At 41.7% G+C, this 576,716-nt stretch overlaps 2 protein-coding genes across 2 annotated transcripts in view; both read right to left on the reverse strand.

The window, feature by feature from the left end:
• Positions 1-153,376: 153,376 nt before the first annotated feature.
• Positions 153,377-445,598, reverse strand: PRDM5 (PR/SET domain 5). The gene is made up of 16 exons (XM_077476830.1): positions 445,336-445,598; positions 432,218-432,301; positions 419,644-419,766; positions 399,667-399,856; positions 397,601-397,775; positions 393,287-393,379; positions 392,923-393,044; positions 367,245-367,324; positions 352,531-352,615; positions 351,904-352,061; positions 332,858-332,951; positions 314,046-314,206; positions 308,838-308,931; positions 244,373-244,458; positions 161,892-161,996; positions 153,377-157,434 (listed from the first exon to the last, which is right to left on the reverse strand). Exons 1-16 carry the CDS (start codon positions 445,426-445,428, stop codon positions 157,270-157,272), a joined length of 1,908 nt encoding a protein of 635 aa, XP_077332956.1. The 5' UTR covers positions 445,429-445,598; the 3' UTR covers positions 153,377-157,269.
• Positions 445,599-533,754: 88,156 nt separating this feature from the next.
• Positions 533,755-576,716, reverse strand: part of NDNF (neuron derived neurotrophic factor) — a 55,694-nt gene continuing 12,732 nt past the window's right edge. The window contains exons 2-4 of the mRNA XM_077476831.1: positions 543,253-543,438; positions 541,404-541,528; positions 533,755-537,655 (exon numbers count right to left, since the gene is read on the reverse strand). Of these exons, the coding sequence (XP_077332957.1) occupies positions 536,256-537,655; positions 541,404-541,528; positions 543,253-543,437 (1,710 nt within the window). The 5' untranslated portion in view covers position 543,438 and the 3' untranslated portion in view covers positions 533,755-536,255. The remainder of the gene's footprint in view (positions 537,656-541,403; positions 541,529-543,252; positions 543,439-576,716) is intronic.

Genomic DNA, 576,716 nt, shown 5'->3' on the forward strand with positions numbered 1-576,716 from the left:
ATATACACTGGCTCCAGCACATGTCGATACCGGTTCCTGGCCAACGATTTATGGCCAGGGCGTGCCAATTGTCGGAGCAAGTGACAAAAGAGAGTTTTGTGTATAAAAACAACACAAAGCTCTCTTCTAACAGCGGCAATGTGCCCGTTTTTGTTCTCCTGCAAAACAAGGAATAAAAGCTTACATGCCCTAGTGAAAGCATCGCACAGTAAACATAGTTAGGCTCACATTTAACCCTTTGATTGCCCCAGATGTTAATCCCTTCCAAGCCAGTGTCATTAGTACAGAGTCAGTGTATATTATTATCACTGATCACTGTATTAGGGTCACTGGAGATGTCAGTGTCAGTTAGCCAGTTCCCACAAAGTGTCAGTTAATTTCAGATTGCACACCATCCTGCTATAAGTTGCTGATGATCACCACCATTACTAATTTAAAAAATAAATAAACACATAAATAAAAATCACAGTATATACTGTATATATATATATATATATATATATATATATATATATATATATATATATACATATTTATTTTCTTTTTTTATTATCATTATTATTATTTATTGTTATTATTATTGTTGTTATTATTATTATTATTTATTCATTGATTTTCTTGTTCCAACAGAAACTCAAGCAAGGCCCAGCAGTGGAAAACAAATATATAATAATTGAAAAAATAAAAATTGAATGTATAACCTGGTAAATAAATTAACCACTTTCAGACCGGACCATTTTGCTGGTAAATGACCAGAGGTCTTTTTACACTTTGGCACTGCGCTGCTTTAACTGGTAATTGCGCGGTCATGCAATGTTGTACCCAAACAAAATTTGCGTCCTTTTCTTCCCACAAATAGAGCTTTCTTTTGATGGTATTTGATTGCCTCTGCGATTTTTATTTTTTGCGATATAAACGTAAAAAGACCGCAAATTTTGAAAAAAAATGATATTTTCTACTTTTTGTTATTAGAAAAATCCAATAAACTCAATTTTAGTCATACATTTAGGCCAAAATGTATTCAGCCACATGTCTTTGGTAAAAAAAAAGTCAATAATTGTATATTTATTGGTTTGCGCAAAAGTTGTCACATCTACAAACTAAGGTACGTTTTCTGGAATTTACGCAGCTTTTAGTTTACGACTGCCTATCTCATTTCTTGAGGTGCTAAAATGGCAGGGCAGTACAAAACCCCCCCAAATGACCCCATTTTGGAAAGTAGACCCCCTAAGGAAATTGATAAGAGGCATGTTGAGCCCATTGAATATTTTATTTTTTTGCCTCAAGCGATTGAATAATGACAAAAAAAAAAATTTTTTTTTTTTTTTACACAAAGTTGTCACTAAATGATATATTGCTCACACATGCTATGGGCGTATGTGAAATGACACCCCAAAATAAATTCTGCTGCTTCTCCTGAGTATGGGGATACCACATATGTGGGACTTTTTGGGAGCCTAGCCGCGTACGGGGCCCCGAAAACCAAGCACCGCCTTCAGGCTTTCTAAGGGCGTAAATTTTTGAGTTCACTTCTCACTACCTATTACAGTTTTGAAGGCCATAAAATGCCAAGATGGCACAAAACCCCCACAAATGACCCCATTTTAGAAAGTAGACACCCCAAGCTATTTGCTGAGAGGCATGTTGAGTTCATGGAATATTTTATATTTTGCCACAAGTTGCGGGAAAATTACAAACTTTTTTTTTTTTTTTTTTTTTTAACAAAGTTGTCACTAAATGATATATTGCTCATGCATGCCATGGGCATATGTGAAATGACACCCCAAAATAAATTCTGCTGCTTCTCCTGAGTACGGGGATACCACATATGTGGGACTTTTTGGGAGCCTAGCCGCGTACGGGGCCCCGAAAACCAAGCACCGCCTTCAGGCTTTCTAAGGGCGTAATTTTTTGATTTCACTCCTCACTACCTATTACAGTTTTGAAGGCCATAAAATGCCAAGATGGCACAAAACCCCCACAAATGACCCCATTTTAGAAAGTAGACACCCCAAGCTATTTGCTGAGAGGCATGTTGAGTCCATGGAATATTTTATATTTTGCCACAAGTTGCGGGAAAATTACAAACTTTTTTTTTTTTTTTTTTTTTTCCACAAAGTTGTCACTAAATGATATATTGCTCACGCATGCCATGGGCATATGTGAAATGACACCCCAAAATAAATTCTGCTGCTTCTCCTGAGTATGTGGATACCACATATGTGGGACTTTTTGGGAGCCTAGCCGCGTACGGGGCCCCGAAAACCAAGCACCGCCTTCAGGCTTTCTAAGGGCGTTACAGTTTTGAAGGCCATAAAATGCCAAGATGGCACAAACCCCCCCCAAATGACCCCATTTTGGAAAGTAGACACCCCTAAATTTAGGGGTACACTAGTGAGACTAGGTAATAAATGGCGGGTGCCCTGAAACTATAAAAAAATAACTAACCAACCAGCGTCACCTGTAACAGTTATATGGTGATCACTGGTGAAAGGGTTAACTAGGGGGCAATTAGGGGGCTTTATGCGGTAGTATATGGGGGTCCCTGGCGCTATAAAAAGCTGCAGCGAACCTAAATACCTACCTGCCTAACTAGCGTCACCTGTGACACTAATACAGCGATCAGAAAAACGATCGCTTATTAGGCTGGGTTCACACTGGAGCGATGCGGGAACGCCACGAATGCGCGGCGGGTTCCCGCATCGCATGCCTCCCGGCGGCAGTTCACACTGCCCTATGCGAACTGCTGGGAGTGTCAGTGAAATGTTACTGACACCCCCAGATCAGTTCGCATATCGCAGTGCGATCTGCAAACTCGGATCGCATGGTGTGAACACCCATGCGATCCGATTCTGCTGCGGGCCAAAAAAAGGGTCCCGTGCGAATTTGCGGCGGGTGCGGCGGGTGCGGCGAATGGCTGAACTCGAATCGCACAGAGATCGGATGTGATTTGCACTGCAGTGCGGTGCGAATCACATCCGTTCTCATAAACCGCTGCAATGTGAACCCAGCCTTAGTGACACTGGCGACGGGGGGTGATCACGGGGTTAAACCTTTATTGGGGGGGTTAGGGGGGTACCTTAGAACTAAAGGGGGCTAACCCTAACTGCCCTAACAGTTATTAGTCACAAATGACACCCGCCGGGTGATCAGGGGGTTAAACCTTTATTAGGTAATAAATGGCGGGTGCCCTGAAACTATAAAAAAATAACTAACCAACCAGCGTCACCTGTAACAGTTATATGGTGATCACTGGTGAAAGGGTTAACTAGGGGGCAATCAGGGGGCTTTATGCGGTAGTATATGGGGGTCCCTGGCGCTATAAAAAGCTGCGGCGAACCTAAATACCTACCTGCCTAACTAGCGTCACCTGTGACACTAATACGGCGATCAGAAAAATGATCGCTTATTAGGCTGGGTTCACACTGGAGCGATGCGGAAACGCCGCGAATCCGCGGCGGGTTCCCGCATCGCATGCCTCCCGGCGGCAGTTCACACTGCCCTATGCGAACTGCTGGGAGTGTCAGTGAAATGTTACTGACACCCCCAGATCAGTTCGCATATCGCAGTGCGATCTGCAAACTCGGATCGCATGGTGTGAACACCCATGCGATCCGATTCTGCTGCGGGCCAAAAAAAGGGTCCCGTGCGAATTTGCGGCGGGTGCGGCGGGTGTGGCGGGTGCGGCGAATGGCTGAACTCGAATCGCACAGAGATCGGATGTGATTTGCACTGCAGTGCGGTGCGAATCACATTCGTTCTCATAAACCGCTGCAATGTGAACCCAGCCTTAGTGACACTGGCGACGGGGGGTGATCACGGGGTTAAACCTTTATTGGGGGGGTTAGGGGGGTACATTAGAACTAAAGGGGGCTAACTCTAACTGCCCTAACAGTTATTACAGTCACAAATGACACCAATGCAAAAAAAAAAAAAAAAAAAAAAAAAATGACATTGGTGTCACTGTGACTGGGGGGCAGGGGTAATTGGGGGGGTGATCGGGGGGTAAAGGGGGGGTGTGAGTGTGCCTGGCATGTTCTACTGTGTGTGTGAGTGTTGGTGCAACTTACTGATCCGCTCTCCTCCGTGTCGGAACGAAAAATACCGACACGGAGGAGAGAATACATCACTTCCTCTCCTGTGTTTACATTACAGGAGAGGAAGTGATGTCACCGGGGATTTCTATTCGTCGGGAGCGATCGCGAGGGGGTGGCCATGAATGAATGGCCGTCCCCTCGTCCGGGATCGCTCCCGTACGAATACCGACCGCCGCAGGCACCGGGCGGGGGCCCGATCGGGCCCCCGACCCGCGGGAGGCAAGGGACGTACATGTATGTCCTTATGCCTGCCCGTGCCATTGTACCGACGTACATCGGCGTGCGGCGGTCGGCAACTGGTTAACTAATAAAGTATTCTTCATAAATTGATAATAGTTGAAGTGTCACTTTGGTGCTCATCCAAAATAAGAATTTAGAACATTTTCTGTGATACAGTGACACCAACTCCATCACCGAGTGCAATGCCTGCTCACCTTACAAAATGGCATTCCTGGATTGGAATACATTTGTATACACACCTATTGTACTTTGGTGTCATGCAAGTACTGTACATCTCTTTTTTTTTGCACAACTTCACTATTAGTTCCCTATTTTGTCCATTTTGGTGAACATCTCAACCTTGACTACCACGTGGGGGGGGATCTCTTTTGGACCCAATTTGAGTCATCATTCCTTGCCAGATTCCAGCTCTTAGGACCCCTAGACTGGAAATCTAGGGGTCCATTCCATCTGGTGAGTGGGGACACAGAAGGGGTGTGTGACACACCACAGAGTGGAAGTTTGGAGCACTTAGTACTTTCAGAAGATTAGAGCACAAAGAGCATGTTTAATGGGACGTTTTTGCAATATGTACTATTTTCAATTTTGATACATTTTGGATGATTTTATTTGCTAATTTTGCGCTAGTGCACTTTTATTGAGACATTTCTCCAATACTTAATAACACAATTCCACTGAGTTTATATTGAATGATCCTTTACATTGAATGATTTATATCTGGTATTTTTTGCACTATTGTGAGCTCTGTATTTTATTGATTTCATATATATCCCATAGTTTGTAGACGCTATTACTTTCACGCAAACCAATCAATATACACTTTTTGGGATTTTCTTTTTAAACCAAACACATGTAATCCAAAGACATGCAGGTAGGTTAATTGGCTTCTGTCCAAAATTGGCCCTAGTATATGAATGGGGACCTTGGATTGTGGGATCCTTGAAGGTAGGGACAGACATGAGTGTGCAATGTACAGGGATAGGGATAATTGTAGACACTCATTCGGGTTGAACTGGATGGACTGGTGTCTTTATTCAACCTAACTAACTATAAAACTATGAAACTATGTAGAAGAATACATTTTTACCTAAATGTATAAAGAAATTTGACTTTTACTTTTTTTTTATTGGATATGTTTTGTACCAAGTAAAAAATATTGTTATTTTTCAACATTTATGCTCTTTTTTTAATTTATAGTGCAAAAAAATAAAAAACCCAGTGGTGATCAAATACCACCAAAAGAAAGCTCTATTTGCATGGCCGAGCAATTACCAGGTAAAGTAGCGTAGTAAAACAGGGTAAAATCTTCCAGAGCTTAAGTGGTCAAGTGTAACTCCACCCAAAAAATTATTTTATTTAAGTTTTGGATAGCACAGGGAAGGGTTAATACCCGTTCAGTGTTTGTTTTGCTGTATGTGCCTCTGTTCAGAAGATTTCACCTCACTTTCTGTCCCTGTGACAATTGGATTTAGAAAATGTTGGGTTGTTGTGGAACAAGGATTGGTGATAAAGCTTCAGTGGAGACACCTTTTTCCTGTGATAACAAGAGTGAATTTCTCTTCCTGGGGGTAGACTTCCTCTCACTTCCTGTTGTCTCCCTCCATTTGTAAGTAGGAGTCACATGTAAGTCAGATCTATGTAACTTGGGAACTGTCTGTATATATATATTTATATATACTGTGTATACACACCAATCAGCCATCACTTTATGACCACCCACTTAATATTGAGTATTTTGCTGCCCAAACAGCCTTGACCTGTAGAAGCATGTTGTATTCCTTGAACCATTCTTAAACCATTTTTGCAGTGTGGCAGGGCACATTATCCTGCTGAAAAATGCCACTTCCATCAGGGAATACAGTTCCCATGAAGGGATGCACTTGGCCAGAATCAATATTTAGGTAGGTGGTACATGCCCAGTAACATCCACATGAATGGTACAACCTAAGGTTTCCCAACAGAACATTGCCCAAAGCATCACACAGCCTGTGTTGGCTTTCCTTCTGGATCCTGGTGCCATCTCTTCATCATGTAAGCAATACACACACCTATCCATCCACATGATGTACAGTGCGCATACATTTCTAATGGTGACTCTGACTGTAGCATTGCAGATGACACTTTTGCATATTTTATTTTGCTACTCTTTCTTGTAATATATTTTTAATGACAAAGGTAGAGTACAAAATAGATTTACACTTAACCTGATGCTGAGAAATACCCATCAAGATATTACAGGCCAGGAATCCTGGAGCAGGAAGGCCACAAACACTTTTGTCTTTTCCCCTGGGTGAAGTAAAACATTGCAAAGTTTCTTCCAAATCCCACTGAAGGCACCAGGCCAAGTACTATATTAAATTTAAATTCTCTACACTTGGCAATAAAGCACTGCCTTTAGGCACACAGCAATCGCAGAATATATTCCTCTCAACTGTAGCCCCTAGCCACTTAAATTCAGGATTTTGTTTTCTTTGACAATGAAAATAATTTGAAACCTGTTCATTTTTTTGCCAGGGAAAACCATAGCGCCATAAGAAGTAGCAGACCTTTATTTGATGTCAATGTGTTTTTAATAATAAGATTAGTTTTTACTGTATTGTTCCTTGGGTGCAGACAAGTTTGAGTAGTCCTGCAAAATTAAGAATTATGGGGCATTCTTGCTTTCTTTGATGTACTTACATAAAAATACAAACCAAATATTTAAAACATTATGCATTCTGTCTGCTCTGAGTAACATAGATCTGAGGAGAATAAGTATGTCAGACATTGTTTTCAGTTTGCAACATGTCAAAATTCATCCTGCAGCTCAAATATATATAATGTGTGTAGATAGGAATAAAATATTTTTATTGTAACATTTACAATAAATAGAGGTGTTAAGTGTGCAACCTTGCGCAACCTAAGTGTGCCTACCACAGGGGAAAGCACATATTGCAAATCAGAATTATCGTCTTGTGTTATCCTAAGTGTCTATAGAATGTAGTCGTTAAGACCATATCACTAATGTAGCACAATGCCCGTGATTAGACCCCTTTAACTTAGTTTCCCACACCCCTTTGGTTTGTCTGAAACACACAGGTAGTATAAATTCCTCAGCTTCCCTCCTTCAGGAGGTGATGTGGCCACACCTGATAAGACAAAGGTACAGTAGGTGGTCAAGGATCTGCAGCTAGATGAAAGTCCCTCCACGGCAGCACAGTGGCTAATGGTTAGCACTTCTGCCTAGCAGCAATAGGGTTGTCAGTTTGAATCCCAACCACAACACTACCTGCCTGGAGTTTTCATGTTCTCCCTGGGCTTGCGTGGGTTTCCTCCGGGTACTCCAGTTTCCTTCCCAACTCCAAAGACATGCTGGTAGGTTAATTGGATCCTGTCTAAAATGTACCTACTATGGGAATTAGGGACTTTAGATAGTAAGGGCAGGGATTGATGTGAATGTACTATATATACAGTATATATATATATATATATATATATATATATATATATATATATATATATATATACGGTAATAATATCATAAAATGTCAGTCTACTTAACCATGAATGATAATAAAAACATTTACCCATCTTGTAATTAGAAAATTTATTATTTCACATGTGCTTTACTGATTCATCCATTTCAACTTTAAAATCCAAATTGAAGCTTGAAATCTGACATAATTTGAATATTATACCATGTTTTTTATTTATTTTCTGAATTTCTGAATATGTCATCTCTTTTTTGACCTGGGTACATATTAAACGGTCTGCAGCCAATCACATCTCAGAGACTTGATGCCCATGTATGCACAGGAGGGCTTTTGTGGAACCCACTCAGCAAACAAATAAAGATAAAAGTACCTGACCTACGTTTCATAATCTTTAGCACTGCCATGATTCCATTCCTTCTCTGATATGAAGAATAGTTTACACATTAATACTAAGTGCCTCCAAGATGTATCTGCTCTGTCACTAAATTCCCTAGACCTTCTAAAATCAGATCTATATTATTTCTCCCTAATGGACTGCTCAACAGGTGTTTTTCACATCAGGACTGCTTCTTTCTACATACAAGTCAATGGGAATGCAAAAGCAGTGTGAAGCAGGTTGATGCAGCTCAGATGGAGGTAAAATATACAGCAGGTCAGAAGGTAGTCAACTGCAGGTCAATTGCACATGTCAGTAAACTCTGTATAATCTCAGAAGTGTCACTATCTGATCCCAAATGTAGGTTTAATGCACTTACAAGCAAGCAAATCAACACAAGACCCAAGCTCGTTGACACAGGCTCTTTGGGCCTGAGTCAAGGCCCAGAGTATCTGTATCATTATGGAGGTCCTGACATTATCAGGCGATATGAAACATATAGGGTAGCATTCCCTTACAGACAGAAAAGGATACGGTAGGTAGGTAGGATATGGTCACTGATGGTAATGGTAGATCTGTTTATTTGTATCTGGGATAAGTGGCTAAAATATTCTCCTATTTTGGGCTAATTTACTTGGATTATGGTTAATCAGGTAGACCATTCAGAACAGGTTGGGGTGTCAATACCACCTGCTATGATTATTACACTTTTTACAATAAACTCTTCTCTGTAAAATATATATTGCTGTCCTGGTTGAAGATATGAGAGGCAAGTTTCATAAAGTCTAATTATTTGTGTTGATTCAGGGAAAGACTATTAGAAATTCCTGGGAGACCACTTTAACCTAATAGAGTGAAACCTCATACCTGGCATTTTCTTGGCTCAGTCATCCCAGTAATTCTATTTGCTGGCTATAAGTACATTTTTCTTATTGTTTTTATTATACTTAATTTTAAAGCAAGTCTTTGCCTTTCTGCAGTTACTGTCTGTCTTTTTAAATATCCGTATCTATTGCTGATTTACAGCAAGCTAATAGAATACAACAAATAATATACCCCTGTGTGGCAATAATAGGAATAAATCAAATAATTTAGAGTATAAATGCACAAAGCTTAGTGGAGTTTAAAGGGTCAATGAATGATGTATAACCAAATATACCTGTATTTAATAACATTTTCCATAGGGTACATTGAAGAATACTGACTAAAACACTTAACAGGCTGGCAATACTGATGGGCACAGACAGGCAGGCACTGATGGAAAAAAATAACTGTCAAATATTTGTGGACATAGACCATGGGATTGTCTGTGATTAACAAACAACCTTGGGTGAAGTGAGTTCCATCATAAAATTAGCATGTCAGGCCAACTCCACTTTGACCCAACATTAACCACTTCCATCCAAAAGTGCTCAGGCTTTTTTAAAGGTGGTTGTAACTATGTTGAAGATGCATAAACATTTAGACATAAACTTGTGCCATTTCAGAAATTGTATTAATAGAAAATGCAATAGGCACAAAACTTAGTTATCCTATACCCAAGACCTCCAATAGGGGTACAGAAAGTCCTCCTGTACCAATCTTGGACCGACTGCTGTGTCAGAAGGGGGCCCAGGGCCAGCATAGAATGTCTGTGGCTCTGTCTGCTCCCTGAAGTGCAGTGTGTACCTTTGTCACCTCCATATCTCTTCCAATCAGTGCCCTGTAAAAGGCACCCTGGGACTTGAAGGCAGCCAGCGCTCTCACAGAGCTCAGTGGCCCCTTCATGGGCAGGTGGAGCTAGGAGGCAGGGCCAGTGTGTGTCCAACTCATCTTCTCCTCACACAGGTGAACACTGCACTCTGGCTGATCTATCACCAGAGATGACAACCCAATACAATTTCCACCTCCAGCCATGAGGTAAGGGCCTGATGGGGAAAGGCTTCCCTTGCAGAAAAATGTCCTGTCAGACGTGCACAAATGTTGAGTGATTAAACCAGCCTCACTTATATCTTAATATGTCAAAAAGCACAGCTGTATTGGGCCCCACGATTTCCATGGTTGGCCTTGACAATACAGATAATTATTTGTCAGCACAACTTAAAACAACTCAATGGCACATACACTATTAAATGCATTTAGTAGATGTAAATCTAATTACTATAAATCTCATATTATGTAATCTCATATTATATAGTTAAATTTCTAAATGTAGCACCCTGATGTTTAGGCAGAGTTACTATCAAATTTAGTTGCCAGGCGATAGTTGCCTTGGGCAATTGTTAGGAGATCAATTGATTTCCCCCTAATGCTCAAATTGCTGCTCTTCTCTCTTCTTTCACTAGGTGGCATTGTGGCTAGGGACATTAGAAAACGCAAGGGTATTACAAGGACAGATTAGGAATGAATGGGGTGTCTCAGCCAATGGGCAGGGATTTTCTTGAGTCCCTTGGCCTGCTAGGAGAACCTATTTATATGGGTGGAGTCAGGTGACCGGGGTTCTGTGCCACCTGGACGGCTGTTTGGGTGGAAGTGTGTTGTAATTCCTCAGGCTGCTAGGCCAGAAACCTAAGGCCTGTCCCGGGGAAGTTTGCCTGCTAGGCTGTCTGAGGACCTATCCAGAAGTCCATCCAGAAATAACAGTTCCGCCGGCCAAGGAACCCAATCATGGTCAGAGGTAAGGGGGAAGTTGCCGCCACTAAGGAACTATCCACCTTGCTACCGGAGACCACTGTGAGTAAGTTGAGGCCAGTACCAGAACAGACTTATCGCCAGCCGGGGACAGTGAAGAAGTGGGAAAACTTCAGCAAGTGCCAAGTCAGGGACCCAGCGGAACAGCAGAGGTGACACTTGTGCAGCATCAGCGAGTGTCAAGCCAGGGACCTAATCTGTCAGTGGGGGTGAAGCTTGAGGAATATCTGTGTCAAGCCAGGGACCCACCAGGGAAGCGGGATGATGCTTGAAGAAGATACTGTGTGCTAAAGAGGAAGAGCTCAGGGGATCTGAAGTCTAGTGAGAGACTGGGAGCTCGTTGAGTGAAGACCCACAGTGAGTGTGGGGTAAGCTGGGGACTGTTTGTGTTTTAAATAGTTGAATACAATTGCCGTTAGTAACAGCTACAAGATTGAGACAGCGGTCCTACCTATACTGAAGTGGTGTCCAGCTGGAGGCCTTCACCTGTATAACTGTCTACCTACAGATGTATCGGAGTCTGCTCATTATCTTTGCATCTACCTAAGGGTGTGCTAGTCCTAATCCTCTCTCCTCCAGTTCTGTTTAAGAGACAATAAATCTCTTTGCATTCAAAAAGTGTCTGGCGTCCACCTGTTCATCTTGCATTACACCCACCATGCCTTTTAACTCACTCTACACAGAAGGATGTCAGCTCTCCCTAACTAAGGAGGTCACCATTAAACCTAAAGAGGCCTGGGATTTGGCTAAATAAAGTATTGTAATACATTTAGGTAACTGCAGGTGTTCAGGTCTTATACTTTTTGGGTTTGCTGGTAAAGCCCTGTCTGCATGCTAGTCTTTTTGAGTCTCTTTCACCATACTAATTTCTCTGCTTTGCTGCAACCCATGCTCAGTGCTAGGATAAGGTTGTCCAGGGCAAAGATGCACCCCACCATGATGTGCAAATTCAGGGGATCCCACATCCAGCAGTAACTCACTTTTCAATATCACTGGTTCTGTCACTACTCCTGTCAGCCTTGTAACTGAAGAAAGGTGCTCCCATCTCTACAGTGAACCATTGCACCCAGGGCAGCTGCCCCTCCAGCCCACCTCTTGCCCTGGCCCTGCCCAAGCTGCCCACAGGTTTTCTAATTTGGTTCATGCCAGAAACACTGGGAAAACATCACCAATATGTATATCTAAGAAAGAAACCCTTATCTTTCTGTCAACATTAAAAACAAGGGAAATACAAGATAGGCTGTGCAAAGATATTATATTATTGCAGCACATATTAAGTATATCCAGGGTGGTCTATACACTGCCTCAATGTGGTAGAAGTGTTGGTTGCTTAGCATTAGAAACTTTAAAGAAAGAAAATATTTAAAGAAGAATAAAGAAAAAGGCACGGGGACTTACTGAATACACAACCCCACAAAAAAAAACTCTTATGCCCCGTACACACGAGAGGGATTAAGTCTGACAGACTTCCGACGGAGTTCTAGCGGAGTTCCGCCGGAGTTCTGGCGGACTTTTCGACCGAACGGACTTGACCACACACCATCACACCAAACTCCGACGGAGTCGAACGTGATGACGTACGACTGGATTCGACGTAGGAAGTTCATAGACAGTAGCCAATAGCTGCCCTAGCGTCGGTTTTAGTCCGTCGGAGTAGCACACACACGAGCGAATTTTTCGAAGGGGACCGGGTCCGGCGGAGTTCCGTCGGGAAAATTTGAAGCATGCTTCATTTCTAAAGTCCGTCAGACTTTTGCGAAGCTAAAGTCCGTTGCAGCCCACACACGAGCGGATAGTCCGCCGGACTCAGTCCGTCGGAGTTTGGATGTCGAAAAGTCCGCTCGTGTGTACGGGGCATTAGAAAAAAATGCCTGAATAATCCAAATGCTGTAATAACTGGACCACTTTGTGGGAATGAACGTTGACTATTTTATTTTTATTTATCTCAAAGTGAAAATACAAAAAATATCAAAACTGTAATTGCACAGTAATACTAACAGATGTTTGCGGAGATATTAGTAGAGAGTTAACTACGTGATCCTGTATAAGAGACATCCACTTCAACCATTTCTAGGCCCAGTTGCTGATCCTGTCTATGGTATCAAACTCTCACCAATATCCAAAAATAATTTAAGATGTTTTGTCCTAAAATCCAGGGCTTTGTCAAGGGTGAAGTGGTGAATGTTACATAATGTGCTAAATAAAAATGAAAAAAATAATATATATTTATATTATAGCAATGTCACAATACCATTTCTGAAACCTACATTAGCTCAAAGGCTGCTACATTGTATGTGTTGTGAAAGGTAGGCAAGAATCTATTGAAATTAATCGACTGTACACATATTTCTGGCAATTGTTACTTTATGGGAATGACATTAATCTGTCATATGCCAATCACTCCAAGTGATGTGTATATCAGAACCTAGTCTAAGGTCTTGATACTGGCTCTCCAGAGCACTGGAGAAAATCCCTGGTAATGGCAGGTAGCAAGCATCCCTTTATTTATATTTGTCCTGTCTTTTATAATAATTCATTCCATGAAAGCTAAGGGAAATCATTCAGCCAAACATCTTTCATATCTTACAGCTGCATAATAATTTTTATTTTCCTTTGTAACAACTTTTATTAAACACAACATATGTCATATAAGGATCATCCTTCCACATTTGGCATTCCTAAAGCTTTACTTTTCCTAAAATGAATAATAAAAAATGTGCTTATCTCAGTACAAGGCATATAATCTCTAAGCAGGACCACACAACAGCTTGTGCAGATCAAAAAAAATTAGCAGCACGTGTACCTTGTTGTTGTGCATGAGGCATTATTATAAAAAGGCTGGACATCTTCATTTTAGATTCCGGATGGAGGCTTGCACAATTTGTAAATGCCTGCAAGGTTAAACACCTGGCATTTGGTCACCATTAGCAATGAGCACATTGTTTAAACAGTCATGGATTACAGAGGTGCTGTTTTCTTGACATCGTACTGCTGGTTTGGTTTGAGATCAAAGACACTGTTCCAATACTTCAAAAGCATTATAGGAAAATACCACCATGATAGAAATTTGAGAGCATTTCAAATTGTTATTTTAAAATCATTCATGAAGGAAAACAATCTAAGGAAATCATTTTCAGCACAGCAGATTTTTTTTCTGAATTGTATAAAAATGTAATATCCCCTTTGAAAATGGACTAATGCATACTACATTATACAGTAAATGTAGCAAGTTCAGAAGTCTTCAGCAACAGAATTTGTTTAGCATGCAGATCATAGATAGGTATGTGACCATTCAGAAATGCATTATGCCTTTTTGTGCATATAACTGCTGCTAGCACGTCCTTAACCATGTTATATTTACAGTATGTATCTTTTTTTTATATAAATTGTTTATTGAGAAATATCATATGTCAGATACTATTACAAAATATAAACACCAAGGTTTACAAAAATAGTATAACTTTAGTAGGCATAAGAGCTGATACGTTTACAATGTTATAATAAACATAGATCAGATGAAGGTTTTTTTTTGTTATAATATGTTCATCCAAAAACAAAATGACCTAAAAAAAAAAAAAAAAAAAAAAAAATGAAAAAATAAAAGAAAATGCATAAGATATATCAGCTGTGACCATACCATCAATGCCCTAATAAGAAATTTATATATACAAAAAAAAAACAAAAAAAACATTAGTTCTCTATTGTATTGCAAATAGAAGATAGGATATCCCATTTTGCAAGAAAGGTATGCATGGAATCAGTAATCAGTAACATGATCAGATTTTCCAGCGGACTTGGTCCGGAGGACTCTGGTCCGTGCGTGGGCTCCGGCAGACTTTTTTTTACCAAAAGTCCGGCAGACTTAGAAAGTAGTTTTGACTCAAAAACCGTCTGTGTGCTAGTCCCCTAGACTTTTGAAATGAACGGACTTTCCTCTGTGTGTGGGTAAGTCCATTATTTTTCTAAAGTACGGCGGACTCTCGCCATAGTCCGCCGGAAAAGTCCGGTTGTGTGTGGGCAAGTCCGCTCGTTAGTAAAGTCCGGCGGACTTTCTGGCGGTTTGTCCTCTAGACTAAGTCCGCCGGATAGTCTGATCGTGTGTACGCGGCATTAAAGTGTGAAAAATTCCCTCTGACAGCATAATAGCATTGATTCTGTCAGGTACAGAAGGATTTTTTCAGTTAAACACAATGGCCCACATTGTCGCTACACATAGTGTGTGGATTCATTTTCCTAAGGATAAAGGCACATTGGGAATAGAAGCAAATAATAAACACATTGGTGAAGTTAGAATAATAGAATTAGGCGATAACTGAGAGGCTAAGGTCGATACTCTTTGCCGTGTTGGTTGTAGCTTTTCACAACTCCAAAATATATGAAAAAAAGATTCATTGCGGCCTCTAAAACAGCAATAAGAGGTCTCAGAAAAAATGCTATGTAATCAAGATGGTGTAAAATACCATCTAGTTAAAACATTTATAGCTGTTTCTCTAATGGCGATAGAACAAGTGCATTTACATAGGTTACCTACCATAGTTGACCATTCCTCTAAAGAGAATTGTTCTTCACACTCCTGTTCCCATTTTTTCATACATATATGGCATTTTTTCAACTGTGGGAGTGGATAATAATATGTTATAAAACTAAGAAATAAGGCCTTTTCCTCCAGAGCAGGGGTGCCCAACCGCCCTCTGATGTAGCCCACCACCTCCTGCTCTGGGATAACGGGTTCCCGATCCACCATTCCCGAGCATCAGTGGGAAGAACAGAGCCAGGCAGCTCCTGACACAGGCAGATTGATACCGAATGCGCTCCGTCTGTGACAGGAGTGATACAGGAAGCGTTGGCTCTATTCTCTACTGCAGCTGCATTCTTCCTCCAGCACCAGCTTCTGTCACACTGATGCTCTGGGATGGTGGGTCGGGAACCAGCCAGCAATACTTACCAACAGTACCCACCAACAATACCCATCAGCAGTACCAGCCAGCAGTTTTTGTACTGGCTGGTACTGCTGGCGCTCGAATTTCCCGTGAATGCCCCATAATATTCGCTGTTCGTTGAACTGGCAAACATCTTACGTTTGACTCTAACATCAAGCTCATCCCTAGTCGGTATTACTTAGCATATTTATGGTCAAAATGTAAAATCATATATTTATTTCCACATTGTATTTTAACTCTAGCCTATCCTAATAATCTGAATCATCTTGAAGTTTATACATTTATTTTGTGAAGATCCCCATCCTCTCAATTCTGTGACATTAATTATGTCCTGTTAGTAGGCATTGCTGTGTCACACATTTCACAGAGCTTGCCTTCTGAGCTACAAAGGAGCTTAGAGGAGGAGTTTCAGGAGGCAGAGTCAATAAAGGATTCACTGCAAAGCATGCAGGGAATGCAGGAAGTTGTGGAAAGGGATGGTCAGCAAACAGAAAGAACTCAAAACCTGAAAGGAGATTTTTTAAGTAACATTATATTGGATTGTCAAAAATAACTGTTGTTTGTATGGCTATTACTATGCAAATGGTATAAAATGAGAGTGTATGCTGTAACTATCGATTTCCTTTAACTGCTGCAGAGAAAAATCAGATTTTCTGCTTTGCCAGATAGGTCTGTGCAGTGAACATCTACATCTCCTAACTGGATGAAAAGAAATACAAATCTTTTGGTAGGTAAAACAGCTCTTGTATAAGTAGTTCAATTGTTTATTTAGCTGTTTGCCCAAAAATCGGCTGTTTGTCCGAAAATCTGCTTTAACCACTTCCCAACCGGCGCACGCCGATGTACGTCGGCAGAATGGCATGGGCAGGCAAATGGGCTTACCTGTACGTCCCTTTAAATTTGCCGCCCTGCCCCCATGAGTCCGGACGCAGGTCCCGCGGACTTGATCGATGCAGGCATACCCGCGATCATTTCACGGGGCGGCTGAACGGGGAGATGCCATTGTAAACAGCATCTCCCAGTTCTGCCTAGCAACAAGTGATGCTGATCTCTGCTCCCTGTGATTGGAGCAGAGATCAATGTTCACTAAAAGAAAGCCCAGCCCCCAACAGTTAGTAAAACGTCCCTAGGAACACGTAACCCCTACACTGCCACCCACTGGTTAACCCCTTCACTGCCAGTGTCATTTACACAGGAATCACTGCATTTGTATAGCAGTGATTGCTGTATAAATTACAACGGTCCCAAAAATGTGTCAAAAATGTCCGATGTGTCTGCCATAATGTCGCCGTCACAATAGAAATCGCTGATCGCCGCCATTACTAGTTAAAAATAAATTATTAATAAAAATGCCATAAAACTATCCCCTATTTTGTAAATGCTATAACTTTTGCGCAAACCAATCAATAATCGCTTATTGCGATTTTTTTAACCAAAAATATGTAGAAGAATACGTATCGGCCTAAACTGAGGGAAAAAAATGTTTTTTTTATATATTTTTGGGGGATATTTATTATAACAAAAAGTAAAAAATAATGCGTTTTTTTCAAAATTGTCGCTCTATTTTTGTTTATATAGCAAAAAATAAAAACCGCAGAGGTGATCAAATACCACCAAAAGAAAGCTCTATTTGTGGGAAAAAAAGGACGTCAATTTTGTTTGGGAGCCACGTCGCATGACCACGCAATTGTCAGTTAAAGCGACGCAGTGCCAAATCGCAAAAAGTGGTCTGGTCTTAAGCCAGCAACATGTTCCAGGGCTGAAGTGGTTAAGTGATCAATATAAACCATCAATTTCCATTTTCAATGTTATAAGCAATAAAGGGTACGTTTAAAGCTCTGCATTTTTAACAATAATCATCAATATAAGAGATAAACTGTTACATGTATAAACATTGAATATGGGATCCTTTTTTCTGGGTTTTAATAGTTCATGAAACTCCACTACAAAACTCACTTCTCTACAATAAGTCTATTTATAAATATGCTGAAATGAAACTAAGAAGTAACAACTAATAATACATTTACAGTCAATGCACACATTAGGGGATAAAAAGGTTAACATTAAGCCAATAAGGTTCATTCTGAATTTTGTTTAATATTTTATTTGGAACACTGTGTAGATTTACATTCTGAATGTATTTGTTACCGCTCTCACAACCTCACACCAATTTATGGGAATATTACTTTCCCAAACATTTAAGATCTATGTAATTACATCTTTTGAGATACTATTGATTTTTGTGTTTTGTTTTGTTTTTGTTGTTATTTTTTATTAACCTTTATTAACCTATTCTTTTCTTTTCTGTTATTTCTTTACTTGAGTACAACATCCTTCTTAAAACCTATTGTGTCCGTGATATGTAATGGGATTTTACGCACAATGCAGGAGATTTTCCAAATTCGAGTACACAACATTGACCTTTCATGTTAACTGCTCCTTCCTCCAAATTTAACATATTAATACACAATGTACAAGGATTTAACCACTAGCCAACCAGCCGCCGCAGTTATACTGCAGCAGTTTGGCTCGGCTGGGCAAATCGCCGCAACTGTACATCGTTCCTTTAAGACGTGACAGCAGACACGTGTGTGATGAGACCACCAGGCACCAGCGATCGCCTGTCACAGAGCGAGAACTGGAATCTGTGTGTGTGAACAAACAAATCCCGGTTCTCTCAGGGGAGAGGAGACAGATTGTGTGTTCATACTAAGTATGAACACAATCTATCTCCTCCTCTAGTCAGTCCCACCCCCCCTACAGTTAGAACACACCCAGGGAACACAGTTAACCCCCTGATCGGGCCCCAAGTGTTAACCTCTTCCCTGCCAATGTAATTTATACAGTAATCAATGGCTATTTTTAGCTCTGATTGCTGTATAAATAATAATGGTCAATGTCAATGGTCCCAAAGTGTCCGATCTGACTGCCGCAATATCGCAGTCCCGATAAAAATCGCAGCTCGCCGCCATTACTAGTAAAAAAAAAAAAAATATTAAAAAATAACATAAATCTATCCTCTATTTTGTAGACACTATAACTTTTGCGCAAACCAATCAATATATGTTTTTTTTTTTACCAAAAATATGTAGAAGAATACAGATCGGCCTAAACTGAGGAAAAAATTATTATTATTTTTTTTAATTTGGAATATTTGTTATAGCAAAAACTACAGAATATTGTGTTTTTTTTTTCAAAATTGCTTTTTGCTTATAGCGCAAAAAATAAAAACCGCAGAGGTGATCATATACCACCAAAAGAACACTCTATTTATGGGGAAAAAAGACATACATTTTGTTTCGGTACAACATCACACGACCGCATAATTGTCAGTTAAAGATGCGCAGTGTCGAATTGAAAAAAATGGCTTGGTTGGGGGGGGGGGGGAATCCTTCCGGGGCTGAAGTGGTTACTTCCCTGACTAAACGCACAGTAGCCTTTCAGTACTACCATAAGTTGGATAATACCTACATGCCAAATACCCCACTTTCTATCTCTCTAATGGACAAGAGAAAAAAAGAGGTGTGGCAATATTTATAGCTAAACATGTCCCTTTTAATCCTATTGTAGTAATTAAGGATGAGGAAAGGAGATACATTATGGTAGTTGATAAAATTTGAATCTATGATAAATACTTTGATGCCCCATATAAATGGTCATGTTATTTTGGGAGGAGATAGTAACATGCCTCTAGACCAAACCCTTGATAAATCTGATCTGCTTTGACCTACTTTACAACACACTCCAAAACAGAGCAATAATTTGGCTCAATTATTATACTCTTACAATCTTATAGACATTTGGAGAAATCTCAACCCCACGGTTCGAGATTTTACTTTTTATTCTCATGTACACAAAACTTACTCCCCAGTATGGCTCATGTTATCGGATATATGGTTCAAACATAAACCCTCCTCTTGGAGCTTAAATACTTCCCTACTTTATGATCCTTCTGTCCATTTATTGGCGTTCATCAGTGTTTTTAGACATGTTTCTGAAAACAGCTGAAAAACTCCTCTCAGAAACCACTAGTTTTGTTTTTTTAAGCCAAAATATGCCCCAGCCAAAAACTGCTGATAACAGGCTATGTGTGCACAGACACTAGGGGTGTAACGGATCGTCACCGTCGTCGGCCTAGCTCCAGAGCGGTGGCCATCTTGGTACACCCGGTGGCCTCTGTCTCATCAGGAAGTGACGTTTTATTGCCGCCATCTTGCTACACTCCACACTCCTGCCCAGTAATGATAGTGAGAAGGGGGCAAGCGGACATCTTGTTACTCCCACCGGAGTTTTAGATTTCACAGTTATTTTCAACACAAAACGGAGCTTATATGCTTACAGTATTTGTAAATCTGACGGACTGTTTAGATGTTAAATTTTAAAAGCAGCAGCAATCCTGTAAGTTTTGGCTGTACGAATGTACGTCTTCAGCAATATTACTAGACAAACAATGTTATTTTGACAATATATGGAAACCCTGGCTTGACTATTTATCAGATTGTTCATAATATACTATTAATCGATTTTAAAATGATTCCCTAATGTGTACTCCTTTCTCAGTACTCTCAATTTTCAATTGTTTTCTTTTATTTTCTTTCTTTATTGAACTTTTCCCCACTCATTTGTTTATGTTGGAGATGTCTCTCTTAGGGACATCTTTTCTTTTAGTACAAAATTATTTGCAACAGTCATTTAATTGCACTTTGTATTTATAATATTTGTGATTAGATGGTTCTTTCTCTACATAATTCTACCACACTAATGTTTTATTTCTTGACTATCTTATGCTTGTAAAATGGCAAATTGTACTTTTTCTTATCTATTTGATATTTCAATAAAAACTATTGAAATATAAATGTATTTGTGAAACTTAACCTGTTTCAGCTGCAATTAATTTAATATAACATATTTATCTACATACTATACAAAGAATAAAATCTGAATTATATTATATAAAATCCTGCAAATTATCATATAGTATTTCTGAACAGAAAATGATAAATAAAATGCAATTATCACTTATGAAATTATTACAATGACTGCATTCATATATGAAATTGAGGAGCATTCTATCTTTCTTTCTGTAATATGTAGGATTATTATCTGCTCTCTAAAGCAAATCCTATGCAATCATTTTCTTGGAAAAGTTTAATGCAAAGCTAATATAAATAAGGTGCTTCTGTTTAGTAATGTTTCCTATAAGCTTTACAAATTATGTAAGAAGTTTAAGGTATACTGTAAGTACACCTAAAATCTAAAAGTTTAATTATTTTCAGATTTTTCTCGTTCAAAATTTTTTATTTTATGTTAAAATAAATTACATGTACAGAATATAAGACAAATTATGTGATACCAGAAATAAAAAGTAGACATATTGAAGTACGGATGATACAAAGCAAAGAAGAATTTCAAGATATTCTCGTGGGAATGACAATAAATGGCCTTTATATATTTTAGAATTTGAAAACATTCTTATAGCTGAGTTTTAAACATTTTAATCCCAAGAAAATATAAATATGTCTAAAAGAAAATATATGATTTTAAAGTTTTGACCATAACTTCTAAAGTATGTTTATAGTAAGTATTAATTTTCAGATTTTTCAAATCTTATAGTGATCCATTACCTTTCCTGTCCTTTCCATGTTTGAGTTTTTTCTAATTGCTGTCCAGTTAGTTCTACCTGCTTGACATCCACCTGACTGTAGGTACCCCTTAAGTTCCCATGTAGGTGATCTAGCTCTGCTGCAGAGTAAGAATAATTTAGCAATGGATATTGTAATTCCGACAAGAACCCATATGTGCAGACAGCTTAACAAACACAAGTCCTTGAAATGCTCTAATTGTGTATCATTGGAACAATCAGGCACATTTATTTACCTAACCACAATAAGATGAGTGATTCTGGCAAGACTGATTATGCTGCAAAACTTCCAATTTTGCTGATGTTGAAATGTTACCAAAACATAAACTCTCAATTGCACTCATTCAGCTGCTTAGCCAAAACTTACTTGGAAAAAAAAAAGCTTCTACTAATTTTTTGGAAAGTGTATAATATAGCTGTTCTTTGTATTTGTGCTTCTTTCATTTTTGTGTATGTAATCTGGACTGTAACTGATAAATGCTGCAGAACGTCTTACTTTATTGCTGCTGTATTATCCTTCTGCAGTGTGGACTAGGAATGAGCCAAACCCCCCCCCCCTCCCCCTCCCCCCATTCGGTTCACACCAGAACTTGCGTACAGGCAAAAAAAATAGTGCAAACACCGTCTGAGGGACATGAACATTAAAAATCAAAAGTGCTTATTTTAAAGGCGTATATGCATTATATACAGCCATTTTTTCAGGAGCAGTGATTTTAATAATGATTAAAGTGAAAGAGTAAAAATTAAATATTCCTTTAAATATCATGCCTGGGGGTGTCCTTAGTCTGCCTGTAAAATAGGTAAAATAATAAAAACGGTGTAGCGCTTCAATAATAATAAATGTGTTAAACATAAATTATAAAGGTAATAATAAAAATCGCAAAGATATAAGTGCTTAGAAATAAAAGCTGTTGGCGAGCTGTTGGCACCCCACATTGCTTTTAACTTTATTTCGCTTTTTATGTGATCACCAAGTCATTAATTACCTTTTGACTTCAATAAACCAATATTTTTTATATCGTTTGACCCGCACCATGTGGAGCCTTTCTTTCTTTTTCTCCATTTTTTTGGTTTAATACTTCACAACACCCCCCTCCCCATCCGGGGGAGGTTGGAGTATTGGTATAACGGGCTGCGTTCGAGCTTGATTACTTTGACGTTCCATCTGAAAGGATCCAACATCGAGCCTTCAACTGCCTGGAGCTCTTCTATCAGCTCAACAGACCTCTCTCCTCATACTCCTTGGTCCCAGACTGTGACCTCAAGCCCTTTAGATCCAACCGTCATATGACTGTGTGGGTCCAACTGTTCCGGTAAGAAGTATTTATCTACTTTTCTCTGATGTTTTCAATCAAGTAGACCCACATGGATACATCTCGCCTAGTGCACCATTTTCCTCCCTTGTGACGGTTTGGTTACTCCTATGCCAGCAACATAGTGGAATGAGCGCCTAATGTTGGACTTTTATTTCTAAGCACTTATATCTTTGCGATTTTTATTATTACCTTTATAATTTATGTTTAACACATTTATTATTATTGAAGCGCTACACCGTTTTTATTATTTTACCTGTTGAACTTTGTTTGTTTTTGGTGTTGGCTGCTGTTGTGGCTGTTGTGGCCATTTCTTCACAAACTATAGCGCAGTGTTTTCCCCCCCCTTTTTTGCCTGTAAAATAGAGCATCTATCCTGTGTTTAGAACAGTACTGCAGCAAAATGACATTTGTAAAGGAAACATTTTCATTCAAAACTGCTTGCCGCTGTAATGTATTGTCGGGACCCTCTAATCCATTATCAGGCCCTTTGGGTCTGGTATGAATATTAAGGGGAACTCAGCACCAAAATGTAAAAAAAAAATTGCAGGGGTCCCCCTAAAATACATACCAGGCCCTTCAGGACCCCTACCCATTACCAAAAAAGTGTAAAAAAGTAAAAATGACAGTAGACAGTTTGGGACAATTTCTTTATTAAAAAAAAAAAGTCCCGCAATGTCCATTCATCTTTGATCACAGCGTGACGACCCAAGATAAAAAAAGGAAAAGTTGCCTCGTTCGGATGCTCCCCGCCGACTGCTGTCTTTTTGATTTGACAACTGTTATATAGCTGAGGACGGGGCCACACGGTGACGTAAGTGTATGACCCTTCTGACATAATGTGATGTTACGTAATGTCAGAGGGGGTGGGATCCCCATTTACGTCCTTTTTACCTTTTACGTCCCCATTTATGTCCTGTTACCTTGTGGCCCCACCCTCAACTATATAACAGCTGTCAAAGTAAAAAGCCTGCAGTCGCGGGGCCGCCTCCCATGGAGGCAGAGTTTTTCTGTTTTGTTTTTCTCTGGACCGTCAGACACTGTGATTGAAGATGGATGGCCATCGTAGGACATTTGTTTTTTTCTTTAACCATTTCAGCCCCGGAAGGATTTACCCCCTTCCTGACCAGGCCACTTTTTGTGATACGGCACTGCATTTTTTAACTGACAATTGCACGATCGTGGGACGTTGTACCCAAACAAAATTGATGTTATTTTTTCCCCACAAATAGGGCTTTCTTTTAGTGGTGGTTTGGTCATATTTACATAGTAGGTGAGGTCGATCAAGTCCTACCTATGTGTGTGATTATCTGTCAGTATTACCTTGTATATCCCTGTAAGTTGTGGTTGTTCAGGTGCTGCAGTTTTTATTTTTTGCGCTATAAACAAGAAAAGAGCGACAATTTTGAAAAAACAAAACAAATATTGTGTACTTTTTGTTATAATAAATATCAAATAAAAAAAAAAACATTCTTCATCAGTTTAGTATATGTATTCTTCTACATATTTTTGGTAAAAAAAAACGCAAAAAGCATATATTGATTGGTTTGTTATAGCGTCTACAAAACAGGGGATATGGCATTTTTATTATTTTTATTTCTTTTTTTACTAGTAATGGCGGTGATCAGCGATTTTTATCGTGACTGCGACATTGCGGCAGACACTTTTGATGCTTTTTTGGGACACGTGACATTTATACAGCGATCAGAGCAAAAAATACCCACTGATTACTGTATAAATGTCATTGGCAGGGAAGGGGTTATCACTAGGGGGCGATCCAGGGGTTAACTGTGTTCACTAGGTGTGTTATAACTGTGGGGAGGGGTGGGACTGACCATGGGAGGAGACCGATCAGTGTTTTTACTTATTAGGAGCACACGATCTGTTTCCTCTCCCCTGAGAGAATCAGGATTTGTGTGTTTCCACACACAGATCCCGGTTCTCACTCTGTCATGAGTGATCACAGGTGCCCAGTGGTTATCGCGCCCACTGGGCACTCGCATCAGGCTCCGGGGACACGCTGTGTGCCTGCGTACGTGCCTGCAAAAGGGCCCCAAAGAGCCAACATACAGCTACGACGGCTCGTGCAGGGGAGCCATCCTGCCGCAGTATAACTGTGGTGGCTAGTCGGGAAGGGGTTAATAAAGGACTTGTCCCAAACAGTTTCCTGTCATTTTTATTTTTTTGGTTAGTGTGCATGGGTACAATGTACCTGATACCCATTCACATGGGGGAGCAGGGATCTGGGGGGCCCAATGTTATAGGGGGCTTCCAGATTCTGATAAGCCCCCCACCCACAGACCCCCACAACCATGCAAAGGTTATGGGGAAGAGGCCATTGTCCCCATCAACATGGGGACAAGGTGTTTTGGGGGGACCCCAAAACATCCTCCCCATGTTGAGGGCATGTGGCCTGGTACAGTTTAGGAGGGCCTGACAGGTTGAGTACTCGGATAAGGGTCTGGTTTGGATTTTGGGGATCCCATGCCATTTTTTTTTTTTATTGTGGTGCAGGGTTCTCCTTAATATCAATTCCAGACCCGAAGGCCGTGGTAATAGACTTGGGGGACTCATGCCTTTTTTTCAATGATTTTTATCTATATTGCTGGGATCCGGCAATACATTACAGCCATGAGCAGTTTTAGATTACATTTTTTTCCTTTACAAATGTAATTTTGCTGCTCTCATTCATAAAACTATGTACGGCTGCTATGTAAGCAGCCTTACATAGTGTGGGACGTGGACTCGCCCCCTGAGCCATGACTGGTCAAAGGCACCCTGCCTTTAGTCAATCATGGCTCTTACAGCAGAGCACACTGTGATTGGCCAAAGCATGCAGGTCAGGTGCATTCTTTGGCCAATCAGCAGCTGTCAATGCATTGTTGTCTCACTATTCATTATGCGGTGTTCCACGGGCGCTCAAATATCCCACAAATGCCCCATAATGTTCAGTATTTGGCAAATGGGTGAACACCCGATGTTCAAGTCGAACTCACGTTTCGACTCGAACATCGGGTTCATCCCTAGTGTGGACAATATTGAATGGAATATTTATTAACCTCCCTGGCGGTAATCCCGAGTCTGGCTCGGTTTAGGAATTTACTAGTAGGAGCGGTAACCCCGAGCCAGACTCGGGATCGCTTCGCCAGATGCAGGGGAGGACACAGGGAGACTTACTTACCTTGTCCCCTGGATCCAGCGATGTCCGCCGCGCTGTGTGATCGAGCTGTCCTCCGCTCGATTCACAGTGCCGAATGCCGCCGAGCTCCATTCCCTGCGGCGTTATGGCGCACGGGAGCAGAGAACGGCGGCAAATACAAAAAAGTAAAAACACACAAAACACGCACAGCACTGTAATCTTACAGATTACAGTGCTGTATTACAAAATACACACCCCCTTTGTCCCTAGTGGTCTGTGCAGTGCCCTGCACGCACTTTTATATTATAAATACTGTTTTTTTTTTTTGGCTGAAATTTGGAGATTGTCCATAGCAACCAAAACGTGTCCCTTTTTCAGTGTTTTAGGATTTGATTACATTATTGAATAATTTTTATTATTCTTTATTATATTATAAACTTTATCACACCCGGGATGTCTGCTAGACTCTGGTTTGAACAGATTTAAGAGTGTTATTCCTAAGAATTACAGGACTACAAAATAAAAGCCAGATTTCCATGCAAAATAATTGTACCGCTTTCAGCACCTTATTCCAGACTGAATCATACCGCCAGGGAGGTTAATGCAGAAGTGCAGCAGCCATCTTCATGGAGATCACTTTGCAATGCTCATCTATGGAGTGACTCCAGTGCAGAGGGGCAGCCATCTCGTTTGGGTCTGGATTGAGCCTGGAGTAACAGTGACAGTGTAACAGAGCAAGGATAACTGTGTCAGGAGGCTGCTGAGAAGAAAGGAGAGGGGGCAGACTTAAAGCTGGAGAGTTGTGCAAAAGGACTGGGCTGTTGGCTATATGGAACTCTGCCATAGCTGACCACAATTGGCAGAGACGATTGAAAGAGAGATATAACAAAACAATGATATTCCTGTCTGACTTGAACTTTACTTTTTCCTAAATCAGAGCATGTGTCTGCAGACCCAGAAGAGGGTACCCTGGGTCTGGTAAGAGACCAAGATGCACAAATGAATCTGTTGTCTGCTGGGAACTGTTGCGTTTTCTTCAATGACCCCAACTTTGCCAGTCAACATTTTTTTTTATCGTTCACTGGCCAATGTGACAAAACTGGGACTGTTTTATATGTCTTTATATACTGCTGATAGATGCAGTTAAGTTCTGGTAATTATTGTTATTCAGAATACTGCAGGTGTTTAACCTCCCTTGCGGTAATCCCGAGTGTGGCTCAGGGTGAATTTCCTGTGATGTCTCCCCACTGTGTCCTCCGCTCGATTCATTACAGTGTCGGGTTCTGTTCCCTGCAAAAGCCGTGACACACAGGGAAGGAGCCCGGTGCCAAATCCAAAAAATGAAAAACACAATACACAATCTTACAGATTACATTACTGTATCAAATCATTTCACATCCCCTTCGTCCCTAGTGCTTTGTCCGGTGCCCTGCATGCAGTTTTAAATTATATATACTGTTCTTTCTGCCTGGAACCTTGAGAATGTCCATAGCAACCAAAAAATGTCCCTTTACATCAAAAGCGGTTTTAAACCAGCTAGAAAATTGCGATAATAAATTAGAATCACTTGCAGAATTGAGCGATAGTTATTCATGGGGATATTTGTCATCAAACACTGAAAGTAACGTCAGCGACAATTCTGCAACTGAGCAAATTTCAGTGTTTTTGATTTGATTACATTATTGAATACATTTTGTTATCATTATATTATTATTTTTTTATAATTATTTATAGTTAGTTATTATATTATAATTTATGATTTTGTGTTTCAAACTTTATCATACCCGGGATGTCTACTAGACTCTGGTTTGGACAGATTTAAGAGCGTTATTCCTAAGGGCTACAATTTCAAACACCAAATTTCCATGTAAAACATAACGCAAAATTCTGACAGGGCCCACCTATCAGTGCCCATCAGTGCCCATCCGTGCCACCTATCAGTACCACCTATAAGTACCCATTGTTGCCACCCATAAGTACCCATCAGTTCCACCTACGAGTGCCCAATCAATGCCGATTATGAGTGCCCATCAGTGCCACCTATGAGTGCTCATCAGTGCCACCTACCAGCGCTACCTATCAGTGCCCATCAGTGCAGCCTATCAGTACTCATCATCAGTGCCACCTCATTGGTGCCACCTCATCAGTACCCATCAGTGCTGCCTTATAAGTGCCCTTCAGTGCAGCCATATCAGTGCCCATCATTGAAGAAGTAAACGTACTTATTTACAAAAAAATTAACAGAAACAAAGAAAAACTTGTTTTTTCAAAATTGTCGGTCTTTTTTTATTTGTTGCACAAAAAATAAAAATCGCAGAGGTGATAAAATACCACCAAAAGAAAGCTCTATTTGTGGGAACAAAATGATAAAAAATGTGTTTGGGTACAGTGTTGTATGACCGCGCAATTGTCATTCAAATTGCTACAGCACTGAAAGCTGAAAATTAACTTGGGCAGGAAGGTGTCTAAGTGCCTGGTATTGAAGTGGTTAAAATCCATTGCACTATTAAAAACCACAAAAATCACCCCCATTTTACTTTCTCTCTTTACTTAAAGTATTTCTCAAATATGGCAAAAATTCACGGAAATATTTCACATTTCTCAATTTTGCTCATCCCAACTAACTGACTGACCTATCCCTTTGCCAATGTTTTTTTTTATTATTAGTATTATTACTACTGCACAGCTGTAAGGAAGGCTATCTGCAGGAATTTAACTAATAGCACTTCTTGAAAATGCCAAAGCTACAAGGTTCTCAAAAGATAGCACCATACACAGTTCTCATTTACTAAGAAGAGCTTTTTTTTTTTCTTTATGACAAAAATGCCAACAATATTATTGTACTATTTAAGATTTCAGTTGTGCAAATGAGCATATAGACGAACAAATAAGCTAAGCTCTTCCTGGGAAATGCTTCCAAAAAATGCAAGTCCATTGTTATATTTAGTATGTAAGGAAAGTATGTGATTCTCTCTCTCTTCTACCCCCGGCAACACAGGAGGTCATTTATCAGCCTGTCACTTGGAAGACCATTTCCAGCGTTCTATTGTCTAGCCAGAACCTATGAGAGGAAAGAACCCTTTACTAGCCATTCATAGATAATAGAAAGCTTGTGTTAGGACAATGCACAGCCTGTAAACTGTCATTTATAAGCTATTCCTTTGATTAGTTTGCCAACATTCTGCAAATTTTACGTTCTGCTTTTATCCCAGCATTTATATGACTACACAAAGCCATATCTTCCAAACCAGATATGCAAGAACTGACCAGATAGCTCTCATCATAAAAGTAAAACTGCAAGGCAAGGAGTTTTTTTTACACTATATCATTTTTTTTTTAACTTATTCTCTCACTTCATGAATTGCATTTTACTGTTGTAAAGAAAATTCTAAGACAGATTATTGCACACTTAGCCATTGGAATCTTGCCATGTATTAGCAGCAAGGACTCAGACTCTAGTTATTCAGTAAATGTTTTTGACTGAATCATCCATATACTGTAGGTTTAGTTGAATAATATTGTGAAATTGAATAATGTTTGATCCATACTAATGCTTGGTCCAATGCCTCTCTTATGTTTATGCTGAAGAATTTTAATCTTTGTTCCTCTTTGTGGTCACCTATGGTCATTATAGCTGAGCTCCAGGCAAATCGCTAACTGATGAAATACATATACAGGATGAGAATTGTTTGTTCTCCCAAATGATTTATTCTTTTATCCTTGTCTACCCAGTTCTGAGATATACACAGATAAGCCACGCAGCACAGCTTGCCCAAAGACCTGACTTTTCTGTACTGCAGTTAAATAATACAACTACATATTTTCCCTGCCCCCAGCCTGTGACTGGACAGTGAAAGAGAAGCAGCGCACTGATGAGCCTATCTCTCTTAGCCCTTGTACACACGGTCGGACATTCCGATGGAAAATGTACGATCGGACCATGTTGTCGGATAATCCGTCTGTGTGTGGGCTCCTTCGGACTGTTTCCGTCGGATTATCCGGCCGACAAAGTTTTAGAGCTGGGCTATAATATTTTCCGACAACATGGTCCGATTGATTGTAGAGAATTCTGATCGGACAAAGTGCCACGTATGCTCAGATCAAATTCCTAGACCAAAGCTATTGGCTACTAGCCGTCGTAACTAAATAACGTCATCACGTTGCGAACGATCGGATTTTCCAACAACTTTGTCCGACCGTGTGTATGCAACACAAGTTTTGGACAAAATCCATCGGACAAAATCCAATGGATTTTGTTGTTGGAATGTCCGACCGTGTGTACAAGGGCTTAGACGTGTGAAGAACGAAAAAAATCATTTTGTTTCATTTCAATTCGTTATTTACATAACTTTGTTTAGTTAAATTTGTTTCATTGGTTTAACCACTTGACCACTGGGCAATTAAAACACCTTCCTAACCAGACCAATTTTCAGCTTTCGGTGCTCTCACACTTTGAATGGCAATTACTCAGCCATGCAACACTGTACCCATATGACATTTTTTTATCCTTTTTTTCACACAAATAGAGCTTTCTTTTAGTGGTATTTAATCATTAATTTAAAAAAGAATAGAACAAAATAGAATTATTATAACCATCTTCTGAAATTTGAATAGAATAAAAAAGAATAGAATTAAAAAAATAGAATAGAAATAATATAACCTTTTTTCAAAATGTGAATAGAACCACTTTGAATATGAATAAAATAGAAAAGAATAGAGTAACACAATAGTATAAAAAAAACAATATAGAATATAATAGAATGAATAGAACCATCTTCCTATTCTAATCTATTCTTTTCTATTCTATTCAAATTCTAATTGATTCTATTTGAATTTTGGAAAATGGTTATATTCTTTCTATTCTATTCTATTTTTAAAATTATATTCTTTTTTATTTGCTTATTCTATTCTACTCTATTCTTGTCTATTCTATTATTTCATTTCTATGTTATTCTTTTCTATTCAAATTTAAATTTATTCTATTTGAAATTTGAATTTCAGAAGAGGGTTATATTCATTCTATTATATTTTTTCTATACTATTCTGTTATTTTCTATTCTATTTTAATCTATTATTTTATATTCCATTAAAATTCAAATGTATTCTCTTAGAATTTTGTGAAATGGTTATATTTCAATTCTATTCTATTTATTTTTAATTCTGTTCTTTCCTATTCAATTATAGTCTATTTTACTTGATTCATTTTTTTTCTATTCTATTCTTTTCTATTCTATTATTCTCTTATGTATTTAAATTCTAATTTATCTATTTGAAATTCTAATTTCAGAGGATGGTTATATTCTTTCTATGTTATTCTGTTCTATTCTTTTTTTTGCTATTATATTGTCATCTATTCTATTTTTTTTTATTTTCTATTCTATTTTATTCTCTTTGGAAATTGTAAAACCTTTCGAATTCAAAAGCGTTTCAAATTCAAATTTAAAAACTATTCAAATGCGAAAACGTTTCAAATTCGAATTTGAAAACTATTCGAATTTGAAACGTTTTCAAAAGCATTTGAAACGTTTTCAAAAGCATTTGAATTTCTTCAAATTTTTTTTTTTTCCATTAATACACCCAAATTTCCAAAAAACAAAAATTCATCCAAATTTCAATTCGGAACTAAACCAACCGCACATGTCTAATCTCTCTGTTATTCTGCTCTCTCCTCCAATCAGCCTGTTCCTTGTTAACACATGAGCACTGACAAAACATTTGTTTAGCTCCCGGTGGTGCTTAAAACCAACCCAAATGTAATTTCTAACTTGCATTAAAGAAAAAGAAAATTAACAAATGAATTGGTATTTTTTCTGATGAATCTGTTGCTTTGCCCATTGAGGGTAAATTAGCAGGATCTCTTAGCAATTTATAAATACTTTTTCGTTTTTTTAGCAAACTCTGAACTGTACAAGAAGTGAACCCTATTACTATCCAAATAAATGAAACACTTGTGTTCCCTTTCTGGGAGCTGAATTGTTACACCCAATTGAAATAACACTTCAATTTACAGTAAAAAAGAAAATACCTGCCCTGTATAATATTATACTGCCTACATTTACAGCAGTTTTCCTAACTCGAACGTCACCTAAAGTCTTGGTACTAATCTGTACAAAAAGTACCCCCAATTCCCCTCACACCTTCAAAATCTGAGACTGTCTAGCCAAAATAGAGCTGTATGGAATCTATGGAAAGTAGAAATATAAGGCACTATATAAGTAATATATAAGGTAATGAATAAACCAGTTTATTATAAGTTTATATTATATTTTTATTATATGATATTATTATATTATATATTATTTATTATATTATATTATATTTATTATAAGTTTATAGAACAGACAAACCAGGTTGTATTCATTATCTGTATAGCCTGACAATGCTATATAAATTCTGTAAAATAAATACAAAACAAACAATGTTTTGTTTTGTTCTAAAAAAAAATTAAGGGTTATAAAGTTTCAAGCAAGTGTGTGATAGAAGGTAAAAATCTCAAAAGTACAGAGTAGTACGGTAATGTATCAGAGGGACTTTTTTTAAGCATTCCATTCCTTTTGCCCAGGATGAATTAAGCTTACAAGTTTTATGTATCAATATATTGCAAGGTATGCTTTGGCAGGCAAATGTTTTGACCCACTTTAGAAGAAAGTCTTTCTTTAAAATGATATTCAATATCACACTTTAAATTATAACCTTTCACAGACTTTATTAGGTTTTAGTATGGTTGATATGATAGTGTAAGGTGTGATCTTTAATGTTCAATCCAAAAATGTTCTTCCCATATTATGTTTTTACTACAGTTTCCCATGTATGGACCTCATCCTAAGAAAAGTCACTCGAGTATTTTTTATTGTGAGCAGTGCGTGCCGAAAGTTAAGTACCAGGCTGCTATAATTTTGTCATCTAAAATATGGAATGATATTGAATAATTGTAGACAAAAAGCATAAAATTCTGGGTTCCTAGGACTCAGGAGTGCAATAGCCTTTCATTTTATGGACAAATGTGCAAGATATTTCTTACTAAAATAGCTAAATTTTAAAGCAAGAATAGTAATTGCACAGATCACTTTATAACAAATGAAATAAAGTATGCTCTCCCAATATTCAGCACAAAAGCCTATGTAAACTCTTTAAAAGAGAAGTATAGGGTTTTTTTTTGTTTTTGATTCATACTTACCTCGGTGGATGGAGCATCAGACCGATGCTGCAGCTGTCCCCGCCATCTCTGCACTGAGAACTGAGATACCGAACACCGCCGATGGCGCAGTTTTCACAGATCCCCGAGAGGAGAGCTGCTGACTGTCAGTGAGCATCTCTCCTCTCTGCTCATTGGAACGCTGATCTGTGGAGGGGTGGGGAGCGCCTGTCCTTAGTGGCTCACTGAGACTGTCAACAATCAAGGCAGCTGACAGGTCCAGACTTGGATGGGGTCGGGGCACTTCAAGTCGAGGGACCTCTCAACATAGAAATTAACCCCTTGCCGACTAGCCGCCGTAATTTTACTGCAGCAGTTCGGCACGATCCTGCGAGCAGTCGTAGCTATACATCAGCTCGCGGGATTGGGATAGCAGGCACACACAGTGGGGGTGCTGATGCTTGTGGCTGACAGTCACAGTGACTGACAGCCACAGGTGATCATGGGCACGAGAGGCAGAACAGGAAAGTGTGTGTGTGTAAACACACAAATCCTTGTTCTGTGAGGCATGACAGATCATGAGTTCCTATTAGTTAGGAACCACAATCTGTCACTTCCTCTAGGTCAGTCCCCTACAGTTAGAAACGCACCTAGGGAACACAGTTAACCCCTTGATCGCCCCTAGTTTTAACCTCTTCCCTGCCAGTGACATTTTACAGTAATCCGTGCATTTTTATAGCACTGATCTCTGTATAAATGCCAATGGTCCCAAAAATGTGTCAAAAGTGTACGATGTGTCCGCCATAATAATGTTGCAGTCTTGATAAAAATCGCAGATTGCCGCCATTACTAGCAAAAAATAATAATAAAAATGCTAGAAATCTATCCCTTAACTTATCAAACTGTAAATCAGGAAATAGGGAGCACAATTTGCTTATATGGCAACACATCCAAAAATCCACATCCATAAATATGTGGAGAACAAAAAAGAAATAGGACTTTAAGGTGCAACACAAAACTCCAGCAAGACTAGATACCCAACTAAATTCAGGAAAAGATTTTATCAGGGGCGGCCCATCCATTAAGTTTTTTTTTTTTAAGTGCCTGATTAGAGCCATAGGCAAATTAATATTTGCTTTTCTAACACTGAATCGCCTCTCTGCCAATCAGGAAGCGTGGGTATGTTACCCGTTTCCCAATTGGCTGAACGGTCAGGCTATCCTATTGGATGCCTAGGAGGACTTCTGCCGTAATCTCAGAAGAGAAGAGGACACAGGAGATGCTGCCAGGTGCCCGCCGAAGCCTGTCCCCCTGCCTGATATGCCGGCAGATCCCTGCCGCCGATGGGGTAAGTGCCAGTGGACCGGCAGACAGTGGGGGGGAGGTTGGGGTTTGAAGTGTCCCCGGGGGGGTGGTTGTTTTCTGCCCCCCAAACAAAAAAACACTAGCCACCACTGTCCAGCACAAAAACAGGTCAATAGTGTCAATATTACTCAGTTACCCTGCTAGGCCACAACGTCTAATAACTTTGTTCATATAATTATATTTTACTGCACTATAAATGTACAGTAAGCATATTAGGCCAAAGTGCGGGAAAGTAGTCATTGGTCTCAATGCATTTTGCCATTTTTTGGCTTCATCAGGATTGCATAATCATAACTTCATTTATATAGCGCTGTATCCAAACAGGCTCCAAACCCAAGTCATCTTAGAATAGAAGAGGAGTCTAAATGGCAATAAAGAGCCCCTGTCTAGGTGGCAGATATCAATGATTTGGTGGATAAGAATGTCCACACACTCCAAATCCATTGCATCAAACTGTATAATCTTGAGGACAATGCTCTTGACAGCCATTAGGCACAGAGCCCTAAGTCTTTCATGGGCCATCGTGGTTCTCAGATATTTCTTTATCAGTGGCAATTTTCTAAACAACCTTTCTCCTGAACAATTAATGACTATCATGTTCAAATATATTCTAAGAGCTACATTAACACCTGGAAAGGTATCCGCAAGCCCTTCATCATGTAATAAAACTGTAGGTTGAGATGGAGTGAGACGTAACCTTGGCAAAGTCTGCAAACTGGACAATTTTTCTCAATGAACACACTAATGAAGTCTCAAGAGAAAATAAGTTTAATTTTCTTATAAAGGAAGTCTAGGGTCCTGGGGAAATTTCCCCTTATAAATCTGGCACTGTGAGCCATAGTATTCTGACCTGAACAATTGCTGCATCTAAACGGATATGGTCACAGTTCGTCCAACAATTTTTGTCCCGGCTACTTAAATTATTCAGTCTAAGGATGTCAGGCCAGAGACAACAGCGCTACCCACTAAACAAAAACTAAACAAAATTCACACATATATTTATATGCCATATAGTATATATAGCAGTGTATAAATTGAGAACAGGCATACCTTATATAAGTTTGAATAGTGAACCCCAAACCTACTGAAATCAATAGAAGCCGAATGTGTCAAATCAAAAATGCCTATTTTCTGGGATAATAGGCAAAAGGCTGTCAAAAAATATTATGGGGGTAGGGCAGAGGGACATTTACTAGTGCAAAAAAATAATGTTTAAAAAATGTACTTCTAGGAGCAGGGAGTTTTTAAAATTAAAGTACTCGTTACAGAGGTAAAATGTCTTCAAATTGCAGCAAATAACATTTCCCTTCTGGCTTCTATCTGGGGTACCTTTGGAGGGTTGTGTGCACCATTTATAAAAACAGAAGAAATCGGCATTGCAATGTAATTTGGCAGCATTTTTGTTTAATTTGATTTTCTTGTATCAAAAGTATTATACAATACAACAAAGGACAAGTAACATGAACCCCGGAGGGTTTACATTATTGTCAAATACAATAGAGACAGACATATTGCCCGATATTGAGTTTAGCACATGTGAAGCGATACAAAGCGTATTATCAAAATGACATGAACCGGGGAAACATAAAGAACAAAAATAAGATAAAAGGGTATAGTAACAACAGGTTATGCTGTATAGAATAACCAACAAAGGGTAAGGTGAAATAAATAGGCATCATATCAGTATACAAAGTACAGTACAGTTAATGGTTCTGAGTCCACAGATTCCAGTGGTGATCGAATAGTTTATTGCCACCATATTTGTATGCTAATAAGCTCTCATAAACATAGTGTTACTTCATCATATCCATGACCTCTGAAACGTTAGGTGATAGTTTCAACTTCCATTGCCTAGTTATAGGCAATCTAGCAGCTAGCAGTATGTGGGTTATGATTCTACGACAGGTGGTCGGAAATAAATATACCCAGATTCATGATCACTAGAGCTGGAAAGGGCGGGGTGAGGATGCAATCTTTTATGACATCTCCCAGTGATTAATGCATTTGAAAGCTTGAAAAAAAAATTAAAAGCAATTTGCCACTGTCTGGAGGTGAAGGATTCTCCAAGGTCAGTTTTCCCATTTTAAAAACTGACTGGATTTGGAGAAGGATAGCTTGTTCTGAAGTATATAAATGAGGTATAACTATGGCCTATGGGTCACCCACTCAGCACCACCTCAATCCTACAGTGCCAGCAGCAGGTAGATGTGTTGAACTAATCGATATCATATGTCGATGTCTCAGACTTCTGTTGAAGTCGAACAACGAAACCAGTCAGGGCCTGACCAGCACGGAAACCAAAAGTGACGTTGTGCGCTCCACCACGCTCTGCCTTCTACCCGGAAGTGTAACACAGTGTCTGCAAGGAACAGCACACTTCCAGCGGACGGCTGGAGATGGTGATAGCGCCCTCTATTGTATTTCTTTATGCTTGTTGATTGCATTTTAAATGTAAGCAGCTAGGATTAAGGGGGGTTTCTGCTGTATAGGTATGTTGCATTATAATAAACAGGATTACGCTATGTACATCTATCCTTGTGTTTTATGATACAATCGGAGTACCTATACCAGTGGACCTTCTGGATAAGTGGGATCTCAGCACAGAGCGGTGTTTGGACACTGATACAAGGCTCTCTTTCTAGCGGCATCTGGTGAGTTTGTACCCCAGAGGGGTGTGTGCTTCACGAGGTGGATAATTGCATTCTTACTCTGGTGGAAGGTGCACGCTAAGAGAAAAGTGACTGTGAATTATCTGAATGGTCCACATATCCATCTGCTACATAAAGACTGTTGGCCGTGGTGTTTGCCATTGCCCTATGGTTTCATTACCATACATTTTTTATTTCTATTTTTGTTTTCGTTTTAGCGCTGTTTTAGTATTTATCTGATGCAAGGAGGACTTTAGCTCTGGTTATACTACCGTAATACTTTTTTTGTTCTGAAGTATGTTATAAAATAGAGAGATTCCTTTTGATAAATGGTGAGGAATTGCCGAGGTATTTCCAACACAGTGTAGGTAATCAGATTTCAGAAGAAGATAACGATTTAGGGAAGTGAGACAATTGGAGGTAGATGTAATGGTCATTAGGAGAGATTTGGAACCAGTGTTGGGGTTGAGCAAAGGGTTTGAGGACCTGATTTACAAGTAAGTTTTCTAGGAAGCTAATCCCTTTGACTATCCAATGTTTTAAATGTATATTGGGAATGATAGACTCTATAACCTCAAGCGAAATGGGAAGTGAGGTCTTGAGTAGACATACAGTGGCAGTATAGAATGCTTTGCAAGCCCACAGAGAAGCTTGTATTGTGAGAGAAAGATTATTTAAAGATTATGGTTGCCAAATTTCGCTCAGCAACAGGTTGTGGAGGAATGTAGCTGGGTAAATGAATAATTTGATATCACTCTATAATTTGTCATTAGATGGGGAGACCCATTGGGGTTGCTTTACTAAAGGCAAATAAATTGGGAACTTTTCAAAGTGCAGGTACACTCTGCAATAGCAGTTGCTCCAGAACTAAGTAAATGAGCAGAAGCTCTGCTGACTTCCATCATCCAAACACTTGCTAGCAAAAATGCTGTTTTTTTTAACCACTTCAGCCCCGAAAGGATTTACCCCCTTCCCGACCGGCCATTTTCTGCAATATGGGACTGTGTCGCTTTAACTGACAATTGTGCGGTCATGCATGTGGTACCCAAATGAAAATTGATGTCCTTTTTTCCCACAAATAGAGCTTTCTTTTGATAGTATTTGATCACCTCTGTGGTTGGTTTTTATTTTTAGCACTATAAACACAGAAAGACTGACAATTTTGAAAAAAAATTTTTACGTTTTGCTATAATAAATATCCCCCAATTTTTTTTATACCAAATTTCTACCTCAGTTTAGGCTGATATGTATTCTTTTACATATTTTTGGTAAAAAAAGAATAAAATAAGTGTATATTAATTGGTTTTCACAAAAGTTATAGCATCTACATAATGTGGAATAGAATGATAGCACTTTTATTATTTTTATTTTTTTTTGGTAATGGCGCCGATCAGCATTTTTTATCAGGACTGCAACATTGCGTTGGACAGATAGGAAACTTTTTCGGAACCATTGACATTTATACAGCAATCAGTGCTATAAAAATGCATTGATTACTGTGTAAATGTCACTGGCAGGGAAGGGGTTAACACTAGAGGTGCGATCAAGGGGTTAAATGTGTTCCCTAGTTAGTGTTTCTAACTGTGAGGGGATGTGATTGACTAGAGGAGGAGCCAGATTGCTGTTCCTACTTGTCAGAACAGGAACTTGTGTGTTTACACAAATCCCCGTTTTGGCTCTCATGCCCGCGATCGTGGATGGCCACGCACATCAGGTCCCCTGACGTGTGCGCCTGCTATGGCTCTTAAAAGAGCCACTGTACATATACGGCAATTCACACAAGAGAGCCATCCTGCCGCTGTATATGTACAGGAGCCAGTCGAGAAGTGGTTCATTTTGCTTCCACTTGATTGGATATTACTTGCATAGTGAAGGTTTACCTCATTTACTAAGCTCTGGAGCAACTGTACTTGCACAGTGCAACTGCACTTTGTAAAATGCACTATCGATTTGCCTTTAGTAAATCAACCCCATAGTTTCAATTGGGCTAAATGGGTCACCATAAAGTAGTATTTGAGGTCTATTATTCCCATACCTCCAGCAGTCCTATGCTTTATAAGTTGGGCATGGGAGCTTCTGGTTTTGGTTGTATTCCAGATATACTGCTTAAAGTGGTTGTAAACCCTTACAAACCACTTTAAACTACAGGTAAGCCTAGATTAAGGCTTACCTGTAGGTCCATGAAATATCTCCTAAACCTACATGGTTTAGGAGATATTTACTAAAAGACAGTCACCGCTGTCTACGGCGCATGCTCCGTAGACAGAGGCATGCAGGCGCATGCCATCAGGGTTTACTTCCTCTTTAAGTAGTGAATTTAAGGTGGCCAGATGTGTTTGCTTTAGTGAGATGGGTAGGGTTTTGAAGAGCTATAGTATTTGGGGATGTAAGAGCATTTTGAAAGAGGCTAGGTGGCCTGACAATGAAATCTAATCTTTAGATATGCATTGGGATTCTTTGGTTAATTTGTCAATGACAGGGAGGTAATTGGTATCTGCTAGTTGTGTCCATGTATAAGGATAGGAGGTTTGAACATGGTAGTCCACAGCTCCAAAGGGATCACCTCTTCTAATTACAGCTGTCTCCACAATCAGGCAGGGTGCTGGCTCTGTTTGCAACAGAGATAATGGAAAAATAAAATGCTGGATAGCCCTACTCCAAAAAAGTTAATTTATTAAAAATTGAATATCAAAGCATCACAGGGCAATACAGACTAACTGCACAGCTACTGACGCGTTTCACACCAGATATGGTGCTTAGTCATAGCTAGAGTGCTAAAAATACATACAGATATATTTACCAAGCAAAATTATTAAACATATCATTAAACAAATGAGTAAATAATGTGTGTCAATAGATTAGATGAGAAATGCACCTGTGGCCATCTAAAGTTCAGGAATTAACCATTGGGGGAGAGGAGAGAAGAAAATCCCCCCTCCCTTCACCCAGCAAAAATACCACATAAAGAAAGTGATAGCAACCGCAAATATCTCATGTGAAAAGAAAGAAAAGGAGACCACAAGTCTTTAAAAAATTAAATAAAACCATAACATATGTATTAAAAAACTCGGCATAAACCAGCATGTGCACCTGGGCGAAAAGTTATATATCACCTGTGCATCAATGCTGGTGTGTGCCGCTCAAAAACCATATCCAATCTGCTAACGGATGATCACAATACTTTCAGAAACATATATACATATTAAAGCTGCCATAAAATATAACATACCTGTGACATATGCAAATGTATAAAAGGCAAATATTTTCATATATGTAAAATATTTTCAATCCAATATTGTCCTCTTGAATAAACATTTAACATCAAAGAAACCCATATGTGATTATACATAGTTTAATGTTTGATGGAATGAAGTCACATATGTAAAAATGCATATATAAACACATATGTAAAGTCTAATATTGTCCTCTTGAATAAACACAAAACATCAAATACACCCCTATGAAATTATACAGAATATGATGGAATAAAGTTGCGTATAAAAAAGACGCATATATGGAAAACACATATATAAAAATAACCCCCTAATGATATAACTATGGGAGAAACTGTAGATGATATGAAGAGAAAGTGCAAACATAGAATGTATATATACATTATACTCAAAATGAGGGAAACACTTGCGTATATAAGAACCATCATATAGATGTCCACGTGGACATGTGCCACAAAATAGATAAACTGACTATAAGAATCTTGAATTATGAGAGACATGCATTTTTAATACATACTGTTGTCATTATCGTTAAGCAGAAAATATTTTTTTTTAATATTTATTTCTATTCCTTTTCATTCTATGTTAGGGCTATATGTGATAGCTGGAGAGCTTTCAGATGTTTGTCATATTGTTCTATTAAAAGAAGTCTGATCACAGTTTGGAGAAGGCTTTGGATAGTGAATGTGAAGGATTTGATTTATTCTAATGATTCTAATGATTTGATCTCTCTTAGTAGTTGGTCAAGCCACAGTGTCTTTCGCCTCCATGTGTGTGAACATAGCTGTATAAAAATGCCTCTAATAAAAGCTTTGTGAGCACACCAGATAGAAATTGGATCAGATATAGATTGTGAGTTCAATGCAAAATATTCCTGAAGATGTTTATCAATAAGAGTAACCAATTGAAGAATATTGGATTAGGAGTTTTTTTTTCATACTATAGATATATAAAATGAGGCATTGTTGGACCACAATATATCATGTTTATTGGAGGAAGTGACAGACTAAAGCAGCCTATGTCAATCCTAGTGTAGGAGTTGTGTCTCAGAGAATGGAAGGTGTACTCAAGCTCCTTGGTGTGCTGACATCGCCACGCATCGAAAATATCTTCTGAGTGGAGTAGCGGCTGAAGCACAGGGGGTAAACATTTAGGTTTAGAAGAAATATCCAAGTGTGGACCTGCTGTGATGTTAAGATCTCTGCAGATTTTGAGGGATCCCCTTCAAATCTTTGACCTTGCAGTAGAGTATTTTTGAAAAACGAAGCTGGTGGGAGCTGGGAGCATAGGTATTTACTACAGTGAAGGGTCTGTTGTTTAGTTCACACACTAGGATAGGGTATCTGCCTCCTGGGTCATTTACAAACTCTTGTAGTGATAAAGAAAGAGAATTTCTGACTGCTATGAGGACTTCTCCCTGTTTACGCTGTGCAAATTCTGCCTCTTGAACACATATTAGGCCACAGCCAAGCTTAAGCAGTTCTTTCCAAAGTGAGGCCCTTTATGTAGGATGGTTCAGCCCACGGATGCTGAAAAAAGTAACCTTTATCACCATGTTGAAACAAAAAGAAGTAAAGCTTGCTTGTGTTACCTTAAGGCGGTTGTAAAGGAGTTAGAGAGCGTGAGCCGTAGAAGGATGGGGTACTGCTGCAGAGAGAGAACCTGGAGTGGCGTACAACAAAGATAGATGGTGGGATATTGTCACAGTTGTAAGACCTGGAACTAGTAAAGAAAAAAACAACAGCTATGAAAGGTCAAGAAACAGTAAAAAAAAGTGATCCCAAGGGGAATCTGATTGCAGTTATACTGCACATATCCAATGAAGGAGGTATTGTGGGAAATATGCTCCACCAGGATGGAGGATCCTGGTAGCATAGGTGTTGCATGTTAGAAAGGTAATCAAGTTGCAGGGATCTTGTGTTTGCGTTTATAAGAAACGTTTAGAAGAAACAACATGCCATTCACTTTGGATGTTTACTCTGGATGGAGATGCTTGGGACATGGGTTCTTGTACAGGGATGGTGTCCCATGCACTGAGTAAAGCGAGGCCTTCAGTAAGTGTGGTGATCACTGATGTGGCATTGTTGTGGGTGATAGTGAGTTTTGTTGAAAATCCCCATCGGTAGACAATATTGTGGTTGTGTAATGTCTTAGTAATTAATAAAAGTTGTTTACGCTTTTGTAGAGTGTATTGCAAAAGATCTGCATAGAGGTATAGAATCATTCAGGAAGTTGATTCATTTTGTGGAAGGCTGACATTAACTGGTCTTTGACGTGATAGAAATGCATATGCATGATAACATCCTGTGGGATCAGGGAGGTGGGATGGTTTTGACAGGCAATGTATGCTGTCTATCACAATTTCAGTTGCCGAGATAGATGGCAGTATTGTGTGAATTAGCTACATGCATAATGATTCAGTTCGGTGGATTAAACAAACTCAGGAACTCCTCTTAATTTCATGTTATTCTGCCTTAAGCAGTCTTCTAAGTCTGCAACCTTCACTTTGAGTTTCTCAAGCTCCTCCTCCTGATCATTGTGCACGTCAATGAGGGTTTTATGTGAGGATGCAAATTTGCCCATTTTCTTTTCTATGTGGTCAAGTCTGTTCCCAAGTTCCTGCACTTCCGCTTTTTAAATTCTGTACACATTCCATCATGTCAGTGTGTGAGGAACATAGGGAGACCAGTGTGTCTTTTAAAGTTGTGTCTGAGATCAGTTGGTTGCTGGTGGGGAAGGAGTTAATAGTCTCAGCCAGGTTCCTGGTGGTGTTGAAAGAATTGCAGCCAATGCTTACCTCAAAGGTAGAAGAATGCCGTTGCCATCTTGGGTCTGTGACCACTCTGCAGGGAGGAAGAAATGTTGTATTTTCTTTGGCTGGGAAGTCTCCTTCCATTTGTGGGCCATCTCCAATCATGCAGTGGCACTTTAGCAAGAGGATAGAGTGGTTTGTGATGAGCAAGGTCACCACTAGTTGTTGTTATCCCCAGCGATCACAAGGAGCTGCTAAATCAAGTTTCCATTCAGCCGCATGTTAGCTACGCCCCCATTTACCACTAGATCTCCAAAAAATGTATCCCTCTTCATGACCAGGCCATTTTTTTGCTAAACAGCACTGAGTTACTTGAACTACAATTGCACGGTCATGCAACACTGTACCCAAATAAAATGTATGTAATTTTTTTTCCCACAAATAGAGCTTTCATTTGGAGGTATTTGATCACCACTGAGTTTTTTATTTTTTGCACTATAAAAAAAAAGACCTGAAATTTTGAAAAACAAACTTTATTTTTTACTTTCTGCTATAAAACATATCCAATAAAGACATGTAAAATATTAAACTGCCTGATAAATTTAAGCCAATATGTATTATGCTACACATACAACAAACAAAACAATAAGTGTATACTGATTGGTTTGTGCAAAAGTTATAGCGTCTATGCATACTAAATTACATATTCTGAACACGTCATGAAAGCACATTTGAACAAAGCCCTGTTTCTATAGGCATTGCAGAGAAATTATTCTTTAAAGTTCACAACAGTGGCATTTTTACTCTTTCCTAATAGATACTATTGCAGCAAAAGCTCCCGCCTGCCAGTCCTCTAATGTAAACATACAGAAGAGTTTTGTAAGTCGTTGTGAACTGACTGAGTCTTTGTTGTGACCTTTGAGGATCTTTGAGAACAAATTACTTCACAGTACAAGCAGCTACTGAGATTAGTGATTGCTAAAAGATTTTTTATGTTTGTTAAGCATGTGTAAATACTTTAAAGTGGAGTCTGGTCAAAACTAAGCTTAAACCTGCTCCCACACCCATTCCAAACCCTATACAAACTACCCTGTAAAGGAAATATGTGTATACTTACCTAATCTAAGGGTGCTCTGGTCCGGTCAAGTGATCGGCTCCCAGCACTGGCTTCAGGGGAGAGGAGAGACAGAGGACAACAGATGTCCTATAGTAAGTCTACGGATGATGTCACCACCCAGGCTTTGCAGCCATTGTTGCTGTTCTCTCCTCTTTTCTGAAGCCAGCCTTTGGGGAGATCATGTAACCAGACCAGAGTGCTCTTATATTAGGCAATTATATACATCTTTCCTTTACAGGGTAGTTAGTATAGGGCTTAGAAAGGGGGTGGAAGCAGGTGTAAACTTAGTTTTTTGAACAGACATCTACTTCAATCTCCATGGTGTGGGCACATTTGCCCTTTAAAAATATAATTGAGAAGGTTTGTTGTTAAGATACATGTTAGGGACCAAAGATACTTGAAGTCATGGTTGCTTACAAGAAAATCACATTTGATTTTGGATCTGAAAGCCCTGCTTCAAAATGTAGTAAACCCATGGGCTGCAGTACCTGCAAATATGACAAGGATAATAAAAAGTAAGATAGAGGAACGCAATAGATTTCACAATCCACAAAGCTGTTCATTAAATAGCACTGGTTAAAAAAAAAAAAAAAAAAAAAGATGCATCCCCTATGATTACCTGACAAAGGAAATGTCCCAAGCAAGGGATTGTAAAAAAAAAAAACTTGTATAATCACAGATAAATGTGAAGATGTAGTGACATATGACTATAATCCTATCAGCAAAGATATATTTTGCAAGCACCAAAAACAATGCAATGGAAGATAAAGTTTCACAATGGTGTTATTTATCATTTGATAATTGAAGTGATACAGATATAAATATACATTTATTGGATTTCTTTAGTTGAACTAGCAATGGGACATGCTGGAGGTGAATATTGTTTTATTCACCTGTATTGTATTTGTATTGATTGCAAAGAGATAGAAAATTGAAGGGTGTGAGAACAACTGAGCAAGATTTTGACAGCAGCAATTGAGTCAGCAGGATGGAAGAGAACAGAGAGATTACTGAGTCAGGACAAGTAGAGTTCCATGCACAGGCACACACAAAGGAGCCATTCAGTTGTAAGGCCATGGGAGATGACAACTACAGTTATCAATGGTGTCAAAGGCTGTTCTGAGACAAGAACATGTCATTCCAAACTGCGGATCCAAAATACGTCATCCTATAAAACCACAGGTCCAGAAATGATATTATGAAAGGATTGCAAGCAGGATAGAGATGATGGTGTGAGAAGAGATGATCGGGCTTTCATATACAACGGAAGAATTAGTCATTTAGTACTTTGAGAAATTGTTTGTAGGTTTTGAATTCAGGTGCCAAAGATAACATACAGTATAAAGCATATCATTCTTTAACAAGTCATTATGTACAATCTGTATCTACAATGGTCACATAACATTTCATAAATTAAAATTTGTAACATTTGTAAAAAAAAATAAATAAAGAAAGAAATTAAAATTTGGAAATGCTGAGGCTTTAATATTTATTATTAATATGCCCACATATAAAGCATTATAGAGACTTATTGACCACTTCAGCCCTGGAAGCCTTTTATTGCGATACGGCACTGCATCAATTTAACTGACAATTGCGTGGTCATGCAATGCTGTACCCAAACAAAATGTATGTCTTTTTTTTCCGACACAAATAGAAATTTTCTTTGGTAGTATTTGATCACTTCTGCGTTTTTTATTTTTTGCGCAATAAACAAAGAAGGCTGACAATTTTGGAAAAAAAAAACTGTATTTTTTACTTTTTGCTATAATAAATATACGCACATTTAAAAAACAAAAAAAAAAGAATTTCTTCATCAGTTTAGGCCAATATGTATTCTTCTACATATTTTTGGTAAAAAAAATCACAATAAGCGTATATTAATTTGTTTGTGTAAAAGTTATAGTGTCTACAAAATAGGGAATTGATTTATGGCATTTTTGTTATTATTATTTTTTTCACATTAGTAATGGTGGCAATCTGCAATTTTTAGTGGGACTGTGACAATGCAGAAGACAGATCGGACACATTTGATACTTTTTTGAAACCATTGACATTTATACAGAGCTAAAAATAGCCACTGATTACTGTATAAATGTCACTGGCAGGGCAGGGGTTAACACTAGGGGGGGTTAACACAAACCACTAGGGACAAGGGGGATGTGTAATTATTTGATACAGTACTGTAATCTGTAAGATTACGGTAAACTGTATCTATACTGTGTATTTTACTTTTTGAATTTAGCACCAAACTCCCTCCCCATGCGTCGCAAAACACTCGCAGGAAACGGAGCCCGGGGATGTGACAGCTCGAGCGTAGGACGGCTCGCAGATCACAGCGGGGGACATTGCTGGATCCAGGGGACATGTAAGTAAACCCCTCCATGGATCCAGCGATGCGGTCCCGAGTCTCGGGAATACCGCCAGGGAGGCTACATATAGCAGTTTAGGCCCATAGAACAAGCCTTAAATATAGTGCTTTGTCAAACAGTGCCTGTCCAATGACAGAGATCTACCACTGGGAACTAATCAGCTTGTCTTACATCACCTATGTGACTGGGGCTGTTAGGCAGACCACGATTGGCAAGAAAGATATTTGCACAATTCCCTATCAACACAAACAGTGTTGACAGGGGAATCCCTCCTGCCAAGACATTGTCTTCCCCCAGCCGGGGGGCGGGAGCAGGTGGGAGAAACCGTTCCCACTGGGAAAAGATAGTGATTATCGCTAGCGGTACATTTAGCCTATCCATTAAAGGGGTTGTGGCCCCACAGCCCCCCGTTTTATTTACCTCAGCCCTGGAATTTCAAATGGTGAGGACACACTGTGCATCTCTCCAGGGTTCTCGACACTTGATTGGATAGATTGATAGTGATGCAGCCATTAGCTCCCGCTGTTATCAATCAAAACCAATGATGCAGGCCGAGGCCGAGTCTAGCATTCGTGTCAATGGATGCAAATGCTGGATTCGGGACCGTGCCTGCAAGGTAACCCCCTCGGGAGAGCGCTTCTCCTAGGGGGCTATCTGATGTGGGGAGGAGCTGTAAGAGCTGCCTGGGGGACCCCAGAAATCGAGGATCGGGGCCACTCTGTGCAAAGTGAGCTGCACAATGGAGGTAAGTATGACATGTTTGTTATTTAAAAAAACAAAAACACAGTTTTACAATCACTTTAATGGTTCGAATGTCGGTGGGTTCCTGCTGAACCGAGATTCAAACCGTGTATGGCTGGCCTTAGGGAGCCTACAAAAAATAACAAGCTTATCTCTGAATAATGCAAAATCTATGAGCTAAATGACTGTACTTGCAAACAAGCACAGTGCAAGATGCAAGGTTGTTTCCAAGGTAGGAGTGCTGGGGGCACTCCTCTCATAAAGGAAGGCAAGACTGACCAGCTGGTAAAAATGTATGGTGCCCCATTTGTCACAACTGCCCCCAAAGTACCTATGACCTGTGCTGTCATTAGACCACTAATGCAATAGTGGCACACTTACCACCAATGTAAAGGAGACACACTGCCCATCAATGTATGGGGGCACAGACACTGACCACCAATGTAATGGAGCACAATGACAATCAGTAAGGGACCACACATACTGACCACCAATGTAAGGGAGCACAGGCACCAATGTATAGAGGCACATACACTGGCTACCAATGTAAGGGGGTGCATACACGGATCACCTATGTAATGAGGACACACTGACCACTAGTGAACTGGGGCACACTGACCACCAATGTAATGGGAGCACACTGATCACAATGTGATAGGGTCACACTGACTACCCATGTATGGGGCAGGGACACTGACCACAAATGTAAGGGGGATTCAGATACTGACCAGCAATGTATGGGGGCACAAGTCCTGTCCACTGACTCTGGGCATGGTTTCTCACCTCGGCCACTAACACTGGATATTTTTTTCACCCCTGACCACTGATGCCAGATGTTTTTCCTCCCCCTGACCACCAACCTTTTTACTCCTTGACCTTCAATGCCAGGATTTTTTTCTCCCACTGATCACTGATTACTGACACCAGCCATTTTTTCCTCTTGTTGACCACAGACACCAGCCATCTTTTCCTCCTCCTGATCATTAATGTATAGGGACACTGTGATAAATATACTGCTGACCACGCCACCCTATACATTGTGCTGTAGATAACAAAGTGCTTATCACTGTACATCACACACTCCTGACCAAAGTGTATTTTGTCTCAACAATTGCGGGGTGCTAAGTAGTGTACAACTATTTTATGAACTTCTTTAACTACTTGCTGCTCGCCCACAGTATAATTCGCCCTCATTCACACCAAATCAGACTTTGAAATCATGCAACTTCACTTGAAATCTCACGATTTCGAAGCAGCATGTTCGTGCGACTGCAGATGGGACTTGACTGACATCTGTGCAACTTCATGCACAGATGTATATACAAGTTGCCCCTGAAATCACCAAAAATAGTGCAGGAACCTTTTTTTCAAATCGTTGCAGCACACCAAAGTTGGTGTCACACTGATTTAAATAGTTCCATTGCCAACAATAGGGTGCGACTTGTCATGCGATTTGGACCTGTAAAATTGCATGACCAGTTTCACCGGTGTGAACTGGGGCTCACTGCAGGTGAATGGCAGTTGCAGGCTATGCTACGTACTGGTATGCTGCTCAGCATATGCGCAATGGCGCACACCATGGGGCATGCAGTGGTGCGATCCTGTGATCACGATGCGCAACCGGGGCATCATGTGATCACTATGACCAATCATACAGAGCACATGAAAACATGTAAGCAAGATCATTGGTATGTATTATTCCACCTTAAACCCCCCAATTTTACAGAAGCCCAAATCAAATTGGTGACCTACACTCTGTTAGCAGCAAAACAGACCATTGCCAAAGCTTGGAAGAAACAATTTGTTTATATTGAGGAAGTTCATCAGCAGATCGACAGGTTCTTTGTTAATGAGAAATTGACCAGCATCCTACTGGACACGCAAAATAAATTCTCCCGGACATGGATCACGTGGATACAATATGCTCATCCGTCATTGTCCATGGAGAGCTATAACTTGTTATAGTAATCCAGAACTAGGGTGCTGGCTTTGAGCCTCCCCGATGCTTACTCCCATTCCCCTTATCCTACCTCTCTCTCCCATCCTCCTACTGTGAACATCCTTCCTTTCTCTTTCCTTCTTTCTTATTTCCTTGTTGCAAATTTTGTTGTTGATTCAGACTTGACATCTGGACCTGCTCTAACTTACAGGCTACAAGTTTAGTTTAATATTAAGCAATATATATTGTTGGATGCTTTTACATTCTCAGCAGCTGCGTTCTAGCTGTCTACTATCTTCTTGACAATTTCAAAATGTTCTCATATACCATGTTTTGTACCTTACATTTTTTCAATAAAAATCTATTGAAAGTGAAAACATGTAAGCAAAGCAGTCATGAAGGGCTTTTATTCATGACAGCTTGTTTACTATTGTAATGCTGCGAATGGCCCACAGCTATTACATGGTACCTGAAACCCTGTACCATGTGATTAGCTGTAGCCAATCACAGCATCACAATAGTAAGCAAGTTATCATGAACGAAAGCCATTCATGACAATTAAAACTTGCTATTAATCATGATCCTTGCTGTTATAAGCAACAGTGTAAACAAAAAATACCTGATCCCCAAAGTAGGGCACTGTGATACTGAACTACTCTGAGGACAATATATAAAACAATAATAGTAAAAAAAGAAAAAAGTTTAACAAATTGAATAAATGAAATACTCGGGACTATCTACTTTTCAAAAAGGGTCATCTGGGGGTATTTGTACTGTCCTGACATGTTTGGGCCTCAAGAAATGAGACAGGCCATCAGTTTATAAGGATTATTCAATTTTCAAAAATATTTTGTGGACTCTATAACTTTAATGCAGACTAAATAATATACACTGATTTGGGTTATTTTTAACCAAAGAAATGTAGAAGACTACATTTTGGCCTAAATTGTATTAAGGAAGATTATTTATTTGCAAAATTTTATAACAGGACCTAAGAAAAAAAAAATTTCTTCAAAATTTTCATTTTCAAAATTATAGCAAAAATAATAGTAAAAAAAACAAAAAAAAAAACAATGGTGACTCAATACCACCAAACAAAAGCTTTATTTATGTGAAAACAAATGATCTAAATTTAATTTGGGTACATCATTGCATGACTGTGCAACAGCTAGTTAAAGCAGCACAGCGCTGAATAGCAAAAATTGCCCTGGTCATGAAGGTGGTAAAACCTTCTGGAGGTCAAGTGGTCAAGGTAGGTTCAGACAATTTATTAGCCCTTCCTTTCCATCTTCTGTTTTATTTTATTTTTTAAATATGATCCTTAAAGCGGCAGTAAACCCAGTTTAAAAAAAACACTGACATTCCCGGCATGCCGGAAATGCTAACTTTCACATTGGTTGTGCTCTCAACCAAACTTTCAAACCATCCAATGGCTGGTTTCATAACTGATCACATGTGCAGCAGTATGGCAGTTGAAGAATCATTAGAGGCCAAGGTGGCAGCTTCCTTGACTGAAAACGATAGAGGGGTTTACTTCCACTTTAACCAGTTGCCGACCGCCGCACGACGATGTACGTCGACAGCATGGCACGGGCAGGCATATGGGCGTACCTGTACGTCCCTGCCTTCCCGCGGGTCGGGGGCCCGATCGGGCCCCCGCCCGGTGCCTGCGGCGGTCGGTTTTCGTCCGGGAGCGATCCGGGACGAGGGGGCGGCCATTCATTCATGGCTACCCCCTCGCGATCGCTCCCGACGAATAGAAATCCCCCGTGACATCACTTCCTCTCCTGTAATGTAAACACAGGAGAGGAAGTGATGTATTCTCTCCTCCGTGTCGGTATTTTTCGTTCCGACACGGAGGAGAGCGGATCGGTGAGTTGCACCAACACTCTACACACACAGTAGAACATGCCAGGCACACTCACACCCCCCCCGATCACCCCCCCAATTACCCCTGTCCCCCAGTCACAGTGACACCAATGTCATTTTTTTTTTTTTTGCATTGGTGTCATTTGTGACTGTAATAACTGTTAGGGCAGTTAGAGTTAGCCCCCTTTAGTTCTAATGTACCCCCCTAACCCCCCCAATAAAGGTTTAACCCCGTGATCACCCCCCGTCGCCAGTGTCACTAAGGCTGGGTTCACATTGCAGCGGTTTATGAGAACGAATGTGATTCGCACCGCACTGCAGTGCAAATCACATCCGATCGCTGTGCGATTCGAGTTCAGCCATTCGCCGCACCCGCCACACCCGCCGCACCCGCTGCAAATTCGCACGGGACCCTTTTTTTGGCCCGCAGCAGAATCGGATCGCATGGGTGTTCACACCATGCGATCCGAGTTTGCAGATCGCACTGCGATATGCGAACTGATCTGGGGGTGTCAGTAACATTTCACTGACACTCCCAGCAGTTCGCATAGGGCAGTGTGAACTGCCGCCGGGAGGCATGCGATGCGGGAACCCGCCGCGGATTCGTGGCATTTCCGCATCGCTCCAGTGTGAACCCAGCCTAATAAGCGATCATTTTTCTGATCGCTGTATTAGTGTCACAGGTGACGCTAGTTAGGCAGGTAGGTATTTAGGTTCGCCGCAGCTTTTTATAGCGCCAGGGACCCCCATATACTACCGCATAAAGCCCCCTGATTGCCCCCTAGTTAACCCTTTCACCAGTGATCACCATATAACTGTTACAGGTGACGCTGGTTGGTTAGTTATTTTTTTATAGTTTCAGGGCACCCGCCATTTATTACCTAGTCTCACTAGTGTACCCCTAAATTTAGGGGTGTCTACTTTCCAAAATGGGGTCATTTGGGGGGGGTTTGTGCCATCTTGGCATTTTATGGCCTTCAAAACTGTAACGCCCTTAGAAAGCCTGAAGGCGGTGCTTGGTTTTCGGGGCCCCGTACGCGGCTAGGCTCCCAAAAAGTCCCACATATGTGGTATCCCCGTACTCAGGAGAAGCAGCAGAATTTATTTTGGGGTGTTATTTCACATATGCCCATGGCATGCGTGAGCAATATATCATTTAGTGACAACTTTGTGAAAAAAAAAAAAAAAAAAAGTTTGTAATTTTCCCGCAACTTGAGGCAAAATATAAAATATTCCATGGACTCAACATGCCTCTCAGCAAATAGCTTGGGGTGTCTACTTTCTAAAATGGGGTCATTTGTGGGGCTTTTGTGCCATCTTGGCATTTTATGGCCTTCAAAACTGTAATAGGTAGTGAGAAGTGAACTCAAAAATTTACGCCCTTAGAAAGCCTGAAGGCGGTGCTTGGTTTTCGGGGCCCCGTACGCGGCTAGGCTCCCAAAAAGTCCCACATATGTGGTATTCCCGTACTCAGGAGAAGCAGCAGAATTTATTTTGGGGTGTCATTTCACATATGCCCATGGCATGCATGAGCAATATATCATTTAGTGACAACTTTGTGAAAAAAAAAAAAAAAAAAAAAAGTTTGTAATTTTCCCGCAACTTGTGGCAAAATATAAAATATTCCATGAACTCAACATGCCTCTCAGCAAATAGCTTGGGGTGTCTACTTTCTAAAATGGGGTCATTTGTGGGGGTTTTGTGCCATCTTGGCATTTTATGGCCTTCAAAACTGTAATAGGTAGTGAGAAGTGAACTCAAAAATTTACGCCCTTAGAACGCCTGAAGGCGGTGCTTGGTTTTCGGGGCCCCGTACGCGGCTAGGCTCCCAAAAAGTCCCACATATGTGGTATCCCCGTACTCAGGAGAAGCAGCAGAATTTATTTTGGGGTGTCATTTCACATATGCCCATAGCATGTGTGAGCAATATATCATTTAGTGACCACTTTGTGTAAAAAAAAAAAAATTTTTTTTTTTTTGTCATTATTCAATCGCTTGAGGCAAAAAAATAAAATATTCAATGGGCTCAACATGCCTCTTATCAATTTCCTTAGGGGGTCTACTTTCCAAAATGGGGTCATTTGGGGGGGTTTTGTACTGCCCTGCCAATTTAGCACCTCAAGAAATGAGATAGGCAGTCGTAAACTAAAAGCTGCGTAAATTCCAGAAAACTTACCTTAGTTTGTAGATGTGACAACTTTTGCGCAAACCAATAAATATACAATTATTGACTTTTTTTTTTACCAAAGACATGTGGCTGAATACATTTTGGCCTAAATGTATGACTAAAATTGAGTTTATTGGATTTTTCTAATAACAAAAAGTAGAAAATATCATTTTTTTTCAAAATTTGCGGTCTTTTTACGTTTATATCGCAAAAAATAAAAATCGCAGAGGCAATCAAATACCATCAAAAAAAAGCTCTATTTGTGGGAAGAAAAGGACGCAAATTTTGTTTGGGTACAACATTGCATGACCGCGCAATTACCAGTTAAAGCAGCGCAGTGCCAAAGTGTAAAAAGACCTCTGGTCATTTACCAGCAAAATGGTCCGGTCTGAAGGTGGTTAAGGTTTTTGTGTGTCTGTGAAGGCTTACACTGTACCATGTTCCTTTAGCCATGATAAATATCTAGCACAATCTAACCATACCCACTGTTCACATGTTTTATTCTTCCTAGGCTCCACCTACTGAGGTTAGGGATTCTTGCTTTTTGCACAGTAGTTAAACATATTTTGTTTGTATTGAAGAACTGTGTTATATGTATGTTCTATATACAATGAATAAACTCCAATTTTATGTAACTATACCCCCTTTAAGCCCCTCCCACAACTAAGCTACACCATACCACCCAACCTTTTGAGATGGGAACAAGGGACACCTATTAGCAAAAGTATGTGTGCATAGGACACACCACTAGCAAAGCGGTGTGTCCTATGCACATGCATTCCTTTATACTGGTGTTTGAACTTTATAGATGCAGCAATTTTGAAATCGGATGAAAGGATTAGCACTCGGAAACACTTTTTGAAAGATAAATAGTGAATTTTATATACAAATATATAGATCAGACCAAAATGAGGGACAAATGAGGAGAAAATAGGGACACAGGAACTTTGTTTTAAATCAGGGACAGTCCCTCAAAATCAGGGACAGTTGGGAGCTATGGCTACTACACCCATCATTTACCATGGTGTGCATAGCATGCCACATTGGGGTTTATTTACTAAAGGAAAATTCACTTTGAAATAAAGTCGCTGTAGATCTGAGGGGGACATGCAAGGAAAATAAAAAACAGCATTTTAGCTTGTATATGATTGGATGATAAAATCAGCAGCGCTTCCACTAATTTCAGATCTACCCCTTAGATTTAGAGCAACTGCACTTCCAAGTGCACTTGCAGTGCAAAGTTGATTTGCCTTTCGTAAAATAACCCCCATTATTTCTTTCCTCTGGGTGCCCAAAGTGTGCTCAAGGTCTTTCACAATCCTAGTTACATTCCTCCTTGCCAGTCATTTCTCCAATGCTTGGACAGGGGATCTCAGCCAAGGCCAGAGCAAGCCTACAGACATACAGATGTTCTCTAACCTAGTCAAAAAAGCCAGATTTGGCAAACATTTTCTGAAGTCCACATTCCACAGATATTTTTAGAGAGGAAAAAGGCAGCCATACACTTTAGTGCAAGACTTACAGTGGAATGGCCATTAAGGGGTTAATATACTACAAGTGGACTTTTTCATCTACCATGAACTCAAACAATGTGTTTGCCTGGATTAGACACAGGTGTATACCCAATGAGCAAGTGAAAATGTGACTGTGAGTTGTATGCTGACAATTTTGTCTCCTTGATGCATTTATCTCATACCACATTCATTCATCTGGTAGTAGAATTGTGCTGTTTGATATTATAGAAAAATGTTTTTCATGAAGTAACTATTGCATTTTCAAATATATAGTCTGATTTATAGCCTGCAGGTAGAATGTGAAGTATGTGCAAATTGGGCAATACACATTAATTTCATATAGCTTCTTTGCAGAGTATGTTCCAAGGGGCAATAGTCTGCTGTCCACCTTCTCAGACATAGGGAAGGGGGGAGAGAATTTTCTTTCCCATACATGTTAGAAGGTCAGATGGAATGGAGGGCCAGGTGGAATTTAAAGCTTTAAAAAGCTTAAAACTATTTTTAAAATCCGGACATATATTTCAAATACCATTCTTAAAAGTTGGCCCAAATTATACTACATGTTTAAAAAATTAAAATCACATATGCACAATTTCACTTTTCTAGAGGTGCATTTAAAGTGGTATAAAATGAAACATATCGAAAGTTACCTTAACTGTGGTGGCTACATTCATTTATTATGGAGGAGCAACAGGGTCACCCTTGGACAGCAGCATTGTTTGCAGAGGGTCTAAAAAATTCTGATTGACTTTTCATTAATGAATAATAAATCAAAGCCTAACTCCAGCTAACACTTTTTTAAGCAGTTTCAGAAACATTTTTTTTCTTCCCTTTTGGGATAAATTATTTAAATAATTGAAGTGACCAGTATGAGAGAGTAAGAGCGATAACACCAAATTTAACACACCTGCTCCCCATTCACACCTAAGACCTTGTAACACTACCGAGTCACATGACATCGGGGAGGGAAAATGGCTAATTGGGCCCAATTTGGACATTTTCACTTAGGGGTGTACTCACTTTTGTTGCCAGCGGTTTAGAAATTAATGGTTGGGTGTTGAGTTATTTTGAGGGGACAGCAAATTTACACTGTTATACAATCTGTACAATCACTACTTTACATTATAGCAAAGTGTAATTTCTTCAGGGTTGTCAGGTGAAATTATATAATAAAATATTTACAAAAATGTGAGGGGTGTACTCACTTTTGTGAGATACTGTATATGTAATTTTTGATTTTGCCTTTAGTACCACTTTAATTAATATTAAAATGTTAGTGTGGTCTTGCCAGTCGCCACTGCAGTGTTAGGGATACAGGAACTGGTATGGAGCATAGATCAGAGTGTGGCGAGGATTGGGCAGTCCCACCATATGTGGAGTGGGGTGCCTGGGGATCCACAGTTTCTCCAACAAAGATTGATTGCACTTGGGTATATATGGGCAAGTTTGGCTGGTGTGAGGTACTAGTTATAGTACACCTTTTGGACTGTTTCCCAGTGGAGTAAGCATCTGGAGGTTTTCGGAGGAGCTTGGAATGAGTGATGCCATTGTTGGGGAGTGTAGGAGCATCATAGCAATTGTTCCCATTTTAGCATTGTGGGGGACTTGGATGTGTGGAAAGTATCGGTGAGGAGCTTGTAGCAGAGCGAGATTCCACGGTGGTGGGATTCAGGCCCAGATTGGGCATAGGGCAAACTGGGCACCTGCCCGATGGGCCGCAGCCACGAGGCCGCAAGTCCTTGCGGGGCCCAAGTTGGGCTCCTGTTTGAGCCTGCGCCGCTCATTCAGCCTCTCCGCAGCCACCCGGCTGCCAGTTAAGCTCAGCCATCGGCGCCAGGGGAGGAGCTAGATAAGATGCCTTAGGCCTCTCCGCAGCCACACGGCACCCTATAGGTCAGCCGTCGGTGCTGGGGGGGACTGCGAAGGGGGGAGGAGCAAGAGCACACACCTGCTGCAGACACCTTAACAGAAAACATGTGTGTGCCCCCCTGTAACCTGGATAGGAGGAGCAGTGGGGGGCAGCTGCATATAGAACAATCATTCTCTTCATCTTCCTCCTGCAGTTTCGGAATGCCTGCGAGGGATAGAGGAGAAGCAGGCATTCCGAGACTGCAGGAGGAAGATAGGCAGTACGTTTTCAGACCATTTTATCTGAGAGAGAATTGAGCATGTCCAAAGATATTTGAAAAAATCCTTATGTTCTATGTGGAAGGTGGCTTGAAGATTTTGGAATGACCTGAGGGTGGGACCCTGGTAAAGGTTTCCGATGGTGGAGATGCCCGTGCTGATCCACTCGGTGATATTGATGTCAGGGGTGAGAATGTGGACAATTGCCTGGTCATGCGACGTTGCACCCAAACAAAATTGACGTCCATTTTTTCCCACAAATAGAGCTTTCTTTTGATGGTATTTGATCACCTCTGGGGTTTTTATTTTTGCGCTATAAACAAAAAAGTGCAACAATTTTGAAAAAAATGCATTATTTTTAACTTTTTGCTATAATATAGCAAAAAAATTATTTTCCTCAGTTCAGGCCAATATGTATTCTTCTACATATTTTTGATAAAAAAATTGCAATAAGCATATATTAATTGGTTTGCACAAAAGTTATAGCGTCTACAAAATAAGAGATAGTTTTATGGCCTTTTTAGTTAAATTTTTTTTTTTTATTAGTAATGGTGGCGATCTGCAATTTTTATCAGGACTGCAACATTATGGCGGACACATCAGACAATGTTGACACTATTTTGGGACCATTGCCATTTATAAAGCGATCAATGGTATAAAAATGCACTGATTACTGTGTAAATGACACTGGCAGGGAAGGGGTTGACCACTAGGGGGCGTTGAAGGGGTTAAGTGTGTCCTAGGGAGTGATTTTAACTGTGGGAGGGGTGGGCTTCCAGTCACATGACAGCAATCATTGCTCCCTGTTCTGTGGCTCCATGACACGATCGCTGGGAGATCGAGTCCATGATCCCGTAGGCACGGTCACACTGTACGTGGCGCGCGCCTGCCATCCCCATCTCTTAAAGGGGACATACAGGTACGCCCATTTGCCCACCGCTGCCATTGTGCTGACGTATATCGGTGTGCAGCGGTCAACAAGTCTTTACAAGGGTTCCTTCCCAAAATTTCTCTCTCTTCACTAGCCATAATGACATAATAATACCTCTTCCAACAATATATTGGTAGAAGTAGCAATTGGGTTTAGAAGACGCACCCTTTTGTATAAAACAAACTCTGATATGTGCAAAATAGTTACTTTTTTGAAGGCATTAGCTGGAACATGACTTTATCTTGATTACTATCTATTGTCTGAACAGCAGTCAACTTAGTTTGATAAACTTAGGGGTTTATTTATAAATTAAAAAAAAAAAATGCATAGGCATTTGTCCAGTGAATCTGCATGGACATTCATTCTGTGTGAATTGGACAAAAATAAATGCTTTTTAGACTATTTTCTTTCTTGAACAAATGTTGTTTTATTATGAGCAGTTTAAAAATACCACATTATGGCCACTAGCCATAGCTAAGGAACCTAGGAAATACATTGTACATATGTCTTTGTAACAAGAGATACAGCGTAACAATTCTAGACCATGTTAGAGAAAATTGGCAAATAAATGTAACCATTGGTTTAATCATGTATTTTTTAACTCCTTCTAGTATTCTCTAGCATTCTCTAGAAACATACATTTTTACTCAATTCACATAGATTAGAATATGCATGCAGCTTCCCAGAATGAATGGCTATGCAAATTTATAGACTTCTATACGCCCAATGTAGTGCAGAAATTATGAAAGAAAGCATAGACATACTGGCTAGTGATCTTGAAGTCAACATTGCTACCATGGTAAGCTTTTGTCCTCCTGTGAACTGTACTCAAATATTGTTGAAGGACTATAGTACAAAACTTAAAAAAAAAACTATTTGAAAATACTTTCATCCAGTATTGAGGCTATAGCAATAATACAACATTCTCTGATGTGAAGCATTATTATTATTATGTGTTATATGTAATGAAGCAGATTTTCAGATAAGTAGCACTGAGCAGCTGCTTTTGGTATTGAAATAAGGTACAGTTCAGATGCAATGGGAGTTATTTACGAAAGGCAAATCCACTTTGCACTATAAGTGCACATGGAAGTGCAGTCGCTGTAGATCTGAGGGGGATATGCAAGGAAAATAAAAAACTGAATTTTAGCTTGCACATGACTGAATGATAAAATCAGCAGAGCTTCCCCTCATTTCAGAGCTACCCCCCAGATTTACAGCGACTGCACTTCCAAGTGCAAAGTGGATTTGTCTTTCGTAAATAACCCCCAATGTTCTTTGTTCTATAGATTTAAAAAAATATATTTACAAGCGCCCGGGAAAAAGATACTAGTGACAATCTTTTTTAAAATTTTTTAATTAGGATGTATAGAATTTACTTATATATAATATAGTCTGGTGCAATATTCATGGTAAGGATGCATGTTAAAACAGCCATATATATTCAAAAGGTGCAAGTTTCCATTCAAAACAGTGTAATAAGAACTCCAGAGTGCTTAAACATATCAGTATCCATACTGCTGAGCTATTAAATCCCAAATGCCACATACTCATTAAATTACTCTGTAGTGCTTGCCTTTCTTCGATATATCATATTTGAGTGTTACTCATAAAGGGTTTGAACTCCCCAAGCAAATGTGTCCATTTCCACCATAAAAGTAGATTCAGGTGCTTGGCATGGCTGTCTCCAGACGGGTTTCCTTGAATTGATGGATTCTGTTCCATTGCCCCATGGCTCTGGATACACTCACTTGCATTTATGGGGGTTTCCTACAAGTTATTTCTGTGTTAAGCATGTGGGAAGGCTCTCACACCTCTTTTTTATAAATCTGACATGTTTGCACATTCTAAGTTGACAAATTGCCTAAAATGAGCTTTTTTACACCTATTTTCAATAGCCATGATGAGAAACTCACATGTAAACCACAGGTGTTCAGCAATAGCTGCAATAAAGAAAAAAGATTAGTGGACAGAATGTTAGATATTAATATTTGAGATTGCAACAAGAACTATAAAAATAAAAATATTAAGATAAAATCTTTGTATCCGCTTTCAAATAAACTTCCTTCACTTCATTCATAACAGCCAATGACAAAACCATAAGACCTGTTGCCAATGAGGTGCCAGATCCATGACTTCTATCTGCCCTCCTCCTTATAAGCCAGTTCTAATTAGTCACTGCCAGAGCTAATCAAACTCAGAGTATTCAAATTAGATACTCGTATGTCTTAAATGTGTGTAGACAAAAAGCAGGCAAAACTATTTTAATAAAAGCTGATCTGTATTGGCCTTCTGCAAAAGTTTTTGAAATATGAGTTGTCTGTATCACCTAAATCACACACACTTATAATTAGATAATTATTTTTCTTTAAAATGTACACTTTTATTCTCCGGATGGTTTCCAAGCCACTACCCCCATTTGCTACATTGGCTATATTATGAGACACCCATGTATATGTGCTCTCAGCTGATGCTGTGTGTGTCTATAGACATACACATGGCCTAGAAAGCCATGGACGTGTCTCCCTGCTGCCATCAGTACCTTCCTTTAGAACCCAGTAAGATCGGGGAAGCAGAACAGGTAGCGGTGACACAAGACTGCTAGTATATTTGGAGGCGGAAAACATAGAAGAGCATTGGGGCATTTTTTAATTTTTTTTTTTACCTTATTGCAGAGAATGCATTAACATAAAAAATGCTTAGAATTTAGTACCACTTTAAAATGTAATGGTTACAGGCATACCCTACTTTTAAGTAAGCAATGGGTTTTATTTACTAAAGCTGGAAAGTGCAAAATCAGGCTACTTCTGCATAGAACAAAACAGAGGGAAAGAAAGAGTTCCCCCAAGAAGGGCGATGAGAGACCTGCAATTGATTGCTAAATTTTAATGAATATCAAAAAAACACACTTATAACACAGCAAAACAGAGACGACTACATATATAGACCACCAGTGATTTAAAAATAGACAACGCTGTCATATTAAAAAGGGGAGATGCAGCTGCACTTACACACATACCTCACCAACACACATCAATATATACACATAAATACTGCTAATAATAGCTAGTAAGCAAATATATGGCTAAATTCAATGTACATTGTGAGACAGCATGGTCCAGCAAAGCTTGCAATTCAATCAACTTAAGGCTGGTAACAGTACACAATCCAGTACTTATTCCGTAAATTATTAATAGTTCCTTATATAGTGATTAGCAGGTTAGCTTTGTTCACCAAATGGCTAAGCAGCAGAGGACCATAATCAACAGTACAGTCACTGAGCAGTCAGGTACAGTTCTTATATATGTTTATTCATCTCCTTAGCTGAGCAAAGCAGGGTGGATGGAATGGGGAAAACCAAGCAGGGGTAAAGCGTCACACACAGCTTGCACCTTATATCCACAGCACTCTTACACCATGTCAGTTCTTAGAGCTGCTTACCGCTACCTGCTAGCATATCTACTTCTGCATAGAAATCAGTGAGCTTCCAGGTTTTATTACCGAAGCTTAATTGAACAAGCTGGGGTTAGAAGCTCATTGGTTTCTATGCAGAAGTGAGCCTGATTTTTCACTTTCCAGCTTTAGTAAATAAAACCCCATTGTGTACTTAAAGTGGGGTATGCCTGTACTTTGTGGCAGCAGAAAGCTTTTCCATACATTTTTAAGTATATTATTTATTTAAAATGTTTATTTAAAATAATTTATTTAAATATATTATTTAATTTAAATATATTTAAATTAAAATATTCCCCCTGTTCTGGCTGTGCACTAAAGAACTGAAAAATAATGGGAATAGCTACTCCCCTATCATTCTTTCATAAAGGCAATTCAAAAGAATTTGTTGCACACATTTAAGGACCAGTGGTCAGTAAATACTAGTAATATATTATTAACATTATTATTACTTAGGATTTATATAGCACCAACAGTTTGTGCAGTGCTTTAAATTATAAGGACAGACAGTACAGTTACAATACAATTCAATACAGGAGGAATCAGAGGGTCCTGCTAATTTGAGCATACAGTCTAAAAGCCACTTAATAGCCATTTAATTTTACTGAATCAAATTATTGCACTGTTTCTTAAGTTAGTAAATCAGAATTACACTGTATTTTTGATAATAAAAGAAAATATGAATATATCTATATAATAACATTAATAATAATAATAATAATAATATGTCTTGATGTTATTCATGGGCACGCATTCATTTAAATATTTGTGAAATCTAAGGCATGTATGGCAGGAAAACATTAAAAAAGGGTCTACCCAGGTTACAGTTGAGTAAATTCCAAGCAGGAAGATAAAAACACAGCCTGTTCTACTTTGGAGAAGTAAGTGGATCTGGCTAAAACTGCTGACCAGCCCTGGTTTTTCATTTGTATTACACGACAAGTAGTGTATATATTCTAAAACAAATGTCTTTCTTCTTAAGAACACAATGTAATAAAATATATATTGCGAATATCAAGCAAAAGTTACTTTTGCTATCACATTACTGTTTGTCAGATGGAAGTATAGTTCACGCAATTAGTTATTATTGAAATACTAAGTGAGATACCTTGACTTTAACCGCATTTAGCCCAAGGGACCAAGAGTGATTCTTCAGTGTTCTCTGACATCTGGAGTTCTCTGAAATTATATACGGATCTTTTTATTAAAAACTTGTGTATTTAGTTTTTATTGATCGTATCCAATAAAGCAATCTGTATTTAAAATGTTTACATTAACATGTATTGGCATAGCAGCAACTATTTTTCTCTCTTCACCGAGAACTGTTGAGTCTCTAAAGATGTCATGAAACCTAAATTGCTTAGAGATAGCATAGTAATGAAAACCATATTACTCACCCGGCCATGTAACGATAATTCAAAGCAGTATAATATATTTTACATTTAGAAATAGCATACGAGACTTAGATTTTTTGGGGATGAGTTACCCTTTTTTTAGAAAAGAATGTAAAATAGATTCACTTTCATCTTCAAAACGTCAACCTCTTATCTGGATATTATATTGTCTGCATCTTGATGCGTCATGAACTAGTTTTATTCATCTATACGTTGTGACACATTTCCACATGGGATCTTGCTCTCTTTCTGTTTCTCATACTCTTCTTTTTTTTCTTTTACTTTCCTCATGTTCTCTTTACATGTATCCCATGTCTTTTTTCCTTCCTTCCAGCGTTTAGATGTTTGTTGGGGTATTTCGTATATCGCAGTGCATTCCTTTTTGATCATTCGCGTGCAAGTGTAATTTTCAGATCTTCAATTATGGCAAAGGGTAATTCCCACGTTACCTGAATGTAACCACTGTTGTATGTGTTAGTGCATGTTTTATATACCATGAAAGATCCACTTGATGTGAATAATTACTAGCAGAATGTGTTAATATTTTAAACATTTTCTGTTTGTGCATATAGTTTAAAACGATGTAAGTATATGGGGGCAGCCATATTTGCTCATTACATAATAGGCTGTGTTTCGCAATTTCCAGTGCTACAGTTTGGATAGCCTTATCGGATGGCTATGGCTGCAATTTCAGTAAAACAACATGTGCTTTAAGGCATCCAAATGTAGCTAAACCATAGTGCAAATACATTAATACATACTTTTAAACATACATTTAAACAAATGGATTAAGAACCAATCTCCTTTCAAATATTTTTTTTTAATGCAACAAACTTGACTCAAAAATCTTATAGTTTTCATTAGGTCTGTATATCATACAAGTGTACAGTATATCATTATGTTGGTTTATTTTAAAAATTCATTGTTTTCATGTTATTTAATGTATTCACATATGAAGATTGTTTAATATTGTATTTTTATACAAAAGGGTGGGGTTAAAAGGTTAAGCATTAATGAAAACCCCATTAAAGTCAATAGGAGGCAAATCTTGAAAATTTTGGCCATTCTTAAAGCGTATCTTCACCCTCTGAACTTCCCTCCAATCCACCAATCCACCCCTACATCCTCTACATAAATAGCACTGTTTTTTTTTTCTAATATTCTTTATTTCAAGTTATTTAATAAAAATGTGTGACCCCACCACCCCCATGCCCATCTGAAATAACATGCACAGTGTTCACTGTGCCTCCTGGGATATGTGACTTGCCCCTGGTGGGCCTCTCGATGACATCACATGGTGGGGGGACCAAGCGATGGTAAAAGACAAGAGGATCTACAGGACAACACTGAATCCTCTGGGTGGGTGAGTATCTGATATATGCAAAACAGACTACCTGATAAGCAAGGGTAAAAAAAAGAAATGAGGGAGGTGGGCAAAGATCTGCTTTAAAGTGGAGTTCTACCCAAAAGTAGAGCTTCCGCTTATTCGTCTCACCCTCTCCCCCCCCCGTGCCACATTTTAGGGGGGAGGGGGAAATGGGGACCTTTTTTTGACAGGTCCCCTTCTCCACTTCCGGAGATGGTGTGGTGCTGAAGTTCGGCCATGAGCATTGTGTTCTGAGTCCACCCAAGTGTGTTAGAAAAATTAATATTTGTTTTCTAACACTGAACCGCCTTTTCGCCAATGTCAGGGCTGGCTTAGCCCTTCCTTCTCTGGGCTGGCCGCTCAGCTGTCGGCTAATTGCCAGCTCTCTTCTCTCTCCACAGTTACCAGCTGTTCCTGATGATGCTCGTCTGACCTGCCTACTTAAAGCCTTCCAGCTCACTTCACCTCTGCCTTCGCCTTGGTCACATCACTAGAAACCATCTCCTGCAGTTTGTTTAAAGACTGGCTTGCTGACCTCCCTTCTGGCTCCTTATCCTGCTTGCTGTTGCTCTACTTGGATCCCTGACTTCTGGCCTGGCTGACTACCCGATCTGGTTACTGGAATCTGGCTATGCTTGACTACGCTTTTTCTATTTACCTTTTTATTTTTATTAATAAACAAGTGTGATTTAATCGTACTTCTGCCTCAGTCTGATTCATGGTTTCTGACAGCCAATCTGGTAGCACGGGGCTGAAAGGACAGACACTACTATTGGATGCCTACCAGGTAGCAGGAAGACAAGACACAGAGGACACAGCTAGCAACTGCCTGACCCACCACCAAGATGGGGTAAGTGCCGGTCAGACAGCGGGCGCGTGGGGGTCACAGTGGCTGCATTTGATGGGGCACAATGGCAGCATTTGATGGGACACAGTGGCAGCAGTTGATGGACACAGTGGCTGTGTTTGAAGGCACAGTGGATGCGATTGATGGCACAGTGGCTGCAATTGATGGCACAGGGGCTGCCATTGATGGGAACAGTGGCTGCATTTGATGAGCACCAGCCACAACTGCTGGGGGATCATTATTGCTAAAACTGACAGTAATGCTGGGGATGGTTATTGCAGATATTGGCACTGATCCTGCGGGTTGTTATTTCCTGGGGGAATTTATATATTTTTTCATATCATATTGTTATTTAAATCTGATAGTTGCTTTATAGTTATTAACAGCACTACTATTGCCATTATATGCAGTGTTATATGGGAAAAAAAACATTTGGGGGGTGACACCATGTTTTACTGCACCAGGTGAAACCAACCCTAGTGATGCCATTGACAAGCACAGTCTGCAATATGAAGCACAAATATGAAACAGTAATCCTTTAAATTGCATGCTTGGGCGATTCCTTCAAGCTACTGTATATGTGGTGTTACAGAACAGTAACACCATGGCACAGCAAGGTTATTAAACTTTCAGGATTGCACAGAAATACTTCAAGACCACAATCCCATATTCTCCAATCCCCTCCCATCCATGTATCACAATTATTTCCAAAATATTTAAAATATAGGCTTTAGTAGAAAGTGGCTAGCATCAGAACTGTACATAAGCACCTAAACAGCAAAAATTTGAAAAAGATAAGGCAGGTTTTATCTTGAAATACAATATTTATCTGAGAGGCAATAGCCACAGATATTGTTCAGTGATTGGACAAAGAGTAAGCAAGTTGGTTAGACCACACTATTAGAGAGAGGTTTTAAGACAATAACCACAGATAGGCTGAGGTAGAGGTAGGGGCAGAAGGCGAGGTAGAGGCAGAAGTGCTGCCATTATTTTGGTCAGAAGACCATCCCTGGCCTCCATTAGTATGTGTAATGCAATATGGCAACAAAGGGCAGAGGAGGAATACAAGGAGGAGCATTGGGATGCTGATAGTGAGGATGAGCAGGAGATTAAGCTGCTTTTAAGGGAGATGTTTCACTCCTCCTAAACCCAGGAATTGCATTTGAGTGGGGTGTGAGTGGAGGATGAGGCCCAGGGTCCTCTGTTGCAAGCAGTCTTTAGTGAATGTGTTTTTTATGCTGAAATTCCTGCTCAAGGACCCCTGGATTTGGGACATCAAGGAGATGGACCATTATTGAGTGTCCACCCTTTTAATTACTTGATACAAAGATAAAATGGAAGGTCTACAGTAACCATCCAAGAGGACACTCTGAGAGGGTACTGTGTATGAACTTTTTTGTTGCATTGCCTGAGGGTGGCTGGATCCTGATAATCAATGTGTCACTGATACTCCAATCTTTAAAAGGATATTTTTTTTATCTGAGCAGCCAGTCCCAGCTGCAGGCAGCACTCACAGACTAAACAACATTATTACTGACTCCATTGGGTTCTGGTCTGATGTGAGCTTTTGGCTTACTCTGCAGCCAATGTGCTGTCTGAGAGTTTCCAGCTGGAGCTGGCAATAACCCCCCAACACCCTTACCCCGGTCCTGTTATCTGAGCTCTTTTCTCTGCATTGCCTCCTATATAATCTAGCAGAAGTCTGGCATGGGTGGCCTCACTGTGGGAGATTCCCAGCCATGATTTTCTTATTTTTTTATTTGTATAATTATTTAGATTTAAGAATTAGATTTTTTTTTTATTTCTTTCTATTTTTTTTCATACATCAGGCATGTCTACAATTCCTCCACTTTGACACAATAGTCTTATTCCACCTAGGCACTCAGCAGCCAAGTTTTTTTTAATACTTATTTAATTGTAGGGAAGGCACTGGAGGCATAGCTGCAGGGGGAAACTATAGAGTGCATGCCTTTCCTCAATGCAGGGAGAAGGACAGGCAGCATCAAAAATTTAGTGCACAATTGTATGGGCATAGGCTGCTCTTCCTTTCCCACATCAGGACCATAAAAAAAAAAATAGCCTAAATTTGAGGTAAATGCACTGCCATATAGTATGTTATGGAGGTAATAGGTAGCCTGCCATTACTAATGTAACCTCTTACTTCCACTCCTCCTCCCAGTACTCCTCTTCCCTTTTGCCTTCACCACTTTCTTTTCACCCCCCTGCTTCACCCCCTGCCCTTTCACCTCTCTTTCCCTCTATTTCTCCACCAGTCGAACTTAGAAAAAGGAACCAGTCAGTAAAAAATTGTTGAAAACTGCTCCCTTTCTCCATTCCTCCACCTCCTCTTCCCCTTCCTCCTTCACCTCTTCCTTTTTAAGGTCCACTTTAAAAAGGCCTTAAAAAAATGACAGCCAGTAACAATTTTTGAATATGCCTTGCGAAAAACGTCCGAACAGCGAAAGTTTGGCCCAAACTTATGCTCGGGCCGAACCATTCACCCATCCCTACTTAACAGTTAGCCAAGGTCTTAGGAAGCAAAATTTCTAAACAGTCAATGGCATACAATTCACAAGCTAAACACTTGCAAGAGAAATACAAATGAAAAGATAGCTCTACCATTGTGAGTAATAATAATACAACTTGGTGATAGAGAACTTAGGAGCATTTTATTTACACACACAAACACAGACTCACTACAAAAACAATGCAACCCATGGGTTTTTAAAAATCTTTTTGTTTGACCACAACTAACACCACACTGGTTAATGTCATTCATGTTTAATATGTTTATATGATCATCTTTGAAAGCATCAATGCACACTTTGATATTTGCAAATGCAGGACATCGTTCCCAATTGAACTCTGTGCTCAAAAATGTCCAAATCAATTGTTGGTTTCTATGGAAGTGTCAAGGTTGATAATACACACCAAGCAATTTGTCTTCCAGAAACAAAATGCCTTATTAGCATATCTGTCCTCTGTCTTATATCAAGATCAAAAAGGTTGCCTAATTTAGCCTTCACTACTTGTGTGTTTCCACTGATTATTCAGTGAATCTCAAATATATGAACACGTGTCCTTTATTCTCTTCTTTTCAAATATAGACAGGTGGTATGGATTGTCAATGTTAGTCTAGGTCCTTAGATCTCATAAGCTTAAGAAAGTTTGACAGTTTATGCTTGAAATTGAACTATGAAAGAGAAATGTATCACTTTCCATACATCTTTGACGATGCTAAAAGAACTCATTTTACAGTGCCTTAAAAAAAGTATTCACGCCCCTTGAAATTTTCTGCATTTTGTTACAACCCAAAAAAGTAAATGCATTTTATTGGGATTTTATTTGATATACCAACACAAAGTGGCACATAAGTGTGAAGTGGAAGGAAAATGATAAATGGTTTTAAACATTTTTTACAAATAAATATGTGAAAAGTGTGACGTACATTTGTATTTAGCCCCCTTTACTCTGATACCCCTAACTAAAAATATAGTGGAACCAATTGCCTTCGGAAGTCACCTAATTAGTAAATAGAATCCACCTGTGTGTAATTTAATCTCAGTATAAATACAGCTGTTCTGTGAATCCCTCAGAAGTTTGTTAGAGAACCTTAGTGAACAAACAGCATCACGAAGGCCAAGGAGCACACCACACAGGTCAGGGATAAAGTTGTGGAGAAGTTGTGGAGAAGTTTAAAGCAGGGTTAGGTTATAAATAAATATCCCAAGCTTTGAACATCTCACAGAGCACTGTTCAATCCATCATCCAAAAATGGAAAGAGTATGGCACAACTGAAAACCTACCAAGACCAGTGGCGGCTGGTACTCAAGATTTTTTGGGGGGGCGCAGATAAACTGAAAAATTCTGAAAAATACTTTAAAAAAAAAAACAGCAATTGCAGCCTCACTGTGCCTATCAAATTCAGCCACTTTGCCCATCAAATGCAGCCACTGTGCCCATCAAATGCAGCCATTGTGCCATCAATTGCAGCCACTGTGCCCAGCAAATGCAGCCACTGTGCCCAGCAAATGCAGCCACTGTGCCCAGCAAATGCAGCCACTATGCCATCAAATGCAGCCACTGTGCTCATCATATGCAGCCACTGTGCCCATCAAATGCAGCCACTGCACCAAACATGTGCAGACACTGCCATCAAATACAGCCACTTTGCCATCAAATGCAGCCACTGTGCCCACCAAATACAGCCACTGTGCCCATCATATGCAGCCACTGTGCCCATCAAATAAAACCACTGTGCCCATCATGTGCAGCCACTGTGTCCACCAAATACAACCACTGTGCCCATCATATGCAGCCAGGCGCATCCCCGGCTTTCACTTTAACCAACCCTCCCGCGGCTGGTCCGGCGGCACTTACTGCTTGTGTGGCTCTGCTTCTCCCCTTGAGTGAGGGGGCTCTCTCCCCTTCTTCTGCTGTGGCAGAAATCTGCGACTCCTGTGTCCACTAGGCTCCTCAGGCTTCCTCTCCTCTTTCCCCAAAGAATTAGGCATGAGACAGGTCTCACTGACTTGCCTCCTGATTGACAGGGAGGAATGTTAATGTGAAAATAGCGAAATTGAATTTGCTATGTCACACAACAGGGTGGGATCGGGACACAGTGCTCTGTGCCCCAAGCCCACCCTATTTTGAAGCTGATTAGAGCCTCTGGCTCTAATCACATGCTTCAAAATACACACCCCCGCCTATCCCCGCCATAGTATTTCTTGTGTCCGGTGTCCTGAAGGGGGCAGTGCACATGAATAGGGAGGGCGGCGGAGGTGTCAGGGGTGGTGGCGCCCGTGCACACACAATGCTGGGCCACCACTGACCAAGACATGGGCGTCTGCCTAAACTGACAGGCTAGGGAAGGAGAGCATTCATCAGAGAAGCAGCCAAGAGGACCATGGTAACTCTGGAGGAGCTGCAGAGATCCACAGCTTACGGGGGAGAATCTGTCCACAGGACAACTATGAGTCGTGTACTCCACAAATCTGGCCTTTATGGAAGAGTGGCAAAAAGAAAGCCATTGTTGAAAGAAAGCCATAAGAAGTCCCATTTGTAGTTTGCGAGAAGCTATGTAGGGGACAAAGCAAACATGTGGAAGAAGGTGCTCTGGTCAGATGAGACCAAAATTTTACTTTTTGGCCTAAAATGCTATGTGTGGTGGAAAACTAACACTGCACATCACCCTGAATACATCATGAAATATGGTGGTAGCAGCATCATGTTGTGGGGATGCTTTTTTTCAGCAGGGACAAGGAAGCTGGTCAGAGTTGATGGACAGATAGATGGGGCCAAACACAGGGCAATCTTAGAAGAAAACCTGTTATAGACTGCAAAAGACTTGAAACTGGGGTGGAGGTTCACCTTCCAACAGGACAACGACCCTAAACATACAGCCAGAGCTACAATGTTCATGTGTAAAGCCCCATACACACTATCAGATTATCTGCTTTTTTCCTTCAGATTTACCAAAACCACGTAGTAGAAGGGCCTGCCTGATTGCATACACATTGAAACTCCTAAGGTTTGTCCTCATATTATATGGTTTTGGTAAATCTGAAGGAAAAACTCAGCTAATCTGATAGTGTGTATGGGGGCTTTAGAATGGCTCAGGCAAAGTCCAGACCTAAATCCAATTGGCAATCCGTGGCAAGATTCGAAAATTGCTGTTCACAGACGCTCTCCATCCAATCTCACAGAGATTGAGCTAATTTGCAAAGAAGAATGGCCAAAAATGTCACTCTCTAGATGTGCAAAGCTGGTAGAGACATCCCCAAAAAGACTTGCAGCTGTAAATGCAGCGAAAGGTGGTCATAAAAAGTATTAACTCACGGGGGGCTGAATACAAATGCACATCACACTTTTCAGATATTTATACTCGCTGTCCACCAGTGGCAATCATGACATGGAAAGGCAGAACGGGGAGATGTCTATGTAAACAAGGCATTTCCCTGTTCTGCCTAGCAACATGACAGGGATCTACTGCTCCCAGTGATCGGGAGTAGTGATCTTTGTCATGTTCTAGTGAGCCCATCCCCCCTACATTTAGAACACGCCCAGGGAACACTCTTAACCCTTTGATTGCCCCCTAGTGTTTAACCCCTTCCCTGCCAGTGACATTTACACAGTAATCAGTGCATTTTTATAGCACCGATTGCTGTATACATGTGAATGGTCCCAAAATAGTGCCAAACGTGTACGATCTGTCCGCTGCAATGTCGCAGTCACGATAAAAAATTCTATTTAGTTTTTTTTTAAGGTACAATGTTGCACGACCGCGCAATTGTCAGTTAAAGTGACACAGTGCCGTATTGCAAAAAAGGGCTTGGTCAGGAAGGGGGTAAATCCTTCCGGGGCTGAAGTAGTTAATAAGGCAGGGAATGGCTCATATTACTGTTTTTAGTATTATACCATCATAACTTTGTTACTTTAATATCCTAGAATTTTCTTGGTTAGTAACAATGAAGCAGCCACATACCAAATTATAATATCTCATACTAACTAAGCTATGGGGTCAATAGTTGTACAGTGTGGAATCTTATAATGAACTAGGTGGTCAGAACAGTGGAAGGCTCAACATACTATTCATAAGCAGATGAACTCTGGAAAAGTGGCATTATAGCAAGAGGGCATGCATATAGAACAACAATGATGAGCATTACAGGGTTGGCCTAAATTGTTACATGTCCTCTCATCAGCCTACAACGCCAAGCAGGTAGTATCTTATAGCCTAGTTTGATATTTTTTGCAATAACTGAACCAATTTTTTTTTTAAATCATAAAACCATGTATCCTTTTCACAGAGTATGTAACTAAATTTAAGTTTGCAACAATACATTTACAAAGAATGCTGTTATAAATGAATCTGGCATTTGCCAATAATAGACTGGTATTCTAAAGGGTTGTTTTGACTTCCAATGGACTGTATGGCCTCAAATACAACTGAAATGTAATAAATACACTCTTAGCTACTTTAACCTCTTGCCGACCAGCGCACGACGATGTACGTCGACAGAATGGCACGGGCAGGCAAATGGGCGTACATGTACATCCCTTTAAATTTGCCGCCCTGCCATCGGGAGTGCGCCGCCAGCGGTGCGCTCCCGCGCTGGTCGGGACCCCCGTGGGTCCGTTCGCGGGACCCGCGGACTCGATCGCCGCGGGCATCCCCGCGATCGTCTCACGGAGCGGCCGAATGGAGAAGTGCCGTTGTAAACAACATTTCTCCATTCTGCCTAGCAACTAGTGACGCTGATCTCTGCTCCATGGGATTGGAGCAGAGATCAGTGTTCACTAAATGAAAGCCCAACCCCCCCACAGTTAGTAACACGCCCCTAGGAACACTTAACCCCTACACTGCCACCCACTGGTTAACCCCTTCACTGCCATTGTCATTTACACAGGAATCACTGCATTTATATAGCAGTGATTACTGTATAAATGACAATGGTCCCAAAAATGTGTCAAAAATGTCCGATGGGTCCCCCACAATGTCGCAGTCACAATAAAAATCGCTGATCGCCGCCATTACTAGTAAAAAAATAAATAATAAAAAATTATTAATAAAAATGCTATAAAACTATCCCTATTTTGTAAACGCTATAACTTTTGCGCAAACCAATCAATAATCGCTTATTGCGATTTTTTTTACCAAAAATATGTAGAAGAATACGTATCAGCCTAAACTGAGGGAAAAAAATGTTTTTTTATATATTTTTGGGGGATATTTATTATAACAAAAAGTAAAAAATAATGAATTTTTTTCAAAATTGTCGCTCTATTTTTGTTTTTAGCGCAAAAAATAAAAACCGCAGGGGTGATCAAATACCACCAAAAGAAAGCTCTATTTGTGGGAAAAAAAGGACGTCAATTTTGTTTGGGAGCCACGTCGCACGACCGCGCAATTGTCAGTTAAAGCGACGCAGTGCCGAATCACAAAAAGTGGTCTGGTCTTTGACCAGCAAATTGGCCCAGTCTGAAAGTGGTTAAAGTGCTTGTAAAGGATTTTTTTTTTCATTTTTAAAATAACAAACATGTTACCCTTACCCACTTTGTGCAATGGTTTTGCACAGAGCAGCCCCAATCCTCCTCTTCTGTAGTCTCTTGCCAGTGCTCCTGGATCTTCCCCCTTACAAGTGCCCCCATAGCAAGCCACTTGATCCAGAGCCAGGCTCTGTGGGTCTATTGACACACAAAGCCTGGCTTGGCCCTGCTCCCACTCCCTCCTCAGGCTGTGATTGATAACAGCAGGAGCCACTGCTCCTTGGCACAGCCTGAGTCAAGATCTGGCTCAGGTAAATATTTAGGGGGGCTGAGGGGAAACTAAACACAGAAGGTTTTTTACTTTAATACATAGAATGCATTAAGGTAAAACAAAAACCTTCTGCCTTTAGAACCACTTTGAATGTTAAAATAGGTAAGTTCATTACATATACTATAATATACAACTGTATTTTGTAAAGTGCCCCAGAAGCCACAAAACCCATAATACTATATTACAGAATTTTTGACTAGCTCATATGATCCATAACTTGAGTCCACCTGCTCCCCCCTTCCGTACTTTGCTATAGACCTATAACAATGATGAGCAGATATACGGACCAAAGGGAGGAGCAAAAAGAAGGGGGTGCAAATTCTCAAACCTCAGAAGCTGGGACCTATAGAAGTGTGATTTTAATGTCTAGTGGCAGTTTGACTTTAGGCTTACTTTATTTGGATGGTATGCATGCAAATAAATGGTTTATTTATCCATTTATGTATGCAGGCATTTTTTTGTTCTCTTAAAAGCAATATGTTCAAAACAAGTTTGCAGAAAGAATGATGTTAAAAACAATCTTATATGATTCTATTAGGTGTGATCAATCTGTTTGAGGTTTATGTGACATGTACACAATGTTCTGGCACAATGCATCAACACACAATACTTCTCGATGAAACAGCTGTAAAAAATACATTATCAACAGTTTTTCATGATTTCCACATGAGTTTGATGTCATCTAAACCAATGGAAATAAATCACCTTTCTTGATTTCTTAAACAATAAAACTGAAGGCTATAAAATTGTAATTCAGTTAGAAATACAATAGTTTTAAAATGTCTGCAACACAAAACTACAGAGAACATATTACCTTATAAGAAAAGTATAATGGAAACATGTGTTGCTTTCCAATTTTAGTTTAGTTACAACCCAAAGTGGTATTCCTGAATGTTAAACCCAAACCCAGACTAACCCAATGACCAGTGTACAAATGACCAGTGGCACATCTGAGCCCTCCTTGTTGTGGCTCAGCTGGCTTGAATTATAACTAAAGCCGACATTACTATTATATTATTTTTAGTTTTGGATAGAATAGAGAGGGGTTAGAGCTCTTGTGAGGTTTTTTTGTTTTGTTTTTTGCTGTCTGTGCTGCCGTTAGGGAGACTGACTTTCTCTATTTGTCATGTTTACTATTATCATTGAAAGTGACAGTGAAAGAAAATCCCGGAAAGAAAAACACCAGAACAAGAATAGAGTGGAAATCTTCCAATGGGGACACTAGTTCTGGTAACCCCCAAGCCCCCCCCCCCAGATTCCCTCCTGTTTTGCTTGTGGGAAAAGAAGTGAAGGGAAATCTCTCCAATAGGACAAAGAGTGAAAAAAATAGGGTTATAACTCCTTAAAAGAGTACACTTCCGTACATTTTGCAGCTGAATTTTAAGGGCAAGTTTACACTTGCTTCAAAACATGGCTTCAGACAGGCTTTGTTAAAGCTCTCTGACTGCCAGTCAAAGCCCCGTCGCTAAATGAAATGGTTATCTTACAGTCCTGTTTACACCTTACTTTTGATTGATTCATCACTGAGGCTTCGGTGGGGCTTCGATGAGGCTTTGGTGGAGCATCGATGGGGCTTTGGTGAGGCTTCAATGAGGCTTCATGGGGCTTAGATGAGGCTTCGGTGGAGCTTCAGTGGGGCTTCAAGCGAGCTTTGCCATAGACTTCTATGGAGGCTTTTAAGACGCTTTGAAGCACCACTAAAGCTACATGGGGTATCATTTTTGAAGCAAAGCCGAAGCAAAGCAAAGCAAAAGCAGGTGTAAACAGGACAGCAAGCTAACCATTTTATTTAATGACGGGGCTTTGACTAGTGCTTTAACAAAGCCTGTCCGAAGCCTTGTTTTGAAGCAAGTGTAAACTAGCCGTGAATGTGTGTTGAAGCCAAAGCAAGTGTAAATGAGCCCTTAAGGAAATATTTTATGGCTCATTCCCCTGGGATAAATTGATGTTAGTTGCAATTATTACTACAGTGTTAGTTAACTGAGTGCTGTAACCTTTTTGTAAAGAAGTTCTAAATTTGGTGTAGCCTTCTGTAGATATATGCAGCCCCCTAAAGAACAATTTGAGTGAAGTAAACCCACTATTTTATTTGTTATTGACAGGCCTAGGAAACCAACATCTTCAAAATATTTACCCCTGTAAAGAACAAAAGTGGCCTACCAAATCTAGCTCCTAGTGGTAGGCTGTCACATGCATACCATGGCTATCTGTAAAAAAGCTTGGCTAGCTGTAATCTCTGCTATTATTTAAAGTGCGGGCAACAATAGTATGACCTGATTTACGTCTATAGCCCTTTACACACATTCAAGAATGCTTAAAGGAGAAGTACAGCCAAAGTTCCACATGCTTAGACTGGCACCCCGCTCAGCCTCTCAGCAAGCCTCTAAGAGCCTAAGCTGGCGGCTCCAACCCCCTCCACAGCACTGTGAGCCTGGACGAGGGGGGGGGGGGGCAGAGCAAAGAGCTGCTGACTGACAGTCAACAGCTCTCTGCTCAGGAAGCTCTGAGAACAGAGCGATCGGCAGTGTTTGATCACTCGGTTCTCAGTGTTAGAGCCAGCAGGGGGTAGATGCAACATCAGACTGATGATGTATTTCACCCAGGTAAGTATGATTCTAAACAAACCCCAAAAGTGCATAGTCTATTTAGCCTTTAGTAAATCAACTCCTATAACAAGAGTGTTATAACAGATAGTTATATTACATAATGTAAATATAATTGTTGGCTGTGATATTTTAGAGTCTAAAAATGATTTACCTAAATTATTGTGCTGTTTCCTCATAATATGATACCAGCAGTAAGATATTTACAATTTTCTTGGCAGGCAGATAGTATTTAATTAATCTCACAGCTCAAATTGTCCTTCGTTAGCACAAAAAAAAAATCAATATATTTAGAAACAGATACATTATTTAATTATTACACTGCATTAGGATGTTCTATGTGTGTGTGTTTAAGGAAAGCATTGCTCTGATTCAAAACGGAATGATCACAAAATTCTAAAGTCATCTATAATCAACCCTTGTGGACTATTTCCTAACGTTATCCATCTGTGGCATGGAAAAAAGAAGGACACAGAATATATTTTAAGAATCATGTTTACAAACAGTCTGACTTTGATGTTCTCGGTTGCCTGTTTATTGTCTTTCTTGTCCTCTCCTGTTTATGATAGTAACATCTGAATGCAATCATTATAACATGCATCCTCATGCTAGCTCCCCCCTTACCCACATGCACATCTGCAATGAATAGTGAAGATATACCTTTAACAAATGCCCTGGGGTTGCTGTCACATAGGAAGTCAAGATCGCTTTCAGTTTGCTACGGGGAGTGAAAGTTTGTTCAGTATAAATGTGTGGCTTCTTAGAATTAATTAGTAATATATCTTCCAGATCTGCACAAAAAAAAAAGCAGTATAGGATGCAACGCATTCCAACTAATTGACAACATTAAGTCATTACATGCATAAGTCGTATTCCAGATTCCCGTTAATATATTTTCTCAAAAGCATTTAAACAATGCCTTCGGTTCTTCCACTGGTTGTGTTATATAGTGCACAACATCTAGAAAAAGTTTTAGTTAAATAAATATACTTTACAATATTTATGTCGTTCATTCATGACAGTACACTGGATCTCAAAACCTGCTGAACTTTTCAACTGAGCAAAAATAAAACTCCAAAGTAATATCAACCAGTAGCTATAGCAAAGAGCAGAGGTCATAACTTAATGCTGGTGACCTACACATCTGGATGAGCAACTGATTGAAATAAGCATGCTTCCATCAATATGGACCCAATCGTAGGTGTTGGGCAGATTTTGTTTCAACTTGTTTTGATTTAAAGGTTAGGTTAATTGCTAAGGTCATGGTGGCAAGATACCAACTAATTAGCTGGAAGTTACAATAAGCAGGCATAATACAAATATTTTTAAAAAATATAAAAGGTGTACTTGGTCTGGAAAAGATATTTTACTTTGACTGAAAAAGTTAAATTTTGGACAGCATTAGATTGGTTTAAAGGCTTCCTTTTTTTCCTCTGCATTAAGGTAAAAAACCTTCCGTGCTGAGGATCCCCTCCAGACCCTTTTATACTTTCCTAAACCCAATATCGATACAGCACTGACCCTGAGAGCAGCAGCTCTCTCCCACCTCACTGGACATGGAGACAATGGCTCCTGCTGCTGTCAAATTAAATCCTGTGAGGAGCAAGACATTGGGGTTATTTACTAAAACTAGAAAGTGCAAAATCTGATGCAGCTCTGCATAGAATCCAATCAGCGTCCAGGTTTCATTGCCAAAGCTTAATTGATCAAGCTGAATTTAAGGTGATTTGATGCACAGCTTCACCAGATTCTGAGTGCTCCAGTTTTAACAAATCTCCATCATTGCCTGTGTCTATAGATACAAGCAGCATGGCTTGAGATCAAGCCTGTACAAGTGCCCTCACAGGAAGCAGCCCTCTATTGGGGCACTAGCAGAAGAGGCAAAGCCAGAAGCGCTGACAGCGGATCCCAGAAGAGGAGCATTGGGGCTGCTCTGTGCAAAACTATTGTACACAGTATGTAAGTATGACATATTTATTATTTGAAGAAAAAAAAGAAAGTCTACAATCAGTGTAAGCTTCCTTTAGACTTATGTGGTTACGGCTTATTTGTTTGCATAAATGGGGTTAAAACAGGTTGTGACGAGTTGTCGCATTGCTTCCTCACCGCCTGTCAGTTGTCTCTGGAGTGCGATCCAAATGCAGGTCAGGCTTCAGAGGCAAGGGAGATTTAGATGCGTGTCTAAATCTACCCTTTAGGTAAGCCATAAATGATTCGATTTTCTTTCCTGCATCCATGCTCAAATTTCCCCATCAACACAGTCATTGTTGATGGGGGAATACTTACTGCAGCACTATTGGGTTTTGTTGGCCAAACAAAATGATTACTGTTAGTCGCCATAGCCGCAGGCAGTAATTTCATGGCAAAAACCTGACATGGTGGATCGGCTTCAGGACAACTAGCCTGCCCATACATGGATCCAATCTTGGCTGGTCCCTGCTGAACCAACCGAGATCTAATCCATGTATGGCCAGCTTTAGCGATTAGCAGGTTTCTGTGTTTCCTCTCAAAAAGAAGGAAGGATTGCTATTATTATCAATGGGCACTCCAGTCCACTAAATGTGTCCAATAATGCCAGTTTGTCTTTTCTCTACAGCTATTTTTGCTATTTAACTTTTGCATGTATCTATTTCCTAATCAAGGGAATATACAGTATATTTTAGCATCAACTGCAGATAGGTTTTAGTTTGAGTCTTTAGGATATAATTTTTTTTCAAGCTGATATGTAAACATATATAAGAAGCAACTGCTTTTGTATGTTTTATATTTTAATGGTAAATTCAACCTTATTATGGTTTGGCATGACGCCCCCACCTCAGTATTATTTGTCAGTTTTCAATATTGTTAAAAAAAATAAAAAAAAACAGTTTATGTCATTATTCCATATAGTAATATCAGCAACAATCTAACAAAATCAAGCTAATAATCATTTTTGTAATTCAGTGGAAATTGATCATTCACTAGCAAGAGCTAGAAAGAGATTTCCTCCCAATGTTATTGAGATTAACTAGTGTTGCTACATCTTTTTCAGAATACTACTGGCTCCATTAGGCCTCTCATGTGGAATACAGTAGATAGCAATAGGTAAAAGAAGAAAAAGAAGGAAAAAGAGTCAGACTCAGCAAATTCTTCAATCTGCCCTCAAATGTTTGCTGCTGGCTGATATTGATCTCCTCCCACATTCCTTTAAGCTTCCTGTCCAATTTTTATTAGGTGATAACTTTTATGACTGTATGGACCTAATCTATGGACCTCATCTTATCTCAAACTGCTTCTGTTTGTCATTTATGCTTATCATCTTCTTTAGAATCATTATCAAGAAGATGTTATCTTTAGTAAGTTCATGGTGTTCCGTTGGAGATTTCCATGACTTGGCAAAATAAACTTTTGCCACTAGGAAGATAAAGTCTGGGAGGAATTTTGAAAGAGCCAAATCAGTTCATTTAGTAAGATGTTGTGTGAAGCTATTATAATAATAAAGTGGGTTACCAAGTAGATAATGAAATGTATTGTCACCCAGTGCCTTAGAATAGACAATGCTGCCATACATGAAACATAGGGGTTGCTTTAGCAAAGGCAAATAATCTGTTCAGTTTCCAAGGGAATTTTTCCCTTAGATTAATAAATGAGCTGACGTTCTGTTGACTTTCATCATCAAATCATCTGCAAACAAAGCTATTCACATCTTTCTTGTGGTTGAGTATTCTACAAATTGTCAACACATACACTAGCTACTGGAAATATCCCTTGCAAAGTGAACAACCTACTGGTATTTGTTTTTTAGAAACTCAACCCAATGGCTCCCTGTTGTCCACATATTTGGAAATAAAATACAAATCTCATTACAGGAAGGAATGTTGTTAGTCATGCTTGAATAAGGTACCCTCCAAGAAAAACTGTAAAGTTAGCATCTATTAGGGACATATTTATGTATAACTAAAGGCAAAACTTTTTTTTTGAAGTTTTGGATAGAGTGGAGCTGGATTAGAACACCTGTCAGGTTTTTTTTGCTATCTGTGCCCACATTTAGGAGATTCACCCTCTTTATTCATCCTGTTTACTGTTATCATTGAAAGTGAAAGTAAAAGAAAATCCCAAATTTTAAGTTGTCCCCAGAAAAGTAATACAAGGGAAATCTTCCAATAGGGACACTAACTAGTTATGGTGGCCTAGAGGGCCCCAAGGAATTTACAGGAATTTCCTCTCACTTCCTGATTTGGCTATGGGATGGGAAGTAAAGATAAATATCCCCAATGGGATACGGAGAGCAAGAAAAAAAACTGATGGGGTATAACCCTACCTTACGCTATCCAAAATGAGAAAAATTGAAGTATCCCCTTAAGAACAATTTTTCTCCTTCAGCAGTTCCATCTAAGCATTTATGCACGAAATTTTTTCAGTGACAAATTAGGTGTGAACGATGAGATATCCTCAGCATCTTTTTTGATACGGTAGAAAAAAATTTAATATGTGTTGTAGTTTAAAATATCCATCCTCAAATAAGACTTCCATCTCATTTATTTTCAATAATTGATAAATATATAGTCATCTCTATACTATTGGATTTGTAGTGCTATTTTTTTCTTTCTTTCTGATTGTATTATTTTATTTAAAAACAAAACAATATTCAAACCACTAATATAACAGCACTTCTCAAAAGGAATCATAAACACCATTGATAGTATATTCCTTTGCCCATGTATACGTCTTACTTGTTGAATACCTTCTCAATGCCCTTCCCAATGTTAGGAAGGAATTCTGAATTATCCTCATATAAGCAGTTGCTGGGATTTACAGTATATGATAGCCAAAGCTTAAAGTGAGCTTTAGCTTCCAAAACAAATGCACTATAGATATAGGCTACACTGGATGCAGAGTATATATATATATATATATATATATATATATATATATATATATATATATATATATATATATATATATATATATATATATACACTGCCTGCACTGACTGAATATTGAGTAAACACTCTATGCTAACTGCAGAGTATAGATATATATACTAGACTGACTGATATATATATTGTATAGATACAGTGCCACTAACTGATAAACCTGCCTGCTTAATAAAAATCAAGTGTAAGCAGCCTTATATAGTGTGGGGCGTGGACTTAGTCCCCCTGAGCCATGATTGGGTCAGGTGTATGCTTTGGCCAATCATCATACAGCAATGCACTCGCAGTGCATTATGGAGAATTCCGCAGTGCTCAAATTTTCCACAAATGCCCCATAATGTTTGCTGTTCGGCAAACTGGCGAACATCAAGTTCATCCCTAATGGTAATAAATGGTAAATTAGGTTTTAGCTAAAAATCTAAGGACACTTATGCACATCAGTGGAATATTCTGCCCAACTGCCCTCCATTTACTTGCTTGCCTGATATTCATTACATCTGAGTTGAAGAACGTAAAGAGAGTATGTTGATCCAACTAGGACCTCTCACATTTCCTCATTGTTCCTGTAAGTATAGTTGGTGCACTGTGCAGCAATTCACCCTAGACTATAATAGGTCTTATGCTAAATAGTGTTGTAAAATAGCTTCTCTAGCACACAGGATGGCATTAAGTTTTAATATAGATGGCAGTCTAAACTCTGCAGTGTCTTATCGTTGTTCATTCCATCATATGTACAATATTGTATCAGCACATCTTTGTATTAAAAATAATAAAGAGTAGAATAACAAATGTTTTGATGTGCGCATTCTAATAACGTTAATTTTGTTTATGCAATCCATTCTGCGAATGATGATGTATTTTTAGAGTACATATGATGGGTTGGTTAAAATTAAGTTATCCAAACCAGAAACAAAGTATATTGTAATTTATTTGGTAAATCATTCCCAATATTATTATTAGAGATGAACAAATGCTGCAAAATCTTCTCCACTATAGATGCAAGTCTTGAAAAGGTTGAAAGGTTTTATAGTTGCCAGATCACAGAGGCTATGAACATTATTATATCAACTACTAATCCACAGGTATTTAATATCTTTGGCCTTTTTCTTTGTGCTCCTTCTTTCACAAATCATACTTCACAGCACACTAGGTATATCAATCCCTACAACTGGAGAGCTGCAAAAGTCATTGCCACCCCAGCCCCATCCTCCATTTGATACAAGTGCAAACAAGTCAAGTACAAAAGTAAATAAACCTCTTCAAAATTGTTGACTTTTTTAAACCAAGAGCTGACAATCATTAGATCTTAGTTTTAATAGTGCCAACAGATATAGGTAATTTACTTGAACAAATTACACAAAACATGACATAATGCATTCATTTCACCAAATCAACCTGCATGTGAGGTGACCTTTGTTGTCCCAAAAGAATATTAGAGCACAATTACAGTTTTCCATTGAATATATATCCAATGACCAGGCCACCTTCAGCAATGTGCTGAAAAACAATTATGCAAATATTGAGTTTTTTTAGTTACACTTAGGCCCTATTCACACCTGAGCATTTTATAGCTTGAAGCCCGAAGCTACAAAATGCTGGAGGGAAAAAAAATCAATTATTCTCTATGGAGATGGTTCACATCTCCACTCCAAAATGCTTGAAGCCAGAAGCTCCAAAAGGCCTGAAGCTCAAACAAGTTCTGGAACTTTTTTTTACTGGCGTTTTTCTACTTTTTTCATTGGTGACCTTTTGACCTGTACAAAATCGTGGCAAAACACTCTAAAATCGCTGCAAAAACATATAAAAAAACAGCTAAATAATTTCTGCTGTAGGAGGCAATACCAACATTTTATGTAAAGGGTGTGCTTACTTTTTCCACTGTACATCATTACATCGTTTTATTTTTCTCAATAAATGATTGAAAATACATTTTTCTTGTGTTTTTATATAATCGCATCATCTTTATTTTTAGACTCTACTGTAATATTTTTTCACACCATTGTGGGGTTGATTTACAAAAGCAAATATGCTGTTCACGTTGCAGGGGAAATTGCACTTTTCAAGATGACTTCCATCATCCAATCATATGCAAGCAGAAAAGCTGATTTTTATGTTCCTACCAATTAAATGGGTATTCTTTGCAAGTGAAATTTCACCACATTCACTAAGTTTTGTCCAAATACACACACACACACACACACACACACATATATATATATATATATATATATATATATATATATATATATATATATATGTATATATGGTGCTTGAGTAGCTATGAGCCCATTAATACTAATGTGCTCTTTCAATTCATATGTGCACTTATGCCAAACAATTCATATACCTATATACAAAAAAGAAGTACAATTCCTAGATAAAATGTATATATATAAAATAAAGTGCAATTCATAAATGAAGTGCATAAATAAAAAGGTCCCATTAAAGTGTCCAGTTTCAGTGTATCAGTATACATTAAAGTTTCTGTGCTGTTTCCTTTTCTTCACTCCTTTTGAGCACTTTCACCCACATTCCATACTCACCAGATAAACTGACCCACTTAGCTCTGGGTCACCTTGCACTTGAAATACAAGTCAAGGGATTTCCAGCACTCTTCTACTTCATATCTTCCTGGGTAATCCACCACAGACAATATGTACAGTATATTCATTTTTTGGTATAGGTGCACATATAAATTAATGGAGAACTTTAGATATTAAAGGGTATATAGTTACACAAGTGCTGTATATATATATTTGGTTAGATTGGTCACAATAATAGCGATTTACTACAGCAGCTTAGGTGTAGGTTAGGGGTAGCATGAGTGATAGCAATATATACAGTCACTAAGCCCAGGGACAACTTCCCTTGTAAAGTGAACAGCCTATTTGTCTTTAGTAAATAAACTCTTGTATGTTCTTTAGCACCATATAAAAATAACTATCAACTGGATGAACTAATGAACCATGGCAGCATTGGAACTGTATTGTGAGACAATCCCAAAATTCTTGTATCCAGTTACTGCTACAAGAGGCTGAATCAATTCTCCTATAATGATCATATTTTTGCACAACCATTGCTTTTAACAATGAGTCCCAATTGGGGAAAATTTAGCAAAATCGAAAAAGCCAGAATCTACAGCAACTATGCATGGCAGCCAATAAGCTTCTATCTTTAGACTTTAAAGTTAAGCTTTGAAAGTGAAAGGTGGAAGCTAATTGGTTGCTAAGCACAATTGTTCTGGATTCTGGCTTCTCCAGTTTTGATAAATTCCCCCCATGAGAGCTAAAAATAAGAGTCATTAGTGGCCCAAAATAACGATCACTAAAGCCTCGTACACACGGCTCGATTGTTAGAAGGGGATTGTCTATTGACAGACTATTGTCCTAAATTCTGATCGTTAGTACACTCCTTTTGACAATTGTTGTCCAATTTTCAGCCAACATATGTTGGATGGCAGGCTAGTAAATTTTCGGCGGACATCAGCTCCACGTCTGATTTTCGTATGGTCAGTACACAAAAGTTGAAAGAACAAATACGCATGCTCGGAATCAATGCCCACCAAACACAAAATTAGCAGAAGGGACCCAAAGGGTGGCGCTCAAGAGCTGAAATTCCTTGTAGTACATCACTACATTTGTATTTGTGGCACAACAATTGTGTAATGCAAGACAAGATCCTGGCACATGCCCTTTTGACAAAAATCATACACTCAGTTGACCAACAATCATACTGTGTATACAAGGCTTAAGGCAGGCCATACATGGGTCGAATTTTGAAAAAAAAAATCTTTAGAAAATTTTGAAATTTCGTGAGTTTTGTGATCTGATGGTGCCACCGTTGATTTCGAAATTTGACCAACCAAGCTTTCAAATTCACCTCCTGTTGCTACAGAAAATAATTTTTATGACTGGGAATCTTTTCTTTCTGGGAATTTTGTTTTCTTGCACATGCACATTTCTTTTTCGATTACATTTCCCGCAGGATTCTCCCATCATTGATTAGAAAATTGTTAATTTTAAAAAAAATTTCCAACATGCCCGATTACTCAAATTTGATGGCTGCATGAAAATCGGCTGTTGCTGCAGCCCACTAATGGTGCGAAATTCACACGAAAATTCTTAGATAAGATTTTCAAAAGAATATTAGTTTAAAATTCGACCCATGTATGGCCTGCCTAAGTCAAATAACAGAAGCCTGATTTCTAAGTTGATAGAACCTAATGAATGGCTACTGGGATTCACCTATGCTAGGTGAGAAGTCCCAGTTTCATTTCCTGACATTTGACTCTTGCATTTTAATGGGAAAAGAGAAACAACATGTGGCAAATAAAGAACCCAAATGATCACTTTAACTTTTTAATTAAACATTTTTTTTATTAAAATTATTTAAAAAAATAAACGTAGTTTTAGTTAATAACTTATGTTGCTGGCCCGTCGTAATTAATAGAATACTTTCAACTGCCAGCATCACCTTGGAAATTAGAAAGTTTTTCCCCTTCCTGCTGGAATTCAATAGCCAAATAAATAACAGTATGTTTTAAGCAGAACGCCCCATGGTGCCCTATTTTAGTATAGGTAAGGGACAAAACTTCTTACATTTAGAATTAAATTAGATTGTTCCTAATGCTTACAATCTTCAGGTTTGAAAAAAAAGTTTTACAGAGTGTTGCTCAGAAGGTCCATTGTGATAGGCAGCTTAGAGTCCAATGTAGTGGCCTTGAGCTTTTGTTGACTTTTATGACCTTCCAGTTATCATAGCAGACAGAGGCTGCCTCAAATGTAGGTGCCCCATCAATCAAACTAAAATGACATTTCATGCTTAAAGACCAAAATAGTCAGAAGAGCATCATGTCACATAGAATAACAAATATAATAATTATAGCATTTTGTTATGCAAACTAGAAATATGCATATGATTGCAGACTATATCACAAAGCAGACATGCAGACCAAGTGCATTGTATTTCTTTAGGGCAATGTTCAGTAGAATTGGAAATACTCACTAGGCTTTGCAGAGTACAACATATCTAACCTGTTAATTACAACTACTGTCCCTGACTGTAAATCAACATTTGAGAAGTAATTTGTAACGTAAACCTGTAGACAAACTGGAGTCAAAGGTTACCATGAGACAAAGAGATGGTAGACCTAGATATATAAATAGTTGAAGATGTAAGAGGCAAGTCTGGCCCTATCCCCTTCCACCCTCTGATCATTTGATAGGTGACCTCATAAATCAACATATAAAGGGTAGGTGCTAAGACCAACTTTTACAGGAAAAGTGAATATTTGCATGGAACAGGCATGGAAAGGTAAAGCTATAAAATAATAGGGACAGAGAGAGAAATAAAAATAAGAGAGTGCCACTAGCCACCTATGCTAGCCATGCTAAATCCATGCTTTTTCTCATTCAGATTTAATTGGTTTATCAGCCCTCTATAGAAAATATAACTGCAGTAACTTGCATACATAATACTTGAGAACTTTCTTTGAAACAGAAAAAAATAAACAGAAAAAGAACTAGAATAAAAAAACGCAATCGTAAGTAAAAACTTCAACACTTACCTACTCTCAGTAATCCAGTGTTCATGAGCTCCCTTGTCATTACAGACATCTTCTCTCCAGCTTCATCTAGGTTCAGGGTCTTTAGCCATCTCGAATGCTTGGGCCAGGATGACATACCTCCCGTACATGCGCGCAGCAGCTCATTCATCCTGATGCTGTGAGTGTACACTGAGATGGGCATGTAGCTCACTGTGGTATGTCTCTTCTGCAATAAAAAATCCTTCCTAATCTCACATTTTTAAGTTCAGGCTTAAAACGGAAGTAAACCCATCCATAAAACAGTTTCATTTCCGACACGTGGAGGAAATGTAACACTCCCATTGGTGGTTGTGCTCTCAACCAAACTGTCAAACCATCCTATGGCTGTTGTCAAAACTGATCACATGTGGAAAATAATGGCAGTTGCAGATTAAACAGAGACAAAGATGGCAGCTTCCCTGGCTGAAAACGATAGGAGGGTTTACTTACACTTTAAATTTCACTTCAAATCAACCTACTGCAAATTAGAAATCCACAGCCACAGTAAAAATTCTAAGCTTTTCATGAGAGCCTATTAGAGAGACAACAGCACATATAAGCTGGCCATAGATGGAGCGATTTTCTTTTCTGCAATCACAGATTGATCTCTCCCACGGAGCCATTGTGTTATCCTAGCAGGGGGGCGGGGGAAGCCATCCCCATTGGAAGAACACAGTGATTACTACTAGTGGCTATAATAGCCACTAGCAATAATCACATATAAAATCAGACAGGCTGGTTGAACTCAAGTTGATCAATCGATCAACTGGAGTACATACAGCCTGCCCATACATAGTTTGAATCTCAGCCGGTCCCTGTTGAACAGTCCAAGATTTGAACCCTCTATGGCCTAGCTAGCATGTTGTATCCAAGCTACCGTATTTATCGGCGTATAACACGCACCCCAAGTTTAGGAGGTAATTTTAAGGAAAAAAACTTTTAGGAGGGAAATTTAAGGGAAAAAAACGTACATTTACATTTACAGTGTCCATCTGAAGCCTTGTCAGTGTCATTTGCAGCCTTGTCATGCAGCCTGTCCATCATTGCAGCCTTGTCATGCAGCCTGTCCATCATTGCAGCCTTGTCATGCAGCCTGTCCATCATTGCAGCCTTGTCATGCAGCCTGTCCATCATTGCAGCCTTGTCATTGCAGCCTTGTCATGCAGCCTGTCTGTCATTGCAGCCTCGTCATGCAGCCTGTCCATCATGCAGCCTGTCCGTCATTGCAGCCTCGTCATGCAGCCTGTCCGTCATTGCAGCCTCGTACATCATTGTCCCCTCAGTGATGTCGGCTTTTATTTTTAAAAATGGCGGCGCCGAGATGTCCTGTGTATCTCGGCGGCGCCCGGTAGTTCTCGGTAGTTCTCGGCGACTTTCGGCCGCCTTCGGCCATACTCAGTGGCTCTTGGCCGCTCTCGGCCCTTCTCGGCAGTTTTCGGCTGCCGTGAAGGTCCGAAGGCGACCAAAAGCCGATGAGAGCGTCCGAAGGCGGCCAAAAGCCGCCCAGAAGGGCCGAGGCCAGCCAAAAGCCGCAAGAAGGGCCGAAGGCGGCTGAAAGCTGCCCAGAGCCCAAAAATTTATCAAAAAATCGCGGAGGATCAGCGTATAGCATGCACCCACGATTTTCCCCTGATTTTAAATTACCGATAAATAGGGTAATTGCACATAGTTGCAATTTTTAAATAGTAGCTCCTAGTGAAACAAATATAAATTGTTGAGTACTTTGGACGTATTTGTGCCTGTTATTGTGAAATAAAAGAAGGATTTGCATTCAGGGATTGTACATAAAGGAAACAGTTGCTGATCAGACAGGTTATATTCTAGTGTAAAAGTATTTATGTAAACTCAGCTCAGAAACATATATGCATATATAAGGTTCATATAAATTGTTTCTTCCTTCTTGTTAACTCATGCAGGCACAGTATACCAACCGTGACATTGTGCAGAAAGAATATGTTTTCTCAGGGGAAAATACGGGTAACTCACACATTTTATGTTTTTATTTTTTCTGCCCCGCAACCACTAGCTGTTTTCCTATAACTCCTTCGTTCTTAGAACTTTTTGATGGGACCTGAAAATATTAAAGTATTTCACAATAGGAAACATTGGCCATGCTTTGGATTTGCTCTTTAAAAATTTGTCAAGATTAATTGAAGATCCGCATTACTACATGAAGTGTAACGTCTCTGAAAATAGGTATTACACTTGTGATCAGGTCAGTTATAGTTATTCTTTCTACTTTTGAAAAATGTTCCACTATGAAAGCTGTTAAAAATAAAGAATACATTACACTCTGTACTCTGCATAAACAGTGTATATTTATAGTGGTAAAAAAGAAAATACTGCTGTCACTAGGGATCAATTAACTTGGGTACATTTAGGCAGCTCATATATGGTTCAAATCTTGAAAAAACCCACTGACAATTTTTTTGTGTGCTATCTGTGTTTATTATCATTAGGGAGATTTTCTGCACAAGAGAAAATGAGATGAAATCTCATCACAATTAAACAAGTGTCCATTTACAGATTTACCTTCTATTCCAGTTCTGGTGAAAACTCAGAATATTGTTTTTTTTTTCTCACTTCCAGTACCTATAACAATGGTCATCAGGACAAATACAGAAAGTAAATGTCCCTAATGGAGACAGACAGCAATAAAAATACACTACAGGCATACCCCACTTTTATGTACACAATGGGGTTTATTTACTAAAGCTGGAAAGTGCAAAATCAGGCTCACATCTGGATAGAAACCAATGAGCTTCTAACCCCAGCTTGTTCAATTAAACTTTGGTAATGAAACCGGGAAGCTCATTGGTTTCTATGCAGAAGTGAGCCTGATTTTATACTTTCCAGCTTTAGTAAATAAACCCCATTGTGTACTTAAAAGTGGGGTATGCCTGTACAGTACATATATACAGTTTAATGTAAAAAGTGTTTAAACACTGGCTATTTTGTAGGTTTTTCAATAAGTCGACATTTCCTTTAATAACTTAAAGTAGAACAACAGCTAAAATAAAAAAATAAAACATTAATGGGTCATGAAAAGCTAACATTAAAAACAGCAAAAGCTTTTCATGCAATACTCAACTTCAACCCAGAGCTGTCCTTTGCAGTAATTTTTTACACCCTCGCTTGTACACAGCCTTCTAGGTTAACCTATGGCCAGCATTATTCAAGCCACTTCCTCTTAGTTAAGGCTGTCATGAGCCTAAAGTTAGTTTGTAATAGAAGAGTGAAGCAGTAGCAGCACATCGGTGAGCTCATTTCTCGCCTGTGCTTTCTCCTCCTATCAGCATGCTTCTGGTTGTGCCGATTCTTCCTCTCCCACTCAGCTCTGCTGATACCAAGTAACATTTGTGTGCTTACACTGCTTACATTTTATGATATATTAATGATAAAATAACCACATTCAATTGTGTCTGTTTATCAGCTTAAAGTTTAGCTTTAAATATGGTGCACCAACATCAGTTAACTGTGGAAAACCATGTTATATTTTACAATCACATATATTTGTCATTTCAAATTCATTATAATATCAAAGTTATAAGAGTATTAACAACACTGATATAGTGCAAGTTAGTGCGCTAATAAATACACTTTCTGTATATTAAAGACTGGAAATGTCACTGAAGACCTGGATTTCTTTCATCAAAGAACCTCTGAAGATTTAAACTTGCCCCACAGTCATGCACTTTCATACTAAAATCATGGAAACATGACATGTAACATAAGAAAAAAATGAATTTCTGTGCTCCCACAATCCAGACTGTCACAGATAATGGATGTTTCAAGAACTTTGTCAAGATTTTGATAAATGAGTCTAAAGTTTTGTAGGAACTACCATCCCGCTGAATGAACAATGCAAGACTGCATTCCAAAGCAGCTGTACATCTAGCAAGTGGAGTGAATGTTAATAGGGGCCAATACTTCAGTGTAAATGATATGTATGGGATGTTTAGAATTGCATGCCTGGAGAGAAGAAAAGACTATGTGCAAGTCAATAGTTACAATGTCAATTTCCCATAAAACAACTCTGGATAATTTCACTTTGTAAATATTTCTGGGTGGGTTTCAGTATAGACTGGTTTTCAAGAAGTGAAAAGTCTAGAATGATGTTCTCTATCGGTGGTTAAATTAAATATGTTTACATTTCATTTAATTCAAATGTATCAAGGTACTATTTCTATTAAATGGGGTTCCATTGCAGAATGACTGGGCCTATGGCTCATTTTTCCATTTAAAGATGGTCTCTTTCATCATACTAAAGCAATAGCTAAGTGGAACGTATTCATTTTTCATGGCAATCTAGTAAATCTAATGGAGGAACCTGAATACAATGAGTTTTTGTTTTCTTTTATTTCAGAAAAATACTTTATTGAAAAATCCCAGTGTTGCAATACACCATACTATTTTTTTAAATTGAAGAATCATGCCTTAGCCCATAGAAGTCTATTTTATTCTATTTTACAAGATCAGGAGATCATATACCTGGAGTATCCAACCCCCTACCCCATAATTTTAGAAATTTGCCTGTGCAGCCCAATGCCATACCTAACTAAACTTAAAATGTCTCCCTCCCCCTCCAAACACATATGCTAACTAATTTGTGCAAGAAAGATGTATATACTTATCTATCTGCAGGCCGCTCTGGTCTGATCATATGACAGCTGCAGGGAAGTGGAAGGAGTGCCAACAACAAATGGGCCATAGGAGCCTATGGGTGGTGTCTCTGCTGTCCCCCATAGGCTCTAAACTGAGAAATCAAAGACCGCTGATCACTGAGTTCTCGGGGCCATTCTGAGCACAGTTGTGACTGAAATTCACTGTCTCTGTGCTCTGCCTCTCCTAGCACTCTCTGGAGCTCCAGACTGTGGAGGGGGCTGGAGCGACTGGTTCAGGCTCTTAGTAATGCGCTGAGAGGTTGAGCCAGCTGCCGGGCAGACATTTGAGCAGATCTTGACATCATTGTCAGGATTCCAGCAAAGCCTGGACTGGCACTGTGATGTCAGCCAACAGCGGGCTGTAGCCTGCTGTCAGCTGAATCTTGGTCACAGCAGTGTGGAACTAAGTGCACTCCTGTGACCTACAGGAGAAGTATGGCCAAAAGAGCTTTGGCCATACTACTCCTATAAAGCTTAACTGAATGCTCAGTTAAAATCAGCTAAATATATTCTGGCTTTATCAAAACAACAGGTGTATTAACCACTTGAGACCCGTGCTATAGCCGAATGACGGCTACAGCGGGGATCTCCTTTTCCGGGACTACGTCTATGATCGGCGAGTCTATGAGACTCGCCTGATCACCGATCCGCGCAAGGGGTCGATCCCGACCCCTTATCACGTGATCAGCTGTCAGCCAATGACAGCTGATCATGTGATATAACGGAGCCGGTAATCGGCTATTATTCCTGACAGCGCGAGGAGAAAAAAAAAAGCCGATCACCGGCGGCCGTGATCGGGACATCAGTCCCGATCACGGCCAGCCCTGCTAGTGCCCACCTGCCCCCTGCCAGTGCCCACCTGCCCCCTGCCACATTAATAAAAAGTAAGTGCCCCCCGTCAGTGCCACCCAGCAGTGCCCATAGTGCCACCCAGCAGTGCCCACAGTGCCACCCAGCAGTGCCCACAGTGCCACCCAGCAGTGCCACCCAGCAGTGCCCACAGTGCCTCCCAGCAGTGCCCACAATCTGCAACAAAGGTGCTGCACCCCAGTGCCACATATCTGTGCCCATCAGTGTCATCTACCAGTGCCCAGCAGTGCCGCCCATCAGTGCCCAGCAGTGCCACCTATCAGAGCCACCTATCAGTGCCACCTATCAGTGTCCATCAGTCCCATCTATCAGTGGTACCTATCAGTGCCCATCCGTGCCACCCATCCATGCCACCCATCTGTGCCCCCCATCCGTGCCATCTTATCTGTGCCCACCTTTGCCCATCAGTGCCGCCTTATCTGTGCCCATCGGTGCCGACTTATCTGTGCCTATTAGTTCCGCCTTAACTATGCCTATCAGTGCCCACCAGTGCAGCCTATCAGTGCCCACCAATGCAGCCTATCAGTGCCCACCAATGCAGCCCATCAGTGCCCACCAGTGCAGCCTATCAGTGCCGCCTCATCAGCGCACTTCAATGAAGGAGAAAAATGACCCGTTTGCAAAATTTTATAACAAACTATTAAACATGATTTTTTTTTTTTTTGCATCTTTATTTGTTTGTTTAGCAAAAAATAAAACTCCGAGCTGTAACTAAATACCACCAAAAGAAAGCTCTATTTGTGGGAAAAAAAGGATAAAAATTTCATTTGGGTACAGTGTTGTATGCCCGCGCAATTGTCATTCAAAGTGCATCAGCGCTAAAAGCTAAAAATTGGTCTGGGACTGAGGGGGGTTTAAGTGCCGAGTAAGCAAGTGGTTAAAAAAGTTGCAAGAAAGTGTCGATTTTAGGTATAATTTCACGTTAATAAGTACTGTATATGCATATGAAATGGTGATCTTTTTTTTCCCCTTTTGTTAATTCAGTCTTAAATAAAATATTAAATATATATATATATGAGAACATGTAAACTAATACATTCCAAATACATTGGATTGGTCAGTATACTTATAACACATTTTCTAAATAAATGCGTATGAAATGCTGATCTTTTTTTCCCTGCTAATTCAGTCTTAAAAATATTTTGCTACCTTTTTAATTGCTGTAATATATATATATATATATATATATATATATATATATATATATATATATATATATATATATATATATATATGAGAACATGTAAACTGATACACTCCAAATTGGATTGGTCAGCATACTTATAAAACATTTTCGAAATAAATGCTTTAACTAAAATTTTAACAGTTATCAGAAGACATTAGAACAAATATTTTAATGTATCTTCACTGGAATGTTCTTGCATACAGAATTCACACACATGGACAAAGAAAAATCTATGTATCTGTAATGGTTTACATGAAGATTTGTCATTGATTAATTTCATCATACTATGGGTGAATTACTCAGACAATAATAAAATTATGCATTTATAGATTACTATCTTAACGTCAACAGCTAATCATACATATAATAAACATGAATAGTTTGAAATGAATGAGAACTGATATAGATGCAGCTCAAACAAGGAAAGGAAAACAGAGATGGATATCAGTATGCATAGAGCATGGGAGAGGAAATTGACAGTTATGGGAGAGTGCTGCTCTTATATTTGTTTTGGTGAATATGACATTGCTATATTCATACCTTCGTAACAACTCTTAGGAGAATACTGTTTTTTGTACAGCCATAACTCAATGTATATTTTTGAATAGTAACTGACAAAATATTACATATGCAGCAGTATTTCACTAGAATCTGCTTAACCAGAAATAAGACACGAAGAGCTACAAAGACAACTAAACTGAAGTGAGAAGATTATTCAGACATTTGTGAGCGTGGCATTCTCAGTTCAACCCTGTTATTTATAAGTATTTATTTTCCTGTAGTTCTGGAACCTTTTCTAGCTCATATTTTGTAAATGTTACCTTTGGTAAAGGCTGTTAACGTAGCAAGGAAAATGTATACTTTGCATAGTGAATTTTAATAAATTAGGCGAACCTCTGTTTACTTTGAATACCCAGTCGTGTGCTAGTACAATGCGGGGGGCATGGCCAGGCCAAAAATCAAGGTTTACAACCACTTTAAAGATACTTATATTTCCTGATTACTTATAGTATAAACTCATCTGATAAACAAGGCTGGATTTATGATTTTCTCTACTTTAATCAGCTACCATTTTTATCCCCCTCTTCTTCCTCCAATCATTCCTTTGGAAAATTCTTGGTCATTGTCATGCTGGAAGATCTATCCATGACCCATCTTCAGTGTTCTGGCTGAGGGAAGAAGGTTCTCATCCAAGATTTTACAATACATGACCCTGTCCAGTCAAAAGCTCCTCCTGTGTAGTTCTGGGCTGATCCCTCACTTTTCTCATGATCATCCTTATCCCATGAGGCAAAATCTAGCATGGAGCTCCAGACCGAGGGCGATTGATGGTTAATGATGGTGTTTCTTCTATTTGTGAATAATCGCTCCAACAATTGTCTCCTTCTCACCAAGTTTCTTGCTGATGGTCTTGTAGCCCATTACAGCCTTGTACAGGTCTACAATCTTGTCCCTGAGGTCCTTTGACAGCTCTTTGGTCTTGCCCATGATGGTAAAATTTGAGTAAAAAAAAGAGATTCTGTGGACATGAGTCTTTTATACATAACGAGTTGTCGTTAGGAGCACCTTCCTAAATTGACAGGACTAATATGTGTACCACATAAGCACATACCATAGATAGTCTGTGGAAGCCATAATTATTGTTGGTTGGTAGGGGATCAAATACTTAGTTTTACTCACTGCAACTGCAACTAAATTTATAACATTTGTATCATGTGTTTTTTTCTAGATTTTTGTTTTGGTTGATATTTATCTCTATCATATAAATTACACTTATGATAACAATTATAGTACCTTAATTTCTTTGTAAGTGGGCAAACTTTCAAAATCTGCAGGGGATCAAATAATTATTTTCCCCAGTGTACAGTACATGGTGTGAAGAAAGACTGTATTGTAAGAATGATTTTGAAAATATATATTTTAATTGTTTATTTTTATCAATTTACATAATGCTAAGTACAGTAATCAAAGAGAAGAAAAATCTAAATGAAATCAATATTTGCTGTCACTACCCTTTGGTTTCAAACCAGCATCTATTCTTACACTTGCACACTTAGTGCACTTGCACAAATTCAGGGATTTTTTTTAGGATTAGAATCAGGTGTGTTATTAACCAATTATACCAAGCAGGGGCTAATGATCATCAATTACAAATTTAAGTTGTAACACGGTTATTAACTAAAACAGAAACGGCTGTGTAGGGGTCTTAAAATTAGATGAGGAACAGTCAAACTCTGCTACTAACGTGAGGTTGTGGAAGACAGTTTCATGTCACAGTTCATATACTGTACCATGGCAAGACTGAGCACAGCAACAAGACACAAGTTAGTTATACTGTATCTCTCCCAGGCAAAGATATCAAGAAAGACTGGGTTTCAAAATGTGCCGTTCAAGCTCTTTTGAAGAAGAAACAGGCAATGTTGACGAAAGACACATCATGCTTACTTCTCTTTGACATCAGAAGATATCCACCAGTGCCATCAGCACAGAACTGATTGGTTGAATTTATTGGTTGAACTGGATGGACTTTTTTCTTTTTTCAACCAGACTAACTATGTAACTGGCAGAAACAAGTGGGACCCGGGTGCTCCCATTTGCTGTTCAGAGAAGTCTAGCCAGAAGTGGTCTTCATTAGGGATGAGCCGAACACCCCCCGGTTCGGTTCGCACCAGAACTTGCGAACGACCCCCGCGTTCGGTACGAACATTAGAACCCCATTGAAGTCTATGGGACTCGAACGTTCGAATTGGAAAGTGCTAATTTTAACGGCTAATATGCAAGATAGTGTCCTAAAAAGGGTTTGGGGACCTGCCTCCTGCCTCAGGGGACATGGGTCACTGCAAAAAAAAGTTTTAAAAACTGCCGTTTTGGCGGGAGCACTGATTTTAATGACGATTAAAGTGAAAAAAAAAAAGTGAAATATTCCTTTAAATATGGTGCCTGGGGGGTGTCTGTAGTATGCCTGTGAAGTGCCACGTGTTTCCCGTGTTTAGAACAGTCCCTGCACAAAATGACATTAAACGGAAATAACACCATTTAAAACTGCTTGCGGTTTTAATGTTATATCTGGTTCCTGCAATATGGTTGAAAATCATTGAGAAACATGGCATGGGTAGCCCTCCCTGCCCATTACCAGCCTATTTGGGTCTTGTACGCATATTAAGGGGAACCCCGTACCCATATTAAAAAAAGGAAATGCGTGTGGCCCCTATATACTCAGAACAGCAGTATACAGGCGGTGCAAACAAGACAGGGACTGTGTAGGTTTGTTGTGTTCAGTTGAATCTGTTTGTCATTTTCAACCGGTACATTTTTAAAGTGTAGCTCCAGTCAAAAAAACTATCTTTAAGCTTTTTGGAAAACATAGGGAAGGGTTATCACCCCTGTATAATTTGTTTTGTCGTCCATCTTTTTTCATCTCACTTGCTGCTGTCTCCTTGCGTTTGCAAGTAGGAGATGTTTGTAAGTTGGATGTTTGAAAGTAGGGGCCTGCCCTATATTATAGCGGTATGTACTGGGTACAGAGCACGCAGACAGCACGCACTATCTCCTAACACTACTGACTGCAAGCTCTATTATTAACCACTTGTTAGCCCAATGTTTGCATAAAGTGAAAGATGAAGTTATGCTGAGTAAATAGATATCAAACATGTCACTCTTCAAAATTGCACATGCCCGTGGAATGGCGCCAAACGTCGCTACTTAAAAAATCCCCATAGGCGACGCTTTAATTTTTTTTTTACTGGTTACATGTTTTGAGTTGCAGAGGAGGTCTAGGACTAGAATTATTGCTCTCGCTCTAACATTCTCGGCGATACCTCACATGTCTGGCACATGCGAGCACATGGGGACATGGGCGCTTTCATTTTTATTTTATTTTTTTATTGTTCATTTTACTTTATTTATTTTAGTTTGACAATTTTTTTCCCAAAAATATATTTTTGATCACTTTTATTCCTATTACAAGAAATGTAAACATCCCTTGTAATAGGAATATGGGGTGACAGGTCCTCTTTACAGTGAAATCTGGGGGGTCAATATGACCCCACATCTCACCTCTAGGCTGGGAAGCCTGAAATAAAAAATAAAAAAAAGATTCTGGCTTTGATCGTACTGGCGAGTTGGTAGAAGCACCGGAGGGCGGTGAGGGGTGGGGGGCGTCTATGGCTGGGTATTTCAGGGTATCACCGAGTATGGCTGGGTATCTCTGAGTATGGCTGGGTATGGCAATTTATGGCAGGGTATTACAGAGTATTGGCGGGGTATTGGTGGGGTACTACAGAGTAATAGCAGGGTACTGCAGAGTATTGGGGGGTACTACAGAGTAATGGCAGGGTACTGCAGAGTATTGGGGGTACTGCAGAGTAATGGCGGGTACTGCAGAGTAATGGCGGGTACTGCAGAGTATTGGGGGGTACTGCAGAGTAATGGGGGTTACTGCAGAGTAATGGGGGGTACTGCAGAGTAATGGCGGGTACTGCAGAGTATTGGGGGGTACTGCAGAGTAATGGGGGTTACTGCAGAGTAATGGGGGGTACTGCAGAGTAATGGCAGGGTACTGCACTGCAGAGTAATGGCAGGGTACTGCAGAGTAATGGCGGGTACTGCAGAGTATTGGGGGGGTACTGCAGAGTAATGGGGGTTACTGCAGAGTAATGGGGGGTACTGCAGAGTAATGGCAGGGTACTGCACTGCAGAGTAATGGCAGGGTACTGCACTGCAGAGTAATGGCGGGGTACTGCAGAGTAATGGCAGGGTACTGCAGAGTATGCACTGGTATTGCAGAGTATTGGCAGGGAATTGAGGGGTTAAATTCGGTGAGCAGCGATGTGGGCACTGCAGATGCAGCCCACATCGCTGCTGACACCGATCTCTTTCCCCTCCGCTGTACCGATCGGTACAGAGAGGGGAGGGAGGAACAGGCGTCATAACATGACGCCGGTTTGTTTTCAAGTGATCACTCCGTCATTTGACGGAGCAATCACGTGGTAAACGGCCGCTATGAGCGGCCGTTTACCGTGATCCGTGATGCGACCCGGCGGTCACGGATGCTCTCGAGTGCGCACACCTCGGGGCACGCGAGAGCAGAATTCTGGGAGGCCGTTAATTAACGGCCTCTCAGAGTTAAACAACCCCCCTGAAGCCGTTAATCGGCAATGGGCAGTTGTTAAGTGGTTAAAGCTAGATCACTAGCTATATAGGTGAGGTGAATATAGTGGTGTATACTGCAGTCAGGGCACAGACAACAACCACTACACAGCAGCAAGATAGGAAATCAGCCAAAAACGATTGGTGTGTACTGTGTTGAAGGTACACAGAACACCCACTGCTTCAGATGCTAAGTAACACACTACAGGAGGCCGTCTCAAAGGCGGCCTTATATAGTGTGGGGCGTGCACTACACAGCCTGAGCTATGATTGGCCACAGGCAGGATGCCTGTGGCCAATCATGGCTCTCCTCGCTGCCGGCGCTGCGATTGGCCAAGCATGCGGGGTCACAGTGCATGCTTGGCCAATCATGGGGCAGCAATGCACTGCGCCACCGCAGTGCATTGTAGTCCGCGCGCGCGTCACTCGAATTTTGACGCGAACGGCCCAAACGTTCGGAATTCGCCGAACGGCCGAACAGCCAATGTTCGAGTCGAACGTACGTTCGACTCGAACACGAAGCTCATCCCTAGTCTTCATAGATGAATTGGCCAAACAAGGCTACGCAAATCAACTATACATGTAGGATGTACATGTAGGATGTACAATTTTTTTATTGTACATTAAAAAAAATAGGAACTGAGGTGCAGAAAAATGGAAGCAGGTGCTCTGGACTGTCAAAAAAGTCAAAATTTGAAATATGTGGCTGTAGCAGGAGGCAGTTTGTGAAAGGGCTATCTTCAGTATAAAGGAGAACAAGAACTACTGCAAATCCTGATCTCAACATCATCGAGTCTGTCTGGGATTACATGAAGAGACAGAAGAATTTAAGGCAGCCTTACATTCACAGAAGGTATGCGGTTAGTTCTCCAAGATGTTTGGAACAACTTAACTGCCCAGAGCCTTTAAAGACAGTGTGCAAGTGTACCTAGAAGAATTGATGCTGTTTTAAAGGCACAGCACTAAATGCTGATTTGATTTGGATTTCTCTACTGTTCATTTACTTTCCATTTTGTTAATTGATCAAACATTTCTATTTCTGAAAGCATTCTTAATTTACAGTATTTTCCACACCTGCCTGAAACTTTTGCACAGTAGTGTATACATAAACATGGCAATGTACCACCAATGTCTAAAAGTGATTGCCTGCTAGGCCCAAGTACTGGAGAAGTGAATATAAGGTGGCTGGACCTGGGTTGGAGTTGGTCTTTACTGTTTTTTTCTAAATGAGGAAGGGTTGGATACTGTTTCTTTAAAGTGAGGAAGGGCTAGAATCTCTGTCTCCATTTTGATGATCCCCCACTTCCTGTCTAAAGCCTTGTACACACGGTCGGATTTTCTGATGGGAATTGTGTGATGAAAGGCTGTTGGTGGAAAATTCGACCGTTTGTATGCTCCATCGGAAAAATTGTTGTCGGATTTTCCATGGACAAATGTTGGATGGCAGGCTTTAAGATTTTCCACGGACAAATGTATTTTGTCATATTTTCCGAGCATGTGTATACAAGTTCATCGGACAAAAGTCCAAAGTACAAACACGCATGCTCTGATGCAAGGACGAGCCAGAAGTGGTTGGTCTTGTAAACTAGCATTCGTAATAGAGAATTAACATTCGCGACGTGGCAAATTATGAAATCTTGAAATACAGCGCACAATTCTCTTCTTCTTTAATGGTATAATAATAAAGCTGCTTTGCTGGTGATACTAAGGCCGCGTACACACGGGCGGACTGTCTGTCCAACTTAGCCCGCTGAAACACATTTCAGCGGACAGTCCGCTCGTGTGTGGGCTTCAGCTGACTTTTTCAGCGGACAGTCTGGCGGACTAAGTCTTTCGGAATTTCCGTAATACAGTCCGTCCAACTTTGGTTTCAGCGGACAGTCCGCTCGTGAGTAGGCAAGTTGGACGGACTAAGTATGGCGCATGCTCAGAAAGGATTTACACGGCGAAAGGTTGCATTGCAGTGTATTGGACGTCGTATTTCTAGTCCCGTCGTACGTGCTGTACACGTCATCGCGCAAGCTTTTAGCGGACTGTTTGTTCATCGTGTGTGGTCAAGTCCGTTCATTCGAAAGTAGGACGGACTGTCTGTCGGATTGTCTGACAGACTTAATTGGCCAGAGAGTCCGCCCGTGTGTACGCGGCTTGATGGAGTTATTACAAACAACTTTTCTAGTGATATGAAATAATATTATTATGCTTGTTATATACATTTTTTGGTGCAAGTTACCACAACACCATTATTCCGTAGCTTTTATGATCAAAGACACAACTATTTTGGTGTCCCTTATTAATTTTACATTGTATTTTTTAAAATGTAACTGTCTACTCCCAAATTGTCACTTGAAGTAAAACACATAGCGACGTATTATTCGCCACAATTTTTTTATTGTACATTAAAAAATAAAATTAGACATGCTATCTGCCAATAGAACTTAACCAAAAAGTGCATTCTATGCATCCAAAAATATAGAAAATATACCAAATCAAATCGTTATTCAACCAAAACATAAAATAAAAGCCTCATGCCTGTGTCTTGCTTCTTAATATAGGGGGTCAACAATGCCAAGATTTGGTGAAAGCAGGGGTCCGTCATCCGGAGATAATTCCAAAAAACATCTGGATTATTCTCCTGGAGCTCCCGCAGCAATGGAATATGACATAATGGTCACGATTAATAAAGCAAACCGTTTTTGGTCAAAGAAATCCTCCTCCTGTTTCTGGACTAGACTTGGGTCAAAGCAATAACTCCAAGGCCAATATTAAATAACATGTTATCTCCTCCAATTCCGCAACATGGCTGGTTGACGAACGGTCGTTCAGAAACAAACTGAAAAACACGAACTGAAAAGCACAAAATGAAAAGCACAAATCAACACTCACCAAAAATTCTACTATCACGAAATTAGCAGAAGGAGCCAAAAGGGTGGTGCTAAAGAGCTGAAAAAACACGTAGTACGTCACTACGTTCGTGTTTGTTGGCCGACAATTGTGCCGTTAGTATGCAAAACAAGTTTGGGGCCAATGCCCTTTGGACAAAAGTTTGCGGTTTTGTCTGCTGAAAATACAATCGTGTGTACGAGGCTTAAGTTACAAAAGAGACCACACAGCGAGGAGAATACAGGCATACCCCACTTTTAAATACACAATGGGATTTATTTACTAAAACTGGAAAGTGCAAAATTAGGCTCACTTCTGCATAGAAACCAATGAGATTCTAACCCCAGCTTGTTCAATTAAGCTTTGGTAATAAAACATGGAAGCTCATTGGTTTCTATGCAGAAGTGAGCCTGATTTGGCACTTTCCAGCTTTAGTAAATAAACCCAGGGCCGGACTTACCATTGTGCTTGACTGGGCTCAAGCCCATGGGCCCTGCCCAATAGGGGGCCCCGCAGGCCCTGCCGAGATACATAGCTGAGTGTACTCGGCCCTGCTCCGCTCACAGTCCTGCCCAATGATGGACATAACACAGGGACTGGGTGTGACTGTGAGCCGAGCCGAGTATACTCGGCTACTCTCGGCTCCGCAGGGGACTGCGAGAGGACCCGAGAGCCACCGAGATGACCCAAGAGGACTGAGAGCCGCTGAGAGGACCTGATAGCCGCTGAGATACACAGGACTCTGTATCTCTGCGGCTCCATTTTTAAACTTCAAGACTGCAATGAGAAGGCTATACTGACAAGGCTGCAGATGACCCCCAATGTGTACCCCCCCCCCCCCCCCCGCCCCAGTGCATATGTACTACTGTTGTGCACATACAGTATACTGTACCTGAGGGGAGGGGGGACACTGATATGGATAATAACATTTTAAAAGGGCAATGCAATTTGTGATAGAAAACATACACAATTCTCTGAGGAAGCCCTGGATGTTAATGTTTACAAGCCATATACAATGTTCTGATTATTCAGAGGTAGCTAAAATACCTTAATTTTGTTACCATGAAAGTATACAAGCTTTAGATATACACTAATGATCCTTAACTGGTGTTATTATTACCATTTCATTGGTTATATATAGACAAGTACAGCTTTGTGTAAGCTGCTTGGGAAAAAAACACTTCATAAAAGTTTTAACACATTTGTGGTATTTCTGAAGAAGTGACACAATCACTTTGGACTACGTGAAAGCATGACAATAATCAACACTTTAAAAACAGTGTTTTAATAGGCACATCTGGATAAGATCATTAATGGTGTGATGCACAATTCCACATATAGCAGATTGCATAGATTACAAAGTACAGTATACGAAGGTGTGTGCATTAATTATCATATATCAATGTCATTTCGATTAGGTCTCCTAATAGGTATCTTTGATAACCAATCAAATAAGTCTAAAATTCATATTTTATTTAAAAGACAAATATTGATATTTGTCAAGTTTTCTGTATTATTTACAATGTAATGTTGTTGGTTATTTAACCACTTCAGCCCCGAAGGATTTACCCCCTTCCTGACCAGAGCATTTTTTGCGATTCTGCACTGGGTCACTTTAGCTGACAATTGCGTGGCCGTGTGACATTGTACCCAAAAATAGAGCTTTCTTTTGGTGGTATTTGATCACCTCTGCGGTTTTTACAAAAAATAGCGCCAGTTTTGAAAAAAAGCAATATTTTTTACTATAATAAATATCACCAAAAAATATATATGTAGCACTAACCCCCGAAGGAGCTGCTGGTTTGAATTGGGCTTACCGTTACCTTCTCCTCCTCGATCTGTGTCTAGGGGTTCCCGTGGTAGATGGCCCAGTAACTTGAGAGACTGATGACAGATCCGCATAAAGGGATTTTTATTTGCAAAACCTAGACAACGAACAGTCTCTTAAATTGGGATCAGAGGGTTAGGTAGAAAGTTCAGGTACTCTTAGTGTCAAAGTCAATAATGAAGGACTTGCTTACTTTGACTGCATCCAGAGAATAGTCATTCACAACTGGATGTTCACTCAGGTTGGATAGTCCTTCTCTAACAAGGTCTAGCAGCCAACAAGGTGCTTAATTCAGGAACAAGTCTCTCCCACAGAGGTTGTTGTAGAACATACAAGAATAAGTCTCTGCCACAGATGTTGTTGTAGAACACGTAGGAAAACTAAAGTTGTAGAACACTCGTGTGGTACCTGGATCTTTCACCCAGCTTGGCGATATCCACGAGACCAGATTCTCTTAGGTACTTCAGCTCCTCCAGGCTCTTGCTAAGAAACCAACCCGTACGTGGCTTTGTTCTGAAGAGTCCTCCCCTGGATAGCTATGAAGTAACTGGGTCTCTCCCAAACCGGAGCCAGCACCCAAACACCTCAGAATCCTCCTTTAGTTTCCTTGCCTCGGGCTAGCCAGCCCCGAGACAACAAGTCGGGTGGATCTGCACCCCAGGCCATAGCCTTCCTAGGGGCTGGTCAGGAGGACCAGGACCATGAAGTCAGCACATCCTTCTGGATCGGAACCCCGAACCACTTGACATTTGCATCTTAAGTACCCTCTCCCAGAAAGCATAGCAAGAGGGCCACTCCCACTGGGCGGGCTCCGAGAGAGAGTAATCTTAAAGCACCCAACCAGACTGTAGTTCCATGCCTGCCAGAAGGAACAGTGCCCCCTGTGGCCAGGCTGAACTTCCCATAGTCCAGTCAGACTGATGCTGAGGTCCAAATTTAAACAATTTTACCCAAACCAAACTGCAGTTCAGGTGTAACCTTAAATTGAAAAAAACATAGCATGTGCTCTTCATGAGCCCTCGATACATATAAAAAACAAATTTCTTCAACAGTTTAGGCCGATATGTATTATTCTACATATTTTTGGTAAAAAAAATCGTAATAAATGTATATTGATTGGTTTGCGCAAAAGTTATAGCGTCTACAAGATTTATAACATTTTTATTATTATTATTATTATTTTGCTAGTAATGGTGGCGATCTGTGATTTTTATCATGACTGCAACATTGTGGCAGACAGATTGATCACTTTTGACACTATTTGGGGACCACTGACATTTATACAGCGATCATAGCTAAAAATAGCCACTGATTACTGTATAAATGTCACTGGCAGGAAAGGGGTTAAACACTAGGGGGGCAATCAAGGGGTTAAGTGTGTTCCCTCAGTGTCTTCTAACTGTGGGGGGGAAGGGCTCACTACAACATGACAGAGATCACAGGGAGCAGAAGATCCCTGTCATATTGCTAGGCAGAACAGGGAACTGCCTTGTTTACATAGGCATCTCCCCGTTCTGCCTCTCCTCACCACAATCGCGGGCTGCCGGTAAATATCGAGTTTGCGGGACACGCACGCCCGCTAGGTGTGAATTTTAAAGGGACGCACGGGTACACCCTTTTGCCTGCCCATGCCATTCTGCCAACTTAAATCAGCGGTGGTGGTCGGCATGTGGTTAAACTTGTGACTTGGTAAAAATTGTGACGAGTATGTTTGTAAATGCTGTTTGCAGTGAGCACAGCTTAGAAAGTGATAGTGACAGAAGTAATAATGGGGGTTATTTACGAAAGGCAAATCCACTGTGCAGTGCAAGTGCACTTAAAGTGCACTTGGAAGTGCAGTCACCCTAAATCTAAGGGGTAGATCTGAAATGAGGGGGAAGCTCTGCTGATTTTATCATCCAGTCATGTGCAAGCTAAAATGCTGTTTTTTCTTTTCCTTGCATGTCCCCCTACAGCGACATTACTTCCATGTGCAATTTGAGTGCAAAGTGGATTTTTCTTTAGTAAATAAACCCCAATGCACCAGTTTCAATACAGGGCAATGAATATTTTCTCTGTTTTATGGAGAATATTGTAAATAATATTTTTTTAATGCATTTTCCTGTCATTTTTGCACCATTTATGTAATTGGTGCACCCTTGAATATTTACCACAAACATAATCAAAAAACTTTGCTGATTAACCACTTAAGGACCGCCGCATGGCAATGTCACCGACAGGCACAAGTACGTGCTCGCCTTCCAGCGGGTGGGGGGGTCCTGCTGGATGTGGCGGTCCGTTTCGCTGCAGGAGCGATCCGGGATGAGGGGATGGCCGTTGGTTTCTGGCCATCCCCTCTCAGAGTCAGTTGGTTGTTGAACCCAAAAAACAATTCAGTATAGTTAAACAGGGCCCCTCCCACCCCAGGAAAGTCATGCCGCAGTTAGTAGCAGGTGTGTACAGACACACTAGTGGATTCTAAAACCCCCTGCAAGAGAAGTTTGCTGCAAAGGTTGTTGATGAATAAAAGTGGGAGGAAAGCCCTGAAATGTAAGTTGGTGAGTGGAGCCCTTAAAGCTCTACATCTGAAGCTGAAACCTCACAATTGGTGCCCAGATATGGGTCAAAGAAGATTGTGCTGAAAATAAGTTTTGTGACTGGAGCAGATGAGGCTTTGTAGCTTCTCCAGGTGGTAAAATCTTCATACTGAAGATATACAGCTTGCACAGTCTTATCTGCTCCAGTCAATTCTCTTAGTTTATCAATTACCTTTTTGTTTGAGAGCCTTATAGTGCAAGCACACCGCTAGCAGTAATTACAGCTAGCATAAGCACACCAATAGCAGTGACCAGCTATTATTACAGTGAAAGAGATGATGACTGCCGCGAATCATGAGACAAGCACTATTGACCACAGAAACACTGATGACTATAGAGGAAAGGAAGATCGGACTCACATCAGTAGAAGAAGACCAGTGCAGGCATATGCGCGTATGCATAATGTTGCTCATTCCCCTGTGCATAGGGAAAATGTGCATTAGCGAGTAGGCATGTGTGCAAAAATGAACCTGAAACACTGCAGAACTAAGTTGCTTCAGCTTGTCCTTGTTTACTTAAGATCTGACCTACTGATTCTGCCCCACCAGGTATGACTCCTGACCTTCCTCTGGACTATTATCTATTTTTTGTGACTTCAGTTTGCGTTCTGTACTCAGCTTACTGCCTTCTGTCTTGTACCATGTTTGCCTGGGTTTTACTGATCCCGGCTTGTGTCGTGAACTTTGCTTTTGCCTTCTGGTTTGGTACTACGCTGTGGTTTAAAGGGTAAATTCTTCAAAGCGATGTTAAACACAAAAACAAAAATGTTATATATTGCTTGTAAGCAGGTTTTACACAATGTTCCCTGTGGCAAATTTTTTTATTTTTTTTATGTTTTATTCTTATGAGTTTTAGTTACTTAGTTTGCATGCCTGTGAGTGAAGGTACATTCTAATGTGAATATACTATTAATGGTTGTTGCCCTGCTGAACTGGTATACCCTGAGAAGCAAGATTAACACTACTGGTTGGATTTGCCCGCACTTTTTAGGAGGGTACCACCCCCTTCAGGTCAAAGCATATAATGAAGGGGCCCCGACGGAGCCGTTGTTGTCAAAGATGTAGCTAAGCTGCTTTACCTCCCCTTTGTGGGAACCCAGTCGGAGTTCCAAGGGGTATAGACGTATGCTGCCAATCATTGACTCTAATGAATGTAAACCCTTACAAACCACTTTGACCTACAGGTAAGCCTAGATTAAGGCTTACCTGTAGGTCCAAGAAATATCTCCTAAACCTATATGGTTTAGGAGATATGTGCCCGAAAACAGGCACCGCTGTATACGGCGCATGCGCCGTAGACAGCGGCGCGCAAGCGCACTGAGCGCGGCATTCTCAACGACGGAGCTGCCGCGCGTGTCGGCTCCCGCGCGTGTCGGCGCGTGACGTCACTCCCGCATGCGCGGGAGTGACGTCATCGCGGCTTCGCCGAATGACAGCGGCGGAGCTGTGAGACCCCACCAACAAGATGGATGTGGCGGACTACAGGGGACAGCGGCGACTTCGCTGGCTCCTGTGTCAGGTAAGTGACACATAATGGGCTACTATGCTATGCATAGTAGTCCATTATGCTTTGCCTTTGCAGGGAATGAAAGAGGAAGTAAACTCATCAGGGTTTACTTCCTCTTTAATAGACTTTGACACCTAACAAGGTATGACTACCTCATGGGCAAGTGGGAGCACCAAAGGCACAACAAAAGGGCACTTTAGAGAACTTGTACATAAAATATGTGGAAGCCAACTGGTTGAACTGTTGAGCTGTAGACTTTAACTACTTTAGTATAAGCTTTGTTTTGATTCAATATGCCTGTTCTGAAGTTACTAAAGGGTGTATGCATGGCTTATCCAAAGAACAGGGTTTACTAAGGGGACAAGAGAAGTTAGAGAAGCCACAGTACAAAGGTCTGACAAACAGAGAAGCTATCCTTAGGAGGCTATATTGCCATTACTAATCACTACCGTTCTTGTGTTGTGTGCTTACGCAGCCAACCAGTCAGGAAGTGAGTGACATAGTAAGAGTGATAGAGACTCTGGTATTGAAGGGGTTTTATGTGTGGCTCCTCCTCTAGCTACCAGTTCCCCACTTACTGGGTTTGACCTTCCAGTACAGGGTACCCTAGGGACCTAGCCTGGAAGTCACAAGTGATAAAGTAAGGCCTCGGGAGGAGAACAAGCATGGTTTTATGGAGAAGTCAGCTTCATGTGTCCAATAGCAACATATGTCACTGGGAGTGAGGTGACAGGACTATTGAGTTGGTGGAGACTCATACAATCTCAACAGTACTGACTCATAAATGCTGCACAACCTTAAGGGAGAGAAGTTATCTAAAGTATAAAGAGGAACTGTGTCCGCAGTGAACGATGTGAAGTGTTACAAGCATTGGCAACTGATTACAAAGAGTTAACAATTTTCTCACAAGGGAGTCTTGCTTTTAAGTTAGAGTGCTGCCTTAATACTGATTTTATGTAACTGCAGCCTCAGACCGTTCTGGGATCCCCAAATGGGCATGTTAAGCCCCACCCACATGTAGCTTACCAATTCTTAGATGTGCCAGCTGCATTCGTTTTCTTTTTAGGCTCTCTTTCTTTTAATTTTACCTGGTGATCCAGCTGCTAAGTCTGGTGTTTTTCAACAGAACAAGCTGTTCTGCAGATGTAACAGTTAGAGGGTTGAGACAAACAATTTAACACTGACACTGACTGACTGGTGCTTACAATGGTCAGCCTTTATTTATGAGTAATCTCTATCCCAAAAAGAAAAAACTGCTGTTGTAATTGATTAAAAAGGGTTACCTGGAGTTTTATCTTTAATCTGTTAGTGTATCTAAATCTGCTAGTGTATCTAACACTTTCCTCCCCTCAGATAACAATGCTGCTTTCCAAAGGTGTCTCTGTTGCTCACTTCATCCAGAGTGTAGCCACTCCAATAAAGGAGGTGAGTTACTGGCCAGATCATCAGGTAAAACAGAGGGAAAGAAGCCCTAAAAAGAAAAGTGGTAATAAACTCCACTTGGTCACTTTTACCTACAGGTAAGATTATAATAAAGCTTACCTGTGGGTACAATGAATATCTCCTAAACGTGCATCAATTAGCAGATATTCACCAAGGATGCAGCTGGTGACACCACCAATGCATGCGCACTGCGCTCTGAATTGAAGGCACATTGATTTTGTTGTCAATCCAGTATGCCATGTCGCACTTGTGACTCCCATGCAAATGCGCAGTGATGTCATTGTCATGTCGCTGTCTTCTGCCAAACCGGAAGGAAGACTGAGTGAAGATGGAAGCCCTGGCAGTGGGGACAGTGTATCGCTGGAAAGATCTGTTTTATAGGTAAATCTGTCATAATGTATTAATACTATATTCGATGCATACTAGCACATTAGCTTGCAGGGAGGGGCAGAATCATTTTTTTATTTGAATCCCTTAATACCACTTTAAACCCGCAGGTGGTGACAAAGTGCTGCTGTTTCTGTGGCCACATAAAAGGAATGCCAGGATCACGGAAGTAAAGTAAACTGAGTTGTCACCACCTTAACACTATCAAATGAAGGTGAGACTTATACAAAAAAAGAAAATCCTAAATTGAATATATGTAAAGTAACCCTAACAAAGAAAAACTACAGTACCTTAATCACTTGCCGACTGTGATTTATTGTGGGCGGGCAGCATGTACAGGCAAAGCGACGTACCTGTACGTCATTTTGCCTGTACAGACACAGGAGGGCACTGCACACCCAATGTGGCTTGTGACATGCCCCCTCCGTGGAATGTGAATCCCCATACTTTACTGATCCCGATACATACAATGATCTTCATTGTACTAGCAATCAAAGTGTAAAAAAAAAAAAAATCACTGATCACCCCAGAGTACTACAATGTTACTGGTAAGTGGTAATTTGGGGAGTATTTGTACTGTCCTGACATTTTAAGGGCCTCAAGGAATGATTGATCAAATTTCATATATAGAAATATATATATATATGTACAGTATATGTATATATGTATATACCATAGTTTGTGGACGCTATAATTTTCCTACAGACTAAATAATATACTCTTATTGGGATTTTTTTACCAAAGACATGTAGCAGAATAAATGTTGGCCTAAATTCACGACAAAATTTGATTTTATTGGATATTTTTTATGACAGAAATAGAAAATACGTTTTATTTTTTTCAATTTTTTTCAAATCTTTTCATTTATATAGCAAAAAATAAAAAACCCAGTGGGAATCAAATACCACCAAAAGAAAGCTCTATTTGTGTGAAAAAAAAATGATAAAAAATTGAATTTGCATACAGTATTGCACGACCGCCACTTGTTGACCAGGCTTTTTTTGGAACTTTTTGTTTACAAGTTTAAATTTGTATTTTTGCTAGAAAATTACTTAGAACCCCCAAACATTTTATTTATATATATATATATATATGTATATATATATATATATATATATATATATATATATATATATATATATATATATATATATATATATATATATATATTATTATTATTTTTTTTGCAGAGACCCTAGAAAATAAAATGGCGATCGTTGCAATATTTTGTGTCACACTGTATTTTCACAGAGGTCTTTCAAAAGCAATTTTTTGGGGGAAAAAATACAGTCTAATGAATTAAAACAAAACAAAAGACAATAGCTACCCCAATGTATATTATATATACAATTTGTACAGTATATATATATATATATATATATATATATATATATATATATATATATTATGTATGACTAGATTTCTGCTATACATTTGATTTGTGTGCCTAGACATTGTGAAAACAAATGTACATTTCAAAGTGTATAGTTCATTTATCTAGTATTACAGTTTCAAGTTTTCATTAACAAGCACTTTGCCTGCATACAGAGGAGTGCCATAAGAGCCAGGTGCTACCAGCTATTTATTTTTTTTGCTTTTGAAGTAGCAATGTGTGTCAAACTAAGCGACCGAGAAGGGTTTAACAAGCTGACCTAGTTTTCTCTTCCAAATTCTACTACTACTAGGCATTTGCAAATATTTTTTTTTAATTCTCATTATGATGCAACGAGGACAGGCTGTGACAGGCCAAACTTTGAAAGCTATTTACGTAAAGACAGCTTCGCCTAAAATAATGTCAATCAATTTCTATTGATGACATATGACACAAATCGTGATTTCTTGAAAATGTGTATCTGTTGTAGAATTTTTTACAAATACAGAGATTGGCAAAGTCACTGAAACAACTTACTGTTTTCAGTAATTATAAAGAATGAAAGACGTAAAATTAGCCAAAAGTCATCAATGAAATTCTTTGCTTTATTTTCTCAGAAAATTAAATGATATTTTGTCAGTTTTTGTAACTGTAACAAAAGTTGTTAGAGCTAGAAAGAATATGTTGTCCTTATATGCGCAGACAAAACCAGTAAATATTGTCATCATGGTGGCTTTGTTAATTGTAGTTGCAACTCTGAGGTCCTCTAGTCAGTACCTAGCAGGGATACTTTCTGTATGCTGTTAGTATGATTTTATTGTACAAAAGTTCTATTCATTTTGGAAAGACGTATACAGTGGAGGGTTTACGCACCATGACAATGGTGGCAACTAACATTTCACAGGTTTTCTGTTCATCTGTTTTTTGCTGACCGACTCATCCTGTGACTCATCCACTTGTGAGTCCCTTCCCCCTACAGTTATAATCACTCCCTAGATAACACATTTAACCCCTTGATCGCCCCCTAGTGTTAACCCCTTCCCTGCCAGTGACATTTATACAGTAATCCGTGGACTTTTTTTTAGCACCGATCGCTGTATAAATATGAATGGTCCCAAAATAGTGTCAAAAGTGTCCGATGTGTCCGCTGCAATGTCACTTTCACAATGAAAACCACCATTATTTTAGAAGTTATGGTCAAATCTTTAAAATCATATATTTTCTTTTAGACATATTTATATTTTCTTGGGATCAAAATGTTTAAAACTCAGCTATAAGAATATTTTCAAATTCTAAAATATATAAGGCCATTTATTGTCATTCCCACGAGAATATGTTGAAATTCTTCTTTGCTTTGTATCATCCGTACTTCAATATGTCTATTTATTTTTATTTTATTTCTGGTATCACATAATTTGTCTTATATTCTGTACATGTAATTTATTTTAACATAAAATAAAATTTTTGAACGAGAAAACCACCATTACTATTAAAAAAAATCTAATAATAAAAATGTCATAAATCTATCCCCTATGTAAACGTTATAATTTTTGCGTAAACCAATCAATATACCCTTATTGTGATTTTTTTTTTTAACAAAAATATGTAGAATAGTACATATCAGAGTAAACTGAGAATTTTTTTTTTATTTATTGGGATATTTATTATAGCAAAAAGTAAAAAATATTGTGTTTTTTTCAAACTTGTCACTATTCTTTTATTTATAGCGCAAGAAATAAAAACCGCAGAGGCAATCAAATACCACCAAAAGAAAGCACTATTTGTAGGGAAAAATTATAAAAGTTTTGTTTGGGTACAGAGTTGCATGACCGTGCAATTGTCATTCAAATTGCGACAGCGCTAAAAACTGAAAATTGGCCTGGGCAGGAAGGGAGTGAAAATACCCTGTATTCTTTTCTTTTTGACCTCAGATCTCATATTTAAGAGGTCCTATTGTTTGTTTCTATTACAAAGTGTTGTTTACTGTACATTCCTTGTAATAGGGAAAAAAAAATGACACGATTTAAAAAAATAAATAAAAAAAAACACGTGTAAAGATAAAAATAAATGGTAAAATAAATAAGAAACCTTTTTTTAACACGCCCCATCCCGCTGAGCTCACGTTCAGAAGCAAATGCATACGTGAGCAGTGCCCACATATGAAAACAGTGTTGTTCAAACCACACATGTTAGGTATAGCCACAAACCTTAGAGCAAGAGCAATAATTCTAGCCATTGACCTCCTGAAAACATGCAACCTGTATTTTTTAAATGTCTCCTATGGAGATTTTTAAGGTTAAAAGTTTGTCACCATTCCAAGATCGGGCGTAATTTTGAAGTGTGACGTGTTGGGTATCAATTTACTTGGCATAACATTATCTTTCACAATATTAAAAAAAAATGGGCTAACTTTACTGTTGTCTTATTTTTTAATTAAAAAAAGTGTATTTTTTCCCAAAAAAGTGCACTTGTAAGCCCTTTTACACACGGTCGGACATTCTGACAACCAAATCCGTTGGATTTTGTCCAACGGATTTTGTCCGAAACTGTTGCATACACACGGTCGGACAAAGTTGTCGGAAAATCTGATTGTACATAACGTGATGTCGTTATTTCGTTACGATGGGACTACGTTCAGGCTCATAGCCAATAGCTTTGGTCTAGGAATTTGATCTGAGCAGGCGTGGCACTTTGTCCGTCGGAGTAGGCTACACATGATCGGAGTATGTCCGATCGGAGCATTTTGCCGGAAAATTTTACGGGAAAGTTGGAAACAGTCCGATGGAGACCACACACAGTCGGATTATCCGACAAAACGATAGGACGCATTCCGTCGGAATCTCTGACCGTGTGTACAAGGGCTAAGACCGTTGCTCAAATACGGTGGGACAGAAAGTATTGCAACGACCGCCATTTTATTCTCTAGCGTGTTAGAAAAAAATATATATAATATTTGAGGGTTCTAAGTAATTTTCTAGCAAAAAAAACGTTTTTAACTTGTAAACACCAAATCTCAGAAAGAGGCTTGGCTTTTAATTGGTTAAGGGCCTATTCACATTTGTCTGTTTTCTTGCAGTAAAACACATTAAACTTTCTTTGTTCATATATGGCTATTTGAAATGTATGTTTTTCAGTTTAGTGTGCTTTAAAGGGAAGCTATAGGAGTCTATTTACACTTACACTGCAGTCGCTGCAATGGTAAGAGTGCAGAGGCCTTTCATCCATCAGCGGTTCTGGAGCTTCCTACCTGCATATGGTTCCACTGTGGCTTGATTTAAAAAAAAATTAAATAAAATTTATAATAATTATAAATATAGAAAAACAGATCAGACAGATCACAATTTGACAGCACAGCTGTAATAAACGTGAAAGAGTCCCGATGTTACATATGAAGCTTGATTAGATATAGCTGAACGAGGGAGTATGTATACCTTATACCTTATAGTGACCTTGACATTAGGTCAATCATTGAAGTCTTCAACCTCTGTGGAGTCTTTACTTTACATATAGATTATGCATAGCAATCTTCGCCCCACTTACTATCTACTTTCCAATTGTTCTTTGGCTGTGCGCACTTCAGAGAATTTCTCACTTTGAATTCTCTGTTTACTTAACTGTTATCACTTGCTTGTCATGTGTTTATATCAAGAACAACTAATGAAGTTCATATTGAAACATAAAAATAAATCATCTACTTACATGAACCCTTGAGAAGCTCTTATCTTGTCACTTAGAACAAACTCCCGTTGAAAGTATTTAATCAACATCTCTGTCTTCAGAGTAACATTAGAACTCCTGGCACACATCACAAACAGGTGGAGCAAAGCTATATCTCCAAATAAACTCTTTGCTTCCAAAACAACCTTCTTTGAAACTCTAGTTTCTGATGTTTGAAATAAATTGAAAATACATTCATTCCTTTCTGGTCGATACCTTATCTTACTATTTGTTAATAGAGTGACTCAATAAATGTACTGAGCTACTAAGAGTCCCCTCTAATGCAGGGGCATTGAATTAAAATTCACAGAGGTCCAGTAGGTAAAATTTGCTTCCAGCAGAGGTCTGAATCGAATGTATGTGCAATGAGATCCTTCCCGTCACATCCCTCCCCCTCTTCTTAGGCTAGGTTCACATCTCTGTGGCTGGGGAACATATGCAAAATCGCATGTGTTCACCGACTTACAGAGAAATGCGCTGTACTTTAGCAGATGTGTGGGGTTACCACTAATTCTTAATGGTACCCCCACACATTGACACCTATGGCACATTTTTATGTGCACCAAACCACATGGTGCTGTAGCACTATGCTGCTTAAGATGGTGTGTTTACAGAAAAGAATGGTTGGAACTTATTTCCATGCATTTCTCTTGGATAGGGCAGCCCATTAAAATGAATAGGCTGTATGCAAATGCCCATACACAGATGCGGATAGAGCCTCATATCACAATCCCATTCTTACATCAGTCCCCCCTTTACTGTCATCAGCCCCCTCCATGGGCATCCGCAGAACATTTTTCAGGGGGGGGGCATAATTTTAAGGTCTGGTCCTGTGATCTTACCTGTGTCAGTCAACAGTGGCTGCAGGGGAGAAAGCGCTTGGCGACAGCTGATAAAGCCTGAGGAGGTGATGTCACCCATAGGTTCCCATGTCACAGTTGTTATTGGTGCTCCTTCCTCTCTCCTGCATACGCTGCTGGATCACACAGGTAAGATAACATGACCAGATTGGAACAGTCTGAAAATAGTTTAGTCCACATAGGTGTTAAGTGTAAGGGTAGGGGGGCAGTTTTTAAGGGTAGCGCAAGCTGGAATTTTACTTTCAATCTACCCTCCCTATTGGTGGCTTTTGGCAGTGTTAAAGCAGAGCTCCACCCAAAAGGAGAAGCTCCACTTGTTTGCACCCTCCCCGATTCCACTGCCACATTTGGCACTTTTTGGGGGAAAGAGTGTACCTGGTTTTGCCATGGTGATCTGAGGCACATGCAAAACCATGCAAAATATGCTGCGAGCGACCACAGCAAGTGAAGGTATAAATAAACATACAATTAGGCAATAAATCAATCACAAAAAAAAAATACACCTGCATGGTGCAGCATTGGCTTAAGCCAGTGGACATTTTAAAATCTATATGGATACAATAGCATCTTTAGGCTGTTGTGCCCATATAGATGCTGGTGTGCCTCTATATGGGTGCAATAGCATCTATATAGGCACAATAGCAGTTATATGGGCACAATATCATAAAGATGATATTCTGTCCATACTGTATGGCCTCTTTCATACGGGGCGGATCAGCTTTCTCAGCGGGATCGCCGGAGCGATCTCCGCTGAGCAGGCAGAGGACATGTCCGTCTCCGCACACTGCGCAGGGATGGACCTGTCAGAGCGCCGCTCTCCCCTATGGGAGATCGGATGACGACGGACCGTAGAGTCCATCGTCACCCGATCTGATCCGCAGACTGATGGAAAAGTACGTTTTTCCTCAGTCCCACTTTTTTGATGATCCATAGACTTCTATGGAGCATCCGTTCAGGTCCGCCTGAAAAACTGACAGGCGGACCTGAACGGATCGGCCGGGTGAAAGAGGCCTAAAACTCCTATTGTGGCCATACAAATGCTACTGTTTCCTATTATGCCTAGTGACACAGACCTTGCAGCCCTGCCAGTGTCGGGACAAGTTATCTGGTGACCAGAGCGAAGATGCCAAACTGCGCTAAACTTTGGGTCTTTAATTAGCCTAAAATACAGATTTCTTGTAAAATATTAACAGCTACATACAGAATGCCCAAAATGATTTAGACCCCTTTCACACCACACCGCCGATAGCGTGGGCCGGATTTGTGGCGCATTTTGGCCGCTAGTGGGGCGCTTTTACCCCCCGTAGTGTAGAGTAGTGGCCGCAAAAGGGTTAAAACCGCCGGCAATACGCCCCAATAGTGGCGTTTTGCCGGCGGTATTACAGCGCTGCCCCATTGATTTCAATGAGGAGCAGCTGTGGAGGAGCGGTAAACACACCACTCCTTCACCGCTCCAAAGAAGCTGCTGGCAGGACTTTTCCCTGATGTCCTGCCAGCGCACCGCTGTAGTGAGAAAGTCCTCGGGCTTTCACACTACATACAATGGTGCAGCTTCTTTAGGGCGTTTTGCAGGCGCTATTTCTAACGCTATAGCACCTGCAAAACGCCCTGGTGTGAAAGGGGTCTAAAACTGAGTGAGAGATTTTTAGACATATGTAACTGACCTTAAAGAATATGTAACCCATCACATGCTTAGTCAGAAATTAATTCTTGCAGATGCTCACCTCCTTTGCAATCAAAACATGTAGCCATAAATATGTCCATTACAGATTTGTAATGAGCCTGGGATGTAGTAGAATTGTCCTGGTCTGGGGTCTTATCAGAGTTGCTGGATAATAACTAAACAGTAATCTGCAAGCACTGATTACATACAGACCATGACACAGAACAAGCTCACACTAACCCTGCTTCTTCTACAAATATCATTTAGCACTTCACCTAATGGCAGCTTCCATGGCTTGATTCAGGATCTTCTAAGCTGGCCTGGGGTGAGCTCTGGTGACTGTTGGGCTGCACAGTGGCTGCTGAGTGAACTTTATCTTCCTGCTCCGCCCACCCTCACTGCTGCTCCGCCCACCCTCACTGCTGCTCTGACTGTGATCTCTCTGACTTGGACAGCAGCCAAACCTGGGAGGATCTTTCTTCTCCTGTCTGGTACGGCTGCAGCTACAGAGAAGGAGGCAAACACAGCCTCAGTTCAGTGTGCGGCTGTATCAGAGGTCAAAGCATGGGGCAGTGTGACAGCTGGGCAAGTTGCTGAAGAGCTTCTCTTGAGTGTTATGAGCATAGTGCAGCTCACAATTTGGCTCCCTCTCTCCTCCCCGCTGTGTCTGCAAGGACTGCTCATGGATACCAGTGTGTGTGCAGACACATTGCCAATTCCGGGGGGGGCACTTGACCCCCCCTTGCCTCTACCTGCGGACGCCCATGGCCCCCTCACATTACTGTCCTTAGCTCCCGATTACTGTTCTCAGCCCTCCTCACATTACTGTCCTTGATCCCTCCCATTCATTTCCTCAACCCCCATCACATTACTGTCCTCAGCCCCCCATTAATGGCCTCAGTGGCCTTAATAATGTCCTCAGCCCCCCCCCCAGTTACTGTCCTCAGTCCCCCCATTATTGTTCTGAGCCCTCCTTTTGCTGTCCTCAATTAACCCATTAATTCCCTCATCCTTCATTACTGTCCTCTATAACCCCCATTATTGTCCTCAGTCCCCCCCCTTCATGACTGTCCGGAGCCCCCCTTAACTGTCCTTAGACCATCCACTACTGTTCTAATTTCCCCATTACTGTCCTGAGCTCCCCCCTAACTGTCCTGAACCCTCCTATTACTGTCCTGAACCCCTATTACTGTTCTCAATGACCTTATTAATGTCCTCAGCCCTTCGTTACCGTCCTGAGCTCCCCCATTACTGTTCCCAGCCCCGCCTTATTACTATCTTCAGTCTCCAAATTACTGTCCTGGTTTGTTTGATCAACTTTTAATTTCAAAGGTGATAACCCTAATAAAAATATAATTTTGTTTAGTCACAGGAATATATGTGATTTAAATAAACGTGGCATGTAAGATGAACTTGGGCTCCTTTATGTAGTCTGATGTGCCTGTTTAGCTTCAGCCTAAAGATACAGTGTCTCACAAAAGTGAGTACACCCCTCATATTTTTGTAAATATTTTATTATATCTTTTCATGTGACAACACTGAAGAAACGACACTTTGCTACAATGTAAAGTAGTGAGTATACAGCTTGTACAAAATATTTACAAAAATGTGAGGGGTGTACTCACTTTTGTGAGATACTGTACAGCAGTTGCATTAATAAGCAGCAGGCACCATTTCCATTTTGTTACACAATGGTACAGGATAAAATATGGGTTGATGTTTTATCTGACTTATTCCAAGTACCCCATTTTAAAATCTGGGTTTATACGGCCTTATGGTGACTTATAAAAGGCTTGAATGTCAATTTGTGATAGAATTTAGGAATCCCAGTAATTGTCTAATAATGGGACAATACTGTAACAATTAGCATAGGATGAGGTATATAATATACAACATGGTGTTCAGAGTGAAGCTGTATGGAGTATGTAATGTGCTTCACAGTATCAAGAATGTGGCAATCTGAAGTATGTCACACATAGTACAGTGTACAGTGAGGACATCCCAGCATTTACTATAACTTTACCTATATGTCTGTCACTTCTCATACCTAATTCAGAGCTTGCATTAGTGGACAAGCAGGCTGACATTTTCAGGTTGTGAAAAGCTCTCCCCACCCTGGTCAGCAGAACCCTTCATTTTGCCTTGGCTTCTCTCTGATATGAAGTTCCATCCAAGTCCCTACCCAGCTCCCTCCAATAATGATTCTACTCACACTGAACTCTGTCATGTGAAAACATGTGGTGGGACTACCTCTAATGCATTTCTGATTCTTTGTCTTTAATATAACTATGAGATGTTCAGAATTACAGATATCTAAAGACCCTTCTAATGTATATGCAATTTCACACTTTTTGTGTTTCACAGCACTACCTCTTACGGCTCTATAATTGTTTTCTTTAGCTAAACTCACTCAAAGAATACTCTTTGAATTTCTATGTATTGTACAAAATTTAAATCCCAACTCTGGGAAAAAATCAATTCAAATGACTTTTCTTTCTTCTGGGTGGGTGTTTCTCAACCTTTTTTTAGTCAAGGCACCCTTTAAAATTATAGACAATCTGGAGGCACCCTCCAAAATTATGGACAGTCTTGAGGCATTCTTTAAACCTATGGAGAGTCTTGAGGCACCCCATTCTAAAATGTAAAAACTACTCTAATAGTTGTACATAATGCAGAAACCTCCACACACATAGGACACCCAACATTAGAGGCACAAACTAGTACGGGCTTGTATTCCAATGTTTCACTTCCTCTGTTTTTCTCCATCACTCAGCTAATGTGATCCCAAAGCTGATGGAGAGAGGCAGGGGAGGATCAAACAAGGATGCTATGCAGGGGACTGACATTCTTCTTATCAACTAACATCATTGGTCGTTATAATGTTGGTAGCTAGAAGGTCTTAATAGTGCACAATGAAAACCTGTGGCTTTGTGTATCTAAAAGGTAAGCTTCGTCCACCCACCCCTGTATACAATTTTTGGGTAATTTTTGGGCATCTTGCCAAGGCACCCCTGAAGAAACCTCAAGGCAAACCGGGATGCCTGGGCATCCTGGTTGAAAAAGGTTGCCTCAAACAAACCTTGTCCTAGAAATAATGAGATGGAGTCTTCAATACTCACCTCTTCCTTGCTCTGGAAATCCTGTGTCCTTTCTTAGGAACTGGATTATTTCCTCCACTCCATATCTTCTTGGAGACCAGTCCTCTTGAGGCCCTCCTGTAGTTTAGCCTCCAAAGCCTTGGTGTTAGAGTTCCTCCAGCTAGAATTTGCACCTCTACCAGCAGGAATTGTCCGTCATACAGGTAGTGAAATGGACACATAGAAGAAGGACCCACCGGATCTAAACAAAAGAAGAGTCTCAGAACTTGAATTTCATGTGTCCAAGGTAAGTAAGCAGTGCATTTAGATTTTTTTTTTCAGCTGGGTGGGGGTGAGATGGGGGTGTTCTTGATTTGCCAAGATTTTAGCTTTATAACACTATAAAAGAAACTACTGGTTCCTTTAAAGAGGGTCCCGATAGGAGTTCAATAAGGTACTATCTGAAACTTCCATCTGTAAGGCTTTAGCTCCCTTTTATTCAAGTAATAAAAACATTATGAAAGCAAAAAGGTAATTGCCCACAAAGAATATCAGTAATATATTTTACTAGTATGTCATGAGAGAATTCATTAGAGTTGAAGAAATGCAGTATTTGCTAATTTTTCTGTTCAGATTTCATGTTTGAAATTCCTGTATGTTTTACAGTTTCAAGCAGGAGTTTGCAAAATGTTAAATCCTAGTAATAACATTTTGTCATTTGGAAACAATGTTAACAAAATGTGACTACAATTTAGACAGCTATTCTAATAATTTTGATAATAATCTGACAAATATTTGACTATGTACCAATTAATGAGAAATTAGCTGTAACAAGCAATTTAGTCCAATATGTTCCCAATAATTGTCTCTGAGGTCAGAATTTTGCTTGAACTAGGTGAACAGTTTTTGATCTTGTTTTCATTTCTTACAAGGTTAAAGAGACCTATAATTCATGTCACATTAATTTGTTCACTTGAGTAATGAAAAAATATGCTCCAACATGAAACTAAAGATGCTGTCGAGGCATAAAGAATCTGTTCCTACTCAACCTGTATGATTAATGTGAAAAATATCCTCTTGGAGTTTATATTTTCTAAAGATAGTGATATTTATTATTGTCAAAATTCTGTTAAAGTTGAACTCCAACCATGTTTTTTTTTTACTTTTGGATAGAGTGGGAAAGGCAAAAACCAATGTGAGATTTTTATTGCTGCCTGCTCCTGAAGGGGATTTTCCCCAAAGTTTCCTGTCTTGATGACCACACAGGAAGTAATGCCTCTAATGTGGACCGCAAAAAAAAAAATCTGACAGAGGATTTAACCCTTCTCCTCAAAAATAAAAACTATGATGGAAAAAGATATGTTGTGTGTTCCGCACATGAGAGTGGCAGATAATTTAATAATTGAATGATTATATTGATTTAAGGCAGAATTGAACCAATGCATTTTGCCCTACGCTAGCATGATGGCACCTAGCATGCCCCTTTCATTTAGTGTTAGTGAGGGTAGCAAAGCTTTCACTGACATAACTTGTGCTCCCAAAACTTTCCAAGCAGTAAATCACAGTGCAGTTTTATTTGGTATCTGCTTACCTGAGTAAATTTAAGTACAGTCAGTATTCTTAAGCCCTGATTAAAGGAAGGTGTGTTTGGCCTCCAAAATGCATTGGATTGATTCTCATATGAATCAATCTTATGAATAAAATACCTTGGAGTCTTGAACGTTTGTTTGACGCTCTCAGTGGGTTGTATGTGTGTGGATTTTCAACTCTCTGTCCAGTGACCAGTATTAATAGATAGGGGTAACCCCCCATTTCCTCTCTAGTCAGGGCTAGTTAGTTTGTCAGCCATCCTGGTGTTTCTTGTTTCATAATTTTTGACTATTCTTCAGAGATCTTTAATCATCTGGATACACTGGAATTTATAGATGCTTCTTGGAATACACCTAATTTAAAAGCTTTTCTTTTATATTATTTTAGTTGGAATAGTTTACCTTTAAAGAAACCCTGTTGCCGGACCATTCAGTTTAGTAACAATCATCCTATAAAAGTATATGCTAATTTCATGTATTCTATGCATGTTATTTACTGACAAAAGCCCGGAGACGGATGTTGGGTGCAACCATCTTGGATGTGTTGTCAGCAGCCCCAGCTGACTCAGAACTGTCACTCAAGTGACACTCTGTAGGGTTCCTTCAGAAGCTGCTAGGAGTTCCTTGAGCTGTGGCTTATTGGTCTGTTGTCTGATGGTGTCTGCATAGCTCTGGAATCAGTGTCACCGGGCAGAGCCAACAGCATGATACCAATCAGTGGTGGCTGGTGGGTTCCTTTTTAGGGGGGCAGAAAACAAACAACACCCTCCAATGGCGTGGCACAGCACCACCCTCCCCCCTGCAAGTGGTCTGTCTAGGAACTTACCCACTCATAGTTCCTCTCCTGGAGTGTGGGCAGCGGCTACGGCGTCCGCTCCTCCAGCTTCCTCCACCGCGTGTCTTCCGTCAAAGCGCTAGGCATCCAATAGGATCGATTGCCACTCAGGAAACAGGTCTCACACTGATTGGCGGGAAAGAACTTTAGTGTGATAATATTGAAAATGTATTCGCTATGGTCACATAACTGGGTGGGCTCGGAGCGCAATTCTCTGCGCTTCAAGCTCACCCTTTTTTGAAGCCTATTAAAGCCTCTGGCTCTAATCAGGTGCTTCAAAAAATCACACCGCCGCATTGGAACCCATGGTCTGGCACCACTGATATGTACATCAGGGATGCATGGATAGAAGAGGTGGTGCCCATGCACCCTTTATGGATGACCTGCCACTGATACCAATTATCTTTTTAACTGCCTGTAAGAGTTGCATTCTGACTGTAGAAATTATTTTAAGGGTTCCTCTGGGATAAAAGGAGAAAAGCTTCTCTATAGTATTCTGCTTTACTTCTCCCTTGGCAGGCTACATAAAAGGTTATGTAGGGAGGAGAGGGAAGGGAGCTGTGAATTTGCCAACACAGAAAGGAAATGGACACTCCCAGAAGAGGGAGGGGCTATGATATTCAAGGCGGGAGGAGGCTGTGCTAGTTAACTGACTCTATTGAAGTAGCCAAAGTTACTAGCAAGTTCAAAGGTGCATTGAAGTCAATATAAGTCATTCATGAAAAGGAAAATACTGAAAATAAGCATTTAAAGTGGTTGTAAAGGCAATCTGTGCATGAAGGTCAAAAACCTTCCATATGCCGCTCCCCCATAACCCCCCTAATACTCACCTGAGCCCCCTCTTAATCCAGCAATGTGCAAGGGAGCCTTGGCTATCCCAGGTCTCTCTCTCTTCATTGACTGAGACAGCAGCGAGAGCCATCGGCTCCTACTGCTGTCAATCACAGCCTGTGAGCCAATAAGGAGTGAGTGGGGGGGGGGGCAGGGCAGAGTGGCAGCTCTATGTGTATTATGGATGCATACAGTGGGGGTCAGGAATGAGCACACACCAGTGCACACATAGCAAGCAGTTTGCTATTGGGAGCACTTATCAAGGGGAAGGATCTAGGAGCGCCATCGGGGGACCCAAGAAGAAGAGGATTGGGACTGCTCTGCTCTCAAAACCATTGCACAGAGCATATAAGTTCGACATGTGTGTAATTTAAAAAAATATATATATATATTTAGTAAATAAAGCACTTTAATGTTTTTCTGTGCTTTTAGTGCACATTTTTATGTTGGTGACAGGGAAAATGTATTAATTAGTTTTTTTTCCCCTAAGGCACATAAGAATGGAAATTGACAATCTATGACAATGAGAATAACAACATAGTATTTTTTAATGCCATATTTTAACTACAAAAATAAACCTGATTCATGTTGATTTTACATGTTCTATTACTTATTAAGGAGTTTTGGGGTCATCTGCATGTAAACAGTTGGTTAGCAGTGCAGAAGATACCGTACATACATAACGTTTTAAGCGTAAGCCTCCAAGCAGTATTTCTGTTCTACAGATGTGCTTGAGTGCTCATGCTGGCAATGTTGGTTTAAGTTTGGCTTTTTAATCATAAGCAGAAAGATTGTGGAGTAGGCCGCTGTGTTGGGGCAAACATTTTATGTTATTCTATATTTCAGTTGTCCTGGTTTGTTTCCATATGGTCTATCATGCTAGGTCAGCAATGTGACCAAACACAGTTATACCTCTGGACCACCTACAGCATTGTAACTACATACTAGCATCTGTTTTATTCCTGCTGGGACCCTATCAGCTCCCTTTCCTAGTAGTTTCTTAATGTTGGCTTTGTTTATCCCCTCTCAATGACAGGCTAAATATGGAGGAAGACCTCTGTTCTCTCTGACATGTCTGGAATGTGACAAGAATGTGATGATTGTGTGATCAGAAAATAAATTACAGAATAGCATGCATATAATAAATGAGATCCACAACTATTACTAGCACTAATAAAGGGAATGTAAAAAGCCCATCCTCATGCATCATTTCATTGTGTGCTGCTTCAAATCTCCATTCATTACAATGATGTTACACAATAAAAAAAACTAAATAGAATGTTTGTACTTGTGGAGAACCCTTTTATCTGACTCCATTGAAAGACACAGGAAGTCCTAAACCTCCAGGACTTCCAAAAGCAGTGCATTTTAAGGGTGGGAAACACAACCAAAAACAGCTTATAGGTTAAACAAATGTACACTATATTGTCAAAAGTGTTGGGACGCCTGCCTTTGTGAAACTATTTCTAAGAATGTCAGTAAAGCTACATATTTTTCATTGTCTGACACAGCTAAACATAAAATTTATCTTGATTAGAGGATAATCAATCTAATTTCCACCTTATGTAATCATAGTTACATAGTTAGTAAGGTTGAATAAAGACATCAGTCCATCCAGTTCAACCTGAGTGAATGTGTGTCTACAATTATCCCTATACCTGTACATTGCATCTCATTAAGATGCTCATCTATTATTTGGGATGGCCGAACGGTTCACCTGGCGGTCGTTTCGCGGCGAATTTCGGCTGTTCGCGGCCCGCCTGATCAGCGGACTATTGCCGCCGTTTGCCCGGCGGACTTCCGTGTTTACTGTGTAAAAGAAGTTTGACCTATGATGACACATCCATCATGGGGTACAGGACAGCCAATTGAGACATTACAGCACATGGACACTTGGACATTCCCCCTAACTTATAAATAGATCCGATCCGGTGGCCATTTTACATTCTTTCTTCTGTCACTATAGGGAGAGGTTGCTGTGTGGAGCAGGGAGAGACTTCAGTGACCCAAATCGCTATCTATTAGGTCCACAAAAGTTCTTTTAAGGACTGGTATCATGGTATAGGTGTTAGGTGTAGTTCAGGATATAGGTTTGAGGCAGTGCTGTGCTAGTGATTGTTGCAGCAGCCTGAGTGTCTTTTGTCAGTGTAGAGAAAGGGACAGGACACTGTGTGCTGCAGGGACAGTCAGTTTAATCATTAGCTGTTACTATTAGGTCCACAAAAGTGCTATTCAAGTTATTGTTCCAGCAGCCTCTGTTTTGTCAGTTTATATAGGGACAGGCAGGAAGCTGTGTGTGAGGCAGTGAGGGACAGTCAGTTTAATCAGTAGCTGTTACTATTAGGTCCACAAAGGTTCTTTTCAGGACTGGTATGGTAATAGGCTTGTACACGTATAATATTCTTTCTTCCAAATATAGAAAGAATATTATACTTGACTGCTGCCCTTCTGCTGCAGTCTGCTAATAATTCACAACCTACTTGTTCCACAAAGGTCCTTATAAGGACTGGTAAGGTCTAGGGTGCTACAGTACATAGGGTTGAGTGAGGTACAGTCTGCTAGGGATGAGCCGAACACCCCCCGGTTCGGTTCGCACCAGAACTTTCGAACGGACCCCAAATTCGAACGAACTTTAGAACCCCATTGAAGTCTATGGGACTCGAACGTTCAAAATGAAAAGTGCTAATTTTAACAGCTAATATGCAAGATACTGTCCTAAAAAGGGTTTGGGGACCTGGCTCCTGCCCCAGGGGACATGGGTCAATGCCTAAAATGTTTTAAAAATGGCCGTTTTGGCGGGAGCACTGATTTTAATGACGATTAAAGTGAAAAAAAAAGTGAAATATTCCTTTAAATATGGTGCCTGGGGGGTGTCTGTAGTATGCTTGTGAAGTGCCACGTGTTTCCCGTGTTTAGAACAGTCCCTGCACAAAATGACATTAAACGGAAATAACACCATTTAAAACTGCTTGCGGTTTTAATGTTATATCTGGTTCCTGCAATATGGTTGAAAATCATTGAGAAAAATGGCATGGGTAGCCCTCCCTGCCCATTACCAGACCCTTTAGTAGCTCAATTGCATACTGTGCAAGCTCTGGCCAGTGATCCATCCTCAAGACCCAGTAAGCCAGAGGATTTTCGGTGGGAAAGGTGTCCAAGTCTGACCTTGCCCCTAGGTATTCCTGCACCATGTAAATCAGACGCTGGCGATGGGTGCTGGAACCGATCATACCTTGGGGCTGCGGACTAAAAAATTGTCTGAAAGCATCAGTCAGACGGCCACCTTCTCCACCGCTTCTTCTGACCGATGCCTCAGCAACACGTTGTCCAGGACCAGGAGTTTGTAACCTCCCAGTCTCTGGGAACGCGTTGCACAGACCTTTCTGCAAGGCCTCCCGGAGATGTCTCATCCTCTGCTCCCTCTGCGATGGCAAGATAAGGTCGGCAACCTTACCCTTGTACCGTGGATCAAGGAGAGTGGCCAGCCAGTAATGGTCCCTCTCCTTGATCCGAAGAATACGAGGCTTTGCAGGATAAGGGAGGCCATGCAGTGTAGGTTAGCTGAGGCATTCGGTCCGGAGTCCTCTGGGTCACTAAGGACAACATGATCCGCAGCTACGTCCTCCCAGCCACGTACAAGTCCACGTGTTTCTTGGGACTGTAAATCATCCCTACAAGACTGCTGCTGCTGCTGCTGCTGATGCTGAGTGCCAGCCTCCACCTCCATGCTGACACAATCATCCTCCTCCTCCTCTTCCTCCTCCTCATCCTCTTCCTGTGTGATGGGTGGCACAGCAGGAACACTGTCTGGATAAAGGGGGCCTTGAGAGGCAAGGAAGTCCTCCTCTTCCTGCCTCTGTTCTGCCTCAAGTGCCCTGTCCATTATTCCACGCAGCGTATGCTCCAAGAGGTGGACAAGAGGTACAGTGTCACTGATGCATGCACTGTCACTGCTCACCATCCTTGTGGCCTCCTCAAACGGTGACAGGACAGTGCATGCATCCCTGATCATGCCCCACTGGCGTGGTGAGAAAAAAACAAGCTCCCCTGACCCTGTCCTGGTGCCGTAGTCGCACAGGTACTCATTGATGGCCCTCTACTGAGTGTGCAGCCGCTGCAGCATGGCCAATGTTGAGTTCCATCTGGTGGGCATGTCACATATAAGGCGGTTCTTGGGCAGGTTCAACTCCTTTTGGAGCTCAGCCAGCCGAGCACAGGCATTAAATGATCGGCGGAAATGCACACAGACTTTCCTGGCCTGCTTCAGGACATCCTGTAAGCCCGGGTACCTGCCCAAGAACCGCTGCACCACCAGGTTAAGGACGTGACCTACACAGGGCACATGGGTCAGTGTTCCCTGTCGGAGGGCGGAGAGGAGGTTGGTGCCATTGTCGCAAACCACCATTCCTGGCTTAAGCTGGCGTGGCGCCAACCACCTCTCGGCCTGCCCCTGCAGAGCTGACAAAACATCCACCCCAGTGTGGCTCCTGTCCCCCAAACAAACCAGCGCAAGCACGGCATGGCATCATTTTGTCTGCGTACTTGCGTAGCCCCTGGAACGCCTACGGAGCACCGCTGGTTCTGAGGACAGAGCACTGGAAGAGGCCATGGAGCAAGAAGAAGAGGAGGGGGTGGAGGAGAGAGGTGTGTCACAACCAATAGTAGCATTTTGGAGGCGTGGTGGCGGAACAACCTCCAACACTACTGCACCTTGTCCTGCATCCTTCCCAGCTGCTAGAAGAGTGACCCAATGGGCCGTGAAAGACAGGTAACGTCCTTGTCCATGCCTGCTGGACCATGAGTCAGCGGTAATATGCACCTTACCGCTGACCGCCCTGTCCAGCGAGGCAAGGACATTGCCTTCCACATGCCGGTAGAGAGCCGGAATCGCCTTCCGTGAGAAAAAGTGGCGTTTGGGGACCTGCCACTGAGGAACCGCACATTGTACAAACTCACGGAAGGGGGCCGAGTCTACCAACTGAAAAGGCAGCAGTTGAAGTGCTAGCAATTTAGCCAAGCTAGCATTCAACCGCTGGGCATGTGGATGGCTGGGAGTGAACTTCTTTTGCCAGTCCAGCAGCTGGGGCAGGGACATTTGCCTGCTATAATCGGACGTGGGTGTACCGCTAGCAGAGTTCCCGGAAGCACTTGGCTGTGACACACCTAATTCTACACCTTCATTCCTCTCAGAGCAGGTTTCAGAGAGGACTGAAGGTCTAGTGCGGTTGGAGATGCCAGCTGATGAGGAGCAAGGAGAGGTCCGCTTTGTTCTTTGGTGTGGGTCTTTGAGGTACGCTTGCCAACGAGCTGCATGGCAGGTCAACATATGTCTGGTCAAGCATGTGGTGCCCAAGCGGCTGATGTTTTGGCCACGCGAGATACGCCTGAGACATATGTTGCAAATAGCAGCGGTGCGATCTGATGCACTCGTCTCAAAAAAGGCCCACACCAAAGAACTTTTAGAATAACGCGCAGAGGCAGCGCTCTGCACAGGCGGAGCTCTGCGGTGTGATTCAGTCGGTGTGCTGCCCCTAAGCTGGCCCCTGGAGGGCATCCTGCCTCGTTGGACATGTGCCTCCTCCTCCTCCTCCTCCTCTCTCCTTCCAGGCACCCACGTGGAGTCAGTGCCCTCATCATCCCCTCCCTCTTCATCGCTGTAGCAAACCTGGCAGTATGCTGCAGCTTGTGGAACATGACTGCCAGATTGCTGTCCTTCTTGAGCATCCCCTCTCTCTGCGCTCACGCTACTGCCTTCCTCTAGCTGAGTGTCATCATCAGAGCCCACAAAACACTGGGCATCCTCCTGGAGCATGTACCCAACACTGTGCTCAAAGAGTTCAGGAGACTCCTCAGGAGGACGTGGTGGGTCTAGGGAAGGAGTCACTGATGATGACATTGAGAGGAGGGAAGACGATGCGTTGGCAGCTGCTTTGCTAGTACCCTGAGACTGGGTGGGAGAGAATGAGGAGGATGAAGAGTGCTTGGTCATCCACTCTACCAAGTCGTTGGCATGTTGCGGTTCAACATGTCCAGCTGCCGAAAAGAAGGACAAGCGTGTCCCATGGCCACGTGCTGATGACAATGCACCGCGTCCACGACTAGCACTGTTGTCTCTAGACACAGAGCCTGCTTGCCCTCTTTTATCGGCTCGCGCCTGTCTGCCTCTCCTTGCTGGCCTTCCAGACATGGTAATGGCCTGAAGGAAGTTGGGTAAAAAAGCAGTTGGGTAGTGTATATTGTGCTAGAGGCACACAACACCCACTAACTCCTGCAGATGCCTTTATTATAGAACACCAGAGATAAAGGGGTATATACAGATGTATACTGTGCTGTGCTGGAGGCACACACAACTTCCAATAACTCCTGCAGATGGCAAGTGGGCTCAAATAGAGAACAGCTATGTAGGTGGATATAGCGGTAGGTACTGGGTACAGAGCACGCAGACAGCACGCACTATCTCCTAACACTACTGACTGCAAGCTCTATTATAAAAGATAGATCACTAGCTATATAGGTGAGGTGAATATAGCGGTGTATACTGCGGTCAGGGCACGCAGACAATAACCACTACACAACAGCAAGATCGAAAATCGTCCGAAAACGATCGGTGTGTACTGTGTTGAAGGTACACAGAACACCCACTGCTTCAGACGCCAACACACTACACAAGGCCGCCCCGCTGGCGGCCTTATATAGTGTGGGGCGTGCACTACACAGCCTGAGCTATGATTGGCCACAGGCATCCTGCCTGTGGCCAATCATGGCTCTCCTCTCTGCTGGCTCTGCGATTAGCCAAGCATGCAGGGTCACAGTGCATGCTTGGCCAATCATGAGCCAGCAATGAACTGCGCCATCGCAGTGCATTGTGGGCCGTGAGCGCCACACGAATTTGGCGCGAACGGACCAAAATGTTCGGACTTCGCCGAACGGACGAACAGCCAATTTTCGAGTCGAACGTATGTTCGACTCGAACACGAAGCTCATCCCTACAGTCTGCTATTCCATAAGGACTGGTATAGGTCCACAATACATAGGGTTGAGGTGCACTACTGCTGACCGCTGCCCTATACTGCAGCAGTCCTTCATCAGTATAGGGACTGACGTACAGTCTGCTAATCAGTCACAACCTACTTGTTCCACAAAGGTCCTTATAAGGACTGGTAAGGTCTAGGGTGTTACATTACATAGGGTTGAGTGAGGTACAGTCTGCTATTCCTTAAGGACTGGTATAGGTCCACAATACATAGGGTTGAGGTGCACTACTGCTGACCGCTGCCCTATACTGCAGCAGTTCTTCATCAGTATAGGGACTGACGTACAGTCTGCTAATCATTCACAACCTACTTGTTCCACAAAGGTCCTTATAAGGACTGGTAAGGTCTAGGGTGCTACAGTACATAGGGTTGAGTAATGTACAGTCTGCTATTCCTTAAGGATTAGTATCTCTCCACAATACATAGGGTTGAGGTGCACTACTGCTGACCGCTGCCCTATACTGCAGCAGTTCTTCATCAGTATAGGGACTGACGTACAGTCTGCTAATCATTCACAACCTACTTGTTCCACAAAGGTCCTTATAAGGACTGGTAAGGTCTAGGGTGCTACAGTACATAGGGTTGAGTAATGTACAGTCTGCTATTCCTTAAGGATTAGTATCTGTCCACAATACATAGGGTTGAGGTGCACTACTGCTGACCGCTGCCCTATACTGCAGCAGTCCTTCATCAGTATAGGGACTGACGTACAGTCTGCTAATCATTCACAACCTACTTGTTCCACAAAGGTCCTTATAAGGACTGGTAAGGTCTAGGGTGCTACAGTACATAGGGTTGAGTGAGGTACAGTCTGCTATTCCTTAAGGACTGGTATAGGTCCACAATACATAGGGTTGAGGTGCACTACTGCTGACCGCTGCCCTATACTGGAGCAGTCCTTCATCAGTATAGGGACTGACGTACAGTCTGCTAATCAGTCACAACCTACTTGTTCCACAAAGGTCCTTATAAGGACTGGTAAGGTCTAGGGTGCTACAGTACATAGGGTTGAGTGAGGTACAGTCTGCTATTCCATAAGGACTGGTATAGGTCCACAATACATAGGGTTGAGGTGCACTACTGCTGACCACTGCCCTATACTGCAGCAGTCCTTCATCAGTATAGGGACTGACGTACAGTCTGCTAATCATTCACAACCTACTTGTTCCACAAAGGTCCTTATAAGGACTGGTAAGGTCTAGGGTGCTACAGTACATAGGGTTGAGTAATGTACAGTCTGCTATTCCTTAAGGATTAGTATCTCTCCACAATACATAGGGTTGAGGTGCACTACTGCTGACCGCTGCCCTATACTGCAGCAGTTCTTCATCAGTATAGGGACTGACGTACAGTCTGCTAATCATTCACAACCTACTTGTTCCACAAAGGTCCTTATAAGGACTGGTAAGGTCTAGGGTGCTACAGTACATAGGGTTGAGTAATGTACAGTCTGCTATTCCTTAAGGATTAGTATCTGTCCACAATACATAGGGTTGAGGTGCACTACTGCTGACCGCTGCCCTATACTGCAGCAGTCCTTCATCAGTATAGGGACTGACGTACAGTCTGCTAATCATTCACAACCTACTTGTTCCACAAAGGTCCTTATAAGGACTGGTAAGGTCTAGGGTGCTACAGTACATAGGGTTGAGTGAGGTACAGTCTGCTATTCCTTAAGGACTGGTATAGGTCCACAATACATAGGGTTGAGGTGCACTACTGCTGACCGCTGCCCTATACTGCAGCAGTCCTTCATCAGTATAGGGACTGACGTACAGTCTGCTAATCAGTCACAACCTACTTGTTCCACAAAGGTCCTTATAAGGACTGGTAAGGTCTAGGGTGCTACAGTACATAGGGTTGAGTGAGGTACAGTCTGCTATTCCATAAGGACTGGTATAGGTCCACAATACATAGGGTTGAGGTGCACTACTGCTGACCACTGCCCTATACTGCAGCAGTCCTTCATCAGTATAGGGACTGACGTACAGTCTGCTAATCATTCACAACCTACTTGTTCCACAAAGGTCCTTATAAGGACTGGTAAGGTCTAGGGTGCTACAGTACATAGGGCTGAGTGAGGTACAATCTGCTATTCCATAAGGACTGGTATAGGTCCACAATACATAGGGTTGAGGTGCACTACTGCTGACAGCTGCCCTATAATGCAGCAGTCCTTTATCAGTATAGGGACTGAGAGTTTTGTCATAGGGTCATTTAAAAAATGACAGGCAGAGGAAGAGGCAGGCCCTTCCGCAGGGGTGGTAGGAGTAGGGCAGGAGCAACAGGCTTGAGCCAAAGTGGGAAGTTGCAGAAGGTGCTTCAATTACTTTAAAGGACGCACCAGACTTGGTTGAATGGCTCACTCAGCCTTACTCTTCTGCACCCTCCTCATCCTCTCGATCTGCACCCTCTTCTTCACTCTCTGCTATGTGCACCCCCAAAGACACTACCACCAACAACACCACCACCACCGCATACCTTCCACTTGAGTCACAGGAATTATTTTCCGATCCATATCAAGACATTTCTGATGCGCAGCCACTCTTGGTATTGGATCAGGAAGAGGAGGTAGCAACAACCGCTACTCAGCAGTCTGACGACAGTACCCAGATCAGCCCAAGGAGGAGGTTGGTCCCCGGTGTTGCTGCCTACTCCGAGATCTCTATTTATAGCGGTGGGGAAGGTGACGTCGATGATGACGTGTCTAGTGATGGCACGTGGGTGCCCACAAGAGAGGAAGAGGAGGGGAGTTCAGAGGGAGATATGGACCAGCAGATAGGGAGGAGAAGCAGGAATAACTTACATTGCACAGGAGGGACAAAGCAGACTGCTAATGTATCAGGAGCAAGTCATCGACCATGTACGGTCACATCTGGCGCTCCCAGGATGCCGGCACATGACTCCATAGTGTGGGCTTTTTTTAACGTGTCCGCTGCTGACAATAGCGTTGCCATCTGCAATCTTTGCAGTCAACGCATTAGTCGCGGTAAGCCCAACACTCACCTAGGGACGACCGCCTTAAGAAGGCACATGAGCAACCATCACCGAGCCCAGTGGGAGCAACGGAATGGAAAAGCCACACTCCAGGCTCTCACCGTCCAGCCTTGTCTTCTACTTATACTTCTCCTTCTCCTCTCTCCTCACAATTGTCCTCCACTCCACCTTCCATCACGCCAAGCTCACGTTTTTCTGCAAAAAGGCAGGCTTCCGTGGGCCTAATGTTCGAGCGTAAAAAAATGATAACCCTCTTGCCCAACGGTTGACGGCTGGCTTGTCAGAACTCATAGCCCGCCAACTACTGCCATATAAACTGGTGGACTCGGAGGCCTTTCGCAAATTTGTGGCCATTGGAACACCACAATGGAAGCTCCCAGGAAGGAAGTATTTCTCAGAGAAGGGCATCCCAGAGCTATATGGCCATGTTCAGCGGCAAGTGAATGTATCTCTGGCACACAGTGTCGGTGCCAAGATACATCTGACCACAGACACATGGCCTAGCAAACACGGGCAGGGAAGGTATATCACTTTTACTGCCCACTGGGTGAACCTTCTGACGGCTGTCAAGCATGTAACCCGTGGCACCCGTGTAGATTTGGTTTTACCGCCACGGATTGCATGCAGGCCTGGCCCTTCTTCTCCTCCTCCTCCTACTCCATCCTCCTCCCTCTCCTCCTCGGCTGACTCCTCCTTTTCCGCTGCTAGCATCTCTTCCACTGCGCCGCCCAAGCTCCCCAGAACCTATTTGACATGCCAGGTGAGACATTGCCATGCCGTGCTGCGTCTGTTGTGCCTGGAAGCCAAGAGCCACACTGGCCCGGCACTCCTTTCAGCTTTGCGTTCACAGGCAGATCAGTGGCTAACACCGCTCAATTTGACAGTTGAAACAGGGCAAAATCATGCACATGCCATGCATGGCACACGTCTTAAACTTGGTCGTGCAGCGATTCGTTGTCAAATACCCTGGGGTCCAGGACATCTTGCGGCAGGCAAGGAAAACCTCGGCCCATTTCAGAAGATCTTACACGGCCATGGCTCGCCTTGCTGACATTCAGCGGCGACACAATCTGCCGGTCAGACGTCTTATTTGCGATTGCCCGACGCGATGGAACTCAACCTTCTATATGCTTGATAGGTTGCTCCAGCAGAAACGTGCAGTTAACGTCTACCTGTATGAACTCTGCGGCAGAACAGGTTCTGGGGAGCTGGGTTTTTTTCACCGCGCCAGTGGCTGCTCATGCGCGACGCATGCAGACTTCTGCGTCCATTTGAGGAGATCACCAAACTGGTAAGTCGCAGCCATGGCACCATCAGTGACATGGTACCTTATGCCTTCTTTATGGAGCATGCATTGCATCGTGTCATTGATCAAGCTGTGGAGGAGCAGGAGTGGGAAGATGAGGAAGTCGCAATGCTGGATGAATTCCCAGGGGGGGCTACTCTATCTGAGACAAGTCAACAACAGGAGTCTGAAGAGGAGTCAGAGGAGGATGGTGCCGGGGCGGATGAGGAGGAGCAAGAAGAGCATGCTTTAAACCTTTCTGGGATCCCTGTTGTTGTGGGTGGATGGGGAGAGGAGAATGAAGAGGACGACATTATCCTGGATGATGAGCAGGAGCCAGATCACCACACCGCTTCCAGTTTAGTGCAAATGGGGGCCTTCATGCTCCAGTGTTTTAATAGGGACCCCCGTATAAAAAGCATAAGGGTCAAGGACCAGTACTGGGTGGCAACGTACTTAGACCCCTGGTACAAACACAAAATGGCGGAAATGTTACCGCCGTCACAGAGGGCTGTCAGAATGCAGCACTTCCAGGCCTTGCTTCGAGAAATGCTGCATTCTGCTTTTGCGTGCGCTGGCAGAGGAGCAATTCCCACTCCCAGAGAAGGAGTTGCGGGTACCAATCCAACAGCGCCTGCAAGAAGAGGCCGGTTTGAAGATGTGTTGGTGACTTCGGATATGAGGTCATTCTTTCAGCCGACCCATCGACAGGTGTCATCCGGATCCAGCATCAGGGAACGCCTAGACCATCAGGTGTCCGACTACATCGGGTTAACGGCCGATGTGGACGCTCTGAGGAGTGATGAACCCCTGGACTACTGGGTGGGCAGGTTTAACCTCTGGCCAGAGCTTGCCCAATTTGCAATCGAACTGTTGGCTTGCCCCTCATACAGTGTCCTGTCCGAAAGGACGTTCAGCGCAGCAGGGGGGATCGTGACCGATAAGCGTACTCGCCTAGCTCACGACAGTGTTAACTACCTCACATTTCTAAAAATGAATGAGGCATGGATCTCGGAGGAATTCAACACATGTGACCAGTAGACCATGTATATGTCTATAAACTTTTTTTTTAATCGAGCACACAGACCTTCTTTCTTCATTTGGCTCACTTCCTTGTCCAAAAAAAGCACACCGTACTATATGCCCGTACCCTCCTCTTTGAAGAGGTTGAGCGGTGTCATATTTCTACTGGGGCTGCTTATTATGAGGGGCTCCCACCATCCCTGTGCTGTGCTGACTTCCTCCTGGGGCTGTACCTCTGCTGTGCATATTATGAGGGGCTCCCACCATCCCTGTGCTATGCTCATTTTGAGGGGCTCCCACCATCCCTGTGCTATGCTCATTATGAGGGGCTCCCACCATCCCTGTGCTATGCTGACTTCCTCCTGGGGCTGCTTACGGTGCAGGTGTCAGTGCTGTATATCACGGTGCTGGTGTCAGTGCTGTATATCACGGTGCTGGTGTCAGTGCTTTATGTCACGCTGCTGATGTCAGTGCTCTGTATCACGGTGCTGCTGTCAGTGCTGTATGCCACGGTGCTGGTGTTAGTGCTTTATGTCACGCTGCTGATGTCAGTGCTCTCTATCACAGTGCTGTTGTCAGATCACTCTATCACGGTGCAGGTGTCATTGCTGTATGTCACGCTGCTGATGTCAGTGTTCTCTATCACGGTGCTGCTGTCAGTGCTGTATGTCACGGTGCTGGTGTTAGTGCTTTATGTCATGCTGCTGATGTCAGTGCTCTCTATTACAGTGCTGTTGTCAGATCACTTTATCACGGTGCATGTGTCATTGCTGTATGTCACGCTGCTGATGTCAGTGCTCTCTATCACGGTGCTGCTGTCAGTGCTGTATATCACGGTGCTGGTGTTCGTGCTTTATGTCATGCTGCTGATGTCAGTGCTCTCTATCACGGTGCTGGTGTCAGATCACTCTATCACGGTGCAGGTGTCATTGCTGTATGTCACGCTGCTGGTGATTATCTCCTGCACCCTCTTCTTTGCCTACCCTGACCTTCCCTCTCCTCCATTGCCTTCATGCGCTCCACAGTCCTGAATAGGGATGAGCCGAACACCCCCCTGTTCGGTTCGCACCAGAACCTGCGAACAAACCTAAACTTCGCGTGAACTTTAGGACCCTATTAAAGTCTATGGGACTCGAACGTTCACAATCTAAAGTGCTCATTTTAAAGGGTAATATGCAAGTTACTGTCCTAAAAAGTGTTTGGGGACCTGGGTCCTGCCCCAGGGGACATGGATCAATGCAAAAAAAAGTTTTAAAAACGGCCATTTTTTCAGGAGCAGTGATTTTAATAATGATTAAAGTGAAACAATAAAAGTGTAATATTCCTTTAAATTTCGTAGCTGGGGGGTATCTATAGTATGCCTGTGAAGGGGCGCATGTTTCTGGTACTTAGAACTGTCCCTGCACAAAGTGTCATTTGTGCAGGAAAAAAAGTCTTTTAAAATCACTTGCGGCTAAATTGTCGGCTCCCGTAATACAGAGAACACTCAATGAGTGTTCTCTGTATTAGCCGACAATTCATTCATTTATTGATAAAAAAAATAAAATAAAATAAAAAAGCGTGGGGGTTCCCCTAAATTCAATTACCAGGCCCTTCAGGTCTGACATGGATATTAAGGGGAACCTCGTGTCAAATAAAAAAAAAAAAATTGATGTGGGGGTCCCCCTAAATATCCATACCAGACCCTTCAGGTCTGGTATGGATATTAAGGGGAACCCCGCATCAAATTAAAAAAAAAATTGACGTGGGGTCCCCCTAAAAATCCATACCAGACCCTTTATCCGAGCACGCAACCTGGCAGGCCGCAGGAAAAGAGGGGGGGACGAGAGAGCGGCCCCCCCTCCCTCCTGAAACGTACCAGGCCACATAAAAATTAAAGAAAATAAAAAAAAGATTCCAGCGGTGCTAATCCACTCTTGCTATCCAGCGACGAATCTCCGGGGTCCAGCGATGGATGATCATATCCAGCGACGGGGGATCTCTCAGTCCAGCGCTGTCCATACATCCTTCTTCTGTCTCCATTGCGGAGACACTGCGGAGATCCCAGTGCTGACGTTTCTTATATTAGGAGGGCGGGGCCACTCGTCACCTGACCCAGCCCCCTCTGACGCTGGTGAAGGGAGCCAGGGGTTCCCCAGTGACGTGTGGGTGACCCCGCCCCCTCTGATGTAACGGAAACCTGCGTTACATCAGAGGGGGTGGGGTCACCCACACGTCACTGGGGAACCCCTGGCTTCCCTCTCCAGCGTCAGAGGGGCAGGGTCAGGTGACGGGTGGCCCTAATATAAGAAACGTCAGCGCTGGGATCTCCTCAGTCTCCGCAGTGGAGACAGAAGAAGGATGTATGGGCAGCTCTGGACTGAGAGATCCCCTGTCGCTGGATATGATCATCCATCGCTGGACCCCGGAGATCCGCCGCTGGATAGCAAGAGTGGATTAGCACCGCTGAAATCTTTTTTTTATTTTTTTTTATTTTATTAAAGGAATTTTTCAAAAGTGTGTTTGTCTTATTTAACCATTTTGACACTTTCTTTGTGAAATGGTAGGGGTACTTTTGTACCCCCTTACCATTTCAAACAGGGGGGGGGCGGGATCTGGGGGTCCCCTTGTTAAAGGGGGCTTCCAGATTCTGATAAGCCCCCCGCCCGCAGACCCTCACAACCACCGGCCAGGGTTGTGAGGATGAGGCCCTTGTCACAGACCCCCAAAGCATCCTCCCAATGTTGAGGGTATGTGGCCTGGTACGGTTCAGGAAGGAGGGGGGGCCGCTCTCTCGTCCCCCCCTCTTTTCCTGCGGCCTGCCAGGTTGCGTGCTCGGATAAAGGGTCTGGTATGGATATTTAGGGGGACCCTCATGTCAATTTTTTTTTTTATTTGACCCGGGGTTCCCCTTAATATCCATGTCAGACCTGAAGGGCCTGGTAATTGAATTTAGGGGAACCCCCACACTTTTTTTTTTTTTGTTTAATCAATGAATGAATGAATTGTCGGCTAATACAGAGAACACTCATTGAGTGTTCTCTGTATTATGGGGAGCCGACAATTTAGCCGCAAGTGATTTTAAAAGACTTTTTTTCCTGCACAAATGACACTTTGTGCAGGGACAGTTCTAAGCACCAGAAACATGCGCCCCTTCACAGGCATACTATGGATACCCCCCAGCTACGAAATTTCAAGGAATATTACACTTTTATTGTTTCACTTTAATCATTATTAAAATCACTGCTCCTGAAAAAACGGCCGTTTTTAAAACTTTTTTTTGCATTGATCCATGTCCCCTGGGGCAGGTCCCCAAACACTTTTTAGGACAGTAACCTGCATATTACCCTTTAAAATGAGCACTTTAGATTTCTCCCATAGACTTGTATAGGGTGTTCCGGCTTTTTGAATTTGCTGCGAACAGCCCAAATTGTTCACTGTTCGCTGAACAGGCGAACAGGCAATGTTCGAGTTGAACATGAGTTCGACTCGAACTCGAAGCTCATCCCTAGTCCTGAATTGTCACAACAATTTCACATATAAAAAAAGAATGCTTGTAGTTGAAAATCCCAGATTCACCTCATACATGTGTTATGTCATTGGCCATGTGGTGGGACTTTGTTTGCACAGCTATTAATTATTTTGTGGCTGCAAATTTGACCTGTAGGTGTGCAAAGTTCGCCTCCCATTGAAGTCAATGGGGCCCGCCGCGAACGTTACGGTTCACAAACTATCGGCCGGGTTCGCGGTCCGCGTTCGCTAAATGTCCCGTCGGAAGTTCGTCCATCACTATCTATTATATTATTATTTATTTTAAGTGTAGCGCTGGCTCCTGAAGAGCACGCGCTATGTGTTTTTCTCATTTAACATTCCTGGACCACAGTTTGGTTTTGGGTTCAATTACACTAAATTGTGATCTCGGCACCAGTCTGGCTGGATTGCACTGTGTTCTGCTTGGCTATAGGTGGGGCTGTCATCTCTGGCAGGTGTGAGAACGCAGTTCAGCTGGGTGCATTGAGTACTGTCTTTCTCGGAATCAACTCAGTGGGGGGGTCGTCCTGCTGTGCACTCTGGGAGAGGATACTTAAGGTACTGACATCACGTGCTTCGGAGTTCCGGGCCCAGAGGTGCTTCCTGTCTGTTTGGTCCTGGTCCTCCTGTCCAGCCCCCAGGGCTCTCATGGCCTGGGGTGCGGATCCATCCAATTCCGAGTCTTGGGGCTGGCTAGCCCAAGGCAAAATAAATGGAATGAGGATTCGGAGGTGGTCCGGTGCCGTCTCATTTGTGGAGAGGCCCAGCAACTGGAAGAGCAACCAGGGGAGGACTCTTGGGGAGAAGGCCACGCGGAAGGCTGGCTTCTCAGAAAGAACCTGGAGGCTTAGTTAAAAGACCCCAAGCGAATCTACACTCGTATGGTATCGCCAGACCGGCTGCAAGATACTGGTACTGTATGAGGGTTCTCTAAGTTATCTACATCCTTCAGTTATTCAAGTGTACTACAACAAGTCTGTGGCAGAGACTTTATTTAAGTGTACTACAACAAGTCTGTGGCAGAGACTTTATTCAAGTGTTCTACAACAAGTCTGTGGCAGAGACTTTATTTAAGTGTACTACAACAAGTCTGTGGCAGAGACTTTATTCAAGTGTTCTACAACAAGTCTGTGGCAGAGACTTTTTCTTTATCTGAGCATTCTATCGGTTGCTAGGCCTGCTGAGAGGAGGTCTATCCAATAAGGGTGAGGATCCAGTTGTGAATGGCTATTCTCTGGATTTCTAAAGTGAGAGACTTCCTATTTGACTAAGTTCCAAGAGTATCTGAACTTTCTACCTAAAACCCTCTGACCCTTATTGAGAGACTGTGTTTTGTCTACTTTGTTCTTGCAAATAAAAATCCCTTAAGCGGATCTGTGTCAGTTTCTACAGTTCTTCGGCCATCAACCTCGGGAAACCCCTAGACATACACGAAGTGGAGAAGGTAACGGTAAGCCCAATAAAATCAGCCGTTCCTTCGGGAGTCAGTGCTACATAAAGTACCCATACAGCTCCATCAATTTACACATACATCGCACACTCACATCTGTCCCTACCCTAATCACTTCTGCCCCGGAAGGATTTACCCACTTCCTGACCAGGCCATTTTTTACGACACAGCACTGCATGTCATGCTGCCACACTGTAGCCAAATAAATATTTTTTACTTTCTGCTATAAAACATTTCCAATAAAAAAAATGTAAAAAATCTAATTTCTTCATCAATTTAGGCCAATATGTATTCTGCTACATATTTTTGGTAAAAATATCACAATAAGCGAATATTGATTGGTTTGCGCAAAAGTTATCACGTTTGCAAACTATGGGATATTTTTGGCATTTTCATTTTTTTACTAGTAATGGTGCCGATCAGGGATTTTTAGTGGGACTTCGACATTTCAGCAGACAAATCGGATACCTAACTGACACCTTTGACACTTTTTTGGAAATCAGTGACATTATTACAGTGATCAGTGCTTAAAATATACACTGTTACTGTACTAATGACACAGGCATGGAAGGGGTTAACACCAGGGGCGATTAAAGTGTGTCACTAGGAGGTGCTTCCTAACTATGTGGGGGAATGGACTAACTGGGTGAACACAGAGATCCTGCTTTGTAGGAACACAAGATCACTGTGTTCTCCCCTATCAAAACGGCGACCTGACTTGTTTACAGGAGAACGATCAGCAGGTCCTGGCAGGCATCACGTCCGCTGTACCTGCTGATTGGCTCCCTCTCTGGCCAGCGCCCCTGCTGTCTATTGCACGAAATGACGTACAGGTACATCATTCCACACAATAGAATTGCCCTGCCGCAGTATATCATTGGTGAGTTTGAACCCCGAAGGGGAGTGTGACACACAGACTGCAGTGTTGGATGTTTAAGAGATACAACAAGCAAAATTTGCCACCTGAGGTTTCTGGGACTTTTCTTACATCTCTTGCTCATTACTTTTTCTCGTGTGCATCTTATTCACATGAAAGGTGATCATGAACTCTATGTCAGTAGCGCTGCCATAATAACAATTTTAGGCACTAGATCTGGACTTGTGCAATTTTTATTATTGCCAACTGTTTGATGTATTTGTACATGTCTAGGCTTTGGTGTGGACTGGTGTCAGAGCTTAGACAGGAGTTGTCATGGCACCCCACCCAATGTGACAGTAATTGGTTACTAAGACCACAACATTGTCACACAAGGGAAAAGACATGCTGCCCCATACTCAGAAGCACTGCTCCATTAGTGAACACTGCAGTGTGGAAACAAAGTTAGGAAGTGTGGCTTGATAAATATAAATGCCTATGAAGGTGGGCTATGTGCAGACATTTTCACTTTGTTCTAATTTGTCAAAGTGACTGTTCAAATAAGTTTAAAGGAACTGTGCTACCTTGGTTGCAGAAAAATAAAAGCTTTCTTTGATTTTAAGAACAAGGCCTTACCTCAGCCCCTGCTGTGTTCATAGAAAACTTCATGACTTCCTGTTATGTAGATTTAGGATGTGAGAGCCAGTAAGACACAGGAAGGCGTTTACCAGTTGACCTCATTAGCAGACACACCTTGCACCCATCAACTAGGTTTACACGGCATCCCTCCATTCCTATATTTGCCTAGCTTGCCAATGTAGGCTGCCAAAGCTGCTATGTTTGCACATCATTCCCAGCATGCCTCCAGACAGCCACAGGCCGCACACTAAATTCTCTGGGGCCACATGCGACCTGTGGGCCGTGGGTTGGACACCCCTGATGTAGTACAAAGGATTCACTGATTGGTTACAGAGTGAATGGATAGATAGGTGGGTCCTCCTATTGCACAGTTTAGGTAAATCTAAATTAAATTAATTGTTAATGACAGTCTAAATGCGGAAACAAACACACATTTTGCCACTTGAAAAAAACAACCGTTAAACAAGTGTCCCATGAGCTACTTTGCTGCATGTGGCAAATCCATGCATACTGGGATGCCATGCTAGTTGATGGGTGCAAGGTGTATGTGCTAATGAGATCAGCTGGTAAACTGCTTCCTGTGTATTGCTGGCTCTCACGTCCCAAATCTACACACCAAGAAGTCCTGAAGCTTTCTGTGGAACACAGCAAGGGCTAAGGGAAGGCCTTGTTCTAAAAATCAAAGAAAGCTTTTTTTAAGATTTTTCTGCAACCGAGGTACATTAATGGTATATTAGTACGGGCTGCAAACCCCCTAGTTCAGTTCATGCCAGAATATCACAAAAATTTGGACCTGAACCATGAACTCCATTGTAGTCTATGGGGCCCAAATTTTAATGATCAAAAGTCCCCATTTTGAAGGTTTATATGCAAGTTATTGGCCATAAAAAGGATATTGGGGTCCGGGTACTGCCCTGGGGGACATGTTCCAATGCAATTTTTTTTTTAAAAAAGATTGTTTTGAAAAGTAGTGATTTTAATGATGCTTAAAGCAAAATAATAAACATGAAATGTCTTTAAATATAGTGCCTGAGGGGTCTCCTTAGTCGGCCTGTAAAGTGGAGCATCTTTACTGTGTATAAAACCTGCTGCAGCAAAACTGACAATATAAAGAAGAAAATTACATTTAAATTTCCAATACAATACCATTGTGGGCAATACCAAAATGGTGTATCCAAATCATTCCAGGATACTCATTCACATGAGGTGAGATCTGGGGACCCCCTTGTTAAAGGGGACTTCTAGATTCTGACATTCCAACAAGCTCCCTGCCTGCAGACCCCCAAAACCACAGCCCAGGGTTGTGGGGAAGAAGCCCTTGTCTCTATCAACATGTTGAGGACACATGGCCTGGTATGGTTCAGGGGGGGCTGCATGCTTGGATATGAATGAATGAATGAATGACTTGGATATGGGACTGGTACGGATTTTGGGGGTCCACACCATTTTTTTTTATTTTGGCGTTGGGTTCACCTTAAAATCCATGACAGGTCCAAAGAGCCACGCCGTTTTTTTCACATTTTTCTATTGCCAGTAGTGTTATTTTTTTAATTCAGCTGTCAGTGGGGAAGCCCATTGACAGCTGATGACTCATCGGTTGTAAGGTTCACAGTGGCCAGCTTCCCGACCTGCTCCTTAACAATCAGCTATTCACTATGCCCAGATTGGGCAAAGCGTTGCCCAATTAGGGCTTAGTATGCACTATGGAGAGTGCACATCCCGCCGAGCACCCGCAGATTTGGGTGTTTGTGGAATGGGCGATCAGGCAATGTTCTGGCCGAACTTTTGTTTAATTTCAACTGTTCACCCAACTCTAATTGGTGCAAAGAGGAGCTGGATTTTAGAAGAAAAAAGAAGTGAATTTAGCCTTTGAAGTAAACATGGCATACAATCTTGAAATCTAGATATAGCTGTGACTGTCTACCATTCTGAATCATTAGGTTGGTACCTCTGATTTTTTTAGAACAGGCAAGAACATTATACATTTTAATATAAAATGAGCTATGGCTTCTCATATCAGACTTTAGACAAATACTTAATTTCTTCTTTTATAAAACTGATAAAATCACAAAAAACTAACCTAAATCTTGAAAACATTTTCCAGTATGTCAAAAACCCACTTAAAAAATGACCAAAGAGAATAATTTTCAAAGTGCAATAACAAAATGTCATCTATCATGTGTCTTGTTTATTATTATAATACAGCTTACCAAAATTGCAGTTCTTATCACCATCATCATTGTTATACATCAGAACATAGCATAAAATATGAGATGACAAAAAAGAAGCAGTCATGAACGGATAAAATTAAATTAAATTGCGCTTTTTTATTGGAAATCGCTTAAGACAGGGGCAAGAACCCCAATACCCCAATTTGTCTTACAACAAATATAGTAAAAAGGTGTAGTGGCACTATAGGTCAGTACTAAGTATTATGTGCTAGGTAAAGCTGACAAGGGAAGCAAGGAGGCATTGTTTCATCCCATGGAAATTATGGATAACACTGATTGAAAAAAAGAGGAGGGATATAGAACTGCAATTTAAGTCTCATAAAATGTTTTTATATGTGAGATTTAAAATTATAACCTGGGACCAGGGGGAGAGCACATGTGAAAAGTCACCAAGAGTATAATTCTGAAGCACTATCACAAGTCACTGAGGAATTTTCTTTGGAAGCACTGTATATAGATCAATCGATCATTTAACAAATTGAATATACAGCATTTGTTCACATTGATTTATTGTGCTGGGATATTTATAGCACATATTTTAAACATTCTGTTTCTTATATATTCACAAATCACTGAGGAAGTTTCTTTGGAAGCACTATATATAGTTCATTTACCAATTGAATATATTTTTAATTATATTTTTTGTGTAAAATTTGTTCACATTGATTTATTGCACTGGAATATTTATAGCACATATTTTAAACATTCTATTTTTTAAATATTCTTTTGTATTTGCACTATATGAATTGGTATTGTTATATTCATTGTGCTATATTGAAGCAGATTAATTCACGTAGTGGGATACAACATCTATTTATTTATTTTTGCACTTTATGAATTGATAATGTGTTTGAATATTTAGTTTGCAGTATTATGTAGAGATATTTACACAGTGCGGCACAATATTTAGTTAGATAGTTATTTTAAACTGCTCTTCTTTAACCACTCGAGACCCGCGCTATAGCCGAATGACGGCTACAGCGCGGACCTCCTTTGCCGGGACTACGTCTATTAACGTCGTCCCATGCACGAGTGGCCTGCACGCCCCCTGAGGGGCGCGTGCGGCATGATCGGCGAGTCTATGAGACTTGCCTGATCACCGATCCGAGCAAGGGGTCGATCCAGACCCCTTATCACGTGATCAGCTGTCAGCCAATGACAGCTGATCATGTGATACAACGGAGCCGGTAATCGGCTATTATTCCTCCTCACGCTGACAGCGCGAGGATAAAAAAAAGAGCCGATCACCGGCGGCCGTGATCGGGACATCAGTCCCGATCACGGCCAGCCCTGCCAGTGCCCAACTGCCCCCTGCCAGTGCCCACCTGCCCCCTGCCAGTGCCACCTCAATAAAATATAAGTGCCCCCCGTCAGTGCCCATAGTGCCACCCAGCAGTGCCCACAATCTGCCTCAAAGGTGCTGCACCCCAGTGCCACATATCCGTGCCCATCAGTGTCATCTACCAGTGCCCATCAGTGCCGCCCATCAGTGCCACCTATCAGAGCCACCTATCAGTGCCACCTTATCAGTGCCCATCAGTCCCATCTATCAGTGGTACCTATCAGTGCCCCTTAGTGCCACCCATCCGTGCCACCCATCCGTGCCATCTTATCTGTGCCCATCTTTGCCCATCAGTGCCGCCTTATCTGTGCCGCCTTATCTGTGCCTATTAGTGCTGCCTTAACTATGCCTATCAGTGCCCACCAGTGCAGCCTATCAGTGCCCACCTGTGCAGCCTATCAGTGCCCACCAATGCAGCCTATCAGTGCCCACCAGTGCAGCCTATCAGTGCCGCCTCATCAGCGCACTTCAATGAAGGAGAAAAATGACCTGTTTGCAAAATTTTATAACAAACTATTAAACATGATTTTTTTTTTGCATCTTTTTTTGTTTGTTTAGCAAAAAATAAAACTCCCAGCTGTAATTAAATACCACCAAAAGAAAGCTCTATTTGTGGGAAAAAAAAATGATAAAAATTTAATTTGGGTACAGTGTTGTATGCCCGCGCAATTGTCATTCAAAGTGCATCAGCGCTGAAAGCTGAAAATTGGTCTGGGCATGAGGGGGGTTTAAGTGCCCAGTAAGCAAGTGGTTAAAGCATATCTGTTCAAAAGTTGTGGAGGGTCTAGTGAAGTTTTGTTTGTGTTTGTGAGTGGGGATATAGTTTGACGGTTGTAGGTCATGTGGGGAAGTGGCCAATTCTAGTTTCTTGCTGTAACGTCTTTTTGGATTTTTCCAATCTCTGAGAATGACAATGCATGACGAGTAAAGGATTATTAATACCTGGTGGGAATTCTGGGTTCTTTGTGAAGAGGGGTCAGAGGCCCTGGAGAAGAAGATAAATTACCTTTGGGAGGTAATATGGTGAAATATTTCTAGGGTGATACCAATCAATGGGTGTTGTTTCAGGGTTTTAGGTAGATATGGCCATGAAACTTGTGGGGAGTATTTGAGAGGCAGTAGAGTTAAATTGCTCTCCAGTTTGACCCAATCCTTATTGGTCCTGTGGCAGTCAATATTTCTTGTGGGGTTGATTGCATGATAATGTTTTCAAAAGTCTGGAAGGCTCATGCCACCCATTGTTTTAGGTTTTAGTAACTGCCTTTTAATTCTTGGAACTTTGTGGCCCCATAGATATTATGTTATGAGAACATTATGTTCCATTAACAAAAGCAATACATCAAACATATAGCACAAAGACCCATAGTTGCTTACAGTAAACTGCTGAAAGCTAACTTTTGAGTCTCTTTACATGTATGTCATTACAAATCCATAATGTTCCTGTATGGTTCCTGTGAGATGCACACATTCGCAGTTCTGTACAGTTCGATTTCAGCCCCATTCATTTTTTTTAAACCAGAGAACAAATGTTACAAGATCAAATCACATTTCAAAGAGTTGTCACTCGTTACTTTGCAAAACATGTAATGCTAATGTGAACATCCAAAACATGTATAGATACAGAGCTAAACAGTAAACATACCATTTCAACAACCCACTGGATGTATACTCATAAACACACCAGGTAGTGATGCCCCTAACCCACCTCATCCCCGCAACACCTATCCAGGTATCATCCATTAATATATATATGCATTCCAACGTTATAGTAGTAGTCTATCCAAGACTAAGCCAGCCCCATTAATTTTGAATGGGCTGAAATCACACTGCACCACACCAAAAGTATGCACTACACACACTACTTTTGGAAACACTGCAACCAGATCGCATGGTACTTTTGTACCATGCGATCTGGTGCAGGTAAATGCACTGCGTTTGCGACCTGCGTTTGGGGTATTGTTAACATTGCACTGACACCTGCTGCAGATCCCAAGGGCAGTGCGATTGGAATGTAGTGTGGGAAACTGGCACGAAATGCAGGTTTCCCACACATCATTTCAGTGTGAACGGGCCCTTAGGCTGGGTTCAGATTTCCCTGCAACCAATGCGCATGACAGAGGTGTGTGACCGACTTTCAATGGAGCCGGTTCACACATCTCTGGGGCGGCCGTGGAGCGCACAGCAGAACAGTCCTGTGCGTCTTTGGCTCCATTTCAGGTCCAAATTGAGCCAATAATTCGGACCTAATTTGGACCTGAAATGGTGAACAAGGACGCACCGGACCCCCTGCTATTTTTTTCTTCTATTGGGTATTCCTTGCAACCTGGATTTTTACCTTTTTCAACTCATTCACTAAGATAAGCAAAAATTCACTTTAAAGGTGAACATGCTTTACTCTCCTATTAAATAAACCTCTACTGTAAAGACAAAATAAAATAGTCTGGCTTATTTACTAGCTTATAAAAGGATACTTCACGGTCTTTGTTGTTTAAAGAAGAAGAATTAATGGACACTCAAAAAGTTTTCAAAACTCTTTATATTTTAAAAATTGATACAAATTCAGTTCAATTAGTAACAGGCTTTACAGCAGGGGCATCCAACCTTTTGACTTTCCGGGCCCACATTGAGAGAAGAGGAGTTGTCTTGGGCCACACATAAAATACACTAACAATAAGGAATGCTCACGAGCAGAAAGAGTTGGGCAGATCACAAGTTAACAATCGCTGATATAGATAATGTACCTATCTGAGTAGTAAAGAGCAGTGCGATTTGGCCACAAGTTGGACACCCCTGCTTTACAGGTTTAATATAAAATAATTATAATGCTACAATATAAACACACATCACTGTAGAATGGCTGGGATGTCATAACTGACCTACAAAGTCATTCAATCTAAACAACATAATAAGATTGCTTCAAGTATACAATGCTCTGTATGTACAGAATGATATGAGGTCACACTTTAAGTTGCTTATTTTTTTGTACCGATCCCTTAATTTTTTTAACAGCAAAAGAAAACAATTCAAATTCACTCAACTATACATTTTCTCAAATATGTTTCAAAGATTTTTAAAGATTTGCACTGAGACGTACATTTAGCTGTGTCAGCTCATTAATAGGCAGATTTGACTACCTAGTTCTGTGATGAAACACAAGATGGCACAAAAGAGCACTTTAACTTAATCCTAGCATTACACTGTATAAATACATATTTCCATAGCTCATAAACGAAAGGTGAAGATATAAATGTTCACAATTTATTAATTGCACATACAGGGTGAGTATTTGGCCTTTTCTCCATATATTTACCACTACTGAAAAAAAATGCAACCTATGTGTAATTAAATGACTTAGTTTGTTGTTACAATTCTAGTTAGCAAACACCAGTTCAATGTAGTTATTATTCTAAAGCAGGATGCCAATTGCTGATAAATGTGCACCTTAAGCTGTACCAAAGAAAAGCTTAAATTCTTAATGCTCTACATACTTTGCTACATTTTTATGGATAGAGTGTATGACTTTCTGACAAACAACAGTGCAACTATTGCTCATGTTGCTCTGTCACAAATATACAAATTTGGGATTAAACCCTTTGCACCTGAGGGTAAAACAAATCTTAAAGTGGAGGTTCACACAAAAATTGAACTTATGCTTTTCGGAACCATCCCCCCCCCCCTCCGGTGTCACATTTGGCACCTTTCAGGGGGGAGGGGGGTGCAGATACCTGTCTAAGACCGGTATCTGCATCCACTTCTGGGCATAGACTCCCGCAGGAGTCTACGCCTCTTCCTGTCCCACCGCACTGTTTGCTGGGACAAACACGGGTTCCAGAGACAGCAGGGACCATTCGAATTGCGCAGCGCGACTCATGCATGCGCAGTAGGGAACTGGGAAGTGAAGCTGCAAGGCTTTATTTCCTGATTCCCTTACCGAAGATGGCGGTGGCAGCATCCGAGGATGGTCTGATGGGATGTTTCGGCCTTGGGTGCCGACATCGCGGGCACCCTGGACAGGTACGTTTTCTTATTTTAAAAGTCAGCAGCTGCAGTATTTGTAGCTGCTGACTTTAAACAAAATAAAATTTGCGGGACTTCCGCTTTAATGCCTAAGCCCAATTTTGCAACTTTGATGTGTTAGTAAAGCCATACATATCATCACAACTACTTTGTGCATCCAGGTGGATTATACCTTGGTTTTTTCGTGGAAAATTGGGCTTTCATTTGGTGGTAAATGGTAATGGGTATCTCCTGATTTTTTTTTTATTATTATCTAAGGGAAACTGTCCCAAAATAGTTAAATTTAACTGTATATTTCTTGCTACTTTCTTAACCTACCACCAAAGAATAACCCAAAATAAATTCCACATATGTATAATTACACCACATATGTGTATGTTAGTTGTTGTTTGTACCCATAGTACAGTCCAGACACAATAATGCGCATTTAGCTTTTTTTTATCCTAACCAAAAAACACTGACACTAACTGACACTGATACTAATTAAAAAAAAAATCCTGCCAAAAAGTACTGACCCTGACAACTGACCCTGACCGAAATGCTAAAAAAAAAAACTGGAAGCTGATTGGTTTCTATGCAGAGTTGCACCTGATTTTGCACTCTTCAGTACTAGTAAATCAAGCCTACAGTGTCCTTGTTATCTCTTGTGACATGAACTGGAAGACCAAACAATATCAGCCTTCTTCTGTAAAATACCAAGATTCCAATCCCCCATGTAATGAAGATGAACAAAAGCAGACATGTTTGAAGTTAAGCCTAGGTGGCAACCATGGCTCTCTCCAGTTGTCCCGGAGGTGTGTGAACCACCTCCACTGAGAGCCGGTCAGGCTCCCGACATGCAAATTGGATGTGGGTAAACCTGCATCCAATTCGCACTAGTGTGAACCCAGCCTTAAAGAAGCTTGTCATAGGAGAAAATGTGCAGGTTGCTATTTCCTCTTCCTGTTTGCTGGATGCCATGTTTACCGTTTGACTTCAATACTTCAAGGTTATGACCAAGAAAAAATTATGCCGACAAGGACCTATTATATTTTTGACATATAATACATGTTGAATCCAGACCATGAGAAATATAAGATGCCCTTATCTGCATTTTTATTTTAATCCACTGGCTTTTCTGCACTAAAACCAGATGATCAACATGATAGCCAGACAACTAGCATTTTTAGAAGGAGACAGGCAATGAGAGCATCCTCTTTAAGTTACCAGTTTCCATAGCTTTATAGGAATTATTAATATTTCAATGTCTAATTTTATATTGATGTAAATTGTATGTGCAGCTTATTGCTCTCGGAAATTTGCATCCAAGAGATAAATGAAAAGCTGTTTAAAATTGGTATTTTCTGTGGTATTTTTTCACAGATATAAGAAAATATTAACTCTTAAAAAAAAAGGTACACGATTTCAAGAAGGCACTTTTAGCCAGTTATTGGCCAGACCAATGAAGGGAAACACTGTATGAATATGAATACTAATATTATAAATTTTTTTTATTACATACTTATCTACCATTCCTGGGCCATCTGTTTACTTTAGCTATTGTAATATAGCCTAGAATGTGGTCTAGAACTGGCATGTTAGATGACATGTCTTTCATTACTTGTTTGTCTCTAGTACTTACAGAAAGAAACAAGAACACATAATATAAGGTATTTTATATTCCTTTAATTTTATTCTGTTCTGATTGCAGAATATAGAAAATAATCTGATGTACTAAACACCTATTTTACAGCAAGATCTGAAAGCTCCACCCACTAAGAGACTACCTGTATGAAAATATTTTTTTTTAATCGCAGCTCTGGTACCGATAGCAGTAAAATACACAAACAGATAAATACCTACAAACAATTGATGTTATAATATTGACAGAGGTTGCATAGTATTCTAACTTATATTTTTTTTTTTTGCGTGTTCTTTCAACCTAATGTTACATTTCTTTTATATTTCATATTTTATCTACCACTTTTACTCAAAAACAAAAGAAAAAAAATAGAAAGAAAAAAAATACAGTAATTCTATTTTTGTACAAGGCTTTTGGAAATAAAAAAAACTACAAAATTTTTTGCAATATTGATAATATCATACCCTTTAGCATGTATGGTATTTTCAAAGAATTTTACTCATTAGTACCTTTTTTGTTTCAACTGATTTCTTTCAAAAGCTTTAAACTCCCATCACATGTGCTTACAAGCTTCTAAAATTTAATTAACAGTTTTGGCGTAAATAAAACAATCCTACTTTTCCAGCCAAAATACCTATTTTATATTTATGACATGTTCCCATGCAAATAGCATAACTTTAAAAATATATATATTCCTTTCTGATATACATGATAATCTCCACTATCTGTCCACTAAATAAGCTCAAGTAAGTTCACTGTATTCTATCATTTAATGTGCTGCCAAGGGACTCATTTCACATTATTAACCACCATTTGGCTGCCCAAAGACCAGAGCGATTTTTTGCGATTTGGCACTGCGTCGCTTTAACTGAATTTAACTGAATTGCGTGGTCATGTAACGTGGCTCCCAAACAAAATTGACGTCCTTTTTTCCCCACAAATAGAGCTTTCTTTTGGTGGTATTTAATCACCTCTGCATGTTTTTTTTTGTGTTATAAACAAAAAAAAAGAGCAACAATTTTGAAAAAAATGCTATATTTTTTACTTTTTGCTATAATAAATATCCGCAAAAAAAATATAAAAAATATATTTTTTCCTCAGTTTAGGCCGACACGTATTCTTCTACATATTGTTGGTCCAAAAAATTGCAATAAGCGTTTATTGATTGGTTTACACAAAAGTTATAGCGTCTACAAAATAGGGGATAGTTTTATGGCATTTTTATGAATATTTTTTTTTTTACTAGTAATGGCGGCGAGCTGCGATTTTTATCGTGACTGCGACATTATGGCAAACAGATCGGACACTTTTGGCACTATTTTGGGACCAGTCACATTTATATAGTGATCAGTGCGATTAAAAATACACAGATTACTGTGTAAATGTGACTGGCAGTGAAGGGGTTAACCACTAGGCGGTGCTGCAGGGGTTAAGTGTGTCCTAGGAAGTGATTCTAACTGTGGGGGGGGGGGGGTGGGCTACGTGTGACACGACACCGATCACCGCTTCCGATTACAGGGAGCTGTGATCAGTATCCTGTCACTAGGAAGAATGGGGAAAAGCATTTCCCTGTTCTTTCTCTCCATAAAACAATCGCAGGTATCCCCGTGGACATCGATTCCGCAGGACCCGCAATCACACTCATGAAGCTTGTGGCACGCCCACAATGCCGCGTCTTAAAGGGCAACGTACAGGTACATTAATATGTCTGTACGTGCCCTCCTGCCGATATATCGGCGTAAGCCGGTTGGCAAGGGGTTAAACCTTAACGTATCCCTAAAGACAAACTTTTTTAGCATATTTTTAAATAGACGTGGACAGATGAGGGGGTTAGACATACTGTCAGGTTTTTATTGCTGTTCCTGTTAGGTCAATTGATTCTCTCTAATTGTTTTGATCATCAATCTGGGGGGGGGGGGGGGGATTTTCCTCACATTGGGAAGATATCCCCTCACTTCCTGCTGAATCTTCAGGACAAGAAGTGCAGGGAAATCTCCCTAAGGAATCACAAATGGCAAAAAAAACCAAAAAAAACACACAATGCTTTTGTCTTGGGGCCAATGCTCCTAAATGTGTTTATTAATATAGAGGTTTGAATGAATGCGGTTGTAAAAAAAAGATGTTATGCATATCTGCTCTGTGCGGCCCCTTACCTCATTTTCTGAGGTTCCCTGCCACTGCTCTGTACACCTCCTCTTCTCTGAGTGTCCCATAGCAAGCTGCTTGATATGGGGGAACTCATGCGGGAGCACCCCCAAGCACCACCCCTGCCTTCTTCTCACATGATTTGATTGATGGCAACAGGAGCCATTGGCTCCCGCTGCCATCATAGCCTCCTGTAAATACAGGAAGAGGGGAGAAGAGTTGCTGCAGACGGCACTGGATTGAGAGAAGACTCAGGTAAGTGTTTACAGAAAAGGGGGGGGGGGGTCTTAAAGGTTAGTTTAAAAAAACAAAAAGACAAACATGTTATATTTACCTCTTCTGTGCAAGGGTTTTGCACAGAGCGTGCCCAATCCTCCACTTCTGGGGTCCCCCGGAGGTACTCTTGGATCTTCCTCCCCATCCAGTGCCCCCACCAAGAGCTTTTTTCCATGGGGCACTGGTGTGGGCGTGCTCCCAAGTCCTGCTGCTGCATCCATTGACACAGACTGGCTTCCTTGTCACTGGAGTTGATTGACAGCAACAGGAGCCAATGGCTCCTGCTGCTATCAATCTATCCAATGAGGACCCAAGACAGCGGCAAGGCTTGTTCTCGTCGCTGGAAACATCGGGTTCGGGTAAGTAAAAGAGGGGGCTCTGGGGGGCAGCTGCACTTCAAAAAGGTTTTTCACTTTAATGCATAGAATGCATTAAGGTGAAAAACCTTGAGACTTTACAACTCCTTAAAGGTTAAAAAAACATTTTGCCTTTAGAACCACGTTAAGAGCTCAATTTCATTATTTATTGATGATACCAGATTATGCAGGAAAGTAAATTTGGCACCACATGTACTCAATGATCTTGATAAAACAGGAGTTGGGCAGCTACAAGGCAGATGAGGTGCAATATTAAGGAATGTAAAGTTATACACTTCAGTACAAAAACTATACATGTAAAATTCACATTAGGGATTAGTGATTGAAAAGTACAGTGCTTTGCAAAAGTATTCACCCCCTTGCCATTTTTCGTGTTTAGTTGCCTCACAACCTGGAATTAACATGGATTGTTTGAGGATTTGCATCATTTCATTTACAGAACATGCCCACAACTTTGAAGATGTTTTATTTTTTTTATTGTGAAGCAAATGACAAAAAATAACAGAAAAAGTCAATGTGCATAACTATTCACCCCTCTCAATACGTTGTAGAGACACCTTTTGCAGCTATCGGAGCTCCAAGTCGCTTTGAACAAGTCTCTGTGAGCTTGCCACATTTTACCACTGGGATTTTTGCCCATTCCTCCTTGCAAAACTGCTCCAGCTCCTTCAAGTTGGATGGTTTGCGCTTGTGAACAGCGTCTGACCACATATTTTCTATTGGATTGAGGTCTGGGCTTTGACTAGGCCATTCCAACACAATTACATGTTTCCTCTTAAACCACTCAAGTCTTGCTTTAGCAATGTGTTTGGGGTCATTGTCCTGTTGGAAGGTGAACCTCCGTCCTAGCCTCAAATCACAAACAGAGTAGTTAAATGTGAAAAGCAGAGGTGTTCTGTCACATTAGCAACCATGTAAGGTCAGCAGGTTTTCTACTGCTTTTAAAATTTAACATCTAAACAGTCTGTCAGATTTACAAATACTGTATTGAAGCATATACGGTAAGCTCAGTTTTGTGTTGAAAATAACTGTGAAATCTAAAACAAGATTTGGGTGTAACAAGATGTCATTTTTTTTCTGCTGATCCGAAAAATGATCAGATCCATGACTCTGATCCGAGGAACGATCCGATCCATGAGTTCTTTGATCCATTGCACCTCTACAGAGTGGTACAGGTTTTCTCAAGAATAGCCCTGTATTTTGCACCATCCATTTTTCTCTCAACTCTGACCAGTTTCCCAGTCCCGACTGCTGAAAAACATCCCCACAGCATGATGCTGCCACCACCATGTTTCACTGCAGGGGTGGTGTTCTTTGGGTGATTTGATGGGTTTGTGCCAGACATAGCGTTTTCTTTAATGGCCAAAAAGTTCAATTTTAGTCTCATCAGACCAGAGCACCTTCCTCCATACATTTTGGGAGTCTCCCACATGCCTTTTCGCAAACTCAAAACATGCCATTTTGTTTTTTGCTGAAAATAATGGCTTTCTTCTGGCCACTCTGCCATAAAGCCCAATTCTGTGGAGCATACGGCTTATTGTTGTCCTATGTACAGATACTTCAGTCTCTGCTGTGGAACACTGCAGCTCCTTCTGAGTTATCTTAGGTCTCTGTGCCGCCTCTCTGATTAATGCCCTCCTTGCCCGGTCCATGAGTTTTGGTTTGCGGTCATCTCTTGGCAGGTTTGCTGTTGTGCCATGTTCTTTCCATTTGGTTATAACAGATTTGATGGTGCTCCTAGGCATCATCAAAGATTTGGATATTTTTTTATAAACTAACCCTGACTTGTACTTCTCAACAACATTGTCCCTTACTTGTTTGGAGAGTTCCTTGGTCTTCATGGCAGTGTTTGGTAAGTGGTGCCTCTTGCTTAGGTGTTGCAGCCTCTGGGGCCTTTCAAAAAGGTATATATATATGTAATGACAGATCATGTGACACTTAGATTACACACAGGTGGACATAATTTCACTAATTATGTGACAGTTATTCTGAAGGTAATTGCTTGTGCCAGAGCTTTTTATGGGCTTCATAACAAAGGGAGTGAATACATACGCACATGCCAATTATCAATTTTTTTATTTTTCTAATTTGAATTCACTAACTTAGACTATTGTGTTCTGATCCATCTCATGTAATTCAGATAAAAAAACAACAACCATTAAACTAAAGGCTGTAATGTAACAAAATAAGAAGCCAAGGGGGGTGAATACTTTTGCTAGGCACAGTATATGGGGGTGATTGTATATCAAAGGCTTAGCAAAAGCATGCAATTCCAAGCCAAAGTTAACTAAGATAGAAAAATATTCTCCTACATTAAAAGAGGCATACATTCCAAAAGATAATTCAATAATTTACAAAAACAGTTTTTGCCTCATCCTGAACATGCACTTCAGTTTTGGTCATCAGTCGTTGTTTAATTGAAAAGCATTTTGTGAAGGGCAATTAAGAGGGGGGATGGGGGACTTCAGCTATGAGGATCAACTACATAGATTATAAGGAAATATACATATGGATATTCAGCAAGGTGTTTTTGCATTTATTTCCATTTCTTTTTATATTCATCTGTTATTGAAAAATTAATAAAAACAGTCTGAGTAAAAAACAAAAACATAAATTACAGTTATTCACCATGGTAAAAGGCACTTACGCGGCAAAATAATTACAATGTACAAATATATCAAAGGTGACTCCATAATTGTAATATATTGTTTACTCCAAGGTCCCTGAAGTGGACACATGGCCATGATTTGGGGTTAGGAGAAAACAGGTTTAAGATTAGAGTGGATAAATGGTTCTTTACTGTTAGAGCAGTAAAAATGGGAACTCCCTCCTCCAGGAGGGGCACTAGCTGTGAGTGTCAACAACTTAAAAAAAAACTTTTAGATGTCAGGAATCAGAATAAACAGGGCTATGGGTATTGTTAGAGAATACAATCTCACATGGGTTGAACAGGATGGACTGATGTAATTTTCCACTTCATAAAATGTAACACTATAAAAAAAAAAAAAAGGTTTTGGCTTAAAGATAAAAGTGAACAGTCCTTGCTTGCCTTGATCCTTAAAGGGGATATCCACCTTTATATTGTTGACATTTTTTTGCACAATACAGTGCAAAGTTGCACTTTACTAATATAAGTCAAAGGAAGGCTGTGAATCTTCCTGTCAGCAGATAAGTAACATGATATTACAAGAATTCAAATTGTGTTGAAATTCCCAAGTTTCTATTAATATGTACCCAAAGATATTAGACATTTTACACATAATTACTGGATATAAAGTCTAAACTAATGCCATTGAGACAGCAAACACAGTTATATACATACTTAACATTATACCCATAATTTACCATAACCAATTGAATATTGATGTACTGCTGTATGTCCAATCTATGTCATTTTTACTTAGTTTATGATAATGTAGTATTCTCAATAAAACACAAAAAATAGAAAGAGTGCAAAAAGCAATCAAAAATAAAATCTGGATAAAAAAGCATTATCATGAAAGTGTTTATCAGACAAATTACATTTTAAGATACTGAAAAGTGTAAACATAGGACAAATATCTGACATTGGTCCTTATTTTGAAGAACACATGTAACCATGAAACACTGAAAAAAATCTTACCTATATAGATTATAAAGTGCCATAATATTTTACTCAATTTCATATGTATCCCTTAATATTGTACCTAAAAAGTCATGTCCATCTAACTGATGTATATTTATAAATAATGCTGTAAACTATAAACTAAAAATCAGCTGTCTGTCTCTCCATGCACATTCTCCATGTGCACCTTGAGGTAGTCATTTCTTGTAAACTTCTTGTGGCAAAGTTGGCACTCTGCCATTGGACGATTAGGGTTGTGAGTCAATTTATGTCGAATTAACATTTTTTTGAGACTGAACGACAGGTCACAAACCTAATAAAGCAAAAAAAAAACTGTGAAATTATGTTTTTTTAACACAGGTTCAATGCCTGTAGCAGGAGAAAGGTACAGTATTGTTTGAAATCACATGCATCATGTACAAAAGGGGACTTTGTAGACCAGAAGTATGCATCAAGATTTTAAAAACATAGCACTACACAGTATTTCAGAACTTGTTCAGTAATGGCTTCTTGAATATTTGGGTGGGAGAAATAGGTACATAAAGGCACACAGGATGAGTAATTGTAGGACTAACAGGCTAACGAAAACATGTCAACACTGGGGGCCTGATGTGGCTCCCAGACTGCCTGAAGGACCTTATATCCAAAGCTGTCATCAGAAGAGGCCTGGTCATCTACCTGGTAAAACCTAGAGCGCATGAACTGAATAAAAATTAAACAATGAAGAGGATGAACAATGAGCCAGGATCGTAAAGGTCACAATACACGTTACAGTCTCACTGTACAACTAACTTTAAACTTTAAATTTACCAAACCGATGTGATAGGATGACAGGATGATCTATCTATCCAATCATCAATCTGTATCTAATCAGGCAGGCCCTTGTATAACATAGTTTGTGGTAGAATTAAAGTGTAAGTAACCCCCCCCTATCGTTTTTAGCCAAGGAAGCTGCCATTTTTGCCTCTATTTAATCTACAAGTGTCATGATGCTGCACATGTGATCAGTTATGACGCCAGCCATTGGGTCGTTTGAAAGTTTGGTTGAGAGCACAACCAATGGGAGTGTTACATTTCTGGCACGTGCCAGAAATGAAACTGTTTTATGGATGGGTTTACTTCCTCTTTAAGGGAGATTGTACAACAATAATTGTAATGTGTGCGGTGAGATTTAGATAGATCCCTGAACCACACACCCAAGATACTTGTCAGATGGTCCTGAAAGCAATGCCATGTTGCAGGACAGGGCCTATGATTAAGAAGAAGGCCTTAGAACACATTCTAGTCTCTGATCCTCAGGATCATGAAACACTAGGATGTTCTGTAAAGCAGTGGGTGGTACTTTGTTAAAGGCAGGAAATAGCCAGACCCATATTCGAAACAGCCGGCTTATTAAGGAACTCATCCACAATAGAGTACTGCTAGGGAGAATGCTTGTGAAGAGTAAGAGTGTGAGTAAGAGTGTGCTTGGGTCAGACCATGTACCTAACAAGTCAAGTTGCAGTAGCGGGTGCACTGGAAAAGATTTACCAGGTTGGGGGCTTTTTAGGAGTCCAGAAAGACAACGTTAAAAAATTCACACACAGACTGCTTCAGTTCTAGACATATGGACACTGTGTCAATAAGGATCAAGATGGTATCCTTAGGCTTAGTAGTTATGTCATCTGAATGAACTTCCTCAAGTACATCTCATCTAAAAGGGATAGGGCACGTTCTCAGCTGAATGTGCAGAAGCGGTTGCAGCTGTAGGCAATCTGACACAGACTCTGTGGTAAAATGCATATGAGTACGCTTTAAGCCTTGCATTCTGAGACAGCTACAATGACCTGAACTGTGCCTATTATATTTGACAGTTCCACAAAGTGTTCGTATTGGATAATAAAGAGGAAGGGGGCACTCCTGAGGGGAGCTATGAAGACTGTAGGGAGTTCAGGCAGTCAGACAGGGGACAGCAATCTGGGCTAGTGGTGCTAGCATTTGCAGAAGGGAAAGCTAGCTGCCCCAAAGCTTGGATTGCAAGCTGCAAAGGTCTGCAGGACCATTTCACTTAGTCCTCAAGTCAGTCATACTGTCAGTATGTGAAGTGAGAAAATTCCAAGTAGGGGTACTCACAGACCAACTGCAGAGCAGGGAGGGCTAATGGCTCTGTGACCAAGTCCCTGTAGGCTGCAGAAAGGCCCCAAACAGTAAGCAAGTACCAGCAAGAGTTACTAACGGAAGAACTGCAGAACGGGAGGGATATAAAGCCATCTTTGACCAGGACAGGACCAAAGCCTTTTGAGAAGGCATTAGTTCTCCTTATGAGGAAGGAGGAAGGAGGAGTGTTTGCCATACAGTTTTGGCACTGCATATAGGCAGTCTGTGCACATGCACAGGCCCCAGTGGTGCAGATACTTTAAGACGATAAAAAATGTCACCGCACTGCTGATAGGTTAAACAACATATTTTACAGAGGTGTTGTGGCCTGTAGTTAATGAACGTGTCACAGCTCACCATGCTCTGTCAACCCTGAAGGGGAACGCACATGCTTCATAGTAAAGGGCAGAGGACTACTCTAACTTATTGCAGCAATAGTCTAGATCGCCCCTGAGGTAGACAGATGGCACAGTAGTGAAAAGTAGCAAGCACATACCAGACAGTCTACACCTGTTCAGTGGGCATACTCCCTAAGGAATCTTCAAGGACAGTATTCCAGCAGATGGAATTGCAAACATCACAGCCCTGGACCTGTAATGTGTCTACAGCTAACTTATTCAATACACTCAGTATTGAGGAAGTGTGCAAGGTCACATGTCACACCACTGGCTGTCTTCCACACAATAGGCTCCAGATATGGCCTCTAAGGTGACACCAAGTACTGGCTCATCCATAAAACACCAACATTAGCACTCTTGGCTCTACAGTATTGGAGAAAACTTGATTGAAGAAAAAAAAATATTGATAAAAATAGAGAAAAAGTCTAGTAAAAAAGGGTATGCTTCCGTCTGAGAAGAGAAGATGTTAGATCTCCTAGAACACTAACATGAACTTCCTGCAAAGGTGATATTTTCCTATTGTAGTTTGCATGGTGGGAGTGGGAGGGGCAATACTGCCTATTCAACATTTTTTTTGTTGCCAGTGTCATTTTTCCTGTAGGTGGTAGCAAAACCTGGTGATCCTGAATTACTCATGCTGTGTCCCTTGACATACGATTAATACATTTGGTTGTATGACAGGGATCATTTTTAAATTTAAGAAAAACACCTGAAGGTACCTGCTGTTATCTTTTGTCAGAAAAGTCAAATTTTTTCATCCTCTGCACATGAATGTGAAATTTAAAACCAACATAGCGTTACTGCATTCAGTAGGTAAGTGAACATTCACTTTACTAAGTGAACATTTTCTACTTCTTTAGTAAACCCTATTAAGTCAGTAACCCCAAATAAGTATGCAGATAGGGAGTTTTTTCATTTCTCTGTGACTTTCCAGATTTGCATACTTGTTTTAGATCAATGACTCAGAAATCTTGGAGACCAGTTGGCCAACAATAACAGCCTCCTTATTTCCCTCAGGAAAGCATCTCCAGTGTGCAGCTTTCTGACAGCTTTACTTTAAACTAGACAAAAATGGCAACTGCTCCAATAAGTTTTGGAACTTGGAACATATAATATATAGCAAAGAATACAGTGAGAGCAAGTATGCCTGGAGGTAGCCCATTTCTCCATAAAGACATAGGGACAGACCAGAGGCCTAGCACAATGGCTGCTGAAAACCTTCTGTGTATCCCTGTGCCAAATTCAGCAAGTTGAACAAAAATGGCAACCCATCCAATCAATTTATTACAAGCTTTTTATAAGGTTAGGTGCACATGGAAAGGGCTTTTCAAAAAACAAACACAATACAAAAATTTCCCAGCAAACTTACAAGCTAGCTAGTTGAAAATGTATTTGCATTATGTGTTTTATTTTATTTTTACTTTTCTTTAAAGTTGTTTTTCATTCCGCATTCATGTGGACTGGCAATAATCCCCTTGTTTGAAATTCTATCCAATCAGCTGTTTTGAAGTAAAAAAATGTATGACAGCTAAAACAGAAACAAGTTGATTGCGGCTCCATATAAGATTAATAGAAAAATAGCTAGCCATACACCTTTTGATTTCAGACTATTGTTCCCTCCATGCTAAACAGCGTGGATGAAAGGATGTTCCCTGACAGCAAATGCATTTAGCAGTCACTGGCTGCAGTTGGTGCTATCGCTATTTGCCTGAAAATTGGTGCTGATAGGGCTACTCACAGCTACATTTGTGGCTGAAATTTGAGCAGTGTATGATCAGATTTGGTGTTGCCACCCTTCCACCCAGCATCCTGAAATCAGCATTTCTTCACAGGTCTCCCCTGTGAAGAAATGGCACTAATCGGCTCTCCTCTTCTCACATTCTCAGTGTGAGGTGAGGAGAGCTGATAAATGCCACTTCCGTATTCACATATGATCGGCTGTGGTTGGACACAGTCGATCAGATGCGTAAAGATGCGCCGTGCGGGAGGAGGTTAAACTAAAGAAACAGCTGACAGAAAAAGTTCGTAGAAGGGGATCTCTGCCAGTATATATGAGGGAACAGCAAGAAGAGGCGTTTTTCACTTTCTTATTGCAAATGTAAAAGCATTTTAGGACAACTTCCTCCTTTTCAGAGTTCACGGTCATAATTACACACTTTCACATGCTTCTCAGCATGTGAACTAGAAATATTGTGGATAGATCAATAACACAAAAGCAATGTGCCACTCAACTTACATCACACTGGAATGGTTTTTCCCCGGTGTGCGTCCTCATGTGTTCATCTAGTCCACGTTTCTGACTGAAGGCCTTATTACATTCTGAACACTGGTATGGCTTCTCCTGTACACAACGATAAAGGAGGAAAATTTGTAGATTCTAGACTTCGTACTGTCACGTGATTAAAGTCTTCCCTGTTGCACCCAGTATTTATAGGCCCATTTTGCAATAAAATGTAAATACAGCAGTGTGCAGTAACCCAGAGCAAACAGACAGAAATTAATTTTCAATAGTTTACACTTTATAAGCAGTAACGTGTGGATATTTCAAAGTTTGCCATAAGCGTCTGTCGACCTTTCTTCACATCTCAGACATTACACAAGCCTAGCGATGTGATTAATAAAAAAGTTGCACAAAATATTTTTTTTGTGTGAAACAAAATAAAATCTCTCATTGGCTGCAACCAGGACAACAATATTGCATTAGTAGACATGGGCATTTCCCAGAATTCACATCCCCTGCTCTTGTATTTTCTTAGTCTCTTTTAAATGCACAGAAAGATTTGAGATAGACACAGTTTATCTCTGTATCTGAAGCACAGAAACGAGCAAGCAAGCAAGCAAGCAGGTCTTTAATTCTTAGTAGTGCTTTATTTCTCAATGAAAATTGTACTTATTAAAACATCACAAACTTTTACAAACCAATTCAATGCATTGCCACCATTGCATGGTGAATGCTCTATTCAGCATTCTTACTTTAACTGCTTCCTCTTTCTTAAGACAAAACTAAGGGTAAAAGGTTCTGATATAGACATGTTATCACAGTACAAACACAGATTATCTTAATTAAAGTGCAGCAATCCACACCAGTGTCTTGCCACCTAATTTGTCTTCCTTATGTCAGCTCATTGTCCATCATCTTACAAGGAAGTCAAAATATACATAGGAGGCTTTAAAAAAGATTACAACAATTTCCTGAAACACGAGAAAAAAGGAAAATAAATGTTCTTCATTAATAAAATTTGAACAAAAATATAATTAAATAACATAATCTTATAAACTGCATATATAAATTCTTAGGAAGGTAGATGTATAGATGCACAGGATGATGTAGTGGGATTTGTGACTGTTACAGCAAATAAATGGTGTTATAAGCAAGGATCATAGAGATGTGTGTGGCATTGTCTAAGGTGGTGCTGTGTTACCGGTGGTGATCTGCAGTCTGTTAAACACTGGTCATATACTTAGAAATATAATACTTCAGAAAGAAAAGGAGCCACACGCTTTTTACATGTGGTGCTCAATTATGATCCAGTGTCTGCTGGGTGATCAATCCATTACTATGTAAAGGGCAAAACAGCAAAGCTCTACCTCTCTTTTGTACCCACAGATCTGAACGAGTTAGGCAGATTTAATCTCTTCAAGCTTAATCCACACTTTTTTTAGTTTTGTCTATCACATCAGATAGGGATGCTGTGAAATTTCAGATTGAATATAATTTCCAAAAACAGTACTCTATACAAATGTTTATCGAAAACGTTAACATATTTTGTAGACTTTAGCAAAAAGATATTCACATTTAAGTGCATCTACAAATTTAAAACCCCCTGTAATTGGAAGTCATACATTTTACTCCAGTAAGTTGTATAGTTCTGAATAGACCAGTTTACAGCCTCAAAACTTTCTGATTCACCAATCTACAGTTCTAACCTCAGCATCCATAAAAAACTAAAAAACAAAAAAAAAAACTAAAGGATTAGCAGGAAGAAAACTAACATTTTAGTAAAACTGATTAAATGTGAAAAAAATACATATCTGAGTAATAATTTACTCCAGCTTGATTCCTATTTTTTCATTAGCAGTTTGTTTAAAAGTTTTAGTAAAACTGTATTTACAACACTAGTCAGAATTTGTATATTCCAGCATCTAAACCAGGTGTAGGCAACCTTCAGCCCTCCAGCTGTTTTGAAACTACAAGTCCCATGAGACATTGCAAGACCCTGACAATCACAGGCATGACTCCTAAGGCAGAGGCATGATGGGATTTGTAGTTTCACCACAGCTGGAGGGCCGAGGTTGCCTACCCCTGATCTAAACCTATGATACTTACAGGCTTATTAAGTAAGGCTTTGCAATTAGCATTGACAATGTGCAAACTACAGTATTCCCCAACAAATATTCATTATCTGCATCAGCACAGTTTACACATTGCTCTTTGGCTTACTGAAAACACTTGTTTTGTGATAAATTCCAAACTAACCTAGCTTGAATATTTTCACTGTCTACCTCAGTGATTCACATGTACTCTTAATTTTTTTCAAGCATAGTACTCCTCTTCTGGCATTAAATGAAGCTATTCTATCAATTACAATTATTCTTGGTTTGTCTAGGCCCAATAATTTTAGATTCACATCTGACATTCTGATATTTCCATTTTAAATGTATTTATTATGAATTTTCACCATTAACACCGCAGACTTCATCTTTGAAAAAACATGCAATGCTGTTTTATGGCTTATGAAAACTGACCAAAGTAACACATTTCCTTACAACTGGTTTATGTTTCCATACTGATCTCTATATCCCTAGAGGGTTTAAAGCTTCCTTCCTCTGCAACACTCTGGACTCATACAGATGGGATGCTGTCTTCTACAATACCTCTCTTGAGAAGAAATCACCATGAAATATCTGTAAAACGTATTTTAATGAATTATAAATACTATGTGCTAAGCCCCAACTTTCAGAAGATGGCACAATAATTTTATGATAGCAACTTATCTTTTTTTCTCTTGTAAGATGGAATGTAAAGAATAAATAGAATATAAAGTCTATATAATGACATATGCAGGCTACCAGTTATTGCTAAATCTACTCATATAATATCCAAACATTTGATACATTTAAGCCTAAGGGAACCTTTCATCAGACTCACTTTTTATGACGGGGCTGTCAGTATAAATATAAAAGGTAAAAAAGAAAAAAACATCTTCTGGCTCTCCCAAGCTGTTCTACTCATAACTGCCAAAAGAGTGGAAGCTAGCCTGTGATTCAGAATTCACAGCCCAAATGACTGCTTAAAATGGAAAAAAAAGCCATTACCTGTATTACTAAAAATAAAAAAAAACGAGTGAATTGCTAAAAAATATTTTCTATAACCAGTTCCTGCCTGCCCTATGTTCAAATGATGACTGGGCAGAACCGCTCTAGATCCGGGTGGACATTATATCACATCCTCTCCAGATCGCTTCACACTGAGGTGCAATCTGTCACCCGTTGTGTCCACTGGACACAGTTCAGTGTACCAGCCTGCTGCCAGTAACATGTGATCGCGGTGACCAATCACAATAGATCACGTGATCATAGTAAACAATGAATGGCTTCCATTTGTTGTGTACTATTGTGTTGATCTCTGTGATTGATCAATCAGTGATCACATGTACAGCCCATCTGTACCATGTGATCAGTTGCGGCCAATGACAGCTAAACATAATAGTAAACACTGAACTAAATAGGCCCTTTATGTACCGTAAACCAGTGCTATAAGGTGACACAGCCGAACATACATGAGTAATGATATAAGTCGTATGCACATCAATGGAGACTTGCATAGCTATTTAGTTAATTGTATGACCACCAAGCAGTGGACCTAGATGTTTATACTTCTACTACTATTACCTGGACACAGCCTTTTTATCACCTCTTTGCTGATGGCCTTTGTAAAACAAAGGTGTTGACTTACTAAAGGCAAGTAGGCTGTTCACTTTAAAAGTAAATTTCCCCTGAAATGAGATAAAGCTCTGCTGACTTCTATCATCCAATTATGTTCAAGGAAATTACTGTTTTTTATTTCCCTTGAATGTGATTGGAGGACATTCTTTGCAAATTGAATTTCTTGGGCAGGAAATTTGTCAACTTTTAAGTCATTCAGATCTGTGCAATTTAACAAGTTTCATGCATGCATGTATTTACAAGTCTTATACAGTCCCATGTTGTCTTGTAAATCCCTTAAGAATTACATCCAGTCAAACTTATGTAATGAATTATTAATATAAATGAACATATTTACATAAATGTATATGAATATATAAAACAATAAAATAAAATAAAATGAACAGTAAGCACTGCAGCTTTCAACAAAAATAGAAGTGGTACTATTCCATTAGTCAATGCTAAAAAATGATTTTCAGTGAAATATGATTTACGGTTTTCTACTATACCACTGCAGTGGCATTATTAGGTGTTGTCTAACTGAAGTGTTTATAATGACACCACAATAACGTACACATCACTCGGTTATGACAAAATACTGCCGCTGGATTTTTGTTATAATAAAGCAAAATGGGTCAATGAAAAACCCATTTTTATGAAGCAGTATGATGAACAGAGATAAACTATTCTTTTACAAGGTGAATTTCGTTATTTCCCATGGGAGTTGGTTTTCTTGTAACGGTAATGGTAGAACATATTGAGGGTTATATAAAAGTAAAATTAGCTTCCTAGTTATTAAATAGGCCATATAGTGAGGTCAGAAGTGTACACCACAACCAAATTTTACAATCCGAAAAAGCCTCTACTCAAAAAAAGTATTGTGCTCAATATTTTTACTGCATACATTCTTGCTACAAAAATCTTTTTTTAATTAAGATGGAACTCTAAAGCATTTTTTCCGTGTCCATACTGTCCATTCCAGGGTAGGCAGTAAGAAGGAATCTGAGCAGATTCTCAGAAAAGCTTTAATTTTTACATATAAGGAAGAGTTAGGACCTGTGTCAAACTTTTAGTGATGTTTGTTTACCTGTTTCTTTCAACTCATTTAATGACAGTTGTACCTTGGACAGGAAGGGAGAGATCCACTTTAGATATCTTATCCCAAGAATCCTGAGTAGGCTCAGACTACAAGTGGACAGAATGAAGACTTGAAAAGATACATTTGCTTCAAATGTATGGTAAATATATAGTATTTATCAAACCTGGACATGTTATAGGAATCAAAATGATGCCAAATAGCTACATTAACAAATGTAATTAATAATAACATGTGCTCATGTAAAAATGGTGTACTGTTTTATAAATGTATATGTTGGCATGCAAACACCTTAGAGGTGCTAGTGGCTGAAACCCATACTTCTAGGTACTATTACCCAGACACTTACATCCATACGATTTCTCATTCCTTTGTGATTTTACAGATTTGCACACTTGTTTAAGGTCAGAAATCTAATTTGGCCAGCCTAATAGCCAGGTAACCAGCATTTTCAGAAGGAGATTGGGAATAGCAGCTTCCTTATTTCCCTCAGGAAAGGTTCTACAGTCAATAGTTTTCCAACTGACAATAGTCCCTCTGTTTGAAACTCTGCAGAACAGCTAAACCAGAAAACAGTACATTTGATCTCTAGATAAGAGTTAGTGCAGAAGAGTAAAGCTGGCCATACACAGAGTAAATTTTGGTTGGTTACTGAAAACTGGTCAGAATTTGAGCCAAGGGGGGCCCTGTCGGTATTCTTCCACCTGACATCTATAAAACTGAAAAGCAAAAGTGTGGGGCAAAAAATTGTCAGCTGAACAGTGCCTGAATCCAATCAAACAAATAACATGGCCCTGGGAGTTGCTGTGTCTCAATTTCTTTCGCAAGGCAAGATAAAGAAACCAGGGCTGTTTTTTGAATGGACATTGTGGATCTAGAAAGTACAAAAGTAACGTACTGACAGTGGGCCCTGGCCAGTGTGACTGCCATGGGAGGGTCACAGACCTTTTACATTGTTAAAGCATTGTGCTGCACTGTAAAATACTAACAATATCACAAATTGTGCAATAAATCAATCAAGTGCAATGTTACAAAAATTACAATAATAGCCATCCACCAACCTAAAAAGTGCTAGAAATATTTATACAATACCAAGATATTGAAATGATTGTGCTAAAACCTAAATAAAGTGCGTGTATATCAAAATTCAGTGCACATGTATCAAATTGTAGTAAACCAGTTCATTAATAACTGTCTCTATCTCAATCCTCTAAAGGGCATTCATGGTCCATGTGCATAGTGCATAATACACTTTTAGATTTTTGTTAATGCATCCTCTGAAAATAACGTGCATCCACTGAAAATACAGTGCTTTCACAGCTGCTGTTTTTCACTTCTTCATACATACCAATGCCTGTGACGGGTCAAACTTCCACACTTAGTGAACGCCACTCACCAGATTTGATGTGACCCCTTGTGGTATAAGAAGGTCAATAAGCGCTTAGGTTCTATATGTTTTCGTTGCTTCCTCCTTCTTTGGTCCACTCGTACCAGTCACCAAGGCCTTTTGTTATTCTGAAGAAATAGCTGTTTGTTTGTCTGTGTCCATGATCATCTAACCAATGTGACCAGACTTTAACCCTTCCCGATCAGACGCCCAGTTGCACTGTGGCAGGTTGGCTCCCCTAGGTGAACCGATATAACTGGCCACTAGGGGGTGCGTACGCGCCTGTGGTGCCCGAGCACCCGCAATCGCTCCACAGAGAGAGGGAACGGAGATCTGTCAATGTAAACAGACAGATCTCCGTGCTGTCAGGGGTGAGGACAGCGGCCTGTTGTTCATACTAAGTATGAACAACGATCGCTCTTCTCACCCAGCCAGTCCCCTCCCCCCCACAGTTAGAATCACTCCCTAGGGAACACAGTTAACTTCTTGATCGCCCCCTAGTGTTAACCCCTTCCCTGCCAGTGACATTTACACAGTAATCGGTGCATTTTATAGCACTGATCACTGTATAAATGCCAATGGTCCTAAAAAAAAAAGTCCCAATATAAATCGCCAATCACCACCATTACTGGTAATAAAAATAACTTTTTGCACAAACCAATCAAAATATGCTTATTGCGATTTTTATTACCAAAAATATGTAGAAGAATAAATATCGGCCTAAACTGAGGAAAAAAGTATCTTTTTTTTTAAATTGGGGATATTTATTATAGCAAAAAGTACAAAATATTGTGTTTTTTTTTCAAAATTGTGACTCTTTTTTTGTTTGTAGCGCAAAAAATAAAAACCGCAGATATGATCAAATACCAACAAAAGAAAGCTCTATTTGTGGGAAAAAAAGGATATTAATTTGCTGGGTACAACATCGCACGGCCGTGCAATTGTCAGTTAAAGCGATGCAGTGCCGTATCTGAAAAAATGGCCTGGTCATTGAGCAGCCAAATCTTGCAGTGCTGAAGCGATTAAAAAATTTTTTTGGGGCAGCCACGGTTATGGTATATATCTTGGTATAGAAAAGGTAAGTTAAAGTTTACCAGCTGTTTCCAAAACTGGAGAGTGGGAGGAGAGTATTTCTTACAGTACTTAACGATAGATTTTCTAGTATAGAACAATAAAAAAGGAGAGTTCTATCTGCCACAAGAGTAACCAAGTCTTCCACCAGATTCAACAGGCAGAGTCTAGGCATTGGGGTAATAAAAAGCGGGGCCCTGGCATGATTATTGACCTTGATAACATTATTTCAGTAAGGGTTAATTGCTGGCCAGGCCTAAAACACATGAAAAAAATCTCCAGCTAGGTGACTACATCACCAACAGGCTGGGGAGATTCCGTGGTTTATCTTGTGGACCCTGCAAGGGGTAAAGTAGGCACAGTGGAGGATTTTAATCTGAATGACTTTATCTCTGGCAAACACCAGGTGTTTGAAAGGTAAGTCTGACCAATCCTCTTCATCTGGGTCAGGAACATCCTGCTGCCAGGTTACTTACAAAGCAGATGACTCAGAAATGGTGGTCATAATGAGGTGTTAATACACCATCGAGGTGGGTTTTTGTATTTCTGGGACTCAGAGCAGGGATTCAAGTTCCAAGTAAGTAAAACCTGGAATGTTTGAAAATTGGAAATTGGATACTGAATGCATGAGAAACCTGGAGATATTGAAAGTAATATAAGTAGGTACATTCAATTAACAAGAGGAAGCATCAAAGGGGAGCAGGTGGCAGTCCCCAACTATGTGCCCCAGTGTCTTGATTTTGTATTTGGTCACGTCATGAGAGTTGGGGAATATACAGAAGTGAGAGAGGGAAGGATCGAGACAAAATTAAGTTGGGGGGGAGAGAGAGATTTTGTAGGCAAGGACTCTAAATAGAGTCCAGCCTTCCAAGCTCTCTGGGTAGTATGCATGGATGGAGTAAGTTGATAAGGAGCTTTCGTTCCCCTTTACAGTAAAAATTAAAGTGCATCCAGGATGGCAGCCCCCAACAACCTTTAAGAACATTAGAGAAGTTGTGCCAGTGTGCCATCATTAATTGGGAAGCAATAAAATCATTTTAGCAGTCTGGCATAGCCAGTCTGCCCTGAAGGAGCTGTCTAGTCAAAGTGGAAGGCTTGTATCTTGGCGGCTGAGATTCCCACAAGAAGGTTATAAATAGTTGGTTAAGTCTGGTAAAAAAAGTACTTGGAAATCAGCTGGGGGGGGGGGGGGGAGTTTTGGAACAGATATATGAGTTTGGAAGGACTTTCATTTTCAGCAAATGAATACGGCCAATCAAAGAAAGGGGGAGGTTGCTCCATGCCTTCAGTCTGTCCTTGACATCCAGTAGTACAGGGTGAATACTGAGAATCACATATTCAGTAACCCAGGGCTCGACAAACCCCGCATTTGCGACTAGAATTTGCGTCCTGGCGACTGGGGCAACACAGCTGGGGTATTCTGTCTCCGTGTGGACCCCGAACTCCGCCGTGCGATTGCATCGGGCCGCGCCGGCCAGTAATTGAGGCCGCAGCTTTGCGGCCTTCTAAAGTCTTTCCGTAGTCTGGCGCCATCTTGTGGTGGATGTTGAAATTACAACCCATCCAATGCTAATCGAGCTTCAAAGCCCTGCCTGTTTTTCACTGCCCACCCATTTCCTTCCCAAAGTTAATTCATTCATATATATATATATATATATATATATATATATATATATATATATATATATATATATATATCTCCTGGGGGGAGAATAAAAAAAACTCAATCATTTAAAAAAAAAAGCAAACAACCAAGCAATTCACTTTGAGAGGTTTATGCAGCATATACATATATACACACACTAATATATATATATATATATATATATATATATATATATATATATATATGTATATATATATTTTTTCATAATAGCTTTTATTTATTTTTTAAAAGTAAAAAAAAATAATTTTAATTAAGGAAAAAAAAATATTATTTGTAATCCTACCTGCTTGGCCCCTTTCACAAGGGCTGTCTGATCAGGTTCACCTGTCAGTTTTTCAGGCGGACCTGACCGAACCCTTAGCGGGGATATGGCAGTAAATAAGCGGGAATATTGCGGAAATAAAAGAAGTCACATTCTTTTGTTAACCACTTCGTGCACGCGCTATAGACGAAAGATGTCTACAACGCAGACACCAATTGCCGGGAGGGCATCCCTGGACATCCTCCTGTTTACTTCCCCTCTGCACGCCGCCATGGGCACGCATCGGGGAAGTTCTGTGTTGGCCGTGTCCCTTGGATACAGCCAATCACAGATCATGCTAAATGGCCAATCACAGCGGCCATTTAGCACTCGAGCGGTGTGTCCAATGAGAGGTGATCTCATATGTGGGGGGCTGGGGGCTATCTTCCCCTCACTTGTCTCCATGTCAGGCCAGGGACAGGTCCAGATCGCCGTCACGGACCTGGCTCCTAACTTTTTTAGTTGGCTCCTAGATTCCAAGCAAATTTGTCAACCCCTGCAGTAACCCTAATGAAAAATAACAACCACAGGACAGGTAAATGTATCAACCCACAATAGTGGAAGGGCTCCAGAAGATGATGATGTCATTCCCAGGTCTATTGGAAAAAGTACAGATTTGTGCCAATTAACTCAGAGGCCCATGATCTGGGAAAACGTGTTCAGAATCTGAAGAGCCCCGTGTAGAGAGGGGCCCGCATCATTCAGGAACAGTAAGCGTTCATTGCCATACAGAGCTACCCTCTCCTTCAACCAGCCCACTTTTAAACCCTGAATTTCCATAGAGACCTAAAGTGTCTCTGCAAGAGGTTCTATGGCTACAGTGAAAAGTGTCAGAGAGAGGAGGCAGCCCTGACTGACACCCTGCTGTAGCTGAAAAGGGGGCCGAAAGGAGGCTGCTGAGGCATAAAACGGTCATTGGAATACTATATACTGTTTTCAACCAATCTATGTAGCAGAGAAGAAAGTTGGGGGCACTGATAGATAGCACTGACAGGCATTGCGGATGGGCACTGATTGGCATAATTTCTGGGCACTGATTGGCATCATGTCTGGGCACTGACTGGCATCCCTGGTGGTCCAGGGTGGTATACCTGGTGGCCATGTATGATCAGCATCCCTAGTGGTCCTGGCGGGATCCCTGGTGGTCCTGGGCGGGCATCCACAGGGGGGGGTAATCAATTAATCAGCGCAGACCCCCCTTTTAGGAGAGCAGCCGATCAGCTCTCTTCTACTGGCATCTGTCAGACGCGAGTGAGGAAAAGCCGATCTGTGGCTTTTCCTGTTTACACTGTGATCAGCCATGATTGGACATTGCTGATCACATGGTAAAGAGCCTCCATCAGAGATCCGTGTTGCAGTGTGTCAGACTGACACGTTGCACCACTGATGCACATGCGCTGGCTGTTATCCTGAAAGACGGCATATTATGTCAGGATAACGAACCACCGCCCGCCCGTCATTTTGCTATAGGCCGGGCAGGAAATGGTTAAATACCTAAACCGTACCAGACCACATATATTGTTTTTGCAGGAGACTCACAAGATAGGTAACAAAATACTGGCATTACGCAGGTCATGGGTACAACAAGTCTTCCACGCCACGTATTCAGGATATGCTAGGGGTGTGGCTATTCTTCTAAATGCTTCAATGCTGCGGGAGTTTTGTAAGAATCCTAAGTGGGCTCCTATGAGGCCCTTAAAAATCTTATATATTGGGGTTTAAAATCTCTTTCCCTGACGGTGGCAATGACCACTGTCCTGAGGGCATGGTCAATTTGTCTTGACCTGTCCTTATCGATCTTTGCCTCAATACCTGACCCCCAGATCTGGGCATTAAAAGGCATTAAATACCTAGATCAAACTAGTTCAGGGAACTAAAGACCTCTGATGTTATAAAAAAGCACAGTTTGATCTCCCTTACATATGTTTTTTTTTTAGATATTTGCAACTCAGGCACACATTTCATACCCATTTCAAAAGGTCACCAGTAGTTTCTATACCTCTACCCTCAAGACTATACTTAGAGATGATTCTCACTCCTTCACAATTACACAGAATATATCCCTCGATCTCTGCGACGTGCTGGTGGTGCTCCACAGACTCAGCGGATTTTATCAATATGTTCTGGCTTTGTCCTCATATTCAAACGTTTTGGGTGGATACAATATAATTTATCGGCTCAGTGACCACTATCCAAATACCTCAGTCAGTGGAGCTCTGTCTGCTGGGTCTGGTGGATCCCCTATCCTGTCACAGAGCCCTAAGAACCCTGGCTGGACTGTTTTTATTTTATGCACAGAAACGTATTGTGCTCCAGTAGAAGTCTATATCTGCTCCCACTTTGTCATAGTGGAAACAATGAATTAACTGCCAGTTACCTTTGTACAAACCCACATACCCACATACCTATCAAGGGGTTACCCTAAAAAATTCCATAAAGTGTGGGATATTTGGATTTAGGCCCCCTATACCAATGCAGACCTAGGACCTTCTGGGTAAACAGCTCAATCCCCTGTGTCTTAAAATACTGTTAGAGCATGCACTACAGATCATATTGGTTTGAATGTACAGTATCTCACAAAAGTGAGTACGCCCCTCACATTTTTGAAAATATTTTATTATATCTTTTCATGTGACAACACTGAAGAAATTACACTTTGCTATCATGTAGTGTGAGTGTACAGCTTGTATAACAGTGTAAATTTGCTGTCCCCACAAGATAATTCAAAACACAGCCATTAATGTCTAAACCGTAGAACAAAAGTGAGTACACCCCTAACTGAAAATGTTCAAATTGGGCCCAATTAGCCATTTTCACTCCCTGGTGTCATGTGACTCATTAATGTTACAAGGTCTCAGGTGTGAGTGGGGAGCAGGTGTGTTAAATTTGGTGTTATCACTCTCACTCTCTCATACTGGTCACTGGAAGTTCAACATGGCACCTCATGGCAAAGAACTCTCTGAGAATCTGAAAAAAATAATTGTTGCTCTACATAAAGATGGCCTAGGCTACAAGAAAATTGTCAAGACCCTAAAACTGAGCTGCAGCATGGTGACCAAGATTATACAGTGGTTTAACAGGACAGGTTCCATTCAGAACAGCCCTCGCCGCGGCTGACCAAAGAAGTTGAGTGCATGTGCTCAGTGTCATATCCAGAGATTGTCTTTGGGAAATAGAGGTATGAGTGCTTCCAGCATTTCTGCTGAGGTTGAAGGGGTGGGAGGTCAGCATGTCAGTGCTCAGACCGTATGCTGCACATTGCATCAAATTGGTCTACATGACTGTCGTCCCAGAAGGAAGCTTCTTCTAAAGATGATGCACAAGAAACCGCAAACAGTTTGCTAAAGACAAGCATACTAAGGACATGGATTACTGGAACCATGTCCTATGGTCTCTTGAGACCAAGAAAAACGTATTTGGTCCAGATGGTGCTAAGTGTGTGTGGTGGCAACCAGGTGAGGAGTACAAAGACAAGTGTGTCTTGCATACAGTCAAGCATGGTGGTGGGAGTGTCATGATATGGGGCTGCATGAGTGCTGATGGCACTGGGGAGCTACAGTTCATTGAGGGAACCATGAATGCCAACATGTACTGTGACATACTAAAGCAGCGCATGATTCCCTCCCTTCGGGGACTGGGCCGCAGGGCAGTATTCCAACATAACGACCCCAAACACACATCCAAGATGACCACTGCCTTGCTATAGAAGCTGAGGGTAAAGGTGATGGACTGGCCAAGCATGTCTCCAGACCTAAACCCTATTGAGCATCAGAGGGGCATCCTCAAACGGAAGGTGGAGGAGCGCAAGGTCTCTAACATCCACCAGCTTCCTGAAGTCGTTATGGAGGAGTGGAAGAGGACTCCAGTGGCAACCTCTGAAGCTCTGGTGAACTCCATGCCCATGAGGGTTAAGGCAGTGCTGGAAAATAAGGGTGGCCACACAAAATATTGACACTTTGGGCCCAATTTGGACATTTTCACTTAGGGGTGTACTCACTTTTGTTGCCATCGGTTTTAACATTAATGACTGTGTGTTGAGTTATTTTGAGGGGACAGCTAATTTACACTGTTATATAAGCTGTTATACAAGATGTACACTCACTACTTTACATTGTAGCAAAGTATAATTTTGTTGGTGTTGTCACATGAAAAGATATAATAAAATATTTAGAAATACTTGACACCATCTGAACCAAATGAGTTTATCTCGGTCTCATCAGACCACAGGACATGGTTCAGCAAACTGTTTGCAGGTTTTCTTGTGCATCCTCTTTAGAAGAGGCTTCCTGGAACGTCAGCCATGCAGACCAATTTGATGCAGTGTACGGCGCATGGTCTGAGCACTGACAGGCTGACCCCCCACCACTTCAACCTCTGCAGCAATGCTGGCAACACCCATATGTCCATTTCCCAAAGACAACCTCTAGATATGACGTTGAACTTCTTTGGTCGACTATGGCGAGGCCTGTTCTGAGTGGAACCTGTCCTGTTAAATCGCTGTATGGTCTTGGCCACTGTGCTGCAGCTCAGTTTGAGGGTTTTGGCAATCGTCCTATAGCTTAGGTCATCTTTATGTAGAGCAACAATTCTTTTTTTCTGATCCTCAGAGAGTTCTTTACCATGAAGTGCGATGTTAAACTTTCAGTGACCAGTATGAGAAAGCGAGAGCAATAACACCAAATTTAACACACCTGCTCACCTATCACACCTGAGACCTTGTAACACTAACAAGTCACATGACATCGAGGGAGGGAAAATGGCTAATTTTCACTTAGGGGTGTACTCACTTTTGTTGCCAGCAGTTTAGACATTAATGGAGTTATTTTGAGGGTACAGCTGTTGTACAAGCTGTACACTCACTACTTTACATTGTAGCAAAGTGTAATTTCTTCAGTGTTGTCACGTGAAAAGATATAATATAATATTTACAAAAATGGGGGGGTGTATAGAGATGGCTTTGCGGTTCGCCCAGCGGTCGGTTCACGTCCTATTTTGCTCGTTCGGGATTTGCCAAACTGGTGGACTTCTGCCGCTGTTCTCGGCGGCCATATTTGTTTACATTGTGAAGAACTTTGACCCATGACACATCCATCATGGGGTACAGGACAGCCAATTGAGACATTTCAGCACATGGACAATTGGACATACCCCCTACCTTATAAATAGACCTGATCTGGCGGCCATTTTACATTCTGTCTTTTGTCAGTGTAGGGACAGGACGCTGTGTGGAGCAGGGACAGTCAGTTTAATCATTAGCTATTACTATTAGGTCTACAAAGGTCCTTTTAAGGACTGGTATAGGTGTACAGTATATAGGGTTGTAATACACTTAAAATATACTTTCTTTCAAGTATATTATCATGCACTGCTGACTGCTGTGCTGCTGAGTGCTTGCTGCCCGATACTGCAGCTGTCTTTTATCGGTGTAGGGACTGAGGGACAGTTTGATGTTTGGAGCAGGGACAGTCTGCAAATCACTAGCTACTGGGTCCACAAAGGTCCTTTTAAGGACTGGTATAGGTGTACAGTATATAGGGTTGTACACGTATAATATACTTTCTTTCAAATATAGAAAGCATATTATAGTGCACTGCACTGCTGAGTTGCTGACCGATTCTGCAGCTGTAGTTTCTCAGTGTAGGAAGGGACAGTTTGGTTTTTGGTGCAGGGACAGTGTGCAAATCATTAGCTACTAGCTAGCTACTATTAGGTCCACAAAGGTCCTTTTAAGGACTGGTATAGGTGTACTATTTGGTGTGCAGTATATAGGGGTGTAATACACGTATAAAATACTTGCACATATAGAAAGCATAGTATAGTGCATTTCCACTGTGCAGAATTTTGACTGCTGAGCGGTTCTGCAGCGATACTACAAAGAGTGACAAACGCAATTAAAAAACAAGTATTATAACTGGTGTGATAGATCAGTGGCCCCCAAAAACGACAGATTGAAGCGGGTGTTATATACCTTCTTCCACATACATACTGCACTTCTCTAGAGACTTTTGTCACAGAGTCATTTAAAAAAATGACAGGCAGAGGAAGAGGCAGGCCCTTCCGCAGGGGTGGTAGTGGTAGGGCAGGAGCAACAGACTTGGCAAATTGCAGAAGGTGAGTGCGATTATGTCAAAGGACGCACCAGACTTGTTTGAGTGGCTCACTCAGCCTTACTCTTCTGCACCCTGCTCATCCTCTCGATCTGCAGCCTCTTCTTCACTCTCTGCTGTGTGCACCCCCAAAGACACTACCACCAACACCACCACCACCACCACCCTATACCCTCCGCTTGAGTCACAGGAATTATTTTCCGATCCATCACAAGACATTGCCGATGCGCAGCCACTCTTGGCAATGGATCAGGAACAGGAGGTAGCAACAACCGCCACTCAGCAGTCTGACGACAGTACCCAGATCAGCCCACCGAGGAGGTTGGTCCCTGGTGTTGCTGCCTACTCCGAGATCTCTAATTATAGCAGTGGGGAAGGGGACATCGATGATGGCATGTCTAGTGATGTCCCGTGGGTGCCCACAAGAGAGGAAGAGGAGGGGAGTTCAGAGGGAGATATGGACCAGCAGATAGGGAGGAGAAGCAGGCGGAACTTAGATTGCACAGGAGGGGCAAAGCAGACTGCTAATGTATAAGGAGCGAGGCATCAACCATGTACGGTCACACCTTGCGCTCCCAGGACGCCGGCACATGGCTCCGCAGTGTGGGCTTTTTTAACGAGTCCGCTGCTGACAATAGTGTTGCCATCTGCAGCCTTTGCAGTCAACGCATAAGTCGCAGTAAGCCCAACACTCGCCAAGGGACGACCGCCTTAAGAAGGCACATGAGCTGCCATCACCGAGCCCAGTGGGAGCAACGGAACCCACAAAGCCACACTCCAGGCTCTCACTGTCCAGCCTCGTCTTCTACTTCTCCTTCTCCTAAAAATTATCCTCCACTCCACCTTCCATCATGCCATACTCACGTTTTTCTGGAAAAAGACAGGCTTCCGTGGGCCAAATGTTCAAGAGTAAAAAAATAATGACACCAGATAACCCTCTTGCCCAACGGTTGCCATATAAACTGGTGGACTCGGAGGCCTTTCGAAAATTCGTGGCCATTGGAACACCACAATGGAAGGTCCCAGGAAGGAAGGATTTCTCACAGAAGGGCATCCCAGAGCTATATGGCAATGTTCAGCGGAAAGTGAATGTCTCTCTGGCACACAGTGTCGGTGCCAAGATACATCTAAGCACAGACACGTGGTCTAGCAAACATGGGCAGGGAAGGTATGTAACTTTTACTGCCCACTGGGTGAACCTTCTGATGGCCGTCAAGCATGTAACCCGTGGCACCCGTGTAGATTTGGTTTTACCGCCACGGATTGCATGCAGGCCTGCCTCTTCTTCTCCTCCTCCTACTCCATCCTCCTCCCTCTCCTCCTCGGCTGACTCCTCCTTTTCCACTGCTAGCGTCTCTTCTGCTGTGCCGCCCAAGCTCCCCAGAACCTATTCAACATGCCAGGTGAGACGCGGCCATGCTGTGCTGCGTCTATTGTGCCTGGAAGCCAAGAACCACACTGGCCCTGCACTCCTTTCAGCTTTGCGTTCACAGGCAGATCAGTGGCTAACACCGCTCAATTTGACAGTAGGTAAAGTGGTGTATGACAACATTGCCAATCTGCTTAGCGCATTGAAACAGGGCAAAATTACACACGTGCCATGCATGGCACACATCTTAAACTTGGTCGTGCAGCGATTCGTTGTCAAATACCCTGGGGTCCAGAACATCTTGCGGCAGGCAAGGAAAATCTCGGCCCATTTCAGAAGATCTTACACAGCCATGGCTCGCCTTGCTGACATTCAGCAGCGACACAATCTGCCGGTCAGACGTCTTATTTGCGATTGCCCGACGCGATGGAACTCAACCTTCTATATGCTTGATAGGCTGCTCCAGCAGAAACGTGCAGTTAATGACTACCTGTACGAACTCTGCGGCAGAACAGGTTCTGGGAGCTAGGTTTTTTTTCACCATGCCAGTGGCTGCTCATGCGCGACGCATGCAGACTTCTGTGGCCATTTGATGAGATTACCAAACTGGTCAGTCGCAGCCATGGCGCCATCAGTGACATTGTACCTTATGCCTTCTTTATGGAGCGTGCATTGCGTTGTGTCATTGATAAAGCCGTGGAGGAGCAGAAGCAGGAAGATGAGGAAGTCGCAATGCTGGATGAATTCCCAGGGGGGCTACTCTATCTGAGAGAAGTCAACAACAGGAGTCTGAAGAGGAGTCAGAGGAGGATTGTGCCGGGGCGGATGAGGAGGAGCAAGAAGAGCATGCTTTAAACCTTTCTGGGATCCCTGTTGTTGTGCGTAAATGGGGAGAGGAGAACGAGGAGGACGACATTATCCTGGATGATGAGCAGGAGCCAGGCCACCACACTGTTTCCAGTTTAGTGCAAATGGGGGCCTTCATGCTCCAGTGTTTTAACAGGGACCCCCGTATAAAAAGCATAAAGGTCAAGGACCAGTTCTGGGTGGCAATGTACTTAGACCCCCGGTACAAACACAAAATGGCGGAAATGTTACCACCGTCACAGAGGGCTGTCAGAATGGAGCACTTCCAGGCCTTGCTTCGAGAAATGCTGCATTCTGCTTTTGCGTGCGCTGGCAGAGGAGCAATTCCCACTCCCAGAGAAAGAGTTGCAGGTACCAATCCAACAGCGCCTGCAAGAAGAGGGCAGTTGGAAGATGTGTTGGTGGCTTCTGATATGAGGTCATTCTTTCAGACGACCCATCGACAGGTCTCATCCGGATCCAGCATCAGGGAGTGACTAGACCGACAGGTGTCTGACTATATCGGGTTAACGGCCGATGTGGACGCTCTGAGGAGTGATGAACCCCTGGACTACTGGGTGGGCAGGCTTGACCTCTGGCCAGAGCTTGCCCAATTTGCAATGAAACTGTTGGCTTGCCCCTCGTCCAGTGTCCTGTCCGAAAGGACGTTCAGTGCAGCAGGGGGGATCGTGACCGATAAGCGCACTCGCCTAGCTCACGACAGTGTTGACTACCTCACATTTATAAAAATGAATGAGGCATGGATCTCGGAGGAATTCAGCACGTGACCAGTAGACCACGTATATGCATAACTCTATAAACAATTTATTTAATCGAGCACACGGACCTTTTTTCTACCTTTGGCTCACTTCCTTGTACAAAAAAAGCACACCGTACTATATGCCCGTACCCTCCTGTTTGAAGAGGTTGAGCGGTGTCATATTTTTGGGTCCCGCAGCGAGTTGCTGTTATCAGTGCTGCTGTCAGTGTTCTCTATCTCGGTGATGGTGTCAGTGCTCTCTCTCTATCTCGGTGCTGGTGTGGTGTCAGTGCTCTCTATCTCGGCGCTGGTGTGGTCTCAGTACTCTCTATCACGGTGCTGGTGTCAGTGCTCTCTATCACGGTGCTGGTGTGGTGTCAGTGCTCTCAATCTCGGTGCTGGTGTCAGTGCTCTCACTCGATCTCGGTGCTGGTGTTGTGTCAGTGCTCTCTATCTTGGTGCTGGTGTGGTCTCAGTGCTCTCTATCCTGGTGCTGGTGTCCGCCGCGAACTTTGCGGTTCGCAAACTTTTGGCCGCATTTGCGAAACGTCCTGTCGGAAGTTCGTCCATAACTAGGGGTGTACTCACTTTTCTGAGATACTGTATCTATATATACACACACACTGAAGCAGGAAGCAATATACATTGGCCCGTAAGTGAATCTGTACACAGGAAGTAAGTGTATGTTTTGAGGCCAAATCATTCAGACATGCACACCTGACCCACACAAACACCACCCCATGTAAAAATAAATCAAAAATCATCTTAATTTGCAAATAAGGATAATTTCTTCATCCGAGAACAGTGAATGGGGCATGGTGGTGGGAAGAAATTAGTAGTACAAGCAACTTCCTGGAGGGGCGTGTTGTCATTCCAGTGTGCTGGCCACCGCTTCCGGGAACCAGATATGTGCCACAGGTACATACCTCCATGCACACAGCAGTCACGCATCTCACATACACAGCGGTCGCGCATCTAGATGCATTTGGCGCATCTAGCTGCAGGAACCCAATTTTTATGGAAATTAATAGTAAAGCAGGTGCAGATTTCCAGGACTGGACTAACAAATATTTATAGTGAAAGGCAACTGGTGTTTTCTATTAAACAAGGTCTAAATGGGCCATTGACATGCACCACAGTTGAACTCAGGAATGTGTCTTTGCAAAGTTAAACTAAATGAAATCCTTTATTATTTTAAAGTAGAGAGGGATTAGAAGTCTTGTCAGTTTTTTTTTGGGATGTCTGCACCCCTGATAGAGTGAAGGGTAAAACCCTACCAATGTCTTTCCTTGGGGACACACAGGTCAATATAAATAGTTTCCCCATTAGGTAAATTGTGCTCTTGCATTTGTGGTGTACACCCCAAATTATTAGGTATCTTGGACTTTGGGGTTTATTTACTAAAGGCAAATCCACTTTGCCCTACAAGTGCACTTGGAAGTGCAGTTGCTGGAGAACTGAGTGGAGCATGCAAGGAAAATAAAAAAACAGCATCTTCGCTTTTACATGATTGGATGATAAAATCACCAGTGCTTCCCCTCAGATTTACAGTGAGTACAGTTGTATTTTCAGAGTGGATTTACCTTTATCAAACCATAAAAAACCTAATAATTAGAGGTGTACACAACAAAGTGATAGAGTGCAATTTGCCTAATGGGGACACATGTTATATTGACGTGTGTCCCCAAGGAAAGACATCGGAAGGGTTTTCCCCTCACTTCCTATTATTGTGACAGGAAGTGAAGCCAATTTTCTGAAAAGGGACACAAAGCCCAACCTAAAAAAGACAAGCAGTAGTTCTAACACTCGCTTGGTTTCCCTCAAATGCCCACAATTAGAATAGGATTGTCTTGATGTTCAGTGGTTCTCAACACTGTCCTCAAGTACGCCCAACAGGCCATATTTGCAGGTTTACCTTCATCTTGCACAGGTGCTTTAAATCAGAGTCAATGGCTTGGTATTTTGGACAGCTATTTAGCTAAGATAAATTCCCAAAACATGTCCCGTTGACTGCTGACTAAGGCTGAGAACCACTGCGGTAAAATGGAAAATTGAATACTTACCTTTCTGGAATTTTCTTTCCTGGTGCCTATCCATGGCAGCATACGCATGCATATGCTACCAAGAAGGCACCAGGTAAGTAGCTTTTAGGCAAATCACACCTTTTTTGTTTTGCCATGCCAATCAGCCTAGTTAAGCTGCAAATTATTGACAAAACACATATTGGTCAACAAAACAGGACTTGGAAAGGGGCAAGGAAAGCAAAAAACACATGTACAGTATGTTAATTTGAGACACTAACAGAATATGGTTTTGAGGTCTGACCATTTTGCAGAGGAAATTAACAGGAGTTAAAAGAACTGTGCCCACAAACGGACAGTCTCTTAAGGTTTTAAACATTTAGTAATAACAGCTTGAGGAAGCTTGAGGAAGATTTTGCAAAATAATGCAGCACAGACAATTAAATCAAAGTGAAATACAAGCTACAAACAACAAATATTGACAGCATCACAAATATTTCAGTGAAAAACACCCCCCCCCAAAAAAAAAAGTAAAAAATACTTGCTCTAAAACACATCTGTTTTGCAAAGACATAACAAACAATACAAAGAGAAAATACAAGTGTTATAAACTCTATAAGGACACCCAAATGTACCCTCTTGCCACACACACACATCATCAAGCAATCTTGCCTATTTTCAGGGCAAGATAAAGAATGCTATCTGCAAACTTTATATAACATAGGTTTATGTGCTAATGAGGCAAGTTCACCCAGTGTAGAGACAGAACTTCAAAGTGGGTACACCTGTTAAGGATGTCCTTAATTTACTAACCCAAAAACACACTCTCTGAGCATGCTCAGAAAAATCCAAGTACTGTTCACAAAAAAAGTCCCTGAGCATGCCCAGACCAACACAATTGCATTTCACACACTAAAAGCCACAGCAAAAAAATCAAAGTCCATGAGCATGCCCAGAACAACCCAAATGCAGCTAGCACAAAATAAGCCACTCCCCTGTCCAAAATTGAGCACATCATCCAGCATGCTACAAAATTACAGATGGGACAAACACCCCCGGTCCAGGGGGGCAAACAAAGAGCCTAATATGGGCAAAAGTTACACAACAAATACCATAGCAGTTTATGGGAAATTATTTGTTAATTTTGCAAGTCCCCACTTGGCTGGCTTATATTCTAGTTATTGGCCTTAAAATGGGTATGGGGGCCCAGGTCCCACCCTGTGGGACATATATCAATGTCACCAATTTGGAAAACCCCAAAAAAACAAAACAAAGAGAAGTGCCTTTAAAAATGCACAATTGCTTAAAGGCTAGTAATTTGGGGGGGGGGGGGGGGGGCTTACGCTGCCTGTAAAGTGGTGCATCTATAGCATGTATCCAAAATGCTGCTTCAAAGATGTACGGCTTTAGAGAAAATGTACAAATCTAGAAGAGAACCCGCCCAAACTAAAAAAATATTGCACCCCTCCCTCAGACTAATAAACCCCTAGCCAAACACACAGCAAGCCAGCTCATGAAAGGGGGTGGATGCTTGGGTGAAGGAGAGGCTCGGGCAACCCAAAAGTCAACCACCTTGTTTCCATATTCAGGGTGACAAGGGCCTCTTCCACAAATTTGCAATAAGCATATATTAATTGGTTTGTGCAAAAGTTATAGCATCTACAAAATAGGGGATCGATTTACAGAATTTTTATTATTATTATTTTTTTTACTAGTAATGGCAGTGATCAGGGATTTTTATCGGGCCTGCGATATTGCGGCGGACAAATTGGACACATTTTTGGGACCAATGACATTTATACAGCGGTCAGTGCTATAAAAATGCATTGATTACTGTATAAATGCCACTGGCAGGAAAGGGGTTAACACTAGGGGGCGATCAAGGGATTAACTGTGTTCCCTGGGTGTGTTCTAACTGTGGGGGGATGGGGCTGCCTGGGGGAGCAGACTGATCGGTGTTCCTACTTAGTAGGAACACATGATCTGTTTCCGCTCCCCTGAGAGAACCGGGATTTGTGTTTACACACACAGATCCCGATTCTCGCTCTGTCAAGAGTGAATGCGGGTGCCCGTCCGTCATTTGCATTGGCTACAGGGACACACATACAGTGACTTAAAGGGCTGACATACAGCTACAATGGCTCACCCAGGAGGGTATAACTGCGTCGGCTGGTCAGGAATCGGTTAAAGAGGAACTTCATTCCCTTTTTACTTTCTCTGTTACCTTGACCAGCAAATCCAGCTTGTCTGGTGTAACCCACTACTCTGCCAACACACACCAGAGGTCCCGCATCGCCATAATTTTCTCTGATGTCATCACGGGTCTGCTGAGGCTTCCAGATTCTTGCAGCAAGCTCCTGATGACCCATGGTAGCACATGTGCTGAAGGTTTCCTGGGCACATGCCCAGTTTGCAGGAGATGCCCTGAAGCCTTCTAGAATGCGTGATGTCAGTATACGATGAGGTTTTGGGCTAGGGGGACATCACTCTCGCCTAGGCAGAAAGCTGGAATTGTTGGGCCGGGTCCTGTTAAAATGGTATTTAGGGGGAAAAACAATTTCAATGCCCGATTATGTAACAGGAGGGGAAGGGGGTTGATATATAAATGAAAGTCTGGAGCTCCATCAGATGGCTGTATATGCTGGTATGAAATATTCTAATGCAATATTTCATATTTACCTAGATAAAAAACAAACAAAAAAACAACTGTTCTTTTTAAGTTCTTTTGTGTGTTTAGCACTCCAGCTCTATCCATGTTTTTATGCCCAGGAACTTAATATAGTCATTGTTTAGCAAAAGAGTCAGATATCATAATTTATTGAATGAACTCATGGAATAAATCTAAATTAAAGTTCATTAATAGCCCATCAATGTGTGTGTACAGTAGTTTATGGCAAAAAAGATACTTAGTGTATTTATGTATACTGCGAATAAGGACCTGTTCTGAATATTCTGTACCGTAAGGAAAACACTTTCACAATCCCAAACATTTTTGCATAGATAAGACATCTATTAAAATAACAGCAGCACACAGCTAAGATTTAGTGCTGAAATGAGTGATGAAAGGTGTGGAATATATTCTTGCAAATGCACTTCCTAAGTAAACATACACATAACTTATATTCAGTTAGCTATTTACATCAGCAGACAGCCCAGGTATTTAAAGTATGTATTCATTTATACATTTTTTTCACACAAACTAGATGGAAGATTTCTTTCTGTTGCCAGAAGCTAAATGTTATGTACAAATTCACTAATATCAATTAATCTCTAAGCCCTTGTACACACGGTAGGACATTCCGACAACAAAATCTGTCCGATTTTGTCCGACGGATTTTGTCCGAAACTTGTGTTGCATACACACGGTCAGACAAAGTTGTCGGAAAATCCGATCGTACGTAATGTGATGACGTTATTTCGTTACGACGGGACTACGTTCAGGCTAGTAGCCAATAGCTTTGGTCTAGGAATTAGATCTGAGCATGCGTGGCACTTTGTCCGATCGGAATTGTCTACACACAATCGGACAAAGTCCGATCGGATCATGTTGTCAGAAAGTTTTATAGCCCAGCTCTAAAACTTTGTCCGTCGGATATTCCGACTGAAACAGTCCGATGGAGCCCACACACAGTCGGATTATCCGACAACACGGTCCGATCGGATATTTTCCATCGGAATGTCCGACCGTGTGTACAAGGGCTAACTTTCAAGTCTCAACAAACATCAAAACACAAAACACTTTTTGTTAGCACTACATAAATGAAACACTTTACAATTAGTACACAACTAGAGACACAGTTAAAGTAAGAACCAGATATGGAACTGTAGGTGTAGCATTTGAGTGAAATGTTACTGGGCCCATAATCTTGGTGAAACCCAAGGTGTAACGCTGCTGTCCAAAACTAGTTGCTATCCATGTTATTAAAAAGGCTTAAAAAGTCTTTAGGTGCTAACTGGTATTTTATGATATGTTTGAAAGCCTCCACAGCTATAACGACCGTGTTTGGTAGCTTCCTTTAGGGTGCCCTCACATATGGTAGGTGGGAAGTTCCAAGAAATTTATGCCCATATTCCATGCTGGGTTTGAGAGCTGTTAGTGACTGCCTATAGCATTTTTTGTTCATTACTATATTAAACAGAGGTATCAGCAGGGCACTGTGTGCATTTTAATATTCCAGATGTGCAGGCCTGAGCTGTCAACTGCCATGTCTTACAGAAACCTGTCAAAATAGGTGATGAAGTGCAAACTAGATGATGAACTGCAAGCAGAAATTCCATCCTTCCATGAAGGGCATCATTATGTGTCCCATTATATCAATAAGCTAATTATGGTTTTTTTCTGTAGGCATTTCAACATTTTTAAAAATAACCCTACTTTAAATTAGAACTTTAGGATAAACTGAAAGAGTAAATCTTGCAATACCATAGTAACAGCAGTCTACTTACTTAAGCCATCTTACAGACATGTGCCTAGAAATTCAAAAGGAAGCCTTTCTCGAAAATCATTATGTATGGCACTCCTGCCAATGAGAAACAATGCAAAATCATGAAGGATAAAATGCCTTACAGCATTGCTAACCAAAAAGTAATCCAGGCAATCATCCTTAATGAGATCTTGGGTGGAAGGGCCAGGTATGCAGAATATATTTTAAGCCAATCAAAAATATTCAGGATTTTCTAATTTGTTAACTGACCTGCTTATCCCCATGATATTCTTTAACCACTTGCCGTCTGCCCTATAGTGGTGTTACTGCTACGGGGGGGGCAGCTGTGTGCCAAATCATGTATATATACATGATCTGGCTCTTCCGGGTTTGGGGCACACATGTGCACCACTGGTTCTAACACCCGCTCACACACAGTGGGAGCCCAGTGGCGGGTACTGTGGACTCAACGGTGATCGAGCAAACAGGGCAGATCGCCGTTCTGACAGGAGGGAAGGCATGGATCCTGTGTCTCTGTAAAGCAGGGACTAGGATCCATGTCTTCTCTTAGTAAAAGCATCTCCCACAGTTTACAACACAAACTGGGAACACAATTAACCCTTTGATATCCCCTGATGTTAATTCCTTCCCAGTCAGCCTCATTAGTACAGTGACAGTGCATATTTTTTTAGCACTAATCGCACTATTAGTGTCACTGGTCCCCAAAATTGTCAAAAGTGTCAGAATGTCTGCTGCAATATTTCAGTCCCAGTATAAGGTACTGATCGCCACCCTTACTTGTCCCCATGTTGATGAGGACAAATGCCTCTTCCCGACAACCCTGGCCTTTGGTTGTCGGGTCTGTGGGCGGGGGGCTTATCGGAATCTGGAAGCCCCCTTTAACAAGAGGGCCCCCAGATCCTGGCTCCCCACCCTATGTACATCAACATGGGGACAAGGTGCCTTGGGGTGGGGGGCATAGGTTTCACAACCCCAAAGCACCCACCCCCCATGTTGAGTGCATGCGGCCTGATATGGTCCCCCTTTCCTGGCCTGCCGGGCTGCGTGCTCGGATAAGGGTCTGGTATACTCTGGTATACGCCGGTTATTTTTCATTTTGGCGAGGGTTCCCCTTCAGGATCCTCAGCGCACAAACCGGACCGCAAGTCGGATCATCATGATCTGACTTGTGGTGTGACTTCTATTAAAATCAATGAGCTCTCATAGGGAACAATTGATTTTGGCCTAAAAAAAAGACAATTGACGAGGCTTAACGCAGCTGTATCCAGCATTAAGCCGCATTTAGCAGCTTTTACCAGTGTCGGACCTTTTTACTGATCTAACGTCGTTCCTCAGAACGCACTGGCCGCTGGGTTTTTTTTGCAGCTCAAAAATGCCGATGCCACTAGCCTGTGTGGGGCCTTAGAGCTGAGGCTTTAGCACAAACCCATACCATTAACCACTTGCCTACTGAGCACTTTCATCCCCTTTCTGCCCACTTTTCAGCGCTGTCACACTTTGAATGACATTTGCACGGTCATGTAACACTGTACCCAAATGAATTTCTTCACACAAATAAAACTTTCTTTTGATAGTATTTAATGACTGCTGGCTTTTTTATTTTATTACAAAAAAAAGAATTTGAAATTTTGAAAAAAATATTTTTGTTTTTGTTTCTGTCAGTAAATGTAGTAAATAAGTAATTTTTCTCCTTCACTGATAGCCGCTAATGAGGTTGCACGATGGGCACTGATTAGGTGGCACTAATATGCCGCACTGATGGGCACTGATAGGTGGCACTGATGAGCACTGATAGGCGGTACTGATAGGCAGCACTAGTGGGCATGATAGGTGGCACAGATAGGCGGCACTGATGGGTACATATAGGAGGCACTGATGGGAGGCACTGATGGGCACTGAAAGGCAGCAGTGACTGGCATCACTATAGTCACTGATTGGTGTCACTGATGGGCACTAATTGGTGGCACTGATGATGCCCCGATTACATATCCAGATGTTCAGATGTTACCTGCGAGGAGATGCCGCTGACCGCCTCTCCTCGCCACACACTCTGTCAGAGTGAGGCGATGAGAGCCGATTTCGTATTTACATATGACCGGCTGTGATTGGACACAGCCAATCACATGGTTCCATGATCAGCTCTTTACAGTGATCGGGGTCATCCCATTTCCTAGCACCACGCATGCATGTGTGCGCCACGCTCCCCTGCGGGCGCACGAAGGACGCTGTTCTGGGCGCTATCATATGACATCCACCCAAAACGAGAGCCACACAGTACCTCCATCATTTGACAGTGGGCGAGCAGAAAGTGGTTAAAGAGAGGTTTTTTATCTTAATGCATTCTATGCACTAAGATAGGAAACCTTCTGTTTGTAGCAACCCCCCCTTAGCTCCCCTAATACTTACTTGAGCCCCATCTCTATCCTGCGATGTCCACGAATCCCTTACCCATCCGGGACTCTCCCTCCCTGATTGGCTGAGACACAGCAGTGGTGCCATTGGTTCCCAATGCTGTCAATAAAAGTCAGTTAACCAATCAGGAGAGAGAGGGGGCAGGGCCGGACCCCCACTCCATGTCTGAATTGACAAACGGAGCTGCAGCTCAGCTTGGGTGCCCTCATAGCAAGCTGCTTGCAGGAGGGAGTGCCAAAAGCAGCAAAGAGAGACCAGAGAAGAGGAGGATTCAGGCTGCTCTATGCAAATACACTGCACAGAGCAGGTAAGTATAATGTGTTTCTTATTAAAAAACAAACAAAAAAGACTTTACAACCATTTTAACTGCCCCTTATGGGAGAGGAACTACAGTGAGGATAAAAATTACCAGTAATCCATCATAACTTAAGCCTGTGCAATTCAGGCTTTTACTGTACCTCCCTGTAATCAGCAGAAGTAAGCAGGGAAGGATGTTGTGTGAAATTGAAATAAACAAGCAAAAGAAGTATGCGTAGCTTATTCTACTACTACACAGGGATAACAAAAAGCAGACGTGGACAAATAGTTGAAATGTGTGCTTTGCTATAAGGTCCTTTACACACAATGAAATCTACTACGTATGTACATACACACTGAATTAACACATTTAGGTATGTAGTGTGCACACAAGTGATAAAAGTACACAGTTACCAGCAATAGGCTGTACTTATGTAGATGTATACTCCTAATCTGCACATTTTTTCTTTTCTTTGTGAGTAATGTCAAATAACTGAAATTCCAGTTAATTTTGCAAAAAAAAGTAAAGACATGGAGGAGATAAAGAAAGGCAATTTTTTTCTTGTTTTGTATCCAATTCAGGAATGCAAGTATAGAATTATGAATATACAAGATATAACTATTCATATGATAAACCCATGACTGCAAATAATCATTTGGCATATGGCCATATGCATTGTTATGCCTAACAAAAAAATAACAAAGAAATGCCTAAGTTAGCCAGTGCTGCTTTCTATTAACTCTGCACAGTAGGTGAGACAACCCCTGCTGGTACCTGTGAGTAAGTGCTACAGATCATAGTTTCTAGAAGTTAATGGGGGTCACATTTTTATAGGTATGTGTGAAAAGTATAAAAAGCATAAACAAGACTCCCTTTCTGCTTATTAAACTTTGGTGTCCCTCGAGAACCACTGACTCATTAATTGCTTCAAGATATCTCATGTCTAGATGAATGATTGGCAAACTTTTAAAGATATAATGATGGAACTATTCACAATACACGAAACATTAGTAAAAAAAATATAAATCGGTCAATCCACCAAGTTCAGAATTAAACCTGATTAATAGCTATTGTTGCTGACTTTAAAAAATGTAAAACAGCAAGGTACAGCTCCTTCCCGGAGATTTCAGTCACCAACAGCAGAATTATCTAGCCGAGGTTCCTGTAGCCAGGGGCTACTAGCATGTAAGCTCTCTACCATAATCATACCTGAGAGTAGAGCTCAGGGTCCCACAATCATGGGGACATCACAACAGGAACAGTCAAAACTGTTATCTTTAGCGGGGAAACATAATTTTTTTTCTTCATTTATTATAAAAAAAAAAACTGTTTAGGAAAGGAGATAGCTACACAAAAAGCAGGGATAGTAAAAAATAGATTAAAACCCAGTAGATCAGATCATGATTAGATTGGGCGTATTGCAGGGACATGTGGTGAGGTCAGTGGCTGGTGAGGCACTGGCTAGTATCAGAGCCAGATACACACAGGTTACATACACCGCAATCGTTTGAGCGAGAGCAATAATTCTGGCACTAGACCCCCTCTGTAACTCTAAGCATGTAACCTGTACAAAATTTATATAGATTTATAAGATTTATAAGTAGTGAAGTTTGGCGCCATTCCACAAGTGTACACAATTTTACAGTGTGACATGTCCGCGTAACATCATCTTTCACATTATAAAATCCGGCTAACGTTAGTGCTTTTTTTTTATTCATGAAACATTTTTTTTCCCCCAAAAAAAAACACATTTAAAAAAAATTGCTGCGCAAATGCCATGTGACATAAAAAGTTGCAATGACCACCATTGTATTCCCTAGGGTGTCTGCTAAAACAATATATATATATATATATATATATATATATATATATATATAAAATATTTGGGGGTTCTGAGTAATTTTCCAGCAAAAAAAAATTCTAATTTTTAAATGTATGAGAGATATGTCAGAATTGGCCTGGGTGGCAAGGGGTTAATTACCATAAATAAGTAATATACAAATAACTATTATATACTGTTTTTAAGGTCATTTACTGTATTTCCTAAATCTGTACTTCAGCAGGTGGCTTAACGGACAAATTACTGAAGTTTGAAGTTATAACTTCCAACCAGTAATTTCACAGTAAATAGATAAATAGTAAATGTTATCTTATAACATATAGCATAATAATATATATTTTCAGCAGCAGAAGATTCTCCCTCTTAACTCTGTGAAAAAAAATGGGATTGTGGGTAAATCTTATACCCATAAACACAAGTATTTCCTTGTAGTTAAGAGGGCTGGGCTGGAAGGGAGCATTTGTCTTTTAGACACATGCCCCTCCTATGCCTCCACTGCAGTATTTTTATTGGACAGCTGGGACCAATGGTACTTTACCATTGATCCAAGATTCCAAGCCGATCATTGAGCTCAGTGCCTCTGACAAGAAGTGAGAAGCACTGTGAGCTCATCCTCTCAGTCTGCTGCAAACAGTGTGTCAGCTTGTATTTAAAGTGGCAGCTCTGTATGTAGCTTCTGACAGGCTGTGCAAGGAGCCCAATATCTCTGGAACCATCGGTTGTAGGAGACCCACATTTTTACCAGTGGTGGTGTAGAACTTAGGCTACATACCCCCCAGGTCGCCGAGCTACGACCCTCGAAGCCTAAGAGCCCGTTCACATAAGGGCAACTCAGGATCCGACTTCAGGTGGCTCCTAGTCGCCTCAAGTCACGCTTCATGTAAAAATCAATGTAAGTGAATGACAGCCGTCTTAATGTTCACTACTGAAGTCGCTCCGACTTCAGAAAAGGTTCCTGTACTACCTCCATCCGACTTCTAGGCAACTGGTACCCATTGATTTCAATGGAAGTCGCCTCCAAGTCGGATCTCCGTCTATATTGAGGCGACTCTCACAGAATAATCAGCTCTCGAGAGGGAACTCCACGCCAAATTTATTTAAAAAATCCGGCATGGGTTCCCCCTCCGGGAGCATACCAGACCCTTAGGTCTGGTATGGATTTTAAAGGGACCCTTATCCGAGCATGAAGCCTGGCCCGTCAGGAAGGGGGTGGTGCTTTGGGAAAGGGGGGCGCCCTTATGGTTAAAGGAAAAAAGGTAAAACTTTACTATGCAGTAAAAACACATTATACTACCGTTATCATACGTTAACTTTTTTTCTCTACGTATCTCTTTAAGTGTGTTATTGTAGAAAAATGAATACAGTAAATTCATATTTTTGTGCACAGTGGTACTGCATGATAATTGTTGAATTTTGTATTTATTGACTTATTTACTGTCATTTACTGCATATATTGACAAAACATGCAATACACCACTGCTGAGAAAAATAGAGAGGCAAACCAGTCGATAAAAAAGAAATTTCTGTAAACTGTATTGGTCTGCTAAGTGCAAATCTGTTTAAAAATAGCAGATTTAAAAGAAGTGTCAGATTATGCATGCATCATCTGACCACTGAATGGTCTTTGTTTATTAATGGTCTATAACAGGGGTCTCCAAACTTTTCAACACAAGGGCTACATTGTAGAGTTTACAAGTATTCAGGGACCGAAAACTTTTGCATGTTTGTGTCCCCATCAGAGTCTCCCCAATATCAATGTCCCCCATATCTGTGTCCTCATCAGAGTCTCCCATTATCAGTGTCCCCAACAGAGTTTTCCCTATTATCAGTCTCCCCAGCAGAGTTTTCCACATTAACAGTGTCCCCAGCAGAGTTCCCCATTGAGTTTCCCCATTATCAGTGTCCCCATTGAGTTTTCCCATTACCAGTGTTCCCAGCATAGTTGTCCCCATTATCAATGTCCCCAGCAGCGTTTTCCCCATTATCAGTGTCCCCAGCAGAGTTTTCCCCATTATCAGTGTCCCCATTATCAGTATCCTCAGCATAGTTTTCCCCATTATCAGTGTACCCAGTAGGGTTTTCCCCATTATCAGTGTCCTCAGCATAGATGTCCCCATTATCAGTGTCCCCAGCATAGATGTCCCCATTATCAGTGTCCCCAGCATAGATTCCTCCAGCATAGGTTTCCCCATTATCAGTGTCCCCATTATAGATGTCCCCATTATCGGTGTCCCCAGCATAGATTTCCCCATTATCAGTGTCCCCATCAAAGTTGTCCCTATTACCAGTGTCCCCAGCATAGATTTCCCCATTATCAGTGTCCCCAGCAGATGAGCTGAGGGCCAGACAAAACACCCACGGTCTGGGATTTGGAGACCCCTGGTTTATATATACAGCATATACTTTATTATATCATACACGCATACATTTATTTTTATAAATTGTATTTTTATTAAATGATTTAAAAAATACAGAAGGGAAGGTAACGTCAAACGGTTGTCAGTACAAAACATAACATAGGATGAAGCCTTAAAGATATGGTTACAGTGCAACCAACTTTGCAGGTTTACAATACGTCAGTTGTGTAGTTCAAAGGAGGGAGGCGAGGAGAGGGAGCAGGGTGGGGAGGGACCCAGGGAATGGGGCAATCCAGGTATATTAGTATATTTCACCATAGAAGTTGTTGCTCACTGGGTCTAGGGTTAGTGGGATCTCAGGAGTGCCTATACCAGTCAGAGGCATTCCATGGGATTCCCACATAGAGGGGGGAGGGAGGGGGGCACCATGGAATCATTAAAGGATTATGTTAGCGGGGTAGAGGGGGTAAAACATTCCCCATATAGGTTTTTAAGAAGGTATTGCGCTATTGGAAGGTAATGAGAGGGGCCCTGGGTTGAGTTCTGAGTGGTCCCACAGGTCCCAAATCTGTGAAAATTGAGGAAGTGTGTCATGGATAATAGTAGTGAGATGTTCCATTCTGCAAATCTGCTCCAATATTTGCAGGACTTGTGAGAGAGTGGGTGGAGATGAGGATAACCATCTCAAGGGTATGGCTTATTTTGCTGCCAAAAGAATAAAGCCAGCTAATTTTTGAGTGTCTTTGGAGATGCCGGGGAATGGCAAACCTAGAAGGAAATGGATTGGGTTTAAAGGAAGATTAGTTTCAAAAAGATTTTGCAAGTACGTATGGATAGAGGACCAAAAGGGTTGAACAATGGGACATTCTGTCAAGAAGGTCAGCCCAGCCACCTGTCCGCTACTGAAGGTTCGGGCTGCAAAGCCCCTGTTATGAATGTCTGTCAGCGCACGCGGGTGCGCGTTAACGCAGGTGGGCGCACGCGGGTACGCGCCAACGCAGGTGGGCGCACGCGGGTGCGCGCCAACATAGGTGGGCGCACGCGGGTGCGCAGATGTCCTGGTGGGCGCACGCGGGTGCGCAGATGTCCTGATGGGCGCACGCGGGTGCGCGTTAATGCTATTGGGCGCACGCGGGTGCGCGCTGGTGTTGCTGGGCACTCGCGGGTCCGCGGATCCGCGGGAGCACGCGCGGGCGCGCAGGAGCGCGCGTGCACGCGCGGGCGTGCACGCGGGAGGGCGCGCGGGAGCGCGCCGTGACGGCCCTTGGCGCCAAAGGGGTTACTTAAGGGGACCTGTTGCCTTGCCTCCTTGCTGTCCGGTCTACAGCGTTTCCTGTCGTGACCCCTCTGCTCCTGCTTACTACTTGCTCGTTCCTGTGACCCGGCTTATCCTGACGACCCCTTGTTTGCTGCCTGCCTCTGACCCCGGCTTGCCTGACGATTCTTCTGCCTGCTGATTCGGTACCTACCTGCCTGCCTGTTCCTGACCCGGCTTGTTCACCACGATTATCCAGTCTGCTGTCCCTCCACGGTGCCAGTCTTCCGGTATCCTGCCTTACCTGCCTACGGGTCTGTCGTGAGGAGCCGTACTACAGAACACCTTCCCCGCTGCTCCAGCGTGTGCATCTTCTGCTGATCTCATCGCTTGCTGGTCACTGTTCCTGCTGCATCTGCTCCTCTCCTGCACCCGGAGCTTTACACCTGTGTCCTGCTTGGCACTTGTGCCCCTTCCGTGCTCTAGAACCTCTGTATCCTCTACCAGGAGTTCCTGAGCCGGAGGAATACGAGTAGCCGCTCCCAGCATCCGTGGGCTCAACCACCAGGTACGTGACAGTACCGGACAGCCATGTCCGAGCCCACGTCGGGAGCCTCCCCGATGGATGAACTTTGCCGCCACCTTGCCGGTCTCACTCAGGCTGTGAAGAACCTACAAGAAGGGTACAACCGTCTGGAGAGTCAAGTTCAGGCTTTGTCGGCATCTTCACCACCTTCATCAGGTTCAGCTCCCCCTCCGTCCGTGGTAATGATGCCACCCGAACCAAGGGTCCCCACGCCTGAGAGGTTCTCAGGGGATCTAAGCAAATTCAGGGCATTCCGTAATGCCTGCGGTTTATTCTTTGCCTTGCAACCCCGGACTTTCTCTCTTGAAGCCACCAAGGTGGGGTTCGTCATTTCCTTGTTACTAGGGGAACCTCAGTCTTGGGCCCACCGTCTTCTCGAGCAGAAGCATGCCTCTCTTGATAACTTGGACTCCTTCTTCCTGGCAATGTCCCAACTTTATGAGGACCCTCAGTTGACAGCTACCGCAGAAGCGGCCTTGCACTCCTTACAGCAGGGCCGAAGACCTGTAGAGGACTATGTAACTGAGTTCAGGCGGTGGAGTGCCGACACCAACTGGAACGACGCCGCCCTGCGCTTCCAATTTCGTGCAGGTCTCTCTGAAAACTTAAAGGACGAGCTGGCCCGTGTGGGCATCCCAGAGACTTTAGAAGCTCTCATTAACCTCTCCATACAGATTGACAGGAGATTAAGAGAACGGAGATCAGAACGCTCTGCCGGTCCTTCCTGTCCTGTTTGGATGCTTCCACGAGTCCCCAGTTACCCTCAGCCAGCTTCCTCTGCTCCGGTGTCTTCTTCCTCCGATTCTTCCGAACCTATGCAACTTGGTCTCCTACGGCCCTCTCTCACGCCGGAAGAACGTCTGCGTAGGAGGACTAATAATCTATGCCTGTACTGCGGGGAACCAGGACACTATGTAAGGACCTGCCCAGCCAAGCTCCGTAAGTGCCAAGCCACTACCCCTGTACCTGTACCCACCTTACCTGATTATGCTTCTCATCTGGCTGTTTCCGCTCTCTTACAGCTTCCAGGAAGGAGTATTCGGGCCACCGCAATTATTGATTCTGGAGCTTGCAGTGGCTTCATGGACTTGACCTTTGCCATCAAGAACCACGTTCCCCTGCGTCCACGGGCGAAAGGACTTTCAGTACACTTGGCCGACGGATCTGTTCTTAAGTCCGGGCCAGTTACACAGGAAACAAGACCCCTGTTGACTACCATCTTGGAGAACCATCAAGAACTTTTATGCCTGGACATTATTGATTCTCCCTTATTCCCAATCATCCTTGGCATGCCCTGGCTGAAGGCCCATAACCCTCAAGTGGACTGGTGCACCGGGAAGATTAACTTCTCCTCTCCCTATTGCAACCAGCATTGCTTGATTAAGCCTACCGATATTCCCCCTTCTTTGTTGTGCCTGGAAGCTGACAAGGAGATTCTCCAATCTGTTCCTGAGGCCTACCACGAGTTTTTGGACGTTTTCAACAAGAAAGGTGCCGAAACTCTCCCGCCACATAGACCTTACGATTGTCCGATTGAGCTCCTTCCGGGGGCCGAAATCCCTTTCGGAAGGATCTTTCCTCTAACTGAGCTGGAGTTGGGCACCTTGAAGACGTATATTGACGAGAACTTGGAAAGGGGATTCATCCGACCTTCTACCTCCCCCGCGGGAGCCGGAATCTTCTTTGTAGAGAAGAAAGACCACTCTCTGCGCCCCTGTGTTGATTATCGGGAACTGAATAAAATAACTATCAAGAATCGGTACCCTCTACCTCTGGTACCTGAACTATTCCAGAGACTAGGGACGGCGGCGGTATTCACTAAGCTGGATCTCCGTGGGGCCTATAACTTGATTCGTATCCGAAGCGGCGATGAGTGGAAGACTGCCTTTCGCACCCGGTTCGGGCATTTTGAGTACCTGGTCATGCCCTTTGGACTATGCAATGCACCTGCTACATTCCAGCACTTCGTGAATGACATCTTCAGGGACTATCTTGACTTGTTTGTTATAATTTACCTTGATGACATCTTGATCTTTTCCTCTTCTCTGTCTGAGCACCGTGAGCACGTCAAGAAGGTGTTAATCAGATTACGTTGTCATAGCCTGTACGCAAAACCAGAAAAATGTGTGTTTGAACAGCAGAGTATTCAGTTTCTGGGCTTGATTATCTCTGTGGAAGGCATTCAAATGGACCCACAAAAGGTTTCCGCCATTCTGGATTGGCCTGCTCCCTCTGATAAGAAGGGCGTTCAACGTTTTGTGGGCTTCGCCAACTTTTACCGGAAATTCATCAGGGGGTTCTCTACCATCATCTCCCCCATCACGAAGCTCACGAAGCAGGGCTATCGGTTCCACTGGACACCCGAAGCCCAGGAGGCTTTTGTGGCCCTCAAGAAGCTGTTCACCTCGGCATCAATCCTGAAGCACCCTGATCCAGCTCTACCCTACATCTTAGAGGTCGACGCTTCTGAAATTGCGGTTGGGGCTGTTCTTTCACAGAGGCAAGGTTCCAAGGCCCTCCTGCATCCGGTGGCATTTTTCTCCCGCAAGCTTTTGGAAGCTGAAAGGAATTATGATGTGGGAGATCGGGAGCTGTTGGCTATCAAATCGGCACTCGAGGAATGGAGGTACCTTCTGGAAGGAGCAGCACACCCCATCCTCATTTTTACAGATCACAAGAATCTCGAGTACCTGAAGGTCGCTAAGAGGCTAAAACCACGTCAGGCCAGGTGGGCACTCTTTTTTACTCGATTTTCTTTTCATATAACCTACAGACCTGGGTCGAAAAATACCAAGCCAGATGCCCTCTCGAGGATGTTTTGCGGACCTGAAGCCTCTTCTCCCCCGGATACTATCCTATCTTCCGGGAATTTCCTTTTACTTCAGGAAGACCTGTTGGACCAGATTAAACGGGCCTCTCTCCATGCCTCTCCTCCTTCTGGTGTCACTCTGCAGGCAAGAGACAATCTTTTGTGGCATCTGGACAAGATCTTTGTACCCCAGGGGGTACGGGTAGCTGTTCTCAGCGCCTGCCATGACCATAAGTTGGCCGGTCATTTCGGGGTAATCAAATCGTATAACTGGGGGGTGGGTTGCGCTATGGATCCTTAAGAGTGAATGTAGAAAGGAAAAGAAAAGAAAAGTTAAAAGGTAAGAGCAGCCTCTATTGATTTCCACCCACGGGTGGAACGATGCAAAGACAAAGGGGGGTAATAGATATGGCGCTTATACCTATATGTGGGGACTAGTAGTGTGTTGGTGTATAAAAATGTATTGTATTGTATAGGTCAATTTTCACATGTGTGGCAATATATAATTCTTAAAGTGCTGACTAATTTTGGGCCAAAGTGTATATAATATATATTTTCCAGCGTGCTGGTTCAAAACCCAAAATTTTAAAATTAAATGAAAATTAAATAAAAATACAATAAACTCAAAGTGCACGCCAATGGCAACAGGTTACAATGTAGCAAACCATATAACTTATTAATCTAAATAGCAATATGCAGTTATTAAAGTGTTAATCTAAATGGCAATATGCAGTTATTAAAGTGCGCGTGCAAATAAATTCTTACAGACCTATAGGTGAAGACTAATTGTGATAGCTGGTGGATTAGTCGTGAAAAAAGAATATTAAAGTATATTACGTATACTGTGGTGCCAAACTATAATAAATAAACATATATGAAATATCACGGTGGTAGCATAAACTGGTCTGATAGTGATGCTTTACATAAATTAGTATAAAATTAATAAAAATTAAAAATTAAAATACCATCTACATGAAGCATAAATGTGCTAAAATGATAAAACACAGAAAAATTAAATAAAATTAAAAAATCCAAAAAAAAAAAAAAAAAAAAAAAAACGTGCAAAATTAGTGCAAGAAAATGTGCAAACAATGCAGGCAAATTTTAAACATTGGACGTGATGGAGCAAGTCTCTATTGGGTGGCGGAAAAAACCGCAGGTGCAGAAAAGGAGGGGGGTGATGTTTTCCAACTGTGTTCTTCACATTCGGTGGCTTAAAAGGGTGTTAAAATTATTATGCTCTCACCAGAAGGAGGACCCCATCCGGGGTGGATCAACATTCACAATATTAGCTATTGTGCGGCTCTCTGGCTTCCTTCCACTTTAAAGATTAGGGATCCCTCGTTCCTCCGTGAGTAGCAATAAGCCCCGTTTATATGGAGTAGAGAAGAGGCACAACCATAGTGTGATACCGTTTTTAAAGAATTTTATTGCAGAAAATAGTTAAAAAATTACTCACAAACAACTGGTTTAAAAGTGCGGTGTGTACAGCTTTTAAAATTCCCGCTGTTGCAATCTCCGTCTGAGCTCGAGGTGTACGCTGCCTGGCCACGCCCTACGCGTTTCGTCACATGGACGTCATCTGGAGCCCTGTTGGACCAGATTAAACGGGCCTCTCTCCATGCCTCTCCTCCTTCTGGTGTCACTCTGCAGGCAAGAGACAATCTTTTGTGGCATCTGGACAAGATCTTTGTACCCCAGGGGGTACGGGTAGCTGTTCTCAGCGCCTGCCATGACCATAAGTTGGCCGGTCATTTCGGGGTAATCAAATCACTTGAACTCCTGCAGCGGACCTTTTGGTGGCCACAACTGGCAAAGGACTGCAAGAATTATGTGGAATCCTGCACGGTCTGCTCGAGAAACAAGGGCAGCAGATCCAAGGTCTGGGGTCTGCTGAAACCTCTGCCTGTCCCTGAAAGACCATGGAGGATGATCTCCATGGATTTTATTGTTGAACTGCCTCTTTCTGAAGACCATTCTACCATCTTCGTAGTTGTGGACAGGCTCTCAAAGATGGCGCACTTCCTTCCCATGAAAGGTACCCCCTCCGCTGCTGAGACTGCTAAGATATTTGTTAGAGAAATTGTGAGGCTTCATGGGATCCCTGTGGACATTGTCTCTGATCGGGGGGTACAGTTTACTTCAAGATTCTGGAGGGCGTTATGTGGTTCCCTGGAGATCAACCTTTCCTTTTCCTCTGCTTATCATCCGCAGACTAATGGCCAGACGGAAAGAACAAATCAAACTTTGGAACAGTACTTACGTTGCTTCTCATCTTTTTCTCAAGATGATTGGGTCTCCCTCTTACCTCTCGCTGAGTTTGCCTACAATAATTCTGTCCACTCCACCACCAAGCAAACCCCTTTCTTTGCAAATTACGGATTTCACCCCCTGTTTCTAACAAATAATCTCCCGGAATGTTCGGTACCTGCCGTTCAGGAAACTTTGACCTTCTTCAGCAACAACAACAAGCTTCTTCGGGAAACAATGTCCAGAACTCAGGAATATTACAAACGGATCTTTGATAAAAAGAGGAGAGGGGAACTTAGCCTGGAGCCTGGGGATCAAGTTTGGCTGTCAACCCTGAACCTAAAGCTGGCATGTCCCTCCAGGAAACTGGGTCCAAAGTTCATTGGTCCTTTTCCGGTTAAAAGGAAGATCAACAGTGTAGCATACGAGTTGCAACTACCAGAGTCTTTCCGGGTCCATCCGGTTTTCCATGTGGCTCTTCTTAAACCCGCTGTCCCAGATCCCTTCGTTGGCAGAGACGTTGGTCCACCTGAACCTGTCCTGATCGACGGAGAAGTCGAATTCGAAGTAGAGTCGATTCTGGACTGCAGGAAGAGACGGGGACAGGTCCAGTACCTCGTGAAATGGAAAGGATACGGTCCTGAAGATAATTCTTGGGAGCCGGAAAGTAATATTCATGCTGAAAAGCTCATCCGGGCCTTCAAGAGAGCGCACCCAGCTAAGCTGGCCCAGTTGGGCATCCGGGGGCTGCCCCTTGGGGGGGGGCAATGTCAAGAAGGTCAGCCCAGCCACCTGTCCGCTACTGAAGGTTCGGGCTGCAAAGCCCCTGTTATGAATGTCTGTCGGCGCACGCGGGTGCGCGTTAACGCAGGTGGGCGCACGCGGGTGCGCGCCAACGCAGGTGGGCGCACGCGGGTGCGCGCCAACATAGGTGGGCGCACGCGGGTGCGCAGATGTCCTGGTGGGCGCACGCGGGTGCGCAGATGTCCTGATGGGCGCACGCGGGTGCGCGTTAATGCTATTGGGCGCACGCGGGTGCGCGCTGGTGTTGCTGGGCGCTCGCGGGTCCGCGGGAGCGCGCGGGAGCGCGCCGTGACGGCCCTTGGCGCCAAAGTGGTTACTTAAGGGGACCTGTTGCCTTGCCTCCTTGCTGTCCGGTCTACAGCGTTTCCTGTCGTGACCCCTCTGCTCCTGCTTACTACTTGCTCGTTCCTGTGACCCGGCTTATCCTGACGACCCCTTGTTTGCTGCCTGCCTCTGACCCCGGCTTGTCTGACGATTCTTCTGCCTGCTGATTCGGTACCTACCTGCCTGCCTGTTCCTGACCCGGCTTGTTCACCACGATTATCCAGTCTGCTGTCCCTCCACGGTGCCAGTCTTCCGGTATCCTGCCTTACCTGCCTACGGGTCTGTTGTGAGGAGCTGTACTACAGAACACCTTCCCCGCTGCTCCAGCGTGTGCGTCTTCTGCTGATCTCATCACTTGCTGGTCGCTGTTCCTGCTGCATCTGCTCCTCTCCTGCACCCGGAGCTTTACACCTGTGTCCTGCTTGGCACTTGTGCCCCTTCCGTGCTCTAGAACCTCTGTATCCTCTACCAGGAGTTCCTGAGCCGGAGGAATACGAGTAGCCGCTCCCAGCATCCGTGGGCTCAACCACCAGGTACGTGACACATTCCCAAAAAATATGAAAGTGGGAGCCAATGTCACCCCGGCACCTCCAACACACCCGGGAGACCCCAGGATCGTATCTATGCAGGACTTCTGGGGTTCTGTACCAAAATAGTAAGATCTTATAGGTCATCTCCCTCTCCTCCACGCATCGTGAGGATTTGGAAGCCGCTTCCCATATTTTCTGCCAGTGAGGGATAGGGATGGGTCGTTCAATGATTTGGGACCATTTCTGCACGTAGGAGTGACACATAGTGTTGAGTGGATGAGCTTCATGTAGATATTTGTAAATTTCTGAAATACGATGAGCTTGGTATGAGCCCTGGGCACATAGGAGTTCAAATGGAGTAGGTCTGTCTAAGGTAAGGGTAGGGGATTTGGAGCTGAAATAATGTTTAATTTGGAGATAGGAGTAGAATAAATGTTTGGGGACTTGGTGTTTCCGTTGGATTTCATCAAAAGGTAGAAGTGTGTGGGTGAGTGGGTGTACGATATTTCGGAGCTAGAAGATTCCAGCCTGTGTCCATGGGGGCATTAGAGTGTAAGATAAACTATCCGGTATGTCAGAGTTAAACAGCACATTTAACAGGGGTGGGCATGGGGACGAGAGGGAGAACTGACGAGAGCATTTCTTCCAAATAGAAAGAGTGAAACTCATCGGGTGGAGGCATAAGTTTCTAAGTTTATGGAGGTCTCTAAATTTGTCCAAATCATAGAGCAGGGGTGAACTGGGCTAGTAATGCTCATTTCAATTTTAGACCAGATACTGGATGCCATTCTATGTGGCCAAACAGTGATTGGTTTTAGATGGGTAGCAAAATAATATTTGAGAAGGTCTGGGGCACCCAACCCACCTCTGGATCTGGGGGCAAATACAACTGAGCTAGCTATTTGATTATAGTGCCAAATAAAGTTGAGGAATGACCTCTGGGTAGCTTTGGGTTGTGGCATTAGGACGGGAATTGGAAGGGTTTCAAATAGAGAAGTCTTGGCAGAATAGACATTTTCAGGACATTGATGCGGCCCAGGAGAGAGATGGGATATGTGTCCCATTGTCGCAAGAGTCAGTCAATGTCAGAGTGGAGGGAAGTTGGCCTGGTAAAGGTTTGACTATGAGGGGGTTAGGTTAACTCCTAAATATTTAAGGAAGTTTGTGCACCAATGATAAGAATAGTTTTGTTGTAGGGCAAGGAGATCTGAGGGTGAGATGAGTATGGGCAGGGCTTTCGTTTTGCTTGTGTTAATCTTATATCCTGAGAGAAAGCTAAATTCCTTAAGCAGGGCATGTAGGTTTGGGAGGGAAGTGTGGGGTCTGGTCAAAGTCAGCAGGATGTCATCTGCAAATAAGGACAATTTGTATTCGCACGCATACATTTCTATGCACTGAGCAGACAATCCGAGCATCAGTGTTACAGTGTTGTCCAGGAAAGCTGATGCTACCAGTTGCATTGTTCTCAGACCTGGGAACAACCTGGTCCTGGCTTCTGGTTTTGTCTCCCTATGGCAGTGGAACGCACGCCAATCATTGAGCGTGAGCCGGGCAGTGTGCGGCTCCTACCAGCATCTCATGTGAGCCATCCCTAGTGCCGAGACAAGGCACTAGGACATGTAAGCAGGCATTTTGTGTTTGTTTTAAATTCTTTTAAGAAAAAAGTATTACATTATTTGGTTCCCTTCTTTTCATTCTCTATGGGGCACCATGGTGGAGAGGAGAATGCAGCTAAACAAGTCTCCTTATTTATCCCTATCTAAGCAAGCCACAGGATTTCCCAACTAAGTGTTTTAATTAAAGAGGTCATGGTTATCTGGTGAGCATGTTTTTCTATTTGAGCACATTGGGTGTGTGGTTTGAATCCATTGTCCAGTGGTGGAGAAATTTTATTGCACGTCATTGGCTAATTGAAGATACTTCACTGAAGATTTTAAGGACTGTTCAAAAGACACTTGTACTTGTATTATTTTTTTTATATAATTTGGCACTTGATTTTCATGTATTATATGTGGTCCTAATTGGTATATTTAACACAACCACCAGCCCATTAACACAGTGGGTTTAATTTATAGCACCCCATCACTTTCTCAGGGAACAGGAGAGGCCAGTAAAGGTGGCATTGGCAGGATGCGGTAGGGGGCCCCATCTACCCCCTGTAAAAGTGATGGAGCGGCTCTATAGCAACTCGGATCATATTAACCTCGTAGAAAAATTGCTGAGGCTAAGAAAATGATATCTCGATCATTGCCAACTGGGAAGCTATTAAAATTGTACATTTTAAACAGTTGATATGTTTTCTATGTTCTATTGTGACTATAATATGGGTTTATAAGATTTGAAAATCATTGCATTCTGTTTTTATCAAATTTTTACACAATGTTACAGCTATTTTGGAATTGGTATCAAATACAGGTTCCTAAGATCAACAAGTAGATATGATAGATAACATAAAAATATGATTGTTTAAGGTTTAGCAGTATTATTGTTTCCTTTCTTACCCACCCCTGGTATATGGTGAGAAGAAAAGGGCCTACTGATCTGACATTAATCAACACTTTTTCTAATTTTAACATGTTGTTATTCTTTACTTTATTTATCTGACCAGATTACAGATATTTAAATAAGTATTTATAGAAAAATCAGCACAGCCTAAAAATCATTCTTAATCCCCCATGGGAAAAAGTCCACATAGAAATTGGTCCTGCTCTGATCTGTAGCCCCCTTGTGTATTAAAAGCACATTTGTATATATATATATATATATATATATATATATATATATATATATATATATATATATATATATATATATATATATATATATATATATGTGTTTGTTCTGTTGCTCTACCTTGGGGCTAATTTATGGGTGTTCCTATGGGAGAGCTACAGCACTAAGCACCAGCCCCTCACTAAGATTCTCACTGTATACATTCTGCCTAAATTTTCACTGTGTGCATTCTCACTGGGGACAGCTCTGCCTGTTCATTCACACATTTAACAGTAAATGATTAGTCAAGGCTAACAGGGCTGTATGATCTATTTTCCAAGGTGGTGTATATTTACTAGCAGTCAGCAATCTATCACACGTACCTCAGTGCTGCCTGATCACTTTCTATGTGAATGAACAGTCAGCACTGTGGGGCTGTGTGATGAAACTGCCAGCTGCTAGCCCTGCAATGTTAACTGATGGCTTACTATTGTGAAAGTCAGTGCTGGTGGGCTGTGTCTGACAGTTCTGTGCATGTTTACTAGCAGCTGCCAGATCCATCACACAACCCCAAAGTACTAACTGATCATTTACAAATGCTTTTTGATTTTAAAGATGTAGTGATATTTATTTTTTAAACATATTTTATAGTTCTTCTGGGAATTTACTGTAGCAGGTAATAATCTCTCTAATATATATTGTAAATATTCAAAGACGTTTGTATAGTATTTTTATAGCAATACAACCTCAATAATAGTCCTAGAGGACTGCTAAATTAATAGGGTATAATAAATACTTACGCAGCTTTAACATGTACTGATTGAGAAATTACTTAAATGATGGTTTCTCATGTATATTGTGTTCATTCTTCTTTTCCAATGAGTAATAAAGACAAGCCACACTCCTACACATACAGGACACACATGTGCTTACAACTTTTACTAGAATTTATGATCGGAGCAAATTTCAAGTTATACGAGTGTCTGGATTCGTGTGCGCCTGTGGCGGGTAAACTAGACAGCCCGCTGAGTCTGTGACAGGCATAGATGAATACATTTATGTGCTGCAGAATTCATTGGTACAAATGGTTACTTGGGAGCGTTACCTGGACACTTTTATGATATATTACATATGTGAGCATTGAAAATTACTAGTAAATACAAGGGATCAGCATAACAGTATTCAATGTATAAAAATGCTATAGATGTACAGTATGTTAAAAGATCTCACTAAAGGCCCGGAGTCACATCTCTATCAAGTATAGGCACATTTGTTCCATTTTGTATGGAATTTCTACAGGTGTTCTGTTTTTCTCTTGCAATCAATAACCCTTGTAAGTTAATCAGCTTCCACTTAATGACACTTGTGTCTGTGGCTGTATAATTGTAGCAGCACTCTAAGGAAGCAGATAGTGAAGTGACAGACTCAGTGGTCCAAGTAAATCACAGCAGCGCTAAAATACAACAATAAAATAAACATTTATTTATGTAAGAACACTGAAAGAGATTTACCAAAACTGGTGCACACAGAATCTGGTGCAGCTGTGCAAAGTAACCAATGAGCTTCTAGGTTGTATTGTCAAAGCTTAAAGTGGTGTTCACAGAAAAAAAAAAAAAAAAATTCATTAAAATTCCTAGAAAAAATAAAAAAAAAACATTTGGAAATTTTCACCTCTAAATGCCTGTTGCTAGGGAGTCCCTCATAGTCTGCCTCCTTCAGTGCCTGGGCTGGTGACATCACTTCCCCTCAGCGCAGGAAGGGCTCAGCTCTGCCCCCTCCCTGCTATCAGTCATCTGGGACACGTGACAGGTCCCAGGTGACTGCGCGGCCAATCACGACGAGCGGAGTGGGTACCCAAAGTTAGAAGGGCTTCGTTCCCCGCATCGCTGAACCCTGGGACAGGTAAGTGTCTGATTATTAAAAGTCAGCAGCTGCAGTATTTGTAGCTGCTGACTTTTATTTTTATTTTTTTTAAGGGGAACTCCTCTTTAATTGAACAAGCTGAAGTTAGAAGCTGATGGTTACTATGCACAGTTGCACCAGATTCTGTGTGCACCAGTTTAGGTAAATCTCCCCCACTATATAAAAAGCAGGCACAGAGCAGAAAGGACACCTTTGAAAAGTCACTTGTCTCCTGAGTCCTGAGAGATATGGTCAATTATGTATATTGGAAGATAAGACACATATACACAAAATATATGGTTTGTCCCTGATGTGTTGGCAGGGCTAATTTTGTAGTTTACTGCCTATTTTGTATTAATGTGAATTCCCCATACTTTACTTCTAGAATATCAAGAGAACATTTCAGAATAGCATTATCTCTGAGAAAGGATGAAAGATTTTGTAATTAATCAGTAGATGATTTTATTAGCTGTTGTTAGCCACAGACTAAACAAAACACTGGCACACTCATTATAGTGTGGAGCTACTATTATTCACAAGCTCTGTCCAGATTTGCAAGGGTCAGAGCAGTGAACACCTCGTGCTGAGCGGAAACCAAAAAGAGCTATGGGGTCGTGACACTGCATATCACTTTCATGAAATCACACATGGAATATTCCAAGGGCTCTGGTTTTTATGTTACTGCGACATTGCTTTTATATCGATTGGCATGTGTGTAATTGCAATAGTGAAATCGTTGGCAATGATATCCCTGTTTTCCAAGGGTGGTCCTCCATCAACACTTCTTTTTCCTCTTTGAGCTGAGCCATCCAAATCTACACAGGGTTCCCTACTGTGTGCACTCTTGGCAGCTGTTAGTCAAACATTGGAATTCCTTTTCATCAGTGCTTAGTAAATGCTAATTTATTTAGCGCTCAGGCTAGCATAAGGATTGAGTTGACACACATTAATGATATCAGTGAAAGCTAGGTTTTGTCTACATGTAGTTTACATTCTTTAATACCATATAAACTATGAAAAAGGAAAGGGGAACTCCAAGACAGAAGAAGAATGTTCAAACGGTCACATATTTTACAATAACTCAATAGAATTCCCTACAGGAATGAGCCATTGTTGTATGTCCCCCTGAAAACAGCACAAAGTGGGAGACTTGCAGACCACAATCAAAGGTGCATGATAGGTTTCTATCATGCTGTAATAACTCTGAGCAAATATGTACACTTCTGTCATACATAGGGGTTGATAATCACACAAACTAAACACATTAATTGCCCAAAAGAAACAAAAATGCTGCAAATGCTTGTACTGCTGTGTAGGGATGAGCTTCGAGTTCGAGTCGAACTCATGTTCTACTCGAACATTGCCTGTTCGCCTGTTCAGCGAACAGTGAACAATTTGGGCTGTTCGCAGGAAATTCGAAAAGCCGGAACACCCTATACAAGTCTATGGGAGAAATCTAAAGTGCTAATTTTAAAGGGTAATATGCAGATTACTGTCCTAAAAAGTGTTTGGGGACCCGGGTCCTGCCCCAGGGGACATGGATCAATGCAAAAAAAAGTTTTAAAAACGGCCGTTTTTTCAGGAGCAGTGATTTTAATAATGATTAAAGTGAAACAATAAAAGTGTAATATTCCTTTAAATTTCGTAGCTGGGGGGTATCTATAGTATGCCTGTGAAGGGGCGCATGTTTCTGGTGCTTAGAACTGTCGCTGCACAAAGTGTCATTTGTGCAGGAAAAAAAGTCCTTTAAAATCACTTGCGGCTAAATTGTCGGGTCTCCGTAATACAGAGAACACTCAATGAGTGTTCTCTGTATTAGCCGACAATTCATTCATTCATTGATTAAAAAAAAAAAAAAAAAAAAAAAAGCGTGGGGGTTCCCCTAAATTCAATTACCAGGCCCTTCAGGTCTGACATGGATATTAAGGGGAACCCCGTGTCAAATTTTAAAAAAAATTGACGTGGGGGTCCCCCCAAATATCCATACCAGACCCTTCAGGTCTGATATGGATATTAAGGGGAACCCCGCATCAAATTTTAAAAAAAATTGACGTGGGGGTCCCCCTAAAAATCCATATCAGACCCTTTATCCGAGCATGCAACCTGGCAGGCCGCAGGAAAAGAGGGGGGGATGAGAGAGCGGCCCCCCCTCCCTCCTGAACCGTACCAGGCCACATACCCTCAACATTGGGAGGATGCTTTGGGGGTCTGTGACCCCTCAAAGCACCTTGTCCCCATGTTGATAAGGACAAGGGCCTCATCCTCACAACCCTGGCCGTTGGTTGTGAGGGTCTGCGGGCGGGGGGCTTATCAGAATCTGGAAGCCCCCTTTAACAAGGGGACCCCCAGATCCCGCCCCCCCCTGTTTGAAATGGTAAGGGGGTACAAAAGTACCCCTACTATTTCACAAAGAAAGTGTCAAAATGGTTAAATAAGACAAACACACTTTTGAAAAATTCCTTTATTAAAAATGAAAAAAAAAAAAAAAAAAGATTCCAGCGGTGCTAATCCACTCTTGCTATCCAGCGACGGATCTCCGGGGTCCAGCAATGGATGATCATATCCAGCGACGGGGGATACTCTCAGTCCAGCGCTGTCCATACATCGTTCTTCTGTCTCCTCTCCGGAGACACTGCAGAGAGCACAGCGCTGACGTTTCTTATATTGGGAGGGCGGGGCCACCCGTCACCTGACCCCGCCCCTCTGACGCTGGAGAGGGAAGCCAGGGGTTCCCCAGTGACGTGTGGGTGACCCCGCCCCCTCTGATGTAACGGAAACCTGCGTTACATCAGAGGGGGCGGGGTCACCCACACGTCACTGGGGAACCCCTGGCTTCCCTCTGCAGCGTCAGAGGGGCGGGGTCAGGGGACGGGTGGCCCCGCCCTCCCAATAGGGGGCGGGGTCACCCACACGTCACTGGGGAACCCCTGGCTTCCCTCTCCAGCGTCAGAGGGGCGGGGTCAGGTGACGGGTGGCCCCGCCCTCCCAATATAAGAAACGTCAGCGCTGTGCTCTCTGCAGTGTCTCCGGAGAGGAGACAGAAGAACGATGTATGGACAGCGCTGGACTGAGAGATTCCCCCGTCGCTGGATATGATCATCCATCGCTGGACCCCGGAGATCCGTCGCTGGATAGCAAGAGTGGATTAGCACCGCTGGAATCTTTTTTTTTTTTTTTCATTTTTAATAAAGGAATTTTTCAAAAGTGTGTTTGTCTTATTTAACCATTTTGACACTTTCTTTGTGAAATGGTAGGGGTACTTTTGTACCCCCTTACCATTTCAAACAGGGGGGGGCTGGGATCTGGGGGTCCCCTTGTTAAAGGGGGCTTCCAGATTCTGATAAGCCCCCCGCCCGCAGACCCTCACAACCAACGGCCAGGGTTGTGAGGATGAGGCCCTTGTCCTTATCAACATGGGGACAAGGTGCTTTGAGGGGTCACAGACCCCCAAAGCATCCTCCCAATGTTGAGGGTATGTGGCCTGGTACGGTTCAGGAGGGAGGGGGGGCCGCTCTCTCGTCCCCCCCTCTTTTCCTGCGGCCTGCCAGGTTGCGTGCTCGGATAAAGGGTCTGATATGGATTTTTAGGGAGACCCCCACGTCAATTTTTTTTTTTATTTGATGCGGGGTTCCCCTTAATATCCATATCAGACCTGAAGGGTCTGGTATGGATATTTGGGGGAACCCCCACGTCAATTTTTTTTTTTAATTTGACACGGGGTTCCCCTTAATATCCATGTCAGACCTGAAGGGCCTGGTAATTGAATTTAGGGGAACCCCCACGCTTTTTTTTTTTTTTTTTAATCAATGAATGAATGAATTGTCGGATAATACAGAGAACACTCATTGAGTGTTCTCTGTATTACGGAGACCCGACAATTTAGCCGCAAGTGATTTTAAAAGACTTTTTTTCCTGCACAAATGACACTTTGTGCAGCGACAGTTCTAAGCACCAGAAACATGCGCCCCTTCACAGGCATACTATAGATACCCCCCAGCTACGAAATTTAAAGGAATATTACACTTTTATTGTTTCACTTTAATCATTATTAAAATCACTGCTCCTGAAAAAACGGCCGTTTTTAAAACTTTTTTTTGCATTGATCCATATCCCCTGGGGCAGGACCCGGGTCCCCAAACACTTTTTAGGACAGTAACTTGCATATTACCCTTTAAAATGAGCACTTTAGATTGTGAACGTTCGAGTCCCATAGACTTTAATAGGGTTCTAAAGTTCACACGAAGTTTAGGTCTGTTCGCAGGTTCTGGTGCGAACCGAACAGGGGGGTGTTCGGCTCATCCCTACTGCTGTGTAATAATCAACCTTAAATTATACAATACAATACAATACAACATAACTGTGCTATATCTATTGAATGTAAGAACTTGATAATTCAAAGACCTGACTGCATACAACACATTGAATATATATAGTTTAAGTAGGCTTTCACTCTAAATAGATGTTTGATGCCGGAAAAAAGTAAAAAGCAAAAGCAGGTAGACACTTGAAGCTTAGAAGTCAAGTCATAGGCATACCTGAAGGATTTGGATATACAATGCCTTGAAAAAGTATTCACACCACTGGAAATTTTTCACATTTTGCCATGTTACAACCAAAAACTTAAATGTATTTTATTGGTATTGCATTTAATAGACCAACACAAAGTGGCACATAATTGTGAAGTGAAAGGAAAATCATAAATGGTTTTCAATTTTTTTTTACAAATAATTATCTGACAAGTGTGGCATGCATTTGTATTCAGCCACCTTTACTGTCATAACCCTAATGCCCCGTACACACGATCGGACTATCCAGCGGACTTGGTCCGATGGACAATCCGCCCGTGTGTAGGCTCCTAAAATGTCCAGCGGACTTAGAAAGAAGTTTTGACTCAAAATTGTCCGCCGGACTGCCCGCCCATCTGTGTGCTAGTCCGCTGGACTTTTGAAATGAAAGGACTTGTCCACACACGGAGAAAAGTCAGTTCATTTTGAACGTGGCTCCAGGCAGACGAGACTAGTGAAGGAAGTCAATGTTGCCGCCTCCATCGGCGAGATTGACACGCTGCTAGCCCCGTCACCTGGTATGGACTTAAAGGGGAAGCCTTATGCCGAAAAAACGTGTGGGGTCCCCCCTAGAGTCCATATCAGACCCTTATCCGAGCACGCAGCCCGGCTGGTCAGGAAAGGGGGTGGGGGCGATGCCCCTCCCCCCCTGAGCCGTACCAGGCCATGTGCCCTCAACATGGGGGGTGCTTGGCCCTCCCACCCCAAAGCACCTTGTCCCCATGTTGATGAGGACAAGGGCCTCTTCCCGACAACCCTGGCCGTTGGTTGTCGGGGTCTGCGGGCGGGGGGCTTATCGGAATCCAGGATCCCCCTTTAATAAGGGGGCCCCCAGATACCCACCCTATGTGAATGAGTATGGGGTATGATGTACCCCTACCCATTCAACTGATGAAAAAAAGTGTAAATAAAAAAACACAACACAAGTTTTTAAAATAATTTATTAGACAGCTCCAGTGGTCTTCTCTTCTTCCGTCTTGGGGAGTCTTCTCGCTGGACTCCTCCACTATCTTCTGCTCTTTTACTAGCTCTTTTACTAGTGGAGGAGCCCGTCTTTCTTCTTCATCGTCGCCGCCGCTGTCCGGGGTCTTCTTCCGACTTTGGGGTCTTGTCCTCTTCTTCGGTTCTTCTGCCGGGCCTCCACTATCTTCTTATAGCTCTTTTACTAGTGTTGGCCAGGTCTTCTGTCGCTGTCGTCGCCGCCTTCTTCTCTTCTTCCTTGCGATGTTGACACAACACTCTCTCTGGCTGCAATGGCAGGGACGCGTTGTGTGGCGACTTATATAGGGATACGGGGTGGGGTCACCGGGTGATGTCACACGGTGACCCCACCCTCTTATGATGTCACAGTCCCAGCATCCTCTGGGACTGTGACATCATAAGGGGGTGGGGTCACCATGTGACATCACCCGGTGACCCCGCCCCTTGTCCCTATATAAGTCGCCGCACAACATGCCCCTGCCATTGCGGCCAGAGAGAGCATTGTGTCAACATCGCAAGGAAGAAGAGAAGAAGGCGGTGACGACATCAGAAGACTGGGTCAACGCTAGTAAAAGAGCTATAAGAAGATAGCGGAGGCCCGGCAGAAGAACCGAAGAGGGGAACAAGACCCCGGAAGAGCGGGACAAGACCCCGAAGTCGGAAGAAGACCCCCAGACGGCGAAGATGACAAAGAAGAAATCCGGGCTCCTCCGCTAGTAAAAGAGCTAGTAAAAGAGCAGAAGATAGCGGAGGAGTCCCGCGAGAAAATGCCCCAAGACGGAAGAAGAGAAGACCACCGGAGCGCTCTAATAAATTATTTTAAAAACTTGCGTCGAGTTTTTTTATTTACACTTTTTTTCACCAGGTGAATGGGTAGGGGTACATCGTACCCCACACTCATTCATATAAGGTGGGGGGCCGGTATCTGGGTGCCCCCTTATTAAAGGGGGCTCCCGGATTCCGATAAGCCCCCGCCCGCAGACCCCGACAACCAACAGCCAGGGTTGTCGGGAAGAGGCCCTTGTCCTCATCAACATGGAGAAAAGGTGCTTTGGGGTGGGGGGTCCGCAGGGCCCCCCTTCCCCAAAGCACCGCCCATGATGAGGATACGTGGCCTGGTATGGCTCAGGAGGGGATGCGCTCGCTCGTCCCCACCCCCTTTCCTGACCGGCCAGGTTGCGTGCTCGGATAAGGGTCTGATATGGACTTTAGGGGGACCCCACACTGTTTTTTTCAGCGTATGGCTTCCCCTTTAAGTCCATACCAGGTGACGGGGCTAGCGACGTGTCAATCTCCCCGATGGAGGAGGCGACATTGACTTCCTTCACTAGTCCCGTCTACCTGGAGCCACGTTCAAAATGAACAGACTTTTCTCCGTGTGTGGGTAAGTCTGTTCATTTCAAAAGTCCCCCATAGTCCGGCGGATTTTGTCCATCGGACCTAGTCCGCCAGAAAAGTCCAGTTGTGTGTGGGCAGGTGCGCTCGTTCAGAAAGTCCGGTGGACCTCTGCTTCAAAGTCCGCTGGATAGTCCAATCGTGTGTACGCGGCATAACTAAAATCTAGAGGGACCAATTCCCTTCAGAAGTCACCTGTGTGTAATTTAATCTCAGTATAAATACAGCTGTTCTGTGAAGCCAACAGAGGTTTGTTAGAGAACCATAGTGAACAAACAGCATCATGAAGACCAAGGAACACACCAGACAGGTCAAGGATAAAGTTGTGGAGAAGTTTAAAGCAGGGTTAGCTTATTAAAAAAAATCCCAAGCTTTGAACATCTCACAGAGCACTGTTCAAGCCAGCATCTGAAAATGGAAAGAGTATGGCACAGCTGCAAACCTACCAAGACATGGCCGTTCGACTAAACTGACAGGCCGGGCAAGGAGAGCAATAATCAGAGAAGCAGCAAAGAGGCCCATGTAACATTGGAAGAGCTGCAGAAATCCACCGCTCAGGTGGGAGAATCTGTCCACAGGACAACTATTAGTCGTGCACTCCACAAATCTGGTCTTTATGGAAGAGTGGCAAGAAGAAAGCCATTGTAAGAAAGCCATAAGAACTCTTGTTTGCAGTTTGCGAGAAGCCATGATAAGGACACAGCAAATATGTGAAAAAAGGTGCTCTGGTCAGATGAGACCAAAATTGAACTTTTTGACCTAATAGCAAAACGTTATGTGTGACGGAAAACTAACACTGCACATCACTGTGAACATACCATCCTTTTTTCAGCAGTGCCAGAGAAGCTGGTCAGAGTTGATAGGAAGACAGGGCAATCTTAGAAGAAAAACTGTTATGCCGCGTACACACAACCGGACTTTCCGACAGACTAGGTCCGACGGAATCAGTCCGTCTGATTTTTTTTTACGAAAAACAATCAGATTAGCCCACACATGATTGAATTGTCCGACGGACTGATTCCGTCTAACCTAGTCTGCCAGAAAGTCCGGTCGTGTGTACACGGCATAACAGTTTTTCTGAGATAGAACATGTTTCAAATCTGTCCGACGGACTCAATTCCTATCGGGAAAACTGTTCGTCTGTATGCTGGTCCGACGGACCAAATACGACGCAAGGGAAGCTATTGGCTACTGGCTATAGAACTTCCTTTTTTAGTCCCGTCTTACACCATCAGTCCGTTTGTTGGGAAAGTCTGTCGGAACTCTGTCGAAAGTCCATCGGGATGACCGTCCGACCTAGTCTGCTGGCAAGTCCGGTCGCGTGTACGCATCATTAGAGTCTGCAAAAGACTTGAAACTGGGGCAGAGGTTCCCCTTCCAGCAGGACAACGACCCTAAACATACAGCCAGATCTACTATGGAATAGTTTAGATCAAAGCATATTCATGTATTAGAAAGGCCCAGTCAAAGTCCAGACCTAAATCCAATGGAGAATCTGTGGCAAGACTTGAAAATTTCTGTCCACAGACACTCTCCATCCAATTTGACAGAGATTGAGCTATTTTGCAAAGAAGGCTGGGCAAAAATTTCACTCTAGATGTGCAAAGCTGGTAGAGACATACCCAAAAACACTTACAGCTGTAATTGCAGCAAAAGGTGGTTTTACAAAGTATTGACTCAGCGGAGCTGAATACAAATGCATGCCACACGTTTCACATATTTGTAAAAAAAATTGAAAACCATGTATCATTTTCCTTCCACTTCACAATTATGTGCCACTTTGTGTTGGTATCACATAAAATCCCAATAAAATACATTTATGTTATTTGTTGTAACATGACAAAATGTGGAAAATGTCAAGGGGTATGAATATTTTTTTCAAGGCACTGTATTGTATATTAACCACTTGACCACTGGGCACTTAAACACCCTTAATAACCAGACCAATTTTCAGCTTTTGGTGCTCTCACATTTTGAATGACAATTACTCAGTCATGCAACACTGTACCCATATGAATTTTTTGTCCTTTTTTTCACACAAATAGAGCTTTCTTTTGGTGGTATTTAATCAACTCTCAGTTTTAAATGTTTTGTGCTATAAAAGAAAAAAGACCGAAAATTCTGTCAAAAAATGAATTTTTCTTCGTTTCTGTTATAAAATTTAGCAGATTAGTAATTTTTCTTCATACATTTTGGCTAGAATTTATACCACTACATATCTTTGGTAAAAATAAGTACAAATTGGTGGATATTATTTGGTCTTTGAGAAAGTTATAGAGTCCACAAGCTATGGTGCCAATATCTGAAAATTGATCACACCTGAAGTACTGACGGCCTATTTCAATTCTTGAGACCCTAACATGCCAGAAAAGTACAAATACCCCCCAAATGACCCCTTTTTGGAAATAAGACATTCCAAGGTATTTAGTAAGAGGCATGATGAGTTTTTTGAAGTTGTCATTTTTTCCCACAATTCTTTGCAAAATCAAGATTTTTTTTCCTTTTTTTTTCCACATATATTATCAGTTTATTTCTCACACACAGCATATGCATACCACAAATTACAATCCAAAACACATTCTGCTATTACTCCCGAGTACGGCGATACCACATGTGTGAAATTTTTACACAGTGTGGCCACATACAGAGGCCCAACATGCAGGGAGCGCCATCAGGCGTTCTGGAGCACCCAGGACAATGCTGACATTTCTCTCCTACATGTAAAAATCATCATTTATTTCCTAGAAAATTACATAGAACCCCAAAACATTATATTTTTTTTAGCAAAGACCCTGGAAAATACAATGGTGGTCGTTGCAAATTTTTATCTCACACGGTATTTGCGCAGCAATTTTTCGAACATGTTTTTTTGGGGGAAAAAACAGTTTTGTGCTTAAAAAAAAAAAACTGTAAAGTTAGACCAATTTTTGCATAAAGTGAAAGATGAAGTTATGCTGAGTAAATAGATATCGAACATGTCACTCTTCAAAATTGCACATGCCCGTGGAATGGCGCCAAACGTCACTACTTAAAAATCCCAATAGGCAACGCCTTAAATTTTTTTTACCGGTTACATGTTTTGAGTTACAGAGGAGGTCTAGGGCTAGAATTATTTCTCTCGCTCTAACGTTCACGGCGATACCTCACATGTGTGGTTTGAACACCGTTTTCATATGTGGGCTGGGCTTGCGTATGCGTTCGCTTCTGCATGCGAGCACATAGGGACAGGGGCGCTTTAAATTTTTTATTTTTTTTGTTCATTTTACTTTATTTATTTTAGTTTGACATTTTTTTCCCCACAAAAATTTTTTTAAACATCACTTTTATTCCTATTACAAGGAATGTAAACATCCCTTGTAATAGGAATATGGGATGACAGGTCCTCTTTACAGTGAAATCTGGGGGTCAGTAAGACCCCACATCTCACCTCTAGGCTGGGAAGCCTGAAAAAAAAAAAAAGATTCTGGCTTTGATCGTATTGACGAGTTGGTAGAAGCACCGGAGGGCGGTGAGGGGTGGGGGGGGGGGGGGTCTATGGCTGAGTATTGCAGGGTATCACGGAGTATGGCTGGGTATCTCCGAGTATGTCTGGGTATCTCCGTGTATGGCTGGGTATTGCAGGGTATCTCCAAGTATGGCTGGGTATGGCAGTTTATTGCCAGGGTATTAGAGTATTGGCGGGGTATTACAGATTATTGGCGGGGTATTGGTGGGGTATTGGAGAGTATTGGCGGGTATTTGAGAGTATTGGGGGTATTGCAGAGTAATGGCGGGTATTGGGGGGTATTGCAGAGTATTGGGGGGTATTGCAGAGTATTGGCGGGTATTGCGGGGTATTGCAGAGTATTGGGGGGTATTGCAGAGTATTGGCGGGTATTGCGGGGTATTGCAGAGTATTGGGGGGTATTGCCAAGTATTGGGGGGTATTGCAGAGTATTGGGGGGTATTGCAGAGTATTGGGGGTACTGCAGAGTAATGGCAGGGTACTGCAGAGTATTGGGGGGTACTGCAGAGTAATGGCAGGGTACTGCAGAGTAATGGCAGGGTATTGCAGAGTAATGGCAGGGAATTGAGGGGTTAAATTTCGGTGAGCAGAGATGTGGGCACTGCAGATGCAGCCCACAGCGCTGCTGACACCGATTTCTTTCCCCTCCGCTGTACCGATTGGTACAGAGACGGAGCGATCACGTGGTAAACGACCGCGACGAGCGGCTGCTTACTGTGATCCGTGATGCGCCGGGTCCACTGGACCCGGCGGCCACGGACGCTCTCGTGTGTGCGCCCCAGGGGGCGCGCGAGAGCAGAATTCTGGGAGGCCGTTAATTAACGGCCTCTCAGAGTTAAACAACCGCCCTGAAGCCGTTAATCGGCTATGGGCGGTTGTTAAGTGGTTAAAGCTCATGTACCTCATAAAATGTTCTTCACATATGATCTTCCCTCAATGTACATTGCAACTCTACTCACCAGAAATATGGCTAACAATACATTACTGTCTTACCTCCCTGACCTCACAGTTTAGATAGTTGGGTTGATTTACTAAAACTGGATAGTGCAAAATCTGGTGCAGCTCTGCACAGAAACCAGGCTTTTTAGCCAAAGCTTAATTGAACAAGATGAAGTTAGAATCTGATTGACTACCATGGACAGCTGCACCAGATTTTTCATTCTCCGATTTTAGTAAAGCAACCCCAGAATGTTTGAGCATCATCTGACAAGAACCAAAGGGTTGGGTAGACAGAATTTCCCTTTGTCTCCAGCTCCTAAAGCTTTTTTTCATATGCTCTGCATATAAAAATGGCACAATGTCCTGCGCTGGTTCCACTTAAAAAAACATAATTAAAAAAAAACATTCTCATGCTGCAAATCATCACAGAGTCTCAAAATGAGTAAAATGTATTCAATCAGGAATTGTTGTTACAGGTATATTATAACGAATAATAATTTTGTATCACATTTATAACAAGCAACAGAAGTATTTAATTGGAGCTTGGTGTCTTCATGCATACGGCCATAGGGAGGCCATACAGCATGCAATGCTTATGTAACTGACAATCCGGGGACCCACTGCTGCCACATAAGACTGCTTATTGAGATGCATTAGAAAAGGCAGCTGTACATGGTCATGTTTCAGGATTTTCATAAAGCGAAATTCCAGTCTGTGGAATGCACGCCGACTCTGCGCATCAAACAATGGTGCAAAGGCTATCTCTGAGCAGTGGGACTGTTTGTCTTGGTGTCACTGGAAACATACAAAATTGAGTGCACATGTTTTATTCTTTGATGCAATTTTATTAAATAAATCTTACTACACTGTGAGATTATCCTTTTATGGCTTTCGTTATTTGGTGATTATGAGAGAGACTAATTGCTGGAATCCATAGTGAGATTGGAGGTCAAGTCGGTGATCCCCTTTTGTCTCCAGTTGCCTTGGTGGATATATAGAAGGGCTTGATAGGCCTCTATTGCAGTGGTCATCAATCCTGTCCTCAGGGCCCACTAACAGGCCAGGTTTGCAAGATAACTGAAATATATCACAGGTGATACCATTTGCTGCTCAGTGATTGCAGTATTCTAGTCTGAATCTCCCCAAGGTAATACATAAAACCTGGCCTGTTAGTGGGCTCTGAGGACAAGGGTTGATGACCACTGCTCTATTGGACAAGAGGCTCTGGTGAGTTAGTACTTTTACTGCACATGGTGTGGCACATCATTTTGAATCAAAGAAGAAATGTCAGTCCACCATTCCTGAGCATGGTGTTGGGATGCTGATTATTTAGTGACAGACTATATTTATTGTTTGAATGGATGTGTTTTTTTCTGATGCCACATTCATTTATTTTTGTTTTAGGAAAATGCACCTGCACCTGCATATTGATTAGTATTTGTTAAAAAAATATTTTTATACATATTTATTTAAAATACCTATTTTTTATATTGTGTCAGGCATGGAATAGTTTTGTTAGCTTAGACTTGCATCTATTTTTAAACAATGCAAATCCTTATAAATCAAAAATATTATTAATCATAGTTATAATAAATATAATATATTTATATTATAAATCAATAATCAATTTTCCAACAAGCAAAATTAAAAAAAATGAAGACCATTTAAAGAGCTTGGGAGGCTGGTCTCAGATGCGAGTATTATGCAAAGAGGGTGATTTCTCCAAATGCCCTTCTATGGTTTAACCCTAACCTCCCCCAATTTTTTAAAGTACTAGAGCCTATTGCATGGACAAAATATAATATTAAATTACTCTCTCAAGTGGTCACTGATCAGAAATTATCTACCTTTTCTGCACTTACCTCAATTTACTTCTTATCTATTTAGATATTTACAGCTTCTCCATATTTTTCATGCACAGTTTCCACAGGACAGCATAAAGATCATACAATCCTCTTTAGAATCTGTACAGTGCCTGGATAAGTCTGCATTGACACTCTACTCTCATTTCACTTTCATTTCTATTTTTCCATTAGAAGAGCTAGGTGGATGTGAGATATACCAGTTTTGGATATGCAGGGCTGGAGGAGTGTGTGGGATCTCCTGATGCGTTCTCTGGTATCTTTGAGAGACTGCGTGATTCAAATCAAATTGGTACATAGAGCATATATTATGCCGTATAGACTTCAAAAGATAAATCCTGCATGCTCTTCCAAGTGTTGGCGGTGTGGAGCATCTCAGGGGGATTTCACACCCATTTTTTGGACTTGCCCATATATAGCTATTTCCTGGGGGAAGTGGTAAGTTTATTGAATACTATTACCTCTGCTCTTTTACCAAGCTTAATGTCTGTTTGCCTGCTGGGTCTGGTAGAGGCTATTTTTTCTACAGTGTCTGAGTGGGTGTTTATTAATACATTATTCTATGGAAGAAAAGCCATCGCTATCCACTGGAAGAAACCTTGCTCTCCCTCACTTTTATACTGGAAACAATTGATAAACAATAATCTCCCATTGTATAGAGACGCCTACATTAATAGGGGTTGTCCTAGTAAATATGATAAAATCTGGGCAAAGTGGCTGGAGAAACCATACACGGCATCTAATGCCGATGGGGGTCAATACCATAATATGGGTGTTCCTGTATAAGCGATGTTCGGGGCCATTGGTGAAAGAAGGGATTAATATTTGTTTTCTTTTCTCTCCCATTTTCTTGTATATGGGGTAAGGTTTGACATTTGAGTGGACAAATGGAAAGGCCTAGATTAAGGCCCAGATATAATTTTTTGTTAATTATTGTATCCATTTAAGTTGTTGCTTTTTTTATTCTGAACTTTTATTTTGAATTGATAGTTGCTATGCAGGGTAATTGGATGTTGAATGTATTAATATATGTTAGGTTCAATGCGTATGATGTTTTGTTGTGTTGTGCTGTGTTTTGTCTGTTTGTCTGTTAAGGAAATTAAATAAAAAGATTTATAAAGATCCTTTAAAGATTTTATTAAAATTAGGACAAAACTGATACTGCCTTTCTCCTTCTGAAATGGTTCTCAGAAATGACAAAACTGTTCTAGAATGTGTTTCTGATCAAAAAATGTTGATGCAGAAGATAATTAGATTTAGTCCTCTATTTCCCAGGACACAAAGTACAAATATGCTTGTTTTTAAACAGGCCAGGCTTTTGTGTTACAAGGCAATAGAAAGGAAATAACTTATCTAAGGGGTCTATCAGAAACGTATTTTCCCCCTTCAGCCAGGAACTCTGAGACCTCCTCAGCATCAAACATATTGGGGGTCATCCAAAATCGGCAAACCTATAGGTTAAAATGCATAGCTGGAATACAGGGAAAGGTAATTCGGAAGTTTCATATTAGGCAAACTTAATACAGATTGTGGTTTCAGAGGAAGTGCTTCTCTCTGCCCTTTGACATAATAATCGAACACTAAGGAAGTCAAAAGAAACTGGATCAAATTCCAAGGCAAAAACAAAAAGGTGCATAATTAAAGAAGATTATCTAATTATATAAAAGTAACTATTTTGCATGAAAAAAATATATACATGGATATATATATATATATATATATATATATATGTATGTATGTATGTATATATAGGATATTGCACACTGTCAAACAAGAGCTGTATGGAAGCACTGTATAAGCCCTCCTACTCCCAGCATGCCTTCATTTTTTTTTGAGTGGATAAAAGACAGACAGCAGACAGTCCTGCTGTAAAAGGACTTTACAGCAAGTCAAAAATTTAATTAAATTAAAAAAATCATACAATTTGCAACACAAAAGAAGTAAGCAGCCCAACTGAGGGGTGGGCAGCACAGTAAATAAAGGCTTACAGGCCCACTAAAACCAACAGGTTAACAGAAGAGCTCAACAGATTACAGAGCTTCCTGAAAAAGCGAAGCCAAAATTAGTTGAGGCCTGGACTTCCACCTGGTAAAGCTTTAGCAAATGTGTGAACAGAAGACCAGGTGGCAGCCTTGAAAATATGTAAAACAGATGTCTGATCCTGAAAAGCCAAAGAGGCTTTAACTGACCTAGCGGAGTGCGCCCTAACAGGTAAAGGAGGTACCTTGTCCCTGAATGATAGGATTTCTTATTTTCCCCTGTTTTTTTCCCTTTCTCCCCTTCTCACCCCCCCCACCCCCTCTTTCCTTCCCTCTCCTTTTTCTTTTCTAGTAGGATATAATCATTTTTTTACCTTGTCTCACTTTAAAAAGATTTATTTATGTTCAATTACTATTTGCAGCATCAGCATGTATCATGTGTGTCCCCCGTGCTCGCCATAGGGGAGAGTTGATGGTATTACCGTCTTGATCTTCCGTTAGTGTTTGTCAACATTGGTAAGTGACAGTGCCATTTTGCCCCCTGGTTCCAGTATTGATGTACCTTTCATTATTGTATTGTATTATTGTTTGTTACCATGTGCACTATGTTTCTATTACAGACCTTATTTAGTATCATTCCTCCTGAAGAAGCGGTAGATATCAGTAAAACATGTTGAGGATTTACTATCCCTCCTGTTTTCAACTTTGGAGGATACCAAGCACCAGTGTAACATGTGTTTATACAGTATTTCACCAAAGTGAGTACACCCCTCAAATTTTTGTAAATATTTTATTATATATTTTTCATGTGACAACGCCGAAGAAATTACACTTTTCTACAATGTAAATTAGTGAGTGTACAGCTTGTATAATAGTACTCAAAATAACTCAACACACAGCCATTTATGTCTAAACTGCTGGCAACAAAAATGAGTACACCTCTAAGTAAAAATGTCCAAATTGGGCCCAAAGTGTCAATATTTTATGTGGCCACCATTATTTTCCCGCATTACCTTCTTGTGCATGGAGTTCACCAGAGATTCACAGGTTGCCACTGGAGTCCTCTTCCACTCCTCCATGACGACATCATGGAGCTGGTGGATGTTAGAGACCTTGCACTCTTCCACCTTTCTGTTTGAGGATGCCCACAGATGCTCAATAGGGTTTAGGTCTGGAGACATGCTTGGCCAGTCCATCACCTTTACCCTCAGTTTCTTTAGCAAGGCAGTGGTAATCCTGGGATGTGTTTTTAGGGTCGTTATCATGTTGGAATACTGCCCTGCAGCCCAGTCTCCAAAGGGAGGGGATCATGCTCTGCCTCAGTATGTCACACTATATGTTGGCATTCATGGTTCCCTCAATGAACTGTAGCTCCCCAGTGTCGGCAGTACTCATGCCCCAGACCATGACACTCCCACCACCATGCTTGACTGTAGGCAAGACACATTTGTCTTTCTACTCCTCACCTGGTTGCTGCCACACACGCTTGACACCATCTGAACCAAATGAATTTATCATGGTCTCATCAGACCAAAGGACATGGTTTCAGCAATCCATGTCCTTAGTCTGCTTGCCTTCAGCAAACTGTGTGCCGGCTTTCTTGTGCATCATCTTTAGAAGAGGCTACCTTCTGGGGTGACAGCCATACAGACCAATTTGATGCAGTGTGTGTGGAGTATGGTCTTAGCACTGACAGGCTTTATGTAGAGCAACAATTCTTTTTTTCAGATCCTCAGAGAGTTCTTTGTCATGAGGTGCCATTTTGAACTTCCAGTGACCAGTATGAGAGAGTGAGAGCGATAACACCAAATTGAACACACCTGCTACCCATTCACACCTGAGACCTTGTAACACTAATGAGTCACATGACACCGGGGAGGTAAAATGTCTAATTGAGCCCAATTCGAACATTTTCACTTAGGAGTGTACTCACTTTTGTTGCCAGAGATTTAGACAATAATGGCTGTGTGTTGAGTTATTTTGAGGGGACAAAAAATGTACACTGTTACACAAGCTGTGACATCATGGAGGTGCCTAGGTGAGCATCATAATAGAATACAGAGAGATTGGGTAGGGCTTGGGTAGGACGATGCGGAAACAGAAAATATAAGCCCCAATGGCTCTGCAGCAGTTGAAAAATGTTGCCAGTAGAAAAAATCTTGATAAAAAGAAGTAGGAGGAATAATAATTATTTGATTCTTTTAGAATAGAGAGAAATTATCTATTCTCCTAGGGACACTGGCAAAAAAAACGATTTTATATTGAGCTGTTTTTTTATTATTATTATTATTATTATTATTATACAGGATTTATATAGCGCCGACAGTTTACGCAGCGCTTTACAACATTGGGGTAGACAGTACAATGCAATACAATTCAAGACAAGGGGAATCAGAGGGCCCTGCTCGTTAGAGCTTACAATCTAGGAGGGAGGGTCAAGTTATATAAAAGGGTAAAAGCTGTGGGGGATGAGCTAATGGAGAGAATAGTGAAGTTGTTAGATGGAGGCAGGATAGGCTTCTCTGAAGAGGAAAGTTTTCAGGGATCGCCTAAAAGTGGATACATTTGGAGACAGTCTGACAGATTGGGGTAGTGAGTTCCAGAGGATGGGCGAGGCTCGGGAGAAGTCCTGTAGGTGGATATGGGAGGAGGTGATGAGGGAGCTAGAGAGCAGGAGGTCCTGGGAGGAGCGAAGTGGGCGATTAGGTTGGTATTTTGAGACTAGGCTAGTGATGTAGCTGGGGGCAGAGTTGTGGATGGCTTTGTAAGTAAGTGTTAGTATTTTGAATTTAATTCGTTGGGCAAGTGGCAGCCAATGGAGGGATTGGCAGAGAGGGGTAGCAGACACTGTGCGGTTTGTAAGGTGTATGAGTCTGGCAGCAGCATTCATGATGGACTGAAGGGGGGATAGTCTATTTAAAGGTGAACCAATGAGGAGGGAGTTGCAGTAGTCAAGGCAAGAGATAACCAGGGAGTGAATCAGGAGCTTTGTGGTTTCATTGGTTAGAAAGGGACGTAGTTTAGCGTTGTTGCGGAGGTTGAGGCGGCAAGCTTTGGAAAGTGATTGGATGTGGGGCTGAAAGGAGAGTTCAGAGTCCAGGATAACACCTAGCACCCTGACATGTGGGGATGGGTGGATGGTTGTGCCATTACTCTGACAGAGAAGGGAAGAGGAGTGGAGGAAGTAGAATTGTAAGTGACACTGAAGGGGATAGATAGGATGAGAGCCACTGAAGAGCACAGTCACGGAGACCAAGGGAGTAAAGTTTTTTGAGGAGGAGAGGGTGGTCAACCGTGTCAAAGGCAGCTGAAAGGTCCAGAAGTAGGATTACAGAATAGTTTCTGTTGGTTTTTGCAGTTAGTAGGTCATTTGTGAGTTTTAAAAGAGCAGTTTCTGTTGAGTGTTGAGGGCGAAATCCAGATTGAAGGGGATCAAGAAAGTTGTTTTTGATGAGGTAGTCACTCAGTTGGTTGTAAACCAGGCGCTCAAGGAGTTTAGAGGAAAAAGGGAGCAAGAAGATAGGGCGTAGGTTGTTAGGATTGGTAGGGTCCAAGGATGGCTTTTTAAGTATGGGGGGTGACCAGTGCATGTTTTAGAGCATTGGGGAAAATGCCAGCGGTGAGGGAGAGATTGAAGATGTAGGTTAGAGAGTGTAGTACAGAGTCAGATGGCGACCGTAGTGTTTGAGAGGGAATAGGATCCAGGGGGCAGGTGGTTAGGTGGGCGTTAGAAAGGAGTTTAGCAACTTCGTCTGTAGTAGCAGTTTTGAATAAGGGGAGTGTTGAGAGTACCTGTTGTAGTGGGGTCTTAACTGGGGGAGATACCTGTAGAGTGGAGATTTCATCACAGATTGTATCAATCTTGTTTTTGAAGTGAATAGCAATCTCCTGGGCAGTGAGTGAGTCAGTGGGTGGAGGCGGCGGAGGACGGAGTAGAGAGTTGAACGAAGAGAAAAGTTTATGGGGACTGGACGAGAAGGTGTTAATAAGAGTTGTAAAGTAGGTCTGCTTGGCAGTGTGGAGGAAAGAGTAGTATTTTTGGAGGGCAGATTTGTATTGGTTGAAGTCTTTGAGAGACTTGGTCTTGTGCCACAGACGCTGAAGAGCGCGACTACGTTTTTTGAGAATTCTAGTGTCATCTGTTTGCCAGGGTTGTAGGGGTCGAGGTCTGATTCTGCGTGTAGTGATTGGAGCGAGCTTGTCCAGGGTGGAGGACAGGGTTTTATTGTAGATGGAAGTGGCTTGGTTGGGGCAGGACAGGGGAGAGATTTTGTCATAGAGGTGGTCAGCAGCAGAATAGAGGAGAGAAGAGTTGAAGTTGAGAAAGTTTCTACGGGTGATGGTTAGGCGATTGGAGGGAAGGGTGTTGGAAGACAGGGAGAGAGAGAAATTAATTAGGTGATGGTCGGAAAGAGGAGAAGGATTATTTGAGAAGTTGCATGGAGTGCAAAGGTAGGAGAATACAAGGTCAAGGGTGTTGCCATCAGAATGAGTAGAAGCCTGTACCCATTGCTTCAGGTCAAATGAAGAGGTTAGACTAAGAAGTTTCGAAGTCGCAGGAGTGTTTGTATTAGCAGGGATGTTGAAATCACCAAGAAGGATTGTGGGAGTTTGTGAAGACAGAAGGTAGGGTAGCCAGGCAGAGAACTCATCAAGGAAGGTTGATACTGGTCCAGGGGGCCGGTAGATCACAGCAATTCTTAGGGAAGTAGGAGAGAATAGACGTATACAGTGAGCTTCAAATGATGAGAGGGAAAGAGAGGGAGGGGAGTGAATAACCTGGAAGGTGCATTGGGGGGATAGGAGGAGTCCCACTCCACCTCACTTGCGTCCATTAGGCTTAGGGGAGTGAGTCCAGTGAAGGCCACCCTGGGAGAGGGAAGCAGGAGAAGGGGTATCAGATTAGTGGAGCCAGGTTTCTGTGAGAGCAAGTAGATTAAAGGAATTAGTGACAAAGAGGTCATGAACAGCTGTGAGTTTGTTGCAGACAGAGCGAGCGTTCCAGAGGGCGCAGGAAAGGGGGAAGCTGGTTTTGGGAAGAAGAGGAATCAAGACTAAATTGCATAGATTGCGACTGCCAGAGGGTGTAAGATGATGGGTGTGTTGGGTACAGTTAAATAAGGGTGGCCCAGGGTTAGGGGAAATAGGGTGGAGCTTTTTATAGTTTTTATAATTCTTGTTTGCTAGTACCCAAACTCCAGAAGGCAGCTTCATGTACCCCATGTACCTAACTACTTTTCTTATGTTCTGTAATGTACAGTTAAGATAATTAATTTATTAATGTACTTATTATAATGTATAATTTAATACCATCAGTAATAAAGATTTTTAAATGGCCGTGTATAAATTGGATGTATCATTAGAAAAGCTTAGTTTATTACCATGTAATAGTTTCAATGCACTCACACAGCCTTCAGCACCCAGACCACATTGCTTGAAGAATGAAGTCAATGACTGTTCGAAATAATTGTACTCTGAATTCATACTCAACTCAAATAAACATTAATATAAACTTTAATATGACAAAGTATTCCCTGGGCATTATAGTTTATCTAAGGAGACAACACATCAGTAGCTGCTTTTAGCTGCATTTGTGTGACTGAAGCCTCCAACTGAGCCATTTATGAGGGATAAGCCTACACTCTGACATGTGTTTATAAATTTCAGCTTAAGCTATTGAGCTCTGTAAACAACAGGCTATTATAAAGCAAACCAACTTGGGAGACTTAGGACAAAACGTGAAGAAGAGGCTAGAGCTCCACCTGTTTGCTAAATATAATACATAATTATATGCAAAATTTCATAATAACTTAAACAAAGAAAATACTTTAATATGCTTGTTTTTTTTTTGTCTTCAACATGACAAAGTAAATGTGTACAAAACTAGGGCATATTGCCTTTAAGAACAGAAAATCATGATTTGTTCTTCATAATATACACAGAGGCTTATCAGGACAATATTGCAGAATTATCCATTTACATGGTACTTTTCTCACAGGAAAACAGACAGTATCCTATTTCGTGGGAAAAAATTATCTTACATTTCTATCTATCTCTAAAAAACAAACTCCACTGTAGTCTATTGGGAAACCCGAAGATGCAAATAAAGTATAAAGTGTCTGGAAACCTAAAATTTAGCTTACCCAAACATCTCACAAATGAAGTGAGTAAATAATGTGAGTAAAGAATGATATACAAAATGTTCTCAATATATCTTCCATATCACTTCCTAGCTTTTTGGGTAGCCGCTAGAGCAACTTGCTATATGAACAGAAAGATATATTTTACCTCAAATGAACCCCACAGCCTTTTTAAAATTGTATTATTTATGACCAAAGCAGTCCCTGCAGTTACCTACTACTGCACTTAGATACTGCATTTTACAATCAAGAAACATGCAGCTGGGTTCAAATGGAACACACACAGCATTTGACAAGAAAAAGCTGCTCTTAACCTGATTGCCTGCAGTTATCTTAATAGGATATGCCCTATTCAAAGAAATGCAGATCAAATCAAACCTTCCTCTGACCTGCTGTTCAAGTGAAACTGAATTCAATGGGACATTGCTGACCTGCATTTGTTGTGCAATCCAAACATACATCAAGTGCAGGAAAACAAAGCCTGTCGACATCAGCCCTTGCTAAGCTAATAAAAAAAAAACTCTTTCCAGCCAGAGAGGTCCAGAAGCAAAGCACCCTGTCTAATTATGAGATGAGCCCAGAGATAAGGGGCTCTTGCTGAACAGTAGGTTGCTGCATTTCAACTACCCGGCTTACTGGTAAAGTAAAAAAAAAAATGCCACACCCCTAGTTCAAGGTTTACCTTGGTGTTTTTAAAATTATTAGCAGACAGCTGGACACCTTATGGGGTTTGCACTTAGGCAGGACTTAAAGTATATTTAAAAATAATACTTTTTTTTAGTTTTGGATAGAGTGGACAGGATTTAGAACCCCTGTCAGGTTTCTATTGCTACCTCTGCCACCAATTAGGGAGGTTCACCCTCTCTTTATATTCTGTTTACCGTTATCAATGAAAGTAAAACAAATCTCACAATTTGGGTTGTTCCGAGAGCAGTAAGAGATTGGAAATCTTCTAATGGGGACACTGGATATGTTGACAACCAGGGATTCTCTCACTTTGAATGGATTTCCTCCCATTCTTCGTTGTGGTTACTGGATAGGTAGTGAAGGGAGATCCCCTAACGGAACACACATGGCAAAAACAAACCTGGCAGGGGTTATACTCTCACTCTATCCAAAATCGAAAAAAATAATTTGCCCTTAGTTCTACTTAAAGAAGATGGATTGGTTTAGTCTAGAAAAATATTTGCTCCATGTTTGCTTGCTTCATGCTCCTTCTATCTTCAAATTTAAACCAAATAGGTAGGCAGGGATTTATTTTAACATATTTGTAATCCTCAAATGAACTTTTGCATGTCATATGTTGGTTATATTCATATGATAAATGTACCCGTAGGTGCACATTTCTATAAAAACAAACAAGTTCAAGAAAATTTAATTATGGTGCCAGTGAAGTGAAGCAGCAAAGCTAGCCCTGACACTGCCTGACTCAAGATTAAGCTACCCTTTTGGCTTCTGTCTTCACTATCCACTGTGGTCATCTGACATTCTCGAGTACCGCAGGCTTCTTTTTCATTTCTCTTGCTTTGCCTCTAATGCTTCTTGGCCAGGAATTATATAAATGTTTATTAAAGCCTGGGGTCAACCAAGTACTTGTAAGCCTAAAGGAATGGGGGTCACCATATACAAAGATACACTTGCCAACTATAGTACCTGACCTTCAGTGCTGGAGCAAGCTTTACATTCTGAGGCTACAGTTAGTTATTTTTATTTTTTTAATTAGAGGAAGTTTAGTGACACCAAAGGGGTTATTTACAAAAGGCAAATCCACTTTGCCCTACAAGTGCACTTGGAAGTGCAGTCACTGAGGGGTAGATCTGAAATGAGGGGAAGCTCTGCTGATTTGATCATCCAATCATGTGCTAAAATGCTGTTTTTTACTTTCTTTGCATGTCCCCCTCGGATTTACAGTGACTGCACTTCCAAGTGCACTTGCAGTGCACTTGTAGTGCAAAGTGGATTTGCCTTTCATAAATACCCCCCCCCCCCCCCAGTTAGGTGTAGTATGCTCTAGCTCATATATTGGGTTGCGGAAAACAAGAACATTTGAAAGTAAAGTCAAAACATATACATTATACTGTATATGTCTTTGGGCTGTTGATTCTTTACTGTGTCCTCCTCATTGGAGTTCCCCATTGAAACCCAACTCAAAGAAAGAGAGCCCAACTTCGAGAGAAAAGGTTAAAACCTTTTATTCCTTTACTGTGGAGATTCACTTTCTCTCTATTTGAGACAGGAAGTCAGCAAAAATCTTCCTAATATTCTATATGGATGCAGACAGATTCACGCCGCATACACGTTTGAAATTTCCGACAACAAATGTTCGATAAGAGCTTGTCGTCGGAAATCCCGACCATGTGTAGGCTCCATCAGACATTTTTTGTCTCAACAAAAATTTGAGAGCTGGTTCTAAAATTTTCTGACCAAAAAAATCAGTTGTCGGAAATTCCGATCGTGTGTACACAATTCTGACACACAAAATTCCATGCATGCTCAGAATCAAGCAGAAGAGCCGCACTGGCTATTGAACTTCATTTTTCTGCATCGTATGTGTTGTACGTCACCGCGTTCTTGACGTAAGGAATTTACCACAACATTTGTGTGACCGTGTGTGTATGCAAGTCAAGTTTGAGCCAACATCCGTCACAAATAAATCCAGGATTTTGTTGTCGGAATGTCCGATCGTTGTATGTGGCATTAGAGTGAGAAAAGGACAGAACTTTTGTCAGGTTTTCACTGTTTTCAGTGTTCTTAATGAGGATATCTCCCCTTAGTTCCTTTGCAGGCGATGAGAGCAAGAAAAAACAGGAAGTATGAGAAATCTCCCCGGAAGGGATGCAGACAAAAAAAAAAAATGTGACAGAATTTCTATCCTTAAAAGTCCAGCCCAGTGTTGGCTGTAGTCAGGCTTTAAGATACAGGCATACCCCACTTTTAGGAAAAAAGGGTGGGTTGCGCTGAAAAAAAGGTTTACTAAACAAAACAAAAAATACACCTATGTGAAAAAACTCCAATAACTTTAACTTAATAATTTGTCAATCCTATGCGGAAAAGTTTTAAGTGCAAGGAAATTTCAAATATATATCAATATTGTCAGTGAAGATACCATAAATAATAATGAATTATCCTAATATGATGTGAACATTCAAAGAAAGAAGCAATGTGACATCCAATGACCAATTGCCTTAAAACATTAATAAAACATCAATATATGTGAAAAAAATCATAACATTGAATATTAAAGTGTTCATAAAGTCCATGAAAAGTATCTATTTTCAAAGTATTCCACGGTGATATGGTGACAGCATAAATATCCAAAACTAACGTGAACCGTGCACAACCTCCACCACAGATATTACTGACGCTTACCGAAGGTGTATGGTTCCTTATTACAGAGAACCATGCAGAGCGGATGACTGATTCCCCCAGTCCAGGGTTTTCACAAATGGATGCAAAGGAACTCTGGAACCCGTTCGCCTCCAAATACACTCCCTCTCACCGGTTTACATAGAAGGTAATGAAACTCACAATAGTGTAAAACCCAAATAAAATTTTAATCGAACGCAAGAGACAAATGCGCACTTACAGAAATAATGTTTAAAACGATCGTTATGCAAATCCGAGCCGGCCGGTCTCGATTCGCGCCTAATACTTCCGCAAACAAACAACGCGAGCTGGTGGCGTCAGGACGCCGCTCATCCTCCCTACGCGTTTTGTCACTATAGGACGTGGTCACGGGGTACGGGCGGCGTCCTGACGACCGCTTAAATAATAGAAACAATAAACCAAGCCTCGGTTTGACCCCGGAATTGAGACGGAAAACGCCATCTTGGTTTAGGGGAAATAGCATTAACTAGTACTGCTGAAAACGGCCATCATATTGAATAGATAAATTTAGCAAATAAATAACAAATGTAAATTCAAAAGACTATGCAACCAAACAGGAAGCATACATACGATGAAAAAAGAAAAAATAGAAAAAATCTGCCCCCAAAGGCATATATGTTAAGATATAGTCTAATTATCTATATGGTCACATTAAAGAGCCCATATAATACATTAAAAGAACCTTATAAGGGCTCCATATAAAATTAATTTGATCCGGTAAGCCATCTAAATGAATTAACCACATGTATGATCCACTCAATTCCGAAGGTCAAACCATAGATGTAAGCTCATAAAAAACAACTATTGCATCTAATAATATATATCTATAGTAAAATTGGAACAGAAATGTATTGCATCTATTGTTAAGTCCCGATAACAGTACCTCCCTGCAACCATGAACAAAAATATATGCAGACCCTAGAGCCGTGCATGGCCCCTAAAATTAATGCATAGAAACTTAGGTAAACCCCCTAGATGAGTTTAACCGCATGTATGATCACATTCCAAAGGTCAGACCATAAATGACTGTTATATTTAATATATAGCCATAGTGGAATTGGAGTAAAGTTGCACTACATCCATTGTTACATCACAATGGTCAACCAGAAACAGTACCATACTATACTCTTGGGCTTAAATATATGTGGACCATAGGGCAATGCATGACTCCTAAAAATGGTACATAAGGGTTCAGATGTAAAAGGCAAGAATATGGAAATTAAATCCATGTACAAAAAATATTTTTAGTAAACATAAACAGTGAGAAAATATACAGTGTTAGGAGTTGTCGATGAAACAAATAACATCAACATCAATGTTTAACCCGAAGGGGGTATAGCTCTTTAGTTTGTGTACCCAGGCCATCTCCAACCTGGAGATACTGCGAACCAAGCAACTCCCCCTCCAATTCGGCCTATATTTATCGATGCCAAGGAACAGCGTATTTGAGGGATCCCTGTTATGAACCGTTAAATAATGCTTGGAAACGGAGTGTTTAGTAAACCCTTTCCTGATGTTGCCTATGTGCTCAACGGATGCAGTGCAACTTTACTCCATTTCCACTATGGCTATATATTAAATATAACAGTTATTTATGGTCTGACCTTTGGAATGTGATCATACACGCAGTTAAACTCATCTAGGGGGTTTACCTAAGTTTCTATGCATTAATTTTAGGGGCCATGCACGGCTCTAGGGTCTGCATATATTTTTGTTCATGGTTGCAGGGAGGTACTGTTATTGGGACTTAACAATAGATGCAATACATTTCTGTTCCAATTTTACTATTGATATATATTATTAGATGCAATAGTTGTTTTTTATGAGCTTACATCTATGGTTTGACCTTCGGAATTGAGTGGATCATACATGTGGTTAATTCATTTAGATGGCTTACCTGATCTAATTAATTTTATATGGAGCCCTTATAAGGTTCTTTTAATGTATTATATGGGCTCTTTAATGTGACCATATAGATAATTAGACTATATCTTAACATATATGCCTTTGGGGGCTGATTTTTTTCTATTTTTTCTTTTTTCATCGTATGTATACTTCCTGTTTGGTTGCATAGTCTTTTGAATTTACATTTGTTATTTATTTTCTAAATTTATCTATTCAATATGATGGCCGTTTTCGGCAGTACTAGTTAATGCTATTTCCCCTAAACCAAGATGGCGTTTTCCGTCTCAATTCCGGGGTCAAACCGAGGCTTGGTTTATTGTTTCTATTATTTAAGCGGTGCGTCAGGATGCCGCCTGTACCCCGTGACCACGTCCTATAGTGACGAAATGCGTAGGGAGGAGGAGCGACGTCCTGACGCCACCAGCTCGCGTTGTTTGTTTGCGGAAGTATTGGGCGCGAATCGAGACCGGCCGGCTCGGATTTGCATAACGATCGTTTTAAACATTATTTCTGTAAGTGCGCATTTGTCTCTTACATTCGATTAAAATTTTATTTGGGTTTTACACTATTGTGAGTTTCATTACCTTCTATGTAAACCGGTGAGAGGGAGTGTATTTGGAGGCGAACGGGTTCCAGAGTTCCTTTGCATCCATTTGTGAAAACCCTGGACTGGGGGAATCAGTCATCCGCTCTGCATGGTTCTCTGTAATAAGGAACCATACACCTTCGGTAAGCGGCAGTAATATCTGTGGTGGAGGTTGTGCACGGTTCACGTTCGTTTTGGATATTTATGCTGTCACCATATCACCGTGGAATACTTTGAAAATAGATACTTTTCATGGACTTTATGAACACTTTAATATTCAATGTTATGATTTTTTTCACATATATTGATGTTTTATTAATGTTTTAAGGCAATTGGTCATTGGATGTCACATTGCTTCTTTCTTTGAATGTTCACATCATATTAGGATAATTCATTATTATTTATGGTATCTTCACTGACAATATTGATATATATTTGAAATTTCTTTGCACTTAAAACTTTTCCGCATAGGATTGACAAATTATTAAGTTAAAGTTATTGGAGTTTTTTCACATAGGTGTATTTTTTGTTTTGTTTAGTAAACCTTTTTTTCAGCGCAACCCACCCTTTTTTCCTTTATGCCAAATGTAGTATAACATTTGGGTTGCTGCTTTTTCATAGTTTCTTATTTGATAAGCGCGGTTTTTCCCCTTTTTTTATACCCCACTTTTAACCACTGGCCGACCAGCGCAGGACGATGTACGTCGACAGAATGGCACGGGCAGGCAAATGGGCGTACATGTACGTCCCTTTAAATTTGCCGCCCTGCCATCCGGAGCGCGCCGCCGCCGGCGCACTCCCGCGCTGGTCGGGACCCCCGTGAGTCCGGTCGCGGGACCCGTGGACTCGATCGCCGTGGGCATCCCCGCGATCGTCTCATGGAGCGGCCGAATGAAGAAATGCCGTTGTAAACAAAATTTCTCCATTCTGCCTAGCAACTAGTGACGCTGATCTCTGCTCCATGTGATTGGAGCAGAGATCAGTGTTCACTAAATGAAAGCCCAACCCCCCCACAGTTAGTAACACACCCCTAGGAACACTTAACCCCTACACTGCCACCCACTGGTTAACCCCTTCACTGCCAGTGTCATTTACACAGGAATCACTGCATTTATATAGCAGTGATTACTGTATAAATGACAATGGTCCCAAAAATGTGTCAAAAATGTCTGATGGGTCCCCCACAATGTCGCAGTCACAATAAAAATCGCTGATCGCCGCCATTACTAGTAAAAAAATAATAATAAAAAATTATTAATAAAAATGCTATAAAACTATCCCTATTTTGTAAACGCTATAACTTTTGCGCAAACCAATCAATAATCGCTTATTGCGATTTTTTTTTACCAAAAATATGTAGAAGAATACGTATTGGCCTAAACTGAGGGAAAAAAATATTTTTTTTATATATTTTTAGGGGATATTTACTATAACAAAAAGTAAAAAATAATGCGTTTTTTTCAAAATTGTTGCTCTATTTTTGTTTATAGCGCAAAAAATAAAAACCGCAGGGGTGATCAAATACCACCAAAAGAAAGCTCTATTTGTGGGAAAAAAAGGACGTCAATTTTGTTTGGGAGCCACGTCGCACGACTGCGCAATTGTCAGTTAAATCGACGCAGTGCCGAATCGCAAAAAGTGGTCTGGTCTTTGACCAGCAAAATGGTCCGGTCTGAAAGTGGTTAAGTACACAATGGGGTTTTATTTACTAAAGCTGGAAAGTGCAAAATCTGTCTCACTTCTGCATAGAAACCAATGAGCTACTAACCCCAGCTTGTTCAATTAAGCTTTGGTAACGAAACCTGGAAGCTCGTATACCTGTACCTAGTTTACTGACCATAGCGCTTTTTGACACATCCTACAACATAATACAATGGGGACAAATAAAAACAATCTTGTTTATCCAAGAAACCTTCCTACTTGATTTAATAACACCACTAGAGCGGAAAGCAGTCCAGAACTTTAATGATCCCATAGCACTACTTTTGAATTTATGGCTTATTGATTCTGAAATGAATCATTCCCAATTTAAATGTCCCAATTTAAAACTAAAGTAATATCACTCAAATCAGTTCAATCATACTTATATTCTCACAATGAAACCCCAGATATTCCACAATTTAAATAATATAGTATATACCATAAATGGCAGAGATTATTCACATCCCCACCTAGAGACCGACCCTCTCTGACAGAAATGGGTGATCTCCAGGCAAGGGATTTGTACCATGGATGATACAGCTCAATAAAGTTTATTGAAACAAGTGATGTCATTAGTGTATGGACCCTCATTCCTCGCAATGTATTCACAAAAAGGAAAGGTTCCAGTGAATGCTCCCTTCACCAGGTATGCCTGCAGTGGAAAGAGACCACTAAAACCTGGAATCTTGGGGTTTTCAGTGATCTTAATACCTTGTCAGGTTACCTGGGAGCTCTGAACCCTTTAGTACTCAAATTTGCAAATAGGAACATCAGTTCCTGGATTTGAGATTGGCCACACTCCGTATAAAATACTTTACTATGATGAAAGCTTCACTGACCACCAGTGGAGGGTAGGAGGTCACAGAAGCAGGTGTGACTTCTAGAACTAAGGTCAATATTTGTATGTCAGGTCTCTGAAACCTAGGGATCTCTCATTTTCAAACAGTATCTGGCATGCAGGAAGAGGCAAGGTCGAGTGTAGCTTCAGGAACCAAATTCGCTATCTGCATAATAGAAGACCTAAGGCTTCAGAGCTCTTGGAAAGTGTTACAAGGCATATGAACACTGATGGAAAGGAAAGAGAAAGGCGCCTCTAAGTCCAGTGGTTAAAAGTTTTATTACAGCACAATGGAATTAAAAACACTTACAAGATAGTAAGAGTTCATAGGCATATAATGATTTGTCCTCATGGGGATCCCTGCAATCCTTTGTCTGGGGGAGAGAGAGAGGGCGAGGAGGTGAAGATGTCATGTGGCAGCCCAGGTTTTGGAACCAAACTGGAATGCATGCGGCCAATGTGACATCAGCTGAAGGTGGTGGGCGGTAACGTATTTCGGAGCATGCACAGCTCCTTCATCAGGCTAGGTCTGAAAAAGAAGCTGCGCATGCTCCGAAACGTGTTACCGCCCACCACCTTCACCTGATGTCACATTGGCCACTTTTGTTTCAGCTTGGTTCCAGAACCCGTGACACCTCATCACATCTTCACCTCCTCACCAATTCACATCCCCAGGGACTCTGGCAGCTGCAAGACGTCTTTCTCTCTCCCCCAGACAGACAAAGATTACAGCAATCCGCATGGACAAATCATTATATGCCTATGACCTCTTACTTTCTTGTAAGTGTTTTTAATCCCATTGTGCTGTAATAAATCTTTATTATGCACTTAGAGGCACCTTCCTCTTTCCTTTATGACCCTCCAGAGCTGCTTCTTCTCTACAAAGTGCTGCCTTCAGTGCCATCACGCTACTGCTACTAACGACTGAATATTTCGGTTCTTAGTACTTTCTAAGTAACTGACCCAGAAGAAGCATACGGCTAGTGAATTCAGAAGAAAATCAGAACTCTAGATCTTGTTCTCGTGCACTTGTTCTGGATCAGTGATTCCTGAAAACTTAGGATCAACATAACAACCAGGCACTAAGTGGTTTCAGGAGAAGAATTCAATAATGGCAGCCTATGTATTTTCTTGGCACTGGTTTATTTTAGAGATCTTCTTTTCAGCCCAAAAAAAGGGAATATCTTTTCATTGTACTTCTTTCAGGAATTTACTTGCTTAAAGTGGCTGCAATGGACATGGAGGCAGCAGCGGGAGCCACTAGTCAATAAAAACCTGTGAGGAGGGAGCTGGAGTGTGGGGCCAAGTCATACTGTATGTGTCAATTGATACACATAGTCCAGCTTGGGATTGAGCATGCACGAGTGCCCCCATAGCAAGCCACTTACTATGGGGGCACTTAGAAAGGAGTAGGAGGCAGGAGCACTGGCGGAGGACCCCAGAAGAGGAAGTTTTCAGGCTGCTCTGCGTAAAACCATTGCACAGAGCAGGTAAGTATGACAAGTTTATTATTAACAGAAAAAAAAAACCTTTAGAATCATTTTAAGTCAGGAAAGAAGGTTTGCCATGGTCAGGTGCTGCTGCTTATTATGACAGCTAAGGGATCCCTCATTTACCAATAGAGGAGATAAATTGGCATCTATGCGCAGCAACAGACAACATATCCTCTCTATAGTATATAATATTAGAAGTCATATAACATTGTGACTTTTCAGTTTCCAGTAGGTGCTTTTTGTGGGAAACCTTTTCCTGTTACAAGCCTTAAGTAATATTCTTATATAACTGTCAGCTCAGGATCACACTGTAACAATTTCAATGTGAGTGATGTGGAACAAGTGGTTAAAGCATGTTTCCTCAGCATAGCATACACACATGACAAATGTTTGGGAAAATATATTTCCCTTCCCCAACACACACCTAAAAGTTGGAGCAGGAGATTCTTCAGCTTTTAAAATGGAACTGCAGCTTAAACATTTTGTTTGGGATGGGGAACGATTAGAATCTTTATCTAGGTTACTGCTTGTACCACTGCTCTTACTGTACATAAGCAGTAGTCACTGGAACAGAGAAAGAGGAAGAATCGCTGTAATAAGGAAGGCTTGGAATCTTAAGCCTCATACACACGATCAGATTGTTGGCCAACAAAACCATGGACTTTTGCCGAAGGGCGTTGGCCTAAACTTGTCTTGCATACACACGGAACACAATTGTAGGCCAAAAAATACGAACATTGTGATGTATACATTGTTTTTCAGCTCTTTAGCGCCACCTTTTGAGCTCCTTCTGCTAATTTCATGTTAGTAGAAATTTGATGAGTGTTGATTCATGCTTTTCATTTCGCACTGTTCAGTTTGCTATTTTCACTTTTCGGTGCGCTTTTCAGTTAGTTTTGAACGGCCATTTGTCAACAAGCCATGTTGCGCAATCGGAGGAGATAACGTGTTTTTTATTATTGGCCTTGGAGTTTTTGCTTTGATATTATTTTTTTAGTTGAATAATGATTTGATTGGGTATATTTTTGGATGCATAGAATGCACTTTTTGGTTAAGTTCTATTGGCAGATAGTATGTCAAATTTTATTTGTTTTCTTTTTTTAATGCACAATAAAAAAAAATGTGGAGAATAATACTTGGCTATGTGTTTTACGTCAAATGACAGTTAGGGAGTAAGCAGTAACATTTAAAAAAAATACAATGTAAAATTGACAAGGGACACCAACATAGTCATATCTTAAGTCAATCTTAAAAAATACGGGATAATGGTATTGTGGTAACTTGCCCAAATAAAAAAAAAAAAGCATAATAATATTATTCTTGATATCACTAGAAAAAAAGCCTTTGAAAATTTGTTTGCAATAACTCCATCAGTATTATCCCATTAAAGAAGAAGAGAATGTGCGCTGTATTTCGAGATTTTTTAATTTGCCACGTCCCGAATGTTAATTCTCCAGTACGAATGCTAGTTTAAAAGACTAACCACTTCTGGCTTGTCCTTGCTTCCGAGCATGCATGCAACGGACTTGTGTACACACGCTCGGAAAATCCGACAACAGACATTTGTTTGCGGAACATTTTAAAACATGTTATCCAACATTTGTCTGTGGAAAATCAGACAATTCTCTGATGGAGCATACAAAAGCCTGCCATCGAACGTTTCCTGTTGTAAAGTCCGATCGCGTGTACGAGGCGTTAGACTAGATGCCTGTTTCCTGTTGAAGGAATGTCCCCTATTTTCCGAACTCATGATCATGGACAAGAGAACAAAGAGTGTGGGGAATCTCCCCACTGAGGATGTAAACAGCAACCAACATCTGACAGATTGTGATATTTCCTCACCATATCAAAAACTAAAAGACAGATATTTAGCTTGAGTTACACTTTAAAAGGAACCTGTAAAAAATCTGGGGGTATTACCATTACAAAGCAAGCAGATTAGAAATTCAGAGTAAAATCAAAACTCCAGACCTCTACATCTGTTCCTGGTCAGTGCCTCTGAAAGTGTTAAAGCCACCTGATGAGCATGACAGACAGATAACCAGCATTTTCAAAAGGAGAGGTCAGCAATGGTTGCATCAATATTTTCTTCGAACAGATTTCCTCCAGTGACCAATGGAGCTTAGAGGAGATGGTTAGCATTGCTGGATTAATCAGACTGTACAGTTGCTGCAAAATTGTTATCTTTATTTATTTATTTATTTATTGTTTTTTATTTTGAATTATTAATAATAATTATTAAAAATGTACATTAACTATAGGGTGAAGGGTTATCCTACAAATAAAGTATACTACAAGAAGCATAACTTAGAGGAATACAGTATATAGATTCATTATAAATTTGGCTTATCCAATAAGGCAATTCAGACAGCAGTGATCATTTAGAAAGGGCAGTATGCCATTTAAAGACCTCTGGCTTTATTGTGTTAAGACAGCTTATTTACTTTGAATGGTCACTTACAGACACCCATCACTTTGGCCTATTGGGGCAATGAGAGAGTCTCTTCAATACTGGGCACTTTCATCCCCTTCCTGCCCAGGACAATTTTCAACTTTCAGTGCTATGCCACTTTGAATGACAATTGCACGGTCATGCAACACTGTACCCAACATTTTTTTTAATCATTTTCTTCCCACAAATAGAGCTTTCTTTTGGTGGTATTTGATCACCACTGGGGTTTTTATTTTTTGCTAAACAATCTAAAACATTTCCTTCACTGACAGGCACTGATGAGGCAGCACTGATGGGCACTGATGAGTTGGCACTGATGGGCACTGATGAGGCACTGATATGCAGCATGATGGGCACCAATAGGCGGCACTAATGTGCACTGACAGGCGACAGTGATGGGCACTGACAGGCGGCTGTGATGGGCACTGACAAGCGGCTGTGATGTGTACTGACATGAGGTACCGATTTTGCACTGATAGGTGGTACTGATTGGCACTGACAGGTGGGACTGATGGGCAGCGCTGATGATGAGGTACTGATGAGGTACTGATAGGTGTTACTGTTGGGCACTGATTGGCACTGTGATGGGCACTGATTGGCACTGTGGTGGGCACTGATATGGGAACTTATTGGCACTGATATACGTTTCTGATGGGGCACAAGAACTGTCAGCTAATGGGCAATGGGAATGCCGTTTACCGGGACTTCTTGGTTCACGTGATGATCAGCTGTGATTGGTCACAGCTAATCATGTGGTAAGGGGCCTCTTTCAGAATCTGCCACGATTGGAGATTGACACACAGCACCTCCGATCATCGTGCTGCATGCCCTCCCGGGCACACGGCAGCATGTTGTCCTGCTGGACGTCATATGATGCCCAGTCAGGATACCAGAACCACCGCCCAGCCGTCATTCTGCTTTTGGCCATATTTCTCCTGGGGATCACAGGTGTGCACTTTGTGTGCACTTTGTTCTGCACTCCTGTGACCCGTATTCAGCCTGCTGTTGGCTGAGGTCACTCAGCCAGTCCAGACTCTGAAGAGATCCCAACTTTAATGTCACAGATGCAGCTAGCTCAGCCTCTCATCAAGCCACTGAGAGCCTAAGCCAGCCAGTTCCATCCCTTGCAAAGTCCAACACTCCAGTGAGCCTTAGGGTGGCCCTCACAGTGGTGGTGGTGTTGGTGGTGGTGGGGGGGGGGGTTGAACTGAAGCCAGAGTATCAATACCAGAAACTCAGTCTTCAGTGCACGCTCAGCCCTATGTATGTTCTGGTCCTGGGCCATACCGTGTCTTTGGTTGTTATGGTGCACGCAGACACCATTGATTGCTAGGAATCCTTGTGGATGCCACCATCCTAGTGAATGATGGTGCTGGCCTCCAGTATCTTAGCAACCAATGGCAAGGGGTGTGGTGGTCAGGCAGCAAAAATGGCTGCCACAGGTGGCATCCACCCCTGGCACAGCCCTGACTTTAACATGTAGTTTTTACAAAATAAAAATAAAAAGTAAAATAAGCTGAAAGGATTTACAGAATATATATTACAAATTTGTAAACAAATCTAATATAAATCATATTTACAGTGGTGTGAAAAAGTGTTTGCCCCCTTCCTCATTTCCTGTTCCTTTGCATGTTTGTCACACTTAAGTGTTTCGAAACATCAAACCAATTTAAACAATAGTCAAGGACAACACAAGTAAACACAAAATGCAATTTGTAAATGAAGGTGTTTATTATTAAAGGTGAAAAAAAATCCAAACCATCATGGCCCTGTGTGAAAAAGTGATTGCCCCCCTTGTTAAAACATACTATAACTGTGATTGTCCACACCTGAGTTCAATTTCTCTAGCCACACCCAGGCCTGATTATTGCCACACCTGTTCACAATCAAGGCATAACTTAAATAGGAGCTGCTTGACACAGTAAGGTCCACCAGAAGATCCTTAAAAGCTACACATCATGCCGAGACCCAAAGAAATTCAGGAACAATTGAGAAAGAAAGTAATTGAGATCTATCAGTCTGGAAAGGGTTATAAAGCCATTTCCAAAGCTTTGGGAATCCAGCGAACCACAGTGAGAGCCATTATCCACAAATGGCGAAGACATGGAACAGTGGTGAACCTTCCCAGGAGTGGCCGGCCTCCCAAAATTACCCCAAGAGCGCAGCGACGACTCATCCAAGAGGTCACAAAAGACCCCACAACAACGTCCAAGGAACTGCAGGCCTCACTTGCCTCAGTTAAGGTCAGCGTTCATGCCTCCACCATCAGGAAAAGACTGGGCAAAAATGGCCTGCATGGCAGAGTTCCAAGGAGAAAACCACTGCTGAGCAAAAAGAACATCAAAGCTCGTCTCAATTTCTCCACAACACATCTTGATGATCCCCAAGACTTTTGGGACAACATTCTGTGGACCGATGAGACAAAAGTGGAACTCTTTGGAAGGTGTGTGTCCAAGTATATCTGGCGTAGAAGGAACACTGCATTTCATAAAAAGAACATTATACCAACAGTAAAATATGGTGGTGGTAGTGTGATGGTCTGGGGCTGTTTTGCTGCTTCAGGACCTGGAAGACTTGCCGTGATAAAAGGAACTATGAATTCTGCTGTCTACCAAGAGATCCTGAAGGAGAATGTCCGACCATCTGTTCGTGTACTCAAGCTGAAACGAACTTGGGTTCTGTAGCAGGACAATGATCCTAAACACACCAGCAAGTCCACCACCGAATGGCTGAAGAAAAACAAAATGAAGACTTTGGAGTGGCCTAGCCAAAGTCCTGACCTGAATCCTATTGAGATGTTGTGGTATGACCTTAAAAAGGCAGTTCATGCTCGAAAACCCTCTAATGTAACTGAATTAGGACAATTCTGCAAAGATGAGTGGGCCAAAATTCCTCCAGGACGCTGTAAAAGCCTCATTGCACGTTATCACAAACGCTTGGTTGCAGTTGTTGCTGCTAAGGGTGGCCCAACCAGTTATTAGGTTTAGGGGGCAATCACTTTTTCACACAGGGCCATGATGGTTTGGATTTTTTTTCACCTTTAATAATAAACACCTTCATTTACAAATTGCATTTTGTGTTTACTTGTGTTGTCCTTGACTATTGTTTAAATTGGTTTGATGTTCCAAAACACTTAAGTGTGACAAACATGCAAAGGAACAGGAAATGAGGAAGGGGGCAAACACTTTTTCACACCACTGTACCTTATTTAACAAAAAATGCATTCTTGCAATAATTGGACAAAATAATGCATTCGTATACCTCAAAACAATAAGACGTGTTTATGAAAATATTTTTTTAAATGTGCTTACACTAGTATTAAAGTGTATATACTGAAGTGTTTGGAGATTTACCTTCATTAACTGTACCAAATACATAACAGCAAATTACATGAAATATTCTAAAGTGAGGGGAATTCTCTTCTTAGACAGCTGCCTCGTAACAGGTGTCCCCATAGGAAGATTTCTCTTCATCTCTTGTTCTTTTGTCAATTTCAATTTCTTACCACTTTCTGTCCCATTGATAATGATCACCAGTACAAAAAAATACCTGAATCTCCCCAATGGAGAAAAACACAACACTAAACACTTGACAGAGGGTCTAACCCTTCCACCTCCTGCCTTTACATACACTTAAATTCACACATATAACAGTTCCAAGCCATGTAATGTTTTCTCAGCTCACAAACATATGCAAGACCAGTTTCAGAAAAACATGGGTAGGCATCCCTACTTCAGTGACAAATTAACAATAGCTAAGGAGAATGGTAAATCGGGTGTCATATTGACAATCTCATAAAAAGTACTGTATATTCATTTTTATATTTGCACACTAACTATACTGTATATATATATATATATATATATATATATATATATATATGTATTTAACTACAACACTTCTGCTTATCACTTACCCTTGTATGTGTCCGAATGTGCATCTTTAATCCGTCATTCTTACTGAAGGCTTTGTCACAGTAAGGACACTGGTAGGGGCGCTCACCTGCAAACAAGATAAGCATCACAATTACCAAATGTACTCCATGGCTGAAAAGCACTGCCTTTACACATCAGGAAAGCACAGCATGACTATGTCAAAGGAGGCACATTTTTCTAGCCTGAGGTTCATGTTCATTTACGAAAAGAGTTAAACAGAGAGTGAAGATCTGAGCTTTTAAAAACTTCACATAAAGAACAAAAGAGCACACTGGCTACATGCTGGGCCAGATCAAAGCACCACTTCTAGCCGCCTGATGTTTCCTAACAACATATGAATGCATGCAGAGATATGCAAGGCAAATATGACAGTCCAGTTAATGGGTGAATTATGAACCATTTTGTTGTGGCTGGAATTTTTATTCAATGTGGTGCTTTGATACACACTATTCGTAAAGGGTGCTAACATCGCTACACATCTGTTGAACATTTCCACCATCTGGACTGCAGCCATCACATTTAATTACTGTAATCGAATCCTCCCCCTACTCTATATTTAACTAACAATGTACATTTACTTATAAAAAGTACATTTGTTTCAAGTGCAATATTCAAATAAAATTGCGTAAAATAAAGCGTAACAGAGTTCACCAACAATTCTAGTTTAAGGCAAAACATCCATGGGATTTAATAAAACACCACAAAGCAGCAATCCTATGTAAACTGTGAGCTACGCACTGTAAAATTCACTGTGTTGGTATAAGTTCCAATATTTTTCTCCCAGTAGCACAAAAACAAATGAAGTGTCTTTAACGTGAAACTGTGAACACTTAACAATGGGAGCTGTCATTGCTGACTCGGCTTTGAAACATGCACACTCTGGCACTATCATCATCTTGATTCACTAACCTACTGAGTCACTGACCTGGAACAAGCATGTAGCCAGCAAATTCTAAAAGGTGATTTTCAATCCACTGTACTTGTCAAAATCAGAGGCTCAGTAGATAATCAAGGCAGGATTAGAATGGTATCATAGGATTCCTCTTTTTGTGCACAGTAATCCCCATACCTAAAATGTTGTCCTACCTTGCTCCCAAGCAAAGAAATCTTTGTAAAGTCATCAGTCGCTGGCTGAAATATTTTTATGTTCTACCCACTGGGAGAAGGGTTCCACAGTGTTCCCTATTTTACCTGCTTATGTAGGCAAGCTATGGGTAAACATGTTGGGGTGGTAGGCAGCACTGTGGCTGGTGATGTCCGAGCTCCCTACTGATAGAATGTGATTAGATGCTGAGCTCAAAATAAAGGAGCAGAATGTATGTAGTGGGTGGAGCACACTGATTAAGGAAACACTGGAATGATAAAATCATAGCTAATGGAGCTAAAACTACAGGGGAGCATTTAGCACATCAGTCATCCTGCAGCACAAAGTTTAGGTGGAGGTGTCCAGTCTTCTGGACAAGAAGTTCTGTGTTGACTTTCTATAATGATTACAGAAAACAGAAGATTTTTAATTTAAGTTCACAGATTGAAAAGGTAAAAAATATATTCTCTTAATATTAGAAACATTGTTTGCCCGTAGATTAGCTTTAACAGTAGTTATCCTGATTTAAATTTAAATCTTGAAGGTAGGGAATGGATAAAATTAGCCATGATTTCTGAATATGAGACTGGTGGCTGAATGCTATTACCTTCGATTTAGTTATGCTAGCTGGCCAATTCTCCAACTCATACGTACCATAGCTACTAATTCCTGTGTGAAATATTCAATTCTAACATAAATTAATGACACATAGGGGTCGATATTCTAATACTGGAGAGTGCAAAATCTGGTGCAGCTGTGCAGGGTAGCCAATCAGCTTCTAATGCCGGCCATACATGGTTTGAATTTCGAAAGAATTTTCTTTCGAAAATCGTATCTAAGAATTTTTGTACAAATTTAACACTATTGGTGGGCTGCAGCAACAGCCGATTTCCGTGCGGAAATCAAATTTGTTGGAATTGTTTTGAAAAACAAATGATTTTCTAATCAATGATGGGAGAATCGTGCGAGAAATGTAATAAGAAAAGAAAATTTACGGAGAGTAAAGAAGATTCATATCTCAGTACCGTCATGCAGGGATAGGAGAGGGGAATGAAAGCTTCTATTCTATTTGCATAAACTCTTTGGGAAATTCAGAAGCTCCCTGTGTGCACTGAGACGTAAAAATAGGTAGGCTGAGATACTATATGGTGCTTTTACTTCAATGCTATACCTACTGTAGGTAATAAGTGATTATGCTTGATTTAGGCAGTATTAATAAAATTCAAATTATGTTTTGTTTTATAATGAAATCCCATTGCAGAAGTTCCCTTTAGAATATATAACTAAAATAGGGTATTCGTTTTAAAATTTTTTTAAATATAACTTAGTTCTAGTACTCTTTTTAAGATATGCATGTGCAAATCTTAAGATTATTATCTCTCTCTCTCTCTCTCTCTCTCTCTCTCTCTCTCTCTCTATATATATATATATATATATATATATATATTTTTTTTTTTTTTTTTTGTTGTTTTGTTTTTTAAGGGTAGTGCTAGGTTAACCAAGTCCAGACAATGTTAGCATACTGACGGCAGACCTGGTGGTTTGATCAGAACTCTGTTTATCCAGTTGAAGGTGTTTATGTCCCATGGTTCAGACCTGGATAACCCTTATAAGATCCAAGTCCTTGAGTGTCAATCCCTGGTACATACAAATTGTTGGTTGGAATCTACAGAGGTCAAGGTATTTTCTGATGAAGGCAGACTCATGGGAATTCCTAATCTGAACTGTGAAGATGATTTATAGTACCATCATAGCTGATTATTCACAAAGGGAACATATGCTGTATTTAATGTTACTTTTTAATGCTGCTAAAATGTATAGCCTACTCAAAGCATCTACATGGACATAATGTTCACTGCTAAAAGGATCATATTTTTATTATATGGTTAACAAAGTAACATTTTGCTTCCATATGTAGGAAAAGCTAGGAAAGCAAGTATATGTTCCTATAGATGGCACATACTAAGATGTTAAAGCAGTAATAATCCCAAAAACAAAAATGTAATATATTGCAGATTAGCAATAATTAAATGTAGTGGCTGCATTCAATTTCTTGTATTATGCCCTGTACACACAATCAGATTTTCTGACAACAATCCTGTGGATTTTTTTCCGAAGGATGTTGGCTCAAACTTGTCTTGCATGCACACGATCACACAAATGTTGTCAAAAATTCAGAGCGTGAGAATGTGGTGATGTACAACACATACAACACATACAACGAGCCGAGAAAAAGGACATTTAATAGCCACTCTGGATGAAGGAACAAAGGGGGGCACAGCAGACAGCAGCATTGTTAATCTGGGGGGGGGGGTGTTAGATGTATGGCAGATATAGATACACTAACAAATTGAAGCAAAACTCCAGCTCACACAAGTTACAGCAACAGTTTTTTTCCTTTGTGATAAAAGTTTTTCATAAATGAATAAAAACTTTAACACTACAAACTGCTACTTCTACAGTACAGCTTATTCTGTTCAAAAACAACTGACTTACTATCTGGATCGCCAGGTAAAAATAAAGGAAAGAAAGCCTAGAAAAAAATATTCTGCCATCACATCTAAGAATTGGTAAGTTGCAATATATTTAATATTTGCTTTTGGATTTAATACCGCTTTAAGTTACATTTTCTGTCATGAAAGTTTGCAGATTTCTGTAGGCAATCACCCCACTTTTCCTTTCTCCAGTGTTCTAAAACAACCTCAAACCATTTTAATTTTCCCACACAGGTCATTTTATCTGCTAAAGGTAAGTTAAAGAAAGACACGGATGAAAAAATACATTAGTATTAGCACACATTTTACCACCAAAGTCCTTTGAATGTGATTCAATCCCAGACTTGCTGTACTTTATACAGTCACTACTTTTTATGCTACTTTTTTTATTGACTTATTATTTATTTATTTATTTAAATACCAGAAAATTGTTTATACTTGATCAGCTAGACTAAATAGTATGCATAGTATTCTACATCGTAAGGCATGTTTCTCAAATTTCTTTCCAGTTGATATGCACCTGGTAGGTTATATAGTTTTAGTTGTTCATCATCCAATATGTTTTGTTTCCTTTATTTTCTAACTTCATAGCTCTCTACTTTGCATATAGCGAGGACATGTTCTTTAAACCCTGCCATGCAGTCTCTTCTACTACTGACTGGTCATATGTGCACATCATCCCTACCCTTTAGGCATGCTGAAGGGGAAGAATTTTTCTGTATCTTGTATATATAAAATGCTTGCTGTATGTTGCATTGAATTTCACAGGCACTGATAGATCCATGCTGTCTACATGCTCTTGTTGATCACGTCCTTGCTTACCCCTCTGGTATACCACCAAGTAAGACCGTAAGAGGCAGTTTCTAACAAGGACATACAAGTGACATGTGAAGGCACTGATTGAGGTTTGCACAAAAATCTAAAAATGAACCGAAGAAGTTCCTGTTGTATAGTTTTGAGAACAGTTTAACTTATTTTTACATATTTTAATAGTTTTCATCATTCATACACAATGAAGACAAACTTTATGTGAAGGTACCATTTGTTTTGCAATTCTCTGATATTCCTAGTTCCAACTAAATTGATAAGTGGCATTCTCTAAAACGTTAGTATTTACAACACACAGTGGTTATTTTCCATGTGTACATCATAATAAAAAAAAAACATAGGCCGTTACTTCAACCCCTTTTTAAACTTTATAGTCATGCACCATCATATGGTATGATTTTTAACTGATTTTTGATTGGAAATATCTTAAAATACCTTTGTATATCAGTGAATTGTACTTCTTGTCATCCCATGCCAGTGCACTATACTGCTATAGAAAAGTAATGACAGCAGCTCATCACAAGCAACTTTACGCAAACCTGTCATTGTAATCTGACCAGGTCTGTTATATTATAGAGTGTACAGGGCAGTGCAGTCAAACTCTGGTGTCTATCGGACTGTGAATCTAGTTTTGGGCACACTTCTCTGCTGCTATAATGGGAAACTGAAATTAAGAGCATGAAAGTGGAGACTGTTAGTAAATGTCTGTCTGATTTAATATCTATTTACAAGATTTCAATGAGGCTTTTAGGTGGTTATGTTAAAAAGATTTTTGAGGACGGAAGTCACCTTCAATATGGAACCTAAATATCAGCATAAAACTAGCTTGATTTATTTTTGTGACAAGTGCTGCCCACTAACATTCCTGCTGTCACCACTGAGTGGCTAGCTGATATGCCTACAACACATATGCTTTAAATTAATTGTTTCAAATCCTCGTTAGAATGGCCTAAACATAAAAATTACAGCACTATAACTAAAGCTGACCATACAATAGAGATGAAAAAAAAAGTTTCCCACTGCAGTGATGAGAATGTTCAAAGGAGCAATATGGAAAAATTTTGTCAAACAAATTAATTTCAAACAATGTATGTGGTTTTTAATCAGAAAAGTCCATTTAACCCAAAACAATTGATAAAAACAAACACAATTTTAAAGTGCCTTTGAATGATGGCCCTTAAGTGATCAAATGTCCTGTGAATTTTCATATGAATGTTCATGCGAGTGTTTGTTTGAAAATATACTAGAGTATGGCCAGCTACTTATCACTTAACTAATAAGAAAAAAAAAAGGAGTTATGCCTCTAAAGATATAGGCTGACTAGTATGGAATTGCCTAATATCTAAAATCCGTATTTAACATCCTAAAACTAGAGCTGAAGTTTGCATAAATCATCAACAAAGCTTTTTGAATGCTCTGTAGTTGCTTTTTAGTACTCCTGAAGCCCCTGTTGATAAGGCACACATTTTAAAACAAATCTTCAAACACAACACCTTTCCATTTCTAGAACTTTTATATATTTACAGAAGTTTAATAAACATGGAATACTTACCTCTCCTGCTGCCTCTGACCCCAATATTTCCAGTGGTAGAAGAAGATTCTGCAGAATCCCTAATATTAAGATCTATTTCCTGGTCCCCCAACACACTGTGGTTCCTCCTGCGTGGTCTTTACATCACTACATGAAACAGTAGTGATGTAGGGGCTGGTTTATCAAACACTGAGTGCAGTGGGGGACAAAGAATCTGATTTTTCCAGAAGCTTCAGATTCTGCAAGATTTTCCCAATTTCTGTCAACTACTGCAGTGGCTCAGGCTTGAGGGGAGGTGAGTATTTAAATCAAAATTAAACCCCCTATTCCTTACAGGCAAGAAAGCTGCCATGATCGTCTTCTCTTGAACCAGCTTGTTTCCGAACAGCTGCAGGACTGATCGGGGTATTCTGAGGAGTCTCTGCTGTCAAAAGTCAATAACACAGTGGGGGGATTCCTTCATCCACCTCACTTGTGTGGATGGGGGAATCTGTTTAGTTTTTTCGATCAGCACTGATCAATGTATGGCTAGTCTTAGGCTCTGTTTAATCTGCAATTGTAATAAGTTATCACACCAGCCATATGATGACTTGACAGTTTGGCTAAGAGCACAAGAAACTGTGACAGTTATCGTTTATGGCATTCCTTGAATGTAACTGTTTTGGGAAACAGTTACATTTATGGGTTTAGTTCCACTTTAATGTCTTCTATGCATAAGGTCCTTTTTTTTAAAAAGACTGATTAAAGCAAACAAGTAAACTTTTCGTGTTAGAATTAAATATTACATTTATTTCAGTTTTTTCTAGATGTTTGTCTTTAGTGAAGATTAACTCATAATAGTAATACTGCATAAAGCAAAATTATAGTCTTACATGTTTATTTTGTCATAAACAAGCATACATCTTAACGTTTCTGAATTTTTAAAAACAATTTTTAAACAATATCTTCTTTGATTTAAGTGTTCTCTAATATATACTTTTGATTTTTATCATATATCACCATGTCCGGCTGCAAATTAAGATGCAATTTGGCACAAACATATGGAAAACCCATTGTCTTTACCAAAGAAAACTTAATAAATGGCCAATACCTATTGTGGTGTTGCCTATAGAGATGCCATGACCCAGGACTGCGAACAACTCCAATTAAACCTCATGTATCTCAAAGGGCTACAAAGTATATTTCTCATGCAAATTAGCACAACAGATTCAACCAGTGAGTAATGTATTTAGGATGGGCAATGGTATCTCTAGTTATAAGTTGATCACGAGCTGAACATTCATTTCTGGATGTTTTCACATACTCCTTGTCTATAAATGGGATTTCTGCTGCTCTCCTTGTGAATACAGTCGTTTCTCTCCCACGCTACAATGTGTTTGTGATCAATTCAAGACCATTTCAAAAAGTCTCATGTGCCTGAAAACCTTAGGACAAAGAATCTGTAGGCATAAGACCTGATGATGGGCAGACAGGATTGTCTATTTTAATTAGTCTAAGTTAAGGAAGTGAAAGGAGGGTGGTGGTCTCTGGAAGCAGACACAACGCTCGTTGTGTTATTTTCTCAAGTATAACAGATATTCATGATCTCATTCTATACAGAAAATCTTGCTTCTGCAATGTGCACAAATACCACCATGTTTATTTACTTAGTAATCTATGATATGGAAGAAAAATAAGTAATCCAAAAAAAATATTTTATTAGCTTAATTGTCTAACTCATTATAATAAACTGGTAAACCTTGTACACAGAATCCCAGACACCATTTTATAGATTAGAGATCTATGAATTGATAAATTTGTTCAAACCAAGCAAGTCTGATATATTAAAAGCATATTGCCAGGTCTGCTTTTTATTGTGTAATTAATGGATCTCATTTGATGGAATGTGTAAAGGACAGGAGAGCAGACATAGAGAATCACAGCTGCCCTGAAAAGTAGCAGATCTGTGTCCAGTAAATGTTGAACAGATTTGCTTATCTCTATTATCACACATTGAGTACTGTATATTCAATGCTTTTTTTCCAATGGGTGGGCAAATCCCATGTAGCAACAAATAGGGACTGAAGTGTCAGCCAAGTGAATGCTGAAATTCTACAAGGCAGTCATTCTGAAAAGAATATGCAACCACAAGCAAGGAGAATTGAAAAAAACAGGATTTTTTACTTGCGCATGATTGGATGAATGAAGTCATACTTTTTTTTTATCCCATTCAAGATAAGTGAAATTAATTTTGCAAAGTAAAAATTTTCTAGCAAATCAACCCCAGTAACTCAGGAACCACATGTGACTCTCAGATAGTTATGATGGACCTTCTTGCAGTCACTCTGCAAAGGCTCATTGCTGCTGTATTTGAATATGTGGGGTACTAAAGACTTTTGCATGTTAAAAAGCAGTTGTCCAATGTACAGTATATAATGTTTGTTAGAATTTATACAATGTTTTTGAGAGTTCAGTTCCCACCATGAATTGCCATAGGAACACTTTTTGTGTGTTCCTGTGTGATTCAGATGTGATCTGGATGCAGTGCAATTTCAGCCTATTCACTTGAATGGGCTAAAATCACACCAGACCACACCAAACGTAGTATATTCACTACTTTTTAAAATGCAAAGGAACTGTATTGCATGGTACCACTGTACCATGCAATTCAATACAGGCAAATGCACTGTTTGCAACCTGCATTTAGGGTGCCATTAAGTTAACATTGACACCCGCTGCAGATCGCAACTGCAGTATTTTTTAATGTGGTGTGGGAACTGTGCACGGAATGAGGTTTCTCGCACTGCATTCTGGTGTGAACTGGACCTCAATGTGGATCAAGTACTTGTTAGGTATAATTAGACAAGGGTCCTGAGCTGCTAAAGTTTGCAGTATCCCGCAATGAATATTTTGCTGAAGTGCATAGTCATTGGACAAGTTTAAAAAAAAAACAATCACAGCTTGCTATATCTATCTATCTATCTATCTATCTATCTATCTATCTATCTATCTATCTATCTATCTGTGTTTTTCTGTCAATATGGGGTGCCTGTGTGTACATTAATGAGGAAAATTAACTTAAATGATTTTAGCAAATGGCTGCAATATAACAAAGCGTGAAAAATTTAAGGGGGTCTGAATATTTCCCATCTCCACTGTGTATATATATATATATTTTTTTTTACATAAAGTTTTTTTATTTTCAATAAAAACAAAAATAACAGTAGGCAGTGGTTACATTCACAACAGTCATGTAGATGGTACAAAACAGTAATCTACTAATTATTAAGACAGTAGCGCATATTCATCTGTATATTATACAGTTACACCCGAAAAATTACAATTACTCTATTCGGGAAAGGAGACTGGCATTCAAATCAAAGATGTATAGCGAGCAGGAAATGAGGAGAGTATAAGGATTCCCATCTTCCGTGGAAGCAACATATACCTAGAATTATACAGATAACTATCAGGCAAGAATATTGGGGGTTAAAAGGTGGAGGGCATCAGTACCAGAGCCCCGGGAAACACCAAGAGCACTGAGCGTGAGTGACCTATGATGTGCATTATTCAGTGAATAATATTAAACATGGTGCAGGGGCAATGTTGTCTTGGCTCCGATCTCTACTCCAGAATCAACCAGTCCTCACGAACCCAGGTCACCCAAATTTGCTTGGGAAATTGCGTCCCAGATAGGTCAGTTTGTACAAGGGCAGGGCCACATTAATCAGGGTTCTCCACTGCGGTAACGTCGGAGAGGAGGGTCCCTTCTATTGTAGCAAAATTGCCTTCCTGGCATAGAAGGCTGCATAAAAAACAAATAGTTTCTTGCATTGGGGGGCTTCAAGTGTGTTGGCTATACCAAGCAATAGTGGTATCGGATCACAGGGTACTCTAAGCCCTTGTACACATGGTCGGACATTCCGACAACAAAATCCATCAGATTTTGTCCGACGGATTTTGTTAGAAACTGGTGTTGCATACACACGGTCGGACAAAGTTGTCGGAAAATCCGATTATTTGTAACGTGATGATGTTATTTAGCTACAAGGGGACTATGTTCAGGCTAGTAGCCAATAGCTTTGGTCTAGGAATTTGATCTGAGCATGCGTGGCACTTTGTCCAATCAGAATTCTCTACAAACGATCAGACAAAGACAGATTGGATCATGTTGTCGGAAAATTTTTATATCCAGCTCTCAAACTTTGTTGGTCGGACATTCCGATGGAAAAAGTCAGATGAAGCCCACACGCGGTCAGATTATCTGACAAAACGGTCCGATTGGACATTTTCAGTTGTAAGAAACGCTAAAGGTGCGGTTGGATAAGTAGGAAGAGAACCATCGTAGAGTACAGTCACGGAGACCAAAGGTGTGGAGTCTTTTGAGGAGGAGGGGGTGGTCAACCGTATCAAAGGCAGCAGAGAGGTCCAGGAGGAGGAGTACAGAATAATGTTGATTGGTTTTGGCCGTTAGTACATCGTTTGTTAGTTTCAGGAGAGCAGTTTCTGTTGAGGATGAAATCCAGACTGAAGGGGATCAAGAAGGCTATTATCAGCGAGGTGGACACTTAGTCGGTTGTAGACCAGACATTCGAGTAGTTTGGATAAGAAGGGGAGCAAGGAGATGGGGCATAGGTTGTTAGGATTGGATGGGTCCAGTGAGGGCTTTTTAAGTATGGGTTTGACAAGTGCATGTTTTAGAGAGTTGGGGAAGATGCCAGAAGAGAGGGAGAGATTGAAGATGTGAGTTAGAGAGTGTAGCATAGAGCCAGAGGGTGAACGTAGCATTTGCGAGGAAACAGGATCCAGAGGGCAGGTGGTAAGATGGACATTACCAAGTAGTTTAGCAACTTCGTCTATAGTGGTGGGGTTGAAAGAGGGAAGTAATGATTGTGCCTGTGGGCATGATGTGTAAAGCGTGGAGGGTATCAGAACAGTAGAGATCTCCGTGCGAATTGTATCAATCTTCTGTTTGAAGTGATTGGCAATCTCCTGGGCAGTGTCACCTGGCAGTAACATGAAAGAAAGAACCCCCTTCCGAGGCACAATTGGGGCAAATCAAGCTTCTATCAGGGTATATTCTAGCTAGACATTTTGGGGAGAAATACTCCCTATGCAAGAACTTGATTTGAGTGAATCTGTCTCTGGCAGAGATCACCACAGAGATATCGCTGAATGCCCTCTTCCCAGTCATCATCAGCTAGTGTGGGTATATCCGCCTGCTACACCGAACACAGCTGAGAAACTTTAGTCTCCAGTCCCACCAGGACAAAGTATAGGGTAGACAGGGGTTTAGCTTTATACACTGCACTCAGTAGCCGTTCGACACCAGTAATCTCCACCACAATGGATAGAGGGAAAAGCATGGCGATGCTGTAAACACCTAAAAAACAAGTCATCAAATGTGAGTAAGCCATCAGGGCAATGTCTGTCAATGTCTTGATTTCCAAGCTGATCTGGGATAGATTGGAAATGCGGCAACCGCGGATTCCCCCATAGCGGAGTGCGAGGAGACCAGCCGTTGGGCTTCTGGACCTTAGTCCGCACAATTTCCCAAACTCTTAGTGTGGTCCGCATCGAGGGAGTAATATTGGGTTAGACCTTGGCCCATGATGCATTCGATTCTGCAGTTCAGAATAGGACCCAAGCAACGCCACCTTCAGTGTGGACGTGGGATTGGCCGGCTCCTCTGACAAACACATTCGGAGACAAGGGCAGCAGCCCAAAATTATTTGAGAAAGCAGGGTAGGACAAGATCACCTAAGGTGATAGGCAGTTGCTGAGTGGATTTGGCTATTCTAGGGATGCTACCATTTCAAATAAATGAGACATGCTGTCCAGTTTGTTAAAAAATGCATTCCTAATGTAAACCGGGGTCTGTCTAAACATGTATAGGAATTTAGGCAACACGGACATTTTAATGAGGTTGACCATTCCGACTGGGGTAAGGGGCAGTGTTTTCCAAGCAGCTCATCTCTGAGCCAGGAGGTGCATCACCGGGGTCAGATTGAGAGGAATGAACTGTGAAAGGTCCCTATGAATCACTATTCCCAAATACTTAAACCATGAAACCTGTGGGGTATCCGCTGGTATCGAGGCATCCGAGGAGTGCAATGTGAAGATAACAGATTTTCCCCAGTTAATGCTTTTTCCAGAGTATCTACCAAAGGTATCGTCCGCATACAGGGATATTTTCTCCTAGACAGAACTGGTATACCACTGACTAAAGAGGAGGAACGCAAGAGAATCACCTCTCTGGTACCCCTATGATGACAGAAGGGTGGAGAAAGAGTCTAACCTGTGCGAACTGTAGCCCTGACTTATAGAGAGTCTGCACCCAGGATATAAATTTAGAGCCAAAGCGATGCAGGACCTCCCATAGGTAATTCCATTCTACCGAATAAAATGCTTTCTCTGTGTCTAGGGAGGCCACTGCAAAATGGGTGAGAGATTTATAGCTGTCCCCTTGCCCGGCATGAATGCGGTTTGGTCTTCATGTATCAGGGTGAGAATAACCTCATCAAGTCTCCTAGCTAGAACTTTAGTAAGAATCTTGGCATCAGCATTGAGCAAAGATATGGTACGGTAGGAGGTGCAGATTTTTTCTTGTCTTTACCCAGTTTGGGGATAACAACAATGATTGCTTCTGCCATAGAAGCTGGGAGAGTGTTCTCTTTCAGGGTTTTTACTATGATCTCCCGCAATCTAGGCGATAACTGTTCCCCATATTGCCTATAGAATTCTTGAGGGAGGCCGTCCACACCCAGAGTTTTCCTAGCCTGTAGTCCGCAGAGGGCCTGTTGTATCTCGTCAAGGGTAATTGTACTATCCAGATGGGTACGAGCCTCAACAGTATGGGAGGTGATCTGCCCAAGGAAGGAATCCAGTTCCTCCCCCGAGTAATTTACCTTAGAAGAGTAAAGGACAGTATAATATGAGGCAAAACGGGCGTTGATGGCCACTGGGTCTATTACCGACACCCCATCAGCATTCTGTATACGAGCAATGGTGGCTATGGGTTGTTGCTCCCTAGCTAACCAAGCCAGGAGATGTCAAGTTTTTTCCCCCTGCTCAAAGATGCACTGCATTTGTGCCAGTTGCTGCTTTTTAGCCCTTGCCACCCGTAGAAACATTACTTCTCGGTAGGTCGCCTGCATACCAAGATAGGTGATCGGGTTCTGGCTTAGGACATACTGAGATTCCAGACCCTGGGCCTTGGCCTCGGCCTCCTCAATAGACATTTTAGCATTATGACGAGTTTGTAAAATTGAGGACTGGTAGCAACCCCTGATATATGTCTTGAAGGTGTCCCACATGTTGTGTAAGGGAGTAGACCCAGCATTTGACAACCAGAAGTCAGAGATACACTTGGAGATCTCAATTTCTATTGTTTCATCAGATATCCAGTAGCGAGATAATTGCCACAGTCTCTCTGAGGGGGGTGTCTGAGTCACCACTAACATACACCAGGTCAATTCTGGACATTGTACGATAAGAGGTAGATTGGCAGTTATAGGCCCTATTTGTTGGGTGTGTCCACCACCAAACATCGGTCAGATCGTAGAGAGATGTCCACCTATGCAGGAGAGAGTCAGTGCCAGTTTCTGGAGACAGCCTATCTACGTACAGGATTGGAACCATATTGAAATCCCCAGCTATAATAAGGTTTTCAGTATGGTACCTAGACAGGATAGGAGTCAAAAATTTTAAGAGGGACACCCTAGCTGGTGGCAGTATATATAAACCAAGGATCAGAATCTCAAGTGTCCACCACAGCATGTAGCAGCACGTACCTACCCTCTGGGTCAATCCTAACATTGAGTAAAATATAAGATAAGGTATTGAGCATTAGTATGCTAACTCCCCTGGCATACCCGGAGTATGTAGCATGGAGGTAGTGTCCCACTCACGTTTTTTTCAAGCTAAGAACCTTACTACCCACTAGATGAGTCTCTTGTTATATGTATATATGAGAGGCATATTTCTTGAGACAGGCAATGACTAGAGATCTCTTGATCTTATCATTGAGTCCCCGGACATTTCAGGAGAGGAATCTTATGGGACTCATATCAGTAATAGCATAGTATGACCACCAGGTGAGTAGCTACATGGTTAACCTAGAGTGAGGCAAGCATCATACAATACAGAGCCATCTATTTCTGAAGCATTGGATGCCCAGCCTGGTACAGAAAAGTGGGAACTATAAACTCCCAGGGCAACGGCCTCTCGGCCTACACTCCAGGTCTCCATGAGGGGGAGTACCCAAGAAATGTATCAGCGGAAGGGGAGAAATTCTGAGTGTCCGGGGGGGGGGGGCCAAGGACTGCACACAACATTCCCGAGTGCCGCAAGGGCAGCTTCAAGTAGCGAGGTAGGTAGGGAATTAACCAGCTCCAGGATTGTTGGCCAGGTTCCCAGGATAGAAGTAGTGCTGCAGTTCAGTAAAAGAATAGTGGAATACCGCCTGTGTTCCACGCCAAACGTGCAGGGATCAACAGCACTGTGACTGGCAGTCCCAATCTGGCATAGCCCTATCGGAGAAAGGGAGTCATAGGGGATAGTACCTGGTCATAAACAGGAGAAACATATACAATTACCAGGCCCTGTGCAGGGTATCCAACCACTGAGAGGCATCATCGGGCGAGGTGAAATAACGGGTAGATTCTCCATCCACAACCCGCAAGAGACCTGGCAACTGCATGCAGTACTTCAGATCTCTGGTACGAAGTTGAGCTTTCACATGGTCAAAGGTTCTGCGGAGCCTCTGGGTGTCAACAGAGTAATCCGGGAACAGCATAATCTTTGTATTCTCGAACCGGCTCTCGTCTGCCTTCCATGCTTCATGAAGTATCAGGTCCCGGTCCTAGAAGTTCAGTAGCCTAAAAATGAAGGTGCACAGGGGGCCCCGGGTTTGCCTCATACAGGTGGCATTCTGTGGGCCCTCTCCACAGCGAAATGCTGGGAAAACGATGCCTGGGGAAGGAGGGTGCGGAGAAGGGTCTCTGTAAAGGCTGTAGGGTCTTGGCCTTCAGCTCCCTCTGGCAATCCCACCACCTTTAGATTATTCCTGTGGCTCCTATGTTCACTGTCCTCCACACGTGATTCAAGGGCCTTCATTTTTAGCTGAAGGGTATGGATAGAGGCAGGATGATCCCGAATGGAGTCCTCCAAGTTTCCCACATGGTGCTCAGCCTCACCAAGCCGGTCACTGAGTTTATCCATGTCCCTCTGCATCAGCCCGAAATCTGTCTGCAGGAGGTCAATCTTGGCCACCAGGGTGGTTTGGCAGACGGAGATCGCCTGCATAAGGGGCTGGAAGCGATCCTCCTCAGCCATTGCCGAGTCTGCTGGCGCAGTTGGAGAAGCCAAGTGCGCGTGGCCTACAGGGGTCTGCTTTTTTTGCTGCGGGGATGCCTTAGGAGTGGATTCACCTTTCCTTCCTGAGACGAATTTGCCTCTTCTCATACCTGGATGCCACCGGGCTGCAACTAGTAAGAGCGAAATAGATCCCATGGAAACCGGATAAAAGGAGCAGGTAGAAGCAGAGCTACGCTCAGACATGTCCGCTCAGGTTGCCAGATGGACCACGCCCCACTATATAAAAAGTTTAGCAATGTCTTTAATACTGGTGGTCATCATACTGGCGATACAAATTTACATGTATGGGTTTAATTTTTGAGGCTGCAATCCCACAAAATTTGGGAGCTCTAGTGTGAAAAAATTAACCTTAATAGGTGCAGGACTAGATGTGCATAGCAGAGATCTCTGTGTTTTGAGCTTCTTGAAGCATTCTACAAATTATGAGCATACAGGAACTTCTAAGTTACATGAAACCTCTGAAAATGCTAACTGCTTTGTTGCCATTCGGATGCATTGGCTTCAGTGCTTCTCTGAGTCACTTACCAGCAATATGAATTGGAATAAGGAACTTACCTGGCACGCATTTTCAGCATGCATAATCAAAATAAATAAAAAAGACTGTCATCAGATACTGCCATTTTTAGAATGAGGCCAGCAAAAGCCCTGTCCTCAGGGCCCACTAACAAGCCAGGTTTTATGTATTAACTAGGGGAGATGCAGACTAGAATACTGCAATTACTGAGCAGCAAATTATATCACCTGTGATGTATTTCAGTTATCTTGCATACCTGGCCTGTTAGTGGGTCCTGAGGACAGGGTGATGACCACTGCTACAGTATATCTCTATCACAACCTTAAGACACTTCCCAATATCTTCTACCTGTTTAACCTCCCTGGCGGTACGATTATTTCGGATTTTAGGTGCTAAAAGTGGTACCATTATTTTTCATGAAAATTTGGCGTTTTATATTGTAGTCCTGTAATTCTTAGGAATAACTCTCTTAAATCTGTCCAAACCAGAGTCTAGCAGACATCCCGGGTATAATAAAGTTTGAAAAATGAAATCATAAATTATAATATAATAAATAATTATAAATAATTGTACCAAATAATAATATAACAATAATAAAAATTATTCAATAATGTAATCAAATCAAAAACACTGAAATTTGCTCAGTTGCAGAATTGTCACTGTCATTACTTTTCAGTATTTGATGACGGATCTCCCCACAAATCGCTATCCCTCAATTCAGCGAGTGGTTCTAATTTATTATCGCTGTTTTCTAGCCAGACTCGGGAAGACCGTCAGGGGGATTAATGCCTGTCACCTTAATTTACAGATAACATTTATTTCCAAAGTATGTGAATATGCAAAAAAGATGCACATGCTAACTTTATGTGCATTTGATGGCATGAAGCGATCAGTAAACTTCAGCAATTTTTTTTTTTTTTTAACATTTGTGCTCTTACATAACAGAACTATGACAATCAAAAACAAAGCTGAATGGAGTTTTACTAATACACTGCACAATAAACACAATAAACAAACTTCCATCAGACTCAATGTGAAAAGATGAAATGAATACTGCATATTCATTTTACTTTTATGTAAATGTGATGTGTGACAATCCTGTGTGCAACATATTCAATACGTTTAAATAGTATGGGTAATTTTTCTCAGAAAAAGCAAGGTCAGCTGGTAGCTTCTGATCATGCTTTTCAACAGACAAGGGCTGCAAAGCATCAAGATAGCAGGCAAGTCCAACATTTTTAGTTTGAATCTAACTTGCAGACAAGGCAGTGGGAAGACTCCATGCTGGGAGTAAAAGAGTGATGTGAGGAGAGAGAGGAAGGAAAAATATAATGGCTATAATGCCTCTCCACAGCTGACCCTTAGAAGTCTTTGAAGGCTAACAAGCCTGAAAGACACTTTCGGAAAAAAGGCTCTTCCGATAGGCAAGTAACCTTTACCTGTTAAAAAAACTATTAATCACACACTGACAAAAGCTATGTTAAATATTTTACAAAAGAGACCATGACATTGGATTCTGTGCTCCGAATTAGATGTTTTACATCTTACTACTTAAACAACTTATCATTAGGAACCATGTGCTGCTGACATATTAGGAAGGAGCAAAGAGAAACATCAAATGTTCCCATATGAAAGTCCTATAGCTCTGTTTATTACATATTGATGTAAACAAGTTCTGAAAGCAAACGAGCATGGTCAGCTGAAAAATGTTTTCTTATTAAAAGAAAACTGGCACCACGTGTTGGGTAGGTCTGAAAACTATTACAAATGTCTTTCTGATATGAATTACCACGTTAATGAGGTATAATAGCAACATCTTTAACATCTTTCATCAGATGCCAGTGAGGGAAGATATCGTAACTCAATAGTTATGTGTTCCCTATGATAAGACTTTGCTTTGATCACCTTATGTACAGCTATGGTCCTCCTTCCCCTAGTGCACAGTGTTCTATAAACATTACACTCTATGCATGTGCTACTGCTGGGCTATTTACTTTAGATTTTCGAAAATTGCTGCTCTCTGCAGTGTCTTGTACAAACATTTAATTTGTTGGTCGATAGGGGGATGTGCACATGTGCATTACCTCTGGCCTGCAGACTCAAAAGAAAAGAGAAATGTCCATTGGACTGGAGCAGGCTGATGCATCTAGCAGTCCCCATACTGTTTTGGGGTCGAGGCATATGTAGTGGAATGGGAGAGAAAGGGGGCCTGTTATCCTTAATTTTTGGAAATTATTATTTGAAGTACCTTTACACCCAAGTTGATACTTCACTTTTGGAAATATGATTGAGAGTTAGGCCTCATGTACACTGCAGCTGGTAAATGGACGTTTGGGAGCAGTTGGGCATTTTTTTCAGCAGCCCCTGAACTCTCCCCTATGTTATCTTATTAGTACAAGTACACAGTACATGTACACAGAGTCGTTTATAGTAGTTTCTAGGCAGTTGAGTGTAGAAGCATTTTTTTGAAAGCATGTCTAGAGACATTTAAAGTGCTAAATGATTGTAACAGCATGTAAAAGCGCCTCTAAACGTGGTAGCTCGCGTTTATAAGCGGTTACGTTCATAGGCGTTTTTAATGGGGAATCATTTCTGACCATTTGCAATGGTAAAAAATAGTCTTTCCAGATCCATTGAATATTGAGGAGAAATGAGAGAGAGAGAGAAAGGGAGAGAGAAAGAGAGAGAGAGAGAGAGAGAGAGAGAGAGAGAGAGAGAGAGAGGGGTTTTCAATTGCCCAGTGTACATGAAGCCTTGTTTTAGAGTTTAGTTTTCTAAAGCACTGTGTAAACATATTCATAAACAATTGTGTTGAAATGTTGTTTCTATTGGAAGACAATATGACAGTGTGACAACACACACAAGAGCACAATTGGGAGACAGGGAAAGAGCACTCTTGCATTATAACAAGGACCCCCAAGGTAGAATCACAAAGTATTATTAAAGTGAATAGTGCATATTTAGGCTGCATTTGCATGGATGTTTAACCACAATGTGAATCCCAGTGGCGAAAATCTACTGACTCCAGTGGCTGGGATTGATAGCTGTGTGCAGATAGCTGTGGCCGTCTAACCCATACACTGCAATGACAGGCTGCCGGTGGTTGTAAACCTCAGTCATAGAATCTGAGCAAAGCACACATATCTGTAATATGTACTTATCTCTCTCCAAAGCTCTAAGTGTGATTTCTCTCTGGTGCTTTGTTGCTCTGTTATCAGCATGAGTCACTTCTGAGAAGTTTTGCCGACACATAAATAAACACAACACAGATACATTTGTGTCGGGGGGGCTCAGCAGACAGCTTGGCTATTCAGAATACAGTTCTTCTGCTGTGTGGAGGGGGAAGTGTTGCTTTCCTCCAATCAACTCTCACACACTGTTACTGGTGTCTCTTCACCCCCTCCTCTCTGCTCCTGACAGACGAAGAAAGATTAGAAACCCATATTGATTTATCTGTAGAATACTTTATATAGAATGCTTAAAGGAGAAGTTGTATCGCCTGTTCCCTTCTAAACTCTAACACAAGGTAAACACCAATTACAGTCCTGTGCAACTGTGCATGACTGAAAGTAAGGCTGGCATTCAGCTTTAATATAAACTATATCAGGAAGAGTGCAATGCCTTCATATTGCTGCTGCAGGCTCAAAGGCATTGGGACTCAAAGGCAGAAACTTCAAGTCACAAAGAAATATGAAACAGTAAGGTCTTCAGCCTCAGTCAAAAGATGAAACCTTGATGAAAGATGAAACCTTGATTTTGGTGAACACTTTTACTTCTTTTTCTTGTAAGAGGAAGATATTTTGCAGCTTAAAATTGGGAAAACTGAAATGGTTGGTGCCTGTGTTAATATTCTCCACTACAACTACAAGGACATTATTATTTTTTTTCTTTTTCCCTTTTATAGGTTGAACTAGATGGACTTGTGTCTTTTCTTTCAAAATGTTTATTTGGTTTTCAACAAATATGACAGAAAGAGAGTGAAATAAATACATTACAGTATTTCAATTTGTCCACAAGCCTTATGGACCTGGGACTAAGGAATTTAAGCAACATTCAATGAACATATAATCTGATTATTTTCAAAAAATTAAATGATAAACAAAACTAGCGGAAAGTTTTGGGTGAAAGTCCTATCAGAAGTGGCGAAGGTAGCTTGTATATGAGACTATCTACCCAAATGGACCAGGATCCAAGTCCCGCTGGTTGCAGGGACTGACTCTATCCTATAGTGCAACCGGGAATGTTCTAGGGGTAGCCGGCTGCCCAACCCCCGCAGGGTCAAAGCCCCCCCCCCCTTTGGGAGCTCTCTGTGGGGATGCCCCGATCCCCTCAAGGTGCCAGGCCCATATCTATACCCCCGGGAAGAGTGGCCAGTATAACATATCTTAAGGCTCATAATGGGGCTGTCCCCTCGTGGCCCCCTATTTCTTACTGCAAATGTAACTCAGCACAGTTAGTGCAACCGGGTCAGGCTCAGCTCCAGTCTCATGGTTTGCTGTAAGTCTTGCTAGAGGACATAGCGAAATGGGGATAGAGTGTCCCAAAGAGGGGTCCGGAGGAAAAGTGTGAGAGAGAGGAGGAGAGGTAGGAAGTAGGGCTCAAAGTAGTCCAGGTTCCACAGTGTCTCCAGAGGGAATGCCAAGATAAATAGGAATGTTGCATTAGGATGCTCAGGGTTCCCAGATTGCCTTGAACCTTTCTGTTTTGTCCTGCAATTTAGCTACAATGTTTTCTTGCGCCATAATCCAGGAAACTTTTCTTTTAAACCCCTGGAATGGAACCGTGGGGGTTTTCCATGCCCTAGCTAGCGATATCTTAGCTCCTAACAGGATAAAGAAGGTTAGGGTTTGGATATTTTTATGAATTCCTGGGAGGGGGAGATTCAGGAGTGCTATTTGAGGATCAAGAGTTACCAAAGTACCCATTACTCTCCTTATTGTGTGAAATACCTTACTCCAAAAGGATATGATCTGGGGACACGTCCACAAAATGTGGAACATCTTGCCCTCCAGCTCACAGCCCCTGAAGCATAAAGAAGAGGCCCCCGGGAATATCAAAGCCAACCTTGAGGGAACATAGTACCACCTGGTCATTACTTTGATGCTAGCTTCTATCAAAGATATGTTAGGAATACCTTTAAATGTGCATTTGAAAGCCTGATACCAGTCCGAGGTTTTCCAGGAACAACCCGCGTCCTCTTCCCAGGCCCGAACATAGGCCGGAGAGTCCTTATTATTCACCAGGGTGAGTATAATAGGGAGATCCCTCCCCTCTGATCCATAGTGTTTTAAAACCAGTGTGCATATGGGGTGATTGTGGGAGGTTAAGCTTTGTTTGTCCAGATGGAGTGTAAAAAATGTGCTATTTGGGAGAAACAGTATAGCTCCGAGTTGGGCATCTCCAGTGTTTTTTTGCATTGTGCCAGAGTGAGGGGACCCGTCGGAGAGAGGAAGTGCCCAATTTGGTAGAGGCCTTTATCCGTTCACCATTTAAAGGCCTTAATATTAAGACCCGGTGGGAATCCGGGGTTATGAAAAATATGTGATAAGGGCTTTATGGGTGAAATGAGGAAATGGTGACTGTAGAGCGTGGAGCACAATGATACAGAATGAGAGAGTGTTGGTGACATAATCGCTGGTCTATATTTTGGGTTACTCCATAACAGAAAATTAATGGTATTAAGGGGAATGGCTTGTCTTTCCATGGAGAGCCAATCAGGCTTAGGGCCTCTAGAGTATACTGTAGATATTTAAGATAGTTAAGCTGCTTGGTAATACCACCACAGGTTTAGTAAACCTATTCCCTCTTGGGACATTAACTTGAATAACACTCCCTTGGAGCATCTATATCCTTTGTTGCCCCAGATGAACCGTATAATTGTAGATTGGAATTTAGTGAGGTATTGTTTCTTAACTGGTATCGGGAGAGAGCGAAACAGGTACAGCAAACAAGGTAGCAGGGTCATCTTTACTGCACGGACTCTGCCCAACCAGGACAGACCACACCTCGACCACCTCGCCAGGTCCTCGCCACACTTATGGATTATGGGAGGGTAGTTCGCTTGGAAAATGTGTCAATGTCTGGGGTAAGTTTGATGCCCAAGTAGGGAATCTCTTTTGAATCCCAAGAGAAGGCAAAATTGTGTGTAAGCAGTGTAGATCTTGGGTACCTATACGTTTAAAGTAATTGATTTGGTCATGTTGACCGGCAGGCCAGAGACTTTACTAAAATCCTGAAGGGTTTTATACACAGTAGGCGTGGAGGTGATAAAAAGGAGTAGATCATCCACAGATAGCGCGCATTGATGTTACTGATCTCCACAAACCACTCCTTTGATGTCAGGACTAGATCAGATAGCTATGGCCAGGGTTTTGATAGCTATTGCGAATAGAAGGGGGGATAGTGGACAACCCTGCCTGGTGCCCCTTGCTATAGTGAAAGTGTCTGAATATCTGCTCATCAGGTGCACGTTCGTGAGGAGCATAGGGACTGTATTAGGTTTAGGAAGTTAGTGCCATCGACCCAGGATATCATAGAGGTATGCCCAGTGCACCGAGTCAAAGGCCTTATGCAGGTCTATGGAAAGTAGGAAGCCAGGTTGATGGGTACCCCCATCCCATTGAGACTTAAGTAAGGAGATACTGTCTATTGCTCCTCGGATCTGATCCTGTCCCTGTCTCCCAGGGATGAAGCCCATCTGATCTCTGTGAATGTATGTGGCTATGAAATTGGCCACCCTATTAGCAAGAATTTAAGTCATTATTTTTATATCATTGTTAATGAGGGATATTGGACAGTAGTTGCCAACCTCACTTGTATCTTTACCCACTTTAGGAATGACTGAGATAAACACAGAGTTGAGATCATTCCCTAGTGGGGCTCAATCCCTGAGTGCATTAAAGAACCGTGTCAGATGGGGGACCAGACATGGGCCAGATTTTTTATAATATTAGGTAGAAAAGCCATCAGGCCCGGGAGAGGATCCCAGTTTAAGGGAATTGACAGTGTCCAATACCTCCTCTTGGGTAAATGGTTCGGACTTGTGTCTTTTTTTTTCAACATGACTAACTATGCAACTTCGTAACAACAGAGATTAAAATAATGTAAGCTCTGGTTATATCATAAAAATAGAGATTTTCTGGTTTAGCAATGACATGCTAAGCAAAAGGTATAGTCTAATACTTAGAGGGCAGAGAGGTAAGTGTAAAATGTCCAAAATAAAAATATGATATAGCATATAAAATGGGAAAGCAGCTCTGTAACTTGTGTACATAAAAAATGTTTATCATAGACCTTCTTCGATACCTTGAGCATATAAATCTTTTCAGTTGATGGCATCTAGATATTTAACATAATTTATTTCACAGACCCTATCACAAAAATGTACATACAACAGAAAACACATTGCTAACTTTTGGTCCCAGACAAGTGTGTAATGTCAATTTTACTTACCATTTGCCCAGTTGAACCATTGACATAAATTAAATATGAAAGGTCAAGATGGAAGCATGAAAGAAATATGAGTGAGCTATTCTTTAGGTGGGAAACTTATAATATGTCAAGACATAATTGATAACTTGTCATCACCATATACAATCTATCTATATTTCACAAAGGTATGAACAGCAGAACACTCAGAGGACCTAAAACATAATGTATAATGTTTCAGCCCACAGCTTGAAGCCTTCATAAAACCAAATGCTTAACGTACACCTTTATTGCGCAATGGATTTTCTATCCTCTTATGTGGTACATACATCCATATTTTGACAGGTCTAGCTGCATGCTTGTTAAAAACTTATGTTCACAGACAATATCATATTAAAAACATGCTGGATTATTTACTATGATACAACATAAAACGGCATGCCCACCTATGCTGAAAAGCCAGACTATGGACGTGTAAACAGACACATGAAACATGCACATTTAGAAGTACTATTTCATATTTAACTAAGTATCAGAAAATCATAAATTGATGTTTATATATAATAAGTCATAGCCCCACATAAAGGCACGTTGTGTAGGCATTATTGTATATATCTAACTTAACCACTTACAGACCGCCCTCCGCAGTTTTACGGCGGCAGTTTGAAGGAGGATACCATTGTTATGGCAGCAGCTAGCTGCCATAACCCCGGTATCCCCTCCTTCAGTGGGCGGTCCGCTACGAGATAAAAGAGGTCCCTGCAGCGGATTCGCCGCAAGATCACTTTTATCGGTGGCAGGAGAGGGCCACCCCTCCCGCCGACATCCGGTGCCTTCCGTCGCTTACCGGAGTTGTTGGCAGCTTGGAGGCGATCGCGTCCTCTTAATGGCTCAATATGGAGATGAGTGAGGGGAAAATTCCCATCCATCTCCATACAATTGCTGGGCAAAAGCAACGTCAAAACCTCACTTCTGCCCACAGCTCTAAGCCCTTGTACACACGGTCAGAGATTCCGATAACCAAATCCATTGGATTTTGTCCGAAACTGTTGTATACACACGGTAGGACAAAGTTGTCGGAAAATCCGACGTGATGACATTATTTCGTTACGACAGGACTACGTTCACACTAGTAGCCAATAGCTTTGGTGTAGGAATTTGATCTGAGCATGCGTGGCACTTTGTCCGATCGGAATTCTCTACACATGATCGGAGTATGTCCGATCGGAGCATTTTGTCAGAAAATTTTACCCACAAGTTAGAAAACTTGGTCCGTCGGATACTCTGACGGAAACAGTCCGATGTAGACCACACACAGTCGGAATATCCGACAAAACGGTCCGATCGGACACATTCCGTCGGAATCTCCGACCGTGTGTACAAGGGCTTATAGGGCCAATTTTTTAAAATGATTTTTTAAATTACAATTTTTTTTATTGCATTTTAGTCTAAATAGGACTTTTTGACCTCAGATCTCATATTTAAGAGGACCTGCCATTTTTTTTTATTACAAGGGATGTTTACATTCCTTGTAATAGGAATAAAAGTGATTTTTTTTTTTAAATAGTGTAAAAATAAAAAATAAAAGGTAAAATAAATATTAATAATATTTTTTTTTTTTTAATGTGCCTCGCCCCGCCGAGCTCACGCGAACGCATATGTGAGTACCACTCGCATATTAAAATGGTGTTTAAACCACACATGTGAGGTATCGCCGCGATCGGTTGAGTGAGAGCAATAATTCTAGCCCTCCGATGTAACACAAAAGCTGCAACCTGTAGAATTCTTTAAACGTCACCTATGGAGATTTTTAGGGTTAAACATTTGTCGCCATTCCACGAGCGGGCGCAATTTTGAAGCATGACATGTTGGGTGTCAATTTACTCGGCGTAACATTATCTTCCACAATATAAAAAAAGTGCGCTTGTAAGACCACTGCGCAAATATGGTGTGAAAAAAAGTATTGCAACAACCGCCATTTTATTCTCTAAGGTGTTAGAAAAAATATATATAATGTTTGGAGGTTCTAAGTAATTTTCTAGCAAAAAAAAATCTCAAAACGAGGCTAGTCCTTAAGTGGCTAATACAAAGTAGCTAGTTCAACATAGGAAGTATCTCTTGGACAACCCCACATGAGGGAAACAGTAGCATTTTATGGCATGACACTATTAGAGGATAGCAATGGGTTGTTTTCTTATTACTGTCCCTTTTGAGCAGCACATTGGACACCTCTGCCTTCTTGTTGGTAGACATACTGCCCATACAAACTGTGTTCAAGTGCTTGACCCCAAGGGACAGAAAATGAAGGGAGTAATAAAGAGAACCATGGAAGGATAGGTGGAGGAAAAAAATGATAGGCCATTATGTATATAGAACCAATAACATATATTATGAAGAACAATGGTAGCAGCATAAGAAGTGAAATAGTCAACAAACATGACACTGAAGTATCCTCAGATAGCTGGAACCAATGGGGAGTTATGTAAAGTGATCTGGCAAAAGACAATCAGTCAAATGAATCCAGAAAACACTTGCACAGTCAAAACAGGCTTTCAAAGAGATCCTGGTAAAAAAATAAGCATTTGAGGTGCTGCCCTAGCAAAAGGAAACAGGCATGTATGGCTTCATGATGAGTCATAGGAAAGGGTCCACGTTACAGTTTTGCTCAGGGGTCCAATACAATACAATATATTAATACAATATATTAAACTTAGTCAAGTGAATCTGCTTTCAGTTTAACCACTTGCTTACTGGGCACTTAAACCCCCCTCAGTCCCAGACCAATTTTCAGCTTTCAGTGCTCTCACATTTTGAATGACAATTACTCAGTCATGCAACACTGTAACCAAATGATTTTTTTGTCCTTTTCTTCATACCAATAGAGCTTTCTTTTGGTGGTATTTGATCACCTCTCGGTTTTTTATTTTCTGCGCTATAAATGAAAAAAGACCGAAAATTTTGAAAAAAAATGAATTTTTCTTCGTTTCTGTGACAAAATTTAGCAAATTAGCAATTTTTCTTCATAAATTTTGGCCACAATTTATACTACTACACATCTTTGGTAAAAATAACCCAAATTTTTGCATATTATATGATCTGTGTGAAATTTATAGAGTCTACAAGCTATGGTGCAAATCATAAAGATTTGCAAAAAAAGATCACATCTGATGTACTAAGGCCTATCTCCATTCTTGAGACCCTAACAAGCCAGGAAAGTACAAATGCCCCCCAAATGACCCCTTTTTGGAAAGTAGACATTCCAATGTATTTAGTAAGAGGCATGGTTAGTTATTTTAAGTTGTCATTTTTTCCCATAATTCTTTGCAAAATTACGATTTTTTTTTTTTTTTTTTTTTTTTCACAAAATTTTCATTGTAATAGCTTATTTCTCCCACACGGAATGTGCATACCACAAATAACACCCCAAAATACGTTCTACTACTCCTCCTGAGTATAACGATACCAAATGTGTGAGACTTTTACACAGCCTGACCACATACAGAGGCCTAATTTTGAAGTAGCACCTTCAGGCATTCTAGGAGCATAAATTACACATTTCATTTCTCAACCACCTATTACAGTTTTGAAGGCCCTGGAACACCAGGGCAATGGAAACGTCCAGAAAATGACCCCATTTTGGAAAGCTAACACCCCAACGTATAATCTATGAGGCATAATGAGTCTTTTCAATGGTTCATTTTTTTCCAGAAGTTTTCGGAAAATGTGGAAAAAAATGAAAACGCATTTTTTTTTACACAAAGTTGTCCGTTTATAAGATATTTCCAACGCATAGCATTTACATAGCAAAAATAACACCCCAAAATACGTTCTACTACTCCTCCTGAGTATAACGATACCAAATGTGTGAGACTTTTACACAGCCTGACCACATACAGAGGCCTAATTTTGAAGTAGCACCTTCAGGCATTCTAGGAGCATAAATTACACATTTCATTTCTCAACCACCTATTACAGTTTTGAAGGCCCTGGAACACCAGGGCAATGGAAACGTCCAGAAAATGACCCCATTTTGGAAAGCTAACACCCCAACGTATAATCTATGAGGCATAATGAGTCTTTTCAATGGTTCATTTTTTTCCAGAAGTTTTCGGAAAATGTGGAAAAAAATGAAAACGCATTTTTTTTTACACAAAGTTGTCCGTTTATAAGATATTTCCAACGCATAGCATTTACATAGCAAAAATAACACCCCAAAATACGTTCTACTACTCCTCCTGAGTATAACGATACCAAATGTGTGAGACTTTTACACAGCCTGACCACATACAGAGGCCTAATTTTGAAGTAGCACCTTCAGGCATTCTAAGAGCATAAATTACACATTTCATTTCTCAATCACCTATTACAGTTTTGAAGGCCCTGGAACACCAGGGCAATGGAAACGTCCAGAAAATGACCCCATTTTGGAAAGCTAACACCCCAACGTATAATCTATGAGGCATAATGAGTCTTTTCAATGGTTCATTTTTTTCCAGAAGTTTTCGGAAAATGTGGAAAAAAATGAAAACGCATTTTTTTTTACACAAAGTTGTCCGTTTATAAGATATTTCCAACGCATAGCATTTACATAGCAAAAATAACACCCCAAAATACGTTCTACTACTCCTCCTGAGTATAACGATACCAAATGTGTGAGACTTTTACACAGCCTGACCACATACAGAGGCCTAATTTTGAAGTAGCACCTTCAGGCATTCTAAGAGCATAAATTACACATTTCATTTCTCAATCACCTATTACAGTTTTGAAGGCCCTGGAACACCAGGGCAATGGAAACGTCCAGAAAATGACCCCATTTTGGAAAGCTAACACCCCAACGTATAATCTATGAGGCATAATGAGTCTTTTCAATGGTTCATTTTTTTCCAGAAGTTTTCGGAAAATGTGGAAAAAAATGAAAACGCATTTTTTTTTACACAAAGTTGTCCGTTTATAAGATATTTCCAACGCATAGCATTTACATAGCAATAATAACACCCCAAAATACGTTCTACTACTCCTCCTGAGTATAACGATACCACATGTGTGAGACTTTTACACAGCCTGACCACATACAGAGGCCTAATTTTGAAGTAGCACCTTCAGGCATTCTAGGAGCATAAATTACACATTTCATTTCTCAACCACCTATTACAGTTTTGAAAGCCCTGGAACACCAGGGTAATGGAAACGTCCAGAAAATGACCCCATTTTGGAAAGCTAACACCCCAACGTATAATCTATGAGGCATAATGAGTCTTTTCAATGGTTCATTTTTTTCCAGAAGTTTTCGGAAAATGTGGAAAAAAATGAAAACGCATTTTTTTTTACACAAAGTTGTCCGTTTATAAGATATTTCCAACGCATAGCATTTACATAGCAAAAATAACACCCCAAAATACGTTCTACTACTCCTCCTGAGTATAACGATACCACATGTGTGAGACTTTTACACAGCCTGACCAAATACAGAGGCGCAACATGCAAGAAACACCGTCGGCGTTCCAGGGACACATAGCCTGCACATACCAAGAATTACACCCCCAAATACATTATGCTGAGCAAAGGGTAAAGAAAAGATTACCTGTGGTTTTAGAAGTGCAGTTGTCCACAGGAGGATATCACTGGTCCAGGCAGCAGGCAGGGACTTGGTCAGCAACAGCGAACACAGTTTTTAAGGCAGCAGGCAGGGATACTGTCCATATTACAGTCCAGGGTTAGTGCAGAGATGTCAGCAGTGCCAAAAATATTGGTCCTGGTAGTAGGCAGGTCCTTGTGGTGTGGTCAGTGCGGCATGATGGCAGTAAGTCCTACAGGCAGCAGACAAAAGTAGAGCCTCGTTCAGGACAGAATGGGGATAGGGGTAGAGGCTTCTCCCTCCCAAATCTCTTTGAAGCCTCCGAGTCTCCAGACCCTAATCTAGGAATAAGAAAACAAAGAAAATTGTTTTCTTCTTCCAGAAAAACTATACTGGAGCCCCTCACATATGTGAGACCCCGTGTTGAATCCCACTAGTCCAGTTGCAGAATACAAGATCAGTCCAAGAGGCAGGCAAATATCGTGGTCAAACAGTCCAAGGTCAGTTCCAGATCAGGCAGAGATATATACAGAATCGTTAGACAGAAGCATGGTCGAATAACAGTCCAGGGTCAGTTCCAGATGAGGCAGAGGTATGTACAGAATCGTTAGGCAGAAGCGTGGTCGAATAACAGTCCAGGGTCAGTTCCAGATCAGGCAGCGGTATGTACAGAATCGGCAGGCATAAGAGTGGTCAAATAACAAGCCAGGGTCCGTTACAGAGCAGGCAGTGGCATAAGGGGTGTGAAGGTGTATGAAGGCAGGAACTGAGGATTATGTTTACCATACTTCACTAAAAATTTATTGAAGTATGGTAACGCCGAAAACAGTCGCCTATACAGAGGCCTGGTTGGGAAGGACATTGTGCACAATAATAAGATGTGTCTTTTCTGACTCCTGCTTTGGTACACGCCTTACATCTTTTTTGGCGTCTTTTGCCTGCTGGTGTGGGGGGAATTTTATCCGGAAAGTGGCGCTCGGAGAGTCGACTTACAACGTCTGATCGGATATTTTCTGGTGGGCCGTTTGGGAATAAAAGGGCTGTGAAAACTTCCTCCTGGTAGCCAAAGAAACGTTTGGGGTTTTGGGTGGCTTTGCTGTAAATTACATATGAATTGTAAATGGCCAATTGAAAAAAATAAATTACTACTTTTTTGTACCAATGATATGTCCGTCTTGAGACCAGATATGGTTCCATCATTTGGTCGTTGAAGTCGACTCCTCCCATGAACAAATTATACTCTGAAATACATTTGGGTTTCTTTACGGGGCCATTCCTTCTGGGGATTTCTACGAAGGTATCGTTGTGGATAGAAGATAACATGTACACATCTCTTCTGTCCCTCCACTTCACTGCCAGAACCTCCTTGTTTCTTAGACTTGCAGTTTCTCCTTTCCGCAGCTTCTTGTTCACCAGACTTTGAGGAAAGCCCTTCCGGTTCTTTTTTACAGTGCCACATGCTGGCGTCTTCTTCCAGTGAAGGTTGTGGAACAGGGGCAGAGATGTGTAGAAGTTGTCTACATAGAGGTGGTAGCCTTTATCCAGTAGGGGGTATATGAGGTCCCAAACAATTTTTCCGCTGGATCCCAAATAATCCGGACAATTAGGGGGCTGTAGCTGGGTGTCCTTCCCTTCGTACACCTTGAAGGAATATGTGTACCCTGTGGCTCGGTCACATAATTTGTAGACCTTCACCCCATAGCGGGCCCTTTTGCTGGGCATAAATTGCTTCATCCTAAGCCTGCCACTAAATTTAATAAGGGACTCATCCACACATATGTGTTGGTCCGGGGTAAACAATTTGGGGAATATTTCAGAAAAATAATTTAGTATTGGTCGAATTTTGTAAAGGCGGTCATAATTTGGATCATTTCGTGGAAGGCATTGGGAATTGTCACTGAAATGTAAGAACCTCAGGATCATCTGATACCTGGTTCTGGACATTACCGCGGAGAAGAGCGGTGAGTGGTGGAGGGGGTGGGTTGACCAGTAGGTACGTAATTGGTTTTTTTTGTTGAGTCCCATATTAAATGTGAGGCCTAAAAAAAGCTTGAACTCCTCCACCGTTAGGTCTCTCCATTCGTAGGGACGGGCATAATAGGAGGTCGTATTTTGAAAAATAAATTGTTGTGCATACAGGTTGCACTGGGCCACAATTGACGCCAACATGTCCTCCGTAAAAATTAAATTAAAAAAATCGATGGGGCTAAAATTCTCCGTGTCCACCTGGACTCCTGGCTGGGCGGTGAAAGGGGGAACATTGGCCTCTCCTGAATTAGGAGGAAGCCACAAGGGGTTCTGAAGGGCATAGGGAAGGCCAGCATGGCTCCTAACCCTTTGGGGCTGAGATGACACCCCACTGGTACTTGGCCTTTCTTGCTGGGGCACTGCGGTGCTGGTGGACGGCATTGCGGTGCTGGTGGACGGCATTGCGGTGCTGGTGGACGGCACTGCGGTGCTGGTGGACGGCACTGCCTCACTAGAACGCCTTCGCTTGATGGGCCGGATATCTTCCTCCTCGGATTCATCAGTCAGTGTTTCACTGCTGAGGACTGGCTCATAAGTTACGTCGGCTTCAGAATCCGAATCCGAAAAGGAATCGGAAGAGGAGAGCTCCCCGTTGCTCTCGTCGGCCGCGGAAATAATTTGGTACGCCTCCTCAGCGGAAAAGACGCGTTTAGCCATTGTAGCACTGATGGGCACTGATGAGGTGGCACAGATGGGCGTTTTTGAGGTGGCACAGATGGGCGCTTTTGAGGTGGCACAAATGGACACTGATGGGTCGGCACAGATGTGCACTGATTTATTGCACAGATGTGCAGATTTGTTGCACGGATGTGCACTGATGAGGCGGCAGATGGGCACTGCTGAGGCGGCAGATGGGCACTGCTGAGGCGGCACAGATGGGCACTGCTGAGGCGGCACAGATGGGCACTGCTGAGGCGGCACAGATGGGCACTGCTGAGGCGGCAGATGGGCACTGATGGGTCGGCACAGATGTGCACTGATTTATTGCACGGATGTGCACTGATTTATTGCACGGATGTGCACTGCTGAGGTGGCAGATGGGCACTGCTGAGGCGGCAGATGGGCACTGCTGAGGCGGCAGATGGGCACTGCTGAGGCGGCAGAGATGGGCACTGCTGAATCGGCACAGATGGGCACTGCTGAGTCGGCAGATGGGCACTGATAGGTCGGCACAGATGTGCACTGATCTATTGCACGGATGTGCACTGATAAGGCAGCAGATGGGCACAGATGGGCACTGCTTAGGCGGCACAGATGGGCACTGCTTAGGCGGCACAGATGGGCACTGCTTAGGCGGCACAGATGGGCACTGCTGAGGCGGCACAGATGGGCACTGCTTAGGCGGCACAGATGGGCACTGCTGAGGCACAGATGGGCACAGATGGGCACCGATGGGTACAGATGGGCACTGGCGGGCACTGGCGGGCACTGGCGGGCACTGGTGGTGCACAGATGGAGTACTGGCGGTGCACAGGTGGGCACTGGCGGTGCACAGGTGGGCACAGGTGGGCACTGGCGGTGCACAGGTGGGCACAGGTGGGCACAGGTGGGCACAGGTGGCCACAGGTGGGCACAGGTGGGCACTGGCAGGGTAGATCTAAGCACTGGCAGGGCACTGGCAGGGTAGATATGGGCACTGGCAGGGTAGATCTGGGCACAGGTGGTTTTTTTTATCACTTTACTGTCTTTTTTAACTCACAAGCACCTTCGGTCTCCTCACACGCTATCGCTGTGTGAGGAGACACGTTCGGCAATGGGTGATGATCTCATTTGTTTACATTTGAGATCATCACCCATTGGAGGAGGCGATCGCGCTGTAAACGGCCGCTGTGATTGGCCGTTTACAGCGATCTGTGATTGGCTGTGTCCAGCGGACACGGCCAACACAGATTTTCCCCGATGCGCGCTCCCGGGAGCGCGCGGGGAACTCTTAAAGGGGACTACGTCAATAGACGTAGTCCCGGAAATTGAGATCCGCGCTATACACGTCATTTTACTATAGCGCGGATCTCAAGTGGTTAAACTCCTGATCAAGAACAGAGGATTATAAAATGTACTGTTCTATTTAAAAAAAAAAAAAAAAACTAAGTTTGTTATTGTCCATGACAGGTTGATTTGTGCAATTATGAAAGCACATTGTTGATGGTTCTGTCTGTAAGGAGATTCCATAATACATTGCATTATTGATTGTTGATTCTGATTATTGCTTTTATGCTTGTCTGCTTAAGTGATTTTAAAGAAACTTTTCTTAATACAATTCAAGAAGTTATCTCATGATAGTATTGCTTAATACTGAATTATCTCATGATCATGTCTATCTATTTCTGTAAAAATGTCTTTGTTTCAGGACGCATCTGTTTGTGGTTTTCCTCTCTGTACACTGTTACTGAGGCTAGATTTGGTTTTTAGGAAGTTGTGGCTGATCAGCAGACGGTGTCAAAAAGTAAGGAAATATTGAACTGGGATAAGCTTTGAAATACAGAGGTTAAGGTTAAGGTCACAAGACATTACAGAATAATGAGCTAATGAACAATGTGAGCTAATGTGTATAATTTTGATTGGACCCCAAAATTGGGGCAGAGTCTTGTAAAAATAGTATAAAAACGGCAAAACCAGAATTAAAGATTGTAACCATTTCAGCATCACAATTGTGTATGAGTCATTGGTTATCTCGCCGGCGAGGACTTCCACTGAGCCATCTCCAAGAGCCTAGGCCACAAGGAGAAGTCAGGCGACCTAACAGTTTTGGTACCAGGAGAGTGGGGTCTTGCGTTTGTTTGAACAGGTAAGGCACATTCTGCTCCTTTTTACCTATTTTTTGGTAACTGGTGTTGGTGCTTACCTTGTTCAAATAACCTTGTATATCCACCCACTTACATAACTGTGCCTTCGCAACGGGCTAGGCTGGCCCCTTGGGAGGTTAGAGGGGCTCGCAGGTATTTTAGGTTTTTTGAGTAGTCTGACTAGGCTTGGTCTGACTGTATTGAGTATGTTAGGTAGAGGTAGAGGTATATATAATAAGTGTGTTTAAAACTCGGGAAGTATAGGATACGCCCGCAGTATAAGGAGTGGCTGAGTGGACGCCCAATTTTTTTTTGGGGGAAATATTGTGCACTTATAATGACATGTTGATGTAATGAACTTTATTTGGCCATTGTATATATATATATAAGATTTTGCTTGTTTTTCTTTTAGGTGCCACCGTAAGTATTTAGGGTGTATAGAGAATTAGAGATAAGTGTATGGTATATATATGTATGATAACTGAATGTAGAATACTGTATTGATTTGAAGGGTTTTTTATTAAGGCATTACACATATATGCACTAAATGAACAACATAAATCAGGAACCCGATTGTAGTGAGATAGCGCCCGCCTGCCCACGTTGCACCTTTGGTTTACTGTTCCTTAGTGTTGACAGGACGTGGATCCTGCTAACTACTAGACCAACTGGGTTCTCATACCGACTTGGTGCAAGGGGAGTATATCCTACCACGAGGAGGGGTTTCCTATACCGAGTACTGAGGGTTAACCTTCATAGCTATATCAGCCCCACAGCAATAACAGACGAGGGGACATATTCACAAGTCAGGGAACAGATTATAGCACAAACAGGTTGCTTTCATCTCTGTCCCTGTACTAGACACACCCTACCAAGGTTATTAGATGGGGAATTCTGCAGCAACCCAGACCACGGCCAACCCATCCCCCTATGAGTATGTTAAAAACACACTACCGGGGCCACAGGTAGAACCTTTTTGGACACAAGTCAGAGAACGGTGCCAACAGCTGGGAATACATGACCCAGGACCACTAGGTCCCTGTTCAGAGGATGAATGGAAAGAGGTGAGCAAGGTGTGTCAGGTGCACAAGCACTCTTATCCACCTGGGAAATGGGAAGACACCCAGTACATGAAAGATTGTTACAAAACATGGAATAAATGCTTAGCTAAGTACAAAACAAAGTATGTAACTAAAGTCCCCACAGTAAAGCCTGTAAACTCACCCGCCCTATCTCAGCAACCTGAGGCACCACCACCCCCCCCTTATGTGATGGTTAAACAGGAAGATGGAACATTGGGTCCATGTCTTCAGCTGTATCCATCTTTAGACTCAGCAGTGTTGGCCACCATAGTGTATGGGGCAGCTGATCAGGCACAAGTTACACGATGGGAAAACGAAAGTAGAAGCAGGAAAGAGGAAGTCCGGCCAGAAGGTATACAAAGTAGGGAAGAAGAGAGGATTAGAAAAATGGAAAGGGAATTAGAAGAGAAGTTAAAAGAGCTTAGAGAAAGAAAGGAGGAAATAGAGCGGAAAATGTCTAAAAGGGAGGAAGAATTGGAAGAGTACAAAAGAGAGCTGGATAAGAGGGAAGGTGAGATGAGAGAATATTCTGCGATAACTAAGGAAGAAAGGGATGGAAAGACCCTGAAAGAGGGGGAAGAGGAAGGAGTCGGGAAGTTGAGCCCCAGGGAAAAGGAATGGGAGGAGAAACAGAAAGAATTTAATAAGAGACAGCAGGTAGAGGAAGAAAGAATACAGAGGAAAAGGGAAGATTTAGAGGCATACGAAAGGAAACTAGAGAAAGAGGCAAGAAGGATTGAGGAGGCCAAGGGAAAGATAATTTCACAGCCATCCACCACACTCAGAAGCCAAACGAAATCGGCCATAAGCCAGAAACCCCCACAGGAGGAAAGGGAGCAGGGTGAGAAAGAAATAGACATGGAACAGGAAAGTCTAGGTGCCGCCTTTAAAGCACCGCTTATGCATATAGGGGAGACGGAAGTCCATATCCCCCTGCCTTTAGGCACACTGTCGAAAATAAAGGAATTATGCCCCAGCCCAAAGAAAAGCCCTAGAGAAGCTGCCGCTTTCCTTGCAAAATACAGTGCAGGGACAAGCTTGGATAAGGAAGATATAAAAGGGATCCTTAGTATAATTGACCCTGACAGTCCAGAAGGGCATCCCGTAGAGGCCTTATGGACAGCCCACATTAAGGAAGATAAAGATTGGGTATCTTTTTGGAAAGGCATGGGGAATCACTGGTCTACTATATACAAGGGTTCATCCGCACTCCAGGAACTTATCCTAGCAAAACAGGGACCAAAGGAAAAATTCTATGAATTTTGTACCCGGGTATATGGCTTGTGGAAAGCAGCAGATAACGCCGACCCCCAATTGTTCACCTCCACCATTATGGCTGGTGGCGATACGAAGGTGACACAGCTGCTTAAATTCACTAATCCAAAGTGGGCAGAACAAGCCCCAGATGAATTTATGAAGGATACTAGATCACGAGAAACATCAGGGGTATTTGAGCAGAAGGGTGGCATTTTTCCCTCCCTGACACCAACCCAGACTCCGCCCACCCACATAATGACAATGCAACCTTATCCACCAATGCAATCTTATCCCCCAGATCAGGCTTACCCACCAGACCAGGGATGCTTTAACTGTGGGGAACTGGGACACTGGAAGTCCCAATGTCCCTACAGAATTAGAACAAACGCTCAGAGAGGAAGAGGTAGGAATCTAAACACCACCCCACATCGCCTTCAGGATATCAGGTATCCTCACCCACCACAACCCCAATACCAGCCTCAGCCTCATAGACCACCCCCACGCATCCCGATGCAGTGGCCATCCGCTCGGCGGACCCCACAATAGGGATGCCAAGAGAATGTCCCGTCCCTCAGCCTTGTGTGTTATAATCCATCGTGGAAAAGTCTTCCGCAGGTACTATTGCGGGTAGACAAACACCTGATATGTCTATTATTAGATTCAGGGGCTACATTCAGTAGTTTGAATGATGCCATATATGACACACCGCACTGTACTGAGGGAAACTCTATTGGTATAAATGGGACATCAATTACCCACCCCATCACTCCACCATTGCCCGTGGCTACTCCAGAAGGGCAGGAACTATGTACCCAGAGTTTTGCTGTCCTTGTGGATTGTCCAGTATCTTTAATGGGGAGGGACCTACTCTCAAAACTGAATATCACCATTAAATTTGACAGAGGGGGCTCCCTCACTGCCAGCTCACCATTTTGCGATTTACATGCTCCAAAGAGACACACTTACAGGGGACTCTTTGCATCATTACCACCCACTCTAGAAACACATGCCATATGGGCAGAAAACAAAGGGAGTGTGGGTTTTATTAACTGTACACCTTACACACCACAAATGCGTCCAGACGCCGAAGTACAATATCACAAGCAATACCCCCTGCCACTCGAAAAAATTGAAGGCATCACACCATTAATTGATGATTACATAGCAAAGGGGATTCTGAGACACATTATAAGCCCCTGGAATACACCAATCTACCCTGTGAAAAAGGCGAATGGGGAGTGGAGGCTTGTACAGGACCTAAGGGCCGTCAACAAGCAGGTTATACCTCTGCCACCTTTGGTGGCAGATATTTCTTTCATTCTTTTGAAAATACCTGCTGATTCCCTTTGCTACACAGTAGTGGACCTGGCAAATGCATTTTTTAGCATCCCGATCGATGAAGGGGTATTGCCCATGTTCTCGTTCTCATGGGGGAAAAAGCAGTTGACCTGGTCAAGATTACCTCAGGGGTATGTGGACAGTCCGGCAGCCTTCTCCATGGTCCTTAATGAGACAGTTAAGTCATGGACTGCTGAGCGCGGGTCGGTACTAATACAGTATGTGGACGACTTGCTCCTGTGCAGTCGATCTGCTGAAGATTGTGCGGTCGATTCCACATCTCTGTTACATCACCTGGCCAGGTCTGGCCACCTAGCATCGCGGAAGAAGATACAATGGTGTCAAAGTCAGGTAGAATACCTGGGATGCATTTTGAAGGAGGGAACCAGGCTAGTATCCCCCAAACGTGCCGCAGCCCTGCAGGCTCTCAGTCCTCCGAGAGACAAAGCAACCTTGCTGTCATTCTTGGGCGCAATCGTATATTGCCGCCAATGGATCCCAGATTGTTCATATTATGATGGCATTCTGAGGGAGGCTACCTTATCCACCGCCCCAAAGACAATAGATTGGACAACAGAAAGGCTCCATGCTTTTCAGGCCTTGTTAAAAAGTCTGACTCAGGCCCCCGCCCTGGGATTGGTAGAATATGGCAAACCTTTTCAATTATACTGTGTGGTGTCGAGAAATTCTTTTGCTGCGGTTTTGACACAGCAACATGGAACCGGGTACCGGCCAGTCTCCTATCTCTCAAAAAAGTTGCCTACCCAAGTACAAGGGATGCCATCTTGTTTACAAAACCTTGCTGCTTGTGCAATGGCAGTTCAAGAAGCTAACAAATCAGTATTAGGCCATGAGCTGACTCTCTACACTACTCATTCAGTGACTCACCTCCTGCAAAACATGAACACGCAGCATATGACAGCACAAAGGCTTAGTGGGTATGAGATCACACTTCTGAATACTGATAACCTCACTCTCAAACACGCACCACCAAGTAATCCCACTGTCCGCCTTTTGCATTCTTTGCTCAGGCTGCCACGAGACCCTGATCAAAAGCACAATTGTGTTGAACAAGTTGCAGCAATAACCAGCCCTCGCCCAGATCTCACTGATATTCCCCTGCCAGGAGTGCAGGACGTCTTCATAGACGGCAGCTGCTCCCGCCCCTCTGATGCAACATTCCTGACAGGGTACGCCATTGTCCAACTCCCTGATGTGGTGTTGGAAGCAAAAGCTTTACCACCCTCCTCGGCACAGGTAGCAGAATTGGAGGCGCTCACAAGAGCTTGCATACTTTTCTCAGATCAGGAGGTAAACATCTACACAGATAGTAGGTACGCTTTTGGGGTCACGCATGACTATGGCGTAATATGGGCAAATAGAGGATTTAAAACTGCTGACAACAAGCCAATTGCTAACTCTACGCAAATTAAAGCACTCTTGCAAGCGATTCTTCTCCCAAAGCGGATAGCGGTCATCAAGGTAAAGGCACATTCATCAAATAACAGCAGAATTTCCAAAGGAAACGCGCTGGCAGACAGAGAAGCAAAAAAGGCCGCTGCCCTATACATTGGTCAGCCAGCCCCCACAACAATGTTCTTCAAAGAACATTTTACATCACCCAACTTTAAAACCATTGTGGCACAGATACAGGGATTAGCTACAAAGGAGGATGTTTCTTTTTGGGTCAAGGATGGTTTGACCAAGGACCAAGAAGGTCTTTGGTCAAAAGAGGGGAAGATATTGGGCATACCAGAAGCAAGCAGTGTTCTCATACTTTCCTATCTCCATGGTCCAGGACATATAGGTACCACCGCCCTAACGAACATATACACAAAGTCTTTCTGTACAAACAACTTAAATAAACAGGCAAAACTCCTCACCAGTAGTTGTATGACCTGTGCACAAAACAATGTCCAAGGGAAACATCATGGATTACATGGCCACCTGCCCCCACCCCTAGGTCCCCTAACAGATTTACAAATAGACTTTACACACATGCCCAAACAAAGAGGCAACTTGAGATGCCTTTGCGTAATCGTATGTAAATGGTCAGGCTGGATTGAAGCTATTCCGTGTACAGGTGAGACCGCTAAAATTGCTGCCAAATGCATACTGAACCATTGGGTTTGTAGGTTTGGAATACCAACGGCCATATGGTCAGACAGAGGACCTGCCTTCAGCTCCTCTGTTACACAGACTTTAGCTAAGCTACTAGGCTTACAGTGGAAACTGCACATCCCTTACCACCCACAGAGTGCAGGGGTAGTGGAAAGAATGAACAGGAACATTAAAGACAAGTTAAAAAAGGCTACGGGGGGCACCATGAAAGGATGGTTGGATTACCTTCCTTCTGTCCTATTTCAGATCAGAACAACACCACATGCCAGAACAAAACTCTCGCCCTTTGAGATTTTGATGGGAGTTCCTGCAAACATAGAGCTGCCCCTCTTAGATCAAAATACTGACATTAACATCTATTCCCAACAGGAAATGTACGTGAAAAATCTGGTAAGTATGCTACAGGAAATGAACGAACATGTCTCTGTCACTTTTTCTCCTCTTCCCACAGAGCCGACACACCCCTTCATCCCAGGAGATCAAGTGCTAGTCAAGCAACTGGCCCACAAAAAGAGGATCGGACCAATCTACTCTGGACCTTGGAAGATAGAGAAGGTTTCCAGAACTGCTGTACTGACCGATCTAGGAAACACCTGGATCCACGCCAGCCGGCTAAAGAAGTGTCCACAGCAACCCCAGACCCCAGACCCGCCTCCAGCACCCCAGGACTCCTCTGACCAGGAACAGCAACCAGACTTGAAGGACGTTCAAGAAGGCATAAAGCAAATCTCTCTGAACGAGACAAATCCCACACCTACAGGAAGAAACGAGTAGCAGAACTTTGTACACAGTACCTGACAAAAATGATTTCCACTTTTGTGTCAGGAAAAACATTATGCTTCTGGACATGTCTGATTCTGATAGTATTCATACCTGTTTGGTTAATAGCAAATTGTGTGTACCATCCAGAAGATTCAGGGCTATTAGAAGGCATATGTGGGAAAGCACAGACAGCCAATGCACCACCTAGTTTAAAATATAAAAGAAGTATACACCCCACTGAACCCCCTTCAGGTTTCACCGATAGAATGTTCCGATAGAATGTTGTTGTTAAAGTTTAAGTACAGTTATGCACAAAAGTCTGGTTTTAAGAAATGTTGGATATGCAGCAAACTCCACCCTAATACAGCCAGAATCCCATTAATGGCCATTCCCTTAAACATCACTCCTTTCCTGAATGGAACACCCCCTATTGTTCTTGCCAATGTCATAAGGAAAAGTCCCAAAAAGCCCCTCAGTTTTCAAATCGTGGGTAGAAGCCATGCTCCAGATTGGTGTTTCATAATGGGAAACATTTCCAGGGGAGCTGAGGTGTGCAAATGGTCGAAACTTAATGTCTCCATGGCTTCCCTTACCGATAACTCATTTTTTCACACCACAGACCCTGTGATTAATGCTACCATCTATGACCTTTTTAATTCTAGCTCCCACTCCCCGGTCACACAGTTATTAGCTCTGCTGACGACATCTGGATATTCAAAAGGCGCAAGGACTATTGTTAGTCAACGACCCTTAGCACTAGGCAACACAACCTACATCTGTTGTGGCAAGCTCTGTTACCCATGGATTCCTGAGGAACCCCAAGGGTGGTGTTATCTTGCTAAAATAGTCCCTATAATGGGAGTAGTGGGGGATAATGGACAAGGACACCTACTTAAAGCTAGTACCCACCCAAGATACCCTCTAAAACACCATGTGAAAAGAGAAATGTTCCTAGAAAAAGACATGACCTGGGCCTGGTTTCCTTCCTGGACAGGATGGGGAATAGATTTGATGAAGAAACTAAACAACTACACTTCAATCATAGATGAGATCTTGGAAAAGGACTCTGATGACATCACAAAACTAAACCTAGAAACCAGAGCAATTAGGAAACAACTAGAGTTACATGACCTGGCTATAGAAAGCATGAGTGCAGCCCTCACTGGCCTCTGTGAAATTACTGAGGACTATGAATGCTGCACCTGGATACATAACACGAGTATCGAGATCCCTGATTACTATGACATAATTGCACAACACAGAAAAGAGGTAAACAAGCTACAACAGGATGCAAGGGACATTGGGAAAACCTGGGACCCTTTCTCTACAGGGTTCAGTTTAGGAGGTCTCACTTCATGGTTGAAGAACACTGCAATGACTATTTTCACCATACTGCTTTTTATATTGTTCTTGTATGCATGCTTCATGTTACTCAAATGCCTCTGCAGGAAGGGTAGCGAAGCACGTTCCGAAACCATGAAGCTGACTTCCATTTCCAGAGATCCCACTGTATGGTACGAGAGTCAGGAACATGAGGCCGGAGGATATGAATTCATGAGGCCTAAAAACAGAAAGGTAGAGAATGACCATTTCGATAATATCGAATGGTCAAAGGGAGGATTGTAAGGAGATTCCATAATACATTGCATTATTGATTGTTGATTCTGATTATTGCTTTTATGCTTGTCTGCTTAAGTGATTTTAAAGAAACTTTTCTTAATACAATTCAAGAAGTTATCTCATGATAGTATTGCTTAATACTGAATTATCTCATGATCATGTCTATCTATTTCTGTAAAAATGTCTTTGTTTCAGGACGCATCTGTTTGTGGTTTTCCTCTCTGTACACTGTTACTGAGGCTAGATTTGGTTTTTAGGAAGTTGTGGCTGATCAGCAGACGGTGTCAAAAAGTAAGGAAATATTGAACTGGGATAAGCTTTGAAATACAGAGGTTAAGGTTAAGGTCACAAGACATTACAGAATAATGAGCTAATGAACAATGTGAGCTAATGTGTATAATTTTGATTGGACCCCAAAATTGGGGCAGAGTCTTGTAAAAATAGTATAAAAACGGCAAAACCAGAATTAAAGATTGTAACCATTTCAGCATCACAATTGTGTATGAGTCATTGGTTATCTCGCCGGCGAGGACTTCCACTGAGCCATCTCCAAGAGCCTAGGCCACAAGGAGAAGTCAGGCGACCTAACACTGTCCACAGGCAACCACTTGCTGTATGATAGTACAGGCTCTAGGTACGAACACTTTTGCAGTGAAGCACCACAACCATAAATGACTATTGGAGGAAAAAGCAAAAATATCTCTTTGTGGTTGAAATGTACTGTACCTCTGCCTAAGGGTATAACTAGCTTATGGCACTTTACCTGGATATTCTGGTGAGTGCCCTGGGTTCTGACACCATGGCTGCTCATGCACAATGCCTGTTATCTGCTATCATTAGACAGCGCAGATCAGCACTGAGCCAATCAGAATGTCCACCAATGAAATGATTGGGGCACTTATCAGCGAGGGGAGCACACTGATTACCCATTGAGCAATAAGAGGCTACATATGGGCATATTGACTGCCCAACTATCTAAGGGGGCACAGACACTGACTGTCAGTGTTAGGGAGACACCGACCACCAATGTAATGGGGACACAGACACAGATTGCCAATGTAAAGTGGGGACAAACGCTAACCACCAATCCAAGGGGACACAGACACTGACCACTAAAGTAGAGGGGTAAGGGCACACAGGCATTAATTGTCAATGTATGTGAGTAGAAACACTGACTGTCAACAAAAGGAAGGGGGGGGGCAAAGACTCTGAATATCTTATAAACTCATTTACCACCAATGCCAGATATTTTCTCCTTCCCACTGACAATGACAATAGCCTTTTTTTTTTTGTTCCTGCTGTCTACCAATACCTGTTTATTGTCCTCCCCTGATCACTGATGCATCCTTCTCCCTCTGACCGAAAATGGCAAGCATTTTTTCTCCTACTGACAACTGATGCCAGAATTTTTTTTCTTGCATTGATTACCAACACCAACCAATTATCTTTTCCTACTGCTCATGAGCAATATAAGCCCTTGTAAACACGGTCGGACATTCCAACGGAAGGTGTCCGATCAGCCGTGTTGTCGGATAATCCGACCGTGTGTGGGCTCCATCGGACTGTTTCCGTCGGAGTATCTGATGGACCAAGTTTTCCAACTTGTCTATAAAAATTTCCGACAACATGATCCGATCGGACTTTGTCCGATCATGTGTAGAGAATTCCGAACGGACAAAGTGCCACGCATGCTCAGATCAAATTCCTAAACCAAAGCTATTGGCTACTAGCCTGAACGTAGTCCCATCCTAACGAAATAACGTCATCACATTAAGTACGATCGGATTTTCTGCCAACTTTGTCCGACTGTGTGTATGCAACAGTTTCAGACAAAATCCGTCGGACAAAATCCAACGGATTTGGTTGTCGGAATGTCCGACCGTGTGTACAAGGGCTAAGGGTCACTATGACATATACTGCAGACCGCTGCACTCTATACATTGTGTTGTACATTAGCATCAAGTGCATATCACTGTACACTACATACTCCTGACCAAATTGTTTACCGTCTCAAGAGTTGCTGGTTGCGAACTAGCTTATGGCTCTTTTAATGCAGGTCCTCTGTAGGGTTAGCTCAGACAAAGTGTTAGCTCTGTGTTTTCTGTTTTATTTTTTAAAGATGATCCTTTAGGTTTATGTATTGTATATAGTACCTCTGCGCTAAACCCTATGGGTGTAATGTAAAGGGAAGATGGGCTACTGCTGCATGCACTGGTGAAGGGAAAAAACTCTAACCCTAATAGGAATAGGTGAATATATAATAGTGCTGCTCTGTATGGGGAAAGGGGGGAAAGACAGGGGGAAAAAAAAGGGGGGGTAGTGGGTAATCTGGGGTGAATGAAGAATACCAAAGATCTTACACCATAAAAATAGCTACTATAAATACGCTATATGTTCCCTATGGTAAACAATTAATAATGATGTCAAACAACAATTGTTGAATAAATAATGAGGATCAAAGTGTCATAGTTATACACATATGATACAATAGCAGGTGCTAAAAGTTAAAGTGCAAAAAACTCGAATAAAGTGACTAGTGCACACATATATGGAATGATCAACTGAAACAATCGCACTCAGAAATAAATCCGTAAAACAATCCGTATAAATAAGTAAAGAAAAATAAAGTGCTAAGTGTCAATGAGTCCAAGCAATTAATCGCATAGATGGAAAAGCTGGGAGTGAAAACAGTGCAACTATTGTTGTCGTGGTATCCAGGCAAAAGATATATCCACGTTTTGTGCTGTGCAAACCATGCAGGCAATTCAGTGTCACACTCCTCCTTTCCCCTTCGTGGGATAAATGGATGGATGTCCCCTTACCTTACTGCTGTAAGGTTACAGCGCATAACAACATATATTGGTCACTATGGGGCTTCCTCTCTCTTATATCAGATGACTTAATGGCAGATGAACCTCATAAAATGCAAGAAACGTTGCCAAATAGAAATTTCCCTGATGAAGTCACGTGACAGTGACGAGCACGTGCGGAAAGAGAGAGAGAGACACCGGAAGTGACGTCCAGACCCGCTGTCCACCGTTCTGTTTACATTCGATACCTGTTTTTATCTTTTAAAATGTGAGTAGCCAGACAACCTTATTTAATAAAAAATAGATTTATCAAAATACTACACTATTTGGCAATGATTCTTGCATTTTATGAGGTTCATCTGCCATTAAGTCATCTGATACAAGAGAGAGGAAGCCCGTTTTTTGCACTTTAACTTTTAGCACCTGCTATTGTATCATACGTGTATAACTGTGACACTTTGATCCACATTATTTATTCAACAATTGTTGTTTGACATCATTATTAATTGTTTACCATAGGGAACATATAGCGTATTTATAGTAGCTATTTTTATGGTGTAACATCACTTTTATTTGGTATTCTTTATTCACCCCCAGATTACCCACGCCCCCCCCCTTTTTTCCCCCCTGTCTTTCCCCCCTTTCCCCATACAGCGCAGCACTATTATACATTCACCTTTAGGTTTATGCCTGTCTGTAAAACTCTCACATGTGGTACAATAAATAAGAAGTATTTTGTGTGTATTAGAACTGTGGTACACTGTATGTGTGCAGTACATACTGCAAGCAGGCTTAGAATATGGGGGTTATTTACGAAAGGCAAATCCACTTTTCACTGAAAGTGCACTTGGAAGTGCAGTCGCTGTAAATTTAAGGGGTAGATCTCAAATGAGTGGAAGCTCTGCTGATTTTATAATCCAATCATGTGCAAGCTAAAATGCTGTTTTTTATTTTCCTTGCATGACTTCCTCGGATCTACAGCGACTTTATTTCTAAGTGCACTTTTAGTTGCAGTGCAAAGTGGATTTTCCTTTAGTAAATATCCCCCATGTCTCTTTAGGCCACATCCAATATCTAGCACCATTTAGCCACACCCACTCTTTGACATGCTTTCGTCTTTGCACGTCCCAGCTGCTGAGGGTGGAATTATGTCTGTGAGACTCCTGTTTGCAGCAGAGTAATAAAGCATATTTTGTGTACTGAAAGACTGTGATATATGTAACCTGTATAAAGTGAGTAAGTTCAATTTAGATTTAAGCATCTCCTTTAAATTATTCCCATTGTTAGTGCAATTTGGCCAATCCACCATTATCCCCCATTGCGCCGCATCACTGCTTTCCTCAGGATGCCCCTGGTCTTTCACAATACTAGTTACTCTCTCGCTCTACCTGCTCTTCTTTTCTCCCTACTGTACATACATACAGATTATGAGGAAAGCTTTCATCCAAGATTCACTATCTTTTTTGAATCTTATCTAATAAAATTAGTAAATCTTGTGTGAAAACTAGTCCATTTATTGTTCAATTTTCTACATATAAAACAAGAACTGAAAAAGACAGGTGGGGTGATTTACTGCAGGCAAATAGACTGTGCACTTTCCAAGTGCAGTTGCTCCATAGCTTAGTAAATGAGGTTAATACCCAATCACATGCAAGGGAAAAAAACACAATTTCTTCTTCCACATGATTGGATGATGGAAGTCAGTAGAGCTTCTCCTCATTTACTAAACTCTGGAGCAACTGCACTTGCAGAGTACAACTGCACTTGCAATGTGTACAGTCTAATTAGCTTTAGTAAATCCATGGCATCCATTCCAGATATATGTTGATCTTGATAATTCATAGAGCTTCAAATTTGCAATTCCAAATTAACTTGGAAATATTAGGATAAAATACATAACATGCATAGGTTTTTTACGGTAAGCAAACAGCATGTGTATATTGTATAACACAGAGATTGCAATTCTTTTAAGAGTGTTTTCAAGTGAGATTTAATCCAATTACCCATTTTGCAGAGCAGAAAATCCCTTGATATAATCAAAACGGATGAATGAAACATATATAGGTCCACATACATTTTTCATTATTTCCTATCTAAACTGAGGACAGGGACAAAAGTGACTTCATAATAAAGCTTGATTACACAGGATATCAGTGCATAAACACCAAGGTTTCAAAAAATACACAATCAATTAACAAACACATACGTTTACATTTGTTTCTTTGCAGTGACCATCCTTCGAATCTCTGACTTGAGTGAGCATGAGGAAACAATCACTCAAGTCCTCACCTCGTAGGTTCAGCCACATCTGTGTACATTATTTTCTATCAAACACTGATTCAGTTTTCAATATATTATTCATCAGAGACTTGCACATTTGTGAAGGTTTGCATTAATACATAGGTGATTAATGAGAATGTGCAAGCTTGTTCTTTCGTAGTCCTGAATAAACTGAGACAAGATATTATAAACTACCAGGCAGAGTAAAATTCCTTAAAAAAACGTAGTTGCAAAGAAGTAGTGCAGGTCAAATCTGAACAAAGAAAAGCCAGACTGCCATTAATCTTGTGTCTGGGTGGCTCATTCATTACAGCAGAGCTACAGTACCGTTGTAAGAGGTACAGACTAATACTTTAGAGTTGTTCTATAGCCTAAGGGGTGAAATGTAGTGAAATGTCTTGTCACTATAAACTGATGATACAGTAATTAATCCAATTGTACCACAGGGTGATGACAGAGTAGACTGTTAACGATGCAATTTGTCATATAGTGCTGAAGAAACTAACCTATAAGAGTTCAATCAAACTTTACAGTGTTTAAGTAAATTCTTTTCAATTTTAAACATGTAGCCATGAATCTGTGTGGAAAAAGCAGTAAACGGATGTGAGGAATATGCATGTTTTATTGTAAACGAGAGACAAAATAATGGGGCCTAACATGAAAAGGCCATGTTTGGTATGAATACCAAGTGCACCCAATTCAGGCCATACAATAACCTATTTTACACAGCAAAGTGACCGTTTCTAGATCCCCCAGTGATCATCTGTGGGGCCTGCTCACTTTGTTTACTGTTTCAATTAAGCTTTTCCAAGAGTATTTTTCTGGCAAACCCTATCCTGTATTAAGACATGTTATCACAATGAAAACAATAGATTGTAAAACTGCTCTGAAAATGCAATAGGACTGACATAAAGAGGCTTCTGCTGTTTTAGTACCCAGAAATCCGAGTTCAACGTTTTCATATTGTCTCAACAGAGCAAATTAAAGAAGATGCTAAGCCTAATTGTATGGGTTAACCCCTTTAAGACTGCCTAACACATATGTGTGGTGGCAAAAGGGTGCGCACATGGTGCACATGAGCATTAGTGGAAGGCTGATCACCATGCTCACTGCACACTCCCAGCACATAGACGAAACTGTGAAAGACAGCTCTTGGTACACGCTAATAATTGGTAGCTGGCGGGAAGTTGTCACATGATTTTTCCCTTCTGTAGAAAAACATTTCTGTTAAATAAAAGTGTGAAAAAAGCTCTAAAAATGCATGCTAGAAAATGGACTGAGACCTTATAAGCTTCACACTTGAAAGTAAACTCCCACATATGGTGGAGGATGAGCATCAGAGGCTCTTTCTGTTTGAAAGATGTTGATCTTTGCTGAAAAGTAAAGTCTTGTGTGAACTGTTTGCTCTGTGCTAAAATGAGCCATGGAATGGCACAGCACATTGTGTGTGACAGGTGTATCGGATGTATTGCACCTGCAACAGTGAAAGTGATTGCATCCCCTAAATCAGAGTGCACTATTTTGCTAGAATTAAGTGGCCATGGACAGTGTGCACGTACATTATGGGGCATTCAAAAAAGAACATAGCTAAAATTAAAGAATACTGCTAAATGAGGAAATTCTGTGCCTGGAGGGGTGATTGGACACGGCCGTCATGTGATCAGGAGGGCCAATCACAGAGCCCTCCTGCCGATCTGAGATGCGCCGTGTCCCGGTGACACGGGCGCATCGGGATCGCGCTGCTGCGCGGGCACGCGCGCGATCCCGCTCCTCCTGATGGACGTTCCTGAACGTCCTATCAGGAGTAGACGGCTCCCACCCGGCCGTATATGTGCATTGGCCGGGTGGGAAGTGGTTAAAATAATCAGTTTGTGTCCCTGTCAGATTGGATGAACAGCAATTTTCAAATCTTGCCACAGATTCTCAATTGGATTTAGATCTGGGCTTTGACTGGGCCATTCTAACACATGAATATGCTTTGCTAACCATTGCATTGTAGCTCTGGCTGCATGTTTAGGGTCGTTGTTCTGCTGGAAGGTGAACCTCTCTCTGCCCCAGTCTCAAGTCTTTTGCAGACTCTAACAAGTTTTCTTCTAAGATTGCCCTGTTTCTGGCTCCAGCCATCTTTCCATCAACTCTGACCAGCTTTCCCTTCCCTGCTGAAGAAAAGCATCACCACAACATGATGTTGTCACCACCATGTTTCATGGTGGGGGATGGTGTGTTCAGGGTTACGTGCAGTGTTAGTTTTCCACCACACATAGCATTTTGCTTTAAGGCCAAAAAGTTTAAATTTGGTCTCATCTGACCAAAGCACCTTCTTCCACATGTTTGCTCTGTCCCCCATGTGGCATCTGGCAAATTGCAAATGGGACCTCTCATGGCTTTCTTTCAACAATGGATTTCTTCTTGCCACTCTTCCATAAAGGCCAGTTTGCGTAGCACACGACTAATAGTTGTCCTGTGGTCAGAGTCTCCCACCTGAGCTGTGGATCTCTGCAGCTCCTCCAAAGTTACCATGGGCCTCTTGGCTGCTTCTCTGATTAATGCTCTCCTTGCTGACTTGTCAGTTTAGATGGACAGCCATGTATTGGTAGGTTTTGCAGTTGTGCCATACTCTTTCCATTTTCGAATGATGGATTGAACAGTGCTCCGTGCGATGTTCAAAGATTGGGATATATGTTTAATAACCTAACCCTGCTTTAAAATTCTCCACAGCTTTATCCCTGGCCTGTCTGGTGTGTGCCTTGCCCTTCATGATGCTGTTTGTTCACTAAGGTTCTCTAACAAACATCTGAGGGATTCACAGAACAGCTGTATTTATACTGAGATTAAATTACACACAGGTGGATTCTATTTACTATTTAGGTGACTTCCGAAGGCAATTGGTTCCACTAGATTTTTAGTGAGGGGTATCAGAGTAAAGGGGGCTAAATACAAATGTATGCCACACTTTTCACATATTTATTTATAAAAAATGTTGAAAACCAATTATCATTTTCCTTCCACTTCACAATTATGTATCACTTTGTGTTTAGTCAGTCACATAAAATCCCAATAAAATACATTTATATTTTTGGTTGTAACATGACAAAATGTGGAAAATTTCAAGGGGTGTGAATACTTTTTCAAGGCACTGTACATACTAGATCCAGTACCCAATTATAGGCCATCACATATACAGGTGGTGTGGGTGTAGCGATAAACTATTATATTGTGAGAATATAAAATATTTGAGTCTTATTTGACTCCTGTGATGTCCAGATGTGAATGTTGACTATAGTCTGGCTTTGTTCCCTACAAGCCCCTTGGAGGACAAGCCAGAGTAGAGTATTGTTTTAATCTTTAAGTGTTTGTAGCTTCCTAATGTAAGTATTTATAAGCATACAGTATAATGACAATGAATTTGTATATTCATATAATTTTAGGTGCACCTCCAGTTATCTCCTGAGGAAGTGGACAGACACTGATCAATGAAACACACACATAGAGCAGTTGATTATTTCCCTAATCCTCCTTCATAAAATCTTGGAACATTAAAACTGAAAGCGGACAGGTTAAATAACACAGAAGTGATTGTTAAAACGGAATGTAAAAGATCCCAGCAATAAGGAATATTAGGTTCTAACTGTTTTTAAACAATATTTATTGTGTTGTGTACTATTTCACTAGTACATGTGGTATTTATCAATTACAATTGTTTTTTATACATAATATAAGACAAATTTAAAAGTGATTTGAAGTGTTGTGGTACCTTTTTTCTTCTTACTTTGTGATACACCTAAAATTTGAATGTTGGTATAGAACTTAAAGCAGGGGTCCACCTCGTGAGAGAATCAGGAAGTGAAGTGTTGTGGCCTCACTTCCCGGTTCCCTACTGCGCATGTGTGAGTCGCGCTCTAAGTCCTCACTGGACCTGTGTGTTTCCCAGAACACAGCTGGGGGTGACGCGAAGGGGCGTGACTCCTGCGGGAGTCTATTTGCAGAAGTGGGTGCAGATACCTGTATTATTATTATTATTATTATTATTCAGGATTTATATAGCGCCAACAGTTTGCGCAGCGCTTTATACAGATATCTGCACCCCCCTCCCCCTGAAAGGTGCCAAATGTGACACCGGAGGGGGGGGGGGTTCCGAAAAGTGGAGGTTCACTTTTTGTATGAACCTCCACTTTAAGCGGAGTTCCTATATACTTACTGATTGCTTGTATAAAAGAAAAAAATAAGCAATATGGATTTATGTACATTTTGTTTACATCTCCCATAGATAGCAAGTTCTTCTCCGTTGCAAAGCACTGCCACCCACATGTTTACTATATCAGCAACATTTTTTTAACACTGTATTATGTAACAGTATCTCCTTCACAAACAATATTGGTGAGCACTGATCCCTGTTACCTCTAATGTTTTTGGATTTACATTCAAGCAAAGCCATGGATTTACATTCAAGCAAAGCCATGACTGTTTTTCCTTCTACAATAGCAGCTATGTTGAGTATAGGGTTTGCATAATTGCTAAGTAATGTATTAAGGTTGATGTAAACCCTCCAAATGAACAGCCCAGATGATAAACAGAGATGAAACAAATGTCCCTATATAAGTTTTACAGGTATATCTGCTGTCTTCATCTTTATACACTGTTTAGAAAGTGCATGTCCTGTTAGAATTTTCTCTTCCTGATTAATCTATTGGTGTGGATTCTTGCTATACACTGTGAGACAGCTGATTGAAGGAAAGGCACACACCCCCTCCCCACACATGCAGAGCTTGCCTGTGACTAGTGTAACTTTGTGCTAATCTATTTATAGCCTCTTCCCTGATACAAACATCAGGCTTCCATCTCAGAGAACCTGTCAGGAGCTATCAGGCTAATAACAGAAGAACAAAGCAGGAGACAGCTACAGGACATAGTGCTTTGAAGAGAGATAACAAAACGCTGCAGAAATATGTGCCCAGCTCAAATTTCATGAATCGGGTTTATATCCACTTTAACAGCCCCAGACACCTAGGTAATACAATCATATTAAATAGATTTTTCATACGCTGTTCTTTGTGAAGGTAACATTTCTATTTGATCATGCTAATTCATATAATTGGGTATTTTTCTATAACAAACATTTTAATGTTTCTGCTGACTGCTCTATATAACACAGAAGGGTCCTTCAGTCCTGTAGTTATCACATTTAAAATGCAAATGTGGGCAGACGTCTATATATATTTTTGTTTTTATTTGAGGTGATTGTAGCCTTATAAGTGCACTTGCAGCAAGAACAGTTGAGCACTGTCTGTGATACTTTTTTTAATTGCACAAACATTAAAATTTTCAGGACAAGTTTTTGGGGTATACGCCCTTCTTCAAGGTCCAAGTGGTACTAATCAACAAAGTTTTAGCAGAATTTTAACTAAGACAATCTCTGAGGAAAAAAAACAAAACACAAATACACATATGCAGTAATGGTAATTGAACTTGGATAGTTAATGAGATAATAAAAGGAAGGAGGTATAGACTGGGAGGGGAAGTAACAGCCACAGGGGTGATGGTGGTCATAAAACTGTTGGATAGTGATTTAGAATCCGAGGTCTACATTTAGTCCATTATCTATTGTGTCAAATAAAATTGTCCTTCTTAGTTCAAAATGATCCTTTCCTGAGTAGTTTTGAAGATCCCCCTTCAGAACTAAAACATTTATCACATAGTATAGTTTGGTTGTGAAATATGATGCCCCACAGCTTGCAGAAACCATCTTCCTATGCTCTTTAATGGTGTGTCTGTGTAAATTCATTTTGTTTCGCCAACTTAAGATCCTTTGTTGCATTTTTTTGCACTGGAAAAGGTACACAACAATACTGGAGGTGCACCTGTATGGTCATGTAATATTGAACGTCCCTTTTATGTGTGTGACCCTTTTTAATTTATTAATTTGGCTGCACAGTTGCAGAGTTTTTGATTCCTTCTAGCGCTGGATTATATGTGTTTACCAGATGTAGACGTTTTCTTATCTTACTAACTATCTAAGTTTAATTACCATTGCGGTGTATGTTTGTGTTCTTTTTCCTCAGAGAGTGTCTTACATAACATTCTGCTAAAACATTGGGTATTAGTACTGCATGGACCATGAAGAAGTGAGTACACCCCAAAAGCTTGTACTGAAATTGTGGATGGTAGTGCAAATAAAAAATGTATCATGGACATTACTCAATTTTTCTTAGTTATGATCTTGCTGGCAGAAAAAGCTTGTGAAAAAAATGATTCATGGTGCAAGCTTTTTACACCTCAACTCTACATGATTATGCCCGTATAGAACTGAGATGCATACATAAACAAAGTAATTCATTCAGAATGACTGAAGACCAAGGTTATTCTGCACCCGTACCACTGCAAAACTACTTTGTTTATGTCTACAATATAATTTTTAATCTCTTCAACCTACAAGCGAAGCTCATTTGCAGTGCCGCTATTTAGATTTAAATATATATTTAATGCGTTTTTGCTTATTTTGGACAATGTAGGGGATGTTGAAAATCCACGACAAGCTTTGTTTACACGCACCCCAAGTTTAGGAGGGAATTTTAACCACCTCAATACAGTGCAGTTACACCCCCTTCCTGACCAGACCAATTTTCAGCTTTCAGCGCTCTCACAGTTTGAATGACAATTACTCAGTCATCCTACACTGTATCCATATGAAACTTGCGTCCTTTTTTCCACACAAATAGAGCTTTCTTTTAGTGGTATTTAATCACTAGTGGGTTTTTTATTTTTTGTGCTATAAATAAAATAAAACGTAAATTTTGTGAAAAAAATGCCTTTTTCTTAGTTTCTGTCATAAATTTTTGCTAATTAGTAATTTTTCTTCATAAATTTTGGCCAAAATTTATACTGCTACATATCTTTGGTAAAAATAACCCACATTAGTATATATTATTTGGTCTTTGTGAAAGTTATAGAGTCTACAAACTATGGTGCCAATCACTGAAAATTGATCACTTCTGATCAGGCCTTCAGTACATCAGGTGTACCTCATTTCTTGAGAAACTAACAAGTCAGGAAAGTACAAATACCCCCCAAATGACCCCTTTTTACAAAGTAGACATCCCAAGGTATTAAGTAAGTAGCATGGTGAGTTTTTTTAAGTTGTCATTTTTTCCCACAATTCTTTGCAAAAAGAAGAATTTTTTTTTTTTTTTTTTACTAAATTGTCATATTATCAGGTTATTTCTCACACACAGCATATGCATACAACAAATTACACCCCAAAATACATTCTGCTACTCTTCCCGAGTACGGCGATACCACATGTGTAGGACTTTTACACAACCTGGCCACATACAGAGCACTAACATTGATGGAGTACCTTCAGACGTTCTACGAGCAAAAATTACGCATCTCATTTCTCAACCACCTATTACACTTTTGAAGGCCCTGGAGTACCAGGACAATGGAATTTCCCATAAAATTACCCCATTTTGGAAAGCAAACACCCCAACGTATAATCTGTGAGGCATAATGAGTCTTTTGAACGGTTCATTTTTTTCCAGAAGTTTTTGGAATATGTGGAAAAAAATTAAAACGCATTTTTTTTTACACAAAATTGTCAATTTATAAGATATTTCTAACACATAGCATGTATATAGCAAAAATTACACCCCAAAATACATTCTGCTACTCCTCCCGAGTATGGCGATACCACATGTGTAGGACTTTTACACAGCCTGGCCACATAGAGAGGCCGAACATTGAAGTAGTACGTTCAGGCGTTCTAGGAGCATAAATGACACATCTCATTTCATTCCTACCCATCACACTTTTGAAGGTCCTGGACCACCAGGACAGTGAAATTACCCACAAAATGACCCCATTTTGGAAAGCAAACACCCCAACATATATTCTATGAGACATGGGCTGGAGATAGGTACTCGGGTACTCTGATGGCCTGGTGACAGGTACTCGGGTACTCTGATGGCCTGGTGACAGGTACTCGGGTACTCTAATGGTCTGGTGACAGGTACTCGGGTACTCTGATGGTCTGGTGACAGGTACTCGGGTACTCTGATGGTCTGGTGACAGGTAATCGGGTACTCTGATGGTCTGGTGACAGGTACTCGGGTACTCTGATGGTCTGGTGGCAGGTACTCGGGTACTCTGATGGCCTGGTGGCAGGTACTCGGGTACTCTGATGGCCTGGTGACAGGTACTCGGGTACTCTGATGGCCTGGTGACAGGTACTCGGGTACTCTGATGGCCTGGTGACAGGTACTCGGGTACTCTGATGGCCTGGTGACAGGTACTCGGGTACTCTGATGGCCTGGTGACAGGTACTCGGGTACTCTGATGGCCTGGTGACAGGTACTCGGGTACTCTGATGGCCTGGTGACAGGTACTCTGATGGTTTGGTGACTGGTATTTGGGTACTCTGAAGGGCGGTGACAGGTACTCATATGGACTGTGACAGGTACTTGGGTACTCAGATGGACTGTGACAGGTACTCTGGTACACAGATGGACTGGAACAGGTACTCGGGTACTCAGATGGGCTGTGACAGGTACTCGGGTACCCTGATGGACTGTGACAGGTACTCGGTACTCTAATGGACTGTGACAGGTACTCGGTACTCTAATGGACTGTGACAGGTACTCGGGTACTCTAATGGACTGTGACAGGTACTCGGTACTCTAATGGACTGTGACAGGTACTCGGGTACCCTGATGGACCGTGACAGGTACTCGGTACTCTAATGGACTGTGACAGGTACTCGGTACTCTAATGGACTGTGACAGGTACTCGGGTACCCTGATGGGCCGTGACAGGTACTCGGGTACCCTGATGGGCCGTGCCAGGTACTCGGGTACCCTGATGGGCCGTGACAGGTACTCGGGTACCCTGATGTGCCGTGACAGGTACTCGGGTACTCTGATGTGCCGTGACAGGTACTCGGGTACTCTGATGTGCCGTGACAGGTACTCGGGTACTCTGATGTGCCGTGACAGGTACTCGGGTACTCTGATGGGCTGTGACAGGTACTCGGGTACTCTGATTGGCTGTGACAGGTACTCGGGTACTCAGATGAACTGTGACAGGTACTCGGGTACTCTGATGGGCTGACAGGTACTCTGATGGGCTGTGACAGGTACTCGGGTACTCTGATGTGCTGTGACAGGTACTCAAATACTCTGATGGACTGTGACAGGTACTCTGATGGACTGTGATTGACAGGTACTATGAGGGGTGGTGACAGGTCCTCTTTATTGGGGGGGGGGGCAATCAGTATGATTGGTGTACACTGTATGCGGTAACGAGATGTTACCGCAATCTCCTCCTCACACACGATCGGTGTGTGAGGAGGAGAACCCGGTAACATCCCGTTACCGCAGTTTGTTTACATTTTTGTGATCGGCTGTGAAAGGATCACAGCCAATCACGTGGGTAAACAGCCGGCCAATGGCTGTTTACCAGCGTCGGTGACGAGCAGTGTTCCCGGGGAACACACCGCCACCGACGTGCACGCGCAGCGCGCTCGCGTGCATGCGCCGTGCACGTTCGGGGTGTGACCATCTGTGATCGGCCGATCACGTGGTAAACAGCCATAACGAATGGCTGTTCACCCCCTTCGGTGGCGAGCGGTGTCTCCGTGACACGCCGCCACCGAAGAAACAGGGATGCGCGCGCACGATCGCGCGCATTCCCTGTTTAAACGGGAGGCCGTCATATGACGGCCTCCCGCCACAATAGGTGCGCCGCCTGGCCGTCATTTGACGGCCGGCGGTCAGCAACTAGTTAAGGAAAAAAACTTTTAGGAGGGAAGTTTAAAGGAAAAAAAACTTACATTTAAATGCCCATCAATGCAGCCTTATCATTGTCCATCTGCAACCTTGTCCACCATTGCAGCCTTTTCAGTGTCATATGCAGCCTTGTCCACCATTGCAGCCTTGTCAGTGTCAGTGTTTTTTTTAAATGACGCCACCGCGGATACAGAGCCGGATGTCCTGTGTATCTTGGCGGCGCGCGGTAGTTCTCGGCGGCCTCTGGCCACCTTCGGCTGTTCTCGGCAGCTTTCGGCTGCCTTCGGTCGTTCTCGACTGCCTTCGGCCGTTCTCGGCAGCTTTCGGCCATTCTCGGCAGCTTTCGGCCGCCGAGAGCGGCTGAAGGTGGCCGGAAACTGCCGAGAGCGGCTGAAGGTAGGCGGAAGCCACCAAGAAGAGCCGAAGGTGGGCGAAAGCCACCGAGAAGAGCCGAAGGCGGCTGAAAGCCGCCCAGAGGATCAGAACTGCGGGGGATCGGCGTATAACACGCACCCGCGATTTCCCCTGCTTTTAAGGGGAAAAAAGTGTGTGTTATACGCCAATAAATACGGTACATATTTTCTGCTTTTCAGGCCAACCAACAGGATCCAACGTCCTACACTTTTCTTCTAATTCTTTGAACAATAAATACCTGACAGGTATCCCTTTCACTTTTTCCAAAACTAATAAAAAAAGTTATTGACTTTTTAAGATAAGCTTTTACAGCATTCTTAACTAGTAACTTATAGTAGAAAGTAGAAATTAAAGTATTTGGCAAATTTCGTTTTTACTGCATGTATGAATAAATAAACTACATCGCAACTTTCCAGGAGTTTCTTACTTTTGGGTGTATAAAAGTGGAAATTTAGTTGACATTTTTTAATTGAACTGAGAAGTTTATTTTTCTGAATTAAAGAATGAGGACTCTGGGATCCTGTTGCTTTGTTATTACTGAGCTATAGATGTCAGGGGTTGTAATATTTTTTACACAAAAAAGTCAGAAGCAGAAAGAGAATTCAGATAGAGAACACTTTTATGTGTATAGAACGGTCAAACAAATAGCTAAGTGTTTAGAGGAGTGCTAGATCTGTTATGAAACAGACACAATCTGAACAAGCAGCAGTGTAAACCATAAAGAGTGCTGATAGCACATATCCAGATACAAAAGATGAAAGGGTAACTAATAATATATGAGACTGATCATGAGCAGACACACTGGGTTGCCTACATACTCTCTAAAAAATCATTGCAATTCAGAACATGTTGATATTCATATGATGAAATGAAAGGTATACAATGAGAAGAGATTGCAACAAATGCTGCATGAACGGTCTAAAAAACAAATACAGCATTTAAAAAAAGGTTGAAAATTTTGAAAATACCAACCATGTGCATTTAAGCCACAAAAGAAGCACAATAAAATAGAGATAACTATCAGTGTCAATTAAAACATAACAAACAGTTAATAATTAGAGCAAATTGAAATAATAAACACATAAAAAACTGATAATAAATAATAAAAAAATAATAATTTTGTATGCTTGTTTTCTCAAAACATTTGACACATAAATAAGTGACCTAGAAATTTCCTTTAACTTCTTAAGGACCAGCCCCCGTCGTTATACGTCACTGCTTTGACATTAAGTACTGTTGTTATGGCAGCAGCTAGCTATTTTTAACCACCTGAATACAGTGCACTTACACCCCCTTCCTGACCAGACCAATTTTCAGCTTTCAGCGCTTTCACAGTTTGAATGACAATTACTCAGTCATCCAACACTGTACCCATATGAAACTTGCGTCCTTTTTTCCACACAAATAGAGCTTTCTTTTAGTGGTATTTAATCACTAGTGTTTTTTTTATTTTTTGTGCTATAAATAAAATAAAACATAAATTTTGTGAAAAAAATGCCCTTTTCTTTGTTTCTGTCATACATTTTTGCTAATCAGTAATTTTTCTTCATACATTTTGGCCATAATTTATACTGCTACATATCTTTGGTAAAAATAGCCCACATTAGTATATATATATGACCCCTTTTTACAAAGTAGACATTCCAGGGTATTAAGTATGTAGCATGGTGAGTTTTTTTAAGTTGTCATTATTTCCCACAATTCTTTGCAAAATTAAGATTTTTTTTTATTATTATTTTTTTTTACAAAATTGTCATATTTTCAGGTTATTTATCACACACAGCATATGCATACAACAAATTACACCCCAAAATGCATTCGGCTACCCTTCCCGAGTACGGCGATACCACATGTGTGAGACTTTTACACAGCCTGGCCACATACAGAGCACCAACATTGATGTAGTACCTTCAGACGTTCTACGAGCAAAAATTACGCATCTCATTTCTCAACCACCTATTACACTTTTGAAGGCCCTGGAGTACCAGGACAATGGAATTTCCCATAAAATGACCCCATTTTGGAAAGCAAACACCCCAACGTATATTCTATGAGGCATGGGCTGCAAATAGGTACTCGGATACTCTGATGGGCTGCAGATAGGTACTCTGGTACTCTGATGGCCTGGTGACAGGTACTCGGGTACTCTGATGGCCTGGTGACAGGTACTCGGGTACTCTGATGGCTTAGTGACAGGTACTAGAGTACTCTGATGGCCTGGTGACAGGTACTCGGGTACTCTGATGGCCTGGTGACAGGTTCTCTGATGGCTTGGTGACTGGTATTTGGGTACTCTGAAGGGCGGTGACAGGTACTCAGGTACTCATATGGACTGTGACAGGTACTCGGGTACTCAGATGAACTGTGACAGGTACTCAGGTACTCAGATGAACTGTGACAGGTACTCAGGTGCTCAAATAAACTGTGACAGGTACTCAGATGAACTGTGACAAGTACTCAGGTACTCAGATGAACTGTGACAGGTACTCAGATGAACTGTAACAGGTACTCGGGTACTCAGATGGACTGGGACAGGTACTCAGATGGACTGGGACAGGTACTCGGGTACTCAGATGGACTGGGACAGGTACCCGGGTACTCAGATGGGCTGTGACTGGTACTTGGGTACTCTGATGGGCTGTGACAGGTACCCGGGTACTCGGATGAACCGTGATAGGTACTCGGGTACTTTGATGGGCTGTGACAGGTACTCGGGTACTCGGATGAACCGTGACAGGTACTCAGGTACTCTGATGGACCGTCACAGGTACTCGGGTACTCTGATGGACCGTGACAGGTACTCGGGTACCCTGATGGACCGTGACAGGTACTCGGGTACCCTGATGGACTGTGACAGGTACTCGGGTACTCTGATGGACTGAGACAGGTACTCGGGTACTCTGATGTGCCATGACAGGTACTCGGGTACTCTGATGTGCCGTGACAGGTACTCGGGTACTCTGATGAGCCGTGACAGGTACTCGGGTACCCTGATGGACCGTGACAGGTACTTGGGTACTCTGATGGACTGTGACAGGTACTCGGGTACTCTGATGGACTGTGACAGGTACTCGGGTCTTCTGATGGACTGTGACAGGTACTCTATGGCACTCTGATGGACTGTGACAGATACTCAAATACTCTGATTGACTGTGACAGGTACTCAAGTAGTCTAATGGACTGTGACAGGTACTCTGATGGACTGTGAGTGACAGGTACTATGAGGGGTGGTGACAGGTCCTCTTTATTGGGGGGGCAAACAGTGTGATTGGTGTACACTTTAGGCAGTAACGACATGTTACCGCAATCTCCTCCTCACACACGATCGTGTGTGAGGAGGAGAACCCGGTAACGTCTCGTTACCGCGGTTTGTTTACATTTTAGTGATCGGCTGTGAAAGGATCACAGCCGATCATGTGGGTAAACAGCCGGCCAATGGCTGTTTACCAGCATCGGTGACGAGCAGTGTTCCCGGGGAACACGCCGCCACCGACGTGCACGCGTAGCGTGCTCACGATCGCTCGCATGCGCCGTGCACAGTGGGGGTGTGACCATCTGTGATCGCCCGTGACTTCATCACGGCCGATCACGTGGTAAACAGCCATAACCAATGGCTGTTCACCCCCTTCGGTAGCGAGCGGTGTCTCCGTGACACGCCGCCACCGAAGAAACAGGGATGCGCGCACACAATAGGTGCGCCGCCTGGTTGTCATTTGACTGCCGGCGGTCAGAAAGTAGTTAAAAATGCTAGATTGTCTTCTTTAAGATTAAGTGGTCTCTGCAGTGGATTCACCACGAGATCACTTTTATCAGGGGTAGGAGAGGGCCCCCCCTCCCGCCACGCTCCGGTTGTCTCTGCAGCTTACCGGAGCTGTCGGTAGTGGCGGAGCTGATCGGTTCCTCTCCCCTTACTGCATTTTTGATGACCTGTCATTGTCCTGTCATGCTTTTTTTCTATTACAAGGGATGTCTACATTCCTTGTAATAGGAATAAAAGTGACCCAATTTTTTTTTTCAAAAGGACAGTGTCAAAATAAAAACTAATAGTAAAATAAATAAGGAAAAAAATATGAAAGCGCACCGTCCTGTCAAGCTCGCACGCAGAAGCGAACGCATACGTAAGTCGTGCCCGCATATGAAAACGGTGGTCAAACCCCACATGTGAGGTATTGCCGCGATTGTTAGAGCAAGAGCAATAATTCTCGCCCTAGACCTCCTCTTTAACGCAAAACATGCAACCAGTAGAATTTTTTAAATATCGCCTATGGAGATTTTTAAGGCTAAAAGTTTGTCACCATTCCACGAGCGGGCACAATTTTGAACATATTGAGTATCAATTTACTCGGCGTAACATTATCTTTCACAATATAAAAAAAAATAAAAAAATGGGCTAACTTAACTGTTATCTTATTTTTTAATTCAAAAAAGTGCACTTTTTCCAAAAAAAGTGCACTTGTAAGACCGCTGCGCAAATACAGTGTGACATAAAGTATTACAACGACTGCCATTTTATTCTCTAGGGTGTCTGAAAAAAATATATATAATGTTTGGGATCCTAAGTAATTTTCTAGCAAAAAAAAAAAAGATTTTAACTTGTAAACACAGAGTCTGAAAAAGAGGCCTTAACCACTTGCTCACGGCTGCATGTACATTTACGTCAGCAGAATGGCACGGCTGGGCAAATGGGCGGACAGGTACGTGCCTTTGTATTTGCTGCCATGTGGTCACGTGTGCACCACCTGCGGCATGCGCACAATCCTGCCGGGAGCTCCGTTAGTAGGATCGCGGGTCCCGCAAACTCGATGTCTGCGGGGATACCCACGATCACCTCACGGAGCTGAAGAACGGGGAGAGGCTAATGTAAACAAGCATCTCGCGTTTTGCCTAGTGAGTGTCACTGATCATAACTCCCTGTGATCGGGAGCTATGATCAGTGATGTGTCACACACAGCCCCTCCCCCTTACAGTTAGAATCACTCCCCAGGACACACTTAACCCTTTCCTAACCAGCTGGTGGTTAACCCCTTCACTGTCAGTGTAATTTTTTCAGTAATCAGTGCAATTTTATAGCACTGATTGCTGCAAAAATGACAATGGTCCCAAAAATGTGTAAAAATTGTCCGACGTGTCTGCCATAATGTCGCAGTCCCGATAAAAATCGCAAATCGCCCCTTCTACTAGTAAAAAAAATAATAATAAAAATGCCATAAACTAACCCCTATTTTGTAGACGCTATAACTTTTGAGCAAACCAATAAATCAATCAATAAACAAATTTACTTTTACCAAAAATATGTTGAAGAATACGTATCGGCCTAAACTGAGGAAGAAACAGTTTTTTTTATATATTTTTTGGGGATATTTATTATAGAAAAAAGTAAAAAAGAATGCGTTTTTTTCAAAATTGTCGCTCTATTTTTCTTTATAGCGCAAAAAATAAAGGTAATCAAATACCACCAAAAGAAAGCTCTATTTGTAGGAAAAAAGGACATAAATTTTGTCTGGGAGCCACGTCGCACGGCCGTGAAAATTGTCAGTTAAAGCGACGCAGTGCCGAATCACAAAATGTGCTCTGGTCTTTGGCCAGCAAAATGGTTCAGGGCTTAAGTGGTTAAAGCAGTATGAAACCCAAAGCTAAAAATGTAATATATTGCAGCTTATCATTAGATGTGATGGCTGTATCAGTTTTCTTTTCTTATGCTTTTTTCCTTCTGTTTTCTCCTGGTTATCTAGCCAGTAATACACCTCCAGTATGATAATGCCCCCACTCTGGATGAACCCAAACTCCAGTTAACACTTTATAAGCAGTTTTGGCAAACAGTTTTTTTTTTTCCTTTGGGATAAAGATTTTGCATAAATAAATAAAAGCCGATAATTGTAAGCACCCTTGCCAGTGTTAACTGGTTTGTATAATCTCTGTAACTGATACATTCTGCTGGAGAGCTTGCACTTTAAAAAAAAAAACAACAGAATTATTGGCTGGACCACCAGATGAAAATAGAAGAAAGGAAGCCTAAAAAAAGAAAATGAATGCAGATATCACATCTAAAACTAGGTAAGCTGCAATATAATACATTTTTGCTTTTGGGTTTAATAAAGCTTAAAATAGTTACTTTTTAGCTATCAATATTAAAGGCTAGGAAAAACCATTGCTGTTTCAGATCAGGGAGGGCATATCATATGTCAAATTCTTACATTGGGGACTTTGGCAGAGATATCCTTCTGTTTAAATTCCTGGCTTTGCCTCCCTCCATGCCAAAGTGACCATTAAACTACAAACTGTACTGTTAGTGAATACATTCATTTAAATGTGGAGCGTTAAATCCTGCTAACTGCATATTTGGTGCAGTTTTATGAAGCAAATCTTCTACAGGGATCAGTGGTAATATCTGTAAAACCCATCAATCTTTTGAGACAAAATATTACAGAAAGCATACAATTGTGGAGAATGGAGTATACATAATTGGAACAGGTGGAAAAGGTGGCAAGGCAGCAGCCACAAGCGCCAAGGTGATATACCATACTAAGTAAATGGCATCATAAGTGTACAGTGCTAAATGCAATAGACAGTATTGTGGAAAGAGATTTGTATAGAATGCAATCTTAAAGGCCAAAGTTATAATCAGTGTAAAGTTCAGACAGTGGGAGGAAATCTGCCAGAGATCATACTGTGCAGAGAGGGCCTACCAGAGAAAAATAGTGAGGAGAGGAGTAGGGAGATGCCAAATAACCTAGTGCAACTGGGGAGGGATTTTCAGAAAATGTAGTGTTGATGGAGAAGAAAAGCTGTCACAGAATATACTGTAGACACTGAGGAGTGGTGGAGAAGCTGTTAGGGAACAAATTAGTGTGGTCAGTTTTCTGGCTGTGCTGGGAGAACAGCTTGCCTGTTATCCAATGATTAGACTTGTATGCTGACACACCCCCATGCACAGCCATTCATTGGGATGATCAGTGTGCTACTGTTTCTCTGCCTCTCCAAGCCCAGTAATAATGTATGCAAAAGGAAGCCCTCTGGAGGTGGGACCTTATAGGCACTGAATAAATGTTTAAGTTATAAAAAATATAATTTATTGGTACAAAAAGGATTAAAAACATAGTTGGACATACAGAGAATCATGATTCTCTGTATGTCCTACTAAGTTTTTAATCCTTTTTTACCTATAAAGTTCCACCTCCAGAAGGCTTCCTTTTGTATATTTAATAGGGATGATGACACTTCACCCCCTATAGCCAGAGTTATTTTTCAGAATAAATACATAAACAGTATTTATATATACATTTTGCTTTACATTTTAATTTTATTTTGTTTTAAAAGAAAAAATTCACATATACTTTAAACAAAGCAATATCCATACCTGTATGGCTTCTTATATGGACTCTTAGTGTTCCATTACTTGCAAACTTCTGACCACAGTAAGGGCAAATCTTTTCTTTTTCTCCTGTGTGTGTCTGCAAACAAATATGTTTTAAAAATTTAGAAAATGTAGTAATCACTCACAGAGCAAAATACTTCTGAGGTAAACATTCTTTGATCTTTTAACCAGTGTTTTTTTCAATTAGTTTAAAATTAATATTCAGAACACACTAGCATAGATACTGCTCATCGGGGCTTTTTTTGTGCCACAAGGCACACACCTGCTAGCACTGGTCTTGTACTGGTGCTGTGTTTTTATGTAGGGACGCGCTGCTGTGTCAGTTTGCTGGCAGCTGTTAGTTCCCTTTAACTGTTGTAGTGATGTAGTGGGTGGGGATAGTGCCCCTTTACATGCAAGCTGTGGGTAGGGCCCAGCACACTTGGGTATGGGAGCAGGACACCCCAGAGCTGCGGAGATATTAGGGTTGATTTACTAAAGGCAAAAAGACTTTGAACTTTGCAAAGTGCAGTTGTTCCACAGCTTAGTAAATGAGCAGAAGCTCTGCTTACTCCAATTATCCAATCATGTGCAAGCAAAAATTCATTGTTCTCAACTCCTCCTGCTCAAATTACCTTCATATCTTCATACCATCCCCGCTGTGTTCTAATCTTGTGTGCCCCAGTGTGAGTGATTTATAAAAAAAAGTCTGCAATACCTCATTTCACAGCTCTTCTCAGTGATCACATGATCAGCTGGCTCTTTCTCTCTCCTCTCCCGAATGATGTCAGTGGGGGAATCTCGGCCCTGCCCGCTGCATCTATCAGATGGAGAGAGAAGAAAGCCAGCCGATCATGTGATTGTTGCGAAGAGCTCTGAAATTAGGTAGAGCAGGCTTTTTTTTTTATAAAATCACTCACACAGGGGAACACAGGATTAGAACACAACGGGAATGGTATGAAGATGTGAAAGTAGCTTAACAGCCACTTTAACCTCCTTGGCCCCTTCCTAGAGGGTTTTGTGGCTTGGTTTGGAGTGGCCTCTGGGCCTTTGAAGGACATACTTTGTGTGTGAGGAAGGACACCCAGAGTGATTTACACCTTGCTAAACAGACTGTAACATTTGGGGAAGATGACTTTAACAATGAGAAGTATTCTACACTTGTGTGCTCACTGAATAGAAAGTTATTAGAACAAGGAGAATGTTCTGCACTGTGAACTTCCATCAGTGAGACATATACTGCTAATGTGCTGCAAAGTGACTGTAACCTAAGAATTGTGTTGTAGTGGCATTTGTGCAGTAAAGCCTTAAAATGCAACTGGACCAGATATTTATGGGCAATATGTGGACTGCGCCAACTTCTAAATGACTCTGTGTATTACCATTATTTTAACCACATAAAAAAAAATTTCATGTAAATTATTGTATTAATAAATGTGCTAAATACAAAAATTCAACCAACAAAGTACAAGTGCAAATATAAATGTTAAACAAATCCCACTCAATAAAGTGCAAATGCTAGTAAAAAAGTGCTAGTAAAATAACTAATATAAAAATGGATGCCAAAAAATCTTCAGTGAATGCTCCAGTAAATTCATAAAGTGAAAAAATACAAATGTATAACAAGTCCACATGAACTGTGAGTGATCAATTCATTCCCATGGGTTTATCTCTTATCCATAGTTATGTGCATCTAACTTCAGCATTCTGTGACTCCACCACCACCTTTTAGAATGGCCACTTACCAGAAACAGATATGTATGCGCCTTTGATCCATCAATTGGATAACCACTCCATTCAATCGATCAATCTGCACCCTTTCCAAGCAGTGTATGAATGTGATTGGTTTCTTTTCCTCATTTAATTCTCAGAAAAAGTAGATGGCCATCATGGTGTAGTATATTTATACTCTTTATTAAAATATTTAAAAAAGAGACTATTGCACTCACGTTTGGGTGTGCCCCTAAGCCTGAGGAAAAAAAATGTTTTTATACATTTTTGGGGATATTTATTATAGCAAAAAGTAAAAAATAATGTGTTTTTTTCAAAATTGTTGCTCTTTTTTTGTTTATAGCGCAAAAAATAAAAACCGCAGGGGTGAAAAAATACCACCAAAAGAAAGCTCTACTTGTGGGAGAAAAAGGAAGTCAATTTTGTTTGGGAGTCACATCGAACGACCGCGCAATTGTCAGTTAAAGAAATGCAGTGCCGAATCGCAAAAAGTGGTCTGGTCTTAAGCCAGCAAAATGGTCTGGTCTGAAAGTGGTTAATACAGTAATTTACATAAAAAATATTTTTATATGATTAAAATAGTGGTGATATACAGAGTCATTTAGAAGTTGGCGCAGTCCACATATTGCCCATTATCTCTAACATTTCACCATAGAGTGAAGTATACTATTGACTGCAGCAAACAAAAATCATTGGTCAAATATTTTGAGTCTTTTTGCGCCGGTAGCATATATATAATATTTTTTCACATATGGACCAGATAATTATTTATTCTAGGCAACAGATTGCAGGTCGGGAAAATATATGTGTGGCATCAGACCACGTAAAGATGACACAATATGGCAAGGTTACACTCCAATAAAAGATGGGGGATTGTCTCATGCAGGAAAACGCGGGGAGGGTTCAGGGTCAACAGTCAACCAATGTAGCCTCACCTTATAAGCTCACTGACTTGCTGCTGCCACTGATAAAAATGAACCCTGGCAGAGAAAGTCTTTCACTACTTGCTTTCTCTGCTTCGCTCTGCATTGCATGATGCCATCAGTCAGAGTGCAGAGGAAGAATGTGGTGGATTATTTATTCTGAGGCTTCTGTGTTTACAAGTGGCAGTGACACTCACATACTTCCCAAGAATCCCAGATCCTGCACAACAGTTCCGCAATTTTGCACCCTCTCCAACAGAGTCTGTGTCCCATGATCAGTCCTGCAGGTTCCAGGACACTGGACACTGGGCTTCAGACATTTGCAGCTGAAACTCACAAAACAAATGACCAACATCCTTTGGGCTGCCCCTCCTCTGCCATGCCCACTTTCCTCCCCTACCATGCTCCTTGTTCCTTGCATGCAATTGTAAGGAAGAGTTTATTGTTCTACTGTCAGTCTGTGACATAGAGGCATAACAAGAACCTTTGGTGCTCTGGTGCAAGAAACCATGAAGCCCCCCCTAACCCCCCCCCCCCCCCCCCCCGCTGTGCAAGAAAAAAAGAGCTGTTAATTGGCAAGACTGTCAGTACATTGTTTACCAGGGCACTGATAATCAGTTCCCTGATTATCAGTGAAGTCCCATCAGGGCCTATCAGTGCAGTCTATCAGTGCCCATCTGTGTCGCCTATTAGTGATCATCACTGCCTCCTGGCAATGTCTATCAGTGCTGTCTATCAGTTTATTTACTAAAGCTGGAAAGTGCAAAATCAGGCTCACTTCTGCATAGAAACCAATGAGCTTCCAGGTTTTATTGCCAAAGCTTAATTGAACAAGCTGAGGTTAGAAGCTCATTGGTTTCTATGCAGAAGTGAGCCTGATTTTGCACTTTCCAGCTTTAGTAAATAAACCCCATTGTGTACTTAAAAGTGGGGTATGCCTGTACTGCATTCCCCCTTCCCCTTTGCAGCTGCCATAGTGTCACATCCTTTTGTCCTCCTCATCTGCAGCCTGCCCAGGGGGGAAGGGGAAGGGACAGGGGGATCTATGGTACAGAGGTGGCTGCATAACATACATTGGCTTTTTTCTTTAACGGCGGCCTATTGGCTAGGTCACCAATGTGTTGCATTAGGCAACCTACTCATTTTAAATAAAATGCAAAAACTTTTAAAACCTAGCCTACAACATTTTTTAAGGCAACACACTTGAGCACACAGATTAATAACACTCGTGCACTGTGGTGCGTAGCATCTTGGATTCTGCATCTGCAATCCTAGGAATACACTATCTTACACTGTTCATGTCCCACAGAATCCAAGGCAATGTGCAGTGTCAATAGGGTGCCAAGTTCTGACAAGTTTCAACTATGCTGTTACTGCCACACAAAATTATCTCCTGCCTCTTAGTCCCACTGACACAAATGGTATGGGGTTTACATTATCCCACTTACACCAACAATGGGGCTTATTTCAGCAAAGTGACACCAACAATGGGGCTTATTTTATCCCACTGATACAAACAATGAGGTTTAGTTTATCCTACTAACAGCAACAACAAAGCTTATATTACTCTCATTAACAAACAATGATAATGCTTATTTTACTCCCACTTACACCAATGATGGGGCTTATTTTATCCCACTAACATTAATTATGGCACTTATTTTACTTCCACAGCCACCTATAGACATGAACGGGTGAAGGCGGCTCTACGCAGCTATGTGTTGCTCCTTGCGTAAAGTAGCACATGACACAATATCCCAAACACACACTACCTGAATTTGGGACATTACCTCTATGCACATGTGCAGATGCCCATTATTATTATTTTTTTATCGATATAATATTGCACTAGCACTTTTTTGTTAAAGAGTAGATTTTTATTTATTTTTTACTACCAAAGTGGTTTAGTCTTTCTGCATGTCTAAAACATTCTTTGCTTCTTTACTGTTGTATAAGGATTTGTTTTCTATTAAAATACAACTGCTAACCACATGGCACAAATAAGATTCCTTTGTTAATATAAAGGAAACTATTTCTAAGAAAGTCAATAAAGCTACATATTTTTCATTGTCTGACACAGCTGATCTAAACATAGAATCTATCTTGATTAGAGGAGAGTAAATCTAATTTCCACCTTACTTAAACATTGAGGAAAATAACATTATTATCTTTCCAATTTTGTTGGGAAAGAAATAACTGGACCAGGATTTTATAAATAAATAAATAAATATATACACACACACACACACACATACATTAAATTAGAAAACATTCTACCAAATTTGAGGTGAATACAGTTGTATATTGAAAAAATATATATAGTTTATATATATATAGTTTTATATTGAAAAAACTGCAATCCCACTCTGCTATTAGTACAGGAAGAAACAAAAATGTTGTTATTAATCCACATTTTATCTGATGCAGTAGTGTTATGATAAGGAAATTGGGAATGTAATGTTACGTCTCAACTATCCCTTTCCTGGAGATCCTAATAAACGGCAATGAAAAGAACCAATAAATTACATTTGTGGGAAAGAAGAACAAGGACACTTACTTTTTTATGGCTCTTTAGAACTGAAGGGGTCACAAAGGCTTTGTCACAAAGATCACATTTGTACTTCTTGTGGCCATCATGCACAACTTGTATGTGAACATTTAACGTGTCTTTCCTTTTAAATGTAGCATCACAGTGGTCACACTTAAACGTTCGTTCACCTTAGAATTAATAAATGAAATGTTTTCAAACAAATAAAACTAACCCAAAAATTGTTCAATAGCTAATCTGTCTGTATTTCTTTTACAAATGGAAAACAATATACAGCATGTACAACATAATAATCAACAGGTAATACATCAAATGTTTAATAGAAAAGAGATAGTGGATCCCAGGCAATGCCATTGACTAAATACTGTATGTCATGACCATATTTGGTCAACAATGTCACCCAGAATCCCTTGTGCTTACATTACTGCAGCATAGGGGATTTGTAATTTCCAACAGGAGTGCAGAAGGAGAACACTGTCAGGCAGCAGGTCATTGTGGCAGTGAGTAAACTCTGAACAGGTGCTTGTCATGATTGACAATGGTTTACATTTGTGGACATCGTGTTAATATTCAGATTCTTTAAAAGGTATAGTTACAACATAGGGTTATCTTTATTATTCCAGCCAGACCCTAATCAAGGCATGCAGCCTGGGTAACTAAGAAAAGGAGGGCAGTGGGCATGCATCCCCCACAAATACTAGAAGGTATCTTGCAAGAGGAAGGGGAGATTATGGATGAATATATTATATTATATATTAATTCTGGTAGCTCTCTTGATAATAGGGGAGTAGGGCAGAGAAACATTGTGCTCCTACAAACCCCCACATTTTATTGTGAACAGCGTGCATGATGATGTAAGCTCATCTAGTGCTGCCCAACATATTTAGTAATATCTGACATCGTCAGGGGCATGGGGGTCAACCCGAATCCAGCCTGTTTGCCAAAATGAGGGTTGTTAACATTTTGTAAGTAGCCTCAAATTTGCAGTGGCGGTGTGATGTCACAAATTTCTTTTGAACAAAATGTGAGTACCTTTCCTTTTAATATTAAATAAAAGCTTTTAAAAACGTACTATCACCATGGATATGCTTCTCTCCCCCCATGTATATAACCATGGAGAACATACAAATTGAAAAGTGAACATTCTCCCAACGCACCAGCAGCAGCGTTTGAATAGCAACACAGTGGCTTACATTGTGAAAGCTTGATTAACCCCTCAAGGGGACTGGATCTGGTGAGAGCAATCACATTTCCACATTACTGAGTGGCGCACCGGGGATGAATGTTTCCTCTTTATATTGACTTTTTTGCACTAGTCACCTCACTTTACTATCATCTCTCGAAGTACTGCAGCATACGATTTTCCAGCGATTTCTGAAAGCGATTTTGGAAAAGTTTTTACATCAAAGGATATTTCCAGGGACTTTATTATTATTTTGCATGAATTCTGCATGATTGCCAAGATTAATTTAATTGCACATGTGAATTATTTTTATTTTTATTTCTATTTACATTTTTTCTTGATATATGTATTTTCTGCATTCGCTCTTGTTTTTAGGATTTCCTACAAAATTGCAATAGAAGTAGAATATAGACGGGTTACCGTAGCACTAGCACTTTACGCATAAGTTTGATAGCACCGGTAAATTTGATGCGCATACACTTATATGCACAAGCTGCACATACATTGGGTTTTAGCGCCATAGCCCACTTTTTAATTTATGCTTTCCATAATGATACATTTTTTTGATCATTATGGCAGAGGATTGCTAGCCTGGTGTGACCTTGCTATGATTATAGCTATGATTATAGCAGCCTGCAAACCAGATGTCCAAAACTAGTTTTGCTATGGGAAGGAGGAGACACATTTTTAATTAAAAAATACTATTTTTAAAATAGTGCTAGTGGTGATATTATGTAGTACTGTGAAGAGAATGGGCTATAAATGTACAGTATAATGACACCCAGAGCAGGAGACCATTAGTATATATTGGCACCTGGAGAAGGAGTGACCATTAGCATATACTCCGCAGGATAAAAATACATGCTTGTGGGTACATAGTAGTAGTTTTGAGCCCTTTTAAATATTTGAGTTTTTCTATATGTTGAGAGAGGAAGACACATATGTGACATAAAGAGCTGGAGACCTTTACTTAATGTCGTTGTAAAGGCAGACAGGTTTTTTTTTTTTTGCCCTAACACATTATGTGAATTAGGGACCTTAGATTGTAAGCTCCTTGAGGGCAGGGACTGATGTGAGTGTACAATATTCATGTAAAAAGCTGTGTAAATTAATGTTGTTATAAAGGTACCTGAAATAAAATAAATACTCACCTGAGCCCAAACTCGATCCAGAGCTATGGTGGAGAGCAACAGCACTGCTCTCTTTCCTCACTAGACATGGATGCAGCAGCAGAAGCCATTGGCTCCTGCTACTGTCAATCAAATCCTGTGTAGTGGGGACAGGGCTGATCCAAACTATGTGTGTCAATAGATGCACACATTCTGACTGCTATGGAGGAGCTCAGAAGGGAGGAGAAGCCAGGAGCGCTGGTGGAGGACCCCAGAAGAGGAGGACTGGTACTGATATGTAGAATACCATTGCACAGAGCAGGTAAGTATGACATTTATTTAAAGTGTTTGTTAAGGCAGAAGGTTTTTTCTACCTTAATACATTCTCTGCATTAAGGTAAAAAAAACCTTCTGAGATCATTCCCCCCAGCACTCTCTAAATGGGGTAGTACAGTGACTAAGTGTTTAGCACTTCCACATAGCAGCACTAGAGTCGGCACCAGCTGCATGGAGTTTGCATGTTCTCCCTGTGCCTCTGCGGGCTTCCTCGCACACTCCAAAGACATGCTTGTAGGTTAATTGGTTCTTGTCTCAAATGGGGCTTGTATATGTATGTATGAATGTGAATTCATACATGTAAATCAAATCCTGTGAGGAGGGGGCGGGGCCGAGCCACACTATGTGTGTCAATAGATGCACACATTCTGGCTTGGGATCAAGCCCGTATGAGCAAGGCTGCTATGGAGGACCTCAGAAGGTAGGAGGAGCCACGAGCGCTGATGGAGGACCCCGGAGAAGGAGAAGGACCGGGGCTGCTCTGTGGAAAACCATTGCACAGAGCCGATAAGTATGACATGTTTATTACTTAAAACAAAATGTATCCTTTGTAATCACTTTAATAACAAGGTGCCTTCTATTTTGTGAGTTCTCTATTTGTATAGGGATTGTGGGAACACACCTTTATTTACCTAGCAGCACATGTGTGGTGAAAAATAATTTTTCAAGATAACTAAAATTTTTTAAGCCTTTGGGACTTTTAATACACTTACACGGATATTACTACTTTATAAGTAGAAAATGCAATACAAAAACACTGACTTTAGGAGGTGTAGTGAGTATAGCCCAGCGCAACAGTGTAAAAACTAGTACAAAGCTCTGCTATCAGGGGCCTGTCATGTGCACCTAACTTTACACATGACCAGGCAGAACTCTATGCCCCTGTACACACGGTCGGAGATTTCCACAACCAAATCCGTTGGATTTTGCCCGTCGGATTTTGTCCGTCGGATCTTGTCCGAAACTGTTGCATACACACGGTCGGACAAAGTTGGCAAAAAATCCGATCTTTCAGAACTTGATGACGTAATTTCGTTATGATGGCACTATATTCAGGCTAGTAGCCAATAGCTTTGATGTAGGAATTTGATCTGAGCATGCGTGGCACTTGGTCTGATCAAAATTCTCTACACATGATCGGAGTATGTCCGATCGGCCCAGTTGGTCGGGAAATATTTCCAACATGTATGTCCGACAGATATTCCGACGGAATCAGTCCGATGCATATCACACACAGTCGGATTATCCGACGACACGGTCCGATAGGACACATTCCGACGGATTCTCCGACCGTGTGTACAAGGGCTAACACAGCCCAGCCAAACTGATGCCAAAGTTAAACCTACACAATCAGCCCTCAGAACCCCTTTACTGTTCTGAGGAAAAAACTACATTTGTACATAGCAGACACTTTGTCCAAAGTGTCGCCGCTACATAAGCATATCACTTGCCCGAAAAAATGTGCTCCTTTTCTTTTGTCAAGGTAATAATTTTAGTGCTTTTTTGCCTACTTTCAGATTGAATATGCATTCTTAAAAATATTAACAAATTAACAATAATTTAACAGATCAACGTTTTCTTCAAATGTATAGCCCAGAAGAGGATGAGGCTAGTAACCACATGTCATTTAATGGAAGCCAGATGTGTGATAATGTCCAATTAGAAAAACATGTCTGCTTTTTGCTTGTGATGTGTCCTATAGGGGATTTGTTTTGTGCTGGAGATGGAAGACATCCACTCTGCTTCATCATCTGTGGAGCCAACATAATAAATATGTGGTTTGCCTAGACTATATAGGATGTTTATTGGTCTATTTATCAAGACTTCTTATTGATCTCACCAGGAAGTAAGATGTCTTCCTGTGTTTTTAAGAAGGTTCTATTTAAAACACGCTAATATTTTACACATTTGATTAAATAGCCCTGCATAATAAAATGTTGGGACATTAGCTTCACTATCTATCCATCTATCTATCTATCTATCTATCTATCTATCTATCTATCTATCTATCTATCTATCTATTTATATCTACTCTGTGGTACATGATGCTGGTTTTCCTTCATAAACATTCAATTAAGCCGATAGGTAGACAAACCAAAACAACACATGACCACTGCTAATGAATATTTCAAAGACCTTTATGGGGCAATGTTAAGAACCATGGTTTATTTTCATGCAGTTAGTTAGGCCTTCATGTAGAAGTGACAGTATTTAGAGCAGAGCTAGTTTACAGAATATATATATATATATATATATATATATATATATATATATATATATATATATATATATATATATATATATATATATATATATATATATATATATATATATATACTGTATATAGTGGGAAAATTATTTGATCCCCACCATATTTTGTAAGTTTGAAATTGATGGTCTAAAATTTTTATCATAGGTGTATTTTAAATGATAGAGGTAGAATATCAACCACAAATCCAGAAAAAACACATGATACAAATGTTATAAATTGAGTTGCAGTTCAGAGAGTAAAATTAGTATTTGATCCTCTACTAACCAACAATAATTCTGGCTCCCACAGATTAGTCCTGTCAATTTAAGAAGGTGCTCCTAAAAAAAAACTTGTTATGTGTATAAAAGACACCTGTCCACAGTATCTCTTTCTTCCATTCAAACCTCACCATAATGGGCAAGACCAAAGAGCTGTCAAAGGACATCAAGGACCTGCACGAGGCAGGAATGGGCTACAAGACCATCAGCAAGAATCTTGATGAGAAGGAGACAACAGTTGGAGCGATTATTCACAAATGGAAGAAATACAAAATAACCATCAATCATCCTCAGTTTGGAGCTCCAAGCAAGATTTCACATCATGGGGTAAGAATGATCATAACAAAAGTTTGGGATCAGCCCACAACTACACGGGAGAAGCTTGTGAATGATCTCGAGGCAATTGGGACCACAGGCACCAAACAAACCATCGGTAGCAAAATACGCCGCCATGGATTAAAATCCTGCAGCACCCGCAAGGCCCCCCTCCTCAAGAAGGCACATGTACAGGGCCGTCTGAAGTTTGCCAATGAATATCTAAATGATTCAGAGAAGAATTGGGAGACAGTGCTGTTGTCAGATGAGACTAAAATTGAGTTCTTTGGTGTTAACTTGACTCGCGGTGTTTGAAGGAAGAAGGAAGAAAAATGCTGAATATAACCCTAAGAACACTATTTCTACAGTCAAGCATGGAGGTGGAAACATTATGCTTTGGGGCAGTTTCTCTGCTAAAGGTATAGGCCAATTTTGCCACATTGAGGGGCTAATGGACATGATCATCTATTATGAAGATGGGTCATGAATGGGACTTCCAGCATGACAATGATCCAAAACATACCACCAAGGCAACAAAGAAATGGCTCAAGAAGAAGCACATTAAGGTCATGGAATGGCCTAGCCAGTCTCCAGACCTTAATCCTATAGAAAATTTATGGAGGGAGCTGAAACTTCGAGTTACCAAGCGACAGCCAAGAAACATTAAGGATTTAGAGAAGATCTATAAAGAAGAGTGGACCAAAATCCCTCCTGAGATATGTGCAAACCTGGTAACCAACTACAAGAAACATTTTACCTCTGTGCTTGCCAACAAGGGTTTCTCTACTAAGTACTAAGTCATGTTTTGCTTGGGGATCAAATACTTATTTTACTCACTGAACTGCAAATCAATTTATAGCATTTGTATCATGTGTTTCTTTATGGATTTTTTGGATATGATAACAATTATAGACCCTTAATTTCATATATTTTTATATATATTAAAATACTGTATATAAATAAGGGAATTTAAGCAAGTGCTTACACATTAATATTGAAATCTACTTGGAGATCATACAGATGAAATTACATTTGGAGTATTTGATCAAGTTTATTCTAACAAAAAAATAATATAGTGATATCTCCTTAACCACTAGGAGCCAACGCTATAGCCGAAAGACGGCTACAGCGCGGTCACCAATTGCGGGGAGGCCTCCTGTTTACTTCCGCAATGCCTGCTCCCGTGAGCACGCATCAGGGAAATTCTGTGCTGGCCTTGTCCCTTGGACACAGCCAGTCACAGATGGCTGTAAATGGCCAATCACAGCGGCTGTTTACAGCACGATCTGAGTGTCCAATGAGAGATGATCTCATATGTAAACATATGAGATCATCTCTCATCACCAGCTCTCCCCCATCACACAGAGACAGCATGTGAGGAGGGGAGAGCAAATGGCTGCAGCGGTTAGTAAAAAAAAATAAACAGAAAATAAAGTGCCCACAGTAAATGTCAGTGCCATCTGTCCCCACTGCCATCTGTCCCCACTGTTACCTGTCCCACACTGCCACCTGTCAGTGCCATCTGTCCCCAGTGCCACCTGTCCCCAGTGCTACTTGTCAGTGCCACCTGTCCCCAGTGCCACCCATCAGTGCCACCTGTCCCCATTGCCACCTGTCAGTGCCATCTGTCCCCAGTGCCACGTATAAGTGCCATCTGTCATCAGTGCCACATCAGTGTCACATCAGTGCCATGTGTCATCAGTGCCACATATTAGTGCCATCTGTCATCAGTGGCACATCAGTGTCACGTGTCAACAGTGCCACATATGAGTGCCATCTGTCATCAGTGCTACGTATCAGTGCCATCTGTCATAAGTGCCATCTGTTATCAGTGTCACATGTCATCAGCGCCATGTATCAGTGCCATCTGTCATCAGTGTCACGTGTCATCAGTGCCATGTATTAGTGTCATCTGTGCCATGTATTAGTGCCATCTGTCATCAGTGTCACGTATTAGTGCCATCTGTCATCAGTGCCAGGTATTAGTGCCATCTGTATTTGCCATATGTCATCAGTGCCACGTGTCATCAGTGTCACATATTAGTGCCATCTGTCATCAGTGTCACGTGTCATCAGTGCCACATATTAGTGCCATCTGTCATCAGTGCCACATCAGTGTCACGTGTCATCAGTGCCACGTATCAGTGCCACCTGTCATCAGTGCCACGTCAGTGTCACGTGTCATTGTACTAGTGCTTCAGGGCTTTCAAAAGTGTAATAGGTAGTCAACAAGTTAGATGTGTAATGTATGCTCCTAGAACAATGATGGCGCCCTCTGCATGTTGGGCCTCGCCATGTGGCCAGGCTGTGGAAAAGTCCCACACATGTGGTATCGTAATACTCAGGAGGAGTAGCAGAATGTATTTTTGGGGTGTCATTTGTGGTATACACATGCTATGTGAGAGAAATAACCTATTATAATGCCAATTTTGGGGGGTAAAAAAAAAATCTTCATTTTGAAAAGAATTGTGGGAAAAAATTACAACATCAAAATACCTCACTATGCCTCTTACTAAATACCTTGGAATGTCTACTTTCAAAAAAGGGGTCATTTGGGGGGTATTTGTACTTTCCTGGCTTGTTCGGGTTGCAAAAAATGAGATAGGCCACCAGTACATCAGGTGTGGTAAATTTTTTATGATTTGCACCACAGCTTGTAGACTCTAACTTTCACAAAGACCAAATAATATCCACTAATTTGGGTCATTTTTACCAAATATATGTAGCAGTATAAATTGTGGCCAAAATTTATGAAGAAAAATTAATAACTTACAAAATGTTATCACAGAAACAAAGAAAAATGTGTTTTTTTCAAAAATGTTCAGTCTTTTTTCATTTATAGCGTAAAAAAATAAAAAACCTAGAGGTGATCAAATACCTCCAAACTAAAGCTCTATTTGTATGAAAAAAAGGACAAAAAATTCATTTGGGTACAGTATTGCATGACTGAGTAATTGTCATTCAAAGTGTGAGAGCACCGAAAGGTCTGGTCACGAGGGGGGTTTAAGTGCCCAGTTGTCAAGTGGTTAAAGCTGAGCTCCAGGCATTCATAATATTTAACACTTTAATACAGCCATGTATTAATTAGAAAAAAAAATATTTTGAATACTGTAAATTTAAATATAGAAATCTGTGTAAATAAAACTTTGCTTAACTGCTTCAATACTAAACACTTTTACCCCCTTCTTGCCCAGGCCAATTTTCAGCTTTCAGCGCTGTCACACTTTGAATGACAATTGCATCGTTATGGAACGCTGTACCCAAATTAAAAAAATTCATTTTTTTCACACAAATAGAGCTTTCCTTTGGTGGTACCACCACTGGGTTTTTTATTTTTTGCAAAAAAACGAAAAAAGACACAAAATTAAAAAAAAAAAGTCTTTGTTTCTGTCAGAAAACTTTGTAAATAAGTTGTGCGCTGATGAGGCGGCACTGATAGGCTGCACCAATGGGCATTGATGAGGTGGCACTTATGGGCACTGATAAGATGGCACTGATGAGGAGGCACTAATATGCTGCACTGATGGGCACTGTTAGGCAGCACTGATGGGTACTGACAGGGGGCACTTATGGGCAATGATAGATGGCACAGATTGGCATCACTGATGGGCACACTTTGGTGTCAATTTAAAATCAGCGCTCAGTGGAACTCAACATAAATACAATCAATTAATTAAAAATATCATATTTAATCAAAAGAGAAGCACAGAGGTAAAATCATTAATATCCAGCACAACAGTGAGGGATGTACTTATTGCACAGTCAAGTAAAAATCCAAAAGTAGGAATAAAGCAAAAGTAATAGTACACTGTGCCGCCTTCCTTCAGGAAACAAGGGGTTAACTCTCGGCTATAGATCTATTAAAGTGGTTGTAAACCCTTACAAACCACTTTGAACTACAGGTAAGCCTAGATTAAGGCTTACCTGTAGGTTCAAGAAATATCTCCCAAACCTATACGGTTTGAGAGATATTTGCCCGAAGACGGGCACACTGAGCGGGGCATCGTCGATGATGGCAATGCTGCGAGTCTCGGCTCCCGTGCGCATGGGCGGGAGTGACGTCATCGCTGCTCCGGCGAATCACAGCGCCGGAGCAGCGAGACCCACGGAGACCCACCAAGAAGATGGATGCTCGGAACTACAGGGGACAGCGGTGACTTCGCTGGCTCCTGTGTCAGGTAAGTGACACATAATGGACTACTATGCGATGCATAGTAGTCCATTATGCTTTGCCTTTACAGGGAATGAAAGAGGAAGTAAACTCATCAGGGTTTACTTCCTCTTTAACAGGTAGCCAAAGCATAGAGGACTCATAGTTCCATGTTGCAGTAACTTGGCAATTCAATAAATTGATTGTATTTATGTTGAGTTCCACTGAGCGTTGATTTTAAATTGTATTCATGTGAACCTCTCTCCGGAAGTTTTTTCAGCTGCACTGGATACCACTCGGAATCACTCGTTTTTAATCTGACTTTGATAGGTTGTCTCCAATAAAGCTGGCCATACACCGTGCAATTTTCTTATTCAATTTCCTTTGGGTTTGCCTTTGGCTGTGTGGTACAAGGGCCTGTCTGATTGCACACACATTGAAGGTGTTTAGATTTGGCCTCATATTGTGTGGTTTTTGGTAGATCTGGGGGAGATCCATAGAGGAGAATAGTATGGTGTATGGCCAGCATAAGACCAAAAAATCACTGGAGTTTTGTGTTGTTGATTAACACTTTGGTGTCACTGATGAGCACAGATTGGCATCACAGATGGTCACTGATGGCATCACTGCTGGGCACTGCTGGGACTACAATAATCATCAGGGCACTTCCCCCTTCAAGGAAACTCCGCTGATCAGATTCCATCAGTTTGAGGCGAGGAGAGCCTATTACCGGTACTACCATGTTTACATTTAATCGGCTGTTATTGGACACAGCCAATCACATGGGTAAAGAGCCACGTCATCGGCTCTTTACTGAGATTGGGGTCGCGGCATGTCCCAGGGACATGGCACACAGCGTGCTCCCTCAGACGTGTAAGAGTGGCAAGACTGGGGCGATATCATATGACGTTGTGCCAGAACAAGAAGGGATCCTGCCTGCTATCATTTTACTATAAGGCGGGCAGGAGGTGGTTAAAGTCTTGTGTTACAGAAAATAAAGTTGGGAAAATGGATGATAGCTGTGTTCAATCTGCAAATTACACCAAGTTTCTTGTTTATGATATCAGCTCCTTTTCAGACTCGCATCATTTTTTACAGGAGTGTGAGTGGGCTCTGTGCAGGTCTGCACATGGTCACAGCCTAAATCTTAAATTAGTAATAAATCCAGTAATAAATTGAATTCAGAGGCAATTTAATATGATAAAGAGTAGATACGTTTATTTAGACTTACAAATACAACCGGCTCTTTGAAGGCAACCATAATGCTGATGCAGTCTGCATTGAAATTGAGTTTGACACTTCTGATGTATATTAAGTTTTACTTCAAGTAATCTCTAAGCTCTGGTTTAAAAAAAAATCTAATTCTATTCAAGTATGTATTTTAAAGTGATTCTAAAGTCAAACAGTTTTTTATCTTAAAGTATTCCCTGCATTAAATAGGAAGTAAACCCTGATGAGTTTACTTCCTCTTTCATTCGCTGCAAAGGTAAAGCATAATGGACTACTATGCATCGCATAGTAGTCCATTATGTGTCACTTACCTGACACAGGAGCCAGCGAATTCACTGCTGTCCCCTGTAGTCCGGCGCATCCATGTTCTCGGTGGGTCTCGCCGCTCAGCCGCTGTCATTCAGCAAAGCCGCGATGACGTCACTCCCACGCATGCGCACGGGATCCGGCACTCGCGGCATATCACCGTTGACCACGGCGCGCTCAGTGCGCCGCTGTCTACAGCGCATGCGCCGTAGACAGCGGTGCCTGTCTTTCGGCAAATATCTCCTAAACCGTATAGGTTTATGAGATATTTCTTGGACCTACAGGTAAGCCTTAATCTAGGCTTACCTGTAGGTCAAAGTGTGTTCTAAGGCCGCGTACACACGCGGGGACTGTTCGCTCAACTTTGTCCGTCAAACAGTTTCAGCGGACAGTCCGCTCAAAATTAGCATGGACGGACTTGCCCACACACGACGAACGAACAGTCCGCTGAAACCGTGCGCGATGACGTGAACGGCACGTACGACGGGACTAGAAAACGACGTCCTATACACTGCAATGCAACCTTCGGCGTGTAAATTCTTTCTGAGCATGCGCGAGACTTAGTTTGACGAACAAGCCTACACACGGGCGGACTGTCCGCTCAAACCAAGTTTCAGCGGACAGTTTTTCGGAATTTCCGAAAAACTTTGTTCGTCAGACTGTCCGCTGAAACTGAAGTTGAGCGAACAGTCCCCGCGTGTGTACGCGGCCTAAGGGTTTACAACCACTTTAAGGAAAAAACAGGCCCCACTAACTGTCCCCCCATCTCGAAACACTTACCTGCCTCCTCTCACTGAACCAGTGCTGTCCTGGCTGCAGCACCGCTCTCCACTCTTCCTGGTCTCACATGAGACACTGAAGACAGTGGGAGTCAAAGGCTCCAGCTACTGTGTCAGTCAAACTCTTGTGAGGAGGGAGTGGGGGTCTAGCTTACCAGTGCTGTGTGTCTATAGACACACTAAGCCTGTACAGGTGCCTCATAGCACATACTACTACTACTCAGGAGGCACCTGGATCAAGGAGAAGCAGACAGTGCCAGCAGTGGACTGCCTGAATAGGAGGTAAAGGGTCTCTCTCTGCAATATCATTGCACAGAGCATGTAAGTACAACATATTTTTTATTTTATTTTTAAAAAATAGCCTTTAATATCACTTTAACTCATAAAAAAGTAACCAAGAGCCCTAAAAATAACTACCTGTGGCTATGAACTCAGTACATATGATTCAAAAACTTAGTAGATTGTATTAAAAAGCATTGCAGGAAAACAAATCTGCTTACCACCAGATACATGTGTGTTGTTAACTAAATATTTGCTCTTTTTACTATAGTTGCATGGTGGATTTACATGTACTGTATACCTAAAATGCGGCACCATTTACAAATAGTGGGGGCATGGACATCTGTGGGCCAAGATGGCTGAAAAAATCTGCAGCTCCACTCAGCTGAGGACCTACCGCAGATGGCTGACTGCATCAACAGCTCCACTCACCTGAGGACCTACCGCAACACAGAGCGACTCTATCTCCTGCTCTCCCCTCTTAAAGGTGAGACAACACATAGGGCACCCAGACGGCAAGTCTAAAAAAATCACAAGGACCGCCAGAAAGACTATTTCTCAGCATCGACCATGCAGCGCTCCTAAGATGGCGTCCCTCACACACTAAGAAGGAATACTCTAAATCCCTGCCTGCACTTTCAAATAGTGATAATCCAGCCTCAGCACACACTAAAATGAAAGCCCCTTATAAAATGAGCTCCATAGAGAATTCTGCATATCAATATCTCAATTGCACTCTCCAAACCTTTCTCTAATGCCCTGTACACACGATCGGACATTCCGACGACAAAATCCATCAGATTTTTTCCGACAGATTTTGGCCCAAACTTATCTTGCATACACATGGTCGCACAAAGTTGTCGGAAAATCCGATCATTCAGAACGAGGTGACGTACAACGTGTAAGTAAGTGACGGTAAAGAGGCCAGTAGCCAATAACTTTTGTCTCGTAATTTATTCTGAGCATGCACAGCACTTTGTGTGTCAGAATTGTCTACACACGATCGGAATTTAAACGATCGGATTTTGTTGTCGGAAAATTTTAGATTCAGATCTCAAACTTTGTGTGTCGGAAGGAAATTCTGATGGAAAAAGTCTGATGGAGCTCACACACGATCGGAATTTCTGACAACACAGTTCAATCGCACATTTTCCGAGTGTACATGGCATAACTCACTGGATCTCTGGTGGAACCAAGTCTGTAGGAGAGTTATATACTGAAGCTCATCTCAGTTCATTTCAACACTTAAGTATCCAGTTTGGCATTGAGCCCAAGAACATTTACCTGTATCTACGCATATGTTCTGCCCTCTTACGGATCTCCTAGCCTAACAACCCTTCACTACAGCACCTATTGAAATTTTATGAACGCCCCAATTCACTAAGTGAAGGAATCTCTTTTATATTTTCGATCTACACATACTCCCTGTGTCAGCTGATAGCCTCCCATGGCTTCCACAATCATTTATATGCTGGTGACACCCAAATCTATGTCTCTGCCCCTCAGCTCACCCCATCAATCTCCTCACGCATCACTGATTTACTAACAGACATATCAGCCTGGATGTCAAACCACTTCCTCAAACTGAATCTATCTAAAACTGAGCTCTTAATATTTCCTCTCTCACGTGTGCCTTGATCCTGACTTCTCTGTCAAGATCAATGGCACATCTATCAGTCCATCTCCACATGCCAGGGTCTTAGGGGTAACCTTAGACTCTGAACTGTCCTTTTAGGCCCACATACAATTCCTGTCCAAATCATGCTGCCTTAATCTCCGCAACATTTCCAGAATATGCTCTTTTTTAACTAATGACACCACCAAGCTTCTAATTCACTCCCTGGTTATCTCTCGCCTTGACTAATGCAACTCGCTCCTCATTGGATTACCCTTACATAGACTATCCCCTCTTCAGTCCATAATAAATGTGTCCTCTGTCCCCTCTCTGCCAATCCCTCCACTGGCTTCCACTCACCAAACGAATACATTTCAAAGTGCTAACAATAATTTACAAAGCCATCCATAACTCTGAGATGCCTAACTGGCAATAATTATTAATTTAATATTTTATTAATTAGGGTGGGTATCATTTCCCATCTAAATTAAAATTTTGGATTATATAGTAATTAAGTGCACATTTTTGTGTAAGATAGATATAACATTCTTTTTCTATCTTTCTTTGGTTTATCTTTTATATCTTTGGCTTAATTTTATTTACTATGGGCATATGCCTGCTAGGATGCACTGTAATGATCCCCTTTTTCTATATACATTTTTATATAATTAATATACACATTCTGTTGACACTCCTTATTTCTTCTATAGAAATATTCACATTATATATACATTTTTTTTATTTTTCCTAATATATATATATTCTCAACATATATATTTTTGTATACTGGTCATCATAGGTCTTATATATTATCTTAGTACTAGTGATGTGTGTTTTCATTATACACACACCACCATAATAATAATTTTTATCACTTATAAATTTATATCTATATATTTTCTATGGTTTCGCTTACCTATGCATATAGGGGGTGTTTTCACTTTCCATAACGGAACTTATATTTTCACTGGGGTTTACAATATCGCTTATATAATGTGGCCTTCTGGGATTATCATTTAATATTATCACTACGGTTCACTTTACCCATTAGGTTACGATCTTTATTATTTTAATTTTTCCCCTTTTTTTCCTTCATTTCTTTTTTCTGTTTTTTTCCCTTTCTTTTTTCCCCTTCACTGCATGGGAATTTAAGTTACTTTTGCCATTAGTTAAGATGGCGCTTTGAAGCCGGAACTCGCATCTCAGAACGAGGTCCGGGCATAAAAGGTGGTGCGTCGCTGCGTTGCCCGTTCCCCATTGATAACGTCACCTATGACGAAACGCGTCTGGGAAGGTACGCAGTGACGCCACCACGCTATACGAGGGGAGGACGGGACGCTTGTTTGTATGCCGGCCGGCGTGTTTTGTTCTGTTCTAATACCTGACAGAAAGCTGTTATATGTAAGTGCGATTCTTTTATTTTAAATAAATTTCCTGACGTTTTTACGCTATGGAGGCATTTCTTTTTCTCTAACGGTGTTGCTGATGATATATCCATTGGAGCTCGAAAGATTGGGATTTGGCCATTTATCCACATTGGGGGTTATCTGGATGCAGGAGCCTTGATTGAAGCTCTAATCTCTCTGCTTCGAATTAAATACCATTAAGGCTGTAATTGTTCATTCATCTGGTAAGCGCATCACTTATCTGGTGACGGGCACAGAATTTCGGAGTGTGTGTGTGATCACGGTGGTGATATGCTGATCGCTTGGAATATCGGAACATCTTAATGGACTTTAATTTATAACAATTTTTATGTTTATGTTAATTTTATGTATGGTCCCTTTTTTTCATACATTATTGATGCATATATCTTTCTGTGAACACTATACGCATGTTTAGTGACCACTTTTGGCAATAGATACCTATGCCATATGTTCTCTGCATAGTTACATATATATAGTTATTTTTTATCTAGTGTTATTGGCGCAGTTCTTTTTATCTTTCTTTGCATTTGTGTGTTTGTATCCCACTTCGAGCTGCTGCCTATTATTTATGCTTAGTCTAATTTTTAATTTATAGTTTTTTGTTTATTTACATCCAAGCGCAGTTTACATATTTGTTTACATCCATAACTCTGCCCCCAGCTACATCACTAACCTAGTCCAAAAATACCAACCAAGCCGCTCTCTTTGGTCCTCCCAAAACCTCCTGCTCTCTAGCTCCCTTGTCACCTCCTCCCATGCTCACCTCCATGATTTCTTCAGAGCTTCTCCCATCCTTTGGAACTCCCTACCCCAATCTGTCCGACTGTCCCCTAATTTATCCATCTTTAGACAATCCCTGAAAACCCTTCTCTTTAAAGAAACCTATCCTGCTTCTGACTAACACTGTTTTACTTCCTCCATCAGCTCATCCCCCACAGCTATTACCTTTTGTATCAATTGACCCTTCCTTTTTAGATTGTAAGCTCTAATGAGTAGGGCCCTCTGATTCCTCTTGTACCAAATTGTAATGTAACTGTAATGTCTGCCTTTATTTTGTTATGCGCTGCGCAAACTGTTGGCGCTATATAAAACCTGTATAATAATAATAATAATAATATATAAGCTATTAAGCAAACCACCTTGCAATAGCATCAAGCACTCAAATCATCCTTAAAAGCTTATGCACTGTGAATTTGTCCAAAAAAATTGTACTCAGTGCCTAATTTTCATTGTTCATAACCTTTAGTAATTATGCATTTGTTTGTCACTTTGAATTCCTAATACTTGTGCACACCACACAACCCAAGATGATTCTATTCCTCTAATACCTTTGTACATTACCTTTGTATGGTTTGTTCATTGAAAAAAATCTTTATTCTGAATTTACTATGCCTATACATATGGTGTCCTGCTATTGCAGCATATTGCACCATATTGTTTCTTCTCTGTTTTCTATTTGGTAATAAAGATGTATGGTAAAAAATGCAGCACCATTGTTACCACTAGGTTGTAAGAAAAAGTTAATTTAAGCTCTGTATTAGCTTTACTAAGTAGTTTGCAAACCTTACAATACAAGTATAAATATGGATTTAAAGTGGTATAACAAGACAGTAATGTTACTGACAGTAATATTAAGATCACATAAAATGTTCCTCAGTATGTGCAAATTCACTAAAACATTATTTAATTTTCAGTTTCAATATATTAAAGAGGCTACATAACGCTAAAACGCAACTTTCAAAAAAATTGTCAACTAGGCAACTGTATTTAAAAGTATGACTTTCGTAACGCCATGTCCACTGTGTGTTCATGCAGCAGAAATTTAAAAGTGAGGAACTTAAAGCGGGAGTCCGCCGGGACTCCGCGTTTTTTTTTTTTTTTTTTTTAAAAGCCAGCAGCTACAAATACTGCAGCTGCTGACTTTTAAAATGGTGACACTTACCTGTCCAGCGCGCCCGCGATGTCGGCACCCGAAGCCGATCTCTAGATCGTCACTCGGGTGCTGCCGCCGCCATCTTGGGTATGGGAATCAGGAAATGGAGCCTTTCGGCTTCATTTCCCGGTTCCCTACTGCGCATGCGTGAGTCGCGCTGCGCAATAAGGACGGTCCCCGCTGCCTCTGGGATCTGTGTGTTTCCCAGCAGGCAGCGGGGCACTTGCGGAAGGAGGCGGGTACTTGCAGAAAGGGGCGTAATCTATGCCCCTTTCCGCAGAGAGCTATCCCGGAAGTGGGTGCAGTTACCTGGATTATCCAGGTAACTGCACCCCCCTCCCCCCTGAAAGGTGCCAATTGTGGCGCCGGAGGGGGGGAGGATTCCGATGAGCGGAAGGTCCATTTTAGGGTGGACCTCCGCTTTAAAATTACCTTAGGTGCTTTTGTGTATATGCTAAAATATATTACAATTATTGACATCCTTAATAAATGCATGAGGATTCAAGCTAATGTTTTAATGTTCAAGACACAGTAGCAACCTTCACTTCACTGGAGGGAATTCAATAAAAATTCTGTGACATTTTTCTGAAGTTAATCTCTTTTGTTTATGAGTTGCCCCAAATTCATGAAGCATCTGTGAGAGTTTTAGTTTTGACAGCAACTCATGCGCCAAATCAGATAATTCTTAAATATGCCACTTTAATATGGAAGACCAATGCCTGCATCAAATTCAAAATAAAATAATGACAGTTTGTACCTTGCAAAAGTTGAACTAATTAAGAATAACCCTCTTTTGACGTGCAGAGAGATATCCTGGCACTGGCAGTTTTTGCAAAAATGTTTTGCGTGTGTTCTAAAAGGGGTGCAGCGTGCACCAATTCAAGTACAGGTTCCATGCAGGTACACTAATTTGCGCTAGGACATTTTTTATTCTTGTAAGTTAACCCATGTTAGACAGGGGTTTGATTGTAAAAAAAAAGTTACATTAATATAAAATTAATATTACACTTGTACAATTGTACTAACCTTTAAAACAGGGAGGGAGTAAACAGTTTTTGTTAATACTATCAAATACTATCAAAATCAGTCAGCAACAACCTATATTTAAACACATGATAAATGTTATTTTTTGCATCAGTTTTGCAAATGATTGTCATGAAACAGTACTTCTATTTGTTATAAAATGGTAAATTACACAGGGAAGAGACCTGCCCTCATCGGCGTTAAAAGGAGAAAAAACATCTGTACTTTACTACAGTGATCGTTTTCAGTTTTTTACTCAATTTATTTACTTCTTTGTTGATGTGACACAGCTTAGATAATTGTTCCCAAACCGAGTGAATAAAGTGGCACTTTTTATGATATTGTGTGTATATGGGCAAACAAAAAGGGAAGGCTGCACTGGGTGTAAAAGGGAGCAAGAGGTTCAGATCTCAAGCACCTTTTAACAATGTCTTCAATTAAAACTCTTGTTTAATGCCATGTTATTGATTTGCATTATACCCTCTAATTTATCTTTCTTTGTGCACTGAAATATTGTGAAATTGAGGAAAGGCGTTCCTCTTAGTTCAAAAAGGGGATATACATATGTAAATCAATGGTGTCCTTTTGGCCTTATATTTGCACTTACTGTTGTGTATTAGCAGGTGCCTTTGCAGTGAGAAAGGAGTGCGGAACAAAGCCTTGCATTCCTCACATTGAAATGGTCTCTCCTCAGAATGTGTCTGAAAGCAGATTACAAAGAAAAGATTCACAGAAATTAGTCAGGCTAATTGTGATAATTGCAGTGAAATTGCGTTGGGATTATTAACAGTGTCTAAATGGAGTAAAGTAAAAATTCAGAACTACAATAAAGTACCATAAATTATACATTTCTAATCTGCACAGATTATTTGTAATTTTTTTTTTATACTGAGTAAAAATCAATTATTAGTTACAAATTAGTAAAAAAGAATTGCTTATGTTTAGCATAAACATGCATGCATTATTGGCTGAAGAGTGGTGTTTACGTTTAATGAAATTAGGAACAGAGTGTACAAAATTACTAACATGAATACTGGAGACAATATTATTTGTTAATATAACTATGAAATGAATGATTGCTAGCTACTGGAGGAGCCTAAATCACTCTATGGAGCAACCATACCATATTGACAGATAGTAAAATTGTCATCTGCTGTCATGTGCATCTCTGTGGTGAGATATACTGTACATCCAAACATTTAAACCAAGGGTCTCCAAACTTTATGAACAAAGGGCCAGTTTACTGTCCTTCAGGCTTTGAGGGGGCCAGACTTTGGCCAGTGGGAATATTGCCCCATTTTGGTATTAGGGGAAGAAATTGTTCCCTATCATTAGTGTCTTCCGGTAGGAATAGTGCCTCATTGTTGGCATCAAGGGAAGGAAGAGTACCCCATCATTGGTGGCAAAAGGAGGAATTGTGCCCCATTGTTGGCATCAATGGGAGGAATAGTGTCCATCATTTGTGTCAGTGGGCGGAATAGTGTCCCATTGTTGGGGTCAGTGATAGCAATAGTGCCCTATTGTTGGTATCAGTAACAGGAATTATGCCCCATTGTTGGTGTAGAAGGAATAGTGCCTTGGGTGGGAGGAATAGTTTCCCAAGGGCCTGATGAAGGCAAGCAAAAGGCCACATCCGGCCCCTGGGCTGCAGTTTGGAGACGACTGGTCTAAACTCACACAGGTATGATGTATGCATAAAGTGATACCCCAAGGGTGTACAGTGCTGTTTATGTTCCAGAAATGATTTTGGGAATTTCCCCAGATGCAATCCTTAACAGTTTCAGTGTAATATCAGGTAATTCAAATTGAGACATACATTTGAATGGAGCAATGGTTTATTGATATACCATGCACTAGAACAGTGGCTTGGGAACCAAATTTTTTGCTACCTGCAAGACAGTTCCAAAGAACATTTCCATAATGCCTGTTTATCTAAAGATCTGCTGCATTATATTTCACATTTCCTCTAAGCAAGAAATTAGGCAAATGCTACTGTATTTCTTTACTTTAAGTTGTTATTAATTAAAGAGTTTGTGGTTAATATTTAATGTTGATCACCACCTCATGCATTTAAATGTGAATTATAAGCTGACAAAGATTCAAAATTTCTGCGCTAGGGTATGAATACAGAAGAGTATACCCTCCTAGAAATTATTTACGCAAAAGAAATGTCCAGGGTTCATTCTACAGACATTTTTAGTAGAGGTATGCTTTAAAGCACACCTGCCATCACCAGGCACCTATATGTCAAGCCTTTATTTCAAAGTAGTGCCCCCGATGCCCCAAACCCAGAGGTGCTCTGGTATGCATATATTCCCCTGATTGCTGGGTTAATAGCAGGGCCCCACCTCCTCTTATCTGCAATGCCTTACTACTGGATCATTACTTTAACGGACAGCCTCACTGACCAATAGATAGCCTTCGGAGATGCAAAGACATAAGGTAGGTTTATTAACTCTAGAGGCTGAGATGATGTTAGCATATTACATATTTCACAGGCACTCATTAAATTGAAAAACTGACCTGGTGTGCAGGAATATAGAGGTGCCTGTTACAGGGTGTTATCAGCATTTTCCCCACTTTTAATGTGCATTCACGTTTATAAATTTACACCCTTGATACAGCAATTTAGTAGTTGGCTAAAATGAAGTGCAGTCTAGTGAAAGGGACTTTGGTTCCGTTTGATTTTTTTCATCTGCCCTAAACCAAAAGGGGATGAAAACTATAGCAACTGCATGTTTAAATAGTCTTACTCATTGCTGGGTGATTACAATGCAAAAGATTACAAGTTAATTACAAGGTAATAATTGTAATTAATTGTAGTTTTTGATTATCTGGTATTTTTTCATACCAATATATTTTACATACATATTCAACACATAAAAATTTACAAATAAGGCATATGAAATAAAAACACTGTGGTGTTCTCTGACTTTCATGAACTGTTCTTTGATAAAATGTTAGAGGAAAATAAATGGAATTCCCAAACTTGCAGCCAGTAAGTGACTAAAAACATTTGATTCCTCCAGTCTTCAGAAAGGCTGTGTAACTTAGAAGTAAAATGTCCATTGTAAGGAATAAAAACTTTGGATGGGCATCCAATATAAAATATATAAACCATAATGATTTCTAGAAGTGTTGGAAAAACAACCTTGCATCTATGTCGCTTATGAAATACAGAATGATGTGAAGTAAGGAAAAAAATCCATGTTATATATTACAAACAAAGGAAAATATCCGCATTCCAGAAAGGAACCTACCCACATCAGTTCAGCAACCTCATCGTTACACAGCTGTTGGGTATGAAGAAAACAGATCTTACAAAGCAGTAGACAAATACAGATATAACAGCTACATGGCAAAACAATTATCACCAGCCATATACTCTTAGCTGAAATGACCCTATGAAGCAGTATATGTATTATAAAGCATGGGAATGCATGGATGTTAAGAACCCTGGAGTGTGCAGTAGTTTTAATATCTGCAGGAACAGAGGGGAATGCATTGCGTATATCAAAGGATAATGAATGTTACCCTGAAATATTATTGTTGACATAACATTCACCCAGAATATCTATAAGGCCTCTTGCACATTGTTGCCTAAAAACTCAGTATTAAGCATACAGGCATATTTATTTATTTTTTTACGGATCTAAATGCAGCTAATTGTTTTCAATGTGTCTGCATATACAGTGGTTGAGTAAACAAAATACAGAAATCTGAGTTGCCGGTTAGAATTTTTACACTTCCACTTTGATCACAATTGTTCCCTCCAAGGTGTATGCATGTTGTTTTTAGGTCAGACTTAAACTTAAACATACTTAAGGGGGGGGGGGGTCTAAAGTGATAAGGAAATGCCCATGTTGTGGCTGAAGAATAGGTATTGAGGGCGCAAAAAATGATTGCTGAGTAAGTGCTGAGTAATTTCTGTGAATATCTACAGGTGAGCATTAAATCTGAGGACAGAGTTGGCTTTGAGTTATGGTGCAACATTTGAGCTGAAATATAATGACAGCAGGTTAAAGAAGTTCAGCCTGAGCTTGTTTGGCTGGGCTTCTCCTATGGGTCAAAGGAGTGCATTTCATTTTGCACTCCTGTGACCCGTTTTCAGCGGAGAGTGGTCTGAAGTCCATACTCCGCTGACGTCACTAGAATTAGTCCAGGCAGCAGGTCATCCCAACTTAGGAAGTCTGGACTGGATCCGCCATCTGCCTGATGGCAGTCTCAGCCTCTCAGCGAGTCGCTGAGACAGCCGCCCTCCCTCCACAGCTCAGTGCTCCAATAAGCGTGGAGGAGCAGAGCTAGAGACCTGCTGATTGACAGGCAGAAACTCTCCGCTGGGAGGTGAGAGAAATGAGCCATTGGCAGAGTTCCTGGCTCGGTTCTCAGTGAAGAGGCGACAGGGGACAGATCCAGCATCCGTCCGATGCTGCATCCAACTAGGTAAGTATGAATCTAAAAAAAAAAAAAACATACTTCTCTTTTAAGACAAGCAAAGCCTGTAGCATAGAAAAGTTATTAGATTTAACGCACCTTAAAACAAATTATAATCCCATAATTGTACGTCTTAATAGTGTAACTCTAGTCAAAACATTTTTTAGTGAGGTGTCAGCATGAAGAGAAAAATAAGCAGATTACCAAGCTTTTGTTTATACACGTGATCAGCTGATCAGCTGATCACATGGTAAGGGGCTGGGACCAGCCCCTTACTCGGATCGGTGATCCCCCAAGTCTTGGTGACTCGTGATCACAGCTTGTGCCGTGCGCGCCCTACAGGGGGCGCACAAAGGGGAGGACGTCCTATGACGGCCTCCCAGAAATTTAGGTCCGTGCTGTGGCCGTCATTCGGCTACAGCACATACCTCAAGTGGTTAACCACTTAAGGACCACCCTACCTCATATATACTGCAGCAGGGTGGCTCTATTGCATGAAACAAAGTACCTGTATGTTGTTTCAAGCAATAAATAGTATGGACACATGTGCACCCGCTGCACAGAGGAGGAGGCTATGGGCACATCCAGTGGACCTGACGTCCCCCGGCCACCCATGATCGATTCACAGAGAGGCAGAACAGAGATTTGCCCATGTAAACAAGGCAGATCCCCGTTCTCACAGGGGAGAACATGGAGATTGTCTGTTCCCAGTAATCAAGAATAGCGATCTTTGTGTTCTTCCTGTCATTACTTCCGCTATACAGTTAGAAACACACTGAGGGAACACATTTAACCCTTTTATCGCCCACTAGTGTTAACCCCTTCCCTGCCAGTGTCATTTGTACATTGATCATTGCTTTTCTTTTAGATCACTGTATTGGTGTCACTGGCCCCCAAAAAGTGTCACTTATGGGCAGATTTGACCGCTGCAATGTCGCAGTCCCACTAAAAAAGGCTGATCGCCGGCATTACCAGTAAAAACAATAAAAAATATTAAAAGTTAAAAATCAATCCCCCAGTTTGTAGACGCTATAACTTTTCCGCAAAAACCAATCAATATACACTTATTGGGATTTTCTTTACCAAAAATATGTAGCAGAATACATATTGGGCTAAATTGATGAAGAAATTAGATTATTTTATTTTTATTTGGGATATGTATTATAGCAGAAAGCAAAAAATATTTTTTTTTTTCCAAAATTGTTGGTATTCTTTTGTATATAGTGCAAAAAATAAAAAGTGCAGAGGTGATCAAATACCACCAAAAGAAAGCTCTATTTTTGGGAAAAAAGGACATCAATTTTATTTGGGTACAGCGTCGCACGCCCACGCAATTGTCAGTTAAAGTTAAGCAGTGCCGTATCGCAAAAATAGCCTGGTCATTAAGGGGGTAAATCCCATCTAAAGGGCTGCAGCTTTGCAACTTTACTCATTAGACCCCTGCAAGTACAGCAGCTGATTGACAATTGTAAAATCACTCCCATTCTCATCCTCATGCACATGGAGAAAGACAAACAGCTATTTCTTCATAATAACTCAAGGTTGGAATCTGCAACAAAGTTTGTTATAATACTTGCAATGTACTGTACACAGATCACCCAGAGGGGAATATTATTTTCTAAAAAAGTGGAGTTACTCTTTAAGCACCCTTTGCACTAAATAATATGTCCCAGCCCCTGTCACTGGTGTTTAGCTAGTCTGCATATCAATGTTAAGAACTGAAAACAAATCTGAATTTATTGAATTATATTGGGCTGATTTACTGAAGGAGATGAGACTTCACAGAAAATTGTGTGACTATTAACTTACATTATCCAATCAAGTGCAGATTAAAGAAGTTTGCTTATTACAGTATTGGATAATTGAAGTAAATGTTCATACAATGTATTGTGTTTATCAACTACTTCAATAAATCAGCATCATTATCTTACATAATAGTTGTCCTTTAAAGAGTATGTAAAGGACAATTTTGTTTTTATTAATATAGCATGTGGAAGAGTTAGAACTTCAGTCTGCTTTTTTATTGACATCTGTGCCCCTTTTGGACTGTCACTAGTGATGGTTAAATCTGCTTGGATTTAATGCAAACCCTACTGAAGTCAAAGGGAGGAGAATCTTGAACATTAATTATTTTCAAGACTAGCGGGGAATGAATTTGTCAAACAAAGGGCAAGTGGAGCTGGGCACTGCCTGAGGGGACATGTACTGTACAAATGAAAAAAAAGCCAATCAGTAGAAAGCAGCTTAGTTAATAATGCGTACAGTGAAACATTACACGTTAACAATTCCTATAAACAGCATGCTTTGGGGATGCCCTAAACTTGTCTTTGAGGTTGCACATCCTTTAGGATGTACCAAAGAAAAAGTGATACTTGCAAAGAAAAAAAAACCTGCTGCTAAATGATATTTCCTGGCCAGCTTCATGCTCTACCCTTGCCCGACCGGTTTCGTCACGTCGTCTTCTTCTGGGGCAATCGTGATGAAACCCGACGGGCAAGGATACACTGAGCAGTCACCGCAAGTCCTTTATTATTGTACTGCAGATTTTTATCCATTTTTTTAAGCACCAACTTTTATTCTCTGTTTGCGTGCATTGCTCTTCCAATAAATATACCGTAAGGGTTTTTAGACTATTTGGAGCCCTCTGTTTTTTTGGGGGTATTGCTGGGTGCCCGGATGATTCGTACTGAGAGCAGGACGGACGGCTGGAGAGATGGACATCATCTGCTTTACAGGCTTCCAGGACACACCACAGCTGATACACCTTATTGCGGTTTTGACCTTCCATAATAGAGGGTCCACCGTTGTGGAAAGGGTACATCCTAACTTCAGTGTTGGTGACATCACATGGTGGAGGATTCATTTGGATTGTTCATATATAAGCACTCGATTCACTACTTCACACTGGTTTGCTCTTTATAATTAAATTTTTTATCACTTGGACTGTTTTCACAGTTTGGACTCTTTTTGCCATTTTAGAATTTATAGCGCAAATTTTCTGTTTCACTATAGGTACAAATGACACAAATAGGTTTACAACCACTTTAAAACTGAACTCCAAGCAGATATAAAGAAAAACATTTGCTGCAGCTGCATATGCCTTTAAAATAATTGAATGCATTTTTACATAGAACTATCCTGCGTCATGAAGGCTTTAATCTTCTTTGCAGAAGTACTGTGAGAGAGGCAGCTCTAAGGATAATCATGCTCTGCTGCATATACTGTAAAATGCAGAGTTGATGACTTATCAGCATGTTGCTGCTTATTAGTTGTCTAATTAGCACCCTTTGGGCAGGAGAAGGCATACTACTATACTCCTAACTCTAATAGAACAAGTGGTGTCAACCTCTGGGAACCAGGTTATACTCAATCGTTCAACTTCCATCACTACTATTATTCCAGATATGCTAATAGGCATAAGACTTTAGGCTCTATAGTAGGAGAAAGAGTGATATGAATTTGTTCAAAATTCTCTGTAAAGTGCTGCAGAAAAATGCCTAGTACCTATGATGAGAAAATTGGATGAAAATTTGCCACTTTCAAATCGATCGTATAATGATCTGATTGTTAGTACACAGATTTCGAGAGCTGATCATGACATTTCATGCAAAATCATCCGAAGGGACAAACATGACAATTTTTCTCATGCAAAAGTAGAACGAATGATTTTTGTTTAATCTGTACAATATTCATCTAAAAATCATAAGACCAGTACCATGCATGCTCGTAAATGAAAGAATACATTACAATACAACACATTACATCACTTCCAAAGTTGTATTCCATCATACAAGAATTTTCATAACTTTAGTAACCTATTGGTTTTTGATATGAGACAAGCATGCAAAGAAAAAAATCGACGATCATTCGTCTGATATTCTCATTGTGTGGCTAAAGTTTCAGCAAAAAACAAATAAATACTAGTCTGGCAAATGATTGCCTTTTAGTTGTTATGAATTATAGCACATTAACACAATTGGAAAAATTCTAAAACATAAACCCAAATGTGCATCAGACATTACCTTGTTGATCCTTTCTAGTTGTACAAACATGCATAAACCTTCTTTGTAATCTATTTAAACAGTCACACTCTCAGTAATGAGTACATGCATTATTTAAAAAAATAAATCACACTACATGTTTTAAAATGCTTTTCTTGTGGCATATTCTGATAGTTTTGCACGTTCCAATTTAAGAAACATTTTGATGTTGTTTCAACAAGTTAAGCACAGGAAAGCAATAAGTTAATGCACATTGTAAACATCTGGGCAACATATTCACTAGTGTCATGCGCATCAAAACCAGCCTAAAGTATATGTCTATTGCATATGGAGAAAACTAAAAACAGATGCATAGTCAACCTTGTATTAATTAACTCCTAAATATGCAAATTGCTAAACAAAACAAAGATTTAAGAGCTTGCTTACGTTGCACATTATATTAGAGTAAACAATTACAATGACAGAGTGAAAAATTATTGTTGTATCTGGGTTATATAAAATGCCTGTCATTTAAATATATTCAAAAATACTATTGTAAGATAGGAAATGGCTACAAAGTACAATTTTATATGTAACCTATACAGTGGCAAAATCTGTAATATGTGTTACAAACATATGAAATGTCAGAAAATCTTGTGTTATACAGCTTCTCTATAGTGAGCACATGTTTGAGGCTGGGATCACACCTATGCGAATTGGATGCGGTTTTTTGACCACATCCAATTCGCATAGCAGGAGAATGTGACCTACTCTCTATGGAGCCAGTTCACATATTTCCGACAGCAGGTCTGGTGCAATTTGCACGAAAATTGTGTGCTTTTTTGATCCATTTGAGGTCCAAATTTAGCCCAAAATTCAGGCTAAAATCAGACCTGAAATGGTGACCCAGCATGCACCAGAACCCTGCTGTGCGACAGATGTGGCGATGGTGTGAACCCAGCCTGAAGCAGACTTATCAGGCAATACTGAAAGAAAACCTATCATTACAGGATGACACTTGTGTGAATACAGGATTGCAACCAAAGCACTGTGGGGTTGAGCTATATTTGCAATCCATAGAAGCAGCTATAGGCAGATTAGAACTGAAAACACTAGGGGGAATTTATGAAGACTAGAGCAGACAGAATCTGCAGCAACTGTGCATGGCAACAAAATCAGCTTCTAGCTTTCATTTTCAGAGTTTAATGATGGTACACACGACTGGACTTTCCGGCAGACTAGGTCCGATGGTCTTCCCGACAGAGTTCCAACAGGCTTTCCGAACGAACGGACTTGGCCACACACGAATGGACTAAGTCCGTTCGAAAGTCCGTTAGTTTTGAACGTGATGACGTAAGATGGGACTAAAAAAGGAAGTTCAATATCCAGTAGTCAATGCATCGTATTTGGTCCATCAGACCAGCATACAGACGAACGGTTTTCCCTATAGGAATTGAGTCCTTCGGACAGATTTGAAACATGCTCTATTTCTAGGCGCGTCGGATTTTTTTGTATGAAAAATGATCGGATCTAGTCTGCCGGAAAGTCCGGTCGTGTGTACGTGGCATTAGGCTCCATTTGCACGGGGCTTTTTCCACACTGGAAATCCCAGCAACAGGAATCTACTGATGTAAACAATGTAGATTCCTTCCACTGGGATTCAAAGCATGCCTAAATGCCTGTGCAAATGGAGCCTAATGCCTGGTGCACACGTTAAGTTTTAATTTTTAAACCCGGGAGTGGAACAAAAAAAATGCATTGTTAGTAGAGTGACCTCCTTGTTGTGCTATTGTGTTCTGACAGGGGGATCTCAAACCCCCTCCTCGCCAGAACCCACTGGTCAGCATTTTCAGCCATTGGCAGCACTGCAAGCACTGATCGGATGCCAATGGGCTGCTGTTTTTTTTTAGCATACTCATTCGATCATCGACAGAAGCTGCCTGTGAGATTGGCTTCTGTTAGACAAGGAACTGTATATATGGGCCTAAAGTCGGCTGGTTTCTATTGTAATGGCTGATTTTAGATGATATTTGGCCCGTGTGGGTGGGGTTTTACTGAACAAGCTGAAGTTAGAAGCTGGTCACTATACAGTGGCTCCAGAGTCTGTTCCAGTTTCAGAAAATTCCCCTCGCAGTGTCTTAACAGGAGTTTTCTTTAGAACTACAACTTGAGTGAACATTGAACTTTATTCTATTGTTACTGCCATACAAACCTGATTTTAAGAAATTTGAGCTGTCAGTGTCACCCTGCTACACAGCATATATAATGATGAGACATATACTTTAACATTTTGCTGCATGCGATGATTGACAGCCAATAAATGTGTACTAATGAGTGAAAAGCTATTTTTTTTATCAGGTGTCACTAGTAGAAATGAATGAATCAACTATTTGACGGCAGATTATATGTTGAACAGGCAAATTATCCACTCACCTACTTGAATATGAAAACACTTTCATGCACAAACCAACATTAAAAAAATGTCCTGTGGATGACAGCATCCACATATTCAAGTAAATCCTGATCTTACCTGCACTTCAGAGTTATGTTTGCACTAGCACACTGGAAAGTCAATAGTTGATTTCCCTTTTTTCTATATTCTTTAGCTTTCAGATACTTGCTTTGGATCCAAGTGAGTTAAATACTTTTATACATGTTCCAAATGTGTATTCCCTATTAGAAATCATTGAAACCTAATAATACTTTAAGTATTATTAGTACTTGGTACTTCAACCAAATTCTGAAGTTCCACTTTAAGTCCCCCCCATCGCATTTGGTACATACATTTTTGTGGGGAGCAGGTACCTAGTTTTGATAGGTACCGGCTCCAACCTTCACTCGGATTGCCTAGGCTCTCCAGGAGTCCAAAAACTAGCAAAGAACCAGTCCAGGTGAGGACGGTGCTGGATCCTTGGACAGGTAAGTGTCCTTTTATTAAAAGACAACAGCTACAGTAGTTGTAGGGAAGTATTTTGTAAGAAAAACAATGCAGCTACAACATCTAATGACTGATAAGCTGCAATAAAAATATGTTTTTTTGACTTATCTGTGTACTGGAGTACAGTACAGTATACAGGGTGAAGGGACAACCCCCTTTATAAAGAAAGAATTAGATTTACTATCCTAAAAGTGCCAGTAGTGAAGAGGTAATCTCTCACAGTGCATTTAGAAAGTGGAGAGAAATTTCCTTAGAATGTTTTGAAAAAGGACATAAGAAAGGCAGATACCACCTTCAGAAAGAAAGAGGCCTCAGGCCTCAAGACAACTTTGTTTTTATGCAACAATAAGAACGGCTCCTTGCAGTATAAGGCCACTAACTCAGAGACTCTCTTCACAGAGGGAATTTCCCTCATTGTTTCAAAAGGAGGTTTGCCCAAAGAGCCAAAAGAACCAAACTGGAATTCCAAGGGGCTCCAAGGGAAATAACTGGGGGGGGGTGAGTTACTCCCTGAACAAAATCCTTAACCAAGAAGTGAAAGGCCAAAGGCCCCTGAAACAGCACAGCCAAGACCGAGATTTGTCCTTTAATGGTGCTCAAGGCCAAATGTTGATCCAGACCAGGTTTGAGGAAGGACAAAATATGTCCCACGGTATACTTTCTGTGATTTTTCACACCAAGCAAAATAGGCCTTCCAGGTGCGATTGTATACTTATGAGAAGTTGACTTCCTAGCCTTTAAAAGGCAGGACTGACTGAATTCAGAAAGACCATGTCCATGGGGACCATGGCTTCAATAGTCATGCCGTTAAAGCCAGCAACTGAGATACAGAATGGAACACTATACCATGATTCTGGAAGGGCCCTACAGAGCGTCTACCAGAAGCTTCAGTATTTCTAATAGTACCTCCTCCTGTGCCAATGAAGTGCAATAAGGATCACCAGAATGCCCTCCTCCTTGATCCTGTGAAATGGGAAAAATCTGGATGAGCACCAAGGTGTAGGTCAAGCTGAACTGATCCCACAGGGTCACCAGAGCATCCACTACGAAGTTCCCTGTACCTGGTGAAAAACCTGTCCAATTAGCTGTTGAATCTGTATACCAGAAAATCCCCATCTGATGTCCCCCACCTGTGGCAAAGGGCTTGAAAAAACACTGGTTGCCTATTCCCTTGCATGGAGTCACTGAAGACTAAGAAAGTCACAGGAGTACAGTGTCAGCCTGGCATCCGCCATGAGAAGCTTGCACAACTGTTGAGGAAAGGCTTCCCAAACTCCAGTGCCAGGTTGGAAATTCACTATGTTGCAATGCAATGGTCTGAAATGAAATTGTGAGTATGGTACAGCCCTAAGGGAAGCAATCACGAGACCCAGAACCCACACTCACAGAATGAATTAAACGCTTCCTTACTTGAGTCTTCTTCTGTTATACTTGGTAGTTCTATCTTCCGAAGATACTGTTCAATTTTATTTCTTCTATTTTGTTTATCCTCGGAGTCTTGGTTATCGCTCACTTTATATAATAACTGATAGTATTCTGAATTTTTTTTTACTGATATCTCTAGTTGAATGTTTCATCACTCCCTTTCTATCTTTAATTTTTGCAATGAAATTAAAATTTCTTCTAGGTTTAATTACCCCTGTCAATAATCTCCCAGGTTTATTGCCAAATTCATATTGCCTCTTATCTGACTTCAAAAAAACCAGCCTGGTATCCTGTTCCAACAAGTCCCTCAGTGCTTCCCGCTTTCCCATTAATTCGACCATTACTTTGTGATTGTTTAGCCCTTTATGTAGCTGTTCCAACTCCTGAATTTCTTGTAGAATCTTTTGTTTTTGTGTTGTCCATATTTTCCTTCTCTTAGCTGCCTTTGTTATCAATCTCCCTCTCATATATACCTTATGGGTTTCCCACAGTACAGTTGATGCAATATTTCCTATGTTATTTTCTTTAACCACTTTCAGACCGGACCATTTTGCTGGTAAATGACCAGAGGTCTTTTTACACTTTGGCACTGCGCTGCTTTAACTGGTAATTGCGCGGTCATGCAATGTTGTACCCAAACAAAATTTGCGTCCTTTTCTTCCCACAAATAGAGCTTTCTTTTGATGGTATTTGATTGCCTCTGCGATTTTTATTTTTTGCGATATAAACGTAAAAAGACCGCAAATTTTGAAAAAAAATGATATTTTCTACTTTTTGTTATTAGAAAAATCCAATAAACTCAATTTTAGTCATACATTTAGGCCAAAATGTATTCAGCCACATGTCTTTGGTAAAAAAAAAGTCAATAATTGTATATTTATTGGTTTGCGCAAAAGTTGTCACATCTACAAACTAAGGTACGTTTTCTGGAATTTACGCAGCTTTTAGTTTACGACTGCCTATCTCATTTCTTGAGGTGCTAAAATGGCAGGGCAGTACAAAACCCCCCCAAATGACCCCATTTTGGAAAGTAGACCCCCTAAGGAAATTGATAAGAGGCATGTTGAGCCCATTGAATATTTTATTTTTTTGCCTCAAGCGATTGAATAATGACAAAAAAAAATTTTTTTTTTTTTTTTTACACAAAGTTGTCACTAAATGATATATTGCTCACACATGCTATGGGCGTATGTGAAATGACACCCCAAAATAAATTCTGCTGCTTCTCCTGAGTATGGGGATACCACATATGTGGGACTTTTTGGGAGCCTAGCCGCGTACGGGGCCCCGAAAACCAAGCACCGCCTTCAGGCTTTCTAAGGGCGTAAATTTTTGAGTTCACTTCTCACTACCTATTACAGTTTTGAAGGCCATAAAATGCCAAGATGGCACAAAACCCCCACAAATGACCCCATTTTAGAAAGTAGACACCCCAAGCTATTTGCTGAGAGGCATGTTGAGTTCATGGAATATTTTATATTTTGCCACAAGTTGCGGGAAAATTACAAACTTTTTTTTTTTTTTTTTTTTTTTAACAAAGTTGTCACTAAATGATATATTGCTCATGCATGCCATGGGCATATGTGAAATGACACCCCAAAATAAATTCTGCTGCTTCTCCTGAGTACGGGGATACCACATATGTGGGACTTTTTGGGAGCCTAGCCGCGTACGGGGCCCCGAAAACCAAGCACCGCCTTCAGGCTTTCTAAGGGCGTAATTTTTTGATTTCACTCCTCACTACCTATTACAGTTTTGAAGGCCATAAAATGCCAAGATGGCACAAAACCCCCACAAATGACCCCATTTTAGAAAGTAGACACCCCAAGCTATTTGCTGAGAGGCATGTTGAGTCCATGGAATATTTTATATTTTGCCACAAGTTGCGGGAAAATTACAAACTTTTTTTTTTTTTTTTTTTTTTCACAAAGTTGTCACTAAATGATATATTGCTCACGCATGCCATGGGCATATGTGAAATGACACCCCAAAATAAATTCTGCTGCTTCTCCTGAGTATGGGGATACCACATATGTGGGACTTTTTGGGAGCCTAGCCGCGTACGGGGCCCCGAAAACCAAGCACCGCCTTCAGGCTTTCTAAGGGCGTTACAGTTTTGAAGGCCATAAAATGCCAAGATGGCACAAACCCCCCCCAAATGACCCCATTTTGGAAAGTAGACACCCCTAAATTTAGGGGTACACTAGTGAGACTAGGTAATAAATGGCGGGTGCCCTGAAACTATAAAAAAATAACTAACCAACCAGCGTCACCTGTAACAGTTATATGGTGATCACTGGTGAAAGGGTTAACTAGGGGGCAATTAGGGGGCTTTATGCGGTAGTATATGGGGGTCCCTGGCGCTATAAAAAGCTGCAGCGAACCTAAATACCTACCTGCCTAACTAGCGTCACCTGTGACACTAATACAGCGATCAGAAAAACGATCGCTTATTAGGCTGGGTTCACACTGGAGCGATGCGGGAACGCCACGAATGCGCGGCGGGTTCCCGCATCGCATGCCTCCCGGCGGCAGTTCACACTGCCCTATGCGAACTGCTGGGAGTGTCAGTGAAATGTTACTGACACCCCCAGATCAGTTCGCATATCGCAGTGCGATCTGCAAACTCGGATCGCATGGTGTGAACACCCATGCGATCCGATTCTGCTGCGGGCCAAAAAAAGGGTCCCGTGCGAATTTGCGGCGGGTGCGGCGGGTGCGGCGAATGGCTGAACTTGAATCGCACAGAGATCGGATGTGATTTGCACTGCAGTGCGGTGCGAATCACATCCGTTCTCATAAACCGCTGCAATGTGAACCCAGCCTTAGTGACACTGGCGACGGGGGGTGATCACGGGGTTAAACCTTTATTGGGGGGGTTAGGGGGGTACCTTAGAACTAAAGGGGGCTAACCCTAACTGCCCTAACAGTTATTAGTCACAAATGACACCCGCCGGGTGATCAGGGGGTTAAACCTTTATTAGGTAATAAATGGCGGGTGCCCTGAAACTATAAAAAAATAACTAACCAACCAGCGTCACCTGTAACAGTTATATGGTGATCACTGGTGAAAGGGTTAACTAGGGGGCAATCAGGGGGCTTTATGCGGTAGTATATGGGGGTCCCTGGCGCTATAAAAAGCTGCGGCGAACCTAAATACCTACCTGCCTAACTAGCGTCACCTGTGACACTAATACGGCGATCAGAAAAATGATCGCTTATTAGGCTGGGTTCACACTGGAGCGATGCGGAAACGCCGCGAATCCGCGGCGGGTTCCCGCATCGCATGCCTCCCGGCGGCAGTTCACACTGCCCTATGCGAACTGCTGGGAGTGTCAGTGAAATGTTACTGACACCCCCAGATCAGTTCGCATATCGCAGTGCGATCTGCAAACTCGGATCGCATGGTGTGAACACCCATGCGATCCGATTCTGCTGCGGGCCAAAAAAAGGGTCCCGTGCGAATTTGCGGCGGGTGCGGCGGGTGCGGCGAATGGCTGAACTCGAATCGCACAGAGATCGGATGTGATTTGCACTGCAGTGCGGTGCGAATCACATTCGTTCTCATAAACCGCTGCAATGTGAACCCAGCCTTAGTGACACTGGCGACGGGGGGTGATCACGGGGTTAAACCTTTATTGGGGGGGTTAGGGGGGTACATTAGAACTAAAGGGGGCTAACTCTAACTGCCCTAACAGTTATTACAGTCACAAATGACACCAATGCAAAAAAAAAAAAAAAAAAAAAAAAATGACATTGGTGTCACTGTGACTGGGGGGCAGGGGTAATTGGGGGGGTGATCGGGGGGTAAAGGGGGGGTGTGAGTGTGCCTGGCATGTTCTACTGTGTGTGTGAGTGTTGGTGCAACTTACTGATCCGCTCTCCTCCGTGTCAGAACGAAAAATACCGACACGGAGGAGAGAATACATCACTTCCTCTCCTGTGTTTACATTACAGGAGAGGAAGTGATGTCACCGAGGATTTCTATTCGTCGGGAGCGATCGCGAGGGGGTGGCCATGAATGAATGGCCGTCCCCTCGTCCGGGATCGCTCCCGTACGAATACCGACCGCCGCAGGCACCGGGCGGGGGCCCGATCGGGCCCCCGACCCGCGGGAGGCAAGGGACGTACATGTATGTCCTTATGCCTGCCCGTGCCATTGTACCGACGTACATCGGCGTGCGGCGGTCGGCAACTGGTTAAAGAATAGATTCAGATCTATTTCTAATGCCTCGCATATCTTATGATCATATAGAAGAGATTCACCTAACCTCCATGATCTTAGCCTATCCGGTATGTCCTTTAAATCCAAGGTAGCCATAACCGGGGCATGATCCAAGAGGGTTATTGATTTCACTTCCACTGTCCTCAACCCTTATAAAAGCTGGTGATCCAGGAAAATATAATCAATTCTTGAATAGGAGCGGTGTACCTGGGAGTAATATGTAAAATCCTTCCCACCAGGATGCACAATTCTACATACCTCCACTAATTGCTGCTGATGTAATTCTCGTTTAATTAACTTAAAATATTTTCCTTCTGAACGTAGTGATGGGGGTTGAGTATCCAGAGCAGGGTCAAAAACAAAGTTAAGATCCCCTGCTATAATCACCCCCCCCCCCTTAAAACTTTCCAGTAAGTAAGCTTGATAGTGATATCTCTACGGAGGAGATAGAGAAGTTAATTAAAAACAGCAAGAGTGGAAAAAGTCCAGGGCCAGATGGGTATACGTTATTATATTTTTAAAAGTTTATAGGACCCCTGACACCCTACTTTCACTTATATATGAACTGGATTGGGGGAGGAATGGAGATACGTAAGGAAGCTTTGGGGGGCCTACATAACAATCCTAGCAAAGAAAGGGAAAGATCCAACATTATGTTCCAGCTTCAGACCAATTCCTTGATTAATGAGGATGTAAAAATCTACGCAAGGATTCTGGCTGAAAGATTGAAGCAGCATATGCCAGATTGCATAAAAAGGGATCAGGCAAGCTTTGTCCCAGGTAGGGAAGCAAGGGATAATATACTAAGGACAACCCTCTTAATGCATGAAGCAAAAAAGGGAAAGAAATCTTCCCTCTTCCTATCAGTAGATGCCGAAAAGGCTTTCGATAGGATAGAGTGGGAATATATGCTCCAGACACTATATAAATTTGGCCATGGCCCACAAATGCTCAGGTGGATAGAGGCTCTATATTTTAACACCACAGCTCAAATCCAGGTGAATGGAACTTTGTCAGACTCATTTAGGCTTTACAACGGGACGCGCCAGGGATGCCCACTCTCTCCCTTGAAAAAAAAAACAAAAAAAAATGCTTCCTCTGGCGCAGGAGGGCCTGTTTGTCCTGATGCAGAAATGTAATGGACCAGAATGTGTTCAGCTCAGAGCAAGGCACTCCAATCTGTAAGATAGGGTCAGTGATGGCTTCTGGAGGTTGAGGGTCCAACCAAAACTCTTCAATGCCTATACCTTCTGTTGGATGACAGGGATAGAGAGGACTGATACTTTAGCAGCAGATCGTCAAGACACCCCACAATGCAAATGCCTTAAGAACAGAGAACAGCCAAAACCAGAGCATCCTGGTAAAACCCAGGGGGGTTGTAGATACAGCAAAGGGAAGAGTGAAAATTTGGTAATTGTGTTCGCCCACAGCATAATGCCAATAGTATTGATAAGGCGAAAAAATTTGGAATGTGCAGATAAGCATTTTGTAGGTATATTGAGACCTGAAAATTCCCCAGAAGGAGGGAGTCAATGATCGACCTAGCATTTGCCATGCAAAGCCTCTGAACCCATAGGAACAAGCTAAGGAGACTCTTTGTATCTAAAATGGGCCAAAACTGTGAAGAGATCTGAGTAAAAACCTTGAAAGTGTTTTCCTTTTAATACAAGGCTAATGACCCCTTGATCCAGGAGCTAATGCAGCAGCAAGCAGATCTGCCTGACATGACAGAGAAGAAGTGCAAGACTCCAGTTTGTAGGCCCTGGAAATGAAACTCTGGACCCAAGCATCGGAAATATTCTGGGACCAGAAGGCTGAGAAAGCCGAAAGATATACCCCCACTTTGAGAAGTAGGGATCGTCCATCACTGTTAAGAGGCCTTAGCACCAACCTTGGTTGGTTTGGAAGGCTATTTCATTTTGCAAAAGTACTGTAAGTTACTGGCTTAAACCTAGCATCGGAAGACTCAGGGGATCTCAAGAGTAGAAGGTCTGTTGGTGAAGGAACAAGCCTTCTTTCTTCTGAAGGAAGGACTATGGACTCAGGGATTCATGGTGATGAAGCTGGGATTAAAGGACATATGTTTAGTTCAGATAACAATGGTCCGACAGACTTCTCAAGACAAAAACGTGGGCTGCTTGGCAGGGCCCACCAAGGCGAAGCTTAAGGAGAGCCTTTAACCTTATATCTACCAGGTCTTTGAGGGGATTTTAGAGACCCCTTTGCTAAATACTTTTGGGGGACCAGATTCAGGCTGTTCCAACACTAAACAAGAGCATACAGCTTCAATAAACACAGCTTAGGAAAATTGTCTGTAGCAGGCATATCATTTTTTTGCCAGTATCCAATCACCTGAGGGTAGCTCCATATAACCTAGTTGCAATGATTTTAAGAAGCCTGTGTCATGTACTGTTCTCGGGAAATTAAATCTTTATAACACACATTGAATACAATACAAAAAACAAGGAACTTGTTATACATTGGCCACTGTAAAGCTACAATATGATAAGTTAACACACGTTCAAGTATATGCTAAGTCTATCCAGATATTGGACAACATGATGCTATAAATAGATGAAAGGTTCACTTTAACATAAAAAATGTGAACGTTTTGCAAAATGCCATTGTAAACACCAGCGTTAGTTGTTTACCTTTTTATGATTCTTGTAAACATTTCTGTGGGCAAATCCTTTTCCACAGAGCTTGCACTGGTAAGGTTTGTCCTCGCTGTGTATTATTTTGTGAGCGGTCACTTGATCAAGTCGTTTGAAGGACTTACAGCAAACCTCACAGGTGTAGGGGCGCTTCTCTGCAGAAAATGATTGGGGACATTTAATCTGTAGTTCAGTGGAGGGGAGGTAGAAGATGAAAGGCAAACAGAGTACTCTCCATAGAGACTGTTGCATTTAAGTCAGTCCAATTAAGATTAACCAATTAGAAAAGCATCTAATGCCCTTTCTAACATGATAGTTCATAACGGATAGAAGAACGAAACATTGCCACAGACTTAAATATAATCTTTTCAAACCGACATCGAATTAACTAGCTTAAATCAAAAGAGAAGGACTTCAAAGAAAGCTAGCTTCAAGATTATACATTGGAATATGTGCAATGCATTTAACAAAATACACAACGAATAAAAAAATGTTCCAAAATTTGGATTTCTTGCTTATAATTCTAAAATATTAATCCATAAAAACGAACACACAGCACAACATGTGCGCTTCTTGTAATACTGCCTGAATCATAAAAAAAGCATGCAGAGGTGGTTGTTTTACCTGAGTGAGTTATCATATGCCTTCTAAGTTGGTTAGCTGAAATAAATTTCTTGTCACAATCCTGACACTCATAGACCTCATGAACCTGTAAAACGAGTGTTTAATGATAATTAAAAATGTGACTCTGTTCACACTGTAAGTGTTTAGTGTTGGAAGGTCCTTCTATACAACAATGTGCTTTTTCAAGATCTGCATAATTGCCGTTTATTTTTGAGAACATGCAAAACTATTAAATGAATACAAAGGCACATATATCAGTTTAGGAGACAATAACAAAATAATGATAACACTGATAGTTCATATGAATGTTGTTCCAAATATCAACTATAGTGACTATATATATCATGTGACCTGCTCTACCAGCGGAGACAGAATTTGTGAGTTACATTGGTTAACCTCTGGACCTACTCTTTAAAGTGGAATTAAACTGCCAAACCTGTGAAGAAATGATGGGTCTTCTTTTTGCTGTACTGTGGAACACACACAAGTTCACAGGAATTTCTTACTGTACGTCCCACCACATAATAATGCCAAGACTGTACACTGATCTGCATATGTACGGCTCAGTGTACACTTACAGAAACAACTTCTGACAAACAGGGAGAAGGCAGAAAAGCATTATTTGCTAAAGTAACTTTAGTTTTACATTCAGTATGCCCACTAGTGAACAATTTTTTGTTTCCTACTTGCCTGATCTGCACAATGGCAGCTCTGGTAAACCAAAATATCAAAATTCAAAATGATTAAAAAAAAAAGCCTAAGTCTATCCTTTGCACTTAAGTGAACTTAACACACACATAACAGTTTGTCGATTGGCAATATTCCAATTACACACAGAAGGAAAGCAACAGTTTATCATGTCACACCGTCCTGCATCTACATATATGGCAATGTGCACCCTTATATACAAATTTCAAGGTCTTTATTTAACTTAATTTAGAGAACTGTACAAATACCACATTATATGAGCACCCAAAGGTGGTCATCAACTTTAGAAGGCAGTAAGACATACAGACATAATCAGACAGAGCAAACTTATTTAACCACTTCCAACCTGCACACGCCGATGTACGCCTGCAGAATGGCAGACAGGCAAATGGGTGTACAGGCACGTCCCTTTAAATTTGCCTCTGTGAGTCCAATCGCGGGTTCCGCAGGCTCAATCACCGCGGGGATACCCGCGATCGTCTCACGAGGAGGAAGAGCAGGGAGATGTTAAAGTAAACAAGCATCTCACCGTTCTGCCTAGCAACAGTGTCATTTATATCTGCTCCCTGTGACTGGAGCAAAGATCAGTGACATGTAAAACACAGCCCGCCCCCCACACCCCTAGGACACACTTAACCCCTACACTGCCACCTAGTGGTTAATCCCTTCACTGCCAGTGTTATTTACACAGGAATCAGTGCATTTGTATAGCACTGATTGATGTATAAATGACAATGGTCCCAAAAATGTGTCAAAAATGTCTGATGTGTCCGCCATAATGTCGCAGTCACAATAAAAATCGCTGATCGTCGCCATTACTAGTAAAAAAAAATGATTAATAAAAATGCCATAAAACTATCCCCTATTTTGTAAACGCTATAACTTTTGCGCAAACCAATTAATAATCGCTTATTGCAATTTTTTCCCAAAAATATGTAGAAGAATATGTATCGGCCTAAACTGAGGGAAAAAAAAAACTTTTTTTATACATTTTTAGGGATATTTATTATAGCAAAAAGTAAAAAATAATGTGTTTTTTTTCAAAATTGTCGCTCTTTTTTTGTTTATAGTGCAAAGAATAAAAATCGCAGGGGTGATTAAATACCACCAAAAGAAAGCTCTATTTGTGTGAAAAATAGGATGTCAATATTGTTTGGAAGCCACGTCGTACGACCGCGCAATCGTCAGTTAAATCAACACAGTGCCGAATCGCAAAACGTGGTCTGGTCTTTGGCCAGCAAAATGGTCCGGGGCTTAAGTGGTTAAGCATAGTTATACTTATGGAAATGGAAGGGTTAAGGGTGACCTGAGTCCTCCAGTCATGGCTTAATTTTAAGAAACATCAGTGCTATCGAAGAATCTAGTATGCCATGGTGACCAGTTATATTGATTTGGCACTGCTCAAAGTAGAGGTGAAAGTATATCCTTGTGTCGCAGAACAAAGGGTTTAGGCTTATCCTGATACCAATCCAGAGGGCTAGTAAGTGTAAAGAGGAAAGAATCGCTGCTACTCCAGACCAGCCCAAGTGAACAAATGATAAGCAGTGGCCTCAGTCTACATGTCTCCACCACACCATACACCCTGATGACCTTTCCTCTTTACATTTTCTAGCCAGTCTGATATGCCATGTAAGGCTGGCCATCCAAGAAAATAATCTATAATCGAATCTATGACCAGCTCTAATGTCCAAAGATAAGGCAATTCTTACATATTCTGGCCAAAATATACCTAGACTGATTATCTAATGTATACTGTCTACAGCACCTTTAAGCTGGCCATACATTACAAAATGTTCCTATTCAATTTCCTTTAGATTTCAACATTTAGCGCAAGGGTCTGCCTGATTACATACAAATTCAAAGTGTTTAGTTATGATCTCCTCATATTATATAATTTTAGTAACTCTAAAGGAAAATTGTACAAGGGAATAGTAAGATGTACGGCCAGCCTTAGTCTCTATGCAAAGTGATGATAAAGTGAACTGTTATAAATGTGGCTTGCAAGCAGTTAGGTGTACAACACCGACACTATAAAGCACTTCAGTGAGCACAATGTGCACAAAAGTCCTTAACACATCGAACGCCTTATCCATGACCGAATGAGTCGCTACCTCAGGGACATCAACCTTCTCGACCCCCTACAGTATGGCTTCTGCACACAACATTCTACTGAAACTGCCCAACTAAAACTCACCAATGACCTACTAACTGGTAAAACCAATGGGCACTACTCCATACTCATACTTGTAGACCTCTCTGCTGCCTTTGACACAGTTGACCACCTGCTCCTCCTCTGCAAATTACACTCCCTTGGACACCGTGACTCTGCTTTATCTTGGTTCTCCTCCTACCTATCTCAGCGCACTTTCAGTGTCACTTACAGCTGCATCTCCTCCACCCCCCTTCCTCTTTCTGTTGGAGTACCCCAAGGCTCCATCCACCTCACTAACCGATCCATGACTGCTCTCTCCTCTCTGCCAATCCCTTCACTGGCTCCCCCTACCCCACCGTGTAAAATTCTAAATGCTAACCATAACATACAAGGCCATTCACAACATCGCCCCCATCTACATCCCCAACCTCATCTACAGATATCGCCCAAATCGTCCCCTCTGCTCCTCGCAGGACCTCCTGCTCTCTAGCTCCCTTGTTACCTCCTCCCATGCTCGCCTTCAAGACTTCTCCAGAGCCTCTCCCATCCTCTGGAACTCCCTGCAACAGTGTATCCAATCAGCCCCTACCTTGTCCACCTTTAGGACATCCCTGAAAACTCATTTATTCAGGGAAAGCCTATCACACACCCATCTAACTGTCCCCGAGCCAGCCCCATCAAATCATTCTCTGCAGCTATTACCTTCTGTACCACCTCCTCCCTTTAGAATGTAAGGTCTATGAGCAGGGCCCTCCTGTACCATTTGTATTGAACTGTACTGCAATTGTGTTGTCCACCCTATACATTGTAAAGCACTGTGTAAACTGTTGGCGCTATATAAATCGTGTATAATAATAATAATAATAATAATAATTTAATGTATTTTGTGCATTGTGCCCTTTTTTGTTCTGTTTTCGAATCTTAGTGCTGCTACTTCCCTGCAGCTTTTTTCAGCCATTTCCTGTCTACGTGCATTCACTCTAGACTTGGCTGCACATCTGCACATCATTGCTCCTGCTTTCTGATGGTGACAACAGTGAATTGTTTGTGCACAATGTGCTTTGACATAGCTGCCTGTAGTCTCCAATAAAAGCTTATGAGAGGGGGACAACGGTAAAGCATGAAAGAGTTTTGTCAAGTGCCTTCATGATAGGATCACCAGGTATTATCTCAATAAAAAAGGTTTAAAACACTTTTTTATTTATTGATTTGGTTTACATCTACTTTAAGAATTTCTCACAGAATGTTTTTGTCATGCTGGGTTACTTAAAATATAATTCTAACTCAACCATCTGCAGATACATAAAAGAACCTACTAGATGAACGTTCAGCTGTTGTTTAGCATAACATTATATTAAGTACCTAGATATATATACACAACTTATTCTAGATTATTTATCCACCAGAAAACAGTAAAACAGTGTAGTGCAAGTTTACCTTTTTGTTTACATGGGCTTGGAGCCCATTCACAACTGTTTGCCCTTGCTTTTCATTAATGAATGTGTGTTTATGTGCATTGCATTAAAGCAGCCTATTCATTTTTAAAGGGCTGCCAATACAACAAAGCATCCAAAAAGTACCTGCACCTTTTTTCCCAGCATAGCACACCATAAAGCAAGGTAGCACAGTGGTGTGCGGCATTGCATCTGCATTGTGGTGGTGCATTTAGGTGCCTTTCAAAATCAATGACACTGCAACGCAATAAGACACATATGGTGCATTACTAAGCGAAACCACATGACTGCCATATGATTAGGTCTATGTTGCTTAATTATTATTTTTTTTTAATTTGCAAGTTTTTAGTTTATACATTTTTAAGTGGATATTTTTTATTATATTCCTCCCTTTGATGTCCTTCAGGTATATAATCTCTCTTTTATAAAAATATAGTACATGACAAAATATATTCCATAGTACTATAAGTTTTCTAAAGACATAGCACAATAAAGAAAGAAAATTCATACCAAACCACTACATGGTTTTATTAAAAACCAGCTCCAGCTTAAAGCGCAAGTCCCGCAATTTTTTTTTTTAAAGTCAGCAGCTACAAATACTGTAGCTGCTGACTTTTAAAATAAGGACACTTACCTTTCCAGGGCGATGTCGGCACCCAAGGCCAAACCGTCCCTCGGTCGTCAGATGCTGCCAACATCTTCCGTAAGGGAATCAGGAAATGAAGCCTTGCGGCTTCAGTTCCCGGTTCCCTACTGTGCAAGCGCGAGTCGTGCTGTGCAATCAGAATGGTCCCTGCTGTCTCTGGGACCCGTGCGTGTCCCAGCAGACAGCGCAGTGAGACGAGAGGAGGCATAGACTCCCATGGGAGTCTATGCCCAGAAGTGGATGCAAATACTTGTCTTAGACAGGTATCTGCACCCCCTCCCCCCTGAAAGCTGCCAAATGTGACACTGGAGGGGGGGAGGGTTCCCAAAAGCGGAGGTTACATTTTTGTGTGAACCTTCGCTTTAAGCATTTTTGCTGGTGTTGCTCTGGATAGAGGGAAAGAAAAAAGTGCAAGAAACGCCTATCAATTTTTTGGCTGTATCTGGAACTGGGCTAGAGGGACAATAAAGAGAAAAATTCAATACATTTTTTTGGTAGAGCAGGGAAAAGTTAATATTTATTAAATATTATAGATATCTTTTTTTATTTTCGTTAGTGCTTTCCTGTCCTAGTGAATCCTGTTCCCCTCTTTTCTTGCATTGATGTCACAGGGATAAAAAAGTAACATTTAATCTTCCCAATAAAGTCACAAACAGCTACAAAAACCTGAAAAAAGTTCTATCTTTTTCAAAACAGCATACAAAGTGAAAGGTTGCAAACCTCTCTCTTGCATTTCTGTAGCTCAATGCAAAAAATCTAAAAATAAATAAATAAGAAGCAGTTTTTCATTTGATTAAAATGCATTTATAAAATAGTTACATGTTAGCTGTATCATCTGAAGCACTGTAGCACAAATATTAACAGATGGAAATCTCAGAATTCAATGAACAGGAAGTCCAAGCAAACACATAAATATGCATATAAGATATATACACAGGAGCTGTTTACCGTGTTTACCGTGTTTCCCCCAAAATAAGCCAGGGTCTTATATTAATTTTGGCAACAAAAGAGCCAGTAGGGCTTATTTTCAGGGTAGGGCTTGTCATGTGCCATCGTCTCTCCCCATCTCCCTCCCTGCCTGTCAGGAATCCCCAGTGGCCAGTGGAACTGAGTAAAAGTGCTTGTAAAATCCTAAAATGCACTGTATTACAGTATTATAGCATATAAACTGTGCATGTTTCTGTAATCTATTTGTGATAAATACCTTCTTATAGCAATGCTCTGCGCTTCCCTGACCTGCCTGATCGGTCTTCCCAGTTCAGAGCACTGTAGAGGAAGGGGGCCCAAGATCCCCCACTGACAGCTGGTAGAAGAGGATAAGAGGAGAGCAGCAGGGGATCAGCTGAGCACCGCTTGGCACTTCCATGGCCTGCCTGAGCTGTCTTCCCCGCTCCGAGCACTGCAGAGTAGGGGCCAAGATCCCCCGCTGACAGCTGGGAGAAGAGGAGGAGAGCAGCGGAGGCGCTGTAACAAAGGTATTTATCACAAATAGATTACAGAAACATACACAGTTTACATAATATAATACTGTAATACAGTGCATTCTAGGATTTTACAACCACTTTAAACTAGGGCTTATTTTAGGGGTAGTGTTTATATTGCAGCCCTCCCCGAAAATCACAGTATGGCTTATTTTCGGGGTAGGTCTTATTTTCGGGGGAACGCAGTACCTGGCAAATTATTGATATTACCATTTAGCGTGAAGATTTACACACCTTTGCCACATGCTACAGCCCTGATCTTTCATTGATGTGGTTTAGTTACATTTATAGGTCTTGTTCGCCTAACAGCCTGGGACTGGGCAGTGGAAAAAGCAGTAGCAGACTGATAAGCTCATCTGTCTGTCATTCTGATCTCTCTTATCAGCATTGACTTGACTTATCAGCTTATACCCCCCCCCCCCCCCATACACTTACCTTAGTCCTCTCTCCCATTCCAGCGGTGTGGTCGTCTGTGCAGCAGTGCTCTCTTCTCTTCCTCTTTTCATAGGATACACAGACAGCCATTGGGAGTCATTGGCTTTTGCTACTGTCAGTCAAATCCTGTGAATCCCAGTTTTGGTAGACTAGCTTGCTGGTCATTACTGGCTAACGATCCAACCAATAAAAGATTGGTTCAGAAGTAAAAATACTGAATTACAAATATTGCAGCAGTGCTTGGTAAATAACAACTGTGTGTGACTTTATCTCTAAAACGTAAAGTATCTCACAAAAGTGAGTACACCCCTCACATTTTTGTAAATATTTTATTATGTCTTTTCATGTGACAGCACTGAAGAAATTACACTTTGCTACAATGTAAAGTAGTGAGTGTACAGCTTGTATAACAATGTAAATTTGCTGTCCCCTCAAAATAACTCAACACACAGCCATTAATGTCTAAACCGCTGGCAACAAAAGTGAGTACACCCCTGTACTCACCTTTAAGTGAAAATTTCCAAATTGGGCCCAAAGTGTCACTATTTTTGGTGTCCACCATTATTTTCCAGCACTGCCTTAACCCTTTTGGGCATGGAGTTCACCAGAGCTTTACAGGTTGCCACTGGAGTTGTCTTCCACTCCTCCATGATAACATCACAGAGCTGGTGAATGTTAAAGACCTTGCACTCCTCCACCTTCCGTTTGAGGATGCCCCTCAGATGCTCAATAGGGTTTAGGTCTGGAGACATGCTTGGCCAGTCCATCACCTTTACCCTCAACTTCTTTAGCAAGGCAGCGGTTGTCTTGGAGGTGTGTTTGGGGTCAATATCCTGTTGGAATACTGCCCTGCGGCCCAGTCTCTGGAGGGAAGGGATCATGCTCTGCTTCAGTATGTCACAGTACATGTTGGCATTCATGGTTCCCTCAATGAACTGTAGCTCCCCAGTGCCCACAGCACTCATGCAGCCCCAGACCATGACACTCCCACCACCATGCTTGACTGTAGGCACTGTTATACAAGCTGTACTACTTTACATTGAAGCGAAGTGTCATTTCTTCAGTATTGTCACATGAAAAGATATAATAAAATATGTACAAAAATGTGAGGGGTGTACTCACTTTTGTGAGATATTGTACATCATTCTTATCAAAGGGATTAGCTTTCTATTGCTGGCACAATCGCCATAAATTTTCTTGACTTGTTAATAAGGTAGAACAAGTAAAATTTTGCTATTTTTTTAACTACCTACACTAAGCCGCTTGTTTTTTTTGGTTACTGAAATTTCCACCGCATCATTAAATACATCTTTTTGTAAACTGGGGGGAAAATAGATAACTCATCTCATGAAGAGTTGTACATTTTACCTGTGATTACAGGCTATATTATCTGCAGATCCAATAGTATCCATTTTTTTCCAATGAATAACATTCATTTGACAGAGAATATAGCCTGAGAATATTTGAGTTTGCACTATTATACAAATAGTTTTGATGGGAAAACAGATATGCATTCTTTTTTATAAATATGCCTCTTTCTGTTATTCTCTAAAGAAGATATTTTAAGCATACTGTGATGAAGAAGGGATACTTAGTAATAGAGAATAAAGTATAGCATTCTCTTGAATGTTTGAACCATTAACTATATTGTTGCATAAACATTTCAAACTTATTTCATGTTAAAAATATGCAGACATAAGTTAATAACTTCTATACTAAATGTGAGTTAGCCATGTGTGCATTCAGATGGACATCTGTGGACCTCCATACATCAAGAGTTTTTTTCTCTTTCAAATGATATACCTAGTCTTTGATTAGACCACATGTACCCTGTCATTTCATTGCTTAGATGACTACTTTGTGGAAACTGACAAAGAAGGATGACATTTCCTCAGCCAGCATGTGGTACAACTTAACCACATTTCCAAGTCTAATAAGAGTGTTCTCTACCTTGACATATGAGGTACCTTAAGCACATGGGTGACAGACAAGCTTACGATGCACAAAATTCTAAGGTAAATGTTCTTCAGTGTAATGGGCTGATTTCCTTTTTGCCACAAGCTACTGTTCTATACAGCTATGCCAAAAATATTTGCCCCAGGTAAGATGTGGGTAAGTTTCACCCAACAACAGCCTAAACTGATCACTTGCATATCATTACAATAGTAATCAAAATTAATTTATTAGATATAGTAGCATATTAACAGTAGGGTTAAGAACTATAAAAGTACTGTATATCAATAAGCTAAGTGCTACAGATGATAATTTATACTCATAGGTATAGAGAAATGGGGTCGTTTCTTCTTCCCTTCCATGAGTGACACTGAATGATTCCCTTGATAGCAAAATATTATGAAACATTACATTTTAATTGTAGGCAACTATGTAGGCTAAGATATAGGGGTATAGTAATGTTTACATAAGGAAAAAAGTATAGTTGCCAACATTAGGTGCAGTTATAAACTCAACTATGTGCCAGTTTATACCGTCTGTGTTTGCTTTTCAGTTTACTATGGGAGCCTCAAACTCTGTAATCAAACCCTTCACACCACCAGAAGACTATGCAATTGCTATGTGGTCCAGCTGCACTTAAAGCCCAGTACTGACTGGTTAGAAAGTAAGTTATCAGGCAGTATTTAAAAAATGACTTTAAAGAAAATGAACATATATACATTATAACAAAGACACCTCTATCAGATCACCTTGAAAATAGTTAAATGTTGGAAATATATACTGTAGTTTTCTTTAAGTTATTGTTTCAGAAAAGCATGAATCTCATTAGTGATTTTGCCTTTGTAAATGAAGCTGGAGAATCATCAAGCACTATTGAATAATTACATGAACATGTGAATGTGAAAATTGCATATCAAATACATCTGACTTGTATGGCGTAATAGTTATTCTGCACTAGGAAAAGCAGAGACCATCACCTTTGCTAATTCTATCTCATATCATGACTTCATAGAACAGAGCAGGATAAAAGTGGTTGTAAAGGCTGAAGGTTTTTTTACCTTAATGTATTCTCCGTATTAGGGTAAAAAAAACTTCTATTGTCAGCTCTCCCCTACACCCAAATACTTACCTGAGCCCAACCTCGATCAAGAGCACCAGTGCCCAAGAGCAGCAGTACTGCTCTCTCTTTCCCTCCTCACTGAACTTAGTGAAAGCAGTGGGAGTAATTGGCTCCTGTTGCTGTCAACCAAATCCAGTGATCAGGGAGCAAGGGGCAGGGAGGGGAGCTGCACAATGGTCATCTATAGACACACACAGCCTGGTTCGGGATAGAGCCCACATGTGTACACTCATAGGAAGCAGCTTCCTATGGTGGCAAATGGAGAAGGAGCCAGGAGCACCAGCGAGGGACCTCAGAAGAGGAGGATCGGGGATGATCTGTGCAAATATTACACAGAGCAGGTAACTATGACATATTTGTTTAATAAAATGTTTTTTTTAAATCACTTTAACACAAAATCAGACGCTATACAAGTAACAGGTTCAACACTTTCCACCCAGGGCTGGATTAAAGGTGTCCACAGGCATCAAATAATGGTCAATCCATTTGCGTCTATATAGTCAGATTGGGGAACATTTGTAGGTCTGTAACCTTCTTCAATGGCATCTCTTGGCGGGAAAATAGGATTTTTGTACTCACTGTAAAATCCTTTTCCCTGAAGTTCATTGACAGACACAGCATCTTCATCTTGACCTTTATGTTATATCACCCCTTTAGCAGAGGACTAGGCAGAACATGTTAAAAACAGCAAAACTGCACAGTACCGCCCAGGGGGTGGTCGTACAGGCTATAACCCCTCACACTGCATCCAGCAGCTCAGTTCGTCAAAAGCAGTACAAACATAAATAGAAGGGGTGGATGCTGTGTCTGTCAATGAACTTCAGAGAAAAGGATTTTACGGTGAGTACAAAAACTCTATTTTCTCTTTCGTCCATTGTCGGACACAGCATCTTCATCTTGACCTTAGGGCGATCCCCAAGCAGTGTCAAAGAAAAATGAGGGGTGGGAACAGCAAGAAATTAACTCTGCCCATAACAACCAGGGCTCCTCAACGGAGGAGTTGCAACCTTAAACAGCCGCCTGCAAAACCTTGCGGCCAAAGCAAGCATCTGAAGATGCGCTCACATCAACCTTGTCAAATTTTGTGAAAGTGTGAACGGACGACCAGGCCGCCGCCTTACACACCTGAGAAACAGACGCTTGATGTTGGAAAGCCCAAGAGGCACCAGTTGTCCTGGTAGAATGTGCCGTGACAGGAAAGGGGGGCTCCCGTCCCCTTATGGCATAAGCCTGAACCACAATCTGTCTGATCCACAGAGAAATGATGGCCGACGAGACGAGGCCCTTCTTCGGACCAGTCACTAATACAAACTGTGAGTCCAACCTCCGAAAAGGAGCCGTAGCAGGCAGATACACCCGCAGAACCCGGACCACGTCCAAGGAATGCGAAGCAACCTCTTTGGTGTGTGACGGCCGAGGACACAAGGACGGAAGCACAATGTCCTCTTTTAGATGAATGGCCGAAACAACCTTTGGAAGAAACAAAGGGCGCGGCACAGCACCTGCTTATCCTTGTGGAGAACCAAGTATGGAGACTTGCATGACAAGGCCGACAACTCAGAAACCCTCCTGAAGTAATAGACTACTTTCTGAGAGAGTGTCAATAAGTGGATCTCCCTAATGTTTTCAAACGGCGGTTTCTGAAGCACCGAGAGCACCATATTCAAATCCCACGGAGGCAGTGGTGGTTGAACCGGAGGTGCCACATGTTGAACCCCCTGAACAAACGTACTCACCAATGAATGAGTAGCCAAGGGTCACTGAAAAAAGACAGCCAAAGCTGATATCTGCCCCTTAATGGTGCTTAATGCAAGTTTCTGATCCACTCCTCGCTGCAAAAACAGCAAGATCCTGGACGCCACCGCATTTCCACACACATGGACATGTAGGCCTTCAATGTATGATGAGAAGATGACTTCCATGCCCTAAGCATAGTGAAGATTACTGAATCCGACAGACCTCGGTCCCTTAGCACCTGGCTTTCAACAGCCACGCCGTTAAAGCCAGCGATGGTAAAGCCGGATGAGGTATTGGACCTTGACAGAAGGTCCTCTTGCATCAGCAGCCGCCAAGGAACATCCGCCACCATTCGTAGTATGATGCCGAGGCCATCTGGGGAAATCAGAATCACCGGAATCCCCTCGGCCTCAGCTCTGTGAAGCAGACGTGGTAGAAGTTTGAGTGGGGGGAAGGCATAAAGCAGCCAATAATGCCCCCATGGAGCCACCAATGGGTCTGCTGCATCCGTCCAGGGATCTTTTGACCTGGCCACAAACTTCTGTACCTTCCGATTGAGTCCAGCATCTGACGACTTAGGTAGTCCACTTGCCAGTTTTCTACACCTGGACGCCCCTGCAGCCTCTGTGACCATGTGGAGTGGCACCGCCTGATCGCCCGAATCTCCAACACATTGATCGGTAGGCGGGATTCTTCCTGCGTCCAGCAACCCTGGGCTGACTGTACGCCCCAAACTCCTGTTGCCCTTTTTTGGGACTAGAAACAGGTGGCATTTTTTACCACCCCTGCGCCCGCACACCACTTCCACCCTGGCAACAAAGGCCTCCGGGGGCCGCCGACAGAGCGTCCATAGGCACCGCAGGTGCAGGGGAACTGGTTGCCATAACAGGGATGTCTGGGGAAGAAGCGCCAGCTTCTGAGGCCATGCTGACTCACACTCGCCTGTCACCACTTAAGGACCTAAGGCAAGTCATACAAAATGTCAACCCTCCTAGTTGCCACAGACGGAGGGGCCCCCCCGCAGGACTCGCCACCCTGACCCAGGTACTGCACTGTGCTGCTGCAGTACACTCTCCCCTGTGTCAGCCATGAGGTGTTCTGTGTAAAAAGTGCACTGTTCTAGAAGGAAACAAGCACCCAGCGCTAGAGGCAAAACAAGCTGAGGCTACTAGAAAATAGCCGTCGGCCGCCTCAGCAAAAAACGTCCGAGGGCGCTGGGAAAATGGCCGCCGGACTTCCAGAAAATGGCCAAAAGTAAAAAACTGGCTGTGGCTACAGAAAAATGGCAGCGGCCTCAAGAAAATGACCGCAGTCCGCGCGGAGGCCCCCCCACATGGCATACACACCCAAACACCTCACCAAGGCCCAGAAACAGGGAGGAGGATGAGTGGACCCCAAACACCCAGCGCAGCTCCCTGCCAGGACTCAGAGCCCCCCCAGAGGACCCCCAGCCAAGTACATGCACTGCACCCCCATGTGCCCAGTCACACAGTGGCCCATAGTATGGGGAGGAGGGAAGGGACATGGAGAGAAGAAAGGCAGAGTGAGAGACCCCTAGTCGACCTCCCAGGAATGCCCAGCTGCTCCATCCTGCTGCCCCTGGATCCAATGGGGCATGTCGTGGCCGACCCAGCGTGTAGCTAAGGCCTGCTCACGCTCAATGGCCAGGCTGGGGAGACTACCAGGATATATATTATCCAGCCTGCCACCCAGCCCAGCTGTTGATTGTAGATCACAGGAATCAAAAATGTAGAAAAAAGAAAACAATTCCCAGGGCCAATGGTCCCACCGGGAGCCAGCTCCTTCTCCTACACTAGGCAGAAAAAAACTGAGCTGCTGGATGCAGTGTGAGGGGTTATAGCCAGTAGTACTGTGCAGTTTTGCTGTTTTTAACATGTTCTGCCTAGTCCTCTCCTAGTCCTCTCCTAAAGGGGCGATATAACCCTAAGGTCGAGATGAAGATGCTGTGTCCGTCAATGAACGAAAGAGAAAGTTGATCTGCTGGGATAGATTTTTCCTGGCTGATCGATATTATTTTATTTGGACTTTTTGAACAGCACAGGACCCACTGCATACTGCGAGAAGGTGTTTAGTCACATAGGAGATCTCATGATGATGGACCAATTGGAAAGTTTAGGAATGACAATCTAGACCCTTAGGTCCTGGGCTGAATAAGTGCTATTTTTACATAACATTAGGGTTTTCAATTGTCACTGCAGAGCCTTGTGCTGCAGAGTATAGGGCTTTTTAATGTCTAATTTAGCTTTAATAACTATCCTAGCACCCCCACCGTCTCACTAGATCTTAGCTTCCTGCCTAGATCACCTTTCTAGTCATCTGATTCCAGAACAGAGGTACACAAAAAAAAAAAAAAGGGTTTACTCTTTTTTCTTGTTGAACTTGTGTCATGCTTTTTACTTTGCTACTCCCAGACTAGATAATGAAGGCAAGCTGTTTGAGCCTCTTCTTACACTTTACAATTTACATATTTTGACTGCCCTTCACTGTATATTTAGGGTATGTTTGCACAATTCTGTTAGAGTAACTTTTTTAGAATACATATTCTCAGTAAGCAGAGAAACTCAATGTTACAGAAATCTTTTTAGTGATAAACAACAGGCTAACCTTATTTATGTGAGCTTCCAATTGGTAAAGTTGAATTAAAATTATATTATTAATAAACATAAGCAAAATATGCTCATTAGATATCTCAAAATATTAAGCCAGTAGAAAACATACAAAGAGGTGGTAGACAAAACTGTTGAAATAGGTTTTAAATTGAATTCTGGTGCAGAAGGAACTATATATAGAATACAATGCCTACTGTTGAAGACAGTCTGTCTATAAAATGAATAAAAATGTTTCTAAGAGTGAGTTGCTACACCTTTCTCTAAACAGGACCACCATTTTATGGGCCAATGAACACCAAGCAATAACATAAAAGACAGTAAATTGTCAACACTTGTAATCCCTGACCTTATATATTTACAAGTCAGACCCATAATGTGCCAAGCCTTCATTAACTGACCTTTCGATGCTCTTGGAGGTTGATTGACGAGGAGCACTTTTTGTTACACACGGTGCACATAAGCTTCTTCTTACAATTTCCTGAAAATAAATGTATTTATTAATTTTTTCATATAAAAATGAAACAACATTCACATGTTTCTAATATTCACTATTTTCAGGAGCAAAGAAGAAAACAGGTGTTTAGATGTTTTAAGTGCTTTTAAGTGCATTCTAGACCCAGTGAACTGGAATAGTAGGAATATAGAAATACTATTATTCAGAAAGTGAACTAATCACATCATTTATTTTTTTAACCATACAAATTACTGTCTAATTGCAATTTAACAAGTTTGGACTAAATTGTACCAAAATCTCAATGCATGAAAACAATAACTGACGAAACATCGAATATAATCTCTAATAGTGAATTTGTTTATTTAAAAAAGTGATAAGATGAGTTGCAAAATTTTAGATCTCAAGAGATTGTAGAGTTCTTTGCATAGTATTTTCAATGGAAGTTAGCCGAATTATAGTTTAAACCAGTGTTTCTCAACCAGTGTTCCTCAGCCTTTTTTCAGTCAAGGCACCCTTTAAAAATATTTGAATAGTTTTGCATAACAGATAAGAGCATAGGGCTTTTTAATGTCTAATTTAGCTTTAATAACTATCCACACAAGTAGGGCACCCAAAGTTAGAGGTGATTTATTCTTTATTCTTCCAACGCAAATACAATTTTGCAAACAATACTGACTAGTATTCCAAGGTTTCTCTTCTTTCTCAGTTTTTTTTTGCCATCACTCAGCTAATGTGACCCCAACGCTGATGGAGAGGGGCAGAGGAGGGTCAAACAAGGATGATATGCATTCAACTGACATCCTCCTTATCAACTGATGATGCCATTGGTTGTGAGGATGCCAGCGGCTAGAAGGTTGTAATGGTGCACAATGAAACCCTGTGGCTTTGTGTCACTAAAAGGCAGCTTTATCCACACACTGGCTTGCATACAATTTTTGGGCATTTTTTAGGTATTTTGCCAAGGCACCCATGAAGAAACCTCATGGCACACTGGTAGAAAAAGGTTGGTTTAAACTTTATGTGTTTGGTTAAATGTTACAATCTTTTTTACATAACCACTGTAATATTGTGTACTTGTTTTTACTCTCTATGTCGTGCCACTGCATACATCTTATAATCAAACAATTCATATTTCAGTTATTTGGATAGCGTACCATGTTATATAGTAGTGCATTAAGATTTGAAAATTTTATTTTGTGTAGTTGTTCAACATTCCGTATGTGCAGGTTTGATAAAAAATAAAGTAATAGAAAAACATAAATACTGATGGGCATATGCCTCAACAAGAAACACCAGGAGATGTGAAATCTACCTATCTTTGTATGAGTCATGTGCCATTGTGACATCCCACAAACTTCTTTGTTAGTAGATTGATAAATATCACAGGTAATTTTGCAGTGACTATGGTTACCTATTTTCCATTCACAATTGAATTGAAGGATTCGTTAATGGTTCCATACACTACATTACACTACACAGCTAAACTGGCACAAATGTCACATTTCTACAAGGGTCACTTGTTTTTATTCAGCATTAAGCTATGAATGGTCCCAAAAACTGGACTGAAGAAAAGACTGTAGCCAATTATAATGCTCACTATAATTAGGTAAATGTCTCATAAAGAATCATGCATGGAAAGATATGTGCCCAATCTGTTCTGCATTACTGTGCCATCAGAATTCAATAAAATCATCTCCAAGAAGGATACATACAGTGAGTTTGTAGTGAGATCTTCATTCCCTGTTCTGTGAGAAAGATTAGAGCTAAAGATCATATATATTCCTTATTTTTTAGAGAACTTCCACATGGCCAATCCCCACATGATTAAAAACTGCAAATAAAGATCGGAATAAGCTTCAGGTTGGAAGCATTTCCTGTATGAAGCTGAGCTCTAGAACACAGAGGCTTGATCTCAAACTAGCCAAGAGACATTTCAAGAGTAACATTGAACGATTTATTTTACCAAAAGTGTAGTGGAAACTCGAAACTGACTTTCAGAAGAGGTAGTCTATCAACAGTAAGAGAATTTAAAGCCAAACTTCAGCTTTCTGTCACTTTAGAATAGCTGTACAGCTGTTCACAGGAAACCCTGTCATTTCTGAATGAATAGAATGAGCTGAGGTGGAGAGGTGGGAGGACTTCATGATCTCTTCCTCAGCCAATCAAAGGAAGCTTTTTACTCATTAAGAAAATACAAAGCTTCCTGTGAACGACTGAGCAGTATTCAGCCTGACTCTGTTTTGTTCTTGAAGTGAGATAAGAAAGTCCCCCTCCTGCAGACAGAACACAGGGCTGTACACTGTATGTAGCTTAATATATATATATATATATATATATATATATATCAAATATTGTCGGAAAATGTTGCTGAAGGTGAACTTACACACTTGAAACATAGGATTATTCTCAGACAAAAACACTTATGCCCTGTACACACGGTCGGAAAATGTGCGATCGGATCGTCGTGTTGTCGGAAAATCCGATCGTGTGTGGGCTCCATCAGACTTTTTCCGTTGGAATTTCTGACACACAAAGTTTTGCCCTGTACACACTGTTGGACTTTCCGACGGAAAATGTGCAATCAGATCGTGCTGTTGGAAAATCCGATCGTATGTGGGCTCTATCAGACTTTTTCCGCCTTAATTTACGACACACAAAGTTTGAGAGCTGGATCGGAATGTCCGACCGTGTGTACAGGGCATTTGAGAGCTGGATCTAAAATTTTCCGACAACAAAATCCGATCGTTTAAATTCCGATCGTGTGTAGAGAATTCGGATGGACAAAGTGCCACACATGCTCAGAATAAATTACGAGACAAAAGCTATTGGCTACTGGCCTCTTTATAGTCCTGTTGTACGTGCTGTACGTCACCTCGTTCTGAACGATCAGATTTTCCGACAACTGTGTGGGACCGTGTGTATGCAAGACAAGTTTGGGCCAAAATCCGTCGAAAAAAAAAATCAGACGGATTTTGTCGTCGGAATGTCCGACCATGTGTACAGTGCAATACAGAGCACTACCTATATATGACAGCATCCCATCTGAGCCCCCTGAATTTTTACAACTATACCTCTTTCTGTAATAACTTAGATTATCTCCTTCCGAAGGCAAAATCTGCACGTTTTCTGAAGTTCTATATTTTCCTGCTGTTATCTTTGAATTGTTAATAGGAACACATAATTATATCTATATTTAAGGAGTTATGGAGCACATAAAGGAAGGACTGTAAAAACTGCAGATGGGCTAAACTTCTAAATCTTTACAAGAATAAGGTCAAGGGCTAAACATGACAGCAGGTCAAGCTTTATGATGCTGTCTTAGTTTGTTGTACAGAACATATGCTTTTATGACAACCTTCAAAACAGTAAGATTTTGCAGATCAAATGAACAAGCACACCATGAACTTCCTCAGTATAGGTTTATATGGAATGCTTAAGAAACTATAAAAATATGCTCAATTGCGTATATATGGATATGTTAAATTTTTTGAGTCTTGTTCTTCATAAACAAACCCATTGCATCTACTGTAAAATCTGTAGGGACACTAAGCTAATTTCCTTCTTTAAAAGAGAAGTATGGACTTTAAAAAAAAAATATTTATACTCATCTAGGTGAATTCTGCATCGATCCAATGCTGCATCTGTCCCCTGCCGGCTCTGCAGTTAGAACTGAGTGATCAAACACTGCTGATCGCTCAGTTCTCCCCCACCGCTCTGAACAGAGAGCTGGGACTGTCAGTCACCAGCTCTCTGCTCTGCTCCTCCAGCACTCACTGGCTGGCTCAGGCTCTCAGCGGAGCAATGAGAGGCTGAGCTAGCTGCAGGTCCAGGCATCTGCGTGGATTCTGGCCGTATGGTCAGGAACTTTTTAGAACCTGGACAGGCTAAGTGATGTTAGCCCACAGCAGACTTTAGCCCGTAGTCGCTGAAAACAGGTGACAGAAGTGCAAAATAAGCTGCACTCCCGTGACCTATAGGAGAAGTTCAGTCAAAATAGCTTTGGACGTACTTCTTCCTTAACCACTTCCCGACCAGCGCAAGCCGTGTACGTTGGCAGAATGGCAGGGGCAGGCATATTGGCGTACAGGTACGTGCAGTTTTAAATGCCGCCCTGCCATTGCGAGCGTGCCGCTGGTTAACCCCTTCACTGCCAGTGTCATTTACACAGGAATCAGTGCATTTGTATAGCAGTGATTGCTGTATACATGACAATGGTCCCAAAAATGTGTCAAAAATGTCCGATGTGTCCACCATAATGTTGCAATCACAATAAAAATCGCTGATCGCCGCCATTACTAGTAAAAAAAAAAGAATTATAAAAATGCCATAAAACTATCCCCTATTTTGTAAACGCTATAACTTTTGCGCAAACCAATCAATAATCGCTTATTGCGATTTTTTTACCAAAAATATGTAGAAGAATACGTATCGGCCTAAACTGAGGGAAAACATGTTTTTTTATATATTTTTGGGGGTTATTTATTATAACAAAAAGTAAAAAATAATGCGTTTTTTTCGAAATTGTCGCTCTTTATTTTGTTTATAGCGCAAAAAATAAAAAACGCAGAGGTGATCAAATACCACCAAAACAAAGCTCTATTTATGGGGAAAAAAAGGACATCAATTTTGTTTAGGAGCCACGTCGCACGACCGCACAATTGTCAGTTAAAGCGACGCAGTGCCGAATCGCAAAAAGTGGTCTGGTCATAAGCCAGCAAAATGGTCCGGGCTGAAAGTGGTTAAATATTATGAACTGAACTGAACGTTTCTATCAATGCATATTACTTAGACTTCTTTTATTCAGCATTCTTCAGAACATTACATTGATGCATCAGTGTGTACTGATACTTTCCTAAACATGGACGGTCTATATTTTCTGTTTTTAGGTATATCCATCAGTCAGCCCCTATGACACTATAGGGCAACTGTCTTTTCGGAGACATAGTTATACAGTATATTATGGTATGTTTATCTTCAGGAACACTCAGAACATAATAAACAGAAATTTACAAACACAGGCTCTGATATCAAATGCATAACCAGAAACCAACTCTATAATTGAGCGTCACTGAATTTTTTAAATTATTATTATTATACAGGATTTATATAGCACCAACAGTTTGCACATCGCGTTACCTTGTTATGGCAAACAGTATGATTACAATACAATTTAATAAAGGAGGAATCAGAGGGCCCTGCACATTAGAGATTACAATCTAACAGGGAATAATTTTTTTACCAGACCATGCCCCTCTGCAAACTATAATACTTAAAACTGCCAATTCTGGTAAATTCTTTTAAAAGTCTAAATTAGGGGGTTGATTTACTAAAAGCAAATAGGCTGCTTACTTTGGAAGGGAAATTAGTAATCAACCCCACAGTGTAAGCCACATGCACAGATCATGTATCTTTATATTATTTTTTTATTTCTCACCCATACTATAATGATATCTCTGCCGTGCACAAATGAAAAGAGATATAATACCCAAGAGCAAACATTTATTATATTGCAGCCTACCAATTCTTAGATGTGATAGCTGCATTCATTTTTTAGGCTTTCTTCTATTTTGGGCTCTTTCACACATGCGGACCATACAGTTTTTCAGGCAGACCTGAACGGACATTTCATGCACCTCTATGGAGCAACGGATGTCAACGGTGACATGTCCGCTGACATCCGATCCGCTAAATGCAGATGGATGGAAATCCTATTTTCCATCCGTCTGGTGGATCGGATAAGGCGAAAACGGACAGGTGGTCCGTTTTTATTTGATTCCCATGGAGGACAGTGGGGCTCTGACAGGTCCTGCCCTGCACAGTGAGCAGAGATGGACCTGTCATTCGTTAGCTTAGCAGGGATCAACAGATCGATCCCTGCTGAGCAAGCAGAGTTCATCAAACGGACAGTTCCATGTGAAAGGGGCCTTTTATCTGGTAATTATCTGGTAATATCTGTTATTTGTTCACAGAACAATCTCTCCAGCAGAATGTATCAGTTTACATGGATGAGACAAACCATTTTTTACACTGGTAGGAATGATTAAAATGATCAGCTTTTATTCATTCATGCAAAACCTTTATTCCAAAAGGAAAAAAAACTGTTTGCTGTAACTGCCTATAAAGTGTGAGCTGGAGGGGGGCGTGGCTTATCGCGTGGAGCTGGAGGACGTGTAGTGTCTCAGCTCCCGGATCCCGTGGCTTCACAGGGCTTCACCACACCGCAGAAAGCAGCCTCACCAAGGAGGTAAAGAGACAGGGGGAACCAGTCCAGGGGGCTATTTGCGGCAATTTTTAACACAATCTTCGGCTGTGGCCCAACGCTGGACGGAATCCAAGATGATGCCGGCGCCTCTGTCCCCTGCCCCGCTCTGAATCAGCCTTAGACTCCCTGGCTGTATCGCAGGCATGCCATCCACCCCCTGGGACCCCACCACCTCCAGAGGCTCCAGGAGCCACACCAATACCTCCCTGGGATCAGCACAGCTACATGTGCTCCCTCCCCACAAAGACTGACTTTGAACAATGTGTTAAGCGCATTGAAAAAGCATACAACCAGGAAATAACTGAGCTTAAAAAGGACATTGGGTCTCATTTTCGTACAGACCCATGAAGAAATATTAAATATCCACACAGTCATGCTGCACAGCACTTATCATACCAGCAAGACGACATAGAGAATAGAAACAGACTGTAAGGGAATTGCGCGCCCGGCGCATGCTGGTGCGCATGCAGAGGGGACCACAGATGCCTGTACGCACCTATGGGAGGGCGCTTTAGCACTAGTTGGCGCCAGTTAGCCCATTTAAGAGGGACTCCAGCAGCAGACCAGTGCTGACTGGTCTTTCAGCTTAGTTCGCGTTACTCTGAAATCCGCCCTGTTTGTCTGATTGTTGTACCCGTTGTTGACCTTGGCTCCCGTTGACCCTGCTCTGAACTCTGCTATACCTGAACTTTGGTTCCTGATCCCGGCTTCCCATTTGACCAGTCTCTGCCTGATGTTACGGTACCCTGCTGCCCACCTGTTGACGAACCCAGCCTCCCATCTGACCAGTCTCTGCCTGATGTTCTGGTACCCTTCTGTCTGTCTGTTGATGAACCCGGCTATTCCTGTGGCCTTGTTTAGGTGTCCTGCTCGGCTCAGCGTTACTGCCCGAGTGTTTGCCACCATGGTCCTGCTACCAGCTGTGACTTCCTGCTCTGCAACCACAGTCCTGCTACCAGCTGCGACTTCCTACTCTGCCACCACAGTCCTGCTACCAGCTATGACTCCCTGCTCTGCAACCACAGTCCTGCTACCAGCTGCGACTTCCTGCTCTGTAACCACAGTCCTGCGACCAGCTGCGACTTCCTGCTTCAGGATTCCAGGCTTCCATCTGCAGGCACTCGTGTGCCTCCTGTCCCTTGGCTCCTTCTGTTTCACTCTCAGTGGGACCTGGGCTGGAGATACAAGAGAGGCCGACCTCATCATTTCAGTCTCCCCTCAGGTACGTGGCACAGACGCAATAATATCTGTGGAACCCAAGGATTTAAATGCGGCTGTGACAGCCATTTTCAATCAGCTATTGCAACTGCCTAAAGACAACCACCTTGAACTGGACAATGTCCACAGGACCTCCGGCCCCAGGAAACCTGACCCATCCTTTGTGTGTGATACCCTATGCAGAGTGCACTTCTACAACATTAAAGAAGCCACCATGTGTCCTGCCAGCACGCAACACTCTATTCTCTTTAACACTACCCCTGTGATGCTTCTACCGGACCTATACTATATAATATACTAAATCCTTGTACCACCATCCCCTGTTCTAGTCACATGTTACATGTTAATGTTCATAATACCTTTTTTTCTCCCCATGACAGGTTGTATTGTTCTTATTTCTGTCTTGCCCTGTGGAGCCCAGAAACCCGGGGTCCCCTCCAAGCCTCCCAATTACCCCCCCCCCCCCCAGGCATTCTCGGTGCCAGTTCCTGTCCACTTTTTGTAATATTTCAATTTCTAATTAAACCCTTGGCAGTACCAGAATTTCTGGGTGCCATCAAGGGTCTAAAACTAGGCAAATGCCCCGAGCCCGGGTGGCTATACCCCACGATTCTACAAAACCTTTGCACCCCTATTAACACCATTCCTGGCCCGGGCTCTCAATGCCATAGATGACAATACCCTTCCCTCCAGAGACCTCTTATCTGCCAGTGAATCCATTCTCTTGAAACCCGGTAAGGATCCTTCACAATGTAGTAGCTACCGCTCCATATCCCTACTAAATATAGACCTAAAATTATTTGCGAAGGTCCTCGCCAACTGCCTTTCACCACTACTGCCGGAGATTATTCATAGAGATCAGGTTGGTTTTCTTCCAGGCAGGGAAGCCCGGGACATACACCTAATTTTCTATATACAGCAACACTGCCAGCAAGCTTGTCTCCTGTCTTTTGATGCTGAAAAGGCATTTAACTAGGTAAACTGGCGCTTCCTGCAACTCTCTCTGGAACAAATAGATCTCGGATCCCCCTTCATCACCAAAATTCATCATCCTTGTGCATCGGTCTTGTTGAACGGCACCACGTCAGAGGTGTTTGACATATCTAATGGCACCCGTCAAGGCTGTTCCCTCTCCCCACTCCTATTTGTCATTGTAATCGAGCACCTGGCATGCGCCATTCGACAAAATGCATCCATACAGGGAATTCAAACAGCCTCCGAATACTATAAACTATCTCTTTATGCTGATGACCTATTAATATATGCCCGACAACCACACACGGCCCTCCCCTCCCTCTTCTGAATTTAACCACTTCCCACCCACGGCCGTCATATGACATCCTGGTCTTTCAGTGGGAATATCTGAATAATTCTAGCAGCGACAGGCATCATTCAGATATCCTTTTTTTCAGCCGGCAATTCTGTGCACCATAAGAATGATCATAGAGGCAGTTCCACCGCTTGATCATTCTTACAGGCAATGGGAGGGGACACCCCCCTCCCGCCGCCATCCGGTGCTTCTCCGGGCTCTCCCGTGCCATCGGAGACCCAGAGAAAGAGTCGTCCAGCGCCGGGTGATGATGACGATAGAGATTTCCGGTGACCAGATGGTCACCAGTCATCTTTGTCACCGTCGGAGGCCAGGGAGCGATGTTATGATGTCACACCCGGGTTCCCGGAAGTAAACAAAGCCACGATCGCGGCTGTCAGCATGGGATCAGTGAAATTTTTTTCACGATCTCATGCTTTCCAGCCTGGAGGAGAGATGTAGGGTCTTACTGACCCCATATCTCTCCATAAAGAGGACCTGTCACATAGATTCCTATTACAAGGGATGTTTACATTCCTTGTAATAGGAATAAAAGGGATCAAAAAAAAAAGTTGTAAAAATAAAGTAAAAAAAAAAAAAAAGTAAAATAAAAAATAAAATAAAAAAATTTGTTTTTTAAAACGCCCCTGTCCCCAGTAGCTTGCGCTCAGAAGCAAACGCACACATTAGTCCCACTCACATATGTAAACGCCATTCAGACTACATATGTGAGGTATCACCACATGCGTTAGAGCACAAGCAACAATTATAGCTCTAGACCTCCTCTGTAACTCTCAATATGTAACCTGTAAAAAAATTTAAAGCGTCGCCTATGGAGATTTTTAAGTACTGAAGTTTGGCGTCATTCCATGAGTGTGTACATTTTTAAAGTGTGACATGTTAGGTATCTATTTACTCGGCATAACATCATCTTTCAAATTATACAAAAAAAATTGGGCTAACTTTACTGTTTTGTTATTTTTTAAATCATGAAACGTTTTTTTCCCCCAAAAAATGTGTTTGAAAAATTGTTGCGCAAATACTGTGCGAGATAAAAAGTTGCAATGACCGCCATTTTATTCCCTAGGGTGTCTGCTAAAAAAAAATATATAATGTTTGGGGGTTCTGAGTAATTTTCTAGCAAGCAAATTATGATTTTTACGTGTAGGAGAGGAGTGCCAGAATAGGCCAGGTATTGATGTGGTTAAACGCTTCGGCCAACTAAGTAATTTTAAGCTCAACATATCCAAAACAGAGCCCCTCAATATCTCCCTATTCACTTCCACCATGTCCTCACTTAGCTCCAATTATTCTTTCCAATGGCAGGCCAAGGGCCTCTCCTACCTAGGCATAATGATCCCCGTCAACCTCACTAACCTCTATGCACTAAACTACATCCCTCTTCTCTCTCATCTACGAAAAGACCTGGCTGAATTGGGGGGGGGGGGGGCGACACTACCTTGGTTTGGTCACATAAACACCCTCAGATGGATACCCTACCCAAATTATTATATCACTTACAAACCGTACCAGTCACCATCCTCAAATACTTTTTTTTGGCTCTACACTCCCTTTCCATTAGTTTTATCTGGACTAAGGGGTTATCCAGAGTTAAATATAAGCTACTCACATGCCCAAAGCTACAAGGTGGCACGGGACTACCAGATTAAGAACTTTATTACAAATATACTCTGATGGTCCATACCCTGAAATGGTTCCCGTGACCATTTTAAAAAAGGCCTCAGTAATGGTTGAGCAGGACCTAGCTCCAGTAGACCTATGGGCTCTTCTCTCACTTATCTGGCACCTCCCCTCTAACTATAGCCGTCCTTGTTCTTTGGTATAGGAGAGGGCTGTGTGAGGTTCTCTCCTAGGACCCCTCCCCCTTATCTCCTTTATTTGACAACCTGGCCTTCCCTCAGGCAATTGGAGCTCATCAATTGGGATCATTCTACCGCTCCTCCTGGCCTCAGGCACACACCTTCATCCACTCAGGTATCGGGGCCTTGATCGTTCCTGAGGGGACACGCGATTGGCTTACTTCCCAACATATAACCTTCGCAAAACAACTATTCCACTCATCTCAAATCCATCGCCCATTCTCAGAGAGGAATGGCAGACTGCGTATCACTTCGCACATAGGTCCTCTATCTCCTGTTACACCCAAGAGAAAAACTTCAAGCTCATGTCCAGATGGTACAGGGACCCTGCTATGCTACATAAAATATTCCCATCTAACTCACCCACCTGCTGGTGATGCAATGAAGCCACGGGCACTTATCTCCATATCTGGTGGGAGTGTGAAAGGATAAGACCCTTCTGGAAGCAGGTATTTCAGGAATATAATAATATATATGATGAATCTTTCCAACTGACCCCTGAGATAGCTCTTCTCTGCATGTTGCCAGGGTCAATAGCCTCTCAATGTCAACAATGTATTTTACACTTTTTTGCTATCAGCAGCCCGACAACTGATCCCCTTAGTCTGGAAAACAACCACCACCCCCACCCCCTCCCCATTATCCCATTGGGTCTCCACAGTAAATGACATCATGAGAATGGAGGAGATGTTAGGACTCGACAACAACACTTTGGACAAATATAAGGTTTTGTTGTCAGTCTGGCTACGCTTTTCTTCCTCAGATACCCTGGCTGGCATGCTCCCCGTTCTTTCGAGCTCAGCTCCACCCCCACCATGACCTTTTTCTAGGGATATGGGAATATCCTTCATTTACCAACTTACTGTCTTTTCATCCCAGGCTTTCCCAGCAGACCCCACCCTTTCTGCCTTTATTTTGCTTCTTCTTCTTGATATGTCAACTGTATTCCTGATGTAATGTTTATTCCACCAATAAAAACATTTTCAACTCTAAATTGTGGGATAGAGATTGGCTTAATTTTGTTAGTGGTTCTAAATCTGCTAATACCCCCCCCCCCCCCCACACACACACACACCCCCAGTCTGACAACGCTGCTGTGCCTCCTGTGCTCATTCCTCCAGAGCTGTCTCTCACTAACACAGGAGTTGTTTCACTGGCCAGATCCCCAGGTTAAAACAGAGGGAAAAAGCCAAAGAAAAGAGAACTGATGCAACCACCAAATCTAATGATTAATAAGCATCTAATGATTAGTAAGCTGCAATATATTACAGTATATTTTTGGTTTTGGGTTTTAAGTTGTAAGGACTCTTCTCTGCACTCACAACAGATGCCTTTTTTTTTCTGGTGATGGCCTCATGACTTTTCATTTCAGCCTTTTTTTTAAACCTTTTTTATGTTTAGACATTTTTGTAGCACCAGTTTATTCTTTAATTTTTGTATAATGGCAAATAAGCATAAAGGTGGAGAACATAGAAAGACATGACTAAATACCTTTTATTTCTAATCAAAACAGACTTCTAGTATATAATTACACATGCTTCAAAATTAGATGAGATTCATTGGTGACAATCTGTAGAACAAATCGACTGCATGTTTGTCATAAATGTTTGCTTAAGGAAAGTGCAATTTGCAGCTAATATTGACATGATCATATGGTCGATTTTTTACAAAAAATCTGTGTTTGCAAAAGCGATTGCTAGTGGAATTAAACAATGTCCCTATATTTGCAGAGATAATCAACATGAAAATTAGAATGACTTTGTGAATCTTTGGGTAGAAGATCCTTTATTGATATTACCAGGTATCCTATGTCGTATTCTATTTACTAATTTACTATGTCATTCTATGCCTTTACATATTTACTAACCAGTTATATTGCTTTATCTACTGAGATTTGAGTAGGTAGACTTCTTGAAGGTTACTATATATTAAATGAAAAAAGTACATACATTAATGTTATAATCTGTTACACATAATCACCATGACATTATATACATATTTACTTGTATATATTTAAATGTAATTTATTAATTATATCTGTATTTATAGTATTTACAAAACAAGCATTTCCTGACAATGCACCTGACAGCACTTTTTTCAGACCTAAAGCGTAACTTCCCACAAAAAGTTCCACTTTTCCTCCTCCTTCCCCCTCCTCTACCATATTTGGATTTTTTTTGATGGAGTAAGTACTTAGTTATACCACATCCGCTCTGACCACCTAGGTGATCAGACGCAACCTCCTGGGACATGTCACGGGTCTCAGAAGGCTGCAGGACCATTCAGCACAGCTTGGCTCAGACATGAGCAGTGGGAAGCCAGCTGTGAAGCTGTGATGGAGGCTGGGGGCTTGAAGACTGGCAAAGAACCCGCCCAGGTGAGGACAGCACTGGATCCCTGGATAGGTAAGTGTCTGCTTACTAAAAGTCAGCAGCTACAGAATTAGCTGCTGACTTTTAATTTTTGGAAACCCGACTGAAGCTCCTCTTTAAATCTGTGGAAGTTTGCATTTGCTGATGTACTTTTTATGCTCAACATAAAACAAAAAAATCTGAGACAAAAGAAATAGTGCCAGGAGCTGTGATTGGATGCCTTCTAACAATATGACACTAACACTATAGATGTGGTGCAAACTAGTTAGAGAATGAGGGTACTAAATCCTAAGAGGCCTTGTTATAGCTAAAACATGGCCACACAGAGTCTATGAAAGTCAGCATACAAGCTCCCAGTAATCAATAAAAGTCTAGTTGTCAGGAAGAAGATCCAGGAATGTGCTTTATTCCACAACCTCAATGTCTATTGTCCCTATTACTATCTATTGTTGTTACGGAAGTATTTGGAGGTGTTAAATTTCACTTTACCAAATGGTATGCTTTCCAGAAAAACCACACACACACACACACACACAACATGGATCAGATTTAGCCATTCCTATCTAGGAATAGTAGTTTAAAAAAACATTTACAGATGTCACAGAATGCGCACAAGGGCTACTTTTTCTTCAGAAGAGCAGCCAGATGCTATGAGATCTGGACTACCTTCTGATTATTTTGTTAACTGGCCTGGTTCTCAGTTAGCAGAGCTGGTTGATTAGATGATTTTCCAGTTTCAAGGCTGCAAAGACATTTTAAGAGTATCAGATATCGCCACTCTTTTCTTATCCCTCTGGCTACTCAAACCAAATGAATCACAGAAAAAACTTTATCAAACCAATAATAACAATACTGTGGTCTTGTTTATCAGTCTTTTTTAATCTGTTGAGCAAGGCCAATTCAGGAAAATAGCTGACAGTATAACTGTCAGCACTATAATGATGGCCATAAATATAGTAGACTTTCAAATGAAAATTCTTAGGATAAGAAGGTTCAGGGTCAGCACTTGTTTTCAACCACATTGATACGAAAATTCGAAGGAGCAGGTATGTGGTTTTTGTTTGGTAAAGTCCATTCATTCCAGAATCAAATGTTAAAGCGGGATTCCGCTGCCGAATCTTTTTTTTTTATTCTGTGTCTTTGTTATGCATTTACTAATGTGTTTTTGTACTCACTACTTGTGGCTTTTTACTCCCCGGCTTGCCGATTTCTTGCAGAAGAAACAGTTTTAAAAATTCACGCCGGCTGTTTCCATGTTGCTTGTGGGCATTTGAAGCCTACAAGCATTTCCTTCTGGGATGCGGTGATGCTGTGCTCCCAGCATTCACCGCTCGATCCCACGCATGCTTATTGTTAGCAGCGAGCAGCGCCGTAAAACTTCGGGTTGCCATCACAACGGGCGGCGTCCTCGGCAGTTCCCGCCCTGTTGTGATGGCAACGAAATAAACAATGGTGCCTTCTGACACGGCCTCGTCACATGACTGGCATCATGTGACGCTGAAATCTCATGAGATTTTGGCAGGACAGCGTTCCCCGCTGATTCATGGGAACAATGTGAGAAACCTCCCAGGGGACTTTGCGGAGCTGGGGAAAGGCGATAACCACGCCTACTCCCACGGGAGGAGAGCCCGGAAGTCACCTTTGAAATGTAAATTAAAAGTTAATTACGGCGATCGGATTTTTATAAAGGTACGGCATCTATGGGAGAAACACTATGGCCTGTGAGGTTTTTAAATTGTGAGTACAACACCGCTTTAAATGCAAGTAAAATATTTTGAACAACATGCAAATGTTCTAAAATTTTCGTTAGGACATGCTATCAATCTATAGCCAGCTTTAGATCCCAACTTGTGCTTGGGATTACTTTCTGATTGTTAGTTTTGTGTGAATTTTCCTTGAAATGATAAACGAATACATAAATCACATGAATTACAGGAGATTAAATCACAGAATGAAACATTACATTTAGTTTAACTATTTACTGTGTTTTAATAATTTCTACAAATGTCTGTTTATTGTTTACCCATTTTGGTGCTATCATGCTATTATATTCTTCACTCCCGGAGGTCTTTCCACATGCACTCAAAGTGACAGGACTCCTGGCCTTTAAACATGTATGTAATATCACCCAACCCTTCCTCTTTCCTCCTCTCAAGCCCTTCTACTTTCTAGCTCCCTCATCATGTTCTCCCATGTTCACATCCAGGACTTCTCCAGAGCCTCTCTTATCCTCTGAAAACTCTGTACACCAATCTGTTAATCTATCTTCTATTCTGTCTGCCTTTAGGTGATCCCTGAAATCTCATCTCTTCAGTGAAGCCTCTACCTAACAACTGAACGTTTACTTTCTCCATTACCTTATCACCTTTTACTTTCTCCACTACCTTATCACCAATACCTAACAACTGAACTTTTACTTTCTTCATTATTATTATTATTATACAGGTTTTATATAGCGCCAACAGTTTGCTCAGCGCTTTACAACATGAGGGCAGACATTACATTTACATTACTATTTGGCACAAGAGGAATAAGAGGGCCCTGCTCGTTAGAGCTTACAATCTAAAAAACCGTATCCCTTCTTTTTGTATCACGTACCTCTCTCTTTTAGATTGTAAGCTCTCTCGAGTATACCCTTCTAACCTTCTTGTATTTTATTGAAACTGTACTGTCTCCTTTTATATTATAAACTGCTTGCATTATATAAATCCTGTATAACAATAATAATAATCTGACTCCTCCCAAATCTGCTAGCTGCTTGCCTTATCTGATGTCCGAATGGGGAGTAGCCTCCCTGGCGGTATTCCCGAGTCTGGCTTGGGGTGAGATTTAATTGTCGTATTCCTGAGCCAGACTTGGGATCGCATCGCTGGATCCATGTAGGGGGTTACTTACCTTGTCCCCTGGATCCAGCGATGTCTCCCCGCTGTGATCAGCGAGCCGCCCTGTCTCGCTCGATCTGTGACAGCGCAGAGCTCCGTTCCCTGCGAGCGTTGGGACGCACGGGGACAGAGTTCGGCGCCAAATTCAAAAAGTAAAAAACACAGTATAGATACAGTATACTGTAATCTTACAGATTAAAGTACTGTATCAAATAATTACACATCCCCTTTGTCCCTAGTGGTTTGTCCAGTGTCCTGCATGCAGTTTTATATTATAAATACTGTTCTTTATGCCAGGAAACTGGAGATTGTCCATAGCAACCCAAAAATGTCCGTTTACATCAAAAGTGGTTATAGACCAGCTAGAAAACAGCGATAATAAATTAGAATCACTCGCAGAATTGAGCGATAGTAATTTGTGGGGAAATACGTCATCAAACACTAAAAGTAATGACAGCGACAATTCTGCAACTCAGCATATTTCAGTGTTTATGATTTGATTACATTATTGAATAATTTTTATTCTTATTATAGTATTATTTGTTATAATTATTTATAGTTTTTTATTTTATTATATATATATATATATATATATATATATATATATATATATATATATTAATTTATGATTTCATATTTCAAATTTTATCATACCCGGGATGTCTATTAGACTCTTGTTTGGATGGATTTAAGTGAATTATTTCTAAAAATTACAGGCCTACAATATAAAACGACAAATTTCCATGCAAATTAATGGTACCGCTTTCAGCACCTAAAATCTGAAATAATCATACCGCCAGGGAGGTTAAGGTTAGACTAAATTACCAATTTTAATGTTAAAGTCAATAAATACATATACTACCCTAACAATTGACTACACATTTTTTTCTGTATACTTTTTCACACTCACACAAACACATACATTGTATCATGCACAGTTTTTTTTGTTTGGCATCTACATTGACTAGAAAATATAAAAAGACATTTAAAATGCACCTTAAACACCTGCCCTAACACACTCAAGTAAAGTTGTGTTACAGTTTCTTTACTCTAGAATCAATCATTAATGCACAGCACAGTTGTTGGTACTAATGCAGATTGTTGACTATTAGAGTAGGACAAGTAGAACACAGCTTTCCATCTCTCCAAAAAAAATAATTAACAAATAAACAAAACATTTGCCATTTTCTGTATCATTAGACCCCTTTCACACTGAGGCATTTTTCAGGAGCTTTTCGGTTAAAAATAGCGCCTGTAAAGCACCTGGAAAATGTCTCCCCTGCAGTCTCTGTGTGAAAGCCAGAGTGGTTTCACACTGAGGCGATGCGCTGGCAGGACATTAAAAAAAAACTCCTGCAAGCAGCATCTTTGGAGCGGTGTATATACCGCTCCTGCACATTGAAATGAATGGGCAGCACCACCAAACCGCTGGCAAAGCGCAGATTTGCGGGTTGTTTTAACCCTTTTTCAAGTGCCAGTGGGGGTTAAAAGCTAGCGGCCGACAACCTCTGCAAAAACGGCTAAAAATAGCAACGCTATACCGCTGACAGCGCCGACGCCCCAGTGTGAAAGCAGCCTAAATGTAATAAAACTGTAGTGAAATACTTGACAAGGTTAGCTAAACTGAAATAGTGTGGGAAAAATGTTTTCTACATGTTAACTGTGGCTATAATAAGCTTAAGGCTGGGTTCACACTGCTGCGGCTACGAGAACCTGATGTGATTCGCACCGCACTGCAGTGCAAATCACATCCGATCTCTGTGCGATGCGAGTTCAGCCATACAGATAGTATGGCTGAATTTGCATCGCACCCGCCCCAAACTCACACAGGACCCTTTTTTTGGTCCGCAGCAGAATCGGATCGCATGGGTGTTCACACCATGCGATCCGATTCCTGTCCGAGTTTGCAGATCGCACTGCGATATGCGAACTGATCTGGGGGTGTCATTAACATTTCACTGACACTCCCAGCAGTTCGCATAGGGCAGTGTGAACTGCCGCCGGGAGGCATGCGATGCGGAAACCCGCCGCGGATTTGCGGCATTCCCGCCGCGGATTTGCAGCATTCCCGCATCGCTGCAATGTGAACCCAGCCTAACATACCCCAATCACTTATTTTTAGAAATATATATTTACTCTGTGAAGCCAATTAAACATGCATTGTGGGCTAGCAGTTTTATTATAGTTTTATTTTTATTATTATACAGTGCCTTGCGAAAGTATTCGGCCCCCTTGAACTTTTCAACCTTTTGCCACATTTCAGGCTTCAAACGTAAAGATATAAAATTAAAATTTTTTGTGAAGAATCACCAACAAGTGGGACACAATTGTGAAGTGGAACGAAATCTGTTGGATAATTTAAACTTTTTTAGCAAATAAAAAACTGAAAAGTGGTGCGTGCAAAATTATTCGGCCCCTTTACTTTCCGTGCAGCAAACTCACTCCAGAAGTTCAGCGAGGATCTCTGAATGATCCAATGTTGTCCTAAATGACTGATGGTGATAAATAGAATCCACCTGTGTGTAATCAAGTCTCTGTATAAATGCACCTGCTCTGTGATAGTCTCAGGGTTCTGTTGAAAGCGCAGAGAGCATCATGAAGACCAAGGAACACACCAGGCAGGTCCGTAATACTGTTGTGGAGAAGTTTAAAGCCGGATTTGGATACAAAAAGATTTCCCAAGCTTTAAACATCCCAAGGAGCACTGTGCAAGCGATCATTTTGAAATGGAAGGAGTATCAGACCACTGCAAATCTACCAAGACCTGGCCGTCCCTCTAAACTTTCAGCTCATACAAGGAGAAGACTGATCAGAGATGCAGCCAAGAGGCCCATGATCACTCTGGATGAACTGGAGAGAACTAGAGCTGAGGTGGGAGAGTCTGTCCATAGGACAACAATCAGTCGTACACTGCACAAATCTGGCCTTTATGGAAGAGTGACAAGAAGAAAGCCATTTCTCAAAGATATCCATAAAAAGTCTTGTCTAAAGTTTGCCACAAGCCACTTGGGAGACACACCAAACATGTGGAAGAAGGTGCTCTGGTCAGATAAAACCAAAATCGAACTTTTTGCCCACAATGCAAAACGATATGTTTGGCGTAAAAGCAACACAGCTCATCACCCTCAACACACCATCCCCACTGTCAAACATGGTGGTGGCAGCATCATGGTTTGGGTCTGCTTTTCTTCAGCAGGGACAGGGAAGATGGATAAAATTGAGGGGAAGATGGATGCAGCCAAATACAGGACCATTCTGGATGAAAACCTGTTGGAGTCTGCAAAAGACCTGAAACTGGGATGGAGATTTATCTTCCAACAAGACAATGATCCCAAACATACAGCAAAATCTACAAAGGAATGGTTCACAAATAAACGTATCCAGGTGTTAGAATGGCCAAGTCAAAGTCCAGACCTGAATCCAATCGAGAATCTGTGGAAAGAGCTAAAAACTGCTGTTCACAAACGCTCTCCATCCAACCTCACTGAGCTCGAGCTGTTTTGCAAGGAAGAATGGGCAAGAATTTCAGTCTCTCGATGTGCAAAACTGATAGAGACATACCCCAAGCGACTTGCAGCTGTAATCGCAGCAAAAGGTGGCTCTGCAAAGTATTATAATTTTGCACGGCCCACTTTTCATTTTTTTATTAGTTAAAAAAGTTTCAAAAATCCAATAGATTTCGTTCCACTTCACAATTGTGTCCCACTTGGTGATTCTTCACAAAAAATAAAAATTTTATATCTTTATGTTTGAAGCCTGAAATGTGGCAAAAGGTTGAAAAGTTCAAGGGGGCCGAATACTTTCGCAAGGCACTGTAGTATTTGGTCAATCATTTTTTGTGACACATCTAAATAATCATCAGAGTGTTTGCTTATGTAAGCTAAAACTAATTGGAAGCTTTATATTTTATGAGGTCTGTCCTTAAAGGAGTGAAAAGTCACAAACAAGTAAATACACAATAAAGACGTAAAATGCAAGTATTGTCTCATCTACCCACCATCCTTTGCAATATATGAACATTTACCAATTTAAAACAAACTCTCCACCTTCCTTTTGTAATCTCATCCCTGTTAACTTCCTCTCTCGCAATCTGACTTTTTTTTTCTATATATTGCTTTTTACAAGGAACCCCCCTCACACACACGCACACACACACACACACACACACACACACACACACACACACACACACACACACACACACACACACACACTACCTGGATTCTCACACAAGCAAGACTGATGTATGCAGTAGCCTGCAGCTTCCCAGGATACCCACACCACACAACCCAGGAGCCCTCAAGGTACTCTACTGTGCATGCGCCATGATGCATCAATAGGGGGAAGGCTGTCTATTCTTGGTTCTTGAAGCGCTTGCACATCCTCAAGGTACTAGCCGTAAGAACCTGGAAGATACAGTAGTCTCTACAACTGGCAATAACACATTACTGCACACTGTCATTTTACCATTTACCCCATTGCCTGATTTATTCATTGCTTCCTCAGACTTAAAGTGCTAGGTCCTAATTTTCAAAAGCATTGACAATTGAAGACTTTAAAAGACTGAAAGTGTGCCTGGGGAGGAGGTTACAGAGTTAGCAAGCGTAGGCAATGGGCCACATGCACTGTTTGCAATCTGAATGTCCTAGGTTTGAAATTTAACCAACCATGCATACAGGCATCTACGTGTGCCTGCCATATGAACCTACCAGCAATGTTTCAAATGTCTTACCAGCTCACAAGTTTGCTGCAAGACTTCAAAATAAGAATAAGCAGCTACTTGAAAATTCTAGAATCTTGTGGAAAGTACACATTATCAGATTTTTTAAAATTTTTAGTTTAGTAAACCAAGACAATGAGAATGAGAGATGCCATATATTGTTACATATCATCTGCATAAAATGTTATTTTTCTGAAAAATCAATCAATGTATCCATTTGCAGTAAAGCCTGCATAGTAATGTTGATTCGTGATCATGTTACATTCATAATGCAACTGTATTGGGATGCAATAGGGTTGATTTACTAAAACTGGAGAGTGTGGAAAATCTAGTTCAGCTGTGCAGGGAAACCAATCAGCTTTCAGATTTTTTTTTGTCAAAGCTTAATTGAACCAGCTAAGACTAAGGCTACTGCCGAAACGCGTCAGATTCTTTGTTTTATTGTAACTCTGATGTACCAATAAACAACACTTCAAGGATTACAGTGTTGCCAGATCTTCCTACTACTGTTGCATTGGAGTGTGTTGGGACACATTGAGCCTTGGCACTTGTGAGTGGACCTGGTGTATGGATTGAGTTGTCCCTGCAGAGAGCGCTGTTACCTTTCTTCTTTTCAAAGCTTAATTGAACAAGCGGAAGTTATAAGCTGATAGGCTACCATGTACTGCTGTACCAGATTTTGCACTCCCAAGTTTTACTAAATCAACCCCAATGGGTTTTGTAACAACTTGCAGTTCCTCTAAAGCCTCGGGCACATGATCGGATTTTCCGCAGACAAAACCTCAGACTTTTGTCCAAAGACGTGTGCCTGGATTTTGTCTTGCATTCAAACTGCAAGGAATTGCCGGCCAACAAAAACTAACGTAGTGACGTCCTACCTAGTTTTTCAGCTCTATAGCGCCACCCTTTTGGCTCCTTCTGCTAATTTTGTGTTAGTAGAAGTTTGGTGAGTGTTAATTTGTGCTTTTTATTTTGCGCTTTTCATTTCATGCTTAGTTCATTTCTGAGCGGCCGTTCGTCAACCAGACATGTTGTGGAATCCGAGGAGAGAACGTGTTTTTTATTATTGGCCTTGGAGTTATTTCTTTGACCCAAGTCCAGTCCAGGAAAAGGAGGAGGAGGATTTATTGGACCAAAAATTGTTGGCTTTATGAATCATGACCAATTAATTATGTCATATGCCTTTGCTGCGGGAGCTCCAGGAGAATAATCCAGATGATTTTCAGAATGGAATTGGACTCCTGCTTTCACCAACTCTTGGCATTGCTGACCCCCCTATATTAACCACTTGCTGACCAGCCGCTGCATTTGTACTGTGGCAGATTGGCATGGCTGGGTGAAATGATGCTATGTGAGTGCCCGGCGGTCACGATCACCGACGGGCTCCCACAATCGCCGCTGACATACGGAGAACTGGGATCTGTGTGTATAAACCGGTTTTCTGAGGGGAGAACAGAGTACATACAGAGTAAGAACAGCGATCTGTTTACCCCCCCCCCCCTGCACAGTCCCCTCCCCCATTCAGTTAGAACACACACTAGGGAACACATTAACCCCTCGATCGCCTCCTAGTGTTAACCCCTTCACCGACAGTGACATTTTTACAGTAATTAATGCATTTTTATAGCATTGATCGCTGTATTAATGCCAATGGTCCCAAAAATGTGTCAAAATTGTCCAATGTGTCCGCCAAAATCACAAATCGTCACCATTACTAGTAAAAAAAAAAATGAATAATAAAAATACCATAAAACTATCCCCTATTTTGTAGACGCTATAACTTTTGTGCAAACCAATCAATATACGCTTATTTAACTACTCCCACTCAACTGTATTAAGTGACTAATGTTACTGCAACGTACAGAACATCACCATAAGGATAAATGCTTTACCATATAATTCATCAGCATATGAAAAAAATATATAAATAAATAAATACTAATTGAATAAATAAATAATTATCATACACAACTCATAGATACTCTTGTAAAAAATTATGAAAGTGATAAGGGTGAAAAAATATCTGAACAATATACAAATTAATAAATATTTAATTAGTGAATGAAAATAAAAATAAAATAATCAAATACATAAATATCTGAATAATAAGTGAATATGGATCAAAATAATAAATATTACAATAATACGTGAATATATATTAATCGAATAAACTAAAATATATCAGTGATTGAATACATAATATTAAATTAATAAATATTTAAATAATAAGTGAATATATATTAATCAAATTAATAAATAATACTAAAATATGACAGTGATTAAATAGATAATATTAAATTATGACAGTGATAAAACACAATAAAGTAAACACTAACGTAACCAAAAAAGTGCCCAAAGCCAAAAGTGCAATAGTCCACTCAAAGGTATGTTGAATGAGAAGAGTGACTCCTTAGGTAGATATCGATACACCATGCAAACCTCCTTCACCAACACACTGTGCTGATCACCAATACAAATGCACGCTTACCAGAAGAAAGCATGTAAAGGCTCACAACATATGCCACTTAATCTGCCGAATCTGCCAGTATTTTCCCATTTTTTGTTTGTTCCACTAATATACGCTTATTGCAATTTTTTTACCAAAAATATGTAAAAGAATACATACCGGCTTAAACTGAGGAAAAAATAAAAAAGCTCTATTTGTGGGAAAAAAGGACATCATATTTGTTTGGGTGCAACGTCGCAGGACCGCGCAATTGCCAGTTAAAATGATACAGTGCCGAATCACAAAAAGTGTTCTGGTCAAAAAGGGAGTAAAATCTTCTGGGGCTGAAGTGGTTAAAGTGACAATAAACTCTAAAATTGACATTTTATCTTAGCATGTAAAAGTTAAGAGCTGGGCCTGCAAGATTAAACAGAGTCTTTAGCATCATCTCTAACTTTCTATCTGCAGGATCTCTGAAAAAAGGAACATCAATAGGAAGGAACTTCAATAGGTACAGTACGAAGTTTGTACAGGACAGAGACATCAAGATCCAACTACAGGAATAGCCCTCTTCTTTGGAAACTCTTTTTCCACTGGATAGAGTTTAGCAAAGATTTGGGGGGAGTGAAAATCCTTTCAGGAGTGACTCAATCTTTTAGACTGCACATTCCATCTGTCTATGAACAGGGAATGTTTTGCAGGATTTTGTAGGTCTCTTTGTACCCAAAGGGGCATAGCGAGACAGAGGAGAGTCAAGTTGCACAATGCCAAGGCTTTTGTGAACCAAGGCAATGAGCTTTTCAACACTAGCAAGCACATTGCGTGAAGCTCGCCTCTTCAACATAACGGCAGTCCCGGGAAGAAAAATCTTCCTCAGCACGTCCAGTTCTTCCTCCATATCCTCTTCATTCCCTTCTGTGCCTGCTTCTAGGACAAGGATATAAGGATCTGAAAAAAACAGGAGTAGGAGAATAAGTGGGGCCTTTCTGAGCCCTTGACAAAGATGACCTAATTAAGGCTGTAATATATCCGAGAACCTGTGACATTGATGGCGAAAATTCTGCTTTTGTTGAATAGCCCGCTTTTAGTGTGGCTGAAATAGAACTAGAATTGGATGCTGAGACTGAGATTAAGACCAGTTCCTGCTCTGCTGCAAGGGACACATTGTCACTCCAAAGAGTGTTGTGCAGGCCTTCATGTAGGGTGAATGTTTGCCTGCGATTTTGAATTTTCTGGTCCCAGCCAAAGCTCCAAGTAAGGTTATTCCCCTGGGGGGTACTCATGAAGTACAGTGTAAGAAATAGGTAAGCGTGTCCAGAAGGAGTAAGCGGTAACGCCGGTATAGACCATCCTATAACAAATCTTCATAGCAAAATTTAGCAGGAAATATAAAAATTTTTAAAATGGGAGTCTTGTGAGCTGCTATGCTGTCATTTGTGTTCACTGGAATTTGATTAACACAAGGCGTGGCACTATTTGTCCTCTAGTGTAAAATCAAACCAATATTACATCAACCATAAATACATAAATGCATATGAAAAGAAATAAAAATTAAATTACAAAATATTGTCAGCAATCAATCGAACCAACACTAAAAACAAAAAATCAATCTTCAGAGACTGGGTTCTATTTAGAGGGACCACTGCTCTGGGTTTGTGTAGTACCCTGCAGCTGACTCATTGCACCAAGTGCCAAGGGGTGAGTGCCCATGCATGATCTCGTGCCCAAAGTGTCATTGCAGGCTGTCCCCACAGAGCCAGGTCCAGGCGTGGCTCCCAAGGCTTTACCGGATGCACCAATCCGGATATACTGCATCTGTGTTGATTAGAGAATTTGAAGAAAATAATAAAGAAAAATAATCAACTGGTGAAGCTGATTTCTCCCTGAATTAGAAGAGGTCCATCAACATCAGCAGCTAGCACACAACTGAGGATTGACAGAGTGGGGTAGGGTTATAGGGGAGACACCAAAAGGGATGTGTTTTAGAAAGCTTGCCATTGTCCAATCACCTGAAGGTATAACCCATGGTGTTTGAATATGCTGCCTGTGCTGTGTGCTGTATTGTACAATTAACATAAGGTACTTCATCAATGGACATGTCTTGATTTTAATGACACCAACATTTTCTTTCAAGAATAATCTTTCCAAAAATGATTATATGTCCATTCAAAGTATTTTATGCATATTTCTTTTACCTGTAAAAGCCTCCCTTGTTAAGACATCCAAAGGCCCTTGGAATGCTGCTGGGCACCACCATCTTGGATATGATGTCAGCAGCCCCAACAGACTCAGGGTTGTCACTTAAGAGATACTCTATAGCATGCCCCTTTGGTCATTCACCGTCACTTACATGAAAAGGTATGTAGGGAGGTGAGGGGAGAGACAGATGAGCTGGGCCTCTCCCATATGAAGAGAGGGCTATGAAAAAAAGAGCACAAGTAAGCATTTACATTTTTTTTTCTTTCATTGCAGCTGAAAATTTTAAGATGGTGCCAAGGTCTCTTTAAACATCTAGCACATATTGTTAACATACCTGTATGCACATTTTCCTTGTGCTTTTTCAGTGTATCTTTGCTTCTAAACCTTTTCCCACAGCTATCAGCCTTACATATAAATCTCACATCACCTTTGCATGCCTCTTTGTGCTGTTCAAAACTGAAATAGATAAATCAAACAATATAATTCAAGAATAAATACATAATATGGGCGACTGTAAAATTTTTGTGCATGCTTTATAGAAAGGTCTTTAGTTAACTCGTGCATTACCTATATAGAAGATAAAGAAGTACTTCTTTTTTCTTGGTTAGATGTCAAAAAGAAGACTAGGAAGCTTGAAAGTGGGCATGCAAAAGGGAAGCCAGAAATAAGACAGCAGTTCAGTAATTCAAACACAAAACCTCAACGCTGAGCCGAAGGAGGTATTGCAAACGGAACACTGATAAGTCCCTGAAGTGTCTCCGGAGATGATATTTTCTGAACATTGAAGTACACTGAAGAAAAGAGAACAATTTAGCGTCTGCAAACACAGCAGCAACATGCTGTATCCAACACAACAATACATCCTACACATCCCCAGGAAATGCTACATGTCAATTATTTCATGAATCTAGCGCAGTAGCAATTACTGACAATTGAATATAGGTGCTCTTTTCCAGGTTAGCTATATGCAAATGGGAACATCTAGAATGGTGTAACTTGTATCTAAGAAATATATCTAAAAGACACATATGTGAAATGCTGTCCTTAAAGGGCACAGAGGCTCACTGAAGTCCTGGGTTCAGTCTCCACAATGGTTGTTATCATTATAATGTATACATGTTCTTTTTGGTTATACATTGGATTCCTCCTACTGTATGAAAACTAGACCTAGTACCATTGTGAATTCATGTGACAGGAATATTACATTGCACAGTAAGTGGTGTAAATGGTGAACCACATAAAGGACTTACGACTATGCTGGAGGGTAAAAATTAAGAAAATAAATATTTTTTTAGCAGCTTGAACTGCATTATTTAGTCGCCCAGACAACATGTTTTCATAAATACCCACTGTCCATTGGGAGCGCCCATATAAACTTTAGTGGGTTATTAACTAACAAATCAACCTACTGTGGGCTTTTATTGGAAACGTGTTGGTAATTATAATTATCAAATCTCAACGTGTTCTTGTGCCCAATGGGATGCAATATACTAAATGTTATTTCATAAACCTTTCTTCTTATAAATTCCCTAAACAATCATAATAGATAAAATTAGTCAGCAGCCAGTGTATACAGAGATCGAATATATCTGCAGATAAGTGTCTCATACTGTTCCATCCCCCTCTTACTAAAACATGAGGAAAGGTGTGAGGAGAAATAACACAATACAAACATATAGGGATACACTAGGATGAAATTACTGGTGCATGTATGGTACATGACCTTTCAAATGACAGGCAGTACTGGAACCTTATTGGATATGTGAAGAAACATAAACAGTGAAAGAGAAAGCACACATGAGAATAGATAATACAATGTAGTAAAAGAGAGGGAGCAGAAAGATTTACATATGGGGTGATGTAAATAGGAAAAAAAAAAATAAGTGAACATAAGATTATCTGACCAAAAACCAAATGTAAGGTTTTTGTAAACAATACATTTGAATTGTATACTTAAGTAGCTAAATATGTGTGCAAGACAGCAAATCATTTTCAACAGTTGTTTGAATTACCAAGACAATAGCAGAGCTAGAATCCAACCACCATATACAGTATAAAAAAAAAAAAACACCCGCATAATTCAGATGTGTTAATCATTTTAAAGCAGGTAGCAACATGTATATTACTGCATATTCTTTTCAATGTGTGTACCGAGGCTACAAAATGTCATAATGCTAAAATAAAGTATGATACAAAAGTATCAATTACAACAGGCAAACCAGAGTAAAAATGTTACATATCTCCTTGGACTCTTTTGTGTGCTTTACAAATGCTATACAGGTGACCTCTATAGCTTGGAGAACAGTTTGGGTTTAACTAATAAGACAATACAAATATCAATGATAGCATCCAAGCAAAAATGCTGTTTTTTTTAATTATTTTCCTTGCATGTGATTGGGTATTATTTTGCAAAGTGAAGCTTCACCTCATTTACTAAGCTCTAGAGCAATTGTTCTTGCAGACTGTAACTGCACTTGCAAAGTGCACAGTCTCTTTGACTTTAGTAAATCAACTCCAATTGGTTACTATGGATTAGGGAACACTGCACACTGCATTGCCCAAAAAACAAAGCTTGCGCTTTCTTTGCAACCCTGTGTGCAGTGTACACTATTCCAGAAAAAGTTGTTTTTAGAAACATTAATTGCCCACAACGAATACACTATTTAATGAAAATATCACTAACCAGAAAAAAAGAAACAAGGTGATTAAAGGATAAGTTCACCTATTGAACATGTTGCATTTTACACACTTACAGTGGTGGCTGCTCATAAGGAGCGCATGGGTCAAAGGTTTTTATTTTTGAAGCACATGATTAGAGCCTAGGGCTCTAATTGTCTTCAAAGGAGTGGGCTCAGGGCGCAGGAGGCCACCCACTTGTGTGACATTAGCAAATTAATATTCGCTGTTTTCCTGTTTCTCCTCCCAGCCAATCAGGAAGCCCGATTGGCCAGGAGTCCTAAAACCCAATTGGCCAGAAGCCCTAAGACCCCATTGGCTGGTAGGAGAAGTGACTGCCGGGACTCAGGAGGAGATGCAGGGGGGAAGCCGCAACCTGGATGGGGTAAGTTCAGGGCTGGCGAGCTACGGGCGAGCGAAGCGGCTATCGAGAGATGAGGGGGAGGTGGATGGCAGGAGTGAGGGGGCCAGTTCTGTTTGACACCCCACCCCCCCCCTTAAAAGCACCGGCCACCACTGCACCCTTATTTAGAGAGTAACATTTACCATGTTCAGCACCCTCCCCCCAATCCCCCGCGGCACAGCCACATCTTGCATTCACAGTGATCTGATGCGGCATATGGATTTATAGTTTCAATAGACTGCAAGCATGCTGATCAGTATGCCCATAGTCCATTCTTACTCCCTCCAGCTTTAAAACTAAACACCTATACAGAGGTATGTGCAGAAAGCTGGAGGGAGAGTGTGCAGGAGCCTGACAGTGCACACACAATCTGCTGATTGCAGGTGAAATACTTGGCTCCTGTAGGCAAAAATAATAAATACATTTTTTTTTTACCTGCAACAATATGTGCATTTATTGATTTTTTGTTAAAGGTGAGCTCAGCCTTTGCCTATAGAAGTCCAAGGAGCAAAGTTACTGAATAAAGTACAGTAACCAAACCAAACATATTTCATATTCCTGGAGACTTAAGAAATAGTTTTTTTGGTTACTATAGATCACTATACTTAATACTTTATAAATTATGTTTTCATTGTATTATTAAAAAACAATGAAGATATTGTACATCATTAAATAGCTTACAAGAGAAAATAGTGGCATGCTGGACAGTTATCAGAATAAACACCCTGATATCTATTCAGCTTGTATTGTGCATCATTTGAAACCTCATCTGGAATATGCAGTTTGAGTTTTAGGCACCAGTTCACAAAAGGATATTGGGGAATTAGAAAGATTGCAGAGAAAGGCGACTAAACTGATAAGAGGCATAGAGGACCTCGGAAATAAGGAATGAGTGGCTGAACTTAATTTATTCTCCCTTCAAAAGAGGCATTAAAGGGGATGTGATCACCGAGTACCAATACATAAATGGTCCATATAGTAAACTTGGTGCAAAGTTGTTCACATTAACAACAAAGGACAAGGGGACACTCTTTACATCTAGAGAAAAAGTGGTTATTGGCTGAGAGCGATGATTGGGAGCTGATCGGCAGACCTTTTTTGGTCATGCTTCTTTGGCAGAAGCCGGCCAAGCTGTCAGACCGGCAGCAGTATGTAACCTGACATTCGGCCTATGAGTACTAGCCATTAAAGGATGCTTTTACTACTATTCATTCAGTCTGCCTGGCTTGGGCTTCTATGCAAACAGAAAATAAATGCTTTTTCAATAACAGTAACATTGTACTATATGGCCTGCATGCAGTGTACAGCCTCCAGCACCACTGTTCTTACTAGGAGTACCTGGCTGTGTTTGCCTTCTGCTTGAGGCATGCCCCACCCACTACTGCAGCTTATGGACATAATCAGGTATTCAAAATAACAAATGAAATAAGGCTCAAGTAAACTATTGATTAACTTGTGAGGCATAATGCCAACAGCATTTTGGGGCTTCACAGAGTCCTCTTTCTGAAGGTGACAAGCTACCTTGATAATAGAGTCCATGTACAGCCCTCAAGCACCTTTGGTGTTATACCTCACAAGTAAAGGCTTTACTTGCACCTTACTGTATTCTCCTTCATTTGTTGCCTGGCTTTGTGCTGCCTATGCTGCCACATGTACCCCCATCTTGTCTATAGACCTTGACCTACTGTGTGGAATAGACTAGGTTTCGGGAGCTAAAAATCAGGGTAGAAGGATGTGAAGATTGGGTGCAGGTCATTCACTCACTGAAGCGATACTGATTTTGATGTTTTCAAGGCAGTTCGTGGTTTTTACCCTTTGAAAATATATTCCGGTTATTAAAAAAACATATCAGAGGGACCTGAATGATGGATATTCACGCTTAAGTTGGCAAGAGAAGATAAATGTGCAAAATTTGATAAGATTAAGAACTCACTGTCTTTGAAGAGCCTGTTTCACAGGGAATTTTTTCCCACAATTTCTGCATTTAAACTCCTTTTCCTCACTTGGTTTCTGATGCAGAGCTTGAAGATGTTCAGCAAGAATCTCATGACTGGGAAAGCTGGATTCACAAAGCGGGCAGTCATGGTCATCTTTATGATTACAGTGTTCTGTAATGTTAACAAAATACAAAATAACTGTAAGTTTTTATACAGAAATTAAGAAAATATACATAAAAGGATGATTTTTTTTTTTTTTTTTTTTAAGTGCTGGATGCCAGGCAAGCAGCTAAGTGCACAACTGAATTATATAAATGGGGGTAGTTTTACCTACCAAACCATCTGTGAATTTGGCCAGCCAGTCCTGAAATTTACACAGATTTGCTAAACAACAGAGCCAAGTGGTGGCCTCTTTTCCACTGTTGCAGTTAAGCTATACAGTAGTTATGTCACCGCCTCACCCAATGCTGGATTTATAAAGGGGCAAAAGAGACAACTGCCCTAGGTCCAACTGTCAAAGGGGGCTCCAGACTTTGTTATAAAAAAATGTAAAAATCATAAAATTATCATTAGAAAAATTAAAGCGTGTATTTGTCAGGATACGGAACAGTGAAGGCAAAAAAAGGGATGAGGGCTTCCGCCCTATGTTTTACATTTTAACCTCTCATATTATTTTACTATTGGATTATATATATATATATATATATATATATATATATATATATATATATATATTTTTTTTTTTACTATTCAAGAGGTTTGTTTTAACATGATTGTGTTACCAAATGTATTGTCTTGTTTACGAGAGACAAGTGGGTGGGACAAGGGAAAATATGTTGGAAAATGCCAGGCAACAGCCCCGACCTTGTCATGTGAGCATTAAGTTAATTATCAGCATTGCTTTATCACAGTAAGAAACATGAGAGAGAAGCTCACTCCCCCGCTTGCCCCTGATTGGGTCAAGGGGCAAACCAAAATTCGCAATCTCGAATAGAGTAAAGTTTTCTTAACAAGTTTTACTGGAAATTATGAGATTGGTTGAATTTGGGATATGCATGGCCCTGGATTGGAATTCAGTCTATGAGATAGCAGAGTGTCAGACGAAATTGGCAGAGAGTAGAGGATCTTCCTTTCTTACATGTCTTGCACTGAGTATAGTAGTGAAGTCGACTCGTAACCAGTTGGTTTTCTCCATTTCTTCTTTGGAACCTAACTTACATTTTTTAGAGCAAATGCAGTTTATCATTCCAGTTCACTTTTTTATTTGTCATATAATTAAATTTCTATGTTGAGGGGCCCCCGAAGTTGAAATGGCATGGGCCTCCCAAGGTCTGAATCTGGCACTGAGCTCACCCCAGCCTATAACTGGGCAGTTAAGGAGCAGCAGCAGACTGATGAGCTCATCCCTCTGTTCACTCAATCTCTCCTGTCAGGATATTCCTTGTCAGCACATGTTTGTGTAGCGCACTTCATTGGTGCTAGTGCTGCCCTTCCTCTGCTAGTCCGAGTATTGCCGTACAGGGGTATACAAGAGGCAGCTACGAATTTAAATTCAGGTACCCATACTAGTCACTTTCAAAAATACATAACTTTTTGTATTTTTTCTTAAGAATACATAAAATACATAAAATAGTCCTTTATATTAGTCTTGAGTTTAGGTTTAATTGGTTGTGAGAGCATGTCAGATATATAAAGTGTTTGCAGCAAAAGAAGTACCATGTGCATTGGTTAACTATCAGGTAAGTTCATATTTCATTGCAGATAAATATATGACTGAAATGATTTTTTGCATGTATGTTTAGGTAATATTGATAACATAATGTTTTACATTACATTGGCAAAATGCTGCATGAGGAAATGATTGCTAATCACATATATATGGCCTGGGTATAGAAAATGCACAGTTTGTTTAGCATGAAGCATGAAGTGTCTAAATAGTTCTTCCTACAAGTATGATCTCTTGTGCCTTGTGTAGCTTACTGCCATGTTCCCCACTGCTATTACTATACTATAGATCACTGGACTCTATGAATAATAAAGACTTCATGTATGTGGCATTCACCTGTTTCAGTTTTCTCCCCAGGAGGTAGTGGGGCCTCTTTAACACTCTCTTCCTCTTCTTTGGAGACTACACTGACAACGTCTTTGTTTTCTTCCTCAGCCTCCTCCATATCACTGTCCAAGTACCCAATGAGAAGTTCTGTGTCCGTGTCTATGTCCTCAATGGCTAGGTAAAATATGTTTTCCCCTTCCTGGATTAAAAATAAATAATATAAAAGGAAAATTGTGTTCATTTAATGAAAAAGTAGCATAACTATATAAATAACATCTTCAACAAATACAAAACATTTAATATGTAGCCAAAAACTAATTACTGATATTCAAAATACAAGAAGTTTTGATTGGCTAAACATTATTGGCTTCAAATATGAAACATCTTATTTCGCTATTGATCTCTTCAAGCAAGTGCGATATTGTGTGCAAGCAGGTCTTACTTAGACAATAGACCTATGAAGATTTTCTTAATCAAACTCAAGATTATTACAAATAAACATAAATGCATAGTAAAGTTAGAGGAGGTTTTGATACACATCGGATAGTTGAATTTCAAAACGGAGTTTTCTCCATTTCTATGTCTCTCTAACTATATACAAACCTCTAATTTATATATGTGCCTATATCATAAAAGGTTGTTAACCTCCCTAGCGGTTATCCCGAGTCTGGCTCGGGTTGGGATTTTAATTCCACGAGCGGTAACCCCGAGCCAAACTCAGGATCGCATCGCTGGATACAGGGAGGACACGGATAAGTTACTTACCTTGTCCCTTGGATCCAGCGATGTCCTCCGCGCTGTGTGATCGAGCTGTCCTCCGTTCCATTGACACAGTGCCCAAATGCCGCCGAGCCCCGTTCCCTGCAACGTTATGGCGCACGGGAGGGGAGATCAGCGCCAAATTCAAAAAAGTAAAAAGACACAAAACACACACAGTACTGTAATCTTACAGATTACAGTACTGTATAAAAAAATTACACACCCCCTTTGTCCCTAGTGGTCTGTGCAATGCCCTGCATGCACTTTTATATTATAAATACTGTTTTTTCTGCCTGAAATTTGGAGATTGTCCATAGCAACCAGAAAGTGTCCCTTTTTCAGTGTTTTAGGATTTGATTACATTATTGAATAATTTTTATTATTATTTATTATATTATAAACTTTATCATACCCGGGATGTCTGCTAGACTCTGGTTTGAACAGATTTAAGAGAGTTATTCCTAAGAATTACAGGACTACAATATAAAACGCCAAATTTCCATGCAAAATAATTGTACCGCTTTCAGCACCTAAAACCAGAACTAATCATACCGCCAGGGAGGTTAAACTCTGCTAATAACCACTTCAGAGTTTGGAAGGTTTTACCCTCTTCCTGATCAGGTAATTTTCTGCGATACGCCACTGTGTTACTTTAAATGACAATTGCGTGGTCATGCGAAACTGTATCCAAATAAAATTGATGTCCTTTTCCCCCACAAATAGAGCTTTCTTTTGATAACCTCTGCAGTTTTTACGTTTGTGTTAAAAAACAAAAAAAATTTCAAAAAAAAAAACAATATTGTTTACTTTCTGCTATAAAACATATCCAGTAAAAAAAATAAAAAAATGTAATCATCTTCATTTAGGCCAATTTGTATTCTGCTACATATTTTTGGTAATGGTGACGATCAGCGATTTTTATCTGGACCGTGACATTGCGGTGGACAAATCTGACACTAAATGACACTTTTTGGGGACCAGTGACACCAAAGGAAAGAAAAGTATATTGTATATGCTTGGAGTATATGGGAAATTAAAGCATTTGGATGACAAGTGAACATGGAAGCTGTGACATAGGGATCACCCAAGGCTGTGATATTTGTTTCTTAACAATTATATCTCCTATGTATGATTTACTTATATATCTGCTTTGACATTTAATCATTGAATTAAGACTTTTTTCCATTAATTTATATTTTAATACTAGTTTTCATTTATAACACTACTGAATGCCATCAAATCATACACACAGTGATTTTTTCACCCAAGAGAACCTGCTATAATGGAAAATGTTTCTCAACTACAAAGAATACAGCATTAGTGAATCAAATGCTATTAGCAATTACAATGGCATTGCATATCTTCATTATGTAACATAATGAGGTGAAACACTTGATAAAATAACAATGGGAGACATAATGGCTTGCTCTTTTTATATACCATTACTAGATCAATAATCTTTTTAACACTTTCTCATATTTTCATATACAGAGCACAGTGAAAGAAGACCAAAGCAGCTGTCTCCACCTCAATTGGCATATCATTGAATTTTCTGCTGCATTAAAGCCTTGGATAACACCCAAAAGAACAAGAGGAAAATCATGTTTACCAAAAAAGGACTTCCAAGCTATCTCATACTTCTTGAGTGTTTATGTGATGAGACTTCTGCTATGTGACGAGGAATGTATCCATGGTGTATTTCAGCCTTTTTGTGAAAGAACATACACTAAAACTATGCTCTGTATATGAACTAGAATACACATCTTCTTAAGTATTTCTTAAGGCACTTAACATGGATCACACTTACAGGTCTTTTTGTTAATTGTGTGCATGCATATCAGCACTTACTGGTTCTATCAGAATACCTATGTACCCCTCTTCAACTAAAGTATACACCAGTAGTTATTATTATTCTTTTTTTCATCAGAAAGTTTGTGGTGCCCACCAATGCACTATCTACATCAGGGGAAGGCAACCACGGCCCTCCAGCTGTTTTGAAACTACAAGTCCCATGAGATATTGCAAAACCCTGACAATCACAGGCATGACTCCTAGAGGCAGAGGCATGATGGGATTTGTAGTTTCACCACAGCTGGAGGGCCGAAGTTGCCTACACCTGGTGTAAATCACTATGCAAAACTATCTAACTCAATGGTTTCAGGAAATAGGTTTTAAAAGTTGGTGTATATAATAAAGCTCATGTACAGGGTACAGCATATATTCACAGAATTTGTTAACAAAGGTGGCTTGCTATAGAATGTATGCTCCAATGTCCAAACGGTCACTGACCTATATTTCTTGGAAGATCCATCATTGATTAATTTAGAAATGTATTTGTTTTTCAATTTACAACATGCCCAATCACTCAAATTCGATGTCACAAAAATTGGCCGATGCTGCGGCCCCACTAATGGTAAAAAATCAAATGATTATTCAAAGGTGCGATTTGCAAACAAAAAATAGATCAGAATTTGACATGTGTATGGCTGGCATAAGCCTGGGTATGCCTAAAATAAAATAAAACATTGTATGTTTTTTGGGTCAGTAGCACTGTAAGCGTTTATATGTTCAGATCATATTTTAACTAAAACAACATTAACCACTTAAGGACTGCCCCATAGCAGATACAGGGCAGCCTTCTTGTGTACAATCACACATATTTATGTGAGCCTGCACTTCTGCCATCAGCGGCCTAATTCTGCTTTGATTACTCACAGCAGAAGCCGATCTGCGAGTGTAGGGCACTGGATGTCAGACACAAAGACACAGAACGGAGCCCTGACTATGTAAACAAGGCAGATCTTTCTGACATGGGGAAGGGTTGGATTTTGTGTCCCTGCAAAGCAGTCAATAAAATCCATCATTTCCCTGAGTAAAAGCAGCACACATTGTACAGTAAAACACTGGCTAGGCACATAGTTAACCCTTTGATCACCCTAGATGTTAAACCCCTTTCCAGCCATTAGTATAGTGACAGTGCATATTTTTAAGCACTGATCACTGTATTTGTGTCACTGGTTCCCTCAAAGTGTCATTTTGGTGGCTAATGCCAGCAATAGTACCGTCCAAATATGTGCGACATTGACTTTGCGGCGCCACACCGATTCCCAAAAGTAGTTACTGTACTACTTTTGGTGACTTCAGGGCGATTTGAATAGACATATGTGCATGAGCCCGCACAGATGTTGATTTGTCCCCAAAGTTGGACTACATTGCCAGTTTTAAAACACAACTTCTAACCCACATCAGTGTGAACCTGGGCTTAGTGTCCGACTGTTCACTGCAATATCACAGTCCCGCCATACGATGCTGCCATTACTAGAAAGAAAGAAAAAAATCACAGAATATATACCACAGTTTGAATATGCTGATACTTTTTGCAAATCAATCAATATACGCTTATTGGGATTTTTTTTACCAAAAATTTGTAGCAGAATACATATTGGCCAAAATGCTCGGGCACTAGTCAGCATATTAGATTCTTCAGCCTTTAGTTCAATGTTTTTTTAATTTGAATTATATGTGGTGGATCAGAATACAATAGTCTACATTGGTGAAGTAAAATTAGAAAAATATATACATAAAACTATTTTTCAGAAATAAAAAAAATGATAATTGGCATGTGCATATGTAGTCACCCCTTTTGTTTTGAAGCCCATAAAAAGCTTTGGTGCAACCAATTACCTTCAGAAGTCACATAATTCGTGAAATGATGTCCACCTGTGTGCAATCTAAGTGTCACATGATATGTCATTACATATACACACCTTTTTGAAAGGCCCCAGAGGCTGCAACACCAAAGCAAGAGGCACCACTAACCAAACACTGTGAAAACCAAGGAACTCTCCAAACAAGTAAGGGACAATGTTGTTGAGAAGTACAAGTGAGGGTTAGGTTATAAAAAAATATTCAAATGGAAATAATATGACACAACAGCAAACCTGCCAAGAGACGGCCGCACACCAACAAAGACTGGAGTATCTGTACATAGGACGACAATAAGTAGTACGGTCCATAGAGTTGGGCTTTATGGCAGAGTAGCCTAAAGAAAGCCATTACTTTCAGCAAAAAACAAAATGGCACATTTTGAGTTTGAGAAAAGGCATGTGGGACTCCCAAAATGTATGGAGGAAGGTGCTCTGGTCTGAGAAGAAAAATCAAAGATAACAATATGTCTGGCGCAAACCCAACACATCACATCACCCAAAGAACACTATGCTGTGGGGATGTTTTTCAGCAGTGGGGACTGGGAAACTGGTCAGAGTTGAGGAAAGATGGAGGGTTTTTATTACAGGGATATTCTTTAGCAAAACCTTTACCACTCTGTGTGTGATTTGAGCCTAGGATGGAGGTTCACCTTCCAGCAGGACAATGACCCCAAACACAATGCTAAAGCAACACTTGAGTGGTTTAAGGGGAAACATGTAAATGTGTTGGAATGGCATAGCCAAAGCCCAGACCTCAATCCAATAGAAACTCTGTGGTCAGACTTAAAGATTGTTGTTCACAAGCACAAACCATCCAACGTGAAGGAGCTAGAGCAGTATTGCCAGGAGGAATGGGCAAAAATCCCAGTGGTAAGAAGTGGCAAGCTCATAGAGACTTATCCAAAGCGACTTGGAGCTGTGATAGCCGCAAAAGGTGGCTCTAAAAAGTATTGACTTTAGGGGGGGGTGGGGGAGTGAATTGTTATGCACATTGAATTTTTCTGTTATTTTGTCCTATTTGTTGTTTGCTTCACAATAAAAAAAAAAAATCTTCAAAGTTGTGGGCATGTTCTGTAAATTAAATGATGCACATCCTCAAACAATCAATGTTAATTCCAGGTTGAGAGGAAACAAAATACTTTTGCAAGGCTTTGATGAATAATTCTATAAGACTCCTTTCACACTGAGGCATTTTTCAGGCACTTTTGAGTGCTTTCACACTGAGGCGTTATGTTAGCAGGAAATTAAACAAACTCCTGCAAGCAGCATCTTTGGAGCGGTGAAGGAGTGGTGTATACACCGCTTCTAAAGCGCCACTGAAATGGATGGGCAGTGCTTTACAGGTCATTTTAACCCTTTTTCGGCCATTAGCGGGAGTTAAAAGCGCCCTGCTAAACCTCTGCAAAAACGACTGTAAATCGCCGTTAAAAAGTGACGATTTACTGCCGATGCCCCAGTGTGCCGATGCCCCCTGCACGAACAGAGCCGTTGGTCCCAATTTTGCATCCACGTAGGTCCGCATGCATGTACCTGAGCTCACACTATCTCCATTCAGGGTCATGTACCCACACCCACACAGATGCCAGATTGGGAACAGCAGTTATGCCTGTGCAGCCTTTGCATCCCAATTGACATAAATGGGACTGCGTGTACAGGGATGCATGGAACATCTGTGCATTCCTGTGTGGGTAAACATGGGCGTACACTTTAGTATGCCACATGTGCATGATGATTTAGCAGGAATTTTGTAAGTTACGTTGTGCTTATCTGCAATATTAATGATTTTAGTGTATTTTTTGTGAAAATAGCAATATGATGAACATTTGGCAATTATTGCAGGGCCCAAATCAGTAGCACTTTTTTTTTATTCTACAGGTCATGTGCTTTCAGAAAATGTCTAGTTTGAGGGGCCTTTTCAAATTCTCTGGATTTTTTGAGTAAATTGTTCTTTACAGTTTTGCGTACATTTAGTTTTCACCATTTCACAAAAAAGGTGCAATTTAAAATATACAAATATTTGTTATTTATTAACTCAATACAGTTTTAACTTTTATATTTACTAGGAATTTTGCAGGAGCTTTGATTTTAGTGCATTTTTTGCAAGAATATTGTTTTGGTAAACATTTGCGCAAATATCGTGGGGCCTTAAAAATAAATAGCACCTTTTTATTCTACCGGTCATATGCTTTCAGAAAATATATGCTTGGGGGGGGGGGGGGTCTTTCACAAATTCTGAATATTGTAAGGGAAAAATTAAAACCTTCATATTTTTATAGAAATGTGTATATTTACACTTTTTGTGTACATTAGATTTGAACCATTTTGCAAAAAGGCACAATGTAAAAATTACAAATATTTGTTATTTATTAACTTCATGCTTTTATATTTAGTTGGAATTTAGCAGGAATTTTGTAAAATTAGCTGTGTTTTTATCTGCTAATAATGGTTTTAGTGCATTTTTAGCAAAATTATTGTTTTTATAAACATCTGCGCAAATACCGCGGGGCCTAAAAAATCTGTAGCACCTTATTTTTATTCCAGAGGTCATATACTTTCAGAAAATATATGGTTTGGGGAGTATTTTACAAAAGAAACCTGTAATTGAAAAATCAAAACTTCCAGATTTTCACCATTTTGCAAAAAGCCCCAATTAAAAATGTACAAATATTTGGTATTTATTAACTCCATGCAGGTTACACATTTATGTTTAGTAGGGATTTAGCAGAAATTTTGTAAAATTAGCTGTGTTTTTAATCTGCTAATAATGGTTTTAGTGTATCTTTTGTGACTATATTGTTTTGATAAACATTTGCACAAATACAGCAGAGTCTAAAAAAATCAGTAGCACCTTCTTTTTATTCTAGAGGCCGTATGCTTTCAGAAAGTATATGGTTTTGGGGTTCTTTCACAAATTCTGAAAGCTGTAAGGGAAAAATTAAAACCTTCAGATTTTTTGTGAAATTTGGATATTCACTTTCTTGTGTACATTCGAATTTCACCATATTGAAAAAAGACGCAATGTAAAAATAAAATAGTTTGTTATTTATTTATTCGCTACAGGTTAAGCTTTTATATTTAGTAGGGATTTAGCAGGAATTTTGTAAAATTAGCTGTGTTTTTATCTGCTAATAATGGTTTTAGCAGGTTTTTTTTTGCCAATATATTGGTTTGAGAAAGATTTGCGTAAATGCTGTGAGGTCTAAAAAAAATCAATAGCACTTTCTTTTTATTCTAGAGGTCATATGCTTTCAGAAAATATATACATGTGGGGTTCTTTCACAAAAGCTGAAAGCTGTAAGGGAAGAATGAAAACTTTCAGATTTTTTGAGAAATTTGAATATTTACACTTTTGCATCAGATCAATTTTCACCATTTTGCAAAAAGATGCAATTTTAAAGTTACAAATATTTGTTACCATATTTATCGGTGTATAACACACGCCGGTGTATAACACGTACCCCAAGTTTAGGAGGGAATTTTAAGGAAAAAATCTCTTCTTGGCTCCGCTCACAGTCATGCCCAGTTCCGCCCTATGATCGACATAACACAGGTCCAATGGCGGGACTGGACGTGACTGTGAGCGGAGCCATGAAGAGCCGAGTACACTCGGCTATGTGTATCTCGGTGGCGATCGCTCTGCTCACAATCAGTGGAGATGGGGATCGACAGGGATCAGCGTATAACACGCACCCGTGATTTTCCCGATTTTAAGGGGGGAAAAGCGCATGTTATATGCCGATAAATACGGTATTTATTAACTCAATACAGGTTAAGATTTCAGATTTAGTAGGAATTTAGTAAAATTTTCTGTGTTTTTATCTGATAATAATGGTTTTAAGTGTATTTTTTGCAAATATTTTGGTTTGATAAACATTTGCGTAAATACCGTGGGGGTCTAAAAAATCATTAGCACCTTCTTTTTATTCAAGAAAATCCATTAATTTAGATGGAGTCACCCTTCCACAGGAGAGAATGTCATCTATATAGCGAGCCCAGAAAACCAAATTAGGCCTCTGTTGGGCATAGATGACAGCTTTCTCCAGTTTGGCCATAAACAAATTAGCCACGCTGGGGGTATATTTTGCCCCCATCACGAAGACTCTGCTCTGTAAATAATAATCACCTCCAAACCAAAAATAATTGTGCATTGCTGCCAATTTTAAGAGATCTATAATAAATTCTCTCTGAATGGGCAGCAAATCCAAATCCTGATTTAAATAGTGAGATACTGCGGCCAAACCTAAATCATGGGTAATTATGGTGTATAAGGATGTTACACCCGCCGTTACCAGCCACCAACCTTCCTGAAAAGGGCACTTCCCAACAAGACTGATAACTGCCCTAGTATCATCTATGTCCAACAGAGGCCTAATTTGGTTTTCTAAGCTAGCTATATAGATGACATCCTCCTCCTGTGGAAGGGTGACTCCATTTAATTAATGGATTTTCTTGATTCCCCTAATCTTAATGAAAGAGGGATTGTCTTCAATTATGAAATTAGTCAATCACAAATCCATTTTTTGGATCTAGATATTAAAGTGGAGGAAGGCAAGTTGGTCAGCTCCAGTTTCTTTAAGGCTACTGACAAAAATGCCTTTATATCTAGGGACAGTTGCCATCATAAAGTTTGGCTGGATGGAATACCTAAGGATCAATTTCTTCGTACAAGGATCCAGAGATTTGTAGAAACGGACTATGATATAGCAAGTCAAACACTACTATGGAAGAGGTTAGAAATAGAGATCGAGATACACTTTTCGGGGATAGACCAGAGGTAACTAACTCTACTAATTTTGACATATGCTTCATTATTTCATATTTGTCCCAACACTATACTGTTAAACGTATAATACAAATACATTGGTAGATCTTACTTAATAAGAATGTGCCTGCACCTTTACTTCCACCAAGACCTCAAGTTGTCTATAGGGATGCATCTTCTATTAAGAACAGGATAGTGCAAAGTGTCCTTGATCCTCCATCTAAACCTTCCTTCTTTCATAGTTTGGTAGGTTATTTTAAATGTTGCAGATGTCGAGTTTGCCAATTTAATAGCCATAAAAATAAAAAATAAAATTGGATTTTACTATCACCACCAGCAGGACATATACTATCAAACCCTTCATTACATGTAGTACTATGCATGTGGTATACCTTCTTCAATGCCCATGTAGGTTACAATATGTGGGCCGGACTACCCGAGCTCTCAAGATAAGACTTAATGAGCATATTGGTAACATCATAAAAGGGTACAAGAATTACAAGAAGCACACTGTCTTACGCCACTATGATCTTGTTCACAATAGAGATCCACGTGGTACTCCTTTTGTGGGAATAGACCACTTTGTCTTCCACTGGAGGGGTAGTCTCAAGGTGAGAGAACTCTCCAGAATGGAGACCAAGTTGATATATATCTATAAATGTATTAAAAGTTAAATTCCACATGGTTTAAATGTCGATTAAAACTGAAACATTAAGAGCATGGGACATGGAACTTAAAGGTACAACAGGGCAAAATAATAGCCCCTTGATGCTCTTGATAGGAAATAATTACTTTCCCCCGGGGAAAGAAAATAAATTGTACTTAAAATGGACCCATACGGATCAATTAAGATTAAGAGACATGCTAAAAGCAAATACCTTGTGCTCACTAGCAGAGTTACGAGAGAAATATGGTACAACATCATGGGGCGGGTGGAGATATAGACAACTCCAACATTTTGTAGAATCCCTTCCCAAACCCCTCAGTTCAGTTGATAGCTTAAATCCCTGGGAAAAATTAATTGACCAAGGGGGATAAGTAGATAGGGGATTTCCAAAATATATAGGATGTTGATAACCTTTATGGGTGATGGGTTAATGTGTCTTTTGGGGAGTTGGGAAGTAGACCTAAACGAAGCTATTTCGGAAAAGTTGAAGGGAAAAGTTATGGACTACGTCCACTCCACCTCAATGGACACAAGGATAAAAGAAATTAATTATAAATTAATGACTAAATACCATGTTCCATCTAAAATACATAAAATGAATCCTGACCTATCACCTTTATGCTGGAGAGAATGTGGGAAGGAGGGAACCCATGCTCATATATGGTGGCAGTGTAGCTCAATCCAGTTTTATTGGGAAGAAGTGCTGGACTTAATTAGGAAGAATGATGGGACAGAAATAGAATTAGATCCCTGGAAATGTTTGTTCCATGTTATTGGGGGCTCTAGAAAAAAGTACAGAGCAACACTCACCCCATTTTTACTGAATGCAGCGAAAGTATTAATCCTGAAACATTGGAAAATAAAGGAAATACCAAGGATAAAAGATTGGTTTAGTGAAATAGATAGAATGATTATGGAGGAATTAATATGGCTTCAAAAGGGAGCAGGAAGAAAATCTCAGGATACCTGGAAGAAATGGATAGAATATAAACAGTCCCCGATTTATTTGGGAATAATGGGGAATGGAGGGAGCACCCAGGGGCTTGTCCCCTGATGTTCTCTCTCCATCCCCCCGCCTTATGAAGGAGAAGGGGCATACAATTCTCTCCCTTCCCCCTTTTTTTTCCCCCTCTCTGCACAAATTAAAGGAGGACAGTAATGGGGATAGAGGGAGAGGAATTCCTCCTCTCTAAACCTTGAAACTAGGAAAATAGTCACGGTTAAGAAGAGAACAGTATGGTTCATAATGGGGTAATGTAGTTTACAGGGGGATAGATAATCCCCCCTTTTTTTCCTCTTTTTTTTATTTTTAATCTTTTTTTCCTGACAATATGAAGGTGGATAACACTAAGGTAGAGAGATTAGATTCTCTTTCCCTGAAAGTAAAAGATAAATAGACACGGGTTACGTGGGGATATTGATTAGGAAAATCCCCTCCTCCCCCTTTTCACTCCCCCCCTTTTCTTTTTTTTGAGATATGGGAATGGGCATGCTTTCAGGTCCTCCTCTCTTTCCCTTCTTCTATTTCTCCCTCCCCCCCTTTTTTTTCCTTATTTATAGTTAGTAATTTAGATGGCCCAGAATTAAGAGGATATGCCGTGGTGTAGATTTACTTTTGAATTTAAACGTATGTTAAAGGATCGATCCATTCAAGTACCCAATGTAAATTTTTTGATGTATTTATGTGTATCTTGAAAATGTTGAGTATTATCATGAATGACTTGCAAATTGCCTTGCAAAGTATGTAAGATTGTTTTAACAATGTGAAAAATGTAATAAAAACTATGTAAAACATAAATGTGGATTGGGATGTAAACTTTTTTAAACAATTCCTAAACCTGCTTTATTTTTAGCAAATGTTTTTTATATTGCTATGTATTTAAAGTTTTTTTGGTACAACTCTTGAATTTATTTAGTGTTATGTCCCCTTTAAGGAAAGGCAATTGTTATTTTTTAGTGAGTATATGGTGTTCGTAACACCAGCTACGCCCCGTTTCATTACTTGTGTTTTTATTTATTCTTAATTTTAACAGTAAATTATACATTTTTTTCATAATTTTTCCTTGGGGATACCAGATTCATGAAGACGTCATGTCCAGTGCGATTAGCATTACACACTGCTCTGTATCCGGTCCCGCTGTCAAAAGCAATGCTTGGAGTTGCTTTAGTGCACTCAAAGTGAGGCTTGGTCACGAATCTTTGAACCGCAAGTTTGTCGGTGAGAACGAGGCTTGGCTGGTTGTATTGGATACTTATTGTAGTGACAAGAAGTGTTCTTCATGCCCTGGAAGAAGTCCATTTGTGACGGACAGAGGATACATAGACCTGTCATCGCATTTGTTTTATCGGTAACGTTTGCTGCTGTTTTTAATGTTCCGTGCACTGTCATTTGGACACTTGTTCAAGTGCCATTACCATTTAACCATTACCATTTAAATAAACACATGTAGGAAGGTTTTTTTACACTATTGGAGCCCCTGGTTTATTTTTGGTATCACTGGGTTATCCAGATGATCTGAGCTCAGTGCAGGAGGAACGGCTTGTGAGGCGCACACAATCCGCACTGTATCTTCTGTGGATACGTTACAGCTGGGATATCCAAATGCCTATGTGATCTTCCATAATAGAGGGTCCATTATTTGGGGTGAGAGAACATCCTGACTTTACTGTTGGTAACGTCACAAGATGGAGGGTTCCTTTTGGATTATGTTTTGTATAAGCACCTTAGATTGCTCTTCATTCATCTAATTAACTGTTTTTCTTCACTGTTGCTGAATGGGCTCCTATGAACACTTTTTGGATTATAATGTTCACGTTATGCATTGATTTTTGAGCGCAACTTATCACCTTTTTTCACTTTTTAATTAATAGGCTGTATTTTAGTGCATTAAAAAAAAGCTGTAAAAAGCTTTTTCAAGCTGCAGTGTGCAAGAGGTCTAATGCCACGTACACACAATCAGACTATCCAGCGGACTTAGTCTGGCGGATATAACCACTGGAAAGCTGCCACCGCCTCTTCTTCCGACTTCCGGTGTCTTGTCCCCCTCTTCGGTTCTTCTTGCCACCTTCTCTTCTTTTCTTCTTCCTAGAGATGTTGACTCATCGCTGTCTCTGGCTGTAATGACAGGGACGTGTTGCACGGCGACTAAGACCCCATTCACACCTGAGCATTTTGTAGCTTGAAGCCTGAAGCTACAAAATGCTAGAGGGGAAAAAATCTATTATTCTCAATGGAGATGGTTCACATCTCCACTCCATGTCGCCTGAAGCCGAACGCCTGAAGCTCAAACAAGTTCTGGACTCTTTTTTGTCGCTCGAATCGAGCAGATTTGGGCGTTTTTCTTCTTTTAACATTGGTGACCTTTTGCCCTGCACAAAATCGCAGCAAATCAAAAAAATGCTACGAAATCACAGTAAAAAACGCAGCAAAAAACTGTAAATTTGTGTGATTTTCTGCTTGAAAAACGCTACGCTCAGGTGTGAATGCAGCCTTATATAGGGACAATGGGCGGGGTCACCGGGTGATGTCCCTGCCCATTATGATGTCACAGTCCCAGAGGATTCCCAAAGTAAAGGCAGGTGTCCCAATACTTTTGGTAATATAGTGTATCTACTATTCAATTATTAGTGATCTATAAATGGAGTGTTTATTGTGTAATTTAATTGTAAAGATCTACATTGCACATGGCATGTATGGGTAATATGGACAATTAAATACCCCCTCCTGAAAGAATCTGTAGCCATATGTGTTTTGCATACACTGAGGTCTGTAGTGTTTCTAAGTCCTAACCCTACGTCAAAAACAAGTCAAGGAAATTGAAAAGGGACGTGTCCAGGAACGGCATGTGAGCAGCCGCTTATCACAGAGCTCCCGCCAGTTACCCTGTGATTGATCCTGTTCCTGGCTCTGCAGGATAATTTCTTTGGTGCCCGAGGGTTCCAGATCTCCCGCTGACTTACCCAATCTCTTTGGCGTACTGCTACGATGATGACTACCCGCAAAAACAAGGAGGGAACCGAGCAGCCCGAGATCCAACATGGTGCCTCCATTGCTCTCCAGCAGCGTGGCTTGTGTGGTGCGGAGAAGAAGGTCACAGCGAATAAGCCGCCCGAAACTCTTAAAATGGCCGCTGGTGATCAACCCAGGGACAAGACATATTATGCCCAGAAGCTCTGTGGGATGGCAGACTTGGCTGATGGAGCAGAGGGGGGGGGGGGGGGGGGGGATACAGTGCAGGAGGAGGTGGAGAGGGATGTGGCACAGGCAGCCATTTCAGCACAGTCTGAGGCAGAGAATGAGGAGATGGAGAAGTGGAGACTGAACAGCCGACCCTGGCTGCTATATTACGGGCAGTTAATAAATGTACTGCATCAATCAACACTTTACAAGAACATTTCGGTGGCCTGAAAGAGGTAACCCTGATCAGACAAGACTTGCAAAAAATCAGGGAAAGAACAACTGTAGCTGAATGCAGGATCAGTGACCTGGAAGACAAACTCCCCCCTCTAGTCAGGGAAAATTGAAAAGACTATCTCCAATTTACTGACCTTAGATTGCAATAAATCCCAAATCACACCACTTCCTGAATGACTTTAGGATGAATATTGAATCCCCCTGATGAGTCACAAGACCATATGATGTAACGCGTAGAGGAGGGGCAGATTGGTTTGGGAAGATGCTTTTGCATCTCTCACAGAGTGGCACGGAGTAGATGCAGCATTGTGGTTTTATATGATAGACACTGTATGTTGGTGCACTGGAGCACCTTTTAAATGTTAGTTCTATGTACAATTTTTAACACATTTTATATTGTTTAAAAACTATATAAGCACTATTTGGAGCTCTTTTTCTCTCATATATATTCAGTCATAATAGAGGCACATCAATGAAGAAACAAGGAGGAAAGCATGACCAGTTAGTCCGGGGTGACTAAAAAGCTTTATTTGACCAAACTTAAGTCTTAAGAGTTCACACTCTGTGAGGTAAGCGCATTTCTTATGGGGGGAGGGGGGGGGCACTGAGGTGCATAGATAAAAAGCACAGATTTTTGAGAGTTTGTGTAGTTACAACTTTTTTCTGACATTTTCATTAATTAAATATTAAATATTTGACGGCACTCAAGCACAGGATTTATATTACTACACAAAGAAATACACATGAATGTATAATGTTATTGTATATTCACATGTTATTATGTTGGTACTCATATTTGCACTGAAGAATTGATACGCTCAGCCCCATTCACATGAAGCTCCAAAACACCTGAAGCTCAAACAAGTTCTGGAGCTTCTTTTTAGGCCCCTTTCACACTTGTGCAACTTGTCCTGCGACTTGGGACTGCAATGTCGCATGAAAAGTCATACCCCATGATTTCCAATGAGTATCATTCATATCAGTGCAACTTCAAGTCACACGACTCCAAAGTAGTCCCTGGATGTGAGTTACACAGGCATTCCCTGAAATAGCGGCAAAATCGCAGTAAAATTGTGCCCCCCCTACCCAAAGCACCTTCTCCCCATGTTGATGAGGACAAGAGCCTCTTCCTGGCAACCCTGGCCATTGGTCGACGAGGTCTGCGGACGGGGGGGGCTTATCATAATCTGGAAGCCCCTTTCAAAGATCCTGGCCCCCCACCCTAAGTGAATGAGTATGGGGTACATTGTATCCCTACCCATTCACCTAAAAACAAAGTGCCAAAAATAAAAAGCAGTACACAGGTTTTTAAAGTAATTTATTCCTCTCTTCTTTATTTCTCTCCCCTCTCTGTCTCTTCTCCCTCTTCTGGCGATATCTTTTGCCTCTGCCGAGTCTTCTAGCGCTCTCCAGTTCTTCTCCCTCTGTCCGCTGTCTTCTGCCTCCGCAATGTCTTTTCTGCTGTCTTCCCGCTCTTTTGCCGGGTCTTCTCGCTTTGTTCTTCTTCCGATGTTGACGCAAGGCTCTCTCCCGCTCTAATGTTAGGTGCGCGGTGTGCCACTACTTATATTGGCATGGGGAGGGGCCACTGAGTGATGTCATATGGAGGCCACGCCCCTCATGACATCACCACCCCATCATGCACCGGGTGATCTGGGAGCCCCCTTGTTAAAGGGGGCTTCCAGATTCCGATAAGCCCCCTGACATCCAATGGTCAGGGTTATCAGGAAGAGACCCTTGTCCTCATCAATGCACCCACCCCCCCATGTTCAGGACATGTGGCCTAGTACGGTTCAGGAGAAGGGTCTGGTACGGATTTTGGGGGGACCCCCAGGCAGTTTTTTCAGCGTGGGGGTTCCCCTTAAAATCCATACCAAACCGAAGAGCCTGGTATGCTCTTGGAGGGGGGGACCCATTCATTTTTTTTTTACATTTTGCGTGGAGTTCCCCCTAAAGATTCATACCAGACAGTGGCAGGTATTGTTGGGGATCTCAAGTCACAGGGCAAAGTCAGATCCACAGTTGTATGACTGTCATGTCGTACCAGTGTGAAAGGTGCCTTAGGACCCTTTCACACTACCGTGACTTCAAAGTCATGCGATTTTGCAGCGATTTTACTGCAACTTTGCGGACGTGATTTGCTGTGATTTTAGGAAATTTTGCAGTGTCAAGTCGCAGAACAAGTCGCACAAGTGTGAAAGGGGCCTAAGTAGTTGGATACATTCACAAATGAAAAACATACATAATCTGTAAAAAAGAAATGACTCTTGACTTGTGTCCCTAGTTAGTACAAAGCTCAGTGTGGTAGGACATTAGGAATGTTTGAATGATTTCTAACAGTGCTATTTGTTTTATCTTAACATTTTACATGGCATTTTAATTAGTCTGTAGTCATTGAAAGCTTAAATGCCGTTAGCATCATCAAAAATGGCAAAAATATTTTCTTTGTAGGTTTGATAACCTTGAAATTAGCAGTCTTTAAAATACACACATCAAGAAGACAGGCTAATTCTGTCCTCCGAGTACCCTTGACACAAATTATATCTCATTTTTACAACTTGTGTTCCATTACAAGTTAATCTTCTCTTTGTAGTTATAAAGACTGTAGTAGATTTGCTGTGTTCACCAAACAGTTCAGCAATATGTAAATTCAAATAAGTAGCTTATCGAAGGTCCTCTCTTTAAGTTTCTTTCATTGCAATCTGCGGTACTGTGATAGTCTCGTTATATAATATTAGAAGAGCTTACTAAATAAAATGTAAAGGGGTCTCACATTAAAACATTAGCAATGGTTTTTGTATCTAAAGGCTAGAAAGAACATATTTTCACTGTGCATTGCTAAAACTGCTAAGGATTTCAAAGATTAAAAAGTTGTAAATAAAACTAGATGAGCACATTAAATACAAAGCATTGTTAAACATTATCACAAATTACATCACTGATTCTGTATGTTTTATCGTCAGGTAAAAAGCCCCAATAAATTTTTCTTTTTTTCTTTAATATTATTCCATCTTTACTTATGCTGCTTAAACCCCTGCACTAATCTTTTTATAGCTCCATGCGGAAGGTTACTCAATCAGGGGACATATCAACTTTGACCCCAAGCTTGTACAGACAAGCCAATAGCTATGTGCAAGGAAAGGGAAAGAAGATGTGGTAGTTAAGGCCATTTGCTGTTCTTTATTTTAACTGCAGGTGAAAAAGTTGGGCAAAGAAACCAGTACCCGAACAGTATCTCCTACTGATCACAGGCATTCTGTCACTCTGCTTTAAATACATACAATATATTGTTAAGCTGACCATCCTGGATAATTGGCGCTGCATGTATAATGGTTGTGCCCTCAACTACATAAATGCTGGACCCAAGTGCAAACGCTAGCCCAACGGCTCACTGGCCACCATGTAACATAAGATCAAGAGTTTTTTCCTCTTCCATAACAATGATTTTCCCATCAAAACATATAAAAAGTCAGTTATTATGTATTTAGTTAATGCAGCTCTCTCTTGCATTACAGCTCTATGGAAATCTCCCTCAGTGCCCACAATCCAGCTTTGGCTCATCCACATGGAAGATTTTACCAGCTCTCTCAAAGGGAGGTCCACTAAATTCAATAAAACATGGCTGTAATGGTTGCATTTATATTCAGAAGAATAGATCCTGCCCTCACTGGGTTGGACAGCCTGTAGTGATCTTTCCCGAGTAACATCACATTGCACCCCTCTGATCTCCCAGGGCCCCTTGATTATTTGCTGCTGTATACCCTTCCCTGCCTCATGCAGTTTCTTATTCCCTATCCCACCCTCTTCCCCCTTTTTGCTCTTTACCTGTCTCAAAAAATCTCAAAATCTACTCGCAGCCACAATCTAATGCCGCATACACAGGACCAGACTTTTCGACGGACAAGGTCCGACGGTCTTCCCGACAGACTTTCAGCGGAGGTTCAATGGACTTTCTGTACGAAATGGACTTGGCCACACACGACCAAGCTAAGTCTGTTTGTTTTGAACGTAATGACGTAAACGGGACTAAACAAGGAAGTTCAATAGCCAGTAGCCAATAGCTGCCCTTGCATCGTATTTGGTCCGTCGGACTAGCACACAGACGAACAGATTTCCTGATTTTTAGTCTGCCGGATAGAATTAAAACATGTTAAAAGTAGATTGTAAGCTCTAACTGATTCCCCTTGTCTTGAATTGTATTGCATTTTACTGTCTACCCCAATGTTGTAAAGCGCTGCGTAAACTGTCGGCACTATATAAATCCTGTATAATAATAATAATAATTTCTAGGTCCGCTGGACTTTTGGGGAAAAAAAGTCCACTGGAGCCCACACACGATCGAATTGTCTGACGGATTCCGGTCCAAGTCTGCCGGAAAGTCCAGTCGCGTGTACACGGCATAAGACTAATCTATATAGCCCTGTAAAGAAAACATTACTATACATACCTTTTCTGAATCTGCTCTGGTCCAGTCCTATGCGGAGCTGTCACCAACAGCTTCTCTGTGTAGGCGGGTGCAGAAAATCCAGCCGACAATGGAAGCCCCATAGTAACTCTTCTCAGGCATTTCACACCCGTTGTCGGCTGTCTCCTGTACACAGCACCTGCTGCTGGAGACTGGACTGGAGCAGCTTCAGAAAAGGTATGTATATCGATTTTTGCTTTACAGGGCTAGACAGGTTAGTCTTAGATCAGGGGTCTCCAAGCTATGGCCCTCCAGTTGTTCAGGAACTACAATTCCCATCATGCCTAGTCATGTCTATGAATGTCAGAATTTTACAATGCCTCATGGGACATGTAGTTCCGCAACAGCTGGAGGGCCGTAGTTTGGAGATCCCTGGTCTTAGATCATGGATGAAAATAAATTTAAAGATTTTAGTTTTAGTCTGACCTTCCACTTTAAACAATACATGCATACTTGCTTTTAATAATGCTGTTTTTATTACTAATGCACATTTCATTCTATACCTTTCAGGTATTCAGTTATATACTGCACATAAGTCAACAATTTTCATTAATAAAGCCACCATATTTTGATACTTATCTTAAAATACAGTATACAGTAAGTGTCGATAAACCATTAAAAACAGCTGAAATACATATATATGAAACGGTCTTACCTGTCAAGAATGTGTAATTTTGTTTACCTGTTTTTTAATCTAGATAACTGGTTCATTTGTCTTTACTACAGTCAAAGAAATACAGTTTGGCCAAGACTGTTATTAGCAAGCAATGGAGCAAAGCTCACTACTGAGGTCACACCTGCGCTCTGTCTTTAAATCAAAATGCTCAATTTGTTAGAAACACACCACTGTACAATGCAATCGCCTGATTGGCTTTTTATCCTAGTCTGCCTGTTATTAATGTGCGAAGGATTAAAACAGAATAGTATAAAGCAGGTTGAAGTGCTATTGTATATACTTTTAATTATTTCATTGGATAAACACTTAACTGGATTAAAAAGAGGCCTTTATATCTCCCTAACTTTTAACACGCAAAACATATGCTATGGACCTAAATTCCATTCTAACATATAAGAGAAATATTACATACCATTACACAAATAAACATAACTAAGTCCGACTTTTACTAAATAAAATGTAAACTATTTGCAATAGGAAATTACACGTTATAAAACAGAATGCACATCAGATTAAGGCATTTAAGAAAAAGTGACCTGGATAGCTGCCAAGTTCTTCTGCTCCTGTGATGGTGCTTCATGGACAAAGCGTAACCAATTGGAATGGCGTGGATTTGTGGCATCTAAAACATACAGAACTTCTCCTTTATTTCCTCGGACCTGAAAAAGACATCATTTGAATAAAGAATGTTTTCTAGAAAAATAGGAAGTAAAGATCATGTAAGAAAGTAACTGCTTATGTATATTAATACTGGAAGGAGACTTTTCTAAAGCATGTAAATAGATGGCAGTCTAAAAAGGTTTCAAATCTAGGTATTATGTGATGCAAGAGACTCATAAATAAAAAAAAATTAGACGTGCACTGACAAAAAAATTGTTTATTTTCGTTTCATTGATTTTTTTGGAAATTTGAAAATTCGGAAATCCAAAAAAAACGGATTCCGAATTTCGAAAATAAGAAAGAAAATCAGTAAAATTTGAAATAATAGCTAACTAATAATAACTAACTATTACATTATAGGTATTGGAATTTCCTTTCAAATTTGTCTGTTTGTGAACGCAACGAATACAAATTTATCTGAAGTTACGAGTTATCCGAAATAAGGAATGCCGCATCTAAACAAATGGAATGGAACAAATTAACCACTTCAATACAGGGCACTTAAACACCTTCCTGCCCTGACCAATTTTGAGCTTTCAGCGCTGTTGCACTTTGAATGACAATTGCGCGGTCATGCTACACTGTACCCAAATGAAATTTTTATCATTTTTTTCCCACAAATAGAGCTTTCTTTTGGTGGTATTTGATCACCTCTACGGTTTTAATTTTTTGCGCTACAAATAAAAAAATACCGAAAATTTTGAAAAAAAAAAGGTTTTTTTTTGTTTCAGTTTCAAAACTTTGTAAATAAGTAAGTTTTCTCCTTCACTGATGGGCACTGATGGAGCTACACTGATGGGCACTGATAAGGCGGCACTGATGGGCACCAATGTGGCACCAATGAAGTGGCACTGATGAGGTGGCATTGATGGACACTGATATGTGGCACTGATAGGCGGCACTGATAGGCGGCACTGATGGGCGACACGGATGGGCGACACGGATGGGCGACACAGACGGACACTGATAGGTGGCACAAATTGGCACTGATAGCTGGCACGGATTGGCATGGATGGGCGGCACAGATGGGCGGCACAGATGGGCATGGATAGGCGGCACAGATGGGCATGGGTGGGCACTGATAGGCGGCACAGGTGGGCACTCATAGGCGGCATTGGTGTTATACTATAGTAAGTTTTGGGAAAATGTGGAAAAAAATGAAAACGCATTTTTTTTACGCAAAGTTGTCCATTTATAAGATATTTCCAACACATAGCATGTACATAGCAAAAATGACACCCCAAAATACGTTCTACTACTCCTCCTGAGTATAACGATACCAAATGTGTGAGACTTTTACACAGCCTGACCACATACAGAGGCCCAATATTGAAATAGCACCATCAGGCGTTCTAGGAGCATAAATTACACATCTTATTTCTCAACCACCTATTACAGTTTTGAAGGCCCTGGAGCACCAGAACAATGGAAATGCCCACAAAGTGACCCCACGTGGCACTGACAACACGTGGCACTGACGACACGTGGCACTGACAGATGGCACTGGAGGCAGATGGCACTGGAGGCAGATGGCACTGGCACTGGAGGCAGATGGGGCTGACAGATGGGGCTGACAGATGGGGCTGACAGATGTCGCTGGCAGATGTCGCTGACAGATGGCACTGGGGCTGGCACTGGCAGATGGCACTGGCACTGGCAGATGGTGCTGGCTATTTGCTCTGGCTAATTGCTCTGGCAAATGGGGCTGGCAGATGGCACTGGCGCTGGCAGATGGCACTGGCGCTGGCAGGTGGCACTGGCAGGTGGCACTGGTGGCACTGGCGCTGATGGCACTGGGGCTGACGGCACTGGGGCTGACGGATGGCACTGGCGCTGGCAGGTGGCACTGGCACTGGCAGGTGGCACTGGCACGTGGCACTGGTGTCACTGGCGGCACTGGGGCTGACGGCACTGGGGCTGACGGATGGCACTGGCGCTGGCAGGTGGCACTGGCGCTGGCAGGTGGCACTGGTGCTGGCAGGTGGCACTGGCAGATGGCACTGGCGGCACTGGGGCTGACGGCACTGGGGCTGACGGCACTGGGGCTGACGGATGGCACAGGCGCTGGCAGCTGGAACTGGTGCTGGCAGGTGGCACTGGCGGCACTGACGGCAATGGGGCTGACGGATGGCACTGGCGCTGGCAGGTGGCACTGGTGCTGGCAGGTGGCACTGGTGCTGGTAGGTGGCACTGGCAGGTGGCACTGGCAGCACTGGCGGCACTGGGGCTGACGGCACTGGCGGCACTGGGGCTGACAGCACTGGGGCTGACGGATGGCACTGGCGCTGGCAGGTGGCACTGGTGCTGACAGGTGGCACTGGTGCTGGCAGGTGGCACTGGCACTGACGGCACTGGCACTGGCGGCACTGGGGCTGACGGCACAGGGGCTGACGGCAGGCACTGGCGCTGGCAGGTGGCACTGCGGCTGGCAGATGGCACTGGCACCGGCAGGTGGCACTGGCGCTGGCAGGTGGCACTGGCAGGTGGCACTGGCGGCACTGGCGCTGACGGCACTGGGGCTGACAGCACTGGGGCTGACGGATGACACTGGCGCTGGCAGGTGGCACTGGCAGGTGGCACTGGCACGTGGCACTGGCACGTGGCACTGGCAGCACTGGCACTGGCGGCACTGGGGCTGACGGCACTGGGGCTGACGGCACTGGGGCTGACGAATGGCACTGGCGCTGGCAGGTGGCACTGGCGCTGGCAGGTGGCACTGGCGCTGGCAGGTGGCACTGGTGCTGGCACTGGCACTGGCAGATGGCACTGGCGGCACTGGCGGCACTGGGGCTGACGGCACTGGCGGCACTGGGGCTGACGGCACTGGGGCTGACGGCACTGGGGCTGGCGGATGGCACTGGCGCTGGCAGGTGGCACTGGTGCTGGCAGGTGGCACTGGCAGGTGGCACTGGCGGCATTGACGGCACTGGGGCTGATGGATGGCACTGGCGCTGGCAGGTGGCACTGGTGCTGGCAGGTGGCACTGGTGCTGGTAGGTGGCACTGGCACTGGCAGGTGGCACTGGCGGCACTGGGGCTGACGGCACTGGCGGCACTGGGGCTGACAGCACTGGAGCTGACGGATGGCACTGGCGCTGGCAGATGGCACTGGTGCTGGCAGGTGGCACTGGCACTGGCGGCACTGGCACTGGCGGCACTGGCGGCACTGGGGCTGACGGCACTGGGGCTGACGGCAGGCACTGGCGCTGGCAGGTGGCACTGGCGCTGGCAGGTGGCACTGGCGGCACTGGCACTACTGGCAGATGGCACTGGGCTGACAGATGGCACTGGGCTGACAGATGGCACTGGCACTGGGGCTGACAGATGGCACTGGGGCTGACAGATGGCACTGGGGCTGACAGTTGGCACTGGGGCTGACTCACAGATCCTCTCTCTCCTCACACGCTGTCTCTGTGTGAGGAGGGAGAGACACGGCAATGGGAGATGATCTCATATGTTTACATTTGAGATCATCTCCCATTGGCAGCTGCGATCACGCTGTGAACGGCCGCTTTGATTGGCCGTTCACGGCGATCTGTGTTTGCCTGTCTCTGGGAGACACAGCGAATACAAAACTTCCGCGATGCGTGCCCCCGGCGGCGCGCATTGCGGAAGTAAACACAAGGACGTCCAGGGACGACCAGGCGAAGGAACCCGCCTGCTCTACGGCCGTCATTCGGCTATAAGGCGGGCGGGAGGTGGTTAAACAATAACCCTCCTCCCCACCTCTCCACCCTAAACAATAACACAAAAGTCTCTACCTGTGAGGAAAGGGGGTGTGTGACTTTCCTCCAATCAGCTGTCTTGGCTGTTTTGATTGACAGCTGTGGGAGCCAATGGAGCTGCTGCCCTGTCTTAGCCAATCAGGAGGAGTGTAATGGATGACTGAGGGGATCATGGACATCGCTGGAGAGAGAAGGGACTCGGGTAGGAAATTGGGGGTGCTGGGGAGGGTTCTACACACAGAAGGTTTTTTTATCTTAATGCATAGAATGCATTAAGATAAAAAAAAAAAAAAACGTCTGCCTTTGCAACTCCTTTAACTGATCAGAAACGTTATGTACACTACCCTTACTTTGATACACAAATTTGCACCATGTTCCATGTTTTTTTAAATCATTAGACTTAATAGTAAAACCATACAGGTAATTTGTGGTAACTATTTAAAACACATGCTGACCCAAAAAAATTATCTCACATGGATATATTCTTCCTACAGCCAGTATCACCTAAATGTAGCAAGAAATAAGGCACAAATGTAGCTGGGTGTGTAAAGTCTCTTTTTTTTTTTCTTTTTTCTAACCACTTCCCATCCAGGCCAATTCTGACATTTCTCTCCTACATGTAAAATTCATAATTTTTTTGCTAGAAAATTACATAGAACCCACAAACATTATGTATTTTTTTTTTTAGCAAAGACCCTAAAGAATACAATAGTGGACGCTGCAACTTTTTATCTCACATGGTATTTGCGCAGCACTTTTTCAAACACTTTTTTGGGGGGAAAAATGTTTTATGCTTAAAAAAAACATTAACGTTAGCCCAATTTTTTTTCACAATGCAAAAGATGAAGTTACACTGTGGATTGGCGCCAAACTTTGGTACCTAAAAATCCCCATAGGCAACGCTTTAAAAAAATTTAATGGTTACATCTTTTGAGTTACAGAGATGGTCTAGGGCTAGAATTATTTCTCTCACTCTAATGTTCGCAGCGATACCTCACATGTGTGGTTTGAACACCGTTTTCATATGTAGGCAGGACTTATGTATGCGTTCGCTTCTGCGTGCGAGCTCACGGGGACAGGGGCGCTTTAAATTTTATTTTTTATTGTTAGTTTGACTCTTTTTTCTTTTGTTTGACACTTTAACCACATGACATCTGCTCTATGGCCTAATGACAACCACAGACGGCCTACCCTGTGCATGCTCCCTGCGTGCGCCCTGCAGAGCACGCTGTGATCACCGAGTCACTGAGACTCGGGTGATCACCGATCTGAGTCCCAGCCCCTTACCATGTGATCAGCGGTCACCCAATGACAGCTGATCACATGATCAAAACAAAAGCTCAGTGATCGTTTTTTTTTTCTCCTCACGGCTCACCTTAAAGGGACATTGGTCCTGAAATGGAAGAGGCGATTATGTTTCATAATTGCAACCTGAAAGTGCTCACAAGTGCCACCTATCAATGCCCACAAGTGCCACCTATCTATACCCTCAAGTGCCACCTATCAATCTCCACCAGTGGTGCCAATCAGTGCCACCTAGAAGTGCTGCCTATCAGTGTAACCGATCAGTGCCCATCACTGCCACCCATCAGTGCTCATCACTGCCACCTCATTTTTTTTTTTTATTCTGCCTTTTTACATTGTTTTAACAAAAAATGTAAATTGGACAGGTGATCAAATACCACCAAAAGAAAGCTCTATTTGGGGGGAAAGAATGCTAAATTCATTTGGGTACAGTGTTGTATGACCACGCAATTGTCATTCAACGCTGAAAGCTGAAAATTGGCCTGGATAGGAGGAGGGTTTAAGTGCCCAGTAAGCAAGTGGTTAAAGAAAAAAAAAATTGTGATCACTTTTATTCCTATTACAAGGAATGTAAACATTCCTTGTAATAGGAATATGGCACTATCTGTTCTTTTTACAGTGAGATATGGGGTTAATAAGACCCCATATCTCACCTCTAGGCTGGGAAGCCTAAAATAAAAAAAAACGATCACGGCTTCCCAGCCGTGGCGGCACTGTTTTTTGAATGCAGAGGCCGGGTGTGACGTCATGACATCACGCCCGGCCTCCGAACAATCATAGAGACTCTATTGTCACCATCCGGGACCGGTGGATCCATTCTCCAACTCACTGGAAGCGGTGCGTAAGAATGATCAATCTGTGGAACAGCCGCTATGATTGTTCTTATGGTGCAGGGAATCGCCGGCTGAAAACAGTAATATCTGAATGTCTGTAGCTGCAGACATCATTCAGATATCACTGCACAAAGACAAGGACGTTCTTGAACATCCTAAGGGAGGGAAGTGGTTAAAAATAACAAACATGTTATACTTACTTGCCCTGTGCAGTGGTTTTGGACAGAGCAATCCAGATCCTCCTCTTCTCTGGTCCCTCTTCTGTGCTCCTGGCCCTTCCCTCCTGTTGAGTGCCTCCACAGCAAGCAGCTTGCTATGGGGGCACCCAAGCTGAGCCGCAGCTCTGAGTATCCATCCAGACACGGAGCCACAGTTTGGCCCACCCCCTGTCTCTCCTGATTGGCTAACTGACTTTGTAATGGCACCGCTGCTGTGTCCCAGCCAATCAGGGGGGAGTGTCCCAGGGGGCCGAGGACTTCATTCACATTGCTGGATAGAGATGGGACTCAGGTAAATAATTAGGTGGGCTGAGGCGGGCTGCTGCACACAGAAGGTTTTTTGTCTTAATGGGTAGAATGCATTAAGGTAAAAAAACGTCTGACTTTACTATACAACCACATTAAACCTTGAACTCTAACAGAGCATCTTCTTGCGACAGGTCAAGACAGTTACATGATAGAGGCAGTTCATAGTCAAGCTTATGAAAGTGGACCTTCAGTACCCTCCCCTCCCTCCCCTATTCTGCCATCTTATTCTGACATCATCAAGGGGGTTGGCTGGCTCTTCCAGGTTCTCGCTACCGGCCCCATGATGACACGTTATGATAACATTTAGAGTGGCACATCATCAGGGTGCCAGTTTCAAAAAACATAAATGACAGCCAGCCCTCTGGTGCTGTCAGAAGAATATGGTGCTGGGGGGGAGGGCCCCTAATGACATGGTGGAATGTCATCAGCATCCTGGGCAGTGTGACATGGGGGTCCATGAAGGCTGAGAGAACAGAATACATCATTATCACCAAGTTGAAAAACAAGAAAGTGTGTGAATGATTTCCCCCCCCCCCCCCCAAAAAAAAATATTTAAATAAGTAAATACAAATATCCAATTCTGTAAGAAGAAGGAGGCAGGAAAAAAAGTTGAAGAAAGTGGATGAGGAGGTTGAAAATTCATTTTAAATCTAGCCAAAACCAAGTATAATTATTTTGAATTGTCTAGATTGTCTACTTTGACACATTTTATAACTTATTTAATAAAGCAATGCAATAACCAAAGATAATGTACAAAATGCATTAATGTGATTCTAAATTCGAATACTATTAGAGTGGTTAAATAACAGGGCACACCAGCACTCATCCAATACATGTACACCCCTTTGTGAATAAAAGCATTAAATACATTTGTACACCTCTTTACAGGGTCACATGACTTTCTCCTGTTTTTTTTTTTTTTTTTTGCTGCAGCATGGGGCTAAGCCGAAGCAGGTCACATGTCTTGTGACATCAACAGGTCCTCCCCCAGGCCATGCAAAGCCAGAGTGGAGCTGTCAGTCAAGGTTCTGATCCACCCACCAATGTCTTCAGGTGGATCAGGTGGATCAGATCCCTTTATTGACAGTTCCAATCCACTTTGCACAGCCTGGAGCGAGGGCCTGATAACGTCATAGGACATGGCCTGCTCCGGCTTAGCCCTGCCCTCAGCTCGGTCATAGTGAAATTCAGCTAGGGACTATATTCAGACTAGCATAAGAAGGAAATTAATGTCTATGGGGTGATATCAAAGTGGAGCATGTGCAGTAGATCTGGCAACAGTTGAGCTATTCAAGCTCAGGCTACAGCAGGGACAAAAAAGAAGGAGGGAGAGGCAGCTGAAGGCAGAATCAATCATATTTCTCTATACACAAAACAAATCCTTTAGTAGCTTTGTGAGTATACAGACACTGTTATACAGCATGTAATGAGAGTTTTTCATAGTCCAGGTTTAATGACACTTTGCCTCTTAGAACCAGAGAGTGAAGGGTTTAAAAAAAGCGCATGGCTGCAGTAACAGTCATGAGCCTGAAACTGCTTTCCTCAGCTGGCTCCCAGTTGTAAAGTAAAAGTTATCGGGTGGCTGTAAAGCCACCAGGTCATCTTTATAGTGTGGGTGGAATGGCATGCCTCTTGCCACCCCCACCCCCCTCCTATAATTCCTGGCCTCTAATGTTTCTGGGAGCCTGAGACCACTTCCACAATCTCGTCTACTGTTTATGAAGCTGGAAGCGCTCTGCTCTGAGTTGTTCTGGGATCCAGAGCTGTATTCCTTGGCTGCTGTAGCCAGAGAAGCAGCTAACTAAGAATGATCTGTGCTTGATTAGCTGCAATGGAGGGCAAAATAGACCCTGGATGTCTCCCTAAAGAAAACCAGTCACCTGCTTGTTAGCCCCCTTGCAATAGCAAGAAAGTTAAAAAGTTTATCAAAAATAATAATATGTAATGAAAAAATAAATAAAAGTCTCCACTGCCCTGCGCACACCTGCAAATGTAAACTCACACACAAGGTGTGCATGTGAATGTAAACCGCGATTGCACCATACATGCGTGGTAGCACCATGAATGTCAAAGTACAAGCAATAATTATACCTCAATTATAGTTAACTCTAAACTGAGGAACTGTAAAGGCATTTAATACATTGCCTATTGATAATTTTGGGTACCATACCTTTCACTCAATTTGAGGCTGCACATAGTTATGAGGCTTGACACATCTGGTATCTATTCTACATTATCTCAACTTTCATTTTGTAGACAAATTACCGTCTGTGTGCATTAAAATTCATTTTAGTGTATTTTCTCCTTAAAAAATTTGATTTGACAAACAGTTGTGTGAATATCTTGAAACAACCATTTTTTTCTTTCACAGGGCATCTGCTTTCAGAAAATATATGTTCTGGGAGATTTAACTAATATTATAGCCAAAAATGCATTTTAGCAAAAAAAAATATTTTAGCATTCATGCAAAAAGAAGACAAAAAGAAAACATTGCTCTAGAGGGGAACTAGTTAATCAATAAGACTGCAATGAATTGCAATAATGTTTACAGCATTACTTCACTGAATAAGCCACATATTTAGCATATCTTGCCTACATATTTTGATTGCAGGCATACATTACAACCCTAAAATGCAGGAAGAATCACATATGTGTCCATGGTATTGCATGCACATGATTAGAGTTCGAAAGTACACGTAAATTTAAAACATGTTTACACAGGGATACTGAATAGAGCATCAATAAAATTAGCCTATAGACTATTGCATTGCTAGCAAAGCAGAGAGATTCCCTAAGCAAAAGAAAATCTCATTTACCTTTGGCACACTCTACCAGAATCAATATTATTTGAGTTTTAGTGAAAACTGACCATAGCTTATCTTATTATCCAGTGTAATCATATCTCTTATAAAGATAATGTCCTTCCTCCAGACTATACAGTATTGTATAAACATATCATAATAAGATTAGTTCTAACTTCACTGCTGGAAGAAGTATCTACCCTGCACCGCATTCTCATCTGCACATTCTAGGTGCGGTGCATTGCATGCATGCCTTATGTTTGTGATGCATTTTACATGCATTACTATTGAATGCTTTATAATGTGTTTTCTGTAAGATTTTTTTAAACACACCGCATGCACAATGCGCTTAAACTGAGCAGATGTCAAAAACTCAAGCCATCTTTTTTTGACCTAAAAATTTTAAGAATATATATAAAAAACAAAATTTTGAAATAAAGATTCCAGACTTTGTTTCAAAACTGTAACCCAGATTTCTAAACACCTCTGACACAAAGGGGTTGATTTTCTCCTACTTTGCAGGAGAATTTTCCTTACGTTAGTGAATGTAGGGAAGCTCTGCTGTCTTCCATCATCCAATCTTGTTCAAGCAAAAATACTGTTTTTTTTTGTTTTGTTTTTTCTTGCACATGTTTGGATATTTTTTACAAAGTGAACTCTCACAGCATTTACTGAGCTAAGGGAAAAAGTATTTTGCAAAGTGAATAGACTATTTGCCTTTAGTATATCAAATCAAATTTAAACAAATTTCATAAGTGATCATACTTATTTAATATTAGTGCTAACATTTTTGAAAAATTGCCATGTCTAAAGACAAGACACAGAAAATATGATTTTAGTCAAATTACACAGCTATTCAGCCATACTGGCCACCATGTAAAAGCAGTTAAAAAGAGAAACACTTACTATAACTAAGCAAAGAAGCAACAATAATGAAGCTATGGTTAAACAGTCATATCCACTTAGAAAGTATGGTTTTATTAAAAGTGGGTTCCATCCACAATCATTTTGGTTTTAGAACCTGGAAACATAAAGAGGAAGTCCAGGCTTGATCTAACTAAGCTTAAAATGGCTCCCACTGCCTCCCTAAGGGCCGGTTCACACTGCAGGCGATGCGAGGCGACACCGACTTGCCTCGCCGCGACCTGCCGCGACCTCAGCGGCAACTTGCAGATGACTTCTGTATAGAAGTCAATGCAAGTTGCCCCGAGGTCGCCCAGAAGTAGTACAGGAACCTTTTTTCTGAGTCGGAGCGACTCGAGTCGCTCCTCTCAGAACGGTTCCATTGTACAGAACGGGGGCGACTTGCCAGAGCGCGGCGAGGCGAGTCGTGTCGCCTCGCATCGCCCGCAGTGTGAACCGGCTCTAACTCTTGTTCCAACTACCCTGTAGAAGGAAGATGCTTATACTTACCTATTCTCAGGGCGCTCAGGTCGTTATGTGATGGGCTCCCAGCGGACGTCTTCATGGGAGACAACGGATGCCCCATAAAGTGTCAGAAACATGGTGCCAGCCACCAGGCTAAGACAGGCTGACTTGCCAATGTCCATGCACATGGGTATAAGCGTGCACATTTCTATGAGCATAGAAGGTCGATTGGACATTCATCATTGCTCACCCGTATGAGAACACACATGCGTGGATGTAAGTTCACATTCAACGCTGCCAAGTGGCCTATTTACACCTGAACACAGCACTAGGTATTTGCTGTATGGTCTTCAGCCTTGTTCCTGTGATCCAGTGTTGATGTGCATCCTTAATCCTGTTAATCCTACCTGTCCTTGCTCTCGGATTAACCCTACCTGATTATATTTGCTGTCTGCCCCTGCTACTGACTTCAGCCTGGACTACTGACCATGCTTCTGCCTAGTGACTCTGTACTCCACTGCCCAATTGTTGCCGACTTCTGCTTGTTCCAGACTCTGATTCTGCTCACCTCCTGGTGTCTTTGCACTCGGCAGTTATTTAACCAGATGTGGGATCTGACTTCACCATCAAATGGACTTGGTTTTTCCACAGTTCATCACCTGTGCTTGTCAGATACTGGAGCTCCCAAGATCGTGCTCATAGTGTCTACACCTTAGCAATTGTGCCTTTCCTTCACCTCTGCAGGCCCTGTCTCAACATCTAGGGTTGCTTGGACAGGAACTGTGCATTAGGCCACTTTAGTCATCTCTGGCTCTGCCTACAGGTATGTAACAGTAGGCCTATGAGTGATGTCACTGCCTTGGCATTCCATCCATTGTTGCCACTCTCTCTCCTCTACCCTGAAGTCGGCCACTGGGGAGATCACATGACTGCACAGGAGCACCCTGAAAATAGGTATGTATACATATATTCCTTCCACAAGGTAGTTAGGAGTTAGAATGGGATGGGAGCAATTTTAAACTTAGATCTAGACTTCAAAAAAATATTTTTAGGGAAAGGGGGAGGGGGAAAAAAGAAAAACCTTCACATAAAAGACCTCAAAGAAAAGTGTTGGCTCTGTTTGGACTTTTTAGGCAAAAATAAAAAGTAAAAAACAATATATTCAAAACTGTTATTTTTTTTTATTATTATTATTTAAAATTTAGAACGAAAACAGAAAAAGGGGGAATTTGTAAAAACACATCAAGTCTTACTTAATATCCTGTCAAGATTTGTACAATCTACACAAAGTTTATATTCATTTCCATATAAGTATCCAAGAAATTGAGAGCTTATACATTCATACAGAAAGTAAATGAGACAGGATATCAGGTATAAAACTAAAACTTAGATATGTTGTGGCGCTCTACATGTTTCGCAATTTTGAACGCTTCTTCAGGAGCTTTAACAATTTTGTTTCTTCATGGGTTTACCCCAAGAGAAAAGTGCCGAAGGGAAGAGGGAAGATAACCAGAGAATGTTTTTCCAAATAAATAAAATAACCAGTTTTCAATTCAGGAAGGCACTTCAATCTATGTATGTGCCTGCAGTTTAGCATAGAGGCTTCAGGTATTATGTAGTATGAAGTGGCCCTCCCCCTTTCCCTAAAAATATTTTTTCGAAGTTACGATTAGGACGTGGCATTTGTTTTTTTGTTTAGTGTATCCACAGACACCACCCTGTGATAGATACACACCCCTATTTAATTTTAGATCTAGACTTGAAATACACTTTAAAGAAGGTGGCTGTGTAAAATGAAAACATTGCTGTTGCCTTCCTGCTATGGATGGACCTCCAGTCATATCATTAGTAACAAATAAAGCAATATAATCAAAACAACATCTGTGCATTACCTCCCACATCAGTCTGTTGTCCATAGTTTCATCCAACTCACTGGGGATTCTTTTTTCTCCAGCAAACGGACCAAACTTCTCACCCTTTCAAGGAAAAGTAATGTGGTTAATGTTTAGATAAAATTAGCACCAATCACCCTTGCTTAAGACCAGCTTACCTAGATCCATCTCCACTTATTATTTGACAAAAGGAAAAAAAAAAACACAATAGAAGGGTCATTCCTGTGCTATCTATTTTGGAAACCCAAGATAATATTTGTGTGCTTGCAAAAAAAGCTGTAAACCTTAGTGACAACAAACTAAGTAAAACAAATGCAATAAAAACTCAATTAGATCGAATGGACAGCAGCATCTAAATCAGCAAGCTGAGTAGTCTGTGTAACAAGCTCCAACCAAACAATAAAAAGTGTGCTATCTTTATGCTAGGTATAAGTTAATAAATCACATAAGAGACACAATAAAAGCACAATAAACATATGAAGAACTCATCCTAAGTTGACATAATGTGCAAATAAATTCCATATAAAATGTGCAAACACTGCAAAAAAAAATATTTTATAAAAAATATACAGTATCTCACAAAAGTGAGTTACACCCCTCACATTTTTATAAATATTTTATTATATCTTTTTATGTCACAACACTGAATAAATTACACTTTGCTACAAAGTAGTGAGTGTACAACTTGTATAAAAGTGTAAATTTGCTGTCCCCTCAAAATAACTCAACACACAGCCATTAATGTCTAAACCGCTGGCAACAAAGTGAGTACACCCCAAGTGAAAATTTTCAAATTGGGCCCAATTTGCCATTTTCCCTCCCTGGTGTCATGTGACTCATTAGTCTTATGCCCCATACACACAAGAGGAATTTCCATCGGAAAAATCTTGGATGGTTTTTCCAATGGAATTTCGCTTAAGCTTGGCTTCCATTCACACAGTAACACAAAAGTTCTTTGTACTTTTGACCGTCAAGAAAGCTATGAAGTAAAACACTACGACGAGCCGAGAAAATTAAGTTCAATGCTTCAGAGCATGCGTCAAATTGTTTCCGAGCATGCGTACGAATTTTGCACTTCGGTATTGGTACAAATGATTTTAATTTCCAATCGGAACTTTTTCCAACCGAAAAATTGAGAACGTGCTCTCAATCTTTTGCTGGCCGGAATTCTGACAGAAAAAGTCTGATGAAGCATACACACAGAATTTCCGACCAAAAGCTCACATCAGACTTTTGCTGAAGGAATTTCCAATCGTGTGTATGGGCAATACAAGGTCCCAGGTGTGTTAAATTTGGTGTTAACACCCTCACTCTCTCATAATGGTCACTGGAAGTTCAACATAGTACCTCATGGCAAGAACTCATGGCAAGAAGATCTGAAAAAAAAATTGTTTGTCTACATAAAGATGGCCTAGGCTATAAGAAGATTGCCAAGACCCTGAAACTGAGCTGCAGCATGGTGGCCAAGAGCATACAGTGATTTAACAGGACAGGTTCCACTCAGAACAGGCCTCGCCATGGTCGACAAAAGAAGTTGAGTGCATGTGCTCAGCGGCATATCTTTGTCTTTCCGAAATAGACGTATGAGTGCTGCCAGCATTGCTGCAGAGATTGAAGGGTGGGGTGGGGATCAGCCTGTCAGTGCTCAGGATATACGTCACATGCTGCATCAAACTGGTCTGCAATGCTGCCGTCCCAGAAGGAAGCCTCTTCTAAAGATGATGCACAAGAAAGCCCACAAATAGTTCGCTGAAGATAAGCAGACTAAGGACATGGATTACTGGAACCATGTCCTGTGGTCTGAGACAAAGATAAACTTATTTGGTTCAGATGGTGTCAAGCGTGTGTGGAGACAACCAGATGAGGAATACAAAGAGAAGCATGTCTTGTCTACAGTGAAGCATGGTGGTGGGATTGTCATGGTCTGGGGCTGCATAAGCGCTGCCGGCACTGGGGAGCTACATTGAGGGAACCATGGATGCCAATATGTACTGTGACATACTGACGCAGAGCATGATCCCCTCCCTTCGGAGACTGGGCCACAGGGGAGTATTCCAACATGATAACAACCCCAAACACACCTGCAAGACAACCACTGCCTTGCTAAAGAAGCTGAGGGTAAGGTGATGGACTGGCCAAGCATGTCTCCAGACGTAAACCCTATTGAGCATCTGAGGGGCATCCTCAAACAGAAGGTGGAGGAGCTCAAGGTCTCTAACACCCACCAGCTTCGTGATGTTGTTATGGAGGAGTGGAAGAGGACTCCAATGGCAACCTGTGAAGCTTTAGTGAACTACATGCCCAAGAGGGTTAAGGCAGTGCTGGAAAATAATGGTGGCCACACAAAATATTGACACTTTGGGCCCAATTTGGACATTTTCACTTAGGGGGTACTCACTTTTGTTGCCGGTGGTCTAGATATTAATGGCTGTGTGTTGAGTTATTTTGAGGGGACAGCAAATTTACACTGATATACAAGCTGTACACTCACTACTTGTAGCAAAGTGTAATTTCTTCAGTGTTGTCACATGAAAAGATATAATAAAATATTTACAAAAATGTGAGGGGTGTACTCACTTTTGTGAGGTACTGTATATATAACATGCAGAAAGGTGCTCAGATTCTCTTAACTTCAATATTCCCTTTTTCTTTGCTGGGAAGTAATGATGATAACTTGTACCACGAAGAAAGAGTGCTCCCAAAAGGAATCACCACAAGTCATTAAATGAGCTCCTTACCAGCTGCTCTGATCCCACAAAGAGACCACCAGGTGCCTTAAGGCCCCTTTCACACATGCATCCCTATGGGATAGCGGGTGTCTGCGGATGAACCTCCGCAGACACCCGCTATCGTCCGCCTCCGCTATTGTCTGATTCTGCAGACAGGGGAAAATCCTTTTTTTCTATCCGTCTGCAGAGCGGATCGGACTAACATGGACAGACGGTTCGTGCTCATCCGATCCCCCATAGAGGAGAGCAGAGAGCTGACAGGTTGGTCCCTGAACAGTGTGCCAGGACCGCCCTGTTATCCGCCGGCTCAACGGGGACAACTGAGCGATCCCCGCTGAGCAAGCGGATGTTCACGGGACGGATCATTACTGATCCGTCCCGTGTGAAAGGGGCCTAATGCATAGCAGTCATATACACCACGATCTTGCATGCAAAGGTTCCATGATTTCAATTTTGAAGGAATTACACAGCATGTGTTACAAACAACCAGCAGGTCCAAGCGGTCAGGCCTACTTGTGGAATAACATAACGTGTGAGGTCCCTCCCAACGCAAGCATTTCTCTGTAATCAGCATCCTCTGGGGTGTGTTTATTTCTCTGTACCACACCTCTCTCATTGATACACCACCTCTTTTTTTTTTATTTCCACAAACGTTTCTTCCTTATACATGTACCATGGGATGGAGGGAGTGGAAAAACTCAGCTGCCATTGTTCTTGTGTAAACGCAGCAATTTCACTTTCAGGCTCCATTCACTTGTGTTGTGCTTTGCATGTTTTTACTGCTTTTTTGCCATGTCTGCCATGTTTTTTTAAATGACAAGATGCGTGTTTGCGTTCGCATTTGGGGTGGTGTTAAAAATGAATGGCACTGAAAGCAAGACTAGTTCATTTTAGATGTATAAAACTGGCCATACACTATACAATCTCTTTTAGATTTACCAATACAATATAATAGCAGGACACACCTATCTATCCAATCAATCTGTATTCAGTCAGGCAGGCACTGAATGATGGTAGATTGTTACATAGTTGATGGTAGATCTAAAGAAGATTGTACAAACAGATTGTATAGTGTATGGTGAGCCTTACAGACTTCCAGGGACACACTGTTTTCAATACTACAGCTCTGTTCCACATAGGCTGTTGTGTGATCACTAGGCTCCTGCACACTCTGACAAATGAAAGATCTATGCAAGATGAAAGTAAGGTACAAAATGTGCGATCAGCAGAGGACACCTGCAGTGTATTCAGGGAGAATAGTGCTCACGGAAAATGACTGCATGTAACTACAGAGGTGGGTGAGAACAATCTCCTGGAGGAGGAGGGCAGGTGCAGGGTATGTGTTAATGAGGTCAGCTGCTGAAGTATTTACTTCTAAAGGTTTTCATTTCCTAAAGGACAAATACTAAAATAAATGGAGGAGATTTATACAGGGAACACTGGAAGCTGAGATAATGCCTGCTATAGAATATAGAGAAAACCTTTTCTTTTCTGCAACATAGGTACATTAATGTTATATTGGTAGATGGGGAAGCTAGAATTTAGTATGAAAAAAAAGGTGAACTTGGCCTTTTAAGTTGAACTCTGGGCAAATAGCTAAATACACAGATAAAATACACACCCTGCTCATCCAGTACTGAGATTTAAACAGTTCTACCACATAGCACATCCCTGTCTGGGAGAGGAAAGGACCTCATCTTTGAATGCTGCAGTTTCACTTTCGCTTACAGGTCCCCTCCCCACCCTGTGCCTGGACAGAGAAAGAAGAAGGTCCTATTCCCACTTAAGCAATCTGCAGCACGACTTGAAACTTTGCCAAAAATGTTTTAAAGCTCAACAATAGGATTTCCATTATATTCAATGGTGTTTGTTCACCCCTGAGTTCAGTGATGCTTGAAGTATGAATAAATACATTGGTGTAAAGCACTGAAACAGTATTTGAGGGGAAATCTTTCAATGGGGACACTAGTTCTGGTGACACCCCAGGATTTCCTTAACCACTTCCCACCCGGCCAATGTATATATACGGCCGGGTGGGAGCCGCCTGCTCCTGATAGGACGTTCAGGAACGTCATTCAGGAGCAGCGGGATCGCGCGCGCGCGCGCCCGCGCAGCGGCGCGATCCCGATGTGCTCGTGTCACCCGGACACGGCACATCTCAGATCGGCAGGAGGGCTCTGTGATTGGCCCTCCTGATCACATGACGGCCGTGTCCAATCACGGCCGTCATGTGATGTAAACAAACAGCCGGTTGCTAGGCAATCGGCTCTCCTCTCCTCACACGGAAGTCACCGCTGAGAAGAGGAGAGCAGAACGCTGCAGCCGGCTGATGATCAGTGAGTATGGGCTGCTTTTCACAGCTTTTTACTCACTGATCATCAGTGTAGTGTAAACACACAACACACCACACAGTGAAAACACAGTCCCCACATATGTCCCCAAAACACACATGTCCCCAAAACATACATGTCCCCAAATAATAAAAACACATGTCCCTAATAATAAAAACATGTCCCCCACATATGTCCCACTAAAATCACATGTCCCAATGATTATCTGCACACATATGTATGTGATCACCTGCACACATATGTACATGATCATTTGCGTACATATGTCCGTGATCACACAAACCAATTATTATACACTTAACGGAATTTTTTTTACCAAAAACATGTAGCAGAATACATTTTGGCTTAAATTTATGACAAAATTTGATTTTATTGGATTTCTTTTCAAATAGAAAAAAGAAAATATTGTTTTTTTCCCAAATTTCCGCTTTTTTTGCGCTTATATCGCAAAAAAAAAAAAACGGAGTCGTGAATAAATAACACCAAAATAAAGCTCTATTTGTGCGAACAAAATGATAACAATTTCATTTGGGTACAGTGTAGCATGACCGCGCAATTGTCACTGAAAGCGCTAGAGCGCTGAAAGCTGAAAATTGGGCTGGGAAGGAAGGGGGTGAAAGTGCCCTGTATTGAAGTGGTTAAAGAGGAGCTGCACCTTAAACAAAAAATATTAAAAGTCAGCAACTACACATACTGTAGCTGCTGACTTTTAATAAATGGACACTTACCTGTCCCAGGGTCCAGCAATGTCGGCAGCAGATGACGAGCAATCACTCGTCTCTCGGCTGCCTCCGCCGCCATCCTCTGTCAGGGAATCAGGAAGTGAAGCGTTGCGGCTTCACTGTCCGGTTCCCTACTGCGCAGGCGTGAGTTGCGTAGCGCAATGAGACTGGTTCCTGCTGTGTCCTGGGAACTGTGTGGGGGGGGGCGGGGCATCTGCGGCTAGCTATTCCCGGAAGTGGGTGCAGATACCTGGATTATACAGGTATCTGTGCCCCCCCCCCCCGAAAAGTGCCAATTATGGAACCGGAGGGGGGGGGGGTTCAGATGAGCAGAACTTCCACTTTAGGGTTGAGGTCCGGGATTTCCTCTTACTTTCTGTTTTGGCTATGAAACAAAAAGTGAAGGGAAGTCTCCCCTATGAACACAGGTGGCATAAAGAGAGTAGAGCTGGCATGATATGGGTAGAGGTAATACTCAGTCCCCAATAGTATGCACACAACAAAAAACAGGATTGCCCATTGGACTTTTAAAGAGCATACCTCAGGTAAAATGTATAAATTATTTATTTAACATACATTTAAATAAATATAGTAATTTAGCAGAAGCTCCTATAATTTTTACACAAACCAATCAATGTACTGTATACATATCCGCACAATTACCAGTTAAAGTAGCGCAGTGCCAAATAGCAAAAAATGCTCTGGTCATGAAGGGAGTAAAATCTTCCAGAGCTTAAGTGGTTAAGAATAGCGTTTAGGGGCATAAAACATGCACCAAAGCTGAGCCAAGAGAGGAATTTATGAGCATAATTAATCACTTGTCGCTCAAAGGTATGTCCCAGGACGTCCTTGACTTTGAACGGGTATATCTGAATGATGGGTGCAGCTACAGACATTATTCAGATATCAGATTTTTCAGCTCGGCGATTCCCTACACCATAAGAACAATCATAGCGGCTTTTCCGGCAGCGCCCTCCGATGCTTCTAACGACTCACCGCTTCCATCATTAAGTCGGATTAGGGATCCGCTGGCCCCCGGATGGTGAGCATAGAGATTTTCGGTGGACCAGATGGTCGCTGGAGTCTCTATGATCATTTGGAGGCTGGGCGTGATGTTATGACCTCACGCCCGGCCTCTACATTCAAATGAATGGCGCCGCCTCGGCTGGGAAGTCGAGATTGTTTTTTTTTTTCAGGCTTCCCAGCCTAGAGGTGACATGTGGGGTCTTATTGACCCCAGATCTTGCTGTAAAGAGGACCGATCATGCCATATTACAAGGGATGTATACATTCCTTGTAATAGGAATAAAATTGATCAAATGTTTTTGGTTTTTTTAAAGTATCGAACGCACATGTAAGTCCCACCCACATATGAAAACTGTGTTCAAATCACACATGTGAGGTATCGTCACGAACGTTAGAGCAAGAACAATAATTATATCCCTAGACCTCCTCTGTAACTCAAAACATGTAACCAGTAAAAAAATTTAAAGTGTCGCCTATGGGGATTTTTAAGTACCAAAGTTTGGCGCCATTCCATGAGCATGTGTAATTTTGAAGCATGACATGTTTGGTATCTATTTACTCGGTGTAACTTCATCTTTCACATTATGCAAAAATATTGGGCTAATGTTAATGTTTTGGGTTTTTTTAAAGCATGAAATTGTTTGTTTTTTTTACAAAAAAGAGTTCTAAAAATTTCTGCACAAATACCGTGCGATATAAAATGTTGCAATGATCGCTATTGTATTCTCTAGGGTCTTTGCTAAAAAAAACATATATAATATTTGGGGGTTCTATGTAATTTTCTAGCAAAAAACTTTGAATTTTACATGTAGGAGAAAAATGTCAGAATTGGCCTGGATGGAAGGTGGTTAACACACATGTGCTTGTAAACATGTAAGGCCGTGTACACACGCGCGGACTGTTTGCCCAACCTTGTTCGTCAAACAGTTTGGGCAAACAGTCCGCTCAAAATTTGCATGAGCGGACTTGCCCACACATGAGCGGACTGTTTCAACGAACTGTTTGCCAAACAGTCCGCTCAACTTTTGAAATGAACGGACTCGCCCACGTAAGGCGGAGGCAAGTCCGCCTTCTTGTAGCTCTTTTACAGGCGGTGGCCCGGTCTTCTGTCGCCGCTGTCGTCGCCGCCGCCTTCCGTTCTTGTTCTTCTTCTTGTTCTTCTTCTTGTTCTTCTCCTGGAGATGTTGACTCGACGATCTCTCCGGCCGGAATGCCAGAGCCGCGCTGTGCGGTCACTTATATAGTGACAATGGGGCGGTGTCACATGGTATATGTCACATGGGTTGGTCACATGGTGACCCCGCCCCCTTACGATGTCATAGTCCCCATGTGACATCAACCCATGTGACCAACCCATGTGACATATACCATGTGACACCGCCCCATTGTCACTATATAAGTGGCAGCGGAGCGTGTCCCTGGCATTCCGGCCGGAGAGCTCGTCGAGTCAACATCTCCAGGAGAAGAAGAAGAAGAACAAGAAGAAGAACAAGAACGGAAGGCGGCGGCGACGACAGCGGCGACAGAAGACCGGGCCACCGCCTGTAAAAGAGCTACAAGAAGGCGCGGTGGCCCGGCAGAAGAACCGAAGGCGGCGACAGAAGAACGGAAGACGGCGACAGAAGACCGGGCCACCGGACCAGGCGCGGTGGCCCGGCAGAAGAACCGAAGAGGGGGACAAGACCCCCGAAGTCGGGAGAAGAGGCCGGCGGCGGGGAGGAAGAAAGCCGGACTCCTCCGCTAGCAAAAGAGCTACACACACATAGCGGAGGAGTCCGGCGAGAAGACCCCCGAAGACGGAAGACCCCCGGAGCTGTGCAATAAAATACTTTTTCCATGTGTTGTGTTTTTTTTTGTACTTTATTTCACAGGTGAATGGGTAGGGGTACATTGTACCCCATACTCATTCACATAGGGTGGGGGGCCGGTATCCGGGGGCCCCCTTCTTAAAGGGGGCTCCCGGATTCCGATAAGCCCCCCGCCCGCAGACCCCGACAACCAACGGCCAGGGTTGTCGGGAAGAGGCCCTTGTCCTCATCAACATGGGGACAAGGTGCTTTGGGGTGGGGGGGCCCGCGCGGCCCCCCCTTCCCCAAGGCACCCCCCATGTTGAGGGCACGCGGCCTGGTACGGCTCAGGAGGGGGGGCGCGCTCGCTCGCCCCCCTTTCCTGGCCGGCCGGGTAGCGTGCTCGGACAAGGGTCTGGTGTGGACTTGGGGGGAACCCCCACGCCGATTTTTTTCGGCGTTGGGGTTCCCCTTTAAGCCCATTCCAGGCGGCGGAGCCCGCGACGTTTCCTTCGCGGGCCCCGCCTACCTGTACACGCGCTCGAAATGTCCGCTCATTTCGAAAGTACAGCGGACAGGCCCACACACGGGCGGACTGTTCGCTCAAACACAGTTTCAGCGGACAGTTTTTCGGAATTTCCGAAAGACTTTGTCCGTCCAACTGTCCGCTGAAACTGTCCGCTGAAAGCCCACACACGAGCGGACTGTCCGCCCAAACACTGTTCAGCGGACAAGGTTGGGCGAACAGTCCGCCCGTGTGTACGCGGCCTTAGTGTGTGTGTGAGGGTAAATGTATTCCAGTGGGTAGAATAAATGAATATTCTGGCCAATAGAATGCATTTACGCTCAATGCCATGCGCACAGAAATGCATGTACATACGTAACATTAGAGGCATTTTCTCCAGCATTAAAAATCCAGCATTTTTGAAACATGAATCCATACGCCCAGGACTGCTGTTAGAAATCACTGGGCCCCATACAGCCTACCTGACATAAGTCTCACCCCCCCCCCCCCTCCCAAATATCAATATGATATTTTCAATAAAAATACACTAAAATGATTATTAGCAGACACAAACATAACATAACTTACACAATACCGTCTAAATCCAAAAAGATAAAACTATATAGAGTTAATAAATAAGGTTACACTATGGGACGCACCAGCTGTATGAACACAGCCGCAGGTCCTAATTTGATAGGTGAGTGGTTGCAGGTGTATGGCCTCCAAACACTGACAGCGTGTATTTGGGGCCACTCACCCACACCTGCACACTTATCAAACTAGGGCCCGCAACTGTGTTCATAGTTACAGCCGCTGCATCCTCATAGAGTAGCAAACGGCTCCAACAGCACCAACAAACCACTCATTCACATGGTATGGGCTGAACAACCCATGTGAATGAGCCCTTCATTTTTTTTACAATTTTTAAAAAATTATATTTTACAATTTATCTTTTACGTTTTTTATTTATTTTTTTACATTTTTTTTTACAACTCTGTTGGGGAAGGGGGGCTTGGGTGAAATATGAGGGGTCTAAACAGACACATGCCATCTCACCTGCAGATGAATGAACAGGAGACAGAGGCTCCTATTTGTTTATAACCCGCAGCATAATAAACACAGTTTACTAATGCTGCAGTTATGAATGAATACAGTGAATGATTGTAACTGATCACAGGGGGGCACAAAGTAGGGGGAATCAGATGTGGGCAGAACAAGGATCGATGCCCTGTGTGTGGTTCTCCCCGCAGCAGCTGAAAGCCGGCAGGAGGGAGAGATGGAGAAACTGGCTTCTGCAGAGAGCCACGCAGGGCATTGTTCCTGTAATTGCCCACTACCAATCCCTCCCTGTCCTGCCCACATCTAATTCCCTCTGCTGTCCAGGCCCCCCTGTGTGCCCTGGTCCCCCTACAGGAAGACTGGTGGTAAACCCTTACTGGGGGCCCTGCACATGCCTGTGGGCATGAGGCATAAAGGGAGCAGTTGCAAAACACAATTTCCTGCCTAGTAACCAGAATTGCATTGATTAACCACTTGCTGACTGTATAACTTATATATGCGGCGACAAGGTGGCACTGCTGCACTGGATCACTTACCTAGTACATGATCCAACACTTCCGGGTAGGGGGGGGCGCCGTCACCGGCCTGCTCCCGTTGTGATTATACACAGCGAAGCTGATCTGCGGGTACTGTGAACTTGATGTCCGCCATCACCCTCCGATCAGCCAGTATAGAGGCAGAACAGTCTGTCTATGTAAACAAGGCTGATCACTGTTCTGTGAGGAGGGAAGGCATGGATCCTGTGTTCCTGCAAAGCAGGGACATAGATGCATGCCTTCCATTAGTAAAAGCACCTCTCACAGTACACTAAAACACTGGCTTGAAACACAGATAACCCTTTGATCGCCTGATGTTTAACCCCTTCCCAGCCATTAGTACATTGACAGTGCATATTTTTAGCACTGATCACTGTATTTGTGTCCCCGGTCCCCAAAAAGTGTCCGTTAGTGTCTGACTGTTCGCTGCAATATCGCAATTCCACTATCGCTGCCATTACTAGGAAAATAAATAAATAAATAAGTAAATATATCTCATAGTTTGTAAACGCTATAACTTTTGCACAAACCAATCAAAATACGCTTATTTTTTTTTTCCACCAAAAACATGTATCAGAATACATATTGGCCTAAATTGATGAAGAAATTCGATTTTTTTTTTTTTTTTGATTGGATGTGTTTTATAGTAGAAAGTAAAAAATATTGTTTTTTTTTAATTGTCAGTCTTTTTTTTACTTATAGCGGAAAAAATAAAAACCACAGAGGCGATCAAATACCTCCAAAAGAGAGGTCTATTTGTGAGGGAAAAGGGACTTCAATTTTATTTGGATACAATGTCGCATGCCCATGCAATTGTCAGTTAACCCCCCTGGTGGTATTTCCGAGTGGGTTAAATTTCAGTACCATTAGCGGTAACCCCGAGCCACACTCGGGATTGCATTGCAGAATCCTGGTCCAGGTAACTTACCTTGTCACCAGGATCCTGCAATTCCCCCCCCCTGCTGTGTGCCGGGCTCCGTTCCTTGTGAGCGCCGCGATGTATGGGGAGGAGCCTGGCGGAAAATTCAAAAAGTATACAAAACATAACACATACAGTACACTGTAATCTTACAGATTACATTACTGTATGAAATCATTTCACCTCCCCTTTGTCTCTAGTGCTTTGTCCAGTCCCCTGCCTGCACTTTTATATTATATATATTGTTCTTTCTGCCTGGAAACTGTAGATTGTCCATAGCAACCAAAACCGTCCCTTTACATCAAAAGTGGTTTTAGACCAGCTAGAAAACAGCAATAATCAATTCGAACATTTGCAGAATTGAGCGAAAGCGATTTGTGGGGTAATTCATTTTATTATTATTATATTATTATTTTTCATAATTATTTATAGTTATTTATTATATTATAATTTTTGATTTTGTGTTTCAAACTTTATCATACCCGAGATGTCTACTAGACTCTTGTATGGACAGATTTAAGTGAGCTATTCCTAAGAATTACAGGCCTACAATATAAAACACCAAATTTCTATGTAAAACAATGTACGGCTTTGAGATTCAAAAATTGGGCATAATCTGACCGCCAGGTAGGCTACAGCAACGCAGTGCCATATCGCAAAAAATGGCCTGGTCAGAAGGGGGGGGGGGTAAATCTTCTGGAGGTCAAGTGGTCAAAAAAAAGCCAAAAGTGTGTAAAAACCCTTGTACAAAAAGAGCGCGTGAAAAGAACGCTAAGGCTGCTTTCACACTTAAAGCACAGGCCATTAGCAGTAAAGAGCCGCTGGTTTTAGTGGCGCTTTACCGCTGCTTAAGCGGCGCTTTTGCGCTCCTTTTTGAGGTTAAAAACTCCCGTTTGGGGCTCTTCTGAAGCGCTTTTCAGATGCTTCAGAAAGTGCTGCCCATTCATTGCAATGGGCAGGGGCGGTGTGGGAGCGCTGTATACAGCTCTCCAAAATCGCTCCAAAGATGCTGCTTGCAGGACTTTTCCGAACGTCTTGCCAGCACACCACCCCAGTGTGAAAGTCCTCATTGCAATGAATGGGAGGCGGTTTTCAGGCACTTTGCAGTCGCTATGTCTAGCGCTAAAATGCCTGAAATCAGCCTCAGTGTGAAAGGGGTCTAAAATATTATGAATGGGGAGGAAGCAGCACATGAAAAGCTCATCCCTTTGCTCTCTCCTCCTATCAGCACTCCTGATTGGCTCCTGTGCCCCCTCCCCCTCTCTATATAGAGTAGTGTGCTATTGAGGCATTGCGTTACATTGTAGTTCCTGTGTGCCCCCTCCCTCTCTCCTCTCTCTCTCCTCTCCCTCTTTCTCCTCTCTCTACTGTCTACATGGAGCTCGTAGTGTAGACGTGGCATCTCCCCTCCCGGCTCTCCTATACTAGGAGCTGTGTGCCCACACTGTGCCCCGCCGTACCCACACCCCCCTCACCACACAAACCTTTTTCACTCTCCTGCTGGTGTACAGCCCCATCCCGTCCTGGACCTGGGAAGACTTCAGGGAAAATCTGTCTGGCACGTACATGCCCAGCATGTTTATGGGCGTGCTGTGTAATAGCTAGGAGGAGCGGGCAGAGGAGGGTGGCCGGTAGTTTATTGCATGGTGTGGGCATCACTCGGGCACTCCGCACGTCCCGGCTCTTCTCCCCGGTGCCCGCACTTCTGTTCAGGGCGGAGAGCTCGCCTCCTATTGGCTGCAAGTTCTGCTCGTCCCAGAGAGCTCGGAGTGTGTGAGAGAGTTAGTGTGTATGTGTGTGTGTGTGTGCGCCTCAGGGGGAGGCTGAGCATTCCTACGGCATGGCAAATCTCACCACACTACCACAGCTCACACATACACACAACAACCTACTGACTGAGCTCAGTGTGTACCCTGGAGGATGGCACAATGTGTTTTGGAGCTCATTCACACTATTTGTGTTGGAACACTATGGACGCTCAGTACAGTCCTAATACACAGACATGGCGGTGTGCCTCATTTCACCATTCACAAGTGTGCCACTTCAACATCCAAGTTATACCCCATGTTTTCCACTTATAACCATGTATGTGTGAGTGAGAGTAGAAATACTTCATGTAAATGGAAACAAAAATTTAATTGCTAGTGTGTCAGTTGGAGTATGACCCCTTCACGTTGGGGCTGTGGTAAATCGTTGCTCACTTTAGCACTGCTTTACAGCTGTTTAAGTGCCACTTTTGCACCACTTTTCAGCAGCTAGCGGTGCGCTTTTGTCCCCAAAGATGGGGTTAAAACCTCCCATGTTGCAGCGCTTCAGAAGCGTTGTTTAGGCGCTTCCGAAGCGCTGGGCATTCACTGCAATGGGCAGGGGCATTTTGGGAGCGGTGTATACAGCGCTCCCAAGCCACCCCACAGATGCTGCTTGCAGGACTTTTCTGAACATCCTGCAAGCACACAATGTGAAAACACTCATTGCAACGAATGGGAGGAAGTTTACAGGCGCTATTTTCTAGCGATAAAACACCTGAAAACTGCCTCAGTGTGAAAGGGGTCTAAAATATTCCCCTGTGTCAGTGAGATTAAGAATATCACTTCAGTGGAAAAAAACAGTGCTACTGTGGCAATGTGAGTTAAAAATTACCCTTGGGACTGATTTACTAAAACTGGAGAGTGCAAAATCTGGTGCAGCTCTGCATAGAAGCCAATCAGCTTCCAGACATTTAGCTGGTACTACTGGTGGGTACTGCTGGTTGGTACTGCTGGTGAATACTGCTGGTGGGTACTGCTGCTTCGTGCTACTGGCTGGTACTGCTGGTGAATATTACTAGTTGGTACTACTGGTTCGTGCTACTGGCTGGTGCTGCTGGTGAATACTGCTGGTGAGTACTGCTGGTTCATGCTACTGGCTGGTACTGCTGGCGGGTACTGCTGGTTGGTACTGCTGGTGAATACTGCTGATGGGTACTGCTGTTTTGTGCTACTGCCTGGTACTGCTGGTGGGTACTGCTGGTTTGTGCTACTGGCTGGTACTGTTGGTGAATACTGCTAGTGGGTACTGCTGGTTCGTGCTACTGGCTGGTACTGCTGGTGGGTACTGCTGGTTCGTGCTACTGGCTGGTACTGCTGGTGGGTACTGCTGGTTCGTGCTACTGGCTGGTACTGCTGGTGAATACTGCTGGTGGGTACTGCTGGTTGATACTGCTAGCAGGTACTATTGGTGGGTAATTTTGGCTGGTTCCCGACCCACCATCTCCGAGCATCCATGTGCAAGAGTCAGCGCTAGAGGGAGCATGCGGCTGCAGTAGAGAGCAGAGCCGATGCTTCCTGTATCGCTCCTGTCAGAAGCGGAGCACATTTGGTATCACTCCGCCTGTGACAGGAGCCGGCATTATACAGGAAGCATCAGCTGTTTCCTTGAACACCAGCTCCATTTTTCACACTGATGCACAGGGGTGACAGCTCGGGAACTACATAGTGTAAGTATATATATATAAAAAGGGTGCAAAGGAAACAACACAAAAATCAAATATCAAATTAATGATATACAATGTGTATCTGATTAATAAAGTACACAATAAAATAAACCATCAAAAATGACTATTTTTGATTTCACTCCTCACTACCTATCACATTTTCGCAGGCCATAAAATGCCAAAATAACACAAAATCCCCCCCAAATGACCCCATTTTGGAAAGTAGACACCCCAAGCTATTTACTGAGAGGCATGTTGAGTCCATGGAATATTTTATATTTTGCCACAAATTGCGGGAATATTACAAACTTTTTTTTTGGCACAAAGTTGTCACTAAATGATATATTGCTCACACATGCTATGGGCATACGTGAAATTACACCCCAAAATACATTCTGCTGCTTCTCCTGAGTACGGGGATACCCCATGTGGGGCACTTTTTGGGAGCCTAGCCGCGTACAGGACCCCGAAAACCAAGCACCGCCTTCAGGATTCAAATATAAAACTCTACCAAAAAAAACTGTTAGCAATCGCATGGATCAGGCCTGACTCTGCAAACGCTGCAGTTATGTGTTTAGTGTTTTGTAAGTGACAGTGATCAATCGATACTGCACTTGGGTGGGCAGGGGCAAAACGCAGGTGCTAGCAGGTATCTGGGCTGATCCCGCTAACAATGAGTTTTTTTGGAACCCTAAACTGCTGGGGACGCTAGTATAGATCTGATCAGATCAGATATTGATCTGTTCAGATACTATACCACTACGGGAGGTGTATGCTTTGCGTGTGGGTGTTAGCAGTACTGCCACTAACCTAGCGCTGCCTGGGGCGACACAGACCCTATCTGACCCTAAAACCTAATTGATATCACCTGCCGGGTGATCAGGGGGTTAAACCTTTATTGGGTAATAAATGGTGGGTGCCCTGATGCTATAAAAAGCAAACTAACTAACCAGTGTCACCCGTAACACTTATACGGGGATCACTGGTGAAAGGGTTAACTAGGGGCAATCAGGGGGTTAAAACCTTTATTAGGTAGTATATGGGGGTCCCTGATGCTATATAAAAACCTGACGGGGAACCTAAATAACTAACTGGCTAACCAGTGTCACCAGTGACACTTATACTCTAATCACTGGTGAAAGGGTTAACTCTAGGGGCAATCAGGGGGTTAGAACCTTTATTGGGTAGTATATGGGGGTACCTAACGCTATAAAAACCTGGCGGTGAACCTAAAAAATAACTATCTACCTAGCGGCACCAGTGACACTAATGCAGCGATCAGAAAAATGATTGCTTAGTGACACTGGCAAAGGGGGGTGAACGGGTTAACTAGGGGCAATCAGGGGGTTAAAACCTTTATTAGGTAGTATATGGGGGTCCCGGACGCTATATAAAAACCTGACAGGGAACCTAAATAACGAAATAATAACTGGCTAACCAGCGTCACCAGTGACACTTATACGGTGATCACTGATGAAAGGGTTAACTCTAGGGGCAATCAGGGGGTTAAAACCTTTATTAGGTAGTATATGAGGGTACCTAATGCTATAAAAACCTGGCGGTGATCCTAAAAAATAACTAGCTACCTAGCGGCATCAGTGACACTAATGCAGCGATCAGAAAAACGATTGCTCAGTGACACTGGCAAAAGGGGGTGAAAGAGTTACCTGGGGGGGCAATCAGGGGGTTAAACCTTTATCGGGGGGGTAGGGGGCTACTCTGGACCTAACACTAACTGCCCTGACAGTTTTTACAGTTACAACTGACACTAAATGCAGTGATCAGTAAATAAATGATCACTGCAATCAGTGACACCGTGATTGGGAGGGGGGGGGGGGTGATCAGGGGGTGACTGGGGGTGAAAGGGTGCCTATGTGTACCTATGTGTCAGTGTAGTGTTGGTGCACTTACTAGGATGTCTTCTCTCCTCGCCGTCCGATCAAAAAGACCGCCTGAGGAGAGTGACATCACTTCCTCCTGCCTGTGTTTACACTACACAGACGAGGGAAGCTTCTCATTTGCCAGGATCGATCGAGAGGGGATGGGCAGAAATCAACGGCCGTCCCCTCATCCTGGATCACTCCTGAAGCTAAACGGACCACCGCAGCCAGCGGGAGGGGGTCCGATTGGACCCCCCACCCGCTGGAATGTAGGCACGTACAGGTACGTGATTGTGCCTGTCCGTGCCATTGTGCCGACGTATAATTACATGCGGCGGTCCTTAAGTGGTTAAAAACTGTAGAGGTGATCAAATACCACCAAAAGAAAGCTCTATTTGTGGGAAAAAAATGATAAAAATTTCATTTGGGTACAGTGTAGCATTACCGCGCAATTGTCATTAAAAATGCGACAGCGCTCAAAGCTCAAAATTGGTCTGGGCAGGAAGGTGTTTAAGTGCCCGGTATTGAAGTGGTTAATGGGAGTTAAAAATGCCCCCCCCCCCCGATCAGTGGTCAGCAGTAGTAATAAAATATCCCCCATCGCAAGCATCGGTGTCAGTGGGAGAAATAAAAGACACAAAATAGATATATATGTCATAGAGGTCGTTACATTTGACTCCCAACATAAAACCATAACTTAATCTTTTGATCTTCTGTAGTTTTTGAGTAAATATTTCTTGTGCCCCCCACAGCTTCTCACGTTCTTACACTTGTATGGAAGGGATGGTGGTAAGTGGTGCTGATCTGTTTGTGGAAAGCAGCTAAAATAGGCAGAAAATTGCTGTGTCTATGGCTAGAATTGGAAAACACTTTAATGTCATCTCAGAAATAAGCCAACATTTATACTTTTTTTTTCTTTTGTAGAGAACTTAATGATTTTGACTATAATTCACTATAAATTGTACATCGAAATAAATACCAGCATTCTAATAGATAGGGCAGGCGCAGGGGATCTTAATGGCCTGTGTGTATATGTTTAAAATTAGTTACAATGTATTTTACCCCAGCTCTTTGCTACACAAAAAAAATAACAATCTGATTCAATCCTGGTAAATAGTTTCATTTTATCTTCAAAGTACATTGTACTCTATGAAAAGATTCTCATTCGTACAGCAAGCTTGCATTGAAATACAACGTCTATCAACTCTACAGGAGAGAGCTGGATTTTTTGCAGTGTTTACTTTAATGGGACATAATCATCATACTTTGATTTCTTGATGCACTTATACATGTTTTATCTCTTCTTTTTCCCCAGCAAGATTTCACAAAGAAAACATCATCTATATAGTAATCTGCAGATCATCTGGATTTTGGAGTTTTACCATCACATGGTTTTGATAAGACACAAAGGGGTTGATTTTTCTAAAGGCAAATAGACTGTGCACTTTGCAAGTGCAGTTGCACTCATTTTCACCTAGAGCAGTGATTCTCAACCAGGGTTCCGTGGAACCTTAGGGTTCCTCCAGAGGTTGCTAGGGGTTGCTTCAGCATTGGGCCATGTCTGCCTCTCGGATAAGTTCCCACCAACACCATTGTTCTTTTTAGCTATCTGTAAGGAAGTAATTCTTCGCAATGACCACAAGTGTAAGGACCAATCTTCCCACTGACCATCACACTAATGTATCATGAGTTGTAGATTTCTCATTTTTAGCAGGGGTTCCCCAAGACTGGAGAACTATTTCAAGGGTTCCTCTGTGTTGAAGAGGTTGAGAAAGACTCACCTAGAGCTTAGTAAATGTGGTAAAACTTCACTTTGTAAAGAATACCCAATCAGGTGCAAGGAAAATAAAAACAAAAAAACTGTATTTTTGCTTGCCCATGATTGAATGATGGAAATCAGCAGAGCTTCACCGTATTCACTAAGCTCTGGGGGAAATGAGTGCAACTTCACATTTCTGGCATGATCTTTAGAACTGCAGCCAGACTTTTTATTTTTTATTTTTTTATTTAATCCATCACTTCTCACAAACGCAACCCAATTCAGACTAAATACAACTTCATAAAACTCACCATGCCTCTTACTAAGTAACCCAGATTGTCTACTTTCCAAAATGGGGTCAATTGGGGGATAGCTGTTCTGTCCAGGCATTTTAGGGCTTCAAGAAATGAGATAGGCCATCAGTACATCAGGGATGATACATTTTCAAATATACAGTAGCTCACAAAAGTGAGTACACCCCTCACATTTTGTAAATATTTTATTATATCTTTTCATGTGACAACACTGAAGAAATGTCACTTTGCTACAATGTAAAGTAGTGAGTGTACAGCTTGTATAACAGTGTAAATTGTCTGTCCCCTCAAAATAACTCAACATACAGCCATTAATGTCTAAACAGCTGGCAAAAAATTGGGCCCATTAGCCATTTTCCCTCCCCGGTGTCACGTGACTCGCTAGTGTTACAAGGTCTCAGGTGTTAGTGGGGGGCAGGTTTGTTAAATGTAGTGTTATCGCTCTCACTCTCACAATACTGTTCACTGGAAGTTCAACATGGCACCTCATGGCAAAGAACTCTGTGAGGATCTGAAAAAAAGAATTGTTGCTCTACATAAAGATGACCTAGGCCAGTGATGGCGAACCTTGGCATCCCAGATGTTTTCCCATGATGCTTAACTACACTGTAAAGTGCATGAGCATCATGAGAACTGTAGTTCCAAAACATCTGGGGTGTCAAGGTTCGCCATCACTGGCCTAGGCTATAAGAAGTAAGCAAGACACTGAAACTGAGCTGTAGCACAGTGGCCAAGACCATACAGCAGGTTAACAGGACAGGTTCTACTCAGAACAGGCCTCGCCATGGTCGACCAAAGAAGTTGAGTACATGTGCTCAGCGTCATATCCAGAGGGTGTCTTTGGGAAATAGACTCATGAGTACTGCCAGCATTGCTGCAGAGTTTGAAGGGGGGGGGGTCTGGGTCAGCCTGTCAGTGCTCAGACCACTCAAATCACTTTGAAAAACACCCTCCTAGCATTTCTGGTTACGGCCATCTTGAGTAAGAGCAGATGATTTATGTAGCATTGACTTCCTGGAATTCACCTGTCCTTAGCTCAGACATGCAGGCAGGAGGGTGTGCTTAGCTAAGAAACCCCTCTCCTGCCCTCCAGAAGACTCCTGTGTATGTAGCAGAATACATATTGGCCAAAATTCATCAAGAAATTTGAAATGTTTTCATTTTTTCTATTGGATATGTTTTATAGCAGAAAGTAAAAAATATTGTTTTTTGTTTTTCAAAATTGACATTTTTTTTTTGTTTATAGCGCAAAAAATAAAAACCGCAATGGTGATCATGATCAAATACCCCCAAAATGAAGCTCTATTTGTGGGGGAAAAAAGGACATCCATTTTATTGTTACAGTGTTGCACGACCGCACAATTGTCAGTTAAAGCGGAGGTCCACCCTAAAATGGACCTCCGCTCATCGGAATTCCCCCCCCCTCCGGCGCCACAATCGGCACCTTTCAGGGGGGAGGGGGGTGCAGTTACCTGGATAATCCAGGTAACTGCACCCACTTCCGGGCTAGCTCTCTGCGGAAAGGGGCGTACGTTACGCCCCTTTCCGCAAGCGCCCGCCCCCTTCAGCAAGTGCCCCGCTGCCTGCTGGGAAACACACAGCTCCCAGAGGCAGCGGGGACCGTCCGGATTGCGCCGCGCGGCTTGCGCATGCGCAGTAGGGAACCGGGATATGAAGCCGAAAGGCTCCATTTCCTGATTCCCATACCCAAGATGGCGGCGGCAGGACCTGACAGACGAGCGAGCGATCGGCTTCGGGTGCCGACATCGCGGGCGTGCTGGACAGGTAAGTGTCACTATTTAAAAGTCAGCAGCTGCAGTATTTGTAGCTGCTGGCTTTAAAAAAAAAAAAAAAAACGCGGAGTCCCGGTGGACTCCCGCTTTAAAGTAATGCAGTGCTGTATTGCAAAAAAATGGCCTGGTAAATTTGATATATGTTTCTATCTATTTACTAATGCTAGCAGCATAAGGTTTAAAAATAGTCGATGTTGATTGAGAGAGTGCAATTCTACTTTAAATACCACCCAAAAAAAAGCTTGATCTGTCTCAAAACAAATTATACAAAATTAATTTTGTACAGTGTTTACTAATGTTTACTAATGCCATTCAAAGTGTGACAGCACTGAAATCTGAAAATTTATGTGGGTAGGAAGGGGTGAAAGTGTCTGGTACTGAAGTGGGTAAACAAAACTGTCTTTTAATACTTTACTTTCTATGAATCATATTGACAATAAAAACATATCTACTGATAAATAAGTTCTCTACTGGAAAGGCTCCCCTGGTGAGGCTTAAATAATATTGATTTAACCACTTTCTTACTGGGCACTTAAACCCCCCTCCTGCCCACCAATTTTCCGCTTTCAGTGCTAACGCACTTTGAATGACAATTGCGCGCTCATACAACACTGTACCCAAGTGAAATTTTTATATTTTTTTTTTCGAAAAATAGAGCTTTCTTTTGGTGGTATTTAATCACAGCTGTGATTTTTATTTTTTGATAAACAAACAAAAAAAGATGGAAAATGTTGAAAAAAAATTATGTTTAATAGTTTGTTATAAAATTTTGCAAACAGGTAATTTTTCTCCTGCATTGATATGTGCTGATGAGGCGGCATTGGTGGGCACTGATAGGCTGCTCTGGTGGGCACTGATAGGCTGCACTGATGGGCACTGATAGGCAAAGTTAAGGCGGCACTGATGGGGACAGATAAGGCGGTACTGATGGGCACAGATAAGGTGGCACTGATGGCCACTGATAAGATGGCACTGATGGGCCCTGATGGGTGGCACTAATGGGTGGCACTGATGGGCAGCACTAATGGGCACTGGTAGGTGACACTGATGGGCACTGATAGGTGGCACTGATGTGCAGCACTGTTGTTAAGGCACTGATTGTGGGTACTGTGGGCACTGATGGGTGGTGCTGGTGGGCACTGATAGGCGGCACTGTTGCCTATTGCTAGGTGGCACTGGCAGGGGGCACAGGTGGGCACTGAGGATCTGGCGGCAGCTCGCTCTGATCGGGACTGATGTCCCTCTCACAGCCGCCAGTGATCTGCATTTTTTTTCTCCTCACGCTGTCAGCGCAAGGAGTAAAAATAGCCGATTACCGTCTCTGTTGACATCACACGGTCAGCTGTCATTGGCTGACAGCTGATCACGTGGTAAGTGCTCGGGATCGACCCCTTACCCTGATCTGTGATCCAGCAAGCCTCATAGACTCGCTGATTACAAAGCGAGCCGTGTGCACCCTGCAGGGGGCGCGCAGGCCGCTCGGGCATGGGAAGACGTCAATAGACGTACTCCCAGCATCGCAGGTCCACGCTGTCATATGTCATAGCTGTCATTCGGCTATAGCACGGATCTCAAGTAGTTAAACCGGAACTAAAATCCTCAATACTTACATCTGCTGCAATGTTCCAACATCTGCGATGACCCTCACCATCAGTATCTTCTCTCTGGCTTCTTCCAGGTGCCGATCTTTGGCTGTCTTCATTGTCTTAACACAGTGGAGTTGATTTATTGAAACTTGAGAGATCAAAATCTGGTGCAGTTCTGCATAGTAACCAATCAGCTTCCAGGTTTTTTTTTTTTTTTGTCAAAGCTTAAATGAACAAGCTGAAGTTAGAAGCTAGAAGTTACCATGTACAGCTGCACCACACTCCGTGTGCACCAGTCTAAGTAAATCAACTCCAGTGTGCAGCAGAATGTACATTTTAAACAAGAGTGTGAGCAGGCAGATAAGTCTATTTCATTGCAGAAGACAAATTGCAATAAAAACCTTGTCTGTTCATATTTTTATTCAGACTTTCATTCTACTTTCAGTGGTGGTCATTTATTTTGCATGAAAAACCATTAATTCCGTAGGATCCATAGTTCACAAATGGAAATAGCGGAATTCTGGTCAGGTTAAGACAACATGGCAATCTTTAGAACCAGATGTTTCATAAATAAAACATGCGCTCTTGACTGATTGTTTAAAGTTTACCTAGGCCTTTACAGCTTAAAGCTTAAAGAGGTGTGATTACTTGGCTCTAATAAAGATTGGCAGCTATGGCACCCTGCTTATTGGTAATATGTGCAACTGTATAAATAAATGAAAACATTGCCTTTACTTTGGCTAAACTGAAAACTGATGTCTCACAATAACATTTCAAATCTCATTTGTAGGACTGCACCCATTCTCTAGCTTTTGGTCTTCAAGGCTTTACAAACCAGTGAAGAATGGCGGTGAAATGGACCTCAAGTGTAAATATTACCCAAGTTCAGTTGAGGTCAGGCGATTATTTTGAATGGCACTTTTTTCATTATTATTATAAACCGGTGTGCTCTAAAATTAGGCTGTCAAAGCATAGCATAGATCTTAGTAGGCAACTGCTCTCCTCATGTCATACTTATGTCAGAGTTGAGCACTTTGTTCTGACATAAAAAGCAGATCCTCAGTAAAGTGTGATATTAGAATAAAGTGGTTTCTGATTTCATACACGCTAAATTCCTGCCTTGTACATACATACCTACTTCTGATGGGTTTTTAGAAACACCATCATGAAGAGTTTTTTTGCATGGCTTTCTATGAGGTTGTAGTTATATAGAGTAAAAACATTTCTCTGCATTTCTTCCAGCGCTTTTTTAGCATGCAAATAAAGTAAGGAGACAATGGACTTTGATCAGGTGTTTTATTATTTACACATTTTGAGAGCCCTTTACATTTTTTTGTTTTGCATATGGAGGCTTCAAAAGTACTTAGATCACTGTAGGAATCCTAAAAGACCTCCACAGAGCCTACAGTCAGGGAACGGTGGTAGGACATAAAGGCACATTCAGTTCTGGGCATAGTGTGCCCCTTCTATAGCTTGCCCCCCGCACTACAGTATTTCATTATGTAGGTATAATTGCAAATGTCTAGTAACATATTAAGTGTATTCAATAAAGAAAGTATAATGTAGAATGTACAGACCTTTCTTGTATCTCCAATCAGAAATCAGGCTTCCCCATTACAAGGATGAATTTAGCTATAATGTCATATAAAGGTAATCATCATCACATTGAAAACACAAACTTTCAATGGCTAAGATGGAGCTGGAATGTTATATCTTTAACATTTGCTCCACTGTGGCTTAGATATAAAGAATACAAGCAAACATATAAGACCCAGAACAAATCATACTGACGTGACCTCAACACAAACCACATGTCAGATTTCTACTGTTGAACTTTGAGGTCTCGTAATAAAATCAAAGCCATCATCTACTTTCTGAATCAATTACACTTGTCTTTTGTCACTATTAGATAGCTTTTGCATCCTAAGGCATGCGTGATTTGAAGGTTCTGTACCTATTTTATGTGATTATCAAACAAACCTCCTCAGTACTCCTCGTGGATACTTATATGTATTGCCCACACAATACTTTCAATGCAATGCCATTTGAGCTCCATTAACCAAATAGACAGCAATGTAAATCTGAGATGGGTACAAACAGAACCATTGTGCACTAACCCCTGATAAAATAATCAATGTGGATTTTAAATATCCACATCCATCTAGTTATTAGAGATTTTACACCAATGTATTTTTTGTTTTGATGTTGCCCATTATAAGCTTCAATCTTTGTGTGGATTATTATGTCCAAAATGCAGAGCCGAAAAATCCCAGCTCAAACTGTTTTGGCATGAGAAAATCATTTGTTATATTGGAGGTGATTTACTATAGGAACAGAAGAGTGAATTGCAAAGTGAAATTTAGTGAAATAGATGAATCTGTGTTCACGTTAAACACCCAGTCATATGCAAAAATCCTGTTTTTTTTTCTTCTTAAAAATTACCAAGCAAATAGCTGAGTAATCAAAGTTGACACAGGTAAACATTTATTATTATTTTTTTTTTACTGATGATCACTTTTCAAAGTGAACATTCATTTTTTAGGTTAAGAGCTTCTACTCATTTAATAATTAACACCATATGAATCATCATTTTCTTTCTTAAGCCATTACGCTCATCTTTTCCAACTATATAATAGCTTTTGCATAAGGAATGCATGATTATTTTGCATGACTACTTACTAGTTATATACCTACTTTATCTACACTCTATTGTCAAGGGTATTGGGACCCCTGCCTTTACATGCACCTGAACTTTAATGGTATCCCAGTCTTAGTCCGTAGGGTATAATATTGAGTTGGCCCACCCATTGCAGCTATAACAGCTTCAACTCTTCTGGGAAGCCAGTCCACAAGGGTTAGGATTGTGTCTATGGGAATGTTTGACCATTCTTCCAGAAGCGCATCTGTGAGGTCAGGCACTGATGTTGAACAAGAAGGCCTGGCTTACAGTCTCTGCTCTAATTCATCTGAAAATGTTCTATTGGGTTGAGGTCAGGACAGGACTGTGCAGGCTAATCAAGTTCCTCCACCCCAAACTCAATTATCCATGCCTTTATGTACCTTCCTTTGTTCATCGGTGTGCAGTCATGTTGGAACAGGAAGGATCACACAAACTGTTCCCACTAAGTAGGGAGCATGAAATTGATCAAAATGTCTTGGTATGCTGACGCCTTAAGAGTTCCCTTCACTGGAACTAAGGGGCCAAGCCCAACCCCTGAAAAACAAACCCACACCATAATCCCCCCTCCACCAAATGATTTGGACCAGTGCACAAAGCAAGGTCACATTACAGCAACTAGGTTGAGAGATATTGCCACATTCCCCTTTACAGCCTCGCATTTCCAGCTGTTTGAACCCCTAAAAGAGATCATTGGGGGTCAGCATTCCAGCACTATTAAGGAAGTGAAGCAGACTGTCCTGGGATGGTTCAGGCATACTAACAAATCTTTCTATGCTGAATAATGTTGGGATAAGCGTATAAATGTAGCAGGGGAGTAGGGATGAGCTTCGTGAACATCAGCTGTTCGCCTGTTCAGCAAATTCCGAACGTTATGGGGCATTCGCGACAAGTTCGAGTGGTACTCGTGGCCCATAATGCACTGCGGCATTGCAGTGCATTGCTGGCTGATGATTGCCCAAGCATGCACTATGACCCGCATGCTTGGCCAATCACAGTGCCGTCTGTAGCAAGCTGTAATTGGGTGGCTTTGACCAATTATGGCTCAGGGGGTTTAGTACACGCCCCACACTATATAAGGCCACCTGTTCGGCAGCCTTGCGTAGTGTGTTGTGTTGGCGGAGAGAGAGATAGATGGAGAGACAGTGTCTTTGAATTTCATTTGAAGCTGTTGCAATTACAGTCTGTGTATTGTGCCACCTGCACAGTGTACACCTAAAGCTACCCCAATTGCTGGTGTTCTGCTGGTCCTATACCACAGGCAGCTGTAGCAATTACAGTCGGTGTATTGCGCCACCTGCACAGTATACACCTAAAGCTACCCCACATTGCTGGTGTACTGCTGGTCCTATACCACAGTCAGCTGCTGCAGCAATAACAGTCAGTGTATTGTGCCACCTGCACAGTGTACACCTAAAGCTACCCGAATTGCTGGTGTTCTGCTGGTCCTATACCACAAGCAGCTGTAGCAATTACAGTCTGTGTATTGTGTCACCTGCACAGTGTACACCTAAAGCTACCCCAATTGCTGGTGTTCTGCTGGTCCTATACCACAGGCAGCTGTAGCAATTACAGTCGGTATATTGTGCCACCTGCACAGTGTACACCTAAAGCTACCCGAATTGCTAGTGTTCTGCTGGTCCTATACCACAGGCAGCTGTAGCAATTACAGTCAGTGTATTGTGTCATCTGCACAGTGTGCACCTAAAGCTACCCCAATTGCTAGTGTTCTGCTGATCCTATCTGCAGGCAGCTGTAGCAATTAGAGTCGGTGTATTGTGCCATCTGCACAGTGTTCACCTAAAGCTACCCCAATTGCTGGTGTTCTGCTGATCCTATACCGCAGGCAGCTGTAGTAATTACAGTTGGTGTACTGTGTCATCTGCACAGTGTGCACTTAAAGCTACCCCAATTGCCGGTGTTCTGCTGATCCTATACCGCAGGCAGCTGCAGTAATTACAGTCAGTGTACTGTGTGATCTGCACAGTGTGCACTTAAAGCTACCCCAATTGCTGGTGTTTTTCAGATCCAATACTACAGGCAGGCAGCTGCAGTAATTACAGTAGGTGTATTGTGTCATCTGCACAGTTTACGCCTAACACTACCCCAATTGCTGGCGTTCTGCTGATCCTATCCGCAGGCAGCTGTAGCAATTACAGTCGGTGTATTGTGCCACCTGCACAGTATACACCCTAAAGCTACCCCACATTGCTGGTGTTCTGCTGGTCCTATACCACAGGCAGCTGCTGCAGCAATTACAGTCAGTGTATTGTACCACATGCACAGTGTACACCTAAAGCTACCCGAATTGCTGGTGTTCTGCTAGTCCTATACCACAAGCAGCTGTAGCAATTACAGTCAGTGTATTGTGTCACCTGCACAGTGTACACCTAAAGCTACTCCACATTGCTGGTGTTCTGCTGGTCCTATACCACAGGCAGCTGCTGCAGCAATTACAGTTGGTATATTGTGCCACCTGCACAGTGTACACCTAAAGCTACCTGAATTGCTGGTGTTCTGCTGGTCCTATACCACAGGCAGCTGTAGCAATTACCGTCAGTGTATTGTGTCATCTGCACAGTGTGCACCTAAAGCTACCCCAATTGTTGGTGTTCTGCTGATCCTATCTGCAGGCAGCTGTAGCAATTAGAGTCGGTGTATTGTGCCATCTGCACAGTGTTCATCTAAAGCTACCCCAATTGCTGGTGTTCTGCTGATCCTATACCGCAGGCAGCTGCAGTAATTACAGTCGGTGCACTGTGTCATCTGCACAGTGTGCACTTAAATCTACCCCAATTGCCGGTGTTCTGCTGATCCTATACCACAGGCAGCTGCAGTAATTACAGTCAGTGTACTGTGTGATCTGCACAGTGTGCACTTAAAGCTACCCCAATTGCTGGTGTTCTTCAGATCCTATACTACAGGCAGGCAGCTGCAGTAATTACAGTAGGTGTATTGTGTCATCTGCGCAGTGTACGCCTAAAGCTACCCCAATTGCTGGTGTTCTACTGATCCTATCCGCAGGCAGCTGTAGCAATTACAGTCGGTGTATTGTGCCACCTACACAGTATACACCTAAAGCTACCCCACATTGCTGGTGTTCTGCTGGTCCTATACCACAGTCAGCTGCTGCAGCAATTACAGTCTGTGTATTGTGTCACCTGCACAGTGTACACCTAAAGCTACCCCAATTGCTGGTGTTCTGCTGGTCCTATACCACAGGCAGCTGTAGCAATTACAGTCGGTATATTGTGCCACCTGCACAGTGTACACCTAAAGGTACCCGAATTGCTGGTGTTCTGCTGGTCCTATACCACAGGCAGCTGTAGCAATTACAGTCAGTGTATTGTGTCATCTGCACAGTGTGCACCTAAAGCTACCCCAATTGCTGGTGTTCTGCTGATTCTATCCGCAGGCAGCTGTAGCAATTAGAGTCGGTGTATTGTGCTATCTGCACAGTGTTCACCTAAAGCTACCCCAATTGCTGGTGTTCTGCTGATCCTATACCGCAGGCAGCTGTAGTAATTACAGTCGGTGTGCTGTGTCATCTGCACAGTGTGCACTTAAAGCTACCCCAATTGCCGGTGTTCTGCTGATCCTATACCGCAGGCAGCTGCATTAATTACAGTCAGTGTACTGTGTGATCTGCACAGTGTGCACTTAAAGCTACCCCAATTGCTGGTGTTCTTCAGATCTTATACTACAGGCAGGCAGCTGCAGTAATTACAGTAGGTGTATTGTGTTATCTGCACAGTGTACGCCTAAAGCTACCCCGATTGCTGGTGTTCTGCTGATCCTATCCGCAGGCAGCTGTAACAATTACAGTCGGTGTATTGTGTCATCTGCACAGTGTACGCCTAAAGCCACCCCAATTACTGGTGTTCTGCTGATCCTATCCGCAGGCAGCTGTAGCAATTACAGTCGGTGTATTGTGCCACCTACACAGTATACACCTAAAGCTACCCCACATTGCTGGTGTTCTGCTGGTCCTATACCACAGTCAGCTGCTGCAGCAATTACAGTCAGTATATTGTGCCACCTGCACAGTGTACACCTAAAGCTAGTCGAATTGCTGGTGTTCTGCTGGTCCTATACCACAAGCAGCTGTAGCAATTAGTCTGTGTATTGTGTCACCTGCACAGTGTACACCTAAAGCTACCCCAATTGCTGGTGTTCTGCTGGTCCTATACCACAGGCAGCTGTAGCAATTACAGTCGGTATATTGTGCCACCTGCACAGTGTACACCTAAAGGTACCCGAATTGCTGGTGTTCTGCTGGTCCTATACCACAGGCAGCTGTAGCAATTACAGTCAGTGTATTGTGTCGTCTGCACAGTGTGCACCTAAAGCTACCCCAATTGCTGGTGTTCTGCTGATCCTATACCGCAGGCAGCTGTAGTAATTACAGTCGGTGTGCTGTGTCATCTGCAGTGTGCACTTAAAGCTACCCCAATTGCCGGTGTTCTGCTGATCCTATACCGCAGGCAGCTGCATTAATTACAGTCAGTGTACTGTGTGATCTGCACAGTGTGCACTTAAAGCTACCCCAATTGCTGGTGTTCTTCAGATCTTATACTACAGGCAGGCAGCTGAAGTAATTACAGTAGGTGTATTGTGTTATCTGCACAGTGTACGCCTAAAGCCACCCCAATTACTGGTGTTCTGCTGATCCTATCCGCAGGCAGCTGTAGCAATTAGAGAAGGTGTACTGTGTCATCTGCACAGCGTGCACCTAAAGCTACCCCAGTTGCTGTTGTTCTGCTGATCCTATCCGTAGGCAGCTGTAGCAATTAGAGTTGGTGTATTGTGCCGTCGGCACAGTGTGCACCTAAAGCTACCCCAATTGCGGGTGTTCTGCTGATCCTATACCGCCGGCAGCTGCAGTAATTACAGTCGGTGTACTGTGTCATCTGCCCAGTGTGTACTTAAAGCTACCCCAATTGCTGGTGTTCTGCTGATCCTATACCGCAGGCAGCTGCAGAAATTAAAGTCAGTGTACTGTGTCATCTGCACAGTGTGCACTTAAAGCTACCCCGATTGCTGCAAAAGCCCTTATAGTTAAAATAATAGGAGCCAGCGTTGGGTGGTGGTACAATCCGGACATGCTTGCCATCAATAGCACCATCACCGTTGGGAAAATCCCACTGATGATGGAACTGGGCTGCAATGTTGTGCCATTGCTCTGGGTTGGAAGGAAACTGGATGAAAAAAAAAAAAGAAATAAGAAATTACTACTTCTGCACATAACATTGCAAGCAGATTTGACACAAACATGCTTAGCCAACATAAGCATACACTTAGATTATGGGTAGATGTTTTGGACAGGTAACCCTCTCCACTTCCATAAGTGCTGTTTGCATAAATAATCAGTGATACTTTGGCCACCCCCTCCTTACTTACACTATTGGCAGCCCAGTAGAAGAAGTGTCATAATCTAAAAAGCTGGATACACACTGTCATGCACATTTTGACATTATGATTTAACCAATCAATATAATAGGACACAAAACTTAATGAGTTTCAATTTGTATGTAATCAGGCAGGCCTTTGCACTACATGGTTTGGTGAATTTATACAGAACTTTTAAAACAAAAGAGGGATAGTGTGTATGGGTTTTGCAAAGTCAGCAGATAGATTATTTGGATCTGTTGACTTGGTATTTTTGGGGGGGAGGGAGGATTCCAAATGAGTTTGGGGCCAAAGAAAATGGCCTCTTGCACTGTGGCTGACAAAAAACATTGTTAAGTTACTAGGCTAGTCGTCTATAGGCCCAGGATAGCAAGCTAGGGAGGTTAGTGAAGGAAAATATGCATGTAGGCCAAAAAAGCAGCAGGAAAAGCTTACAGCATGCATGAGGACAAAGAGGACATTCACAGCATATACAATATTGATAATGATGCAATCAACAAATTAATAAAATATATTAGCAAACATAAATACATAGAATGTGATTTTAAAGGTAAAAGCTTACTCTAATATAGTCCTTCTGCAGAACTTGAATGATGGCTGAGCAGGTCTCAGAAATAATGACTGCCAGAGACTGGGTGGAGATCCCAGTCCTAAACTTCAGGTCCTGGAGACTTCTCCCCATCGCCAAATACCGCAGGGTGGCTATGAGCCTTTGCTCTGGAGTGATGGAAAGCCTCATCTTAATATAGGGGGTCACCAATGTCAAGAGTTGGTGAAAGCAAGGGTTCGTTAACCGGAGATAATTCCGAAAATCATCCGGATTATTCTCCTGGAGCTCTCGCAGCAATAGCATATGACAAAATTGGTCACTATTAAGCAACCAATTTTTGTTTCAAGAACTCCTCCTGTTCCTGAACTGGACTTGGGTCAAAGCACTAACTCCTAGCCCAATAATCACATGTCCTCTCCTCCGATTACGCAACATGGCTGGTTGACGAATGGCCATTTAGAAATGAACTGAAAAGTGCAAATCAACACTCACCAAACTTCTATGCTTGAGAAATGAACTTCCTCTTTATAGTCTCGTAGTACGTCTAGTATGTCACTATATTCGTGTTGGCAAGCGAAAATTTGTGTACCCTTAGTATGCACGACAAGATACAGGCACACGCCCTTTTGACAAAAATTTGCACTCAGTTGGCTAGCAATCGTACTGTGTGTACAAGGCTTTATAAAATATTTTGTTTGTACTAGATGATTCAAATGAACAATCAGCTGTAAGACTTCAGGTGGCCTTTGACCTTTTGATTGCTTCAACAGTGGTAGTTGCTATATTTTTCTACAGACAATTTCATTCAATTATGCAATAGCTATAAAGCCTCGTTCACACAGGGCAATTACATCTGTGCCACATACAGAGCAATGTCTTATTGTCACAGGGATACACCGGGGTATCCCCATGTTGGCAGTCCTGTTCATGTTTATTAGGACACAGAGGCTGCGCGGATACAGCCTCTGTGCCCCAATATGGCATCCATGTGGGTGCATGTGCATGGCCCCAAATGTACCAATGGGAGAGTTCAGGAACACAGATGTCATATTGGGGCACAGCAGCATAAATGGAACAGCTGGCAGAAGAATGCATGCAACACCTGTTCATCCATGTGTCGGCAAAACATGGCCCTGCACGGGGCACAGTTGTAATTGCCCCATGTGAACGAAGCCTAACAGCATTATAAGAAATCATATAGGTATTTAAAGCGATATTTAAAATTTTAAAATATTTATACTTACCTGTTCTGCACAAGGATATTGCACAAACTGGCCCCCTACCTCTTCTTTAGCTGTGTGCTAAGAGGACACCCATGTGGACACACTCCCATAGGGTATTGAAGGGGGGAGGTGCTGCAGTGGAGCACAGCTCTGGACTGATCAGAGGAGACAGGTAAGTGTTTAGGGGCGAGAAGGGTATAAAAGGTAGCTAAACATTAATATAAGGAATGCTTTAACCACTTACAGACCACCCGCCATCATTTTACATCGCTATTTTGAAGAGGAATATCGTTGTCATGGCAGCAGCTAGCTGCCATAACGCCTGTATCATCTTCTTCAGCAGGCGGTCCACTTTCAGATAAAAGTGGTCTCTGCAGTGGATTCACTGCAAGACCGCTTTTAATTATTTATTTATTTATTTGCATTGCATTTTAGTGTAAATATGAGATCTGAGTTTTTTTTACCCCAAATCTCATATTTAAGAGGTCCTGTCATGCTTTTTTTCTATCAAAAGGGATTTTTACATTCCTTGTTGTAGCAATAAAAGTGACACTTTAAGTAAAAAAAAAAAAAAGAAGTGTAAAAGCACAAAAAAAGGTAAAATAAATAAGAATTATTTTTTTTTTAAACGCACCCTATCCCGCCCAGCTCGCATGCAGAAGCAAACACATATGAAAACAGTATTAAAACCACACATGTGAGGTATCACCGTGATCGTTAGAGCGAGAGCAATAATTCTAGCCCTAGACCTCCTCTGTAACACAAATCATGCAACCTATAGAATTTTTTAAACATTGTCTATGGAGATTTTTACATTTGCCGCCATTTCACGATTGGGCGCAATTTTGAAGTGTGACATGTTGGATATCAATTTATTTAGTGTAACATTATCTTTCACAATATAAAAAAAAATTGGGCTAAATTTACTGTTGTCTTATTTTTTAATTAAAAAAAGTATATTTTTTCCCAATAAATTGCGCTTGTAAGACTGTTGCGCAAATATGGTGTGACAGAAAGTATTGCAACAACTGCCATTTTATTTTTTTATCACAATAAAGTTTAACAACTGCCATTTTATTTGCTAGGGTGTTAGAAAAAAATATATAATGTTTGGGGGTTGTAAGTATTTTTCTAGCAAAAAAAAAACAGTTTTTAACTTGTAAGCACCAAATCTCAGAAAGCGGCGTGGTCTTTAAATGGTTAAAGTGGATGTAAACCTCAGTCATGAAATCTGAGCAGAGCACACACACATATATATAGTTATACTATCTGTAGTGTTTACTGATCTCTCTCCAAAGCTTGTGTTGTTTCTCTCCGGTGCTTTGTTCCTATGTTATCAGCATGAGTCACTTCTGACAACTTTTCCTGACACATGTGATACATTTTTCGGCGGGGAGGGAGCTCCATGCTTGTCTATTCACAACACAGTTCTTCTGCTGTGTGGAGGTGGGTGTGTGCCTTTTCTCCAATCCGCTCTCACATGCTGTAACTACAGCCTCTCCGCTCCCTCCTCTGTGATACTAACAGATGGAGAAGGATTTAAACATGTTTCTGCCCCTTTGAAGGGGTGCAGGAAAGAGAGGGCTGCAGATAAACAAGTAAAACCTATGTAGGGGGATTTGTTTCATCACCTGAGGCTGTTCCCTTCACTGGGGATATGTGAGGGTTTACAACAACTTTAAGATATTAAAAAATGTTTAGACCTTAGAACCACTTTAATACCTGCTACGTTTTTCTCCACTGTTTAAGGTTCATGTGTTTTTCAACTCCCATATTTATCGGTGATAATACATTTAAAAAAATTCTGTTCCATAGTTAAATACGGTTCAGTGAGAAAATCTGGAATTTTCAAATAGTTTTCAAACAAGTATAATTGCCTAGCATTGTGACAACAGGAATTGATGAGAGAAGGAGGCCAGTTTACTATTAGTATCAAAGCAATTTAGCACAGAATCAAAATAATTGAAGGAAATCATGACTCACCTGCATCTGTACAGTGTTACATTTATATGTCTTCAAATGGTATGATTGATTCTTTATAAAAGTCAGACTGCTTCTGAAGTAATGCAGTTAAATGTTCTGTTATTAAAAACATTTGGCGACCTTTTACTTTCTCATTAGAGATAATGTCTAAGGCCTTGACACAATGGCATGTAAATCTATAATGCTATTAAACAGATGTAGCCCCCTCTGAAACAAAATGCTGAATGGTTCTCTTCCATTGCACACAACGCGTTTGCTCCATCTCCATTGATGTACTGTCATGATCTACATGTTTTCCTACCAAAAAGGGTCAAGTATCATACACAAACTGAGGATAAGTTCATGGATGTCAATGTGGGTTGACACAATTTTGAAAGGAGCTCCAGCAATTATGTCACAAAAACAGCCAGTTAATTTTACATACAACATGTAGAAGCTGTGAGAAAATCAAACATGGCAGAATAGATGATAAGATCAAGTAAGCTACTTGTTACACTAATATTCTCTTTAAACCTAATATGCTAATCTGTGACATTTGCCCCTGTAAAAAATGAATCATTTTCACTTTGATACGTATTGACAAATTACCATTTGTTGTATATTCATGCATTGGTACTGATTTACAAAGATCATCTTTATAATTGTAGTTTGTTTGGATCTAATTTTTTTGAGTATTTGATAAATCTTGGCTGGTCTTCAACTGCACAAAAATTTGATAAGACATTGTAAAAAAATAAATTAAACTTAAAAAAAAACAAAAAAAACCCATAAAATGCAGAACAGCAGATTCACTCATTTAAAAAGAATATATATACGTTTAATTTGAGGGACACTACTTATAGGGGCAGAAAATGGTGTGCTATGAGTGCCATGGCAAAGAGTGGGCATGGTCACCGAAAAGTGGACATGGCCATATGAGTGTAGTTTAAACATATACCTGCAGCAGCTTTGATTTGAATCCCATCTGCCATTGCTGAAGCCAGTGCATGCTGTGGGTTTATCATTTTGATAGTTCATTAAAATGGAACTCCAGGATAATATTTGACTTTGCTGTGTACAGATATGTTACCCCTAATGCTGATTATCCCAGATCCAGATTAATGCACTGTAAGAAATCCTATTTTTAGTCATGCTGGGTATTACTGTCAGCGGTGAACTCCCAGTGTTCTATGATCAGTAGTGCCAATAGTAACATGGTTTAGACTTAAAATAGCCAACAATCACTTAAAAGCATTTACTACACAATACTGATATAATATGACTAGTGTGGCCATAAAAATACGTTTTGTACTAAAATATAAAATTTCCGGGGGCAGAGCCAGCAAGCGTCATATGGGGAGTGCAGGAGCGGATCTCTGTCTGCAGATTGAGAATCCTACTGTGATCCTGGGCCAGTGGCACCCACATTCTCCATAGAACTGTTGGGGATAGTGAAGTACGGACCCCCCTGGCCTAAATCCACCAGAGAACGGCTGGCACAATATGCCTGGGGCTCTCAAAATGGTGCCAGAAAACAGGAAGAAAAGGAGGAATGGCCGCCTCTCCAAAGATCAATGGAGGTGCAGCAACAGATGTCTCCCCTCCCAGACAAGGTGAGTCCTAAACCCCAGAGGCAAGATGTGCTAAGGAGGGGGAGATTGCTGGACAGGCTCAAAGCTGACAGGGAGGTGGAGGGGGAGGATGAGCCATCCCTGACCCAGATCATGGCTGCCATACAGGGCTGTCAGAATAAGCTGATTGATCACTTTGAGAAGCTCAGAATGGAGTTTTCCTTCATGAAACATGACATGCAGAAATCGAGGAAGAAGGCACAGGCTACTGATCGCCGCATGGCTTCCCTGGAGGACACTGTCAGGCCTTTAGATTCAGCTGCGCAGGTGACTAAAAAGACCCTGTCTGAACACACATTAAAGATGGCGGACATGAAAAATCGCATGAGAAGGAACAATATAAGGCTGGTGGCGTTCCCTGAGGGTATAGAGGGGAGACATCCTGAAGAATTTCTAGAGAAATGGCTGATTGAACACATGGCACCTGACACTTTCACAAAAATGTTTGCCATTGAAAGAGCCCACCGTATCCCGGGACGGCGCCTCCAAAGGGAGCCCCCGCCGGGTCCATGATTGCAAAAGTACTGCACTTCCGGGACCGGGAGAATATCCTGCGGGGAGCTAGAACGGGCCCTGAGTTGATGATCAATGGATATCGAATATTGATCTATCCCGACTTTTCAGCAGCCACTCAGAAACAAAGGGCCTCTTTTCAGCTCATAAAGAAGAGATTGAGGGATCTCAACCTGATCTATAGTATGCTGTACCCTGCCAAGCTGCGCATAGTGGAAAATGGGAAAACATATTTTTTCACTAATTCTACTGAAGTCTCAGGGCGGGCGGGAAGAGACTCTGTCGCTCTGGTGGCCACGAGTGTCCAGCCACACAGAGCCTCTTCCCGCCCGCCCTGATACGGATGTGTGGAGACAGCATTGTGTGGGAAAATAATGGAGATAACAGTGACGGCCTAGATTACCCTCCCTTGATTACCTTGGCCGCTCATGAATAATGACTATCCTCCTGCCTGTTTTCTGTTTTTTTGGGAAGAGATTTTTGTGTTTGCCTTGCCACTTTCGGGAGACTGTACTTCTGGAAAACATGTTCAATGTTTTACTGACATGCAACCCTCTCCCTGACGGAACTGACACAGGACATCCTTGTTAATATTGGAAAATGTCGCTGGCATAGGTCAGTATTATATGCTGAGTCTGCAGACTGCTCTCGGCACTAAAAATTAAGGAGTGGTCTTTTTGGAAATTCCTAGAACTTTTTGTTCTTTTCCTGTTTTTTTTTTCACAGGAGAACTGTTTTTTGATCTACAGTAAGGGTCGGCTGTTTTTTTTGGGCGCCCTGTCTCATGTCACAGTTTTAAATCGCATCTCTGCTACCTATCTGGACTAAGGTTATGGGAACAAAGTGCCTGGCAAGTTGGGGCTGGGTGTGGGAAGGGGGGTGGGGGGGAAGTTGGGGTGTTTTTTCTTCCAGGGGTTCTATGTCTGTGTATGGCTGAGATTGTCTTCATTCAATGTGATTGCATTGGGCACTGCTCGGTGCCATGGTTACTATGGTTTGTGTCTATGTGGAAAGGAGCCCTGAGCCCCAATTCTCTGGCTAGCTATATCCTGAGAGGGGGAGAAAACCCCTTATACTATATCTCTCTGTCATGGAGGTAAATTTTAAGGTTTTGGCCTGGAATTTCAGGGACCTCAATGCCAAATTTAAACGCTCTTTGATCTTTGACTATATTAAAAAGTATAAACCCCATCTAATACTACTTCAGGAAACCCATCTTCAGGGCTCCAGGCTCCTTTCACTAAAGCGGGCTCATATTTTGCGGGGGCTTATCATGCCAGCTACTCCGCCTATGTGAGGGGGGTCTCCACTCTCTTCAACAAAACTATGCCCATATCCATACAAGCAGTTTGAACCGATATTAAAGGGAGGTATGTTATACTGGTTGTACAGGTGATGAATAGAATGTTAACGTTTGTGAATTTATATGTTCCTCCTCCCTTCTCGCTAGCTCACTTGGATGACATGATATGGGACACATATGAGATAGCAGAGGAGAAGATCTTTATTTTAGGTGACGTCAACTCTGTGTCCGATCCAGCACTGGATAGACTGGGGGCGACATTTGGCACTCCAGCTCCCTGGCGGGGTGGATGTGTACTCATGGATTTAGAGATGTCTGGTGTTTTCATCATCCTGATATTAGGGAGTACTCCTGTTATTCGGAAATGCACAAGACACTCTCCAGAATAGACAATTTCCTGACTGAGGGGGAGGGGATGGAATTGGTTAGGAAGGTTTCCTATCTACCCAGAGTCCTATGTGACCATTCCCCCATGCTATTGGAATTTAATATGGGACCAAATCCAGGTATACGCCTGTGGCGGATGGAGGCTAGATGGCTTCAAGATGAACATTACAATTCACATTAGTTAGGGCAGTGTTTCCCAACTCTCCACCTCAAGATGCAAACCTAGGTCATGTTTTCAAGATTTCCTGAATTTGGCACAGGTTATTTTCACTGTTAGTAATTTGCTCATTTTTAGACTGAGGAAAATCTAGAAAACAGGACCTAGTGGTGCACCTAGAGGAGTGGAGTGTAGAAACACTGAGTTCTGTCCCTAAACTTTCACATTTAAAAGTCATAAAAACATGGGATTTAGTAAAAGGGCAAACAGGAGCCAACAATTGGAACAATGAACTTCAGACCAGGCAAGAGGAAATTAAAGTTTGGCAAGCATGTCCATAAAATCTCTTATTCTTCACAGTAAAGCAGTGGCAGCCTCCTTGATTTGCTCTATTTCCTTCAAACAACACAACATATCTGTACTCATTTTTCCAATAGTACAGTACATCGTGGAAGATCATGACCTATTAAAAAGAGTAAAAAGTATTAAGGGAACGATGGTCAAGTGGCTGAGTCCCTACATAGTGAGTTATGGTCAAGTCACTAGTCAAATTCAGGAAATACTTACCTACCCAGTCTATTGTTGCTTGCGACCTACTTGCCCTTCAGACACCTACACTACCAGGAATATGCACACTGCAACTACTCTGCAATCTTGGCCCTGGTGCCTGGGTCTCCCAGACTCTGGTACCTAGCAACACTGCCCGCTCCTTCCACCTCTTCCTTCTCTATGCTAATGTTAAGGCACTACATACTTTGCTAATGTGTGGAGTGGGTGTTTGGTTTGGACATCTAAACACTTGACAGGTATACACATTTGAAGAAAGATTCCATACTTGCTTGCACAAACAAGAGGCTCCCAAATACTTTCTTCCCCTTCTGGTTTGCTTTGGCCCTCACTGTGACTCACATCAGGGGATTTGACGTCCACAATAGCAATGTTCTGTGTCCAGGAGTCAGATCCCATGGCTCTAAAGAAACATCCTGAGTGAGCTGACCACATTCACTTTCCCCAAAAAAGAAACAATACACCATTCATTAAGCCACCCCAAGTCACATCTGTTTCTAGCATCCATTTTTCTACATTAGTTGACCAACCTTGCACTTGGTCTGATGTCAATGTTTGCTCCTGACTAGTGGACTCCACCATGCTGCACTCTTTTTTTTTTCTGTGAAAAATGCATAGAAAAGGGAAGGTGCTGGCATTTTCCAGAGGGAAAACACTTGACAAGTGCCAAGATTGAAAAAGTCCTGCAGTTGCCCCTCACCCCTCTTGTCTTCTATGGTATACCGGATGTATGATGATCATCCTAGCAGGCCTGGCTCTGTGTGACTGGGGGCCCCAGGGCTTCTCCTCTACCAATGTCTACACTGGCAAGGCTGCATTAATTGGCACTCATGAGCCAGACAGCAACCAGAAAGTGTTCTTTACCACTTAAGTTCTGCCCTAAGCCCATGGCCTTTGGCCCACCTAGAAACACCCCTGTCGGTGGCTAAATTAGTCTGTTTGAAGTTGGCACTTACGTTTTTGGGGGGAAGATGGCATTCTTGCCTCCCTTGTTGGGGTCCGAACAAGGGTAGCCACCCTTCGTCCCTTGTGGTGGCATGGCTGGAGCCTACTTTTTTGGTGCCTCCCTGTTGGAAGAAGAAAAAACAATAAGTTCCAAAAAAAAAGGAATGTCCAAAAACATGACCCAATAAGAATTTTCATATATGCTTTATATTTACCTTCATCTTTGGAATCCCAAGTCATAGAAAGATTTTTAGAAAAGCTTATATAGAATTGTTTGGAGCTATTCGGAGAAAGAACATATATAGACAGCTAATTTACACATGTATATATAGTTTAGATCCAAATATTGCTTACTTTTTTATGATCTGATGTATGTACTCTATCTGGTCTTGTTCACAGTGTTTGAGATCAGACCATCATTTTCGGATTTGGTCCTTTGATCGTTCCGAAAATTTACACTACAAAACGGAATGACCTTCTCCAAGATGATGTTGGGCCTTTTGTGAATGCGCAGCTTGCATTTGTAATCATGCTTCTCTAGGATGCACACCATCTCCACCATCTCACCCTTGGAGATTGCTTTGTGCCTCCTATGAGCTCCACCACACGTGGTTGGCTGTAATCCTCTGATTCCGCCATGTTGTCCCTCCAGAATATTCCACCGTGTGTGTCACATGCAGAAAAGAGATGGCCATGCCCAGCGCCATGATACACTGAGAGTGGAGTTTGACGCATGCGCTGTGAATAAAGCCAGAACGCATGGTCGATGGAATGGCCATAGGAACGATCTTGGAGTGGAGGACGAACGCTCGCCAATGCACAAAAGGAAACTAAGGTACAATTGGAAATTGGGGCCTAGGTGGGTAGTGGCCTATACTGCTTAAAATTAATATATACAAGGGGTTTGTCCTGGGACTTTGAGTGAAGTGAATATGGTTAGTCAAGAAACATGTAATGGAAGTAAAATAATCTAGATTTATTACAAATGTTGCACATCTGAAACACAACAGCAATAAATACCAGCCGATAAAATATGCATATAATGTGAACATTTGTCAATCCACATACATGGTAAAACAATATATACAAATATACAAACATCAGAGAAATTTTCTAGCATAACTAGTACCCAATGACATTTTTTCACGAGACCACGCTTTGCTAATACTGTAATACAAGTAGTAAATCAAATGAATGAGTGTGTTTCATCAAATAGGCAGGAAGGTAAGTATTCATCGGGATCAGGCTAGGGACCCCATACTCACCAATGGCCTGGACCAGGCCATCAGTCGCCCATTCCACGGCAGCGAAAAACATCCAGCATGGGAGCTGAGTGAGTGGAGCAAAAGGTAACCCCAATGGGGGAACAACCGGAGCACCGACATGGCCTTGGTAGACACAAATAAGTGTCCCCAGAAGTCTCCACGTGTCCATGATCATGAACTGTAAAGAGGGTTAGAAAAAAGTATATGTATATATCAGAAAGACTCTGCGAATAAGTTAAACTTCCTGCTGTGTTGGGTATGCATATTGCAAAAATAATAAGAGAGTATGTAGATGCAGGTGATTTTCCTGCGTTATTTCATATCCATATAAGTGTATAGGGACCAGCATAATGTAAATGCTGGTATATGTTGGGAAAATATAAGGGCATAAATAAAAGGCATACCGAATAAAGAAATGTTGGGCCAGTAAGTGTGCAAGTGCACATTGAGTGGAATAGAGTGGGGGTTGAAGGAAAAGGCAAACAAGTGTGCTAAAATGTCAACTAAGCTGAACAGCAAAACAATTTACCTGGGTGTGCTGTGTGACCATCCCATCGTGGAAGTGCAGTTGGTGTGTGTGAACTCATGATGTGAGTGAGAAAACCTGCCATGTCAGGCTCCAATTATAACCCTGAGGGACCAAATGTTCCACCCCCAAAGTCATGTGTGAACAGGGCAGCGTATGAGCGCTAAAGACACTCGCCTCTGCTGGGGCTGCAAGACACAGTATCCCCCATTGTTCGGGATGGTAGAAACCTAGTCCAAAGGTAATGATGCCAGGATTGGCACCCCCAATGGGCGTGGAAAACATGACGTTGATATGTGGGTGGTCCCCCAAAACCACATGGGCAGGAGGGGACAGCAGGGAGTCTAGGAAGACCCCCTTTGACACATATTGCAGCTCCCGGACTGGACGAAGAAAACCGCCACTGACAGGGAACAGCAAGAGGGCACAGGGCCAGCCCAGAGATCAACTGCCCATCTGTATACGGCCAGTAGTAGATATATACTGACATAATGACTAGTGGTGACAACAGGTTGTGGGCTAAATGGGTGTCTTCCACCCGATTTCTTCACTTCAGGTTAACCTGGAGAAGTGGCGTGTCCCCGAAACATGTGGTGTCTCCAGTCGGCGATGTGTGACTCTCTTTGCTCCCTTGACATCAGCAGTTCCTAATTGGCCCCAGCAGCAGGGTTTGCCCATGTTCTTTGGATTCCTTTGGCTGACTTCCGTCAGGCTGTGACATCACTTTCGGCTTCGTACACAGTGCGAGCCATTGCTGTATACTGGCCCTAACAGTTCCTGTGCCTGCAGTTTGGTTTCCCCTTCATTGGACCCCTGGCCTTACGGTCCTGGATGGGCCCCCCACCAGCGGTGCTCCTGTGTTCTTTGTCCAACGGCTTTGTGATGTAATGCAGGTTTCCGTTACATCAGAGGGGGCGGAGTCACCCGCAGGTCATTGGGGAAGCTGGGCTTTCACCTTGCGTCAGAGGGGGTGGGGTCAGGTGACTGGTGGCCCCGCCCTCCTCATATAAGAAGTGTCAGGCTGCCGGGATTCCCGCTGGAATCTTTTTTTAATTTTTTTTATTTTCAATAAAGGACTTTTGCAACGATGTGTGTGTCTTTTTTAACTATTTTTTACACTTTCTTTGTGAAATGGTACCATTTCAAACAGGGGGGGCGGCATCTGGGGTCCCCTTGTTAAAGGGGGCTTCCAGATTCTGATAAGCCCCCCGCCCGCAAACCCCCACAACCACCGTCCAGGGTTGTGGGGATGAGGCCCTTGTCCTCATCAACATGGGGACATGGTGCTTTTGGGGGGGACCCCAAAGCATCCTCCCAATGTTGAGGGCATGTGGCCTGGTACGGTTCGGGAGGGGATGTCACTCTCTCGTCCCCCCTCTTTTCCTTCGGCCTGCCAGGTTATATGCTCGGATAAAGGGTCTGGTATGGATTTTTAGGGGGAACTCCACACCATTTTTTTTTTATTTGGTGTGGAGTTCCCCTTAAAATCCATACCAGACCTGAAGGGTCTGGTATAGATGTTTGGGGGAACACCACGTCATTTTATTTATTTTTTAAAATTTGACGCAAGGTTCCCCTTAATATCCATACCAGACCTGAAGGGCCTGGTAATTTAATTTGGGGGAACCCCATGCTTTTGTTTATTTTTTATCAATGACTTTCAATGACTATTCTCTGTATTATGGGGAGCCGACAATTCATTATAGCTGCGAGTGATTTTAAATTACTTTTTTTCCTGCAGAAATGACACTTTGTGTAGGGACAGTTCTAAGCACGGGAAACATACGCCCCTTCACGGGCATACTATACACACCCCCCAGGTACGAAATTTAAAGGAATATTACACTTTTATTTTTTCACTTTAAGCATTATTAAAATCACTGCTCCCGAAAAAACTTCAGTTTTTAAAACTTTTTTTGCATTGATACATGTCCCCTGGGGCAGGACCCAGCTGCCCAAACACTTTTTATGACAATAACTTGCACATAAGCCTTTAAAATTAGCACTTTAGATTTCTCCCATAGACTTGTACAGGGTGTTCCGCAGCTTTTCGAATTTTTCGTGAACACCCCAAATTGTTCGCTGTTCGGTGAACAGGCGAACAGGCAATGTTCGAGTCGAACATGAGTTCGACTTGAAGCTCATCCCTTGTTCTCCATTACGAATGCTAGTTTACAAGACCGACCGCTTCCGGATCGTTCCTTGCTTCCGATCATGCGTGTTTGTACTTTCGACTTTTGTGTACTGACCATACGTGTCATGCGTGTGTTTGTTTTTTCGACTTTTGTGTACTGACCATATGAAAATCTGACTTCAAACCGCTGTCCGCTGAAAATTTACTAGCCTGTCATCCAACATTTGTTGGCTGAAAGTTACCGTACTAATGGTAAGATTTTAGGACAACAGTCTGTGAACAGACAATCCCCTGCCAACAATCTTACTGTGTGTACGAGGTTTAAGTCTGTTGCATGGCAGGCCTGGGACACTGTTTTACTGTGACGTGCACCTTAATGGCTAGGCTATGACACTTTTTATTATGTATTGTCCTTTATAGCCTACGCATACGTATTGGCTACTGATGTGCTGTACTAAAACTGAACAGCACGTGCACGGATCCTTCCTCTGCAGCTCATGAGGTGAACTTCTACCAGGCACTTGCAAGGGTGTGACCATGTCCTCCTTGCTAATGCCTATAGTGGCCTGGTCATAGGCAGCCTTTAACCCCTCCTGCTCTACAGTTGGTCCATGAGTAACATTTGTTGGTAGTATCTCAATTGCATACTGTTAGTTTGGCAGGTCGTATATGCAAGGGAATCAGTCCTGCAGGCTTTCTAACTGATAATGCCTTAACAGTTCTAGGGCAGCTTACAATGTTCCTAAAGGTTGTGTCATTAATAGATAGTCATATACTTGTCCCCTGCTAGAGTTCACTCGCTCCTTAAAATCCTCTTTAACTCGCTCAGGTTTAGCCACTCCTCTGTGTTTTTATATATATTCTGAAGGTATGTTGTGGTATCTAGCTCAAACCCGTCAACAGAGTGGTGGTCTGTCCTGGCATGCCTTCTTTCCATAGTGAATCTTGGTGCCATCTCTTCCCCAGATAAGTGACATGCATGCACCCCGTCATCCACATGATGCAGAAGAAAACATGATTCATCAGACCAGGCCATCTACTTCTATTGCTCCTGTGGTCCAGTTTTGATGCTCACATGCCCATTGTAGGCACTTTTGGCTGTGGACATGGATCAGCATGGGCACCATGACTAGTCTGTGGTTCCCCTCATATGCAACAAGCTGCAATGCACTGTGACACCTTTCTATTGGAACCATTAACTTTTTCATCAATTTGATCTGCAGTAGCTCTTCTATTAGATCAGACTATGCGGGCCAGTCTTCACTCCCCATGTGTATCAATGAGCCTTGTCTGCCCATGACCCTGTTGCTGGTTCACCAGTTTTCCTTCTTTGGACCACTTTTGGTAGTTCCTGACCTCAGCAGACCAGGAATATCTCACGGGAGCCGTCGTTTTGGAGTTGCTATGACCCAGTCATCTAGCCATTACAATTTAGACCTTGTCAAAGTTGCTCAAATCCTTAGCCCTTGTACACACGGTTGGAGATTCTGACAACCAAATCCGTCGGATTTTGTCCGACGGATCTTGTCTGAAACTGTTGCATACACACGGTCGGACAAAGTTGACGGAAAATCCGATCTTTCAGAACGCGATGACATAATTTCGTTACGATGGGACTACGTTCAGGCTAGTAGCCAATAGCTTTGATGTAGGAATTTGATCTGAGCATGCGTGGCACTTTGTCCGATCGGAATTCTCTGCACATGATCGGAGTATGTCCGATCAGAGCAGTTTGTCGGAAAATATTTCCAGAAAGTTGGAAAATTTGGTCCGACGGATATTCAGACGGAAACAGTCCGATGCATACCACACACAGTCGGAATATCCGAAAAAACGGTCCTATAGGACACATTCCAACGGAATCTCCGACCGTGTGTACAAGGGCTTACACTTGCCCATTTTTTATGCTTTAACTCCAGGGACACATGTAGCTTAATATATCTCAACCACTTTCAGATGCCATTGTAACAATTCATGTTATTCACTTTGCCGTGTTATTTACCTACCTGTCAGTGGTCATAATGTTATGGCTGATCAGTGTATTTAGATATATTCATCTAGTCTGTTTGCAGTATATATGCATTAATAGTTTAGTAGAATCCTAAGGTGTCACCCTCCCTGTTTTGAGACTCTCTTCTGTCCCTTTAAATGCCTAGCAGAATTTAAGGCATAAGTTGCAAAGGTTTTTCATAATTTTAGTTGTGAGCTTCTTTTCCGTGGTTATTTAGGTATGGGCTTCCCTGTGGTTACTGGACTGCAGGATTCTGTCCAGGGTCCAGTTCCCACATATGCATTTTTTATTAGTTTATTTTATAGGAAGCACAGTAATAAGCTAAAGATCCTTTACCCATTCACCAGGGGCAACTACTATATCAAGCATGCTAATACATTAACTTTTATATACTAAACGATCCCTCCATTAATGTCAAAGAAACTGTAATAAAAAACTCCTAAATCACTAGAAATGCTAATGTCAGCATCCTGAATAGGTTTCTTCTAAAAAGACCAGTTGTAGAACCAGTTGTTGAAGGACCTAGGCATAGGTATAAAGAGCCTTCCTTAAAAAAATCATGTAATGGTGTCAACTAATGGCCTGCACCACTCTCAAGCTGTAAAGAACCCATGCCCTTATTTACAGTATACTATATGTTCATGAGGAAAGAATCTATTTTCAATATATTATGTTTTTTTGCTAAGGATCAAACATTAAGTTACATTAAAAAACATGTAGCATTTACCTTGTTTTAAGTATATATGAAATATCCTCAAATTTTGACTTCTTAGTAGGATGCCTGTTTCCATTTGTACAACTCGATAGAAGTCTTCTATGATTATGGCTCCTAGCTATATTCCAGAGTGTAAGTATAGAAAGGAATAACAAACTTTGCTAGAAGTGTGTGAAGCTAGACTCTAGAGACCGGTGGTCTCTTATATAGAGTCAATAAGAAAGTGCACTGTGGTTATATACAGATGCTATTAATTTCAATAATGCATTGCAATAGCTCAGCCTCAAAATGTAATGCATTATGATCAGGTTAATTATTTTAACTTGTCTATCTAAATTTGGCATATGTCAAAAAATAGAAAAAAGTGTAAACTCATCTCTAACGTAAAACCTGCTGTAAAAGTACTTCAAACGTATTTTATTGATATAAAATTATATTTCAAAATAATTCAACTGTATATTGTGTTTTTCTTTTATAAATGAAACATCTGTATTCGCTTTATAATGGATATGACTAGACCGAAAACTAAATGAAAGCCTTTAACAAAGTGTTCCTAATCCATGTGTTTGAAACACACCATGCCTAATGAGCCGAAGAGTAACCCATATCTACATGATATCCACGTGTTAAAAGATATTGTAATAATCTGAAAAGTTTTATTTATCTATCAATTTCCATCATCTTTTCAACACCTCTATTATTTAAACATGCTTGAATAATTTATCGAATTGCCCTCTGCATTATTTTAACTGACAATTGCGCGGCCGTGCGACATTGTACTCAAATAAAATGTTTGTCCTTTTTTTTTTCATAAGTAGTTACCTCTGTGGTTTTTATTTTTTGCGCTCTAAACAAAAAAAGACTTACAATTAAAAAAAAAAAACAATATTTTTTACTTTCTGCTATAAAACATACTCAATAATTTTTTTTAATTTTTTTTAATTTCTTCATCTATTTAGGCCAATATGTATTCCGCTGCATATTTTTGGTAAAAATCCCAATAAGCATTTATTGATTCGTTTGCGCAAAAGTTATAGTGTCTACAAACTATGGAATATTTTTATTTTATTTATTTTTACTAGTAATGGCGGCGTTCAATGACTTATAGCGGGATTGCGATATTGTGGCGGACAAATCAGACACCTAACTGACACTTTTTGGGGATCAGTTACACTAATACAGCGGCCTCTGTACTAATGATACTGGCTGGGAAGGGGTTAACATTGGGGGCAATCAAAGGGTTAACTGTGTGCCTAGCCTGCATTTACTCACTGTGTGGGAGGTGATTTGACTAGGGGAACACAAGTTCAATATCTTCCCTTCTGACAGAACGGGCAATCTACCTTGTTTACAGATTTATGTGTCCTGTGTAATCGACAGGTGTCGGCGGACATCGAGTCCGTAGTACCTGCTGCTGGGCTCCCAATGTGTGTGATCACAGTGAGAGCGTGTTGCCGTCTGCGTCTGCCCCAGACCTGAAAGTGTCATATCACGTATTAGGTACGTGATCTGGCACAGGGGGCCCCCCTTCCGCAGTATATGTGAGTTGGGCGGTCCACAAGGGGTTATGCAAAGTGGCCCTCCAACCAAGGCTAGATTTGTGGTTAGTAGTCATGTGACATTGTTTACAAACAAGTAGGCACCCACTGGCTGGACTGTCATTGTGCCTCTTACACACAAATGTAACTTACCTAACTAAGGCCGGCCATACATGGTTCGAATCCCAGCCGGTTCAGCAGATTCCGACTGGTAATGGTCAGGCTGCATGTACCAAGTAGATTGTTCGATCAGTGGCGGCCCGTCCATTAGGGGTGCCTGGGCGGCAGCGCCTCCTCTATCCTCGCCACCCCCTATATGAATAATGGATAGATTCATACATAGCATCTATCCATGGTCGCCGGGGCCACCCCCTATTCAGGACACCAGTCCCCTGAATTATAGCAGTGAGGGCGTTTTTTTGAAGCACATGATTAGAGCCATAGGCTCTAATATGCTTCAAAATAGGGTGGCTCATGGCACAGAGCACTATACAAACATTTGATGACTTGAAGAAATACACCTGATGAATTTACTAAGAGGGTTGGAGTTGTTCCTTTGAGATCACCAATGTGTGTTTGACCATCTGTGATGGGGGGTCGACTGCTTCTGGTGAGATGGGGGGTCAACTGCTACTGGTAAGAGGCTGTGAATGCTCTTAGTGGTGGTGGCAGTTTCAACTTGGGATCTCTATTTCCATTTCACCATGCTGAGGATTGAGTGATCACCATAAAGGAGAAAGGACATTGTTTCGCTCACTCTGGTCTTGATCTGGGATTCTTTTGAATTCACTTAATCCTGAGTTTCTCTTTTGACACATTAAAAGGACATTTTATATGTGTGTTAGTTTAGAAAGGAAGCATTGTATACTATATATCAGTAAATTTACTGTGACTATGCAAGGTTGTATATCAGGAAATTGGCCATTGGAGGACAGCCAGGCTGTTCTCCCAGCACAGCCAGTAAACTGACCGTGCTGGAAAAGCTGAGCTTCTATGCCTAATGTGGTCAGTATGAAATAGGAGAGCAGGGGGGCTGGCAGGAATACCAGGTATTTCACACAAAGATAGCAATACAAAGAGAACAGGATACTTTTTAACTGGAGTACATAGTACAACAGACACATAATAGGAATATGAAATGTTGGGGTAACATATTCTTTGAAAAAACATTGTAAACATTTTTTTATATTAGTCACAGTGTTATAATCAAGTTACCCGACACATATGGTTGCTTCTAAATGTGGTCTGGGCATCTGGACATTGATGACCCCTGGTCATAACAGGATAATCTCATTATAGCTTTTTGTATACATATTTGGGATATGAAATGGCACAAGATAGCTAGTTTAAAGAACACTAGTTGGATATCTAGTCTTACCTTTTTTAGGAAAATATATATCCATTAGCTACTAGTGTGGTTTATGTCTGGAGCACAAAAGAGCACCCAGAGAAAGTGCATGAAAACAGGGGGAGAATGAAGACAATGCAGATAGGGCTTTGATGACTCAGACTACTATTTTTGTGAGGCCATTGAGCTACCGTAGTGTTATTTGGATAATTTACTGTGAATCCCAAATACTTTAAAAACAATTCTGTCAGTTGCCTCTGCAATAGAAAAGCTATGGTACTTACCTCTTCAGCAGCCCAAATTTGCTCAGTTCCAGCACTACAGCCTTCTTGGAAGTGTTGGATGTCTGTGCCCACCCCTTAAATCACTACGAGACACACATTGATGTGGGAAGTTACAGGATGGAATCATGGTTTGTGGCGGGTAACAGTCCATATTCCCATCACACACTTTCCTGGAATGGGCTCTCAAAGGTATCAAGAGCTGCAGTGACCACCAGCTGGATACTGGAGCGTACACGACACAACATAAATATTTGCCAGCACAACACGGATCTTCAATTACGTCCAACCGTTTTTTATTGAGGAAAGGTCATGTTACAAACAGTAGAGTGCAATGTTTCAGAGCCACGCAAGACCCCTTCGTCATCACGTCTGGTGAAGGGGTCCTGCGTGGCTCTGAAACATTGCACTACACTGTTTGTGATGTGATTTTTCTTAAAAACAAAAAAAAAATGTTTGGACGTAATTGAAGATCTGTGGCGTGCTGGCGAATATTTACTTTATGGTGTGGCAGGGGACACAGGCATCATACACTACCAAAAGTGTGACTTATAAAGTGTCTTATGGAGGCTACGAAGGTAGAAGGCATTGGCATCTGGAGAGGTGAGTATATTTATTGCAAGGAGATCCCAATATGGGATTTTTAAAGTGAATGACAGGGACACTTGATCACAGAGTTTACTTAGTGGTGTCCAGGAAATATTTTCATATTGAAGAGAACATTTATTGCAAAGCTAGTATTTTAATTACAGCTCTTTTTCTACTGCATCTAAATATGATGCTAGAATGATAAAATACAATAACATGACAATGCCCTTTAAACACTTTCATAATTCCCTTGAATCAAACATTTTTTGTTAGGTGATAACACTCCAGTGTCCTGGTATTGGCTGTTAATCACACCACAGGCCTGCTGGCCAACATATTAAATATCCTACGCAAAGAAAACATTAGGGTCAAATTATAGTAATAACATTTCCCTGGCAACGGGTAAAAATCTTACTAGTGAGAGTTTGAAAAAAATCGAGTAACCAAATTATGTGAAAGCCAATCTTCCTTAACTCTGCAGGTGGGTTTTAATTTCAGGACAATCAGAAGCAGCTCTGAAAAGAGAAAATGAAAGACGATGCAGTACAATGAACGTAAGGATTATAAAATAAAATAAATACTCTGGATGAGAAAGACAAAACAATAACAATGATACACATATGCCCTGTTAGATCATACTTTTATGAGAAAATCTCAGTCATTTCTTTGCTGTTATTACTAGTCATTTTACACACGGCTCTACAATGTGAGAATCTTATGGTTTACAATTAGTAATATTACCATTATAAGTCTGTTTTTACAATATAATAATGAGGGTCAAAAACGTACTCAAAAGGTCCCCCATGCTCCAGTATCATAATGAATGCCATGTCATGTATACAGTATAGTGGACTGTTAAATTTGATACACTGTGCTGTTTATTGCTGAACTGGACCTAAGCTGCAAGTTTGAATTATATAACAACATTTACCATCTTTACCAGCTTTTACTTGCATATAAGACAAATGCTTTTGAAGCCCAATAAAGAAACCACTGCCAATTGTATTACTGTAATGGGCACAATTGTATAATGTGTATTTACTGCAGTGATTTGTTCTTTTATATCAATGCAGGACTGAAGCAAAGCAGCCACTCGCAGCTAACCAGCCCACAGATCTTGTACAATATACGAGGCCTTCTGGCAAATAATAGGTCTGTGAGATAGTCTGTCCAGGCCTGGTGCTGTTAATCAAAATAGTGTTCCTTTGGAACTGTTTTAAAGCAAACCTATCAACTTGTAAAATCGACAAAACTGGTTACATTAATAAAATAAAGATACACGGGAAGCCTTTGTGTACCTTTAAACAATTCATGAGTCTCTGGAGCCCAAAATAGGGAGCTGCAGGAGGCAGTAGGGGAAAATTAGGCCTCCAAATGCTGGAATGTGTTCATTTGTGAACCACAGTTTTGGGGGCTTTTTGTGAAATTGAAATTTTAAATGACAAAATACAAAATTACAAAATTTCTAATAAGTCCGTAGGTGTCCAAAAATAAATTTCTGCTAATAATATGCAACAGCAAATGAAATCCTATACTTGGATATCCTTACAGTGTTCACACATTAACCAGTGTGACTCTCAACCAGTCGGAATATAATTTGTCAGAAATTAAAGTGTTACTTAACCCACAACAGTAAAATCAGTCTGTATAAGTAGTAAAGCATGCTTGTTATACACACTGTATAACTTAAGGGGCCAATCCTCTGCATTGTGTAAAAAGGCTGTTTGATCCTGTATGCACAGATCCTCCTCTTCTTCCACTGACTCTAAAACATGTCTGGATAAGACAGAGTAAATGGAGTCATGCTGCACATGATCAGTTTGGTGTGTATTGCTAGATAGTTTTTTCTTTCTTGGGAGGGTACATTTGATCAGCACAGGGCCAATCAGAACTGTCCAGGCAGAGGGCCAGGCGTTCTGGATGCTGATAGGACAGCTCAGTGCAGTATGAAAACTCATATACTGATGATGAGAAAAGGTATTTAGCAGTTTATATTTACTAAAACTATTGCATTTCAATGTTCTGCTTACTGTGGGAGACTGGATATAGTTAATGCAGGGTCCTGGGTTTATTAACACTTTAACGGTAGATCACAAGATGCCTCTTATTATAATTCTCTGTATGCACTCAAAGGCAGATGAGGTTGTACTTCTCATAAACTAGTGTCCAATGCAACCTCAGATGTCAGAGAACGCACACATTGCACTTTATTAAACCATATAAAAACAAATAAATCCACAAACTCACATTTAGCAAGTGTATATGTTGCACTAGGCAATCGCAGCTTGCTATCTACAATAATCAAATAGGACAGCAATCTCTCACACAGAGACCAGCAGCAAGCTTGTATCCAACATGCTTGATAGTCATATAACCCTGCCCTACATGTTTCGTCATTCCCACATCTTCATATATATACATGTATATAGTATGTGTCCGTATGCATGGAAGGTAGGGGCCTTGGTTTGTAAACTCCTTAAAGGCAGGGACTGGTGTGAATATACATTGTGTAAACTGCTGCAAAACTCGTCATCGATATATAAATACCTGTAATAAATATTAAAATAAAAAAAAGAAAAAAAAAATAAATCTATAAAGAAAGCACACAGTACTATTTGTGTAATAAACTAATGGTAGTGGTTATTTATTAGGGTTCAACTTAACCAGTGCATAAACATTGATCTAAAATTATAAACATTATAACCACAGTCTTTGAGAAATTAGTGTTCGGTCGATATGCAATAACATTATTTTTAAAACCGGGCTGACATATCTCCTACAAATATTAAAGTGGTTGTAAACCCTTGCATATACCCAGTGATGCGACTGGCTTTAGCTGATACACACAGACTAAACAAATCCTCCTACATAAATTATACCTGTCTATCTGCAGTCTTCTCTTCTCTGCATCTGTTCAAAGGGCTGAATATTTAAAGCTTGTCTGAAAGTTCAGACAAAAGTGGGTGGAGAACCAAAGTCACTCTCTGCAGAGCTCAGTGAGGAGTAGTCTGAGAGCTGATTGGAAGGGACCCCCCCATCCTTCACACAGGAACAGAACTGATTGGAAGGAAGGGACACCCCCTCCCCCCTTCACACAGCACACAGGAACAGAGCTGTGGCTATCAATCTGCTAGAGCTCCCTCCACTGTCACCATATTTCTCTTGGTGTCAGGAAAACTTGTCAGAAGTGGTTCATGCTGATAGAAAAGTGACAAAGCAGCAGACAAAAATGACACTTAGTGTTCTTAATTGAGACAAGTACACACTACAGCTTTGTTCATATTTTATGTCTGAGATGTACAACCACTTTAAGCCAGTGACAAGGAAAATATGAACAGGAGGTACACTCACTAGTTCACTACTTACCAGTCCTGATGAAAGGCAGGTTGAGAAGATAAAGGATTTGGATCTTGAAGTTTGGCTGGAGGATTTCCCACCAAAAAAGATGAACACTAATACAGGTAAGATGTCACATTTCTACCAGAGCAACTGGGGTTTTCTATTTCTGTACATCAACAGGGGGACAACCACTGAGTTCCCGAAACAGAGATGGAAACCCAGCAAAAGCAGCTAGACCTGTTTATCTTATTCCCTAACAAGTCTCTTACTACATGGAATCCCTCTTTGGGTGATTAAGGGCCAATATGTCTATTGGAGTAGCCCTTGCTCAAGCTCCTTCTTTCTTGTCATGGAATCCCTCTTAAATTTTGTGGTACAGGGGGCGCATGCGCGGAAGCGTCCAAGATGGCCGCATAGACCGGGAGCTCTGCGCCACCCTGGCCTAACGTCCGCCGCCACGACTTTCTGAGCCCTCGTTTCCGCGGGTAAACGGTCGCATCTGATACAAATAGATACAAATAGTAACGGTCGCATCTGATTGGGGAAACCTCAGGCTTCACACGAATGCCCGGCTCTAAGTCCCGTCGGAACCCCAAACCCGCGCTTTCTACAGCGTTAGCGATGTCAGGCCGATCCAAGATGGCCGCCGTTACCTCACAACACACAGCCTGCAATGAGGATTCCATAGCGGACCAGGACCACACAGCTAAGCACCTCTCTTCAACTTCAAACGGCACAGTGAGTGAAACTCAACCCGGAGCCCCATCCCCAGCATCCACTGACCCCCTCCTGAGACATATTGGGGGGGAAAGTAACCCCTCCACACAGCATATGTTACCTATCAGCTTTGCTCCATGGGACATAGTTCCTAGAGATTCGCCTTCTCCTCCCACTGACTTTGCATCCATGATGAACGCATTCTCTCAAATGTTGTCTAGAGGTTTATCTCAAACTGCTACACAGATCACAGCTTCCATCCATGCTGATCTGCAACAATTAGGAACCAGGATTGATGCAATAGAGCTACAATCGGATCAGTCATGTCTACGTATTAACCAAAATACAGCCAGGATACAAGAACTTCAGGATCATTTAGAAACAGCCACAGCTAAAATTGACGACCTCGAAAATAGGTCGAGGAGATATAATTTCCGTGTCAGAGGCATTCCTGAATCTATCAAGGACACTCATCTCGCTATCCAAGACCTCATCAAAAGTTTAATTCCCACAATTTCACAGGATCGTCTAGAATTAGACAGGGCTCACAGGGCTCTGCAACCTCTTCGCTCAGATGGACTTCCTAGAGACATTATAGTGAAACCTCACTACTACTCAGTGAAAGAAGAGATAATGAGAGTTTCCAGAACCTCAGATTCTCTGACATTTCAGGATCATTCCATACAAATTTTTACCGATTTGTCACCATACACAGTCCAAAAACTACGAGCACTTAAACCACTACTTCAAGTTCTGACGAGCAGAGAAATCCCTTACAGGTGGGCCTTTCCTCTCTGCCTGAATTTCTCATATAACAATAAACCATACCACTTCTCGACGTTCCAAGATGGAGAACGACTTCTGCTTCAATTGGGATTGATCAACCAGGAACTCCCACAGACTACACCGAAAGGAACCTCTTCGTCCAAACGCCCCTCACCGACCAGCCCCTTGACGCAAATATGGCAGAAACAGATGCCCAAGAGATCGAGGGAATCTCCACCAACCTGAATATATACCTAATCTGTCCAATTTTTGTTGAAAAATTGACTTCCTTACGGTTTGTCCTCAGGGCCGAACCTTTACCCGGGCCGGGTTGACCATAGGTCCTGTTTTTTCCTGGTAACTTCTCCAGGTGTTTTCCCACAGAAGACATTATTTTTTTCACTTTTTTTTTTTTTTTTGCTTCTAATGTGGAAAATTTAAAAATATTTTTCCTTTTTGACATATACTTTTACTGTATTGCCTGTATTAGCCTCCTCTTCCTCTATAATTTTATTATTTATTTCTCTCTCCAACTGACCTTTTGGCTTTATATTTGATGTTTTTTTCTTTCTTATAATGGCTCTTTTTGCCATTAAGTCATGGTCACCCATTTCGTAGAGTAAGAGGGGGGCAGTTGCTCATTATTTATATATCCCCTATGTTTATTTTAGTCTGGGCTCATATTATTTGTTTTAGTGCCTATGAGATAATTAACCTCTGCGGCGGGGTTGTCCAGGGTGGGTACAATGCACCCCCCTTTTTACTTCGATAGGAGAACTTACTCTCCTACCGGGGTTCGTTTACAGCGTCCCTTTTGGGCCGCTTTGGGATTTTTTCCCTTTCTATTTTATTTATTGTATACATTACTAATTTCTTGAATTGTTATTTTATATAATGCATATTCTGATGTACTTCTATTTTATTTCCTCTTTTTCTAACTCTATTATCTCCTTACCTTCTTCTTTCTCCCTTCCATCCTCCCTTTCTTACCCTTCCCAGTCTAACCACATCCTCCTTCCCATCTCCCTTGTACAGGATCAGGGCCTGGTTGGATTCTCCTCGTTTTTTTCTCACAAGCATTTCTTCAGAAGAACAGGTGTCATCTCCTATCTGCCAGGGATCACTACAAAGACAGGTACTCCTTTTGCACATAGCATGAATTTTTCCATGCTCTTCCTATGACCTCTACCTCACCGGTACAATCTAATCTCCGTATAATGTCCAATAATGTTCAAGGCCTTAATTCCCCAGTGAAAAGGCGTAAAATCATGCAACAATTTCATGCCCACAAAGCTGATGTTATCATGATGCAGGAGACGCACTTCCCCATTTCTTATAACCCCATTTTCCTACACAAAAACTTTTCTCAATTTTATCTGGCTAATGCTTCAAATAAAACAAGAGGGGTTGCGATTTGCTTTGCCAACAAAATTCATTTTCAACATTCCAAAACGATTAGAGACCCAGAAGGCCGTTACATCCTGGTCTCTGGGACAATTAATACAGTAACATACACGTTGGTTTCCTACTATGCTCCAAACTCCCGCCAGGACCATTTTTTTGAAAAGACTCTCATGACGCTGAAATCCCATCTGAAGGGAATTATTATCCTGGCGGGAGATTCGAACATCCCATTTGACCTTTCCTCAGACAGATCTAACCCTACGAAACCAATGCCCAAAAGACCTCCTAAATGCAGTCTTAGGGTTGCACATTCCATCCAATCAGCAGGCCTGATAGACATATGGAGAGAAATGAATCCCCGATCCAAAGACTACACTCACTTTTCTATCCCTCATAATACATTAACCAGAATAGACCATATCTTTATTCCTCCACAATTCATCTCTTTGGTTGAATCCTCAAAAATGTATGATTCCTCTCTCTCTGACCATTCCATCGTTTTATTAATTATTCGAGGGGGAGGAAGAGATAAACGACCGTTCCAATGGTGGCTTAATGAGTCTCTACTAAACAATCAAGCTCACTGTGCGCTATTAGAATCAGCCCTTTCAGACTACTTTACAGACAATAATACAGATTCAATTTCGCCAGGCTCCCTGTGGGCGGCACACAAGGCGGTCATGCAGGGTAAAATAATTCAACTCTCAGCCCGTCTCAAAAAGGAACACTCCGCAGAGCTTATACGACTCAAAGAGGAATTCCGAACACTTAGCAAAAGTCACAAACGACATCCTACCCCAGATAGTCTGGCTGAACTTGATAGGGCACGCATTGCACTTAATCTTTTACTCACCACCTCTGCGGAAAAACATCTGCGATGGACAGGAGCTCGCTTCTATTATCAAAAAGATAAAATAGGTGCCAAACTCGCAAGTAAATTGTGTTCTCGAACTCGCACCTTGGTCTTCCCCAAAATTAGACAATCTTCGGGTACCCTTACACAAAATCCGGTAGAAATATTGAAATCATTTCATGATTTTTATAAAAACCTCTACACTGAGACAACTCATACACATTCCAAAGCTAGGAATCAGTTCCTGGATCACCTCGATCTACCACACATACATCAAACTCATAAAGATCTAATGGATGAATCCTTCTCCCCTGCCCAAATACTTGACGTCATAAAAGCCCTTAAATCAGAATCAGCACCAGGCCCCGACGGTTTCCCAGTTAGATATTATAAGACTTTTGGATCAAAATTAGCTCCCTACATGGCCCGGTTCTTTAATTCTCTCCGGGATGGAGCTCCCCTCCCGAATGATTCTAATACCGCATTTATCTCTGTTATTCCGAAACCTGGTAAAGATACTTGTGAAGTGGGAAATTACAGACCCATTTCGCTGATCAATAATGATCTTAAAATTATGACTAAGATATTAGCTAACAGAATGTCCAGTTTTATATCTAACTATATCCATAAGGATCAGGTGGGCTTCATCCCGGGGAGACAGGGAACGGATCAGGTGAGAAGGGCAATTGACTTAATATCCCTCTTGAATTCGCAATGGGACGGGGGCCCGGCACAAGAAGGCCTTCTGCTGTCTTTGGACTTGCAGAAGGCATTTGATACTGTTTCATGGCCATATCTGTTTGATATTCTCACCAGATGGGGTTTCGGAGCAAATTTTTTGAACATTATACAATCCCTATATTCAACCCCCTCTGCTCAAGTACGTCTATTAGGCCATCTCTCTCAACCATTAGATATCTGTAGAGGTACTAGACAGGGTTGTCCCTTGTCACCGTTAATCTTTACTATAGCTATAGAAACTCTAGCCATCGCCATTAGAGCAGATATAAATATTAAAGGTGTTCGCTGTGGTTTAGAAGAGCATAAATGTGCTCTCTTTGCTGATGATATGCTTATATTTCTGACCTCGCCCCTAATCTCCACCCCCAACTTACTTCATCTTCTTCGGGACTTTGGAACTATTTCAGGTCTCCAAGTTAATACCTCAAAGTCAGTTGCTCTCAATATTTCAGTTCCCTCATTAACTATCTCCCGACTTACGCCCTTTTTTCCCTTCTCCTTCAGATAGGATTCCCTATTTGGGTATTTCTCTCACCAAATGTGTCAGTACCTTATACAATGCTAATTATCCACCCGCCTTCAGATCTTTAGAAGCAGATCTTACTAAATGGTCTAAAGAAGGATTGTCTTGGCTGGGCAGGCTCAATGCAGTTAAGATGAACTTATTTCCTCGAATTTTGTATTTATTTAGAGCCCTCCCCATACCTATTAAAAAGTCGACCCTCAATAAATTCCAATCAAAAGTGGTTGGATTTGTCTGGGGAAAACAGGGACATAGACTAGCGCGTGACATCCTGTTCCGCCGGACGAACCAAGGTGGCTTAGGTCTTCCTAACCTCTTTTTATATTATCAAGCAGCACAACTAGCACAATTTTCAGCAATATATTCTAAAACCAATAGTCCAGATTGGGTTTCTATTGAGAACCAGGCAGTACCTGACTATACATTGGATCATCTACTATGGAGACCAACAAAGCAAAGACCTACCATATTGTCTCCCACGCTTTCTCAATCCCTAGCACTATGTGATAGACTATACAAAAACGAACACCTGATTTCCCCACTGAAACCTCTCGTTCATTTATTTCATAATCCTGATTTTTCTCCTGGTCTGAACATCCAAGATTTTCAATGGTGGTTGAACAAGGGCCTTTTCAGAATTGGACATTTCATTACACCAAATGGACCCATTTCAATGGGCCACTGCTACTCCAAACTAGAGATGCCCGATTCAGAACAATTGAGACTCTCTCAGATTAAACGTTTTATACAATCTCTTGAACTTGATAAATCAAATAGTTACAAGGTTACGATTTACGAGCAATGGTGCTTAAAACAAGGCCTCCGCAAAGGAGGTATTTCCCTCATCTACTCATCCCTGGCAGATAGGAATGATAAACCGACATATGCTCGTTCTTGGGAAGAAGACTTGGACATCCAACTAGATACGGAAATGTGGTTTCAAGTTTTTAGACGATCATCTAAAGGTATTTTGAATATTTCCTTAATCAAAGCTAATGTCAAAATTCTAACGAAATGGTATTATGTTCCTGTGAGACTTTCAAAGATGTACCCAGAGATTTCACCGCTCTGTTTCAGAGCATGTGGTCATTTAGGTACTATGTTACATATATGGTGGACGTGTCCCCGCATACGAAACTTTTGGAATAACTTTATTCATCTAGTACAGAAGGTCACGAAAGCCCCAATTCCACTAGATCCTTCATATATCCTTCTGAACCGCAGGTTACACAATACCCCTAAACATACTCTACAACTAATCTTTTTTATGTGCTTGGGAGCCAAGATTTCTTTAGCAAAAGCTTAGAAAACTTCTAGAGTTTCTCTCGGGGCTACCAGGCACAAAATCTCCTGGATTATGGTTCAGGAACAAATAGTAGCTAAATTACGGAATACCACACAACAATTTGAATTGACATGGGATCCATGGGCCCAACACATCAAAGTACAATTGTTTCCAGGACACCTTCTGTCTTAAATTTTACATGGGTGGAGCCAGGACCCTGAATCCTGTACAACCCTCCCTTCCTTACCCTCCCTCTTCTCTCCTGAATACACTTTCTATTTTTCCGTTTTTTTGCTTTTCTTTATGCAGGATTTCTCATATTTAGTTATTGATCCGATGTTACCTTATTCTACTGCATTAATCCTCAGTTAATCTTTGTGGTTCTGACCGGAGTTTACTAGTTCTAAAGAGGTTATTTGGTATAGACTTGGGAATTCTAAGGTTTGACCGTTCGCTTCCCTCCGGGGAGCACAAATTCTGGGTGCTGTCCGGGGGTTTGAAGGGACGGAGGTGGGGGGTTCTTCGGCGGGAATTCCCCAAGCTATCCCACTCCACAGTGTGAGCCCATTGGGGTGGAGTGGTGATCTCGGGGGTTTCCGTAGAAGTTGCCGCTACGTTTATGAATTAAATCTTCTACCCCCCCCACTCAAGCTTTAATTACGTTTTTTTTTTTTTCCTTTCCTTTTTTCTATATATATATATATATATATATTCTTTTTTCCTTATTTATATTTTATTAATATAAATTTCATATTTGTATTTTAAGAAGTCTCTTAATGAATAGATAACAAACATACGGAGAGCAGACTGGACTATAGTGATTTCGTGAAAGTCTTATTTACTTACTCCTAGGCTATTTGCCTTATAGAAGTTTTTATGGAAATTTATTTTCCATATAATGTTTTTCGTTCATAATGGGTTATCATTGCTCTGGATCGAGCTCAACTTCTCCTCCTATACAACATTTATAGCTTTCCTTTTCAAGCCTTAAGAGACCACGTATATCCTTATTAAGACTTAGATAGCTTTTTGCTTTTTCTAGTTGGCTTTAGACCTTTGACAATGTTTTTATTTATTTATTTATTTTTTTACTTAGAGGTTGTAAATCTAAAAGAAGTGCATCCTTACTTTCCAAGTCTTTCATGCCATATAATAGTCCCAGATATAATTGTATAAGATACTTTGTATAACTTGTCTTTTACTGATTGATGAATCCTGCCTTATTTAAACTTTATGTCTTTTCTGTTATGTTTTTGCTTTACACCTATTTTTTGATGATACATGATGTATTTATCAAAGATTTAAAGTCAATAAATATTATTGAAAGAGAAATTTTGTGGTACATTACTAAGTAAATACCTTTATTCAATTGAGTACTGAATAAAATAGAAAGTAGTAATTAAGCAAAAACAAGGAAAAAAACGAAGGACCGAATGGAGCAGGAGTGCTGCAATACCATGTGACCAGGACCTAATAACCATTGCTTGTATATTTTCTGTCATTCCAGGTTTCGGTGAATGAAGTACTGTTTGCAAGCCACATATGGTCATAAACTGTCTGCAAAAAGCTTGGGACTCTTCCCAATGGGAAACTATAATGTTTATTTTCGTCAGCTTTATTCATTTTTTTTTCTTTTTTTAAATGTCTATTTTTAAATGTATTTTATAGCCCTGGCCATAATAAAGAAAAAAATGAACAAACAACTATATATTATCTTTAAAATATTTTATACGCCAGATCAAATTCTTTGGTGATGGCACAGAGATAAGCTTGCAGACTTCACCAGTTTTATAGAAAGTATATATAATCAGGATAGTGGATATCTACTATTTGCAATTAGTATCTTACACAAAACAGAGAAGACACTTCTTTCCCCCACGTGACAATCAGGGCGGTGCTACCACTAGACAAACTAGGCAGCCTCCTAGGGTGCCCTGCTGCCTAGGGTGCCTGACCACTGGTGTTCCTACTCTCTTTTCTCTGCAGCAAGCAACTAAGTCTCAGCATCAGCAGGCAGCCGCCGCTCTGTTCACACATAGTGTCAGAGGTGCAGCATCGGTGGAGAACTGTGTCCCGACTCTCGAATGAATGAAAGCAAGCAAACATTCATTGATGGGCATTTGTAGGCTGCATTGATGAGCGCTGGTGAGGCTGCATGTGATGGGCGCTGGTGAGGCTGCATTTGATGGGCGCTGGTGAGGCTGCATTTGATGGGCACTGGTGAGGCTTCATTCATGGGTGCTGGTGAGGCTGCATTAATGGGTGCTGGTGAGGCTGCATTCATAGGTGCTGGTGAGGCTACATTTGATGGGCACTGGTAGGCTGTATTTCATGGGTGCTAATGAGGCTGCATTTGATGGGTGTTGGTGAGGCTGCATTTGATTGGCGCTTCATTAAAAAGGTGGGGTTTACATGGGCAGGGAAAGGGGTGGAGTCAGGGGTGGAGCCAATGGGGGTTGCCAAAATTAGGTTTTGTTTAGGGTTTCAACTAGAAATGACAGGGCTCCATGGCAACATTTCTACTGCTCCAAGGGAAAAAAACACACACACCATTGTGGAACACTTTAATTTCCATGGCAGAATATGAAGGACTGAAGAGAACTTGGTGATGAGATAAGTATAGATGTGTTTGTGTGTGTGTGTGTGGGGGGGGGGGGGGGGGGTCTTTTTCAGCCAGGAGAACTGGAGAAAAAGAGAAGTGTACTTTTAAATTTACACATTTTGATTTAAATCGGCAAGTCATTGACACCTTGCCAATGAGGGGAAGATTGATAGGGGTGGATTTACTAAAGGCAAATAGACTGTGGACTTTGAAAAGTGCAGTTGCACTCTGAAAGTACAGTTTCTCCAGAGCTTAGTAAGTGAGGTAAGGCTTCACTTTGCAAAGAATATCCAATCACATGCAAGGGAAATAAAAAAAAAGCATTTTTGCTTGAACATGATTGGATGATAGAAGTTAGTGGAGCTTCTGCTCATTTACTAAGTTGTGGAGCAACTTTGCAAAGTGCATAGTGTATTTGTCTTTACTAAATCAACCCCATAGTATCTCTGCAAAGGAGGCCACCAAAGCCAGTTATAGGCACCTTGCCAGTGGCCCCTTGCCACCCCTTGTTCTTTAATAGTCAATTACTCTATTCTCTTCTGTGATAGGTATAAAAGCCAAATGTTGTGCCCAAACACTGTCACAAGAAGGAACGACAACCCAGATTTGAATGCACCTGCAGAGGTGGAAGGAGCTGTGAGGGAGCACTGACAAGGTGAATATAGGGTGGTCAGGATGCCCCCCTTGTAAATAAATTGTCTTGCCCTACATTGGCTAGGTAATAGTGTTTCTTCAACAAAATGACAAGAATGACACCAAGACCAGCCTGTGCAAAAAGAAGGTAAATACCCTTCTGACAAGTGGTGTCCTAAAACTTTGATGCATTGCAGATCTGTGGCTGCCATTGGTATCCACACACTTATTTATGTATAACTTGAATTGAGCAGCTGATGAAAGGGCAGCCCCAACAAACTACAGGGGCACCAGCTGCATCTGCCACTTTGCCTAGTCCACTCCTATGCCCTGGTGCCTCAACAGGCCCTCACATGCTCTTGCATACTCAGAAGTACCAGGGGTTTCTCTTTGCTCCCGGTGGCTAAATGTAGCGTATAGAGTTAAGAGAACCTGTTGCTTTTCTTGTCATAGACAAAGCAAATCTTAATTTTAAAAGCAAATTCTGTTATGTTTTGTGCAACTTTGTGCACAGCACTTTGCTTAAAGGTTTACAAGGATTATGAGAGACTTGCACATCCTCAAATTACCTTTATGCTTTTGAGACCTCACATTGTCTTTCAAGTGTAGTAGATGGTGTATTAAAAATTAATGATTGTTTAACATACATTCTCTTTTGATGATTGGAACCCCAACAAATTTTATTACAGATGATGCTGAAATCTTTTGCATTGCTTACCTGGTCAGTCTGTTTATGGTCAGTCTTAAGGTCTCTGTGTATTGGACCCTTGGCCACAATACAATTTTCAGTAGCTGGAGGTAGGGAGTGGTGAACTGCATAAATGCCTGCCCTTTTGTCACTTGTGTATGCACAAGTGTCTTTCTACTGCCTAATTGTTGTTTACTATCAGTAATTATTAACCAGATATAATAGTTATTATATGTATGTCATTGCATGTTTTATTATTGGCAATTATAAAAAGCACCATTAAGTCAGCTTATAAGGAAAAAGACATTGCTTTGCAACTATGGGGGTAAAACATATACTGTGGGGATTTGTATATTAACTGGAAAAACAATTCCAACTAATTAGAATGTCATACAGGATATTCTTTACCATTATCTGCTGACACAATGAAAATAGATTTACATCATGAGCTTATTGCAGAACTTGATCCCTCAGCTTTGCATATTAACGCTTGTGTCCTTGTGTGCTGAAAGCTTCTTAATGATTTTTATTGTCTTTTATCACAGTCCCGAAAGGACAGAGACTTCGGCAGTCTCAAAAGCTGCAGCCACTTTGACTACTTGCAACCAAAGTATACATTTTTTTTGTGTTTAATGCCCTTCAAAACTGTTACTATTTGTTATTAATGTGTATTTCTAGGAATTCACCATTGGTCAAATTTTGACTAAGTGGAAACTTTGAGTTCCACCCATTGTGCTTAGGCAAGTGTTTTACCTGACAATACCTCAATGCATCTCCAGGGAAGAAGTCTGACCTTTTTTCTTTTGCAGTAATGGGCCATTACAAAAGTAATGGAGACACAATGGGGAATGCGTAGTCCATCTTAAACCACGACTATCATTCAAACCTGGGAGAATCCCTAGTTATCCTTAGTTATTATTATACTGAATTTCATGGATAAGTTACGTAGGTGAAAAGAGATATATGTCCATAAAGTCCAATGTCCACAATGCACAACTAAAAGGGAAAAACAAAAAGTCATGTTCCGTTCTGTACTATGGAACCATTCTAACAGGAATGACTCAAGTATCTCCGACTTAGAAAAAGGTTCCTGTACTACTTTTGGGGTGACTTCAGGCAACTTGCATTGACTTCTATACAGGCATACCCCACTTTTAACTACACAATGGGGTTTATTTACTAAAACTGGAAAGTGCCAAATCAGGCTCACTTCTGCATAGAAACCAATGAGCTTCCATGTTTTATTACCAAAGCTTAATTGGGTTGGAGACATGGGGGTGTGACCGGATGGTGATGGCGGCGGCATGTGAGGAGTGAGAGAGGTGTGTGCTCTCACCGCTGCACCGCTGCACCGACGGTTGAAGCTTATGATCGAATGGCAGTACCCTGTGTAGCGATGCCCGTGGGAAAAGAGGAAGGAGAAGGACGCATGTAAGCCCACGCTCCCCCAGCCGAATTGCTGCCACAGGAAATATCACATCCCCTAAAGTACCTGGTGCACCTGGTCCGTGGAGGTCCCCCGTTGTCTTGGTGCGGGGGAGGTGCTCGGTCGGTCCGGAGGCTGTAGCAGCACAGGTGGGAGGATTGCCTGCGGGTCCGTGTGGAGCTGGGATCGAGGGGCGCTGTGGTCTCGCGAGAGCTTGGTCCGGGACGCAGGCAAGAGATCAGGAAGAGAGGAGAGAGGCTGACAAACACAGCGAAGCCAGACCCAGAACGCCAGACCAGGCAACGAATACTCTGGGCCAACAGTGGAACAGCAGTGAAGTGAGACCCCTGGAGGACACCTGCAATACCGTCCGGAACTTAATGTATGTATTTTATCTTATACATTTAACAATGTGGAGAATACTTGAGAGACGCTTTGCTGCATCTAGTGGTATAAGGCTGCTTACAGATCTCTAAGCTCTAAGGGGAAAACAGAAGGTGCAGAGGAGTGAAACTTGCACTGTGTGAACTGTATTAACCAGCTAATAAATGGGCAATATCTGATTAAGTGTTGGTAATCTGACGTATTTGCCACTGCTGTATTATCGCTAAGAGAGGAAGAATTTAGCTGGATAGTGGAAACTCCTGGAGCTATTGGAGGACATATACCTCTAGCAAACCCCCATTGTACTGGAAAATACGTCCTGGGAACTACCTCCCCTCCCCCCTCTCTTGGAGGAGAAGAGAGGTACCCCCTTGGGTTATTCGTTGAATTAAATCATGGCAGCAAGGAGGAGAGGAGAGGAGCCCACAGCTCAAGAGAATGTTGGAGTACAATCCTTAAGGTCAGCTAAGGATAAAGATAAGGAAAAGGGCTCCCAGGTAATGGCAACAGGGACATCAGCAGCAGCAAAACTAGAAAAATATGCGCATACCCCAGATCATACCCCAAATAAGGGAGCACAAGTAAAAACCGCAACAGACAGAAAGAGCCAAGGGCAATCAGTGCTGGCAGGAGGAAAGAATGTAGGTAAACAAACGACAGGTGCTTTAGGGAGATCCGATACAGTACTTATGCAGGTCCCTTTTACCGAGGGAGATGGAGAACCCACATTAAAGGAGGTGTTGGGGGCGGTCAACGTGTGTAAACAATCTCTGGTAGAGCTATGTGATCAAACAAGAGGCATTAAGGAGGAGTTAGCCTTGATGCGGCAAGAACTCCAAAATACGGCGGATAGAATAACAGCAGCGGAGGGGAGAATATCTCAGATTGAAGATGAGGTATACCCATTGAATCAAGAGGTCAAAGATCTAAAAATACAGATGGGGAAATTCGCAGGGAAATTGGATGAAATGGAGAACAGGCTCCGGAGGGACAATGTGAGGCTGGTAGGACTCCCGGAAAAATGTGAAGGCTCTGATCCAATTATATTTCTGGAAAGATGGTTTGTGGAAACTTTTGGAAGAGAGACTTTTTCCCAACAGTTCGCAATAGAACGGGCGCACAGAGTCCCGACTAGAATCCCGAATCGTGGGGGCCAGCCTAGATCTATTTTACTGAAATTTTTGAATTATAAAGATAAAGCGGCTGTGCTTCGAAAGGCCAGAGAAATGGGAAGTATTATTTACAAAGGGGCCAAAGTTTCATTTTATTCAGATTTTTCTCCGGACCTGCAGAAGCGCAGAGCAGAGTTTGCTGAAACCAAGCGTAGACTTCAGAAATTAGATGTCACTTATGCTCTGCTGTATCCAGCTCGGTTACGAGTTGCAGCATTGGGAGAGACTTTATTTTTTGATTCTCCAGCTGGTGTGTCAGCCTGGGTGGAGGAGAAGGGGGATCGGTTGATGAGGAGGTGATAGGTTAGAGGGAAAGGAGGAAAACTTCTTCCCCCCTTCTCTCCCACTCTCTTTGTTTTTTCTTTGTTATTTTTCTTTTTTTTTTTTCCAGTTTTTTCTTGTTTTTTTTTTGTTTGTTTTTTTTAGTTTTCCTTCTCTCTCTGCCCTCCTTGCTCCCTCCCTCTCTCTCTCTCTCTTCCCCCCCCTGACCTCCTTATTGGGGGGTGGGGGAGAGGGGGAGAGGGGGCGAGTTCGGACAGGGAGACATAATGGGTACAATGCACTCGAATTAAGGGCACAATGTACATATTCATGTATCGGTGGGCGGTGGGACACACACAGTATAGTGGAATATGTGAATGAGATTGAGAAGGGTAAAAAATGAGACACAGGTTGGGCTTAAGGGGAGGGTGGTTAGGGAGGAGGGGAGGGAGGATGGGGAGAAGGTATGTGAGTGGGAAGGAAGGAGGGGGGAGTATGAAGGTATGGGTGGGGATGTTTTGGTCACAGAAAAAGCCCCTAGGGGTAACCTAGAAGGGTATAGGGGGGGGGTGGGGGGTAGGAATAAGGAATAAAAGGGGAAATAATGCACAGGAAAAGGATGAAATTCGCACAGTAATAGAGGAGAAATTGAAAATAATGTCTGGAATACATGAAAAGTTTATTTTTTTTTCACAGAGGGGAAGCTTAGGATGGAATGGAATTATAATATGTAATAGGTCACATAAAGATGATAGGTATTTTACCTCGAGTAAGCTTCTCTCTCTCCTCCTGTTCCCTCATATGTCCCAGTTTTCTAGATGGGATGTAGTGAATGTCCCTAGGAGATTAACTATAACATTGAGACATTTCCTCCTTCCCGTTTTTTTTCTTCTAGGAAGGTATGCAGGCTAGAGTTATAAATATTGGCTCCTGGAATGTACGAGGGTTGGGTACACCAGTTAAAAAAGCAGCGGTGTTTGAGGCCCTGGAAAAATGTGATATCGGGCTGATCTGCCTACAGGAGACGCACCTAACTGTGGACTCCAAGCTGGAGAACTACAGTAGGAAATTTCAAGCTCAGTTTCACTCAGTTCACACCTCTTATTCAAGAGGTGTGACTGTGTTGGTAAGAAAAGAAGTAGCGTTTAACTGTCGGCAGGCCAGCATCGATAAAGAAGGGAGGTATGTGTTTTTGCATTGTGTAATTGAAAATCGGGAGTATGTCCTTGCAAATATCTACATTCCACCCCCGTTTAAATTGGATGTTTTATATAATCTAATGGAATTAATAGTAGATAAATCTGGGATTCCAGTGGTAGTAGTGGGAGACTTTAACGAGGTTATTAATAAAAATCAGGATAGATTTCCACCAGGGACTTATCTGCAGAGGGAGGGTGAGAGTCGGTTATCCAGGTTTATGCAAGAAGGGGGACTGTCTGATCTGTGGAGAGTCCGGAACCCGGACCTGCTACAATACTCGTGTTTTTCAAGCTCCTACTCCTCACTCTCAAGAATAGATCTAGTTTTGGGGAATGAAGAAGCCAACCAAGTGGTAAGAGATATAGCATACCAACCTAGAGGGGTGTCAGATCACTCATTGGTGACGGTATCGCTGCATCTAGGGGGGATAAGACCTTTGAAAGTATCGAAGCTGAATCCAGCATGGCTTGAGATAATTGGCGATTCAAATAAGGTACTATCCCAGCTAGAAGAGTTTATAGAGATGAATAAGGATACCGCTGCGAGAGGAGTGATATGGGACGCACTAAAGGCCTACCTCAGGGGTATCCTTATCCAACAGGTAGCGAAAATTAAGAAATCATCTAGAGAATGGGAAAACACAGTTAAAAGGGAGTTAGCAGGGGCAGAAAGAGAATATATAGTAAATCCCACCCCAGAGGCACAAAAGATATGGTTAGATACACAGCAAAAATATAAAGCAGTGCTCATTAGGAAAGTCGAGAATAAAAGATTGTTCCAGAAACAAGTGGCGTTTGGGGAAGGGGAAAGAGTCGGGAAGATGCTGGCACACTTAGTGAAGACCAATTCCTCGCCATCCACCGTCACCGCGATCAGGACAGAGAAGGGAGAAATTTCTACTCAGAGTTCAGTGATTCTAGATACTTTTAGATCATACTATGTAAAACTGTACAGATCGCAGGGGATGGTGGGAGACGAGGAAATGGATACTTTTTTTGGAAACATTAGAGTTCCATCCCTTACCGAAGAGGAGAGAGAGATAATGGAAGCGCCATTAACATTAGAAGAAATCCAAGCTGCAGTGACAGCAATGGCTAACCAGAAGTCCCCAGGTCCAGATGGTCTTCCATTGGAAACCTACAAATATTATGGGAGAGTATTGCTTCCGGAACTTCTTGGAGTATTAAATAGGACAAAGGAGGAAGGGAGATTGCCCACCTCGATGACGGAAACAACGATAATTGTTCTGCACAAGGAGGGGAAAGATCCGATGGAAACCAAATCCTATCGACCTATCTCACTTTTGTGCACGGACGCAAAAATACTAGCCAAGGTACTGGCGGCCAGACTGAATAAAATTATCTCTAGATTGATACACCCTGACCAAACAGGATTTATTCCCGGTAGATCAACTAGCATGAATATTAGAAGACTGTATCTTAATTTACAGATTCCAACGGAAAACGTAGGTAAAAGAGCAATTATGGCTTTGGATGTAGTCAAAGCCTTTGACAGTCTAGAATGGAGATACATCTGGCGGGTTCTGAAAGAATTTGGCTTTGGCTCTTCATTTATTGAGTGGATAAAAACTCTGTATAATGGCCCTAGTGCTAGAATTAGGGTTAACAACGAGTATTCAGATAAGATATTATTAGAAAGAGGGACAAGACAGGGGTGCCCTTTGTCACCCCTGATCTTTGCCCTCGCTATAGAACCATTAGCTATTGCAATAAGATCTAACGTTGATATGGAAGGCTTCCAAAGAAGGTCGAGGGAAGAAAAGATCGCGCTATATGCCGATGATATACTCCTCTACCTGGGGGACTCAGAGAAGTCCACCAGGCAGGGGATGAAAGTCCTTGGGGAGTTTAGCAGTTTCTCGGGATTAACAATAAACTGGGAAAAATCAGCTCTGATGCCAGTAGATACATTGGAGAGTCAAAGTATATTGGCAATCCCACAGTTAGAAGTGGTGGAGAAAATAAAATATTTAGGAATATACATACAAAGAGATGCAAAAAGGTATATAAGTGATAATGTTGCCCCTTTATTAGTTAAATTTAAAAATAAAATAGAAATCTGGAAGAAACTCCCACTATCAGTTGCAGGGAGATGCAATCTCATCAAAATGCTATGGATGCCACAGTTACTGTATCTGTTGCATAACTCGCTGATATGGATAGACATAAAGTGGTTTAAAAAAATGGAAACACTATTTCGAGAACTCATATGGAGAGGAGGTACTTCAAGAATAGGCTTACAAATTCTGCAATTACCGTCAAGGAAAGGAGGAATGGCGGTACCCCACCCAAGAAGTTATTTCTTAGCTGCACAATTGCAACATTTGGGGATGAGCAATGAGAGTAGTGGAAGTACAAACAGGGAGTTAATGATTACTGGGACACCTCACCAAAGCTTAATTGAACAAGCTGGGGTTAGAAGCTCATTAGTTTCTATGCAGAAGTGAGCCTGATTTTGCACTTTCCAGCTTTAGTAAATAAACCCCATTGCGTACTTAAATATGGGGTATGCCTGTACAGAAGTAAATTTTCAAGCTGCTGAAGTTGTGTGTAGGTCGCCTCTGTGAGTCGCGCTGTAAGTCATGCTGCCCCTGTGTGAACCAGCTCTTAAGATGAGGTTAAGCTAAAACATTTCTAGTTGTGGGTGAAGAAAGGTAAATGTCTAGGTCAGATTTTTATTGCTGCCATTGTATTGTCCATTGTATCAGGTCAAAAAGTGTAACATTTCATAGTTGCCACTGGAGAAGGAGCATAGAAGAAATCTCACAATACAGACATAGTCAAGTAACAGCTGTGGGAGATGGGATGTCCCCACAGTTGGGGATGGGAAGTGAAGGGAAAATCTACCAGATAACAAAATAAATGCCTGACATGATTCAAACTTTTCCCACCCTACCGGAAAAAAAAAAGAATTTTTATTTGTTTTGATGACAACTCTTCCTGGTCCATAGTGACTATCAGATAAATCCCTCAATCAACATTCTGCTATGCTTTTATAAAATGTCGGCAACCGTTTATATTTTTCTTGTTGAATCTTTTTATTTATTTCAGACATAGGAGTGTAATGCCGCATACACACGATCAAACAATCCGGTGGAAAAATCCGGCAAACTCAAGTCCGCCGGACAATCCGCCCGTGTGTAGCTTCCGGCGGACTTTTTTTACCCAAAAGTATGGCGGACTAAGAAAGTATTTTTGCACTCCAATCTGTCCGCTGGACTCGCTTTTTGGCGGACAGTACGGCCTTGTGTGTGCTAGTCCGCCGTACTTTTGAAATGAGCGGACTTTTCCAGCGCGGAGAAAAGTCCTCTCATTTTGAGCGCGTCTCCAGGTAGCCGGGGCCAGCGAATGAGGCGTCGCTGGCCCCGTCACCTGGTATGGACTTAAAAGGGACCCCCTACGACGAAAAATCGGCGTGGAGTCCCCCCTAGGTCCACATCAAACCCTTGTTCGAGCAAGCTACCCGGCCGGCCAGGAAAGGGGGGCCCACAGATACCGGCCCCCCACCCTATGTGAATGAGTATGGGGTACAATGTACCCCTACCCATTCACCTGTAAAAAAAAGTAAAAAAAACACAACACACAAGGGTTAAAATAGTTTATTGCACAGCTCCGGGGGTCTTCCGTCTTCGGGGGGTCTTCTCTCTGGACTCCTCCCCTATCTTCTGCTAGCTCTTTTACTAGCGGATAAGCCTGGCTTTCTTCGCCGCCGCCTTCTTCTTCCGACTTCGGGGGTCTTGTCCCGCTCTCCGGGGGTCTTGTCCCCCTCTTCGGTTCTTCTTGCCGGGCCACCGCGCCTTCTTCTAGCTCTTGTGCAGGCGGTGGCCCGGTCTTCTGTCGCCGATGTCGCCGTCTTCTGTTCTTCTGTTCTCTTCTTCGCTTCTTTTCTTCTCTTCAGATGTTGCCTCGTCAATGTCTCCGCTCACAATGACGGGGACGCGTCGCGCGGTGACTTATATAGGGACATCACCGGATGATGTCCCCGCCTATTATGATGTCACAGTCCCAGCATCCTCTGGGATTGTGACACCATAATGGGCGGGGACATCATCTGGCGATTGCATGCATTTCCAATGATCAGAGAAGAAAGATACTGTAGAAATGAGAAAATGAGAAGAAAAAAAAAGAGAGGGTGTGGGGGAGACATGGGGGGTTGCTGAAGGCTCCTCACCCCTTTTCCACTGCCCAGTCATCATGATGCCACTGCAAAAACTACCAGAAAAACACAGTCTGTCTCTAGCCCTGTGTGTGAATCCAGAGACCCTGGGGGTGTAGAACAGCCCTTTTGAACCAGGGTGCCCAGGCTTCTTCAGGGGTGCCTTGGCAAAATGGCTAAAAATTTATCAAAAATGTTATACAAGCCAGTGGCTGGATCAAGCATGCTCTTTAGTTTCACATAGCCACATGTTTTCTTTATGCACCATTACAACTAGACACTGGCATCCTAACAACCAATGATGTCATCAGTTGATAAGGAGGATGTCTGTTGCCTCCAAAGCATCCTTGTTTGACACTCCTCTGCTCCTCTCCTTCAGCACTGGGGTCACATTAGCTGACTGATGCAGTAAAATTGAGGGAGAAGAGAAACATTGTCATACTAATCAGTATCAGTGTACAAAAGTGTATTTGCTCTGGAAGAATAAATCACCTCTAACGTTGGGTGTCCTATGTCTGGATATTGCTGTATTATGTAAAACTATTAGAATAGTTTTTTTACATTTTAGAATGAGATGCCTTGAGACTGTCCATAATTTTAAAGGGCCTCAACTGAAAAAAGGTTGAGAAACACTGGTCTAAAAAACCATCACTCCACATCCATTTGAAGGGTCTGGTATGCAGGTGTCATTTGAAAGTGGAAATTCCTCTTTTAAACAATATACATATAATACAAGACAATGTCTGTGTCTCCCTGTATCAATGGACATGGGTAGCCCTCAAACTTATGGGGCATGGGACAAACATGTAGGAAACATGAGCCATAAACTGTGTCACAGGCCATGGGCAAGTGCCTTAGGGGAAAGAACTAACCCCATCTAAGTCCAATTATCCTTTGCTTACCCTGTTTGCTAAAGATGAGTAACATGCCCAATTTTAGCATTACTTTGGACAGGCAGACCAAATACAGAAGGAATAACCTGCACTTCTAATTGTGGAAAGCACAATTTATTGCATGAGAAGATTTCTGTTCATGCTAGAAAACCCCTTACAGTACTGTATACTGTAAATTATGGTATACTTACATCTATTTGTCAACGTGATCTTCTTCAGTGGTGACAACTCAACTGCTGCCACCATCTCCCACAGGGGAAGATTTCCTAAAACTGGTACACACGGGTTGATTTACTAAAGTAAACTGTGCACTTTGCAAGTACAGTTGCTTCAGAGGTTAGTAAATTAGGTAATGCTTTGCAAAGAATACCCAATCATGTGCAAGGCAAATTAAAAAAAAAACAGCATTTTTGATCGCACATTGTTGGATGGTGAAAGTCAGCAGAGCTTCTGCTCATTTACTAAGCTCTGGAGCAACTGCTCTTGCATAGTGCAACTGCATTTTGCAAAGTGCATAATCTCTTTGCCTTTAGTAAATCAGCCCCTAAGTGTCATAGGAAAGTTCTGTGATACCTCGTGCCACCTAGAAGCCAAATGTGGTATAAATCAATAAAAAACATTTCACCAGCACAGTATATAGCCTAATATTGTTTGTTTTTTTGCCCTGTTCACACAGAAAGAATGTACATGCCTTTATATGAGGTGAATTGCTATATGAATTCTTTGTAAATACAACCCATATTATGCATCTTCTGCAAAAAAAATGTAGCGGCCATAACCCTTTGTAGGTCAGCCTTAATTTATTGGGCTTACCGGTTACCTCCGCTTGGCTTGTTCTTCCACGTCTAGGGGTTTCCAGGGTTGATACCCAACAACTTGGACACTGACACCAATAAAGTCCTTTTGAAAGGTTTTATTTTGCAGGGGTAACATCCAACAACACAGTCTCATATAGGAACAGAGGGCAAGGGTGAAGAACTCAGGCACCTTGAACTGCAGACATAACAAGTCTCTCGTACCACCCAGAGAGTAGCCACTCGCAGCTGGGCGCTTCAGGGCTGAACAAATCTCTAGCCTGTAACTGAATGTGAACAGGAACCTTTTTCCTCAGTACCTGGAACGTTCTCTGTCTCCTTGATAGTACTGGAAAAAGCGTGGATTCATCAATGTCCTTCCCAACTCAGTAGCCAGGCACTTCTCAGAATGCCAGCTTGTTGGCCCTCCTCCGAAGAGTCCTCTCCTGGTCACTTTCACAAGCTGTGGTGCCCCTCCAAGCCGGGAGCACACCCGGATACCTTGAATCCTCCCTCAGTTACTGTGCCTCAGACCAGCCAGTTCTGAGACTCTGGAACAGACGGATCCCTACCCCAGACCAGGCGGGTCTATTGGGAGTAACCAACAGAAGCATGTTGCAGGATGTCGAACACCCCATGACGGGACCCCTCGCGGGACTAACCCGGTCTAGGAAAACAAGAACAGACCGATTGGGCCTCACGAACTCCCCCTGAACACATGACTTCAACATCTTAAGTACCCCTCCCCAGACTCCTCAGCTGGGCCCGTCACACCCACTGATTGGTTCCGAGGAAGCTGATACCCAAAACATCCAACCAGGCCTGGTTCTGGCTTGTCATGTGCACCTCACTGTACACATGACCAAGCAGAACTTCTAATACAGCCCAGCCAAACTGATGTCAAAGTTAACCTACATAATTAACCCTCAGAACCCCACTACTGTTCTGAGACAAAAACTAAATTTACACATGAATGACACTTTGTCCAAAATTTCATCCGCTACAAAAAAAAAGCACGCCTAGTTGTAAATTGTGTGCGTGTGGGGCAAAGCAAAGTTTCAGATTGAGGACTCATGCACACAGGACAGTTAAAAAAATTCCAGCGCTGCTGCCAGAAAGAACTAGGGTTAAAAATGAGTTGTTAGCCACGTTTTTGAATAGCGCTTATGGACGTATTTCCATATTTTTGGGCATTATATTTTTTTGGGGCGTTTTTTCAGTAAAAACACTCCTTATAATGTAAAAACTCCTAAAAATGCAGGGTAAACACTTGTTACAGCGTTTAGCAGTGTTTTTTTTTGGTGTTTTTCATGTTCACAGCTCAACAGACTCTGCTCCTGGACATACAGGCTGTCGTTTATTTCTACTGCCCCTAAACGCTTATGTCTCCAAGTGCTTTTGAAAGTTTATGTGTGCATGGACACATAGGGGGTTATTTACTAATGGAAAATCCACTTTGCACTGCAAGTGCACTAGGAAGTAAAGTCGCTGTAGATCCGAGGGGGACATGCAAGGAAAATAAAAAACAACATTTTAGCTTGCCAATGATTGGATGATAAAATCAGCAGAGATTCCCCTCATTTCAGATCTACCCCTTAGATTTAGAGTGACTGCACTTCCAAGTACACTTTCAGTGCAAAGTGGATTTGCCTTTTGCAAATAACCCATATAGGCTAACAGGGAAGGGCATTTAGAGGCAGTTAAAAAAAAAAACACCAGATGCCCCTAGCAGCAGCTGTAAAAATGTCCTGTGTGCATGAGCCCTAAGTGTAATAACCTATATCACCCAATCAAAATCGATTTAGTTTTGATTTTACTTGAGCAGAGTGAATTCTAATCTGGTTGCTTTAGGTTACTACACTACAGAAAATGTATTAAGCAATATACAAATTCCTAATTAGATAAGCCTTTACATACCATGTATATACATACACATACAATAGATAGTAAGTAATGATATGGCTATCCCAATATGGCATTGTGTGTTAATCAGGGCAGCCATTTGGTTATCTTGTAATAAAAATGATAAATTATGTCTTCGTGTTCCACATAGATGTCTGTTTTTAATCATATCAGATTTTCACTCCAGCAAAATAAAAGCATTGTTCAATTTCACAAAACAACATGAGGAATGCTGTAATTTAATTGCACCTGGCGGGAGACAATAAATGTAATGAAAAAAAGAAAGCAGATGCCTAACTCCCTTGGAGCAGCAATCCCCAAAATGAATCAAGTGCAAAACAAATGCTATTATTGCGAGATAAATATCTCATCCTGCTGTCTTAGATGACTCGCAAACTCCAGATTGTGAATGGCACATCAGAGGATACATAATAGAAAGTTTCAGGACGCAAAATGCTAATTTAGGGATTAAACTGCTTAGCTCTTCTAATGATAATGACAAATACAGATTTAGTGACAGTACTATGGGAGCTTATTTTCTATATATTTTATTGCTTTGTTCATTTGTGGCTGCATGTTTGTGTTAAGCAAAATACTTGATCAAAGTGATTTGTCTACAGTTTATTTATTTATTTTGATTAATACAGTATATTTCCACAACAAAATTATATATTTAACTGTTATGTCCTCTATACGAGGTGTGTCTAAAATGTTTGGTGCATGGTATCAGAAAACAAACAAAACAGAAGATACAAACAAATTACCTTCATTGGCCTTCAAAATAATTGCCATTCTTCACAACACACTTTAGGCAATATTCACAAAGCTTCTGGAAGCTGTCAGCAAAGGCCTCCTTGGGAATCCATCACAGAACCAATGTCACACATTCTTGGATTGCTGACACAAAACATTGTCTTGACCTTAGACTTTTGCAGGCAACTCTTTTTGGGTCATGGGGAAGATGGTAAATGCCATTTCATCGATTGCTTCTTGGATACTTGATCAAACTGGTAGCACCAGGTCTCAGCCCCTGTGACAATGATTCACAGAAAGGATGGATCCTGATCACAAATGGTAATGAAATCTCCAGAGGTTTCCATCCATTTCGCTTTTTGTTTGTCAGCCAGCTTGTGTGGCACAAACCGGGAACAAATCTTCCTCTTACCCAAATTTTAACAGACAATGGTACACTCCATGTCCTTGCTAATACCCAATTCTTCTGCCATCAATGGTAGAGTCAGTTGCCAGTCTCGTGTGAGCATTTGTCACACTCGCTCGATCATATCTGGGGTTCTGCTTGTCAAGGGCTCATCCTCAGTCGTTTTCCTTTCCAGCGCGAAAGCCCTTGAACCAATCGTAAATACATTTTTTGCTTATTATTGCACCAACATTTCATGTTTCTCCATTGCTGTTTTCCCTAATTTGTAGCAGAAGTTGATGTTCACTCATTGCTACCTTGCACTGTGACCCTACCTCTCAAACTGACTACATTAGATTGCCCACAGAGGGCTTTCCCTAACAGTCACATGTACTCCACGCTAGGTGGTACTTCTAGACGTGTCTCTGGAAAGCCATGTGCATGTGCTTGCATCTGGCTCATGTTGCAGTTGAGATATTGGAACATTCACTGTATGACAAAGTATATTTAGTACTTTGTCCCATGTGCTACCTAATCCAAGTTAGAGGTCCGACCTGCCCCTCCTGCAACAGGCGATTCAGCATAAGCTAGAAAGAAGACAGCGGCTTCATAATTCAGCTTGTTTTTGCTCTGAGCAATTTCCCTAGACAAGCAATGGCAAACGGAATGCAGAAATTGTCATGTCCCCCCTGCCTCAGCATTATTCTTGCCATTGCTTGTCTCAAGAAAGTGTTGAGATAATTTATTGTGGGCAATGTATTAAGCTAAAAGTCACTGAGTATTTAATTCCACCTTAAGAATGAACACAATAGGCATACTATTTTACTTGAACTTTCTATCACTGAACATGCAGGAAACATGGAAACACTGGGATGGGTACTCGCTTACTGTGAATTATAGAATAAAAACCTTTATCCTGTAAAATTTCATAGTAGCATAATCTTATTAGAACAGCTGCAAGGCAATCAGATGAAAAAAACAAAACAAACATAAAAATGCTAAAGTTGGGGCGTGGCTTAGGCATGGCCAAGTGAGGCAGCATTTTTCTCGAGCTCCCAGACAATGGCCTCATGCCCCGGCAAGTACAGGCATTCCCACCGGTATGAGCGCATCTAAGAAACATGGGACACAGGCAGCAACACGGGGGACCCCCCACAGCAAATCAGCAGGTGAAATCCGCCGCTACTTCGGGCGCAATAGAGAGACCCCGCCGGGCACGACCGTGGCGTCACCACGAGGTACCTCCCTGCAGCACCCACGAGCAGCGTCCTCTAGTACACTCCCGCCCGCCGAAGGTGCTACACCTGAGTTCCTCATGACCGAGCCAGCGGCGCAGGGAGAGGAGGCGATGTCTACCCCGCAATCATATGCATCCTCCATGCTGGATCAGGACATTAGGGAGATGCTTCAGGCTCTCCCGACGCAGTCAGCAATAGAAGCACTAATCCTGCGCTTGGAGGAGACCCACAGAAGGGACATCCAGGAGGTCCGAGGGAGAGTCTCCAACCTAGCAGATCGCGTATCCACCGGGGAGACATCCCTAACATCCCTGGAAGCCCGGGTAACGGCGCTGAAGCAATCGCGAGACCATCACCGCGACACCACAATCTCCCTCTAGCTTCACATGGAAGACCTGGAAGACCGGAGCCACCGCAACAACCTGTGGCTCCGGGGAGTCCCGGAGGCAGCGGGACCGGAAGACGTGGGCGAGGTGGTCAGGTGCGTGTTCTGTGAGGTGCTTGGAGACCCAGAGGTGGAGGTGATCCTGGACAGGGCACATAGAGCCCTCGGACCGAGGCCCACTGAACCAGACAGACCACGGGACATTGTGTGCAGACTACACCGCTACACGCAGAAGGAATCTATCCTGCGGCACACCTGGGAGCGGGGAGATTCGGAGGTGAACGGAGCGAGCATCAGAATTCTACAGGACCTGTCCCGATCCACACTGCTAAGGAGAGCCCTCCTCAGACCGCTTCTGGACCTGGCCAAGCAGCTCGGCAGTACCTATCGCTGGGGATACCCTTTATCGGTCACCTTCCGCAAGGAATCTGGAAGTTTTACCCTGCAGACCGCCGCCGACCTACCGGAACTCTTTAGATTCCTGGGCAAGGAACCTATTCCAGTGCTGGACTGGCTACAGCTGCTTCCGCAGCAGCTGGGCAGATCAGGTGCCTCAGCCAACCGTGGCCCCCTGCCCCCCCGCCAGCATCGTGGATGACAGCGACACCGGTCGGTGTCAGGAGGCGATCCACGTGAGTAGGCCCTGGGCAACCCTTTCTGGACACTCATCCCCCATTAACACGGCAGGGGGTGCCCTGGAATAGATGGTAGGGGTACCCTGCACCATCCTTGACAGTGCCCTTGACCCACTCCCGAGCAGGCCCCAACTATGTGACTTCTTGAACCCCTTGCCAGGAGACTCCCCCACTACCTATATTGGGTCCCCCCCTAGAGACACCCTCCTGTTATGCTAGATTGGGCCGTCTGTACGGACGCGCTGACACATTTCTGGATCAAGCTGACTTTTTGCAAACCTTAACATCCCTGCCAGAACGAACCGACCTGTAGTGGTATGGGACCGCCACGTCAGAGACTGTGCCTGTTGTCGCCTACTCTATCCCGGGCTGGGGTGCTTTTCAATGGCCCTGCGGCCCTACTATGTCTTGAGCAATGGTACGGGCGAGGACGATAGCAGCCTTGGATGCATGACTGCTGGGAGGGGGGGTTTGGATGCGACTCCCTAACCTGGGGATGGTAACCCTTGGGTGGGCAGCAGGACAACTGCCTGAACAGACATTTGACATCTGGGGGGGGGCATTGGGACTTCCTACCCCAGAGGCATGTCAAGTAGCGTGGCCCGGCTATATCTCTTGGGGGGGTGGGCCCGGGGGGTTGCAATGCCCAGCTAACATATTGTAACAGGGGAGGTAGGAGAAGTCAACTAGTCACTGAAGGTGCATTGGTGCCCCCCCCTGTTTGGGAGCTCGGTCTGACCGTAAGGGGAAGGGGGCCCTAAACTGTGCCTACTCACCAGGGTATGTGTTTATGTTGCCGTGGGATTGCCCTGTGGCACTGGCAGCCAAACGGGGGGCACAGGTCCCATTATTTTTACAGCCTGGAGACGGGCGATAGCACCTCTCTGGGGCTTCTGCTGCTACATGGCAATCCTACATTGTTCGTGGGGCCTCTTGACCTTGGTTGTATGCCTAATGCACTGTTAAATTTGTTTATGCCGCTGTTAATGTACATAAATGCTAAACTGTTGCCTTAACTTTTTGTATACCTTGTTATACCGGTTCATATTTCCTCTTGTAATTGTAACTTACCGGGGGGGTATCGGGGAGTGCCGGGAGCCCACCTTTGAGCTCGGTTTACCCCACCTCCCACTTAGGTCTACGCTCCGTAGTCAGAGATATCTCTGGAGAGCGTTGCAGCCAAACAGGCTATCCTAGTTCCCCCTTTTAACCGCACAACCCAGTGGCGGCTCCCCTTCCAACACCCTCCTTACCTACTTCCTTTTCTGTCCTCCCACTTCCCACCCACTACAACCCCCCTTTCCCTCCCCCCATCTCCCCTTCCTCTCCCCTGAAACTACACACTGCCTCCTATAACAATGGACTCCCTCCATATAGTATCCATCAATGCAAAGGGCCTTAATATACCTGAAAAACGTTGGATCCTTATCCATGATATGCGGCGCGATAAAGTGGACGTGGTGTATGAACAGGAAACTCACTTTAAGGAAAATTGTCTACCCCTACTTAAAAATAGACACTACCCACTAGCTTACCACTCCCAGTATACTGAAGCCAAATCTAGGGGGGTGACGATCCTTATCTCGGCGAGAGTGCCGTGGACACTAATAGAATCTCAGACAGACAAGGAGGGACGCTTCTTGTACCTGAAAGGATTGATTGGGGGAAGGAAGGTGACATTAGCAAACCTTTATGCCCCAAACGACCGTCAAGACGTATTCCTCAAAAAAACTATTGGATCACCTTCTACGCTTTAGTGACGGTCAGCTAATAGTGGGGGGTGACCTTGATGTTCCCCTCAACCCCATAGAAGACACTTCTTCAGGCACATCTACCATCACACGAGACACATGAAAACGTATCGGCCTCTCCCTACATTCGGCACAACTTATTGATGTGTGGCGACTCTTTCATCCAGGGGAACGCGACTACACATTTTTCTCAAAGCCACACCAGAATTACTCGCGTTTGGACTACTTTTTGATACCACACGGACAACTACACGCAGTCGCACACACTTCCATCGGGTCGATTACGTGGTCTGACCACGCCCCGATCAGCATGCAGTATAACTTCTCAGACACACACACACCGCCCCGGACGCAGTGGCACCTCAATGAGAACCTACTTCAGGACCCCGGGGTCCTGGCAGATGTGGTCAAGGAGATAGGCCATTACTTTGACGCCAACAGCACCCCTGACAGTGATATGGGGGTGATATGGGAAGCCCATAAAGCGGTGATCAGGGGAGTCCTCATAAAACAAGGGGCCAGACTGAAATGACTGAGAAGCTAGACTCCCTCCTTACCAAACTCCATTCCATGGAACAGACACATAAAACAACCCTGACTCGAGGCCTCGGCATTGAACTAGATGTAGTCCGCTCACAAATAAACAACATCCTACAGTATAGGGCTAAAGCAGCTTTGCAGACGTGTCGGAGGACGGTGTACGAATCGGGAAACAAGTGCAGGAGACACCTTGCGCAGGCCCTGAGAACGCAACGCATAGCGTCCTACGTCCCACATATAATGACACATTCAGGACAGAAACAGTCGCTACTCCTGCAGATCTCACAAGAGTTCTGGAGTTATTATAGCTCTCTGTACAACTTGGCCGTGCCAACACCGTCCCCCGACGCTATATCACACTATCTAGACAGGTCCAAAATGCCATCACTAACGCCAGAAATACGGGATTCATTGGAAGAACCCATTACGTTAACTGAAGTCCAAATAGCCTTGAAAAGTGCGAAAACCAGGAAAGGCGACAGGACCCGATGGCTTGATACTCGCCTACTATAAGACCCTGCGTCTGTCCTTAGGCTGCCCCCTGGTAGATCTATTCAATGGCCTTGGAACGAGGGCCGGCCTACATAACACCACTCTGCAGGCGCATGTATCGGTCATTCCCAAAGAGGGTAAGGACTTGGCCCAATTCGGGAGTTACCGCCCGATCTACCTCCTAAATACAGATCTAAAACTTTTCACCAAAATACTGGCCACGAGACTGCAGCAGCATCTTCCTCAGCTGATCCACCTGGACCAAGTGGGTTTTGTCCCTTCTAGAGAGGCAAGGGACAACACCACGAAAGTCCTTAACCTACTCCACATAGCCTTCAGTACCAAAACACCGAGTGTATTTCTGGGTACGGATGCCGAGAAGGTATTTGATCGGGTTAATTGGTAATTTATGCTTAAGACACTAGAACATGTGGGCCTTGGGGACAAAATGTTACAATGGATAACAGCAGTCTATATGACACCATTGGTCAGGGTGCGGGTGAACGGGATACTTTCCGATGTATTCCCCATTACGAACGGGACTCGGCAGTGCTGCCCCCTGTCCCCCTTACTGTTTGCTTTGACCTTAGAGCCCTTCTTATGCCATGTTCGCATTAACTCAGACATTACGGGAATAGGGACCAAAGAGACGCAGCATAAGGTGTCTGCGTATGCCGACGACCTCATGTTTTCCCTTTCGAACCCTGGGACTTCCCTTCGGTTCCTCATGCAGGAGTTTCACGCCTATGGACAATTGTCCAACATGAAGATTAACTTCTCGAAGTCGGAGGCAATGGGGGTGGGGCTACTACAACCACAACTACAACAAATTAAGGATTCTTTTAAATTAAAATGGACAGAAGTGGCCCTGAAATACCTGGGCACTCATATACCCCCTTCACTGTCCCACCTTTTCAAACTCAATTTCCCCCCTCTATCGGTACAGAAGCTCCTAGATGGTTGGGGGGGGGGGGGGTGGCCTCCACTCTTGGTTTGGCCGCTGTAATATACTCAAAATGTCGATATTGCCAAAGTTCCTTTACCTCTTCCAGGCCCTCCCAATCCACATCCCCAGAGACTTTTTTAGGCAAGTCCATTCACTTTTCATCCGCTTCCTATGGGCAGGCAGCCATCCGCGCCTGAGTAGGAAACTGCTTTCCAACTCTAAACATCGAGGGGGCTTAGCACTCCCAGAGATCCGTAAGTACTACCATGCCGCCCATCTCAGTAAACTTCTGGATTGGTGTCGACACAGAGGCAACAAACTGTGGACACAGCTGGAGAAAGACCAATTTGAGGTACCCCTACAGGGTAGTCCTTGGTGCTATGAAGCCCTATCTCTTGGGCTTAAACGGCATCCCCTGATAGGCAATACTGCGAAGATTTTCTCACAGCTCCTAACTAACCCAGAACTATCAACCCGTGACTCACCGGTACAGCCCGTAACTGGGCACCCGCGTTTTGCACCGGGACTTACGGACAAGTGATTCCGGGACCTTCGTATGGTAGGCCTCTTCCAAGCGTCACATTTTAGTGCAATGGGTATATGGAAGACATACACGGAACTGACGGATCCCAGAGGCCCATACAAACTAGACTTCCTGAGAGCCTTCCAGCTTAGCCATTTTCTCAAAGACATTCCGCCTCCTCCCAACGACTCACTGAGACCCCTTACGAACCTAGAAAAGCTCTACACGGAGAGTGGGACCCTCACACATGCGCTATCCTTGACGTACGCTATGCTGATAGAACCACGAAGGACTTTCAACCTCCATATCTCACTAAGTGGGAAAGAGACGTGACTTCACGGACAATCAGAAACAACAAATAATCCATTTCACCCACAAATCCTCTTTATGCACCAGATTACAGGAAACGAACTACAAAATCCTCACACGTTGGTACAAAACCCCAGCTCTCTTACATAAACTCTTCCCGACGACCTCGGACCGTTGCTGGCGATGTCACTTGGAAGAGGGCACTCTCCTGCATATATTTTGGTCCTGCCCCGATTGCATAATTTTTGGAGTGAATTTTGGCGTATCACCCAAACATTCACCGACCGGGTAGTACCTTTGTCACCGACCTATTTTCTCCTACACATGACAGATATACCACCCCGGAAATATGGAAAATCTGTGATATGACACCTTTTAGATGCAGCTAAGGCTTGCATACCACTTAACTGGAAATCCCCGAACCCACCGACTACCGCCCAATGGCTTCATAAGATAGATGACATTAGCCGGAAGACTTGATCCTCACCAGCCAGCACCGGCAGGAATCATATTCTAAAACGTGGCAGGCATGGAATGCCTTCAGATATTCTGATGAAGGTCGTAATCTCAGGAGGTTTGACTGACAACCCCCTCATGGTACTCACTCGGTAGACCCCTCCTGGACCCTCTCCCCAACCCCCCTTTTTTTTCTCTTGTCTTCCCCCTCCCGCGACTCATTCCATACCCTTTCCCACCCCCCGGACCCCCCGGTCCACAAACCCGTAGGAATTCTAATCCTAGAGAAAACGGAGACGGGGCTACGCCCACAGGGTCAGGAACGCCATTGCTTTCTTCACTCAGACACCCCATACCCCTCCCCGGAGGGGATAGTCTCAGACGTAGATGGCACCCATGTTTAGGGGACCGTCCGCTCTATGCCCACCTCATGGTGAAGACGTGGAGATGAGAGATCCGCCTGAGTCGGTATAGATGAACAACCGTCTGTTTAACTGCCATTATACTGTTATTTATACTACTGTTGTTTTGATCCCTGTGGACTGGTCTCCTTGTGTTAAATAAAAATGTGAAAAAAAAAAATGCTAAAGTTACATTTTTATGCTCCAGATGAAAACGTAAATCCTAATTGGTCCACTGATCTAGTTAGTCCAACAGTATACTTGAAACTTCATATAACAAGGGTTTTCTATAATTTGCGTGTTGATAATCAGACCTTAAAGTGGTATTAAATCCAAAACGAAAGATGTAATATATTGCAACTTACCAATCATTAGATGTGGTGGCTGCATTTGATTTTGTATTTTAAAGCTTTGTTCCCTCTGTTTTCACCTGGTGATATGCCCAGTGACACACCTCTTGTATTAGTGAGTGTCCACTCTGGATGAAGGAGCACAGGGGTACCTTTGGACAGTTGCATTGTCAGTCTGAGGGGAGGGGAGTGTTATGCTGTGTACACATGACCAGACTTTTCGGGCAGCAAAGGTTCCGACGGAACGCATCTGTCGGACAATTCGATCGTGTGTGGGCTCCATCGGACCTTTGCTGTCCAAAAATTTGACGGACTTTAGAAATAGAACATGTTTCACATTTTTCAACCGAAACTCCGCCGGACCCAGTTCCCATCGAGAAATCCATTTGTGTGTATTCTGGTCCGACGGACAAAAACCGATGCTAGGGCAGCTATTGGCTACTGGCTATGAACTTTCTTATTCTAGTCTGGTTGTACATCATCACGTTTGAATCCGTTGGACTTGTGATTGTGTGTGGCCAAGTCTGTTCATTCGGAAAGTCCATCGAAACGCCGCCGAGAAGACCATCGGACCTAGTCCGTCAAAAAGACCGGTCGTGTGTACACGGCATAAGATGTACTACCAGACTTAGTGGTGGATTTACTAAAGGCAAATAGGCTATGCACTTTGCAAAGTGCAGGTGCACTCTGCATGTGCAGTTGCTCCGGAGCTTAGTAAATGCACTAAAGCTTCACTTTACAAAGAGTACCCAATCATGTGCAAGGAAAATAAAAGAAAACAGCATTTTTGCTTGCACATGATTGGATGATGGCAGTCAGCAGAGCATCTGCTCATTTACTAAGCTCTGGAGCAGCTGCAAAGTGCACAGCCTATTTGCCTTTAGTAAATCAACCCCACAGCTACACTAACAAACTAAAGCCAAACCCAACTCCAGCTCATAGAGCAGTTACAGAAGCAGCTAAAGCAACATTTTTTTTCCTTTTCACCCCTTTCACACCAGGGCAGTTTGCAGGTGCTATAGCGTTAGAAATAGCGCTTGCAATCCGCCCTGGGCTTTCACACTACAGCGGTGCGCTGGCAGGACGTCAGAAAAAAGTCCTGCCAGCAGCTTCTTTGGAGCGGTGAAGGAGCGGTGTGTATACCGCTCCTCCACCGCTGCTCCCCATTGAAATCAATGGGGCAGCGCTGTAATACCGCTGGCAAAACGCCTATTACGGCGTATTGCTGGCGGTTTTAACCCCTTCGCGGCCGCTAGCGGGGGGTAAAAGCGACCCACTAGCGGCCGAAATGCGCCGCTAAAACGGCCGGTAAAACGGCGCTAAAAATAGCAGCATTTTACCGCCGACGCAAAGGGCGGTGTGGTGTGAAAGGGGTCTTAGGGATAAAGGTTTTTGCATGAATAAATAAAATCCGATCATTGTAAGCACCTCTGCCAGTGGTAAATGGTTTGTCTCAACACTCTTAACTGCTACATTTGCAAGACAACTTGTTTTGGTGAAAAACAACAGCCTTACTGGTTGGAAAGGTGAAAATAAAGGAAGAAATCCTAAAAAATAAATATAATGCAGGCATCACATCTGCATAGTCATGCATATTTTCCTCATAATTATGTTTAATAAAAGTGGACCTTCACAGGAATTTTTTTTATATATATATTATATTACTCCTCCTTCACAACATTTTTTTTTTCTTGTTTTTTAACCCTTCAGTCCACCCTCTGCTTCTTGGACAGCATGATGTGGGCACACTCCTGAAGTCTCCTGGGATGTGCATGTCACATATACCAGGAGGTTTCAGCATCTACACATTGGTGAAGAAGGGTGGACCTCGCAATGTGTCAGGGAGAAAACTTTCTGAACCAGAAAGGGACATAAATCTCCCAATGGCATCAGAGAGGAGGATAGCGACGTGGACCCAGAATGTAGCAGGCAGAGTGGCAGATCAGAGTTGGACAACGCTAGATTCGTTGGGCAGGCAATTTTAATTCTGCATAAAAGGTACGAAGAGACAAATAAAAAAAATTACACTCCCCCTTTAAACATTGCAATGACATAATACTGAAAGAAGCACATGTTGGTGACTTTTAGATGAATAATTTGTTTATGAATTGCATCTTGCAGTAAAAAAAAATAAGCAACTGATTTTCTTGTAAAGAAAATGTACAAGGTTTTGAAATGTCAAGCAAATCTGTCGCAAATTTGTTTTTACAAGAACATGATCACAAAGAGTTACATGACCTCTGTATATGACCTCAGTTCTGAAAAGAACATCTGGACCTATGTCAGTTAAAATTCTTTATTATGGTCAGTGGCAAGATTTGGTTGAAGAAAGCAGGAATGACCACTGTGGTGTTCCCAAATTTGAGCAATAAGTCAATATAAACATGTAACCTTTCACTCAGAGGTCTTTCAGCCATTTTAAAACACATCTTCCTGCCAGGTGTACTACCCATATCCTCTGCTATTTAATCCCTTTTAATAACAGAAGGGTCATGCTCAATAGCAGAGATTAGGTAGAGTTTAGAATTGACTTCATGGGTCAGCAGCTATAATTACTGGTAGTGGATTAATGCTTTTCCTTTTTTTTTTGGGGGGGGGGGGGATACAAATATGCAGTAGAATACGGTTTGGGCAATTCTGCTCCATAAAGATGATATATTATTAATAATAATAATAAATCCTGTGAATGCACATGCTATTCATACAAATAAATTACCAGAGAATAAAAACAGTAAAGATCTCCAGTGAAGATCCTTGCATACAATTTATTGTAACCATAGCTCATTAAAAGCGCTGTTTAATAGAAAAAAACAGAACACAAATTGCTCCTCAAAGTAAATAATAAGCTATGAGTATTACTGGCAGTTTAAGGGATGTAGCAGAGTGCCCATTTACTCACAATGCAAATTTGCAGGCATGGACCCCTTTAACTCCATTTTCCACAACTCTCTGGGTTTCTGGGCAGGCCCAGTGAGTATAGATTTCTCAGCTTCCTAAGAGGGGCAAGAGCAGCTGGGCAAGTGATCTACAGCCAAATGAGAGGCCCTCCACTGTCAAAAAGAGTCCATCTAGTCATGCTGGCAGCCAGGCCAGAGTCTATTACCATGCCGCTTCTCCAGAAAACCCAGCTACTATGGAGAGCCCCTCCCAAATTACTACCAGAGTGGACCAGTTCCAGTGGGGTGGCACTTTGTCCTCATGCCTTGGATCCTTCCAGCTGTTCACCCCATACTTAAGTGGTGATTCTCAGACTTTCTCAGACTTTCTGTTGTTAAAGAGTTCTATAGAGATTTAGCATCTTCCTAGCGTAGGATGCTAGGTAAATTTTGTTTTTTGCTCCTTCTGTAATTGGGAAAGCAGTGATTGTTTGTCCTGGTCTGTTTGGGGTTTCACAGGCTGGGTGTTTGCTTCCCCATGCCTCTGAAAGAAGATTCCAGAGCTTAGGGTGGGAGATTCAAATAACCAATAATATTGGTTATAATAATAATAATAATAATATTTATCATACTTCAGCCAAACCCTAGAGAGGAGTTATTAGAAGGGGGCTGGAAATGTGATAAATAATATGAAACACTGGAGAGCAGGGTTTTCTCTACAAAGGAGGGTTCCAGAGCCTATGTGGCTGCTGCCTTCAGGTAGCACATGGACTATGCGACTGTTTGGAGGCCTCAGCACTGTCAGAGCTGAGGGCCTGGATGGAGCTTGTTAGAAGCTGATTGCAGGACCTCATCACAAGAAATCTGGTCTGGACCAGGTATTTTCTCACTCACTGGTCCATGTCTGGAGTAAGGTGGAATGAGGTAGTTGTCCTGGGGACCTGTGAGTCCCTGTGACTGGGCAGTGTTCTGGAGACACAAGGTAACCAGATGCCAAAGAGACTTGTTTCATGGTCTTCAGCTGTGAGGCCTTAGACTGCTCATAGAACTGCTGCATGTTCCCCAGCTGTGAGGCAGTGGACTGTCTAACTGAGAAGACTGTTCTCTAATTACTAAGTACTAATCATTTTTGAGTATCCCATGTCCCAACCCCTCTCCTGTTAAAGGTTCTTCAAGCAATAAATCTAAAAAGACATGCTGTAGACTGTGTTATTGGAGCCAGTGTAATTGGACTGATGCTTGCAAGGACGGACAGTCTCTGAACATTTAGAGAAGAACCAAGGTCCCCTACGGGGGTAATGTCACAGATGCTATACTTCCACATGTTACCCTAAAGGGGGCATAGAGATATTGCTATGAAGAATGAATATTCTTTGCTATCCTGAACCTGTTATTATTCTTCCATGTATGTACAGTATATTCTTTCCCATCTTGAACCAAATTTGCATTATTGCTTCTAACTTTGCACCTGTTTAAAGCGATACATAAGGGAAATATTTACTTAAAAGTCATATCCCTGAATGGATTAAGCTCCAAGCCGCTTGGCCAAAGCAAGCACTGTACTGCCCAACTTTGCTAGAAATACAGTCAGTGAACAGATTTGGCTCTTCCGGTAAAACAGATGTTTTGCCAGCCATACATGATCAAAAATGTGTCCTGTTCAGCAGGGACTCGCCAAATTTTGATTCATTTATGGACAATCTGATTGTACCCAAGTCCATCCATCGATCGACTTGGTTACAATCAGCCTGTCAAATTTTTCTACATGATTACTACCAGTGGTTAGAGCCGCTAGCAATAATTATTGTATTTTGTTGGCCATGAAGCATCAAGTGTGGTGGAAGGAAAGAAAATTGATTAATCCATGGCTTGCCTAAGTCTACTGGAATTCTATTGAAGGCTTAGGGCCCATTTACACCTGGCTGATTACATTGTGATGACACCCCAACACACCACAATACACACAGTTTGCGGGGCACTATGCTATAAAACAAAATGCAGCAAGACATATTTTTTCTCGCATCGATGTGCATTGCAGCCCATTTTGAAAACGTGTGCTTGCAGCATAGTTGTGTGAATAGACCCCTAGGTTTTCTACCTTCATACAGTTTTTCTGTTACAATCCCAATACAATTACAACCTGTGAAGTATAGATAATGAAGTAAACAGTACTCACTGGATAGTACAGATAAATCACCTCTAAATACAGAATTTAGATAAAATTGCACTTTCAGTTAAATTACTTGATCAGAGGATATCACAGATTAAACAATTCCCACCCAACATCAGGTCATGCATACAGGTGCAGGGCTATCTCATCAAGCAAGCTGGCAGAGATAGAGATAGGATGCAGAGATGGCACTGGTGAACTGTACACTAAACAGACCAGAAGATGCTGTTCTGAAACCAGAACTCGTAATCTTAAAGGACTGATTTGGCAGCCTGTAAAGAAATACACCTTCACATACATGTTTCATTTCAGCCCTGCCCCTTGGTTTCGAGATCTGCCGGCTTGCTTTATGAGATAGTCTAGCACCTATATTCATGACTTGGCATTGGACGAGAGTGCAATGCTTGTGAAATGCTTTGATCACCTAATTTTATTTTCAGTGCAATTTTTTCTATTTTTTTTTTTTATTATTATAGGCAATTTTATTTTTTATTTTACAATTTTTTACAAAAGTGTGCTCTGATTGCTTCATCTTATACCTTAAGCTATGTTACCTTCAGATATACATTGAGGTGGCAGAGATGGTTTGCCTAGACACCAGTGAAGCATATTACACGTGAAGATTTCAGCCTGTGACGAATGTACAACATAAATTAGGGGGATCGTTGCATAACTGGATTGCAGTATAACTTTAGTTGTCTTTATTTTTCAAGGCAAGCAGGACATGTTCTCTTGCATGTTTGGCAATGTTTTTGAGAAAGCGATGTGAGTAGCACAAAACTCATAAGACCACATGTCCTGTTAGTTATTAATAATAACGAACACATCCTGCAATCAGACAAAGAGTTGACCATCTAATTTAAGCTGTACATTTCTCACAGGCTGCACTGCACATGAAGCATCTTGTGCTCACTGTAAGTGGGTTAAATGAATCTGCATGGCATTCAATTCAGAGGAGGTCTAACACTTGACCAAGGAGCAATAGGTCTGTGGAGAACAGTACTGTTAAGAAAATGGGTATTGCAGTGAATGTTGCATTTTTTATTATTGAGCTTGACTACCCACTGGAGTTGGGCATTAAGCCTCTTCCTCTCTTAATCTTCAGAGTCTCTCTTTCCCCATATCAAGTGTGGATGCCAAAAATGATGCTATTTGCATACTCAATGTCTCCTTTTAGAGAGCTCCCTGAGCACTGTGATGATTGCTACACTATATTACCAAAAGTATTGGGACACCTGCTTTTACACACACATGAACTTTAATGGCATCCCCGTCTGTAGTGTTCAATATTGAGTTGGCCCACCCTTTGCAGATATCACAGCTTCAACTCTTCTGGAAAGGCTGTCCACAAGGTTTAAGAGTGTGTCTATATGAATGTTTGTCCATTCTTCCAGAAGTGCATTTGTGAAGTCAGGCACTGGTGTGGATGAGAAAGCCTGGCTCACAGTCTCCGCTCTAGTTTATCCCAAAGGTGTTCTACTGGGTTAAGGTCATGACTTTGTGCAGGCCAGTCAAGTTCCTCCACCCCAAACCCACTCATCCTTGTCTTTATTGACCTTGTTTGTGCACTGCTGCACAGTCATTTTGGAACAGGAAGGGGCCATCTCCAAACTGTCCCCACAAAGTTGAGAGTATAAAATTGTCCAAAATGTCTTGGTATACTGAAGTCTTAAGAGTTTTCTTCATTGGAACGAAGGGGCCAAGCCCAACCCCTGTAAAACAACCCCACACCATAATCCCCCCTCCACCAAATGACTGGACAAAGCAAGATCCATAAAGACATGGATGAGCGAGTTCAAGGGAGATATTTAGAATGAAAACATGGCCTGGAAATCATTTGCAACAGAACTTTTTAGGAGGTGGATCAGAAAATCAGGGAAACAGCTATTTAAAGTGGAAGTAAACTCCTCTATCGTTTTCAGTCAAGGAAGCTGCCATCTTGGCCTCTAATGATTCTTCAACTGCCATAATGCTGCACATGTGATCAGTTATGAAACCAGCCATGGGATGGTTTGAAAGCTTGGTTGAGAGCACAACCAATGTGAAAGTTAGCATTTCCAGCATGGCGGGAATGTGTTTTTTGAAACTGGGTTTACTCCCGCTTTAATACATTACATTTTTTTTTTTGCAAGTTTTATTGATTAGCTCTTTAAATGTGCAAACATATTTTTTAAACACATACAAAAATTCCAAATCTCTTTTGTTGTTCTTCTTTGCACTGTCTATAGTTATTTTTTGGACCAGCAATGGATCCAAAATTTTCCTGCCACTCTACCGACACAGATAATATTTATTCTTCATTCCTTAGTAATCATTATTTAAACAAAATGGTTGGCTTGCAGTACTTCCTTTCTATTGTCATAGCACAGATAAAATTCCTAGAACACCATTTGAAATTTGTTGTACAAAAGGTGTATGATCCATAATTATTAAACTATTAGTCCTGTATGGATTTAATTTTTTCTTTCTATTTTTTTTTCTTTGACCGGTATTAAGTAGCATGGCCTGTCTTTTTATCCCTCTTTCATTATTGACTATAATGATAACGTTTGACCTCTCTTTTCCCCTTTTCCCAAACCCTGCTGCTTTTTTTTTCTTCCCACCCACACAAAGTTCAAAGCAAGTATCAAACAGATGTACATTCTAACATATTCTATGGAGTGTAAATGAAGCAATGTAAGGATATTGTTTCAGCATTGTAGCTACTAGGAAAGAGATGATTTATGTTGGTTTTAGTAGTTCACAATAAATGGCTACAAAGCAAAATTTTGCGAATGTGAAAATGTGTACTTTAAAAAAAAATTGTATTATAGTATCGTTACTGCTAAATATACTTATTCTCATAATGTGCCTGCATTATACAAAGTTACTACTGGGATATTGATTATTACTTCTATAAATCAATACAAACTTTTATCATTTTGAACTATGAATAACATTTTAAAATTAAACTGCACTTTCAGAACATGCATGCATGAAACAGTGTCTATTTTTTCTGATGGAGAGCTCATACCATGTGATTTGGCAGTCCTTTCTAAATAAGTTATACCTACAAATAATACATGTTAAATTATAGTTTAACTATTTAACTATTGTGCCAATTATGTCACCAGGAATGAATCGAGGGAAAATATGTTCACTCTCTCCTTTATTGTCACTTCATACTGGATTGTTCACACTGGCACACATTTGCTTACTGCAGCAAGTCAGATGGAGCCCATCCCATTTCTAGGCTGAAGGGGGTCCAGCATTATTTAGCCTGATGTTGAAATGTTTTGCAGCACTACTACAGGAGTAGAATGGAGGATAGGAGAAAATGTGCTCCTCTGAAGCCTCCATACGTGTGATCATGGCCTGTCGGCCATCTTTGGTGAGGCAGTGCTTATAAAAAGCATTGGCTCACCACATTTGGCATGCATTGTGTGAGTGGTTAGGTTAGGGACAAAACCCTGCTTGTGAGAGACAGTGTGCCCAGTGTAGGGAGAGATTCCTGTGGAGGAGGGACAGAGTAGTGGCATCAAGCCTAGCCCATCGGTGGGAACTTCTGCTGCTTTAGATACTATTACCATCACAACGATCTACTGCCACCTCTTTTGTCAGATGCTGCTGGATACAGTAAGCTGTTTAGTGTGTCTTGTACAGTAAAGAGAGAGACTGTTGTATATGCCTTGCTGTAAGGCTCCTCTACAAGGGTCCGGCTGCACTGTTTAAGCTTGTTGGCCAACTTGTTGGAACTTTGTGTTAATACATTGTGCTGAATTCTCATCAGTTTCCATGTGTAATTACTCCCCCTTGGGGTTAAAAATTTAATTAGCATGTTGTTGGGAGGGGGTGGGGAGGAACCAGGGGAGGCAAAATGTAAGCAAATAAACTTTATAGTTAAAAGTGAACAGAGGATAAGGTGTATCTAAATACAAAAATTAAAATTTATTTTATTCAAGCTTTTTTCGCTTTAATTTCACCCATTTATCCTGTGAATAACACCCTTCTTGTTTGAAGGCTGGACTTTAAACAAGTCTGCCTTTTTTCATCTCCAATACAGAATAAAGATGACAGAAAGTGACAAGGACACTGCATTTCTGGTAAAATCAATATATTTTCTGTACTTGCTTTAAAGGCATATTACTGTATATCTACACATTTATTATTTTGTTTATTTATCCTTTAGGCCTCATACACACGGTTCGATTGTTGTACAACCGAGCATCTGATTTTTGTCAAAAGCACGTGTGCAGGGTTTTGTCTAGCATACTAACTATCCGCAAATCATTGTTGGACAAACACAAACGTAGTGACGTACTATGAGATTATAAAGAGGAAGTTAATTTCTCAAGCGTCACACTTTGTGCCCCTTCTGCTAATTTCATGTTAGTAGAAGTTTGGTGATCGTTGATTTGCAATTTTCAGATCATACAAAACAAATGCCTTTTAAAATAGGTTTGGCATAACTACATCAGTATCACCAGCAAAGCAGCTTCATTATTATCCCATTAAAGAAGATGAGAATGTGCGCTGCATTTCAACATTTCATCAATTGCCACGTCACGAATTCTAGATTACGAACCGTAGTTTGCAAGACCAAACTCTTCCCAGTCATTCCTTGATTCCGAGCATGCATGGTTGTACTTTCAACTTTGTGTGACGATTTCTGTACTGACCATCTGAAAATCAGATGTTGAGTTCACATCCGACAAGAATTTTATAGCCTGCGCATCCAGCTTTTGTCTGACTAAAAAGTCAAATCGGCTGTTGAAAGTACCATACTAACAATCCGAAAATCCACAGACAACTCGTCTTAAAAATTTTCCCTTCTGATTTTCGTATCTTGTGAACGAGGTCTTGAGGGTAAAACCAACAAATTCTGCTGTTATATAATAATTATAAATAATGGTTTTACATGCTCCAGGCAATAAAAAAGCATTTGAAAAACAAGCAAAATCCTAAAAAAAACTGCAAAGACAAGGCCTAATTTTTTCTTTGAATGGTCCATAGTGTTAAAGGGTGCAACTTGCAGTATTCACATTGCTTTCAGATGTTGATGTTTTTCATTGGCTGACAAAAGGTTCACCACAAAGTGCTCACGGGGCCATTACAGAGTTCTAAAAGGGTCCTCACAGGGTCTTCACAGGTTCCTGAAGACTTAAAGGGGTAGCACCAAGAAGTCCCAAAGAGAGCAGCAGCAAGAATTGAAACTGTGCATTGACAACTAGGGATGAATTTTAGATTCTGGTGGTTGACCATTAGTTCAACAGGAACCCAGCTAAACTAAATGGCCAGATATAGTCAGCTCAGTCATTTGCTGTAAGTCATTCAATATCACCACTGCCATGTGACGGCGCTGACCAGTCAAGTTCTGGTCTGTCCTGGTAGCATACGAAAGAGAAAAGAGAGAGCAGTGGGGAATTCAAATCCCCCGACCAGTTGAGCAGGTGTGGGAGCCCTGGCAGCTGAGGATCACTGGCAGAAAGTACAGCGGAGACTGGGAAGGGGGGGAGAGGGGGTCAGGTTAGTGTCACTTTTACAGTATTTCTGCATATAAAATGTATATTATGGCCTCTGTGTGTTTGTTTAGTATGCATTTATTTTTGTTAATGGGTACCAAGGGCTTCTATGTACCCCATTTTCCATTTTCATTCATGCTTGGGAGAAGATGACTGTTTGGGTGCCCCTTATTTTGAAGATTTGGATAGGACCCCCCCAAAGACGACTACATCCATTGGGCCAGTTACCCCCTGGCAAGGTACCCTCCAATGTTGAGGGCATGTGACTTAGTATGATGCAGGAGGGTGGGAGCATGCTTGCTGTCTCTCCCTTTCTTGGCCAGCTAGGCTGCATACTTGGAAAAAAGTCTGGTATAGACTTTGAGGGAGACTCATCGCCATTTATTTTTGTTTTTAAAGGATTTGTATATTTTTAATGGTGCCCTTTGTCCTGCGATAAGGAACCTGCTACCCACTGAATGACAATTTTTAGACTTTTTTTGTTGCATGTCCCCCATGGCAGGTACTCATGCCCCTTTTTACCAAAAGTTGGCAAATTGGTCAGCACAAATTGACAAGATTTGGCTCCTATAGATTTTAATGGGTTAGGGAACTATGTTCGGAATATGTGGATTTTCCACTGGATTTGGAGAGTGTTCACTGAACCAAACTGCTCCGGTCACTCCCCCATTGGCAACAGCTTCGATCATTGGTCTTCACTAATGTAAGATATGGCACATGAAAATGGATTTAGATAATTGTTTTTGGTTCTTATAAGCTTTTTTTTTTTTTTTTACAGATTGGATAGTTGTGGATACAGTGGTAAATGTGTTTTTATTTTATTTTTGCATGAAGTTTAGCTTGAATTACAGTGTGCTGCTGCTTCTTCATTGTTCAACCTGCAGATTGGTAGGCGTACAGGGCAAGTTTGTAGAGTGCTTTCCAGTAGCTAGCGATGCAGGAAAGTGTGTTTGATTATACACACATTACAATCCAGTTGTTCCTTCTTCAATTTGCTTAAAATAATCCAGAAATGTTCCATGTAGTTTAAAACAACATCTGATAAATCCATTCAGTTTGTATCCAATCAGATAAGCACTTATGTTATGTAATTGTCAGTAATCCTAAAGAAACATATGCAATGTATTGTGTGTGATCAACTTTTGACCAAGCAAAGTAAAATAATAATGCCTGTAATGCAGTGTTATTTTTCCCTACACTATTACAGCATCATGTTGCAGTTAGAGAAGTGGATTTAGTAGTGGACTGGTGTTCAAGACTTGAGAATGACTAAGCTACTTTGCTGTTGCTCAAAAGTGGATAAAGGTACTTGTTATCCACAGGAACTAACCAGCTATCTGCTGCCCAGGTGTAAAATTATCAAATTGATTAGTTAATAGAGGTAGGAAGATCTTTTACTTTTAGTGCTTTTTATGCAAGCCCTATTTTCTCTTCCTAGATTAAGGCTGGCCATACATTATATAATTTTCTTGAACTATTTTTCTTTAAATTTACGATTTATGAGGTCAAACCTGAACACTTTCAATTTGTATGCAATCAGGCAGGGACTACATAGTTGAAGGTAAATTTTAAGGAAATTGAACAAGAAAATTGTATAATGTATGGCCAGCTTTAAGCAGGCTACACACTTTACAAGCTAATTGTACAATCACTTTTAGATTACCAACAGCTATGTAGAGCAAGGTCCTGCTTAAATTGTTACAGAGTGAATGGATTGACTAAGTAGTTTCTCACATTACATGATTTTGCTAAGTCCAAATGAGGTTGTACAGACAGACATTGCCAGGTTAAACACTTGAGCTCCTGTACCTGTTTACCCCTTATAGACCAGAGCACTTTTTACATTACAGCTACAGTGCCTTGCAAAAGTATTCACCCCCTTGGCGTTTACCTGTTTTGTTACATTACAGCCTTTAGTTCAATGTTTTTTTTTAATTTGAATTATATGTGATGGAAATGGAAAGAACATGGAACAGCAGTGAATCTGCCAAGAGAGGGCTGCACACCAAAACTCACGGACTGGTCAAGGAGGGCATTGAGCAGAGAGGCAGCACAGAGACCTAAGGTAACCCTGGAGGAGCCGCAGAGTTCCACAGCAGTGACTGGAGTATCTGTACATAGGACGACAATAAGCCATACGCTCCATAGAGTTGGGATTTATGGCAGAGTGGCCAGAATAAAGCAATTACTTTCAGCAAAATGGCAAGTTTTGAGTTTGCTTAAAGGCATGTGGGAGACTCCCAAAATGTATGGCGGAAGGTGCTCTGGCCTGATGAGACTAAAATTTAACTTTTTGGCCATCATAGAAAATGCTATGTCTGGCGGAAACCCACATCGCATCACCCAAAGAACACCATTTTTCAGCAGTCAGGACTGGGAAACTGGTCAAAGTTGAGGGAAAATTTGGATGGTGCTAAATACAGGGATATTCTTGAGCAAAAAATTGAATGGTGCTAAATACAGGGATATTCTTGAAAAAAACCTGTACCACTCTGTGTGTGACTTGAGGGTAGGATGGAGGTTCACCTTACCTCAGGACAATGACCCCAAACACACTGCTAAAGCAACACTTTAAGGGGAAACAATGTAAATGTGTTGGAATGGCCTAGTCAAAGCCCAGACCTCAATCCAATAAAAAATCTGGGGTCAGACTTAAAGATTGCTGTTTACAAGTGTAAACCATCCAACTTGAAGGAGCTGGAGCTGGAGCAGTTTTGCAAGGAGGAATGGGCAAAAATCCCAGTGGTAAGATGTGGCAAGCTCATAGAGACTTGGAGCTCTGATAGCCACTAAAGGTGGCTCTACAACGTATTGACTTTAGGGGGGTGAATATATGCACATTGACTTTTTCAGTTATTTTGTCCATTTTGTTGTTTGCTTCAAAATCTTCAAAGTTGTGGGCATGTTCTGTAAATTAATTGATGCAAATCCTCAAACAATCCATGTTAATTCCAGGTTGTGAGACAACAAAACACGTTAAATACCTTGGGGGGCGGGGGGGGGGGTGAATACTTTTGCAAGGCACTGTATGATCCAGTAATAATGTTGTCATTACTTATTCCACTTTTACTTCATTTTGGAGTAGGGGTAGATCTGCTTTCTTTAGGAAGTATAATTTTACTAAATCTTATTTTATATTTATTAAAAAATAAAAAAAGATATATATTTTTTTTCATTTTAACCAATGAGACCTATAAAACAGCTAGTGTTGGAAATAAATAAGTAAATAAGTACAAATTTTATTCAGTGATGTGTGTCTATTCTAATTACACCAAAATAATATTGCTCAGCAAAGTTTTTTCCTACAAATCAAATATAGGCTTTTTCTCAAAATGCGTGAATTTTTTTCAATGCAACACTAAAAAAACAAACAAGCAAACTGATAAAAGTATGAAAAATGAATAAACAGGGGATGTCAGGCAATAGAAGCGTGCGTGTTTATGCACATATCAATAGTGAGATGGATCAATAGGTGGCCAGGTTGTTGTACTGACAATTGGTGTATCATGTAAAGTCCCCAGCGTGCTTTAGACTAGTGAAGTTGTCCACTTCAGAGACTCCAACTACTTTTTTTTCTCCACACACATCACTTTAAATAAAGAGCATATAGTTGATGATTCATATACCGTATATACTCGAGTATAGGTCGATCCGAATATAAGCCGAGGCCCCTAATTTACCACAAAAAAAATGGGAAAACTTATTGACTCGTGTATAAACCGAGGGTGAGACATGCCTGTCCATCCCTGTGTGTCCGTCCATCCCTGTGTGTCCGTCCATCCCTGTGTGTCCAGCCCTGTGTGTCCGTCCATCCCTGTGTGTCCGTCCATCCCTGTGTGTGCGTCCATCCCTGTGTGTGCAGTCTTGTGTGTCCAGCCTACCTGTGTCCCGAGCCTGCGTCCCGAGCCTGCGTGCTTCTGCACATACGGCGGCCATGCCAGGATCGCCGCACCTCTTCTCGTCTGACAGACGGCGGCCATTCCACTGTTCAAAAGCCGCACCTCCGTCTGTGATAGGCGGAACACTCAATTTCCCAGCAGTCTGTGTTCCGCCTATCACGGACATCCTCTCATCCTCGTCCGTAGTATGAGGATGAGTGGATGTCCGTGATAGGCGGACCACTGACTGCTGGGAAATTGAGTGCTCCGCCTATCACAGACAGGGAGGCGCGGCTTTTGAATAGTTGAATGGCCGCCGTCTGTCTGCTCGACACGCTGATCGGGTAGACAGACGGCGGTGACTCGAGTATAAGCCGAGGGGGGCACTTTCAGCCTCAAAAAAGAGGCTGAAAATCTCGGCTTATACTCGAGTATATACGGTACACAGAATGGCATTTATTGGTATATACCTACACAGACACCCTGTGAACAAGGCCACAGCTCCTCTAAGATATACAGTATTTTATTATGAATGTGTATGTGGATTGCTTATCCTTGGTTTTAACATACCCTTTGAGAAGCTGTCATACAGTTTAGGCATTGCACTGCTGTATACATCAGAGATCATTGTGGCCTAAATCTGATGACGATAAGGTCCCCAGAAATGTGGTCATGCAGTCAGATCTTTGGGTGTTTAGCCAAATTTGCTCATTCTAATAACTAAGGTAATTTGTCCTGGGTATAATCCCTACAGTAATTACAATTACTCAATATCTTCTCTGATTTGTTAGCTTCTTGATATAGAGGAAATCTGTGTATACACCAACACTACCAAATCACATTGTTATCTGGCGTAAAGAAGCCTAGACAAAGATCACATGGCCACCAGGAGCCTTGTGGATAGTTAATATTATTAGAGACTTCAAATGTGCAGTTACTTTCAATCAGATAAACCCCTTTAAGTAGGTGTTTAAGTTGAGAGGATCAGCAGGACACAACCACTGTGTATCACTGGGCAGCAGGAAAAAAACCTAGCATATCTGATTACTCCACGTACATACACTGATTATATATATAATCTAAGTATAAAGATGTTGTTAAGATCACTTTCAGTGTCACTTTGCCTTTTTGTGTTCCACTGGGGAGATTTACCTTTACTTTCTGCCCCTATGACACAGCAGAAACTGAAAAAAAATCTTTCCAAAGCGAAGGCATTTCCACTCTCAACCTGTTGACGTCTCCTGTTCAATTCAATGACACCTCCTGCCCTCCAGCAGAGATGGGAAGCAAATCTTGAATCTTAGGCAAGATTCGCTCCCTGCTCTACTGTTTATTTTTTATATGCAAATGTATAATTGATGGCATGTGTCCCTTGAAGACAGCAAGGGTAATCTGCTCCTCCCAGTGTGGTACAGCCAGCACCCCCCCCCCCCCCTTGGCTAATTCCTCCAGTTGGCAGGCTGCAACCAAGAATTTAAGGACAGGAAGTGATGTCATGAAAGTGAAACTTCCTGCACTGGATATGACATCACTCTGACTGGGGGTAAGAGGCAGGTTTAGTAAGTTTTGAAACCATTTTTGTATATTTAAATGATTTGGGTGCCACATGACTTTGTTATTCCCATCTTCTCCAGATTAAGTGTCCGCATGCCAGCTGAAGCTTTTTTTTTATTTTTTGACATATATCCATGTGTATTGATGTTTGTTAATTTCTGTACGGTTAGCCTGGATCTCCTCCCTGTTCTAATGTATATTATATGATGTTTGTAGCTGAGAGTTTGCGTTTGTCTAGATAGAGGAACTGTGGGGCGATCTTGTCCATGTACTACAATATAGTGCTTTATATGATACTTTCTTTCATATATACTAGAAACTTGAAAAGTTAGCTGTTTGGAGTGCTGCCTATTATTTATTTAGAGTGTATTATCCCTGGGTCTTTCTTGAGGAAACCTCAGCTTTCAACACCTTAGTTATGTAATTAACCCTTTAAATATCCAATGAAAAAAATATATAAAAACAGCATAAATAATAGTATTATTTATTTTACATATTCAAAATATAAATGGCCAAACAGCCTGGTAATCACACATTTGTACACAAATAGAAAATACAAAAAGAAAGAGACAACAACGAAAATATGAAATTATTTAAAACAAAATGACAACTGTACAAAAAATACTCAAAAAGATCACTTCATGAATCAAAAATACACATCTGATGGCAAAACTGACAAGCACGTGATTTAAGACCTTACATCCACAAGCTTCTAAGGCAAGGAACATCTCTCCATGTCCATGTTAACATGCTGGTCATGTTGACTGCATTCTGTATCTTTTCAGTCTTGGATATACTTTTAAGGGTCTTATATACAGAAAAAAAAAAAGAGCAAGAGTTGTGTTGTAACTAGAGCAACAATTGGCTATTAGATGAAAGAAAGCACTAATTCTAGGTAAAACTGGTTGTATGCTACTGCATATTATTACCCTTTCCACACTCTTAATTAAAACACATTTTAAATCCATAACTATTATGTATGTATAAAGATGTCCTTAACGCTCATTTTAGCTAATCCCTTGTTGGGTGGGATTTTCACAGTAATATTCTCCTACATTTTACAAATATAAGAAAACCCTGTATTCTATTGTCTTCAGGGCTGAACTACACTATTTTAGTTACACCCTGCTGTGAGATCACCATATGTACAGAGCATTGGGTCTATTTGAATACTACGGTGTGAACTGAATCGGGTTTGCAGTGCCCTGACTTGCCTTGCTAATATTATTAGTGAATTTGCCCAGCATTTTCCCATGTATTTAGAAAGCAGCTATTTAGAGACAGGTGAACCGGAAAGACAGGGAAGTGGCTTTATTAAAGGTTGAAAAAAAAAATGTCAATAGCCATAGTTTATTTTTTCTCAAATGTGCCACTTTTTTTGATTTTATTTCAGTAAAACAAAAAGAAGTAAAATATCAAGAAAAGGTTCATCGAGACGTTATAAATAGATCAGCTTGCTGAATAAAAAATATGAAAAAAATGCATTGGAATGATTATGGAGAAGCTGTATCCACTTCAATCATCCAATCACGTGCAAGCAAAAATACTGTTTTTTTTAACATATTCAAAGTGAACATAGCTTAATTTTATTTACTACGCTCAGTGAACATCCTTAACATAACTTGCTCTATTAGTTTAGTAAATCAACCCCAACGAGTTACAAATAACATTATGGCCAACAAGAAGTTAAATTGTTGAGTAGCGTGACATTAAAATCCCCTGATTGTTTAGCCCGTAGGTATCATTCACCTGCATTATATTTTGTGCTGTGATTTTGTGGTATCCGCAACATTCTACTTTTCGCCTTGTATTTATATAACATCTGGCGAAATGATTTTTGTTGAGTGATAAAATGTTAACACTGACAAAAAAAGTCTGTCTCAATGCTTCCTTTACAAAGTATTACAATGCCTTTCATTAATAACATCTTGTCATCCTAACACCACCTTGAAAAAGCTGCAACTTTTCGTTTTGCTTGCGGATTAAACTACAAAGTACAGTCAGTTATTGTCCGTTTCATCTTTCCTTTAATGCTGCTGATTCACAATACTGGGTGGCCTTGTTTAAAGTCATTCACAAAAAGAGTGTCTGCTGGCTTATATGCTTTGTTTGTTCCTTACTTTACTACCCTTTCTTGCTACACAAATCTCTTTTAAATTTATACTGTATTTATATATATATATATATCTTTATATAACTATAATATATTTTATATATCTTTATATATTTTGCACACATAAAACACTAAAAACAAGTTAACAACTTGTTTACAGACAACAGCCACTCTTTCTGATATAGTATTTTAGACGCGTAAGCAAAAGAAATATATAATTTTATACTTTCAATTTTTTATGTACAGGAATATATGCTTGACAACTTTATACATACAATACATATTTAAAAAATAAACCAGTCTAGTAGGAATGTACAATAGGCAAAGAATTAAGAAGAATAAAGATAGGTCCAGTTAATACTTAGTATTTGATCTGCATTAGGTAAGGAATGATTGTGTAGTTTACATACAACATAAACATTTCAGACAAAACTTTAAAAAATAATTTACACATAGTCTATCATTTCTAGATTGTATTGTGCGAGCATGAATAGAACCAGGGGACTTGCCTTGGCCATGTATTTAGTAAAATAATTTAGAGGCAGTTCATGCACTGTGTGACACTACCAAACTTGTCCTTCGTACTTGTGTATCCATTACCACTGTTACTTCATCTACCGTGTGTGTCTGATATCAGGTCTCAGACCTATAAGTATATATACGTCTTTCAGTTCTGGAAAAGCAGCAGGATTACCATTTAGAAGCAACCACTTTGATATGTAAACAGAAGTATACAAGTTGATACCTTTCTACACTGCTACAGGTACTGTGTACAAGTCACAACTGCTTGACTGCACAAGTAGTTAGTAAGTATGCTTCTTGTAGGATATGTTTGCCATACAAGTTCACAGGAACTCTAACAGAACTTTCTTGTTTTTACGAGTTTGCTTTGATATTTGACTGAATGGCCTCCGTGACCCATGACATAGACATCCAGGACGTAAGACTTGCCAGCTTCAAGTCCTTTGATTGTCTCTGTGGTGACTGCTTTATGCAGGTTTTGACTGTGGAAATATTTGCAGAGAACTTTCTCTGATTTCTTTCTGGTGTCAGGCCCCAAACATTGATTTTGTTCTCGTTTCTTCTGGTCTTCGTTGTAGTCATCATCCACTTCTTTTTTGTAAACACAATATTTATTTCTCTCCTGAGTTCCCAGCCATGCTATTGTAACAGAAGTGCATGTACGCAGTTTGTCAAAGGCTTTGATTCTTGTGTCTTCTGGAAGTGAAGGGAAAGGCTGTTTGTTAAATTTCGATGTTGCCAGGATTTTGAGCATAGAGGCCCCCTTTTTGCTTCCCTTTAGCCTAATCAAGTATTTAGCTTTTGGTTTTCCTCTCAGTTGAAACTGGCGCACACCTTCTACACTTTGTGACAGAATAAGTTTGCCATCTCTTCTGACTTGGATCTGAATAGCGTCCAGGCAAGAGTGAACTGAAAAAGTGACTTTTTGATGGGAAGAGACTGGGGCAAATCTTAAAAATTTACTGCCCTTCCTCTTTATGAACACATCAGTAACTTTTCCATCCTTCAACTCTAATGTTTTCTGCTTTGCTTCTTCTTTGGTTCGAGCAAATGTTCCGACATATGCAGTGCTCATATTTGTGGCTGAGTTTATTGCAAACACATCAAAGTAGTACTGGGTGTCAGGCTTCAGATCAGAAACTGTAAATATGTTTTTGTTCCCAATGCATACCTTTTGAAGATCAGGCTTTGGTTTGGCAGTTAGTTGACGTACTATTTTTGTGGATAAGGTTTTTGACATGAAATTGCGATCTTTACCAGCATCGTTTTCTGATGAAAACCCGAAGTGGGCAAAGTCAAAGGGGCTGAAGTCTAAACCAGGCTTAGGAGCTACCATAAATGCATCATCTGCATTGATCTTGGCTTCGACTGCGCACATACTTTTAAAATTGTGTTCCTTGTTGATAACAACACAGTATTGGATTGGCTGTCTTAAAACAGAGGATGTAGGAGTTGGTTTCCATGCTAATGTTAATGTGGTGCGTCCTAGCGATGTCACATCAACTCTCGGGTCGTATGGTAACTCTGGGTAAGGCTGGTCAGACTCGGGAGTTGTAGTGGCATAAACTTTAAAATGGGTGTCCTTTTCTGTTGAAAGTAATTCCAGCTGGTACAAACCAGAAGGAGAGCTTGTAGACACAAAATATTCCACATCATTTCCTTTATATGAGAACAGCTCGGTGCCTTCTTCATTCATAATCTGTTGTTTTTGCTGCTCCAAAGGTTCAGGCTCACCTGCAAAATACGACATTAAAAAAATAGATCAGCGTGTGTGTTATTGCAGCAGAAATGCAAGTCTGCACTTTGAGCACCTGACCTTGCTTAATTATCAGACCATTTGAGCTCAACATCTGCTTGGATGTGAAAATCAGCAGTGGAAAGAAAAACAAGAACGCATGTTACGCAAAAGCAAAATATACAGTACAAAATGTACTAATAGAAATATCTGGGTGTCACTAAAAGTGAGGCAATGTCAAAATTATTAATGGAGAAGAACTATTTACTGTAAATTTCAGACACTCGTGTTACAGTAAACACTCAGTACAGCTGTCTCCCCATTAACTTGGCAAACAAAATATGTTACCATATATGTTCAATCTAAAAATGTGCAAATTGTTATATTGAAAAAAATTGTAAAAAACAGTTGCTGTTGTTTTGATATAATGGAATGTTTTTAGGTCAGTCAGTCCTGCATGCAGGATTTTTGGTGGGCTTTCAGAAAACACACCGAAACCTTGGGACATACTAGAAGTCTATGGGAAAGACCAGCTAACCTTCACGAAAACCACAGGTACACTGAGCTGCAGCCAAAGTGCAGCAGATCAGTGTGAAGCCACCCTTTATAGTGTAATATTTGAATAGAATGCATTTGGCTTAGCAGGGCAGTGTAGAGACTAGAGGTGCATTCAAAAATATTTCCAAAAAGGAGTAGTACTGGCTACATTAACCTTAAGTTCACATCTATGCGGTTTTCAGGTGCATTTCGCGGTTTTGAACATAAGTTTTTTATGTGTTTTGATGCATTTTTCCTCCTTAACCCCTTGCCGACCGCCCCATGAACATTTACTGCGGGGCGGGGGCTCCTGTGCACAGAATCAATCACATACCGCCGGCGGGACCCACCGACCCTTCTTGTGAGAGGCAGAACAGCGTTCTGTCTATGTAAACAAGGTGGATCGCCTTGTAGGGAAGATAGAGATCCTGTGTTTCTGCTAAGCAGGAACATGGATCTCTGTCTTCCCACAGTTAAAGCACCCCACGCAGTTAGTAAGCATTCCCAGTGAACATATTTAACCATTTGATCTCCCCTGATGTTAACCCCTTCCCTGCCAGTGTAATTAGTACAGTGACAGTGCATATTTTTTAGCACTGATCACTGTATTAGTGTCACTAGTCCCCAAAAAGTGTCACGTAGTGTCCAATTTGTCCACCGCAATGTCACAGTCCCGATATAAGTCGATGTTTGCCGCCATTACTGGTAAAAAATAAATAAATCAATAAAAATATCCCATAGATTGCAGACGCTATAACATTTGCGCAAAACAATCAATATATATACGCTTATTGGGATTTTTCTTTACCAAAAACATGTAGCAGAATACATATTGGCCTACATTGATGAAGAAATTCGATAAAAAAAAAAAAAAATCAAAACTGTTGATTTTGTTTTGTTTATAGCTCAAAAAATACTGCAGAGGTGATCAAATGCCACCAAAATAAAGCTCTATTTGTGGGGGGAAAAAAGACACCAATTTTATTTAGGTACAGCGTTGCACGGCTGCGCAATTGTCAGTTAAATTAACGCAATGCCATATCGCAAAAAATGGCTTGGCCATGAAGGGGGTAAACCTTCCGGAGCAGAAGAGGTTAACAAAATGTGTATATCTGGTTGTTATGAAATGGGCCTGGGAAGCCGGCCGCTGCATTCTTAACAACCAGCTATACACAGTTTTCTATGGAGAAAACCCCCCTGCAAAAACAGTGTCCATTAAAGACACGCAAAACGCAAGTGTTCATTAGAGTATATTACATGCAAAATGTAATCTGCTGCAGGAAAAAAAGTCCCTGACCGTTAGCAAAAATGCATAGATGTAAATGTGTACCATAGGAAACCATGCTAAATGGACGGTAGTGCTTTTCTGCAAACCGCAAAACACACAAAAAAAAAACGTATAATGCCCCATATACACGGTCGGACATTCCGACCACAAAATCTGTTGGATTTTTTCAGACGGATTTTGCCCGCAACTTGTCTTGCATACACACGGTCGCACAAAGCTGTCAGAAAATCCAATCGTTTGGAACAAGGTGACGTACAAAACGTACGACAGGACTAAGTAGAGGCCAGTAGCCAATAGCTTCCGTCTCCAAATTTTTTCTCAGCATGCGTGCCACTTTGTGCGTCGGAATTCTTTACACACGATTGGAAAAAGTCCGATCGGATTTTGTTTTTGAAAAATTTTACATCCAGCTCTCAAACTTTTTCAGTCTGAAAAAAGTCCGATAGAGCCCACACACGATCAAATTTTCTGACAACATAATCCGATCTGACTTTTTCCGTCTGAAATTCCGACCATGTGTATGGGGCATTAGTGTGAACCTAGGGTGAATGTCATCTAGTCAGGTAGACTCCTGCACTACAAATTGGTCGACAAAGCCTAAAAGATTGTTCAAGTCACATTGTATTTGGCATGATCAGCTTTATATTTTTTCACTACTTATATATATACATATTTCTGTTCTAAAAGATTTATTTTAAAGTAGGTCATTTTATAGTTGTAACTATAGTTGTAACTTTTGATAAAAAATCACAAGGTTTGTATCGTGTTAAATGGCTCACTAATCACTAAAGACTTTGTGGCACATTAAATGCAAACTGTATTTGTTTTTCTTTTTTTTATGCTCTCAAGAACAGCAGGAAACAGTCTCGTACAAACAGTTTTTTAAAAATATTTAAAACATTCTAAGTTACTTGAAACCAGGTAGCAAGGTATTGTAATTTTACCAAATAAAGTGCATAGTTTGGGTTTACCTGATATAAATTGCCACATTACAGTTTATAAAAAATAACATATACAGGCATACCCCACTTTTAAGTACACAATGGGGTTTATTAACTAAAGATGGAAAGTGCAAAATCAGGTTCACTGCTGAAAGAAACCAATCAGCTTCCAGGTTTTATTACCAAAGCTTAATTGAACAAGCTGGTTTTAGAAGCTGATTGGTTTCTATGCAGAAGTGAGTCTGATTTTGCACTTTCCAGCTTTAGTAAATAATATCAATTGTGTACTTAAAAGTGGGGTATGCCTGTACGTATAATAAGGTTGATAAATTCCTGCTCAAATATACACTTGATTTGCTACCAGCAAATATGCTTATATATTTTCAACAAAGTTGCTTGTGGATTGCCTTATTATATACTGTTCACTTTGGAGATGATTATAACTGACTTTTAACGTCTGGTTAAGTGTGTGCAAATAGACATTTATTTACTGAAAGAGAAAAAGAAGCCTTGTGTACACAGGATGCTATCCAGGGGACTAGAGGACAAAAGTGCTCCAGGCCACTCCATGTTTTAACAGATGAGGGTCAGCACTGAGAGAAGGGAATGTGTTTTCTTTTTGTTGCAGTTAGCGAAATCAGCTGTGCGTTGTGTTTGTTGTAAATATCACCCCTATGGCTGTGGGGTGACTTGACTAGTCCCACTGGTGTGTCATAGAAACATCTAGCAGGTGTTAAGGAATCTGGTATTATCTTGCAGGGCAAATTAATTCCTGTCCATCATACAACAAATCCCCAATCAACAATTTCTTAATGTATATCAAATATTACAATACAACTGGTACTTTGGATACACCTTACTTGATAGTAGTGGTCCATAACAATAGACATAACTTCCAAAAGTGATATGCTTCTATCATTTTAATACATTGCAGACAATACAGTATAGCATATTGTTCAATATATAGGTGTACATTATTACCTGATCCTTCCCCACTGGCTTCCTCAGGAAGTTCCTGTAAAGTCAGTTTCCATTCCAGCGGAGCATCACAGGGTGTAACAATAACAGACAGAGGTGTATTATCTTCCTCCACTACAAAGAAGTACCTGGAACGGAAACATTAACATTTGATGTGTTAATCACTATATTTACAAAACATAACTTACAAAATAAATGTTCTTCGGGTTAAACTTAAATACATATTCCTAAAATTGTAGTCTAAGTTTATTAGGGGGCCATGACCAATGCATTGAGAAGAACACATTGGTCAGTCCCATCCAAAAAAACAGTAAAGCCCCATACACACTATCAGATTATCTGCTGAGTTTTTCCTTCAGATTTACCAAAACCATGTAGTAGAAGGGCCTGCCTGATTGCATACACATTGAAACTCCTAAGATTTGTCCTCATATTATATGGTTTTGGTAAATCTGAAGGAAAAACTCAGCAGATAATCTGATAGTGTGTATGGGGATTTAATCACACTGACATAAACAAGAGAGAGAGGCTAAATCCAATGGATTGCTTAGACTTAAAGAGGAAGTAAACCCTGATGGGTTTTATTTCCTTTTTATTTCCCTGCAAAGGTAAAGCATAATGGGCTACTATGCGAGCATAGTAGCCTATTATGTGTCACTTACCTGAAACCGAAGCCTTCAATGTCACCGCTGTCCCCACTAGCAGCGAGCGTCCATCTTCCTTCTGGGGCCGGGAACTCCAATTCTGTGACTGCCCGGAGTCACGTGATGTCACTCCCGTGTGCATGCGACTCCGGCCAGGCGCCAGTCATGGCATGACCCCTCTAGAAACGGCAAGATCTGCCCTTTCTAAAGTGCGCATGCGCCAATGTCTGCAGCCATAGACATCAGTGCGTGGCTTTATTGTAAATATCTCCCAAACCATGGAGGTTTAGGAGATATTTTCAGCACCTACAGTTAAGCCTTAATATAGGCTTACCTGTAGGTAAAAGTGGTTGTACAGGGTGTACAACCACTTTAAGCCTAGTACACACTATCGTTTTTTTTTCCATTCAACCCAGAGGGTTGAAAAAAAAACTGTCAGTTCTGGTCAGAGCTGCTGTACTCACTATGCAAATTAAGCACAGCGTTCTCCCCCACTGAGCTTTTTGTCCTGATGGGGGGACAGTCCCCCCTGCCAGAACACTCCGATCAGCACTCTCCACCAATGGTTGAGAACGCTGATCAGGAGTTGGTCAGCGGCTGGTTTTCCAGCATGCACATCTGACAAAAGCTGGCCAAATGGCGGGCCTCAGTCATACACACAGGCCAAATGTTTTTGAACCGGTAAATGTCTCCTGACATTCAGCCCATGTGTACCTGACAGACTCACTATCAGCGCTCTTCACCAATGGTGGAGGAGATCGCTGTACTTACTTTGCATAGCCTACAGTATAGTGTATACCAGGCTTAAGTCTCCACAGGAGCTGGATGCAAAGGTGGAGCATCCAATGTCTGTCCTTGAACTGTGCTTTCATATCTTCAGAATATCTTCCTAATGCAATCAATGTGAGTAAAAGCCAATGGGGCGGTGCAGCACATTTATTAAATACAATATTTTTTGGAAAGTGATGCAATGAAGGACAAATAATTCAGTGTGTACTGAGTTAATTGCTCAGTGGACACTGTTACACACAAGATTTTGGGTGTTTACCAATGGTCAGGAATGCTGATCAAAATGAATTGATTGTGTACAAGCCCTTAGAAAAAGACTGGAACCTTGCAATATGCTACTGTGTAATAGAAAACAACACATATAAAACGTATACACCCATATATGTAATTTTATTTGCACATAATCACATATAAAGTACCTTTTAGGATTGTCTCTGAACAGGTAGCCACCAATCTCTGCTCCATCAGGTACTATGGAAGAATCGTGGAAAACTGATTTATCTTTAATTTGCATTTGGAACAGTTCTTCATCTCTAGTCGGAAGTTTCTGGGATTTTAAGCAGACTGGTAGTAGAACCAATAATGTGTACCAATGCGATAACATCCTGTACAAGGAAAGAGACATTACAATAATGTTATACAATACAGATACATTCATTTTGAATTACGCATATGCATAATAAATGATAAAATTGACATAAAGAGATGCAGTAGTATAGAAAAAACATAGAAAGAGAACAGACATGCTGCTCTAAGCAGCTATTTTTTTCTTTTTTCGAAAGTCATTAGTTCAGCTAAGTACAGGAATGCATAAGCAATTTATAGCTCAATCACACCTTTAAAATCACTAGCAATTATTTGCTAGTGATCAATCACTAAAGAGATGGAACAAATGGCTTCCTCCTGTATAAACTACACAAGTAGCATGTAGTAGCTATTAATATCACATGAATGCACAGTGCTTCAATTGTATGCGATTAATTGCGTCCCGAATTCTAACAGATAGTCCAGGCTTAAGGGTTCTGCTTAGTGCAAATGCATATGAGAAATATAAAGCTGCATATCTTTTGCACATATCATTATTAATATTATTACATTTTTATTCTTATATAGGATTTATATCTTGCCAACAGTTTACGCAGCGCTTTACAACATGAGCATCTAATAAAACCACTAGTATTCAGATGTCTGATTGGCATCTTATGTCTATGCCTATTTGGATACCTCAAATACTGAGTGCAGACAAAGTTGACACTATGTGACCTGGTTGTAACTCAAGAACCTCATGACTGCTGCTTGAGTACCAGCAGCTCCTTGCACCCTTGGGCTACATGAATTGAAGCAGACAGCCTGCACAGATCCAGCTTGGCAAAGGCATTAATAAGAATATACATAATGCTAATTTGTCTGGGTCTTATTCAGACAGAAGCTCAGATGACAGTTACTCAAACACACTCATATCCCCTTTCATTATACTAGGAACCTAAGAGGACTGTTGAACCATTTATTTATGAAAGCAGAAGGTTATGCCTTATCTTTTACCTCTGTCCCAGGTACTGCTAATTACGAAGAGACTCTAAATCTAATCCTGGTCTAAAATGAGCTGTATTAATGACCTTATAATCATAAACCACAAAGAAATCAGGAAAAGTGATATACAGTATTAGTGACCACCAGGCCTTAAAATAAAGAACGCAAGAGGCACTGATGTTCTCATGATAGTGATGAGTATGGCAATCAAAGACTTTGTCCGGTTATAAAGTGTTTCAGAGATATCTGTAGTTCAGGTTGCAGATGGGTATTAGGTAACATGTGCTTCTGTGCCCTCGGAAGAAGCTGCATGTCAACTCTAGGTGCCACCTAATATAATATGGTATTGAAGTATTGCAGTAATACACTATGCCCATCACCAAAAAAATTACAAATTCTCCACCTCAAGTTGACTGGTATGAGCCAGGTCAAAGCTTAGGAGATCAATTCAGTCATGTCTATTTGTGATATATTTGTTCTGTATCCAAGGCCATTGTTTTTGGTATGGATAGAGTGAAAAGAGATATGTCAAGTTTTTATTGGTGTCTGTGTCCTCCTTGGGGAGATCAATCCTCCTCATTTGGCCTGGTGACCATTGTCACTGGGACAAAAAAAACATTTTGATTTGTCAATAGACCAGGAACAGCTGATAATTCTTCCAATAAGGCCACTTGTCCCTATGCAACTGTCAAAGAAAGGAAATAGGAAAACTATAAAAATCATTTTAGGTATTTCATGCCAACTATTAACATATATAGTAGTTTCTCTAGAATAGAATTTGCTTATGTCAATATTATTCCTAAAAAACACTCATTAACCTTTTACACGCTAACATAAAAAACAGTTGGGCTTTAACCCCCCTAGCGGTAATCCCGAGTCTGGCTCGGGGTAGGAATATACTGACAGGAGCGGTAACCCCGAGCCAGACTCGGGATGGCTTCGCTCGATGCAGGGGAGGACACAGGGATCGTTACTCACCTTGTCCCCTGGATCCAGCGATGTCCGCCGCACTGTGCGATCGAGCTGTCCTCCGCTCGATTCACAGTGCCGAATGCCGCCGAGCTCCGTTCCCTGCGATGTTACGGCGCACGGGAGCGGAGAACGGCGGCAAATTCAAAAAAGTTAAAACACACTAAACACACACAGCACTGTAATCTTACAGATTACAGTGCTGTATTAAAAAATACACACCCCCTTTGTCCCTAGTGGTTTGTGCAATGCCCTGCATGTACTTTTATATTATAAATACTGTTTTTTACTGCCTGGAATTTGGAGATTGTCCATAGCAACCAAAAAGTGTACATTTTTCAGTGTTTTAGGATTTTATTACATTATTGAATAAATGTTATTATTCTTTATTATATTATAAACTTTATCATACCCGGGATGTCTGCTAGACTCTGGTTTGAACACATTTAAGAGCGTTATTCCTAAGAATTACAGGACTACAAAATAAAAACCAGATTTCCATGCAAAATAATTGTACCGCTTTCAGCACCTTATTCCAGACTGAATCATACCGCCAGGGAGGTTAAAGGATAAGTTCACTTTTAGGAACATGTTACATTTTTAGGGTGCCCACTGCTGCAACCAATCCCTGACCCGCTGCTAAAGCGCTCCAGCTTGCCCTTAGATAGAGTGATAAGGGTTAGTGCTCTGGGGGATTTACCCTTTCAATCTGGCTTGTTGACTATGGTTACTGGGAGAGAATGTTATCATAAATCAAAAATCAAAAATTGAGTTGTCACTTAAACAGGAATAGCAAGGAGTCCTTCCAAAAGTGACATGTGTTTTGGTATCAACTCCTTAGTTTGGAGAGACTTCCTCTTACTTCCCATTGGAGTTGATTTACTAAAGGCAAATAGACGGTGCACTTTGCAAAGTGCAGTTGCACTCTGCAAGAGCAGTTGCTCCAGAGCTTAGTAAATGAGGTATAGCTTCACTTTGCAAAGAATATCCAATCACATGCAAGCATAAAAAAAAAAAACAGCATTTTTGCTTGCACATGATTGGATGATGGAAGTCAGCAGAGCTACTGCTTATTTACTGAGCTCTGGAGCAACTGCTCTTGCAGAGTGTAACTGCACTTTGCAAAGTGCACAGTCTATTTGGCTTTAGGAAATTACCATTGTTGTGTCTATAGGATAGAAAATGAAGGCGATTCTTTGCCCTGAAGGGATGCAAATAGAAAAGAAAAAACATACCCCTCAGAGTTTTACCATTCCCAAATCTATCCAAAACTGAAAAAAGTTGACTTTATATATTTCTTTCTGCTCTGTACTGGAAAAAAATACATCTACATCTGGAGAAATCCACAACACTTAACCAGATGGAAGCTTCAATTTTAATTTAATTAAAAAAAAAGGTGCTAAAATATTTGAACATGGAATGTCTTGTGGTCCTCCTTGCTTATCACCAAATGAAGCTTACATATTCCAACTTAGACGTTAGGTGCTGCTGTATTCCCTGAAACAAATTAGGCTATTAAAATAAGCCATAAGATTTATCGACACAATAAATTGTTCACATATTATTTAAAAGATGAAAGGATGCTTTCCCCTTATTATTTCAGCTCAGAACGGAATGAAAATGGAAGCAGGTCATTTGTACTGTGGGAATATTTTAAGAGATAGATGAAGCAAAGCAAAGCTAATCCACTCACTCTTACTGTTCCTTTTAAATAATCAAAGACATATTTCAAGTACTGAAGCAGAACTGCATGACCGCAATAAAGCTTTCTCTTGTCATGTTGAAGTGACTCGTGATATTTTGTATTAAAAGGTAAAACTTTGTGATTCCGCTATGATGTTCTTTATAGGTCTTTCTTTCTGCAGAGCGCCCTCTGCAATGTCATATGTCCTTAAAGTTTGCTTCTATATGACCACGTTCCATAATCCTCTTTCATAGGACTAACATGGGAGGACTAATTAATAGAATGAAGAAAAACACTCAGCGTCTGTCTGGTCATTATGCATTAGGAATTTTCTCTCAGTTTTTGATCCGGATTAAATAAATGAGGAAAAATAGAGAGAAGGTTTAAACAGGTCTCATCTACAAAACACAAAATTACTACTGACATGTCTTATCCCTATCTAGTATGATTGCTTTGACCTTGATGTATTTCATGGCTCTAGTAATTGTATTCTTACTTTTTGTGATGTTGGGGTGAGGAGTTTTCCATGCCTTGGCTATAGTTTGCTTTGCAGCAGTGGTGAACTTAAAAATAAGTATGTTTTTTTTTTTTTTTTTTTATATTCATACTTACCTAGGTGGATGCAGCATCAGGCCGATGCTGCAGCTGTCCCCTGGCGTCTCTGCACTGAGAACTGAGCCACTGAAACACCACTGAAGGCTCGGTTCTCACCCCTCCCCAAGCGGAGAGATTCTGCCTGTCAGGATCTCTCCTGCTCTGATCCTCCACGCTCATTGGAGCAATGAGCTGTGGAGGGGCAGGGAGTGGCCCTCTCAGCATCTCAGGGGCTCACTGAGAGGCTGAGACAGGCATCAGTCAAGGAAGCTGTCTCCAGCGATGTCCAGAATCCCCTCTGCCATCCAGGACACTCCCCCTGATTGGCTGAGACAGAGCAGTGGTGCCATTGGCTCCAGCGGCTGTCAATCAAAGTTAGTCAGCCAATCAGGGGAGAGAGGGGGCAGGGCCAGGTCAGGGCTCCGTGTCTTAATGGATACACGGAGCTCTGACTCAGCTTGGGTTCCCCCTGTAGCAAGCTTCTGGATGAGGGGCACTCAAAGGAGGGAGGAGCCAGGAGCAGTGAAGGGAGACCCGAGAAGAGGAGGATCTGGGCTGTTCTGTGCAAATCCACTGCACAGAGGAGGTAAGTATAACATGTCTGTTATTAAAAAAAAAAAGCCTTTACAAACTCTTTAAATGCATCTTTTATTAATCCAAAGTAAAAATCTTTCATACAGAGATAAGTGAAGTGTCTTGGCTTTGTAGGAACATGGATTAACAGAATATAACAAATTATAGTTATTATATATCTATTTTTTATCTGCACTTATATTAATATAAATAGGTAATACATATTTTTAATAATGAAAATTGACATTAAGATTAGTACTGGAAATACTCTCTGCCTCATCTAATCAGTTTCTCAAAAAGGTTTTTTTGTTTGAATAAAACAGCAGATTAAGCCACTCATAAATTGTTTTCAGTCTATATTTATTGTTAAAGAGATAAAAAAAAGGAAAAGGAACTTGTGATGGCTTTTACCTTGCCCAGACAAGGCTCCCATCCTGGGCAGACCATTGCCCATTCCTGTAAACAGTGCTATTCTTGATGGAAAAGAAGGGGAAAATACTGCGCTAAACCTGTGTGATGGGTGCAAAAGCAGCTAACACTCAAACAAGCAAAGTAAAAACGACGTGTGAAAACAATATGTGTAGCGCTCCAACATATAACCCCATAAATAAGAACATAATCATGTGAGTGAAAAATGCGGCCGTGGGACAGATCCCATCTTGCCATTTTTGCTCCTGGTCTACCCATTCTTATTTGGATCCTTCTGGGACATCTTTGGCTGCCGCTCCAATGGTCCTCTGTGGACTTTCACGGTTCGGGGATTGTAAGCTGCCTATCAATGCATCCTAGGTGACACCTACAGGCATATTTGACCCACGGCCATATGGTATGTGTGTCCATCTCTGCCGGTAAGAGTACCCTATCATGTATATACTACCGCTGTCAGGATTTGATTAACATATTTATATCCGTGTCAAGTTTGCCTGGAAGGGAGGCCCTAAAGAAGTTTTTCACATTTATATTTTTGAACTGTTTCTCTTGATTAGTCCATTAGCACCCATGGTGCATTCTCTTGAGTGTTTTTACACACTGGGTGGATTTTATTGTACAATTTATTGTTTATAATTGTTCACGTTTACACATTTTTCACTCACACGATTATGTTCCTATTGATGGGGTTATATGTTTGAGCGCTACACATACTATTCTTTATGGAGGCATGCTTTGTTGTAGAAATACCAATAGTGGCCCCCAACACTTTGCTTATAACAGGTAAGTGCCATTCTAAAAAAATGATTATTTTATAAAGGTCACTTACGTAATCCAGTAGTGCCCTTTATATTTAATATAAAAGGATCAGGCACTGATTAGTGAGTAGACTGTGACCTGGAACCTCTCGGTACTCTCTTGCCTATGCCTTATATTGGCACAGCTTATATTATTAAATATTACGGGAACACAATCAACCGCGCTCGCTGTGTTACATTCAAACCCCAAGCTTTCTGTGTAGTTATTTTCTTTTGTGTTGCAATACTGTAAGCTCAGCAGTCTTCACTACCTAGCACATACTAAGAGTTTGGTCACAAAAAAACAAGAACTATTGAAGAGATCAGCTTACATAATAAAAGAAAGCCAAAGCACTATAATCCTTTTTATGGGTTCCTTTTGTATTTCTCCATAAATTTAAAGGATCCAGTATTCCTTGTTGCACTCCCATTCATCTGCAGTTAAATTCAGTATTTCGAAGGACGCTAAAGCCATAGCCTCAATAATAAAAATCTAATGAAATTAAAGTTAACAAAATTATCCTCACTGCCTTGATCTGGATAAAAACATTCACCTCAACGCTATACTGTCATCAAGTTAAAGAGTCATGATTATGATTTACTGCCTCCAATTAATCTGGTATAGTTAAAACAATGCATCTGGAACAGATAAAAATCCAGTGCATAATTACAGGGAGCGAAAGACCATGATTGGAAGTGAGCGAGCAGAATTTAAGGAACGTTGTGTTCATTTTTGCTGGCACAAGCATGCATTTGGGTCACGATTAAGTATGCATTTTGTCAGACATATTATATTCTAATCTTAAAGATTTATACTGTTGGGCTGCTTGTTACTAGAGAAATTGAAAAGCTCATTTTACTGCCACTACTACAGGGAAATAATTAAATGTTTTCAATTCCGAAAAAAAAGGATTCTATTATTTAAAGCCAGCTCTGTTTTTTTAGAGTGCCAAATAATTAGAACATCTATTAGCATCAGGGACGTAACTATAGATCATGGGACCCCATAGTAAAATTTTGATGAGCCCTACTGTCATTGATCCTAAAGTAAGGTAAAATAAGGTAAAAAAAACCTTCAGTGTTGAGTTCCCCCCTCAGCCACCCTAATACTTACCCAAGCCCCATCTCAATCCAGTAATGTGCACGAGAGCAGTGGTTCTCCCGGGTCTCTCCTTCCGCATTGGCTGAGACACAGCAGCAGGAGCCAATCACAGTAAGGAGTGAGCTGGGAACAGGACTGAGCCACGCTGTGTGCTCGAGAGCAAGCCGGCACACAAGCTCTGGGGGCACTCGGCATGGGGGAGGGGCCAGAAGCGCCAGCGGGGATCCGAGAATATGAGGATTGGGGCTGCTGTGTGCAAAAACGTTGCACAGGGCAGGTAAATATGATGTGTTTTTTTATTTTAAAGAAAAAAAATTACCTTTATAACCACATTAAAGGGTCATTATAACCCACACTTTTATTTAGCCCTTATCATTTCTAGCATTAACCTCCCTGGCGGTATGATTCAGTCTAGAATTAGGTGCTGAAAGCGGTACAATTATTTTGCACAGAAATCTGGCTTTTATTTTGTAGTCCTGTAATTCTTAGGAATAACGCTCTGAAATCTCTTCAAACCAGAGTCTAGCGGACATCCCGGGTATGATAAAGTTTATAATATAATAAAGAATAATAAAAATTATTCAATAATGTAATAAAATCCAAAAAAAACTGAAAAAGGGACATGTTTTGCTTGCTATGGACAATCTCTAAATTCCAGGCAGAAAAAACTGTATTTATAATATAAAAGTGCATGCAGGGCATTGCACAGACCACTAGGGACAAAGGGGGTGTGTATTTTTTAATACAGCACTGTAATCTGTAAGATTACAGTGCTGTGTGTGTTTTGTGTGTTTTTACTTTTTTGAATTTGCCGCCATTCTCCGCTCCCGTGCGTCGTAACGTCGCAGGGAACGGAGCTCGGCGGCATTCGGCACTGTGAATCGAGCGGAGGACAGCTCGATCACACAGCGCGGAGGACATCGCTGGATCCAGGGGACAAGGTAAGTAACTCTCCCTGTGTCCTCCCCTGCATCGAGCGATGCGATCCCGAGTCTGGCTCGGGGTTACCGCTTATGTAATTAAAATCCCAACCCGAGCCAGACTCGGGATTACCGCTAGGGAGGTTAAGGTAAAAATGTTTATGTATTGATTTTGCCCCTCACCTCCCTTAGCCCTTGTAGACACGGTCGGAAATTCCGACCACAAAATCCGTCACATTTTTTCCGACAGATTTTGTCCGAAACTGGTGTTGCATACACACGGTCGGACAAAGTTGTCGGAAAATCTGATCGTTCGGAATGTGATGACGTTCGTTCGTTACAACGAGACTACGTTCAGCCTAGTAGCCAATAGCTTTGCTCTCGTACTTTGATCTGAGCATGTGTGGCACTTTGTCCGATCGGAATTCTCTACAAACGATCGGACAAAGTCTGATCGGATTTTGTTGTCGGAAAATTTGAGATCCTGCGGAAAAAGAGCCCACACACGATCGGATTTTCCGACAATATAATCAAATCAGACCGTTTCCGTCTGAATTTCCGACCGTGTGTACAAGGGATAATACTTACCTGAGCCCTCATTAGATCCAGCGTTGTGCACATCTTCTCCCCCATCACTTCAAGGTCTCGCTGGCTTTGGTGGGACACTGGGAGGGAGGCATTCACTTCCAGTGCTATCAATCAAAGCCAGTGATGTGGGAGCTGGGGGAGGGGCAGAGTCCCGCTGTCTGTGTCAATGTACGCAGAAGCGGGGCTTGGAAGAGAGACCGCACGTGTGCCTCCATGCGAAGCAGCTTCCAGTAGTAGACGGAGAAGAGGAGCCAGCAGCGCCGGCGGGGGACCCTAGAAGAAGCATATCGGGTCTGCTCTATGTAATTCCACAGAGCAGGTAAGTACAGAGATGTTTGTTTAAAAAAAAAACAAAAAAAAAAAACAACACATCCTTTAGAATCACTTTAAGCTTAAAGCCAGGTATTAAATTCTACAAGGAAATAAAAAAACACCAATGCAAAATAAAATAAATGTAATTTTAAATGCTGTAATGTAAGTAGCTTAACAAATATTGATTCTTGCTTCTCCTAGCAGAATGACTGGTGTATATTATTACTACTCTTTTACAAGCGGCGAATCTAGCTGTGCTGACAGAGTTAGTTTAAGGGGTCTATTATGAAAACATTTGCTGTGTGAAGGTCTGAGCATTCGCACAGCCATCGTGAATAATCCTAGTAATGTGTCTAATATGTCTATTTCCTTTGATCATTAACTTGATCTAGTGGCCATAATGCTATAATATTCTGATTGAGGCATGTGAGGAAAATACTCATGGGGGGGATTTACTAGAACTGGTGCACACAGAATCTGGTGCAGTTTAGTAACCAATCAGCTAGGTTTTATTATCAAAGCATAACTAAACAAGTGGAAGTTAAAAGCTGATTGGTTACTATGCACAGCTGTACCAGATTCGGTGTGCACCCGTTTTAGTAAATCTCCCCCATCATAGATACTAGATGCAGATTACTGGGATGATACTTGACAGTGAATGCTCATACATTCATGCAGCAACATTTTTGTTATAAATAGACCCCTTTGCATTAGGTGTTAATTTACAGTTGTAGGTAAAGTGTTGAGTCTGAGTGTTAGAAGAGAGGTTAAGTGTTCATGGTTATTTTTTTAATTAATTCATTATTTTTTAAGAGTTTATCTAATTGTAACATTGGGGAGAGGGAGGGACAGGTTTAGGATGTGATTATGCATTAGGGATATGTGACAGTTTTAGGGGGACATTGGTTAATTTTGTTCTCAGTGCCTAATCCTTTGCACCCTTATCTGCATTCAATATTTTGGCACCAAAAACAAGTATATCACTTTTTTGCTTCTTTCTCTAATTATGTAAATCCCGTAGGACTAAGCTTTGTTAAAATTAAGTAACGTTTGTTTCATTAAAGCTTGCTTAACGTACTTCCATGGGTATGTTCCTTCTTACCCATTGGCCGGCGGCACACCGCTACTAATATATAACTTAAAACTTGTTAGTGTAAGATTTGGCATCATGGTTTTCTGTGAAATAAGGCTAAGGTTCCTATGTCTTGTACTTGTCGAAAGCTAACAAATGAAACAGAGCAGTGTGCAAGTGCCAAGAATGACTTTTAGGCCATATCTCTGCTTTAAATCAGCAGTTCTGGACACACGGGTGGGGCAAGGGTATAAGAGGCATAACTGGAAAATGTACCCACTGTTTTCTACACTGCTGTGTATTTTCTGGAGATGATTTTATTTTCCTGACATTGAGTTGGTTGGTCATTCACAGGAAAACATGAAAACACCGTAGTCAACTTTTAAAGTGGTTGTAAACCCTTACCAGGGCCAGGGTCGGAGCTCCCGGAAGAGGCCGCTTGTTTGGTGTTCCGCCGCCGCCGGGCTCGTTCTGTTTTCTTGGTGTTTCCCGGGGTGACCGCCGTGACATCTGGTGTGGAACGTTCTAGACATTCGACCGCGGCCTCCTCTGTCTCTCCTCCCTCCTTTGTCTCTACAGTCCGGCTTCCGGTAACAAATGTCAACCCCGGCCAGACGGCGCCTCATGAGGGACTTTAAGAGGCTACAGGAGGATCCCCCCGCCGGAGTCAGCGGAGCCCCGTCCGAGAACAACATCATGGTGTGGAATGCCGTCATCTTCGGGCCAGAGGGAACGCCATTTGAAGATGGAACATTTAAACTCACAACTCACATTCAAACTTTTCTTAATCAATGAACATATTTTGGACACGCAGAAGTTGTATTTCATAAAGCTGATTCTCGCACTTTCAGTGGATGGTAATTTAGCTAGCTGAGTATTAAAAATACATTATTTGTGCTCCTTTTTAGCTCATATTTCTCATCAACAGGGATTACAATAGTGTATTTCAGGACTGATTGGGAAGTTTAGTATTCTACAAAAACTCCTTTATTTTAAAAGATGCAACACCCTTTCATCTCACAAAGGCAGTTGAAATGAAAGCCGCTAGCAACTACTTTCATGTAAGAACTTAAAAGACAGCAAGAATTTTGTTACCATAGTTCACAATGCTTTTCACAATGATTTACTAATGTAGGGGAAAAAAAAAAAAAAAAAAACTATCCACATTTAGAATATAAATACATAGGCAAGTAACTGGCTTACTATCAAAAGTCACTAATCTATATCAATGTATCATTTACACAATAGAAAAACTTATAATTGTTATTGGTGTACATGACTTCTAAACAGATTGCAATGGACTTGCGAAATGGACAATAGTTAATTGTCATATACAGTTTAAGACTAAATCTAGTGATGCTGTGTTTCACATCATTAAAATGAACCTAGTTTCACAGTGTAGGTGCACTCTAAAATATACTGAGGCATTAAGGAGGGTGTGAATTGAGAGCACTTACTTTCTGATGAGGTAAGTACTCACTCTGCAGAGCTGTTGTAGGTCCTGTTAGCTAATGTGGAATTTAGGTCAGGGGTACCTACTAAGCCCTTTATCCCCCCCCCCCCCCACCCCACCATACTTCTCTTTTGTCTCTCTTTTTGTTCCTTCCTTGTTTTCTGCTCCTGGAGGTTTTGGTGGTCGGTAACCCATATTTTTACCTCCCTTATTACCTCCCCTCTCTCTTTTTTTCGACTTTTAAGTGGCTGCAGTTGCGCACCTTGGTTGTTCTTGCTTCCACCAATTGTTAGTGTAACTGTAGATCTACTTCTGTATCTGTTTGTTAATGGCATATGCTGAACAATATCAAACATCTACTTCTTCAGTGCTTCAATCCTCTGTATGCGTACAATCCTTCTGAAGCCATACATAGATAACTAATAACATTTGATGAATGAGAAAAATTACATCTTGAACCACACAGGTTGCTAGAGGCAACACTTCCAATTTTCATTCAGTTTTTATATATAAAACAAAAGTATTGCAGCAGGTCATACACAGGCCATTCCGGACAATTCCTACCTTGACCACACACATAGGATATGTGACTATACATTGGAAGGGTCAAAAGGTGAATGCACATATAGGACAATAGTGGTCATTTGTGACCAGTAATTCCGGTCCTTTATGAGGAAAACAGGCCTTTGCAATGACCAATGCAGAAGATAATGGTCACATCAGTCTTGTTGATTACCAGGAAATTAGCCATCGTAAAACAACTAATTCACCGTGATAGTGCTGATTTTGGTGATAAATATGCAGCACTTGTATCCAAAAATTCACAGGTCATATATTTTTGAGTATGAACTTTTAAAATCTAAGATGTATCCCTATTCTTAGCAAAAAATACCACGAGTGACAACTTTTGGGTTGCCCCTAGAACAGAAATAGTGGGGATATTTTTCAGTGGTGACACAAATTTGGATGACCCCTAGTGACAATCAGGGATTGCATCAATTTCCTCTTACTTCCTTTTTTAACTATGTGATAGGATGTGAAGGGAAATCTCTCCAATGAGACAGAGATGGTTAAAAAAAAAAAAAAAAAAAACTGACAGGGGTTATAACCCTCCCTTTCTCTATCCAAAATGTATAAAAAAAGCCTTTATTAATAATAACTAATGTCCTCATTACACATACTGTATATACACACAATTTATCAATATTCACATTGATTAATTTCTTCCCTGCCTTTTAAAGTGAATTTTCGCATTTCAGTAAAAATAAATACCGTATGTTTAGTGTTCTTTTCATTTTAATACAGATAGGTTAAAACAGTGAACTTGCCTAAATTAATTTGTATGATGAAGCGTGGACAGTTAACTATGTCATCATTATTTTGAACAATTCTTTATTCTAGGAGTTACGATGAAGCACAAGGGCACTGTTCATTTCTTGTTGATTGTACAAACTTAATTTACTATGAAAACATTTTAAAAAAAAATCCACGAGTTATCATAGATTTTTACTGCACCTATTGCTTGCTCTGCTGTGGTTTGTCTGCTTCAAATACTTGATTCCTTTTTTTTTTTTCTAATTCATAGACTTGGATCATCTACTAAATTTTTTGTTTTTTTTCATTTTTTTTTGTTCAACCTATTTTAATAAGACAGCTTTGCCCATCCCATTATGACTACCTAGCCTTATACCATAAACATACAGTGAGGGGAAAAAATATTTGATCCCCCTGCTGATTTTGAACATTTGCCCACTGACAAAAAAATGATCAGTCTATAATTTTAATGGTAGGTTTATTTTAACAGTGAGAGACAGAATAACAACAAAAATATTCCAAAAAAACGCGTTTCAAAAAAAGTTAAGAATTGATTTGCATTTTAATGAATGAAATAAGTATTTGATCCCCTATCATTCAGCAAGATTTCTGGCTTCCAGGTGTCTTCAATACAGGTATCTGAGATTAGCAGCACTCTTTTAACCACTTGCTTACTGGGCACTTAAACCCCCCCTCAGTCCCAGACCAATTTTCAGCTTTCAGCGCTGATGCACTTTGAATGACAATTGCGCGGGCATACAACACTGCACCCAAATGAAATTTTTATCATTTTTTTCCCACAAATAGAGCTTTCTTTTGGTGGTATTTAGTTACAGCTCGGAGTTTTATTTTTTGCTAAACAAACAAAAAAAGATGCAAAAAAAAAAAATCATGTTTTAATAGTTTGTTCTAAAATTTTGCAAACGGGTCATTTTTCTCCTTCATTGAAGTGCGCTGATTAGGCGGCACTGATAGGCTGCATTGGTGGGCACTGATGGGCTGCATTGGTGGGCACTGATAGGCTGCATTGGTGGGCACTGATAGGCTGCACTGGTGGGCACTGATAGGCATTGTTAAGGCGGCACCGATGGGCACAGATAAGGCGGCACCGATGGGCACAGATAAGGCGGCACTGATGGGCAAAGATGGGCACAGATAAGTGGCACGGATGGGTGGCACGGATGGGCACTGATAGGTACCACTGAGAGATGGGACTGATGGGCACTGATAGGTGGCACTGATAGGTGGCTCTGATAGGTGGCACTGCTGGGCACTGATGGGCGGCACTGCTGGGCACTGATGGGCGGCACTGGGGTGCAGCACCTTTGAGGCAGATTGTGGACACTGTGGGTGGCACTGCTGGGTGGCACTGTGGGTGGCACTGTGGGTGGCACTATGGGCACTGCTGGGTGGCACTGACGGGGGGCACTTACTTTTATTCAGGATGGCACTGCAGGGGGCAGGTGGGCACTGGCAGGGGGCAGGTGGTCGCTTGCATTGCTGGCCGTGATCGGGACTGATGTCCCGATCACGGCCGCCGGTGATCGGCTTTTTTTTTTCTCCTCACGCTATCAGCGCGAGGAGGAATACTAGCCGATTACCGGCTCCGTTATATCACATGATCAGCTGTCATTGGCTGACAGCTGATCACGTGATAAGGGGTCGGGATCGACCCCTTACACGGATCGGTGATCAGGCGAGTCTCATGGACTCGCCGATCACAGAGCGCGCCGCGTGCGCCCCTCAGGGGGCGCGCAGGCCGCTCGTACGCGGGACTACGTCTATTGACGTCGTCCCGGAAAAGGGGTTAAAGGGAGTGCTCCTAATCCCAGCTTGTTACCTGTCAGTGGGCAAATGCACAAAATCAAATACTTTTAACCCTCACTGTATGCGGGTTATTTAGTAAGCCAGTAGCAAAGTATAATAAACCCCTGCAACCAATCAGTCCTTGGTTCTCCCATAAAGTTATCCATATGGTAAGAAAATTAACATTATAGATTACTGCTCCTTTTACGGTAACAAGAATTAAAAAAAAAACTCAACAAGTCATTCAAGTGTCCAGATTTCACTGAAAATCTATTTATAAGTGGACCAAATCATTTTAAGTCAGTTGACTTTTTCACTTTTTTTTTTACTATTTAACCACTTCCGCTCCACTGCACACCGATATACGCCCTTACTTTGAAGAGGAATATCCTTGTTATGGCAGCAGCTAGCTGCTATAACCCCGGTATCCTCTTCTTTCGGCCGGCGGTCCGGTTTCCAATAATGGCCTATGGAGATTTTTAAGGGTAAAAGTCGCCATTCCACGAGCGGGCACAATTTTGAAGCATGACATGCTGGGTATTTACTCAGCCTAACATTATCTTTCACAATATAAAAAAAAAATGGGCTAACTTTACTGTTGTCTTATTTTTTTCAAAAAAGTGTATTTTTTCCCAAAAAAGTGCGCTTGTAAGACCGTTGCGCAAACATGATGTGACAGAAAGTATTGCAATGACCGCCATTTTATTCTTTAGGGTGTTAGGGGAAAAAAAAGTATAATGTTTGGGGTTCTTAGTAATTTTCTAGCAAAGAGGCCTTAAGTGGTTAATAGATGCCAATCTAGCCCACACTTCAATAATACTGTTGGATACTTTCTAAATTCTTCAGCCTGTGAAATGTTTCTTGTATCTACTTCTATTACAATGTTCCATACTCTAAATCGGGTGATGGCCTTCCGGTACTTGCTTGTATCCGCATGAACCAACACCCTCTGTTTAGCTAGCAGTGTCTGTAAAAGTTAGTGTTCTGGAGAGCACAGCTCTATCCTTGCCACAAACTTGGCACTCCACAAATCAAACCAGGCTTTTGATGTCAGTTCATTTATGTAGCAGGCTGGAAATGAGCTGTACTCCATTAAAGACATAATTCCTCCAAATACGACAGCTGTAGAGGTTACCGAAAAGCAAAAGCACTCAGCCATGGAACTGTTTATTTATGGATTTCAGCATTTCTCTCACTATTGATAAAGAGCAGTTGAAGGCAGTCCTCAAACTGCAACAAGCATAACAATCAACTATTCTAAAAGGCACAAAAAATTATATTTTAACAGGTTTAATGTTTTAAGAGAAAAAAAAAAAAAAACTCAATGTATGTGTAAGTACCGGGTGTATATTTTATAAAAGAAGGTATGGCTGGGAAAATGTTAAATATTCACATTAGATATGGCAATCTTTTGTTCAGAAATTTTCTGCAGGAATGATCCAGTATAATACCGTGACAAGCTAATATTGCATTGTTTGCATTGTTTGTAGTGCACAGTATATATTGTATTGTTTTTCTTGCTTTTAAGGGGTTTTCCATTTTCATTGAAAAAGCAGAATACCCATTTAGTCATGTATCCATGTGTATTACAAATGGCTATTCTTTCCGAAATAAACAGGGATGATATTGAAAAACATAATGACACGTAATCTCACCCTACTGTTTATCAGTGGCGGCCGCTGCATACGAGTGCAGGGGTGCCGCCCCCTAATCCATGCGCCAGAGACCCTTATTTACATGCAGGGCTCCGGACGCATGGATTTTTTTTTTTTGAAGCACGCGTATAGAGCTTGAGCCTCTAATTGGCTTCATAAAAGGGTGGTCTCTGCGCTCTGAGCCCACCCAGTTGTGTGACATTAGCAAATTAATTTTCACTAATGTCTTCCTGCTTCTCCTCCTGGCTAATCAGGAAGAGGCTCCTGAGACCCAAATGGCCAGAGAGTTGTAGGACTCCCCGCCAAATGGGTCTCAGGACCAACCTCCTGGTCAGTCAAGAGGAGCAACTACTCCCTCGGCAAGCCGTAGGTCCCAGGACCTACCTCCTGGTTGGCCGGGAGGAGCAACTACCCCGACTGCTCCCTCGGAAAGTGGCAGCAGGTTGAGTGGCAGCTTCCAGGAGCCCTACCCATCCAGCACCACCTTCTAAGGTAAGGCCATGGATTGCCGCCTTCCATCCAACCCGTCTGGGTGGGGGGTTTGTAGTGCGAGTGAAGGGGCCAGGTTTGTTTGCCGCCCCCCTCAAAATATTGAGCATCAGCTGCCACTGCTGTGTATCATACATCATCGGGCCCTATGTTTCAGAAAGTAGTGATCAAAGGGAAAAGTCATAAGGATGTTTACATTTTTTTGATCCTAAGAGCCCAATTCTAGGAATTTTTCAGTTTTGGTTGTAGTAAGGAACGCTTGTGATCTCATTCAGTTTGTATTGCCATTTGAATCCCTTTCTCTGTGTCCTTAAAGAGGAACTGCAGTCTGCTCACATAATTTGTAATAAAAACATCTTTGCCATTCTGAAGCTTCCCCCCCAACCACTTTACTTTGTTTATTATTTTATATATATTGTGATTCTGTAATGGCCAAATATGCTGCAGAAATCTCCCTCCACTAAGTCTGGCTGCAACCATTTTAACTGGGCAGATGAAACTGCTACCTGTTCACTTCCTGGATTTACACAGACACACCTCTAGCTCTGTAGCTCTCATTGGTCCTCTTATAACTCAGCTACCCTCCCTTCCTGGCAAACTCTCATGGGAGTGAGAGAGAGAGAGCGCTGTGCATGATGTCACAAGAAAGAGGAAGTGGTCTATATAAGGTATTTACTGGCAGAAAAAAAAAGTTTTACTATCCAAAGTTAAAACAACAAGGGCAGAAGATTTATAAAAATGGAAAGTTGAAAAAATAACTGAACGTCCGCTTTAATACTGAGATAGGAAATTAAGGCAAGTTTCTGGAACAGGCACAACAACAATAGAAAAACATTTTTAGCTAAGGGTGTGCCACAGCATAACTGAGAGAAACAGTAAGGGAAGGTCACCTCAATGAGTACACAGAAGGCAGTAAAAAGCCAACAGATGTTGGAACTCTCCCCTACTTTTTCCAAAACAAACAAAAAAAGGAAAACTATTGCTGGCCATGGATAGTTAAAAAATCATACACTTCAGCAAGTTGTTCCTGCTTGAGAGCAGTTGGTCTAATGATCAGCTTCTCTTGAAGGGGAATGTTGGATCAGTCCGTCTAGGGTAAGCTTAAAAGAGGAGTATGGGGATGTTTTTTATTTTAGAATCATACTTACAGAGGTGGATGCAGCATGGGTCCCCAGGATCTCTAAGACTGAGAACAGAGCGATCTAACACCATTGATCACTCAGTTCTCCCCAAGCAGAGAGCTGGTGACTGTCAGTCACCAGCTCTCTGCTCTGACCCCCCACTCACTGAACTGTGGAAGGGGCTAGAGTGGCTGACTCAGGCTCTCAGCGGCTTGCTGGGAGACTAAGCCAGGTTCTGGTCCAGCCATGTGGGCGGATCCTGACTCCATTGTTGCGATCTTGCCCGAGGTGGGACCAGCTTTGAGATGTCAGCAGACTTCTGCCCGCTGTCTGCTGAAAGCGGGTCTAGGAGTGCAGAACTGGAGAAGTACACCCAAACAAACTCAGGCTGTGCTTCTCCTTTAGGAAAATTTTACCTAGAGTTTACAATAATTATAATAATGCTAACACATTTTATAAACACTTCATTTTCCACACCACTACTTCCATACAATATGGGTTGGTCATTTTTTGAAGGATTTCCATAAATGCCTTGGGTGACTCAGTTCTTTCTGCAGAATAGAATGTCTTTCTATAGTTTACAGTGTATCATTGCTGATAAGAATGATAGCATGTGAGTAAGCGGACTATATTTGTAAGCCAACAGACTGGTGGAGCCAACTGATTGCTGTATGATGGAGCCACCTGATTGCTCTATGATGGAGCCACCTGATTGCTCTATGATGGAGCCACCTGATTGCTCTATGATGGAGCCAGCTGATTGCTCTATGATGGAGCCACCTGATTGCTCTATGGTGGAGCCAGCTGATTGCTCTGTGATGGAGCCGCCTGATTGCTCTATGATGGAGCCAGCTGATTGCTCTATGATGGAGCCAGCTGATTTCTCTATGATGGAGCCACCTGATTGCTCTTATTTCATTTAATAAATTGGAGCCCCTGAAAGATGTGAGAAACCATTAGGTGATTTAAAGCGGAGTTCCACCCAAAAGTGGAACTAACACTCGTTGTACTCCTTCCCCCCTCCAGTACCACAATTGGCACCTTTTGGGGGATGGGGGGCAGCATACCTGTCTTTCACGGGTATCCTGTTCCCATTTCTGGGAGCCTCAGCCGCGGGTATTGACGTCACCGCCCGGGCTCCCTCCTCCTCTCCCCTTCTTTCCCAGCTGCTGGGCCAGTAGCAGAGAGGAGCGGAGCCTCGCGCATTCACAGTAGGGTTCCTGGCGTGAAGCCATAAGGCTTCACTGCCAGGTTCCCTTACTTGCAATGGAGGCGGCATGTACCCGACAGCTGATGGAAACATCAGCTGCGGTGCCGACATCGCTGGACTGGTAAGTGTCTGATTATTAAAAGTCAGCAGCTGCAGTATGTGCAGCTGCTGGCTTTTAATATTTGCAGAGGTGGGCGGACCTCCGCTTTAACTTTACACAATGCACCCAAAACTTTGAGAGGGATGACCCTAACCCCTAGTAATTTCCTGAATACATTTTTTTGTCTGTAAAATCCATTACAGTGGAATTTCAGTCATTTTTCATCTTTCCATGTATTACATTTTCTGCCCTTGTTATTTTAACTTTGGATAGTAAAACATGTTTTTTCTGGCAGTAAATACCTTATACAGCCTTTCCTCTTTCTTGTCTGGTCATTAGATTATGACATCATGCACAGCTCTCTCTCTAACTCTAATGAGAATTTACTAAGAAGGGAGGGGGGTGAGTCACAAGACGGCCAATGAGAACTGCAGAGCTGGAGGTGTGTCTGTGTAAATCCAGTGAACAGGCAACAGCTTCAGCTGCCCACAGTTAAAATGGTTGCAGCCAGACTCAGTGGAGGGAGAGTTCTGCAGCATATTTGGCAAGTACAGAATCAAACTATATATAAAATAATATGCAACGTGCTTGGAGGGAAGCTTCAGAATGGCAAAGATGTTTTTATTATAAATTATGTGAGCAGACTGCAGTTCCTCTTTAAGTTGAGTGGATGGTGCAGATTATGATATAATTAAAACTGAACTCTAGGCAGATAAAAAACACACACAAGGGAGTCGGTTTACTAGACACTTTTCCCTTGGCTTAGTGAATGTGGTTAAAATTCACTTTGCAAAGAATACTCAATCACATGCAAGGAACAAAAAAAGTATTTTCACTGGTACATGAATGGATGATGGACCTCAGAGATCTTCACCTCATTCACATAAACTAAGGGAAAATTCCCTTGCAAAGTGAACAGCTTATTTGCCTTTAGTTAATCAACCTCATTACAGGCATACCCCACTTTTAAGTACACAATGGGGTTTATTTACTAAAGCTGGAAAGTGCAAAATCAGGCTCACTTCTGCATAGAAACCAAAGAGCTTCTAACCCCGGCTTGCTCAATTAAGCTTTGGTAATAGAACCTGGAAGCTCATTGGTTTCTATGCAGAAGTGAGCCTGATTTTGCACTTTCCAGCTTTAGTAAATAAACCCCATTGTGTACTTAAAAGTCGGGTATGCCTGTAATGCAGTTCTGTGTTTATTAATCTTTTTTTTTAATGCAAGCAGTGTAAGCAACTGAATTTGACTTAGTATCAGCCTCTTGTAGTCCATGTAGAGCAAAGCTTATAATGGTAGAGGAAGAAGAAGCACAAGGAGCAAATCAGTTCATGTGCTGACAAGTGGCATGCTCATAGAAGGAGATGGCAGGGTGACAAAAAGATGACCTCATCACTACGCTGCTGCTCCTTCACTGTCCAATCACAGACATCGGGTGAGTTCATGACAGCCTGGAAGTTGTTCTAATGATGCTTGCTGAGGCCATCTAGTGGCTGAAAAAAAGTATTTTGCAGAACAGTCCAATCTGAAGCAAAAACTGCTTTTTTATCTTTTGATACTTTTATTTTCTTTTTGTCTGGAAATCTGCATTTACATATAACTAAGGCCCCTTTCACACATGCGGACGATATGTCCGTATTTCATCCATCCGTTTGCGGATGAAATACGGGCATACATTCATCCATATGGGATAGCGGGTGTCTGCGGATGAACATGCGGATTTCGTCCGCCTCCGCAATTGTCCGATTCTGCAGACGGAGGAAAATCCTATTTTTCTATCCGTCTGCAGAGCGGATCGGATGAACACGGACAGACGGTCCGTGCTCATCCGATCCCCATAGAGGAGAGCGGAGAGCTGACCGCCCTGTCCGCAGCCAGCTCAGCTCAGCTGAGCGAGCGGATCATTACGGGGCGGATCATTACTGATCCGTCCCGTGTGAAAGGGGCCTAAAGGTAAATCTTATTTTTTAGTTTTGAACAAAACGGAGAGGGATTAGATCAGGTATTTATTGCTATCTGTGCCCCGGGTAGGGAGGTTGACCCCTCTCTGTTAGTCCTGTTGATCATTATCAATGGGAGTGAAAGTAAAAGAAAATCCCAAATTTTGTCCCCATAACAGAAATAGTAGGTACACAAGTTCTGATGACTCAGGGATTGCATCACTTTAATGGAGATTTTCTCTCACTTCCTATTTGTATCAGGAAATCTTTCCAGTGAGATGTAAGTGGCAAAAATAAACCTTACATGGGTCTTACTCTATCCAAAATGGAAAAAGTTTTGTCTTTGGCTCGTCTTTAAATATACTCTTGCAGGTTTCAGGTTAGTGAAACTTTGAAAAATGTCCTCCCGGGATTGTCATTGTTCTCTATGTAGTTACAAGTTCTGCAGTAAAGAAAGGTGTTTATACCATAGTCATAGAATAAACACAAGGGATTTTTAATTTCTCAGCAGCTTGACATTCACTTCCTATTTGTGACAGATTGATGTTAAAGTGCTGCAGATGAATCGTTTGACAGTAAGGCCTTAATCTTAATCTTAGTCTCAAACTGCTGAGCCATTGAATATATTGTGCGTAGTTTTTTTTATCACTATTAGTTTATCACTTCCATATAGCAAAGAAGAACCTCATATCAGCTTACTTCCTACAATGCGAAGAACACACTTACCACTTAAAGACCAGGCCTCTTTTTCAAACTCGGTGTTTACAATTTAAAAACAATTTTTTTTGCTAGAAAATGACTAAGGCCTCTTTCACACTAACGTCCCGTTCAGGCCCGCCTGTCAGTTTTGCAGGCGGACCTGAACGGGTGCTCCATAGAGGTCTATGGAGCGTCGGATGTCAGCGGTGACATGTCCGCTGACATCCGACCCGCTCCGATCCGAAAAAGTGTGACGGAGGAAAAAGCTATTTTTCCATCCGTCTGCGGATCGGATCGGGTGACGACGGGCACTGCGGTCCGTCGTCATCCGATCTCCCATAGGGGAGAGCGGCGCTGTGACAGGTCCGTCCCTGCGCAGTGTGCAGAGACGGAGCTGTCATCTCCCTGCTCAGCGGGGATCGGCGGAGTGATCCCCGCTGAGCAAACGGACATCCACGGGGCGGATCAGAACTGATCCGCCCCGTGTGAAAGGACCCTAAGAACCCCCAAACATTATACATTTTTTTTCTAACACCCTAGAGAATAAAATGGTAATACTTTTTGTCACACCGTATTTGCGCAGCGTTCTTACAAGCGCACTTTTTTGGAAAAAAAATCACATTTTTGAAGTCAACAGTAAAGTTAGCCCACTTTTTTTCTATATTGTGAAAGATAATGTTACGCCGAGTAAATTGATACCCAACATGCCACGCTTCAAAATTACTCCCGCTGGTGGAATGGCGTCAAATTTTTACCCTTAAAAATCTCCATAGGCAATCTTTAAAAAATTCTACAGGTTGCAAGTTTTGAGTTACAGAGGAGGTCTAGGGCCACAATTATTGCTCTCACTCTAACGATTGCAGTGATATCTCACATGTGTGGTTTGACAACCACTTTCATAGGCCGGCGCTACTCACATATTGCGCTCGCTTCTGCGCGAGAGTTCGTCGGGATGGGGCGCTTTACAAATTATTTTTGTTTTTGCTTATTTATTTTACTTGATTTTATTTATGTTTTCACAGTTAAAAAAATAAATAAAAATTGGGTCACTTTTATTCCTATTACAAGGAATGTAAACATCCCGTGTAATAGAAAAAAGCATGACAGGACCTCTTAAATATGAGATCTGGGGTCAAAAAGTCCTCAGATCTCATATTTGGACTTAAATGCAAAAAAATTACAATAGAAAAATGTCCCTTTAAGCCCTTGAACACACGGTTGGACATTCCGACAACAAAATCCGTCGGATTTTGTCAGGCGGATTTTGTCCGAAACTGGTGTTGCATACACACGGTCGGACAAAGTTGTCGGAAATTTCCGATCGTACGTAACGTGATGACGTTATTTAGTTACGACGGGACTATGTTCGGGCAAGTAGCCAATAGCTTTGGTCTAGGAATTTGATCTGAGCATGCGTGGCACTTTGTCCGATCGGAATTCTCTACAAACGATTGGACAAAGTCCGATCGGATCATGTTGTGGGAAAATTTTATAGCCCAGCTCTAAAACTTTGTCGATCGGATATTCAGACGGAAACAGTCCGATGGAGCCCACACACGGTCGGATTATCCGAAAACACGGTCCGATCGGACATTTTTCATCGGAATGTCTGATCGCGTGTACAATGGCTAAGACGTATAAGCAGAAGTGATGTTTTGACGTCGCTTCCGCCCTGCTATGCTATGGAGAAAGGTGGGGGCCATCTTAGCCTCACTCGCCTCCATAGCCAGCCACGAACTGCTCCCGATTGCCTCCAAGGCTGCCGAGGGCTCTGGTAAGCACCGGAGGGCTTAGGAGAGCGCTGGGTGGCCCTGCCGCCAATAGCGGTGGTCTCATGGTGAATCCGCCGCAGAGACCACCATTATCGTAAACAAAACCGCTGCCCGAAAATGATGGATACCTCGGTTGTGGCAGCAGCTGCTGCCGTTACCGAGATATCCATCTTTAAACTGCCGACGTATATATGTACAGGAGCCGGTCGGCAAGCAGTTAACATCTCTGTTTTTTGCCTTTGGCTCATTATTGCCAAATGTGAAGGTGAAATAAAGTTTATAGATCTCCGCTTTGTAGCGCCCTCCACTCTGGAGATTCTGGCACATGGGGACATAATCATATAGTGAATTCATCTATCACAGGTTATATCCAGTTTAGAAAACATATCACAGCTGCCCTGAAAATGTATGAAATACAACTGGCGTTGGCCAAAAAAAAAATCATTTAAAACAATTTAAGAGTTTTTGGTGTAGTGAAACCCACAGACTGTTCCTAACTTGAAAAATTCCTAGTAATGGGCTGTGTGGTCTGGGAAAATATCAGCTTATTAAAAGGTTAACAAAAATAAGCACATAGTACAAACCACTGAACATTCTAATTCTGTTTATTTAGCATGCAAAGTACATTTGATCTGTCGGTAATGTCCCATGTCTAATTGGATGAGGCCAGCTCTTCTATTTATAGTCTTAATAGATGAGCATTACACTAACTACTTACATTTGCTTAATACAGTTCAGTTTACTATAATCATATAATAAATATAATAAATGTATCAGAAACATCTTCTGTAAAGCGCATAATATTGAATCTATGTTTATAATAAACAATACATTATTATTTTTGTGTTTTACTTAAAAATAACATCCCCTAATTTTTCTTATAGCCTATTAAGAATAATAGGTATTGTCCATATACAATGCAAAACATTACTAAGAAGATACCAGACAGTAATTAGGTGTAAAAAAGATCATAAAAAAAACTTCCATGAGCATTAAATGAAAAAACAATTATGCCCCATACATACGGTCGGAATTTTTTTTTCGTACGATGCCAGATTGTACGATTTTTGTTTAGCTATCAATCGAAAATACAATACAAATGCATTACAACACATGACATCACTTTGGAATTTTTATTCTGTCGTGCGAGAATTTTCGTGATTTTAGTAAATTCATTAGGTTCGTTTTGAGATTAGCATGCAAAAAAAAAAAAAAAAAATGGACTATCATTCATCCGATAATCTTGTTGTGTGTACCGGGCATTAAAGTGATACTAAAGTCTTGTATTTTACCCTATAAAAAGAACAAACATGCTATACTCACCTGCTCTCTTGCAGTGGATTTGCACAGAGCAGCCCTGATCCTCCTCTTCTGGAATCCCTCTTCTATGATCCTGGCCCCTCCCACCTGTTCAGTGCCCCCACAGCAAGCAGCTTGCTACGGGGGCACCTGAGCTAAGCCACAGCTCCCTGTATCCATTCAGACATGGAGCTCCCACCCAGCCCCACCCCCTCTCTCCCCTGATTGGCTAGCTGACTTTGATTGACTGTGTCTCAGCCAATCAGGAAGGAAGGAGTATCTCAGGTGGCTGAGATGCTCATTGACATCGCTGAACAGAGATGGACTTTAGGTAAGTATTAGGAGGACTAAGGGGGACTGCTGCAACACAGAAGGCTGTTTATCTTAATGCATAAAAAACCTTCTGTCTTTACAACCCCTTTAACTGAACAAGCTGAAGTTTGAAGCTGCAAACCAGATTCTGTGTGCGCCAGTTTTAGTAAATCTCCACTGTGTCTATCAGAGCTTGGTTCTCTTTAAAATACTATAAAATATAAAAATTTTGCAGCACTTCTTAAAGAGTAAGTAAACCCCGATGGGATTTACTTCCTCTTTTGCTCCTGGTAAGGCCTGGAAATTAAAAGCATAATGGGCTAGTATGCATCGCATACTAGCCCATTATATGACACTTACTTGAAAATTAAGCCCGTGCTGTCCCCTGTGCAGGCTGCGTCCATCTTTGCCCCTCTTTCTTTCGGGGCCACGGACTCCGATTCTGTGACTGGCTGGAGCTGCGTGACGTCACTCCCGGGCATGCACGTGGTAGCCGTCAGTCACGGAACATGTTGGGGGAAGAAATGGCACGGTGGTCCAACATCGGCGCACTACCACTTAAATATCTCCTAAACGGCGCATGTTTAGGAGATATTTCCACTACCTATAGGTAAGCCTAGGCACTTTAACAATTAGACATTGTGTGATACTTGCGTGCTACTACTACTACCAATAATAATAATAAAATAATAATAATGATAATAATAATAATACTACTAAAAAAATAGCAATAATAATAAGAATAAGAACTAATAATGATCACCATCATCATCCACACTGACAGTTGCTGACAAACCAAATAAACCTAAAACGGCTGACACAAATATTTCTTGAATGTGGTGATAATGTTCTAAGCAGAGCACAAAGGAATGTAAGCGCAGTTCATCTAAAGAATTCCTTTTGCTAAATAATCCGCTTAAGAACTGAATTTTGTTAAGTATGAAACGCCTTAACATCCCTGCTCAGATGAACGTTTTAAACTGTGCAGAACATTGTCTGCAATGCCGGCATTCCTCACATGCAAACAGCATAGGAGGACATGTCTTGTATGTGCAGCACACGTGAATTAGGTAGATGATCCATAACCAAACGCTATACCATCCGTTGCTCCCACTCCACATCAGCTATAGTCTAAAAAAGATCAAGAGAAAAGAACCTATCTGCAAGAAAAACTAAAGTATTCTTTTCAAAACAACATCCACACCTGTTATTTGACTGAGACGTGCTGGTTTTCTCAGTGCAACTTCTCTGTAGGTTGAATATTAAAGTTTACGAAATTGCCGTCTGCCCCGCATGACTACAGAGGCGATGTGAGGCATGGGAGATCTAGTACAAATAAAACACGTAAGCCTCCAATCATAATGCACCATTCGTTCTGTTAACCAATGGACGCATATTGGCTGATTGCTATTGCATCTCAAAATTTCCCACGTGAATCATATTTTTTACTGCTCCTTTATGAATGAGAAGACCTATGAGAAGACCTATGAGAAGACCTATGAGAAGACTTATGATGATTATAATCTGTTTTATGATACAGTCTGGGAATTATAGTGTCCCATTTGCAACAATACAAATTGGGAATTGATTTTGGAAGCTGCCCCAATTATTTACCTGTTTGTGCCTTATCAATAGCTCCCAACTGTCCCTGATTTCGAGGGACTGTCCCTGATCTGGAACAACGTCCCTCTGTCCCTCTTTCCCCCTCATTTTGGTCTGATCTATATAGTTGTATTTAAAATTGAGGGTAAGGACTGATGTGAATGAACAGTGCATATGTAAAGCGCTGCGTAAATTGATGGCGCTATATAAGTAAATAAAATAAATAAATAAAATGCATTGTTTATTATTAAAAAAGTGATAAACCTTTCATCCAATTACTAAATTGGTGCATTTGTACATTTGAAGAGCTGATATAAAGGAACAGTAGTGGTAAAAAAGCACTTGTGTGTTTAATCCATTTTTGTATAATTCTCCTTTAAGGGTGTGTGTCCTATGCCTACATACTACACTTTTGCAAACAGGTGTCCCTCGTTCCTGTCTCAAAAAGTTGGGAGGTATGCCTTATAGAAGCTGCGGGTGTAATAGCATGCAACCCTAAATGACTAAATCCCCATACACACTGGGGGGTTATTTACTAAAGGCAAATCCACTTTGCACTGAAAATGCACTTGGAAGTAAAGTAAACTTTAGATCCGAGGGGGACATGCAAGGAAAATAAAAAAAAACAGCATTTTAGCTTGCACATGATTGGATGATAAAATCAGCAGAGCCTCCACTCATTTCAGATCTACCCCTTAGCCCTTGTACACACGGTCGGAGATTCTGACAACCAAATCCGTCGGATTTTGTCCGTTGGATTTTGTCCGAAACTGTTGCATACACACGGTCGGACAAAGTTGTCGGAAAATCCGGCGTGATTACGTTATTTCGTTATGACGGGACTATGTTCACGCTAGTAACCAATAGCTTTGGTGTAGGAATTTGATCTGAGCATGCGTGGCACTTTGTCCAATCGGAATTCTCTACACATGATCGGAGTATGTCCGATCGGAGCATTTTGTTGGAAAATTTTACCGGCAAGTTGGAAAAGTTGGTCCGTCGGATATTCCGACGGAAACAGTCTGATGCAGACCACACACAGTCGGAATATCCAACAAAACGCTCCGATTGGACACATTCCGTCGGAATCTCCGACCGTGTGTACAAGGGCTTAGATTTAGAGCGACTGCACTTCCAAGTGCACTTTCAGTGCAAAGTGGATTTACCTATTGTAAATAACCCCCACTATCAGATTTTCTGCTGATTTTTGTCTTCCGATTTACCAAAACCATGTAGTGCAAGGGCCTGCCTGATTGCATACAAATTGAAACTCCTAAGGTTTGACCTCATATTATATGGTCTTGGTAAATCTGAAGACAAAAATCAGCAGAAAATCTGATAGTGTATGTGGGGCTTTAGTAAGTCACTACTGTGAACTGTAGCTGAGTGTAAAGTGCTCTTACCCAGCCTAAACAAACAGGTTTCGGAATAGAGCACTCAACTCTGTGAAGGATAAATTCAGATTATTGAACTTTGAATTTGAATTACCGTATTACAATTTTTTTTTCATTCATCATCTTATATAATGCACCCTGCTTAGCTCTGTGTGTTAGTTTATGCTCAAAGTGGTTCTAAAGGCAGCTCCCTTTATGCCCCGTACACATGATCAGAAAATCGTACAGAAAATACAGCTTTCAAAGCGACCGTACGATAAGCGCATCGTTAGTACAGAGCTTTGACAGTTCATCCGATATTATTCTATCAGACATGCAAACATTTATTTTCCTATGATGCCAGATCATAAGATTTTCGTGTAATCAGTACAGCTATCATTCGAAAATGCAATACAAATGCATTACAACACATGACATCACTTCCAAAAAAAAATTCTGTCGTACGGGAATTTTCGTGACTTTAGTAAATGTCATCAGATTTGATCTGAGATTAGCATGCAAAATGATCATTCGTCCAATAATAAAAAAAAGTGATTGTAAACCTTTTTTTAAATGTTTTTTTAAAAATAACAAACATGTCATGTTTACCTGCTCTGTGCAATGGTATTGCATAGAACAGCCCGATCCTCTTCTTGCGATTCTTCTGGGGTCCCTTGTTAGCACTCCTGGCTCCCCCCTTTTGGTGAGTACCCCCATAGGAAGCCACTTGGTATGGGGGCACTTGTGCAGGCTCAATCTTGAGCTTTGCTGTACGCTTCTATAGACACAGACACTGTGTCTCGGCCCCACCTGCACTCCCTCATCACAAGACTTCTGTGTTGTTGCCCCGCCCCCCGGACACCAGACCCAACAGGAGCCATGCTTGGAAGGTAAGAGCAAAGGAAGTTCTGTGTTGTTCCCCCGCCCCCGGACACCAGACCCAACGGGAGCCATGCTTGGAAGGTGAGTGCAAAGGAAGTTTTGTGTTGTTGCCCGCCCCCAGACACCAGATCCAACGGGAGCCATGCTTGGTAGGTGAGCGCAAAGGAAGTTCTGTGTTGTTGCCCGCCCCGGACACCAGATCGAACGGGAGCCATGCTTGGTAGGTGAGCGCAAAGGAAGTTCTGTGTTGTTGCCCCGCCCCCGGACACCAGACCCAACGGGAGCCATGCTTGGAAGGTGAGTGCAAACGAAGTTTTGTGTTGTTGCCCACTCCCAGACACCAGATCCAACGGGAGCCATGCTTGGTAGGTGAACGCAAAGGAAGTTCTGTGTTGTTGCCCGCCCCGGACACCAGATCCAAAGGGAGCCATGCTTGGAAGGTGAGAGCAAAGGAAGTTCTGTGTTGTTGTCTCTTCATTAGTACGCACTATTGGAGTATTTTTCTCTGCATATACTCTATATACTATAGTTGCTGACATAACGAGGAGGAGGCTATGGGAGAAGTATAGGAGCCAGCTGCTTTGGATATTTCATTGAACCCTGGGTTAGCTTAAAGGCATTTTTTGACCCTAACTAGTTGGTGGAGGTAAGCCTATACCCATCGGGGGAGCACAAGTCAGGTGATCTGGTGGTGGTTGGACGTGTATAATGTTTTCACAATTGTGATCAAGACATTCATCAATCAATCATTCACTTGAGGGATATTTGTTCTGAACTTCTATATGGACTTTATTGCACCTTTAATTGCATAGATTTGATGCATGCACTTTTTTTTATGTATTAATGGTTTCCATTTCCACATCAATGGTTTCCATTGATTTTTATCAGATGCATTTAGTTATATGATTTAGCGCTGAACTTTGTAAGAAAATAAAGTAGGTGTTATCTCAATTTGTCTGCAAACATAGAAATGCACTTTAAATATTATACATGGAATGATCACATGCTTTTCAGCTCTTCAAAGTCCTGCTTCCTGCATGGTGTATTCTTATGAATATCTTGTTTTGGGTGTTCCCAGCTCAATTAATAGTTCAGAGCAGCTGTAGAACACAATGCCAGCATCCTCTCCTAATCCACACAATTATAGATGAGTATCTAAAACCCCGAGCGGCATCTAGAGAAAAGGTCCTTTAATGTAACAGCACTGACTGAACTAGGAACATTTTCACAACCATAGATATTTTTTTTTTTCTTCTATGAACACAAGTAGAGTTTTTAGAAAAAAAGAAATAAAAAAACCTTGCAAGGTTTCAGTTTTGTTTAAGAGGAGGTCTATTTTAGTCTGCAGAGCATGTCAGGGCCTGACTTATCCGTTCTCTGCTCTCTTAGATTCCGAGTTGTGAAAAGTGTTCTTTGCCTTGGGGCAGTGTGACTTTACGCGGTATTATTATTTCCATAGGTGTTTTAATTTTAACCTCATGAACAGATTTGAACATTTTGAAACAAGCAGCCTTCTGGTATTAAAAGGATATTGTTTCACGGTCAAAACATAAACCTGGCTTTCTGCATTTCATCAAATGCTGATTCTAATGATTTGCACTTTATGAAATAAAGATTTCACAAGTGACTCACCTGTGGTTTTCAGGAGACTATGTGTCTCCATTTTGTGTACTAAAAATATATATATACTTCAAAAGGAAATACATGTGCTGTGAGAGAAATACAGGGGCTGCCACTGCTGGTCTCTTTCTAAGAATGCCAGTTGCCTGGCTGTGTCTGGCTTCCATAAGTCATGGACCGGGAACAAGAATGTAGCAATTAAAGTTAGAAAAAGTCAGACTTCCTGATGCATATACTTGTTCCATTTTAAGGAGGCAGCTTTCATATTTCTTTCATGGCAGGTGTACATAAAAAAGGTCATGAACCATGGAGGCTGTTCCCTCCCAAAAAAAGCCAAAGGACTAGTCATCAGTATTGACCGTAGTTTATTTGCAGATGATCTTTTCCCCATTACTGACTTACCATGTTCTGTTTTGCACTGTGTCTCCATGCGAAAATGGAGGTCGATAAGCAGGGCTTTGCTTCCTCCTGTCAACATCAGAGCTGGCCCCTAATGACCGGTGGAAGAATAATAAGGAGAAGCAAGAACACAGGAGGAAAAACAGATCCAAAAAATGAATGGAAAAGTAGAGGGGTCATTGCACTACAGCTTTCTCTCCAGCAAGGAGAACAATAAGCAGCACAGTAGAGTATTGTGTCACCTGTAGTGGGCATACACCATGCCTAATTACATCAATTTACGGTTTTGTTTGCTTGCATATATATGTCAGGGCTTTGCTTCCTCCTGTCAACATCAGAGCTGGCCCCTAAGGACTGGTGGAAGAATATTAAGGTGCAGCAAGAACACAGGAGGAAAAACAGATCCAAAAAAATGAATGGAGAAGTAGAGGGGTCATGGCACTACAGCTGTCTCTCCAGCAAGGAGAACAATAAGCATCGCAGTAGAGTATTGTGTCACCTGTAGTGGGCATACACCATGCCTAATTACACCAATTTACAGTTTTGTTTGCTTGCATATATATATGTCTATGTAATTAATTAAAAACGTAGCTATGAATAAGCACCTGTTATAACGGTGTGAAACGCGTCAGTTTTATCCTTGCTGCATGGATTTATTATAACAATAAAGAAATCAGCACGGTAGTGTTATCAGCAAATTTCATTCCAGCTCCCATCAGACTTTCAGTAAGGAGCACAGTGCCTTCGATCTCACACTACAGATGTACAGCTATGAGGGTGTAGGAACAGGGTGTGCTTTGTTATTTTTAAAAAAGTATTACACGCAAAAGGTACATTTTCAGGGTATTGCTTAGACTTATTTAGATTTCCTCTAAAACACAGCATATTTTCACATTTGAGTTCAGGTCTACTTTAAGGGAACAGCTCTAAATCATAAAGGAACTGATGCATATGGCCACTGTTCCTAAGCTAATTGTATGTGAGCAATGAAATCTGTACATCTCTCTGAGAAGAGATCTCAGTGGGATTGGAAAATAGGGTTCCTCCAAACATCCTGAAATATATATACCTCAAGAGATTTGTAACTATAAACGGATAGGCAGTCCCATACTTAGGTAATAGAAGAAATGGCATCATGAATGTATCATCCTATATGAAGCATGGTAAAAGCTGGCAGAAGATAAAGAGGACTCTGTCCAATCTTCTATTCCTGAGTATGCTGCCAGATGCATTAAACTCATGGTTCACTGGATCTAAATCCACATTCCACATGCTAAAACAATTCTTAAAAAGGGAAATCTATAATTATTTCTACCAAAATAATCTTTGAGCTTTGCAGAATGCTGGCACTGTATTCTTATATTCAATCTTCTTACACTGTACCTCTTGGGTAATCCATTATCAGCCCGACTCCATCAGAATCCTCAAATGGCATTGCCACCTTCTTGATAAATTCTAGATGAAAGTCAATAAATGAATATCTGAGGAGTCTAGCTCTGACAAATTGACATCCTTGCTATGGGCTTTTGTCAAAGGGCAGGTACTCCAAATAATTGACGTTGAGATGCTTTGTATCTTTTGTGGTGCTGATATGTTTGTGCGTGGGCCAGGAACAGTGAGTCTTCGAGGGAGTCTTATCTAGGCAGAAGTGAATGTCAAGAAAAGATGAGGAAGTTTTGTGTGGACTACCTGTCTGGTAACTGTGGGCAATAGCATCAGGGCAGCATCACATAGGCTGGTGAGAGTGGTTCTGTGTGGGCAGGTGGGGCCAGTGGTCAGCATCTTAATAAAAATTCAAAGCCTACATAATTTAGAATAATTATATATATATATATATATATATATATATATATATATATATATATATATATATATATATATATAAAATGGACAGAGCAGGTTATTAGGGTAAATTTGATTATGCCTCCTCCTTGTAACTTGTGGTTGGTGAGACTGTGGGAGAATGATTAGGATTTTTTTTTTTTTTTTTACGCAACATTCCAGCTGCCCTTATAGTACATAAAGAAAACCTCAAGAGAGAATCATGGTGGCTGCCTTTGCTGGCCATTCTTTCTGAATGGTCAACAATGGCAGCCATGCTAGTGGTCTGGTTTTCATGATGATTTAATTGGTTTCAATGCTTCCTGGGTCAATGACCTGAAACAAGTAGAGAGACAGGAATTTTATTTTTGTGACACTTATTTCCAGCATGCTTGTTCTGGGCCTAGAACTCAAAATATATTAATGACTGATACATCCTTGTAACC

Source organism: Lithobates pipiens, unplaced genomic scaffold, assembly GCF_037356315.1.
Source record: "Lithobates pipiens isolate NorthernLeopardFrog02 unplaced genomic scaffold, aLitPip1_a1.2 Scaffold_13, whole genome shotgun sequence".
NCBI classification, from domain to species: domain Eukaryota; kingdom Metazoa; phylum Chordata; class Amphibia; order Anura; family Ranidae; genus Lithobates; species Lithobates pipiens.

What these genes read in the sequence shown, in the direction of transcription:
- PRDM5 (XM_077476830.1), bottom strand. Translation starts at nt 445,428, where the DNA reads ATGCTGGGCATGTACGTGCCAGACAGATTTTCCCTGAAGTCTTCCCAG. An exon ending in ACAACAGACTGATGTGGGAG is followed by an intron (nt 419,767 to 432,217) that starts GTAATGCACAGA and finishes TGTCTTTTTCAG; the next exon opens with GTCCGAGGAAATAAAGGAGA. An exon ending in TGGGGAGAAAACTGAAACAG is followed by an intron (nt 397,776 to 399,666) that starts GTGAATGCCACA and finishes TTAACATTACAG; the next exon opens with AACACTGTAATCATAAAGAT.